The 576716-nt window shown below is 39.5% G+C and overlaps 5 protein-coding genes, 2 long non-coding RNA genes and 2 pseudogenes across 17 annotated transcripts; 3 read left to right on the top strand and 6 right to left on the bottom strand.

Annotated features, from left to right (window-relative positions):
• Positions 1–15492: 15492 nt before the first annotated feature.
• LOC145789923 (uncharacterized) lies at positions 15493–19601 on the bottom strand. Its single transcript, XR_014328414.1, has 2 exons — positions 19345–19601; positions 15493–15772 (listed from the first exon to the last, which is right to left on the bottom strand). It is a non-coding gene; the product is annotated as an uncharacterized LOC145789923 (long non-coding RNA).
• Positions 19602–20230: 629 nt separating this feature from the next.
• On the bottom strand, positions 20231–22058 carry LOC114272870 (UDP-glycosyltransferase 88B1). The gene has a single exon (XM_028214574.2). The coding sequence runs from the start codon at positions 21919–21921 to the stop codon at positions 20488–20490; it is 1434 nt and encodes a 477-aa protein (XP_028070375.2). The 5' UTR covers positions 21922–22058; the 3' UTR covers positions 20231–20487.
• Positions 22059–162099: 140041 nt separating this feature from the next.
• LOC114272910 (anthocyanidin 5,3-O-glucosyltransferase pseudogene) lies at positions 162100–471543 on the bottom strand (annotated as a pseudogene).
• Positions 471544–487265: 15722 nt separating this feature from the next.
• Positions 487266–488901, bottom strand: LOC114307775 (UDP-glycosyltransferase 88B1-like). The gene has a single exon (XM_082882672.1). It carries the CDS (start codon positions 488797–488799, stop codon positions 487291–487293), a length of 1509 nt encoding a protein of 502 aa, XP_082738798.1. The 5' UTR covers positions 488800–488901; the 3' UTR covers positions 487266–487290.
• A 15912-nt stretch (positions 488902–504813) lies between these two features.
• On the top strand, positions 504814–505887 carry LOC145819352 (uncharacterized). The gene has a single exon (XM_082913335.1). It carries the CDS (start codon positions 504814–504816, stop codon positions 505885–505887), a length of 1074 nt encoding a protein of 357 aa, XP_082769461.1.
• A 20710-nt stretch (positions 505888–526597) lies between these two features.
• Positions 526598–553036, top strand: LOC114307811 (plasma membrane ATPase 3). 11 transcript variants are annotated; one of them, XR_014337693.1, is made up of 7 exons: positions 526598–526815; positions 528257–528394; positions 528545–528679; positions 528779–528878; positions 530101–530208; positions 530545–530596; positions 530691–530968. XR_014337693.1 is itself a non-coding variant. In XM_082882638.1 (6 exons), the coding sequence occupies exons 2-6, from the start codon at positions 528368–528370 to the stop codon at positions 552767–552769; spliced, it is 318 nt and encodes a 105-aa protein (XP_082738764.1). In that variant the 5' UTR covers positions 526598–526815; positions 528257–528367; the 3' UTR covers positions 552770–553036. The 11 variants fall into 11 exon arrangements, 4 of the variants coding, with proteins under 4 accessions (XP_082738764.1, XP_082738763.1, XP_082738760.1 ...); XR_014337694.1 differs by adding an exon at positions 530328–530425 and having other exon boundaries at positions 530545–530968; XR_014337683.1 differs by having other exon boundaries at positions 530328–530596.
• On the bottom strand, positions 527485–527967 carry LOC145819350 (cytochrome P450 71A1 pseudogene; annotated as a pseudogene).
• LOC114307810 (UDP-glycosyltransferase 88B1) lies at positions 533403–535419 on the bottom strand. The gene has a single exon (XM_028253221.2). The coding sequence runs from the start codon at positions 535169–535171 to the stop codon at positions 533606–533608; it is 1566 nt and encodes a 521-aa protein (XP_028109022.2). The 5' UTR covers positions 535172–535419; the 3' UTR covers positions 533403–533605.
• On the top strand, positions 542899–546241 carry LOC114307748 (uncharacterized). The gene is made up of 4 exons (XR_003645231.2): positions 542899–543123; positions 543631–543918; positions 544857–544907; positions 546150–546241. It is a non-coding gene; the product is annotated as an uncharacterized LOC114307748 (long non-coding RNA).
• Positions 553037–576716: the final 23680 nt, after the last annotated feature.

Here is a 576716-nt window from a genome sequence, read left to right as displayed (position 1 = left end):
AAAATAGGGTTCATTCTAAATTTTCATCAGTAGTAGGTATATCAACTCTATGAAGATGGTGATGACCACTTTGAAGGCTTCCTTTCATGGCTTGGGCTGTTTGGCGATTGCATTCAACTCCTTCTTTTTAGGATCAGAAGCTTTCTTCCCTTCTTTCCTTGGGCTTTTTGGTAGAGGTTGTGCTAACTGCCGCTCTTCGGTCTTTTTTAGGTCGTCTTCGATCTTGCAATGTTACTCTATACAGCTCATCAAGCTTCCCACATTAGTAGGAGGCTTTTTAGTCATGGATTAGTGGAGCTTGTTGGTTGGCTGCAAGCCTCATTTGAAAGAGGCAACTACTAATTATTCATTATAGTTGTCGATCTTATTATAGGTCGCTCAAAGCCTACTAGCGTAATCTTGTAGGCTTTCTATTTCTTCCCTCTTCATTGTGAGGAGCATGTCCACCTCCTTCGATAGTCAGCTATTGGTGACAAACCGTGAGATGAATGCCTGCTGTAATTGTTTCTAGTCGTTGATCGAACTGATTTCTAGCTTGTAATACCACCGAAAGGCCATTTCTCCTAAGCTCTAGGAGAACATCCTACATATGATCAGTTCATTGTTGCTCCATAAAGTCATGTCCTGTGTATAGTGTTGGATATAATTGGTCGAATCTCCTTTGGCGTCATACAAGTTAAACCTTGGGAGAGCAAATTTCTTCAGTAAATTGGCACTATCGATTGCTCTGGAGAATAGGGAGGCTGTTTTTTCTGTGAAAAGCTTTCTCCTAACGGTTTGAGATTCCCTTCGGTACGTTGATCGAACCAGCTCCTTAGGTCACTCTTCAGGGGCTGTGGTGAGTCACGATGTTTGGCGAGTTGGCACTTTTTTTGTATGTGATTGGGATGGTTGCTAGTAGTTTGACTTGTGGCCTTCTGAGAGATAGTCTTCTTTGATCGGATGCTATGCACTTCGGTTGTCTTTCTTTGGACTTTCAGTCCCCTCCGAGCTAGTCGTAGTTCTTCTTTGAGGGCATCAACTTGAGCTGCAAGCTGATCTACAAGTTGAGTTTGCTGATTGTCATTTCTTGGTAAGGGAGTTATTCTCCTTGAATCCACTGGTGCTATTTCTGAATCCTGGCCAAAATTTTGGCCAAGTGTGTTGCCGACCAAGGTGTTCTAATAATCACTTGGTATCTCTTCTAAAAAGGGATGGGTACTCATCTTCTCACTGTTTCCACAGACAGCACCAATTGTGGAAGGTGGATTCTTCTCCATAGAGAAAACGAGATGACGTGTCCTTTTTTTTACTTTGCCAACAAAAACCAAAACGTCAGTGATCACCCCCAACCAGGATAGGTTAGGAGGATCCTTCAATGGTCAAGTCAGTACACTATTTGGCCGTTAAAATATAATTTTTATTTAAAAGAGGCTTCTTGGTTTACCTCAAGTATGTCCTCTGTATTTCACATGCTTTGTTGTTTATAGTTTCCTAACTTGAATCCCATCCGTTGGAGCAATGTTCAATTCGAGCGTTATGTATTTTTCTGGCTCTGGTGGAGCAAGTTACGAAGTTGCTTTTGCTCTTAATGGTTGGATCATCATCTTACAAACGACTTAGATTATGTTAGATACTAGTGGCCAACTTGCCTAGCGCTATATTCGTCAAACAAGTTGATTGAACGACCTTACCGTCTATTAGGCCTAACTTATGCTCCTGCATTTACTATCTGATGTTTCTGCCATTTGATGAAACTTAATCCAACGTTCCTCTTTCGTTCTATGGATCTTTCTTCTAGAAGGATATCTGTATGCTTGATTGCCCTTCATACTCGTAGACACGCGCTAGCTTGCTACCGGTTATTTCCAATGGGCTTTTTAAAAAGCTTATTTGGGCCTTCCATTCCTTTTGGGCTGATGCTTAATTGATTTGGGCTTGGGCTAATAATTTATCCCTCAACAATATTGTATATATAATTGTTTAATCAAAATTTTAATTGTAACTTTAGTCTCATACGCAAGTATGAATTTTTAAATTTTTTAACTTGCTAAGACTCATATATAGGCTCGAACTTATGTCAAACCTAAACCAACTCGGCTCAAGTTCGGTTTGTTAAATTTTTATTGAGTTTAAACTCAAGTTCAAACTTATTAAAATCTTAATAAACAGGCTTAAACATACTAAATTTTGGTTTGGATCTGCTCATTTACAACCCTATTTACCACCAATGTTGTGCTTCTACTATGCCTTCAATGACACAGTTTCACTCTTTTTCTTTTTGTCAGATCCTGTTCTCACTGTGTTGTTTGCAAGTGAGGGTTGCGTTTGAAAATGATGTATATTGCAAATAATAATAATTACAATAATAATATTTTATGTCTATGTATTATTACCATATCTACATATAGGACCATACATATAAATAAATTAATCAAAATTATTGCTCGTATTAATTTAACTTACACCTTTTTATATAGTCAAGTCACAACATACTTGTATATATACGTAGAAATACATATATATATATATATATATATATATAATTTAATTAATAAACTAAATACCAAAAAACTTTAAAAAATAAACTAAATACCAAAAAAATACCCAAAAATATGAAAATTCAGTACATTTTTCATATTTTTGTGTATTTATAAATTTTTTAAAATAGTTTTTTCACAAATATTTTATTATTTAGATACATCTTAGTAAGGTGCATCTAAAAAAATTTTAAAAAAAAATTGCTTAAAATTTAAAAAATATTCACTAAAAAAAAAAAAAAAAAAAAAAAAAACTCAGTTTTCAGAAAATTGAAACCAAACACACTGATTAGTTTTTTTTTAATATTTAAAGTGTTAAAAATCAAAATAAATATCAAATCATTATGTTCCTTTATGGATAATCATAAATAATGAACCATCATTATTTGAACGGTAATTCCGACTATTAAAAATTTAATGGGACTTGAAGGTCCAAAAAAATTTAGTTAGAATTTAATGGAGTATAAATTTATAAATCAAAACTTGTGTGTAAATGTGTCATATTTAAATTATGAAATTGTCTAACTTTTTTTGCAAAATACTAAGAAGTATTGTTATGTTTTTGCTAAATGACAAGGGTATCTATGATTTAATTAACACTTTGTTTATTTGGACAGAAAATTCTGATATTTAGTATAATGAAAAATGAAAGTCAACGAAAAATATTTTCAATAATCAATGGAAACAGGGATATTACTTACCACCAAAAAAAAAAAAAAAAAACCTTATTTGTACATAAAATATTTTTTACTTTTAAAATACATAAAACATTTTTTGGACTAAAATTTTACCAATTTCACTACACCACCACCACTCTCACCTTCACCACCACACCACCACCGCCACAGCCACTGCTACTATTACCGTCGCCATCACCTCCATTGTCTCCCCCACCACCATACCATACCACCACCTCCACTTCCACCTTCATTCCACCATCACCATCATCACTACCAAACATAAAAAAATTATATATATATTTTCCCCAAAAAAAAAATTTTGAAAAAATTTCTGTAAAAAATATTTTCTATTAAAATGTATTCTCTGTGTAAATAAACGAAGCATAAATGTCAAGGGTATTTGTAATATAACTTCCAAATGTCAAATCGTATTTTTGATATATTGAAAATGTTAGGGGCATAATCAAATGTCAAGGGTGCTTGTGTAACCTTTTCATTTTGGTTTAGGAGATTCCTAATCAAATGTAAAGGGCGTCTGTGTCACCTTTGTTATTTTTGTTTGGTTTAGTAGAGTGACTCCAAAATAATAAATAAATAAAAAATATCAAATTTCGACTGAAAATCAAAAATATCATATTGGGCCTAAAATTTTATTGTACATATATTATTTTTTATTCAATCCAATAAGATAACATAAAATAAAAGAAAAGAATTATCACAATTTTTACCCTTAAACCATCGTTGAATTGTCTATTCAGATCTTTAATTATCGATTGAGTCTACTAAATTCTTAAAATATATAAATTGAAATTTATTTAATTCCTAAACTATCAATTGAATCTAGAATTTATTACATTTTATACCCTTAAAATATCGCCAAATTATCGACGTAGTCCTTGAACTATTGATCCAGTTTAATAAAATTAGGGTTGTTAATAGGTTGGATCGGCTCGATTTAGCTGTTCACCATTACCCAAACCGACAACCTCGGTTTGGAAAAAAACATCATCCGATGCCGACCAAAGCATTGTTTAAAACTGTTCAATTCTGGTTGGAAAAACTACGGTCGGACTTCGATCGGTGCTATAATCAAGCTTGAACAATAGATTTTAAATTAGAGGGTATGAGAAAGAGGAGAGATTTTTCAAAGGATGAAGGTCTGAAGGTTTCATTGCCATGCTTTTGCACCGTTTCCTTCCTCCATCACAATCTCAGGCCGTTTGCTGTCATGATCTCAGAGTGAGAAGTTCCAATCGCAAGGAAAGTAAGCAGTGACATATTCAGAGAGTGTAAATCGTGAGAGATGTAGATCTGATATGAGGGAGAAAAATAAGCTAAATAAACTGTTGAGACAAGAAGGATGGAGGGTAGAGAGATCGGAGTAAGGGTGAGGGTAATGAAATGTTTGACTGAGAAAAATAGAGACGAAAGAGAGAGTGCAGTTGAGAGGAATAAGAGAGGTCTGAAGGAGAGATGGAGAAATGAGAGAATTAAGGGGACCCAGTGACTAGTCAAATCTCTTCTTGGGAAGGAATTTTTTTTTTTTAATTTATTGATGGGAAGGGTGAGAGAGAGAAATGGAGATAAAAATGCGTTAGACCATCTCAACGTTGTACTAGATGCGGCATCAGATTTGAATTTGATGAAAAAATTTACATTTTCTATCTCCAATGATTTCACCAAACTGATATCAAATTGAGAACGAATCAAAAATTTCATCAAACTGAGGATGCGCCTGAGATTTCACCAGTTCACTGTTTGTTAACGTTGGAGTGAGGCCCACAGGTCAACCGGCCGGACGTCCGACAGGTTGACCCACCGGTCGACTTGTGTATGCAACTTCTTTCAATTTTTGGTTGGCCTGAACTGGTTTGCCTAAACTGGTTCAAATAGGTTACTTTTGTGGCATCAGGAATAAATTGAAGGTTGATATGAATTGAATCTACAGATTTTTCTTTCTCATCTCATCTGTGTTGTAATTCATTTTTTTTTCTCTAGGAGAAAAGGGGATGTAAGAGCAGGAAATGGAAGCTATGGATGTCACGACTCGAACCCGCCCCCATGGGTTAAGGACGTAACCGGCCAGTAATCCTAAGATTACCTACGGCCTCAGACCAAAACAGACTTAACACATCAGAGTAAAGGGGCCAAAAGGGAAGCAAAATTTAAAACTTTGCCCATAGAGCCGTGCTTATATGCACATCATAACATTCCATACCAACTCATGTTAATAACTCACGTCAGAAATGTAGTAGCATAAAATTCTATACAGACAGGATCGTCCAACTAAGTCAACCCATGAAACTATATACAGACATAATCAAAAACTTCGCCACCATGAGAAGATATAAATACATAACGGAAGGGCGAAGACGGGTCTCGTGCGTGAGACGCAAGGGCTGACTCTCCAAAAACCTCTGTTGTTCCTCACAGACTTCACTGGGGCTGGGTTTGGACTTCTCCGGGCTCACCTACAAACACATGAATGAGCGTGAGCGATAGCCCAGTGAATAATATCAAATACAGAAATTACGTAAACAATGTAGAACAACAGGTTCCAAACGGCCTTAGGCCCAATTCCTGTTTCTACTTAACAGATATATAAGTATACGAAATTCAAATCAAGTGACTGTAGTTCCAACCATTCTGGCCTTTGGCCCACTCAGATTTCCATTCATGTCAAAACGGCCTTCGGCCCATTCATTTATGTCAAAACGGCCTTCGGCCCATTTATTTCTGTCAAAACGGCCTTCGGCCCATTCATTTCTGTCAAAACGGCCTTCGGCCCATTCATTCATGTCAAAACGGCTTTCGCCCTACTCATTCATGTCAAAACGGCCTTTGGCCCACTCACATGTGTCAAAACGACCTTTGGTCCATTCATTTACATCAGGACGACCTTTGGTCCATTCATTTATATCAGGACGACCTTTGGTCCATTCATTTACATCAAAACGACCTTTGGTCCATTCATTCATTTCAAAACGACCTTTGGTCCATTCATTCACATCAAAACGACCTTTGGTCCATTCGTTCACATCAAAACGACATTTGGTCCAATCATTCATTTCAAAACGACCTTTGGTCCATTCATTCATCCATATCAGACTTACGTCCACAAACCCAATTAGCAATTCATAAAGCTTAAAAGGGATTAAACAATTGGACATTCGCAAGCATTCAAATATTGATATTACTCACAGTGATTGGCTTGTGGATTCGCCCTGGAGCTTGACCCTACACATTCCATGAACACAAAAGGGGTCATTAACAATTCAATCCGTTCCTTAATTCACATATTCCTCTTTTAGGCTTTATTCTTATCTCATTAGCTCATTTACAATGCTTAACATAAGCCTAAGAATGCTTGCAAGTGAAAGAGAACGGAAAACAGAACACAAAATGCAAAAACAGGATTTCAGAAAATAGGGTCCCCGCTCGAGCGTGGACTTCTCCCGCTCGAGCGGACCCTTAGGTCTGCAAAAGTACTGGTTGCCTTCAATTCCAGCTCGAGCGTGAACTCGGCCGCTCGAGCGGACTGCCTGTCTACATAGCTCCCCGCTCGAGCGTCAACTTCCCCGCTCGAGCGGGAACCATGTCTGCAGAAAGTGCTGGGAGCTCGATTTCTCCGCTCGAGCGTCAGGTTCCCCGCTCGAGCGGACATCAAAATTCTGGGTTTTCCAGATTGTGTTCTTGAGCTCCCTTCAACATTCAAACCGTCATTCCATGCTTTTGGTGGCTCCAATTTCACATATACTTGTACTAACATGGTATAAACACCAAAATACATCTTCATGGAGCCCAATTTCATAAATCAAATACATGCATAGCTTAATTTAATTCAAGCTCAATTCTATCATACACATTCATGCCTTCCAAAGCTCCTATCTTTAATTATTCAACATGCATGCTAATCTTGACTTCATTTTCATTCCAAATAATGCAAATGGTGCTCATTCTCATGGAGCTCAACAAAAACATGCTTGCATGTAAGATTTAACACCTTTATTTCCATGTTTAACTCAATACATGCTAGATTATACATTTTCATGGCAATTCTATGCATGCATGTGCATATAAACTTCAATTTCATCATACTCAACACCATTCATGTTCTTGATCAGATATCCTCTGCGAATTCACATTATTACATACACAAATTCATGAATTAGGTGTTGATCACTCACCTAGGAGCTTCAATCTTCACAACTATGGTTAATTCTTGAGCTAGCCTTCAAGACTCCAAAGCTTCAAGAGCAAACTTAGATGATTTCCCCCTTTCTCTCTCAATTTCGGGTCTCTCACTCTCTCTCTAGAGAGTTTAATCAGCCAAAGCCACATAAGGGAAGGAATTGAGGGTGTAGTGCCCTTTTGCATCAAACCCCACTATTCCAAAATAATAATAATAAACAATTGGGCACTAAATTATCAATTTAATCAACTTAATCTGACCCGAATCAATTTCTAATTAAATTTCACCGTAGGCTCTAAAAATTATGCCGACCACAATGGCGTAATCAATTTCGGGTTCTGTGGCCGATAAGGCCTCCAATTTAATTTCCGAAGTGGTAAAATCAAACAGATATTCCTACGGTGAACAGATAGAAATTCAAAACCACATATTTTCACATAATGGCATACAAAACCATAACAAACACATAATCACATCTTATTAAGGACCAATTAACATATTACGGGACAGGGGTATTACAGTCTTCCCCCCTTTAGGAAGTTTGGTCCTCCAAACTTAATTCACCTTTAGTCAGGCACAATTCGGAACACTTTTTGTTAAATGGTTCCAACCCTTTTGGTAGTTAGCTGCTTAGTCTCAAAATCGAGCAACACTCCGCTCTCAATCAGTCAAAGACTCAACTTTTCCTCCATACAAGACTTGTATGGTGTCACACCAAACTAGAGCGTAGGCTGTAGTTGTAGGCAAAGTCTGCCAACAATGGATAGATCTTTCAAATTCCCTGAAAAATCTACTGCATAAATTTGGAGTATATCTCCCAGAAATCTAACAAGTTCTTTCTGATCATACATCAATTTGCGGATTGGAAACAGCGCCGAATCATAATTCAGTTTCATATCAAATTCATAATTTGTCCAGATCATATACAGGAGTCATAAGTCATGATTAAGTTTACGTGATACATTCATTAGCATTAACAGAACAAAACAGAACGGAACAGAACAGAACATATACACGTGAGGTTACGAATAACCAGCCCCATAAGGGAACCTCCGGGTCTGGGAAACATAACAGAGCAGAAGCTGAGCCCCCATTGCCTCTTGAAGGCTTTTCAGAATTCAAACACATTTTAGAATTCCTGTCTAAACAATAGATACTGGGACCCCATGTAAATGAGTGATCTTGTCGATGTAAACAGTGGCTAGTCTACAAGCATCATACAAAATTTTATAGGGAGAAATGGACACTTCAATAATTTTACCTACAACAGCCCAAATGGGACTTATACCTTGGGTGCTCAAGGTAGCCCTACAACGAAATTCGTAGTCACATATTCCCATTTCCATTCCAAAATGGAGAGAGGTTGAAGTAGTCCCGCCACTATCTAAAATTCAACTTCGACCTGTTGGCACCAAAAAAAAAAAAAAAAAAATTTAGACATATTCACCAACTGACCTCTTCAAGGTAGGTCACCAACATATTTATTTCAATGTCAGCTAACTTTATCACAGAAGTTCGGTCTATTCCGTGTTACGAAAGTTCAATTCATTCTTCAATAATTCCACAATTCACAATCCGATTCGGTATTCAGTCCAGTGACTCATCACAGTTATCCAAGGTCAATCAAAAGTCTTCAGAAATTCAGAGTGGATCCAGACACTGATTCCCTAACCAACAAAGGTAGTATCGGGGCAATTACCCATACAACGCATATAGTCCGTATATCCCCATAGTACCAATTGTAAAATACAACAACACTGAGGCAATCGACCTCTAATAGAATACACGTATTCTCAGTTCATTCAACAGTTTACAGTTTGCAATTCACAATTCAGTTCAGTATTCAATTCTCTGTTCCATCGAGTCTTTCTACTTTATCTGGTAGTCGTTAAAAGCATAAGGCAATTCATATACGTAAATCCCCATGATGTCAAAGGCGTTATCAAAGGAGTCGATCGCATGCCAAACACAATTCACACATTCTCAAGGTTCCACTCACAGAATATAATGACACTGGGTGGTTATTCCCAAGACGTATTGAATTCGCGCATTTCCGGACAATCAGGGTTTTTCAAAGCTCCTTGGATGTTAAAAACATCTACATAATACCAAGGGATGACATTCCGAACAAAACAAAGGAATAATCGTCTCGGAATCGAAGCACACCCGTTCGCGACCGTCGGTGGCCGATTCCAAATTGATTATTCAAACCCACCCGTACGAAACCGTCGGTGGCAAAAGGTATCTCAATCAAAGGTGCTACATAGGCTTAACGTCCCTTAGCACGAAAGGACACTCCAAGAATGTCATCAAAGCAACACAACGCCATTCACTATAACCTGATTTTCCCAAAATCTGGTGACATTGAAGCAACCACTCTCCCTTACAAAACATGTTCTGATCAGTCTAAGACAAATGTTCAGTACTGCTCGAAATCAAATCAATCTACCGTCATCGGTTCCCATAACGTCAATCAAACAAAATGGAACAACACTCCTTACAACACCTAATCATGGGGTTTGTACAATTCGGTTCATTTTTAACACATATGTCCTCAATAGCTGGGGATTGGTTCTCAACGGTGTTCATAGTTAGATCAATCTGTTGACAGCCCACAAAAGGTCTTTCAAATAAGTCAAGTATCCCAAATGAATTCAAGTTTTGGGCCTATCAGTTTTTCTGCCAAGAATAATCTAGCTATTTATTTATAGACAATTCTCAACCCCCTTTTTCAGAATCAACTTAGATAGAGGTTCTTATCAATCAACCCAAGCAAAGGTCTTGTCAGATTAGATCAAACAAGGGCTCCATCAAATTATATCAAATGAGGGTTCCATCGGAACAATATCAGGCAAAGGTTCTATCGGATCGAATCAGATAAAAATTTTCTCAAACAGGGCACATTCGGTTCTGTAAGGCATACTTCGTTTGCTTAGGTACATGGTTGATGGTTTCTCAACTGCCCTAAGTTCATCAGTTCTCAAAGTCAAATCGGAGTCATTCTTCACAACTGTTCATATCAAAGTGTTTCAAATTACGTACAATACGGTATTGTCCACATAAGTTCAGGTATAGTTACATAAGCATGCAAGTGTTCATATCAGGAGGTACGTATCATAATCAGTATAGCAGTTCCCAAATAAGCCTTATATGCAAGAACATGGTGCACAGTAATACATTATACAAAGTTCCTCGGGTACACATAGTATGGGATTGTTACGCAAAAGTTCCAAATTAGTCACATCACTCAGTCAACTTTCTACCAATCAAAATATATGGTCTCACGATTTCAGAATCATAATCCCAGTGGTTTAGTCATTGAAGACGGTAACATAATAAATCACCCTGAGCATAGGTGTAGATAGATATATGTGCATGTGCATAGTCAATCAATATCCCAAAACGTATTTCACAAATCTCCCAAACGGGACATATACCTCCAATGAATACAATCTCGATCATGTGGGTCTAACCAATCTAGATACACACGCAGCAGACATGAAATATATGTCGATCCGAATCAAATAATATCCCAAGCGAAGATGTACAAACGTACTAATTCAGAATCAATCAACACATAAGCATTCATTTGAAAATAGTATAGATACCTGGGATAATGGTTACAACATTCTGAGTGCTTTCTGGGATGAGTGTGATTACTCCATCCTGAGTAGCAATTCCTACCACTGGTACGGATTTAGCCAAGGCAGAGGATTTATTCACATTTCGTTCATTCCGGGGACAGTTCCTTGCTGTATGGTCCATTTTACCATATCTATAACGAGCCCCAGAAGTCTGATAACAAACTCCTCGATGTTTCTCACACTGGTGGTGGCAAAGGTTCTTGCCGTAGCGGCAACTGACGCTATTGTCTCAAGATCTCTGCCAATTCTTGTACTACTCTTTCCGGACTATCAAGTCGGGCTGTGGAGGAACCCTCCAACCCGTATGCCCTTAATTTGCCCATACTCTACACAATTCTTATCAAACTTTACCAAATATTGGGATGCCCAATACGAAATTAAACACAGAATCACATGAGTACATTCGCACATAGGCACATTGTTATATTCTCCTTTCACATATCGTACGCAATTAATCACTTACGTGACAGATAATTGCATATTTATCAAATATCGCATGCTGAACATTTGCTAAGTAATTCTATACTCAAATCATGTTCATATTTCAAATAGACACCCGTAGGCAGAATTGAATGCACATAAACAACTTTTCATGTATGTGCATTATAACAAAACAAACTTGTTGTACACGTTAGTGTAGCAATTTATATCTTATATTCGAATCATGTGTGGTACTTCTTTTAGCGTGACATATCATGTTGGTCAAGCATATCAACATATCTCATACATAGGCCACGGTATTATTTCCCCCGGGCGAGGGCCTGTGCCACGGTATTATTTCCCCCGGGCTAGGGCTTCATGACCATAAGCCACAGTATTATATCCCCTGGGCGAGGGCCTCCGCTAAGGATACCACAATTATGTTCAAGGAGAATTTAGGAAATCATTCATTTATATCAAACATAGCTTTATACTTAATACAGAGATTCACAAGTATGCATACACCAGAGAGCATACGTATTCCAAAGCTTTACCAGGCAAGCAATTTACAAATTATAGCACATGACTGTTCATACCGAAACACTTAAACATATTCTTGATGCTTTCAGATTTATATTTATCACGTGAATGCATCCTAGATCTTTTCTAGACGCTTATTGCTCTTTTGGACAAGTGTGTGAGTTATTAACTCGTGCTCTGATACCACTCTGTCACGACCCGAACCCGCCCCCATGGGTTAAGGACGTAACCGGCCAGTAATCCTAAGATTACCTACGGCCTCAGACCAAAACAGACTTAACACATCAGAGTAAAGGGGCCAAAAGGGAAGCAAAATTTAAAACTTTGCCCATAGAGCCGTGCTTATATGCACATCATAACATTCCATACCAACTCATGTTAATAACTCACGTCAGAAATGTAGTAGCATAAAATTCTATACAGACAGGATCGTCCAACTAAGTCAACCCATGAAACTATATACAGACATAATCAAAAACTTCGCCACCATGACAAGATATAAATACATAACGGAAGGGCGAAGACGGGTCTCGTGCGTGAGACGCAAGGGCTGACTCTCCAAAAACCTCTGTTGTTCCTCACAGACTTCACTGGGGCTGGGTTTGGACTTCTCCGGGCTCACCTACAAACACATGAATGAGCGTGAGCGATAGCCCAGTGAATAATATCAAATACAGAAATTACGTAAACAATGTAGAACAACAGGTTCCAAACGGCCTTAGGCCCAATTCCTGTTTCTACTTAACAGATATATAAGTATACGAAATTCAAATCAAGTGACTGTAGTTCCAACCATTCTGGCCTTTGGCCCACTCAGATTTCCATTCATGTCAAAACGGCCTTCGGCCCATTCATTTATGTCAAAACGGCCTTCGGCCCATTTATTTCTGCCAAAACGGCCTTCGGCCCATTCATTTCTGTCAAAACGGCCTTCGGCCCATTCATTCATGTCAAAACGGCTTTCGCCCTACTCATTCATGTCAAAACGGCCTTTGGCCCACTCACATGTGTCAAAACGACCTTTGGTCCATTCATTTACATCAGGACGACCTTTGGTCCATTCATTTATATCAGGACGACCTTTGGTCCATTCATTTACATCAAAACGACCTTTGGTCCATTCATTCATTTCAAAACGACCTTTGGTCCATTCATTCACATCAAAACGACCTTTGGTCCATTCGTTCACATCAAAACGACATTTGGTCCAATCATTCATTTCAAAACGACCTTTGGTCCATTCATTCATCCATATCAGACTTACGTCCACAAACCCAATTAGCAATTCATAAAGCTTAAAAGGGATTAAACAATTGGACATTCGCAAGCATTCAAATATTGATATTACTCACAGTGATTGGCTTGTGGATTCGCCCTGGAGCTTGACCCTACACATTCCATGAACACAAAAGGGGTCATTAACAATTCAATCCGTTCCTTAATTCACATATTCCTCTTTTAGGCTTTATTCTTATCTCATTAGCTCATTTACAATGCTTAACATAAGCCTAAGAATGCTTGCAAGTGAAAGAGAACGGAAAACAGAACACAAAATGCAAAAACAGGATTTCAGAAAATAGGGTCCCCGCTCGAGCGTGGACTTCTCCCGCTCGAGCGGACCCTTAGGTCTGCAAAAGTACTGGTTGCCTTCAATTCCAGCTCGAGCGTGAACTCGGCCGCTCGAGCGGACTGCCTGTCTACATAGCTCCCCGCTCGAGCGTCAACTTCCCCGCTCGAGCGGGAACCATGTCTGCAGAAAGTGCTGGGAGCTCGATTTCTCCGCTCGAGCGTCAGGTTCCCCGCTCGAGCGGACATCAAAATTCTGGGTTTTCCAGATTGTGTTCTTGAGCTCCCTTCAACATTCAAACCGTCATTCCATGCTTTTGGTGGCTCCAATTTCACATATACTTGTACTAACATGGTATAAACACCAAAATACATCTTCATGGAGCCCAATTTCATAAATCAAATACATGCATAGCTTAATTTAATTCAAGCTCAATTCTATCATACACATTCATGCCTTCCAAAGCTCCTATCTTTAATTATTCAACATGCATGCTAATCTTGACTTCATTTTCATTCCAAATAATGCAAATGGTGCTCATTCTCATGGAGCTCAACAAAAACATGCTTGCATGTAAGATTTAACACCTTTATTTCCATGTTTAACTCAATACATGCTAGATTATACATTTTCATGGCAATTCTATGCATGCATGTGCATATAAACTTCAATTTCATCATACTCAACACCATTCATGTTCTTGATCAGATATCCTCTGCGAATTCACATTATTACATACACAAATTCATGAATTAGGTGTTGATCACTCACCTAGGAGCTTCAATCTTCACAACTATGGTTAATTCTTGAGCTAGCCTTCAAGACTCCAAAGCTTCAAGAGCAAACTTAGATGATTTCCCCCTTTCTCTCTCAATTTCGGGTCTCTCACTCTCTCTCTAGAGAGTTTAATCAGCCAAAGCCACATAAGGGAAGGAATTGAGGGTGTAGTGCCCTTTTGCATCAAACCCCACTATTCCAAAATAATAATAATAAACAATTGGGCACTAAATTATCAATTTAATCAACTTAATCTGACCCGAATCAATTTCTAATTAAATTTCACCGTAGGCTCTAAAAATTATGCCGACCACAATGGCGTAATCAATTTCGGGTTCTGCGGCCGATAAGGCCTCCAATTTAATTTCCGAAGTGGTAAAATCAAACAGATATTCCTACGGTGAACAGATAGAAATTCAAAACCACATATTTTCACATAATGGCATACAAAACCATAACAAACACATAATCACATCTTATTAAGGACCAATTAACATATTACGGGACAGGGGTATTACAATGGAGGAGTTCATCAGGGGATCTGGGTTCCAAATTGAAGGGTTTGAAAGGGAATTATTGGAGTGTTGCATCAAAGGGCTCTGATTCTTCATTGGTCACTACTGACACTTTTACATCTATTGTAGCAACTATGGTCCGAGCTCTGCCTAAAGATTTCAGGGCTGTGAGGCAAGAATGGACTGCAATCAGGATCCAAACTGCATTTCATGGATTCTTGATTTTGTGGGTAGTCTTCTTCAAGCCCTCTCTCTCTCGCTCGCTCTCTCTCTCACTCACTCTCTCTCTCTCTCTCTCTCTCTCAGTAGAGGCATGAGTTCAGTGAAGCTTTGGTAGTCACCGAAATAGCTCTAAAAAGCGAAATAGTCCAGTGTTTTGATGATTTGATGAAACACCGTTGGAGTGGCTGATATCAAACTGAGAAATTCTTCTTTTTTTTACTCAAATTTAATGAATTTTTTGATGAACCATTGGAGATACTTTTAGTGGGAGAGATAGAGAAACGAGAGGATTGAAGAGTGGGAAGACAAAAAAATTGTTGTGTAGTCAAATCATTTTTCCTATTTATTTACTTATTAATAAGTAGTGTCAGTTTATACATTGGGAACATATATTTGCTTTGGGGAAACAAGAAATAAAATTAACGTAGAGTCTCACACCTTTAAAATCTCTAGGTGAACAAACCTAACACCATTATTGAAGAATATAAATATATCCATATACATAATATGGTTGGTTCGGGTTAGACAAATTTTGAATCATTCAGCTTCACATTCAATTGAAAATTGAAAATTGAAAATTTTTTATGAAATTTAACCGGAATTGACCGCTTGATTGGCGAAACAGCCCAAATGATGGTCGGGTCAGTCGGGTTCAGGTCGAATCATCAGGTGATTTGGATTTTTGAACACCTTTGCCTAAAATATATAAATCAAAGTTTATTTAGTTCCTCAACTATCGATTGAATTTATTAAGTTTCTAAAATATTTAAATCAAACCTAGTCTTTGAAAGAATTACAAAAATTAAATATAAGTCTACAAGTATTATAAATTAGTAGAAGATTCTATCAAGGAAAAAATTTTAAATTTTTATTCTGCCTTTAAAAGTGGGTGTCAGTCTTTATGGTGAATTTCCTTTATACAGATAAGAGTAATTATCTATAGTATTTTTGTATCTTCTACAATGACTGAGTGCTTTATCTAATATTATATATGCCAGATTTTATTTACAATTTTTAATTGATTGTTTTTAATTTTTTCGCTAAGTTTTTTTTATGACTTAATTAATATATTATTATTTTATTATTATTATTTGTAACAAAATATTAATATTTAAATTATCTAATTATATTTCTTCAGTATATTTAATACGTTAAATTATAGTTTGCCCCTTTTATGTTTGGTCACTTTCTCACGTTGGTCCTTAATGTTCGTTTTTCTCACTTTGGCCCTTCAAGTTTTACAATTTTCTCACTTTACTCCTAAAGCAATCTTTTGTTCAAAATTAGACAAAAAATGCCACAATAATTGGCACATAATATAAGAAAATATATTATTGTATTAGAGTTTAAGTTTATGTCAAAAAATGAGTTATATAATAAAATATTTTTACTCCACGTGACTGTCAATGTGACATTTTATGTTTAATTTTAAACAAAAATTAACTTTAGGAGTAATGTAAGAAAAACTTAAAACATAAATGGCCAAAGTGAGAAAAAACAAACTTTAAAAGCCAAAGTGAGAAAGTGGCCAAACATAAATAGAGCAAAGTGTAATTTATCCAAATTTAATATTCATATAATTTTATTTGCAGGACTACAAATCATACTCTAATATTAATTTAAACACAATGAAAACACTTTTTAATAATAAATTAAAATTTTAAGAATTTTGAATAAATTTTCAATTGAGTAGGATCTTTTACTAATTGATAATCCTTATGGACATATATTTTATTTTTGTAATCACTCCATGACCTAAATATGTTTAAATTAAATATTTTAGAGACTTCATAGTTTCAATTAATAGTTTAATGACTAAATAAATTTTGATTTATATACTTTGGGACTGAGTAGATTCAATTGATAGTTCAAGCAATAAATAAACAATTTGGCAACAGTTTACAGATAGAAAGTGTAATCAATCTTTGACTCTATTAAGTTCTTAAAGTATTTAATTTAACCTTATTTAGTCCATGAAATAATTATAAAAATAAAATATAAGTCTAGAAGTATTAGAAACTAGTAAAATATCCTATATAGTTAAGTTTGTATTCCAAAAAAATCTTATATTTCTATGTGCCTGTAAAAAAATATGTTTTTTTGTTGTGTATTTCAATTAGTATGAAAGTTTGGTTTCTAAATCTTGTTAATAAAATTATACAAGTGTTAGATATTTTTAAAAAGTAGAATTAGTAATTTAAATAATAATATTTCATTAGAAATAATAATATAATAATATAATACATTAATTAAATTATAAAAAGAACCCAACAAAGAATTTAAAAACAATCAATTAAGTGCCGTTTGGTAACACTTACGTTTTCAGTTTTCTGTTTATATTTATAAAAATTTAAAAAATTCAAATAAAAACTTGTTTGGTAAAATTTTTGATTTATAAATCAGTGGTCTCAGTTTATAAATTTGGCCAAAAAATGAAAACACAAAAAATGTGTTTCCATTTTGAGTTTTCAGTTTTTTTTTTTTAACCACCCAACACTAGCCACCACCCGCCACCATTTTCTACCACCGTCTTCCGCCACCACCCCCCACCCCCCACCACCACCTACCACCACCACTCACCCACCACCCGCCACCCGCCACCACCACCCACCACCCACCTGCCACCGCCACCCACCTGTCATCCACTCGCCACCACCACCCACCCACCCCTTGCCCCCACCACCACCACCACCACCACTACCACCCACCACCTACCACCCACCTGTCATCCACCACCCATCACCCGCCACTACCATCTACCGCCCGCCACCACCACCCGCCACCTACTTACCATCACCACTCACTACCCACCTACCACCACCATCCACCACCTACCACCACCAGCTACCCACCACCACCAGCCACCTGTCACCCACCTACCCGCTCCCACCACCACCACCACCACCACCACCACCATCACCCACCACCCACCCGCCACCTACCTGCCACCACCACCCACCACCACCACTCACTCACTACCACCTACCACCCGCCACCGCCACCCACTCACCCACCCACCACCACCACCACCCGTCACTACCCGCCACCACCCACCACCACCCACCACCACCCGCCACCCACTTGCCACCACCACCAACCACCTGCCGCCACCACCATCCACCACCACCCGCCGTCCGCCACCCACTTGCCACTACCACCAACCACCCGTCGCCACCACCACCACCACTACCCATTACCCGCTACCGTCACCCACCCAACCACTGTCACCCACCCACCACCACCCACCACCACCCGCCATCCGCCACTCACCTGCTACCACCATCCACCACCCGCCACCGCCACCACCACCACCACCAACTCGCCACCACCCATCACCCGCCACTGTCATCCACCCACCCACTACCAACACCCGCCACCACCCGTCACCGCCACCGCCACCACCACCACCACCCACTCGCTACCACCCACCACCCGCCACCGTCACCCACCCACCCGCCACCACCCACCACCACCAGGTGCCCACCACCCACCGTCACCACTTTCCACCACCCGCCACCGCTGCCGCCGCCGCCACCACCACCACCCACTCGCTACCACTCGCCACCGTCACCCACCTACCCGCCACCACCCACCACCACCAGCTACCCACCACCTACCGTCTTTTACCGCCACTTGCCACTACTTGCCATTTTTCACTCTTTTTTATATTTTTTAAATTTTGTAAACATTTTGTCAATTACCAAACGCGTTTGTAGTTTATGTTTTTCTAAAAATAAACAAAAACCAGTTTATAAAATTTTTGTAAATATAAACTGAAAGCGTAAACGTTACCAAACACACCCTTAGCAATTGTAAACAAAATCCCACATATAATAGTAAATAAAAGGAAGCAAGTAGCCATTGTAAAAGACAAAATAAAATTTTACGCTTTTTTTAAATAAAACTTTAGTTAGATAAGGTCTGTTACAAATTTACAATACTTATGGATTTAAAATTTATATTTGTAATTGTTCCAAAGACTAAATAAATTTAAATTATAGGTTTAAATTAAATATTTTTAGTACTTAATAAGATTGAATTAAATACTTTAGAAACTTAATAGATTTAATTAATAATTTAGATACTAAATAGATTTTAATTTTTATATATACTTTAACAACTTAATAATTTAATTCTAAAATTAAAAAATATATATATTAATCATGATTTTCATACACAACTATAACATGCAACCAGCATAGTGAGAACAAGATCTAAAAAACACACAAAAAGAAAAGTGAAGCTATGCCGTTTTAGGAGCAGCGGACCTTAGTAGCGGGAATCGTCGAAATGGGAGACGATTCTCATCTAGAATCGCGATTCAGCGATTCGTGCAAGATTTGTGATAGAATCGCGTCTCTGTCGAAATAGAATCGCCGATCTAACTAGATGGGAGCGATGGCGACACAGAAGGAGAGAGAGAGAGAGAGAGAGAGAGAGAGAGAAACTAGCTTGCGAAGAAGCAGCTGTTACTGCAAGGGTTATGCTGTGAAGAAGAAGCAGACCAGGCTGCGAAGAAGCATGTGAAGAAAAAGCAACAGCTGTTAGGGTTGGGAATTATAAACATAAGAGTTGGGCTTGGGATTTTTATTGGGCTTGGGATTTTTTTTTGGACTCATACAAACATTTGTATGGGCTTGTAAACTATAAACGTAAGAGTTGGGCTTGGAAATTTTTATGGGGCTTGGGATTTTTTTTTGGACCCATACAAACATTTGTTTGGACTTGTGACCTGTTTTATTTATTGTTTGGGTTACTACATGATTTGTTTGCATCATAAATAGGAGAGTTGGGCTTGGGTTTGTTTTTCTTCTCCTCTCCCTCTCTCTCCTTTTATTTTATTTTTGTAAGAAAATAAATAAAACAAATAATTTTTAACAAAAAACATTTTAAAATAAATAGATAAAAAAAATAATATAAATATTTTAGAATAAATATTTTATAATAAATGAAAAAAATCTAATAAAAGTATATAATTATAATATTTTAACGTATGATTTTTTATAGTACTTTTTTAAAAAAAAATTATAACATAAATTTTTATTATCATTAGAGGAAAAAAAATATATAATCTTACAATATATTTTTATATATTATATTATTTAATATATATATATATATATATATATATACAAATGCTCCCTATCAATGCTTCTTAGAATATCTACAATTCTCCGATTCCCCTCCTGCTTCATTCAATTAAGCAGCGTACCACAGCAACGGGTTCACAAAAGTGTCGCGCCATCGTCTACCAAAGAGTTTTTTAATTCCACCAATTTGGGGGTACCAAAACTTATTTAGTTATTCAATGCCGAATCCAAATTGCATACATAACACAATTTCACATAAAATAATGAAACCGACCAGTTAAACATTATTACAAACTCTAGCGAGACCAAGTCTCAGTCAACTCAATCCCGCTTCCATGACCCAACTAATTTAGCCAATGCAGCCCGAGACGACCCACCCTCACTCATAGCAGCACGAGCACCCTCACTTGCCACCTTGACTCGATCTCTCACCGCCTTTCCTTTCTCTGATTCCATCAACTCACTAACTCGCTTCTCCATCTCATCTGCCGTCACAAACCCACCTTCCGACTCATTCATCGACAAGGCCAATTTCATTTCCTCCACCAACAGCACCCTATTGATCCTTTGTTCCGCATAAAGCGGCCACGCCACCATGGGCACGCCCGCGCACACAGCTTCCAGCACCGAGTTCCACCCGCAATGAGTTACGAACCCACCCACCGAGTCATGCTTCAACACCGCGACCTGTGGGGCCCATGACTTGACCACAAAACCCCTCTCCTTTGTCCGATCCAAGAACCCATCGGGCAGCAACAAATCCAAATTCGGGTCGGGAGTTGCAAAAAAGATCTTGCTCTCGTCCTCTGGCGGTGGACTCCGCACCACCCACAAGAACCTCAGCCCACTCCTCTCCAGCCCAATTGCGATCTCCTTCAATTGATCCGCCGAGAACAAACCCAAGCTTCCAAAGCATAGAAACACCACGCTTCCACTCGGTTGCGAGTCCAGCCAACTTAAACACTCATCATGTACTTCTCCGCCTTCGCCGCCACCTCCATGGCGGTCATCAGATGCGATCAGCGGTCCGATGCAATAGAGCGGAGGCGTAGGACTATCGGGAACACAAACACCATCCATTATTGCTTTAACAGCTTTGGGTTCAAGCGACTCGAACGTGTTTACAATAATTCCATCGGCTTTGGGCATCTGGGTAAGGAAATCGATGAGGCATACGTATTCCCTGAAGGTTCTTTCGAGCATCGGCTTCGGCATATCGGAAGAGGGTATTGGTGGTAAGCTAGGAAAATGGAGAAGTGTGTTCATATCTTTAAAATTTCCAGTAGTGTTTCGATGAATCGTGGGTAGGTAAAGGTAGCAAGCAAGGCAACCAGCGCCGGAAGTGAAGAAGCAGTATGTGGGGATTTGGAGTTGGGCGCCGATAGGGAGAGCAGGAGTGCAGAACAAGTCGATGATGAAGGTGGAGACAGTGGATGTGAGTGAGATGGATTGGAGGGCACTGTGGACGTTAGGAGTATTGAGGAGGAGGGTTTGGAAGGTGATGGCTTCAATGGAGGGATAAGAGTTGGGATCGAGAGGGATGGAGATAGGAGGGAGGTGGTGGAAGGTGATGGAGGGAGTGGTGGAGGAGACGTGGTGGATGTAAGGGGAGGTGGAGCCGGTGTTGAAGGGAGTAGTGGTGGTGAGGATGATGATGGAGAAGGATGGGTGGTGGTTGAGGATGAGCTTACCTAGCTCCACCATTGAGATTAGGTGCCCGATTCCCGGAGATGGATACATGACAATTGCTTCCATTGTCTCCAGTGGGCGAGTTGTGTGGCGGTGTCAAAATTAGTGAGTTGCATGAGAGCATAATTATACCTAGAGGGGAGGAGGGAGAGAGAAAAATAAAAAATAATCTAAAGAGCAATATTAGAGAAATCATATGAATTATCAATTGCAAGTGGGAAATTTTGATAGAAAATTTAATAGTTATTCAGTGTGTGTTCGGTAACGTTTACGTTTTTAGTTTATATTTACAAAAATTTTATAAATTGGTTTTTGTTTATTTTTTATTTATTTTTAGAAAAACATAAACTACAAACGCATTTGGTAATTGACAAAATGTTTAAAAAAATTTAAAAATATAAAAAAGAGTGAGAAATGGCAAGTGATGGCAAGTGGCGGCAGAAGACGGTGGTGGAAAGTGGTGACGGTGGGTGGTGGGTAGCTGGTGGCGGTAGCTGGTGGCAGGTGGGTGGGTGGGTGGGTGACGGTGGCGAGTGGTGGGTGGTAGGGAGTGGGTGGGTAACGGTGGCGAGTGGTGGGTGGTAGGGAGTGGGTGGTGGTGGCTGGTGGTGGTGGTAGGTGGATGATGGATGGCGGGTGGTGGTGGTGGTGCTGGGTGGGTGATGGTTGCGGGTGGGTGGGTGGTAGCGAGTGGGTGGTGGTAGCGGGTGGTGGTGGCAGGTGGGTGGCGAATGGCAGGTGGTGATGGGTGGTGGCGGATGGGTGGTGATGGTGGGTGGGTGGTGATGGCGGATGGGTGGGTGATGGTGGCGGGTGGTGGGTAGTAGCGAGTGGGTGGTCGTGGTGGGTGGTCGTGGCAGGTGGCGAGTGGTGGTGGCAGGTGGGTGGTAGATGGCGGGTGGTGGCAGGTGGGTAGCAGATGGCGGGTGGTGGTGGTGGTGGGTGGGTGGGTGACGGTGGCGGGTGGTAAGTGGTAGCAAGTGGGTGGTGGTGGGTGGTGGCAAGTAAGTAGCGGGTGGTGGTGGTGGTGGGTGGGTGGGTGGGTGGGTGGGTGACGGGTGGTAGGTGGTAGCAAATGAGTGGTGGTGATGGTGGTGGTAGTGGTGGTGGATGGTGGTGACAGGTGGGTGGCGGGTAGGTGGTAGGTGGCTGGTGGTGACAGGTGGTGGATGGTGGGTGGTGAGTGGTGATGGCAAGTAGGTGGCAGGTGGTGGCGGTGGCGTGCGGTGGATGGTAGTGGCGGGTGGTGGGTGGTAGCGGGTGGATGGCAGGTAGGTGGTGGTAGTGGTGGCGAGTGGGTGGCAGGTGGGTGGTGGTGGTAGGTGGGTGGTGAGCGGTGGTGGCAGGTGGTGGTGGGGGGTGGGTGGTAGGTGGTGGTGGTGGAAAACGGTGGTGGAAAATGGTGGCGGGTAGTGGCTAGTGTTGGGTGGTAAAAAAAAAAAAATTGAAAACTCAAAATGAAAACACATTTTTTGTGTTTTCATTTTTTGGCCAAATTTATAAACTGAGACCACTGATTTATAAATCAAAAATTTTACCAAACAAGTTTTTATTTGAGTTTTTTAAATTTTTGTAAATATAAACAGAAAATTGAAAACGTAAGTGTTACCAAACGACACCTTAATGTCCAGCATTTTTATATCTAAAATGTTAGTCAATCAACTCCATTTATCATGCGTAGTTTTAAAGCTATTACACTTACTTTTTTGAATAAATTTTAGAGTATATTTTTATGTGGCGTAAATTACACTTACTTCGCTTAAGGTTTTTTGATAAATATAAAAATATTTTCTATGATTTCAATAATTACAGAACTTTTTCTTACTTTAACTGACAATATTAAAACTTTTTCATTTTTTAACTGTCGTTCACACAACTAGCAGAAGTTACTGATGTCATCAAAGATAAATACTAAAATATCCATAATATCCTCAAATATCTTGAAACACTCCATGAGCTGGTGGGTTATATGAGATTGAATTTACCCTCTTTTTCTATTCCTCTTATGCTTCCTTCTTTTTTACTTTTGATCAACACAACATAATCATGCTTCCTTCCGTTTTACTTTTAACCAACACAACAAAGTAACTGATCAACTCTCTTCTGCATCTCTTCCTATCATTCTCAAAGGCAACTGTGGGGACATAATTTTTTGAATGACAACACGTGGCCGAGGTGTCACCGAAGTGTCGGCCGGGGTGTCACCGAAGCGCCAGCCGAGGTGCCACGTGTCCTGGTCATGACGCCGAGATCATCTCGGCTAGGCCAAGGTTATCTGCAAAGATACCGAAATCCGAGATAAGCGGATAGGGGACAAGAGTCCTAGAATGAGAGAGGACTTTGGTTTGGATAAAGATAAGACTTTTAGAGAGTTTATCCCAATCTTACTGGGAGTCCAAGATTAGCAGTAATCCTAAGTCCATTGAAGCTAGGCTTCTATTGGGACTAGGTATGTGTTGGCTATAAAAAGGGAGGCACCATCATGGGTCTAAGGGATGCTTTTTATGCTCTGAATAGTGAGTTAAGCACTTTTACTATCTTTGAGAGATAACTGACTTGATCGTCGGAGTGCCCCCGGTGGACGAACCACCGCCGAAATCTCTTCTTTTTGTGACAGGTCGTTCGGGCTTAATCTATTCTGCCAGTGTTCTCCAGCTAAATGCTTGATTGGCAGTGTGGTCGGAAATTGACACACAATTTGGCGCCGTCTGTGGGAAAGAAAGAAGAATAGATGGCCAACGACAGACAGAAAGAGAAGGTTAGGGACGACACCCCTACTGAGAGTGGAAAACATATTGACCTTGACGTCGAAGAAGACAACTGCACCGAAGATACTCGTGATAAGAATCACAGAGAAAAAGACGTCGGTCAGGAGGGTGGCGTACTGAAGAAATCGGATCAGAGCGGGTATCATAATGAGGACGACCTCCAAGTATGGAAAGATAAATGCCTACGGCGGGACGACGAGATGAAGGGAATGGTGAACAAATTGGTAGACCTGCAAACGGTCGTCAATTTCATGATGCAGAACAACGTCATGCAGTCACCGTTCCCTTTCCAAGATACGCCGATTCCAGCAGCCAAGAAAGATGCCCAGAAAGGGGGGCAAAACACAGTTCCTGCAGTCCCTCAGCACGACAGGGCAAAGGGGCATTCTCACCGGCCTTCACGGGATGTCGGGCATGGAGAATCAAAAAGGGTTGGAGAATGATGCTTGGGAGTTGGAATTTACAAGCTAAGATTAGTTTAACACTTGTTGAAATTTAAATTTACAAGTTGAAGTTAAACCAAGGATGTGTTTAACATTTGTTGAAATTTAAATTTACAAGTTGAAGTTGAAGTTGAACCGAGGTCATATTTAACACTTGTTGAAATTAAATTTACAAGTTGAAGTTAAACCGAGGATGTGTTTAACACCTGTTGAAATTTAAATTTACAAGTTGAAGTTAAACCGAGGTCATGTTTAACACTTGTTGAAATTTAAATTTACAAGTTGAAGTTAAACCGAGATCATGTTTAACACTTGTTGAAATTTTAAAAATTTACAAGTTGATGTTAAACCGAGGTCATGTTTAATACTTGTTGAAATTTTAAAAATTTACAAGTTGAAGTTAAACCGAGGACATGTTTAACACTTGTTGAAATTTTAAAAATTTACAAGTTGAAGTTAAACCAAGGCCATGTTTACTACTTGTTAAAATTTTAAGAAAAATTTACAAGCTGAAGTTAAACCGGGATCATGATTAAAGGAATGAATGATATAGGTTTCATCACCTCAGGATGCCGAGATAATAGAACCTAGGGGGCAGTTATGGGGACATAATTTTTTGAATGACAACACGTGGCCGAGGTGTCACCGAAGTGCCGGCCGAGGTGTCACCGAAGTGCCGGCCGAGGTGTCACCGAAGTGCCAGCCGAGGTGCCACGTGTCCTGGTCATGACGTCGAGATCATCTCGGCTAGGCCGAGGTTATCTGCAAAGATACCGGAATCCGAGATAAGCGGATAAGAGACAAGAATCCTAGAATGAGAGAGGACTTTAGTTTGGGTAAAGATAAACTCTTAGAGAGTTTATCCCAATCCTACTGGGAGTCCAAGATTAGCAGTAATCCTAAGTCCATTGAAGCTAGGCTTCTTTTGGGACTTGGTATGTGTTGGCTACAAATGGGAGGCACCATCATGGGTCAAAGGTATGTTTTTTATGCTCTGAATAGTGAGTTAAGCACTTTTGCTATCTTTGAGAGATAACTGACTTGATCGTCGGAGTGCCCCCGGGTGGACGAACCACCGCCGAAATCTCTTCTTTTTGTGACAGGTCGTTCGGTCTTAATCTATTCTGCTAGTATTCTCCAGCTGAGTGCTTGATTGGCAGTGTGGTCGGAAATTGACACACACAGCAAATCAAAACCTACAGTAATCCATTTGGCTTCATAAGTAATAAGATTAAACACACAAATAATGTTAGAATGTTAATTACAAAAACATAATATTCAGATAAAATTATTTCGTTTGGGTTTTTATTTGATTGGAGATTTATTTCTTTGCTCTAGATTTGAGCTTTATTGAGCTTTTTTGTATTGAATCATTGTTTGAGGTTTCAGTCAAGTCTTTAGAAGATTTGGATAGTGATATTGATTTGTGATTATTTTTTAATCGGAATTTAGTTTTTTTTTTTTTGGTGTGATTTGGGTTTAAATTAGAAAGAATGAGAAAGAGCAACAGATGAGAGAAGGCAAAACTAAAACAAGGAGAGTAAATGAGTTTTGATTGGAGAGCATGAAAGAGAGAGGAAAAGAAATGGTCATCTATGGGGAAAGATAGGAAACAAAAAACAGAGTAAGATGGTAGGAGAACGAGGTGATTTTTTTCTTTTCTTTTCTTTTTTTCCATCTCCATCGTTTGGCTCAACTTCCATTGCCCACTACCCCAATGTCTCACTCTTCCTTTCATTTATTTTTTTTCCCTCAAACCCTCCACACACACCACTGCCACCCTCCTTCTCCCCCTCTGCCCACAAACCTTTTGTTCCAACCTCCATCTTCACTTTCTCTGTTTTTAACCTCTAATAAGCAGCATTGAAATCAAGACCAACACCACTATATCTACAGCCATATTGATCAATATGAACAATAATGTCGACTATAACATCAAGAACTCCATGGACACTGGCGCCACCTTCCTCAAAGACCAATCACCATAAACTCCTACAGCAACGAACATTAAGATGACGAGATCTAGTTATAGCGATTCCGACTTTAACCCGACCCTTTTGTATTTTAAACTTGGGTTTCGTGGTTTCATAGTGTTGTTCATGTTTTTTTCCCCTCATACTTGCTTAAGTTTGGCTATTGGATTGTAATAGTTGTGTTTGGAACAGATTAGTTGCATGGTTTTCAAACTTTTGTCCCCCAAAATTGTACTCCTCCTCTCGAGCAGCACTTCTTGCGCTCAAGCGGGCTTATGAACTCTCAGTACTTTTGCAGGTCTGCAAAACTACCAGGAGAGTGTATTCTACGCTCGAGCGGTGCTTTCTGTGCTCGAGTGGTCTCAGCTCGAGCGGTCTTTTTTTGCGCTCAAGCGGCCTTTCTTTGCGCTCAAGCGTTGGCCTGTTGTCTGCAAAACTACTGAGAGTGTGCATTCTATGCTCAAGCATCCCTTCTTGAGCTCAAGCAGAACAACTTGTTGTGTCTGACGCTTAAGCGTCACTTCTTGCGCTCGAGCGGACCGTGTGTATATCAGTTCGTAAAAGTCACTTTTTACATCACTTTTTCACCTCTTTCTCTCTCTAAACATTTCAAAATCCTAAATTTAGAATTTCTCTCTCTAAAACTCATTTTCTCTCTTCCAAAACACTTAGATCCATTGGATTCTCAACCTTAGTGTCTTTGGGAAAATGGTAGAGCATCTCAAGAGCTCCGTTTTGGTCTGAACAAAACTTGGTTTCGGCATCTTTGAAGTTCCTCCATTACTTCCTTGACCTCTAGCTTCGAGGTAGGGACTTTCTACGTTCTTCTATGAGCTTTAACTTAGTTATTTGTTGATGTGTAAAGAATATTGGAACTTTGGGATGATTTTGAACAAACCTAGGGTTTTGGTTTAAAATCAAGAGATGGGTTTTCAAATGTGTGTATTAAAAATGGTTATGGGAGTAGATGTGAGGTTGTGTTGTGATAAATTTGTTGATTTTGATACCCGATGATGGATTTTGGAAAAAAATGGAGTTTTTTCCTAAAATGTCTCAAAATGTTATTTTGTATAAATAAATAAAATTGGTATTGGGAATATGGAATTAGATGAATATTTGTATAAATAATGGAGTTGGATATGTGTTACCTCTCACCTATGCAAATTTGGATAATATATCTATCATGGAGATTGTATATCTGTTTAGAAATATCTGTTTTGGTCTATCGGTGGAGGATAGCTGTGATTGTTGTAGAAATTGCATGAGGATTAGGTGAGTTGAAACTAATCTCTTATCTGTTGTCATTTAATATGACTATGTCTTTAATACATTGTAAATTTGTGATATTTGGGAGAAGAAATGAGATGTACTCCATGTTTAGGAGAAGAAAGAGGATGGACTTCATTGAATTAAGTTGGCCTATGTGTCTAGGGTGAAAGTCCCGAAAATCGCGTGTATACATGGGTGTCAATTCCCGCGGATGAAATATCCGTAAAATGGAAAAATATAAGTATTTGTACAATGGTTGTGTTGGTTAGAGATACACTTGTAGCTCAACTTTTTCGTGCCCCCTTTCGGAAGACGAAAAGGCCCTACAGTATCGGACTCTCGCGGTTTTGAATCTGATCTCATAAGTGCAATGTGAAATAGATAAACACCAAAAAGTTTCAATCCGATAAATCTTTTGGAAAATCGATTTTGAATAAAAAATGGACTGTTTTGCTAGATACAGAGTTGCCACCTAAATATTTTTGAGAAATTTAGAAAACCCATGACTCATGCCAAAGGCCACGTGTCTATCATCACCAAGATTGTCTCGATTCGGGAACTTAGGTATAAGAGGGGAAGGTCGTGAATTGAGCACCCCCACTTGCCTGATCAAAGATCGGCCTGTATTAATTATGATGTGAATCTTATTTTCATTATATGCTCTTGTTGTAATTTATAAGCTACCATTACTATGTGATGTGCATACACAAGTATAGACTAAATTACAAGAATTGAAACATTTTGATTCATGTTTGTTTTGAAAAATTGTTTTGAATATGTACCACTTGAAAAAGTGATCGCATATAAACATTACTCAAATTATTCCAATTCAAGCAACAATCCTCCATCCACAGACATTCAATCAGTTTATCAATTAATAATTTAGCCTTATGGTAAGCATGCTAGACATGGCAACAATCACATTTATACAATATGTTAAAACGAGTAAAGGCTCACCTAGTACTTCCAGCCAAAAGAGAAATGAGTTAGAAAAAATACATGATTCCTAACTATGCGATATGACTAATCCAACGCATGCAAAAATGCAACTAATAGGCTCAGCTACTAATATGGCATATGGATCGATTTGATAGCATGCGATCTAAGCACGTATTCAAAGGAGAGTTCTTCCACGTGGGGTTGGAAGACATACACATTATTACAACATTGTGCTCTCACGAAGGAGAGTTCGAATAAACTAACTAACTAACTAACTAATTAAAGCTAAGCTAAGCTAATTATTACAACACAAGTGAATAAATAGCTAAACTACTTAACTAATTATTACAACAAATGAATTAACTATTCTTACAACAAATGAATTAACTATTCTATGTTTGCATTTGTTAAGTATGAAATGCCTTAAGCTTCCATGTGTTCAATTAACATCTGATTGAGCACAAGAACAAATTCTTATCTTGCACCGTTTCAATCACATTTTAATTATTTCATTTTAATTACCAACCATCCTTCAATTCATTGAGTCCAAAGGTGAGTTTAAGATCCTCTAATAGAAAGAGGGCTCAAACCAAGTATTTCTTTAGGCATGAAAGAGACATCATACCGTTGGTAATGAACCCCCAAAGGGATTAAACCATTAAGCATGACATCTCAATCTCATGCTTAAACAAACAAGTAGTTTGAAACCACTTTCAAAGCAAAACAAAAGCCAAGAAAGGAGGGAGGTTGCAGAGGTGATTAAGAGTGATCACAAGTATGGAAAACCATAAATAAATGTAATCAACTCAAATAAGGTGGTGTCTAAGGCCTAAAACACCAAACTCATGAGGACAATTACACTACAAGCATGCAAAACAAAGCTGAAATGCAACTATCAACCAAAAACATTACTAAAATAGTCTAAAAATAGTCCTAAAACATGCTAGAATTGAGCTAACAATAGCTACATTAATAAGCTAAAACATAGCACAAGTTAGGCTAGTAAGCAAAACACAAGGAGGGGAGGCTAACCCCTCCAATTTTAGACTTCAAAACATGATTTAAGCCATTAAAATAACTCTAAAAAATAGTGTTTAAAAGCTCAAAAATAAATAGTAAAAGGATGGAAAACACAAGGGAAAATGCCTTCAAAACAAGGTGCAAAGAAGGGTGAACCACCCCTCAACCTTTAATGGCCTTAAAACCCAAGTTTTAGCCCAAAAATACAGAGTTTTTACAGTCCAAAAACAGCTGGAAAATAGCAAGAAAAAAAGTGACTAAAGCAAGTAAACAGGTAAAGCCTTATATCTCTTGAAGAAAAGATTCACTTTCAAGCAATAAAACAAGGCACACACACCCTTAAGAGCTCAAACAAGGCTCAAAGACACCTCAACTTGAAGATGGATAGGTTTGGTTAAGAGTGTATAGGCAAAGATGAAAAGTGTATAGGCAAAAGTATAGAAATTTGGAAGAGAGAGAGAGAATTGTAGAAAGAGAGGAAAAAATTTCAAAATTTTTCTAACTTTAAAACATGAGAGGGAGGCCCTCTATATATAGAAAACATGGATCTCCCTCAAGAACATCCATCCATACACGTGGTAGCAGATGGAAGCATCTGTGCAAACAACTAGCACAACTGTCACAAAATATATGCAAAAGACACTGGTGGCCGGCCGGCCATCACTGGTGGCCGGCAGCCCAAAAAGGTGGCCGGCAAGCCACCAAGGGTTGCAGGCTTGAAAAGCTAGGGTTTGGTCTAAAACAGGGCAACAGGGTTTGAAAGACTCAAAGCTGTGGCATTCCGCTGAGGACTTCGAGCACTTGACAAGCATATAAACTCATCATTGGGTGTGCAAGCGATGACGTCCAAATCGTAAGGGTCGTCAAAAATGGGGTGTCTACACCACTGAGTTGTACCTTCAATTTGGTTGTTTGAATGAAATGGTGAATGGCTTATGAATTGAGATAAGATGAATTGCAAAGCTCGACATGGATGGTTTTGTGAAAAAAGTTATAAATGATTGTATCATGGGCATTAGATATGATTATCATACTTATCTTTGTTTAGATTCATACATTGTGTTAGATTGTTTCTACTAGGCTTTGGCTCACCCTATTTGGGAAAAATCTTTTCAAGTGTTGGTGATATGCCTCCGCTAGGGCAATAGCTTGGGAGAAATTGGGGCTGAAGGCTTCTCTTTTGTGTATTATGTTATTGTTTTGATTCAAGCCAAGGGCTTTACATGTATTGGATTTATATCCGCTTTTATTGTAACCAAGTATGGTCTTGGAAAGATGTAAGCCTATATAGGGCATTTATTTAGTTAAACTCTTTTGTAGTATTAATCCTCATGAAGTCAAAGAATATTATACTCTGATTCATATTTTTATTTACATATTGTCTTGGATGGATTTATGGCATTTATTTCGGGGCGTTACAACTTGGTATCAGAGCGTACTGGGTTTGAATACTTTGGATACGTGGGAAGTGATTTTTGCCACAATGGGTTTATTTCGCTTGATAGAGACTTTAGTATGTACAATGTGTTTACATGATAACATGTTTATGTGGTTATATGGGCATGGGATTTAGTTTCTAGGATGTTGATTGAGTCTACGAGTTTCTAGAAGTCCTATTAGAAGAGCACTTGATCACTGTAGTTTCTAATTGGAACTTTGGCAACGTCATGGGACGGTCATTATCCAGAAATGAAATTCGTATTTGTTTATGTGACAATGTACTTATGTGGATTGAATTACTGTTGTCCACTGCATTAGGACGCGAGTGAGTTAGCTTCGACACATTTGTAAATGTGCTAAACTCTTGTGTTACCTTCATTAAGATGTCAAGACGTGAGCGTGGTGGTGGTAGCCGTGGTAGGCCTAGGAGGCATGAGGTGCCTTTACCAGATGATATTTCGGCATAAGAAAAAGGGATTGGTCAGGCCAATGTGGCCAAATCAGTGGGTCAGCAGGCCATGGGCACCTTAGCCCACAAAATTGCTGGAGCATTGCGACAGTCTGTAGACATTCTCAGAGCTGAGAATCAAGTCCAACCCAAAGTAGCTGAGGCAAGGCCGTCTTTCTTGAAGTGGGAATTTTTCCAGTCGAATTTAGATGAGTTTTTGGGTGAACCCAATAAGCCACTAAAGGCTGATGAGTGGCTAAAACAAATAGTGAAGACGTTCGAGATGCTTGGCATCGAGGACGACCAGTTGAGAGTGACTTTGGCATCCTTCCAGCTGAAGGGAGATGCGGGTCAGTGATGGAAGTATGCGCGTGGGCGTATTGGGGTGACTTGGGAGGCGTTTGTTAGTGCCTTCTAGGATAAGTTCTTGCCATCTACAATTCGGGAGAAGTTAAGAGATCAGTTTCCCAAGCTTGTACAGTTGAATACTCTAGTGGCCGAGTTTGAGGCCACATTTACTAGCTTGTCGAGGTTTGCACCAGAACTCATGGCGATTAAGAAGCACAGTTGTTTAGAGTTCAAGAAGATATTGAGGACCAGGCTCATGTTTAAAGTGGTTGGGTCAATGATTAGAGACTGTGGATGCCTGGTGGAAGCGGTGGCTCATCTAGAGATTGTAATGCAGATGGAGGAGGAGAGGATGAGGGGCTCCAAGAGGAGTCAAGATATTCAGGGGGACAGTAAGAGGTAAAGGGGTTCTAACCCACAGCAGTCCTAGGGGGCTCAGTCGAGGTCCACTTTTCCAATACTAAGTTCGGGTTCTAAAAGAGGTGGTCAGGGAGATATCACTTATTTCAAGTGTGGTCAGTTAGGCCACAAGTCTCCAACTTGACCACAGAGAGGAGGAGGGCAATGGTCTGCATCGTCTTCGGTTCGTTCTTAGAGCCACGGTTAGGGGAAAGGCCAGCCACTCACTTGTTATCAGTGTGGGCAGATGGGGCACATGAAGAGGTTTTGCCCTTAGTTGGGCGGCACACCTGGTGCATCTAGTTCGAGACAGATACAGAGCTACCAACCGGCCCAGTCAGCATAGGCCCCTTAGGGCCAATCAGGGAGCCTCTTTGGCTCAGTCAGTGCATCGGGCTTATGCTTCGAGGGGTGACTAGGTTGAACAGAGACCTGCAGGGAATGCGTATGTTATTGCCTTCTTGTTTTGCAATTCTATTGCTAATGTGTTTATCGATACGGGTGCATCCCATTCATTTATCTCGTCTGCATTTGCATCGATTTTGGGGTTAGAGTTGGCTTGATTAGCACCTCCTATCTATTTAGAGACACCTATTGGTGGTGAGATTCTTTTGAAGTAAGGGTGTCGGGGTTGTGACATAAAGGTTGCTGGTCACCGGTGTATGATCTGCATAGGCGAAGCGAACTTAGTTGCCTTCTTGCCAACTTCTTGAGTAGGGAGTGTAATGAAGTCCAAGTTGAATTTCCAAGGATGGTTTGTGAATACCCGGATGTTTTTTCTGAGGATCTTACTAGTTTACCACCTCATCGAGAGATCAAGTTCTCTATTGATTTAGTGCCTGGCACAACACCGATTTCTATAGCACCGTATAGATTTGCACCTGCCGAGTTGAGTGAGTTGAAGATTCAACTCCAAGAATTGTTAGATAAGGGTTTTACCCGCCCTAGTACTTCACCTTGGGAAGCACCAACTCTCTTTGCCAAAAAGAAAGATGGTGCGTTGCGACTTTTTACAGATTACCGGAAGTTAAACTAGGTAACTGTTAAGAACAAGTACTCAATGCCTCGTAAAGATGATTTGTTTGATCAGTTAAAGGGGTCTTGTTGTTTCTCTAAGATAGATTTGAGACCGGGTTATCACCAATTGAGAGTAAAGGAGGAGGATATCTAGAAAATAGCATTCTGTACGTGGTATGGCCATTATGAGTTCCTAGTGATGCCATTTGGGCTAATCAATGCACCAGCTGTGTTTATGGATTTGATGAACCGGATATTCCGTGAGTTCTTAGACCGTTTTGTGGTCGTCTTTGTGGACGACATCTTGATTTACTCACCCGCTGAGGAGGAGCACGAGGAACACTGTCACGACCCAAACCCGGCCCTATGGGTTTAGCACCGTAACCGGCTAGTAATCCGAGATTACCACAGGCCTGCAGAACAGTAGTACAGTAAAACAGAGTACAGGGCCTGGCGGAAGCCAATACAGTAAATGAATAATGTCCTTTGAGCTGTGTCAGTCTGTATGCCAAAAAGATTTTTCATGCAATCACATATACAAACAGTACAGTCTATACAAAATTTACAGTCACACAGTACAGGGACCTAATCCCTTGATAACAGTACAGTAAACATTCAGTCTATACAGAACAGTAGACGGTACAGAAGGGGAAATTGTAAAACACCCCTAAGCCTTAACACGATAGGCTCGGAACCTCGCAGTGAGGCACATAGGCTGGCTTGACAAAACTGGAGTCTAACCCACGCTCTTAGCTCTGATCTGGTGGCTGAGCACCTACATATGTATATAAACAGTGAGCTAAAGCCCAGTGAATAACATAATGCGTAAAGGGGTTATGAATGAAATGTCTTTACAGTAATGAAAACAGTCCATTAAATCAGTATTTCAGTCAGAACAGTTATTCAATCATATGTGGTACACCCATTAGCATAGCAGTAAACAGTAGGTCTTAAAGACCGAACAGTATTGATGGCCATCAATCAGTAAACAGTAGTGGTTCCACGAGGGAACCGACAGAGATCTCTGTAACAGTAACAGTCAGTAACAGTAGTTGCTAAGGATGCCACAATACAGTTCAGAATAGAGGACATACATTCATTCAATTAACAGTAACAGTTCAGAGAGCAGTACAGTTCAATTGTTCAGAAAATAATCATTTTGAACATATCTTTACACAGTTGTTACTCACAGAGTTTGGGTTACAGTATGCTAGAGCGTGCCTCCCCAGTCGCCAACCCTACACAGTTCACAGGTTGAACACACACTAAGCTACACAGTTGGGAAAGATAACAACTTAAACCCTAATTTGCCTCGGTGTGTTCTACATCTATCTCCTCAATAAGATGCCATAAACTAGGTCTAAGAATGCCTAGAATGGGATGAGGGTGCAAAGATGTGATCAGAAAACAGTCTCGGAGTTTTTAGAAAAACAGAGTCCCGCTCGAGCGCATGTTTCCCCGCTCGAGCGGACATGCAACAAAGGTACACGCTCGAGCGTAAACTTTTCCGCTCGAGCGTACTGTAAAAGTACTGGATGGGTGAAATCTTCGCTCGACGCCCGCTCGAGCTTGAGACATGACTCCGCTCGAGCGCCCAATCCTCCGCTCGAGCGGACTGTAAAACAGTGCAGAGATACTGGATGCTCGGATTCCACGCTCGAGCGGCAATTCCCCCGCTCGAGCGGAAATGCAAAATCTGGAAATTCCAGATTGCACCTCCAAGCCAAAAACCAAGTTCAAAAGCATCAAAACCGATCCTCTTGGGCCCATTTTCTGGAAAACATTTATAAACACATAGAATAACATGTTTCAAAGCTCAATTTTAAGAAATCAAAGCCCAAGGGTGTTTAATTCAAACTCAATTTAAACCAATTTCATGAACAATATGAACACGCAAACATGCATGAATTCAAATCATTTGGAAGTTCCAATCTGATGCTCTAAGGAGCCAATTGATCCAAAAACAAGTTGAAAACATGGACCATTACACAATTATGGACATGCATGCACTATTTTGCCATGAACTCAACTCCAAATTCAACCAAGAACACATGCAAGCATGAATTATGCTCTATACCAACATGTATGAACTAAAACATGACTTAGCTCTACAACTAAACATGGACCATGCAAGAATCAACTTAAAGACAAACCAAAAGGATGAAATTCATACCTAGGTTCCTTAATTACTAGTCTTGAGGTTCAATCTAGCAATCCACACTTCAATTAGCAAGCAATTCTCAAGTTGAGCTCAATTCTCTCCTATCTCCTCTCTTGGTCGGCTAGTGTAAGGAAAAAGGGCTGAGGAAATGGTTTTTGATTCAAGTGTATGAGTGTATACAAGGCTCAAAGGTGTGTGAGATAGTGGCCCACTTAGTGGCAAGTTGGTAATTACGGCAAACTTTGCAATTAACTCGTTTTAATCTAATTTAATCATACCTAATCCCTTTTTCAGATAACTTTACTATAAAATCACATTAATTATGATGATCATAAAACTTCAATCAATTCTGGATTCGGCCGTCGATAAGGCCTTCAATTAGCAGTTTAAACACAAAGACATGAACAGATAATTAATCAATCAAACAGATAGAATGTGCAACACAATAGTTATACTTGGCTAATTCAGTTTCAATTTAAGTCATAATCAATTCAGTTTAACGGTAATCGATGGTTATCGGTAATCGATCAGTCATTAATCGGTAGACAGTATGAGGGTTGTTACAGTCTCCCCTCCTTATAAAGGGTTTAGTCCTCTAAATTCGAGTTACCTTCATTCTGGACGAAAGCAGGATTCAGTGGAAACAGTTCAGGATATCTTTTAGCCATGTCATCTTCCCTTTCCCAAGTGGCATACATGCCACCATGGTTCTGCCAGTCGACTTTCACTAGCGGGATCTCTTTGTTCCTCAGTTTCTTGATCCGTCTGTTTACAATCTGTATAGGCCGTTCCTCGTAAGTGTAGTCATCACTCAACACTACGTGGGTAGGCTCTATTACATGGAAGGGATCCCGGAGATAATCTCTTAACATCGAAATGTGGAAAACATTATGCATATGCTCCATTTCAGGAGGGAGCGCAACTTGATACGCCACCGGATTGATTTTCTCAATAATCTCATATGGTCCGACGTATCTCGGTGCTAACTTGCCTTTGACTCCAAAACGAGTCTGGCCTTTCATCGGTGTCACTTTTACAAATACGTGATCACCCACTTCATACTCTCTGTCTCGTCTTCTGACGTCAGCATAACTCTTCTGTCTGCTCTGTGCAGTTTTCAATCTTTGTTGTATCAGTTTTACTTTCTCAGTTGTTTCATAAACCATCTCGGGGCCAAGCAAAGGCCCATCTCCAATTTCTGCCCAGCAAATCGGAGATCTACATTTTCTGCCATATAATGCCTCGAAAGGCGCCATACCAATACTCGAATGGTAGCTGTTATTGTAGGTGAACTCAACTAATGGAAGATGACTTCCCCAGTCCCCCTGAAAATCAAGGACACACATTCTCAGTAAATCCTCCAGAGTTTGGATGGTCCTTTCTGACTAGCCATCTGTCTGAGGATGATAGGCACTACTCAGCCTCAAATCAGTACCCAATGCAGTCTGTAGACTTTGCCATAACCTCGATGTAAACTTCGAATCCCTGTCAGAAACAATAAACACAGGCACTCCATGCAGTCTCACAATTTCATCAATATAGATAACAGCCAATTTGTCCGCATTATAAATTGTTTTGACAGGTAAGAAGTGAGCAGATTTGGTTAGTCTATCAACAATAACCCAAATTGAATCCATACCTTTTCTGGAGCGAGGTAACCCAACGATGAAATCCATCGTGATATGCTCCCATTTCCACTCTGGTATGGGTAAGGGTTGCAATAGTCCGGCAGGTCGTTGATGTTCAGCTTTGACCTGTTGGCAATGAAGACATTTGGATACAAAATTGGCGATTTCTTTCTTCATTCCTGGCCACCAGAAATTCTGTTTCAGGTCTTGATACATTTTCGTATTCCCCGGGTGGATCGACAATTTCGAATTGTGGCCCTCTTGCAGAACTCTCCTTTTCAGTTCAGTATCATTTGGTACACACAGTCTTTCATGAAATTTCAGTACATTGTTCTCAAATTTGAATCCCGGTCTCGGTTTAGATTCTCTTTCTTCGATGATCTTCTTCAAGAAGTCATCCTGTTGCTGTTTCTCTTTAATTTCTTCAATCAGTGCTAGTTGAGCAGAAATAGCAGCTAAGGTTCCACCTTGTTCTCGCAAAACAATTTCGATTTCAGATTTTTCAAGGTCACAAAGCAACTCTTTCTGTCCGGTAAGCAAACATGTTACATTTCCAATTTCTTTCCGACTCAATGCATCGACAACGGTATTGGCTTTTCCCGGATGGTACAAAATTTGCAGGTCATAGTCTTTAATCAGTTCTAGCCATCTCCGTTGTCTCATGTTCAGTTCTTTCTGTGTGAAGAAATATTTCAAACTCTTGTGGTCGGTGTAAATTTCACATGTCACCCCGTACAGATAGTGACGCCAGATTTTCAGTGCAAATACTACTGCAGCAAGTTCCAGATCATGGGTTGAGTAGTTCTTTTCATGCGGTCTCAGTTGTCGGGAAACATAAGCAATAACTTTCCCATTCTGCATTAAAACACATCCCAAACCCTTATGAGAAGCATCACTAAATACAGTATAACCATCCGTACCTGAAGGTAAAGTCAGAACAGGTGCAGTCACTAATCGAGTTTTCAACTCCTGAAAAGCAGATTCTCCTTGATCAGTCCAGTCAAATGATATCCCCTTCTGAGTCAGTTGAGTCAACGGTAAAGCAATCTTGGAGAAATCTTTGACAAATCTTCGGTAATATCCAGCCAATCCCAAAAAGCTTCGGACTTCAGTCACGTTCGTTGGTCTAGGCCAGTTCACTACAGCTTCAATTTTCTGCGGATCAACAGAAATCCCATCTTTGCTAACAACATGCCCCCAAAACATAACATGGTCAAGCCAAAATTCACATTTAGACAGTTTAGCATACAGTTTCTGTTCTCTTAAGGTTTGTAGGGCAAGTCTCAGCTGATGTTCATGTTCTTCTATATTCTTGGAGTAAATCAATATGTCATCAATAAATACAACAATAAAATTGTCAAGGTATGGTTTAAAAATTCTGTTCATAAGGTCCATAAATGCAGCAGGGGCATTCGTGACTCCGAATGGCATAACTAAAATTCATAATGGCCATACCTTGTTCTAAAAGCAGTTTTATCAATGTCTTCCGGTTTAACCTTCAGTTGATGATATCCCGATCTGAGATCGATCTTAGAGAACACTTGAGCACCCTGTAACTGATCAAATAAGTCATCAATGCGCGGTAATGGGTATTTATTTTTCACAGTTACCTTGTTCAGTTCACGGTAATCTATACACAATCTCAATGAGCCATCTTTCTTCTTTACAAACAAAACAGGCGCACCCCATGGTGAGGTACTGGGTCTGATGAACTTTTTGTCTAACAGTTCTTGCAGTTGCACTTTCAGTTCTTTCAATTCAGTTGGAGCCATTCGGTACGGAGCTTTAGAAACCGGCTGTGTTCCGGGAACCACGTCAACAGTAAACTCAATCTCCCTGTCAATCAAATCTCCTGGCAAATTGTCTGGAAAGACATCTGGGAATTCTCTGACTATAGGGATACAGTTCACATTAGCATTATCATCAGTAGATACAGTCAGTACAGAACACAGATATCCCTTACACCCCTTTCTAACTAATTTAACGGTTTTCACTGACGAAATCAAATACGGAGGAGGTACTACTCCACTCCCATTAAACACGAATTCAGGCAAACCAGGTGGACGGAAAACAACTTGCTTGGTCACACAATCAATAGTGGCATGATATTTTTGTAACCAATCCATCCCCAATATTACATCAAAATGATCAATGTTCAATGGTAGTAAATCAATAAACAGATGCATATTCCCAACAATGATTTCACATGCGGGGTACATATAAGCACATGTCATGGATCCTCCTACGGGGGATGATACGGCTAGCAGATAGTTCATGGGTTCTAAGGGTCTATTCAATTTCCGTGAGAAAGCATGCGATACATAAGAATGCGTAGACCCCGAATCAATTAATACATATGCATTTTGTGCACAAATAGAGAGGATACCTGACACAACGGTTTCAGTATTTTGTACGTCTCCCGGTATTAGGGAGAACACTCGGCCCTGCCTCATGGGCTCTTTCCCGGTAGCTCTAGGGTTAGGCTTTGGTGCTACAGTTGATGCTGTTGCGCTTGGTGCAGCTTTACTACTGGCTTGTGGAGCAGAGGGACAGTCTTTAACCATGTGGCCCACCTTGCCACACCTGTAACAGGCTCCAGATATTCTGTAGCAGACCCCTTTGTGCTTCTTGCCACACTCAGAATAGGGTGGTATAAACCCACTCCCTTGGCTGGGGCTAGTTGTCGACCCCGTATTCTGTCTCTTGTTGGCCGGGTTGTGCTTGCCTTTCTTGAATTTGAAACCCTGCCTCTTACTACGCCATTCCGACGTTGGTGTTTCAGTTTTCAGTGCTTCAATGTTTGATTCAGCCATCAAGGCTCGGTCAAGAACATTTACATAATTCGGTAGCTTCAAAACATTTATTCTGTCGAGTATTGCAACATTAAGGCCGCCTTCAAATTTCCTGGCCTTCTTATATTCAGTATCCACCATATGCGGTGCATATCTAGCAAGCTCGGTGAATTTCGTCTCATACTCCGCAACGGACATTGTGCCCTGCTTCAGCTGTTCGAATTCAGTCACTTTTCTATCCCTGACACACTGAGGAAAATACTTTTCAAAGAAGGACTCCTTGAACTGAGCCCAAGTCATAACAGTATTTGTATCGCGGATCAACATCCACCACCTTCTAGCTTCTTCTTGTAGGGTGAAGGTCGCTAACAATACTTTATTCGCTTCTGAGCACAGAAACACTTCAAATAGTTTTTCCGTTTCAAGCACCCAAGCTTCAGCCTTTAGCGGTTCCAGTCCTCCCTGAAAGGATGGCGGTTTCATCTTGCTGAATTTATGGGTGAGAGCAATAATATCCCCATCATTCACATTCGCATTAGGTTCCGGCTGTACTAGAGGAGGAGGAGGTGGGGGTTGTTGGTTCTGTTGTTGTTCAAGTCTAGCAGTTATCAGTTCCATTATTCTTTCCATTCTTTCCATTCTTGCCTCAATAGATGAGGATTCAGGTTCATTCGCATTGTCCATTTCACTATAAGCAGTTATAACAGTTGTAAACATAAGCAGTCATTTGTTTAACAGTTTTAACACGTTAACAAATATTCAGTCGTAACATAGCCACACATTTTCAAGTTCATGAGATGCCCTAATTACTTTCTAGGACACCCTATAGCTCATTTGGACACGTGTGTGCGGTATAACTCGTGGTTAGGTATCGCTCTGATACCACTCTGTCACGACCCAAACCCGGCCCTATGGGTTTAGCACCGTAACCGGCCAGTAATCCGAGATTACCACAGGCCTGCAGAACAGTAGTACAGTAAAACAGAGTACAGGGCCTGGCGGAAGCCAATACAGTAAATGAATAATGTCCATTGAGCTATGTCAGTCTGTATGCCAAAAAGATTTTTCATGCAATCACATATACAAACAGTACAGTCTATACAAAATTTACAGTCACACAGTACAGGGACCTAATCCCTTGATAACAGTACAGTAAACATTCAGTCTATACAGAACAGTAGACGGTACAGAAGGGGAAATTGTAAAACACCCCTAAGCCTTAACACGATAGGCTCCTCGCAGTGAGGCACATAGGCTGGCTTGACAAAACTGGAGTCTAACCCACGCTCTTAGCTCTGATCTGGTGGCTGAGCACCTACATATGTATATAAATAGTGAGCTAAAGCCCAGTGAATAACATAATGCGTAAAGGGGTTATGAATGAAATGTCTTTACAGTAATGAAAACAATCCATTAAATCAGTATTTCAGTCAGAACAGTTATTCAATCATATGTGGTACACCCATTAGCATAGCAGTAAACAGTAGGTCTTAAAGACCGAACAGTATTGATGGCCATCAATCAGTAAACAGTAGTGGTTCCACGAGGGAACCGACAGAGATCTCTGTAACAGTAACAGTCAGTAACAGTAGTTGCTAAGGATGCCACAATACAGTTCAGAATAGAGGACATACATTCATTCAATTAACAGTAACAGTTCAGAGAGCAGTACAGTTCAATTGTTCAGAAAATAATCATTTTGAACATATCTTTACACAGTTGTTACTCACAGAGTTTGGGTTACAGTATGCTAGAGCGTGCCTCCCCAGTCGCCAACCCTACACAGTTCACAGGTTGAACACACACTAAGCTACACAGTTGGGAAAGATAACAACTTAAACCCTAATTTGCCTCGGTGTGTTCTACATCTATCTCCTCAATAAGATGCCATAAACTAGGTCTAAGAATGCCTAGAATGGGATGAGGGTGCAAAGATGTGATCAGAAAACAGTCTCGGAGTTTTCAGAAAAACAGAGTCCCGCTCGAGCGCATGTTTCCCCGCTCGAGCGGACATGCAACAAAGGTACACGCTCGAGCGTAAACTTTTCCGCTCGAGCGTACTGTAAAAGTACTGGATGGGTGAAATCTTCGCTCGACGCCCGCTCGAGCTTGAGACATGACTCCGCTCGAGCGCCCAATCCTCCGCTCGAGCGGACTGTAAAACAGTGCAGAGATACTGGATGCTCGGATTCCACGCTCGAGCGGCAATTCCCCCGCTCGAGCGGAAATGCAAAATCTGGAAATTCCAGATTGCACCTCCAAGCCAAAAACCAAGTTCAAAAGCATCAAAACCGATCCTCTTGGGCCCATTTTCTGGAAAACATTTATAAACACATAGAATAACATGTTTCAAAGCTCAATTTTAAGAAATCAAAGCCCAAGGGTGTTTAATTCAAACTCAATTTAAACCAATTTCATGAACAATATGAACACGCAAACATGCATGAATTCAAATCATTTGGAAGTTCCAATCTGATGCTCTAAGGAGCCAATTGATCCAAAAACAAGTTGAAAACATGGACCATTACACAATTATGGACATGCATGCACTATTTTGCCATGAACTCAACTCCAAATTCAACCAAGAACACATGCAAGCATGAATTATGCTCTATACCAACATGTATGAACTAAAACATGACTTAGCTCTACAACTAAACATGGACCATGTAAGAATCAACTTAAAGACAAACCAAAAGGATGAAATTCATACCTAGGTTCCTTAATTACTAGTCTTGAGGTTCAATCTAGCAATCCACACTTCAATTAGCAAGCAATTCTCAAGTTGAGCTCAATTCTCTCCTATCTCCTCTCTTGGTCGGCTAGTGTAAGGAAAAAGGGCTGAGGAAATGGTTTTTGATTCAAGTGTATGAGTGTATACAAGGCTCAAAGGTGTGTGAGATAGTGGCCCACTTAGTGGCAAGTTGGTAATTACGGCAAACTTTGCAATTAACTCGTTTTAATCTAATTTAATCATACCTAATCCCTTTTTCAGATAACTTTACTATAAAATCACATTAATTATGATGATCATAAAACTTCAATCAATTCTGGATTCGGCCGCCGATAAGGCCTTCAATTAGCAGTTTAAACACAAAGACATGAACAGATAATTAATCAATCAAACAGATAGAATGTGCAACACAATAGTTATACTTGGCTAATTCAGTTTCAATTTAAGTCATAATCAATTCAGTTTAACGGTAATCGATGGTTATCGGTAATCGATCAGTCATTAATCGGTAAACAGTATGAGGGTTGTTACAAACACTTGCTAGTAGTGCTTAAGTTGCTTAGAGCCCACAAACTGTACACTAAGTTTGAAAAATATGAATTTTGGTTGAGGAAAGTAAAGTTCTTAGGCCATGTGGTATCTAAGAAAGGGGTGACTGCAGATTTATCCAAGATAGAAGGAGTGCAAAATTGGGGACAACCTAATAATACTTTTGAGATTCGTAGTTTCTTGGGGTTGGTCGGGTATTATCATAGATTTGTGAAGGATTTCTCTAAGCTAGCCTTACCATAGACTAGACTGACAAGGAAAGGAATAAAATTTGTGTGGAGTGAGACCTGCGAGAAGTTTTTTCAAGAGTTTAAGGTTAGACTTACCATTGCTCCAGTTTTGATTATTTCAGAGAGGGGTTTGGGCTATTCGGTGTATTGTGATGCGTCATGGGAAGGTTTGGGTTGTGTTTTGATGCAAGAGGGGAAGGTAGTAGCCTATGGTTTGCGGCAGTTGAAAACACATGAAAGGAACTACCCTACTCATGACCTAGAGTTAGAGGCGGTGATCTTTGCCTTAAAGATTTAGAGGCATTATCTATATGGTGAGAAGTTTGAAGTGTTTTCTGATCACAAGAGTCTAAAATATCTATATTTATACAGAAAGACTTGAATTTGAGGCAGAGGATGTGGATGGAGTTCATAGAGGATTACCGCTTTCAGTTACATTATCATCTGGGGAAGGCCAATGTTGTGGCCATTGCATTGAGTAGGAAATCTATTAGTAGTGTAGCTTGTATTGTCATTTGGGAATGAGAAATATTGGGTGCTATCAGTGAATTTGACTTGCATCTCAATGAGTTTGTTGTGTAGGCAGCCTTGTTTTTAGTAGTTACACAACCTACACTTGTAAACTGAGTGATAAATGCACAGAAGGGTGACCTTGAGGTAGAATCCCTCAAGGAGAAGATCTCCAGTGAGAAGGTAGAGAGAGGCTTGAACATGTACTTCAAATCGAGTGTTACTACCTTGACCGTCTCTTCTTGCCGGAGTCTTGCCAAGAGGAAGTACTCTGAGAGTTTTATCATTCACGCCTTGCGGTGCATCTGGAGGGCACAAAGATGTATCACGACCTTAGCTGCCAGTTTTAGTGGAGGGGAATGAAAAATGATGTGTCTGTGTTTATGTCAAGGTGCCTTACTTGTTAACAAGTGAAGACCGAACATCAGAGGCCAACTGGTTTGTTACAACCCTTGTCTATAGCCGAGTGGAAGTGGAAGTATGTCATGATGGATTTTGTTGTGGGCCTTCCGAGGACTCAACGGGGTAGTGATGCAATTTGGATAGTAGTTGACCGGTTGACCAAGTCGGCACACTTTATACCTATGCATGTGAGTGACTCGGTAGATCATCTTGCCGACCTCTGTATTAGGGACATAGTGAGGTTGCATGGGGTCCATGTGAAGATTGTCTCAGATAGAGATCCACGTTTCACAGCTCAGTTATGGCAGAGCGTACAGAGTGCCTTGGGCACGAGATTAACTTTTAGTACTGCGTATCATCCTTAGACTAACGAGCACTCCGAGCGTACTATTCAAATCCTTGAGGATATGCTTCAGGGTTGTGTTCTTGATTTTAAGGGGTCATGGGAGAGACATTTTCCCTTAGTGGAGTTTGCCTATAACAATAGTTTTCAATCCAGTATTGGCATGGCACCGTTTGAGGCCTTGTATGGTCGACTGTGTAGATCCCCTGTGTGTTGGGCCGAGGTAGGTAATGCACTTATGTTGGGTCTAGAGTTAGTCTGGGAAACGATAGAGAAGGTTGCAGTTATTCGTAAGAGGTTGGCTACTGCACAAAGTCGCCAGAAAAGTTACGTCGACCATAGGAGGAGACCCTTGTCTTTTAAGGTGGGAGACCATGTCTTCTTAAAGATATCACATAGGAGGGTTTTGATGAGGTTTGGAAAGAGTGGGAAGTTTTTCCCTCAATTCATTGGGCCTTTTGAGATCCTTGAGCGGATTGGAGAAGTAGCTTATCGTTTGGCCTTGCCACCACAACTTTCTAGGGTTCATGATGTGTTTCATATTAGCATGCTTCGGAAGTATGAGCCAGATCCATCATACGTGTTGGATTAGACCGACTTAGAGGTAGATGAGGATGTCTCGTATAAGGGGAGATCGGTGAGAGTCTTAAATACTCGGGACTAAGTCTTGCGAGGCAAGACAATTCCCTTAATAAAGTATTGTGGAAACATCACAGGGTTGAGGAATCAACTTGGGAACGTGAGTTGAAAGGCCATGAGAAGTATCCGGACTTATTTGTTGACGTTTGAGCATGTATTGAAATTTTGATTATGTTAATGAAATATGAAAATATTGTATATGTTTTGAGAATATGGAAACATTGTATATGTTGTATGCGTTTTGGAAACACGGATCTAATGTAAACATTCTATATACTTTGGAAAAATGTGAATTTTTCTTTCAATGTTGGAACTTTTGTATCGAGTTGATGAGAATGGGTGACCCAGAGGATGGGTCATGGTGGCAGAATTGATTAATGTTGGAACTTGTGTATCGAGTTGTAAAAAGCGGTCTTAGCTCGAGCGACTTTTCTTGTGCTCGAGCGTTGGTCTGTTGTCTGCAAAACTACTGGGAGTGTGCATTCTGTGCTCGAGCGTCACTTCTTGCGCTCGAGTAGAACAACTTATTGTGTTTGATGCTTGAGCGTCACTTCTTGCGTTCGAGCGGATCATGCGTATATCAGTTCGTAAAGGGTACTTTTTACATCACTTTTTCACCTCTTTCTCTCTCTAAACATTTCAAAATCCTAGATCTAGAGTTTCTCTGTCTAAAACTTATCCTCTCTCTTCCAAAACACCTAGATCCATTGGATTCTCAACCCTAGTGTCTTTCGAAAAAAGGTAGAGCATCTCAAGAGTGCCGTTTTGGTCTGAACAAAACTTAGTTTCGGCATCTTTGAACGAATATTGGAACTTTGAGATGATTTTGAACAAAACTAGGGCTTTGGTTTAAATTCAAGAGATGGGTTTTCAAATGTGTTTTAAAAATGGTTATGGGAGTAGATGTGAGGTTGTGTTGTGATAAATTTGTTGATTTTGATACCCGATGGTGGATTTTGGAAAAAAAATGGAGTTTTGCCCTAAAATGTCTCAAAATGTTATTTTGTATAAATAAATAAAATTGGTATTGGGAATATGGAATTGGATGAATGTTTATATAAATGATGGAGTTGGATATGTGTTACCTCTCACCTATGAAAATTTGGATAATTTATCTGTCTTGGAGATTGTATATCTGTTTAGAAATATCTATTTTAGGCTATCAGTGGAAGATAGTTATGATTGTTGTAGAAATTGCGTGAGGATTATGTGCATTGAAACTAATCTCTTATCCGTTGTCATTGAATATAACTATGTCTTTGATACATTATAAATGTATGATGTTTGGGAGAAAAAATGTGATGTACTTCCTGTTTGCGAGAAGAAAGAGGATAGACTCCATTGAGTTAAGTTGGCCTATGTGTCCAGGGTGAAAGTCCCGAAAATCGTGCGTATATATGGGTGCCGATTCCCGCTGACGAAATATCCATAAAATGGCAAAATAGAAGTATTTATATAATGGTTGTGCTGGTTAGAGACCCGCTGAGTTGTACCCTCAGTTTGGTTGTCCGAGTGAAATGGTGAATGGCTTATGAATTGAGATATAAAGCACGACATGTCATGATTTTGTGAAAAAGTTATAAATGATTTTATCATGGGTATTGGATATGTTTATCAAACTTTTATTTTTGTTAAGATCCACACATTGTGTTAGATTGTTTCTACTGGGTTTTGGCTCACCCTATTTGGAAAAAACCTTTTCAAGTGTTTGTAATATGCCTCTGTCAGGGCAATAGTTTGGGAGGAATAGAGGTTGAAGGCTTCTCTTTTGTGTATTATGTTATTGTTTTAATTCAAGCCAAGGGCTTTACATGTATTGGATTTATATCTGCTTTTGTTATAACCAAACATGGTCTTAGAAAGATGTAAGCCTATATGGCATTTATTTTGTTAAACTCTTTTGTACTGTTAACCCTCATGAAATGAAGGAACATTATACTCTGATTCATATTGTTATTTACATATGGTCTTGGATGGATTTATGGCATTTATTTCGGGGCATTACACTAGTGGTGTTCAATGATCGGCAAGATCGAGATCGACACTTTTGAGAATCTGCCTTCTGCATCATCGTCTCTCTCTCTCTCTCTCTCTCTCTCTCTCTATGGCATTGTTGTCGCTCTATTTCTCCTCATAGGTTTGGTGTCTCAATTTTGTATTTTTTGGGATACGATAGTGTATACGGTTGGGGCAATGGAGATTCGTAGTGGTTTTGGGTTGTGAAGCTGGAAGTTGGTGGCAATGGAGAGTCGAAGGAGGTAGTAGAGAGAGAAGGTAGAGATTGGTGTAGTGGAGGGGAAATGCAGAGGTAAAGGAGATAAAGATAGGTAATTATCAAATACAATGAGGTGTATGATAAGGTTGTATGAGGAAGTGAACAAAGGGTCATTTCGTCTTTCTACGCTCAAATAAAAGGGTAATATGGTCATTTGCATAGGTAAGTAATGTCGTTCCTGCAAAATTGACGGAATGGAGAAATCTTAATATTGTCAGTTAAAGTAGGAGAGATTTTTGTAATTATTAAAATCACAAGGGAGGTCTTTATATTTGTCAGGAACTTCAAGGGATGTAAATCTAATTTACCCTTTTATGTTTTATAGTACTTTTGAATGTTTCTCACAATAATGGCCTTGTTTGGGAAGGAGATTTTAGACTGAAATAGCTAATAAAGATAAATGGTTGTTTTGGAAAGATAGTTAAAAGCTAACATTTTGACTTCTTTTATTTATTTATTTTTTAAAAAAATGTGTAAAAAATGTGAGAGATGATGTAACTCGAAATGGGTTAAAAGTAAGAAGATGGCTTTTAACTATCTTTCTAAAATAACCCAAAATAAGTTAAAATAGTTAATGGGACAAAATATCATATCTAAATCATAATCATTTATCTTTTTCTCTAATTACCATAAAATCAACTATAAAAAAATCAACTATCTTCTCAAACATAATTTTTTTAATTAAGTTAAAATAGTAAAAAAAATTAAAAAATTAACCAAAATAGTGAACTTTTCAAACAAATTGAATATATCATATTGTCATTCATATGCAATATTACAATAATTAGAAATAAAATTATATTAAATGTTTAATTGATGTCTCTTTTAAGATATAATTTTTTTTATAATTTAATAAATATCTCACTCACACATATATAATAAGTTAAATAATATATTATTATATGGTAATACCATATATTAATTAGTAATGATGTCACCTTCAATAATTTTTCCTCCGTAAGAAACCACTGAAAACATTCGTCAACAGCACTCCAACAGAATCAATGTTTGATACGCTCCTGTTATTAATTAAACTTTTCTTAGCAATTGATTGATACTTGGCTCACACGCTTCTATTATTAATTAGGGTTCAACTTTTCTTCAGAAAATAAATTGGACAGTATTATTAGGCTATTGTAGGTCTGATTCTGAGTCCATTTCAATAATCTAAATTGTTCAGTGTGTGGAGTTCGTCGAATACATTATTTATGTAAGAAAAATCATGCTAATTGGACATGAATAATCACTTGATTAGTTTGCATTTGTGTTTGTGATTTATTTTTAAAAACATATTTGTCATTGAGACAAATGAAAGTTGATTAAATAGCTATCGATATTCAATCAACGTAATTTTACAGATATGATGTATTCAATAAACTCTACACATTAAACAATTTAGATTATCAAGATGGGCCAGAATTAAGGTCACCACAATCCAATAACGCCATCTAATTTGATTAAGAACCGGAGAGAAGTTGTGGCCATTAATTAAACCTTTCTTAGCAATAGAGTCAATTGATTGAGAAATGATATTTATCATTGCATTAGTTTATTATTTCTACTTTTATTTATAGAATAAAAATTATATATATATATATATAGATATTAGGATTGCATCTGTACAGGAATTCCTTTTAAAAAAATAAAAAAAAAACAGGCATAATTTATAGCTTAAAATATGTTTGTCTTAATTTGTTTTTAAAGCAATGATATTTACTTCATTTTATTTAAAAAATGATCTAAAAGAGCAATCATATGAATTATCAATTGCAAGTGTGAAATCTTCAGAAGAGAATTTGATAGCTTATTGGAGAAATTGCGAATCAGTGAGATAGTGGAAATTAATTAAATCATTGATGAAATTTTTTCTGGTGCAACCTGACACGCAAGAAAGAGTAGAACCAAACACAAGAAGAATTAGCACAATGCACACAGGACATTTGCACCACCATAAAAATACAAATATTTATTCACTGTGCCACTATTTTGTAATATTTTCTAATTTATTTGAGATCCACCATTTTTGTATCTAAAAGTTAATCAATGAAATTCATTTATTATGAGCAGTTTCAAATGTATCTGTAGAGTATATTTTCAGCTTTTATAGTACTTTTGAATTTTTATCACAATAATATATAATATTGTCATTAACACGTAATATAAATAAGGGACAATTATAAATAAATAAATAAAAAGTTCCAAAGTTTTAGTTTGGTAACAAAATAAATTCTGCATTTTTAATTTTATCAATTTAAATTTTAATATTTTAATTTATTTTCAATCTAAACCATTTGTCTATTTTTGTTAAATAAAACAGAACAAAAATGAGTGTTTTAGTTATTAAACTCAATATATGTATACATAAAATGTCTAAAATACCTATTTATAGTTAAGTTTAATGAGTAAAATATTTATTTTTCTATCGATTTTACTTAACGGAAATAGGTAAAAGGTTTATATTGAAAACAAATTAAAAGTTTAAGGTTTAAATTAATAAAATAAAAAACTTTAAAAGGTATATATATTTTTAATAATTTAATTTTTTTTTCACACACACACACATATATATATATATATATATATAAAATTTGTTAAATAATAATGAGAAAGACTATGATGTGTATCATATACACCTTATAACTAAAGAATAAAATGACATAACTACATACTTTATTAGTCAGAACTTTATGGAAAAAAAAAAAAATATATATATATATATATATATATAACCAAACACTACATGAAACATAACCAAAAATCTCATGAGTCATAAGTAAAATATTGTGTTAATTAAAAAAGAAAATTGGTTACACCTAACGAAGAAAATGGCATAACTAGGAATGCATATGGCATATCCTTTCAAGGTGTATGTATAGTAGAATTTCTCAATAATATATCATTAAATGGTAATACCATATATTGGAAAATACTATGGTACATATTTTGTCATAACTAAACATAACATGAGGCATAACTAAAGAACTTTTGAGTCATAACAAAAATAATGTCATAACTAAAGAACAAAATTAGTCATAACTAAATAACAAAATGACATAATTAGATAAGAAAATGACATTACTAGAAGTGCATATGGCACACCCTTTTCAATGAAGTATATTGGAACTGCTCCCACATATTTTAGGGTTGTTTTGGAAAGTTCTAAAAAAGTTGATTTTTATACTTATTACGAAAAGACGTGTAAAATGTAAAGGATTATGACTTAAATAAGCAAATAAGTTAGCTTTTTTTTACACTTCTCAAAAGGCGTCTTCGTAATCATGTCACTCTATACACAAATTTATTGTCTACAGAAATAAAGATAGAAAAGTACAGTGACAAATATAAATTTATTAATTTAAAATAAAGCAAGTACAATCTCTGATAAATTTCTAATCAAAGAAAATAATCATTTGATTATTCTCTTCAAAAAGTTGACTCAAAAGGTTGACAACTTGTTTCCGAATTGAGCGGCAAAATCTCCTCCAAGTAAACTGAAGAAGACGGAGAATTCATAGAATTTTGATTTGAGGGTTTGAAAGTTTTTCCCTAAAACAGATTGTAAAATCCTCTCCAATTTAGTAGAAGGAGATAAATTTGAATCTCCGAGCTTTATACTTTAGTGAAGAGACCTTCGGAATTTTGGAGCTTTAATCCAATGGAGCTTTCTTCCTTGGTTTGATGTAGATTTTTATCTTTACAACTTTATTTGTATATGTAAAATTCTAGTGGAGATCACCCTTATTTATAGGAATATATGGATAAGAGTCTTAATAGACTTCAAATTCTTTGATAATTATCTCTAATTTATTTAGAGATAAATACCAAAATATCACTTTAGTTGTGTGTCAAATTTTTATTGGCTTGACCACCTCAATGTAACACATGGCTTAATTTAATTTGTCAAAAACTTATTTACTGCATTACTATGGTTTAATTTGATTAACCAAGGACTTACTACATCATTTTAACACATGAAAATATTTGATTTGACCACAATTTAATCTTGATTTGATCACGTGGAAATATTTGATTTGCCAATAATTATGCCATATTTTGCAGGCCTTTACAGTATGTGGCAATCTGTAATTGGTTGAATTTTTTCATGCTTACAAATGCCCCCTCGAGACTTGCTTGCGTACACGTTCCATAAGTATAAAAAGTGAGTGGGTCTCGAAACTTAACTTCTTGAGATTTGTTAGACGATTTAGCAATAATTTGTTGGGTCTTAATTTGAGACTACTGACCTCACCATGTACTGGAATTTTTTTTTTTTTTTTGGTTGCTTATTTGGTTGACTAAACTTGGAACATGAGTCCAAGTTACCTATGTACCCCAAAAGGATCAAGCTAAACATAGTTCAATTTTGTGTCATTCACAATTTCAACTCATGTAGACATGGAGTAACATGCAGTTTAGGCTTGTGCGTTAAGGAGCGTTGCAGAAAATTCAATTTTTGGAAGATAACAGAAAGTTTAGGTTCATATCTAGAAGCTCTTAATGTAATGTATTTTGAAGATCATCTTGTTAATTTAGTTAAGTTATGAAGTTCGAAGGAATAAATATCGTCATAGGTACATATGACATTGCTCCAACTTCAACTTCATTTCACGGTTCTTCAATTAGGATTTCGTCTTTTCCTTATACTAAGATGCTAAGCTCCATATCGTGAGCTCGTGTGGCCAATTCTTCAAACGTCTTTTGTTTTATACCTTGTAAGCTATAGCAGAGGCTTTAATTCATTCCTTGGATGCACATCTCAATAGTGGAAGTTTTAGATAGACGATCCTTGCAATTGAGACTAAGGCTTCTCCATCTATTAATGTAGTCGATGACCGATTCTTCTCGTTGCTAGTGAGTATTGCTAAGCTCGATCATGTTGACGATACGTTGAGTACTATAAAAGCAACTAGGGAACTCTGTCTTCAATTGCTCCCAATTGTCTATGGAATGTAATGTTGCATCCACAATATTATTAAACGACGACACTAATAAAGTAATTATCTTCCATTAAATCTAATTGAGATTACAAAAAGGGGAACATATGCAGTGTACATTCATAATGCCTAGCCCTGAATCTATAGCATATGTTACAAAGAAAAGAAAAGAATGGAAGTTAAACAGATAAGAAATGCCCTAAAGACTTACAACTTTCCAAGATAGTTCTTGGTTACAAAAAAGTGGACTTTAGATCCAATACATTTAAAGCCCTTGGCTATACAAAAATGAATACGACAAAAAGAAGCTCTTTCTCCAAATCCTCCAAAACTATTGCCTTGGCAGATGCATATCATCAGTACCTGAAATGTTTTTCCCACAAAGGGTCAGCCAAAGGCTAGTAGAAACAATCCAACACAATATATGAATCTTAATGAAACTATAATATGAATGCATATGCAATGCTCGTGTCAAAACGTTTTTATATCTTTTTCCAAAACTGTGCATTGTCAAATTAATATCATGGTTCATGAATCATTTCCTTTACAATTGAAAATAGAGCAGTGAATCACACTCTAGGAATTTCAAAACAATACAACCTTTCCCATAAATTTCGTTCAAAGGAAACCGTAAATGGGACCCATGTAAACGTAGGCTATGAAAGCACTACTATTGCCATTTCACGAAAATTTCGTCCAGGGGATTAGCACCCGTGTATACGCGTAGTTTTCAGGACTTTCACCTTGGACACTCAGGCCAACTTAGTTCAACATTACAACTCATGTTTCCCAGATTCACCCATTTCTCAACACGGTAAACATTTTCAATGTATAAGTATGAAATAATGCTCAATGCAAATGAATGAGAACATAGTTTCAATTCTCCTAATTCACATGCAATTTCTACAACAATCATGGCTATCCTCCACCAATAGCCCAAAATAGATATTTCTAAATTGGTAATTTATATTCCATAAAGATAAACTTTCCAAATCTCACGAGGTGTGTGACAATACATATCCAACTTCACCATTCTCATCAATAGCAATCCAATTTCATAGTTCCAACATCAATTTCATTTATTTATACAAAATAAATATTTGAAACATTTAGGCAAAACCCCATTTCCTTCCAAAACATAATCCGAGTATCTAAATTAATAATTCTATCACAACTCAACCTCATTTTCATTGCCACAACCATTTTTAATACATCCACTTAAAAACCCTCTTTTGATTTTAAATCAAAACCCTAGGTTTGTCCAAAATCCTCCAAAATCATGAGATTGTTTTATAAAGACAAATAGCTAAGTTAAAAATCATAAAAGAGTGTAGAGAATCCATACCTCGAGCTTAGAAGATGACGAAAACAGTGAGGAGACTCCAACCACGCCGAAACCCAACTTTGTTTGGATCAAAACGAGGCTCTAGGTGAGCTCTACCTTTTTAACAAAGGGAGTAGAGTGAAGAAATCACTAGATCTAGGTCTATTTGTAGAGAGAATATGAGTTTTAGAGAGAGAGGGTCTCAATTTAGGGTTTTGAAATGTTTTAGAGAAAGAGAGAGAAATAAAAAAGTGATGTAAAATGGCCTGTTTACGAACTGATATACACACAGTTCACTTGAGCGCAAGACCTGTCGCTCGAGCGATAGAAGCTTTGTTTGAGCATAGAATACACACTCCCAGTAGTTTTGCAGACAGAGGTCGTCGCTCGAGTACAAGAAGCTTTACTCGAGTGAAGAATACAAACTCCTAGTATTTTTGCAGACCTGCAAAAGTACTGGAGTTCCACAAAGACTGCTCGAGAGTAAGAAAAGCTTCGCTCCAGCGAAGAGACAAAAATTTGGGCAACAAAAGTTTGAAAAACAAGCTACCAATATGTTCTAAACACAACCAACACAACCCAAAAGCCAAACTCAAAGAGGTATAAGTAGAAACAAGACATGAATAACTATAAAAGACAACCAAACTCGGATTCAACACATACAATGTGTCGAGCCTGAACCAGAAACGCTATATGGAATTTGGCTTAAGCTCTATGTACCAATCGAAAGCATAATTATTCAAGGAATGCACAAACTGCTTGACCATCAAATCTCCTTCAGTTCCATCGCTGTTACACGTCTGCATAAAGTGTGTAACATGTTTCTTTGGGTCTTCTTTACCATTTCCAGGCACCTTCAACAGTTCTGTCCTCCATGTATATGACTTAGTGTAGGATCAAAAATCTAGAGATCCACTCGCCTACTTTTCAGCAATTGTGTTATAGGGGCCCAGGTCATGACCAAACCGTTTATACTCTTTTAATCTAAAATCCAGTGTCTTATATAGTTGTTTATACTCTTATTTGTCATGTTGCCACTTGGGTTTGATTATAGATTGTGTTTGAATAGATTGAGAGCTAGTTTTTCAAAGGATCTTCTGTCTGTTCCTTTCCAGGTTCGTTCAAGCGGCCTTTGGTTTCTCCCAGTATTTTTGCAGATTCGCAAAACTCGAGTGATACTTTCTTCGCTCAAGCGGTCTCTTGCAAATCTACAAAACTTCTAAGAGGGGGTCATTGTGCGCTTGAGTCATGCTTTGGTCACTCGAGCGGTGTCATTTTCTTGTGTTTGACGCTCAAGCGGTGTTTTGGTCGCTCAATTGGTCTATACATATATCAGATCGGGAAAAAGTCATTTTCTGTCACTTTTTACTTTCTCTCTCTGTCTAAAACATCTCTAGCCCTAATATCTTCTCACTCTCTCTCTAGTTCTTAACTAAATACTCAAATACACCCAAATTCATTGATTTTGCCGCCCTAGTGCTTTGGAGAAAAGTGTAGAGCACATAAAGGTGAACGTTTTAATTGGTGAAGTTTCCATATTTGACTTTGTCTAAAGTTGGGTCTTGTTCTTTTCTTCTTCTACTCTTGAGGTAGGGATTTCTTCAACGTTCTTATATGATTCTTAGCCTCGTTATGTGTTCTTCGAAAAGTGTAGAGATTTGGAAGTCATGGGATTGATTTAGGGTTTGGTTTTGGAAATCTAAAAGAGGGGTTTTTAAATGGGTTCGTGGGAAGTGTTATGGAGATGAGTACTATTTTAAATGTTGTTGAAATATTGAGAATCTCTCCTTTAAATGTGCTTTGGAAAAGGAATAGATGTTTTATTGGAAATCATTGGTTTGATCTAAGGAAAAGAGAAAGGATGTTGAATTTTTGAAATAATAAAATGAGTATATCCTTGATGAAGAGAATGAGTTGGGTATGTATTATCACTCCTAAATTGAAATTATGAGATTATGCTTGCTATTGAAAATTTATCTTTCGTATAAAGATATCTATTTTGGGTTATCGGTAGAGAATAGCTTTGATTGTTGTAGAAATTGCATGAGAAATGGGTTGATTGAATATCATTCAGTCATACATCTTGTATTGAACATTGTTTCTTGTATATTTGCATATTGAAAATTGTATCGTTTTTAAGAAGAAAGAGTGAATACCTTGGTGAATCTAGTTAGGGGGTGTAGTTGTGGTGCTATCTATGTTGGCCTGTGTGTGAAAGTCCAGAAACCTACGTAGTTAGGTGCCGATCCTTCCGGTGGTACCGATAAAATGGTTTTGGTATTGCTTATATAGCCTACTGGCAAATACGTACTTAGAGATTCCTAGTGTTTTGTATCCACTGCCCTATTTTCTAATTAAAAAAGTATTGTTTTATGAATTGATTATTAACTATGGCATAATATTATTTTGAAATGGAAAGTGTCACGTTTTGGTAAATGGCATGCATATGTATTCACCATATGAATTTGTTAAGCATCGTACATTGTGTTCAAGCTTTCTCTATTAGAATTTAGCTCACCCTAAGTGGAAAACAACTTTCAGGTGATGATGATATGCCTTCACCAAGGAAATAGCTTGGAAGGACGATGGAGCCGAGAGCTTCTTTTTGTTCTTTCGTGTAAATGTTATTGTATAAGCCTTGGGCTTTATATATATTGAGTTTAACTCATTTTTGTTGTACCCAAGCATCGACTTGGAAAAATGTAGCCACTAAGGCATTAACTTATTTGTACTTTCTTTTGTCTCACATGATTACTACATGTCATATGCTATAGATTCAGGATTTAGGATTTATGAATGTATACATGCATATGTCATCTTTTGTATGGTAAAAGAGAATCAATGAAAGGGTAATATTGTATAATTTTCTACTTTTCCATCAAATTCCATGAGGTGGTTTGTCGTTTTTATTTTGGGGCATTACTTGTGCCCACGATGAGATCCTTCAACTGTTTGGCATGAATCAATCTATCGACAGAGACTTGGATATCTTTACTTGAAACCTTTGATTTCGATGAGGTCTCGAGAATTTCTTGTGGAGTAGTTTGTTTTACTAATTCCGGCATGGATCCAAAAAGGTTCATCATGCCACAAATTGGTTTTTTCTCAAACTTGTTCAAAAGCTTTGTAAGTTGAGTCTCTTGTTCTTGGTCGCTCTTTGCAAGCGTCTCAATAGCTTTGACCATTGTTGTAATTTAGGGTTGGTTTGGGATGTCCTAAAAAAGTGCACTTTTTGACTTATTGGTGGGTTTGGGTTGGGTTTGGGTTGTGTTTGATGTGATGTGGTAGAGAGGTGATGTGATTTAAATAAGATGATGTGACTTAAATAAGATAGTGACTTTTTGACTTTTTGACTTATTTAGTACATGCCAAACTAGCCCTTATTCTTCAAGGGAAGATAATTGCAACATCATGACCGACATGATGTCATCGTTTCCATCAAAGTCGATATACTTCATGGGCTTTCCAAGCATAGATTGCAAACTCTTAGAAAAAGTAAAAGATATAGAGCATTTGTGTCATGACCTGATCCCGCCCCTCAGAATTAAGGTAATAACCGGCCAATAATCATGAGATTATCTACGACCTGAAACACATACAGACATATTTAATAACGATAATGGGGCCAAAACGGAAGCAAATTTAAAAACTCAGTCCAATGAGCTGTGGTTACATGGCAAAACAAACATTCCATTAACATTCCATAATAACTCACGCATGTAGTCAGAATTAACATCTTATATGTCCAGGAACTTTCAAACATGCAGTTAGCCAAACAAAAAGCTTATATACATGGTGATCCAACGTATTCACCAAGGTAACAAAGAGAAAACAAAGGAAACAAAACAAGTCTCATGCGTGAGACGTTTGGGCTGACTTTACAAAAACTTGACTTCTCTCATGACTTTCACTGAGGCTAGGTTTGGACATCTCTTTGCTCACCTACACCCACATAAATGAGAGTGAGCGATAGCCCGGTGAATAATATCAAAATAAAGGAGTTATATGAATGGAATTTGTAGCAAACATATCAAACGGCCATAGGCCCATTTAATTTTCCATCTAATACGTCACACGGCCTCAAGTCCAAATATATCAAATAGCCTTGAGCCCAATTCATTCTTATCAAATGGCCTCAGGCCCAATTCATTCGTGTCAAACGGCCTTCGGCCTAATCATTCATGTAAAACGGCTTTTGGCCCAACCATTCATATCAAATAACCTTTGGCCCAACCATTCATATCAAATGGCCTTTGGCCCATCATTCATTTCCATATTCGCATTCATGTGCGTGTGTCATACTCATGTTCATAATCACATTTGTATTCAATTAGCCTTATGCAAAAGACTGACATTTAGACCATTCATCCATAATTCAAAGTACATATCCTTAAGGCTCATACAGAAGTAACGTTGTGGAAAATAACGTACTTGAACATATCTTTATTATTATATTACTTACAGTGATCTGTCAGATGATTTGCCCTTGCGCTTGACCCTACATATATCATAAGCATAATGGGTCACAAGCGATTCAATCTGTTTTTAATATATATATTCCTCTTAGGCCTCTTTCTTATCTTCTTAGTCCATTTACAATGCTCAATGTATGCCTAAGAGTGCTCAAAAATGAAAGAGAACGGAAAACAAAACACAAAGCCACTTTTCAAAATTTCTAAAATAGGGCTCTTCGCTTAAGCGCAGCTTTGCCCTTTAGTCAGCAAAAGTGCTTGTTGCCTCATTTTTGCACTCAAGCGTGACTTTGGACGCTTTAGCTGAGAGTCAAAACATGTGACTAGGTGCTCGAGCGTAACTCCTCTCGCTCGAGCGCACATCAATGTCTGCAAAACTTCTGGGAGCTAACATTTTACGCTCAAGCGGTGATTTTCCCGCTCAAGTGGACTCGACGAATTCTAGGTTTTCCATAATTCTATTTGAAGCTCAAAAACATATTTCAAAGGTTCCAAAGTTTGCAAATTAATGCCAAATCATAGAAAAACATTGTATATCATAAGAACTTGGATAAATTAAGACCAATTGTTCAAAATCATGGTCCATTTCCAAATCCATTCCGAATTCTCTCATAAATTCCAAAACTTATGCATTCAAACTTCTTACAATTTCATATCTTCATGAATCATGCATGCATGTTAATTATTGACTCCAATTCTACTTCAAATGGCACAAATGATGCCCAAAATCATGAATTTCAACAAAATTATGCATGCATGTAAGCTTTGATGCTCAATTCTTCATATTCAACATGTCTTATGCTAAATCATGCAATTCTATGGAAACTCTCTACATGCATGACCATATTGACTTCAAATTCATTATAATCAACTCAATTCTTGTTCTTAATTGTACATCTTGCTTGAATTCACTTAATTATGAACTTAAACTCATGACGTTGAGTTCAATTACTCACCTAGGAGCTCCAATCTCCCAAATTCTAGCTAGTTTTAGAGCCTAGCTTTCCAAATCTTCAAGGTTTGAGACAATTCTACAATTTTCCTCTTCCTCTCTCTCTCTAGAATCAGCCCTTTCTCTCTCTCTAGAGTGTGATTTCAACCAAATAGATGTAAATAAGCTCCAAAAGTGAGTATAAGTGTAAATAGGCCATATATATATATATATTGCTTAATCAACTTATATTAAGGCTAATTAATTGAGCTTAAATTAATCAATTTAATCTAATTATTTTGATGCGAATCAATTTCAAATCAAATTTCATCGTAGGCTCTAAAAATCATGCTAAGCACAAAAATACAGTCAATTTCACTTTATGACGCCTCTACAGTCTTTAATTAAATTTTATAGCAGAGAATCAAACGGATTTCCCTATGATGAACAGATTGAAATTCAAAAATGCGTATTATCACATAAATGGCACTCAAAATCAGATCAAGCACATAATCATAATCATAATTAAGATTAATTAACATAACATGGGACAAGGTTATCACAATATTCCCCCCTTTAGGATGTTTGGTTCTCTGAACTTATTTTACCTTCGTTCGGAAACGAGTGTGGGTAGTGTAGTAGCATCTCATCCTCTTTTTCCCATGTAGCGTCCTTTCCATAGTGTTCTTTTCACTCTACCTTTACCATTGGGATGGACTTATTTCTCAACTGTGTCACTTGCCGGTCAGTGATTTGTTCTGGCCATTCTTCATATTCCATATTTTCATCGAGAGCTATCTGGTGGTAATCAACCACATGAAATGGATCTTGAAAATATCCCCTCAGCATTGATACATGAAACACATTATGGATTTGTTTGAATCCCGGTGGTAAAGCAACCTTATAAGCAACTGGACCAAGCCTTTCCAGAATTTGAAACGACCCAATATAATGAGGCGAAAATTTTCCTTTCTTACCGAACCTCAACTAGCCCTTCATCGAAATTACACGAATAAACACATGGTCGCCAACCTCATACTCAAGAGGTCTTCTTCAAACATCTGCATAATTCTTCTGCCGGCTCTGTGCCGTCTTAAGCCTTTGTTGGATGATTTTAATCTTCTCGAAAGTGTCTTGCACAATTTTAGGCCCAAGTAAAGCCGTATCTCCGACCTCTGTCTAGCAAATTGGCAATCTACACTTCCTACCGTACAAAGCTTCGTATGGTGCCATACCGATGCTGGAGTGGAAGCTGTTATTGTATTCAAACTCTGCTAGTGGAAAATTATCCTCCCAACTCCCTTGAAAATCTAAAGCACACATTTTGAGCATGTCCTTCATGGTCTGTATGGTCCGTTTTGATTGCCCGTCTGTTTGTGGATGGAATGAGGTACTGAATCTCAATTATGTTCCCATAGCTCTTTGTAAACTTTTCCATAATCTAGATACAAATTTTAGATCTCTATCTGAAACAATAGACACTGGAACCCCATGTAGGTGAACAATTTCATCAATATATATAGTAGCCAGTCTATAAGCATCAAATGTAGTTCTAACAGGTAGAAAATGTGCAGATTTAGTCAGTCTATCAACTATAACCCAAATAGAGTCTATACCTCTAGGAGTTCGAGGTAGGCCAACAACAAAGTCCATGGTCACATGTTCCCACTTCCATTCCGGAATGGGGAGGGGTTGGAGTAGGCCGCTTGGTTTCTGGTGTTTAGCTTTAACTTGCTGACATTGAAGGCACTTGGACACAAATTCTGCAATTTCTTTCTTCATTTTGGGCCACCAATAGCTTTGTTTTAGATCACGATACATTTTGTTGTTGCTCGGATGCATGGCAAACATTGACTAGTGAGTTTCATCTAGGATTCTTTTCTTTAGTTTAGGAATGTTTGGGACATACATTTGATTTTGAAATCTCAACACTTCACCATCAATGCTAAATTCTAGTTTCGGATTTGTCTCAAATTCATCAATTATTTTCTTGAGAAATTCATCATCTTTTTGCCTTTGCTTAACTTTATTAGTTATTGCTGGCTCAGCTGAAGTGGCGGCCATTAATCCGAGTTGTTCATGTAACACGACTTTAATCTCGGTTCCTCAAAATCTAGCAAAATTTCCTTCTGTTCAATAAGTAAGCAAGCTAAATTCCCATTGATTTTATGCTGAAGGCATCAGCAACTGTATTGGCTTTCCCGAGGTGATATTGAATCTGAAGATCATAATCTTTTATCAATTCAAACCATCTTCTCTGTCACATATTTAACCCTTTCTGTTTAAACAAGTACTTCAGACTTTTGTGATTCGTGTAGACTTTGCATTTTTCCCCATACAAGTAATGCCGCCAGATTTTCGAAGCAAACACCACTGCAGCTAGTTCCAAGTCATGTGTCTGGTAGTTCTTTTAATGTGGTCTCAATTGACGAGAGGCATAGGTGATCACCCTTCCATTCTACATTAGTACACAGCCCAAACCTGTATAAGAAGCATCACTATATATCACAAAGTTTTCCACACCTGAGGGCAATGTCAAAACTGGTGTAGTGGTCATTCTCGCCTTCAATTCCTGAAAGGTAGACTCTCTTTCATCAGTCCACTAAAATGGTTGTCCTTTGCGTGTGAGTTGGGTAAGTGGTACAGCTATTTTTGAAAAATCCTTTACAAACCGTTTGTAATACCCGGCCGGGCCCATGAAACTACGGACTTCTGTTACATTCGTTGGAGTAGGCCAATTCACAATTAACTTTATCTTCTGTGGGTCTACTGAAATCCCCTCCTTGTTGATAACGTGCCCTAAGAAAATGACTTCATCCAACCAAAATTCACATTTCTTTAGCTTGGCAAATAATTTCTTTTCTGTAAGTGTTTGCAAGACAGTTCCCAAGTGATACTCATGTTCAAGTCTACTCCTTGAATATATCAAGATATCATCAATAAAAATCACAACAAAATCGTCAAGGTAAGTCTTAAAAATTCGGTTCATTAGGTCCATAAATGCCGCAGGAGCATTAGTCACCCCAAATGGCATAATAAGAAATTCATAATGGCCATACCTTCTCTGAAACGCAGTTTTCTCAACATCCTCTGCTTTTATCTTTAACTGGTGGTACCCGGATCTCAAAGCAATTTTGGAAAACACTTGTGATCCCTGCAACTGGTCAAATAAGTCATCAATACGAGGTAAGGGATATTTATTCTTTATTGTCACCTTGTTCAGTTCACGGTAGTCAATGCATAGGCGTAAGTTTTTGTCTTTCTTTTTAACAAATAATACCGGTGCACCCCACCGCGAAGTACTTGGTCTAATAAACCCTTGGTTGAGTAGGTCTTGCAATTGTTCCTTCAATTCTTTCATTTCAGCAGTAGCCATTCTATAAGGGGTTTTTGAAATAGGCTGAGTGTTTGGCACAATATCAATAGTAAACTCCACCTCCCTGTCAACCAATTCTCCTGGCAATTCATCTGGGAACACATCTAGAAATTCTCTAACAATAGAAATACTGTTTAATTCAACATTCATAATTGTTCAGATAATAAATAACACAAATAGCCCTGACATCCTTTCCTGATCAATTTACATGCTTTCATTGCAGATATCATGGTGGCATAGTATTTAGATAACCAGTCCGTGCCCAAAATTACATCAAAATGTCTAAAGTCCAGGGGTAATAGATCCACATACAATGTAGCATTCCCGATACACATATCACAAAATTGACACATAGATGTACACAACACAAATTCTCAGGGCGGAGCAGATACACATAACAAATATGGCGATGACTCTTGAGGTCTACTTAATCTAGATGCAAATGCATATGTTACAAAGAACTACATTGATCCGAAGTCAATTAACACAAATGCATCCTGATTACATATAGAGATCGTACCTGAAACGACAGCTTCTACGTTTCGTGCATCACTCAGAACAAGTGCAAAGACTCTCTCTTGCCTCACGGTGTCTCTGGTGGTAGTAGGCCTTGTTGTGTTTCCCGATTTTAGAATCGATGTAGTTGAGCTAGCAGCTATCATCGCACTGTTTTGATTACAATCCCTGGCCATGTGCCCTGTCTTACCACACTTAAAACAGGCCGCTGATATACGGTAACAAACCCCATGATGCCTTTTACCACACTAGTTACACATTGGGGATGTGTCTCGGGAAGAATTTGAGGTACTTGAGGAGCCCGTATTCTATTTCTTTGAAAATCTCTTTTTTGAAAAAAAAAGCCCTGTCTTTTGCCACTTTTCCAGTCAATTGATGATTTGGCCCGTCTGGCTATGTTAGCTTATGATATTATGGCTCGGTCTAACACTTCGATATAGGTTTCTAGCTTGAGTACATTCACCTTCTCTAAGATATCATCTCGTAGCCCTCCTTCAAAATGTCTCGCTTTCTTGTAGTTGGTATCGACCATATATGGTGCAAATCTAGCCAATTCAGTAGACTTGGCCTCATACTCAGCTACGATCATGCTATCTTACTTAGGTCCCATGAACTCTGACACTTTCCTGTCACGGACACATTGTGGAAAGTATTTGTCGTAGAAAATCTCCAAAAATCGTGCCCAACCAATATCTTTATTGCTTTTATGCATTAACATCCACCATCTTCTTGCCTCATCTTCAAGAGTAAAGGTGGCTAGAAACACCTTTTGGGTTTCTAGACAAGGAAATACCTCAAATAGTTTCTCCATACTGAGGACCCATACTTCAGCCTTTAATGGATCCAATCCCCCATGTGTGGACGCGCTCCCGGGAACCCTCTGACATCCGCGCTCGCGATAAGGGCGCGAATCTCATCTTGTTCTGAGCTACCACAGTTCGAACTCAATGTCACGATTCTGAATCTAATCTTGCAAAGTGCAATGCAAGACCGATAATTCACCAAAGAGTCCAAATCCAACAAATCATTTTGGAAAACTGATTTTTATAAAGAAGTGTCAAACATGGACTGCTTTGCCAGATACAGAGCCGCCACCTAAATATTTAATTTTGGGAGAATTTAGGAAAACTTGACTCGTGCCTAAGGCCACGTGTCCATCATCACCAAAGTTGTCTCAGCTCGGGAACTTGGGTATGAGAGGGGAAGGTCATGCAATGAGCACTTCCGCTCGCCCGATCAAAGATCGGCATGTACTAAGCATGATATTTTGTTTTTGAAAACACATGTGCTCTTATTCCGATTAATTAGCTAATCTTACTACGTGATGCGCACAACATACAAGTATAGACTAGATCACCTAAGTTGGAACAAAACATTGCATATTCGTTTGTGAAAATGATTTGAAGTTTGCTACTTGCAAGTAGGCTAAATTCGGGATTCGATGAATTGTTCCAATTCAAGTAATCCAACCTTCACCCACAGGCATTTAGGCAGTTATCTCAAATAAGCAATTAGCCTCATGGCAAGTATGCTTTCATGGCAATCAATAACACACATGCAGTATGCTAAAGCGTAAACACTCACAGTGTACTCCGCGCCAAAACAAAGAACTAGTTAGAAATCATGCATGACCCTAGTTCATGTTAAAATGGCTAATGCAACACATGTGAAAATGCAGCTAAAATAGGCTCGGCTATTCTAGAATGTCATGTGAAATGCGACTTGTTAACATGCTGTTGAACACGTATTTAAGTAAATGTATTGAAATACAATGTTGGTTTGCATGATGAGCCGAGCCCAGTGCATGCAAAACCGATGAATAGATGCACGCATGCAAGCATAAGGTTTGCTAAATGAAATATGCCTAAAAACTAACCATCGTAAGCGGTTAAGTAAAATGGAGAAAGAAATGGGAGTTGGAAGACATGCATCACACACACGCACGCTTATTACAACAATTGGCCCTCTCGACGGAGGGATCGAATAGCTAACTAGCTAATCTAAGCTAATTAAACTAATTATTATAGAACGACGAAGCTAATTAACTAATCCTAGTTAACTAATTATTACAAAATAGATTAAGCAGCTAAACGCATTAACTACTTAGATACAAGCCAAAGCATAAATTAACTAATCACATTAGCTAAGTAGAGCAGCTAAGGAAAGCAATAAAGCAATGTCCTTTGAGGGAGAAGAGTTCATGCATGCCCAGTCGCTTCGTTCGGAAATCCAACGCGATGCCTCGACTTGCCTCTGTTTGCAACTGTTCTCAGAAACTTGCACCAAGCTCCAGATAGCTTCTAACACATCTTGGGGACCTGTGGGAGGGTAGCCGACCAGTTGTTGCTCTCTCCAGCCACTGGCCGACCACTTTTTGCTACTGCAAACCAGAAAAAGTGGTCGGCCAGCTAGTTTTTCTGGTTGGCCGACCAGTTGTTGCTGCCAGACTGCAATTTGCTGCAACAGAGAGAAAGAAAGGGCATGGCAATGTATTTGCAAGATATGTGTGCACAACCGCCCTCCCTATCATTTCATAAGCTCAAGGGAGTGTGGTTTTTGACCCTCGGGCCACCAATCGCGCATTTCAATACATGATGGCCGAGAGGCGAAGTTGCACAATTCAATATGAAATGAATGCACAAGTAAAAACATAAAGCCTAGAACTCTATCATGTACGATCAAGAGCATCGGCGATCGAGAATTGAGGCACGTTTCATTACTTCAAGTATGAAACGTCCCTCGTTTCTCGTGTTTGGACTAACACCTATTCCAAACACAATGCAACACATAACAAGGCATGTGCAATGCTATGTAATATGGAATATGCAAAAATGCAATGCAACACAAGCATGCAAATATGCAATATGACTTGAGCATGCAAACATGCAACGCAACATGAACGACCTAACAAGGCTAATGGCATGCACAATGCACAATGCTAATGCATGCATACTCAATGCAAGACAACATAAGTATGCAACAATATAATACAATGCAACTAGCATACACAATGCGAATGCCAACTAGCATACTCAATGCGAATGAGCTACATGGCATACACAATGCAATGATTGATATGGCATACTTGATGCAAATGGCAACTAGCATACACAATGCAATGAACATGGCATATACAATGCTCAATGTGACCTAAGCATGCAAACAACATGGCATACACAATGCAATGACTAACATGGCATACTCAATGCAATATGATTATGGCATACACAATGCGAATCAAGAACATGGCATGCGCAATGCAAACAATAACATAACATGCACGATGCGATGTAACATGGCATACACAATGCTCAATGGACTTAAACCAAAATGGATAGACCTCAGCCATGTCCAAAATAGAGGCCATAACACCAAAAATAAGGCACCAAAAGCATATACAAGCATGCATGCTAATTGGCTCACCAATTAGGCCTAAGAGCACAACTCTCAAGAGTGCTTAAGGAGTGACAAACATGGAAGTGTGACAACACTAAATGCACTAAAATAAGGTATGAAATGATGTCAAATCATTCAAACAAAGCAAGTAAAGCATGCAAAGGTCCTAAAGCATGAAAGCTAATAAAGAGTACTACAAGTGAGTCATGCAATACATGGCAAATATGCATGAAACAACCATGGACAGAGCTTAATTAGGTCTAAACAAAGACCAAAACATACTAAGATGGAGGCTCAAGTACCCAGGCAAGATGGCATACATGCTAGGCCACAAACTAGGCAACATGCACAACCCTTAAAGGCATTCAAAGCACGAAAGAAGTGGGAACATGGAAATGCTATAGGCTCTGAAATGAACTATTAAATGATGCCAAATCATCTAAATAGCTCAAAGATAACATGCATGAGTCAACAAAACACAAAGCTAGCAAGGCCAATTGCACTACAGCTACACAAAGCATGAAGCATATAACCAAGGCAACCTAAAACAGTCCTAGAACATGTCAAAATGATACTAAAACATGCATGGAAGGAAGCCAAAACAAGCTAGCATGAAGGGCATAAGGCATGATGTATATAAGGAAAATAAGGTGGATTCCACTACACCTATTAAGACCAAGCATGAGATGACTTAACCAATAAAAATTAGAGTTATATCATGGAAAGATAACCCCAAAAACACATTGATGGCTCGCAAGCTAAGGCATGAAGGCATACGCAATGATTCATGTTAGGCATAAAAGGGGGAACCCTCCAACGCATTGAATAAGTGAAAGACGCAAGTGTATGGCCATGAAACATGCACTGAAATCACATTACAAATGATGCCAAATCATTCAAATAGGCCAAGCAATGCATGCTAGTGGACTCAATACACAAAGCTAACAAGCTAGAATGCACTATAGCTATACAAAGCACGGCATGCATGACCAAAACAACACAAATCAGAGATAGAGCATGCTAAAACATGAACAAAAGCTTCTTGAAGTTAAACAAAAAACATGCTAGAATGGCATGTCAAAGCATGAGACACATTAGGCTAATTCATGGAATTGCACTACAAGTGCATGGAGCATGCATGGGGCTATCAAACCAAACCCTAATAGAGGTATGATATGGAAAAATACCACCAAAAACATGCTGAGATGGACTCGAAGCAAGCTAGAAAGGCATGCTGAAACATGAGGCACATAAAGCTAGTTTGTAAGATTTACACTACAAGTGTATTATGCATGCAAGGGATGATCATGACAACCAAAAACAGTGTCATGCCATGCTAGAATAAGCCCAAATACAAGCTAAGAACAAGCTAACACAAGCTTAACAAACATGCTCACACATGAGGCATTCAAGACAAGTATTGAAGACACAAGGAGAGGGGATGACCCTCTCCTTTTTGGGACCTTAAAACACCATCCCCACCACTGAAATCTTTGGATTTCAGTGGTGAGAGGGCCAAAACAAGGTGATCCCAAAGCTTAAAAAGAAGGCACAAGAACAAGGCCAAACAAGGCCTAAGAGGAGGTAAACAACCCCAAACACAAAAGTGATCTTAAACAAAGATCTTAAGTACCAAAATTCAGAACTTTTTGTAGTTAAGAGTTAAGCTTAAAAAAATATGCAAAAGGGTCCAAAAGCTTAAGCAAGAATAGGGGTTTAAGAAGTTAAAGGCTCACCCTTGAAGACCACCTTCAAAGTTGCAACTCCAGCAACTTTTCCAAGCTCAAACCAAACCAAGAACCTCAGAACCAGCTCCTAAGCACCTCAGCAACAAAAGGATGGTGTTTGAGTATGTGTTTGTGTGCAATAGTGAGACAAAATGACACTTTTAGGCACAAAACAAGAGCAAACAAGGAAGAATAGATACAAATGTATATCTATCTCTCAAGCCTCAATTTTTTGAACCTAGAGGAGGGAGGAGCAGCCTCCCCCTTATAGAGAACCAAAAGCAAAGCTTCTTGAAGAAGCTAAGGTTCAAGGCCATCCCTCCATACACGTGTGTGGAGGATGGTTTCAGTGCTCTCCAGTTGTGCCAGCTGGCCCAAAATATCTCCAAAAAGGTATCAAAAAGAAACCGACCACTTGGCCGACCACTTTAAGTGGTCTCCCAGAACAACAACTGGTCAGCCATGGTGGGAGAAGGTCTACAAACTGAAAGCAAGCAAATGGTGTGGTGGCCTGCCAGAAAAGGTGGCCCAAAGACCAAACAAACTAGTTTCCCGACCAGAAAACTGGCTGGCGGGAAGAAAAGTGGTTTACAAGGGGAAGAACTGGTCTCCCACCCTTGTACCACCTTTCAAAAAAGGAAAACAAGGTTTGTACCAAAAACAAACCAAAACGGATGCAAGACGAAAATTCGGGAGGCAAAGCGCACAGTCGGGAGCCTCGAAAACTAGTTGACAAGCACCAAAAGTGGTTTATAACCACAAAAGTGGTCTCCCAACCCACAGTGTCCCTCTAGGCCAAGGAAACAAGGTGTGGTTTAAAAACCACGCCAAATGGAGAACGTTAAGCTGTCCCAAGACAAGGCGCGCGGCCGAAGGCTCCAAAAACTACAAACTAGTCTACAAACGGGAAAAGTGGCCTACGACCACAAAAAAAAAAGTAGTCTATGACCACAAAAGAGTGGTCTACAGGACCTCTCCTGTAGACGCGCCCGCGGTGGGACCTCGTGCTACAGTTCGGACTCGATTAGTGTCACGGTTCTAAATCTGAACCAAAGAGTCCAAATCTGGCAAATCGTTTTGAGAAAACAGATTTTTTTTTGAAAAAGTAGTGCCAAACATGGACTGCTTTGCCAGATACAGAGTCGCCACCTAAATATTTTTTTTATGGAAGAATTTAGGAAACCCTGACTCGGTGCCGAAGGCCACATGTCCGTCATCACCGGAGTTGTCTCGGCTCGGGAGCTTGGGTACGATCGGGGAAGGTCAGCTATGAGCACCCCCTTTCGCCCGGTCCGAAGACCGGCCTCTACTAACCGTGATATCCAATTTTGAAAACGCTATGTGTTCTTAAACCAATTATTAGCCTAGAATTACTATGTTATGCACGCAGCAAACAAGTATAGACCAAATCACCCAAATTGGAACAAAACATTTCATGTTTGTTTAAAAATGGTTTGCTACTCGCAAGTAGGCTAAAATGCAGATTTTGCCACCCTCAAGTGGGCTTTTGGAAAAGATGGTTTTGCCACTATCTAGTGGGCTTAAAACTCACAGTTTTAATGCATTATTCCAATTTAGGTAATTCAACCTCCATCCACAGGCATTCAAGCAGTTTATCTCATGTAAGCACTTAGCCGCATGGCAGGCATACTATTATGGCAACATTCACACGTATGCTGGATGCTAAAGCAAAAATACTTACATTGTACTCCTTGCCAAAACAGTAAACTAGTTAGCAAACATGCATGTCCTAGTTCATGTTATTTTGCCTAATGCAACACATACAAGGTGCAATTTTAGTTAGGCTCGGTTAACCTAGATATGGCATACGATACGCAACCAACTAATTCATGTATTCAATTTTGGAATTTGAAAATACGAATGCGTTTAGCATGATGTACCGAGCCCGGTGCATGTTAACAGATGCATGAATGCACGCATGCATATCATAAGGTATGCTAATTTCAAGATGCCCTAATCTACCATCATAAGCTGGTAAATAAAAGGGAAGAAAGAAATGGGGATTGGAAGACATACACACACTCACCCACACTTATTACATGTTTACCCTCGCTCAGAGGGCTCGAATTAATATTACAGTCCCAAAATAATGAACAAATAAAATTATTACAAAATTTCCTAATTAATTAAAAAAAGAGGAAGCAAAAGAATAAAGAGGGTGGCCACAGCCTCTGCCTCGGGGCGCGCAGATGATGCATGCTCGAATCCGTCCTGCCCGGAAAACCCGTGCTACACTCTTGTCGCCTCTGTTTATACTGTTTTGTCTTTCTGAAAATTACCAAAGTGCTGGAGCAAGTTCCTTGCATTCTGCAGAGCACCACCGGCCAGACAGAGTTGCCACCGGCACTACAAAATTCCCGTCGGCACTTTACCAGATTCATCGGCACTCCAGATAGTGCCGGTCGGCACTAAATTCTGCCGGTCGGCAGAAACTTCCTGCAGCAGACAATTTGACAGCAAAACAGAGAACAGACAGTGCATGGCATGGGGTTCTTGGACACATGTAAGCATGGTCCTACTTCTTATCATATTTCGAACTCAAAGAAGCATGACCTTCGACCTTTGAGCCATCCAAGGTGCATGATGACTCAATGGATCAAATTTGCTATTTGATATGAAAATGCATGCAACAAATAACGTGAAAACCGGGACCTTATCAAATTGGAGTCAAAGGTCCCGATGACCGGGGATCAAGGCACATTACGTCACTTGAAGTATGAATGGTCCTTGACTCCCGCACTTGGTTTGACACCCCAAACCAAGTAAATGCAATGCATGCAATGCTCACAAGCCTCAAATGTGTCATACCACCAAGATGTAAAACACAACAAGCAATATGCAACTATGATGACAAAATGTATGATACCAAGCACACAAGATACAAACATGATGCAAACATGAAGCAAATTGACCATGGAATTGATGTGCTACAAAGCTTAATGGAACAAACATGCAACAAACATGGATCAAGCATGCAAGAGGGCTTGGAGTGGCGAAGGGGCAGGCCCTTACCCTTCTCAAAACAGTGACCAAAAGTGCTTAAAATGATAGGCAATCAACTCACGTTAACAAGCAAATTCAAGGTCCCAAAGTTAAGACACAAAAGGAGACAACTCACCCCCATTATCATGACCACTCATGGTATGATCAAAACAAGCAAAAAAAAAACAGAATTTATGCATGAAAGATAGGGCCCCAAGAAGCTCCTAATATGGCAACTAAGATATCCCCCATGAAGCAAATATACTAAGGCTCATTCTTAGGCATAAGAGGACACATCTTCAAGGCATGAAAGAGGCCATGCATGCACACATACAAGCATGATTCTTGGACTAAAATATGACCCTAGATGATGCCAAATCAAGAGGGTAATCACAACCATGCATGCTAGAGGCCAAAATGCTCAAAGCTTCCAAGCCAAAATACAAAGCAACTCTAACAAGCATGCCAAACATGACCAAGTTGATAACCAACAGATGTTAAGCATGGAAAAACAATGCTAAATGCTCCATGGAACCAAGCCAACACACACAAAAATCATGGCCTAATCATGAAATACAATTCCAAGCAAAATAGAGCAATACAAAGCAAGTATTACAAGCATGCAAGGAGGCACAAGTTTGACCAAAAACAGAGATTAAATATGACCTAAGATACCTAAAAAAGGGCTGGAATGAAGCCAAGAAACATCAAGCACACATGCTACCCTCTTGGGCCCAAAAAGCAAAGAAACAAAACCATAAGGGGAGAGGGGTGTCCCTCCCCTATGCAAGACTTCAAACCAACTTTTTTGACACTAAAATACACTGATTTTTGGTGATCAAAAGATCAAAATGCTGAAGTGAACAAAACCTTATCAAAATGGCACCAAAATAGGCTAAACAAGGCCTAAGAGGGTGAGTTTGCAATCTAACCACAAAGTGACCTTAAGGAAAGTGTTAGAGCAGGAAAATATGAGTCTTTTTTATGTTATACACAAGAGCCAAAACAATAAACAAAATAGGTAGAAAAACAAAGCAAGTTTGGGGAATAAAAGGGAAGATGCTCACCCTTGAAGAACCCTTGAAGAACAAATGGCCTAACCTCCTTCTTTGGACCAAAACCAGTCCAAAACTCAAGAAACAACTCCCCCAAGTCCCTCAATCTCGGACTAAGGTGTAATAGTGTGTGTAATGGTGCAAAAGTAAGGTAAAACACACCTTTTGGGCCAAGAAACACACACAAGAAGGGAGAGGGAGAGAGGTATAGATATAATATGTATCTATATCTTCAAAGGCTGGTTTTTGCTTCTGTTTTTCTAACCTAGAACCAAGAGGAAAGCCTCCCTCTTATAAGGATCCCTCTTGCAAAGCTTATTCAACAAGCTTGGCTAGAGGGAAATCCCTCCATACACGTGTATGGAGGGGAAAGGAGTTGGTGCCAGCTATCACAGCTGGCACAAAATATCTCCAAAAAGTGGAGGAACAGTGGTCGGCTGCCCAAAAAAGCTATTCCGGCAAAAAACAGTGCCGACCGGCAACATATGATGCCGACCGGCAATACAGTGTGCCGACCGGCAAACAAAATTGCCGATGGAAGAAAAAGACCAGCCGGTGGCCTCCAGCCACTGCCGGTGGTGTATGGGGATGTCTCACAAGGCATTCCCTGCCCCTCTAAGGCAAAACAAAAGTGTTTGGTGCAAAACCAGACACTAAACAGCCGAGTTCGGGGATCCTGAGGCAAGGCGCGCGAGCCGAGACCTCCGGGAACTCCAAACGAACACAATCATGGATGATCACCGAGTGTTCAAACGGTGACGTCCAAGTCTTGAGGACGGTCAAAAATGGGGTGTCTACAGTTGCCCCTCTTTGACAGAACTCGAAAGTCATAACAATGACGGGAGTGAATGTCAAAGCCCAGAGACGACCCATTTTTGACAAGGCCGAAGACTCAGACAAACACACAAGACAAATAAGATATGCGCCCGAAGGCAGGGGCGAAATGCAAGACAATGCAGAGAGCCGAGCATAACTTATGATCATGCTAAGAAAGCTGTAACGAAGCATACATGCGACAGTTTTAAGCTAGCATACCAAATTACACTACAATGCAGAAAGGATGTAAGAGAATTATGGAATTCTCAATACGTCTCACTCGGAGATAAAATACCTGTGCGGCTCGTCTAGTTGCACCAGCTTTAAATGAACCGTACATACAATATCGTGCCTGCAAAGAAAACAAACTTTAACAGGTACAATATGGTTAGCGACATGCATGACAATGCAAGAATAGTGGTGTACTCGAAATGCGTGACAGCGCGAAGTAAATAGAGAGCATGACAATGCATATTGAAATACAACTAGGCAAGCGGAGCAAGCGGTCTACGCAGGCGACGAAGTTGATCACAAGCACGCGGTCTACGTAGGCGATGAAACTAAACAAGCGGTCTACGTAATTAACACATGCGGTCGATGCTGGTGACGGAGTTAAACATGCGGTCTACGCAAGTAATGGAATTAAACATGCGATCTACGCAATCAAAACATGCGGTCTACGCAGGTAATGGGATTAAACATGCGATCTACGCAATCAAAACATGCGGTCTACGCAGGTAATGGAATTAAACATGCGATCTACGCAATCAAAACATGCGGTCTACGCAGGTAATGGAATTAAACATGCGATCTACGCAATCAATCAAAACATGCGGTCTACGCAGGTAATGGGATTAAACATGCGATCTACGCAATCAAAACATGCGGTCTACGCAGGTAATGGAATTAAACATGCGATCTACGCAATCAAAACATGCGGTCTACGCAGGTAATGGAATTAAACATGCGATCTACGCAATCAAAACATGCGGTCTACGCAGGTAATGGAATTAAACATGCGATCTACGCAATCAAAACATGCGGTCTACGCAGGTAATGGAATTAAACATGCGATCTACGCAATCAAAACATGCGGTCTACGCAGGTAATGGAATTAAACATGCGATCTACGCAATCAAAACATGCGGTCTACGCAGGTAATGGAATTAAACATGCGATCTACGCAATCAAAACATGCGGTCTACGCAGGTAATGGGATTAAACATGCGATCTACGCAATCAAAACATGCGGTCTACGCAGGTAATGGGATTAAACATGCGATCTACGCAATCAAAACATGCGGTCTACGCAGGTAATGGAATTAAACATGCGATCTACGCAATCAAAACATGCGGTCTACGCAGGTAATGGAATTAAACATGCGATCTACGCAATCAAAACATGCGGTCTACGCAGGTAATGGAACGTACTATTACACAGCATAATCGAAACAATTTGCGGGGCTCACAAAGCATGAAAAGGATACGGGGCGGGACATTCTTTGCACGCATCGAGCGTTGCTTGCAGAAGTTGTGGCCTGAGGTCAACTCAAAGGTTCACGTTTCAAAGGTGCGATTTCCCGTAATGTGAGAGCGTCCGACAACGCGGCTGACCCGAACAAAGACACGGAAGGTGCGTTAACCACAAGGGGAGTTTCATCGGTATCAATTCTGATACTTGGCTACCCTGCCATTCTACGTTTTATTTACCTTTTTACTAGTAGTTTAAGCACATTGCAACTGCCTCAGGCAGGTTTATTTTCTTTCTCAAAATTCACGCACTTTACAAAACATGTGATGAAAATGAAACGAATCATTTTGTTCAAAAGATGTTGCAATTGTGGATCTTCTGTGCATCGCATCGCAGGGTTTCACACCACAATGTGAACGAAATTGAACCCATTTTGGAAATTTGCCATCGTAATAATCAGGTAGTGAACCGACTTACAACTAGATAAGCAAAACAAGGATATGACACAGCCAAACAAGTGTGAATACAACTCGATAAACAAATCAAGAGCTCAAAGAGAGCGAAATACAACTCGATAAGCAAATGTTCAAAACTCGACAAGCAGACAGGCGTGGCTCCGCAAGAGTCGATCGCCGGGGAGGGGTTGGAGGTGGTTAAGTTCCCCAATTCTTAGCATAAACGGCTCAGAAAACCAGAAGGAAGTCCACCGGCATAGTGTAGGGACCACCGGCTGCAAGGAGTGGGTACCGGCCGCATATTTGTTTTGTCGGCAAACTGGAATGGCCGGTCGGCATATTTTGATGCCGGTCGGCACTAAACGAGGGGAACCACCAGAATGTTGACACCTGTCTCCCCACTCAACCTTATCTCTTACAAAAGATCTCAGCTTCGTAGTTTTCCTCATTTTCACATTGATTTGCTCCAATGGAAGAGTTTCTTGCTCAAAATCTCACAGCTTGGATTGCTAGCTTGGATGGCTCGGAAAAGGTGAATTTCCGAAGTTTCGGCATAAATGCACTATTCACTCTGGGTCGTACCCCGTTGCATCTCCCGTTTCTTCACGCCGCGGCAAGATTTTGGAATCCGGTGACACATGTCTTTAGCTTTGCCGAGCAAGAGATGTGTCCTACCTTTGAAGATTTCCGAGCTCTAATGGAGTCCGAGCGTGACGAGGAGCTCCTGCCCCAACTAAATTTTGGTCATGCCCAATCCTTAGGGCGCATGTGCGGACTCAGCATGCGCGATGCTCGGTCTCTGATGGGCGACGGGATGTTAGATATTCCGAGTTTGGCCAATCGATTTTCTGATGCTGGTGATCGCAGCAACCATTACTGGCAAGGCTTCCGGCGACATGCGCTCTGCTTGTGCATGCTGTCTCATTTCCTGTTCATTTCGGGCTCTGGAGGGGCTAGTGTCCGGCTGATTGAGGTTGCCCAAGGCTTGAGAGAGGGCAAGAGCTGTATTGCCATGGTTCTGGCCGAGACACTAATGGGCTTAGACGCCTTTTACCGTCATGAGACGTCTAGATTGGCGGGGAGTCCACTACTACTACAGGTAATATTTTCCACCCAATCTCGCATTTCTGTCTTACTCACATCACTCGGCCCTCGAGCTCAGTCTTTTCTCACAAAACCCCATTCTCACTCTTCTCTCCTCGTACATCTCTCTATTCTTTAATCTCTCATTTTTCGATCCCTCCCCAGGTATGGCTGATGGATAAACTGCAGGTTGTGGACTCCTGCCCCGCATATTCAGCTCGCGGCTACTTCTTCCGGCATCATCTAGTCAATGCCTTGGATGAGGAATGGTGGTTCGCTTGGATGTGCCACTTGTCCGCAGACCGTATTGCTTGGCGGTGTCCTTGGTTGAACCTTCCAGCAATGAGTTACAACATGCCTCGACAGACTGGGATTCAACTGGTTGGTCTCACTCATTGTGTATTCTATTTCCCATTTCGGATTCGACGCCAATTTGGCCATGATCAGACCTGCCCGCTAGAGGGGATAGAGTATCCTGCTGCATTTCCAACCCGAGGCGCGCAGCTTGCTTGGCAGGCCACTGCGTGGAGGATGAGAGAACTCCTGGCCCCCGCTCCTACTTTCGGTTGCACTTTATCTGACGAGTGCATAGATTGGCTTAATGAAGAAGCACAGATCGGGCCCAGCTTGGCATCAGAGGCTTCGACCAGCTCTGGGAGGGGGCGCAGGAACACCTGACTTGACCATGCCCTAGATTTATTGCTTTATTAGTATTTTCAAGTTTTCTTTCATGAATGTAATAAAAGGCAATTTCAATTGTTTGTAAGAGCAGGAAGACTCTGTTTTGAAATCAATGAAATTGAAAGTTCTGGTACTAAGAATTTTCCACTTTGGTCCGAAAATAGTCGAAGTTGTAAAAAGATTATTTGAACGAAGTCAGCTTATATTAAAACTTTTCAAAGATATTTTCGACATGGATCAGAACTGGACACGCCTGAGATCTGTCACTGAAATGTACAAACCCCAGATTCCTGCAACTGGAAAGTTGCCCCTAGTCTGAAGAACGCCGCGACACTGCATAGCAACGGAAAGTTGCCCCTAGTCTGAGTGGTACTGCACCGGAGATTCCAACGAATGCTGATGGACTAAGATGGCTGAGATGATCAAATGGACAAAGTTGATCGGGGAAGTGTCATGGCTGAACTTCAGGATGAAGCTGCCTACGTATCCCAAACATGGGAATCAAGCCTTACGTAGTTCCGGCTTGGGTTCGCTCGAGTATTTTCACTCTCCTTTTGCGCTCTAACTTTTGCCAAGGCCGCCCTTTGCGGGTTTTCAGCCTAGCGAGCTCAGTTTTTATATTTTCTAATTTTTTGTGCTCTAACTTTTGCCTAGGTCGCCCTTTCGGGTTTTCGGCCTAGCGAGCCTCTCAAGGATAGTATTTCTTCAACTTGTCCATGTTGATCGGTTGAGAGAATTCTAAGCCATCTAAGTCCATTAGAACCACAGCTCCGCCTGACCAGATGGTTTTGATGATGTAGGGACCAGTCCAATTGGGTCTGAACTTGCCCCTCGGGTCGTGGATGGGTGCTCGATTGTCTTTGAGTACCAAATCTCCTTCCTTTAGATTTCTGGACTTAACCTTCTTGTTAAAAGCCCGAGCAATCCTGCGCTGATAACTTTGAACGTGGTACAGTGCTTTCAGCCTTCTTTCGCCAAAGAGCATTAGTTCCTCGAACCTGCTTTGCTGCCAATCTGCCTCAGCTATCTGACACTCGGCCAATACCCGTAAAGACGGAACTTCAATTTCAATAGGTAGAACAGCCTCCATTCCATAAACTAACGAATACGGAGTTGCTCCGGTAGAAGTTCTAATCGAAGTTCTGTAGCCCCACAGAGCAAACGGCAACTTATCTGGCCAATCTCGATAGGTCTCTACCATTTTCCGCAGTATATGCTTGATGTTCTTGTTGGCGGCCTCAACTGCTCCATTGGTTTGCGGCCGATACGTAGATGACTTATGAAAAGCCACGTTATACTTTTCCAACAAGTCGACCACTTCTTTCTTAAAGTGGGATCCATTGTCCGAGATGATCTCATTTGGTACCCCGTAGCGACAAATGATGTTGTTTCTGATGAACTCTGCGACGTGCGACGCCTTCAACACCGCGTATGATTGGGCCTCGACCCACTTTGTGAAATAATCTATCGCTACGAGGATATACTCATGTCCGTTCGATCCCTTCGGGGTAACAGCTCCGATTACATCGATCCCCCACACGGAAAACGGCCACGGGGAAGTCATATTGTACAATTTGGATGGTGGGATGTTCATACGGTTTGCATGGATCTGGCATTTGTGGCATCGCCGAACAAAGCCGATATAATCCTCTTCCATGGTCGACCAATAATAGCCCTGTCTAAGGATTTTTCTGGCCAACATTACTCCATTCATGTGTGCACCGCATTCTCCTCCATGGATGGCCTCCATTAGGCGCTTCGACTCTTCAGCTTCTACACAGAGCTTATGCATTCCCAGATGACCTCTTTTGTACAGTTTACCTCCGCAGATGATGAACTGAATAGCCATTCTTCTAATGGCCCTTTTATCCTTGGTGCTTGCCCCTATCGGATACGTCTCCTTTTCCAAGAAGTTCCAAATATCGTAATACCAGGGGTTGCCGTCTTGGGCTTCATCTATGGCGGAAATTGACTCGTATGCTGGCGCAAACTTCTGATCAATGATGACTGGACGCATCCGGACTCCCGACGGGATGTCTATCATGGAAGATAGAGTTGCTAACGAATCTGCAAACCTGTTGTTCTCTCTTACGAGGTGGGTGAAGTTTAGTTTCTCGAACCGAGGAATTAACAAATCCAAGGTTTGGTGGTAAATTATCATCCTTTCCTCTTTGACCTTCCAGTCTCCTTTCGCTTGAGATACAACAAGATTCGAATCCCCAATGACGTCCAACCGTCTTACCCCTAGCTCTAGGGCTGCTTCCAGACCAGCAATACATGCCTCATACTCTGCCTCATTGTTCGAGACTCTGAACTGGAGCTTGAATGCCAAAGGGATACGGGAATCGTCAGGCGCTATCAGCAACACTCCTATCCCATACCCATACTGGTTTGACGCTCCGTCAAAGTACATCATCCAAGTTTCATCCTCGATATGCAGAATCGCTTCATCTGGGAATAGGTACTCAACCGCTTCATCCCCCTCAACCGGATGGTCGGCAAGGAACTCCGCTACCGCTCTTCCTTTCACTGACTTGCGTGTTACATACTTCAAGTCAAATTCGGAAAGCAATAGCAACCAACGAGCTAGCCTACCTGTAAGTGCTGGTTTCTCGAAAAGATATTTGATGGGATCCAAACGTGAAACCAACATTACAGAGTGAGCTAACAGGTAGTGCCGCAGCTTCCGGGTAGCCCATACCAAGGCCAAGCAAGCCTTCTCGAGCGGAGTGTAGCGGGTCTCGTAATCCAGCATCTTTTTGCTCAGATAGTAGATGGCCCTTTCCACTTTGTCTTCTGACTCCTGTGCGAGCATGCAGCCCATGGTGGTCTCAGTTACCGAAAGATACAATATCAACGGTCTCCCCGGTTCTGGCGGTGACAACACAGGCGGGTTCTGTAGATACTCTTTGATCTGCTCAAAAGCTGCTTGACATCGGCCGTCCCATTGGAATTTCTTTCCTTTCTTCAGGAGACCAAAAAGTGGTTCACAAGTCAAGGTTAATTTAGAGATAAACCGTCTTATGAATTGCACTTTACCTAGAAAGCCTCGCACCTCCTTTTCAGTCCTTGGTGGTGGCATTTCTAAGATGGCCTTGATTTTGGAAGGGTCGACCTCGATGCCCCTTTGCGTTATCAGAAACCCTAGCATCTTTCCTGCTGTAACACCAAAAGTACACTTCTGGGGATTTAGCCGCAGCCGAAATTCTCTGATCCTTTGAAAAAACTTTTGTAAGGCGGTGTAGTGGCCCTCTCTTTCTTTGGACTTGACAATCATGTCGTCCACATACACCTCGACCTCTTTATGGATCATATCATGCAATATAGTAGTTGCTGCCCGCTGATAGGTAGCTCCTGCGTTTTTCAGCCCAAACGGCATCACTCGATAACAATATGTACCCCACGGGGTAGTGAATGCAGTCTTCTCCCGGTCCTCGGGCGCCATTACTATCTGATTATAGCCTGAGAAACCATCCATAAACGAAAGCAAGGCATGTCCTGCCGTGAAATCTACCAGTTCATCGATGTGTGGCAAGGGAAAGTCGTCCTTCGGACTGGCCCTGTTCAAATCTCTGAAGTCTACACAGACCCGAATTCTGCCGTCTTTCTTCGGTACCGGAACAATGTTGGCCAACCAAGTCGGATACTCAGACACCAACAAGAAGCCTGCGTCAATCTGCTTGGTGACCTCTTCCTTGATCTTAATGGCCCAATCGGGGCGGATCCTCCTGAGCTTCTGTTTGACAGGTCGGGCCTCGGGATCAAGAGGGATCCGGTGCTGTACAATCTCAGGATCGATTCCAGGCATGTCTTCGTAGGACCACACGAAAACATCTTTGAAATCTTTTAACAAAGCGACTAAGCGCTCGCGTTCCTCAGAAGACAACGTGGACCCGATCTGGACCAGCCGCGGGTCCTTCTCAGTACCAACATTCACAGTAGTGATTTCATCCATTAAAGGTTTAACAAATCTTTCCTGCTCTTGATCAATTAACCGTTGCAAAACCGGAGGAATTTCTTCCTCGTCGTTTTCATCAAAATTTTGAAAATCCTGATTTAAGCAATAAATCAAAGGCACAGAAAAATACTCCGAAACCACACCCACGTCGTTCTTATTAAATACTTCCGAGCCGTCGGATTCTTCCGTTACAACAGACTCAAAAGAAAATGAAAAAGACGATCTAGACAGGACTGTGGTATCCGGGTTATCACCCCCGGGAATACCGGACTCAGACTCAGTTGAGCTGGAATCAGATTCCGGCTCACTACCTGACCCGGTGCTGCTTGATAGAAAGCCTTCTTCATATTGCCAGATGAGAGAAGGTGCGATGGATGCATCCAAAATAGCTGATGGTAGGCCCGCAGCCGCTTCATTCCCAATCACACATACCGAGGAGCTATCCCCCAAGCACCTCTGTTCGATCGGAGGATCTGACAGCAGACACGCCAGCGCTGCCCCCATTTCATTTTCAGCGTCCTCGGACCGTACCTCCTTACTTTGCTCGGCCTCAGCCGATAGATCTGCCTGCCCTTCGGCGATGTCATCCTCAGGTAACTGTAAATCAAAGAAAATTTCAAATCCCGGTACGCGCTTCATCTCGGCATTGAGCCACGGCTCCGGGAAGCCACAGAACGGAAAGTCCTCCCCCTCCCGGACGAAACGTCCGTTCAGGGTCCCCCGAATGGGCTGGTGCATCAAGTCAAAGGGCTTCCCCATCTGTTTCGCCCTGGCCCTTCCGGCCATTTCCTTTCCTTTCCTTACCCAATCCTCTTTGGTGGGTAGGTAGCCCAAACCAAAGGTATGGGGGTTATGTGGCACCTCTGTCGATGCTGCGGCACCTTTCCTACCGCTCTTGCCTAATCCCATCCCGGGGATGTGCTGGAGTTTGTTCATGAGATAAACTGCTTGGGCGCTGACATACACCCCTTCGTTAGCTGCCATGATGTTCTGTACAACCCGAGCCTCGGCCAAGGTAAAACCTGATATGAACACATCTTCTATACCATGCTCAATTTCTATAACAGGTGTAGACACCTCTGGTGGTGGATGAATTGATGAATTTCCAAAGACAATGGCTACTCCCTTCCCATAGGGGTATTTCACCACTTGATGTAAGGTAGAGGAGACCGCCTTTACCTGATGCAGCCACGGCCGTCCCAAAAGCAAGTTGAACGTTGCAGGAACCTCCAAGACATGGAAATCTATCTCATGCTGTCCGGGCCCAACCTTCGTTTGAATCTTAACTGTCCCCATTACCTCCCGGCTTGTGTTATCATATGCCCGAATTACCTGGGCCGTTGGTATAAAATCCGCGACTTTCAAACCAATCGCATAAGCTGTCCTTGCCGGGCAGACATTGATGGCGGATCCCGTGTCGACAAGTACCACAGGTATCCATTTATCTCTGCACTCGATAGAGATGTAGAGCGGCTTGTTATGGTTCGCACCCTCGGGTGGCAGCTCTTTGTCAGAAAAATTCAATGCTAGGGAATTCCCTCCTGAAAAGACTAATCCCACCAGCTGCTCGGGCGTGGTGTCTATGGACAGCTTGGCCTTGTCCATGGCTGTAAGGACAGCTTGTCTATGTACTCGAGAAGCCATAAGCAGTCCCCAGATGGAGATGTCTGCTTGTATCTTTTTCAACTGTCTCAATACGGCCTCATCTTCGAGTTGCTTCTCATTTTGTTTCTCTGCTTCATTATCTTTCCCAGACGCCTCTGGTTGATCTAGGTGTGGAGGCTTGAAATACCGTCCACTCCTAGTCATGTGATCGACTTCGCCGATATACCAGGTATCATCTGGTTGGTTACCTTTCCAATCCTCGTCCGTGTGGGCAAGACATAGATCGTCGTCTTCCCACCACATACCATCTACGACTGACAAGCATCTGTCTGGTTCTGGCACAACTGTTTCGATACTCACAGTACCTTTTATCCCTATGTTCACAGCATCCTCCATTTCCGTACTTGCGGCGGTTTCGACCCCTACGTGGCCTTTTGCTTTTCTAATCCTCTCGGAATCCTCGAATCTTTCTTGTTCTGACTTTGTCAATGCAGTAGATTGCTCACTGATCCCTGTACTTAAAATGCTCCATTCCCGAGCGAAACTCTCGACGCCGGCGCTCTCCGGCGATGCATTCTGCTCTTCGACACTCCCGGCCGTTGTTGACATTCCTGCCCCTGCCGGGCCTTGTTCTGATTGGAACTCCCCTATTACATCCGGCTGATCGTCTAACCACCCCGTGGCCTCTGCTGATTCTTCATTATCATACCAGTTGATGGCTAAGTCTTGGTCATCATGAAATTGGGACTCGACAACATCCTTTTCCACGGCTATCAAATCATCCATTTCCTGTCCTGAATTGTCCCCTCGGATTACACACAGCTCTCCCCCGACTGGAAATTCGACATTTGGTCTATTCTGGCCCACGGGTGAAATGTAGTCATTCGGATTGTAAGCATTCCCAACATCATTCTCAGGCTCCACGAACCCTGGTTTGACAACCCCTTCCCTGTTCTCGATGGTCACCACCACTGGCTTGGGTTGGGTTATGGAGATGTCCGTCATGCACAAATCGGTGCAATCGGGGAGGAAAACTTTAGGTTTAGGTAGGTAGGAGGGTGTGATGTAGATACTGGGATCGTAGGATGCGACCCCAGTGTGGATGAAGTTGACTCTTTTGGGTGGTGGAACTTGGTTATGTGCGGGGAGAGGATTTGTGGTAACATTAGGTTTCTCAGGGGGAAGAATCACCCCATTATCAATGAGATCTTGAATCTCATGACGTAAACGAAAGCATAGGTCAGTGTCATGACCATGCTGCTGGTGGAACGCACAATATTTGGCTGGGTTGTGGGTGGCGGGTAGTCTTTCTGGCAAGGGCCGCGGCTCTAGGGGCTTCAGATGCCCTTTCTTGATCAAAACCCCCAGAGCTTTGGATAGGGGCATATAAAGTGGAGCAAAGGTTCTGGTGTTTCTGGGAGGGTATTTGGCTGTTTGCAAATTGCTTCCGGACGCGCCGGAGAATGGTGTGGCTGCTGTATTTCTCGGGGAAGGGTTAGTGGTGACCATACTTACTTCGGAGGTCCTGGCAGTCGCAGCGCCACTCGGGCCTGTATTAGTACTACGATTGAAATTTCTGCGGGGTTGGTCCCGATCATTATCAATCCAACCTTGTCTCAAGGCGTCCTCTATCTGCACCCCCATTTCATGTAAATCAGCAAAGGTGGGAAAGGGGACTACAATCATCTTCTGCATTAGCTTCGGCTGAAGATTGCGCACAATCATCCGAATCTGGTCTTTGTCTGTGGGTCTCAAGGTCATCATTGAAGCTTTAGCCCGCCATCTAGCTACAAACTCTGAGAAGCTTTCCTTGGGTTCTTGCCTTGTTGTCTCGAGATCCCGGGTCGTGACCTCGATTTGTGTGTTATACGAGTACTGCAGGATAAAGGCCTCAGCCATCTCGTCCCAGTTTCTCTTGACGTCGTCCCCCAACTTGGCATACCATGCGGACGCCACACCCGACAAGGTCTGGCCGAATAAAGATAGTTTCTGCAATCTGGTGAGGCCCATTGGCCTTAAGACATCTGAGAATAGTCGCAGGTGTACCATGGGATCCTCAGACCCGTCAAAACGATCGATTTGGGGCATCTTAAATCGATCTGGCAGCGTCACGGCTGTGTCGATGTACCCATCTCCAATGTCCGGAATGGACTTCGCACCTTGAGATTTATTGAACAGCTTTTCAAGCTTGTGCATTTTTAAAGTCATGGGGTCTATCTCAGACTCAAAGGGAGAATCCGATACGTTAATGGGAGTGGTTGCCTTGGATTGTTGTGGCGGAATCGGGGGTGGAGCCGGCCCCGTTGGGATGTCTGTATCTTCTTGGACATTCCGGACGTTTGGTGTTTCTTCGGGTATTGGAACCCTTAATGGAGGAAGGATTTGCTGCGAAGGTGATGCCCCGGTTTGCTGTTGCAACCTCCCAATTAAATCCGCTTGCTCACTCATCACTGTAGCCTGTTGCCTGGCAAATTCTGCCTGTCAGGCAGCATCTTGCTGCATCATTTTCATGCTTTCCTGAAGTTGGCGCACCATCTCCTCTAAGTTAGCCATATTGTTCTGCTCTGGTTGAATTGCTGGTATGCGTTCCCTCTCTGTAGGTGAAACGGGATCCTGATCCCTACTGTACACAGGTGGGGTAGACGAAGCCCTTTGTACCGATTGCTGAACCGATATCCTCTGCCTAGTTGCTTTCCGTTTAGTAACCGGGGGTAGAGAATGGTACACTGGTTGTCCTTCTATCAGATCCTCAGATCGATGGAGCCGGCGACCTCTGATCCAGAGTGCTTGGGGAATGTCTACTGGGTTAGACGCAATGATGCTAAACTACCTAGCAAAAAGATAAATAAAGCAATAAATAAACCAATAACCGGACAGCACAACAGCATAAAATAAACAAATAATATACAGTTGGATTTTCAAAACGCATAGTCGATAGGCCGAGCACACGGTTCCCCGATACCGACCACTGTTCTTCAAAATCTCTATTCCCAATACTGAACCCTGATACCCTCAGATAACTGATTCTCTTAAAGCTGATACTGATGCCCTCAGGCCTGATGCCCAGACTTACAAACTGGTGTGTTCATTTCCCTGCAGAAATACATTCTAACAGCACATAGCAAGTAAAGGGAGCCAAAACACCCCTATGTTGGGGTAGGGTTTCCCTGTCCTATTTTGTCAGGAGCTAGGGTTTTACTACGCACACAGCGGTTTCAAACAACTTAGCATCGGGTAAGCAACCTGTCCTAGCTTGGAATGGTCACTATGGTTCCGAATATGCACTAGGTCGAATGGTCAGAAAGGGTGCCCCGGTAAAACCGGGGTTTGTGTTCCCATACTGTCAGAGCCCATAGCCGGTCAGCCTTATGGACATGCCTTGACAAGACAAGCCTCTGGCAAACCGTTCAGGAATGGCAGATGGCAAACACTGTGTTCCTAGGCGCACCAATGCACATGCAATGCAAAGAAACACATAAATGAGATCAAAACAGGATATCACGAGTTCAAGTCAAGCTCTCTAAACTCCCCAGCAGAGTCGCCAGAAACTGTAGACGCGCCCGCGGTGGGACCTCGTGCTACAGTTCGGACTCGATTAGTGTCACGGTTCTAAATCTGAACCAAAGAGTCCAAATCTGGCAAATCGTTTTGAGAAAACAGATTTTTTTTTGAAAAAGTAGTGCCAAACATGGACTGCTTTGCCAGATACAGAGTCGCCACCTAAATATTTTTTTTATGGAAGAATTTAGGAAACCCTGACTCGGTGCCGAAGGCCACATGTCCGTCATCACCGGAGTTGTCTCGGCTCGGGAGCTTGGGTACGATCGGGGAAGGTCAGCTATGAGCACCCCCTTTCGCCCGGTCCGAAGACCGGCCTCTACTAACCGTGATATCCAATTTTGAAAACGCTATGTGTTCTTAAACCAATTATTAGCCTAGAATTACTATGTTATGCACGCAGCAAACAAGTATAGACCAAATCACCCAAATTGGAACAAAACATTTCATGTTTGTTTAAAAATGGTTTGCTACTCGCAAGTAGGCTAAAATGCAGATTTTGCCACCCTCAAGTGGGCTTTTGGAAAAGATGGTTTTGCCACTATCTAGTGGGCTTAAAACTCACAGTTTTAATGCATTATTCCAATTTAGGTAATTCAACCTCCATCCACAGGCATTCAAGCAGTTTATCTCATGTAAGCACTTAGCCGCATGGCAGGCATACTATTATGGCAACATTCACACGTATGCTGGATGCTAAAGCAAAAATACTTACATTGTACTCCTTGCCAAAACAGTAAACTAGTTAGCAAACATGCATGTCCTAGTTCATGTTATTTTGCCTAATGCAACACATACAAGGTGCAATTTTAGTTAGGCTCGGTTAACCTAGATATGGCATACGATACGCAACCAACTAATTCATGTATTCAATTTTGGAATTTGAAAATACGAATGCGTTTAGCATGATGTACCGAGCCCGGTGCATGTTAACAGATGCATGAATGCACGCATGCATATCATAAGGTATGCTAATTTCAAGATGCCCTAATCTACCATCATAAGCTGGTAAATAAAAGGGAAGAAAGAAATGGGGATTGGAAGACATACACACACTCACCCACACTTATTACATGTTTACCCTCGCTCAGAGGGCTCGAATTAATATTACAGTCCCAAAATAATGAACAAATAAAATTATTACAAAATTTCCTAATTAATTAAAAAAAGAGGAAGCAAAAGAATAAAGAGGGTGGCCACAGCCTCTGCCTCGGGGCGCGCAGATGATGCATGCTCGAATCCGTCCTGCCCGGAAAACCCGTGCTACACTCTTGTCGCCTCTGTTTATACTGTTTTGTCTTTCTGAAAATTACCAAAGTGCTGGAGCAAGTTCCTTGCATTCTGCAGAGCACCACCGGCCAGACAGAGTTGCCACCGGCACTACAAAATTCCCGTCGGCACTTTACCAGATTCATCGGCACTCCAGATAGTGCCGGTCGGCACTAAATTCTGCCGGTCGGCAGAAACTTCCTGCAGCAGACAATTTGACAGCAAAACAGAGAACAGACAGTGCATGGCATGGGGTTCTTGGACACATGTAAGCATGGTCCTACTTCTTATCATATTTCGAACTCAAAGAAGCATGACCTTCGACCTTTGAGCCATCCAAGGTGCATGATGACTCAATGGATCAAATTTGCTATTTGATATGAAAATGCATGCAACAAATAACGTGAAAACCGGGACCTTATCAAATTGGAGTCAAAGGTCCCGATGACCGGGGATCAAGGCACATTACGTCACTTGAAGTATGAATGGTCCTTGACTCCCGCACTTGGTTTGACACCCCAAACCAAGTAAATGCAATGCATGCAATGCTCACAAGCCTCAAATGTGTCATACCACCAAGATGTAAAACACAACAAGCAATATGCAACTATGATGACAAAATGTATGATACCAAGCACACAAGATACAAACATGATGCAAACATGAAGCAAATTGACCATGGAATTGATGTGCTACAAAGCTTAATGGAACAAACATGCAACAAACATGGATCAAGCATGCAAGAGGGCTTGGAGTGGCGAAGGGGCAGGCCCTTACCCTTCTCAAAACAGTGACCAAAAGTGCTTAAAATGATAGGCAATCAACTCACGTTAACAAGCAAATTCAAGGTCCCAAAGTTAAGACACAAAAGGAGACAACTCACCCCCATTATCATGACCACTCATGGTATGATCAAAACAAGCAAAAAAAAAACAGAATTTATGCATGAAAGATAGGGCCCCAAGAAGCTCCTAATATGGCAACTAAGATATCCCCCATGAAGCAAATATACTAAGGCTCATTCTTAGGCATAAGAGGACACATCTTCAAGGCATGAAAGAGGCCATGCATGCACACATACAAGCATGATTCTTGGACTAAAATATGACCCTAGATGATGCCAAATCAAGAGGGTAATCACAACCATGCATGCTAGAGGCCAAAATGCTCAAAGCTTCCAAGCCAAAATACAAAGCAACTCTAACAAGCATGCCAAACATGACCAAGTTGATAACCAACAGATGTTAAGCATGGAAAAACAATGCTAAATGCTCCATGGAACCAAGCCAACACACACAAAAATCATGGCCTAATCATGAAATACAATTCCAAGCAAAATAGAGCAATACAAAGCAAGTATTACAAGCATGCAAGGAGGCACAAGTTTGACCAAAAACAGAGATTAAATATGACCTAAGATACCTAAAAAAGGGCTGGAATGAAGCCAAGAAACATCAAGCACACATGCTACCCTCTTGGGCCCAAAAAGCAAAGAAACAAAACCATAAGGGGAGAGGGGTGTCCCTCCCCTATGCAAGACTTCAAACCAACTTTTTTGACACTAAAATACACTGATTTTTGGTGATCAAAAGATCAAAATGCTGAAGTGAACAAAACCTTATCAAAATGGCACCAAAATAGGCTAAACAAGGCCTAAGAGGGTGAGTTTGCAATCTAACCACAAAGTGACCTTAAGGAAAGTGTTAGAGCAGGAAAATATGAGTCTTTTTTATGTTATACACAAGAGCCAAAACAATAAACAAAATAGGTAGAAAAACAAAGCAAGTTTGGGGAATAAAAGGGAAGATGCTCACCCTTGAAGAACCCTTGAAGAACAAATGGCCTAACCTCCTTCTTTGGACCAAAACCAGTCCAAAACTCAAGAAACAACTCCCCCAAGTCCCTCAATCTCGGACTAAGGTGTAATAGTGTGTGTAATGGTGCAAAAGTAAGGTAAAACACACCTTTTGGGCCAAGAAACACACACAAGAAGGGAGAGGGAGAGAGGTATAGATATAATATGTATCTATATCTTCAAAGGCTGGTTTTTGCTTCTGTTTTTCTAACCTAGAACCAAGAGGAAAGCCTCCCTCTTATAAGGATCCCTCTTGCAAAGCTTATTCAACAAGCTTGGCTAGAGGGAAATCCCTCCATACACGTGTATGGAGGGGAAAGGAGTTGGTGCCAGCTATCACAGCTGGCACAAAATATCTCCAAAAAGTGGAGGAACAGTGGTCGGCTGCCCAAAAAAGCTATTCCGGCAAAAAACAGTGCCGACCGGCAACATATGATGCCGACCGGCAATACAGTGTGCCGACCGGCAAACAAAATTGCCGATGGAAGAAAAAGACCAGCCGGTGGCCTCCAGCCACTGCCGGTGGTGTATGGGGATGTCTCACAAGGCATTCCCTGCCCCTCTAAGGCAAAACAAAAGTGTTTGGTGCAAAACCAGACACTAAACAGCCGAGTTCGGGGATCCTGAGGCAAGGCGCGCGAGCCGAGACCTCCGGGAACTCCAAACGAACACAATCATGGATGATCACCGAGTGTTCAAACGGTGACGTCCAAGTCTTGAGGACGGTCAAAAATGGGGTGTGTACATCTCCCTCCTTAGGCAAGGAAAACAAGACTTGGTCCACAAACCGAGCCAAAGCATAAAGAGTTCAGAGGCCTAGAGGCAAGGCTCTCAACCAAAACTCTGAAACCTCGAAACGAGCACAACATGCACAATCACCGAGTGCTCAATCGATGACGTCTGAGTCTTTTGGTCGGTCAAAAATGAGGTGTCTACACCATGAAACTATTGTGGTTTCATTTTCATAAACTCTTTGGTGAGAGCTATTGTTCGGTCATCATTCCGTAGGTCTGGTATAGGTGGTGCTAGAGGTGAAGGTGGGGGGTGTGGCTGTTGCCATTGTTGTTGCCACTATTGTTGTTGTCTCAATGTTTCTTCCATTTCCTGAATCAATCTTTCCATCCTATCCATTCTAGTAGTAGAGGACTCCTCTATTTTATCACCTCTTGTTCTCACCATTATCTTATTAGACTTGCATTATTCCTTATACAAAAATGTTCACAAGTATACATATACAAAAGAGTATACATATTCAAATAATTCACAATGCAAATACATCACAAAACAAATAGCACATAGTTATTCATTTCGAAACATTTAAACATATGTTCGATGTCTTCTAGTTCATACTTATCACATGAATGTGTCCTAGATTTTTTTTAGATGCTTACTGCTTATTTGGACAAGTGTGTGAGTTATTAACTCGTGCTCCAATACCACTCTGTCATGACCCGATCCCGCCCCTAAGGATTAAGGTCATAACCGACCAATAATCATGAGATTATCTACTGACTCAAACATATATAGACATATTTAATAACGGTAATGGGGCCAAAATAGAAGTAGATTTAAAAACTCTATCCAATGAGCTACGCTTACATGGTAAAACAAACATTCCATTAACATTCCATAATAACTCACACAGGTAGTCAGAATTAACATCTTATATGTCCATAAACTTTCAAACATGCAGTCAGCCAAACAAAAAGCTTATATACATGGTGATCCAACGTATTCACCAAGGTAACAAAGTGAAAACAAAAGAAACAAAACAAGTCTCATGCGTGAGACATTTGGGCTAAATTTACAAAAACTTGACTTCTCTCATGACTTTCACTGAGGCTGGGTTTGGACATCTCTTTGCTCACCTACACACACATAAATGAGAGTGAGCGATAGCCCAATGAATAATATCAAAATAAAGGAGTTAGATGAATGAAATTTGTAGCAAACATATCTAACGGCCATAGGCCCATTTAAGTTTCCATCTAATACATCAAATGGCCTCAGGGCCAAATATATCAAACGGTCTCGAGCCCAATTCATTCTTATCAAACGGCCTTAGGCCCAATTTGTTCGTATCAAACGACCTTTGGCCCAATCATTCATGTCAAACGGCCTTTAGCCCCCAACCATTCATGTCAAATGGCCTTTGGCCCAACCATTCATATCAAACGGCCTTTGGCCCATCATTCATTTCCATATTCGCATTCATGTACGTGTGTCATACTCATGTTCATAATCACATTTGTATTCAATTAGCCTTATGCAAAAGACTGACATTTAGACCATTCATCCATAATTCAAAATACAAATCCATAAGGCTCATATAGAAGTAACATTGTGGAAAATAACGTACTTGAAGATATCTTTATTAAGATATTTCTTACAGTGATCTGTCGAATGATTTGCCCTTGCGGTTGACCCTACATATATCATAAACATAATGGGTCACAAGCGATTCAATCTGTTCTTAATATATATATATTCCACTTAGGCCTCTTTCTTACCTTCTTAGTCCATTTGCAATGCTCAATGTATGCCTAAGAGTGCTCAAAAATGAAAGAGAACGGAAAACAAAACACAAAGCCACTTTTCAAAATTTCTAAAACAGGGTACTCCGCTCGAGCGCAGCTTTGGTCGCTCGAGCGGACCCTTTTAGTCTGCAAAAGTGCTAGTTGCCTCATTTTTGCACTCAAGCGTGACTTTGGACGCTCGAGTTGAGAGTCGAAACATGTGACTGGGCGCTCGAGCGTAACTCGTCTCGCTCGAGCGCGCATCAATGTCTGTAAAACTTCTAGGAGCTCTCATTTTACGCTCGAGCGGTGATTTTCCCGCTCAAGCAGACTTGACGAATTCTAGGTTTTCCATAATTCTGTTTGAAGCTCAAAAACATATTTCAAAGGTTCCAAAGTTTGCAAATTAATGCCAAATCATAGAAAAACATTGTATATCATAAGAACTTGGATAAATTAAGACCAATTGTCCAAAATCATGGTCCATTTCCAAATCCATTCCGAATTCTCTCATAAATTCCAAAACTCATGCATTCAAACTTTATACAACTTCATATCTTCATGAATCATGCATGCATGTTAATTATTGACTCCAATTCTACTTCAAATGGCACAAATGATGCCCAAAATCATGAATTTCAACAAAATTATGCATGCATGTAAGCTTTGATGCTCAATTCTTCATATTCAACACGCCTTATGCTAAATCATGCAATTCTATGGCAACTCTCTACGTCCATGACCATATTGACTTCAAATTCATTATAATCAACTCAATTCTTGTTCTTAATTGCACATCTTGCTTGAATTCACTTAATTATGAACTGAAACTCATGAAGTTGAGTTCAATTACTCACCTAGGAGCTCCAATCTCCCAAATTCTAGCTAGTTTTAGAGCCTAGGTTTCCAAATCTTCAAGGTTTGAGACAATTCTACAATTTTTCCTCTTCCTCTCTCTCTCTGGAATCAGCCCTCTCTCTCTCTATAGTGTGATTTCAGCCAAATAGATGTAAATAAGCTCCAAAAGTGAGTATACATGTAAATAGGCCATATATATTTATTTTTGCTTAATCAACTTATATTAAGGCTAATTAATTGAACTTAAATTAATCAATTTAATCTAATTATTTTGATCCGAATCAATTTTAAATCAAATTTCACCGTAGGCTCTAAAAATCATGCTAAGCACTAAAATACAATCAATTTCGCTTTATGACGCCTCTACGGTCTTTAATTAAATTTTATAGCAGAGAATCAAACAGATTTCCCTACGATGAACAGATTGAAATTCAAAACGTGTATAATCACATAAATGGCACTCAAAATCATATCAAGCACATAATCACAATCATAATTAAGATTAATTAACATAACACGGGATAGGGTTATCACAATTTGTTTGTCACATACTCTCAAAAGATGGTTGGATGTGTCGACACATGTTCAACCACAGAAAAAAAAACAAAAAATAAATAAAAAAAAAAAATGTCCTCTTTCACCCTCATTGAAGATGAGAAAGTTGTTAGGTTGTTCGACGTCATGAAAGAAGCACTCTTCTTTGCTTGCAACATGTTGAATAATATGTGTAGACTTCAAAGTTGATTTGCAAAGAGAAGAAATGAGAGACAAAGATTGTCTGACAGGGCATGCCAAAATTTGTATACACAAATTTCTTGTTTGCAAAAATAAAGACAGAAAAATAAAGTAGCAAATATAAATTTATTAATTTAAAATAAAATGACTACAATCTCTGATAAATTTTCTAATCAAAGAAAATAATCCTTTGATTATTTTCTTCAAAAAGTTGACTCGAGGGGTTGAAAACTTGTTCCCTAATTGAGAGCTGAAATCTCCTCCAAGTAAAGTGAAGAAAATGGCGAATTTGTAGAACTTTGATTTGAGGGTTGAAAGTTTTTTCCCAAATCAGATTGTAGAATCCTCTCCAATTTAGTAGAAATAGGTAAATTTGTCGAACTTTGATTTGTATCTTTGAGCTTTATACTTTATAGAGTTTGATAAACTTTGGTGAAGAGACCTCTAGAATTTTAGAGTTTTAATTCAATGTAGACTTCAACTTCTTAGATAATTATCTATGATTCATTTAGAGATAAATACCAAAATATCACTTTAATGGTGTGCCATAATTTTATTGGCTTGACCACCTCAATGTGACAAGTGACTTAATTTAAGTTGTCAAAAACTTATTTGCTGCATCACTATAGTTTAATTTGATTAACCAATAACTTACTACATCATTTTAACACGTAGTAATATTTAATTTCGCCACTATGTAATCTTGATTTGAGACCAATTGGACACGTGACAATATTTGATTTACCAATAAATATGCCATATTTTATAGGCATTTACAGTACGTGACAATTTGTAATTGGCTGAAATTTTTCACGCTTACAATCACCTTCAATTTATTTTTCATGTGTAAGAAACACGCTTCTAGAAGTTCCCATTAACACGCTTCTATTATTAATTAGAAAAACGTTTGAAAACTCTAATTGAATACCTCTAATTCACCCACAATGATATGGAATAGACCCCACCCATCACTCTTTATGCTTTCTCTCTCTATCTCTCTATTCCTTCCCTTTTCCACCTATTTGGAAATCAAAATACGAGTAATATATTAGGGAAATGTAACACCACTTTTTATTTAAACCTTTCTTAGCAATTGATTGATACTAGGCCTACACGATGTTGGGTCAACAAATGCCATAATTTAATATTTATCTTACGAATTTATAAAATAATAAAAGTTATATATATGAAAAAAAAACATTATACAAATAAATTTGAGATATTTATGGGAAAAAAATTTAGAATTTTTTTTTGGGTGGGGTAAATTTCATAATTTAATCCTTATAACCAAATATATATATATATATATATATCAGAATTTATTCCTTATAACAAAATAATTTTATTTTTAAAAAAATGGTGAGAGAATAAGGAAGATGGAAGCCGATGCTGAGGAAGAGATGGGGAGTTAAGCCGCGCAGGTCATTAATGGCGATTAGATTAGTAACGATATTTGTTAATGATATTCCGGAGAAGATGAATCCAAATATTCTATTCAATATATTCAATAATTTTGGAGTGATGAAGGATGTTTTCATTCCAATGAAAAGAAGGAAAATAACGGGCTCAAGATTCGGGTTTGTTCGTTATGATTGTCCAGTAGAGACAGAAATTGCCGTTCAAAAGGCAGATGGAATCTGGTGTGAGGATAAGAGATTGGAAGTGAAGATGGCAGAGTTTAACAAGAAGGCGGATTTCAATATGTTTGTGCAGAGGGATCATATGATAATGATGTCTGAAGTGTGTCTATTAAACTGAAATGAGAAGATCCCTATACAACCTAGGATGGAAAGAGAGGGTCAACGACCATATGCTGAGTTAGTGTCAAAAGAAGTGGATTAGGAGAAAGACGTTATTACAATTATGGTGAAAGAATAAGGAAATGGATGGCTGTATGAGAGTGCGATTGTTAAGCTTAAAACTTTTTTCTCATTTCATGATTTTAAGGAGGAGGTTAGTAGAAGAGGAATGAAGGATGTCCTCATTCGTGACGGGGGAGGAAGATTGGTTGTACTAACTTTCAACTCAATACATGTACTCAAAGAGGGAGCTATTAGTTTAAAAGGATGGATGTATGGGTGGTGTGACTTAGTATCAGAATGGAGAAGAGGAGATTATGAAGACTAGGAGAGATGTGTTTGGATTTTCTGCTTTAGTGTTCCATCAAACTTATGAAGTGTGAATATGTTTAAAAATATTGGCAAAAGTGTGGGGTGATGTAGTGTAGTTAGATGATGATACCACAACAATGAACTCTTTCCAGTTTGAGAGAGTTAGAGTTGTTACATAGTCCATGGAAAACATCAATACGGTAGTTTATCTGAACTGTAATGGAAGCATTAGGGGTTCTCGCGGTTCGGTTTTGGATGGTTTGCTTTGCGGTTTGAATCCGTCAGCATATGTGAGGTTTGAGGAAAAATGAACCTGCAACCGCTTGCAGTGCGGGTTGCGGTGTGTGCGGATAGGGTTTGCGGATGTGCAGGCAGTTGCAGGTGGGTTGTGGATTGGACTTTTTTCTTTAAAAAATTAATTTTAGGCCTTTTTTTCCCATTTTGTACATATTTATTTTGGGCCCTTTTTCCCCTATTTTCTAATGCTCAACATTAATAATTAATCAATTAAAACTTATAAAATTAAAAACACAACAAAATCAATTCTTAACACAAGCAAATTATTCAAAATTCTAAACTTTTAAATAAAATCATAAACTAACACAAGCACATCTTTCAAAATCCTAAACTAAATCATTAAAATCATTCACTACCCAAAAATACAATTAAAGTAAAATCATTTAAAATCCTAAATTTACCTAAAAGTAATTTTTCATTAACTTTTACATTCATCCAAAATGTAATAATAGAATAATAATAAATTGTTGTCAAACTTCATCCAATTCAAACCCATTAAATAAAGTAAAAACATTTGCAAACTCGCAAACTCCATCATAAAAATAAAATAAAATAAAATAAAAAGTCTAAGTGTGTACGGGTTCTTGCGGGTGTCGATAAAACTCGTAACTAGCAATAATGTCATATTCCAAACCACATCCACCTGCATTGTGTTTATGAAACTGCGCATTTGTATGCGGATCGGTTCAGGTTGTGCAATTTGGATAGCCCTATTGCCAACCCTAGGAAGCATGGTTCCAGTTAGGGTATGTGAAGCAATGGAGATTCCACCGAATGATTTCAGTAGTAGTAGCATAAGTAAAGGTGACAATGAGGGCACCATTGAAGAGGTGGACTAGATTTTTGTCAATGGAGGACTAATGAAAGGTGGTGACTCGGAGGATGAGGAAAGGGAGGTGGCAAAAACAGGTGGTGAGGTAGATATGGTAGAACAGATGGCAAGCAGGGACTTGGACAAGGGGGCAGATCAACTTAGTGAGGTGGATAGAAGTTTTGGGGATTTGCATGGTGTGGGAAAATGTAATAACGGGATGTTTGAATCAATGGTTAAGGATACTGACATGGAACTGGGGATATCAACCGGTGGTGGCTGGATTAATGAGATCGAAGTGAAGGGAAATAAAAATCATGGGTGGAGGAGACGAGTAGCTTGGAAAGGATGGATGGTACTATAGTAACTCAAGGGTTTTTAAGAAGTGTTAGTGGGTCAAAAAGGAAAGGCCCAGTATCAATTTGGAGGTTGTGCTAAGTGAGGCGCAATGGGAGGCATCGATAGGTCAAGAAGGTGACCGGCATAGGAGTTGTAATTCATTTCATAGTTGTATTGGGCCAGGATTTAAACATGTGGATCATTTTGATAATAAAAGACAAAGTGTTTCATCAAGGAAGAAAAAATTGATTAATAAGGGGCATCGAGGAGATGGAGCTAAGAAATATCTGCAGAGCAAAAAAAATCAAATGGGTATGGTGCATTCAGGATGTTTCTCCAGAGGGGCCATTTATAGAGTTACAGCTATAGTTGTATCTCTTTCATTACCTCAGAAGAGTGGTTCTAGTCAAGAGGAAGTGTTACTTAATGAAGCTCGAGAAACGGTTCAAATGGAAAAAATGTTGGGGATGAACTATAAGGGGAAGGAGGTGAAGGTCATTAATTGTATTGTGGAGATGGAAATTAATGACAAAGAAAATATTGGAGGAAGTATATGTAGGATGCTTTTGGGGTTAAGAAGCACGCCCAACAGTTCAAACTCCCAATCTCCTGATCTAGTCTCAATAGTGCAACGTAAAACAGAAAATGAAAGTCCAAATTCGGCAACATTTGTAGAAAATCCATTTATTGTAAAATATGCCAAAGATGGACTACATCATCAAATCTCAGATTCGTCACCTAATCTTTTGAGAAAATTAGAAAATCCATGACTCGTGCCGAAGGCCTATAGACACCCCATTTTTTATCGCTCTTAAGACTTGGGCACTACAGATGGTTTACTTGGTGGAGAAAGTTGAGCAGGGCAAAGCTTCGATTTCTTCAGCAAGAGGAGAGTCAAATCCTAACCTCACACCCCATTTCTTGATCAAAAGATTTTAGATCTTAAAACCCTCTCTTTCGAAATATTTTTCAAATAAAGTTCCTACAATGTCTCGAGGCTCACATTTTGTTAAATGTCGCGCTTTTCGGTAAATCGAGCCAGGACAAAGTGGAAATGAATGAAAGAGAGATGGAATCTTTGAAAAATCTTTCAAAGCACCTTGCTTAGGGTTTGAAGTTGAGGAAAATAGGAGAAAATGGGACAAATCCAGTTGGGGGAGAAAATGGGCATGAACCGTTAAGAGAGAGTCGAGCAGCCCTCGCTGAATCGGGCCTATTCATTTGTACACTTGCATTTAAGATATGAGGCCATTACCGCTGGAAAGAAGAATTCCAGGGCTTCATCTTACACTCAAGAATCTTCTAAATCCAAGTCCGGACGGGGGAGATATGGTTGGTTGAAGTAGGGCATCAATCCGGTTGGGCCGAATTTGCGTGGCTTCACCAAAACAAGCATAACTTTTTGCACAGTTGGAATTTTAATGCAAGGCTGGCGCCATTGGAAAGCTAACTTATGGGGCTTCATTTTGGAAACTAGCTAACCACTTTAATCTTTTGACCCTGGTCGGCCGACCACTTGAACTGGTCGGCCAGCTCCCCCCTTTTCTGTCTCAGAAAGTTGGCTCCAGTTGTGCCAGCTGGGAGGCATTTACTGATCCTCCATACACGTGTATGGAGGATCTTCAAGCTTGGTTTTTGGCTTCTTTGAGAAGCTAAGGGCTTGTATCTCTATAAAGGAGGGCCTCTCCCTCATTAGCAAAGATTCATAAGTTGGTTTTGGGCATACACTATATCTCTCCCTTTGTCTCTATATTTTAGCTTGAAAGCTCCATAGTTCTTGCCCCTTTTGCATACCACCTCCTAGCACAACACCTCCACTATCAAACTAAGCATCTTGGAGCCCATTTTTTGGTCCAGAAGCTGCTGGTCCTTTTGGCTACAAGGGTAACACTCTATTTCCCTCTTTTTGGCATTGTTTTGTTCCATCTCTTAGCTCTATTTGCAAGCATATTTGGGCTTTGTCATAAACTAAAAAAAGTCTTATTTTGAGGTCCTTAACATGTTTTTTTGAGACCATTTTTCTGTTGGGGGTCATCTACCCCCTTGCATGCTTCATTTCATCTTGCTTTAAGCCATGCATTAGGGCCTTTGTGTTGAGCTTTGTTGGCCCTTTTGACCACTGAAATCCAGCTGATTTGTAGTGGTTATTATGTGTTTTTGAGCACCAAAATTAGAGAGGGGTGACCCTCTCACCCCTTGTCATGTTTACTAGCATATTTGGCCTAACAAAGGAGCCCTTATTTGTATGCTTCCAAGCCATATTTCAGGCTTTTTTTGGTTGGTTTTAGGACCTGCATAGGCTCTGTCCAGAGCCCATTTTTCCATTTTTGGTGTCCATCTTGCATGTGTAAAAGAACCCTCTTTATAGCCTATCAAAGGAGCCTATCATTCTTGCATGCATAGACTATATTTCAGTGAGTTTTTGGGCTTTATTTGGCATGTCATACCCCTGAATTTTGCTGGTTTAGTGACCTTTTGGATGCTCCATATACTTGTAGTGTAAACCCTCTTCACTAGCTTGTATTGCATGCTATTTTGGTCCTTGATTCTTGCACTTTTTGGCCATGCCTTAAACTTATTTTGTACATGTTTTGGACTGCCTTAGCTCCGTTTTTATGCCTCATGGTTGAATGATGCTTTCTATGCATGGTTGTAGTTCAATACCCTTGCCTAGCTTTGAGTTTTGGAGCCTATTGCATGCTTGTGTTGAGGTGTTTCCAGGATTTGGGGCCATTGTGCATCATATTTCAGAGCTTATATGTATGCCATATTCCTATGTTTTCCACTCTTTAAATGCGTTTGAGAGTCGTGCATAAATGCCTCATTTTTGGATCGTTACATGAGCTTCATTTCCATGCCTTTTGAGCTATCATTTTAGACCATATTCCCACTATCTTGGACCTGCCTAGGGTTTGTTTGGGGCTGGTTTTTCCATTTGTGCATTGCTTTGTGTACCTCTAGTATAATGCGCTTCACTAGTTTCGGTATTCGGGCCATCTAGCATGCATTGTGTGAAGTGTTTGCATGATTCGGGACCATCTTGCATCATATTTCAGAGCTGGAAAATGTATGATTGCATGCCATATTTCATCCCCTTCCATGCTTTGGTAGAGTGGCATTTGATGCCTTAGGTTCAGTCCCTTGCATTTGTGCATATTCGCATGTGTTTTTGTTGCCTAATTTCATCATGTATGGCCACTAATTTGAGTGTGGCTGAGGTCCACTCATCTTGGTTTAAGTCCATCTTGCATCGTGTATGCCATGTCCATGTTGTCGCATGAGTTGATCATTGCATTGAGCATGCCTTGTTCATCTCATTGTGTTTGTTAGTTTTCACATGTGCATTGTGTATGCCATTGTTTAGTCCATGTGCATTGAGTATGTCATGTGTAGTTCATAGCATTGTGTATGCCATTTGCATGCTAGAAGTTGCATTGAGCATGCCATTCTAGTTTCATCATGTTTGGAATAGGAGTTAGCCCAAACACGGGAAACGAAGAGCGTTTCATACTCCCAGTGATGAAACGTGCCTCGATTCCCGATTGCCGACACTCTTGACTATCCATGATAGAGTTGTTGGCTTTAGATGCTTATTTATGCATTCATGTCACATTAAGTCGTGCAATCCGACTCCTCGGCCATCATACATCGAGATACGTGATTGGTGATCCGAGGATCGAGGGTTACACTCCTTAAAGCCTATGCCATGACAGGGAGAATGGTCGAGCACACATTTGTTGAAAATACCTTGCCATGCTTCTCTATTGCTTTGTGTTGCAGAAAACTAGAATCCAGGGGCAGAAAGTGGTTGGTGAGCGCATGTTGGCCGACCTTAAGACTCAGACGTCATCGATTGAGCGCTCGGTGATTGCGCATGTTATGCACGTTCTGAGGTTACGGAGTCTTGGCTAAGAGTCTTGCCTCCGGACTCTGGGACTCTTTTGTGCTTTGCCTCGGTTTGCAAACCAAGTTTTGTTTTCTCTTCCCGAAGGGAGGGAGAAGTCTCGTAGACCATCTCTCAGTGGCTGTAGGCTACTCTTTGTGGTCGTAGACCACTGTTCCCATTTGGAGACCAGTTTCCAGTTTTCGGAGCCGTCGGTCGTATGCCTCAGTTCGGGACTACTTAACTTTCTCCGTTTGCTTTGGTTTTTGGCACACACCTTGTTTCCTATCTCTAGAGGGACACTGTTTCCCGGGAGACCACCTTCGTGGTCGCACGGCACTTTCGATGCTTAACAGTCAGTTTTCGGGGCACCCAGCTGCGCGTTTTGGCCCCCGAACCCTCGTTTTACATCCGTCCTGGTTCATTTTCGACATAGACCCTATTTTCATTGTTTGGAAGGTGGTAGAAGGGTGGGAGACCACCTTTTCTCCTTGGAGATCACCTTTCCCCGGTCGGCCGATTTTTTTGTCAGGTAAGTGGTCTCCCTCACTTTTGGGCCAGAATTACTGGTCTCCCACCACACCACTTGCTTGCTTTGAGTGTGGAGACCACCCTAGGAGGCCATCGACCAGCTGAACCTTTTGACCCTGGTCAGCCGACCAAGGGGAGTGGTCGGCCGACCACCTGAACTGGTCGGCCAGCTTTCTCCTTTTCTGTCTCACTGAGTTGGTGCCAGCTATGCCAGCTGGAAGCCACAGATTGTATCCTCCATACACGTGTATGGAGGATGTTGAACCTTAGTTTTAAGCTTCTTGAAGAAGCTTTAGACCCTTGGCTCTATAAAGGGAAGGCTCCTCTTCCCTTGCAAGGGTTCAGAAAATTATTTAAGGCTTCTGCATACACTTCCCTCTATATCTCTACGCTTTGGCTCTAAAGTTGTATAGCTCTTGACCCCTTTGCATACCATCTCCTAGCACAACACCTTCATTATCAACCTAAGCACCTTGGAGCTAGTTTTCAGAGGTTGAAGGTGTGCTATTTTTGGTCCAAAAGCTGCTGGTCCCTTTGGCTACAAGGGTAACACTCTATTTCCCTCTTTTTGGCATTGTTTTGTTCCATCTCTTAGCTCTATTTGCAAGCATATTTGGGCTTTGTCATAAACTAAAAAAAGTCTTATTTTGAGGTCCTTAACATGTTTTTTTGAGACCATTTTTCTGTTGGGGGTCATCTACCCCCTTGCATGCTTCATTTCATCTTGCTTTAAGCCATGCATTAGGGCCTTTGTGTTGAGCTTTGTTGGCCCTTTTGACCACTGAAATCCAGCTGATTTTTAGTGGTTATTATGTGTTTTTGAGCACCAAAATTAGAGAGGGGTGACCCTCTCACCCCTTGTCTTGTTTACTAGCATATTTGGCCTAACAAAGGAGCCCTTATTTACATGCCTCCAAGCCATGTTTCAGGCCATTTTTGGTCGGTTTTAGGACCTGCATAGGCTCTTTCCAGAGCCCTTTTTTTCTATTTTAGGTGTCCATCTTACATGTGTAGAACAACCCTCTTTATAGCCTATCGTAGGAGCCTATCATTCTTGCATGCATGGAACATATTTTAGTGGGTTTTTGGGCTTTATTTGGCATGCCATACCTTTGACTTTTGCTGGTTTGGTGGCCACTTGATTGCCTCATATACTTGTAGTGCAAATCCTCGTTACTAGCATGTGTTGCATGCTATTTTGGTCCTTGATTCTAGCACTTTTTGGCTATGCTTTAAACTGATTTTGTGCATGTTTTGGACTGCCTTAGCTCTGTTTTTATGCCTCATGGTCAAATGATGCTTTCTATGCATGGTTGAAGTTCAATACCCTTGCCTAGCTTTGAGTTTTGGAGCCTATCGCATGCTTATGTTGAGGTGTTTCCATGTTTTGGGGCCATTGTGAATCATATTTTAGAGCTTACATGTATGCCATATTCTCATGTTTTCCACTCTTTAAACGTGTTTGAGAGTCGTGCTAGTTTGCCTCGTTTTTGGACCATTGCATGAGCTTCATTTCTATGCATGTTGAGCCATCATTTTAGGCCATTTTCCCACTATCTTGGACCTACCTAGGGTCTGTTTGGGGCTGGTTTTTCTATTTGTGCATTGCTTTGTGTACCTCTAGTGTAACGCACTTCACTAGTTTCGGTATTCGGGCCATCTAGCATGCATTGTGTGACATTTTGCATGATTCGGGACCATCTTGCATATCATTTCAAAGCTGGAAAATGTATGATTGTATGCCATATTTCATCCCCTGCCATGCTTTGGTAGAGTGGCATTTGATGCCTTAGGTTCAGTCCCTTGCATCGGGCATGTTTGCATGAGTGTTCCTACCTTTCATTCCATCATGTTTGGCCACTAAGTTGGGTGTGGCTGAGGCTCACCTATCTTGGTTTAAGTCCATCTTGCATTGAATATGCCATTTAGTCCATGTTGTTGCATGATTGAACATTGCATTGTGTATGCCTTGATCATTTCATTGTTAGTCTCCATGTGTGCATTGCGTATGCCATATAGTTTTCATGTGCATTGAGTATGCCATCGATTATTTCATAGCATTGTGTATGCTAGTAGCATGTTTGCATATCATCATTTGCATGTTTGCATCATTTAGTGGCATTATGTTTAAGTTGCATGTTAGAGTTGCATTCATGCATGTCATGTATGTTGCATTGTGTTTGGAGTAGGGTTTAGTCCAAACACGGGAAGCGAGGGACGAGGACTACACTCCCTAGAGCTTGTGCAATGACGGCGGGAGTGGTCGGGCACACATATGTTGAAAATACCTTGCCTTCTCTCTCTCTTGCCTTTGTTGTAGAAAAAGCAGAAACCAGGAGGATGAACCGGTCGGCTAACCAGGTTTTTTGGCAGGCTGACCACCTTTTCTGGTCTTCACCACCAAGGGTGGTCGGCAGGTGGTCTCCCTTGTCCATAGCTTGGTCGGCAGCCTTCCCACAGCTTCCCTGGGTGGAGTTTCATTTCTCTGGAGCCTCGTGCAACTTTTTGAAATCAATTGCAAACAAAGGCAAGTCGGAGCATCGCAATGGATTTTCTAACAAGGCGACTCGAGCATGCATGCATTCCTTGTCATTCAAGACCGAGCTGAGGCAGTCCATTTCATATGTTTTGCATGCTAGCCTATTCATTTTAGTTAATTTGTTAATTAATTAGAGTTGTGTAATAATTAACTGTAATTCGTTATTCATTCGGTTGTGTATTATTTATTCAAACCCTCCGAGGAGGGCAATGTTGTAATAAGTGTGCGTGTGTGTGATGAATGTCTTCCAACCCCACATCTTTCTCCCTTTTATTTACCAGCTTATGATGGTTAGTTTTAGGGCACGTTTAAATTAGCATCCTTATGCTCGTATGTTTGCATCCATTCATTTGTTTTGCACGCACCGGGCTTGGCGCATCATGCTAACTGCATTGTATTTCAATTCCAAGTTGAATACATATATCGGTTGTTGCATTTCATATGCCATTTTAGAATAGCCGAGCCTATCTTAGTTTCATTTTTGCATGTGTTGCATTAGGCATTTCAGCATAGTTAGGATTCATGCATGATTTCTAATTAGCTTCTTTCTTTGGCTGGGAGTACTCGGTAAGTATTTATGCTTTAGCATCCTTGCATGTGTGTGAGTGACTGCCATGATAGCATGCTTACGATGAGGCTATTTGCTTATGTGATATAACTGCTTGAATTTCTGTGGGTGAAGGTTGGGTTGTTTGAGTTGGAATAATTCGTCGAAACCCGTGTTTTAGCCTACTTGCGAGTAGCAAACTTCAATCCATTTTCAAGAATAAATGGATATGCGATGCTTTGTTCCAACTTAGGCGATCCAGTCAATACTTATATGCTGTGTGCATCACATAGTAATTCTAGGCTAATAACCGAAATAAGAGCGCATAATGTTTTCAAAACTCGTTATCATGGTTAGTAGAGGCCGATCTTTGATCGGGCGAGCGGGGGTGCTCACGAAGTGACCTTCCCCAATCGTACCCAAGTTCCCGAGCCGAGGCAACTTTGGTGATGACGGACACGTGGCCTTAGGCACGAGTCAGGGTTTCCTAAATTCTCCCAAAACAAAATATTTAGGTGGCGACTCTGTATCTGGCAAAGCAGTCCATGTTTGGCACTTCTTTCTAAAAATCTATTTTTCAAAACGATTTGCCGGATTTGGACTCTTTGGTGATTTATCAAATCTCGCATTGCACTTTGCGAGATCAGATTAAGAACTGTGACATTTGAGTCCGAAATATAGTAAGCCCAAATGAACAAAACGGGATTTTTCCAGGACGTTCGGGGACGTCTACAGTTTCTAACGACTCTATTGGGGATTTAGAGAACTTGACTCGAACTCATGATATCTTGTTTTGATTACACTTATGTGTTTCTTTGCATTGCATTTGCATTGGTGTGCCTAGGACACCGTGTTTGCCATCTGCTATTCCTGAACGGTTTGTCGGAGGCTCGCTTTGAGAAGTGTGCCATAAGGCGGACCGGTTACAAGCTCTACCACGATGGAAACCCGAACCCCAATTTTTACCGGGGCACCCCTTTTGACCATTCGACCTAGTGCATATTCGGAATCCATAGTGACCATCCCAAACTAGGACAGGTTGCTTACCCCATTATCGGTTGTTTGAAACCGCTCCGTGCGTAGTGAAACCCTAGCTCCTGACAAAATAGGACAGGGAAACCCTACCCCAACATAGGGGTGTTTCAGCTCTCATTTGCTTGCTATGTGCTTTTAGAGTGCGTCTCTACAGGAATGCATGTATCAGTTTGCAAATCTGGGCATCAGGCCTACGGGCATCAGTATCAGTATTTTGAAAATCAGTTATATCCGCGGGTATCAGATTCAATTTTGGAGTAGTAATTTGGAGAATAGTGATCAGTGGTCGAATACAATTCTTCAGCTATGTCCATATCTGTATTGATTAGGCTGAGATGCTGCCTGTTTTCTCTTTCAATTCAGAGACTCAGTTTAGAGCAACCAATGTTCTCCTCTGCTGAGGCAAAGCAGGAAAAGACTCACTGATTCATTAGATCCGTCAATCACCAGTTACACCACCTCTGTCCAGTTTAGTGGACTTATGACGACCCAGAATTCAGAGGAAATTATGGTTATGGTAGCAGCACTAAACCAAGGAATCATCTTGCAGGATGAGATTGATGTTGAGGTACCACACTCACCCAGGTCGCCTGCCGCACATCCGATCTGGGAACCCCAGTTATTTCAAACCTATGAGCCCACCACCTTTGAGCTGATGTGAATGATTGGCGAGCTTCAAAGATCTGTGGCTGATCTAGCCTATGGAATGTCGGCCCCGCCACTAACTGCATCATATGCCGGGAATTTCATGCTGCAGGAGCCCCCGCTACTGGGGCGAATTGTAATTGAGCTCAGCCAACCGGAAGCTGTCTTAAGCTCCAGCAATGACATGTCGACGACAACGGGGCTTCGCACTGAAGTAGTAACCCAAACCATCCACCAAGCTGAGGCTAGTGGAAAGAACAAGGAGAAGGTGGACACTGATCCCTATGAACAACTCCAGCAGGCTGTTGAGGCTCTGAAAGCCGGAGGGTTGAATAAGCAGCAAGTACTTGCAGTTGTGGCTAAGACTGTGGATGATACTTTCCCCACTCAGACCGAGGGCAGTTCAAGCCAAGGGAAAAATCGAGAGAAGGGTCATCATACCAGAACCATTCCCTCCAACCCTAATTCTACACCCGGGAAAAATCAGCAAGCCAAGCCTATACCTGCCGATCCCTTTGCTAGTGCGCCCAGCAAAAATCCACAAACCTCGAAGTATCAACCCCGAGGTCGCAGGGTCTTCCATGCCTTCTATATGCCTTTGTCCAAGGCTCTTCAAATCCTTGCTGAAAAGAGGCATCTTAAACCCCTCGAGCCTCGGCCTTTCCCTGCTCGTCTTCTACCCGGCCATGATACTACCCAGTACTGTGCGTACCATCAACAAACCGGTCATAACACCGACAACTGCTTCCGTCTTCGCCATGAAGTACAAGATTTGTTTGACAACGGGATCGTCCTCCCACCTAGCTCAGCAAAGTCTATCGTCACCGGATCAGTGAATCTGGAGGATAATTTGATGTGATTAGGGGATGAACCACCTGCGGGCGGCATTCAGTTCACTTCAGATGTGGTGTATGGCACGCACTATTTTGAGCATTTGCGAATGCTAGTTTTTGTACTTTCTGACTTGGGTATTGGGTCAGTTTTGTTGTTTTGTATATAGTCAGTCTTTTTGTACTGAGTCAGTCGGGTCTGTCTTGTTGTATCAAGTCAATCCTGTTGCGTTGGAGTCGGGTGATTCCGAGGGTGTTACCTCGGACATCACTATCTTGTTTTGTGTTTGTCTTTTGCTTTCTTTTGAGTCTGTTTCTGCCTTGGAGCCAGTTATGCCAACAGATCTGAATGAAACAGTAGTGATTTTCACACTCTTGTGTTTGCTTCTGCCTTGTGCCAGTTGTGCCAGAAAACTTGAATGGAACGGCAGTGCTCTTCACCTGCTCTTTTGTGCCTTGCAATTGTTGCATTGACCTAAGTTTTTCAAAACTTTTTGAACAATGTGTTGAAAACAAAGAGGAAGGAATTCCTCAGGATTTGCAAAAATTTGATCAATTGAGAGAAAGAGAGGCGTGCTAAGCCCTTAATGAATGAGATCATGTTTGTTAATGTGAGTACTGAAAAGGATCCTGGCTTGATCCAGATTGGTTCTACAATGTCTTCAGCGCAAGCGATTTGTAGCTTTCTTAAAAAAAAAAAATCAAAAAATGTTTTGCGCGATCCTGCGAAAACCTGTGTGGAATCGCTCTTGAGATTGTGCAGCTTAGGATCGCTCTCAACCTCGAGACTCGACCCCTTTCTTTCAAACCTCGAACTCAGATTCAGAGTATTCAATGGTCAACCATCGAAAGACGCCTGTGTGGCCAGATTTGAAGCAACCCATGAATTAGCAGCAAGAAAGTCAGATCGAGAAGATCATATGTCATCAAAAGAAGCTTGCAAAGCTAGATCTGAAGTATCCGTGGAACTAGGGGCAAAAATGTCTGTTGCGCTCGCAGAGCCGAAGATGGATCATTCCACAAATCAATGAAGATCGGCAAGAATGCCAAACCCTAGAAGGGAGGAAAGAAGAAGACATTGCTGAAGGACAACCAAGTTCCTATCCACAACACTAGGGGCAAATTCACCCTCCATTGGATGGACTTCTACATCATTAGCGAATAACAGCCATTCTCCTGGATTCAGATGACTCCAAGATCACAAAACCATTTGACATGGACAAAGCTACACTTTTACCCTTGAGAGGCTCGCTGGGCCAAAAACCCGGAAGGGCGACCCAGGCAAAAGTTAGAGCAAGCAAAAGAAAAAAGAGAAAAATGCAAAAAAAAGAAAAGAAGAAAAAATGAAGAAAATGAAAAGAAAAGATGAAAAAGAAAAAGATAGAAAAGAATTGAAAAGAAGAGAAGAACAAAGCTCGCAAGGTTGAAAACCCAGAAAGGGCGACCTTGGCTAAAGTTAGAGCGCAAAAGGAGAGGTTTAATACCCGAGTGTGCCTTACCCGAACTATGTAAGGCTTGATTCCCATGTTTGGGATACGTAGGCAACTTCGTTCTGAAGTCCAGCCATAAACGCTTCCAAATTCGACTGTGTCCATGTGATGGTTCTGGTCATCTTTGTCTTCTCTGTATCCAAGAGTTCGGTTGTGATTGTCACTCTGAGGACTGATTACAATGCGCTGCGGTGCTATCCAAACAAGGGGTAACTTTCCGTTGCCATATAGTGTGCTGCGGTGCTATTCAGACTAGAGGCAACGTTCAGTTGCCATGCAGTGCCATTCAGACAAGGGGCAATTTTCCATTTGTTTTGGATCTGAGGTTGTGCATCTCAAGAGTAAATTATGCGTCGGTCGAGCAGTGGCCATTTGCAAAAATAGTTTTTGAAAATTTTTAATGAGGTTGACTAATTCTCTCGAAAATTATTCCATTTTTCTAAAACTGGACCATTTCTTGGACCCAAAAATGGAAACTTTTCAGTGCTCACAGCCTGACTTGCATGATTTTAAATCAGAAAATTGAACAAACATGTTAATCTAACTCTCATATTGGTCAAAATTGTTTTAGTAGAAAAACAAAAAAAAAATGGTCAAAATAATGAAACTAGGGGCACAGTTGAGTCAGGTGTTCTGTATTTTCCCCGTTGTAAACATACTTGCCAGAAAAAGGGCACTCTACTTGTCAGAAAGGGCACCGTATTCGCCAGAAAGGAGGGCACCACTGAAGCTAACCGCAAAAGGGCTGAAAGCTCTATCACCCTCCAAGCAGCAAGGTATCAAGCTAAGTGCGAAGCACGAACTGGAATGGGGCAAGATATTCTACTCCCTCATCTGGACAGATCTGATCATGTCCAAACTCCCCAACAGAGCATCGTTAACCGATGTCAGCTGCAGATTTGCTACACACCCAGTTGTAGCGCAACCCCTCTGTGGGAGAGACTCACTGTTGTGAACAAGAATGTGAATCTGGTAGAATACCAGGGGCAAGAGCCCACAATTTCTTGTTTAGCCATCAACCACCCAGGGGAGGGATAAAAAATGCGAGATTGAAGAATAGAGAGATGTACGCTAAGAGGAAAAGTGAGGAAAGGGCTTTTTCAGAAAAACAGAGCCTGAGGGCCGAGTGATGTGAGAATCACAAATTAGAAAGGGTGGGAAACAAATACCCGGAGAAACTGGCTCCTCGCGATCTGAGAGTTCTCTCGTCTTTCCAATACGTCTGAGTGTCGTGCCTTTTGCTTTCTCTCGATTCTTGTTTTGAGTCGTTTCGAGTGTCACTTGGTGTGTTTAGGTTGTTTTACCTTGTTTTTCCTTTGTTGAGTTGTGTTTAGGTTGTTCTACCTTTGTTTTCCGTTGTTGAGTCGTTTTGACTGTGGTCAGTTGTAGGCTCAATACCCGGTTGAGAACTCATTCTCAATTTCAATTTCAAAAAAAAAATCGCTTTGTGCTCAGAATGCTATGCCATTCTCCATGTTTGTGCAAAATGAGATTTTGTTCTTTCAAAAACCGCAGGGTTCAACCCGGGTCATGTGAAAACAGTAAAACCATGACCTATCAGAAGCTATATAGGTTCCAGACTTCGAAGCAAAAAAAAAAAAAAAAAGGAGAAAATGTCGGGCATCTAAGTTTGTTTCAACTTCTGCAAGTTCCGTCGTCGCATCCTGTATGTCCAGAATGAGCTGTGTGTTCAAAATTAAAAGACTACTGTGTTATAAGCCGTGTGTTCAGATCGAGCAGTGTTGTGTTATGAGTTGCGTGTTCAAAATTGAAAATGTATGAGCTGCGTGTTCAAAGTGGAATGTGTGAGCTGCGTGTTCAAAATGAACTGAATCAGCTATGTGTCCATAAATGAAAATTTATGGGCTGCGTGTTCAGAAGTTCAAAAGTTTGGGCTGCGTGTTCAACTTTCAAACAAATGTGTGTTGCGTGTTCATATTCAAAAATGGGCTGCGTGTTCAGAAGTTCAAAAGTTTGGGCTGCGTGTTCAACTTTCAACAAGTGTGTGCTGCGTGTTCACATTCAAAAATGGGCTGCTTGTTCAGAAGTTCAAAAGTTTGGGCTGCGTGTTCAACTTTCAAAAGTGTGTGCTGCGTGTTCACATTCGAAAATGGGCTGCGTGTTCAGAAATTCAAAAGTTTGGGCTACGTGTTCAACTTTCAAAAGTGTGTGCTGCGTGTTCACATTCGAAAATGGGCTGCGTGTTTAGAAATTCAAAAGTTTGGGCTGCGTGTTCAACTTTCAACAATTGTGTGCTGCGTGTTCACAATCAAAAATGGGCTACGTGTTCAAAAGGTCAAAAGTTTGGGCTGCGTGTTCAACTTTCAAACAAATGTGGGCTGCGTGTTCACATTCAAAAATGGGTTGCGTGTTCAGAAGTTCAAATGTTTGGGCTGTGCGTTTAACTTTCAACAAGTGTGTGCTGCGTGTTCACATTCGAAAATGGGCTGTGTGTTCAGAAATTCAAAAGTTTGGGCTGCGTGTTCAACTTTCAACAAGTGTGTGCTGCGTGTTCACATTCGAAAATGGGCTGCGTGTTCAGAAATTCAAAAGTTTGGGCTGCGTGTTCAACTTTCAACAAGTGTGTGCTGCGTGTTCACAATCAAAAAATAGACTGCGTGTTCAGAAATTCAAAAGTTTGAGCTGCGTGTTCAACTTTCAAAAACTGTGGGCTGTGTGTTCACGACAACAAGTTCGAGCTGTGTGTTCAGATTTCAAGAAAATGTGGGCCACGTGTTCACCGCAAGAGTTTGAGCTATGTGTTCAGATTTCAAGAAAATGTGGGCTGCGTGTTCACGACAAAAGTTTGAGCTGTGTGTTCAGATTTCAAAAATGTGGGCTGCGTGTTCAAAAATTCAAGTGCTTGAGCTGTGTGCTCAAAATGCAAACCAAATGCTGTGTTATAGACTAAGTGTTCAGATTGAGCAGTGTTATAAGCTGTGTGCCCGAAGAATGAGCTGTGTGCCCGAAGAATGAGCTGTGTGCCAGAAAGGAGCTGTGTGCCTGAAGAATGAGCTGTGTGCCCGAAACGAGCTGTGTGCCCGAAAATGAGCTATGTGCCCGAAAATGAGCCGTGTGCCCGAAATGAGTTGTGTGCCCGAATGAGCTGTGCACCCAGATAAATAGAGTGCCGTGTTTCGAGCTGCATGCCAAATAAACAGAATATTGTGTTGTGAGCCGCGTGCCAAACAAACAAAGTGTTGTGTTGTGAGCTGTGTGCCAAACGAATGGAATACTATGTCGTAAGCCGTGTGCCAAGTTTTGCATTGTGCATGCATTTTATCGCGCTATTTTGCGCACCTTATTCGCACTGTTTTGTGCATCTCATGCATTTTGCATACATTTCATTTCACGCTATTTTGCGCATCGCGCTATCTCGCGCACCTCAATCGCACTGTTTTGTGCAGTTTATCACTCGCGCTTTCTTGCGCATCGCATTGTTTTGTGCAGTTTACACTCGCACTCTCTTGCGCATCGCACTATTTTGTGCATTTTACACTCACGCTCCCTTGCGTATCGCACTGTTTTGTGCAGTTTACACTCATGCTTTCTTGCGCATCGCACTGTTTTGTGCAGTTCATCACTCGCGCTCTCTTGCGCATCGCACTATTTTGTGCAATTTGCGCATCGCACTATTTTGTGCAGTTTACACTCGCGCTTTCTTGCGCATCGCACTATTTTGTGCAGTTTACACTCGCGCTCTCTTGCGCATCGCACTGTTTTGTGCAGTTTATACTCGCGCTTTCTCGCGCATCGCACTAACCTATGCATTTCATTACTTGCTCCCTCTCATCTTGCGTACAAAATACTAGTAGCACTTGTTAGTGCTTTGTTCGCGCTATCTTGCGCACCTTTCTCGCACCTGTTAGTGCATTGCTCGCGCTGTTCTGCGCACCTTACCTACACTTGTTTGTGCATTGCATCGCACTATCTTGTGCACATTTGCGTCGCACTATCTTGTGCATTCACTTTCACTCGCACTGTCTTGTGCACTTTGTTTTTGTATCATTCGCATTGTCTTGTGCACTCTCTGGTCTAGGAGACCTTAAATCCTGCATCTTCATTCGCACTGTCATGTGCACTCTCTGGTCTAGAAGACCTTAAATCCTCTAAAGGTGCAATTCCTTTGGTGTTTGTCATGCCCAAACGACTTCCGGTGGTCTGGTATAGCCACCTGCCTGTGTTTGCGGTGAGTTCCTAAGAGACCAACTGAGACGGTGGAAACTAGAGTTCGAATGGCTCATGCCTAGAACGCAAAGGTTCGGAATTTCCGAGACTAAAGTCTGGTTTAAATACCCAGGGGTATATCCTCGACTTGAAATCTATATGGCAGCCCCATAGGTTGAGATAGCATATGTATGGGCCTCAATTTTGGATATTGAACCAACATAGTCTGTTACCCTGTTGGAGAATAGGGAAAGCTGCGACCATAGTCAGGGAGAAAAGTAGTACCTCTGGTTCAACCAAGAAGAAGCGAAAGATCCCCAACAGCATGAGGTAAGTCATTACCAATTGCCTCTATAAGGTACCTTCACCTCTTAGCTATTACATTGCATTTTAGCCACTACATTACAGTGCATTGCATAAATCCCCAATTATCAAATCGGCTTCGCGAAAGCCTGTAAGTCCAATTATCAAACCGGCTTCGCGTAACGTATAAGTCCAATTATCAAACCGACTTCGCGTAACATATGAATCCAATTATCAAACCGGCTTCACGTAGCGTATAAGTCCAATTTTCAAACCAGCTTCGCGTAGCGTATAAGTCCAATTATCAAAATCTTTCTGCATATCATTTTGCATCCTGCCCCTGAACTACGCTGGTTTGATTCCTTGCAAATGGATACGTAGGCAGCCTGCGGGCACAACCATTTATTTATCCATATTTTGTTTGTTTGTCCAAGTCTTCGGCCTTGTCAAAAATGGGTCATCTCTGGGCTTTGACATTCACTCATGTCATTTCATGACTTCGAGCTCTGCCAAAGAAGGGCAACTATAGACACCCCATTTTTGACTGCCCTTAAGACTTGGGCACTACTGATGGTTTACTTGGTGGAGAAAGTTGAGCAAGGCAAAGGTTTGATTTCTTTGGCAAGAGGAGAGTCAAACCCTAACCTCACACCCCATTTCTTGATCAAAAGATTTTAGATCTTAAAACCCTCTCTTTCGAAATATTTTTGAAATAAAGTTCCTACAATGTCTTGAGGCTCACATTTTGTTAAATGTCGCATTTTTTGGTAAACCGAGCCAGGACAAAGTGAAAATGAATGAAAGAGAGATGGAATCTTTAAAAAATATTTCAAAACACCTTGCTTACGGGTTTTAAGTTGAGAAAAATAGGAGAAAAGGGGAGAAATCCAGTTGGGGGAGAAAATGGGCATGAACCATTAAGAGAGAGTCGAGCAGCCCTCGCTGAATCGGGCCTATTCATTTATACACTTGGATTTAAGATATGAGGCCATTACCGTTGGAAAGGAGACTTCTGGGGATTCATTTTACACTCAATAATCTCCTAAAGCCAAGTCCGGACGGGGGAGATATGGTTGGTTGAAGTAGGGCATCAATCCGGTTGGACAGAATCTGCGCGGCTTCACCAAAACAGGCATAACTTTTTGCACAATTGGAATTTTAATGCAAGGCTGGTGCCATTGGAAAGCTAACTTCTGGGGCTTCATTTTGGACACTAGCCGACCACTTGAACCTTTTGACCCTGGTCAGCCGACCAGGGCAAGTGGTCGGCCGACCACTTGAACTGGTCGGCCAGCTCCCCCCTTTTCTGTCTCAAAAAGTTGGTTCCAGCTGTGCCAACTGGGAGGCATTTACTGCAGCCTCCATACACGTGTATGGAGGATCTTCAAGCTTGGTTTTTGGCTTCTTTGAGAAGCTAAGGGCTTGTATCTCTATAAAGGAGGGCCTCTCCCTCATTAGCAATGGTTCAGAAGTTAGTTTTGGGCATACACTATATCTTTCCCTTCGTCTCTATATTTTAGCTTCAAAGCTCCATAGTTCTTGCCCCTTTTGCATACCACATGCTAGCACAACACCTCCACTATCAACCTTAGCATCTTGGAGCCCATTTTCAGAGATTGAAGGCTAGCTGTTTTGGTCCAGAAGCTGCTGGTCCTTTTGGCTACAAGGGTAACACTCTATTTCCCTCTTTTTGGCATTGTTTTGTTCCATCTCTTAGCTCTATTTTCGAGCATATTTGGGCTTTTTCATAAACTAAAAAAAGTCTTATTTTGAGGTCCTTAACATGTTTGTTTGAGACCATTTTTCTGTTGGAGGCCATCTACCCCCTTGCATGCTTCATTTCATCTTGCTTTAAGCCATGCATTAGGGCCTTTGTGTTGAGCTTTGTTGGCCCTTTTGACCACTGAAATCCAGCTGATTTTCAGTGGTTATTATGTGTTTTTGAGCACCAAAATCAGAGGGGGGTGACCCTCTCACCCCTTGTCTTGTTTACTAGCACTTTTGGCCTAACAAAGGAGCCCTTATTTGTATGCTTCCAAGCCATATTTCCGACCTTTTTTGGTGGGTTTTAGGACCAGCATAGGCTCTGCCCAGAGCCCATTTTTCTATTTTTGGTGTCCATCTTGCATGTGTAGAAGAACCCTCTTTATAGCCTATCAAAGGAGCCTATCATTCTTGGATGCATAGACTATATTTCAGTGGTTTTTTGGGCTTTATTTGGCATGTCATACCCCTGACTTTTTCTGGTTTAGTGACCTTTTGAATGCTCCATATACTTGTAGTGTAAACCCTCTTCACTAGCTTGTATTGCATGCTATTTTGGTCCTTGATTCTAGCACTTTTTGCCCATTCCTTAGACTTATTTTATACATGTTTTGGACTGCCTTAGCTCTATTTTTATGCCTCATGGTCGAATGATGCTTGCTATGCATGGTTGTAGTTCAATACCATTGTCTAGCTTTGAGTTTTTGAGCCTATTGCATGCTTGTGTTGAGGTGTTTCCAGGATTTGGGGCCATTGTGCATCATATTTCAGAGCTTATATGTATGCCATATTCCCATGTTTTCCACTCTTTAAATGCGTTCGAGAGTCGTGCATAAATGCCTCATTTTTGGACCGTTGCATGAGTTTCATTTCCATGCCTTTTGAGCCATCATTTTAGACCATATTCCCACTGTCTTGGACCTGCCTAGGGTCTGTTTGGGGCTGGTTTTTCCATTTGTGCATTGCTTTGTGTACCTCTAGTGTAATGCGCTTCACTAGTTTCGGTATTCGGGCCATCTAGTATGCATTGTGTGAAGTGTTTGCATGATTCAGGACCATCTTGCATCATATTTCAGAGTTGGAAAATGTATGATTGCATGCCATATTTCATCCCCTGCCACGCTTTGGTAGAGTGGCATTTGATGCCTTAGGTTCGGTCCCTTGCATTTGTGCATATTCGCATGTGTTCTTGTTGCCTAATTTCATCATGTATGGCCACTGATTTGAGTGTGGCTAAGGTCCACTCATCTTGGTTTAAGTCCATCTTGCATCGTGTATGCCATGTCCATGTTGTCGCATGAGTTGATCATTGCATTGAGCATGCCTTGTTCATCTCATTGTGTTTGTTAGTCTTCACATGTGCATTGTGTATGCCATTGTTTAGTCCATGTGCATTGAGTATGTCATGTGTAGTTCATAGCATTGTGTATGCCATTTGCATGCTAGAAGTTGCATTGAGCTTGCCATTCTTTTTTTATCATGTTTGGAATAGGAGTTAGCCCAAACACGGGAAACGAAGGGTGTTTCATACTCCAAGTGATGAAACGTGTCTCGATTCCCGGTCGCCGACACTCTTGACTATCCATGATAGAGTTGTTGGCTTTAGATGCTTATTTGTGCATTCATGCCACATTAAGTCGTGCAATCCGACTCCTCGGCCATCATGCATCGAGATGCATGATTGGTGGTCCGAGGATCGAGGGTTACACTCCCTAGAGCCTATGCTATGATGTGGAGAGTGGTCGAGCACACATTTGTTGAAAATACCTTGCCATGCTTCCCTATTGCTTTGTGTTGTAGAAAACCAAAATCCAAGGGCAGAAAGTGGTCAGCCGACCAGGTTTTCTGGCAGGCCGACCACCCTTTTTGGTCTCCACCACAAAGGGGTGGTTGGCAGGTGGTCTCCGATGCCATTGGCTGGTCGGCAGCCCTGCCACAACTTCCCAAAGTGGATATTCAGCCTCTTGGAGCTTCGTGTAAGTTTCTGAAATAAATTGCACACAAAGGCGGGATGAAGCATCGCGATGGATTTCCCGACGAGGCGACTCGAGCATGCATGCATCCATTGTCATCCAAAACAGAGCCGAGGCAGTCACATTCATTTAGTTTACATGCTTACTTAGCTAGTTTGTTAATTAGTTAATGTCGTGTAATAATTAGCTGTAGTTCATTATTCATCTGGTTTTGTATTATTCGGATCCTCCGAGGAGGGAAATGTTGTAATAAGTGTGCGTGTGTGTGATGTATGTCTTCCAACCCCACGTTTTTCTGCCTTTTATTTACTAGCTTTTGATGGTTAGTTTAGGGCATGTTTCAATTAGCATACTTATGCTCGCATGTTTGCATCATTCATTTGTATTGCATGCACCGGGCTCGGCGCATCATGCTAACTGCATTGTATTTCAATTTCAAGTTGAATACATGTTATCTGTTGCATTTCATATGTCATGTTTAGAATAGCCGAGCATATCGTAGTTGCATTTTTGCATGTGTTGCATTAGCCATCTTAACATGAACTAGGATCATGCATTGATTACTAACTAGTTTCTGTTTTGGCTTGGAGTACTTGGTAAGTATTTATGTTTTAGCATCCTTGCATGTGTGTGAGTGACTGCCATGATAGCATGCTTACCATGAGGCTATGTGCTTATGTGATATACCTGCCTGAATGCCTGTGGGTGAAGGTTGGGTTGCTTGAGTTGGAATAATTCGTCGAAACCCATGTTTTAGCCTACTTGCGAGTAGCAAACTTCAATCCATTTTCGAAACAAACGGATATGTGATGCTTTGTTCCAACTTAGGCAATCCAGTCTATACTTGTTTTGCTTGCGCATCACATAGTAATTCTAGGCTAATAAACCGGAATAAGAGCATATTTGTTTTCAAAAACTTGATATCATGGTTAGTAGAGGTCGATCTTTGATCGGGCGAACGGGGGTACTCACGAAGTGACCTTCCCCAATCGTACCCAAGTTCCCGAGCCGAGGCAACTTTGGTGATGATGGACATGTGGCCTTTGGCACGAGTCAGGGTTTCCTAAATTCCCCCAAAATAAAATATTTAGGTGGCGACTCTGTATCTGACAAAGCAGTCCATGTTTGGCCCTTCTTTCTAAAAATCAGTTTTTCAAAACGATTTGCCGGATTTGGACTCTTTGATGATTCATCGGTCTTGCATTGCACTCCGTGAGATTAGATACAGGACCGTGACAATTAAGTCCGAACTGTAGTAAGCCCAATGAACAAAACGGGATTCCCTCCCGGGACATTCGGGGACGTCTACAAGGCCACTGTTCGTCACAACGAAAGATGCCTCGGTTCGGAACGTTAGGTATGAGGGGGAAGGTCATGAATTGAGCACCCCCGCTCACCGGATCCAAGGATCGGCCTCTACAATGCCATGATATCAGTTTTATGAAGACTATATGCTCATGTTTCGGTTATTTTAATAATGGTAAAATTACTATGTCAGTCAAGCAATTTATAAATTATGTCACTTATTTTGGTATGCTTTGATTTTATGCATTTTGAAAAGTTTTTAAGTGTATACCTCAAAGAAAACTAAGCTCACATTCATATCAATCAACATCATTTCAACCTAAGCAATACAACCTCCATCCATAGGAATTCATAGAGATATATCAACTACGGAAATAGCCGCATGGTAGGATGCTATGCATAGTAAAATAACATACACAGCAGAGATGCTAAAGCTGTAAATGCTTACCTAGTACTCCTCCGCGGTATGCCAAAAAATAATATGCTATATACATATGCAAGATCATATATACAAATAGTTAATGCAATACATGCACATAATGCAACTAAAGATGCGGCTACTAAGTACATGATTTGTGAATCATTTCAAGGCATGAATTAGCGCATGAAGGCACATAAGAATTGATGAAACCCACATATGCAAATTAGTGAAATCCTAATGCATGAAAAATGGATGCAAAGCATGGACATGATTAATAAAACATGATTCTATGTATATGCAGAAAGCATGTAAATAAAAAGGATAGAAAGACTTGGATTGGAACATTATTATAGCAATTCGAATGAGAAATGGGGGAGAGAGAAAGAGATTATTACAACACTTTGAATAAATATTAATAAAGAAGGGGGATTAAAGACAATAATGAATGGATTCAGCTAAATTAATACTAAATCTAACAAATCATATAAAATCTGTATCAGCCGCTCCAGAACCACATGGGAGAACACTCCCAGAAACTGCTTACTCTGTTCATGAGGTAATCATCTGGCCGAACACAAAAATTGGTTAAACAGAGAGATGACTTGCTGAATTCATCTTCTGGTTGAGATTTAGGTCTATGCAGAATTTCCAGAACAGAAGCCACAAGACACTTTTTGAGGGGTGTTTACCCCTCTTTCCTTCTTTTCTAACTGGGATCATTTAGGGAAGAGACCAATGGGCCCCCAACCCTCTACAATGATATAAACATATATATATATATATATATAATAGATATTTTGCAATAAATCAACAATTGAATGAATAAAAATCAAGAACGACTTCAAGTCCAACAAATAGATAGAAACCTACATCTTCTCTTTGTGAATAAGGGCTAGTTAATACCCAAATCCATGCTATTGAGTGGAGAGACTAATGCAAATCATTTCTTAGTGGAAGCTTTGCTTGAAAGTATGAGATTCATCAAAGGATATTGATAACTCCTCTCCTATTCAATGAAACACCTTTGACTGAGAAGAGAGTATTCAACACCTTTGACATAAAACCCTTTTACCTTACTTCCACCCCCCCCCCCAAAAAAAAAAAAAAAAAACAACAACAACAACAATAAAAATGATAATCAACCACTTTCTCAAAACCAAATCCCAAAAATCATTCAACTAACCCCATGAAACAACCTCCATTACTCATTAAGATTGAGCATTGGTTGAACCATATGGGCCAACATGCTGAGATGATGAGATATGTGATAAAAAAGTGTATAAAATGAAACAAAAAACTCAACATAATTAAACTTGTGGATGGGTGGCTACTTTCTACTCCCTCCACATCCACACAGTTCCAAATATCACATCTATATACAACAAGAAGGAATTAAAGCACTAGAAACCAGGAAAAGAGTACAAAAGTATATGAAAGTAAAGAGAACAATCAACTCAATGGATGGGTGGCTATGTCTTAGTTCCCTCCACATCCATGATGACCCATCACATGATTACAACAAGCTAATAGTGAGATACAAAGCCTATAAATGAAGAACAAGAGAGAAAAATATGAAAATAGTTCAAAAGTTTCACCTCTTGAAGGAGGATGAACTTTCTTGTTCACAAACTCTCTCCTAGTACCCTCAAGGTCTTTGATTAGGTCTAAGAATCCTTTGCTAGGAGTTCCAAGTCAAGGTTTAATGGTTTTTTGATGGTTGGAGTATAAGAAATGCACGTGGAGAAGTTGTAAGCTTTTGAGTTCAAGGCCTAAACCTTGGAAAAATGATCTTTCAACCTCTTGGAAAATATTTCCAACCTTAATTTTAGCTTTTTATGGAGTTTTGGGTGATGTATTAATGAATAAGTAGTGGAGAAAGAAAGAAGAAGATTGAAGATGCGGTGTGGATGTAAACAAATTTTGTAACCTTTTTGAATGAAGAAGGAGAGGTGATATTTATAGAGTTTTGAGGGAAAGAAAATATCTAAGGAACTTGTAGAGGAAGCCTATGGAAAAATATCTAAGATATTTGTGTAAAATTTGAAGAAAATGCAAAATTTCCCAAAATTGCTCTATTTCCAAGACAAATCACCCGGCCAGACAAAAAAAATGTCTGGCCAAACAAAAAAATTGTTTGGCCAGACATTTTTTAGGGAAAAACATTTTTTTTTTCTTTTTTTCAGAAAATCCTCATTTCGACTTTGTTCTTGCTCAGTTTAATAAGAAGATGTAACACTTGAATTTCAAAAATACGAACCTTGGAACTTTGTAGAAATGTTTGAAAAAGGGTTTAAGAGGGTCTAAAATATTTTGGCCAAAACAGGTATAAGATTGAGATTAAAGCTTAAACCTAGCTCTCCTGCTGAGGAATTTGTAAGATAGGGCATTCCCACTTTCATCATTGGGTGTTTGGAAAAGAGCGCTCAAGTCTTAGGGCTGGTCAAAATGGGATATCTGCAGTTGCCCCTCTTTGACAGAGCTCGATGTGTCATCCCATAACGTGAGTGAATGTCAAAGTCAAAAGATGACACTTTTGATGAGGTTATAAGACTTGGACAAACAAACAAAATATAGATGCAGTTGGTTGAACCTGAGGGTTGTCTATATATCCTTTTCCAAGGAATCAAACCAGTGTAGTTCAGAGGCAGAATGCAAATGATATGCAGCATGCTGACAGTTTATAGATGCAACAAAGAATACTATTCAAGTGTGTTTTCTACACAAGTGAAAAAAAGGGGTGGTCGAGGCCAAGCACATTCCAAACACACCGCGACGCGAGATGAGGAACACACTCTAATCGTGCTGAAATTCCAAGAAGAGGAACACACTCTAATTGCGTTGAAATTGAGACAAGATGAACAAACTCTAACCATGCTGAAATTCCAAGAAAAGGAACACACTCTAATCGCGTTGAAATCGAGAGAAAATGAACAAACTCTAACCGCACTGAAATCGCGAGAAGAGGAACACAACACTCTAACCACGCTGATATCGCGAGAAGAGGAACGTACTCTAATCGTGCTAAAATCACAATAAGAGGGACACCACACTTTAACCGTGCTAAAATCGTGAGAAGAGGAACACAACACTTTAACCTCGTTGAATTCACGAGAAAAGGAACACACTCTAATTGCGTTGAAATCATGAGAAGAAAAACACAACACTCTAACCGCGCTAAAATTGTGAGAAAAGGAACACAATACACTCTAACCGTGCTAAAATCGCAAAAAGAAGAACAACACACTCTAATTGCGCTAAATTCACGAGAAGAGGAACACAGTCTAATTACGGTGAACTCGCGAGAAGAGGAACACAACACTCTAATCGCACTGACTTCACGAGAAGAGGAACACACTCTATTCACGTTGAAATCGCGAGAAGATGAAGGGTGTTAACCAAGAGAAAATAAAGGTGGTGTTAACCGACAACCCTAACCATACTTTCATATGGGAAAAGGAAGGTATTAACCAATAGAAAACAAACCAAACACCCTTTACGTGTAAAGGGTGAAGGCAATGCAATGAAGAATGCAATGCATGCAATACAACATGTGGTAGACGCAAAAAGCGGTATGCCTCACAGCTACGGAAATAGGCGTACATGCCGATTGAGAGCTGGACTTACATGCTTTTGCATTGCCTTGAGAGATGATGATCTATGAAATGTAGTGTGATAAAATGATGGAAAAAAACAAAGATGGCAATATGCAAGGCAAGCCTCATGTAAATGATGATGAGGCATAACGAAATATGCAGACATGTGGAACGCCACCTTTTTGAATGCAAAAGGGATCATGTGAGGGGATGCACTTTAAGTGAAAATGGTGCATAATACATATCTCAAAACATGGATAGCATGGAAAGCAATACATGATGAATGATATGTGGATATGCATGGTTGGTGGGACGATACATGATGCAACTTATGAGATGAATAATATGGAGAGTGGTACACCACATATCTTATGGAATGAATGCAAGGTAGTTTGTAGGTCACACCACATTATGCAACAGAGCATGACAACCTATGAAACTTATTGAAGCAAAACCAACTCCCTGCGTTAAACCTAAACACAAATCGAGGCAACTCAACGCAACTCAGTTATTAATATTTTCAAGTGCATAACAAAGTCAATAGTTAGGGCAACCAATCATGTAGATCAAATCCATTAAAGTGTGTGAGAATGCATGTATGCATAAGTCAAAGCACATATATCAATCTAAGAAAATAAGGCAACCAAAGTGAGTTTTGAATTAGTCAGAGATAACTATCAAAAATTGAATCATATCAGAACCATCATGGGGGTGAACCCACATTTACTCAGGGAAAAGTGCCTGACAGATAGCTGGGAGAAAAGTATGGTTCATGCCCTTTGTTTAGCTGAAAACTCAGTCAGATGTACTCTTGCCCCTAGTATCCATTCACTATTCGAATTTTTTCAACATCGGTAGGCGCCTATGATGAGGATCATCATATCATAGAACAACTACCACCCAATTAGCTTATGCTTCTCCTATGCCCCAGAGTGTTGAGAACTTATTCCAGTTCCCGAAGTAGTGATGGATTTCTCGCATACACTTTGCAATGATCATAGACTTGATGCCCCTTGTGCGGGCACTCTCAGTTTGTTTATGACTTCCATACATGGACTTGTTTTGAATTTGGAGTGAAGGTTTGTGTATGGAATTTTGACTATACCACTCCTATTGAATTTCGAATCATGCACACACTAACAGACACAAGAAAGACTCAACGAGTGTAGACCAAGACACACCCGACACGAAAACCACAAGACTCACAACTAACCCCAAAAGCCAAAGAAGAAGATAAAAGGCTCAAAATGTTGATCATTCATTGTGCCCCTAGTATTCCTTATGCTCACTCATTCATTCAAGAATCGCCTTTAGGAATAGAATTTGCAAAAGGTCAAGTTTCAATTCCATTTGGGTTCAAGTTGAAGATATCACTGATAAGTTCAAGCGTTGAAAATTTCTCCACCTACTGATTCAAACTAGTTCTTCCTCATCCGACGCGAATATGCTACGTGCAGTAGTCATTGTAGCTCTTGATGAATACGAAGCTAAAGAGTTGGGCAAGGATATTGGGTCAAACCTCAAGAAGAAGTTGTCTACATATCTCAACATGAGAATCAGACCTCACGTAATTCACAGTTAAGGTTCACTCAAGTATTGACAGTCTCCTTTTGCACTCTAACTTTTGCCAAAGTTGCCATTTTGGGTTTTCAGCCCTACAAGCTCTCTGTTTTTTTTTTTTTTTTTAATTTTTCATGCTCTAAGTTTTACCTAGGTTCCCTTTTAGGTTTTTGGCCCAGCGAGCCTCTCAAGGGTAATGTTACAATATTTATAGTGGATTTGATCAGTAATCATCCTTGCTCTAACAATGAAACTTGATTCACCTAGATTCAATCTTGGTTCTCCCTTGACTTCACGTTGTCTCTCTCACTTTCCCTCCACGTTCATGGTTAATTCTCTTCACCATGTGGCACCTTCTTGTATTGGTTTTTTTGAGTTTAGAGAGAACTTCTTTTCCTTATAGTTGGTTTCATTCCATAGATGCCTCTGCCTTGATGGTTGACTTTTTCTTCTTCTTCTTTTTCTTTTTTTTTCTTTTCTGATTTTTTTCCTCTCTTCTTCTTCCTTGTTTTGAGTGATGAAAATGCCCTGGAGAGAAATTCTAGGATTTGTGAGGTCTGAAAGCCATCTTGTGCTTGCCAGATTGCCAGAGTGTGAAGAGAATTCCCAAAATAGTGTATGATACCACGCACGATTCTGAATCCATCCTCTTAAATTTGCAACAAGAAACTACTTGAAATTTTGGAATGGTCATGAAGGGCATTGTGACGACAACTCAGAATTTGTTCGAACTATTTGGGGGATCCTCCTTAATACTCGAGCTTATTAGTGAAATCCCATTCTTATTAGCACAGTAGACAATTAGCACCTTTCCCTTGTTTATTTGAAATTTTCAAAGCTTTTCTTGTTTTCATTAGGTCACACATGGATTACTGTGGGCACAATCAAATGATCAAAAGCTTGACTCTCTTTCTCTTATTGAAAAGACGGAGACCCAAGGGTACACAAGAGAAACTACATAGAAAAGACCCAACTGACACAGTGACACAAGAAGAAAAAACAAACAAAACAAGACTCTAACTCGACACATGACTCAACCACCCACAAGACACAACTCGGAGTTTAACCAAAAATCACATCATTAGCATCCTGGACACAAAAGGGTTTTCATTTCTCAAGTCCATCAGCAGAATTCATGACAAACTTCAAATAGCCCATTGGTATGTCCCATCCTGCCTTTACTTCAGCATCATTATCAACCTCCGAACTTCTCTTCGACCGAAAAAACTTCCCTCTACAATTTCTCACACCATGCCCCTTGTTCAGAAGGTCCTTTCCAAGCACTTCCAACCATCATTGCTAGCCAAAGTTAAGGGAGCCTCTTACTTTTCTTTAACCCCCATTAAGGTTGAGCTCACCAAGATTGAGAAGCCTTCAATCTCTTCAAAGAACTATTCATTCTGCTCTTCTTTCTCAAATTTTTTGATGAGGCAGACATCTGAAGATTCAGGAATGAACACTATAAGATTGGGCTCGTTAGCGGGTTCGATATACTGGCTAGGGTCGAATTTGATTGTTGGTCAGACTTGGATGTAATTTATGTTGTAGGGTGGCAATGGGTTGGTAATGACATTGGGTTTTTGAGGTGAAGCTATTGTTTTGTTGTCAACAAGATCTTGAATCTCGTGACGAAAGGTGATAGCAGTTATTGGTGTCACGATCCTGCTGTTGGTGAAAGATGTAGTATTTGGTAGGGTCATGCTAGGGGGGAGAATATCATGGAGAGATTGAGGGTCAAGGGGTTTAAGGTGGCTTTCCTTTATAAGGATTTGAAGAGCTTTTGACAAGGCCATGTAGAGGGGATTGAAGATGTGGACTCGCCTTTTTCCGCGCCCCACTTTTCGGAAAGGGTTTGAAAAGAAGGCTTCATAATTCGGACTCCCGTGGTTCTAAATCTAATTTCACAAAGTGCAATGTGAAATTGATAATCACCAATGAGTCCAAATCTGGCAAATCTTTTTGGAAAATAGATTTTAAATCAAATAATGCCAAATTTGGACTATTTTGCCAGATACGGAGTCGCAACCTAAATATTTTGTTTTTTGAAAAATTTAGGAAACCCTGACTCGTGCCAAAGGCCACGTGTCCGTCATCACCAAAGTTGCCTCGGCTCGGGAACTTAGGTACGAGAGAGAAAGGTCCTAAAATGAGCACCCCCACTCGCCTGATCAAAGATCGGCCTATACTAATCATGATAGGGTGTTTTATAAACATTATGCGTTCTTGTTTTGATTATTAAACTAGTTTTACTATGTGATGCACACAAGCAAGTATAGACTACATCGTAAGAATTGGAACATTTCAAGTCATGTTTATTTACGAAAATGGTTTGAATTCACCACCCTCAAGTGGGCTTAAAGATTCGGATTTTGCCACCAAACATAGTGAGCTTAAAACTTGATTTGCCACTCAACAAAGTGGGCTTAAAACTTACATTCATTGAATCGTTCCAATTCAAACAATCAAGCCTTCATCCACAGGCATTCATGCAGTTTAGCATTTAAGCACATAGCCTCATGTCAAGCATGCTAATCATGGCCTCATTGCAATCACACTCATGCAAGTATGCTAAAGCATAAAACTCACCGGGTACTCTAAGCCAAAACAAAAAACTAGTTAGAAAAATGCATAGTCCTAACTATGCAAGATACCTAATGCAACACATGCAATATGTAATTAATAGACTCGGCTACTAATACGGCATATGGATTGATTTGATAACATGCGGTTAAACACATATTCAAATAAGATGTTGAAATAGCAATGCAATTTGAATGATGCGCCAAGCCTTGGTGCATGCAAGACGAGATGAATGTATGCAAGCATGCGATATGCTAATCGAAATATGATCCCTAATCTAACCATCAAAAGCGATTAAATAAAAGGGAGAAAGACGTGGGGTTGGAAAACATACACACACGCACGCATACTTATTACAACATTACACCCCCGCGAAGGATGGTCTGAATGAATAAGGGCTAACTAGCTACGCTAATTAAGCTAACTAATTATTACAAAACTTGAATAAATAGCTAAGCTAATTAACTAATTTATTACAACACTTGAAATGAATACTAACTATCTAAGCTAATTAAACTAAATTAGGCTAAGATAATTAAATATTACAACATCAACTAATTAGCTACGACTAATTAGACTAATCAAATATTACAACACAATTTTGCTATGCTAATGAAATAATTAAAACAATCAAACGCATTCGATATAAGCACCAAGGAAGATGGATGGAGGTTGTATGCACATTGCCTGAAAGCCGCTCTGTCTGCCCCAAACTGCCTCTATTTCACCTTCAGCCACTACCTCTGTTTCTACAAAACTTCATTACTGACCACACACTAAGGGCCGGCCGTGCATTACAGATGGCCGGCCAGGTCTATAGAAGGCCGACCGTGCATTGATTTGGCGCAAACTCTGTTTTTGTGCTCTGAAGTGAAATCAGTGCAGATAGAACAACTTCAAGTTCTGTTTGTCCTTCCTTTCTTCTCTGTCATAGGAAAGCCTCAAGAGAAGGTTGGGATTGACTCCAAGACCATCAATGAGCGTTGCGATCGCTTGATGACCTCGGATATCATCTTGGACCAAAAATCAATTAATGCAATGCAAATAGACCACCCCTCCCCTTTTTGTCATGGAATGAACTCAAAAAAGAGGAAGTTGAGACACTTCAAGGACATCAAAAATTCTATGAATTAATGCTTGATGACCCTTGACACAAAGGAACTTGGCATAACGTCCAGCGAAGCTCAAGCCATTCAAGGCATTTTCTTTAAGTGGATTGATCCAAATTTTAAACCAATTGTTTTAGGCCTAGCCATTCATTAGTCCATTTGTTCGAATATGATGTTCAAAGTCCTCTAATCCAAGAAGTGATGTCAAACAAGAGGTCTCTCTAAAACATGAGAAGGAGACAACACCGTTGACGATGAATCTTCGAAGAGATTAAGCCATTAAGTGTAGGTCTCTTTTACATGCCTTGAGTAACCTCATTTGGTTGAAACCATTCTCATAAATGAAATATGTGGATTCATTAATTGATTAGTGAAAAATCAGCCTCAAAGCATGTGAAATGATCCAAGAAAGCATGTTAAGCAAAATGTGTGTTAACTATGTAACCTCAAGGGGGCCTAACAAAGTGTGAACCAAATGGAAAGGCTTAGGCAACCTCAAAATAGTCCCAAATACATGCAAATCAGAGATAAAACATGCATGAAAAGAGGACAAAAGCTAGGCAACAAATATAAGAATTGAAGGCTAAATGATAAGAATAAGGAGGGGTGGCTAATCCCTCCATTTTTGGAGCTTCAAAGCATGATTTTTAGCCCTCTTAAAACCTCTGAAAATTAGTTTGAATACTAAAGAAAGAGAGTGAAAAGGAGAAGAGTTTAGGTTATGAAATAAAGGTGTAGAAAGAGCAAGCTCTTTCTACCCTTTTGGTAACCCTTCCAACTCAACTCCAACACTTCAAATAAGCTCAAAAACAACCAAAATAGCAAGACTGGTGGAGTAAAGAACAAAAATGAAAGCAAGGAAAGAGAAAGCAAGCTTATACCTTTCAAGAAGCAAGCTTGCTCTTAGAGTTTCCAACTCAATTTCAATGCACTCTCAAGCTTAAATTACACTTCCTCAAGATCAACCAAGGCTTTGGGATGATCAAACAAGGTTGTATAGGGTGTGTAGTGGTGGTGTAAGCAAACTAGGTTAGCTCAAAGGATGCCTTGCAATGGAAGAATGAGGAGTCAAGGCTCTCAAGGTGTATATCTCTCTTCTAGATATTTTGTTCAACCCTCAAAATATTCCCAGAGCTTTGATTTTATAGAATTCGAGCTGAAAATGTGACAAATATCTTCAAAAATGGACAGTTGGCGGCCTCCCGCCCAGAACAGTGTTTATCGCCATCGAAGGCCGGCCGGCCATTCATAGCCACAGCTAACTATCACCAATGCACAGTCGGGCCTTGATGGCCTCCCTTATTTTTTGGTTCAAACTCAGCTCAGGGTGAGCAATGGTCCAGAAATGAGACCCAAGGGTTCAAACAAGGTAAATGTTGAAGATGTGAAGCTATTTCGAAAGCCTAATTGATTCCGAATCACTGCGAATTCGCAATTCAACTTTTATCATCGAGTGCACTGAATCAAGTGTCTAAGTCTTGTGGGCAGTCAAAAATAGGATGTCTATAGAAGATGCAATTTTGAGAGCAGTGGGCACCAGTTCTACAAGTATTGGCAAAGGAACTGGCGGGTATAGGCTGGGTACTCATGGGAAGGACTCCTATAGGTTTGGGATTGGAGCTACAATGGACATTTTTGGTAAGGCATCGCTTTCCACGGCTTGGCCTTCCTTTGCTTGTTATCCCTTGATTCAAAGTTCCCTCAACTTGGCTTCTCACACTGAACTCGCTTGCAATAACCCTCATCCGGGCATTACAGTATTGAGCGGCAAAAGTTTTATCCATAATCTTCTCAATAACTACAAAGACTTGCTGTTTGTTTAGGCCTTTGCCCCAGACTCATTCTTATTACTAGCTTTAGCCTTGTCAAGGGATCAGACGGCTATATCTGGGCAAGGCCCATTTTCTTTTGATATGGTATCACATAGGCTTGAGATATCTTTGAACAATGTGTCCAATCGGGTCACTCTTTTGTCATCAACATCACCCTTCATCACAATTTCGACTTTGGGTTGGCCAATTCTATTTTTAGCTTGCCTCAAGATCGGAGAGCTCTTTGATACAAAGTTCCCAGCATGGGATGTGGTCAGAGTTAAAACCCCAAAGGTTAATTCTGCCATATTTCTCTGAAAATCTTCAATCATTCCCAACATCTCAAAAGTAGTGGGTTTATCCATTGGGCACTTGGTGCATCTAAATTGGATTAGTTTGGATGGATTGACTAAGCTAGGCCTTTCTAGAGTCCACTTTTTAGGGTTTGAGAGGATTGGGGTTCAAGTGCATCCATGATGCACAAGTCAGTACCCTTTGGAATGAACACCTCAAGCTTAGGTAGATGGAACAGAGTGACGTATATACTGAGGTTGTAGATGGATGGCAGTATATAAATGAGGCTAAGGCGGGGAAATGGTGGTACTCAGTTATGGGTAGGCAGTGGGTTAGTGGTGGCATTTGGCCTTTATGGTGGAGCTATGATTTCATAATCAATGAGATCCTAGATCTTATAACAGAGGCGGATACATCGGTCAATACTATGGCCATGTTGCTGGTGGAAGGAACAGTATTTGAATGTGTCATGCCTGGGTGAAAGGGGGTCAGGAAGGGGTTTAGGATCTAGGAGTTTGAGGTGTCCCTTATCCAACAACACATTCATGGCTTAGGATAGGGACATGTAAAAAGGGTGAAAGCTTCGGGTTTGGGGTCGGGTTGAATTGTAAGGTTGTAGGTTGGTATCTACAAGCAAGTTGGTAGCTTAGGCTAAGGTGGTAACAGTGCTGACTTCTGAAGGTTTCACGACTATGCTAGTACTGCTAGTAGCATTGAAATTGCGAACAAAGGTCTTTATCATAGGTTCTTGCTCATCTAATATGATCCCTTACTTCATGGCATCTTCAATCTAGACCCCTATTTCATGCAAAATCTTTGAAAGTCAAGGGAAGAAGGACTATCATCTTTTGTAGCATCTTGCCATGTAGATTTCTCACAACCATTCGAATTTGATCTTTGTTTGAAGGCCTGTTAGTCATCATGGCCGCCTTGGCACTCTATCTTGTTATAAATTCCACAAAGCTCTCTTTGGGCTCCTAACAGGTTGTTTCTAAGTCCTGAGTGGTTACTTCAATTTGTGTGTTGTAGGAGTACTGAGTGAAGAATGCCTCAACCAACTCCTTCCAACTTTGTTTCACTAAATCCTCCAATTTAGCATACCAGGCGGCAGCTATACCCGACAAAGTTCACCCGAACAAAGATAACTTTTGGGTTCGAGCTAAGCCCATCGGCTTTAAGGCTTTTGAGAACAACCAGATATGCACTATGGGTTCCCTAATCCATCAAACCGGTCTACATGTGGCATCTTGAATCTTTCTGGTAATCTAACAACAGTTTTAGTATTCCCATCATCAACCTCGGGAGATAGAATTGATTCCTTGTGACTTTTTGAATAACTTTTCTAACTTGTCCATCTTCAGCATAGCCGGGTCAAACTAAATAAGATCAAGGGAAAAGAGCCCCTCGTCAAGATATGCTAGAGCTTTAAAACCTGGAGATTGGGCTAGCTCTTTTCGTTGGCCAAGACCTGGGAAATCCTCGACTGGCAGAGATGGGTCTAGAACCGGATGATTGATTGGTAGTAGATGTGCAATGGTTGCCCTAGTTGGTTGTTGCATCCCAACAATGGCATCGCCCTAAGTGGCTACTATGTGGTTAAAAGTATCCATAGCCTATTGGAGAGCTGTGAGCATGTCTACTAGATCCACTGGATTTTAGGCCATTATGGGATTTAATGAATTAGCAATTGCGGAACTAGGTGAATGTGACCTTGTTAGAGATGGCTTTTTTGGGTTTCGATGTACTAGAGTGTTTTTTATATGGATAGTTTAGATTATATGGAGTGGGATTGGTTAGGCTTTTTTTCCAATGTGGGTTGGATTGGGCTTTTCCTAGATTGGGTATGACTGGGTTATTTCTGAATTAGGTACGATTTCTCCCGTGTGATCCACCAAAGCATATAGAATCAAGCTCTCTTGACCTTAATGAACCCTAGCATAAAAACAAATACCCCTATCAAATTATGGTACTGGACATGTTGGCCAAAACAAAGCAAGACACAATTTTGACATCTTAGTTCCGATCTTGCTATAAATTCAACCATTAAGATACAATCTCCAAATTTTGATCATCCACCAAACAAACACAACCCCCTAGATTCTGACCCAAAATTTTGATTCTGATATGATCCCAAATTTGAAATAGATCCCATTAAAATCAAGACTCCCTTAAGGATTGGGTGCCCTTTTCTCAAGATTTCACATTTACACATAAGCAATCATTCCAAACACGCCTAAAGGTTAGGATTTCCCTATCTTAGCTTTGAATAGGTCTAGAGCTTCACTATTCAAACAAGTAGTATCATCACATCTTAGATATGGGAAAGCATCATGTCCTAATTTTGGAAGTTGCTATAGCTCAATATATTACTAGGTCAGTCTGGTCAAAAAGTTACCTCAGCAAGACGCCGATATACCTACCCTACGCAACACCTACAAGTGACACCGATATACCTACCCTACGCAACACCTATAAGTGAAGGGAGGATCAAATAGTATGTTGGTGGTCCAAATCTGAGGCTTGTATTCCCATCGTAATAGAACCCACGTCCAGCAAGCCATCGAGGATGTCAAATGGAAAATACAGTGACTTATGCGTACCATGCATGAAATGCAATGAATATATATATATGTGTGTGTGTGTGTGTGTGTAAATAAATCTCTTATCATGAAGTTCGAGTCAAGGTCTCTTAGTTTTTCCAACGGAGTCGCTAGAAACTGTGGGATGCTTGTGGGGTTACCAAGTGCACCCAACAATTCAACTCTCAATCTCCTAATCTAGTCTCACTAGTGCAATGTGAAATAGAAAATAAGAATCCAAATCTGGCAACTTTTATATAAAATCTATTTATTGCAAAATGTGCCAGAAATGGACTACATCGCCAGATCTTAGAGTCGCCACCTAATCTTTTGAGAAAATTAGAAAACCTGTGACTTGTGCCAAAGGCCACTGTTCGTCATAACTGAAGATGCCTCGGTTCCAAACCTTAGGTATGAGGGGGGAAGGTCATGAATTAAGCACCCCCGCTCACCCAATCAAAAGATCGGCCTCTACTAAGCCATTATATGAATTTTATAAACACTATATGCCATTGTTCTAGTTATTTTAATAATGCTAAAATTACTATGTTAGCCAACCAATTTATAGATTGTGTCATTTATTTGGTATGCTTTGATTTTATGCATTTTGAAAGGTTTTTGAATCAATGTACAACTTAAAGAAAACTGAGTTCACAAGCATATCATTCAACATCATTACAACCTAAGCAACACAATCTCCTTCCACAGGCATTCATAGAGATATATCAACTAAGCAAATAGCTGCATGGTTGGATGCTATATATAGTAAAATAATATATATAGTCGAGATGCTAAAGCTGTAAATGCTCACCTAGTACTCCTCCGTAGCATACCAAAAAATAATATGCTACATATATATGCATGATCCTATATACAAATAGCTAATGCAACACATACACAGAATACAATTAAAGATTTGGCTGCTAAGTACATGATTTGTGAATCATTTCAAGGCATGAATTAGCGCACGAAGGCACATAAGAATTGATGAAACCCACAGATGCAAATTAGCTGAATCCTAATGCATGAAAAATGGATGCAAGGCATGGACATGATTAATAAAACAAGATTCTATATATATGTAGAAAGCACGTAAATAAAAGAGATAGAAAGACGTGGGGTTAGAATATTATTATAGCAATTTGAATGAGAGTGAGAGAGAGAGAGATTATTACAACACTGTGAATAAATAATAATAAAGAATGGAGATTAAAGGAATTATTACAACAATGACTGGATTCAGCCAAATTACTGTTGAATCTAACAAATCATATAAATTATGTATCAGTGGCTCTAGAACCACCCAGGGGAACACTTCCTAGAAACTGCCTGCTCTATTCGCGAGGCAATCATCTGGCCAAACACAAAAATGGGCCGGTCAAACAGGGAGATGGCTGGCCAAATTCATCTTCCGCCTGAGATTTAAGTCAGTATAGAATTTCTAGAACAGAAGCCACAAGACACTCTCTGAGGGGTGTTCACCCCTCTTTCCTTCTCTACTCACAAGGATCACTTAAGGAAGAGACCAATGGGCCCTGACCCTTAACAATGATATAAACAGATATATACAATAGATATTTTGCAATAAATCAACAATTAAATGAATCAAAATCAAGAACGACTTCAAGCCCAATAAATGGATAGGAACCTACATCTTCTCTTTGTGAATAAGGACAAATTAATACCCAAATCCGTGCTATTAAGTGGAGAGCGTAGATTAATGCAAATCATTTGTTTGTGGAAGCTTTGCTTCAAAGTGTAGACATCCCATTTCGACCGGCCATAAGACTTGGGTGCTTTATTTTGATTACCCGATGATGAAAATCAGAATGTGTTTCTCAGATAATTCTCAGTAAGAAATATGAAATTTGTGCTTCATTTCCAACCCTAAGCTTATTTTGGCCAAGTGTTAAAATCTCATTCAAAACTCTCTTTTGAAATATTCTTTCCACACTTTGTTTTGAATATTTTTGTAATGTTCCGAGGCTCACTTTTAAACTTCAAATGAAACATTTTCTGAGGAAATCAAGCAAAGAATAGTGTGGAAATAGGAAATGATGATAATTCTATCAAAAAATCCTATTTCGTGCAAAATTGTCAGCCAAGGCCAACTTTTTTGGTCGGCCAGTCAATAAGTTGGCTGGCTAACCAAGAAATTGGTCGTCCAGCCAAGTTTTTGGCTGGCTAGCCAAGGTTTTTTGGCCGACTAGCTAATTTTCCCAAGAGGGGGGTAGTGTCAACAAAATTCTTGTTGGATGCGTATGGGTCATGCCCATTCCAGCTATTTCTTGACAAATTCATGCACGAGATACACAACCACCCCCTCCATTAGCCTCTATTGTCAAAGGGAGATTGTCATCTTCCCAAATGGTGGCATCCATTTTCAACTCACCTTGTCTCCCACCTTCTTGATTGAGCTTGCATTCATTATCTATATGGAGGATCAAGAGGAATTGATTGAGAGAGAAAATGAATTAAGATAAACGAGAGAGATAGAGAGGAAAAGAGAAAATATTGAGAGTTAGCCAAAAACACCTCCATATACATTGACATTCCATATTTTCACATATGAAACCAAGTCCAGAAATTCCATTATAGCCAAATCAGTGAGCTTTGATCCAAAAGAGAGTAAGTGTTCTTGGAAAGAGAGAAAAACAGAGAGTTGGATCAATTTTCCCCACAAACACTGTTAAATAGCCCAAAAACACCATTCCAACTAGAATTTTGAATTTTCAAACTAAAAATTGAGAATACACTTTCTAAGCTTGAGGGTGATCAAAATGAAGTTTAGAAATCAAATCCTTACTTGGAAGCTAAATTTTGCACACTTTTCATTTTCTTTTACTTTCTTGCGTTACTTTTATTGATTCAATTTCATTCTATATATCTGTTATAAGCTAACTGGAAGTGGTTAGTTGAGCCACTAACATATTTTCCATTTTTTTTTCTAGTGTTTGAGCAAAACAGAGTTTTCGGCCTACCAACTTTTTGGCCGGCTAGCCACTTTTTCCTAGAAAGAACCCAGCAGCTTCCCGGACAGTCTCCGACGCTCTCCGAGGCCACCCCTATAGCTTCTGTTTTTAATGTTTTTCTTTTAATTAGAGAGTGTTTGCAATGATTTAATTTTGTTGTAATATTTTTTCTTTTTCCCCCTATTTGGATTTGTAATATTCAAAGTGATGTAATAATTCTCTACCTCGCTTCTTTCTATATCGTTCTTTTATTTGCTTTCCATATTCTGTACATATGTAGTATATCATGCTTGTCGTCATATCCCTGTTTCACATCCATGTTTTATGCCTTAAGATCCGATTAAATTTGCATCTGTGAGTTTAATTGATTATTATGTAATTTTGTGCGCTACCTCATGTTTTGAGATGATTCACATGTCATTTAGTAGAAGCCAGATTTGTAGTTGTATTTCATGAGTGAATTGCATTAGGATCTTATATATAGGATCATGCATATTTTTCTAATTTGTTTTTTAAATATTTATAGGATGTTGGTAAATTTGTAAGTTTTTGTGCTTTAGCATCCTGCACTTGCGTGATTTTCTTACTATGTTTAGCATCCTATCATGTGACTATGTGCTTATTTGATATAACTCTATGCATGCCAGTGGGTGAAGGTTGTGTTATTTAATTTGGAATAAAATTGATTTTCATGATTGCACAATTCAAAACACTTTAAAAAATACATGAAATCGAATTGCTCCAAATTGAACGATACAGTCTATATGTGTTTGCTTTACATAGTAACTTTTAGGATTATTAATAATTGGAATATGAACATATGAAGTTAATAAAAACTCATATCATGGTTAGTAAAGGCCAATCTTTTAATCACATGAGCGGAGATGCTCAATTAATGACCTTCCCCCTTCATACCTAAGGTTCTGAGCCAAGCATCCTTGGTTACGATGAATAGTGGCCTTGGCATGAGTCACGTGTTTCCTAATTTTCTCAAAATATTAGGTGGCGACTCTAAGATCTGATGACGTAATCCATTTATGGAAAATATTTTTGCAATAAAATGGATTTTCTAAAAGTTACCAAATCTGGACTCTTATCTACGTTTCAAATTGCACTCACGAGACTAGATCAAAGAAATCGAGGGTCCAAACTGTTTAACACACGTGGGTACCCCTCGGGCGGTGTTACAGCTTCTAGCGACTCCGCTAGGGATTTATTAAGAAACCTTGACTTGAACTCTATGATATGATTTTTATTTTCAATTATATGTTCATTGCATTTCATACATTGGTGCCCCTAAGTCCCGTGCTCATTACCTGCTATCCTGGACGAGTTCGGCTTCAGGCAGATAGATGGTCATGGGCTCTAATATGGTGGGTGCACAAGCCTTGGAATCAGGATCATCACCTACTACTTGATCTGCTAGATTGGGTAAGTATATCGGCATCTTGCTGAGGTACCCTTTTGATCAAGACTGGCCTGGTACATATAGTACACTCTAGCAACTTCCAACTTAGGCCAGGATGCTCTCCCATTCTAGGATGTATGATGCCATTTGTTTGAATAGTGAAACCCTAGATTATTTCAAAGCTAGGACAAGATAACTCTACCCTCCATAGGGGTGTTTGTTTTCTTTCCTACAATGTGCAATGTATGGGATCTATACAGGGGGTTCTTAAATTTAGATGAATGGTTCATGGATGTTAGTTTGTGGGGTTCAATTTTTTTATTTTTATTTATTTTTTTATTATTTTTTTTTATATTTTTTTTTGTAGTGGGGCATTTAATGATCAGTTGTGCGAATTAAGTTGAAGTGCTATCGAAATTCTGATTGGGGGTATTTTTTTGTTTTTGCTAAGTCGTTGTAGCACCATAGCTTCAGAAAAGTCTAATATCCCACAAAGTCTACCATTGTAAATAAATAGAACTTGTGGAATATCTAACCATTTATGTGATTGGGGAATGACCACCTATTGATTGCACGAGCTTTATTTTGAATGCGGTGGATAGCCCACACTTTAACTAGCAATTTGAAAAAGGTTTTATTTTGAGTTCTGAATTGAGTGTTGAGTCTAAGTTTGATTCCACCAAGTTTGTAGAGTTGGGATCAGGCTCAAGTCATTCTAGCACGTCTAAGTTTGGTGATTTCGGGGCGATAACCCAAACATCATTGTCTTTTTTGTGTTTGTCTTTTCTTTGTTTTCAGGTATGTTTCAGCCACTGAGCCAAAAAGTTTAGATGCAGTAATTTTCACCTTCTCTGTGCCTGTAAATCATTGCATTGACCAAAATTTTCAAAAAAATTTCCTAAACCTTGATACAAAATGAAAATGAAGGAATTCTTCAGAATTTGTAAAATTTGATCGACTGAGAGGAAGAGAGGTGTTCTAAGCACTTGTTGGATGAGATCATTGTGGTTAATATGGGTATTGAGAAGGATCATGGCTCAATCCAAATTGGTTCTACATTGTCTTCAAAGGAGCACAAGCGACTAGTCGCTTTATTAAAAGATTTCAAAAAATATTTTTGCATGGTCCTGCGAAGGCATGCCTGGAATTGATCTTGAGATTGTACAACATAGGATCACTCTCGACCTTGAGACCAGACCCCTTAGCTATCAAACCTTGATTCAGAATTTTCAATGATCAACCAAAGCACAAAGCTTGCACAGCCAGATTGGAAACAACCTTTGAACTATGAGAAATAAGGTCAAATGTGATTGAACACTCAAATTAGGTCATTTCTCAAGCCAATGGAGACCAGAAAGAAAGTCAAATCCCAGAATCTTAGAGAAGGAGATTTATTGCAAAAGGACAATCAAGTTCTTACCCACACCCTAGGGGCAAATTTGGACCTAATTGGACCGGTCCCCATATCATCAAGTCCATCTAATCAAGAGGAACAATCATTCCCATGGATTTAGATAGCCTAGAGTTCTCACAACTAATCAATATGGACAAGCTACAAAAGTACTACCCTTGAGAGGATCACTGGGCTGAAAACCCAGAAGGGTGACCCAGGCAAAAGTTAAAGTAAAAAACAATAAATAAATAAAATTAAAAAAAGAAAGAGCTCACAAGGTCAAAAACCTAGAAGGATAGCTTTAGCAAAAGTTAGAGCACAAAATGAGATTGTTAATACCCAAGGGAGCTTTACCCCAGCGAACTACGTAAGGCCTGATTCTTAGCTTTCGGATACATAGGTAGCTTCATCTTAAAGTTCGGCCCTAACCATTTTCAACTTATTCATCCCGTTCATGTTTGATTGGTACATCTTTATTAAACTCGGCTATCATATCTATAATCAATTGGGTTATCTTCAATTGTCCTATCTCTTCTTCGTGGAAGATTTAGTTGTAAGACAAATCTAGTTCGGATTTGAGTTTGTGCACCTTAGAAGTTGATTTCATGTTGGTCGGGTATTGGCCATTTGCAAAAATAGGTTTTGATGACTTTTAATGAAGTTGACTACTTTTCTCAAAAATTATTCCATTTTTGCAAAACCAAACCACTTCTTGGACCCAAAAAAAGAAAATTTTCAGTACTCACAACTTGACTTACACGATTTCAAAACAGAGTGTGGAACAAGCATGTTAATCAACTCTTATGTTAGTCAAAATTTTTAGTAGAAAACCAAAAAGTCAAAGCAATGAACTAGGGGCATAATCAAGTCATGAATTATGTCTTCTCTCCACACTCTCGAGTCTCGTGTTCATATTTCAGCTAGCCAGTTAACCATTCAATTGGTCGTCCAAGTTTTAGGTTGACTCTAGGTGTGCTTATTGATTGTTTTGGCTGGCCAGCCACTTGTTTATTCAGCCAGCCAATTTTCCAGCCATTTCATCAGTTCATTCAGTTGGTCGGTTAATCAATTAGCCGGCCCGTCAACTTTTTTCAGCTGGTTGGACAACAAATTAGCTGTCTAGCCAATCAATTAGCCGATCGACAAATTTTTTAATCCAAAATGGAAAACTGTAGAAGTTGCGTAGGCTTAATGATGTGTCCTTTCAAGTCGTGTTTTGAATATCTTTCATTCTAGTAAGTGCAAATAGGTGTGTTTGGATTTCTTTTGCTTTGTTTTCCTTTTATCGAGTCATTTTTTTGATTCATGGGCAGTTAAGGTCTTAATATCCAATTTAGAGTTCATTAAAATTCAAGTGTTGTGTCATTTACGCCATGATGTGCAAACAACGAAACTCGTTTTTATTGAACTTCAGGGTGAAGCCCCGATCAGCATTACAAAAAAAAAAAAAAAAAAAAAAAAAAAAAAAAAAACAATAAACAAAAAACAAAAAGAAGAAAATTTCAAAACAACGAAAGAAAAATCTAAAGCATTGATGCTCCTTCCTAAGAAAAAATAGAAAATGAAAAACAAAAGGAATAAAAAGGGAAAAATAATTAAAATACAAAAAACAAAGGGACTTTTTCTCAGTTTCCAACAGCAACTTGGCGGCAAAGATAACTGACTTCATTCGCATACAACTTCATCGCTCGACTCTACCGTCAGCTACCTCGCCAAATTTTCACTCTCGGGAAATCTTTAAAGACTCTGCCTCGGCATTGGTGGAGCTTCTGAAAGAAATTACTCCTCGCTAGATGTCAAATAAGTAGTACAAGGAAACTCTAAATCGAGCCACAAAGGTGGCCTGTCATTTCAGCTCTTTGTTTTGCTTTTTCAAATTGCAAATCTCTTCTCGAGCATTCTTATACATATGCTAGAGCAGAGAGAGCTAGGCGTTTAACCGATGCACTTCACTTGTCATGTTCTACAGCTGGTGGGACAAATTGGAGACCGCGATCACCGTCTCCACATAGGACTTCAATGTGAAGTGATTGGCATCAATATTAGACTGCGTTGCCATTGTTTGCTCGACTAATAGTGTAGGAAAGCTGAGAACAGGGGTAAGGCATTCTGTCGAGGCTCAGAGGTGCTAGTCTCAGCATTCTTGATTGGGGAATCGTTAAGGTCAGGGAAGAAAGTGAGAGAATGACGAGAAGAGGCCATATTAGATGAGAGTAATGCCTATTTGTGGCATAATGATAGGGGAAGTTTGTATCTTTCTACTCTGCTCTCTTGCAGGCCTCAGTTTAAGAAAAGAATAGAGAAGAAGAAGAAGAAGAAGAAGAAGCCAAGGGAAGAGGGATTACCAAGGCAATCTTTGACAAATGATGTTGGTCCAGCTGTTGTTGGTCAGGCGCGTTGTGATTGTTGAAATCGTACGCCAGACACAGTGCTTGACGAAGACGAATGGGGCTGAGAGAAAGACAAAACAGGGGAGGGAGAGAGATATTTATATAATCTATATATAATATGTATGTATCTTTTTATATATGTATATAATATGTATGTATCCGTATGTGTGTATTAGTATGTCTATGTATACCGTGTATGTATATGTCCATATGTACCCGTATGTATATATCCGTACATGTATATAGTTTATATGTATATATATATGTTCGTGATACGTATTTTGTATATGGTTTGTATCTGTATATGTATATATGGTATGTATATAATTTTTCAAAAAATAAAATTTTCAAAAACAAAAATATTCAAAAAGAAATTTTCAAGAGAAAAGAAAAAAAGGGGGGGGAATTTTGGAAAAGAAACAAAATCTTTTTGTGTATTCATTTGTTATGCATCTATCATATCATATCCATCATATCGTATGTCTCACATTGCCCCTTCTTATTTTTGTATTCACCATCACACTTGCACAGTCTATTACATTTGTTATGCATGGTTACAATCCATTCATATCGTTTCAAACTTTTTGGTTACACCTTTTTCTCTTTACTCGATTGCAACCATCACCCTATTTCGTATTGAGGTAAGGTCTAGGTCTAGTATATTGGTTAAGATCCCTTTTTCTTTTACCCAGTTGAAAACCATCACCCTATTTCATATTGAGGTATGGTCTAGGTTTTGTATATTGGTTAAGACCCTTTTTCTCTTTACCTGGTTGAAATCGATCCCCTATTTCGTATCGAGGTATGGTCTAAGTCTGGCTGTTTGATTAAAACCTTCTTTTCTCCTTTCATGTAAGTGTGTTTAGATTGTACCCCATTGTATTGTATCATTTGCATGAGGCTTGCCTCACCATATATTACATCTTGCATTGCATAAATCATGTATTTTCAAAGAGAAAAGAAAGAAGAATTCAACTTTCAGTTGTATTAGCATATCATTTGCATGGTTACAACTACCACTGTTGCATCACTTGGCTATTATCTCTTCACATCAACATTTGATTACAACCTTTTCATCGGTTAATGCTAGCCCCTCTTCAAGATGATGATACTATCCCTTTCTCGGGTTGTCACTTTAAACCATCTTCTGTTAATACCTTCCCTATTTTGGATTGTAGGTTAAAACTATTCATCGGTTACATTTCCTTCTCTTATGTGAGTGTGTTTGGATTGTATCCCTTGTTATGCTTCGTATCATTTACACAAGGCTTGCCTCACTCGTATATTACTTGTTGCATTGCATTATAGATCATGAATTTTCAAAACAAATGGCTTCGTGAAGCATGTAAGTCCATTTTTCATTTGTATTTCGAGCATGTCATTTGGATTTCATCTCTGAACTACGTTGGTTTGATTCCTTGCAAAGAGATACGTAGGTAACCTTTGGGTTCAACTAATTGCATTTGCATCTTGTTTGTTTGCCTAAGTCTTACGGCCTTGTCAAAAAGGGTCATCTTCAAGCTTTGACATTCACTCACACCAAGAAATGACTTCGAGTTTTGTCAAAGAGGTGCAACTATAGACACCTCATTTTGACCAGCCCTACGACTTGGGCGCTTTCTTTTGATTACCAAATGATGAAAACCAGAATGTGTTTCTCGCATAATTCCCAATAAGAAATATAGAATTCGTGCTTTATTTCTAACCCCAAGCTTGTTTTGGCCAAGTGTTTAAATCCCATTCAAAACTCTCCTTCGAACTCTTTTTTCCACACTTTGTTCGGAATATTTTCATAGTGTTTCGAGGCACACTTTTAAACTTCAAAATGAAACATTTTTTGAGGAAATTGAGCAAAGAGCAGTGTGGAAATAGGAGAAAATTATGATAATTCTATCGAAAAATCTTGTTTCGTGCAAAATAGTCAGCCACGGGCAACTTTTTTGGCCGGCCTGCCAGCCAAGTTTTTGGCTTGGCTAGCTAAGGTTTTTTGGCCGGCCGACTAATTTGCCCAGGAACAGGTCATTTTTGGCAAAATTCTTGTTGAATGCGTGTGGGTCATGCCCATTCTAACTATTTCTTGACAGATGCATGCACGAGATACACACGCACCCCTTCCATTATTCTCCATTAGCCTCAATTGTCAAAAAGGAGATTGTCATCTTCCCAAAGTATGGCATCCATTTTCAACCCCCCTTGCCATCTCATCAACCTTGTCTCCACCTCCTTGATTGAGCTTGCATTCATTATCTATATGGAGAATTAGATGGAATTGATTGAGAGAGAAAATGAATAAAGAGAAAATAGAGAGATAAACAAGAAAAGAGAAAATATTGAGAGTTAGCCAAAAACAGCTCCATATAAATTGATATTCCATATTTCCACATGTCAAACCAAGCCCAGAAATTCCATTATAGGCAAATTCGTGAGCTTTGATCCAAAAGAGAGTGAGTGATCTTGAAAAGAGATAAAAATAGCAAGTTGGAACAACTCCCCCCACAAACACTATTAAATAGCCTAAAAACACCATTCCAACTAGAATTTCTAATTTTCAAATTGAGAATTGAGAATACACTTCCTAAGCTTGAGGGTAATTAAAAGGAAGTTTAGAAATCAAATCCTTCATTGAAAGGTAAATTTTGCACACTTTTCATTTTCTTTTACTTTCTTACATTGCTTTTATTATTTCAATTTAATTTTATAAATCTGTTATAAACTAACTGGAAGTGGTTGGTTGAGCCACTTGCATATTTTTCGTTTGTTTTTTTTGGTGTTTGAGCAAAACAAAGATTTCAGCAGGCCAACTTTTTGGTCAACCAACCACTTTTTCTTAGATAGAACCCAACAGCCTCCCGTTATCGAGCAAAACAGTCTCCGACAGTCTCTAGGGCCACCCCTACAACTTATGTTTTTAATTTTTTTTCTTTTAATTAGAAAGTGTTCGTGAGGATTTAATTTTGTTGTAATAGTTTTCCTCTTTCCCCTATTCGGATTTATAATATTCAAAGCGATGTAATAATTTCCCGCCTCGCTTCTTTCTATCTCATTCTTTTATTTGCCTTCCATATTCTGTACATATGTAGTATATCATGCTTATATCCATGCTTTGCATCCATGTTTTATGCCTTAAGATCCGATTAAATTTGCATCTGTGAGTTTAATTGATTATTTTGTGATTTTGTGCGCTATCTCATGTTTTGAGATGATTCACATGTCATTTATTAGAAGCCAGATTTGTAGTTGCATTTCATGAGTGAATTGCATCAGGATCTTATGCATAGGATCATGCATATTTTTATAACTTTGTTTCATAAATATTTGCAGGACATTAGCAAACATGTAAGTTTTTGTGCTTTAGCATCCCACCTGTGCATGATTTTCTTACTATGTTTAGCATTCTATGATATGGCTATGTGCTTATTTGATATAACTCTATGCATGCCAATGGGTGAATGTTGTTTTATTTAATTTGGAATAAAATTGATTTTTATGATTGCACTATTCAAAACACTTTCAAAAATATATGAAATCGAATTGCTCCAAATTGAACAACACAATCTATATATGTTTGCTTCACATAGTAACTTTAGGGTTATTAATAATTGGAATATGAACATATGAAGTTAATAAAACTCATATCATGGTTAGTAAGGCCGATCTTTTGATCGGGTGAGCTGGGGTGCTCAATTAATGGCCTTCCCCTTTCATACCTAAGGTTTCGAGGCAAGCATCATTAGTTACGACGAATAGGGGCTTTGGCATGAGTCACAGGTTTTCCAATTTTTTCAAAATATTTGGTGGTGACTCTAAGATTTGATGATGCAGTCCATTTCTAGCAAATATTTTTGCAATAAAATGGATTTTCTAAAGTTGCCAAATCTGGACTCTAATCTACATTTCACATTGCACTCATGGAAATAGATCGAAGAAATCAAGGCTCCAAACTGTTTAACGCACGCGGGTATCCCCTGGCCGGTGTTACACAAAGTACGAGATTAATCATAGGATCTTGATAACTCCTCTCCTATTCAATGAAGCAATGGTGTTTCCATCGCTTTTCATGTTCACAAATGATTGAGAAGGGAGTATTTAACACCTTTTACATAAAACCTCTTATTGTACTTCTAAAAAAATAATGAAAATGAAAATCAACCACTTTCTCAAAACCAAATCCCAAAAATCATTCAACTAACCCCATGAAACAACCTCCACTACTCATTAAGATTGAGCATTGGTTGAAGCATATGAGCCAACATGCTAAGATGATGAGACATGTGATGAACAAGTGTACAAAATGAAAGAAGCAACTCTACATAATTAAATTTGTGGATGGATGGCTACTTTCTACTTCCTCCATATCAACAACAAGGAACTAAAGCACTAGAAATCAAGAAAAGAGAACAAAATTATAAAAAAAATTAAATAGAACAAGCAGCTCAATGGATGGGTGACTATGTCCTAGTTTCCTCCACATCCATGAGGACCTATCACATGAGTACAACAAGCTAATAATGAGACACAAAGCTTATAAATGAAGAACAAGAGAGAAAATATGAAAATAGTTCAAAAGTTTCACCTCTTGAAGGAGAATGAACTTTCTTTTTCACAAACTCTCTCCTAGTACCCTCAAGGTTCTTGATTAAGTCCAAGAATCCTTAGCAAGGAGTTCCAAGTCAAGGTTTAATGGTGTTTTGACGGTTGGGGTATGAGAAATGGAGGTGGAGAAATTGTAAGCTTTTGAGTTCAAGGTCTAAGCCTTGCAAAAATGATCTTTCAACCTCTTGGAAAATATTTTCAACCTTAATTTTAGCTTTTTAATGAGTTTTGGATGGTGTATCAGTGAATAAGTAGTGGAGAAAAGAAGAAGAAGGTTGAAAATGAGGTGTGGATGTAAACAAATTTTGTAACCTTTTTGGATGAAGAATGGGAGGTGATATTTATATTAGAGAAAATGTCAAATTTTTCGAAACTGCTCTATTTCCCAAACAAATCATCCAGCCAAACAAAAAAGTGTTCGACCAAACAGAGAAGTGTTTGGCCAGACAAAAAATCATTTAGCCAGAGAGTTTTTTTCAGAGAAAATAGGTTCTTCTCCAAAAAATTCTCATTCCTTCCACTCATTTCCACTTTGTTCTTTCTCAATTTAATAAGAAAATATAACACTTGAATTTTGAAAATACGTGCCTTGGAACTTTGTAGAAATGTTTTTAAAAGGGTTTAAGAGGGTCTAAAATATTTTGGCCAAAACGAGTGCAAGGCTGGGATTAAAGCATGAACATAACTCTCCTGCTGAGGAATTCATAAGATAGCACATTCCAACTTTCATCATCGGGTGTTTGGAAAAGAGCACCCAAGTCTTAGAGCTAGTCAAAATGGAATGTCTATAGTATGATGATAGCTCCAATCTGTTGGTAGAAAAATGGGTTTTTAAGTGTAGCGAAATGATTTTTAATGAAGATTGTGTCATGAAATATAAGGGTTAGGGAGGAAAGATAAAAGGGGGAAGATTAGAAAGCTAGTTAGAGAAAGAAAGATGGATGTGCTATTGATACAAGAAACTAAGAGAAGTAGTGTTGATGAATATTTTGTGAAATTAGTGTGGCCTTTTTACTCTATGTAATATATGTCAATGGATTCAGTGGGTAGTGATGAGGGTTTGTTATGTGTGTGGAATCCTGAAGTCTTCAAGATTACAGAGTGCTGCAATACTATGAATTTCATACTTTTATCAGGTATGTATAAGCAGTCATTTGATTGTGTAAATGTTAACATTTATGCTCCTAATGATGGGAGGAGTACAGGCCAGTTATGGGAATCATTGGGTAGGCTGAAGCCATCTTTTCACAAACCTTGGTGTATTGGTGGGGACTTTAATGAAATTTGATTTTTGAATGAAAGAAGGGGTTGCTTGGGAAGGAAAAAGGGGAATGATTGAATTTAATAAGGAGATAGACGAAGTAGGATTGATAGGTTCTTATTGAATTCTTTGTGGTTGGTGAAGTTCAGGCTTAAGCAGTAAGGTCTCCTAAGGAGTGTATCTGACCGTTGCCCATTGTTGCTGATGAAGGATGAAAGCAATTGAAGACCTAGATCTTTTAAATTCCTAAATGCCTGGATTCTGCATCCCAATTTTATGCCAATGCTCAAGAAATCTTGGTTAAAGGTAGAGGCTCATGGATGGGCTAGATTTAAACTAAGGGAAAATTTATCAAAAGTTGAAAAATTGGAATGTAGAGGTTTTTGGAAATGTTAAGCATCAGCAGCAGAGAAGGAGCTACATAAGATTGATTTGAGAGTTGAAGATGGGACATTTCTGGATGATGAGGCTGGCAAAAGAAGAGAGCTAAGACACTTAGTATAAAAGCTGAAGAAGAGATTGGAATGGATGTGACAGTAGAAGTCTAGGCTTAAATGAGCTCAAGATGGTGATAAGAATACAAGATTCGTTCATGTGATGGCTAATAGAAGATATAGATGCAGTTTCTAAGAATGAGAAAAGTATTGGGGAACCAAGTAGAGTGAAACAAGTTGTGTTTGGACACTTTAGAAAACTTTATTTTGAGGTGTAGTGAAGTAGACCAAAGCTTGAAGGGCCTTTTATTACCATTGGGAATGAAGAGGCAGTTATGGAGTTAGTAGTTGAGTATATGATAAAGGAACTGTGCGCTGCTGTGAAAGACTGTGATGAGAACAAAACTCCAGGACACGATGGATTTAATCTATAATGCATTCAAAAGAATTGGAAAATGATGAAAGGTGAGATTTTACAGTTCATGCATGAATTTCATATGAATGGGAAATTGGTTGAACGGCTTAATAGTTCATTTGTAACATTAGTTCCTATGAAGGACAATCCAGTGGATTTGGTGGATTATAGGCCAATTAATTTGGGGAGTTCAATCTACAAAAGTCTAGATTTCGTGGTTCTTTAGTATTCTATCCAAAATTTTCAGAATATAATTTTCGTAGTTAAAATTATAAATAAATTATTTAGAACATTCTAAAATTCATATAGTTCTTTGGAATGTTCAATAAACATATTATGATCATTTTTTAGAAAGAATTTTCCATAAATAATTTATAAATAATTCTATAAAATTACAAAAAATTATATGACACAGGTTCGTCACATTTTCTTAAAATAATTTCATATTGAAATATATAAATCAAAACCATAATCTAAAAATTTAAGATGAAACTAAACTTCTTAAATTTCATTTTTAACTAAGAAAATACCAGGCTTGGTCTAATATAAGAGTTTTAGTAATTTTTCAAACATGTGGCAAAATCTGTCTAAACTTTCAGAGTTAATTAAAATTTCATATAAATTCATACAAGGTAGAATAATTAGTACAAAAATTTCTAGAAGAACTAAATATCATTCTTAACAACTTTGTAAAGAAGTCATCTTGAAATTTTGAGTATAAAATTATGTAAAAATTCATATAAAATTTTGATAAATTTAAGAACCATATGATGAAACTAAATAAAATCTTCAATCATCTATTTAATCCACAAACTACATATGCAAGCCCAATTCCAAGATTATATCATAATTTTAAGGCTATTAATATAAAAATAACTTTCAAATATTTAATATACATATCACAAATTCACACACTACTAGAAACAAAACTGTACCTAATTTTTTTTTTTATAGCCATTTTAGCATATGAATATAATCTAAAAATTTAAATAAATAAAAAGAATGACAGGACTGAAAGAGTTTTCTTACTAAGTAGTAGAATTGAAATGAGGTGGTGAAAAGATAGAAAGAATTCTAGCATCCTTCTTCCTTTTCATTCTTCCTTCCTAGCTCTAGCTTTGCTATCAAAAGATTTTATTTTATTTTATTTTGCTCTTCTCTAACCATTTGAAGACAAGGAGGGTGTACTGCATGTCATATATTCCCTTCATTTTAAAAATATTAATCTCTTATTTTATTTTTTATTATTTTAAAATATTAATTAATTTTAAAAAATTAAGTATAAAAATAATATAAATATCATATTTTATCCTTCTTTTAAATTCTTTAATAACATAAAAAGTACAATTAAGACATTGATATTCTTTAAAAAATATACTATCAAAGGTTAATTTTGAAAAATCAATATTTTTTAAAGTGTAACAATTATACTATCAAAAAAATTAAAGCCTTGTTTGGTTTGTATTTGAGAAACATGTTTTAAGATAAAAAGTACGAAAATTTGTTTGGTTTGACTTTTTTTCAAAAGATGTTTTGAAAAATTATTTTGAGAAAGAGTTTTGGAAAAAGTAATTGATTTGATGTGTATGAGAGAGAGATTTGTTTGGAAAATTTGTAAACCAAACAAGTTTTGGAAAAAAAATTTAGAAAAATTTGTTTGATTTAATTACTTTTAAAAACTTATTTGTAAAAAAATTTTCTCAAAATTTTTTGAGAAACACAAACTAAACAATGCCTAAATTTTTCAAAAAAAACTACTCCCTCCGTCCCAAAATAATAGTCCCTTTTGGGGAATCTAACTTTTTTTGGTAGTACAATTATTGTATTTGAAAAAAGTTGATTTTTCAAAATTATCCTTTTGATAGTACATTTTTTGAGAATATCAATGCATAATTATATTTTTTATGTTGTTTATTAATTTAAAAAAAGAGTAAAATAGAAAATTTATATTATTTTTGTACTTAATTTTTGAAGAAGAATTAATATTTTAAAATAATAAAAAATAAAATAATAGACTAATATTTTGAGACAAATGAAGTACTCCTTTAAAACGAGGAGAATATATAAACTCAACATGTCCACACTCGCCGCCTGAGGACTCTCTCTCTCTCTCTCTCTCTCTGTCTCTCTCTCTCATGATCTATTCACATCACATCAAATCTCCTATGTCCAAAACAAATAATCACCCTACCGCCATACCATTACATGCAAGTAAACATGTAGGGGTGACTAATCACCAATTTTTATTTTTTTTTATTTTTTATTTTTTTTAGATAAATTTATTTAATTATGTATTTGTATGGATTTTTTTAAATTAATTAATTAAATTTTTTAACTAAGATATTTAGTAAAGATAATTATTAAATAAATCATTGTCAAAAATAATTATAACAATAAATATTAAATATTTTGTTTGTGTTTTAAATTGGAATAATTTTTACCTAATTTACTCAAAATTAATTTTATTAAATAGTTTAAATAAGATTACATTTATTATTCATATTATATAATGTATTTATAAGAATAATTAAATACGAATTGTCACATAAGAGGATAAAAGTAAGGCTAGGAATAGGAATAAAATTGATATATTGAGAAACGTAAATAGACAAAATTAAAATTTTTAATTTTTTAAATGTGTAATGAGAATTGATGTAATGAGCCCAAAGTGTCGTGCAGATAGAATTACTCTTTTAACAGGGGAATTGTTAATAGCCCTACTTAATTTCTTAGCATCCTTCATTATTATTATTATTATTTTTTTATTTTTTTTAGGATCTCCATATCCAAAATTAATCCTTTTTTTTTCTTTTTATTTTTTTCCTGCCACCATAGTCTCACAGGGAAGTTGGGATTCACAATCCAATCCCATAAGAGTGGAGGTAAAAACACTATTATAATCTTAATTTATAAATATAGCAAAGTCATTTAAAAATTGAGAATTTTAACATAAATTCATATATTTAATTTCAAATCATACTAGTATACAAACAAATATAATTTATCTTTTACATTTCCAATTTAATATCATAACATCACTCAATACTATACTGATAATCTCATCCTACTTATTCCAACAAACAAATATGACCTAAATGTTAATTATCTTTTCTAATTTAAATTCTTAAACATATTGGAATCTCTTTATTATCAGCAATGGTAGAGGGCTCAAATTTTGTGGCTCAAATGTGGCTCAAATGGCCAAAACGACGTCGTTTTGAGTACAAAACAACATCAAAATGGCCAAAACGACGTCGTTTTGGCCATTTAAGCCATATTTGAGCCACAGAATTAGAGCCCCCAAACATTTTTCCTTTATTATACATCCATTTTAGGGCAGTAATATTGCACTTATAATCTTTCATTACAAATCAAAACCTCTAAAATTAAATTGTGCAATATTTTGTAAAGTTAGTTGCTTATAGATTCGTTAATCATAAATTTATCCAAACGTAAAATATGATAGATATCTATGGCAAAAGGAGTCTAGTCTGAGCCCGGCCAACATCTAACCAGGTATCACATAAATAATAAGCTTAGACGGCCTCTCAGCCCATAAATTCAATTTTAAATTTTTTTATCTAAAGATCTACTCTTTAAAATATTTTATACGTAATGATATAATCTCATAAAATGATCAAAACTATTCAGATATATATATATATGGAAAATGTGTGAGAGCATTAATTAGTACTATTACTAATGATGTGCAGTGGGTCTCACCATAAATGATTTGATGTTTTGATCTTGGTGTTATATTTTTTTTCTTTTTTTATTGAGTGTCATGTCATTAGTGGTCTTTTTAGAATTTCAAAATTAATGGTCTATACCATTATTAATATATATATATATATATATATATATATATATATATTGTTTCCCAAACCAAATCCTCACCAAACACCTTTCTTTTGTCTCTCTCCCTCTCTCTTTCTCTCTCCGGATCGACTTTTCCAGAACCTTTAAAGTTGTCAGGATCGGCGATGGCTCCTTGTTGAACCTCACATCCACAACAACTCTGATCACCTAACACACTTTACCGATCAATCTCGCACTGGTGAACTCATCCATGATCTTCCTGCTCATGCCAGTTGTCTTTGTCGGCAATGGAGGCAGCGGAGTCAGGGTTGACGTGGCGGTGAAGTAGTTGATGGAGCGAGAGAAAAGGTAGCCCACGAAAGCACGGGGAGGTGCACAGAACTCTAGAGTTTTGGGGATTGAACATATAATAACTTCAATTTTTTTTTTTTTTTTTTTTGACAAAATAAATCTTTCTTGATGAATCAAACAAATAAGATAGAGAACATCAATAAAGAGGAGTTCACAGCTAAATGAAGCTCAAAGCTTCGATTGGTGAGAAACCAACAAAAGGAGGAAAACAGAAAAACAGTAGCAAAAACAACCAAAACAGAACACTCAGCTGAAGAAGCACTTAGCTGTAAACTCCAAAAACAAAACTACAATTCTGGAACAGACCAAGAGCCTAGAATTCACCAAGAAAAATAGAAATCACACAGCAACCATCTCCACAGCCAGAGCATAACAGTAATCAACATAGAATTGCAGAGCTTCACCCAGGAAATTAGTAGATCAAAGAACAAGGCAGCATGAAAGTAACTGACAGAGCAGACAAACAGATAGAAAGCAACTGAATGCATACAACAGATCAGTCAGGCAAATAGGAAGCAACAGATCAGACACCCTACTGAGAGTATCAGTATATCATGAACTGTACTGCAGCCCTGCATCCACACAGATCATACCCAGCCCTTCAAGAACGGTAGTGTTCTGTAACAAGATTGAAACAAAAACCTGCATCCATACAGCCAGCATCCTAACAGATTGGACAAACCAGCCACCACCACCTCAATCAGGCTTTGATCCTATCAAGATTATAGACAATGTCCTCCACAGAATACTGCGAACCTCCATAACTATGCTTACACCAAAGAGCTATCCTCACTTTCACCAACTCAGCCAAATCAAGCCCATCAACACTCTTTTCATGAAAAAGGCATTCATTCCTAGCTTTTCAAATTGACCACAAAACTGCTAAGGGAACAACTTTCCACATTGGCTGGATCGCCTTTTTGAATTTAAAACCAGCCCATCAATGCAACAATGCCTCAATTGATCCCGGAACCACCCAAACCAAATCTCACTATTTCACTATATCTGACCACAATTTCCAAACCACCAGACATGACAGAAGCAAATGGTTAATTGACTCCTCCTCTGTTCTACACAACAAACACACTGTAGACGCGCCCGCGTGAGGCCCTCGTGCTACAGTTCGAACTCAATTTGTGTCACGGTCCTTAATCTGAACCAAAGAGTCCAAATCCGACAAATCGTTTTGAGAAAACAGATTTTTGAAAGAAGTGCCAAACATGGACTGCTTTGCCAGATACAGAGTCGCCACCTAAATATTTTATTTTGGGGGAATTTAGGAAACCCTGACTCGGTGCCAAAGGCCACGTGTCCGTCATCACCAAAGTTGCCTCGGCTCGGGAACTTGGGTACAATTGGGGAAGGTCAGCTATGAGCACCCCCTCTCGCCCGATCCGAAGATCGGCCTTTACTAACCATGATATCCAATTTTGAAAACGTTATGCGTTCTTATTCCGGTTATTAGCCTAAATTTACTATGTTATGCGCACAGCAAACAAGTATAGACCAAATCGCCTAGGTTGGAACGAAACATTGCATATCCGTTTGTTCGGAAAACAATTTGAAATTTGCTACTCGTAAGTAGGCTAAAAAACACAGATTTCAATGAGTTGTTCCAACTCAAACAATCCAACCTTCACCCACAGGCATTCAAGCAGTAATATCATGTAAACATATAGCCGCATGGCAAGCATACTGTTATGTTAACATTCACACTCATGCGAGATGCTAAAGCATAAATACTTACATCGTACTTCGTGCCAAAACAAAGAACTCGTTAGCAATCAATGCATGATCTAAGTCCATGTTTAAATGCCTAATGCAACGCATACGGAATGTCACTAGAGCAGGCTCGGCTAGTCTATGAATGACATGTGAAAATGCACAGGTAGCATGTATTTAAGTTAGATTTGAAATACTAATGTTGTTAGCATGATACGCCGAGCCCAGTGCATGCAATACTGATGAATGATGCACGCATGCATAGCATAAGGTATGCTAAATTAAACATGACCTATTACTAACCATCAAAGCTGGTAAGTAAAAGGAAGAAAGAAGTGGAGGTTGGAAGACATGCACACACTCACCCACACTTATTACAAATTCGCCCTCGCTCGGAGGGACCGAAAGAATAATACAAATTAACTAACTCGCAAGCTAATTAATTATTACAAATTACCTAATTAATTAACAAATTAACTAAGCTATGAAAAGCAATAAAAAAAAGGGGCCTCGGGAAGAGGGTCCAATGCACGCATGCTCGGGTCTTGCTCGGAAGTCCAGTGCCATGCACAAGCCGCCTCTGTTTTCCCTGCTCTGCTTCTCTGAAGACTGCCAAAGTCTCAGGATGTGCTCACTGGATGTTGGGGAATGCCACCGGCTGGAGGGAATCATCATCGGCTGTGATTTGGTGTCGATCGGCCAAAAATGAATCCATCGGCCACAGATGGATTGCCGGTCGGCACTCTGTGCAGTCGATCGGCAAAAAGTTCCTGCAGAATCTGTTTGACAGCAGCAGAGGACAGAGCTTTGCATGGCAATGTAATTCAAGCAATGTATGCACCAACCATATCCCTTATCATGTTTTATGACTCAAAGGGACATGGTCCTTGGTTCTCGGACCATCAATCGCGCATTTCAATGCGTGATGGCCCAAAGAATCGAGTGTGCAACTTCAATTTCATATGTAATGCAATGCAAATAAACAAGCAAAGGGGCTCAACCTCTATCATACTCAACTCAAGAGGTATAGCATGCATGTTAATGCAATGCAATCCTAAACATGTGAGCTAGCATGCAACATAGGCAATGCAATGTGTACATGCAAGTATGCAAGCAAACATACAAGAGGAGGATGCAAACAAGCAAGGAGACGGACCTAAACTAAATTAGGCCACTCTCAAACAAGCCTAAATCAACGGCCAAAGTGCTCAAACATGAGGGCCAACACACATACACGCATGCACATGTTAAGACCTAAACACTTAAGCATCGAAGGATATCCTTTAAGCACACTTCAAGGGGAATAATCACGGACATATGGTATGCATTGGAAGCTTTAAAATCATGCTAAATATGATACCAAATAAATTAAACATGAAAAGCCAAGGCATGCAACCAAGCCCAACGCCTAAGGCTAGCCAAAGAGGCATTGGACTACACTTATCAAGACCAAACATGGCATGATTTAAGCAACTAAAATCAGGGTTTTAGCATGTCAAAATGAACCCCAAAAACCACTTAGATGACATCTAAATGACTTATACATGGAAGCATGCACAAATGCACTTTCAAGGAGCATGAAACACAAACTCTTGAAACATCAAAGAGCCATGAAATGCAAGTATACAAGCATGCTAAGTGGACTGAAATGACATGGAAAATAGTCCCAACTCACTAAATCAAAGCAAGTAATGCATGCTTTACACTCACATACTTAAGGCCAACAAGCCCAAAACGCAAAGGGGGCATGCAATGCAAGCTATGGTCGACCAAAACAGCCAAGGACAGACCTTAAACATGGCAAAATAAACATGAAAGCTTCACAAAGCTAAGCCTAAAGCATGCTTGAACAAGGGTTAAAACCTAGATGCATGTCAAGGCAACAAAATTGCATTACAAGGCATGTATGCTAAGCAAGCATGGTGTACTAAAACCAACATACAACAATGCTATATTATGACATAATAAGCATAAAAAACAGCCAAGGCATGGCCAACATGAGCCTAAGCTAGGTGCTCCCTCAAGAGGCAAAAAGTGCCCTTTTCAAGGACAACAAGGAGAGGGGGTGGCCCTCTCCTTCTTGGGACCTCAAGGCATCATCCTCACCTCTGAAATCCCTCAAGATTTCAGTGGTGAAGAGGCCCAAACACCAAGGTCTCGGAGCTCACCCAAAATGGCACAAAATGGAGCCTTACAAGGCTTAAGAGGGGTCAAACAACCCCAAAGCTTGAAGCAACCTTAAACAACTATTTAGAGGCCTTAAAAACAGAACTTTTACATATTATATGCAAAGCCAAAAAAACAGTTGCAAGATAGGTAAAAGTAGTGTGCAAAAATGGGGGGATAAAAGGGAAAAGTGATTACCCTTGTAGACCTTCTTCAACAATGGAGCTCCAGCAGCTTCTTGAGGTTGAAATCAACTTCAAAACTCTAAAAAAAACCCTCAAGGGCCTCAGCTCCAAGGAAAGGTGTGGTAGTGTGTGTTTGTGTACAAAACTAAGGCTTAAACACACACAATACAAGAGAAAGAGAGATATAGATATAGGATAGATATAAAACCCTAAACCTAGAACCAGAGCTCCTCTAACAATTTTTTCTAACCCTAATGCCAAGAGAGGAGACCTCTTCTTATAGGCAACTCCCTCTTGTAAGGCTTCCAAAACAAGCCATCCAAGAGGGAAATCCCTCCATACACGTGTATGGAGGGGAACAGAGTGGGTGCCAGCTATCACAGCTAGCACAAAATATCTACTAAAAGTAGATGAACAGTGATCAGCCATCCAAAATTGCCACTTTGACAAAATAAATGGCCGATCGGCAACAAAGAATGTCGACCGGCAATATATATTTTCGATGGCATAAAATCACTGGCCGGTGGCCTCGAGCCATGGCCGGTGATGTGTGGGGATGCCTCACAAGGCATTCCCTGCCCCTTCAAGGCAAAACACAAGTGTTTGGTGCAAAACCAGACACAAAACAGTCGAGTCGAGAGGTCCTGAGGCAAGGCGCGTAGCCGAGACCTCCGGGAACTCAAGACGAACACGAACATGGATGATCACCGAGTGTTCGAACGGTGACGTCCAAGTCTTGAGGACGGTCAAAAATAGGGTGTCTACACACACTGAATTAGCTTTCAAATTCAACACACCAATCCTTTTCAAAAAATATGAAGTTTTAAGTCTTCCTTTCCGAGCTAACCAGCTACAAAATTTCACCTTGGGTGGGGCAATATTCTTCCACAGCATATCAGGAACACCTATAATAGGATCTTTCGACAACATCCACCACTTCCATGTCGAACCCACAGAGTAAGAACCTGAAGGGTTGGCCAGCCATAAACAAGAGTTCTCTACTTGAACTGTAAAAACATGTGCGCCCTTAAGTACCCCTTGCAGCCTTACAACATCCTCTTCCTCCCAAGCTAATAGAGATCTTCTAAACAGAAACTTCCACTCAAGTGCTGACCCTCTTTTATGATTCATCTGCATAATTGTAAACCCTTCTCCTCAGACAGCCTGTATAGCCTGGGAAATTCCTCCTGCAGACACAAATTATTTAACCACTTACCCTCCCAAAATAGGAGTCTTTGCCCATTTCCTACAAGAAGCTTGAGATTAGATAAATAGTAATCAGCCAACTCTGGACTAGATGTACCAAGGTGGACAACATCTGACCATAGTCTTGACACTAAACAAGATTCTGGAATAGTAGGTACCCAGCCACCAACAACCACACCATATTTGCATCTCAACATTTGTGTCCATATAGCTCTGTCCTCCACTCCAAACCTCCACCACCATTTAATCAAAAGGCAAGCATTGATATCTCTCAGATTTCTAAGCCCCAAACCCCCTTGTGATTTGTCAACTGTTAAATCCGCCCATTTCACCAAATGGGCTCTCCTCTTGAGTTCAGATTTACCCCACAAAAATGCTGCCTGAATCTTCTCAATCTGTTTAGCCACTCCCATAGGTATTTTGAAAATTGATAGAAAATAGATAGGTAGACAAGAAATGACTGACCTAATCAAAGTGAAATGACCAGCGTAAGACAAGACTTTCCTCTTCCATACGACTAAGTTCTTTTTCACTTTCTCAATAACAGGTTGCCAAGTGCTTTTTCTATTAGGGTTAGACCCAAGAGGTAAACCCAAATAACTTATAGGGTGCTTTTGGCTATGGCAATTAAAAATGGAGGTAAACTAATTAACCCCAACGTCATTTAAACCCACCCCCACACAACGTACTTTTGTGGAAATTGATCTTTAAGCCGGAAAGCACCTCAAAAGCAACGTAAAATTCTCTTGAAATGCACCAATTCCCCTCTTTCCGCCTCATAGAATATGATAGAATCATCTGCAAATTGTAGATGAGAAAATTTCAATTCATTAGGCCCTACAGAAGCTCCTTTAACCAGCCCCATCTGCTTTGCTCTTCTAATCAATAGGTTCAAACCTTCAGCAACAATATTGAACAAAAGAGGGGATAACAGATCTCCCTTCCTAAGCCCTCTCTGAGGAGTAAATTCTGCTGTTGGAGAACCATTGACCAGGATAGATGCTCTGGTTGATGATAGGCATGTTTTAATCCAACCCATCCATTTGTCCCCAAAACCAAAATTCTTCATCATAGAAAAAAGGAACTCCCAATTAATTGAATCGTATGCCTTTTCGAAATCCAACTTTAGAATGATGCCTCTCATTTTTGTAGCTTTCCACCAATGTACTACTTCATTTGTGATCAAGACACCATCGAGAATAAATCTGCCACCCAGAAATGCTGTTTGAACTTCACTAATGATTGCTGGCAAGACTCTTTTCAACCTTTTTTTACAACACTTTAGCTAATATTTTATCTACTGAATTAATAAGACTAATGGGCCTATAATCACTTAACTCACAAGGATTCTCCCTTTTAGGTATGAGGGTGATAAAAGAGCTGTTGAGGCCGGAGACAATCTTCCAATTAGAATGAAACTCATCCACAAAGTGTAAATTTCACCCTTCATTACCTGCCAACATTTTTGAATACAAGCCAAATTGAAACCATCTGGACCAGGGGCCTTGTTACCATCACAATCTTTTACCACGGCCCAAATCTCTAGCTCTGAAAATTCTGCTTCTAAGCTTTCTACTAGGCCAGCAGAAGAGATGGATACGAAAGGTCCAAGAAGCTTAGGCCTAGAGCACCAGGTTTCTAAGAATAATTTCTCAAAATGCCTATGAATAGCTTGCTTCACTGAATTTGGTTCCACCAACCTAACCCCATCTTCCACAACTGAATCAAGAAGGTTTCTTCTTTGCCTAGAGCTTGCCATCATATGAAAAAACCTTGTATTCTTGTCCCCACACTTAGCCCACAGCATTCTAGATTTTTGATGCCATAAACTCTCCTTCCTTCTATGCAAATTCCAAACTAGCCCTCTAGCTTTTCTCCTTGAGTTTGCTTCTGTTTCTGACAATGATCTTGCTTCAGCCACCAGATCCAAAAGCATGTAAGTCCTCCTCTGCTTGCTTAAGTTGTGTTTCCACATGACCAAACACCTCTAAATTCCATCTTCTGAGGTTGACTTTGAGTGATGCAAGCTTCCTCATCAATCTAAACCAAGCCCAACCTGGTTGAACTTCTTCATCCCATGAGCTCTTCACCACTGATTTAAAATTAGGATGAAGTAACCAAGCATTAATAAATTTGAAAGGTTTTGAGCCCCAATTCCTCTCATCCTCCATTACTATGACAGGACAGTGATCAGAAATTGTTCTAGGCAGTCCCCACTACTTGAAGGAGAACTACTCAAGCCACCAACTCTCCAAAAGGAATCTATCTATCCGACTCCATCTCTCCATATCTTGTGCATTACACCACGTAAATCTTCTACCCTTCATTGGCAAATCGACAAGATTAAGTTGATCAATCAGTTCATTAAAATCATTCATAACTCTATTCCTTCTAGAGCAACCCTTCCTTTCACTGAGAAATCTAATTTCATTAAAATCTCCACCCATACACCAAGGGTTAGGGTAAGAAATTTTCAAATTCTTTAAAGATTTCCACAGTTGCCTTCTTTTGCCAACATCGTTGGGAGCATAAACATTTACCACAGAGCAATCAAAAGATTGACCACTAGACCACATATTAAAAAGTTGTAATCTTTAATCTTCTTCTTCTTTTTTACAATGCAGATCTGTAACATGGTGAGTCTCTAAACCACATATTGAAAAGTTGAAGAGTCTTTTTCTTCTTCTTCTTTTTCTTCTTCTTCATCACCATCTCCTTCTCTTTGATTTCAACAGATAGGACCTCTCTCTCTATATCTCTGTGTATGTATAAATATTGAATAGATATTGGCTTCTCTAGATCTATGTGGTTGACGATTTTAGATCTGTGCGGCTGCCGACAATCTTAGAATTGAGATCTGTGTGTCTCTTCTTCTTTTTTTTTTTTTAATTATTGATAATGATGATGATGAAGCAGATTGCAATATATTAAAAAAAAAAAAGTTGACAAATAAAATGGATCGTGGTTTGGTGTATTACAATAACAAAGATTTGAATAGATAAAAATAATAATAAAATTTAGAAAAAAAAATTAAACAGATAAATTTGTACAGATATGCTAAAAAATTGAACATATGATAAAATTTGAGCAGATAAAGGAAAAAATTGAACAGATAACTAAAAATTTAAATAGATAAAAAAATTATTTGAACATATGGTCAAAAAAATTTAACAGATAGACTGATGGGTAAAATTAAAAATAATTAAAACAATAAAAGGACTTCTCTCCAAACTATTTCACAAGGGATGTATCTCTTACCAATAAAAAATATCTATTAGACCTAATGTCTTACACCTTTCTTAGATTGGACTTTTAAACAATTTTCTCAAAATTAAATATAATTAATGTGTATATATATATATATATATATAAAAGATTAAGATTTTCTCATATTTACATCTCAATGTGAGAGAATTTAAGGGGCTCGTTAAGCACACTACTGGCCCCGTTTTGATGAACCAAACTGTTCATTTCTTAGGACTCGTTATATCTAGTGCCACACCCTGTATTTTATTACTCGGATAACATTACTGAAATTCATTAATTAAGTTCATTTATAATTGACAATTCATTATTGGATGAAATGATGAATAATTAAATATATGTGTTCCCTCTCGTGATACAATAATGACATTTACATACGAATAAAAAAAATGCCCTAAATCTTACAATAAAAGAGATGACACTAGTCTTTATAAAAATATTACACTCAACCAAATAAATAAATGAAATAGTACAATCCATCACTATATTACACTTATGAAATGGTAAAACTAGGCTTGGACGCGGATCGGTTGCGGCCACGGAACCTCCAATCCGTCATCCGTCCGCCAGATTGGCGGATTGGAGAAAATCAATCCGCATCCGTCTACCAATCCGGCGGATGTAGATTTAGTGGATTGGCAGATTGGTGGATAGATGCAAATTGGTTTGGCGGTTTAAAATTTTATAAATTTTCAACATAATTCAACTTGTGCACTTCCTTAAAAAAAAAAAGAAAGAAGTATTACAGTCAATGACTTTAAAAAGTATTACAATCATTGAATGCCTCATCCAAAGAAAGAAAGTTTGAAACTTTAAAATATTATAATCATTGCATGCCTCATCCACATATTACAATCACAGTATGTCTCATCTACATAAAATATTATAATTTGTGGTTCTTAAAATATAAAAACAATTTAAACTACCAAAACCATAAACAAAACAGTAGTAGAGATTGTATACCTCTATATTGTTACATCTATATCTATTTTTCAAAACAAAAACCATTATTTTTAGAGTTAGATTTTAAAAATATATATATATATATATATATAGATAAATAATATATATATATTTTTTTTCAATTCAAAAAATATATTCAAGTTGAAAGCTCTTTTTCAACAGAATATATTCAACATAATATTTAAATTCTTTTTCAATTGAAAACACAAATAGAATATCTAAACAAATTGAAAACATAAAGTCTTATAAATTATTAAGGATGCTCGGGGTTTGGCGGTTCGGTTGCGGCCAAAGGAATCTCAAATCCGCCATTCGTCCATAACTAGGCGGATTGGAAAAAATCAATCCGCAACTGTCCGCTCGTCATCACGCATCCGTCAAAAATACGGCGGATCGGTTCGGTTTGGTTGGTTTGGGCGGATCGGTATATCTGCTGTTCACCCCTAGGTAAAACCCATTGTTTGATATTCCAATCCGAAAAACATTCCCTGTACACATTTACAAGCAAGGAGTGAACAACCACTAGCTCACCAAACAATCTCATATTATAACATTAGAAGATATGCGGATACAAAGATACTCATACATATACGTAAAATCTTATCATGTCAAAACCATATGATTCTATTACATAATTTCTTAAATCCAATTTATTTAATTAACAACAACTAGTTAACTTAAATAAATAAGCACATCTCAAATGCAACATGACATCCTTTTAAATTCATTCAATTACTCATTTGTCAATTGAATCAAATAATTAAACAATTCATAATGACATTCAACAAAGTATCAAATACATTTTTTACAGTCTTGTGAGATGAATGCATATGCCATGTCATGCTCAAAATATTTTTTTTCATCTTTTGAAAATTTTATGCACAATGCCAATTTGAAAACACATTTATCTAACAGTTTCAATATAATTCCAAGGCGGTAAATACGACTCAGGTAATCCCTAGGCTGGTGTCTGCAAGTAGCATATCGAGCACTACCAAATCCCCACTTTATCAGTCTCTCACCGGAAGGGCAGTGGTACCTCATCCGCGCGTGTTTTCGGTCTTTCACCATGGACACTCTGGCCAACTTAAACCAATATCAAACTACACCCCATATCTAGACTTACCAATGCATTTACCCAAAACAAATCCAAATGATCTTATTTCACAAAAACAATTCATTTCTCAAAATAATAGTTTTCAATTGCAATTTGAAATCCATGATAACAATGAAATGGAATGACAATGCAACATATAACAATGCATTAGAATAGTTCCAATTTCAACTCCACCACACAATACTTCATTGTAATTAATTTCCATATCTCTATCAATGTAATACCATGATACTATCCCAAAAGATAATATAATAATGTCAATGTTCATGTATTTATCACATGTAAATCAACAACTTCCAACTTAGTCTTTTCAAGACAATTCAACAACATTCTTTATACACAACAAAACTTCCAAAATCAAACATTTTCTTATCTTTTCAAGAATCCCATTTAAATACCAACATGAAAATCCTCTACCGGTTACCAAAATCAAAACTTTTAAACAATAGGTTCATCATTAGCAATAACATATAACACCAATGCGGGTTCAAGGTTTCATCAATTTCTAATTCACATATTTTATCAATGAAATATAATTACAATCTTTCCAAAACTCATCCTCACCCCAAACATTAAATAGAATTAAATTTTCATTATTCTTATGCAAGTGAAATCTCGGAATGTTCAAGTTCAATCATAATTTTCAATAAGTATAAGTGAATATCCTAACACTTAACCAATTATACCAAAATCTTCTCTTGACTATAATTATAAAATATAACACGAGCGTTCACTTTCCAATTATCAACATCTACCCCATCGAATTAAACCAAATAAAAATAATAAATAAATAAAAGTTTTGATAACTCATTTTTTTTAATAGTTTTAATCCAATTAATCCATTTGCTCCAAACGAGCTAAAAATCACATTCTATTCTTTTCTTGTTAAAAACCGCCAAACAATTTAAATATCTAATAAAAATTTTGAAGTATAAAATTATTATTATAACATTATTCAACTAGTAAAATTAGGAATCCAATACCATACCACATCAACTTAATCTCGCTTGTTGCTCCAAATCTCATAATTGGTCAATTTCGTCACTTTTAATTTCATAATATTGAAGTTATGAATTAAACCCAATAACACCTCTTTAATTACGAAGGATTTAAAATATTAACCAAACTAATTTAATTCATCAATTTAGTAAGTTCATTATATTCACCATCTCCCAAATTAATAACACCAAACTTAACCTCACATGTCTCATCTCTCAAATACACCAACATTCCATGCCTAGCCAATTTTCCTAAATCTCTACAAATAACAATTTCACAAATTTTTCTAAAATTACCTAATCAACATTATATTTACAAACAAAAATTATGAAATATACCCGAGGATAACATTTTTAAGGTTGTGAGTTCAAAAGTCCACATTTCACATTTTCATTTTTCACAAAAATGGACACAACATAATCATCAACATATCATTTTTCATAAAATATCATGAGTATAACGTTTTTAGAGTTTTTAATCCAAAAACAACTCTATAATCTCAACTTAACAACTTACACAATATTCCTCCACACCAATTTATTTTTCTCAAAAATAAATTCTAAAACTCAAGGATGAGATAAATATTTCAACATTATTTTTTCAAAATAAATTATCTAACCATAATATGAGGTAGATACAACCCATACAACTATAAATTTTATTTTCAATTTTTTTTTTTACAAAATTATCAACACAAGATAATTTTCGCAAATCAGGTTTCAAATATCTATGTCCTTAACACTTTAACATAATTTTTCTTCCAAAAAAGTTTTCAAACAAAAATCTGAAAATATATATATATATATATATATATATGTAATACTTCTTATAATGACATATTTTCTCAAAATAATCCTAACATAGCATTAATGTAATATTATGAAGAAAGTCCCTACCTCAAATATGAAGAAAAATAAATTCAAAAATACGAATTACCCGATCATAGATCCGAGACCACCATTACAAAAATCACGCTGAGCTCTCCAACGTTCATTTATAATATTTTTATAAACGATCGTGCTACGTAGCTCGAAAACGGGGAGCCCGAATGCTCGATTTTTTTTTTTTTTTTTTTTTGCAGAAGAAGAACGAAGACCAGGAAGAAGAAGGAAGAAAGGAGAAGGATGAGGAGGAGGAGGAAGAGGAGGAAGGATGGAGGAGGAAGAGGGGGCATAATATTCGGGGGAGGAGGAGGCTGCGGCGGGGCGACGGCGGTCGGAGGCTGCGACGGGGCTGGGCTGGGCGACGATCGGCGGATCGGCGGCTGGGAGGGGCGATGATCGGCTGCTAGCCGGGGCGACGATCGTCTTCTCTCTCTCTCTTCCCCTCTGCTTCTCTCTTTCTCTCTCTCTGCTTCTCTCTGCGTCTTCTCCCTCGAACCATTCAGGACAAAATGTTTCGAGCTACGAAACATTTACCTTTTATAAAATGAATAAAGCTTGAGACCTCCAGTGGAGGTACTAGGGGTCCTCACTGATTGGTCCAAAAAAAATAAATTTTTTTTTTTTTTTTTTTTAAGTCTTTGGCCATTGACAGCCCCCCACGTGAAAGTGGGGGGTGCTGGGGGTCGCCCCCACTGGGGTCCCCAGCATTGCCGTTGTAAAATCTCATTCTAAATACTCTCCCTCTAAATCTAAAACTTGAACAACTACGGGAAAAGAGAAGGGGAGAGAGACGGACAGAGGGGTTTCACCACCCTCTCTGTCAAAACCAATAAAAGAAAAGACAGGAAAATGAAAAGTAGGAGAGACAAGGAAGATGGACGGGCAACCCCACGTGGGTTGTCTTTTCAAGAATTGATTTCTCCAAAAAAAATAAAATAATATAATTATAATATTTTTATACATCGTAAAATTTAATTATTTGTTCATTATAAAATATACATCTATTTTATTTATTACAAAAATATATAATTTTTCATCATATAATACACCATAAAATTAATTATTAAATACTTATTTTAATCCTATATAATAAATAATAATAACTCCAAGGTGGTTACTACCAATCACATAATTAAAAAAGACCAAACAATTAAACATGAGTCATAAACAAGTTCAAATTAAATTAAATTTAAATCATGGATCTTGAATTTAATTCTCACTCATAAACCAAATATCACCCAATTATATATCAAAATAGACCCAATAATTTATCTCAAATCATGGCCCAAACACCTAAAACTCAATTTCAAATTTTGCTATATATTAAATTGAACTAGCCTGCAAATTTTCATAAAATAAATACTCATCATTAAATTTCAAAATTTTTATCCAACATGTTTGACTCATATAGGAACAACATAATAAAAATTTTATAATTTCTAAGATCGAAAATTATATTTTAAAAAAATTATTACAAAATTAAACTATTTTTACACATAATTGTATATAACACTCCAATCTAATTATTACTCAATTAATTATTTAAAAAAAAAATATTTTGAGACATTAAGGGTTGGTTTGGGATGTCCTAAAAAAGTGCACTTTTTGACTTATTGGTGGGTTTGGGTTGGGTTTGGATTGGGTTTGATGTGATGTGTTAGAGAGGTGATGTGATTTAAATAAGATGATGTGACTTAAATAAGATAGTGACTTTTTGACTTTTTGACTTATTTAGTACATACCAAACTAGCCCTAAATCCAGTGTTACATAGGGAAGATAATAGAAGGAGAGACAGTAACCATGTAATGTAGATGAGTGAAAATTTCATGTGACGTTGATGTGGCAATTCATAATTGGCTACCCATAAACTTGGGTTTGGCTCTTCGTAAGTTGTTATCTCAACTTGGGAGTAAATTCATTTTGGAATCAATTTTGGTGATTGACTCACTAAGTAAAATATTAATGTAAAGAATTAAGATGATTAAATATTCGTAATTATATATGTGAATCAAATTTATATTATAAAAAATAAATAATTATTCTTAAAATTATATTTATCGTCTATTTTTTTTAAAATAAATATGATTCAAATATGTAGTTACTGATATTCAATCATTTTATTTTTTATATAGATATTCTACTTAATAAATTTTTAGAAATAAATAATTTAAATTATCAAAATCGATTTCAAAATAAATTTAGAAAAATGTCTCATACACCTATTGGGGGTCGACCCCCAATAAGGTGACACTCCATAATTGGACAAAAAAAAATTATTTTCTTCTTCTTTTTTATTTTTATTTTTAAGTTTCAGTCAGTGAGAACGCGACACCTCACTGGGGGTGCGACCCCACTGGGGTACGCAGCAGTGTTGATAAATTTATCAAGCAACAATGATTCATCCCACTAAAAACATCACAATTAATAGCACTAATGCATTAAAAAAGTAAAAAAAAAAAATAATACAACTCTAAGACCAAAACATCACATTATTAATGACGAGACCTACTGCCACCTAATTAGTGGGCGCACTAATTAGTGCTCCCAAACATTTTTCATTTATCAAGTCTAAATGTACTCCCACGTTGTCATAACTTGAAAAAAAAGCCAAACCCAAGTTTATGGGCAGCTAATGATAATCGTCACATCAATGTCTCACATCAAATTTTCACTGATCTACCTAACATGATCACAGCTTCCCTCTTCTCCTCTCTTCCTTCCGTAAACCCTAGATACATGCCATCTTCATGACTGTTGTTGCGCGCTCTCTCTCTCTCTCTATTTATCTATCTATGCAGAGCAGTTCCATTGCAAAGTCTATTGACAAATCTTCCTTAGATATTTAGGTGGTGTTTAGTTTTTATTTTTGACTAAATAATTACAAAAAAATCAAAAAAAAATCAAAAAATTACAAAAAAACAAAAAAATTATTCCAAAGTTGAAAAATCAAAAAAATCAATCAAGAATACCAAATTAACAAAAAAAATCTCAAACTAAAAAAGTCAAAAAAACTAACTAAAAAAGTCATTATCAAACGAAGACTTAGGGATTGTTTAAGGTGTCCTAAATAAGTACATTTTTTGTCTTTTTAGACTAAAAAATTGAAAAAAAAAAATGGATGTTTGGATTAACTTTTTGAATTTTTATGGAAAAATATGTATTAAAAAATTGTATAAATTAGTGTGTAGAGGAAAATTAAGATTGGAGTTGTGCAGCCGTAATTGTTGACTTTTGGTGAATAATTTTAATTTTTCAACTTTTTAAGTACTTTTTAAGTATTTGACTTTTTATGGACTTGCCAAACTTAGCCTTAGATTATTGACTCTCAGTTTTTTAATAATTTGAACCCAACCTCCAAATATTCAAACAACAATGTTAGAGGGTCACAATTTTTGTAACCACAATGACTCAAAACTGCTAAAACGATATCGTTTTGGCATGTTTTGCACTCAAAACGACATCGTTTTGACAGTTTTGAACCATTGTTGCCACAAAAATTGTGACCCTCAAAAATTTTCCATATTCAAACCTTCATTGGAGCAAATTTAAAGGAAACTCATGTATGGCTATCTGTATTTATATATATTTTAAGTTGCAGTTTCTGGAAATGGGTTTGTAAGATTCTAGTCTCTTCTTGATGATGGCGATTGCAAAGACAAAGCCTCGGTGTCATGCTCGATTTGCCTAGACACTGTGACTGATAATGGGGATTGATTATAGGCAACCCTTGCTTCTCTAACTCTGACTCTAATCACTCATTGTAGCATTCATTTTTCAATTGAGATTATAATTTACATCAGAAAATAAGAAGAGGTTCTATAACGGTAGATTGTACGGAAAGATTAAGGAAGAGAGATAAACATGATACTGAGAAAATCAGATGGGATGGAGGGAGGTATAGAGAAATTTTTATATGAGTCCCAAAAACAGCTCATGTGTTGCTCCATCATTGGCTGCCCATAAGTCACTTCTTTACGGGACAATCATAAACAATTTAATCCCCTATACATAATGGAGTGTTTGGTAAAAATTTTTTCACCGAACTTATAGCTTGTAACTTTTAAAAAATTGATTTGGTATAAATTAAATAATATAAAAAGTTAAAAATTTACTATCTTATTTAAGTCACATTATTTTATTTAAATTATATCATCTCTCTAATACATCACATCAAACCCAATCTAAACCAACCCATATGAGTCAATAAGTCAAAAAGTACACTTTTTTAGAACATCCCAAACCAATCCTAAATTTGACTGTTTGTTATAAAATTTTCAAAATAACTTAGGTTTTGTTCGGAAGGTGGGTTGGTTTTTTAATTTTTTGACTTTTTTTTATTATTTTAGCCTAGGATTAAAAAGTTTTGTTTGGAAAGTGGGTTGACTTTTTTATTTTTTTGTAAAAGAAAGAATGTAATGATTATGGGTTGAATGTAATATTTTGTCTTATTAGATTAAAAAATTTATTTTGTTTTTTTGTGACTTTTAACCAAAAAAATCTCAAATCTTTCTTCCCAAACGAGCCCTTAACTTATAACAGCTTTTTTTTAGTTAAAAAAATTTGAGTTCCTATTCTGGTAATTAATAACAAAGAATAAAGGTAAATTTAATTTACAGTTAACCAGAGTAAAAGGGACATTTACACATCAAAAAGTTATTTTATAATTTATTTATCAAACACTACTAAATAACTTAAATTTATAATTTAGTAGTTAAACTAAGTAGATTAATAACGTCTAATTAATACTGTATTTTATAATCTGTTAAGTTACAATTTATAATGATTTCGTTTGAAAAGAGGGGTTGGGTTGGTTTGGGTTGGGTTTGGAGCTATTTTAGCTATAAAAAAAAAAATAGATTTTTTAATCAAATAAGACAAAATATCACACCAAATTCATAATTATTATATTCTTTCTCTCACAAAAAGTTTAAAAAATCAAAAAGTCATTCCTAAACGAAATTTTTTAGCCCCAGACTAAAATAATTAAAAAGCTAAAAAACCAATCCACTTTCCAAACGAATCCAATATATTTTAATAGCTGTATCAAAAAGCTCCAATGTAGCATTATTTAGCTTGTTTGGTTCCAATTTTCAGAAAATAATTTTTAGAAAATTCTTATTTTTTATTTTTTATATTTTAACTTTTTTAATATTTTAAGCAATTTTTTTTTTTTAATTTTTAAACACATCTAATATAAACACATTTAAAGACACATCTAATATAAACACATTTAAAAAGTATAATACTTGTGAAAAATATTTTTAAAAAATACACTAAATACCAAAAAATATAAAAAAAATATGAAAATTTAGTATATTTTCGTATTTTTGTATATTCATTAACTTTTTAAAATATTTTTTCACAAATATTTTGCTATTTAGATAAATCAAAGTAAAGTCCATCTAAAAAAATAAAAAAATTACTTAAAATTTAAAAAGTACTCACTAAAAATAAAAAAATATAAAAGATAAAAAATTATTTTTAAAAAATTAAATTAAAAAAATTAAAACTAAACGCACTGATTAATTAATTTCCACGGCATCAACCTTATGACTCAACGAAGGTGATCACCTCCAATGTGACTTTAGAGTGACTAACCATGCCTACTGGCGAAAGGCCTCCAAGCTAAGAGCATTCACATCAGTTTTAATAAATTTTGAGTTAAATTATAATTTAAAATTTTACTTTTGTTATTTTAGTTAGTTATCCTTTTAGTACTCACTACATTATCAAATTCTCTATTTTAACTTAATCTTATTAAAATATTAAGTCTTGTTTGGTTTAACTCTCAAAACACAATTTTTGAAACATATTTCCAAAATTTTGTTTAGTTGGAAATTTTTTGATTTTTTTTTTTCAAAATCACTTTCTCTCTCGTACACATCAATCAATCACTTTTTCTTTCTTTTCTCTCATTTTCAATCACTTTTTCTCTCACAAATATCTACTTAACTACAACAAAATATCAAATCATCCTAAACTCCCAAACTCCAAAACTATTTTCAAAATATGTAACCAAACAAACTAAAAAAATTTATAAACTTTCTTCCCAATTTTTTTTTTTTTGAAAATTTATCTCAAAATACAAACCAAGCACACCCTTAATTTTTTATTGAATTTGTTATTCTTTATTATTATTTTTTATTAAATTGATGAAATGACACCCAAACAATTCTTAAAAAATAAAAAAAATTAAAAAAAATTTGCCGTTGACCGATTAGATTAATTTTGGACATTTTTTTTTTCTGCTACAGGTACTCACGGGACATCTAGGAGGATATTCGGGAGGACATCCGGGTGGACAACTGGTTTAAAGATTTTGGCTCAGCTTTACTCCAGAAAATATAATAAAAAATCATGTAGGTAATGAACAGTGACTCAATAAAGTTGTTGAAGTACTGTACCAAATTTAACAAAAAGTTAATTTAGAAAAATTTTGTTGGGATTAATGGAAAACAAATTTGATATTAATACTCTCACCAATAGCTTCAAAGTAATTGTAGAGAGGCTGATGCGGATGTCCTAATGCAACTTTATTGTTCTGTCTTTTTATTTATTTACTCTGGGGGGTTGGTTTAATTAAATATTTAAAAAGCACATTGGTTCCAAAACAAAATACAAATCAACTAAGATGAACATTAGATCAGAACGCTGCTACATATATTAGAAAATTTTATCTAGCCTCCGTTTGGGAAGTGGGTTGGCTTTTTTAACTATTTTAGTTTGGGCTAAAAAGCTTGGTTTGGGAAGGACTTTTTGACTTTTTGATTTTTTTGATTTTTTTTGTGAGAGAAATGTGTAATGATTGTGGTTTGTATGTAATGTTTTGTTTTCTGTGACTAAAATAGCTTATTTTATCTTTTGTAGCTAAAATAACCAAAAAAATCTGAAAAAGTTCTTCTCAAACGGACTCCTAGACTCTCTAAATTCTGTGCTTTTTTCATGTAGAGTAAGTCCCATAATTTTTTAAATGTAAAAGATTTTACACAAAAGAGGCAAGCTGGCCTAACAGCGAGCAAATAGCATACAAACAAACAACAATGAATTACATAAGATTGCAAAATATATCTATTGCTAGTCAACCATTGTCAAATAGAAATGTTAGAGGTCATGAAAATTTTTTCATGAAAATAATTATGAAAGATTTGTGACTTTTAAATTGCCTTGATTAGTGTGTGATGCTTTATTCTAAGTGTAATCCAAAGGTCACAAATCTTTCATGATCATTTTTATAAAAGACTTTTCATGACACCTAACATTGTTGATTGTCAAAAAGGAAAGTGCCACAATGAAAGGAATACAACAAAAACCTCTAAAATTTTACAAACCAAGTCATTAACTCGGTTAGGGTGTGGCCCAGTAGTCTAATAACTATATTTTAGGGTGTAGTGAGTGAGAAGTCAAAAATTCGAGTAGATGGAACAATAGTGATCCTTTAATTGTAATCTAATTATACTAATATAGTAACGCTATTTCAACCAAAAGACAAAAAAAAGTCATTAACTTGATTGGGTTTGTCTCAGCACCGAGTCCATGACTCAGGCCAATTTCGACAAAGCAACATGAGATGAACCTCCCTCACTCATGGCTACCTTTGTAGCGGCCTTCATCGTCAGCATTTGCATTCTCATCGAGTTTCCTTCCTCCTATTCTGAGTCCATTAATTCTGTAACTCGCTGCTCCACCTTCGCTGTACTCACAAACCCATTTTCATTTTCCTTCATTGGCAAAGCCAACTACATTTCCTCTACCAAAACCACTATTAAGCCTCTGCTCTGCATAGAGCGGCTACCCCACCATTGGTACACCTGCACATTCCAATACCAAGTTCCACCCACAGAGTGTCACAAACCCCTTACTGAGTCATGATTGAACACAGCCAGTTGGGGAGCCCATGACTTCACCACAAGCCTCTTCTCTTTCGTCTGATCTAAGAAACCATAATGAAGAAACACTAACACATTCTCTGATGGTGGACTTCGCACCACCCATGAGAACCTCTGCCCACTTCTCTCTAACCCTAAACCGATCTCCTTCAACTAATCTGATGAAAACAACCCTCGACTGCCAAAACAGAGAAACACAATGCTTCGACTCGGTTGTGTGTCCAACCACTTTAAAAATTCATGAGAGCCATCATCTCCATTTGTTTGATTCTTGATTGAAATTAGTGGTCCTGAGCAATAAATTGGTGGAGTAGATTCATTCGAAACACAAAGACCGTCTGATATTGCTTTGATAGCTCTCGGCTCGAGCAATTCAAATGTGTTAACAATAATCCTAGCAGATTTAGGCAACTGGGTCGATACATTCAAGAAGCATTCATAACATGTATCATTTATATCTAGCTTGTTAGCGGATGGTAGTAGTGGCAAGCCTCGGATGTGAATATGGGTGTTGACACCTTCCAAACTTTTCGTTGTGTTTTGATTTGTGGTGGAGATAGAAAAGAAGGACGCAAGGCAACAACCACTAGAAGTAATGAAGTAGTATGCAGGGATTTTCAACTCTGCAGCAACAGAGAGAACAGGAGTGCAAAAGAAGTCTATAATAAGGGCACAAATCGTGCAATTCTCGGAAATGGATGTAAGCATATCTCCATAAAGTGGCATGCCACATGATTTTTTATTTATATTATATATATATATATATATATATATATTTTTTTTAATTAGCAAATAAATTAGATATCTGACTTAAAACATGTTCACTATCCAATAAAGTAGTTTTATGGAAGTAACAACTTCCCTAATGACGGAAAGTTATGAGAATTTACACTTGAATCATGGGCCCAACCGTATTTATATATGTGCTTGCACCCATTTTTGTAAATTTCATATCGACAAGTGGATCAATTGAAAAATGGCACGTGGCAAAGTCGGAGGGAGAGTTCTACATCAATTAAAGGGACAAGTGGCATTAGAGAGGTCCAAAGTACTGAGGGACATGTGGCAACATGAAAAAGAAGCAGCTTGACAGACAGAAGTGAAGGATTGGAGAAGTCTGACAGCCTAGAAGTCAGGAAGTAGTTGCAGTAGTTACACAGCAACAGTTGCAGATTGAAGATATCATGGAGGCATGGGAAAGAAGAAGTATAAAGGCAGAAATTTATAGAAAAAGGGAGATCATCAATAACACAAACAACTTAGTTTTAGACTTAGCATAATCTAGGAGTAGCTTTCTTAGTTTATGAGTAATTTCTTCTATAATTCGGATCCTTATAAACTTTTGTGAACTTTAATACTTTCATCTTGGAATTACTTTTTGTATATTGTGTTTGCTTTGTAATTGTTACCATTAGTTGATACAAAGAAATCCTCATCTTTTTGAGGAATTCGAACCAATACCATAATTGCTTGATTTTTCCTGTTTGATTGTTTAGTTTAAGATAATTGCTTGGTTGTTGTTGATTTAGCCTCAGCATAATTTTTAGTAAAAATTTTTAGCACGCCCAGTGGGACATCTTCTTAATTTGGAATGATGGTGATGAAGAAGCAAACTAACGCTTGTGGAATCATGCCGTCAAGCGGCATGTCTATGTCTTATGCACCCATGGATGCAAATCGCCAATGGAGTTGTAGTATTCCCCTGAGTATAAATTATCAAAAGAATGTCTTAACTTCCATGTCCAAAGACTGCCAATATTATGGAAATGATTCTAACACCTATTGCCAACATAAAAGCATGATAAATGATCTGATTTGGCGTTGTAAGGATAAAATTTATTGGCGCGATAGTGAAAGTTTGGCCATAAGAAGGGAAATTAATTCTCTTTATTGGCAAAGATTTCAAATAATTTCATCATCTCCATATTATTTGATGCAAAGAGATTTAAATTATTTTGATGAAAATATTCATCAACTTGAAGGCCAAATTTACTTAATTGATGAAGAAATTCGATATTGGGAGCATAATTTAGAAGGATTAATGGCCAAGAAAAAATTAAGGTATACAAATAATGTGGCTTGGGAGGCTAATACCCATATTCCTAAGGAGCCAATTATTTATGAAAAGCTAAGGTATGTGGCTCAAAGGGTTAGTATGCCAAGTCATGAAGCTAACATGATTATGGAGAGTTTTCATAGGCCAATAGTGGCTAAAATAGAAAAACAGTACATTCTCTCAAAAGATGTTAAAAATCTATTAAAATGATGGTGAAAATACACTAAGAGGGCATGATTTTTTGCCAAACATGGAAAAGAGTGCCAAGCCATTAATGGCTTAAAAAGAAAACCAATCCATTTTGGCAAAAAAATGATAAAAATTCATCACAAAATGATGGCGAAGATTTACTTGAGGGGCATGATTTTAGGTCAAACATGGCTGAAAATCATGAACAACTCACATTTGTTGAATTTGAAATTTTTGACATTGTTAATTTTGTCAAAAGTTTTGATTTTCTAAAACTATTTGATATTTTATGGTTTTTGTTACCCAACGACTACCATGGGTTTGGTTCACATCAAAAATTGATTTTGATAAATTGGTTAACAAAAATAATATCTTATTCTTGTAAGTGATGGAATAAAAAATGACCATATAAAACAATCCAGGCCAACCAATAATGGCCAATGACCAATTAGTTATATTTTGCACGAAGGCCAATTTAATGGCCAGTTGTTTAATGTTGATGCATCGACAGAAGGCTAGTTTAAGGGCTTATGGCCAATTGATTATACTTTGCATGAATCGACAGAAGAAAGAAAAAAAGGTATATATTTTTTCTGTTGATTATGGCCAAAACTAGTCTATGGATTTTAGTAAATATGGATTGGTCTAGATTTTGGCCTAGCCATGCACAACTATGAATTAAGGCATTCAACACCCATTTTGGGTTTGTGAATCCCACCAAAACTTAATTTTGGTAAATTTGTTAAAGATCCAACGTTGTTTGAATAATATAAGACCAAAGAGTAAAGTTCTGTTGATGGAAGGTGGTTCTCATTAACCACTTGAAGATCACATACTTAAAATGTTGCCAATTTGCTCTGTCAAAATAATATACCTCACTTGAATTTTTGAGTGTTATTGTAATTTTGCCAATTAAACAACATATAATCATTAATAACAGTGACATAAATCTATCAACAATACTATTTTGGCATATATGGTGTTTGATCACCAGGTTTCTTGACCCTAAGCAGGTTTCTTGACCCTAAGCATATATTCTATAGATGTTTGTTTGTTGAAAGGGCCAATTTAATTTTTTCAAGAATTCGATATTTCTCATTCTTAAAGAGTTGGGGGGCATAGATTGCACAAATTTTTGTAAATTTCCTATCGACAAGTGGATCAATTGAATAATGATGTGTGGCAAAGTCGGAGTGAGAGTTCTACATAAAAGGGACAAGTGGCATTAGAGAGGTTGATCACATGCATTGAATGGTTTAGATGATAGGGCACTTATCAGGCCAGGTCATGAACTTAGTGGGGACTTGCAAAAAAGGTCATGTGTGAGATGTAAGTTTTTCTCTGTCGATGGAAGGTCTAAAGTACTGAGGGACATGCGGCAACATGAAAGAGAAGCAGGTCGACAGAAATAAATGATGGATTGGAGAAGTCTAACAGCCTAGAAGTTAGGAAGCAATTGCAGTAGTTATATAACAGCAGTTGCAGATTGAGGAGGTCATGGGGGCGTGGGAAAGAAAAAGTATAAAGGCCAAAAATTTGCAGAAAAAGGGAGATCATCAACAACACAAACAACTTAGTTTTAGACTTAGCATAATTTATGAGTACCTTTCTTAGTTTATGAGTAGTTTCTTCTATAATTCAGATCCTTGTAAACTTTTGTGAACTTTAGTAATTTCATCTTGGAATTACTTTTTGTTTACTTTGTTTGCTTTGTAACTGTTACCATCAGTTGATCGAAAGAAGTCATCATCCTTTTGAGGCATTCGAACCAGTACCACAATTGCTTGATTTTTCCTGTTTGATATTTAGCTTAAGATTATTGCTTGGTTGCTGTCGACCTAGCCCCAGTATAATTTTTACTAACAATATGCCTATGAATACCATCAAATTATAGAATTCGTTTTGGAATAGAATAGATTTGAAATTCTGTTTCTTTCACTTCTCCATATGGTTATGTGGTGGTGTGTTTACATGTTTGTTTTAAGACTTGATCAACCATCACTACATTCAAAGGCTTAAACAATATGGCAGGAGGTATTCCTCTTTCTTATTAAATTATTTAAGTTCTCACAATTTGTATCAGAACCATCCTTCTATTATGTTGTTTAGCATGATATTTACCTACACAAAATCAAACTTTAGTTTCCGTGCGTTAGCATGCGATTTATCTAAAAAAATCAAACTTTAGTTTCCTCACATTACTGTGTAGATTTAGATTTGTTGTATTTTTGTGTAACGTATTTACTGATTATTTTGACTCAATACATGAGTTCCATAACTACTCCCATATATGAGCCGTTTTTTATTTCTCTGCAATAAAGAATCAATTAAAAGTTGTGGTCATCAATTTAGCTTTTCTCCATACTTATGTGGATTTGTACTTTATTCCTGGGATATGTTTGTATAGTAATTCACAGCATAATGTTTGACAAACTAGTGTCATTGAAGAATCAGAATTGGTAATTTAATTGCATATAACTTTTGATTTAATGTTCATCACTATTAAAGAAAAAGGAGGAACGGTTGCATGTATATTACTTAGAGGCAACAATAGGATTCATCTTATTTTGTACTAATGGTGTTTACATTAATTTAGAATTATTTCTATTCTAAACCTATTTTGTTTGGAGTCTTATTGTATGTCATGAAGTATGAATTTTCATTAATTGACAAACATTAATGACCAAAGTGTTTAACTTGATTTTGTGTAAAATCTAGAAATTCTCATACTTTTATTTGCAGTTATTCAATTAATTTTTAAAGGCATAAAACACTTCAATATATATATGTATATATATATATATATATATATTTTTAACAACATGTGAAGGATATTTTATTTATTGTAGTTACATGTTTAAATAGTAAGCGAATTCATTTAAATTTCATACAGTAAACTATTTTAACATATTTTTTAAAGCTTTATAAATTTTTCAAATTCATTGGCATGCTATCTAGGATAGTGTAATATTATTTTACATGCATTAGGATGTTTATTTATCTCATGAAAATTTTTGTAAACATATGGACTTGTTTCATGTTCTATGTCATATTAAAAACTTTATTTTGTTTTAAGAGTAACCACATCATCTTAAAACATAAAGATATAAAAAAATATATATTATTAATTTGGCATTTTTATATTGCAATTATATTTTATGAATAATTTCTTGGTCCCAAAGGAAAGTAGTTATTTATGAAATATTAATTGGAATAAGATAATTGATTGGACACTCTAAACCCATAGGTATGATTTTTCTTTTCCTTCAATATTTTGAAATCCGTTAGTCTTATTATAAAGTAAATAGAAAATCTAATACAGTTTAAAATATGATTGGACACTCTAAACCCACAGGTATTACTTTTGTTGGGTTATGTTGGAAATTCATTTATAAAATATGATTTTGAAAATAAAGGGAATTTGTTGAGAATGCATTGATGATTGATTTATGAAAGAAAATGAAACGATGTTGGATTTTGATAGATATGGGGATGTATCTGTTGATGAAAAGAATGGAGTTAGATATTTATTATTACTTCCATTTGGAAATTATGAGATCTTACATGTTATTGGAAAATTATCTGTTTAGTAGAAATATCTGTTTTGGGTTATTGGTGGAGGATAGCTTTGATTGTTGTAAGAAATGCATGAGGATTAGGATAAATTGAAACTAATTTCTCATACATCTTGCATTGAGCATTGCTTCATACTTGAACATTGAAAATGTTTTCTTTTTGAGAAAAAATGATGTATACCTTGATGAATTTGGTTTAAGGGGTGTGGTTGTGGTTTATATTGTTGGCCTGTGTGTCTTTGGTGAAAGTTCAGAAACCCATATGGTTAGGTATCGATCCTTGCAGTAATAGTAAAATGGCTTTGGTAGTTCTTGTATAGCCTACCAGTAGACATGTACCTAGAGATTCCAGTATTTTGTATCCACTATCCTATTTTTTGATATAATATCGTATTTTCATGAATTGGAATATATTGATAAAGGCATTACATTGTTTTGAGATGGAAAAGTATAATGTTTGACAGATGGCATGCATGTGTATTCACCTGATAATTTCATTAAGTTTCATAAATTGTGTTAAAGTATCTTTACTGGGCTTTAGCTCACCCTACGTGGAAAACAACTTTCAGGTGCTGATGATATGCCTCTACTAAGGACATAGCTTGGGAGGACTTGAAGCCAAGAGCTTCATTGTTTTCTTCTGATGTAATTATTTTTGTATAAGCCTTGGGCTTTAATTATATTGAGTTGAGCTCATTTATGTTATACTCAAGTATTGTCTTAGAAAAGTGTAGTCATTAAGGCATTAACTTACCTGTATAACCTTTTATTTTAGTTCACTCATATGTAGCATATGTTATAGATTCAGGATCTAGAATTTATGAATGTATATTTGCATATGTCATCTTTTGTATAATAACAGAATACAAATGAAAGGTTATTATTTCGTATGTTGTGTTTCTATTAAATATAGTGAGATGGGTTGTCGTTATTATTTTGGGGCGTTACAACTTGATATCAAAGCTACCGGGTTTGAATACCTTGGGATCATAGGACGTGGTTTTTACCACAATGGGTTTGTCTCACTAGATAGTATTAGAAGTAGACCTGGTATGCTATATGATGACATGTTTTTGTGGCTAGATGAGTATGTGATTTGGTTTATAAGATATTGATTAGATTTACGAGTTTCTAGAAGTCCTATTAGAAGAACACACTTGATCACTGCTTGTCCTAATTGGAACTTTGGTAATGTCGCGGATCAATTAATTATCTGGAAAGGAATTCGTTTGTGATTTTGTGATTCAGTGCTTATGTGGAATGAATTAATTATTGTCTACTGTATTAAGACGTGAGTTAGCTAGCTTTAGTACATTTGTAAATATACTAAACTATTGTATTATCTCTATTAGAATGTCAAGACGAGGACACGATAGTAGTAGGCGTGGCAGGCTTAGGCGGTAGGAGGTACCGATACCAAATGAAATTTCGGCACAAAAGTAGAGAGTTGGTCCGGCCAACGTGGCTGAGCCGCGGGTCAGTAAGCCTTGGGCGCCTTAGCCCATGAAATGGCAGGAGCGTTGCGGGAATCCATGGACATTCTCAGGGCTGAGAATCAAGTCCAGGCCCATGTTGCAGAAACAAGGTCGTCCTTTTTGAAGAGGGAGTTCTTCTGGTTGAATCTGAACGAATTTTTAGGGGATCTGAAGGAGCCACTGAAGGCCAATAAGTGGCTAGAACAAATGGTGAAGACGTTCGAGATGCTTAGTATCGAGGATGACGGTTTGAGAGTGACCTTGGAATTTTCTAGCTAAAGATGCAGGTCAGTGGTGGAAGTATGCACGAGGGCTTATTAGGGTGACTTAGGAGGCTTTTGTCAATGCCTTCTAGGATAAGTTTTTGCTACCCACATCAAGAGAGAAGTTAATGGAGTAGATTCTGAAGCTCAGGAAGCTAAATGCACTAGTAACCGAGTTTGAGGCTATTTTTACTAGCTTGTCGAGGTTTGTACCGGAACTTGTGGCGACGGAAGAACACCGTTGCATTGAGTTCGAGAAGAAATTGAGGACTGGGCTCATTTTTAAGGTGATCGGGTTAATGATTCAAGATTATGACCATCTTGTGGAGTTGACGACCCATGTAGAGACCGTGATCCAAATAGATGATGAAAGGATGAAGGGCTCTAGATAGAGATCCCAAGATGTTCAGGAAGATGCAAGGGACAACAAACGGCAAACGGGATCCACCCCACAACAGTCCCAAGCTACACAGTTTAGATCCACATTTCCCGTACCGAGTTCAGGTTCGAAGAGAGGTAACCATGGTGGTATGAGATGCTTTTTGGGGTTAACAAGCTCGCCTAATAGTTCGGACTCCCGATCTCCTGATCCATTCTCACTAGTGCAATGTGAAACTAAAAATGACAGTCCAAATCCAACAATTTTTTTATAGAAAATCCATTTTATTGCAAAATATTACCAGAAATGGACTACGTCACCAGATTTCAAAGTCGCCACCTAATCTTTTGGGTAAATTAGGAAACTCGTGACTCGTGCCAAAGGCCACCATCCATCATAACCAAAGTGTCTCGACTCGGAAACGTAGGTATAAGAGAAAAATGTCATTAATTGAGCACTCCACTCAACCAATCAAAGATCGGCATATGCTAAGTCATAATGTGCTTTTTATAATCAATGTATATCCATATCCTGATTATTAATAATGTTATCATTACTATATGAGGCATTCAAATGTAGATTATGTCGTAAATTTTGCTTATTCTTTGACTTCATACACTTTTGAAAAGAGTTTTCTTAGGTAAAATTCACTTCATAAGAATTATTTGCACTCCAAAATAAATAACACAACTTCCATCTGCTGGCATTCAAACATGTATCTCACTTAAGCACTTAGCCTCTTATTATAGCAATAGATATGGTAAGGAACACACACATGCAATATGCTAAAGCTCAAAATGCTCATCTATTACTCCAAGGCGAGTTATAATATGTACAGATATGCTTGATCCTATATGCAAGTTTCTAATGCAACACACAAAATATGTATCTAGGAGTCTGGATTGCTAAGATGTAGTGTGAGTATCACCGCAACACATGGATTTATGTATGTATTCATCTTTGAAAATAGTAAATTATATTAATGCAAATAATTCAGATCCAAATGCATGAAAAAATGGATGCAATATACAGGTGCGATAAAGAAAAGATGATGCAATACCAAAAGTTGATAAATAAAAGGGTTATAAAGATGTGGGGTTGGAAGATTATTACAACAATTCTAATGAGAAAAGAAAATGAGAGAGAAATTATTACATTAATGAATTGACTCAGCCTAGTTACTGCGGAATCTAACAAATCATACTAAATAATGAAAAGAAACAATCAAGAGCTCCAGTACTGCTCAGGGAAACATTTTCTAGAAATTGCCTTTTCTGTTCTTAGGGGAAATGACGAGGTAAACATTAGATGAGCTGACTGAGGTAGAAATGGGCCGGCCAAATTCCCTTTATGGCTGGGGCTTAGGTTAGTGCAGAATCTCAGGATAGTGGCCAACGGGAGGCTTTATTAGTGGTTCTCACACCTTCCCCCTCTTCTGTTGACATGGATCACTTGGAGAAGAAATGGATGGGCAAAAACCATCAATAATAACAAAGATAGATATATACAACAAATATTTCTCCCAAAGGAACAAATTAAATGGATCAAAATCAAATAAATTCAAGCCCAAGAAATAGATAGGAACCTATATCTTCTCTTAGTGAAAGAAGGCAAGTTAATACCAAATTCATGCTATTAAGTAAAGAGCGTCAATTAATGAAAATCATTTATTGGCAGAAGCCTTGCTTACTAAAACAAGGGATTTATCAAACTCATTGAAAAACTCCTCATCTAGTCATAGAACAAGGATAACAACACCCCTTTCCATGTTCAAAGGATTGAGAAAGGAGATTTCAATTTTTTGACCGAAAATCTCTTGCTTTACTTCCAAAATACTCAATGAAAAGAAGGAGACCAACACTTATCATCACCAAATCCCATGGATTACTTAAGCAACCTCATGGAATAACCCCTAACTCTCATTTTCATTGAGTCAAGGGTTGAAACACATAGATTGGCATACTTGAGGAATAAGATAGATGAAGATGAGTGGTGCAATAGGGATAAGAGTCACTCTACTTATTGAACTTATGGATGGATGGCTAAAACTACTTCCAAGCACATCTACACAGATCCAAAATATACAAGAGTTACATAGTTGAAGCTATGAAAAGCAAAGAAACAAAGGAAATAGCTATCAACTCAATGGATGAGTGGCTAAAGTTATTCATTCCTCATCCATGTGGACTTACAAAAATCACATAATGAAAATAAAGCTTAAAACTGAAGAAAGAGAGTTTGAAAAGTGACATAGATTATGAGAAAATCACCTCCTAAGAGGATATGCCACTTTGATTCACAAACTCCATTGTTAATTTCCTCAATTCACTTTGGATAGATTGTTTAAGGTCCAAGAGTCTGAGCAAGGTGCTTAGGATCAAGCTTCCATGGAGTGTTGGTGTCCAAAGTCAATGAGGTGGTAGGTAGAAGGTGTGGTTCAGAGGAGAGCGAGTCAAGAGGCTTCTTAAAGCCTTGGCCAAAGTTTCTAACCTCTTTAAACGAGTTGTCGAGCTCTTATATATAAGGCCCATGCCACAAATATCTGAGATATTTGTGGCAGATAGGCCAAACAAGTTGAAATCCCCAAAAATGCTTTGTTCCTGGAACATTCAACCGGCCAAACTTCTTGGTGATTAGCCAAATGCATTTGTAGTCGGCTATCATATGGTGTCCGTCCAATCTGTGGGCATATCGTCAGATTAACAAGAGCAGGTTAGCTTGAATTTAAGGGAGAAACATATATTTTAGAGGATTTCATCATTTCCATTCACTTCTACAATATTCTTTGCTCGGTTTGTTTAAAAGAATACTCTGTTTAGGATTTTGAAAATATGAGCCTCAGAACATTACAGTAACGTTTGGAGTTACACCTGCTAAAACTCGTTTTGAAAGAGATTCCATTTTGGTCAAAAAACATTTTGACCAAAATAGGTCATTGGAGGGTTTAGAGCTTGATCCTTAGAAGTCCTGTCATGGAACTTGCACAGATTAACACCTCTTGTTTTCATCATCGAGAACTGAAAGGGGAGTACCCAAGTCTCAAGGCTAGTAAAAAATAAGGTGTCTACAGGTGGGTTCACTTGCTTCATATATGGTTAGTTGGGCCACAAGTCTTCAGTTTGCCTGCAGAGGGGAAGAGGGCAACAGTTTGCATCGTTTTCGGCACGTCCTCAGAGCTAGAGTAAAAAAGAGGCCAGCTGTGTACCTGTTATTAGTATGGATAGTTGGGGCACTTGAAAAGGTTTTTCCCTTAGTCTGGTGGCACATTCGGTGCGTTTGGTTTAAGGAAGAGATAGAGTTATCAACCAGTACAGTCAACATAGGCCTAGAGGGCGAACCGGGGAGTTTGAGGGGTGGGCAGATAGAGTAGAGGTCTTCAAGGTGTGTGTATGCTGTTACCATGTCAGATCAGTTGTTAGCACCTTCCGTAGTGAGAATTAACTTTTTGTTATTAAACTCTATTGCTAATGTGTTGATTGATACTGGTGCATCTTATTCATTCATATCGTCTTCTTTTGCATCCGCTTTGGGTTTGGAGTTTGAATTGTTGGAGTCTTCTCTTTTGATTGAGACATCTGTTAGGGATAGAGTGGCATTGGGTCGAGTATGCCGCTCCTGTGAGATAGAGGTCGCGGATTATTGGTTCTCTTTCGATTTTATTCTTCTTGACATAAATGTTTTTGACGTAATCCCGGGTATAGATTGGTTGACTCATTACTGGATTTTGATAGATTGCCATCATAGGAGGGCATCGTCGTGTACACCATTAGTAGAGTGATTTTACATCATGTGTGACCGGGGTGATAGTCCTACTTCTCCGTTGTATGACCTTAAGGGTTGAGAAGAGTTGAGTTTTCTTTTTTCCATCACGACATCTGATGAGGGTAGTATGATTTGAGGTGAATTAACAAGAGTAGTTTGAGAATATCAGGATGTTTTTTTGGAGGATCTCACAGAGTTGCCAATATATAGAGAGATTGAGTTCTCAATTGACTTAGCGTCAGGCACGGCTTCGATTTCCATGGCACCATATAGGTTTGCACTAGCCGAGTTGTGTGAGTTAAAGGTGCAACTTTAGGATTTGTTAGATAAGGGCATCATTCATTCTAGTACATCACCTTGGGGAGCATCGACTCTCTTTGCTAAAAAGAAAGACGGCACATTGCGACCGTGCATTGATTACTGGAAATTGAACGAGGTAACTGTTAAGAACAAGTACCCACTACCATGAATAGATGATCTGTTTGACTAGTTGAAGGGGTCTCATTACTTTTCTAAGATTGATTTGAGATCGGGGTATCACCATTTGAGGGTGAAAGAGGAGGATATCCTGAAAATGGCCACTATGAGTTCTTAGTAATGCCTTTTGGGTTGACCAACGCACTAGCTTCATTCATGGATTGATAAATTGAGTGTTTCGTGAGTTCTTAGATCGATTCATGGTTGTCTTCCTTGATGACGTCCTAGTCTACTCACCATTCGAGGAAGAATATGAGGAATACTTACGGGGTGTACTTGAATTGCTTAGAGCACACCGTTTATATGCTAAGTTTGGGAATTGTGAGTTCTGTCTAAAGAAAGTTAAGTTCTTAGGTCATGTAGTATTAGGGAAATGGGTGACCATGGATTCATCTAAGATAGATGCAGTGCAAGATTGGGAACAACTTAAGAATGCCTTTGAGATTTGGAGTTTCTTGGGTTTGGCCGGGTATTACCAACGTTTTATGGAAGATTTCTCTAGAATGGCCTCACCATTGACTAAATTGACAAGGAAGTGAATTAAATTTGTGTGGAGTGAGACTTGTGAAAAGTCATTTCAAGAACTTAAGGTTAGACTTACCACTATTCCAGTTTTGATTATTCTGGAAAGGGGTTTAGGTTATTCGATTTATTGTGATGCGTCTCGGGAAGGTTTGGGCCGTGTATTGATGCAAAAGGAGCAGGTGGTAGCGTACAGTTCACAATAGTTGAAAACACATGAGAGAAATTATCCCATTCATGACCTAGAGTTAGCGATGATGATTTGTATCTTAAAAATCTAGAGGCATTACCTATACGAGGAGAGATTTGAGGTGTTTTTCGATCAGAAGAGTTTAAAATACTTGTTTTCGCAGAAGGACTTGAATTTGAGGCAAAGGAGGTGGATGACGTTCATGGAGGATTACAACTTTGAGTTGCATTATCATCCGAGAAAAGGCCAACATAGTGGCCGATGCTTTGAGTAGGAAATCTGTAAGCAAGATAGCTAGTATCACCATTTGGGAATGGGAGATATTGGGTGTAGTAGGTGAGTTTGACTTGCATATTGGCGAGTTTGTCTAGTAGGCTATTTTATTCACTGTAGTTGCATAACCTACTATAGTAAGCCGAGTTTTAGAAGCACAACAGGATGATCATGAAGTGGAATCTATCTAGGCAAAGATATTTAGTAGGAAAGTAGAGAAGGGTTTGAACGTTTATTTTGATTCGAGTGTGAGGTGTCTAGACCACCTTTTTGTGCCAGAATCTCGTAGGGAAGAGGTACTCCAAGAGTTCCATCATTCAAGCCTTGCAGTACATCCTGGAGACACAAAGATGTATCATGACCTTAGTTGCCAGTTTTTGTGGAGGGAGATGAAAAGAGATATAGCCTTGTTTGTTTCGAGGTGCCTTACTTGTCAATAAGTAAATGCAGAGCATCAACGATCAGTGGGTTTGTTACAACCCTTACATATAGCTGAGTGGAAGTGGGAGCTTGTCACAATGGATTTTGTTATGGGTCTTTCGAGGACTCAACGGGGTAATGACATGGTATGAGTAGTAGTCGATCAATTAACCAAATTTGCACACTTTGTAACCATGCGCACAAGTGACTCAATAGACTACCTTGTCGATCTGTATGTTAGAGATATAGTGTGACTTCATGGGGTTCTAGTGACTATTGTTTTGGATAGGGATCCATGTTTTACGGCTCGGTTATGGCAGAGCTTACAATGAGCCTTAGGCACTAAGTTGACCTTTAGTACTGCTTATCATCCTCAAACTGACTGACAGTCCGAGTGTACCATTCAGATTTTAGAGGACATGCTTCGGGCTTGCGTTCTCGATTTTAAGGGGCCGTGAGAGAGGCATTTTCCCTTAATGGAATTTGCCTATAATAATAGTTTTTAGGCAAGTATTAGTATGACACCTTTTGAGGCCTTGTATGGCCGACCGTATAGATCTCTAGTGTATTGGGCTGAGGTTGGTGATGCACCTATGTTAGGTCCAAAGTTAGTTTGGGAAACGACGGTGAAGATTGCGCTTATTCGTAAGAGATTGGTTTCGGCTTAAAATTGCTAGAAGAGCCATGTCGACCGTAGGAGGAGGCCTCGATCTTTTGAGATGGGGGATCACGTGTTTCTGAAAATATCAACAAGATGGGGTTTCATGAGATTCGAGAAGAGTGGAAAGTTGTCTCCTAGATTTATTAGGCCTTTTAAGATTTTAGACCGTATTGTGGAGATAGCTTATCGTTTGGCCTTGCCACCCCAGCTTTCCAGGGTTCACAACGTGTTTCATATTTGTGTGCTCTGGAAGTACGAGCCCAATCCTTCACATGTGTTGGATTAGACTGAGTTAGAGGCAGATGAGGATGCCTCGTACGAAGAGAGATCAGTTCAGGTGTTAGATACTTAGGATCAAGTCGTGAGAGGCAAGTCCATCCCATTGGTTAAGGTGTTGTGGTGACATCATGAAGTTGAGGAAGTGACCTAAGAATGTGAGACGAAAGTCCGTGAGAAGTGTCTAGACCTATTTGTTGATATTTAAGACTTGCATTGTAAATTTTGTTCACGTTGTAATATCTAAACCAAACCAAACCAAGCCTTAAATCCCATCAATTGGGGTCAGCTGCATGAATCCTTCTTTTCCACTCGACTCTATCCAAGGCAATTTCATTAGTCAAATTAAGGAGATTCATATTTCTATTTACTACACTAGTCCACGTCAATCTAGGTCTACCTCTTCCCCTAATACTACCATCTACCGTCACTGTATTGCATCTCTTCACTACTGCATCTGTTGGTCTTCGTTGTATATGACCAAACCATCTCAATCTATTCTCTCTCAACTTATCTTCTATTGGTACAGCTCCTACCCATTCTCGAATATACTCATTCCTAACTCTGTCTTTTCTAGTCTTGCCACATATTCACCTTAACATCCTCATTTTAGCAACACTCATATTATCTACATGTTGTTTCTTAGTTGCCCAACATTCCGTCCTGTACAACATTGCTGGTCTAGTAGTCGTTCTATAGAACTTCCACTTTAGTCTAATGGGACTCATTTTTCACACATTCTCCTGACGCACTCCTCTATTTAAGCCACCCTGCCTTAATTATATGGACCATATCCACTCCAACCTCCCCAGGCGTTGTGACAATCAATACTAAATAACGAAAATGTTCACTCTTGAGTAGTTTTTAGTTTTCAATCTTCATTTTTCCTTTACTTCCATTCTGATTGTCACTAAAATTATACTCTATATACTCTGTCTTAGTTTTGCTTATCCTAAATCCTTTAGATTCCAGTGTTTTTCTCCAAATCTCCAACTCAGTGTTAACTCCTTCTCTAGTCTCATCCACTAACACGATATCATCTATAAAAAACATACACCATGGCACATCATCCTGAATATTGCATGTGAACTCATCAATAACTAAAGCGAAAAGATAAGAACTTAAAGTTGGTCCTTGGTGTAACCCTACAGTAATTGAAAATTCACTCGTCTCTCCAGCAGGCAAACTAATAGTGGTCAAAATTTCTCCGCCGATTCTTGCTAGTTAAGCCTCTCGGTCTGTCATTATACCTCGAGAAGTAGAAAGAATTACAACTCCCATTCCACCTAAAATTCGAGAAATTCGTTGATAGTTAGAATAGATTCATAGACCCGGTCGACTGATTCGCTTTAAATTTAAAATATTTCTACTATAAGGCCTTTTCCTATTCTCCTTCTATGTCGCAGGGTTGAAACCAAAAAATATTTTTTGCTTTCTTGTTGTTTCCTCACGTTCTCGATAAAACCTTCTCGTAAAAAGATTTTAACAATGTTTTTGGTGATATTAGTAGATGCTATTTGAACTACTCTTTTTCTATCCGTGTCTGAATTTCGTATAGAGGTTATTATGTCAGTAATAGTGTCCCTACCCATGATAGACTAAAATTATGGGTGCTCCCAAATTTTGACATAATCAACATATTTTTCTTTTTTACTTATTTATTATTTATTTTTTATTTTTATGAATATGAATCATTCACACCTTCATACATATACCTAATCACATCAATGTAACATATAATAAGAAATAATAATTAGCAAAAATAAACGGATTCAGGCATACCTTTTACGCTCAAACTGAATTCAGGGATCATGTGGGTGAATCACGTGCCTCCATTGATGTCTTCGAATAATTCCCAGCAGTGGAGTAGAACTACTAAAGAACTACCCACACTATTCACAATACAAAGGCTATTATGTGTTTCTATGGAGAGAGAAACAAGAAAAGAGAGTCTAGGAGAACCTAAAAAGAGATACTAATTGCCCATATGGTTAAATTCTTATTCTTCCAAAAATAATACGTATATTATGAGGGAGAGTTATAACCACCCATAACTCTATCCCGTTAAGAGATAAGATAGTGGGTTCTATGCACTTATCCCCAAGACAAGTTGATTCAAAATGAATCTCTCCTGACAGGGTCTCTCAATGGGTCATGGGTCATGCCACCATGGGCAACCCAATAAGGTATGGGTTCTAACCCGATCCAATTTCTGACATCTCCTACTCGAATATGCGCTGGCATGACACTGCACTTTCCTTTATCTCAATCTATCCATCAACCATGATCATACTAGCCAATGGACCATAGATCTGTTGAGAACACTTGCATGTGGGAGCTTTACACTAGAAACTCAAAAAAAAGGTAGCATAGTGTCTTATATACCCATGACCCATCTAATTACACCGGTCCAAAAAACATCTTTAATCCCTTAAAAGAGCATGTTTGATCCTATCAATTCATGCAATATATTTACACTCAATCTGCCTCTCATACAGAGCAATGTGAGTTATCGGTAGTGAATATACAACAGTGGTGTAATATTAGATGATCTTTCCTTCACACTCATGCCATATAGTTTAGGATTGACCGCTTTCCCAGTGATGTCCCTCAAGGCCAAATCATACATGACCGCAAGCAACATACCAAAGTAGTACATAGTCAAAGGTCACAAAAGGGTACATAAATGAAAATCATATCAATAATGACACGTAAAACTCACACGGTGAGGAAACAGGGATATGTTTTCTCACATCATTACTCGATCACCAAGCACATGTAGTATGAATACATGTTACGATGGAGTTACTCTTAAAAAGAGTGACGTCATACTCAATACGCCATATAGATCTTAGTCTAGTCGCTTTCTAGCGTCTAACCTGAATTCTCTATTTGCTCGTCGTCCAAGCGCCAAATAAGATTTCGCATCTGGTTAATCATAACAGGCACAACATGGAATATGGGTACTAATATCCATGTTTGGTCTTTAACACGACTGCATCTTAGTTGCAACCAAGGTGACATACATGGTGGATAATTTAAGCCTCTCTTGGCTCCAAATAAAATAAACCACTAGTCTCATCTTTGCTCTCTCCCAAGCACTAAGGGCGATTACTCGTGTGAGTGAGCCAATCTTTCCGGCTGACATCATCATCTACCAATCATTATGACACAAACCATAATAGCACCAATATCCCATAATCTCACAATATTAAGTGATCGATTTAAAAAACACAACCACAGTTTGGGCAATTCTAGATGCCAAACATAAACCCTATCAACAGCTCTTCCAATAAGCACATACAATGGAATCCACCATGTGCACCTCACCTGAAGTGGTTCAAGATCACTACCTCTTGCGCAATTACCTCTCTAAGTATATTTTGGTGACCAATTTGCATTCAGTCAAATGCACCTAACTAGCGCATTGAATCTTACAAGGGGAAAATTTATACACTACTAGTAAAGCATCCTATCCACAGTCTAGGAGCAAGGTCAATGTCTAAACTACTCAGTTGACCATTTACAAAAGATAACCTCATCATGCCGAATACGCCCACATAGCGTGCTCCAGGCTCCCACAACAAAAGCTTAAGGAATATAGGTCATCTATTTCTCCTAGAGACAATCCGAGGATTCACTCAATAGCTGAGGCTCTAACTTTTACTAATAGATAAGTCAATGGGTTTGTAATTTTGTATCTAAAATCATTCTAGAATATGCCCTATGTAAGTCATCAAAGAAAAACTAAGAATTCTCCCAGAACAATCCCTAATGAGCATACATCTGAGCATATAAATTACATTACCCATGTCCATCATGTCTAAAACAGAGGACTGCTAACCCTAGGTGGCGACAACTTTATAAATTTCTCGCTTATAATGACTAAGGAAAAACTTCTTTTGGGCCATTGATCATGCCTCAGTTGTCTTCATTGATCATCGTTGGCCCATTATGGCTTGGTGAAATCTAAGAACCACTAGTTGGATATTTGTTTTAAGCCATAAAAAGATTTATTAGAACTAGCAATCTTTTGTGCTCCCAACTTTTTGCCATAAAAGTAGAAGGTAAATCCCTGCGGATCTACTTATCCAATTCTCCAACAAGAAGTTGGGTCACAATGTCCACAAAGTAAAGTTCCGAACTCATGTCAATCATAGCTTAAGTCGAAGTAACCTCACTACCCAGGAGAAAGTCTTCTCATGGTCTATAGCTTCCTCAATAGTGCAACTTTTCGGTATCTAGCAAGTCTTATGCCTAAAAAATGACTATCCCAATTGTGCATAACTTTAGAATAGTTTCGCGTCATAGTGGAAAGTCAACAAAATCCTAGAAATGGTTAATTCTTAAAGACTGTTTTGAAATGCGCAACATTGATCAACTTTCTAAAAACAGGGGACTAGAGAGCCTTTGGCATTATACTAGGCTTTTTATCATCTTCCAGAGCAATCATGAATGTTTCCCTCTTAATCACCCAGTGATGACATGGAAAATTTTCACATTCGCTACCACACAACTAAGAATGCAGAGTATTCTTCTTTAATGGAGTAATCCATTAGTAGGCACGTCGCTCCCACTGTCCCTAGGATATTGAAATTTCTTTCCATTCTTAACTAGGCTACATAAAGCGCCATAGTTAAAATTCTCTATCTTATAGAGTTCCAAAACTCTATTCACGTCATATTTACTAAGAAAACTTTATGTGACTTAATTACACTCCTACAAAGCTGCTCACCTATAAACACATGACCCAGAGGGTTTACATGACAATATACAATAATGCGCCACATGACCCTAAGCGTTTATAAGACAACATACTATAATGAACCATAGAACACTAGGCTTTAATTTCGCAACCTTATGAGAAGTAAAATAAAGATAGCTTGATGGTTACAGATCACCCACAAATGGCTTTCCGCTAACCCATTACTCAAATGGAGTGTAAAATTTAATATGAAGGGCCCTTAGTTAGGGACATAGGCAACAAACTAAAGTGCAATTCCCAATTAGGAAACAAATTGCGACATCATCTACCTAACATAAACAATACTTAATTTCTTATCTCTACTACACCATTGTGTTGCTGAGTACTAGAAATAATAAATTTTCTAGGCATACCTTTCTGTTCACAAAGCTTTCAAAAAAAAACTCAAATAGATACTCGCTACCTCGTTCAAAACTAAAAGTATGAAAGCTCTTATCTAGTTGATCTCGACCTCATATGTGCAATGTCAAAAATCATATCAAAACTTTTGATTGTGGCAGATCAAGTGGTCTTGACTAAAATGCATATCGTAATCTATAAATGTGTCAAGATTGGGGCTAACTACCATACCCTTACATATATCCAGTCACAAATATCATAGTGGACTAAATGTGCCAATATATATGCCCTTTTGTGGCTTTCCTACATACTTGTCTGCAACCATTGTGAACAAAGTTACAAATTCACATGAGAGCAAGATGCCACAAAGGAGTGGGCCTGAAGGGTCCTACTCAAACCATCCTGGTTATCTTCTCATTAATGTCATGAACTAATCTCAATCATCTAATATGTGAGTTCTCAAAGACAAGTGTAAAGGTTTAGACGTAACTAGGTAATAACTCATGACTAACTAATGTTCACTAGATCATAAAAGGATGTCATGGAGATATCAACTACCCATAAGTCGCAAATTTAACTACTAAGTGCTAATCCCCTGCACTTTCAAGTCAATTTTATTCTCTGCACACTTTACTGCATCTAGTTGAAACATGACGATACTTCTCTTGCCATCTTTGTTTCTCACTTCATAGTTAGTTGCAATTAATTCTACTATCCACAAGAAGGAAGGAACAAGCTATTAATCTATGACAACTCCTAAAACAACTCAAGCGCAAATTAGGCTAAAAAGTCTAATTCAACACAATGCTCTCGCGAGCGATGCGTCAAATTCTTAGAGTCATAACAACCTTATCGGCCTTGGCCTTTTCATTACTATGTTGTAACTTTTGCGCTTAGTGGTAAACACCATTCAAAAGCGTTAGCTTAGCTAAGGAATCATTCAAAGAAGCACCTCCTCATATCTCACACTTATGTGTGGAAACATTAAGTGTCTAGATTTAGACAAGCTGGCAGTGCTAATATATTTTGCAGCCACTAAGCACTAATATTCTCATTTAGTGTTAATATATTTTGCAGCTTCTAAGCTCTCATCTCTTAACTTTAAATGACATTTCAATGCACTCTATCATAATGCGTGAAATTTTGCTCCATCCACTCCCATCAGTTGGGTAGAGAACAAAACACTGCTCATACTGGCTACTCGTCTCACACTTAATGACTAGCTCATTTAGGCTTGCATTTCCTGGATGACATGACTCTTGGATCTTGCTTCATCCAATGATGCAATATTATAAAGTCAATTCATGCAGCTCAATAGTCAAGATCATATCTAGATCTATTGAGGGCTTACAAATTTCACAACTCTAAACTTACCAATCAAAGCTACTTAGCATGCTGCAAATCATAGCTCACACATCAGTTTTTATTGCGCCAAATAGGGCAACAAAACCACAGTGATGTTGAGTCATGTTTCCTTACTTTGGCTCAATTAAGGTCTGACCTCAAGTCTCCAAAACTTTCTGCTCGTTTAAAGAATATGATTACATTGTTCACATTTGAACATCTCTACTAAGTCTATGTCAACCAAATCAACTTCCATAAGTTAAGTCAATTAGAGGAAAAATGCACGTTGGGATTAATTTGATTAGCACGTAACAATATAATTTTGAAAATCTAAATTAAATAGTGACAATATTGTACAAGTCACAAGATCGAAAATCCACTATGCTCGTAATCATCTCTTGCATCACAAGTGACAATTATCTAAAATTTAATTTAATTCATGCGCAAAATATTAGTTTTCGGGAGTATATATACATATATTTCTCTCATCCAAACAGCCTCCCACTAACTATGACATGTATAAAGCATGATAAAATATTAATTCCATACAATAGCATCTCAATGTGAATTTATAAAAGAAAGCATGCTTCATTAATTTAATCATGGAATTAAAATTCACCAATATAAATAAATCATGCTATTTAAAATAACAACATACTACAAGTTCTAAGAATTTAAAAGAATTTAACATGCTATATACAGTATTTAAATAATACCATAAAATATTTTTATAACCTCTGCAATTTTCTGAAATTTTCTAAAATTACGAGTAATTAATAATTATATAGAAAATCAAAAATAAATATTATAAAATCTAGAAAAATGAAAAAAATCATACCAGTAAATACGATTACAAATCAGTAGTGTATTGTAAAAATTTCAAGTCCAGAATCCAAGTCATGCTCCCCCAAGAGTAATTTAACGTAAAAATATTAAATTATTTATTGATGAAAAATGTTTTATTTTTCAAACAATTCTGAAACTATAACATAATGTATAAAAATGAATTATGAGTACAACGATATAAGCCATGCTTCAATCAGAATTATAACAAATAATATAGAAGCAATTAAAGTAGTTTTTAAATTAAAAACAAACAAACAGAGCCTTAACACTGCCTGCATCAGTGCTTAACTAAGCAGATGACGTCAACGCTAACATTAGCGCACATGCATCGGTGCATTAGATAGTCATGTTAGCACGTCAGCTCACATTAGCACGCGTCCGTTCGTTTGCCACCTCTCATACTCTGTTTCGGCTCGATTTTGGTACTATTTGACTTGATTTTTTGAGAGGAATCTAATGGTAGTCTCGATTTTTTGTTTTGATAATTCTAAAATGAGGACTGTAATCCACTCTCTTTCTCTAGTGAGAGTGGGGCAGCAGATTTTCTGCACTTCATCTTGTAGAATAAACCATCAAAAATACAAACACAAATCAAAATTAGGATTTAAGAATTTTCTCAATACGCAAATCGGAATTAGATCCATAATATACCATTTCGAAGGTCTCAAAATAAAGATTTCAAATATATAATTTTCATAACATGAAAATAAAGGATGTATAAATAGCATGCAATCAAAGTTACGAAAATCAAATATAAATCTTCATTTTTTTCAAAATCCGACCGTTCGATTTTTGCAAAAGTTTGTAGGTATAATTTAAATAATATGGACCACAACATATGTAAAATTCAGTTTGACTAGAGATGGTTTGAAAAACATCAGTTTTTATGCATGAATCATATCTATACATATATTTATGTACAAATAACATGAAAACACCCAACAATGGCTTTGTAGTTATGCACGATTTGGATAGTTGTTTTGAGAGGCATTTTATGACAGTCTTTGAGGATTAACCACTTCTAGGATTTGGTAGACTTTCTGCTATGACGCAAAACTGTTCTAAAGTCATGCACAATTTGGATAGTCGTTTTGAGAGGCATAAGGTTCGGTAGATACTGTAGCTTGCTTTTCGTGCTCCTTTTGGATACAACTAGTTTTACAATTCGGACTGTTGTGGTTCTGAATTTGATCTCACAAGTGCAATTTGAAATACCTAAACACAAATGAGTCAAAATCCGGCAATTCTTTTGGAAAATCGATTGTGAATCAAAATGCAAAAAATGGACTGTTTTGCCAGATAAAGAGTCGCCACCTAAATATTTTTGAAAAATTTAAGAAACCTGAGACTTGCGCTAAAGGCCATTTATCCATCATGACCAAAGTGTCTCGGCTCGGAAACTTAGGTACGAAAGGGAAAGGTCATGAGTTGAGCACCTCACTTGCCCGATCAAAGATCAATCTCTACCAATTATGATGTAATTTTTATTTACATTATATGCTCTTGTTCTGATTATTAGGCTATCGTTACTATGTGATGCACACAAGTATAGACTAATTTGTAAAAATTGGAACACTTTGATTTGATATTTGGTTTGAAAAGTGTTTTGAGCATGTACCACTTGAAAAAGTGATATTATATTTACATTAATCAAAATTATCCCAATTCAAGCAATTTAGCTTTCATCCATAGACATTCAAGAGATAGATCAAGTAAGCACTTAGCCTCATGGTAATTACGCTTGACATGGTAACACTAACACTCATGCAATATGCTAAAGCAAAAAATGCTCACTTAGTACTCTAAGGCAAGCCAAACAAAGCAAAATAATTACAAAACATGCATGCTCCTAACTAATGCAACATGACTAATGAGACACATACAATCATGTAATTTAATAGACTCGGCTACTAGCATGGTACATAATCTAACCCAAGACATGAGAAATCATGTATTCAAGTAAGAATTTGAATTTGACATCAGTTAGTATGATGAGCCAAACCCTAAATGCATGCAAGACGAGTGTATGCAAACATGAAAAATGTTAAGGAAACATGATGCCCTATACAATCCACCATAAACGGGTAAATCAAAGGGAGAAAGACATGGTGTTGGAAGACATACACATTATTATATATTTGCCCTCGCACAGGAGGGTCCGAATGAATGAATTAGCTAAGCTAATTAACTAATTATTACAACGCCATAGTTAACTAACTATTCTAGCTAATTAAATAATTACAACACAAGATTAAATCAACTAGCCACTCTAACTAATTAATACAAATTAACCAACTAAACTAACTAATTAGTTACATTAAGGAACTAATTAACTAAGTAATTAATTACAAGTTGTACAACATACTACTATTAACAAATATAATGGGTCCCGAGGAGCAAGGAAATGGCTTATGCATGCATATGAATTTCTCCCTCGAGAATGCCTCTGCACTGTTTTTACACCTCAGCCTCTGCTTTGCTCTGTGAAGAAAGTGGTATTGCTTGCTGAAAAAGGTGGCCGACAGGCCAGAAGTGGTGGCCGACCGCCCACTAATAGTGGCCTGTTGCCCAGTAAAGGTGGCCTACCGGCCACTAATGTTGAGTTTCTCCTGCTGCAACAGAAAAAAAAAAAAACAGAGTATAAACAAAGCATTCTCAGGGGATGTCTGTCCACCCTACCCCTCCTTATAATCAAATAGCTCAAAGGAGTGGTAGGCTCGATTCGCAAGCCATCAATCAGCGTAAATTCATTGCGTGATGACTTATGAACCAAGGGATACAATTTCAATAAATGCACAATTAAAGACTCACAAACCCCCTCCCTATCATGATATTGATGAAGGGAAGTGGTTGACGTTGAAACTTGAACCATTTTCATCACTAGTTAGTATGAAATGCTTCAAGCCTCAACGGGTTCAATTAATGTCCGATTGAACCCCAAACCATTTTGTTATCTTACTCCATTTTAAGCCATTGATTACCCCTTTTAGTTACCTCTCTATTCGTTAGTCATTTTAATCCAAAATGAGCATTAAGTCCACTAAAGGAGGAAAGTGTCAAACAAAGGGTTGTTTTGGGCATGAGAGAGATGTCATGCCATTGGTAATGAACCTCTGAAGAGATTAAACCATTAAGCACATCAATCTCTATCTCTAGCTTAAACAAACAATTAGTTTGAAACGACTCTCAAAGCAAGGAAGAAGCCAAGAAATTAGAGAAGTACAAAGATGATCAGAGATGAATACAAGTATGGAATGCTTGAAATAAATGTTATTAACTCAAATAGGTTGGTGTCTAGTGCCTAACACACCAAACCTATGAGGACCGTTACACTACAAGCATGCAATACAAAGCATAAATGACATTAACAACTTAAAACGGTCCTGAAATAGGCTAAAACAACACTAAAATTAAGATACAAAAATCTAAAAGAGTAAGCTAAAATAATGGAGGGATTAAGCTAGTAAACAAGCCAAAGGAGGGGTGGCTAGCCCCTTCATTTTTGGGCCTTCAAAACCACTTTTTTAGCCTCTGAAAATCTCAGAAAATCAATGGTAAAAGGCTCAAAAAAAAGTTAATGAAAATATGGGAAACACAAGGGCAAGAGCCTAGAAGACAAGGTTCAAAGAAGGATGGTCCATCCCTCTACCTTTAATGGCTTTATACCACAAGTTTCAGTCCAAAAATACAGGTGAAAAACAACCCAAAAACAGCAATAAATGATAGAAATAAATACGAGAAAGAAGCTTGAAGTTATATCTCTTGGAGTGGAATGATCTTTTTGAATTATAAACCACTAATTCCACACCCTCAAGAGCTAAAATACAAGCTCAAACACCTCACCAAAGAACTCTCAAGGTTTGGTTTAGGGTGTCTAGGTAAAGGGTATAGAAGTTGCAAGGGAGAGAGAGAAATGTAGAGAGAAATATTTTCCAAAACTTTTGCTCCCCAAATTTTTCTAACCCTAATTTTTGAGAGAGAGTCATCTATATATAGAAATATATCAGACCATCTCGAAAATATCTATACAGATACAACTAAGGCAGTGTATACATCTGTGGAGACAATTGGCACAACTGGCAAAAAGATCTGAATTTTTACACAAGTGGGCGGTAGGCCACTAGTGGGTCTGCTGGTCCCTTGGATGGTCAGGCTTGAAAAACTATTGTTTTGATCCAAAAAAAAACATAAGGTTTGTAGGTTCAAAACTGAGGTTTCTTGTTGAGGAAATTGAGCATTTGGACAAGCGTACAAATCATCATTGGGTGATCAAATTGGTGGTCCCCAAGTCGTAAGGGCAGTCAAAAATAGGGTGTCTACAGTTGCCTCTCTTTGACAGAGCTCGAAGTCATGAAATGACGCAAGTAAATGTCAAAGTCTGAAAATGACCCATTTTGACAAGGCCATAAAACTTAGGCAAACAATCAAGGCATAAAATTAAATTGGTTGAGCTCGAAAGCTGCCTACATATCCCTTTGGAAGGAATCAAACCGGCGTAGTTCAGGGCAGCATGCAAATAATATACATAAAGAATTTACTTTGAAAGTTGAACTTACACACTTCGCGAAGCCGGCAATTTTGAAATCCATGATCATGGAAGATGATGCAATAAGCAATAACATGATAATCGCAAATAAGTCCAACCACATTTCACGTGGAAAGAAATAAAATGCACTCTAACCACACTAAAGTTGTGAGAAGATAAGAAAAACTGCTCCGGGTTATGCCTCCGCACACCCCAAGATGCTGCGATAGATGCACACAATGAACAAGTGCGATAGATGCACAAAGTGAATGAGTGCGATAGATGCATACAAAGTGAACGAGTGCGATAGATGCACAAAGTGAACGAGTGCGATAGATGCACAAAGTGAGTGAACGAGTGCGATAGATGCAGAGAGTGAACGAGTGCAATAGATGCACAAAGTGAGTGAACGAGTGCGATAGATGCACAAAGTGAACGAGTGCGATAGATGCACACAAAGTGGAAGATCAATACCATGACAATGCACATTCTATGCAAGATAATTGAAAGCACGTTCTATGCAAGATAATTGAAAGCACGTTCTATGCAAGATAATTGAAAGCATGTTTTATGCACAATAATTGAAAGCATGTTCTATGCAAGATAATTGAAAGCATGTTCTATGCACAAGAAGGTAACAGATATGTAAATCGACAAAATGAACAAAAACGATGTTTGACAACAACCTCCTACTTACCCCTCAGAGGCTTTGCAAAATGCTCAAAAAGGATACATCTTGTTCATATTTGAAATTGGGGCACATACGCGTGCTGGAGTACAACGGGCATTGGAATGGCACAACCAGAACACAATTTCGAGCTCCTCGGAAATCAAATCCAATGAAAATATCTCAATCCTTCTTTCCAAACCCAAAATAGGACCTCCCATACACTGTTAGGGCAAAAGCGGAACAAAACAGGCACTAGGCCACAAAAGGGGCCTGCCGGCCACTAATGGTGTACGGCAACCCACTATTAGAGCATCCCTAATAGAACCTCTAAATTTCATCCTTACCTATTTTAAGCGATTAGTGGCTCCCTATACCTTTCCATTAGAGCCCTTAAACACTTCCCTAAAATAGGAATTGCTACAGTGACTCCATATTTGTAGGGAGTCACTGTAGCTCCCTTATATATATATATATATATTGTTTTTTTTTTTTTTTTTTTTTTGTGTGTGTTAGAGACTGCAATACACATTTACGATTTTTATTTTTTTAAATTTATAATTAAATATTATATTTTAATAAAATAGAGAAAAATTAGGGAGTTTGTTAATAGAATAGGGAAATAATAGGGAGTTTGTTGGGGAAATAAATGAAAAAGTGATTCTTAAAATAGGGAATGAATTTTTCAATAATATTTTAGGGTAAAATTTAGGTAATTTGATAGGGATGCTCTTAGTGGCCTGCCGGCTACTAATGCAATGGGGGGGGGGGGGGAAAAGGGGACTTCAGCACAGGTCTCTTTAAATACACCACCAAACATCATTTCCACACACTCCCAAGTCCAAAATCACTCTCCCTCTCTCTCTAGGTGCTTCCTCTCTCTAGATTTGTGCTTCGTATGCGTTTTCCAATGCTCCACGCAAACTTTATTCACAAAACCTCTTTGGTCCTCTATACTTTGAACTGATCAGATTTTCTTTGCATTGATTTTTTCGAGTTTTCAACATTTTGGGCTTGTTTCTCTTGAGTTTTTCTTGTGTTTCGCAAATTTTTCGAGTTTTGACTTTTTCTTCCATTTTCTCTCTCCTAGGGTTGGCTTTTTCCAACTTCTCCCTATTTTCTCCATTTTTCTTCATTTTTTCACCCACTTTTCAGATGGCAAATAACATTCCACATGATGGTGCCCCTCCTGAGATACCTATTTTTCCACCTACTGCGGAGGTTGAGAAGCCTATATGTAGACGTTCCCGAACGCCCCGGGAGGACGAGTCCCGTTCTGTTCGTTTTGGGCTCGCTACAGTTCGGAACTCTCAAATTGTCACGGTCCTAAATCTGAACCAAAGAGTCCAAATTTGGCAAATTGTTTTGGAAAACAGATTTTTAGAAAAGAAGTGCCAAACATGGACTGCTTTGCCAGATACAGAGTCGCCACCTAAATATTTTTTTATGGGGGAATTTAGGAAACCCTGACTCGGTGCCAAAGGCCACGTGTCCGTCATCACCAAAGTTGCCTCGGCTCGGGAGCTTGGGTACGATTGGGGAAGGTCAGCTATGAGCACCCCATCTCGCCCGATCCGAAGATCGGCCTCTACTAACCGTGATATCCGTTTTTGAAAACGTTATGTGTTCTTATTCCGGTTATTAGCCTAGAATTACTATGTTATGCGCACAGCAAACAAGAATAGACCAAATCGCCTAAATTGGAACAAAACATTTCATGCTTGTTTTGAAAATGGTTTGCTACTCGCAAGTAGGCTAAAAAATGTTGATTTCGCCACCCTCAAGTGGGCTTTAGAAAAGATGATTTTGCCACTATCCAGTGGGCTTAAAACTCACAGTTTTAATGCGTTATCCCAATTTAGTTAATTCAACCTCCATCCACGGGCATTCAAGCAGTTATATCACATAAGCAGCTAGCCTCATGGTAATCATGCTGTCATGGCAACGCTCACATGCATGCAAGGATGCTAAAACATAAATGCTCACCGAGTACTCCAAGCCAAAACATAAACTAGTTAGTAATCATATGCATGATCCTAGTTCATGTTAAGATGGCTAATGCAACACATGCAAGATGCAGCTACAATAGGCTCGGCTATCCTAAAGATGGCATGTGAAATGCTGCAACTAACAGGTATTCAACTTGGAATTGAAATACAAGTGCAGTTAGTATGATGTACCGAGCCCGGTGCATGTAGGACAAATGTATGGATGCACGCATGCATAGCATAAGGTATGCTAATTTAAATATGTCCTAATACTAACCATCAAAAGCAGGTAAGTAAAAGGGAGAAAGAAGTGGAGGTTGGAAGACATGCACACACGCACCCACACTTATTACAAGTTAGCCCTCACTCGGAGGGACCGAAAGAATAATACAATTTAATTAACCTACAAGCTAATTAAATATTACAAATCAATTAAATTAGCTAAGCAAATTAACTAATCTAATTAAGCAGTAAACAACAGCCTCGGGAAGAGGGTCCAATGCATGTGCGCTCGGTTCCGCTCGGAAAGTCACCACCATGCACAAAATGCCTCTGCTTTGGCTGTTATCCTCCTCTAAAGACTGCACAAGTCCCAAGGTTGCTTCTCTGAGTGCTGTAGAACACCACCGGCTGAAGGGATTGGTCACTGGCCATGTATGATGGTCACTGGCCACAAAATAATCCATCGGCCAACAATGGATGGCCGGTCGGCACTACAGATGGCCGGCCGGCCAAATCTTCCTGCAAAAACTGGTTTGACAGCAGCAGAGGACAGAACTTGGCATGGCAATGCATTTCAAGCAATGTATGCACCAACCACACTCCTTATCATATTTATGACTCAAAGGAGGATGGGCCTTGATTCTCGGGCCACCAATCACGCATTTCCATGCATGATGGCCCAAAGAATCAAGTGTGCATGTTGATATGGAATGCAATGCACATAATCAAGGAAATTGAACTCAACCTCTATCACAAGCAATTCAAGAGGCGAAGCATGCATGACAATGCAATGTAATCCTAAACATGTCGACTAGTATGCAACATGGACAATGCTAAGAAGCGTACAAGGCATACAATGGTCATGCAAGACATAGGGCATGAGACAATGCAACTAACAAGTATGCGAGGCACAATGTGGGTGTTTGAGCGTGCAAGCAAGCATGTGACTTCATTCAATCATGCAACTCCAATCATGCAACAACACACAAATATGCAACAACATGCAAAGGGGTGGGTTTAAACTAACATGGATAGCTTGCAAGCTTGCCAAAATCAATGGCCAATACTATGGAAGTGAGGTCCAACACACACACACGCATGTATGCAAATATGGTCCAACACTTAAGCATATGAAGACAACTTGTAAGCACAAAAACATGGACTAATGACATGCAACATAAGCTCTGAAAATCATGTTAAAATGGTGCCAAACCAAGCCAACAAGACAAGCATAAGCGTGCAATTAGAGGTCCAAAACTCAAGGCAAGCTAAGGAGGTATTGAACTACCCTTAGCAAAACCAAACATGGCATGAATTAAATGACCAAAAACAGAGTTCTAGCATATTAAAACAAAGCCTAAAGACCACTTAGATGGCATCTAAATGACTTAAATTCAAGGGCACGCACAATGACCAAACATGGAGCATAAGGCACAACCTCATAAGGCATCAAAGAGGCATCAAAGGCAAGCATGCAAGCATGTCATGAGGACTGAAATGATGCTATAAGTGGTGTCAAACCACTGAAATGAATCAAACAACGCATGCTCAACACTTCACACATTTAAAGCCTACAAGCTAAACAATGTAAAGGGGCTATGCAATGCATGCCATGGTCGACCAAAACAACTAAAGGTAGACCTTAAGCATGGAAAAACAAGTACAAAAGCTTCACAAAGCAGGGCTTAAAACATGCTTGAACAAGGGTCAAAGCCTAGATGCATGTTAAGGCTAAATGATGGCATTACAAGATATGTATGCAAAGCATGCAAGGTGTGTCCAAACCAACTCAACACAATGCTATTTCATGGAAAAATAAGCATAACTATCAGTCAAGGCATGGTCAACACACACTTAAACTAGATGCTCCCTCAAGAGGCAAAAATCTAGTGCAAGATTGGGGAATCTAAAGTAAGAATGTTACCCTTGAAGAACCCTTGAGGAACAGCAAGATCAGCAACCTTCCTATGATCAAAACCAGTCCAAAAACTCAAGAACAAACCCTCTAAGCCTCTCAAGGTCAAAGTGTGGTGTAATGGTGTGTGTCTTAGTGCAAAACTAAGGTCAAAACACACTTTTAGGCCACAAAACACACACAAAAGAGGAGAGAGGGAGAAATATATAGAGAGAGAGAGTGATGTATATCAGAATATATGTATAAGCTCTGGTTTTTTTCGTCCAACCCTCAACAATGGAGGAGGGGGGCTCTATATATAGACAAAACAAAGGTTTGAAGCTTCTCAAAGAAGCTAAAAAAACAAAGGGGTCAAAGGGGGCAAAGGGGGCAAGGCTTCCTGAGGAAGCTAGGACAGCTGGCAAGCTTCTTGAGGAAGCTTTGACAAAGGGTCAAGCTTCCTCAAGAAGCTTTGACCAAACGGGTGAAAAAAGGGCAAAACAGCCACATGAATGCCCCGGGGCAGGTTTGGTGCATTCCAGCTGGCACAGCTGGCATGCACCATGCCCGAAAAGGTAAAAAGGTGCTACCGGCCAGAAAAGGAGGTCATCGGCCAAACAGATGGCCGGCCGGCCATACTGAGTGCCGACCGGCCAATGGTATAATTCACCAATGGCCAGTAGCCTCAAAACATGGCCGGTGGCCTCAAACCAAGGCCGGTGGGTGTCAGGGGTAGCTAACAAGCTACTTTCTACCATCAGAAGCAAAAACACAAGTGTTTGGTGCAAAACCAAACACAGAACAGTCGAGTTGAGAGATCCTGAGGTAAGGCGCGTAGCCGAGACCTCCGGGAGCTCAAAACGAAACACAAACATGAGTAATCACCGAGTGTTCGAGCGGTGACATCCAAGTCTTGAGGACGGTAAAAAATGGGGTGTCTACACTATAGTCGCTGAGGCCAGCAAGGCAGCAGAGTACATTGTTGTTGACTTTAAGGCAGAGGTAGAGGTCTTTGTCACGCCCTGTATTTTATTACTCGGATAACCTTGCCAATATTCATTAATTAAGTCCATTTACAAATAACATTTCATTCTTGGATGAAATGATGAATAATTAAATATACATATTTCCTCTCGTTATACAACAATGACATTTACATACAAATAAAAGAAATGCCTTGAGGCTTACAATAAAAGAGAGGACACTACTCTTTACAAAAAAAATAGCACTCAGCCAAACAACAAATGAAGTAGTACGATCCATCACTACATTACACTTATGAAATTGTAAAAACCACTGTTTGATCTTCAAATCTGAAAAGCATTCCCTGTACACATATACAGGCAGGGGGTGAGCAACCACTAGCTCACCAAGCAATCTCATATTAAAACATTAGAAGATATGCGGTTGCCAAAATACTCGTACATATATGTGAAAGTATATCATGTCAAAACCATATGGTTTTATTACATAATCTCTTAAATCCAATTTATTTAATTAACCACAATAAGGTAACTTAAATAAATAAACATGTTTTAATAGCAGCATGACATCATTTTCAATTTATTCAATTATCTCATTATCAATTGAATCAAATAATTAAACAATTCATCAAATCCATTTTATACAGTCTTATGAGATGAATGCATATGCCATGTCATGCTCAAAATATTTTTATCATCTTTTGAAATCTTCCACACGATGCCATTTTGAAAACACATTAATCCAACAATTTCAATAAAATTCAAAGATGGTAAATACAACTCAGGTAATCCCTAGGCTGGTGTCTGCAAGTAGACTGTACAAGTACTACCAATTTGTCATTTTTACCAGTATTAACTAGAAATCTTGACACGTGCAATTTGTCATTTTTACCAGTATTAATTGGAAGGCTCGACACCTGTAATCTGTCATTTTTACCAGTATTAACTGGAAAGCTTGACACCTATCATCCACACCACCTTTCAAGACTTACCACTGTATTTACCCCTAAATCATTTTTATGAAAACTTGTTTCCTAACATTCCTTTCTCAATATAAAGTTTTCAAATCAAATTTCAAAGCTCATCATTATCAAATGAATTGATATGCCAATGCAATGATTAATAATACAATACAATATTTCTTCCACTTTCAATATTTCCACACAATATTCCCATTGTGATCAAAATTCTCATTTCTCATTTCAATATAATTTCTCCAGATGAATATAAATACTTTTATTCCAATCCATCCACAGGACAACAAAATTCCCACACTTAGAGTAATCTCAACCATTTAGTCACTTCAAGACTATATCAACATTTTTAACAACAATTTCCAAAACTTTAACAATTCTCATATTCCATGAAAACCATCATTTATATGTAAACAAATAAACAATTTTTTTTCAAACATCATTTATTTTGGCACACAAAATAAATATAACAACATCTTTCTTAAAAACTCCCAAGTTCTAGGTTTTCTCACTAAAACCACTCATTTTCATTTATTGAAAGAAAGTCACTAAAAACATCTCTCTTCAATCCTCATAGTTCAAAATCCTTAATTTCTATTTTAAAAAGAACAAGAAAGTAAACTCACTTTCAAAAAAAATCTCCCATCTTCTTGAATCAACAATCAATTTCAAAACAAATCAAAGGATGATTTCGCAAATCATCTAGATCTTGCAAAAAAAACATATATATAACTATATTTCAATATAGCCATTTTTCATGCCAAGCTATTTAAAAAGGTAATATTTTACCAAATTCTCTACCAATAACAATTTCGTAACTTTTTCTAAAATTACTTAATCAACATGATATTTACATAAAAAATTATGAAATATGCCCAATAGTAACATTTTCAAGGTTATGAATTTGAAAGTCCACATTTCACATTTTTATTTTCATAAAAATGAACACAACTCAATCATCAACATATCATCTTTTATAAAATATTATGAATATAACATTTTTAGAGTTTTTAATCCCAAAACAACTCTGTAATCCCAACTTAAGCATTTACTCAATATTCATCAACATAAATTTATTTTTCTCAAAAATAAATTCCAAATGAAAGATATAAAATATTTCAAGTTAATATTTCTCAAAATAAATTACCTAATCATAATATGATGTAAATACAATCCATACAACTATTAAAACTAAATTTTCAGATTTTTAGCAACAAAATTTCAACACAAGGTGGTCTTCCCAAATCAACCTTAAAATACCACTTTTCTTAACATTCCAACATAATTATTCTTCGAAAAATTACCTAACAAAAATATGAAAAAAATATATATATGCAATACCTCTCATATTGATATATTTTCTCAAAATAACCCCAACATAGCTTTAATGTAAAAATATAAAGAAAGTCCCTTCCTCAAATATGAAGAAAAGCTAATTCGAAAATGCAAACATCACCCGATCATGGATTCGAGATTGCATTGCGAAGATTACGACGAGCTCTCTGACTTTCATGTACAACACTTTGGCAAAATCTCACACTAAAGACTCTCATTTCAAGCTCAAAGATTGAACATCAATAGAGAGAGAGAGAGAGAGAGAGAGAGAGAGAGAGAGAGAGAGAGAGACATTGAGAGAAAGAGAGAGAGAGATGAGATCTCTGCCAATTCAAACAAAACAAATGAAAAGAAAAGGTAGGGAAAAGAACCATGGGACAATGGAGAGAGAGAGGTAGGGGACAACCCCAAGTGGGTTTGTTTCTCCAAAATTGATTTTCCCAAAAGAAAAATATAATTTTTGTAATAATACCGCAAAATTTTATAATATAAACTATAAAATGATATAATTTTTCTCACCACAAAATATAACATTTTTGTACACCACAAAAGATAATATTTTGCTCACTACGAAATATACACATTTTCATTCTTTATAAAATATATAATTTTTCACCATATGGTACACACCATAAAGTCAACTATCAAATATTTATTATAATCATATATAATAAATAATAACAACTCCCAAGGTGGTTATTACCAATCATATAATTAAAAAGGACCAAACAGTTCAATATGAGTCAATAAATAAACTCAAATTAAATTAAATCTAAATCATGGGTCTCACCCATAAGTCAAACATGGTCTAATTATGTACCAAAATAGACCCAAAAAATTTATCTCAAATCATGGTCCAAACACCCCAAACTCAAATTTCAAATTATGTTGTATACTAGACCGAACACCAACCAGTCTGTGAATTTTCATAAAATAAATACTTATCAATAAATTCTGAAATATTTACCCAATGTGCTAGAATCGTATGTGAACAACATATAAACATTTCATAATTTTCCGAGATCGGAAACTATTTAAAAAAATACAAAACCGAACTATTTTCGCACAGAATTTACACAACAGTCAAATCAAAAAATTTGCTCAATCAAATTATGCACTGACTTTTTTTTAAAAAAATATTTTTGGGTCATTGCAGTCTTCGCCCCAGGGCCTGAGCCTGAGTTACCAACATTGAGGGTGAGGCCTTTTGATCCGGCCCCTAACATCCTTGCACATATACGACGACACTCGGAGGCATCAAGCACTTTGATGATTTCATTGCTGGCGTGCCAGAGGATATTTTGCTGAGGGAGCTAGACTCCTACCTTTCCTACGGTGCTATTGAGGTACAAACTTTATTTTCATGCTTTATTGCCTTTCATTTGACTATCTTGCACTCCCTTTCATCTGACTTTCTTTTATCAGATTCATTTTTTCTTTGCCATAGGAGGACTCTCGCTCCTGTTGAGGTTACGGAGTAGTAACGGCTAGGGATTTGTATCATGCACTCCCTCCGTGGGGTTCGTGACCTTGTCAACGAGGCAGACTTTGGCTTATTCTACATCGGGCTCAGACGCCACATCGCTAACAGGGCCCTACTCGCAGTATTAGTGGAGAGGTGGTAGGATACCACCAACTCCTTTCACTTCTCTTCTACTGGGGAGATGACGATGACCCCCTATGACTTTTTGATGATCATAGGCTTAGGAGTAAGGGGTGATCCGATCCCTTTCGACATATACATAGGTGAGTGGGAAGCGGTCTGGACCTACCTGCTCGGAGTGAGCCCGCCCCTATACAGACCAGCTATGGTGCGATATAGTTGGTTCATCAAGTGCTTTCGCCAGAGTCAACCTGAGACACAGAATGAGGCAGAGCAGTACACACAGGGCTTCTTGATGTACCTTCTCAATGCCACCTTGTTCGCAAACAGGTGGAACACCGTGGGCTTGTACTTGCTGAGTGCCTTTGTGACCCTGTCCCGGGTCTGGTTTTACGACTAGAGTGGAGCAGGCCTTGCCACGCTGTACAGCTACATGAGCTTCAGCTCCCGTATGAGGGGAAAAAGGATTGGAGGCTATTGAAGAGCCTGAGAGGTATGCATTGCACTTTTGAGATTCTGTTTACTTCTTCTAATGCTCTTTGCCTTGCACTTTCTGCCTTATATCTGTTCATGCAATGTGCTTTCTGCTTTGCACTTTTTGTTTGATATCTGTTCACATACTGTGCCTTCACACTGTTGATCTTTTCTTACAACTGTGGGTTTTTGCTTATTTCTCGACCCTTAGCCGATGGATGAGATTGCCCCGGCAATCCCTTACACGCGGCGGTATGATGGCAGGTGCTACCGCCGAAGCTATGAGGATATGACCTTTTCTTTCTATCATCGCTACTTCGATACAGTGGTTGCCTATGAGGTAGTCTAAAACTCAAAATTCATTTTTGCTATATTCCCATTGTTACTATTTCGAGCTATATTCTGACAACTGATAGCAACTAATAACTCGTAAATTTTCTATTGCAGATCACTTGGCAGCCATGGGCGATGATGCCAGCCCGGGTTAGAGATTAGTATGCCAGAGCCTGGGCTACTTCCCGATACCAGATCCTGCTGGAGGGCCCATTCTATCGGGCCTGGTTCTTGGGCGAGAGGTTTGTACGCCATACTCTGTGCTTGCTTGCTGCAGTTGTTCCTATGTCGCCCCCAGCATCCATGAGAACAGCTGATAGCCTCTCAACTGACGCTATTATCCAGTATATGGTTGGGCTGGATGCTGACTACTTCAGAGGGGAGGGCGACTATACAGCCTTCATCAGGACTTATTTCATGCCACTTCTGACTGGAGTTCACGCCGGCGACACGGTAGGTGTTCTCTTGTCTGGAGAGGCTACTTAGGAGGCTGAGGCCAGTATCAGAGAGGCCTCTCCTGCGATATGGGCTGCTGGTTGGCCGGCGATTCCTATCGTGATTCCTTGCAGGTGGCCAAGCAGGACGATCTATCAGCTCTCGATCGAGCCCCCAAAGGTGGGGCATAGGTATGTTAGAGCCCCAGGTGCACCTTAGGTATGGACCCTTCTTGACAACTTGCATTTTGTGCTCTCCCTTCAAATACTGATTACTGAATTTCCCTTGCAGGCTCCCACAGAGTATACGAAGGGCCTTCTTCAACTGGTTGCCTCCCTAGTTCACATGGTGCAGAGGAGGGAGATGTTGCTCGCTTTACATGGTATCTAGGTATACCACCCTTCTCCTCTTGCATTGCATTGCTTCCCACACTATGCTCCCACTGATACATGATACTCATACGGTAAACCACCATGCCTTCTGACATATTGTACAGACATACTGTACTAACACACTGCATTGACACACCGTACTCATACTGTATACTACATTCTGCAACATACATACTGTGGCTAATACCTTGATATTTGCCTTTCAGGTTTCACCTACACCGAGAGCACCACCACCAACAGTTGTAACGACAACACCTCCTCTAGCGGCTGGGAGGAGAGATAGACAGGCCCCAACACGTGGCTGAGACGAGCATCGAGACCGAGGTGCTCGGAGTCGAAGCAGCTCAGAGCCAGTTTTGAGTGAGGACGATACCGAGACCAACGATTCTGAGAAGGCAGTGAGTCGATGCTCTAAGTCTGAGAGCGAGGTTAATGATGCTGGCTCGAGATCAGAGAGCGAGGAGGACGCTAAGGCTGGTTCTGAGTCAGGGAGCGGAGATGATGATATTGGCTCTGGCTCGGAGTCCGATTCTAATAGCGGTGCTGATGGAGATAGTGCCCCTGAGTCTCCACCAAGGAAGAGGATGAAGAGGGCCTCTCGAGCTTGATGCGACTGGTGCTGATTTTTGTACTATTTTGCTTAGTTTCTTTTTGTTTTGGTAGTTTAGCACATGTATAGCTCCATTTAGTTTTTACTTTTGCTTTTTTAAAAACTTATACTCTCTTTTGTAAAAAATCATGGTCGGGGAAAACCTTGCAGTTTCATGAAAAGTGTTATTTGTTTTTGCATCATGAGCGCCACAGTTGCAAAGTATGGAAATGGAATTGAATTTGAAATAGAGAATGCTTGTATTGGGACGATATTCTCAATCGGATAAGGAGTCGACCAACCACCAAAATACAAAATACAACTTGATAAATGGAAAGACTCAGCTATTTACACTTGCTTAAACTAAAAGACTCAAAACAAGACCTTAAAACACAAGGATCAGGACAAAACCACAATGCCAAACTGTCAGTCCACAAAAGTTAGGCAGCTGACCACTAAAAGTGGGCAGCTAGCCACTTGTGGTGAACTACCAGATGGTCGATAGCTGGCCTCCACTCATAGCCCTATCTTCTACAAAAGGTCCTCCTTCGCCATTTCTTCACCAGAACCTCATTTTAGCTGTTGTTTTCCTTAAAAGTGGAGATCTTCCTTGCCAAGCAACTCAAAAATTGGATAGCCACTTTAGACGGTACAAAAAAGGTGAATTTTTGAGGTTTTGGCATAAATACGCTTTTTCCATTGAGCCGTACTCCGCTTTGTTTTATGTTCCTCCATGCTACAGCCCGATGTTGGGACCCAATTACACATGATTTCGGTTCGGAACACAAGAACTATGTCCAACTTTTGAAGAGCTTCAAGCATTGCTAGAATCTTGACGGGACGAGGAAATCATGCCTTAGCTCTGTTTTGGCCATGCCCAAGCTTTGGGATAGATGTGCGGGCTTACATTGGACAAAGCTCGATCTTTGGCTCATGATGGAGAGCTAGATATACCAGGCTTGATTCATCGATTTTCTGATATCGGAGACAGAGGTGACCTTCTCTGGTGAGGCTTTCGGCAACATGTCCTCTGTTTATGTATGCTCGCGTATTTTCTTCTTGCCCCTAGTTACAGCAGAGCCAACATTAAGCTAGTCGAAGTAGCCTAATGCTTGAAAGAGGGTAAGAGTTACATTGGTTTAACACTGACCAAGACCCTGATGGGTTTGGATGTCTTTCATCGACGAGAGACCACCAGGTTTGCAGGGAGTCCGTTACTGCTCCAGGTATTGTTTCCCACCCTTTCTTATATATGTGATTCTCACTTCACTCGGCACTCATGCTCTATTTTCCTCTCAAAGCCCTTTCCTTACTTTTCTCTTAATGTACATCTCTCTATTCTTTAATCTCTCTTCTTTTTCATCCCTTCCCAGGTATGGCTCATGGATAAACTGAAAGTGGTGGACCCTTGCCTTGAATATTCAGCCCGAGCTTACTTTTTTCGCCAACGGCTAGTGGATTTTCCCAATGAGGGATGGTGTTGCAACTAGATGTGTAATAGAAGGGTAGCTGACATAGCTTGGCGTTGCCCTTGGATTGACTTGGTTGAAATGAGCTATAACATGACCTGACAACCGAGCATACAGTTGATTGGCCTCACGCACTGCACGTTCTACTTTCCTTTTTTGATTCAAACACTAGTTTGGACATGATTAGACCCGGCCAGATGAGGGAGCAGAATACCCAGCTTTATTCCCACTTCGTGATTCACACTTGCCTCGATACCTTATTTCTTGGAGGAGGAGAGAGCTTCTGGCCCCTGCCCCTAGCTTCAGTTATGCCCTTTTTGGTAAGTGCTTGTTTTGGCTCGAGGACAAGGCACAAGTTGGGCCAACTTTGCCTGCAGAGGCTTCCGCCAGCACAAGCAGAGGACGCAGGAACACCTGACTCACCTATGCCCTTAGTTTATTGCTTTGACCTTTCCTTTCCAGTTTTTGTGTGTAGACGCGCCCGAACATCCCAGGAAAATCCCGTTTTGTTCATTGGGCTTACTACAGTTCGGACTCAATGTCACGGTTCTTAATCTGATCTTGCAAAGTGCAATGCGAGATTGATAAATCACCAAAGAGTCTAAATTCGGCAAATCGTTTTGAAAAATTGATTTTTAGAAAGAAGTGCCAAACATGGACTGCTTTGCCAGATACAGAGTCGCCACCTAAATATTTTATTTTTGGAAAATTTAGGAAACCCTGACTCTTGCCTAAGGGTTTGTGTCCGTCATCACCAAAGTTGCCTCGGCTCGGGAACTTGGGTACGAGAGGGGAAGTTCATGCAATGAGCACCCCCGCTCGCCCGATCAAAGATCGGGCTTTACTAACATGATATCTTGTTTTTGAAAGCACATGTGCTTTTATTCCGGTTATTAACCTAGAATTACTATGTGATGCGCACAGCATACAAGTACAGACTGGATCGCCTAAGTTGGAACAAAACATCTTATGTTTGTTTTTGAAAGTGGTTTGCAACTCGCAAGTAGGCTAAAATGCGGATTTTGCCACCCTTAAGTGGGCTTAGAAAACATGGTGATTTGCCACTCTCAAGTGGGCTTAAAACTCGCAATCAATGAATTGTTCCAATTCAAGTAATTCAACCTTCACCCACAGGCAATCAGGCAGTTATATCACATAAGTAGTTAGCCTCACGGCAAGCATGCTATCATGGAAGTCACTCATACACTGTAGACACCCCATTTTTGACCAACCTTAAGACTCAGACGTCACCGATTAAGCGCTCGGTGATGTTGCATATTGTGCTCGTTCAGAAGTTTCAGAGTCTCGGCTGCGAGCCTTGCCTCCGGACTTCCGGATTCTTTTGTACCTTGCCTCGGTTCGCGAACCAGACTCGATTTTCTCTGTTTCTTTTCCTGAGGGGAGGGAGAGGTCCCGTAGGCCATCTCTCAGTGGCCGTGGGCTACATTTCGTGGTCGTAGGCCATTTTGCCCGTTTCGGAGCCCGGTTCCCGATTTTCGGAGCCGTCAGGCCGTGTGCCTCGGTTCGGGACTACCTAACCACTTCCATTTGCTCCGGTTTTTGGCATGCGTATTATTTGCTCCCTTTTGAGGGACATTGTGGTCTGAGAGACCAACTTCGTGGTCGGACACCACTTCCGGTGCCTAACAGCCCACTTTCGGGGCCCCGAACTGCGTGTTTTGGCTCCCGAACCTTCATTTTGCATTTTTGGGCTCCGACCCGAACTTGAGATAGTCATATGTTGAGGTCCTTTTCATGTTTGATTAAGGACCTTTTGTTGTTTGAGATCTCTTCCTATCACTTGCTTCTTTAACGCTCTTTTAGGCCTATTTTTTCGCGGTATTTTAGGCTTACTTGTGAGCTGTTTTGGACTTAGTCGTAAACTACAAAGTGTTTTTTTTTGAGCCCCTCTTCAACTTTGTTGAAGGGCTCTCGGTCATTTGGGTCCAGAAGCTACCACTTGCCTTTATATCCCACTTTTTGGCTTTTTTGGAGGGAAACTTGGATTGTTTTCCCTCCATTTTTTTCCCTCCATTTCCCCCCCCCCCCCATTTTTCCACCCCTTTTGCCTATATATACAGCACCCCAGGTCTGTATTAAGGGTTAGAAAAAAAAACTATTTGGAGCTCCTATATTGTATCTCTATCTCTCTATAATTCTAAGCTTCAAAATCCTTAAGTTCCTACACCCATTTCTTCACCACCACCAAGCACCACCACCACTACTCCATTCCAGCAGATAGGAGTGGCTTTCCAGCAGCTAAGAGGCAACATTTTTCAGTCCTAGAGGCAGCAAAGGTTGGGTCTTCAAGGGTGAGCACTCTTCTCCCTCTTTCTAGCTCATTTTTGCCTCATTTTTTTAAGCCTCTTTGCTTGCTGTTTTGAGCTCCGACCAAAACATAAAATGCCATTTTTTTGAGCTATATTCCATGTTTCATTAAGGGCTCAACCCATTTTGAGCCCCCCATCTTGCACTTGCTTCAATATCTTCCTTGAATGCTGTTTTCTTGCATGCTTTGGCAGCCCATTATGCTTCCATTTTTGGTCATTTTACAGAGCTAGAAATAGTCTTATTTTGGCCCATTATTCATTTTTCATTAAGGGCCTTTGGCTGTTTGATGAATATTTAGTATACTTTGTGCTTTGGCCATCTTTTGGCCCGTTTCTTGCATAAGAGCTTAGCCATATCTATATTTGTTTTTGGGGTTTTTACAGTTCTGTAAATATGTATATTTTTGGTCCCTCTTCAATGTTGTAGAAGGGAATTTTTCAGTTTGGACTTTGCATATACCACTTGCTTCTTTGGCCACCTTTTGGCCCATTTTCTTGCATAAGAGCTTAGCCATATCTATGTTTGTTTTTGAGGTTTTTACAGTTCTGTAAAGTGGCTTATTTTTGGCCCCTCTTCAATGTTGTTGAAGGGCCCTAACCTATTTGGAGTTAGCAGCTGTGAGTTGCTTCATAATCTCATGTTTAGGGCTATTTTTGCATGCCATTGCTGCCCTATCTTTGCTTGCTTTTTGGCCATGATTTGTACTGTAAAAATGCTTATTTTGAGGCTGCCTTGCTTCTGTATTTTCATCTCGTGTACCAATTATGCATGCTTTGTATAGCTGTAGTTCATTCTATGCGCCTAATTTGCATTTCGGGAGAGACTCCATGCATCGGGTGTGTTTTCGCCTCATTTCGGGGCTGTTTTCCCCCACATTTCATTGCTGAAAATCCATTAGCATGCTTGCATATCACCTAAATATTTTATTTTGGGAAATTTAGGAAACCCTGACTCGGTACCAAAAGGCCACGTGTCCGTCATCACCAAAGTTGCCTCGGCTCGGGAACTTGGGTACGATTGGGGAATGTCACTTTGTGAGCACCCCCGCTCGCCCGGTCATAGACCGGCCTCTACTAACCATGATATCTATTTTTGAAAATATTGTATGTTCTTATTCCGGTTATTAGCCTAGGTTACTATGTGATGCGCACAACATACAAGTATAGACCAGGTCGCCTGGATTGGAACAAAACATCTCATGTTTGCTTGTTTGAAAGGTGGTTTGCTACTCGCAAGTAGGCTAAAAATGCAGATTTTGCCACCCTCGGGTGGGCTTAGAAAAGATGGTTTTGCCACTATCTAGTGGGCTTAAAACAAATAGTTGATGATTTATTCCAATTCAAGTAACCCAACCTTCACCCACAGGCATTCAGGCAGTTATATCACATAAGCAATTAGCCTCATGGCAAGCATGCTATTCATGGCAGTCATTCACATGCATGCAAGGATGCTAAAGCATAAAGCTTACCGAGTACTCCAAGCCAAAACAGAAACTTATTAGAAATCATGCATGAATCCTAAGTATACAGAAATGCCTAATGCAACACACGCAAAAATGCGAACTATAGCAGGCTCGGCTATTCTAAACATGGCATATGGAATGCTACAGCTAACAAGTATTCAACTTTAGAATTGAAATACAATGCAGTTAGTATGATGCGCCGAGCCCGGTGCATGCAATACAGATGAATGATGCAAACATGCTGTCATACTGTATGCTAATTGAAATATGCCCTAATCTAACCATCATAAGCAGATAAATAAAAGGGAAGAAAGACGTGGGGTTGGAAGACATACATCACACTCACGCACACTTATTACAGTATTGCCCTCGCGCAGAGGGTCCAAATAAATATACAGTCCCGAATAAAAGAATATTACAGTCCAAATATTACAGTCCGAATAATATACAAATTCCTAATTAATTTACAAATTAACTAAAAAAGCTGTAAAACTGGCATGCAAGCCAGGGACTGCCTTGACTCCGCTCCGGATGATGAATGACGCATGCCCGGGTGTCTTTGCGCGGAAATCCACGGCGATGCCCCGATTAGCCTCTGCTTGCACTTTTTCTTGAAATGCGCGCCAAACTCCAGAAAGTTGCTGATTCTTGATTTTTGCTGCAACAGAGAGCAGGAAAGGGGCATAGCAATGTATTTCACAAATATATGCATGCCTCGATCCTCGTGCCACCAATCACGCATATCGATTCATGATGGCCGAGGAGCCGAATTGCGCAATTAAATGTAGAATGAATGCACATGAAAACACAACAAAACCTAACTCCATTATGGATGATCCGGAGTGTCGGTGACTGGGGAATTGAGACGCGTTCCGTCACTCGGAGTACGAAACGCACCTCGTTTCCCGTGCCCGGGCTAACTCCTATTCCGAACACAATGCAATATGCATGACATGCATGAATGCAACTAAGATACAGCCTAGCATGCACTAACCCTCCCGGGGCGTTCGGGGACGTCTACAGTTTCTGGCGACTCCACTGGGGATTTAGAGAACTTGACTCGAACTCATGATATCTGGTTTTGACTACACTTGTGTGTTTCTTTGCATTGCATTTGCATTGGTGCGCCTAGGACACCGTGTTTGCCATCTGCTATTCCTGAGCGGTTTTGCCAGAGGCTTGTCTTGTCAAGGCATGTCCATAAGGCTTGCCGGTTACGGGCTCTGCCAGTATGGGAACACAAACCCCGATTTTACCGGGGCACCCTTTTTGACCATTCGACCTAGTGCATATTCGGATCCATAGTGACCATTCCAAACTAGGACAGGTTACTTACCCAATATAGGTTGTTTGAAACCGCTGCGTGCGTAGTGAAACCCTAGCTCCTGACAAAATAGGACAGGAAAACCCTACCCCAACATAGGGGTGTTTTGGCTCTCACTTGCTTGCTATGTGCTTTTAGGGTGTGTCCCTACAGGAATGCATGTATCAGTCTACAAGTTTGGGCATCAGGCCTGCGGGCATCAGTATCTGGGAATCAGTTTTACCCGAGGGTATCAGATTTGAGGCAGAATTTTGGGGGCAGAATTCAGTAGGGGGCACACTCATTCAACTATGCTCGTATCTGTTCAGATGGAATCAGGCTAAGATGCTGTCTGTTTTCTCTTTTGCTAGGGTAGTCTGGGAACCATAGCTTCAGAAGGCTCCGATGTCCCCTGAGGTTCATCGAACTTGTGCTGATAGACTTTGTCAGGTCAGAGATTCAGTTCAAGGGTAATCAGTGTTCCTTTACCAGAGGTAGGGTAAAAAGGGCTGGTCGGGCACAAATCACCGGTTCAGCAGTTACCAGGTCAGCGGCCCTTATCCACCCCACCAGTGAACAGTCAGGCTGAGGTCTCAGTTGCTACTGCAGGGATAGATACCAACCAGTCAGATGGATCAGCAGAACACATCAGAGATGGAGGCAATGATGCGCCAGATGCAAGAGAGTATAAAACTCATGCAGCAGGATGCTGCCCGTCAGGAGGAATTTGCCAAACAGCAGGCTGCAATCATGGCCTAGCAAGCCGAGCTCATCACCAAGCTGCAACAGCAAAGCAGCGCATCCGCTTCACAACAAGTTCCTCCCCCAGCAGGAGTTCCAGCACCTGGGGAGACGCCAAATGTCCAGGAAGGTACGGACATTCCGGTAGGGCCGGCTCCGCCCCCAATTTTACCCCAGCTATCCAAAATACCTACCAATCTACCGAACTCTCTCTTCGAGTTTGAGGTCGACCCCACAGCGTTGAAGTTAAGCAAGCTTGAAAAGTTGTTCAAGAAATCCCAGGGGGTGAAGTCCATCCCGGGCATCGAGGACGGGTACACCGACGCAGCTGTAACTCTGCCGGACAGGTTTAAGATGCCTCACATCGACCGTTTTGATGGGTCAGGAGATCCCATAGTCCACCTGAGTTTGTTTTCAGATGTTCTGCGCCCGATGGGCTTGACAAGATTACAGAAGCTCTCCCTTTTTGGCAGGACCCTGTCGGGTATTGCGGTCATCTGGTATGCCAAATTGGAGGATTCAGTGAAACGAAGCTGGGAGGAGATGGCCGAGGCCTTCGTCGCACAATATTCATACAATACCCAAATCGAGATTACGACTCGTGATCTTGAGACGACGAGGCAGGAGCCGAAGGAGAGCTTCTCAGAATTCGTGACCCGCTGGAGGGCCAAGGCTTCAATGATGACCCTGAGACCTACTGACAAGGACCAGATCAGGATGATTGTGCGCAATCTCCAGCCAAAACTAATGCAAAAAATGATCGTGCTCCCCTTCCCTACCTTTTCGGACTTGCATGAGATGGGAGTACAGATCGAGGATGCTATGAAGCAGGGCCTCATTGATCAGGAGAGGGAGCAGCCCAGGAGGGCGTTTACCCGCAGTTCGAATGCGACCACCAGCGGTGACGCAGCTGCAAGATCTTCTGAAGTGGGCATGGTCGCCACCACCGCACCAAAAACAACCATCCCATTCACCGGTGCATTCGGGAGTAGCTCGCAAGCAGCCAAATATCCACCCCAAGCCAAGGTTTTCACCCCACTTTATATGCCTTTGTCAAAGGCTCTAGGGGTTTTGATCAAGAAAGGGCATCTGAAGCCCCTGGAACCGCAGCCATTACCAAAGAACCTCCCTCTCTCACACAACCCAGCCGACTACTGTGCCTTCCATCAGCGAGCTGGCCATGACACTGACATGTGCTTTCGTCTCCGCCACGAAATACAAGATCTGATCGACAACAGGGTTATCCCCGCACCAGGCCCTGCAAAGTCTATCGGCACTTGATCAGTGAACTTGGGGGATAATGTGATGTGATTAGGGGGATGAACCACCTGTGGGCAGCGCTCAGTTTACTCCAGATATGGTGGATGGCATGCACTGTTTTGAGCATTTGTGAATGCTAGCTTTTGTGCTTTCTGACTTGGGTATTGGGTCAGTCTTGTTGTTTTGTTTTGAGTCTGTCTTTTTGTTTTGAGTCAGTCTCTTTTTTTTTGTTTTGGGTCTGTCTTGTTATATCGAGTCAGTCCTATTGAATAGGAGTCAGGTGATTCCAGGGGGTGTTGCCTCGGGCATCACCATTTTGTTTTGTGTTTGTCTTTTCGTTTTGTTTTGAGTCTGTTTCTGTCAGGGAGCCAGTTGTGCCAACAGATTTTGAATGAAATAGTAGTGATTTTCACGCTCTCGCATTTGCTTCTGCTTTGTGCTAGTTGTACCAGAAATTCCAAATGAGATGGCAGTATTTGATTAGAAACTGTGTCTTTTCTGTGCCTTGAATTCATTACATTGACCTAAGTTTTTCAAAACTTTTCGAATACTGCGGTGAAAACGAAGAGGAAGGAATTCCTCGGGTTTTGCAAAACTTTGATCATTCGAGAGAAAGAAAGGCGTGCTAAACCCTTAATGAATGGAATCATGCTTGTTAGCGTGAGTACTGAGAAGGACCCTGGCTTGATCTAGACTGGTTTCACACTATCTTCAGCGCAAGCGATTTGTCGCTTTCTTAAAAATTTTCAAAAAACAAAATGTTTTGCGCGGTCCTACGAAGACCTATGTGGGATCGCTCTTGAGATTGTGCAGCTTAGGATCGCTCTCAGCCTCGAGATTCGACCCCTCACTTTCAAACCATGAACCTGAGTTCAGAACGTTCAACGATCAACCACAACGTGAGGCCTGTGTGGCCATTTTGAAGCAGCCCTCGAACAAGAGGCACCAAAGTCAGATCAAGAAGATCAGATCAAAGGAAGCTTGTAAAGATAGATCAGAAGCCCCCCTCAAACTAGGGGCAAAGATATCAGACATGCTCGAAGAGTTGAAGATGAGTCCTCTTGCAAATCAACAGCCACTCTCCTGGATACGGATGGCTTCGAAACCCTATAACCATTTAGCATGGACCAAGCTACACTTTTACCCTTGAGAGGCTCGCTGGGCCGAAAACCCGGAAGGGCGACCCAGACAAAAGTTAGAGCAAGAAAAAGAAGAAAAAGAACAAAAAAAGAAAAAAGAAGAAAAAGAAAAGAAAAGAAAAAAAAAGACAGAAAAAAATGCAAAAAAAAAAAGAAAAGAAAAGAAAAGAAAAGAATATCAAAAAAAAAAGAGAAGAAAAGAATTGAAAAGAGAAAGAAAGAGGAACAAAGCTCGCAAGGTCGAAAACCCACGACGGGCGCCTTGGCAAAAGTTAGAGCCTAAAAAGGAGAGGTTAATACTCGAGTGTACCTTAACCCCGAACTACGTGAGGCTTGATTCCCATCTTTGGGATACGTAGGCAACTTCATTCTGAAGTCCAGCCGTAAAACAATTCGATTGTGTCCATGCGATGGTTCTGATCATTTTCGCTTTCTCTGTATCCGAGAGTTTGGTTGTGTTCGTCGCTCTGAGGACTGCCTACAATGCGCTGCGGTGCCATTCAAACAAGGGGCAACTTTCCGTTGCCATTCAATGCACCGCGGTGTCATTCAAACAAGGGGCAACTTTCCGTTGCCATTCAATGCGCTGCGGTGCTATCCAGACAAGGGACAACTTTCCGTTGCCATTCAGAACGCCGTAGTGTCATTTCAAACAAGGGGCAACTTTCCGTTGCCATGCAGTGTCCTTCAGACAAGGGGCAATTTTCCATTGCTATGGATCTGAGATTGTGCATCTCAAGAGTAGGTTCCGTGATCGTTGAGCAGTGGTCGTTCGCAAAAATAGTTTTTGAAAATTTTTACTAGGGTTGACTAAATCTTCTCGAAAAGTATCCCATTTTCAAAACTGGACCATTTCTTGGACCCAAAAGAGGAAAATTTTCAGTGCTCACAGCCTAACTTGCATGATTTTAAATCAGAAAATTGAACAAGCATGTTTATCTAACTCTCATTTTGGTCAAAATTTTTAGGAGAAAACTAAAACAAAAAATGGTCAAAATGATGAACTAGGGGCACAGTTGAGTCAGGCTTCCTGTCTTTCCCATTGTCAACATACTTTCCAAGAAGGGCACTCTACCTGCCAGAATAGGGCACAACTGAAGTTAACAACAAAGGGCTGAAAGCTCTCTCATCCTGCAAGCAACGAGGTATCAAGCCAAGTGCGAAGCACGAACCGGAACGGGACAAGATATTCCACTCCCTTATCTGGACAGATCTGATCACGTCCGAACTCCCCAACAGAGCATCATCAACCGACGTTAGCTGCCGATTTGCTACACATCCTGTTGCAGCGCAACCCCTCTGAGAGAGGAACTCACTGCTATGAGCAGAAGAAAGAGAATCTAGCAGAACGCTAGGGGCACGAGCCCACAATTTGCTGTTCGTCCATCAACCACCCAGGGGAGGGATGAAAAACGAGAGATTGAAGAATAGAGAGATGTACGATGAGAGAAAAAGTGAGAAAAGGGCTTTTTCAGAAAACAAGAGATTGAGTGCCAGAGTGATGTGAGAATCACAAATGAGAAAGGGTGGGAAACACTACCCGGTGAAACAGGCTCCCTGTGCATGTCTGAGTGTCGTGTCTTTTTGTTTTATCTCGATTCTTGTTTTGAGTCGTTTCGAGTGTTGCTCGATGTGTCTAGGTTGCGTGCCTTTTATTTCCTTGTTGAGTTGTCTTGCTGTGTTCAGTCGTAGGCTCAATACCTGGTCGAGAACTCATTTATCAATTTCAAAATAAAATCGTTTTGCGCTCCGAGTGCCGTGCCGTTCTCCACATCTGTGCAAAACAAGATTCGTTCTTTCATAAAATCTCAGGATTCAACCCAGGTCACGTCAGAACAATAGAACTAGGACCTATTTGAAGCTATATAGGTTCAAGACTACAAAGCAAAAGCAAAAGAGGAAAATGTCGGGTATCTGAGTTTGTTTCAACTTCAGTAAGTTCCGAGACTACATTTTGTGTGTACCTCTTCAAGTCTTGCCAAAGCTCCGAAGTATGAGTGTGCCTCTACCTCAAGCTCAAGATCAAGTCTACTTCAAGCCAAAATGGCAATCGAAGTGCTCCCTCAGAAAACCAGCCCCTGCCAGATGCATCTTGGCTGTGTTTGCAATGAGTTCCTAGGAGACCAACTGCGACGGTGGAAACTAGAGTTCGGACGGCTATTGCCTAGAACGCAAAGGTTCGGAATTTCCGAGACTAAAGTCTGGTTTAAATACCCAGGGGTCTATCCTCGGCTTGAAATCTGTATGGCAGCCCCATAGATTGAGATAGCATGTGAATGTGCCTCGATTCTGGATACTGAATCAACCTAGTCTGTCACCCCGTTGGAGAATAGGGAAAGTTGTGAACATAGCCAGGAAGGAAAGGTAGTAATTGCGGTTTGGAAGTACCAATCAAGAAAGTGCAAGGAGAACCCACTCTTTTCAGCTCAAAATGTTTCTGCGGAATTTTCAACTCATGTCTTCGATGTGTAGCTCATCATCAATCGGCATGCACGAGGTGTATCCTTTTTGGAATGTATCGTGACCCCTCCGAGAGGTAAATCAGAGGTTGCGTTTGGAACTTGGTCTACTTAAGGCTTGTATTCCCTTATTCAGTATTTTTTTTGTTTCAAACGGGTGTTGTCACGCGCGTTCCACTGGTATTGTTATGCTCATTCGTTGCATTGTTGTGCACATCTATCTAGCATTGTTATGCTCATTCGTTGCATTGTTATGCACATCTATCTGGCATTGTTACGCTCATTCGTTGCATTGTCATGCACATCTATCTGGCATTGTTATGCTCATTCGTTGCATTGTCATGCACATCTATCTAGCATTGTTATGCTCATTCGTTGCATTGTTGTGCACATCTATCTAGCATTGTTATGCTCATTCCTTGCATTGTTGTGCACATCTATCTAGCATTGTTATGCTCATTATTTGCATTGTTACGTACACTTCACCTACATCGTTATGCACCTTTTCACTTGCAATTGTCGTCTTTTCTCCTCTCGCATGCGATGCGTTAGGGCATATTTGGTTTCGAACATTCGGATGAGTTCCGGTGTTCATTCATTCCCTTTCTCTCTTGCATGTGATATGCTGAGAGGTTTTCTCTTGCGTGTGATACGCTGAGAAATTTTCCTTTTCTCTCTTGCATGTGATATGCTGAAAGGTTTTCTCTTGCGTGTGATACGCTGAGAAATTTTCCTTTTCTCTCTTGCATGTGATATGCTGAGAGGTTTTCTCTTGCGTGTGATACGCTGAGAAATTTATCTTTTCTCTCTTGCATGTGATATGCTGAGAGGTTTTCTCTTGCGTGCGATACGCTGAGAAATTTACCTTTCCTCTCTTGCATGTGATATGCTGAGAGGTTTTCTCTTGCGTGTGATACGCTGAGAAATTTATCTTTCCTCCCTTACATGTGATATGCTGAGAGGTTTTCTCTTGCATGTGATACGTTGAGAAATTTCCCTTTTCTCTCTTGCATGTGATATGTTGAGAGGTTTTCTCTTACGTGTGATACGCTGAGAAATTTACCTTTTCTCTCTTGCATGTGATATGCTGAGAGGTTCTTCTCTTGCGTGTGATACGCTGAGAAGTTTCCCTTTTCTCTCTTGCATGTGATATGCTGAGAGGTTCTTCTCTTGCGTGTGATACACTGAGAAATTTCCCTTTTCTCTCTTGCATGTGATATGCTGAGAGGTTTTCTCTTGCGTGTGATAGGCTGAAAAATTTATCTTTCCTCCCTTGCATGTGATATGCTGAGAGGTTTTTCTCTTGCGTGTGATACGTTGAGGAATTTATCTTTCCTCCCTTGCATGTGATATGCTGAGAGGTTTTCTCTTGTGTGTTATACGCTGAGAAATTTGCCTTTCCTCTCTTGCATGTGATATGCTGAGAGGTTTTCTCTTGCGTGTGATACGCTGAGAAATTTACCTTTTCTCTCTTGCATGTGATATGCTGAGAGGTTTTCTCTTGCGTGTGATACGCTGAGAAATTTATCTTTCATCCCTTGCATGTGATATGCTGAGAGGTTTTCTCTTGCGTGTGATACGTTGAGAAATTTCCCTTTTCTCTCTTGCATGTGATATGCTGAGAGGTTTTCTCTTGCGTGTGATACGCTGAGAAATTTACCTTTTCTCTCTTGCATGTGATATGCTGAGAGGTTCTTCTCTTGCGTGTGATACGCTGAGAAGTTTCCCTTTTCTCTCTTGCATGTGATATGCTGAGAGGTTCTTCTCTTGCGTGTGATACACTGAGAAATTTCCCTTTTCTCTCTTGCATGTGATATGCTGAGAGGTTTTCTCTTGCGTGTGATACGCTGAAAAATTTATCTTTCCTCCCTTGCATGTGATATGCTGAGAGGTTTTTCTCTTGCGTGTGATACGTTGAGGAATTTATCTTTCCTCCCTTGCATGTGATATGCTGAGAGGTTTTCTCTTGTGTGTGATACGCTGAGAAATTTGCCTTTCCTCTCTTGCATGTGATATGATGAGAGGTTTTCTCTTGCGTGTGATACGCTGAGAAATTTGCCTTTCCTCTCTTGCGTGTGATATGCTGAGAGGTTTTCTCTTGCGTGTGATACACTGAGGAATTTGCCTTTCTTCTCTTGCGTGTGATACGCTGAGAAGTTTACCTTTCCTCTCTTGCGTGTGATACGCTGAGAGGTTTACCTTCTTCCTCTCCTATGTGTGATACGCAGAGAGATGTTGTGTGTAAGACTCCGGGTATTCTCAGTAGTCGCTTTTAGCCTTCTCCGCGTGAGACGCAGTGAGAATTGCATAATTTTCTTACATTCTTAACTGCATGAAATGTAGTTGTTGCTTTGCATTTTTGCTTAAAACTGTTGCATCTATTGTGAATATGTGCTTCATTACAGCTTGCTGCATTTGCATGATCATTGAGTCACCTTCGGCGTCTTGCATTACCAGTTGTATTTTGCCCCCCCTGCCTGTGGGCATGCCTGCGGGCGCATCTCTGTTTATCTTACCTGTTTGTCTAAGTCTTCGGCCTTGTCAAAAATGGGTCGTCTCTGGGCTTTGACATTCACTCCCGTCACGTGTGACTTTCGAGTTCTGTCAAAGAGGGGCAACTGTAGACACCCCATTTTTGACCGACCTTAAGACTCAGACGTCACCGATTAAGCGCTCGGTGATGTTGCATATTGTGCTCGTTCAGAAGTTTCAGAGTCTCGGCTGCGAGCCTTGCCTCCGGACTTCCGGATTCTTTTGTACCTTGCCTCGGTTTGCAAACCAGACTCGGTTTTCTCTGTTTCTTTTCCTGAGGGGAGGGAGAGGTCCCGTAGACCATCTCTAAGTGGCCGTGGGCTACATTTCGTGGTCGTAGGCCATTTTGCCCGTTTCGGAGCCCGGTTCCCGGTTTTCGGAGCCGTCAGGCCGTGTGCCTCGGTTCGGGACTGCCTAACCACTTCCATTTGCTCCGGTTTTTGGCATGTGTATTATTTGCTCCCTTTTGAGGGACATTGTGGTCCGAGAGACCAACTTCGTGGTCGGACACCACTTCCGGTGCCTAACAGCCCACTTTCGGGGCCCCGAACTGCGTGTTTTGGCTCCCGAACCTTCATTTTGCATTTTTGGGCTCCGACCCGAATTGAGATAGTCATATTTTGAGGTCCTTTTCATGTTTGATTAAGGGCCTTTTGTTGTTTGAGATCTCTTCCTATCACTTGCTTCTTTAACGCTCTTTTAGGCTTATTTTTTCGCGGTATTTTAGGCTTACTTGTGAGCTGTTTTGGACTTAGTCGTAAACTACAAAGTGTTTTGTTTTGAGCCCCTCTTCAACTTTGTTGAAGGGCTCTCGGTCATTTGGGTCCAGAAGCTACCACTTGCCTTTATATCCCACTTTTTGGCTTTTTTGGAGGGAAACTTGGATTGTTTTCCCTCCATTTCCCCCCCCCCATTTTCCCACCCCTTTTGCCTATATATACAGCACCCCAGGTCTGTATTAAGGGTTAGAAAAAAAAACTATTTGGAGCTCCTATATTGTATCTCTATCTCTCTATAATTCTAAGCTTCAAAATCCTTAAGTTCCTACACCCATTTCTTCACCACCACCAAGCACCACCACCACTACTCCATTCCAGCAGATAGGAGTGGCTTTCCAGCAGCTAAGAGGCAACATTTTTCAGTCCTAGAGGCAGCAAAGGTTGGGTCTTCAAGGGTGAGCACTCTTCTCCCTCTTTCTAGCTCATTTTTGCCTCATTTTTTTAGCCTCTTTGGTTGCTGTTTTGAGCTCCGACCAAAACATAAAATGCCATTTTTTTGAGCTATATTACATGTTTCATTAAGGGCTCAACCCTGTTTGAGCCCCCCATCTTGCACTTGCTTAAATATCTTCCTTGAATGCTGTTTTCTTGCATGCTTTGGAAGCCCATTATGCTTCCATTTTTGGTCATTTTACAGAGCTAGAAATAGTCTTATTTTGGCCCATTCTTCATGTTTCATTAAGGGCCTTTGGCTGTTTGATGGACATTTAGTATACTTTGTGCTTTGGCCATCTTTTGGCCCATTTCTTGCATAAGAGCTTAGCCATATCTATATTTGTTTTTGGGGTTTTTACAGTTCTGTAAATATGCATATTTTTGGTCCCTCTTCAATGTTGTAGAAGGGAATTTTTCAGTTTGGGCTTTGCATATACCACTTGCTTCTTTGGCCCCCTTTTGGTCCATTTTCTTGCATAAGAGCTTAGCCATATCTATGTTTGTTTTTGAGGTTTTTACAGTTCTGTAAAGTGGCTTATTTTTGGCCCCTCTTCAATGTTGTTGAAGGGCCCTAACCTATTTGGAGTTAGCATCTGTGAGTTGCTTCATAATCTCATGTTTAGGGCCATTTTTGCATGCCATTGTTGCCCTTTCTTTCCTTGCTGTTTGGCCATGATTTGTACTGTAAAAATGCTTATTTTGAGGCTGCCTTGCTTCTGTATTTTCATCTCGTGTACCAATTATGCATGCTTTGTATAGCTGTAGTTCATTCTATGCGCCTAATTTGCATTTCGGGAGAGATTCCATGCATCGGGTGTGTTTTCGCCTCATTTCGGGGCTGTTTTCCCCCACATTTCATTGCTGAAAATCCATTAGCATGCTTGCATATCATTTTCCATGCCATTGCATTGCGTATGCCATTGCCTCGGTTTGCGTGCTCGCGTGCACGCATTTTGAGGCACTTCATTTTCATCCATCGGCCTCTTATGTGAGTGTGGCTGAGACTCATGTTAGTATAAGTCCATGTTGCATTCTATATGTCATTTCCATGCTATTGCATTGCGTATGCCATTGCCTCGGTTTGCGTGCCCGTGTGCACGCATTTCGAGGCACTTCATTTTCATCCACCGGCCTCTTATGTGAGTGTGGCTGAGGCTCTCTCATGTTAGTGTAAGTCCATGTTGCATTCTATATGCCATTTTAGCCATATTGCATTGCGTCTGCCATTGCCTCGGTTTACGTACCCGTGTGCACGCATTTCGAGACACTTCATTTTCATCTATCGGCCTCTTATGTGAGTGTGGCTGAGGCTCTCTCATGTTAGTGTAAGTCCATGTTGCATTCTATATGCCATTTTAGCCCTATTGCATTGCATATACCATTACCTCGGTTTGCGTGCCCGTGTGCACGCATTTCGAGGCACTTCATTTTCATCTATCGGCCTCTTATGTGAGTGTGCCTGAGGCTCTCTCATGTTAGTGTAAGTCCATATCATATTTCCATGTCATTTGCATTGCGTATGTCATTTTCTCGGTTTGCGTGCCCGTGTGCACGCATTTCGAGGCATCTCATTTTTACAGCATAGCGCACACTAGGTTGTATCTTAGATCGCTTTCTATCATTTTTTCAGTTTGCGTGCCCGTGTGCACGCATTTCGAGACATCTCATTTTTACAGCATAGCGCACAGTAGGTTGTATCTTAGATCGCTTTCTGTTATTTTCTCGGTTTGCGTGCCCGTGTGCACGCATTTCGAGGCATCTCATTTTTACAGCATAGCGCACACTAGGTTGTATCTTAGATCGCTTTCTGTCATTTTCTCGGTTTGCGTGCCCGTGTGCACGCATTTCGAGGCATCTCATTTTTATAGCATTGTGCATACTAGGTTGTATCTTAGATTGCATTCTGTCATTGCCTCGGTTTGCGTGCCCGTGTGCACGCATTTCGAGGCATGTCATTCCATAGCATTGTGTATGTTAGGATTGTATCTTAGTTGCATTTCATGCATGTCATGCATATTGCATCGTGTTCGGAATAGGAGTTAGCCCGGGCACGGGAAACGAGGTGCATTTCGTACTCCGAGTGACGGAATGTGTCTCAATTCCCCAGTCACCGACACTCCGGATCATCCATGATGGAGTTAGGTCTAGTTGTGTTTTCATGTGCATTCATTCCATATTGAGTTGTGCAGTTCGACTCCTCAGCCATCATGCCTCGATATGCGTGATTGGTGGCACGAGGATCGAGGCATGCATATATCTGTGAAAATACATTGCTATGTCCCTTTCCTGCTCTCTGTTGCAGCAAAATGAAGAATCAGCAAACTTTCAGAGTTTGGCACGCTTTTCAAGAATAACTGCTAAACAGAGGCTAATTGGGGCATCCCGGTGGATTTCCGCGCAAGACAACCCGGACATGCATCATCCATCAGAAGCAAGGCGGTCCCTGGCTTGCATGCCAGTTTTATTTATTTTCTTAGTTAATTTGTTAATTAATTAGGAATTTGTATATTATTCGGACTGTAATATTTGGACTGTAATATTCTTTTATTCGGGACTGTATATTTATTTGGACCCTCTGCGCGAGGGCAATACTGTAATAAGTGTGCGTGAGTGTGATGTATGTCTTCCAACCCCACGTCTTTCTTCCCTTTTATTTATCTGCTTATGATGATTAGATTAGGGCATATTTCAATTAGCATACAGTATGACAGCATGTTTGCATCATTCATCTGTATTGCATGCACCGGGCTCGGCGCATCATACTAACTGCATTATATTTCAATTCTAAAGTTGAATACTTGTTAGATGTAGCATTCCATATGCCATGTTTAGAATAGCCGAGCCTGCTATAGTTTGCATTTTTGCGTGTGTTGCATTAGGCATTTCTGTATACTTAGGATTCATGCATGATTTCTAATAAGTTTTTGTTTTGGCTTGGAGTACTCGGTAAGCTTTATGCTTTAGCATCCTTGCATGCGTGTGAGTGACTGCCATGAATAGCATGTTTGCCATGAGGCTAATTGCTTATGTGATATAACTGTCTGAATGCCTGTGGGTGAAGGTTGGGTTACTTGAATTGGAATAAATCATCAACTATTTGTTTTAAACCCACTAGATAGTGGCAAAACCATCTTTTCTAAGCCCACCCGAGGGTGGCAAAATCTGAATTTTTAGCCTACTTGCGAGTAGCAAACCACCTTTTAAACAAGCAAACATGAGATATTTTGTTCCAATCCAGGCGACCTGGTCTATACTTGTATGCTGTGCGCATCACATAGTAACCTAGGCTAATAACGGAATAAGAACATACAATATTTTCAAAAATAGATATCATGGTTAGTAGAGGCCGGTCTATGACCGGGCGAGCGGGGTTGCTCACGAAGTGACCTTCCCCAATCGTACCCAAGTTCCCGAGCCGAGGCAACTTTGGTGATGACGGACACGTGGCCTTTTAGCACCGAGTCAGGGTTTCCTAAATTTCCCAAAATAAAATATTTAGGTGGCGACTCTGTATCTGGCAAAGCAGTCCATGTTTGGCACTTCTTTCAAAAATCTGTTTTCTCAAAACGATTTGCCGGATTTGGACTCTTTGGTTCAGACTTAGAACCGTGACACAAATCGAGTCCGAGTTGTAGCGAGGCCCCCCCCCCCCCCCCCCCGCGGGCTTGTTACATACACACATACACATGCAAGGATGCTAAAGCATAAACACTTACCGAGTACTCCGAGCCAAAACAAAAGCTATGTTAGAAATCAATGCATGATCCTAGCTATGTCAAGAATGCCTAATGCAATACATACAAAATGCAACTAAGATAGGCTCAGCTATTCTAAAATGTCATGTGAAATGCAATTCGATATATGTATTCAAACAGGAATTGAAATACAATGCAGTTAGCATGATGCGCCGAGCCCAGTGCATGCAACACTGATGAATAGATGCACGCATGCGAAGCATAAGGACACTAATTGAAACATGCCCTAAAACTAACCATCGTAAGCTAATAAATAAAAGGGAGAAAGAAATGGGGGTTGGAAGACATGCATCACACACACGCACACTTATTTACAACAGTTGTGCCCTCTCGACGGAGGGTTCGAATAACAAACTAACTTGCTAATCTAAGCTAATCTAATTAAACTAGTTATTACACAACAAAATGAATAACAAGCTACAACTAATTATTACACAACTCTAATTAATCAACAAATTAACTAAGTAAGCAATTTAAATAAGCATGTAAACTAAATGAAGTAGGCTGCCCTAGCTCTGCCCTGGATGACGAAGGATGCATGCATGCTCGAATCGCCTTGCGCAGAAATCCATCGCGATGCCCCAACTTGCCTCTGTTTGCAAATGTTTTCAGAACACTTCACCAAACTCCACAAAGCTTCCATTCCACCTAGGAGACCTCTAGGGATGCTGCCGACCAGTTATTGTTACTGGAGACCACCTGCCGACCACTTTTTGTGGTGAAGACCAGAAAAAGTGGTCGGCCAGCCATTTTATTTGGTCGGCCGACTAGTTTTTGCTGTTGGTTTCTTGTTTTCTGCAATAGAGGGCAAGAGAGGGGCATGGCAAAGTATTTGCAACACATATGTGCACAACCATCCTCCCTATCATTACATGAGGTCAAGGGAGTATAGTTTTCGATCCTCAGGCTATCAATCACGCATCTCGATGCATGATGGCTGAGGAGCAGAATTGCGCAACTCAATATGAAATGAATGCACATATGAATGTGTAAAGCCTAAAACTCCATCATGTATAGTCAAGAGTGTCGGCGACCGGGAATTGAGGCACATTTCGTCACTTCGAGTATGAAACGCCCCTTGTTTCCCGTGTTTGGGCTAACTCCTATCCCAAACATAATGCAACAAACATGGCATGCACAACGCGACTTCAAGTATGCAACCTAATGCGATACAACTTAGACATGCAAACATGCAAGGGATGGACATGCAAACATGCGACTAGCATACACAATGCTCATGACGCTAACATACATAATGCACGTGGTAACCAACATACATAATGCAATGAAAATGGCATGCACAAGTGCAATGATCAATCATGTAACAACATGGCATGCTCAATGCTACGAACTACATGACATACTCAATGCGCAATGGACTTAAACCGAAATGAATAGGCCTCAGCCATGTCCAAATCAGCGGCCATTGATGATGAAATCAAGGCACCAAAACACACACAAACATGTATAATGCATTGGCCCAAGCCTAAGGCACAAAATACAACTCTCCAAGAGCATTGAAAAGATGAAACATGGAGTACAATGGCATGTGTTTCAGTACTGAAATGACATACAAAATGACTTCAAATCATGCAAACAACTCACACAATGCATGTTGAAAGGCTCAAGTATCGAAAGCTAGTGAAGCATATTACACTAGAGGCATGTTAGAGCAAAGCCAAAATGTGCTAGAATAAAGAGCCAAAACATCATGCGAACCAAGCTAGTAAACAAGATTTACACTACAAGCATATGGAGCATGCGAGAGGTTACCAAACCAGCCAAAAATAAAGCCATGATACGTCAAATGATGACCAAAAACCCACTGAAATGGAGCTAATACATGCTAGGATGACATGTTACTTTGATAAGCTATGAATGGGAATACACTACACATGCAAGAAGCAAACACAAGGTGACCAAAAAAGCCATAGAAAGAGCTAAGGCAGGCCCTAAAAGTCACTAAAAAGTGCCTGAATCAAGCCTTGAAAGTATGAAGATGCATGCTCCTTTGATAGGCCAAAAATGCAAGCAAACAAAACCAAAAGAGAGGGGGTCACCCCCCTCTGGTTTTAGGCCTCAAAACCACGTGTCTACCACTGAAAATCCACTGGATTTTAGTGGCTAGAAGGCCAAGCACGGACTAGCTCAAAGGCCCTAAGGCATGGCACAACACAAGGCCAACTAGGGCATGCAAGAGGGTAGAAGACCCTCAATACCCAAGAGGCCTTAAACAAACATCAAAAACACTTAAATACAAGACTTTTTTCAGTTGAAAGAAAAGCCCAAATAAGCATGCAAATATGGCTAAGAGGATGATCAAGACAAAGCTTAAAAGGGGAGAGAAGAGGTTACCCTTGAAGCACTGCAATACCAGCAAGTTTCTCAACCAAAAACCAGCTTTTCAACCTCCAAAAAGGTCCTCCAAGAACGTCAGTTCAATGGTGGGGTGTATGGTTAAGAGTTGTGGTGTAAAGGTGAAGAACAAAACAAATTTTAGGCACCAAATATAGAGATATAGAAGAAGATATACACTTATGCCTTAGGCAAAATTCAAAGCCTCTGGAATGGAGAGGGAGAGCCTCTCTTATAGAAAAACCAAGGGTTTGAGCTTCTTGGAGAAGCTAAAACTTGGATGCAATGTATGGAGGATATAGTCTGTGCCCTCCGACTGGCACAACTGGCATCCATTCAGTTTGACAAAACAGGGGCAAAGCTGGTTGACCACTTCAAGTGGTCTCCCCATGAAAAATGTGGTCAGCAGGGGGAATTGGTGGTCTCCACACTGAAAGCAAGCCAATGGTGTGGTGGGAGACCAGCAAATGTGGCCCAAAGACCAAGAAAACCATTTTCCCGACCAGAAAACCGGCTGGCGGGAAGAAAAGTGGTCTCCAAGGGGAAAAACTGGTCTCCCACCCTCGTTCCACCTTCCAAGCAAGGAAAACAAGGTTTGTACCAAAAACAAACCAACACGGATGTAAAACGAGAGTTCGGGAGGCAAAGTGTGCAGCCGGGAGCCTCGAAACCCAGCTGTTGAGCACCAAAAGTGGTATACGAGCACAAAAGTGGTCTCCCGAACCACAGTGTCCTTCTAGGGAGAGGAAGCAAAGTGTGATTCGAAAACCAAGCCAAATGGAGAACGTTAAGCGGTCCCGAGACAAGGCGCACGGCCGAAGGCTCCAAAAATCGGAAACTAGTCTCCAAGTAGGAAAAGTGGCCTACGACCATGAAAGATTAGTCTACGTCCACAGAGAGATGGTCTACAAGACCTCTCCTTCCCTTCAGGAAGGGAAACAAGGCTTTGGTCCGGAAACCAAACCGAAGCACAAACAGTTCGGAGACCTGGAGGCAGGGCTCTCAGCCAAAACTCCGAAGCTCGAAATGAGTAGAACATGCACTATCACCAGGTGCTCAATCGATGACGTTTGAGTCTTAAGGTCGGTCAAAAATGGGGTGTCTACAGTTGCCCCTCTTTGATAGAACTCGAAAGTCATAAGTGATGGGAGTGAATGTCAAAGCCCAGAGACAACCCACTTTTGACAAGGCCGAAGACTTAGACAAATAGGCAAGATAACAAAGAGATGTGCCCGCAGGCAGGGGCAATAATGCAAAGGACATGCAAGATGCCGAACATAACTTATGATCATACAAAGAAAGCTGTAATGAAGCAAATGTACACAATAAATGCAACAGTTTAAGCAGGCGAATTCAAACCAAACTACATTACATGCAGAAAGGATGTAAGAAAATTATGCAATTCTCACGAACATGTGCGATAGATACATAAAGGTGAACGAAGTGTGATAGATACACTAAGTGGACAAGCATGTGTGACAGATACACAAAGTGAGCATAGTGTGATAGATACACAAAGCGAGCGTGTGATAGATACACATAGTGAGCGTGTGATAGACACACATAGTGAGCATAGTGTGATAGATACACAAAAGGTGTGCATAAAGTGTGATAGATACACATAGTGAGCGTAGTGTGATAGATACACAAAAGGTGTGCATAAAGTGTGATAGATGCACTGAATGAACAAAGTATGATAGATATACTAAAGGTGAACACAAAGTGTGATAGATGCAGTAAGTGAACAAAGTACGATAGATACACTAAAGGTGAACACAAAGTGTGATAGATGCACTAAGTGAACAAAGTATGATAGATACACTAAAGGTGAACACAAAGTGTGATAGATGCACTAAGTGAACGAAGTATGATAGATACACTAGATATGAACAAAAAGTGTGATAGATGCACTAAGTGAACAAAGTATGATAGATACACTAGATGTGAACACAAAGTGTGATATACGCACTAAGTGAACAAAGTATGATAGATACACTAAAGGTGAACACAAAGTGTGATAGATGCACTAAGTGAACAAAGTATGATAGATACACTAGAGGTGAACACAAACTGTGATAGATGCACTAAGTGAACAAAGTATGATAGATACACTAAATGAATGACGTGTGATTGATACACTGAGTGAATGAAGTGTGATTGAATGACCTTAAACAAAACTTCTTTGAATGAACCGTACATACAATATTGTATATGAATGAGAAAGATACTTGATAGGTACAATGCAATAGAATGCATGATGTTTAAAGAACGCAATAAACAAACATAGCGGCGCTTTAGAAAGCACCTCACGGGGTGAGTGGCGATAAACCGCTCTACTCTGACGGGGACACCCCCCTTTTGTTCTTCGAACACTTACCTTCAACTCGTAGTATAAAGGTTTTGATATGCTGAGAAGGGGTAACCTCTATATGTAGAAGCCATGGATGCCGCTTTTCTTTCTGACCATATTCGCAACTTTCTCTATTCTCCAACGGGGTGATTGACTAGGTTGGTTCAGTATTCAGAATTGAGGTGCGCACACGCTATCTCAACCTATGGGGCTTCCATACAGATTTCAAGATGGGGATACACCCTTGGGTATTTAAACCAGACTTTAGTCTCGGAAATACCAAACCTTTGCGTTCTAGGCAACAGCCATTCGAACTCTAGTTTCCACCGTCGCAGTTAGTCTCCTAGGAACTCATTGCAAACACGGCCAAGATGCCCCTGGGCAGGGACTGGTACTCGGAAGAGCACTTTTGATTGCCATTCTGGCTTGAAGTAGACTTGATCTTGAGCTTGAGGTAGAGGCACACTCATACTTCGGAGCATTGGCAAGACCTGAAGAGGTACACACAGAATGCAATCTCGAAACTTATTGAAGTTGAAACAAACTCAGATGCTCGACATTTCCTCTTTTCTTTTGCTTTGCAATCTAGAACCTATATAGCTTCAGATAGGTCCTTGTTTTACTATTCTCATATGACCTGGGTTGAACCTTGCAGCTTTATGAAAGAACAAATCCCGTTTTGCACAAGCACGGAGAATGACACAGCACTCTGAGCACAAAACAATTCATTTTGAAATTGAGAGATGAGTTTTTAATCGGGTATTGAGCCTACAAATGACCACAGCCAAAACAACTCAACGATGGAAAACAAAGGTAAAACAACCTAAATACATACAAAGACACTTGAAACGACTCAAAACAAGAATCGAGACAAACAAAACACGCACACAACACTCAGATGTGCACAGGGAGCCTGCTTCTCCGGGTATGTTTCCCACCCTTCCTTATTTGTGATTCTCACATCACTAGGCCCTCAGGCTCTGTTTTTTTGAAAAGCCCTTTTCTTACTTTTTCTTTCAGCGCACATCTCTCTATTCTTTAATCTCTCATTTTTTTGTCCCTCCCCTGGGTGGTTGATGGATAAACAAGAAATTGCGGGCTCTTGCCCCTAACATTCTGCTAGATTCTCTTCTTCCTTTGCTCACAACAGTGAACTTTCCCACAGAGGGGTTGCAGTGTGACCAGATGCGCAACAGATCTACAATTGACATCAGTTGACGATGCCCTTGGCCAGTTTGGATGTGATCAAATCTGTCCAGATGAAGGAGTGGAATATCCTGATCCATTCCAGTTTGTGTTTCGCACTTGGCTTTATACCTCGCTGCTTGGAGGATGTGAGAGCTTTCGGCCCTTTGCTGTTAGCTTCAATTGTGCCCTTTTTGGCGAATATGGTGCCCTTTTTGGCAAGCATGGTGACAACGGGGAAAAAGACAGAAAACCTAACTCAACTGTGCCCCTAATTCATCATTTTGACCATTTTTTGTTTTGGCTTTCCACTAAAACAATTTTAACCAAGATGAGAGTTAGATTAACACACTTGTTCGATTTTCTGATTTGAAATCATGCAAGTCAGGTTATGAGCACTGAAATTTTTCCTTTTTTTGGGTCTAAGAAATGGTCCAGTTTTGGAAAAAATAGAATAATTTTCGAGAGAATTAGTCAACCTCAGTAAAAATTCTCAAAAACTATTTTTGCAAATGGCCATTGCTCAACAAGCACGAAACCTACTCTTGAGATGCACGACCTCAGATCCATAACAATGGAAAACTGCGCCTTATCTGAAGGACACTGCATGGCAACGAAAAGTTGCCCCTTGTTTGAATTGCACCGCAGCACATTGTAGGGCAATGAAGAGTTGCCCCATGTCTGAATGGCACCGCAGCGCATCGTAGTCAATCCTCGGAGTGACGAACACAACCAAACTCTCTCGGATATAGAGAAGGCAAAGATGATGAAAACCATTACATGGGCATAAACAATTTGGAAGTGTTTGTGGCTGGACTTCAGAATGAAGTTGCCTACGTATCCCAAACATGGGAATCAAGCCTTACGTAGTTCCGGTGTTAAGGTACACTCGGGTATTAACCTCTCCTTTTGCGCTCTAACTTTTGCCAAGGCCGCCCTTCCGGGCTTTCAACCTTGCCAGCTATGTTATTCTTTTCTTTTCAATTCTTTTCATTTCTTTTCTACTTTGCATTTTTTCTCTCTCTTTTTTTTTTTTGTTTTTTGTTTTTTTGTTCTTTTTCTTCTTTTTCTTGCTCTAACTTTTGCCTGGGTCGCCCTTCCGGGTTTTCGGCCCAGCGAGCCTCTCAAGGGTAAAAGTCGTAACATGCCCATGTTGAATGGTTTGAGATCTTGAAGCCATCTGAATCCAGGAAAATGGCTGCTGTTCACTAATGATGTAAGAGTCCATCCAATGGGGGCTGAATTTGCCCCTAATGTTGTGGATAGGAACTCAATTATCCTTCAACAATACTTTCTCCTTTCCTCTCTTCTGGGATTTGGCATTCTTTCCGATCTTCGTTAGCTTGAGAAATGTCCCAATTTTTGACTATTCGAGCACATTGGACATTTTTGCCCCTAGTTCGAGGAGGGGCTTCTGATCTAGCTTCGCAAGCTTCCTTTGATAACATCTGATCTACTCGATCTGACTTCCGATCCCTAGTTCGAGGATTGCTTCAAATCTAGAAACACAGGCCTCACATTATGGTTGACCGTTGAGCATTCTGAATCCAAGTTCAAGGTTTGAAAGCAAAGGGGTTGAGTCTCGAGGTTGAGAGTGATCCTAAGCTGCATAATCTCAAGAGCGACAGGTCTTCGCAGGACCGCGCAAAATATTTTTCGAAATCTTTTAAGAAAACGACAAATCGCTCGCGCTGAAGACAGTGTGGAACCAATCTGGATCAAGCCAGGATCCTTCTCAGTACTCACGTTAACAAACATGATCTCATTCATTAATGGGCTTAGCATGCCTCTCTTTCTCTTAATTGATCAAATTTTTGCAAATCCCGAGGAATTCCTTCCTCTTAGTTTTCATCACAGTGTTCAAAAAGTTTTGAAAAGATTAGGTCAATGCAATGATTTCAAGACACAGAAGAGCAGGTGGAATGCACTGCCGTTTCATTCAAGACTTCTGGCACAACTAGCTCTAAGCACAAAAGCGTGCAAATCACTGCAGTTTCATTCAGATCTTCTGGTGTAACTGGCTCCACGGCAAAAACAGACTAAAAAAAAAGCGAAAAGACAAACACAAAACAAAATAGTGATGTCCGAGGTAACACCCTCGGAATCACCCGACTCCTATGCAACAGGACTGACTCGATATAACAAGATAGACCCGACTGACTTAGCACAAAAAAAGGCTTACTCAAAGCAAAACAACAGAACTGACTCAATACCCAAGTCAGAAAGTACAATAAAAAACAGTTTCACGTTGCTCAAAACTGTGCGTGCCATACGCCACATCCGGAGTAAACTGAGCACCATCCGCAGGTGGTTCATCCCCTGATCACATCACATTATCCCCCAGGTTCACTGATCTAGTGACGATAGACTTTGCTGGACTGGTGCGGCGATGACCTTGTTGTCAAACAAATCTTGGACATCATGGTGAAGACGAAAGCAACTGTCAGTGTCATGATCGGTTTGTTGATGGTAGGCATAGTATTTAGTCTGGTCATGCTTTGGAGGGATAGGATCGGGTAGAGGCCATTGTTCCAACGGTTTCAAATGTCCTTTTCGGAGTAAGACCTCTAGAGCCTTTGACAAAGGCATATAAAGTGGGGGTAAAAACCCTCTTGACTTGAGGTGGATATTTGGTTTTTTGTGAGCTACTTCTGGACACATCGGTGAATGGGGTAGCTATTTTTGATGTGGTGGTGGTGACCATGCCCACTTCAGAAGATCTTGCAGCTGCATCACCACTGGTGGTCGCATTCGAACTGCGAAAAAACGCTCTGCGGGCTGCTCCTTCTCCTGGTCAATGAGTCTCTGCTTCATAGCATCCTCGATTTGCACCCCAATCTCATGTAAATCTACAACCGTGGGTAGGGGGAGAACGATCATCTTTTGCATGAGCTTGGGCTGGAGGTTGCGCACAACCATCCGAATCTGATCTTTGTCAACAGGCCTGATGGTCATCATCGAGGCTTTAGCTCTCCAGCGGGTTACAAAATCGGAGAAGCTCTCCTTCGGTTCTTGCCTGGTGGTCTCGAGATCACGAGTTGTGACCTCGATCTGTGTATTGTAGGAGTATTGAGCTATGAAGGCCTCAGCCATCTCCTTCCAACTTTTTTTAACAGAGTCCTCTAGTTTTGCATACCAAATGGCTGCTACACCCGACAGGGTCCGGCCAAACAGGGAAAGCTTCTGTAGTTTGGTGAGGCCCATTGGCCTTAAGATGTCTGAAAACAGTTGCAGGTGCACCATAGGATCTCCAGACCCATCAAAGCGGTCAATGTGCGGCATTTTAAACCGGTCTGGCAGCGTCACGGTCGAGTCGGTGTACCCATCCTCAATATCCGGTATGGACTTCACGTCTTGGGATTTCTTGAACAGCTTTTCTATCTTGCTCACTTTTAGCGTTGTGGGGTCCATCTCGAACTCAAAGGGAGAATCCGGTAGATTGGTAGGTGTGGGTGCCTTGGACAGCTGAGGTAAGATTGGGGGCGGAGCCAGCCCCATTGGGATGTCCACATCTTCCAGGACATTTGCTGTCTCCCCGAGTATTGGGACTCTTGGTGGGGGAGGAACTGGGTGTGAAGTAGATGCTTCGGTTTGCTGCTGTAGCCTGGTGATTAACTCTACCTGTTGGGCCACTACTTCTGCTTGTCGTGCAGCCACTTCTGCCTGGTGGGCAGTATCCTGCTGCATGACTCGCATACTTTTCTGGAGCTGACGCATCATCTCTTCTATACTAACTGAAAACTGCTGATCTAACTGAACAAGTGTGTATCCCCTTTCAGAGGTGGAAACAGATATCTCAGCCCAACTGAGCACAGGTGAGGTGGATAATGACCGCTGAACTGGGGACTGTTGAGCGGGTGATCTGTGCCTGATTGGCCTTTTCTTGCCTTACCACTGGCGAAGGAAACACTGGTTGCTTTGAACTGAATCTCTGACCTGACAAAGTCTATCAGCACAAATCCAATGTACCCGAGGGATATTGGAGCCCTCTGAAGCTATAGTTCCATGACTACCCCCCTGCAGAAGAGAAAACAGACAGCATCTCAGCTTGATTTCACTAGAACAGGTATAAGCATAGCTGAACGATTGTGCTTTCTACTGAATTCTGCCCAAAACTCTGCTTGTAAACTGATATCTTCGGGTAAAACTGATCCTCTCAGGAAAAACTGATTCCCCCCAAAATACTGATGCCCTCAGGCCTGATACCCAGATTTGCAAACTGATACATGCATTCCTGTAGAGGCACACTCTAAAAGCACATAACAAACAAGTGATAGCCAAAACACCCCTATGGAGGGGTAGGGTTTCCCTGTCCTATCTTGTCAGGAGCTAGGGTTTCACTACGCACACAGCGATTTCAAACAACCTACAATCGGGTAAGCAACCTGTCCTAGTTTGGAATAGTCACTATGGATTATGATATGCACTAGGTCGAAAAAGGTGCCCCGGTAAAAACCGAGGTTTGTGTTCCCGTCGTGGCAGAGCCCGCAACTGGTCAGCCTTATGGCACGCTTCTTAAAGCAAGCCTTCGGTAAACCATTTAGGAATAACATACGGTAAACACGGCGTCCTAGGCGCACCAATGCACATGCAATGCAAAGAAACACATAAGTGTAGTCAAAGCAAGATATCATGAGTTCAAGTCAAGTTCTCTAAATCCCCAGCAGAGTCGCCAGAAACTGTAGACGTGCCCGAACGTCCCGGGAAAATCCCGTTTTTTTCATTGGGCTTACTATAGGTCGGACTCAATGTAACGGTTCTTAATTTGATCTTGCAAAGTGCAATGAGAGATCGATAAATCAGCAAAGAGTCCAAATCCGGCAAACCCTTTTGAAAAACTGATTTTTAGAAAGAAGTGCCAAACATGGATTGCTTTTCCAGATACAGAGTCGCCATATAAATATTTTATTTTTGGGAAATTTAGGAAACCCTGACTGGTGCCTAAGGCCACATGTCCGTCATCACCAAAGTTGCCTCGGCTCGAGAACTTGGGTACGAGAGGGGAAGGTCATGCAATGAGCACCCCCACTCGCCCGATCAAAGATCGAGCTTTACTAACATGATAGCTTGTTTTTGAAAACACATGTGCTCTTATTCCGGTTATTAACCTAGAATTACTATGTGATGCGCACAACGTACAAGTATAGACTGGATCACCTAAGTTGGAACAAAACATCTTATGTTCATTTTTGAAAGCGGTTTGCTACTTGCAAGTAGGCTAAAATGCGGATTTTGCCACCCTCAAGTGGGCTTAGAAAACATGGTAATTTGCCACTCTCAAGTGGGCTTAAAACTCGCAATCAATGAATTGTTCCAATTCAAGTAATTCAACCTTCACCCAGAGGCAATCAGACAGTTATATCACATAAGCAGTTAGCCTCATGGCAAACATGCTATCATGGTAGTCACTCACACACATGCAAGGATGCTAAAGCATAAACACTTACCGAGTACTCTGAGCCAAAACAAAAGCTATGTTAGAAATCAATGCATGATCCTAGCTATGTCAAGAATGCCTAATGCAACACATACAAAATGCAACTAAGATAGGCTCGGCTATTCTAAAATGTCATGTGAAATGCAATTTGATATATGTATTCAAACAGGAATTGAAATACAATGCAGTTAGCATGATGCGCCGAGCCTGGTGCATGCAACAAAGATGAATGGATGCATGCATGCGAAGTATAAGGATGCTAATTGAAACAAGCCCTAAAACTAACCATCGTAAGCTGGTAAATAAAAGAGAGAAAGAAATGGGGGTTGGAAGACATGCATCACACACATGCACACTTATTTACAACAGTTGTGCCCTCTCGACGGAGGGTCCGAATAACAAGCTAACTAGCTAATCTAAGCTAATCTAATTAAACTAGTTATTACACAACAAAATGAATAACAAGCTACAACTAATTATTACACAACTCTAATTAATCAACAAATTAACTAAGTAAGCAATTTAAATAAGCATGTAAACTAAATGAAGTAGGCTGCCCTAGCTCTGCCTTGGATGACGAAGGATGCATGCATGCTCGAATCACCTTGCGCGGAAATCCATCGCGATGCCCCAACTTGCCTCTATTTGCAAATATTTTCAGAACACTTCACCAAGCTCCACAAAGCTTCCACTCCACCTAAGAGACCTCTAGGGATGCTGCCGACCAGTTATTGCTACTGGAGACCACCTGCCGACCACTTTTTGTGGTGAAGACCAGAAAAAGTGGTCGGCCAGCCATTTTACCTGGTCAGCCGACTAGTTTTTGCTGTCGGTTTCTGGTTTTCTGCAACGGAGGGCAAGAGAGGGGCATGACAAAGTATTTGCAACACATAAGTGCACAACCATCCTCCTTATGATTACATGAGTTCAAGGGAGTATAGTTCTCGATCCTCAGGCCATCAATCATGCATCTCGATGCACGATGGCCGAGGAGCAGAATTGCGCAACTCAATATGAAATGAATGCACATATGAACGTGTAAAGCCTAAAACTCCCTTATGTATAGTCAAGAGTGTCGGTGACCGGGAATTGAGGCACGTTTCATCACTTCGAGTATGAAACGCCCCTCGTTTCTCGTGTTTAGGCTAACTCCTATCCCAAACATAATGCAACAAACATGGCATGCACAACGCGACTTCAAGTATGCAACCTAATGCGATACAACTTAGACATGCAAACATGCAAGGGATGGACATGCAAACATGTGACTAGCATACACAATGCTATGAATTACATGGCATACACAATGCTCATGACACTAACATACATAATGCACGTGGTAACCAACATACATAATGTAATGAAAATGGCATGCACAAGTGCTATGATCAATCATGTAACAACATGGCATGCTCAATGCTACGAACTACATGACAAACTTAATGCGCAATGGACTTAAACCGAAATGAATAGGCCTCAGCCATGTCCAAATCAGCGGCCATTGATTATGAAATCAAGACACCAAAACACACACAAACATGTATAATGCAATGGTCCAAGCCTAAGGCACAAAATACAACTCTCCAAGAGCATTGAAAAGATGAAACATGGAGCACAATGGCATATGTTCCAGCTCTGAAATGGCATTCAAAATGACTTTGAATTATGCAAAAAACTCACGCAATACATGTTGAAAGGCTCAAGTATCGAAAGCTAGTGAAGCATATTACACTAGAGGCATGCAAGGCGATGCTCAAATGACCAAACCAACCCCAAACACACCCTATGTAGGCCAAAACAGTAGCAAAATGAGTTGGACTGATGGCTTTGAAAGGCACAAAAATAGGGCTCATGCAATGGCTCACAAATAGGGCATAAAAGCATAACTCTAAAGAGCACTTAAAGAGTGGAAAATATGGAAGTATAGCAGCCCTACATGCTCTGAAATAACATTCCCAATCTCAAGCTAAGCATGGAAGAGACCTCAAAACTCAAAACTAGTCAAGGCTATTACACAACAAGCATGCATGGCAAGCATCATTCGACCAAGAGGCCTCAAAACAGAGCTAAGGCAGCCCAAAATATGAACAAAACCATGTTGGAGCAAAGCCAAAATGTGCTAGAATAAAGAGCCAAAACATCATGCGAACCAAGCTAGTAAACAAGATTTACACTACAAGCATATGGAGCATGTGAGATGTTACCAATCCAGCCAAAAACAGAGCCATGACAAGTCTAATGATGACCAAAAACCCACTGAAATGAAGCTAATACATGCTAGGATGACATGTTACTTTGATGAGCCATGAATGGGAATACACTACACATGCAAGAAGCAAACACAAGGTGACCAAAACAGCCATAGAAAAAGCTAAGGCAGGCCCTAAAAGTCACTAAAAAGTGCCTGAACCAAGCCTTGAAAGTATGAAGATGCATGCTCCTTTGATAGGCCAAAAATACAAGCAAACAAAACCAAAAGAGAGGGGGTCACCCCCCTCTAGTTTTAGGCCTCAAAACCACGTGTCTACCACTGGAAATCCACTGGATTTTAGTGGCTAGAAGGCCAAGCACAGACTGGCTCAAAGGCCCTAAGGCATGGCACAACACACGGCCAACTAGGGCATGCAAGAGGGTAGAAGACCCTCAATACCCAAGAGGCCTTAAACAAACATCAAAAACATTTAAATACAAGACTTTTTTTAGTTGAAAATGAAGCCCAAATAAGCATGCAAATATGACTAAGAGGATGATCAAGACAAAGCTTAAAAGGGGAGAGAAGAGGTTACCCTTGAAGCACTGCAATACCAGCAAGTTTCTCAGCCAAAAACTAGCTTTTCAACATCCAAAAAGGTCCTCCAAGAACTTCACTTCAATGGTGGGGTGTATGGTTAAGAGTTGTGGTGTAAAGGTGAAGAACAACACACACTTTAGACACCAAATATAGAGATATAGTGGGAGATATACACTTGTGCCTTAGGCAAAATTCAGAACCTCTGGAATGGAGAGGGAGAGCCTCTCTTATAGAAAAACCAAGGGTTCAAGCTTCTTGGAGAAGCTAAAACTTGGATGCAATCCCTCCATACACGTGTACGAAGGATACAGTCTGTGCCCTCCAGCTGGCACAGCTGGCATCCATTCAATCTGACAAAACAGGGGGAAAGCTGCCGACCATTTCCAGTGGTCTCCCAAGGAAAAAAGTGGTCGGCAGGGGGAATTGGTGGTCTCCACACTGAAAGCAAGCCAATGGTATGGTGGGAAACCAGCAAATGTGGCCCAAAGACCAAGAAAACCAGTTTCCCGACTAGAAAACTGGCTGGCGGGAAGAAAAGTGGTCTCCAAGGGGAAAAACTAGTTTCCCACCCTCGTACCACCTTCCAAGCAAGGAAAACAAGGTTTGTACCAAAAATAAACCAACACGGACGCAAAATGAGAGTTCGGGAGGCAAAGCGTGCAGCCAGGAGCCTCAAAACCCAGCTGTTGAGCACCAAAAGTGGTATACGACCACAAAAGTGGTCTCCCGGACCACAGTGTGCTTCTAGGGAGAGGAAGCAAAGTGTGGTTCAAAAACCAAGCCAAACGGAGAACGTTAAGCGGTCCCGAGACAAGGCGCACGGCCGAAGGCTCCAAAAACCGGAAACTAGTCTCCAAACGGGAAAAGTGGCCTACGACCACGAAAGAGTAGTCTACGACCATAGAGAGATGGTCTACAAGGCCTCTCCCTCCCTCCGGGAAGGGAAACAAGGCTTTGGTCCGCAAACTGAGCCGAAGCACCAAGAGTTCAGAGACCCGGAGGCAGGGCTCTCAGCCAAAACTCCGAAACTCGAAATGACCAGAACATGCACTATCACCGGGTGCTCAATCGATGACATCTGAGTCTTAAGGTCGGTCAAAAATGGGGTGTCTACATTGTGATGTAAAACCAACTTTGATTTGCAATTAGAGAGCTGGAAAATGTACTCGTGTTGAAATCAATGGAATTAAAAAATTTTACTTTTGGTTCCAAAATGGTCTTAGTTGTAAAAGGTAAAATTTGAGACAAATCCACTTTTATAAAAAATTTTCAAAACAACTTTCGAAAGTGATCACTACCTGACATGCACAAAATCAGCCCTCAAGATGTATAACCTCGAATCAAAAGTTTGCAACTGCCCATAACTGTCTTCATACCGGCCCTTCTGCCGTCATACTGAAGATCACATAACTGAGCTAACTGATAATAGAGAAAGATGGCCTGATCAAAATGAACGAATTGGACAGTTGAGTTGGAGATGGTTACGGCCGAACATCATGATAAAGTTGCCTACGTATCCCAAAGATGGGAATCAGGCCTTATGTAGTTTGGTTCAGGTTCACTTAAGTATTAACTCTTTCATTTTGTGCTCTAACTTTTGCGAAAGTCGCCCTTCCGGGTTTTCGACTTTGCGAGCTCAGTTTTTCTTTATTTTTAATTTTTCATGCTCTAACTTTTGCCTAGGTTGGCCTTCCAGGTTTTTGGCCCAGCGAGCCTCTCAAGGGTAATATTTCTTCAACTTGTCCATATTGATCGGCCGTGAAAACTCCAAGCGATCTAGGTCCATGAGAATAATCGCCCCTCCTGACCAGATAGATTTGATGATGTAAAGACCAGTCTAATTGGGTCGAAACTTGCCCCTAGGGTCATGGACAGGAGCCTGATTGTCTTTGAGCACCATATCCCGTTCTTTAAGATCCCTAGACTTAACCTTTTTGTTAAAAGCCCTTGTAATTCTGCATTGGTAGCCCTGGATATGATATAATGCTTTCAGCATTCTCTCATCAAATAACATCAACTCCTCGAACCTGCTCTGTTGCCTATCCGCCTCCGCTATCTGACATTTGGCCATAACCCACAGTGACGGCACTTCAATTTCAATTGGCAGAACAACCTCCATTCCACAGATGAGAGAATAGGGGGTTGCCCCTATAGATGTTCGGATTGAGGTTTTGTAGGCCTAAAGCGCGAATGACAGTTTATCTAGCCAGTCCTTGTATGTTTCCACCATCTTCCGCAAGACATTCTTGATATTCTTGTTTGCGGCCTCAACAGCTTCGTTAGTCTGTGGTCTATACGTTGACAACTTGTGAAAAGCCACATTTTACTTCTCAAGCAAATCCACCACCTCTTTCTTGAAGTGTGAGTCGTTATCTGATATGATCTCATTTGGAACCCCATATCGACAGATGATGTTATTTATGTTGAATTTGGTTACGTGTGACACTTTCAACACGACAAAGGACTGCGCTTCCACCCACTTCGTGAAGTAGTCAATCGCCACTAGAATGAACTCATGCCCATTTGACCCCTTTGGCGTGAATGCGCCGATAACATCAATTCCCCAGACTGAGAAAGGCCATGGTGAAGTCATATTGTAGAGCTTAGATAGCGGGATGTTCATGCGATTGGCATGAATTTGACATTTACGGCATCGCCGCATAAAACCAATGCAATCCTCCTCCATAGTTGATCAGTAATAGCCTTGCCTGAGGATATTTCGAGCGAGCATCACACCGTCCATGTGTGCCCCGCACTCCCCTCCAAGGATAGCCTCCATAAGATGCCTCGATTCCTTCTCTTCAACACATAGCTTGTGCAATCCCAGATGGCCTCTTCTATATAGCTTACCCTTACAGATGATAAATTGGACAGCCAGACGTTGTATTCCCCGCTTATCTTTGGCACTTGTCCCTAGTGGATAAGTCTCTTTTTCCAGAAAGTTCCAAATATTGTAATATTAGGGTTTTTTTTTTGTCTTGCCGCTCCTCTATTGCGGCAATGGTTTCATAGGCCGGTGTGCATTTCTGTTCGATAATGATTGGACGCATCTTAACTCCCAGCGGGATGTCTACCATAGAAGAAAGAGTTGCTAATGCATCAGCGAACCGGTTGTTCTCTCTCAATAGATGTGTAAATGTCAGTTTTTCAAACCTCGGAATCAGAATATCCGGGGCCTGATGGTAGACTTTCATTTTTTTCTTCTTTGACTTTCCAATCTCCGTTTGCTTGAGAAACAACCAAGTTCGAGTCTCCGATGACATCTAACCTTATTGCCCCTAGTCCTAGGGCAGCTTCCAAACCAGCAATACACACTTCATATTCTGCTTCGCTGTTGGAGACTTTGAACCAGAGTTTGAAGGCTAGGGGTATATGAGAATCATCGGGTGCTATCAACAACACGCCTATCCCATAACCATGCTGATTGGACTCTCCGTTAAAGTACATCATCCATGTTTCCTTTTCGACTTGCAAAATGTCTTCATCTGGGAACAAATATTCCACCGCCTCATCGCTTTCACTGGATGGTCGGCCAAGAATTCCACTACAGCTCTTTCTTTAACAGACTTACGCGTAACATATTTGAGATCAAATTCGGAGAGAAGAAGCAGCCAATGAGCTAGCCTACCAGTAAGTGCCAGTTTCTCAAAGAGATATTTAATGGATCTAATCTCGAAACTAGGATTACAGAGTGAGCTAATAAGTAGGGCCTCAACTTCCTGGTAGCCCATACCAAGGCTAAGCAAGCTTTCTCCAAGAGAGTGTAGCGGATCTCGTAGTCTTGCTCAAGTAGTAGATGGCCTTCTCCACTTTATCCTCAGATTACTGAGTGAGCATGCACCCCATGGTTGAGTTCGTCACCGAAAAATACAGAATTAGAGGCTTCCCCGGCTCTGGGGTCGACATCACAAACTGATTCTAGAGGTATTGCTTAACCTGCTCAAAAGCGAACTGACATCAATCATCCCATCGAAACTTCTTCCCTTTCACAAGTCAACGTTAATTTGGAGATAAACCGTCTTATGAATTGCACATTACCCAGAAAGCCACGCACCTCCTTTTTAGTCCTTGGTGTGGAATTTCTAAGATGGCCTTGATTCTGGAAGGATCTATTTCAATTCCCCTCTCTGTGATCAGAAAGCCCAGCATTTTCCCTGCCATTATGTCGAAAGTGCATTCTGCGGATTTAACCACAATCTTTATTCCATAATCTATTGAAAGAATTTTTCCAGGGCGGTGTAGTGGCCTTCCCGCTCTTTGGATTTGAAAATCATGTCGTCCACGCACACCTCAACCTCTTTGTGAAGCAAATCATGCACAATGGTGGTTGCAGCCCTCTAATAGGTAGCCCCATCATTTTTTAACCCAAACGGCATAACTCGGTAGCAGTACATACCCCATGGCATAGTGAAAGTCGTCTTTTCTCTGTCCTCCAGTGCCATCGGAATCTGGTTATATCCAAAAAAACCCATCCATAAAAGAGGTAAGGCCGATGGTGAAGTCGACCAACTTATCAATATGTGATAGTGAAAAGTCATTCTTCGGGCTGGCTCCGTTCAAGTCCTGAAAGTCGACACAAACCCGAATTTTGCCGTCCTTCTTCAACACTGGAACGATAGTGGCCAACTAGGTTAGATACTCAGACACTAACAAGAATCCTGCATCAATTTTCTTGGTGACCTCTTTCTTGATTTTCAATGCCCAATCCGAACGAATTTTGCGCAGCTTCTGCTTGACTGGTCGGGCCTCGAGGTCAAGAAGGATCCGATGTTGTACAATCTCAGGATCGATTCCAGGCATGTCTTAGTAGGACCACATGAAAATATCTTTCAAATCTTTTAATAAAGAGATTAAACACTCATATTCCCCCGAAGACAATTGTAGACACTCCATTTTTGACCGACCTCAAGACTCAGACGTCACCGTTTGTGCACTCAATGATTGTGCATGTTTGTGCTCGTTTTGAGTGCCCGAAGGTCTCAGCCGAGTGCCTTGTCTTTGAGCCTCTAAACTCTCTGTGTTTTGGCCTTGTTTTTGGGCTAAACCTTGGTGCCCCTTGCTTGGAGGGAGGAGAAGCCATGTCAGCCACTTTTGGCCCCTATTGGCCACTTTTTCCTCTTGTCAGACAACTAGGGTGCCCGGTCAGCTAGAGGAGGTGACCGGTTGGCCACCTAGTGTGGCCGACGACCATTTTTCTTCTTTTTCAGATATTTTGTGTGCCAGCTGTTGGTCACTAAAGCCATCCTCCATACACGTGTATAGAGGGATGAAAACAAGCTTTAGGCTTGTTTTCCTATATAAGGGGAGGTCCCTTCCCCTTTTAGGGGGTTCAGAATTTTGAGAAGCAAAATTTTACTCTTTCTCTCTAGAATCCTCTCTCTCTTCTTGTTTCAAGCTTGAAAATGAGTTTTCTTCACATATTTGCACACAACCCCTTGACCAAATACCGTCATCTTGTTGCTGAGGTGCTTGGAGGTCCTATTTGAAGTCAAAATATTGGTTTTAGCTCAAAAAATGTTTTTCTACTATGCTTCAAGGGTGAGTATTTACCTCTTTTAAGTTTATTTTTGCACATTGGTTTGGCCACCTTTGCATGCTGTTTTTGGCCAAGTTGTTAACTACAAAAACCTCTATTTTTAAGTGTTAAAGATGGTAGTTTGATGCCTTTTTAGAGTTAGGGGTGGTCCACCCTCTTTTGAAGCTTATGTGCTAAGCTTTGTGCCATCTCTTTTTGGCCTTTTAACCACTGAAATCCAGGGGATTTTTAGTGACAAAAACTTGGTTTTGAGGTCCAAAATGGGAGGGGGTGGCCTCCCATCCTTGTGTCTTCTTTGCATGTGTAGATGGCCAAATATTTGAGCATGCTTTTCTACCTTTGTGTAGCCTAGTTCAAGCATGTTTTTGGCCTTATTTTAACATGTTATTACTATGTTTTTAGCTAGTTGGAACACCTCTTGTTTTCTTCTTACACTTGTAGTGCAATCTTGCTCACTAGCCTAACATGTTTGATGAGTTAGCCTATCATTCTAGCTTGTGTTAACTCCATCTTAGCATGTTTTTGCTAATGTTTTAGCATGCTTAACTTTGTTTCGGGTGGTCTTGGTCACATATGCTTCGCTTTGTATAGCTATAGTGTAAATGGCCTTTACTAGCTTTGTGTTTTAAGACTCTTAGCATGCTTTACTTGAGTTGTTTGCATGATATGGAATCATTTGGCATGTGATTTTAGAGCATATACCTCTGTCACACTCTCACATATATCACTCTTTAATTGCTTTTAACAATTGAGCTTTATGCCTTGCTTGTGAGCCAATTTGTGAGCATGATTTTCTTCCCTTTTAAGCTTCAATCTCACCATGATTTAGCCTTTGTTTTGGCATGCTTTAACTCTATTTTGAGTTGGTTCAGCCTTTTGAGGCTTGTATTGTAAGGTTGTGGTACAATCCCTTTCCTTTGCTTAATGAGTTGAGCCTTTAAACATGCATTACTTGGGTTGTTTGCATGATTTTAAGTCGTTTGCATGATTTTATCATGTTATTTCAGTGCTGAAACATGTGTCATTGCACTCCATGGTTTTCATCTTTCATTCGCTTTGGAAGTGGTCTTGAGCCCCTTGTTGGCTTGAGTATGAATTTGAGGTCCTCATGCTTAATGGTTTTAATCCTCTCTTGAGGGTTCTACTAACCAACAGCGTGGGACCTCTTTCATGCTCAAGGCACTTGTGGCTTAGACCATCTCTCCAATTAGAGGACCTTTCACATTGGACTTAACTGATTAAGTGACTAATTGGTAAGCTAAAATGTGTGAACAAGAATTGAACCAAGTAAAACATGTGCAAGATAAGCATTTGTGCTGCATTGCATGTGTTTGGATCGGACATTAATCCAAACACAAGAAATGTGGGACGTTTCATACTCAAAGTGATGAAACGTGTCTTGGTCGCCAACTCCCTTTATCATGCATGATAGGGTGGACGCTCTTCGTGTATTGTTTGTGCATTCACTAAGCTTGTACAAGCATGGTTTTTGGGCCATCATACATTGAGATGCTTGGTTGGTGGCTTGAGAGCCGAGTGCCATTCTCCTTTGAGCTCAAGACATGATGAGGAGAGTGGCAATACACACTTTTCCTTGCAAATACATTGTCTTGGCTCTGTTGTTCTCTATTGCAGCAAAATCAGAAGTTTGGAAAAAGGACTAGCCGACAGACCGCATGAGGTAGCCGACCGACCAGTGGTGGTGGCCGACCGACCAGTGCTAGTGGCTGACAGCCACTTTTGGTGGCCGACCGGCCACCAATCCATTTTTCGTGCAAAAATGTCCCTGTTTTGAGGCAAAGGCAGTCTGAAGTTGGCACAATGTTTAGAAAACAAGGGCGAATGCAAACAGAGACAGCCGCTAGCAAGGCGATGGATTTCCGGGATGATGCCAATCGAGCATGCATGTCTCCCTCGCCCGCGAGGCCATTTCAATGTTTATGATTAGTTTGTGTAACTAGTTAATCAATCCATTTTGTAATATTTAGTTAGCTTAGAATAGTTAGTTAATTTAATTTCAATTGTGTTGTAATAATTAATTAGCTAGCATAGTTAATTAGTTGGTTTGTAATAATTAGCTTAGCTTAGTGTAGCTTAGCTTATTTATTCGGACCCTCCGTCGAGAGGGCGCAATGTTGTAATAAGTGTGCGTGTGTGTGTGCAAGTCTTCCAACCCCACGTCTTTCTCTTTTTTATTTAACCGCTTTTGATGGTTAGATTAGGGCACGTTTTGATTAGCATACCTTATGCTTTGCATGTTTGCATCATTCTTTTGTCTTGCATGCACCGGGCTCGGCGCATCATTCAAACTACATTGTATTTCAATACCTATTTGAATACATGCATCAAATTATTGCATTCATATGCCAACTTAGACAACCGAGCCTATTAGTTGCATTTTGCATATGTTGCATTAGGCATTTGTATAGTTAGGATCCTGTATATTTCTAACTAGCTTTTGTTTTGGCTTGGAGTACACTGTAAGCATTACGCTTTAGCATACTTGCATGAGTGTGAGTGATGCCATGTTTAACGTGCTTGCCATGCGGATATTTGCTTAATTGCTATAACTGCATGAATGCCTGTGGATGAAGGCTTCATTACTTGAATTGGAACAATTCATCAAATGTGAGTTTTAAACCCACTTTGCGAAGTGGCAAATCATCATGTTTTAAAGACCATCTTGTGAGATGGCAAATCCGTGTTTTAGCCCACTTGCGAGTGGCATTTTCAAACCATTTTCAAAAAATGAACATGAGTTGTTTTGTTCCAATTCTCGCGATTTTAGTCAATACTTGTATGCTGTGTGCATCACATAGTAAGTTAGCTAAATAACCGGATAAGAACACATGTGTTTTTAAAACAACATATCATGCTTAGTAGAGGCCAATCCTTTGATCAGGCAAGCGAGGGTGCTCATTTCAGGACCTTCCCCTCTTGTACCCAAGTTACCGAGCCTAGGCAACTTTGGTGATGACGGACATGTGGCCTTTGGTACGAGTCAAGGTTTCCAAAATTTTCCACAAACAAAATATTTAGGTGGCGACTCTGTAATCTGGCAAAGTAGTACAGTTTTGGCATAATTTGATTTAAAATCGATTTTCCAAAATGATTTGCTGGATTGGACTCTTTGGTGTTTATCAGTCTCACATTGCACTTTGTGAGATTAGATTCAGAACCGTGACAGGAGTCCGAATTGTAGGAGACCAATTCGCGCATCTCCGAAAGAGGGGCGCGCGAAGAAAGTCGAGTCCATAGTTTCTGGCGACTCTGCAGGGGAATTAGAGAACTTGACTCAAACTCAAGATATGTTGTTTTATCTACATTTATGTGTTTCTTTGCATTACACTTGCACAGGTGCGCCTAAGTCACAGTGTTTGCCATCTACTATTCCTGAACGGTTTGCTGGAGGCTTACTTTGAAAAATGTTCCATAAGGTTGACCAGTTGTGGGCTCTGCCACGATGGGAACACAAACCTTGGATCTGGATCACCGCCGTACCGTTTGATCCACCTTTAACTTCTCGGTGTTTGGTGCGAGAGCGTAGACCACCCAAACTTCCTCCACGCGCCCCCCCTTCGGAGAGGGCGCGGATTTGGGTTCATAGCTACAAAAGTTTGGACTCCTGTCACAGTTCTGTATCTAGTCTCACAAAGTGCAATGTAAGACAGATAAATCACCAAAGAGTCCAAATCCGACAAATCGTTTTGGAAAATCGATTTTAATCAAGAAGTGCCAAACATGGACTGCTTTGCCAGATTACAGAGTCGCCACCTAAATGTTTTGTTTTTGGAAAATCTAGGAAACCCTAACTCGTGGCTAAGGCCACGTGTCCGTCATCACCAAAGTTGCCTCAGTTCGGAACTTGGGTACGAGGGAGGAAGGTCATGAAATGAGCACCTCTTCTCGCCTGATCAAAGGATCGGCCTCTACTAATCATGATATGTTGTTTTCTGGGTTTTCAACCTTGCGAGCTCAATTTTTCCTATTTCAAATTTTTCATGCTCTAACTTTTGCCTAGGTCGTCCTTTCAGGTTTTCGGCCTAGCGAGCCACTCAGGGATATTATTTCTTCAACTTGTCCATATTGATCGGTTGGTAGAACTCAAGGCCATCCAGGTCCATTAGAACGACAGCTCCACCCGACCAAATAGATTTGATGATGTAAGGACCAGTCCAATTGGGTCTGAACTTGCCCCTAGGGTCATGGATGGGAGCTCGGTTGTCTTTGAGCACCAAATCTTCTTCTTTCAGATTCCTGGACTTAACTTTCTTGTTGAAAGCCCTGGCAATTCTGCGTTGATAACCTTGGATATGATACAGTGCTTTCAGCCTTCTCTCGTCGAATAGCATGAGTTCTTCAAACCTGCTCTGTTACCAATCTGCCTCAGCTATCTGGCACTCAGCCATTACTCGCAACGACGGAACCTCAATTTTGATAGGCAGAACAGCCTCCATCCCATAAACCAAGGAATACAGAGTTGCCCCAGTAGAAGTTCGAATTGATGTCCGGTAGCCCCAAAGAGCAAATGACAGCTTATCTGGCCAGTCCCTGTAGGTTTCCACCATATTCTGCAGAATGTGCTTGATGTTCTTGTTGGCAGCCTCAATTGTTCCGTTGGTTTGCGGCCAATATGTGGATGACTTATGAAAAGCCACATTGTACTTCTCCAACAAGTCTATCACCTCCTTCTTGAAGTGGGAACCATTATTTGAAATAATCTCATTCGGGACCCCATACCGGCAGATAATGTTGTTCCTGATGAACTTAGCTACATGCGACGCCTTCAACACTGCGTAGGATTGGGCTTCAACCCACATTGTAAAGTAGTCTATAGCCACCAAGATGTACTCATGCCCGTTCGATCCCTTCGGAGTAACTGCCCTAATCACATCAATCCCCCAGACTGAGAATGGCCATGGCGAAGTCATGTTGTATAGCTTTGACAGTGGAATGTTTATGCGATTTGCATGGATCTGGCATTTGTGGCATGGCCAGACAAAGCCAGTACAATCCTCCTCCATGGTTGACCAATAGTAACCCTATTTGAAAATTTTCTGAGCTAGCATTACCCCGCTCATGTGCGCTCCACACTCTCCTCCATGGATGGCCTCCATCAGGCGCTTCAACTCTTCAGCATTAGCACACGATTTATGCATCCCAAGATGACCTCGTTTGTACAGTTTACCCCCGCAAATGATGAACTTAGCAGCCATTCTTCGAATTGTCCTCTTGTCTTTGGCATTTGCCCCTGGTGGATAAGCTTCCTTTTCCAACAAGTTCCAAATGTTGAAATACCAGGGGTTTTGATCTTGTACGTCATCTTTGGCAACAATCAGCTTGTAGGCTGGCATGAATTTCTGTTCAATAATTATCAGACGCATCCGGACTCCAAAAGGAATGTCTATCATGGAAGATAGAGTTGCTAAAGAATCGGCGAACCTGTTGTTCTCTCTTAATAGATGGGCGAAGTTCAACTTTTCAAACCGACGAATCAGAATGTCCAAGGTTTGGTGATAGATTTTCATTCTTTCTTCTTTAACTTTCCAGTCTCCTTTCGCTTGAGACACAACTAGGTTCGATTCTCTGATGACGTAAAACCGCTTTGCCGCTAGTTCCAAGGCAGCTTGTAGTCCAGCAATACATGCCTCATATTTTGCTTCATTGTTCGATACCTTGAACCGGAGTTTGAAAGCTAAGGGTATGCGGGAATTGTCGGGTGCTATCAGTAACACCCCTATCCCGTACCCGTACTAGTTTGATGCTCTATCAAAGTACATAGTCCATGTTTCTTCTTCAACATACAGAATGGCATCATCTGGGAATAGATATTCTATTGCTTCATCTCCCTCCACTGGGTGATCGGCTAGGAACTCCGTTACCGCTCTCCATTTCACAGACTTGCGCGTCATGTATTTCAAATCGAATTCGGAGAAAAGAAGCAACCAACGGGCTGGCCTACCCCTAAGTGCTGGTTTCTCGAAGAGATATTTGATGAGATCTAATCTCGAAACCAGTATTACAGAGTGAGGTAACAGGTAGTGCCTCAACTTCCTGGAGGCCCATACCAAGGCCAGACAAGCCTTCTCCAGTGGAGTGTAACGGGTCTCATATTCCAGCATCTTTTTGCTCAGGTAATAGATAGCCTTCTCCACTTTGTCCTCAGACTCATGTGCAAGCATGCAACCCATTGTCGTTTCGGTTACTGACAGATACAATATCAACGGTTTCCCCGGCTCCGACGGTGACAACACAAGTGGGTTCTGTAGATACTGCTTGATCTGCTCAAAAGCAACTTGGCATTGGTCATCCCACTGGAACTTCTTTCCTTTCCGCAGGAGACCAAACAGTGGTTCACGAGTTAAGGTTAATTTTGCAATAAACCATCTTATGAATTACACTTTACCCAGAAAGACTTGCACCTCCTTTTTAGTCCTTGGTGGTGGCATTTCTAAGACGGCCTTGATTTTGGAAGGGTCGACTTCGATGCCCCTTTCTGTGATCAAGAACCCCATCATTTTCCCTACTGTAACACCAAAAGTACATTTCTGAGGATTCAGCCGCAACCAATACTCTTTGATCCGTTGGAAAAATTTCTTCAAGGTGGTGTAATGGCCCTCTCTTTCTTTAGATTTGACAATCATGTCGTCCACGTACACCTCAACCTCTTTATGGATCATATCGTGCAAGATCATGGTCACAGCCCGTTGGTACGTAGCCCCAACATTCTTCAAACCGAATGGCGTCACCCTATAGCAGTAGGTTCCCCACGGGGTAGTGAAAGCAGCCTTCTCCCTGCCTTCGGGGGCCATCAAAATCTGGTTGTAGCCTGAAAATCCATCCATAAATGAGAGCAGTGCATGCCCAGCAGTGAAGTCCACCAATTCGTCGAGATGCGGCAGAGGAAAGTCGTCCTTTGGACTGGCTTTGTTCAGATCGCTGAAGTCCACACATAACCGAATTCTGCCATCCTTCTTCGGCACCGGAACTATATTGGCCAACAAGTATGGTGTAGACGTCCCCGAACGCCCCAGAAGGATGAGTCCCGTTCTGTTCGTTTGGGCTCACTACAGTTCGGACTCTCGAATTGTCACGGTTCTTAATCTGAACCAAAGAGTCCAAATCTGACAAATCGTTTTGAGAAAACCAGATTTTTAGAAAAGAAGTGCCAAACATGGACTGTTTTGCCAGATACAGAGTCGCTACCTAAATATTTTATTTTGGGGGAATTTAGGAAACCCTGACTCGTTTGCCTAAGGCTACGGGTCCGTCATCACCAAAGTTGCCTCGGCTCGGGAACTTGGGTACGATTGGGGAAGGTCATCTATGAGCACCCTCGCTCGCCCGATCAAAGATCGGCCTCTACTAACCATGATATCTTGTTTTGAAAGCATTATGTGTTCCTATTCCGGTTATTAGCCTAGAATTACTATGTTATGCGCACAGCAAACAAGTATAGACCAAATCACCTAAATTAGAACAAAACATTGCATGTTTGTTTTGAAAATGGTTTGCTACTCGCAAGTAGGCTAAAATGTAGGTTTTGCCACCCTCAAGTGGGCCTTAGAAAAGATGGTTTTGCCACTATCTAGTGGGCTTAAAACTCACAGTTTTAATGCATTATTCTAATTTAGGTAATTCAACCTCCATCCACAGGGCATTCAAGCAGTTATATCACATAAGCAAGTAGCCTCATGGTAAGCATGCTGTCATGGCAACACTCACACGCATGCAAGGATGCTAAAACATAAGTGCTTACCGAGTACTCCAAGCCAAAACAGAAACTAGTTAGTAATCATATGCATGATCTTAGTTCATGTTAAGATGGCTAATGCAAGACATGCAAGATGCAGCTATAATAGGCTCGACTAATCTACGGATGGCATATGAAATGCAACAACTAACACGTATTCAACTTGGAATTGAAATACAATGCAGTTAGTATGATGTGCCGAGCCCGGTGCATGCAAGACAAATGTATGGATGCACGCATGCATAGCATAAGGTATGCTAATTTAAATATGACTTAATATTAACCATCAAAAGCAGGTAAGTAAAAGGGAGAAAGAAGTGGGGGTTGGAAGACATGCACACACGCACCCACACTTATTACAAATTCGCCCTCACTTGGAGGGACCAAAAGAATAATACAAATTAATTAACCTATAAGCTAATTAATTATTACAGACCACCTAATTAATTAAGCAAATTAACTAAGCTAAGAAAGCAGTAAAAGCCTCGGGAAGAGGATCCAATGCGCGCGTGCTCGGGTTTGCTCGGAAATCCAACTCCATGCACAAGTTTGCCTCTGTTTTCCCTGCTCTGCTCCTCTGAAAATTACACAAGTCCCAGGGAGCACTCTATGGACACTGTGGAACACCACCGGCTAAGGCAGAAACACCACCGGCCATGTCCGGATGGTCATCGACCATCTGTAAAGCCATCGGCCAACAATGGATGGCCGGTCGGCAGTATAGATGGCCGGTCGGCCAAAGCTTCCTACAGAACCTGTTTTGACAGCAACAGAGGAAAAAACATGGCATGGCAATGCATTTCAAGCAAATGTGTGCACCACCACATCCCTTATCATGTTTGTGACTCAAATGGGCATGGTGCTCAATTCTCGGACCACCAATCGCGCATTTTAATGCGTGATGGCCCAAAAGCCAGGTGTGCAATTTCAATATGGAATGCAATGCACAAAACAAACAATAGGCCCCAACCTCCATCATAATATATTCAAGAGGCAAGAAATGCATGCTTAATGTTATGTAACCTAGGCATGGAAGCTAAGCATGCAATATGAGCATGTGAACAAGCAATGTAAACATACAAGCATGCAAGTTATGCAAACTAACGAGCATGCAAGATGGATGAGCATGCAACGACATGTGGGAATGGTCTTAAACCAAAATGGGCAGCTCTCAAATAGGCCCAAATCAGTGGCCAAATGCCATAGAAATAAGGGCCAAAACACATACAAGCATGCATGCACACAACGTCCAACACTTAGGCACCAAAGAGCAACTTTTAAGCACACTTAAGAGAGGATAAACATGGATGCATGGCATGCATAGAAAGCTCTGAAATCATATTACAGAAGATGCAAAACCAAGTAAACAAGACAAGCTAAGCATGCAAAAATGGTCTAAAACTCAAGGTAAGCCAAGGGGGGTTACATGGTAGCTATACAAAGCAAGCCATGGATGGCCTAAGAAACAAAAAACAGACCTTAAGCATGCTAAAACAAGCATAAAAGCTTCACAAAGCTAGGCCAAAACAAGTAAGCATAGTGGTCTAAATGCTGGGCACATGTTAAGGCAATTCATGGCATTACAAGACAAGTATGCAAGGCAAGCATGGTGTGTCTAAACAAAGTAAAAACGGTGCTATATCATGGAAAAATAAGCACAAATAACACTAAAGACATAGCCAACATGAACTTAAAAATGGTGCTCACACATGAGGCTAAAATGACACTTTTTGAAGACAACAAGGAGAGGGGATGGCCCTCTCCTTCTTAGGACCTTAAACCACCATCCTCACCACTGAAATCCCTCAATACTTCAGTGGTGAGGAGGCCCAAACAAGGTGGTCCCAAAGCTCACCAAAAATAGCACAAAATGGGGCCAAACAAGGCCTAAGTGGGGGTAAACGACCCCAAACACAAAAGTGACCTTAATGAAGTATCTTAAACAAAAAAAAAACAGAACTTTTTTATGTTATACACAAAGCTCAAAACAGAAAACAAGATAGGATAAAAGTGTGTGCAAAAACGGGGAATAAAGAGGGAAAATGAGTTACCTTTGTAGCCAAAAGCGGAAAGGAGCCTCTTGGTCCAAAAAAACAATCCCTTAGCCTCTGAAAATGGCCTCCAAGCTCCTTAGGTTGATGATGGAGGTGTTGTGCTAGGAGGTGTAGTTCAAATGGCCAAGAACTAGACCCTTTTGCACCTTCTAACCCACACAAATGTAGAGAGAGAGGGAGATATAGAGAGGGAGTGATATATATATGATATATATCATATTTTTTCTAACCCTCTAAAGGGGAGGAGAGGCCCTCTTTTTATAGAGAAACCAAGGGGGCAAAGCTTCTCTTAGAAGCTTTGAGTAAAAAGGCCAAGCTTCTTAGAAGCTTGGAGCAAAAGGGCCAAGTTTCTTGGAGAAGCTAGGTAAAAGGGGTCAAGAGGTTCAAGCTTCTTCAAGAAGCTAAAAAAGGGTCAAGCTTCTTAGAGAAGCTAAAAAGGGTCAAAAGGTTCAAGCTTCTTGGAGAAGCTAAAAAAGCATCAAGCTTCTTGGAGAAGCTTAAAAAAAGGTTCAAGCTTCTTGGAGAAACTAAAAAGGGTCAAAAGGTTCAAGCTTCCCTAAGAAGCTAAAACCAAGAGTTCAAAAGGTTCAAGCTTCCTCAAGAAGCTAATACAGGGGGTTCAAAAGGTTCAAACCCCCCCTCAAGAAAAGGTCTCGACCAGAAAAGTGGCTAATCGGCCAACAAAGTTGGCTGACCGACCACAAAATGTGCCGATCGACCATCAGCAGTGCTGACCGGCCATCACCAGTGGCTGGTGGCAAGGAAACAAGGCCGGTGGCCTCAAGCCATGGCCGGTGAGGTGTGGGATGGCCTACAACCTATTTCCCACCCTCAGAAGCAAAACAACAAGTGTTTGATGTAAAACCAAACACAAAACAAACAAGTTGAGAGGTCATGAGGCAAGGCGCGTAGCCGAAACCTCTGAGAACTCAAGACGAACACGAACAAGGATGACCATCGAGTGTTCAAACGATGACGTCCAAGTCTTGAGGACGGTCAAAAATGGGGTGTCTACAGTTGCCCCTCTTTGACAGAACTCGAAAGTCATAAGAATGACGGGAGTGAATGTCAAAGCCCAAGGACGACCCATTTTTGACAAGGCCGAAGACTTAGACAAGCACGCAAGACAATAAAGATATGCGCCCGAAGGCAGGGGCAAAATGCAACTGACAATGCAAGGAGCCGAACATAACTTATGATCATGCAAGAAACATAGGGACGTATCCCGGTGTTTTGGAAAGGTATAAGCATTGGAACGTATTCCAAATGCTCTTAACCAAAGAGGGAGAAACATAGGGACACATCCCGGTGTTTCGAAACGAAGGAGAAACATAGGGACATATCCCAGAGTTTCAGAAGGAATGAGAAACATAGGGACGTATCCTGAAGTTTCGCAAGGAACGAGACACATAGGAACGTATCCCGGAGTTTCGGAAGGAATGAGAAACATAGGGACGTATCCTGAAGTTTCGCAAGGAACGAGAAACATAGGGACGTATCCCGGCGTTTCAAAAAGAGAGAGAAACGTGGGGACGTATCCTGGTGTTCCGCAAGGAATGAGAAACATAGGGACGTATCCCGGTGTTTTGCAAGGAGAGAGAAACATAGGGACGTATCCTGGTGTTTCGGAAAGGAGAAAGAAACATAGGGACGTATCCCGGAGTTTCGGAAAGGAATGAGAAACATATGGACGTATCCCGGTGTTTCGAAAAAAGAGAAAGAAACATAGGGACGTATCCCGGAGTTTCGGAAAGGAATGAGAAACATAGGGACGTATCCCGGTGTTTTGAAAAAAGAGAAAGAAACATAGGGACGTATCCCGGAGTTTTGGAAAGGAATGAGAAACATAGGGACGTATCCCGGTGTTTCGTAAAAAAGAGAGAAACGTAGGGACGTATCCCGGTGTTTCGGAAAGAAGAGAGAAACGTAGGGACGTATCTCGGTGTTTCGAAAAGAAGAGAGTAACGTAGGGACGTATCCTGGAGTTTCAGAAGGAAGTAGAGTGTGCATAACAATGCGATTGAACTGTGCATAACAATGCAAGTAGAACGTGCGTGATAACGCAAGTTAAAGAGGTGCATGATAATGCATGTAACGGTGCATAAGACGGTGCGATGTAGATTAAATGCACAAAACAGTGCGATGCAATGCACTAACAAGTACAGGCAAGGTGCGCAAGATAGCGCGATGCAATGCACTAACAAGTGCAGGTAAGATGCACAAGAAAGCGCGAACAATGCAATGCACTAACAAGTGCAGGTAAGGTGTGCAAGATAGTGTGAGTAAGGTGCACAAAAGAAGTGCGATAAGGTGCATTTTCTATGCAAGTATGGGAGCGTTTTCTATGCAACATGGAAAGGATATTCTATGCAATATTGAAGACATATTCTGTGCATGAGACAAGCATATTCTATGCAACATTGAAAGCAAAGCATATTCTATGCGAAATCGGAAGCAAGCATATTCTATGCATGAATCATAATGATGCGCGGCACGCATGCAACAGAAGTGTATATGAAAGGTCACATTCTATGCAGTAGAGGAGCATCAAATATGTACTTTGGTGCCTCTGATTTACCTCTCGGAAGACTTGGCAACCCGCTCAGCTCAAAAGGGGACACCCTGTCTATATTGGCGAGAGATAACATCTGCATGTGAAAGCCTCGGGTGCTGTTTGGATTGCCATTCTGACTTGAAGCAGGCTTACACTTGAGGTAGAGGCGCACTCATACTTCGGTAGCATTAACAAGGCCTGAGGGGGTGCATCCGGAATACAATCATGGAATTTGAAACAAACTCAGATGCTCCAATTTTTCATCTTTTCTTTTGCTTTGCAGTCTGGAACCCACATAGCTTCAGGTAGGTCCTTGTTTTATTGTTCACACTTATCGGGGGTGGACCCTGCAGTTTTATGAAAGAACAAATACTTGTGTTGCACAAATGTGGAGAATGGCACAGCACTTCGAGCACAAAACGATTTGATTGAAATTGAGAAATGAGTTCTCGATCGGGCATTGAGCCTACGACTGGCCACAGCCAAAACGACTCGACAAAGGAAAAACAAAAGTAAACAACCTAAACACATCGAGTAACACCCGAAATGACTCAAAACAAGATTTGAGACAAACAAAACAAAAGACACGACATACAGACTTGCACAGGGAACCTGTTTCTCCGGGTATTGTTTCCCACCCATTCTCCGTTTGTGATTCTCACATCACTCGGCCCTCAAGCTCGATTTTTCTCTCAAAACCCTTTTCTTGCTTTTTCTCTCGGCGCATATCTCTCTATTCTTTAATCTCTCATTTTTCATCCCTCCCTAGGGTGGTTGATGAATAAACAGGAAGTTGCGGGTTCTTGCCCCTAGCATTCTGCTAGATTCTCTTCTTCTGCTCATAACAGTGAACTTTCTCCCACAGAGGGGTTGCGCTACAACTGGACGTGTAGCAAATCTGCAGCTGGCGTTGGTTGACGATGCTCTGTTGCGGAGTTTGGACGTGATCAGATCTATCCAGATTAGGGAATGGAATATCTTGATCCATTCCAGATCGTGCTTCTACCTCGTTGCTTGGAGGATGAGAGAGCTTTCGGCATTTTGCTGTTACCTTTAGTTGTGCTCTTTTCTAGCGGATATAGTGCCCTTCTGGCAAGTAGCTGATGACGGGGACCATTTTTTTTGTTTTGGTTTTCTACTAAAACAATTTTGATTAGCATAAGAGTTTGATTAACATGCTTGTTCGACTTTTTGATTTAAAATCATGCAAGTTAGGTTATGAGCACTGAAAATTTTCCCTTTTTTGGGTCCAACAAATGGTCCAGTTTTTTTTGAAAAAATGGAATAATTTTCGAGACAATTAGCCAACCTTAGTAAAAATTCTCAAAAATTATTTTTGCAAACAGCCACTGCTTAATGAGCACGGAACTTACTCTTGAGATGCACAACCTCAGATCCCAAGGAAAATTGCCCCTTGTTTGAGGAGAGCTGCATGGCAACGGAAAGTTGCCCCTTGTTTGAATAGCACCGCAGCGCATTGGCAACGGAAAGTTGCCCCTTGTTTGGATAGTACCACAACGCGTTGTAATCAATCTTCACAGTGAAGGTCACAACCAAACTCTCGGATACAGAGAAGGCAAAAATGATCAAAACCATTACATAGACATAATCAATTTGGAAGTGTTTGTGGCTGGACTTCAGGATGAAGTTGCCTACGTATCCCAAACATGAGAATCAAGCCTTACGTAGTTCCGGGGTAAGGTACACTCGGGTATTAACCTCTCCTTTTGCGCTCTAACTTTTGCCAAGGCCGCCCTTTTGGGTCTTCGATCTTGCGAGCTCTGTTTTTCTTTTCTTTTCAATTCTTTTCATTTCTTTTTATTTTTAATTTTTTTTCATCTTTTCTTTTTCATTCTTTGTATTTTTTTTCTCTTTTCTTTTTTTTCATTCTTTGCATTTTTGTTTTCTTTCTTTTTCTTCTTTTTCTTGCTCTAACTTTTGCCTGGGTCGCCCTTCCGAGTTTTCAGCCTAGCGAGCCTCTCAAGGATAAAAGTGTAGCTTTGTCCATGTCAAATGGTTTTGAGATCCTGAAGTCATCTGAATCCAGGAGAATAGTTGTTGTTGTTTGCTAATGATGTAAGAGTCCATCCAATGGGGGTTAAGTTTGCCCCTAGTGTTGTGGATAGGAACTCGGTTGTCCTTCAGCAATGCTTTTTTCTTTCCTCCCTTATGGGATTTGGCATTCTTGCCGATCTTCATCTTTGACTCTTCGAGCACATTTGAAATTCTTTTGCCCCTAGTTCAAAGGGGTGCTTCTGATCTAGCTTTGCAAGCTTCTTTTGACCTTCTGATCTTCTTGATCTGACTTTCCTGGCCTCTTGTTCGAGGGCTGCTTCAAATCTGGCCACACAGGCCTCACATTGTGGTTGACCGTTGAACATTCTGAATGCAAGTTCAAGGTTTGAAAGCAAGGGGCCGAGTCTTGAGGCTGAGAGCGATCCTAGGCTGTACAATCTCAAGAGCGATTCCACACAGGTCTTCACAGGATCGCGCAAAACATTTTTTTTGAAATCTTTTAAGAAAGCGACAAATCGCTCGTGCGGAAGACAATGTGAAACCAATATAGATCAAGCTAGGATCCTTCTCAATACTCATATTAACAAGCATGATTTCATTCACTAAGGGCTTAGCACGCCTCTCTTTCTCTCAATTGATCAAATTTTGCAAAACCCGAGGAATTCCTTCCTCTTCATTTTTATCACAATGTTCAAAAACAGTTTTGAAAAACTTAGGTCAACGCAATGACTTAAAAGCACAGAAAAGCAGGTGAAATGCACTGTCGTTCCATTCAACTTTCTGGCACAACTGGCACAAGGCAGAAGCAAGCACAAAAGCATGAAAAACCACTGCTGTTTCATTCATAACTGTTGGTGTAACTAGCTCCATGGCAGAAACAGACTCAAAAGAAACCGAAAAGACAAACACAAAACAAAATAGTGATGCCCGAGGTAACACCCCCGGAATCACCTGACTCTAACAAAACAAGACTGACTCGATACAACAAGACAGACCCGACTGACTCAGTATGAAAAGACTGACTCAATACAAAACGACAAGATTGACCCAATACCCAAGTCAGAAAGCACAAAACTAGCATTCGTAAATGCTCAAAACAGAGCGTACCAAATGCCACATCTGGAGTAAACTGAGTGCCGCCCGCAGGTGGTTCATCCCTCGATCACATCACATTATCTCCCACAAGTTCACTGATCAAGTGTCGATAGACTTTGCAGGACCTGGTGCGGGGATGACCCTATTGTCAATCAAATTTTGTATCTCGTGGCGGAGACGGACGCAACTGTTGGTGTCATGACCGGTCTGTTGATGAAAAGCACAGTACTTAGTCAGGTCATGCTTTGGAGGGAGAGGATAGGGTAGAGGCCGTTGTTCTAACGGTTTCAGATGTCCTTTCCTGAGTAGGACCCCCAGAGCTTTAGACAAAGACATATAAAGTGGGGTGAAAATCCTCTTGCCCCGGGGTAGATAGTCTGAGGTTCGGGGGTTTGGATTGGACGTACCAACAAAGGGGGTGGCTGTTTTGGTGGTGATCATTCCAACTTCAAAAGATCTCGCAGCTGCATCACCACTGGTGGTCGCATTCGAATTGCGGGAAAACGCCCTCCTGGCCTGCTCTCTATCATTGTCAATCTGGCCCTGTTTTAAAGCATCCTCAATCTGTACTCCCATCTCATGCAAATCTGAAAAGGTAGGGAAGGGGAGCACGATCATTTTCTGCATTAGTTTGGGCTGGAGGTTGCGCACAACCATCCGTATTTGATCCTTATCCGTTGGCCTAATGGTCACCATTCAGGCCTTGGCCCTCCAACGGGCCACGAATTCTGAGAAGCTCTCCTTTGGCTCTTGGCGGGTGACTTCAAGATCACGAGTTGTATTGTGTACGCACCTGGGCAGTTGTTTTCGGACCTACTCTCACGATTTCAGCGTGGTTTGAGTGTCCCTTTCCTCACACGATTTCAGCGTGTTTGGAATTTATCGCAGGTTGCGTCGTGTACGCGCTTGGCATTTTGTTTTCTGGCCTCTTCTCACGATTTCAGCGTTGTTTGAGTGTCCCTTTCCTCACACGATTTCAGCGTGTTTGGAATTTATCCAGGTTGCGCTGTGTATTCACCTAGGCGTTTGTTTTCGGACCTCCTCTCACGATTCCAGCATGGTTTGAGTGTCTTTTTCCTCACACGATTTCAGCGTGTTTGGAATTTATCTCATGTTGTATTGTGTACGCACCTAGGCAGTTGTTTTCGGACCTAGTCTCACGATTTCAGCAAGGTTTGAGTGTCCCTTTCCTCACACGATTTCAGCGTGTTTGGAATTTATTCCAGGTTGCGTCATGTATGCGCTTGGGCGTTTTGTTTTCAGGCCTCTTCTCACGATTTCAGCGTGGTTTGAGTGTCCCTTTCCTCACACGATTTTAGTGTGTTTGGAATTTATCTCAGGTTGTATTCTGTATGCAGCTGAGAAGTTGTTTTCGGACCTACTCTCACGATTTCAGCGTGTTTGGAATTTATTGCAGGTTGCGCCGTGTACACGCTTGGGCGTTTCGTTTTCAGGCCTCTTCTCACGATTTCAGCGTGGTTTGAGTGCCCCTTTCCTCATACGATTTAAGCGTGTTTGGAATTTATCCAGGTTGCGCTGTGTATGCACCTAGGCGTTTGTTTTCGGACCTCCTCTCATGATTTCAGCGTGGTTTAAGTGGCCCTTTCCTCACACGATTTCAGCGTGTATGGAATTTATCTCATGTTGTATTGTCTACACACCTGGGCAGTTGCTTTCGGACCTACTCTCACGATTTCAGCGTGGTTTCAGTGTCCCTTTCCTCACACGATTTTAGCATGTTTGGAATTTATACCAGGTTGTGTCGTGTACGCGCTTGGGCTTTTGTTTTCCGGACTCTTCTCACAATTTCAGCGTGGTTTGAGTGTCCCTTTCCTCGTACGATTTCAGTGTGTGTGGAATTTATCTCAGGTTGTATTGTGTATGCAGCTGGGCAGTTGTTTTTGGACCTACTCTCACGATTTCAGCGTGGTTTGAGTGTCCCTTTCCTCACACGATTTCACCATGTTTGGAATTCATCACAGGTTGTGTTGTGTACGCACCTGGGCGGTTGTTTTCGGACCTCTTCTCACGATTTCAGCGTGGTTTGAGTGTCCCTTTCCTCACACGATTTCAGCGTGTTTGGAATTTATCTTAGGTTTTATTGTGTACGGACCTGGGCAGTTGTTTTCGGATCTACTCTCACGATTTTAGCGTGGTTTGAGTGTCCCTTTCCTCACACGATTTCAGTATGTTTGGAATTTATCCCATGTTGCGTTGTGTATGCACCTAGGCGTTTGTTTTCGGACCTCCTCTAACAATTTCAGCGTGGTTTAAGTGTACCTTTCCTCACACGATTTCATCGTGTTTGGAATTTATCCCAGGTTACGTCGTGTGCGTTTTGTTTTCGACCTCCTCTCATGATTTCATCGTGGTTTGAGTGTCCATTTCCTCCCATGATTTAAGCGTGTTAGGAATTCATCTCAGGTTGTGTTGTGTACGCACTTAGGCAGTTGTTTTCGGACCTCCTCTCACGATTCCAGCGTGGTTTGGGTGCCCATTTCTTCATACGATTTCAACGTGTTTGGAATTCATCTCAGGTTGTGTTGTGTACGCACCTGGGCAGTCATTTTCCGACCTCCTCTCACAATTTCAACGTGGTTTGAGTGTCCCTTTCCTCACACAATTTCAGCGTGTTTTGAATTTATCTCAGGTTGTATTATGTACGCACCTGGGCAGTTGTTTTCGGAGCTACTCTCACGATTTCAACGTGGTTTGAGTGTCCCTTTCCTCACACGATTTCAGCGTGTTTGGAATTTATCGCAGGTTGCGTTGTGTACGCGCTTGGCGTTTTGTTTTCTGGCCTCCTCTCACGATTTCAGCGTTGTTTGAGTGTCCCTTTCCTCACACGATTTCAGCGTGTTTGGAATTTATCCCGGTTGCGCTGTGTATTCACCTAGGCGTTTGTTTTCGGACCTCCTCTCACGATTTCAGCGTGGTTTGAGTGTCCCTTTCCTCACACGATTTCAGCTTGTTTGGAATTTATCTCATGTTGGATTGTGTACGCACCTAGGCAGTTGTTTTCGGACCTACTCTCACGATTTCAGTGTGGTTTAAGTGTTCCTTTCCTCATACGATTTCAGCGTGTTCGGAATTTATCCCAGGTTGCGTCGTGTATGCGCTTGGGCGTTTTGTTTTCGACTTCTTCTCACGATTTCAACTTGGTTTGAGTGTCCCTTTTCTCACACGATTTCAGTGTGTTTGGAATTCATCTCAGGTTGTGTTGTGTGCGCACCTGGGCGGTTGTTTTCGGACCTCCTCTCACGATTCCTGCGTGGTTTGAGTGTCCCTTTCCTCACACGATTTCAGCATGTTTGGAATTCATTTCAGGCTGTGTTGTGTACGCACCTGGGCGGTTGTTTTCGGACCTCTTCTCACGATTTCAGCGTGGTTTGAGTGTCCCTTTCCTCACACGATTTCAGCGTGTTTGGAATGTATCTTAGGTTTTATTATGTACGGACCTGGGCAGTTGTTTTCGGATCTACTCTCACGATTTTAGCGTGGTTTGAGTGTCCCTTTCCTCACACGATTTCAGTATGTTTGGAATTTATCCCATGTTGCGTTGTGTATGCACCTAGGCATTTGTTTTCGGACCTCCTCTAACAATTTCAGCGTGGTTTAAGTGTACCTTTCCTCACACGATTTCATCGTGTTTGGAATTTATCCCAGGTTACGTCGTGTGCGTTTTGTTTTCGACCTCCTCTCATGATTTCATCGTGATTTGAGTGTCCATTTCCTCCCATGATTTAAGCGTGTTAGGAATTCATCTCAGGTTGTGTTGTGTACGCACTTAGGCAGTTGTTTTCGGACCTCCTCTCACGATTCCAGCGTGGTTTGGGTGCCCATTTCTTCATACGATTTCAACGTGTTTGGAATTCATCTCAGGTTGTGTTGTGTACGCACCTGGGCAGTCATTTTCCGACCTCCTCTCACAATTTCAGCGTGGTTTGAGTGTCCCTTTCCTCACACAATTTCAGCGTGTTTTGAATTTATCTCAGGTTGTATTATGTACGCACCTGGGCAGTTGTTTTCGGAGCTACTCTCACGATTTCAACGTGGTTTGAGTGTCCCTTTCCTCACACGATTTCAGCGTGTTTGGAATTTATCGCAGGTTGCGTTGTGTACGCGCTTGGCGTTTTGTTTTCTGGCCTCTTCTCACGATTTCAGCGTTGTTTGAGTGTCCCTTTCCTCACACGATTTCAGCGTGTTTGGAATTTATCCCGGTTGCGCTGTGTATTCACCTAGGCGTTTGTTTTCGGACCTCCTCTCACGATTTCAGCGTGGTTTGAGTGTCCCTTTCCTCACACGATTTCAGCTTGTTTGGAATTTATCTCATGTTGGATTGTGTACGCACCTAGGCAGTTGTTTTCGGACCTACTCTCACGATTTCAGTGTGGTTTAAGTGTTCCTTTCCTCATACGATTTCAGCGTGTTCGGAATTTATCCCAGGTTGCGTCGTGTATGCGCTTGGGCGTTTTGTTTTCGACTTCTTCTCACGATTTCAGCTTGGTTTGAGTGTCCCTTTTCTCACACGATTTCAGTGTGTTTGGAATTCATCTCAGGTTGTGTTGTGTGCGCACCTGGGCGGTTGTTTTCGGACCTCCTCTCACGATTCCTGCGTGGTTTGAGTGTCCCTTTCCTCACACGATTTCAGCATGTTTGGAATTCATTTCAGGCTGTGTTGTGTACGCACCGGGGCGGTTGTTTTCGGACCTCCTCTCACGATTTCAACGTGATTTGAGTGTCCCTTTCCTCACATGATTTCAACGTGTTTGGAATTTATCTCATGTTGTATTATGTACGCACCTGGGCAGTTGTTTTTGAACCTAGTCTCACGATTTCAGCGTGGTTTGAGTGTCCCTTTCCTCACACGATTTCAGCGTGTTGGGAATTTATCCCAAGTTACGTCGTGTACGCACTTGGACGTTTTGTTTTCAGGCCTCTTCTCACGATTTCAGCGTGGTTTGAGTGTCCATTTCCTCACACGATTTCAGTGTGTTTGGAATTTATCTCAGGTTGTATTGTGTATGCCGCTGGGCGGTTGTTTTCGGACCTACTCTCACGATTTCAGCGTGGCTTGAGTGGCCCTTTCCTTACACGATTTCAGCGTGTTTGGGTTTTGTCCCAGGTTGCGTTGTGTACGCGCTTGGGGGTTTTGTTTTCCGGCTTCTTCTCACGATTTCAGTGTGGTTTAAGCGTCCATTTGCTCATACGATTTCAGCGTGTTTGGAATTTATCCCAGGTTGCGTCGTGTACGCGTTTGGGCATTTTGTTTTTGAGCCCCTCTCACGATTTCAACGTGGTTTAGGTGTCCCTTTCATCACACGATTTCAGTGTGTTCGGAATTCATCTCAGGTTGTGTTGTGTATGCCCCTGGGTGGTTGTTGTTAGACCTCCTCTCACGATTTCAACGTGGTTTCTGTGTCTCTTTCCTCACATGATTTCAGCGTGTTCGGAATTTATCCCAGGTTGCGTTGTGTATGCACCTAAGCGTTTGTTTTCGGACCTCCTCTCTCGATTTCAACGTGATTTGAGTGTCCCTATCCTCACACGATTTCAACGTGTTTGGAATTTATCTCATGTTGTATTATGTACGCACTTGGGCAGTTGTTTTTGAACCTAGTCTCACGATTTCAGCGTGGTTTGAGTGTCCCTTTCCTCACACGATTTCAGCGTGTTGGGAATTTATCCCAAGTTACGTCGTGTACGCACTTGGACGTTTTGTTTTCAGGCCTCTTCTCACGATTTCAGCGTGGTTTGAGTGTCCCTTTCCTCACACGATTTCAGTGTGTTTGGAATTTATCTCAGGTTGTATTGTGTATGCCGCTGGGCGGTTGTTTTCGGACCTACTCTCACGATTTCAGCGTGGCTTGAGTGGCCCTTTCCTTACACGATTTCAGCGTGTTTGGGTTTTGTCCCAGGTTGCGTTGTGTACGCGCTTGGGGGTTTTGTTTTCCGGCTTCTTCTCACGATTTCAGTGTGGTTTAAGCGTCCATTTGCTCATACGATTTCAGCGTGTTTGGAATTTATCCCAGGTTGCGTCGTGTACGCGTTTGGGCATTTTGTTTTTGAGCCCCTCTCACGATTTCAACGTGGTTTAGGTGTCCCTTTCATCACACGATTTCAGTGTGTTCGGAATTCATCTCAGGTTGTGTTGTGTATGCCCCTGGGCGGTTGTTGTTAGACCTCCTCTCACGATTTCAACGTGGTTTCTGTGTCTCTTTCCTCACATGATTTCAGCGTGTTCGGAGTTTATCCCAGGTTGCGTTGTGTATGCACCTAAGCGTTTGTTTTCGGACCTCCTCTCTCGATTTCAGCGTGGTTTGAGTGTACCTTTCCTCACACGATTTCATCGTGTTTTGAATTTATCCCAGGTTGCGTCGTGTACGCAATTTGGCGTTTTGTTTTCGACCTCCTCTCACGATTTTAGCGTAGTTTGAGAGTCCCTTTCATCACATGATTTCGGCGTCTTAGGAATTCATCTCAGGTTGTGTTGTGTACACACTGGGCGGTTGTTTTCGGACCTCCTCTCACGATTCCAGCGTGGTTTGAGTGTCCTTTTCCTTACACGATTTCAGCGTGTTTGGAATTAATCTCAGGTTGTGTTGTGTACGCACCTGGGCGGTTGTTTTCGGACCTACTCTCACGATTTGAGCATGGTTTGCGTGTCCCTTTCCTCACTCGATTTCAGCGTGTTTGGAATTTATCCCAGGTTGCGTCGTGTACGTGCTTGGGCATTTTGTTTTCAGGCCTCTTCTCACGATTTCAGCGTGGTTTGAGTGTCCCTTTCCTCACACGATTTCAGCGTGTTTGAAATTTATCCCAGCTTGCGTCGTGTACGCGCTTGGGCGTTTTGTTTTCAGGCCTCTTCTCAGGATTTTAGCGTGGTTTGAGTGTCCCTTTCCTCACATGATTTCAGCGTGTTTGGAATTTCTCCAGGTTGCGTTGTGTAGGCACCTAGGCGTTTGTTTTCGGACCTCCTCTCACGATCTTAGCGTGGTTTGAGTGTCACGCCCCCAACTTGCCCCTAAAAGTTCGGGCATGACCTATTCACAAACAGACATGCAACCTGGTGTTCATATAGTATATGGGGCGTTGACGGAAGCACAAACACTCTAGAATATAAAAACCAAACAAATTCCATTGAGCTGTTTCTAACATGCCAGGATCTCATACATTATATGCGTCATGAAGAGTAATAGAGTCCAAAATATTCTTTAGCAGGAGGCATATATACAAACATATATACAGATCCAGCCCTAGCATCGGGCATGTAACAAAAACTATTAAAGTTATATGCAAGCTAATTATCTTAACACACTTCACAAAAAGTGGCCTCATAGGTGCTTGGGTACATGCAGGTTGACAACAGAAACTGTGCGTCTTGGGTTAGGATTGACCCCCTGGTTGGTTGCCTACAGAAACAGACATAGCAAAGAGTGAGCCGGGCTCAGTGAATAGTAATGCATAATGAAGCAATGCTCAACTTAAAACATGACATATATCAATATGTGTGTAAATACAGAAATTACAAGTCAGCCTGATTCTGTATGCATCTTATAACGGCCTTAGGCCCAATTTTTAACATAAGAGCTTGATATATCACATTCTTAATTCATAACGGCTTGAAGCCTTAAAACATGGTGGCATAATGGCCTTGAACATAGTGGCACAAGGCCCTTAAACATGATGGCACGAAGCCCTTGTAACATATGGCACTAAGGCCCTTGAAACGTGTGGCACAAGGCCCTTGGAACTTGTTGGCATTGAAGCCCTTGAAAGTGGCATAAAGCCCTTGAAAGTGGCATAAAGCCCTTGAAACATATTTATACGAACTCAAGAGGTGTCTCACACGGATTCTAGAGGTGGCTCACACCGTAGCACTTAGTTCCGTGTAGCACTTTGTTTCATATCATAATATCTTATATTGAGTGGCCGTAGGCCCAGAGTCTTATAGAATAAAGGTCTTTTATCTTTCCCATTCCTTTCCTTACATACTTAAAACTTGCTTGGACATTAACATATATTCATATATACTTGAACATTAGTATACACACTTGAATTATAAACATAGTTGCATACTTGAAACACTAACATAATTGCGTGAACGAAATGCTAATGAAAATCATTAGCTATATGCATAGCGGATAATGATATTACTACTCACAGTGTTGCGACGATGTACTTGTTCTTCCCGGAGTGTGCCCTGCACACATTCAACCTTACACAAGTTAGTTTTCTTTCCATATTAGATCACTTCCTGTTTCGTTTTACTTCGAAGGAATTTATACATATTAAAAGGCATCAAATACATATTCCGACAACATTAGAGGGTTCTACACGCAAAACGGAGCAAACCGTATTTTTCAGCATGAGCCGCACGTGCGGCAGTTGGCCCCGCACGTGCGGCCCTGAGGTCCCGCACGTGCCTTTTTAGCAGAACAAAAGCCCCAAAATTTTTCCCTTCTCCCGCACGTGCGGCCACAACCCCCGCACGTGCGGCAGCACTTCCCGCACGTGCGGCCATGACTCCCGCACGTGCGGCGATTCTGCATTTCCAATCCGAAATTTGCTAAAAAATTCCATTCTTTTAGGAGTGTGTTCAAAACTCTAAATTAGATCTTTTCATTACTAAATCATGGTTCAAGAAGTATGAAATTCAAGGTACAATATACAACATTCTCTAGCTTGAATTAAATCCATGCACACAACTCAATTTACTGAATCAAAAGTTGAAATTCATAAACACTCTTCCATATCTTGAGGTTCTTAACTTCTCATGCACATGACATAACATGGATATACAAAATCATCTTCTACACTTAAGTTCAAAGTAAGAAGATAGAATATAACTTCTCCATATTCAATTTTAATTGAATCACACAACCAAGGAATATGGAATCATAATTCCAACCCCTATGTGACATGATCAAGAGGGTATTTCATACATCCTAAGAAGAAGAGTTATGGGAGTCAATTGAGATAGTCTTATACATACCTTGTGCTTAATCTTCCACAAATTCCCAACCTTTGATGATCTCCTTCCTCTACCCTTCAACTTCTCTCACTCCTCACCTTCCCTTAGGAGAAATGTGACTCCTAAGTCTTATGAGTCATAAGACTCTTATAAACATATATACATATATATAGAAAACATGCATAGGGACAAAAATGAATCGTTTAAACATTCCCAAATTGAAATTTCACAGAAGTGCTTAATATTACTTAAAAAATATGCTGATCACATATGTGAAATCAATTCCAGATAATTAAGCCTCTAAGGCTTCCAATTTCTGATCTAAGCGTTCCCATGTAACAGATACATTCCTTATTGGACAGATAGACATCTTTAATCATATGGACTTAATTTATACCTCCCATAAGATTCCACAGTAAGCATTCAAAATCACAAAATAAGATCCGAAAATATAACAAAGAACATATACGAGGGTCGGGTTATTACATTGAGTGTCCCTTTCCTTACACGATTTCAGCGTGTTTGGAATTTATCCAGGTTGTGTTGTGTACGCACCTGGACGGTTGTTTTCGGATCTCCTCTCACGATTTCAGCGTGGTTTGAGTGTCCCTTTCCTCACATGATTTCAGCGTGTTTGGAACTTATCTCTGGTTGTATTGTGTACGCACCTGGGCAGTTGTTTTCGGACCTACTCTCACGATTTCAACGTGGTTTGAGTGTCCCTTTCCTCACACGATTTCAGCGTGTTTGGAATTTATCCCAGGTTGTGTCATGTACGCGCTTGGGCGTTTTGTTTTCAGGCCTCTTCTAACGATTTCAGCGTGGTTTGAGTTTTCCTTTTCTCACACGATTTCTGCGTGTTTGTAATTTTTCCAGGTTGCTTTGTGTTTGCACGTAGACGTTAGTTTTCGGACATCCTTTCACAATTTCCGCGTGGTTTGAGTGTCAATTTCCTTACACAATTTCAACGTGTTTGGAATTTATCACAGGTTGCGTCGTACACGCGCTTGGGCGTTTTATTTTCAGGCATCTTCTCACGGTTTCAGTGTGGTTTAAGTGTCCCTTTCCTCATACGATTTCAGCGTGTTCAGAATTAATCCCAGGTTGCGTCGTGTACGCGCTTAGGCGTTTTGTTTTCGACCTCCTCTCAGGTTTTCAGCGTGGTTTGAGTGTCCTTTCCTCACACGATTTCTGTGTGTTTGGAATGTATCTCAGGTTGTGTTGAGTACACACTTGGGCGGTTGTTTTCGGACCTCCTCTCAGGATTCCAGCATGGTTTGAGTGCCCCTTTCCTCACACGATTTCAGCGTGTTTGGAATTCATCTCAGGTTGTGTTGTGTACGCACCTGGGCGGTTGTTTTCGGACCTCCTCTGACGATTTCAGCGTGGTTTGAGTGTCCCTTTCCTCACACGATTTCAGCGTGTTTGGAATTTATCTCAGGTTGTATTGTGTACGCACCTCGGCAGTTGTTTTCGGACCTACTCTCACGATTTCTGGGTGGTTTGAGTGTCCCTCTCCTTACACAATTTCAGTGTGTTTGGATTTTATCCCAGGTTGCGTTGTGTATGCACTTGGGGGTTTTGTTTTCGGGCTTCTTCTCACGATTTCAGTGTGGTTTAAGCGTCCATTTGCTCATACGATTTCACCGTGTTTGGAATTTATCCCAGGTTGCGTCGTGTACGCGTTTGGGCGTTTTGTTTTCGACCCCCTCTCACGATTTCAGCGTGGTTTAGGTGTCCCTTTCTTCACACGATTTCAGTGTGTTTGGAATTCATCTCAGATTATGCTGTGTGCGCACCTGGGCGGTTGTTATTAGACCTCCGCTCACGATTTCAGCGTGGTTTGAGTGTCCCTTTCCTCACACAATTTCAACTTGTTTAGAATTTATCCCAGGTTGCGTTATGTATGCACCTAAGCGTTTGTTTTCGGACCTCCTCTCTCGATTTCAGCGTGGTTTGAGTGTACCTTTCCTCACACGATTTCATCGTGTTTGGAATTTATCCCAGGTTGCGTCGTGTACGCGATTTGGCGTTTTGTTTTCGACCTCCTCTCACGATTTCAGCGCGGTTTTGAGTGTCCCTTTCATCACATGATTTCGGCGTGTTAGGAATTCATCTCAGGTTGTGTTGTGTACACACTGGGGCGGTTGTTTTCGGACCTCCTCTCACGATTCCAGCGTGGTTTGAGTGTCCTTTTCCTCACACGATTTCAGCGTGTTTGAAATTAATCTCAGGTTGTGTTGTGTACGTACCTGGGCGGTCGTTTTCAGACCTACTCTCACGATTTGAGCGTGGTTTGCGTGTCCCTTTCCTCACTCAATTTCAGCGTGTTTGGAATTTATCCCAGGTTGCGTCGAGTACGTGCTTGGGCGTTTTGTTTTCAGGCCTCTTCTCATGGTTTCCGCATGGTTAGAGTGTCCCTTTCCTCACACGATTTAAGCATGTTTGAAATTTATCCCAGCTTGCGTCGTGTACGCGCTTGGGCGTTTTGTTTTCAGGCCTCTTCTCACAGTTTCAGCGTGGTTTCAGTGTCCCTTTCCTCACACGATTTCAGCGTGTTTGAAATTTATCTCAGCTTGCGTCGTGTACACGCTTGGGCGTTTTGTTTTCAGGCCTCTTCTCACGATTTCAGCGTGGTTTGAGTGTCCCTTTCCTCACATGATTTCAGCGTGTTTGGAATTTATCCAGGTTGTGTTGTGTAGGCACCTAGGTGTTTGTTTTCGGGCCTCCTCTCACGATCTCAGCGTGGTTTGAGTGTCCCTTTCCATAAACGATTTCAGCGTGTTTGGAATTTATTCAGGTTGTGTTGTGTACGCACCTGGGCAGCTGTTTTCGGACCTCCTCTCATGATTTCAGCGTGCTTTGAGTGTCCCTTTCCTCACATGATTTCAGCGTGTTTGGAATTTATCTCGGGTTGTATTGTGTACGCACCTGGGCAGTTGTTTTCGGACCTACTCTCACGATTTCAGCGTAGTTTGAGTGTCGCTTTCCTGACACGATTTCAGCGTGTTTGGAATTTATCCCAGGTTGCGTCATGTACACGCTTGGGCGTTTTGTTTTCAGGCCTCTTCTCACGATTTCAGCGTGGTTTGAGTTTTTCTTTCCTCACACGATTTCTGCGTGTTTGTAATTTTTCCCGGTTGCTTTGTGTATGCACATCGGCATTAGTTTTCGGACCTCCTTTCACGATTTCAACATGGTTTGAATGTCCATTTCCTCACACGATTTCAGCGTGTTTGGAATTTATCACAGGTTGCGTCGTACACGCGCTTACGCGTTTTGTTTTCAGGCCTCTTTTCACGGTTTCAGTGTGGTTTAAGTGTCCCTTTCCTCATTCGATTTCAGCGTGTTCAGAATTTATCCCAGGTTGCGTCGTGTACGCCCTTAGGCGTTTTGTTTTCGACCTCCTCTCAGGTTTTCAGCATGGTTTGAGTGTCCTTTCCTCACACGATTTCAGTGTGTTTGGAATGTTTCTCAGGTTGTGTTGTGCACACACTTGGGCAGTTGTTTTCGGACCTCCTCTCAGGATTCCAGCATGGTTTGAGTGTCCCTTTCCTCACACGATTTCAGCGTGTTTTGAATTCATCTCAGGTTGTGTTGTGTACGCACCTGGGCGGTTGTTTTCGGACCTCCTCTGACGATTTCAGCGTGCTTTGAGTGTCCCTTTCCTCACACGATTTCAGCATGTTTGGAATTTATCTTAGGTTGTATTGTGTACGCACCTGGGCAGTTGTTTTCGGACCTACTCTCACGGTTTCAGCGTGGTTTGCGTGTCCCTTTCCTCACACGATTTCAGCGTGTTTGGAATTTATCCCAGGTTGCGTCGTGTACGTGCTTGGGCGTTTTGTTTTCAGCCTCTTCTCACGATTTCAGCGTGGTGTGAGTGTCCCTTTCCTCACGCGATTTTAGCGTGTTTGAAATTTATCCCAGGTTGCGTTGTGTACGCGCTTGGGCGTTTTGTTTTCATGCCTCTTCTCACGATTTCAGTGTGTTTTGAGTGTCGCTTTCCTCACACGATTTCAGCGTGTTTCGAATTTATCCCAGGTTGCGTCGTGTACGCGCATGGACGTTTTGTTTTCAGGTCTCTTCTCACGATTTCTGCGTGGTTTGAGTGTCCCTTTCCTCGCACGATTTCAGCGTGTTTGGAATTTATCCCAGGTTGCGTCGTGTACGCGCTTGGGCATTTTGTTTTCAGGCCTCTTCTCACGATTTCAGCGTGGTTTGAGTGTCCCTTTCCTCACATGATTTCAGCGTGTTTGGAATTTATCCAGGTTGCGTTGTGTATGCACTTAGGCGTTTGTTTTCGGACCTCCTCTCACGATTGTAGCGTGGTTTAAGTGTCCCTTTCCTCACACGATTTCAGCGTGTTTGGAATTTATCCAGGTTGTGTTGTGTACGCACCTGGGCGGTTGTTTTCGGACCTCCTCTCACGATTTCAGCGTGGTTTGAGTGTCCCTTTGCTCACATGATTTCACCGTGTTTGGAATTTATCTCGGGTTGTATTGTGTACGCAATTGGGCAGTTGTTTTCGGACCTACTCTCACGATTTCAGCGTGGTTTGAGTGTCCCTTTCCTCACATGATTTCAGCGTGTTTGGAATTTATCCCAGGTTACGTCGTGTACGCGCTTTGGCGTTTTATTTTCAGGCCTCTTCTCACGATTTCAGCGTGGTTTGAGTTTCCTTTCCTCACACGATTTCTGCGTGTTTGGAATTTATCACAGGTTACGTCGTACACGCGCTTGGGTATTTTGTTTTCAGGCCTCCTCTCACGGTTTCAGTGTGGTTTAAGTGTCCCTTTCCTCATACGACTTCATCGTGTTCGGAATTTATCCCAGGTTTCATCGTGTACGCGCTTGGGCGTTTTGTTTTCGACCTCCTCTCACAATTTCAGCGTGGTTTAAGTGTCCCTTTCCTCACACGATTTCAGTGTGTTTGGAATTTATCTCAGGTTGTGTTGTGTACGCACCTGGGCGGTTGTTTTCGGACCTCCTCCCACGATTCCACCGTGGTTTGAGTGTCCCTTTCCTCACACGATTTCAGCGTGCTTGGAATTCATATCAGGCTGTGTTGTGTACGCTCCGGGGCGGTTGTTTTCGGACCTCCTCTCACGATTTCAGCGTGGTTTAAGTGTCACATTCCTCACACGATTTCAGTGTGTTTGGAATTTATCCCAGGTTGTGTTGTGTACGTGCTTGGGCGTTTTGTTTTCAGGCCTCTTCTCACGATTTCAGCGTGGTTTGAGTTTCCCTTTCCTCACACGATTTCAGTGTGTTTGGAATTTATCTCAGGTTGTATTGTGTACGCACCTGGGCAGTTGTTTTCGGACCTACTCTCACGAATTCAGTGTAGTTTGAGTGTCCCTTTCCTTACACGATTTCAGCATGTTTGGAATTTATCACAGGCTGCGTTGTGTATGCGCTTGGGCGTTTTGTTTTCAGGCCTCTTCTCACGATTTTCGCGTGGTTTAAGTGTCCCATTCCTCATACGATTTCAGCGTTTTTGAAATTTGTCCCAGGTTGCGTTGTGTACGCGCTTGGGCGTTTTGTTTTCGACCTCCTCTCACGATGTCATCGTGGTTTAAGTGTCCCTTTCGTCACACTATTTCAGTGTGTTAGGAATTCATCTCAGGTTGTGTTGTGTACGCACCTGGGCGGTTGTTTTCGGACCTTCTCTCACGATTTCATCGTGGTTTGAGCGTCCCTTTCCTCACACGATTTTAGCGTGTTTGGAATTTATCCCAGGTTACGTCGTGTACGCGATTTGGCGTTTTGTTTTCGACCTCCTCTCACGATTTCAGCGTGGTTTGAGTGTCCATTTCCTCACATGATTTCAGCGTGTCAGGAATTCATCTCAAGTCGTGTTGTGTACGCACTTGGGCGGTTGTTTTCGGACCTCCTCTCACGATTCCAGCGTGGTTTGAGTGTCTCTTTCCTCACACGATTTCAGCGTGTTTGGAATTCATCTCAGGTTGTGTTGTGTACGTACCTGGGCAGTTGTTTTCAGACCTCCTCTAACGATTTCAGCGTGGTTTGAGTGTCCATTTCCTCACACGATTTCAGCGTGTTTTGAATTTATCTCATGTTGTGTTGTGTACGCACCTGGGCAGTTGTTTTCGGAGCTACTCTCACGATTTCAGCGTGGTTTGAATGTCCCTTTCCTCACACGATTTCAGCGTGTTTGGAATTTATCGCAGGTTGCGTCGTGTACGCGTTTGGGCGTTTTGTTTTCAGGCCTCTTCTCACGATTTCAGCTTGGTTTGAGTGTCCCTTTCCTCACACGATTTCAGCGTGTTTGGAATTTATCCAGGTTGCACTGTCTATGCACCTAGGCGTTTGTTTTCGGACCTCCTCTCACGATTTTCAGCGTGGTTTGAGTGTTCCTTTCCTCACACGATTTCAGCCTGTTCGGAATTTATCTCATGTTGTATTGTGTACGCACCTGGGCAGTTGTGTTCCGACCTACTCTCACGATTTCAGCGTGGTTTAAGTGTCCCTTTCCTCATACGATTTTAGCGTGTTTGGAATCTATCCTAGGTTGTGTCGTGTACGCGCTTGGGTGTTTTGTTTTGAAGTCTCTTCTCACGATTTCAGCATGGTTTGAGTGTCCCTTTCCTCACACGATTTCAGCGTGTTTGGGATTTATCTCAGGTTGTATTGTGTACGCACCTGGGCAGTTGTTTTCGAACCTACTCTCACGATTTCAGCGTGGTTTGAGTGTCCCTTTCCTTACACGATTTCAGCGTGTTTGGAATTTATCACAGGCTGCGTTGTGTACGAGCTTAGGCATTTTGTTTTCAGGCCTCTTCTCACGATTTCTGCGTGGTTTAAGTGTCCCTTTCCTCATACGATTTCAGCGTGTTTGGAATTTATCCCAGGTTGCGTCGTGTACGCGTTTGGGCATTTTTTTTTCGACCTCCTCTCACGATGTTAGCGTGGTTTAAGTGTCCCTTTCGTCACACGATTTCAGTGTCTTACGAATTCATCTCAGGTTATGTTGTGTACGCACTTGGGCGGTTGTTTTCGGACCTCCTCTCACGATTTTAGCGTGGTTTGAGTGTCCCTTTCCTCACACGATTTCAGCGTGTTTGGAATTTATCCCAGGTTATGTCGTGTACGCGATTTGGCATTTTGTTTTTGATCTACTCTCACGATTTCAGCGTGGTTTGAGTGTCCATTTCCTCACATGATTTCAGCGTGTTAGGAATTCATCTCAAGTCGTGTTGTCTACGCACTTGGGCGGTTATTTTCAGACCTCCTCTCATGATTCCAGCGTGGTTTGAGTGCCTTTTTCCTCACACGATTTCAGCGTGTTTGGAAATCATCTCAGGTTGTGTTGTTTACGGACCTGGGCAGTTGTTTTCGGACCTCCTCTCACGATTTCAACGTGGTTTGAGTGTCCCTTTCCTCACAAGATTTCAACGTGTTTGGAATTTATCTCAGGTTGTGTTGTGTACGCACCTGGGCAGTTGTTTTCGGACCTACTCTCACGAATTCAGCGTGGTTTGAGGTCCCTTTCCTCACACGATTTTAGCGTGTTTGGAATTTATCTCAGGTTGCGTCGTGTACGCACTTGGGCGTTTTGTTTTCAGGCCTCTTCTCATGATTTCAGCGTGGTTTGAGTGTCCCTTTCCTCACACGATTTCAGCGTCTTTGGAATTTATCCAGGTTGCACTGTCTATGCACCTAGGCGTTTGTTTTCGGACCTCCTCTCACGATTTCAGCGTGGTTTGAGTGTCCCTTTCCTCACACGATTTCAGCCTGTTCGGAATTTATCTCATGTTGTATTGTGTACGCACCTGGGCAGTTGTTTTCGGACCTACTCTCACGATTTCAGCGTGGTTTGAGTGTCCCTTTCCTCACACGATTTCAGCATGTTTGGAATTTATCCTAGGTTGCGTCGTATACGCGCTTGGGCGTTTTGTTTTCAGGCCTCTTCTCAGGATTTCAGCGTGGTTTGAGTGTCCCTTTCCTCACACGATTTCAGTGTGTTTGGAATTTATCTCAGGTTGTATTGCGTACGCACCTGGGCAGTTGTTTTCGGACCAACTCTCACGATTTTAGCGTGGTTTGAGTGTCCCTTTTCTTACACGATTTCACCGTGTTTGGAATTTATCACAGGCTGCGTTGTGTACGCGCTTGGGCGTTTTGTTTTCAGGCTTCTTCCCACGATTTCAGTGTGGTTTAAGTGTCCCTTCCTCATACGATTTCCGCGTGTTTGGAATTTATCCCAGGTTGCGTCGTGTACGCGCTTGGGTGTTTTGTTTTCGACCTCCTCTCACGATTTCAGCGTGGTTTAAGTGTCCCTTTCCTCACACGATTTCCGTGTGTTTGGAATTCATCTCAGGTTGTGTTGTGTACACACCAGGGCGGTTGTTGTCAGACCTCCTCTCACGATTTCAGCGTGGTTTGAGTGTCCCTTTCCTAACACGATTTCAGCGTGTTTGGAATTTATCCCAGGTAGCGTAGTGTATGCACCTAGGCGCTTGTTTTCGGACCTCCTCTCTCGATTTCAGCGTGGTTTGAGTGTACCGTTCCTCACACGATTTCATCGTGTTTGGAATTTATCCCAGGTTGCGTCGTGTTCGCGATTTGGCGTATTGTTTTCGACTTCTCCTCACGATTTCAGCGTGGTTTGCGTGTCCCTTTCCTCGCATGATTTCGGCGTGTTAGGAATTCATCTTAGGTTGTGTTGTGTACGCACTTGGGCCGTTGTTTTTGGACCTCCTCTCACAATTCCAGCGTGGTTTGAGTGTCCCTTTCCTCACACGATTTCAGCGTGTTCGGAATTCATCTTAGGTTGTGTTGTGTACGCACCTGGGCGGTTGTTTTCGGATCTCCTCTGACGATTTCAGCGTGGTTTGAGTGTCCCTTTCCGCACACGATTTCACCATATCTGGAATTTGTCTCAGGTTGTATTGTGTACGCACCTGGGCAGTTGTTTTCGGACCTACTCTCACGATTTCAGCGTGGTTTGTGTGTCTTTTTCCTCACACCATTTCAGCGTGTTTGGAATTTATCCCAGGTTGCGTCGTGTACGCGCTTGGGCGTTTTGTTTTCAGGCCTCTTCACACGATTTCAACGTGGTTTGAGTGTCCCTTTCCTCACACGATTTCAGCGTGTTCGGAATTTATCCCAGGTTGCGTCATGTACGCACTTGGGCGTTTTGTTTTCAAGCCTCTTCTCACGATTTCAGCGTTGTTTGAGTGTCCCCTTCCTCACACGATTTCAGCGTGTTTGGAATTTATCCAGGTTGCGTAGTGTATGCACCTAGGCGTTTGTTTTCGGACCTCCTGTCACGATTTTAGCGTGGTTTGAGTGTCCCTTTCCTCACACGATTTCAGCGTGTTTGGAATTTATCCAGGTTGTGTGGTGTACGCACCTGGGTCGTTGTTTTCGGACCTCGTCTCATGATTTCAGCGTGGTTTGAGTGTCCCTTTCCTCACATGATTTCAGCGTGTTTGGAATTTATCTCAGGTTGTAATGTGCCCGCACCTGGGCAGTTGTTTACGGTCCTACTCTCACGATTTCAGCGTGGTTTGAGTGTCCCTTTCCTCACACGATTTCAGCGTGTTTGGAATTTATCCTAGGTTGCGTCGTGTACGCGCTTGGGCATTTTGCTTTCAGGCCTCTTCTCAAGATTTCAGCGTGGTTTGAGTTTTCCTTTCCTCACACGATTTCTACGTGTTTGGAATTTTTCCAAGTTGCGTTGTGTATGCACGTAGGCGTTAGTTTTCGGACCTCCTCTCATGATTTCAGCGTGGTTTGAGTGTCCCATTTCTCACACGATTTTAGCGTGTTTGGAATTTATCCCAGGTTGCGTCGTACACGCGCTTGGGCGTTTTGTTTTCAGGCCTCTTCTCACGATTTCAGTGTGGTTTAAGTGTCCCTTTCCTCATATGATTTCAGCCTGTTCAGAATTTATCCCAGGTTGCGTCGTGTACGCGCTTGGGCGTTTTGTTTTCGACCTCTTTTCACGATTTTAGCTTGGCTTGAGTGTCCCTTTTCTCACACGATTTCAGTGTTTGGAATTCATCTCAGGTTGTGTTGTGTTCGCACCTGGGCGGTGGTTTTCGGACCCCCTCTCACGATTCCTGCGTGGTTTGAGTGTCCCTTTCCTCACACGATTTCAGCATGTTTGGAATTCATCTCAGGCTGTGTTGTGTACGCACCGGGGCGGTTGTTTTCGGACCTCCTCTCATGATTTCAACGTGGTTTGAGTGTCCCTTTCCGCACAACATTTCAGCATGTTTGGAATTTATCTCAGGTTGTATTGTGTACGCACCTAGGCAGTTGTTTTCGGACCTACTCTCACGATTTCTGCGCGGTTTGAGTGTCCCTTTCCTCACGCGATTTCAGCGTGTTTGGAATTTATCTCAGGTTGCGTCATGTACGCGCTTGGGTGTTTTGTTTTCAGGTCTCTTCTCACGATTTCAGCGTGGTTTGAGTGTCCCTTTCCTCGCACGATTTCAGCATGTTCGGAATTTATCTCATGTTGTACTGTGTACGCACCTGGGCAGTTGTTTTCGGACCTCCTCTCATGATTCCAGCGTGGTTTGAGTGTCTTTTTCCTCACACGATTTCAGCGGGTTTGGAATTCATCACAAGTTGTGTTGTGTACGCACCTGGGCAGTTGTTTTCGGACCTCCTCTCAAGATTTTAGCGTGGTTTGAGTGTCCCTTTCCTCACACGATTTCAACGTGTTTGGAATTTATCTCAGGTTGTGTTGTGTACGCACCTGGGCAGTTGTTTTCGGAACTACTCTCACGATTTCAGCGTGGTTTGAGTGTCCCTTTCCTCACACGATTTCAACGTGTTTGGAATTTACCTCAGGTTGCGTCGTGTACGCACTTGGGCGTTTTTTTTTCAGGCCTCTTCTCACGATTTCAGCGTGGTTTGAGTGTCCCTTTCCTCACACGATTTCAGCGTGCTTGGAATTTTTCTCAGGTTGCGTCGTGTACGCACTTGGGCGTTTTGTTTTCAGGCCTCTTCTCATGATTTCAGCGTGGTTTGAGTGTTCCTTTCCTCACACGATTTCAGTGTGTTTGGAATTTATCCAGGTTGCACTGTGTATGCACCTAGGCGTTTGTTTTCGGACCTCCTCTCACGATTTCAGCGTGGTTTGAGTGTCCCTTTCCTCACACGATTTCAGCCTGTTCGGAATTTATCTCATGTTGTATTGTGTACGCACCTGGGCAGTTGTTTTCGGACCTACTCTCACGATTTCAGCGTGGTTTGAGTGTCCCTTTCCTCACACGATTTCAGCATGTTTGGAATTTATCCTAGGTTGCGTCGTATACGCGCTTGGGTGTTTTGTTTTCAGGCCTCTTCTCACGATTTTAACGTGGTTTGAGTGTCCCTTTCCTCACACGATTTCAGTGTGTTTGGAATTTATCTCTGGTTGTATTGTGTATGCAGCTGGGCAGTTGTTTTTGGACCTACTCTCACGATTTCAGCGTGGTTTGAGTGTCCCTTTCCTTACACGATTTCAGCGTATTTGGAATTTATCCCAGGTTGCGTTGTGTACGCGCTTGGGCGTTTTGTTTTCAGGCTTCTTCTCACGATTTCAGTGTGGTTTAAGTGTCCCTTTCCTCATACGATTTCAGCGTGTTTGGAATTTATCCCAGGTTGCGTCGTGTACGCGCTTGGGCGTTTTGTTTTCGACCTCCTCTCGCGATTTCAGCGTGGTTTAAGTGTCCCTTTCCTCACACGATTTCCGTGTGTTTGGAATTCATCTCAGGTTGTGTTGTGTACGCACCAGGGCGGTTGTTGTCAGACCTCCTCTCACGATTTCAGCGTGGTTTGAGTGTCCCTTTCCTCACACGATTTCAGCGTGTTTGGAATTTATCCCAGGTACCGTAGTGTATGCACCTTGGCGCTTGTTTTCGGACCTCCTCTCTCGATTTCAGCGTGGTTTGAGTGTACCTTTCCTCACACGATTTCATCGTGTTTGGAATTTATCCCAGGTTGCGTCGTTTTCGCGATTTGGCGTATTATTTTCGACCTCCCCTCACGATTTAAGCGTGGTTTGCGTGTCCCTTTCCTCACATGATTTCGGCGTGTTAGGAATTCATCTTAGGTTGTGTTGTGTACACACTTGGGTCGTTGTTTTTGGACCTCCTCTCACAATTCCAGCGTGGTTTGAGTGTCCTTTTCCTCACACGATTTCAGCGTGTTTGGAATTAATCTCAGGTTGTGTTGTGTACGCACCTGGGCGGTTGTTTTCGGACCTCCTCTGACGATTTCAGCGTGGTTTGAGTGTCCCTTTCCGCACACGATTTCACCATGTTTGGAATTTGTCTCAGGTTGTATTGTGTACGCACCTGGGCAGTTGTTTTCGGACCTACTCTCACAATTTCAGCGTGGTTTGAGTGTCCTTTTCCTCACACGATTTCAGCGTGTTTGGAATTTATCCCAGGTTGCGTCGTGTACGCGCTTGGGCGTTTTGTTTTCAGGCCTCCTCTCACGATTTCAACGTGGTTTGAGTGTCCCTTTCCTCACACGATTTCAGCGTGTTTGGAATTTATCCCAGGTTGCGTCATGTACGCCCTTGGGCGTTTTAATTTTAAGCCTCTTCTCACGATTTTAGCGTTGTTTGAGTGTCCCCTTCCTCACACGATTTCAGCGTGTTTGGAATTTATCCAGGTTGCGTAGTGTATGCACCTAGGCGTTTGTTTTCGGACCTCCTGTCACGATTTCAGCGTGGTTTTAGTGTCCCTTTCCTCACACGATTTCAGCGTGTTTGGAATTTATCCGGGTTGTGTGGTGTACGCACCTGGGTGGTTGTTTTCAGACCTCGTCTCACGATTTCAGCGTGGTTTGAGTGTCCTTTTCCTCACATGATTTCAGCATGTTTGGAATTTATCTCAGGTTGTATTGTGTACGCACCTGGGCAGTTGTTTTCGGACCTACTCTCACGATTTCAGAGTGGTTTGAGTGTCCCTCTCCTCACACGATTTCAGCGTGTTTGGAATTTATCCCAGGTTGCGTCGTGTACGCGCCTGGGCGTTTTGCTTTCCGGCCTCTTCTCACGATTTCAGCGTGGTTTGAGTTTTCCTTTCCTCACACGATTTCTACGTGTTTGGAATTTTTCCAGGTTGCGTTGTGTATGGACGTAGGCGTTAGTTTTCGGACCTCCTCTCATGATTTCAGCGTGGTTTGAGTGTCCCTTTCCTCACACGATTTTAGCGTGTTTGGAATTTATCCCAAGTTGCGTCATACACGCGCTTGGGCATTTTGTTTTCAGGCCACTTCTCACGATTTCAGTGTGGTTTAAGTGTCCCTTTCCGCATACGATTTCAGCGTGTTCGGAATTTATCCCAGGTTGCGTCGTGTACGCGCTTGGGCGTTTTGTTTTCTACCTCTTCTCACGATTTCAGCTTGGTTTGAGTGTCTCTTTTCTCACACGATTTCAGTGTTTGGAATTCATCTCAGGTTGTGATGTGTGCGCACCTGGGCGGTTGTTTTTGGACCTCCTCTCACGATTCCTGCGTGGTTTGTGTGTCCCTTTCCTCACACGATTTCAGCATGTTTGGAATTCATCTCAGGCTGTGTTGTGTACGCACCGGGGCGGTTGTTTTCGGACCTCCTCTCATGATTTCAACGCGGTTTGAGTGTCCCTTTCCTCACAAGATTTCAGCGTGTTTGGAATTTATCTCAGGTTGTATTGTGTACGCACCTGTGCAGTTGTTTTCGGACCTACTCTCACGATTTCTGCGCGGTTTGAGTGTCCCTTTCCTCACACGATTTCAGTGTTTTTGGAATTTATCCCAGGTTGCGTCGTGTACGCGCTTGGGCGTTTTGTTTTCAGGTCTCTTCTCACGATTTCAGCGTGGTTTGAGTGTCCCTTTCCTCACACGATTTCAGCGTGTTTGGAATTTATCCAGGTTGCGTCGTGTACGTGCTTGGGCGTTTTGTTTTCGGACCTCCTCTCACGATTTCAGTGTGGTTTGAGTGTCCCTTTCCTCACACGATTTCAGCGTGTTTGGAATTTATCCCAGGTTGTGTTGTGTATGCACCTAGGTATTTTTTTTCGGTCCTCCTCTCACGATTTCAGCGTGGTTTTCATGCCCCTTTCCTCACACGATTTCAGCGTGTTTGGAATTTATCCCAGGTTGCGTCGTGTACGTGCTTGGGCGTTTTGTTTTCGACCTCCTCTCACGATTTATCGTAGTTTGAGTGTCCCTTTTCTTACACGATTTCAGCGTGTTTAGAATTCATCTCAGGTTGTGTTGTGTACCCACCTAGGCGGTTGTTTTCGAGCCTCTTCTCACGATTTCGGCGTGGTAGAGTGTTGTTTTCCTCACACGATTTCACCGTGTTTGGAATTCATCTCAGGTTGCGTTGTGTTTGCACCTAGGCGGTTGGTTTCAGGCCTCTTCTCACGATTTCAGCGTGGTTAGAGTGTCCCCTTCCTTACCCGATTTCAGCGTGTTTGGAATTTATCTCCGGTTGAGTGGAACACCCTCCTGATCGGTTTTTTTGTTCTTCCTCCTCTCACGATTCCAGCATGGTTGGAGTGTTTTACCCCTTTTGCATCTATTGCTCTATCTGTTACATCCATTGCATCATATCTGTTTTATGCTGGTCTAGGAGACCTTAAATCCTCTGGTCTAGGAGACCTTAAATCCTGCATCTTTATTCGTACTGTCTTGTGCACTTTCTGGTCTAGGAGACCTTAAATCCTCTAAAGGTGCAATTCTTTTGGTGTTTGTTTTGCCTGAACGACTTCTGGTGGTCTGGTATAGCCACCTGCCTGTGTTTGCGGTGAGTTCCTTGGAGACCAACTAAGACGGTGGAAACTAGAGTTCGAATGGCTCATGCCTAGAATGCAAAGGTTTGGGATTTTCGAGACTAAAGTCTGGTTCAAATACCCAGGGGTGTATCCTCGGCTTAAAATCTGTATGGCAGCCCCATAGATTGAGATAGCATATGTATGCGCCTCAATTCTGGATACTGAACCAACCTAGTCTGTCACCCTATTGGAGAATAGAGAAAGCTGCGACCATAGTCAGGGAGAAAAGTAGTACCTGCAGTTCAACCGAAAAGAAAGGGAAGGTCCCCAGCAGCATGAGGTAGGTCATTGCCAATTGCCCCTGTAAGGTACCTTCGCTTCCTAACTAATACATCATCTAGTATGTCTATTGCATTGCATATAGAATATGTTGCATGCCTGTACTGCATATCCATTGTATTGTCTGCATCCTTTCCATGTTAAACTTAGTCTGGCATGTGCCCATATTTTTCGCATTAAAGCATGGTTCAGTGATTATGTGTACGCGCCTATTCCACTAAGAGAATTGTGGTCTGAGGGTGTCGGCACCTTTTCTGTGTCAGACATGGTCTGTCTTGTGTCCATGCCTTTTATAGGCAGAAATGTGGTTTGGTCGTGCGCCTTATTCACTTCATCCATTGCATCCATTGCATCGTATCTTGTTTTGTTGCATTCAGTATGTAGGATCACTATCTTTCCTCAGTGGATCATTCCTCACTTATATCATGCCACCCAATTACTTGTATTCTTTCTGCGAAACACATAGTTGTTCCTATGCATGCACCTATTCCACTAAGAGAATTGTGGTTAGAGCGCTTCAGCACCTTTTCTATGTTATACGTAGTTCGATTTTGCATCTCCAACCCTTTATAATATTTGTGTGGTTTTGCACTGCTTGTGGTTTGATTACTTCGATACATTGCATATCATTTGCATTGTTTCATTACATTGCATTGCATAAATCCTGAATTTTCAAACCGGCTTCGCATAGCGTATAAGTCCAATTATCAAACTGGCTTTGCAAAGCGTATAAGTCCAATTTTCAAATCGGCTTCACGTATTGTATAAGTCCAATTATCAAAATCTTCCTGCATAACATTTTGCATCCTGCCCCTGAACTACAGTGGTTTGATTCCTTGCAAAGGGATACGTAGGCAGCCTGCGGGCGCAACCATTTATTTATCTATATTTTGATTGTTTGTCCAAGTCTTCGAGCTTGCCAAAAATGGGTCGTCTCTGGGCTTTGACATTCACTCCCGTCACTTATGACTTTCGAGTTCTGTCAAAGAGAGGCAACTATAGACACCCCATTTTTTATCGACCTTAAGACTCATACGTCATCGATTGAGTGCTCGGTGATTGCGCATGTTGTGCTCGTTCTGAGGATTCGGAGTTTCGGTTGAGGTCCTTACCCCCGGACCTCGGGACCCTTTTATGTTTTGCCTCGATTTGTGGACCAGGTCTTGCTTTCTCTTCCCGGAGGGAGGGAGAGGTCTTGTAGACCATCTCTCAGTGGCCATAGGATACTTTTCGTGGTCGCAGGCCACTGTTCCCGTTTGGAGACCAGTTTTCAATTTTTAGAGCCGTCGGTCGTGCGCCTCTGTTCGGGACCGCTTAGCATTCTCCGTTTGGCACGATTTTTGGCACACACTTTGTTCCCTCTGTCTAGAGGGACACTGCGGCCCGGGAGACCACCTTTGTGGTCATACACCACTTTTTGTGCTCAACAGCCTATTTTCGGGGCACCCGGCCGCGCGTTTCCCCCCCCCCCCCCCAAACCCTTGTTTTGCATCAGTGTTGGTTCATTTTTAGCATGAACCTTGTTTTCATTGTTTGAAAGGTGGTACAAGGGTGGGAGACCACCTTTCTCTCTTGGAGACCACTTCTCTCTCCGCCAGCCGATTTTCTTGTCGGGAAACTGGTCTCCTTGATTTTTGAGCCACATTTGCTGGTCTCCCACCATACCACTAGCTTGCATTCAGTTAGGAGACCATCAAATGGGATGGCCGACCACTTTTCCTTGAGGGAGGCCACTCACCCTGGTCGGCCGACCACCTTAACTGGTCGGCCTGCTCCCTCCTGTTTTGTCTCCGTGAGTTGTTGTCAACTGTGCCAGCTGGAAGGCACATATTGCATCCTCCATACACGTGTATGGAGGATCTTTAGCCTTGGTTTTTAGCTTCTTTGAGAAGCTTTGGCCTCTTTTGTCTATAAAGGAAGGCCTCCCCCTCCTTTGTGAGGGTTTAGATTTTGGTTAAGGCACATACACATATCTCTCTCTTTGTCTCTATATTTAGGCTTAGGAAGTGTATTGTTCTTGACCCTTTTGCACCACACGTCATAGCCTAACACTTCCACCATCAACCTAAGGTTCTTGGAGGTCATTTTCAGAGGTTAAGGTGCTGGGCTTTTGGTCTAGAAGCTGCTGTCTTTGTTGAGCTTCAAGGGTAACTCATTTTCTCCCTTTTTAAGCATTATTTTGATCATTCTCTTAGCCTCATTTGCATGCTTATTTGAGGTTTGTTGTCAACTGAAAAAAGCTTTATTTTTAAGTATTATTCATGTTTGTTTAAGGCCATTTTCCTATTGGAGGTCATCTACCCTCTTGCATGCTTCATTTAGTCTTGTTTTGAGCCATGCCTTAAGGTCTTTGTGTTGATCTTTGCTTGGCCTTTTAGCCACTGAAATCCAGTGGATTTTTAGTGGTTGGCATGCTGTTTTGAGGGCCAAAATCAGAGAGGGGTGACCCTCTCTCTTTTGGCCTTGTTTGTTTGCATATTTGGCCTTTCCAAGGAGCCTATATTTTCATACTTCCTAGCCTTGGTTCAGGCCATTTTGAGTGACTTTTAGGACCTTCCTAGACTCTGTCTAGGGCTGGTTTGGTCACCTCATGTTTGCCTCTTGCATGTGTAGAATAATCCTCTTCATAGCTTATCAAAGGAGCATGTCATTCTTGCATATATTGGTCATATTTCAGTGGGTTTTTGGTCATTCTTTGGCATATCATAGCTCTTTCTTTGGCTGGTTTAGTGGCCTCTTTAATGCTTCACATGCTTGTAGTGTAAACCATGCTCACTAGCTTACATTGCATGTTGTTTTGGCCATTGATTCTAGCATATTTTGGCCATACTTCAAACTGATTTTATTCATATTTTGGGCTGCCTTAGCTCTGTTTTGAGGCCTCTTGGTCGAATGATGCTTGCCATGCATACTTGTAGTGTAATATCCTTGCCTAGCCTTGAGTTTTGGAGCCCCTTGTATGCTTAACTTGAGGTGTTTCCATGTCTTAGCATCATTGAGCATGTTATTTCAGAGCCTATACTCGTGCCATGTTCCCATGTTTTCCACTCTTTAAATGCGTTTGAGAGTTATGCTTGTATACCTCATTTATGGGCCATTGCATGAGCTTCATTTTTGTGCATTTCAAGCCATCATCTTAGTCCATTTTGCCACTGTTTTGGGCCTTCGCAGGGACTATTTGGGGTTGGTTTGTTCATTTGGGCATTGCTTTGCATACCTCTAGTGTAATGCACTTCATTAGTTTCGGTATTTGAGCCATTCAACATGCATAACATGAGTTGTTTGCATGATTCAGGACCATTTTGTATGTCATTTCAGAGCTGCAACATGTGTTGTTGTATGCCATATTTCATCCTTTCCATGCTTTCATACAATTGTATCTTGTGCCCTAGGCTTTGGGCCCTTGCATCTTGCATGTTTGCATGTCTTTTGTTGCCTCATTTTCATCATGTATGGCCACTGATTTGGGTGTGGCTGAGGCCCATTCATTTTGGTTTAAGTCTATTTTGCATCGAGTATGCCATTGTAGTTCATAGCATTGAGTATGCCGCGTTGTCGCATGTTTGATCATTGCATTGCGCATGCGTTGTTCACTTCACTGTATATGATAATCTTCACATGTGCATTGTGTATGACATATAGTATCAAGTGCATTGAGTATGCCATTGCTAGTTCGTAGCATTGCGTATGCTAGTTTGCATGTTTGCACGTCATCCTTTGCATGTTTGCATGACTTGGTTGCATCGCCTTAGGATTGCATGCTTGAGGTCGCACTGTGCATGCCATTCTACTTGTTGCATTGAGTTTGGAATAGGAGTTAGTCCAAACACGGGAAACGAGGGATGTTTCATACTCCAAGTGATAAAACGTGCCTCGATTCTCGGTCGCCGACACTCTTGACTAAGACATGATGGAGTTTAGGCATTTATGTGTTTATATGTGCATTCATTTCACATTAAGTCGTGCAATCCGACTCCTTGGCCATCATGCATTGAGATGCGTGATTGGTGGCCCGAGGATCAAGGACTACACTCCCTAGAGCTTATGCAATGATGGGGAGAGTGGTCGTGCACACATGTGTTGTAAATACCTTGTTTTCTCTCTCTCTTGCCTTTGTTGCAGAAAATGCAGAAACCAGGAGAAGAAACTGATCGGCCGACCAGGTTTTCTGGCAGGCCGACCACCTTTTCTGGTTTTCACCACCAAGGGTGGTCAATAGGTGGTCTCCAATGCCTATAGCTGGTCGGCAGCCTCCCCCTAGATTCCCAGGGTAGAGTTTCATCTCGTTGGAGCTTTGTGCAAGTTTCTGAAATCAATTGCAAACAAAGGCGAGCCAGGGCATCGCGATGGATTTCCCGACAAGGCGACTCGAGCATGCATGCATCCTTTATCATTCAAAGCAGAGCTGAGGCAGCCCATTTTACATAGTTTGCATGCTAGTTTAGTTAATTTGTTAATTAGCTTGTGTTGTGTAATAATTAGTTAATTCGATTCTGTATTATTTATTCGGACCCTCCGAGAGAGGGCAATATTGTAATAAGTGTGCATGTGTGTGATGCATGTCTTCCAACCCCCATTTCTTTCTCCCTTTTATTTACCAGCTTATGATGGTTAGTTTTAGGGCATGTTTCAATTAGCATCCTTATGCTCGCATGTTTGCATCCATTCATCTGTCTTGCATGCACCGGGCTTGGAACATCATACTAATTGCATTATATTTCAATTCCAAAGTTGATTACATGTTATCTGTAACATCTCATATGTCATTTTAGAATAGCCGAGCCTATCTTAGTTGCATCCTACATGTGTTGCACCAGGCATCTCATCATAGTTAGGATTCATGCATGATTTCTAATTAGCTTCTTTCTTTGGCTCGGAGTACTCGACGAGTGTTTATGCTTTAGCATCCTTGCATGTGTGTGGGTGACTGCCATGATAGCATGCTTGCCATGAGGCTAACTGATTATGTGATATACCTGCCTGAATGCCTGTGGGTGAAGGTTGGATTACTTAAATTGGATCGATTCATTGAAATCAGTGTTTCAGCCTACTTGCGAGTAGCAAACCTCAAACCATTTTCCAAACAAACGGATATGCGATGCTTTGTTCCAAATTAGGCGATCCAGTCTATACTTGTATGCTGTGCGGATGTAGCAATTCTAGGCTAATAAACCAGCATAAGAGTACATATGTTTTAAAAAATAAGATATTATGTTTAGTAGTGGCCGATCTTTGATCGGACGAACAGGGGTACTCATTGCATGACCTTCCCCAATTGTACCCAAGTTCCCGAGCCGAGGTAACTTTGGTGATGACGGACACGGGGCCCTAGGCATGACTCAGGGTTTCCTAAATTCCCCCAAAATAAAATATTTAGATGACGACTCTATATCTGGCAAAGCAGTCCATGTTTGGCACTTCTTTCTAAAAATCAGTTTTTCAAAACGATTTGCTGGATTTGGCCTCTTTGGTGATTTATCAATCTTGCATCGCACTTTGTGAGATTAGATTCAGAACCGTGACATTGAGTCCGAACTGTAGTGAGCCCAATGAACAAAATGGATTTTCCCGAGACGTTCGGCCACGTCAACACATAGCCTTTGTACTCTGAAGAGTGTAGGTAGTTCTCTAGTAGTTCTACTCCACTGCTAGAAATTGTTTGAAAACATCAATGGAGGCACATGATTCACCCACATGATACGTGGATTCGGTTTGAGTGTAAAAGGTATGCTTAAACCCATTTATTTCCGCTGTGTATTATTTCTTATTTTCCTACATTGGAATCAGAGCCATTGTTGGGTGTTTTCGTGTTATTTATGCATAAATATATGTATAGATATGATTTGTAGATAAAAATTGATATTTTCTGAACCTTCTCTTATCGTCCTAAATTTTTTATATGTTGTAATCCATATAATATAGAGCATATCTGCAAAAGTTTTGAAAAAATCGAATGGTCGGATTTTGGAAAAAATGGAGATTCATATTTAATTTTCGTAACTTTGACTGCATGCTAGTTTTAAATGCTTTGTTTTCATGTTATGAGAATTATATATTTGAAATCCTTGTTTCGAGACCTTCGAAAAGGTATATTATGGGCCTGATTTTGACTTACGATTGAAAAGAAAACTAAAACCCTAATTTTGGGTTATAAGCGCTCTGATATCATTAGCCATGCTGACCGATGCGCTGTTACAGTGTTGACACGTGCTGATGTCATCTGCTTAGGTAAGCATTGATGCAGACATTATTAAGGCTTTGTTTATTCGTTTTTAATTCAAAATTACGTTAATTGCTTCTATATTATTTATAATTCTGATTGAAGCGTTGCTTATACCAATGGACTCATAATTAATTTTTCTACAAGATATTAAAGTTTCAAAACTTTATGGAAAATAAAATATTTTTCATTAATGAATAAGTCAATATTTTTATGTTAAATTACTCTTGGGAGAGCATGACTTGTATTCTGGACTTGAAATTTTTACAGTAGGCTACTATTATGTAATCTTATTTACTGGTATGATTTTTGTATATTTCAGATTCTGTAATATTTATTTCTGATTTTCTATGTAATTATTAATTACTTATAATTCTAGAAAATTTCAAAAAACTACAGATATCATAGAAATATATTATGGCATTATTTAAATATTGTATACATCATGTTAAATTCTTTTAAATGTTTAGAACTTGTAGTATGTTGTTATTTTAAATAGCATGATTTATTTATATTTATGACTTTTAATTCCATGATTAAATTAATCTAGCATGTTTTCTTTTATGAATTGAGATATTATCATGTAGAGTTAAATATTTTATCATATTTTAGGCATGCCAAATTAGTAAGAGACTGTTCGATTGAGAAAAATCTTTGTAGATTTACTCTCGAAAACTAATATTTTGTGCATGAATTAAATTAAATTTTGGAAAAAAATCACTTGTGGTGCAAGAGATGATTACGAGCATAGTAGATTTTTGATCTTGTGACTTGTGCAATATTGTCACTATTTAGAGGTTATTTGGGATGCTCTAAATAAGTGCACATTTGGACTTTTTATAAAATATAGGTTGGGTTTGAAGTGATGTGGTAGAGAGGTGATGTGACTTAAATATGATGATGTGACTTAAATAGGATAGTGACTTTTTGGCTTTTTTAGGAGATGCGAAACAAGGCCCTAATTTAGATTTTTGCGGCAAAATTATATTGTGATATGCTAATCAAAATAATCCCATTGCGTAATTTTGTTCCCCTCTAATTGACTTAGCTTATGGAAGTTAATTTGGTTGACCTAGACTTAGTAGAGATGTTCAAATGTGAACAATGTAATCCTATTTTTTAGATGAGCTGCAAGTCTAGGAGACTTTAGGTCAGACCTTAATTAAGCCAAAACAAGAAAAAAAAGATTCAATGTCGCCATGGTTTTGTTACCTTATTTGACGTAATAAAAACTGATGTGGGCGTTATGATTAAAGGATGCTAAGTAACTTTGATTGGCGAGTTTGGAGTTGTGAAATTAGTAAGCCCTCAATAGATCAAGATATGATCCTGACTATTGAACTGAGCGGAATGACTTTATAATTTGACTTGTAATAATGTTGCATCATTGGATGAAACAACATCCAAGAGTCATGTTATCCAAGAAATACAAGCTTAAATGAGTTAGTCATTAAGTGTAAGACGAGTAGCCAGTATGAGCAGTGTTTTGCTCTCTACCCAACAGATATGAGTGAATGGAACCAAATTTCACGCATTACAATAGTGTACGTTAAAATATCACTTGAACTTAAAAGATTAGTGCTTAGAAGCTACAAAATCTATTAACACTATGTGAGAAGATTAGTGCTGCTACAAAATCTATTAGCACTGCCAACTTGTTTAAGTTTGGACACTTACTGTTTCCACACTTGAGTGTGAGACATGAGGAGGTGCTTCTTTATATGATTTCTTAGCTAGGCTAACGCTTTTGAATGGCATTTACCACTAAGCACAAAAGTTATAGCATATTAATGAAAAGGTCAAGGCTTACAAGGTTGTTATGACTTTAAGAATTTGACGTGTTGCTCGTGAGAGCATTGTGTTGAATTAGACTCTTTAGCCTAATTCATGCTTAAGTTGCTTTAGGAGCTATCATAGTTTGATAGCTTATTCTCTCTTTCTTGTGGATAGTAGAATTAATTGCAAGTAACCATGAAGCAAGAAATGGAGATGGCAAGAGAAGTATAGTCATAGATCCAGTAAAGTGTATGAAGAATAAAATTGACTTGAATGTGCAGGGGATTAGCACATACTAGTTAAATTTGCGACTTAGGCACACTGAATATCTCCATGACATCCTTTTATGATCTAGTGAACATTATTTAGTTATGAGTCATTACCTAGTTGGGCTTAAACTTTTACACTAGTCTTTGAGAACTAACACATTACGATGATTAGATCTAGTTTATGACATTGTTCATGAACTGGTGGCTTATTGTACTTAATCACATTGATGAAACGATGGCATGGATGGTTTAAGTAGGCCCTCTTGGGCCCACTTGCTTACGACATCTTGCTCTCATGTGAATATGCAACTTTGTTCGTAATGGTTGCACACAAGTAAGTTAGAAAGCCACAAAAGGACATTTGTATTGGCGCATTTGGTCACATAAAGTTTTCCTGGCAGAGGTGACGTGGATAGAGTTTTGGAACTCTATAAGATAGAGAATTCTAAGTATGGGGCATACCTTTTACACTCAAACTGAATCTATGGATCATGTGGGTGAATCACGTGCCTCCATTGATGTCTTCAAATAATTCTTAGAAGTGGCATAGATCTATTTGAGAACTACCCACACTCTTCACAATACAAAGGCATGGTTGTCCTCCCATGGTAGAGAGCTAGAGAGAGAAAGTCATTTTCCATAAATATTATTCGGTTAAAACCCATATCACATTATACGTGAAGTGTACAGATGGAAGAGATGTAACCACCCATAACTCTATCTCCCCAGGAGATGAGATTATGGGTTATTCACCCTTATCCCCAAGATAAGGTGGTTTGAAATTCAAACTAACAGGGTCACTTAATGGGTCATGGATCATGCCACCATTGGTGCCCAAACTCAGGTCCGAAACTCGACCCGATTTCCAACATTTCCAACTCACACATAAGTTAGCATGATAGTGCCAGATCTTTATCTCAATCTCAATCTAAATCTACCCAAACCTCAAACAAACTCATACTCGTCGATGGACAATGCGACCACTAAGAACACCTTCATGTGGGAGCTCTACACTAGAAATTCAAAAGAGCCATCATAGAGACCTCAACTCGAAGATAAAAATGGTGTCTCATATACCCCAGACCCATCCAATTACACCGGTCCAAAAACATCTCTAATATGTAAACATTGTAAATGTTTTGGGAACGCAATTTGTAATATTGGGTGTTAAGGAAGATTATAACGGTTCCAGCTTAGACCCAACCCATTTAATACTCTTGGATTCGGGATTCAGTACTTTTAATTGCTATTCATATCCTTTGTCATCTTGTTAGTGTCCTAGTTGAGTTGTTGGTGTGTTTGAAACAAGTTGGGAGTTGGTTTTTCAAAATAGTTACTTTTTTTTTTCTGCATGTTCGCTTGAATGGTGTTTTGGTCGCTTAAACAGTCTTTGAGTTCTCCTAGTATTTTGCAAGTCTACAAAAGTTCTGGAAGTAAGATATCTTCACTCGAGCGGTCTTCTACTGTTTGTAAAACTTCTGGAAGGGGGTCATTATGTGCTCAAGCGGTGTTTTGTTAGCTCGAGTGGTGTCACTTAGTGTCTTTGATGCTCGAGCAGTATGTTAGTCTCTCGAGCGGTCTGCACGTATATCAATTCGGGAAAAGGGATTTTTCAATCACTTTTTCATTTTATCTCTCTCTTAAAAATGTTCTAAACCGTAATTTCTTCACACTCTTTCTAGTTGTTGCTTAAAATCTCAAATACTCCATTATCTATTGATTTCTTCACCATAGGGCTCGTCGAAAGCTTCATTTTAATCGAAGAGGATCTCATTTTCGACTCCATCGAAGTTTCACTCTTGCTCTCTTCCTTTTCTACTCTTAAGGTAGGGATTTCTTCAACCTCTTGTATGATTCTTAGCTTAGTTATTTGCTCTTTGAAAAATGTTTAGTGATTTGGGGGGTTTTAGGTTAAATCTAGATTGTGAAAAATAAAAGAGGGATTTTTAAAATAAATGCTTGAGAAGGGTTGTGGAAGTGTGGATAGTGTTGGGCTGTGTTGGAAATTCATTTATAAAATGTGACTTTGAAAATATAGGGGTTTTGTTGACAATGCATTGATGATTGATTTGTGAAAGAAAAGGAAAGGATGTTGGATTTTGAAAGATATGGGGAATGTATCTATTGATGAAAAGAGTAGAGTAAGATATTTATTATCACTCCCATTTTGAAATTATGAGATCTTATATGTTATTGGAAAATTATCTATTGAGTAGAAATATCTATTTTGGGCTATCGGTGGAGAATAGCTTTGATTGTTTTAGAAAATGTATGAGGATTAGGTTAATTGAAACTAATTTCTCATACATCTTGCATCGAGCATTGCTTCATACTCAAACATTGAAAATATATTGTTTTTGAGAAAAAGAGGTGTATACCTTGGTGAAATTGGTTAGGGGATGTGGTTGTGGTTTATATTGTTGGCATGTGTGTCCTTAGTAAAAGTCCAGAAATCCGCGCGGTTAAGTGTCGATCCTTCCGATTAGTACCCGTAAAATGGCTTTGGTAGTTCTTGTATAGCCTACTGGTAGACATGTACTTAGATATTCCCAGTGTTTTGTATCTACTGCCCTGTTTTCTGATATAAAAATGTATTTTCATGAATTGAAATACATTGATAAAAGCATTGTTTTGAGGTGGAAAAGTATAATGTTTGACAAATGGCATGCATTTGCATTCACCTCATAATTTTGTTAACTTTCATAAATTGTATTAAAGTATCTCTACTGGGCTTTAGCTCACCCTACATGGAAAACAACTTTCAGGTGCCGATGATATGTCTCTACTAAGGACATAACTTAGGAGGACTCGGAGCCAAGAGCTTCTTTGTTTTCTTTTGATGTAATTGTTTTGGTACAAGCCTTGGGCTTTAGCTGTATTAAGTTGAACTTACGTTTGTTATACCCAATCATTGTCTTGGAAAGATGTAGCTATTAAGGCATTAACTTACCTGTATAACCTTTTATTTTAGTTCACTCACATGTGGCATATGCTATAAATTTAGGATCTAGGATCTATGATTGTATATTCGCATGTAATCTTTTGTATAGTAATAGAATATAAATGAAAGATTATTATTTTGCATGTTGTGTTTCTATTGAATATCATTAGATGGGTCGTCGTTATTAGTTTAGGGTGTTACATGAACCTCTTGAGCCCATAGACAAGTGTTTTGATGTAGAAAAGAATGCTTATGAGAAATGGCAGCGATCTGATCGCTTAAGCCTAATGCTCATAAAGTCACATATCAACCAGAGCATTAGGAGCCCAATTCCACTGTATGACAGTGTCAAGAATTCCATGAGTGCTATTAAAGAGTAATTTGTTAGTTCTGACAAGGCATTGGCAAGCACCCTAATGAACAAACTATCAAGCATAAAGCATAATAATTCTAGCAATGTGAGTGAGCACATCATGGAAATGAGGGATATTGCAGCTCATCTTCGGTCCTTAGAGATTGAGATTTCTAGTCATTTCTTGTCAATTTCATACTTAATTATCTTCTCGTGAAATATGGAGCATTCCAAATTTCTTACAACACAAAAGGAAAATAGGCTATCAATGAACTTTGACCATGTATGTTAAAGAGAAAGAGAGATTGAAACAAGGAAAAGTGGAAAGTGCTCGTTTAGTAACACATAAAGGAGGGCAATGGAAAAAGGGAAAAAGTGATCAAAAATGGAAGAAGTTGGTAAAGTGCCATTCAAGAATCATGACAATAAGAATGCATGCTTCTTTTGTAAGAAAAATGGTCACATAAAGAAAGATTGCCCAAGTATAAGAAATTGCTAGAGAAGAAAGGTATTTTCATATCTCTAATGTGTTATGAATTTAATTTTGTTAATACTCATCAATATGATTGGTGGATTGATTCGGGTTCTACAATTCACATTTCTAATACCATGTAGGGCTTCGTTACCCTAAGGAAACCGATGGGAAATGAACAAGGCATCTATTCGGGCAATGGGATGTGTTCGCATGTCAAAGTAGTGAGAAAATTCAAACGTGTTTCAAAGAATGGCTTTCTTATGGATCTTGAAAACACTTGTTATATTCCATCATTTTCTAAAAATTTAATTTCTATTTCTAGACGAGTACAATTTGGTTTTGAATTTTAGGTTGTTGGTTCAAATTTTAATTTGTTGAAAGACTGTTTCTATAGGAGTTGTGTAGACACCTCATTTTTTACTGACCATACGACTCGAACGTCATCGTTTGTGCACTCGATGATTGTGCCTGTTTGTGCTCGTTTTGAGCGCCCGAAGTCTTCGGCGGAACGCCTTGTCTTTGAGCCTCTAAACTTATTTGTTTTGTGCTTATTTTTGGGCCAAACCTTGTTGCCTCTTGCCTGGGAGGGGGAGGGATCTTGTCGGTCAGTTTTTGGCCTTGTCGGCCACTTTTTGTTCTTGTTGGCTACTTTTGGTGGCCGATGGCCACTTGAAGTGGCCGGTCGGCTACTTAGGGTGGCCGACGGCCACTTAAAGTGGCCAACAGCCATTTGTCTCCTCTTTTAGATATTTGTTTTGCAGCTGTTGTTCACTGAAGTGCATGACCATACATGCATATGGTGGGATGAATACAAGCTTGAATCTTGATTTTCTATATATAGGGGGTGCTCTCCCCCATTTTGGAGAGGTTAGACATTTTGGATCAAAATTTTCTCTCTCTCTCTAGAATTCTCTCTCTCTCTTCTTGTTTTGTTCTTGGTAGTTAATTTCCTCCACACCTTTGCACACTAACCCTTAACCAAACTTAACCACCTTGGAGTTGAGGTCCCTTGGAGCCTAGTTTGAGCTTTTGGAAGGAGGTTTGAGCCTGAAATTGTGTCTGTTTAGTGCTATGCTTCAAGAGGTATACGACTCACCTTGAAAGCTTTGTTTTGACTGCTTGTTTTACCATCTTTTTGTACTATTTTTGGCTTAGTTTTCAACTACAAAAAACTCTGTTTTTATGGTTTAAAAATGATGGTTTGAGGCTATTTTGTGCTAGGGGGTTGTCTCTCTCTTTTGTTCCTTAGCTTGTATAGCTTTTTGTGCTATCTTTCAAGGCTTTCAAATCAAACTTTTTGGGCTTTTAAAGCACTGAAATTCAAAGTTATTTCAGTGGTGGAAAACATGTTTTGAAGTCCAAAATTGGAGGGGTTAGCCTTCTCTCCTTGTGTCTGACTTACATGCCTAGTTAGCATCACATGCTATCATGTTTTTGTGGCTTAACTTAGCTTATTTCCAGCATATGTTCGCCTTTGATTTGGAATGTTTTAGCTCTGTTTCGGGCTGCTTTGGTCATATGAGTCTTGTTTTGCATAGTTTTAGTGCAAATGGCTTCACTAGTTTGGTATTTTAGGCCTTCAAACATGATTTGCTTGAGTTGTTTCAATACTTCTTTGAATACGTGTTTCAAAGCATGCTATCAAAGTGTTGCAAATACCATGATTAGGTAGCCGAGCCTATTTTATTGCATGTGTTGCATTAGCCATCTTGTATAGTTAGGATCATGCATTGTTTCTAACTAGTTTTTGTCTTGGCTTGGAGTACTCGGTGATTTTTGTGCTTTAGCATACTTGCATGAGTGTGATTGCCATATTGCCATGTTTTGCATGCTTCCTATGTGCTTAATTTCTTAACTACATGAATACCTATAAATGAAGGCTTGATTGTTTGAATTGGAACGATTCAACGAGTGTGAGTTTTAAGCCCACTTTGTTGTGGCAAATCATGTTTTAAGCCCACTTGAGAGTGGCAAATTCAAACCATTTTTGAAAACAAACATGAGTTGATTTGTTCCGAGTCTTGCGACTTGTCTATACTTGCTTGTGCGTGCCACATAGTAAAGTTAGCTAAGTAACCAGAATAAGAACGCATAAGGTTTATAAAAGAACGTATCATAATTAGTAGAGGCTGATCTTTGATCGGGCTAGCAGGGGTGCTCATTTCAGGACCTTTCCCTCTCGTACCCAAGTTTCCGAGCTGAGGCAACTTTGGTGATGACGAACAATGGCCTTTGGCACGAGTCAGGGTTTCCTAAATTTCCCAAAAACAAAATATTTAGGTGGCGACTCTGTAATCTGGCAAAGCAGTCCAATTTTGGCATTATTTGATTCAAAATCGATTTTTCAAAATGATTTGCCGGATTGGACTCTTTGGTGATTATCAGTTTCACATTGCACCTGTGTGACTAGACTCAGAACCACAAGTAGAGTCCGAACTGTGAGGGCCTTTCTTTTTAAACCCTTTTCCGAAAGGTGCGGGGGCGTGAAAAAAGGCGAGCCCACAATTTGTGGCGACTCCACTGGGGATTTAGAGAACTTGACTCAAACTCATGCTATGTTGTTTAATCTACATTTATGTGTTTCTTTGCATTACATTTGCATCAGTGTGCTTAAGTCATAGTGTTTGCCATCTTCTATTCCTGAGCGGTTTGCCGAAGGCTTTCTTGGAAAAGCGTGCCATAGGCTGATCAGTTGTGGGCTCTGCCATAATGGAAGACAAGTCTTGGATCTGAACTACCGATGTACTGTTTGATCCTCCTTTCACTTCTCGGTGTTAGGTGTGAGAGGTATATTAGGTAGCCTTGTTGAGGTACCCTTTTTGACCAATTGACCTAGTTGCATATTGGAAGCCATAGAGACTGTTCCAAACTAGTACAGGTTGCTCACCCGAATGCAGGATTGTATGAAATCGCTTGTTTGCGTAGTGAACCCCTAGCTCCTGACGAGATTAGGACAGGGTAACCCTAGCCCATCATAGGGGTGTTTTGGCTCTCACTTGCTTGATATGTGTTTTTAGAATGAAACTCTACAGGAATGTATGTATCAGTTGCAAGTTTGGGTATCAGTTTGAGGGCATCAGTTTTGAGGCAGAAAATTTAGGGCAGAAATCAGTGTTTGAGCACAGTCGTCCAGCTTAAGATTTCAACTGTGTGTTGTTTTTGTCTGAGCTGAAGTGCTATGCATTTTTTGATTTTTATTTCTTTTGTTTTATATTTCTTTTGCTTTATTTTTCTTTTTGCAAGGTAGTGTTTCACAATTGCGTCGGACGAGGCAGTTACCCCCCAAGCACTCTGGACTCGAGTCAGGCGACTTTACCGATCTGGGAATCTTGTAAGAGGACAACGAGTGTTTGCTTCGCTACCCCTAGTTACAAGACGGAGGAGAACCAGGCATAATTCACTGGTTTGACAGTTACCTTCCTTCAGCGATGTCTAGTTTTCTGCTTCCACTTCGGAAAGAGAGTACACACCAGTTCTGATCGACCAGCACCCCTCAGTTAAGATGGAGGATATGATGCGCCAACTTCAACAGACTATCGAGAATATGCAGTTGGATGCTACCCGCCAAGCGAAAATTATAGCCCAGCAGGCTGAGTTGATTGCTAGGCTACAGCAATAACAGCCGCAACAAGCAACAGCTTCTGCATCCCATCCACCTCCTACAAACATTCCAGTACCCAGAGCTCCTACTTCCACAGCCAATGTCCAGGAAAATGCGGACATCCCGATGGATCCGATTCCACCCCAAACTTCCAAAGCATCGATTTACCCAACGCAGGCACCGTTTGAGTTTTAGGTCGACCCTACCGCACTGAAAGTGAGCAAGCTTGAGAAGCTTTTCAAACGAGCTCAGGGTGTCAATCCGATCCCAGATATAGAGGATGGGTATACCGATGCTGCGATGACCTTGCCAAATAGGTTTAAAATGCCGCATATAGGTCGCTTTGACAGTTCGGGTGATCCCATGGTCCACTTGCGGCTATTTTTAGACATTTTGTGGCCAATCGGCCTAACTAGACTGCAGAAGTTATCCTTCTTCGGTCGGACCTTGTCGGGTATCGCGGCCATTTGGTATGCTAAACTTGAGGATTCTATAAAGAGGAACTAGGAAGAGATAACTGAGGCCTTTATTGCTCAATACTCCTATAACACTCAAATCAAGGTCATAACTCGTGATCTCGAAGCAACTCGTCAAGAGCCGAAGGAGGGCTTCTCCGATTTCATTACTCGGTGGAGGACCAAGGCCTCCATGATGACCACCCGGCCAGCTGAAAAGGATCAAATCAAAATGGTCGTCCATAATCTACAACCAAGGCTGCTGCAGAAGATTATAGTCTTACCTCTGCCTGTATTTGCTGACCTGCATGAAACAGGGTCTGATAGACCACGAGAAAGAATAGCCCAAGTGGGCTTTTACACGCAGTTCCAATGCTGCTACAAGTAGTAATGCAGCTGCAAGGACTTCTGATGTTGGTGTGGTCACCACCACACCGAAAATAACCACCCCTTTTACCGGTACATCCAACATGACCCCACAACCTGCAAAGCACCAACCTCACGGCCAAAGAGTTTTCACCCCACTCTACATGTCTCTATCTGCGGCCTTGAGGGTCCTAATCAAAAAAGGGCATCTGAAGCCCCTAGAGCCGCGCCCATTGCCTAATCCCCTCCCTCCTACACACAACCAGCCAAATACTGTGCCTTCCACCAACAGTATGATGTAGACTTGACTTTCTTCGCGCCCTCTTTCGGAGAGCTCAAATTGGTCCTACAGTTCGGACCCCTATCACGGTTCTGAATCTAATCTCAAAAAGTGCAATGAAAGACTGATAAACACCGAAGAGTCTAATCCGGCAAATCATTTTGGAAAATCAGATTTTTAAATCAAATAATGCCAAATTGGACTGCTTGGCCAGATTATAGAGTCGCCACCTAAATATTTTATTTTGAAAAATTTAGGAAACCCTGACTCGTGCCAAAGGCCACGTGTCCGTCATCACCAAAGTTGTCTCAGCTCGGGAACTTGGGTACGAGAGGAAAGGTCCTGAAATAAGCCACCCCGCTCGCCCGATCAAAGATCGGCCTCTACAAAGCATGATATGTTGTTTTATAAACACATGTGTTCTTATTCCGGTTATTTAACTAACTTACTATGTGATACGCACATCATACAAGTATAGACTAAAATCGCAAGAATTGGAACAAAACAACCTGTGTTTGTTTTTCGAAAATGGTTTTAAAGTGCCACCCTCAAGTGGGCTAAAATGCAGATTTGCCATCAAACATGATGGGCTTGAAACATGATTTTGCCACTTCACAAAGTGGGCTTAAAACTCACATTTGATGAATTGTTCCAATTCAAGTAATAAAGCCTTCATCCACAAACATTCATGCAGTTAATCAAATAAGCACATAGCCTCATGGTAAGCATGCTATCAAGGCAACGCTCACACTCATGCAAGTAGGCTAAAGTGTAAAACTTATAGTGTACTCTGAGCTAAAACAAAAGCTAGTTAGAAATATGGATGATCCTAACTATGCTAAAATGCCTAATGTAATACATTCAAAAATTCAACTAATAGGCTCGGCTATCTAATATGGCATATGCAATACTTTGATAACATGATTTTAAACACGTATTCAAGAAAATATTGAATTGACAATGCAGTTTGAATGATGCGCCAAGCCTCGGTACATGCAAGACAAATGAATGATGCACGCATGCGAGCATAAGGTATGCTAATCAAAATGTGCCCTCATCTAACCATCGAAAGCGGTTAAATAAAAGGGAAAAAGACGTGGGGTTGGAAGAAACGCACACGCACACGCACACTTATTACAACATTGTGCCCTCTCGAAGGAGGGTCTGAATGAATAAGCCAAGCTACGCTAAGCTAAGCTAATTATTACAAACCAACTAATTAACTATTCTAGCTGATTAATTATTACAGCACAATTGAATAACTAGCTATGCTAAGCTAATTAAAATATTACAAAACATATTAAACTAATTAATTACAACACATGTAATAATCAACTACAACTAGCTAATAAAGCAATAAAGTGGCCTCGCGGGCGAAGGAGATATGCATGCTCGATTGCCTTCTTCCCGAAAATCCATTGCCTTGCCTTCGGTCACCTCTGTTTGCACGCACATTGATTTCTGAAAATTGTGCCAATCTCTAGACTGCCTTTGCTTCAAACATGGAACCCTCTTGCATAAGAATGAACTAGTGGCCTGTCGGCCACAAAAAGGGGCTGTTGGCCACCCTAACTGGTCGGTCGGCTACCTGCTTTTCTGAAATGTTGTTTTTGCTGCAACAAAGAACAACGGAGGCAAAGCAAGGCATTTTGCTGGAAATATATGTACTGCCACTCTCCTCACCATTTCTCAAGCTCAAAGAAGTGTGGCTCTTGGCTCTCAAGCCACCAATCAAGCATCTCAACGCGTGATGGCCAAAGGACTAAGCTTCTATAATGTTAATGAATGCACAAACAAGACTCGAAGAACCTCCACCCTATCATGCATGATCAAGGGTGTCGGTGACCAAGAAACGTGACACGTTTCATCACTTTGAGTATGAAACGTCCCACATTTCTTGTGTTTGGATTAACGTCCGATCCAAACACATGCAATGCAACACAAATGCTTATCTTGTTCATGTTCTACTTGGTTCATTTTGTTTACACATTTTACATTACCGATTAATCCTTTAACCGATTAAGTCCAATGTGAAAGTCCTCTAATTAGAGAGGGGTCAACCAAAGGATGGTTTAAGACTTGAAGAGCTCATGCCTTTGGCTAGGAGGAACCCTCAAAAGAGAGTTAAAGTCATTGAGCACAAGCTCTATCTCAAGCTTAAACACAACCCTAAGGCTAACCAACCCTCAAAACAAATGGAAAAATGAAGAAATGAGGGAGGTTGTAGACTTTTAGTGCTGAAATGGCATGACAAATATGCTAAAACATGCAAGCAACACATGCACAACATTTTAAGGGCCAAAAGCATTGAAACTAGTGAAGAGCACTACACTAGAGGCATGCATTATCAAGCTTAAATGACCAAACCAACTCTGGACAGAGCTTAAACATGCCAAATCAATAGCCAAAACATGTTGAAATTTAGGCACAAAAGGCAAGAAAATCATGCGCACATGTTCGCTCGCAAGCAAGACACAAAGCACAACTCTCAAAAGCAATGAAAGAGTGATATATGTGAGAGTGTGACAGTGATATATGCACTAAAATAATGTGTGAAATGATGCTATAACAAGCAATCATCTCATGCAAAACATGTTAGAGGCCTTGAAACACAAAGTTAGTGAAGCCATTACACTATAGCCATGCAAGGCAAAGCACATATGACCAAGACCACTCAAAACAGAGTTAAAACATGTCAAAACATTAGCAAAAATGTGCTAGAGTTGAGCTAACACAAGCTAGAATGATAGGCTAACTCATCAAATATACTAGGCTAGTAAGCATGATTGCACTAAAAGTACAAAAAGCAAGCAAGAAGTGTTCCAACCAAACAAAAATAGAGTTGAATCATGTCAAAACAAAGCCAAAAACATGCTTCAACTAAGCTATAAAAAGGTAGAAAAGCATGCTCATATCTTAGGCCATCTACACATGCAAACAAGATACAAGGAGGGGAGGCCACCCCCTCCTATTTTGGACCTCAAAACCAAGTTTTTACCACTAAAATTCCCTTGGAATTCAGTGGTTAAAAGGCCAAGAAAAGAGTGTTTTAAAAGCTTTAAAATGGCATAACACTTAGCAAACAAACTACAAAGGATGGTGAACCACCCCTAACTCCAAAAAGGCCTTAAACCACCATTTCTAAGCCTTAAAAATAGAGGTTTTTATAGTTGAAAATTAGGCCAAAAATAGCATGTAAAGGTGGCCAAACTAATGTGCAAAAATAAGCTTAAAAGGGGTAAGCTTTATACCTTTGAAGCACAACAACAAGCAGCCACTTTTTTTAGCTAAAACTAGCTTTGAGAGCTCAAACAAGACCTCCAAGAGCCTCAGCTCCAACATGAAGGTGTTTGGCTAAGGGTCTTTGTGCAAATGTGTAGAGAACACTCACTTTCAAGCACAAAATAGAGAGAGAGAGAGAGAGAGAGAGAGAGAGAGAGAGAGAGAGGGGGCGGGGGAATTTGCTCATGAATTTTCGTAACCTCCAAAATGGGGAAGAGGAATACAAGCTGTGCCGCTACATTGTGCCAACCAGTCAGGCCAGACTAGAAGTGAAGTTGCCGACGAGAATGGAGGATAATGTAGTCCGGGAGGACGGACCAAGCCAAGGACTAGATGACTAAGCCGAGCTCGAGGAGGACATCAGTAATCTGCTGTTCTTCGATGAACAAGATCTGGGGAGTGCATAGATTAATTGGTTTGATATGAACAGATCAATAGATAATACGAGGTGGCTTAGTGATGAACCGGATGTTGATGAGGGGTCTTAGCCAAAGCAAGAACAACCACAAATGGGAATTGCTACAATGGCCAGAACGGTCGACGATAAGGTAAAGTTGCCGGAGAGCACCGGTACTAAGAATTTTGCTTAAGAATTGAGTAGCGTTAGTACAGCCAATACAGAACAGGAGGCCATGCTGAACCAGTTCGAGCATGAAGGAATTGAGAATGATCAGAAGGGTAGAAAAGCCAAAGGCCCTGTGGGGATTGACTGTGATGCAGATGTGGAAATATTTACGACGAAATCGGACAGTTGCTTGTCGGTTACTGGAGGAATGTGGTGGGAAGATAATGATTTGCATCTTGCTCACATGGATGAAGATTGGGGCAGAATCTACCAAATGATACTTTGTATTCTGAAGAAGTGGATCACATGACCAAGAGCGGGCAGTACTTTAAGTCTCCACACCTGGACCAACCAGAAGCATCGGGGAAAGATAAGGAGGCAGAAAAGCAGAAGGAGAAACTGTTAGAAGAAGAAGCTGTACTGAAGCAGCTAAAGAAGATTCAAACAGACATATCCATTTGGGGATTGCTCATGGATTCACCGGTGCACAAACAAGTCATCCTATCAGCAATGGATAAAGCTAAGCTCTCTATCGACATAACCCCTGAGCAGTTAGTGGGACTGGTCTTCCCGAGAGGGGCTTCGCCGACTTTGACCTTTACAGATGAGGAATTGCCACCTGAGGGCTCTGAGCAGAACAAACCACTATAAATCTCTGTTAAATGTAAAGAGAAGTGGATACCAGTCGTTTGGTTGATACCGGGTCTACAATTAATGTGTGTCCGTCATGCACAGCCTATGCTATTGGCTTGAAGCCAGCAAACTTTGTACCAACGGCCTAGGTGATTCGGGCTTATGACAATACAAGTTGGGAAGTGATGGGGATAGTCCGAATTAGAACTTAGGCTGGCTCGACACAACAGGATATTGAGTTTCACGTCCTGGATGTTCCAGCCACTTTTAACTTACTTTTTGGACTGCTGTGGCTGCACCAAGTGAAATGTGGCTCTTCCACTCTGCATCAGATGTTGAAGTACCCCCATAGGAAAGGGGTAGCTATTGTTTTTGGGAATTCTTCTATACGTCCTCCGCCGGAAGTCACTACACCAGTACTGAAAATTGTACATGGCGATGAGGATGTCTTCTTGTCTGGGTTCACCTTGGCTGAGGCACGGGTGGTGCAAGATATCCTAGCTATTGATGAGGGGTTGCACGTTAGTGCTCAATCAATCTACCTCATGAGTAAGCTACAACATATACCCGGAATGGGATTGGGAAGGAGCGGCCGGAAGGACGTTGCTGCATTGGTCGAAGTGCCACATAACCCTCATACCTTTGGTCCAGGTTACATGCCTACCAAAGAGGACTGGGTGAGAAAAGGGAAGGAAATGGTAGGAAGAGCCAAAGCTAAGCAAAGTGGGAAGCACTATGAGCTGGTGCATAGACCCATTCAAGGAACCCTGAACGGCTGCTTTTTCCGAAGGGGGAAGATTTCCCATTTTGCGGCTTTCCTAAGCCATGGTTGAACTTTGAAAGGCAGCGTTTGCCCGGCTTTGAGATCTTCTTCGACCTACAGCTGCAAAGGGATGAAGTTGTAAAAGAACAGACTGTCTTACCAGCTAAGGCTAAACAAAGTAAAGTGGATGAGTCCAATGGCAATGAGCTTGAGATAGGAGCAGTGCTGGCTTATCTCCTTTCGGATCCTCAGATCAAACCAGGGAGCTTGGGGGGATGACTTCACCATTTCCATGATCGAAGATCAATCGGCTGTGGACCCTTCCGGTGGTATTCTGGACGCATCTATTGCACCCTTCCTCGTTTGGTAGTTTGAGGAGGGCTTTTTGTCCAATAGTTCAGAATTAGGTAGTGAATCGGAATTTGATTCCACAGAGTCTGTGGAGTCGGAATCAGATTCCAGTTCTTCTAAGTCGGAGTCCGGTATTCTTGGGGTGGATAACTCAGATGCTGTTGTTTTGTCCAGGTCGTCTTTTTTCTTTTCTTTTGAGTCGGTTGTAACCGAGGAATTGGATGAGCTAGAAGCTTTGAATGAAAATGGTACCACTGCTGTTTCTAAGCACTTTTCTATGCCACTTGTGTATTGCATTCATTATGACTTTCAAAATTTTGATAAAAATGATGAGGAAGGAATTCCTCTGGTTTTGAAACATTTGATTGATCGAGAGGAGAAGAGGTTTGTAAAACCCCTGGTTGATGAAATCATTTCAATTAATGTGGGTACTGAGAAGGATCCGCGTCTGGTCCAAATCGGGTCCACGTTATTTTCGGAGGAATGCGAACGCTTAGTCACTTTATTAAAAGATTTCAAAGATGTTTTCGCATGGTCCTACGAAGACATGCCTGGAATCGATCCTGAGATTGTTCAGCATCGGATCCCTCTTAACCCTGAGGCTCGACCCGTCAAGCAGAAGCTTTGGAGAATACACCCGAATTGGGCATTGAAAATCAAGGAAGAGGTCACTAGGCAGATAGATGTAGGGTTCTTGTTAGTATCTGAGTATCCTACTTGGTTGGCCAACATTGTTTCAATGCCGAAGAAAGATGGCAAAATTCGGGTGTGTGTGGATTTCAGAGATCTGAACGAGCTAGTCCAAAGGACGACTTTCCTCTACTACACATTGACGAATTTGTGGACTTCACCGCAGGCCATGCATTACTCTCCTTTATGGATGTATTTTTTGGGTACATCCAGATCTTGATGGCACCCGAGGATAGAGAGAAGACTGCCTTCACCACGCCGTGGGAAACCTACTACTACAGGGTGATGCCGTTCGGTTTGAAAAATGCTGGGGCTACTTATCAACGAGTTGTAACCACTATCTTGCATGATATGATCCACAAAGAAATTGAGGTGTATGTGGACGACATGATTGTCAAGTCCAAGGAAAGAGAGGGCCACTACACCGCCTTGAAGAAATTTTTCCAACGGATCAGAGAATATCGGTTGAGGCTGAACCCATAGAAATGCACTTTTGGTGTCACAGTAGGGAAGATGCTGGGGTTCCTGATCACACAAAGGGGCATTGAGGTCGATCATTCCAAAATCAAGGCCATCCTAGAAATGCCACCACCAAGGACTGAAAAGGAGGTGCAAGGCTTTCAGGTAAAGTGCAATTCATAAGACAGTTTATTGCAAAATTAACCTTGGCTTATGAACCACTATTTGGTCTCCTGAAGAAAGGAAAGAAATTCCAATGGGATGACCGACGCCAAATTGCTTTTGAGCAGATCAAGCAGTATCTACAGAACCCACTCGTGGTGTCACCGCCGGAGCCAGGAAAGCCGTTGATTTTGTATTTGTCAGTAACCAACATGACTATTGGTTGCATGCTTGCGCAGGAATCTGAGGATAGAGTGAAGAAAGCCATCTATTACCTGAGCAAGAAGATGCTGGAATATGAGACCCGTTACACCTCGCTGGAGAAGGCTTACTTGGCCTTGGTATGGGCTACCAGGAAGTTGAGGCACTACCTGTTAGCTCACTCTGTAATTCTGGTTTCGAGATTAGATCCTATCAAATATCTCTTCGAGAAACCAGCGCTTACGGGTAGGCTAGCCCATTGGCTGCTTCTTCTCTCTGAATTTGATTTGAAATATATGACTCGCAAGTCTGTCAAGGGAAGAGCGGTAGCGGAGTTCCTAGCCGATCACACAGTGGAGGGAGACAAAGCAATAGAGTATTTGTTCCTAGATGAGGCCATTCTGCAGGTCGAGGAAGAGATTTGGACTATGCACTTTAACGGAGCGCCTAACCAGTATAGTTATGGGATAAGGGTGTTGCTGATGGCACCTGACAATTCCCACATACCTTTAGCTTTCAAACTCCAGTTCAAGGTATCAAAAAATGAAGCAGAATACGAGGCATGTATTGCTGGCTTGGAAGTCGCCCTGGAACTAGGGGCAAACCATTTGGACATCATTGGGACTCGAACCTGGTTATGTCTGAAGTGAAAGGAGACAGGAAGGTTAAAGAAGAAAGGATGAAAATCTATCACCAAACCCTGGACATTCTGATTCCTAGATTTGAGAAGCTAACCTTCACGCATCTGTTAAGAGAGAATAACAGGTTCGTTGACGTTTTATCAACTTTATCTTCCATGATAGACATCCCTTTGGGAGTCCGGATGCGTCCGATCATTATTGAACAAAGGTATGTGCCGGCCTATGAGTTGATCACCGCAATAGATGAAGTACAAGATCAAAATCCCTAGTATCATGACATCTAGAACTTCTTGGAAAAGAAAGCTTATCCACTAGGGGCAAATGTCAAAGATAAAAGGGCAATACGGTGAATGGCTGCTCAGTTTATCATCTGCGGGGGTAAATTGTACAAACAAGGCCATTTGGGAAAGCATAAACTGTGTGTCGATACAAAAGAATCGAAGCGCTTAATGGAGGCCATCCACGGAGGAGAGTGCGGATTGCACATGAGCGGAGTAATGCTAGCTCGGAAGATTCTTAGGCAGGGTTATAACTGGTCAACCATGGAGGAGGATTGTATTTGTTTTGCTCGGCGATGCCACAAATGCCAAATTCATGCAAATCGCATGAATATCCCACCGTCGAAGCTGTACAACATGACTTCACTATGGCCGTTTTTAGTATGGGGAATTGATGTTATTGGGGCAGTTACTCCGAAGGGGTCAAATAGGCATGAGTATATCTTGGGGGCAATAGACTATTTTACAAAGTGGGTCGAAGCCCAATCCTATGTAGTGCTGAAAGCATCGTACGTAGCCAAGTTCATCAGGAATAACATCATCTGTCGTTATAGGGTCCTGAATGAGATCATTTCTGACAATGGTTCCCACTTCAAGAAAGAAGTGATCAACTTGTTGGAGAAATACAACGTGGCTTTTCATAAGTCATCCACTTATCGGCCACAAACCAACAGAGCTATTGAGGCCGCCAACAAGAACATCAAGCACATTCGACAAAATATGGTGGAAACCTACAAGGACTGGCCAAATAAGTTGCCATTTGCTCTTTGGGGCTACAGAACTTCAGTTCGAACATCTACTGGGGCAACTCCGTATTCTATGGTTTATGGGATGGAAGCTGTTCTGCCGATTGAAGTTGAGGTTTCGTCGCTGCGGGTTATGGCTGAGTGCCAGATAGCAGAAGCAGATTGGCAGAACAGGTTTGAGAAACTAATGTTGTTCGACGAGAGAAGGTTGAAAGCATTGTACCATGTCCAAGGTTATCAACGTAGGATTTCCCGGGCTTTCAACAAAAAGTTAAGTCTAGGAATCTGAAAGAAGGGGATTTGGTTCTCAAAGACAATCGAGCTCCCATCCATGACCCTAGAGGCAAGTTCGAACCCAATTGGACTGGTATCATCAAACCTATCTGGTCGAGTGGAGCAGTCATTCTTATGGACCTAGATGGCCTTGATTTCTACCAACCAATCATGATGGACAAGTTCAAAAAATACTATCCCTGAGTGGCTCGGTAGGTCGAAAACCCGAAAGGGCGACCTAGGCAAAAGTTAGAGCAAAAAAAATTAGAAAATAGAAAAACTGAGCTTACAAGGTTAAAAACTCGAAAAGGGCGGCCTTGACAAAAGTTAGAGCGCAAAAGAAGAGTGTTAATACTTGAGTGAACCCGAACTGAACTACGCAAGGCTTGATTCCCATCTTTGGGATACGTAGGAAACTTCATTATGAAGTCCAGCCATAAACACTTCCAAATCAACTGTGTCCATGAGATTGTTCTGGTCATCTTTGTCTTTTCTGCATCTAAGAGTTTGGTTATGGTCTTCACTATGAGAGCTGGTTACAGTATAGTGCAGTTCAGACAAGGGGCAACTTTTTTTTTTTTCTGGATTTTGGATTGTACATCTTAAGGATAGATTCCAAGTGTGTCCAGTTGTGATCCTTATCGAAAATGGTTTTGAAAAGTTTTAATAAAAGTTGATTTTGTTCAAATTAATCTTTTTACAGCTTAGACCATTTTTTGGACCAAAAGAAAAAATTTTAGTACCCACAACTCCAATTTCATTGATTTCAATACAAAGTTCTCTACCTCTTGATTGAAATCAAAGTTGTTTTTTATTACATTCAAAAGGAAAACTTGAAAGTACAGATCAAAGCAATATACTTGGGGCACAGATGAGTCAGGTGTTCCTACATCCCCTCCCAGAGCTTGTGGAAGCTTCAGATGCTAAAATAGGCCCGGTTTGCACCTCATCTTCAAGCCAAGCTATGCATTCGCCAAAAAGAGCGCAACTGAAATTGGGAGCGGGAACCAAAAGTTCTCTTGTCCTCCAATCAGTGGGATATCGAGCAAGTTGTGAACCTCGGATCGGAAATGAAGCCAAGTACTCTACCCCCTTTTCTAGGCAAGTCTAATCATGTTCGAACTAACGCCTGAACCAGAATGGAAAGTAGAAGACACAATGTGTCAAGCCAATCAACTGAATGCCAAGTTGTCGAGACATGTTGTAGCTCATCTCGGGCAGGTCAAACCAAGGGCAACGCCAAGCAATGTCAGCAGCAGATCTGTTGCACATCCAATGACACCACCACCCTTCGTTCGGGAAATCAACTAGTCATTGGCGGAAGAGATAGCCACGTGTTGAATATGCAGGGCAAGAGTCCACTACTTTCAACCTGTCCATGAGCCATATCTGGGAAGGGATGAAAAATAAGAGAGATTAAAGAATAGAGAGGTGTATGTGGAGGGAAAAGTGAGAAAAGGTTTTGAGAGAAAAACAGAGCTTGAGGGCCGAGTGACGTGAGAAACACATGTGAGAAGGTTGGGAAACATTACCCACAAGAGTAGTGGACTTCCTGCGAACATGGTTGTCTCTCGGCGATGGAAAGCATCCATGCCCATCAAAGTCTCGGCTAGTGTCAAGCCAATGCAGAATGCAACTCTTGCCCTTTTTCAAGCCTTGAGCTACTTTGATCAAGCGAACTGAAGCCAAGGGCAAGCAGGAAATGAGCCAACATACACAAGCAAAGGGCATGTTGCGAAAACCTTGCCGAAGACAGTCTCCACAGTCGCCGGCATCAAAAAATTGGTGAATGAGACTGGGAAGGTCCAGCTCTCCGTTGTGAACCAAAGATCAGATATCGTGTAAAGTGAGCCCACACATCCGCCCTAAAGCCTAGATGTGACTAAACCGAGACTGGCGCAGGATTTCCTTGTCACGCCAGGATTCCATCAAAACTCGAAGCTCTTCAATTGTTGGACACATTTCTTGCCCCTCCAAAGTTAAACACATGTGTAACCGAGTTCCAACACCTAGCCGCGACATGAAGGAACGGAAAACATAGTGGGGTACGACTTAGCGGGAATAGTGTGTTTATCCCGAAACCCCATAAATTCACATTTTCCTAGTCATCTAAAGTTGTAATCCAAGTCAAGAGTTTTTCGGTGAAGAATGGCTCCATTTGTTGCAAAAACAAAGCTAGAATGAAGAAACTACGAAGTCCTAACTTTTGTAGAAGATAAGGTGCTGAGTGGAAGACAAGTGGCAGCAATTTGGAGGTTCGCTACCCTAGTGGTCGACCGGCCAGTGTGGGTGGCCGACCAACCACCTTTTGTAGCTGACCAGCCACTTTTGGTGGCCGACAACCATCACTAAGTGGCCGACAGCCCCTGTTTGTGCCCAACAGAATTCCTTTGGTCTTCCTGTGTGTTGAGAGCTTATGTTTTGTTCTGCTTTTGATGCGTTTTGCTGTTTTGTTTCAGGAGTTTTGTTCAATTGCTCGTAAATTGCTTCAATTTGTTTATCGAGTTGTATTTGTTTTGTTTATCGAGTTGTTGTATTACTTATCGAGCTGTAGTTGTTCATTGGGTTGTTGCGTTGTTCATCAAGTTGTTTTACTTTCTTTGTTATGTGTTGGTTGGTTCATTACCTGATTAAGCGAATGCCAATACATTTCACAAAGTTCAAATCATGTTGCTCTTGTTTATGTTGTGTGGTGCTATGTGATGCTCAAAATGTAAAATACAATACTTTTTTTTCCAAAAGCTATCTTTCATTCTGATCATGGTTTCTTTTTACAAAGAGTACAAGTTTTTAAGAAAATAAAACTGCCTAAGGTTGTACAATATGCTAACACCACTAAAAAGAAAGAAACTAAGCAAAAATACAGAGAATCTGTGCCAGCTAGCTCAAGCTCTAGAGGCCCTCTTCGTCCTCTTCCTCAGCGGAGTGGACTCTGCAGAGCTATCTCCATCTACACAACTATTTGAACCCGATGCAGAACCGAAACCGAAGTCATCGTCATCCTCTCTATCTGAACCTAGCTCAACCTCATCTCCACTAGCGGAATCTGAGTCAACATCATCCTCTCCGCTCTTGGATGACTCGTCATGTTGATCTGCAGCCTCCTCGGTCTCGCTGGCCTCATCATCATCGCGCATGATAGGCTCACGACATCTCTCGCGGCCGTGTGTTGGAGCCTATCTCTCTCTCCTTGCTGCTAGAGGGGACGCTGATGGTCCTACTTCTGTTGCCGCCTGTCCTGTCGGTAGAGGTGTGACTTGAAAAGGCAGTTTGAATATGTCAGTCGCAGTATGTGTATTAGATACAAGTATCGTGTGTGGAATAAGTACATGCAGAAGTCAGATACGGTGTGTGAATGTAGTGTATCAGATGTGATCTATACATGCGGTGTATTAGTGCAATATGGGGAAATGTTCAGTCGAAATGTCAGTTTCAGTATGCCAGTAGAAATATAATGACAGAAATGTAAGAGAACTGACAATTACCTGAATACTGTGGGAGTCGAGTATCGCCTCCCTCCTCAAGATCATACCCTCGAATAAGGCCAACATCTCAAGCAAGATCTCGACATAGCCTGGAGGTGCCTACAAATGCAATTTGGAAGGATCAGTGTCTGGAAGGAATGTATATCTGAGTATCTGAGCGGGAATGGAAAACAGTAGTACATACCGGAGGTGAATCAGGTGTCCTGACATATCGGTGACCAGGCAATGGAGTCTCAATCAGAATCTAATAAGCCTCTCCAGAGTACAGCTAACCTGTCAACTCAGTCAGAAGCTTTGGCCAGCCGAAACTCTGTCTAGTGGGAGGCATCCCTCTGGCCCTGCCCCTCGATGCTCGGGCCCTGTTCGTCGAAGGAATATCTGCTGCCCGGGCCCTGCTCGTCGAAGGGACATCTGCTACTCTCCCTGTATGAGCACGAACACCCGTCAAGAGAGGCATGAGGTGCGTCTGGATATATGTCATGTAGTCCCTCTCTTCGAGAAAATAGTCCGCCTCCACACCTCGTGTAAAGTCAATGATCTCCTAGGCATAGAGACTCTATGTGCCCCGCATGGATGGCAGAGGTGGCATGGGGACCGCTTGTAGTGGCAAACCTAGCATCTGGCATAGGAAGCGCTCACCTAGGAACCAAGTTCGCCCATTGGTCCCTCGAGCACGAGCTGATAGCGAGAAGCGCCCCAAGCGCCAGCGAACTCATATCTGACACCCTCTGGCATCGTCGCCTAGGGCTGCCACGTGATCTGCAGATAGCAAGTGTATAGATTGATTAGTTGCCATTAGATATGCAATATGAACCGAAGTTCAAAGCAGAAAGAACTGTGGGTTTTGAATTACCTCTGCTGCCCTCACTATATCGAAATACCAGCGAAAAAATGAAAGGGTCTCTCGGGGCCTTGGCTAGCATCTGCCATCATACCGGTGAGAGTATGGCACGATGGGTGGCATCTCTACCTCTGGCTCTCGGGCAAGTGTCAGAAAATAGGCATATACCCTTAGCTGTAAAAGCAAGAGGGCGACAGTGAGTATACAATAGATAAACACAGATAATGCAAAAAGCAGAGTATGTGTGCTATGTCCAGAAAATACAGAATGTAGAGAATATAGAATACAGAGAAAATGCAGAAAGTAAGGTGTGTAGTACGACATATAGAAAGTGCAAATGCAGAGCAGAAATTAGATTATGTGTGTGCAGTGTATAGAAAGTGCAAAGCAGAAAGCACAGCAGAGAATGTAAAGCAGAAAAGTAAAGCATACCTCCCAAGCTCTCCAATAGCCGCCAACTCTGTTCTCGCTCCTGCGGGATGTTGAACTCATATAATAGTACAGGGTAGCAAGGCCAGCGCCACCCCAGTCGTAGTGCCAGACCTGAGACAAGTCCACCAAAGCACTTAAAAGATATAGCCCGACTGTGTTCGCCCTGTCGGCGAATAAGGTAGTGCCAAAGAGGAACATGAGGAATCCTCAAGCATACTGCTCGATCTCCTCTACAACCTCCGGTGCTGTCCCTCTGATATGGTTTACAAGCCAGCTGTACCGAACTGTCCGTAATCGGGAGATAGGTGGGCGTGCCCCTAACAAATAGATCCAAGCTACTTCCCACTCGCTCATGTCAGTATCATATGGGATCGACCGACCTCCTACCTCAATGTCCATCAACATAGCAAAATCATACAAGTGTCATCGTCCTGTCACCAGCGGTAGAGAAATGGAAAAAGTTGGTGGTGTGCCACTATCTCTCTACCAGCGCACTCAGTAGGGATCTGCTCCTCATGAGGTCCGACGGCCCCATGCAGAATAAACCAAACCCCGCCCCGTCAATAATCTGGCGGACACTGACGGGGAGGTCCATGTACCACTTTCTCGCCGATGTGGTCCCGTATCCTCGGGTAAAACGAGAGTCCACCTGTGTTCAAGATAAGAAGATGAAATACAGTGCGTTAATGTGTTTAAAGTAAGCAGATGGAAGGCAGTGTAAAAAATACAGTGCGCGAATGTGTTCAAAGTATGCAGGTGAAAAAACAGTACATAAGTGCAAACTATACAAGAAATGTAAAGTACATCGCGAAAAATGTAAGAATATAGTGCATACCTCGGAGGCACCATGAGATAGGTGAGACTCTGGCTCTTGCAACAAGAAATCTACTGGTGCGCCTCGTGTAAACCTATTGAAATGGCGGACTGTATCGGGCGGTAGTACATGCGCCTCGAGGTGGTATCTCTCCGGGTCGAAGGGTCGGACTCTGGGTGGTAATGGTATGTCCTCGAGATCTCTCTCCATCCCTGGAGAACCTTCGTCGTGAGGAATGTCGTCTGCCATCTGGAAAAAAGGTGAAAAAGTAGGCAAAAATGAGCAAAATAGGTGGAAAATGCCAAAAGTCAACAAAAGTCAATTCCCAGAGAAAGAAAGTGGGAGAAAAAGTCAAAGCCCGGGAAAAGGAGCCAAACTCAAGACAAACTTGAGGGAAACAAATCTCAAGTGGCGAAAATTGAGAAAAAAGCGCCGAAAACAAATTTCAATCGGTTCAAAATGGAAGAAAACAAGGGGCTTTAGGGAATCAACTTCACGTGGGGCATTGGAAAACGCGTGTAAAGCACGGATCTAGGAGGAAAAAGTGCTTAGGGAGGAAGAGGAGGTATTTTCGGCAATGTAGGTGTGAGCAAATGTGGTTTGGAGATGTGTACTTAAAGATCTCCATGCAAAAAGACCAAAATGGCCCGAATTGCCACAGGTGGTCGACCGGCCACTTTTTGTGGCCGACAGCATTCAGAAGTGGCCAATAGGTGGCCGACACTTCTTCAAGGTGGCCGACATCTTTCCAGTGTTCTCCTTGTGTGTTTTTATGTTGTTCTGTGTCCTCGATTTTTGAGAAAGTGCAAGAAAAGTTCGCTTTTCAGCTCAAAATGTCTATGCGGAAGTTTCGAAACATGTCTTCGATGTATGACTCATCATCAGCCGACATAAATGAGGTGTATCCTTTTTGACATATATTGTAACTCCTCCGAGAGGTAAATCGGAGGTTTCAACTAAATCAATTTTATTAGACATGCGTTTTACTATTGCATAGAACGTGCATTTTATTCGGTACTTTACGTCAAGCATGTTGTTATCCTCGCATTGAACATGCATTTTCGCGATTGATTATTGCATGCATCCTATTGTATAGAATATGCATTTTTTTCCATCTCTTACATAGAACATGCTTTTGTTATTACTGCATAGAACATGCTTTGCTAATCTTGCATAGAATGTGCACGCTTGCTATATTATACTTGTGAGGATTCTTTCTTATGCAGGCACGATATTGTATGTACGGTTCATTTAGAGGGGCTCCAGGTGAGACCACTCCTGTCCTTTGATCCCACTCCTTTCGGTTAGAAACATTCAGGTACACTCGGTGTTTACACCACTCCTTTCGGTTAGAAACATTCGGGTACGCTCGGTGTTTACACCACTCCTTTCGGTTAGAAACATTTGGGCGTGCCCGGTGTTTACACCGCTTCTCCTTTCGATTAGAAACATTCGGGTACGCCCGGTGTTTACACCACTCCTTTTGGTTAGAAACATTCGAGTACGCCCGGTGTTTACACCACTCCTTTTGGTTAGAAATATTCGAGTACGCCCGGTGTTTACACCGCTTCTCCTTTCGGTTAGAAACATTGGGACATGCTCTGATGTTTATACCGCTCCCCCCGGTTAGAAGCATTTGGGACGTGTTCCGATGCTTATACCACCCTGTTTTGGTTAGAAACATTGGGACGAGCTCCGATGTTTATAGCGTGCTCCCCCCTCCCAGTGCTTACATCACCGCCTTCTTGTTTTGGTTAGAAACATTCAAGTATGCTCAGTGTTTACACCACTGCTTTGGTTAGAGACATTTGGGTGTGCCCCGATGTTCTCGTTACCCCTTTTCCCTTTTGCGTGTGGCGCATTAGGGCATTTTCGGTTAGAAACATTCAGGTACGCCCGGTGTTTACACCATCCTCTTCTTCTCTTGCGTGCGACGCGTTAGGACACTTTGGTTAAATGCATTCAGACGAGTTCCGATGCTTATACCACTCTTTGATTTGGTTACATACATTTTGGACGCATTGCAATATTTATCGTTGTTCTCTTTGGTTCGGAACATTAGGGTGTGTCCCCGTGTTCGCACCATTTCTCTCCTCGCGTGTGCAATGCGTGGAATCTTGTTTGACACCTTGGGTGCGCCCGATGGATTGTGTTAGTCTTTGCCTTTCCTGCATGATGCGTAGTTAAGCCTACATAATTTTCTTACATCCTTTTTACAAGAAATGTAGTTTGGCTTGTGCTTTTCACATGTGGCGTGCTTACTTACTCCTGTTCATGTTCGAGTTTGCTATAGCGTTTCATTGCATAACGCTCGCATTCAGTTGTTTCGTTACATTCTCATTGTATGATCATAAGTTATGTTGTTGCATCATACATGTCATTTGCATCTTGCCCCAGAACTACGCTAGTTTGATTCCTTGCAAAGGGATACGTAGGCAACCTGCGAGTGCAATCGTTCTTTGTTTTGTTTGGTTGTTTGTCTGAGTCTTCGGCCTTGTCAAAAATGGGTTGTCTTTGGGCTTTGACATTCACTCTTGTCATTTCATGACTTTCGAGTTCTGTCAAAGAGGGGCAACTGTAGACACCCCATTTTTTACCGATCTTTAGACTCGGACGTCATCGTTTGTGCACTCGATGATTGTGCTTGTTCGTTCTCATTTTGAGCACCTGAAGTCTTCAGCGGAACGCCTTGTCTTTGAGCCTCTAAACCTATTTTTTTTATGCTTGTTTTTGGGCCAAACCTTGTTGCCTCTTACCTGGAAGGGGGAGGGATCTTGTCGGCCACTTTTTGTTCTTGTCGGCTACTTTTGATGGCCGACGGCCACTTGAAGTGGCCAGTCGGCTACTTAGAGTGATCGATGGTCATTTGTCTCCTTTTTTAGATGTTTGCTTGCCAGCTGTGCCAGCTGTTGTTCACTGAAGTGCATCACCATACACGTGTATGGAGGGATTAATACAAGCTTGAATCTTGATTTTCTATATATAGGGGGTGCTCTCCCCCATTTACAGTGGTTAGACATTTTGGATCAAAATTTTCTCTCTCTCTTCTTGTTTTGTGCTTGGTAGTTAGTTTTCTCTACACCTTTGCACACTAACCCTTAACCACACTTGACCACCTTGGAGCTGAGGTCCCTTGGAGCCTAGTTTGGGCTTTTGTAAGGAGGATTGAGCCTGAAAGTGTGGCTATTTATTGCTGTGCTTCAAGAGGTATAAAACTCACCTTGAAAGCTTTGTTTTGACTACTTGTTTTACCATTTTTTTTTTTACTGTTTTTGGCCTAGTTTTCAACTACAAAAAACTCTATTTTTATGGTTTAAAAATGGTGGTTTGAGGCTATTTTGTGTTAGGGGGTTGTCTCTCCCTTTTGTTCCTTAGCTTGTATAGCTTTTTGTGCCATCTTTCAAGGCTTTCAAATCAAACTTTTTGGGCCTTTAAACTACTGAAATTGAAAATTATTTCAGTGGTGGAAAACATGCTTTGAAGTCCAAAATTGGAGGGGTTAGCCTCCCCTCCTTGTGTCTTATTTGAATGCCTAGTTAGCATCACTTGGTAGCATGTTTTTGTGGCTTAACTTAGCTTATTTCCAGCATATGTTTTCCTTTGATTTGGAATGTTTAGCTCTGTTTTGGGCTTCTTTGGTCATATGAGTCTTGTTTTGCATAGTTGTAGTGCAAATGGCTTCACTAGTTTGGTATTTTAGGCCTTCAAACATGATTTGCTTGAGTTGGTTGCATGTTGTAGTGTCTTTTTACATGTAATTTCAGCATATATAGCTCTGTCATATGCTCATTTGTTTCACTCTTTCAGTGCTTTTGAGAGTTGCTCTTGAGTTTTGTTTGCAAACCCAGATAGCTTAACATGTGAGCATGTTTTTCTAGCATTTGGTACCTTAATCTTAGCATGTTTTCAGTATTGTTTTGACTAGTCTTAGCTCTGTTTTGAGCTGGTTTGGTCCTTTAAGGTTTGTATTATGTGATTGTAGTGCAATCTCCTTCACTAGCTCGATGTTTTAACTTTTAAACATGAATTGCATGAGTTGCTTGCATGATTTAGTGTCATTTTGCACTCCATTTCAGCAGTGGAATCTCTGCAATCTCCCTCTATTCTTCACTCTTGCATTTACTTTGAAAGTGGCTTTGAACCCTTTGTTGGCTTAAGTGTGAAATTGAGACACTTATGCTTAATGATTTTAATCCTCTTTTGAGGGTTTCTACTAACCAACGGCATGAGGTCTCTTTCATGCTAAAGACACTTGTGGTTTAAGCCCTCTTTCCATTAAAGGATACTCACCTTTTGGACTAATCAATTAAAGAATGGATTGGTAATCTAAAATGTGTAAACAAAATGAACAAAGTAAAAGAGGCAAGATTTAGCATCTTCGTGTTGCATTGCATGTGTTCGGATCGGACGTTAATTTGTTCACGAAAAAAATAGGATGTTTCATACTCAAAGTGATGAAACGTGCCACTTTTCTTGGTCACCATCACCCTTGATCATGCATGATAGGGTCGTGGTTTTGTCAACTCTTGTTTTGCATTCATTAACTTGTGCAAGCTTGGCTCCTTAGCCATCATGCATTGAAAATGCGTGGTTGATGGTTTGAGGGCCGAGAATTACATTCCTTTGAACTTGTGTAATGATAAGGATAGTAAAATGCACACAAACCTTGAGAATACACTACTTTGCCTCTATTTGCTCTCTGTTGTAACAAAAAAGGATGTTCGGGGCAAAGGTGGCCGACTGGCCAGAAGTAGTGGTTGACGGCCACTAACAGTAGTCGACCAGCCAGTTATAGTAGCCGACAGCCACTTTTTGTAGCCAACCAGCCACCAATGAATTTTTGCACAAGTGTGTTCCTCAGTTGGAGCAGCGGCATTCTGGGAGTCAGCACAATTTTCAGTGATCAAATGAGTGCAAACAGAGGCATTCGATGGCAAGGCAGTGGCATTTTCGGGTTAAGCAACCAAGCATTCATACGTCTCTTGCCCTCGAGGCCATTTAATTGCTTTAGTTAGCTTAGTGTAGCTAGTTAATTCAAGCGTTATACTTAATTAGTTAGTGTAACTAATTCTTCAATTTCGGTTTGTAATATTTAGCTAGCTTAGAGTAGTTAGTTAATTTATTTCAATTGTTGTAATAATTAGCTTAGAATAGTTAATTAGTTTTGGTTTGTAATAGTTAACTTAATTAGCACAGCTAGCTAGCTTATTCATTCAGACCCTCCTTCGCAAGGGCACAATATTATAATAAGTGTGCGTGCGTGTGTGCATGTCTTCCAACCCCACGTCTTTCTCCCTTTTATTTATCCTCTTTTAATGGTTAGATTAGGGACATTTTCAATTAGCATACCTTATGCTTTCATGCTTGCATCATTCATTCGTATTGCATGCACCGAGGCTCGGTGCATCATTCAAACTGCATTGTTATTTCAATACTTCTTTGAATACGTGTTTCAAAGCATGCTATCAAAGTGTTGCAAATACCGTGATTAGGTAACTGAGCCTATTTTACTGCATTATTGCGTGTGCTGTATTTGGTATCTTGTATAGTTAGGATCATGCATTGTTTCTGACTAGCTTTTGTTTTGGCTTGGAGTACTCGTTGAGTTTTATGCTTTAGCATACTTTCATGAGTGTGATTGGCATATTGCCATGTTTCGCATGCTTGCCATGAGGCTATGTGCTTACTTGCTTAACTGCATGAATGCCTGTGGATGAAGGCCTAATTGTTTGAATTGGAACGATTCAATGAGTGTGAGATTTAAGACCACTTTGTTGTGGCAAATCATGTTTCAAGCCCACTGTGTTTGGTGGCAAATCCACATTTCTAAGCCCACTTGAGGGTGGCAAATTCAAACCATTTTCGAAAATAAACATGAGTTGATTTGTTCCAAATCTTGCGACTAGTCTATACTTGCTTGTGCGTGTCACATAGTAAAGTTAGCTAAGTAATCGGAATAAGAACGCATAAGGTTTATAAAAGAATATATCATGATTAGTAGAGGTCGATCTTTGATAGGGCGAGCGGGGGTGCTCATTTTAGGACCTTCCCCTCTCGTACCCAAGTTCCCGAGCCGAGGTAACTTTGGTGATGACGGACACGTGGCCTTTAGCACTAGTCGGGGTTTCCTAAATTTTCCAAAAACAAAATATTTAGGTGGCGACTCTGTAATCTTGCAAAGTAGTCCAGTTTTGGCTTTATTTGATTCAAAATCGATTTTCCAAAATGATTCACCGGATTGGACTCTTTGGTGATTATCAGTTTCGCATTGCACTTGTGAGACTAGATTCAGAACCACAGGTAGAGTCCGAATTGTAAGGGCCTTTCTTTTCAAACCCTTTTCCGAAAGGTGTGGGGGTGCGGAAAAAGGCGAGCCCACAAGTTGGTACCTTAATTAATGGTTTGTACAAATTAAATTTGGATCCTATTTTTTAACAAAGTCTTTTAACCTTGTATGGTGCGCCAAAAAATAAACTATTGACGACGAGTTGAGATTTTTAGTCACCAAAAGGTTTGGCGCCAACTTAAATTTCTATACGGGAGCGCTAAAAATGTTTTCGTGACCAAATTAATATATGGTGACAAAAATTTTGATCACTGATTGTAAATTTTTAGCAACAGAAGTAAAATAGTCGCAGAAAAGATGAACGATATTATAGCGACCGAAGGATTTTAGTCGCCAATAAATTAGCTTTCAAAACTACGTCGTTTTGTATTTGTCCTTTTTTTTTTAAGAGTTGACTGACCCTTTTGGTGAAGAAACAAATAATTGACCTAAGCATTGTTCATCTCATTCTCTCAATCCATAACCTCAAGCGGTGCACAGCAGACACAAAGGTATGTATTCTCTTCTTCTTCTCTCTTTCTAGTAGTCTCTTCATCTTCTCTCTTCCTCCCAATCGTCATCAACAGTGGCAGCCCCAAACCCCCTTCAATATTGAACATTAGATTGAATGGAGCCATTGCAAAAGAGATCAGAGAGATGGGAGATTCAAAGATGGGAGTCGAAAATGCACGTCTATATATTCATTTCAATGTATTATATATATAATTTTATATATGATTATGTATGTATATATATAATGTTGAGATTCAGATATTGGACTATGTATGTATCCCTTTTCTTTTCTTTTTTCCTTTTTTTTTTTTAAGTTGTCATCGAAGAAGAGTTGTGTTGTATGTATCCCTGTATGTATATATTCAGTACTTATTTAGGGGTTGGATTGATGTAATGAAACATACAAACTGAACTTTGAGACACCCACAACAAGGGTGCAAAAGTTTTATCTGGTTGCTTTAATTTTGATTATGTATGTATGTATATATATGATTATGATTATGTATATAATTGATTCCAATATGTAAATCAAAACCACATTTCATTTTTCTATTTTTATGAATAGGCCCTTATCAAATTCATGAGGTAATTTTTTAAATTAATTGATTTTTAAATTCATATTGTGGTATCATACTGTTTGATTCTTAAATTCATACTTTGGTTTGAATTTGTGGTGTTATATACTGTTCAGGCTTTAATTAATCTCATACTTTAATTAAATCTTATTAGAAACCCCTGTTACTAAATTTTATTTCTTTTTCAAAAGGAAAAAGAAAAGGTTAAGGTGTCTTAACAAAAAAGAAAATGAAAGCTATGCAGGAATGGGAACACAAAATGTACCGCAAATGATATGGTTCTTCAATCATTTCTTTTTGAGTTCATTTTTGGAATATTTAGTAAGTAAAGTAATCACTAAAGAATGTGTATATTTTGGAGCATGCATAACCTATTTTAGTGTAAAGTTTCTAAAGATGAGCATGGTTCTTTTCTACTAAATGATTGTATAAATTTAATCTATAAATTTTTCTTATAAACTGAAAGTGTAATTTTATATTTGCTATGGTCCATTTCTTATTCTCTCTCTCTCTCTCTCTCTCTCTCTCTCTCTCTCTCTCTCTCTCTCTCTCTCTCTCTCTTTTCAAGACCTCTGAATCTCATTTGTGATTGGCAGCAGTAGGCATTGAAAGGTGTGCTTTCTTATCAACTAAGCTGCTCATATATCTTTGCTTATACTCTACAAAATTGGAGACTCTTATGAAATAGTTTTAATCGAGTTTGACATAGTTTTTAAAAAAATGATTGTTGACATAAATTGAAAATCTTCATTTTTTCTATAAAATTTTGTAGTGCTTCCAATATCAGGTAATCCATTATATTGTCATTGCTAGCTTAGGTTTAGTTGCCAAATCCTTGGACACATTATTTGGAGTTTGGATTTACAGAAAAACAAGAAGCATGGAACGTGGTGGATACATCTATTTTGGATTGGAAGATTTAACCTAACAGGAAAATGTGCATAATGAAAAAAATAAAATAGAAAGCATTGCAGGTCTTAAGAAACAAACTGAAATTTTGGAAAACTAATTATTAAAGGGAGAAAGGCACTCCCATATTTATCAAAACTTTAAATGGAAAATCTTAACAAAAAAAATCAAAATTGTTTCCTAAAAAATAACTAATGTTTGGTATTTCCAAATCACGTCACATAGTACGCAATGAACTTTCTAACTGCTAAAAATATGCTTATTCTTGTAGTACCTACTCCCATGTTCTTCAGTTGTTTTCCTCATCTACTTTTACTATCTCATCTAAAGCACTTGATAAAAAATGAGCACACATATTTTCTCTTAACGAAAAAATGAGCTCACATGTAGGAAGAACAATGGGACAACAAAAGTTTGCTAGCTTTTATTCGAATGGGGATTAAAACAAATGCGATAGAGATGGGGAAGGGAAAAAAAATTGGAATTTATAGTTTCTCTGTAAATAAAATGTATATAAATCAAAAACCGAAATAAAATCACAATTAGACATAAATTTCAATATTAACAATAACTTAGCACAAAGTTATTCCTAAAGTAACTCAAAATTTACAAAGATATATATTATCTTAAGACCTGTAATGTTTTCTATTTTATTTTTTTTCATTATGCACATTTCATGTTAGGTTAAATCTTCCAATCCAAAATAGATGTATCCACCACGTTCCATGCTTCTCCCTTCACGCTTCTTGTTTTTCTGTAAATCCATACTCCAAATAATGTGCCCAAGGATTTGGAAACTAAAACTAAGTTAGCAATGACAATATAATGGATTACCTGATATTGGAAGCACTACAAAATTTTATAGAAAAAATGAAAATTTTCAATTTATGTCAACAATCATTTTTGACAAAACTATATCAAACTCGATTAAAACTATTTCATAAGAGTCTTCAATTTTGTAGAGTATAAGCAAAGATATATGCACAACTTAGTTGATAAGAAAGCACACCTTTCAATGCCTACCACTGCCAATCACAAATGAGATTCAGAGGTCTTGAAAAGAGAGAGAATAAGAAATGGACCATAGAAACTATAAAAATACACTTTCAGTTTATAAGAAAAATTTATAGATTAAATTTATACAATCATTTAGTAGAAAATAGCCATGCTCATCTTTAGAAACTTTACACGAAAATAGATTCTGTATGCTCCAAAATATACACATTCTTTAGTGATTCCCCCACCCCTCTCCTCCTCTTCTCTCCTTAATCTTTCTTTCTTTTGAATGGTGGTATTGTGGAAGTCTTTGTAGCTTTCTTGTGAGTGGTTTCGGTAGATGTTAGAGTTGTATACTGAAATAGAATGACTTTTGCATGATATGAAAAGCCTATTATAACAACTCATTAGAATGACTTTTGCATGATATTTTGGTTTCTGTATTTTTCTATTTGTTGGCTCTGGGCTGTGCATAACTAGCATAGTTTCCCACCCATAAAAAATTGTTAGCTTGACTATTTCATATTTTGTTGATTGTTGGGATGACTTCAATTCCATATCATGTAATAAATGTGTTGAAGATTTAAATTAACAGGAAAATGTGCATAATGAAAAAAATAAAATTAAAAACATTGCAGGTCTTAAGATAATATATATCTTTGTAAATTTTTAGTTACTTTAGGAATAACTTTGTGTTAAGTTATTGTCAATATTGAAATTTATGTCTAATTGAGATTTTATTTAGGTTTTTGGTTTATATGCATTTTATTTATAGAGAAACTATAAATTGCAAACGTTCTTTTCCCTTCCTCGTCTCTATCGCATTTGTTTTAATCCCCATTGGAATAAAAGCTAACAAAATCATAGTGTAGTGCTTTTGTTGTCCCATTGTTCTTCCTATATGTGAGTTCATTTTTTTGTTAAGAGAAAATATGTGTGCTCAAGTTTTTGTTCTTACAAGACCTAAAAGGTCCGTTTGGGGGGGAGGCAAAATTGCAAAATGACTACCGAAACTACAGAAATTTGGCACGGGCAGCTTGCTCAAGCCAAAATAGACTTGTAGAAACAAACGAGATCTCGATTGGATTTTTGGTTAGAAAATTATAAGGAAAATTGTAAAACACAAGACTAAGAAGGCCTATTCGGGGGCCGAAATTGCGAAATGACCACCAAAACTGTTGAAACTTAGCATGGATAGCTTGCTCAAGCCTAAATAGACTTGTAGGAACAAACGGGATCTTGATTAGATTTTTGGTTAGAAAATTAGAAGGAAAATAATAAAAGACAAGACTTAAAAAGGCCTGTTCGGGGGACGACATTGTGAAATGACCACCGAAACTGCCAAAACTTGGCATAGGCAGCTTGCTCAAGCCTAAATAGAGTTGTAGGAACAAACGGGACCTCGATTGGATTTTTGATTAGAAAATTAGAAGGAAAATTGTAAAACACAAGACTTAAAAGGCCCGTTCGGGGATTGAAATTGCCAAATGACCATCAAAACTGCCGAAAGTTAGCACAGACAGCTTGCTCAAACCTAAATAGACTTTTGGGAATAAACGGGACCTCGATTGGATTTTCGATTAGAAAATTAGAAGGAAAACTGTAAAACAAAAGATTTAAAAGGTCCGTTCGAAGGGCAAAATTGCAAAATGACCACTGAAATCACTGAAACTTAACATAGGCAGCTTGCTCAAAGACTAAATAAATTTGTATGAGCTAACGGCACCCCAATTGGACTTTCCGTTACAAAATTAAAATCAAAATTGTGAAATTCATACTGAGGTTTTTTTTTTTTTTTGTCAGTCTAATATTGTTTTTTCTTTTTCATGTGACAGATTGGCAATGGTCAAAAATAGTTTGAGCTACATCAGAAGATTTGATTTTGTGTTTTTGGAAATATTTTGACATAGGATTTTGGTAAATGACTTATGGGTCAGATGCTTAGTATCAAAATATTTGGTTTTGTGTTTTTACAAATATTTTGACATAGGATTTTGGTAAATGACTAGTGGGTTAGATGTTTAGCATCAAAATATTTTGTTTTGTGTTTTTGAAAATATTTTGACATAGGATTTGGTAATGGATTTGTGGGTTTGATGTTAATAGTTTGTAAGTACTTTCGTGTGAATATTTCAGATTGTTAGAGAATTGTAATTATGTTTATTCGGATATTGAATAGCTATTAATTTTGAATTATTATGAATGTCTTCCACATGTGTATTATTATTTACATTGCATTTGTGTATATATTGTGTAGAGAGAAACAGGTGTTTTGGATTATTTTGAACAAGAAAATTATCAAAATCAGAATTTGTGCAGTGAATTTTTAGTGACAAGTGATATTTTGGTCGTTGTTAATATATTCGACGACAACATATTGTTTTTGTCGGTAGAAGTTGGTGGCTATTCCAAGAATTTTTAGCAACCAAAACTTAGGCGTTGCTAAAAAGTTGATTTTTAGCGACCAAATTAATTTGTCGCTAAATAGTACTTTTATTTGTTGCTAGAACTACATAGCCTACCCAAATCTTAACCTTTTAGTGACAAATTAGAATTTAACAACGACAAAACATATGATTTTTGGCGACCAATTTTGCCTATCGCTAAATGTCTACATACGGTGACAATTTATAATTTAGTCGCCAATACTTTTAGTGATAGGCTTTTGGCGACCAATTGTGTACTTGCTGCCGATTCTTTTAACAACGAAATTTGTACTTTTGGTGACCAATTTTTTGGTCACCAAATGTGCTTTTTGTTGTAGTTTACTAGCAAGAGGTGCTATTTCATGGAAGAGCATCAAAGAGACGATAATTGCATCGCCAACAATGGAAGCAGAGTTTATAGTCTATTTTAAAGTAACATCACAGGCTATTTGGTTAAGGAATTTTATCACAAGGCTTCGAATTGTGGATTCAAATGTTAGGCCATTAAGGTTTTATTATGATAATTCGGCTGCGGTTTTCTTTTCTAGCAACAACAACAAAAGTGGTAGTCGAAGCAACCATATTGACATAAAGTATCTTGCTGTTCGAGACCATGTTAAGAAGCAAGAAGTCAGCATTGAGCATATTAGTACTAATATGATGGTTGCAGATCCCATGACCAAAGGTCTTTCTGTAAAGTTGTTTTCAGAACACATAGAGGACAAGGGACTGATTGGTTAGCTTAATAATTTTTCTAGTTGTTGGTTTCTTTTATCGTTAGATTTTGATTATTATTAATGAAAAGTATCATTTTGTGCACCAAAAGTATTTGTGATACTGTGCAGTCCATTGGGACTATTGACCTGTAGGGATCATTGGACCCTGAATAACTTATTAGGAGTTATTCATAAAGAATGACACCACATAAAATTGAGACAATGATACAATGTAATACATGGAATGAAATACTCATTTGATAGAGTATAATCGCTACTGTTTGTGTACTATGTTTCTTTATAAAGTTTGGGTATTTTTATTTGTTAGGATTTTTAATCCCACTTTTCAATTTGTATTTATTTTGGCAAATTTTGTTCGAAAACATTGTTTCTCTCTTTCTTGGCCTTTTTATTTATTGACATTTATCTTAGTTTGTTTGTTTTTATTTCATCTCTTAAGCATGCAGATTATCTTCTTGGGGTTATAACCTTGATTGTTGCAGAAGATGGATTGAGATGTGGCATAGATTTGTTTGACCTTGTGTTGTTGATATGAGCATGAGGAAAAGATTCCTAAAGTTTGTTGTCTTTTTTGTTTATCAAAATTAGACTTAAACTTTTTGTAATTGATTTGTTGTCTTTCTTTGGAAGTCAAGCAAGTGTGATTTGGAGCCAAAAAGGGTGGTTGTTTGTCTGCTAAAACATTGAGCAGACCGTGAAAGAACAATGAAGATTTTCATGATCAAAAGTCTAAAATAGCTGCTGAGGCAGGATGCTTGGGTTCAAGAATTTTATTGCAACATTCATTTAGTTGCCCTAGATTTATCATCTTTTCAAAATTATGTTCGGGATAAAAACTTTGTGTTTCATCCTAATTTTGTTGCTACTATTCTTGGCCCAGAAAGACCCATTGTATGTGATTATCCCCAAGATAGGCATGATGAGTAGGTACCAATAGATTTTAATGCCATTGTGTCAACTTTGTTAGGTGCTCCTTATAATTGGTTTCCCGGTGTTTCTATCCCTCACCGTTGTCTCATCACTCCTTATAGGATTTTGAATATTATTATCTCACACAATGTCACTCTGTAGACGCGCCCCTTGGGCTTTGCTACTACAGTTCGGACTCAAATGTCACGGTTTTGAATCTAATCTCGCAAAGTGCAATGCAAGACTGATAAATCACCAAAGAGTCCAAATCCGGCAAATCGTTTTGGAAAACTGATTTTTAAGAAAGAAGTGCCGAACATGGACTGCTTTTCCAGATACAGAGTTGCCACCTAAATATTTTGTTTTGGGAGAACTTAGGAAACCCTGACTCGCGCCGAAGGCCACGTGTCCGTCATCACCAAAGTTGCTTTGGCTGGGGAACTTGGGTACGAGAGGGGAAGGTCATCTATGAGTACCCCCGCTCGCCCGATCAAAGATCGGCCTCTACTAAGCATGATATCTTGTTTTTGAAAACATATGTGTTCCTATTCCGATTAATTAGCTAATCTGACGGCGTGATGTGCACAACAAACAAGTATAGACTAGATCGCCTAATTTGGAACAAAGCATCGCATATCCGTTTGTTTGAAAATGGATTGAAGTTTGCTACTCGCAAGTAGGCTAAAACACGGATTTTAATGAATCGTTCCAATTCAAGTAATCCAACCTTCACCCACAGGCATTCAGGCAGTTATATCACATAAGCAATTAGCCTCATGGCAAGCATACTATCATGTTAACATTCACACACATGCAAGATGCTAAAGCATAAACACTTACAGTGTACTCCGAGCCAAAACAAGAAACTAGTTAGGAATCATGCATGATCCTAGTTCATGTTAAAATGGCTAATGCATCGCATGCAAAGTCCAACTAGAATAGGCTCGGCTATTCTAAGATGGCATGGCATATGAGATACGATACTTGATACATGTATTCAAATTTGGAATTGAAATGCAATACAGTTAGTATGATGCGCCGAGCCCGGTGCATGTAATACAAATGGATGGATGCAAACATGCATAGCATAAGGATGCTAATTGAAAATGCCCTAGAACTAACCATCGTAAACGGTTAAGTAAAAGGGAGAAAGAAATGGAGGTTAGAAGACATGCATCACACACACGCACGCTTATTACATAATTGCGCCCTCTCGACGGAGGGACCGAAAGAATAATACAAATTAACTAACTAATAAGCTAATTAATTACTTACACAACCAAATCGAAATAAATAACTATTCTAAGTTATTTAAAACACTGAAGTGGCCTCGAGACGAGGGATGAATGCATGCTCGGACAGCTTCGCTCGAAAATCCATCATCATGCTTCATATTGCCTCTGTTTGCACTGCTCTGTACCTCTGAAAACTGTGTCAACTTCTATGACACTTCTAAACCACCTTGTGGGCATGCTGAGAGATCATCGACCAAATGGTATAGCCATCAGCCAAGGTAAAGGTGCCATCGACCAATAATAAGGCTCTCGGCCAACAATACTTAGCCGATCGGCACTACAGATAGCCGATCGGCCATCTTTTCCTGTAGAATGTTCTTTTTCTACAGCAGAGGACAAACAGAGCATCGCAATACAGTTACAAGACAATGTTTGCACGACCACCCTCCCTATCATGTCATGAACTCAAGGGAGTATAGTCCTCGACCCTCGGGCCACGAATCACGCATTTCAATGCATGATGGCCAAAGGAGCCAAGTGTGCAATTCAATATCAAATGAAATGCACAAAACACATAAGGGGCCCCAACCTCTATCATGCTTGATCAAAAGGCAATGAATGCACACATAATGCAATGCAAACATACAAGCATGATGCAATGGGACTAGCATGTAACAACATGCAACAATATCATGCAATATAACTAGAATGCAATAGGCATACAACCTAAACATGTAAACATGTATGGCATGTAAGAACATGAAAAATGAAGCATGCATGCAACAACATGCAAAGATGGACTTAAACTAAAGTGGACAGCTCTTAAACATGCCCAAATCAGTGGCCAAAGTGAGGAAACAAAAGCATGAAGTACATATACAAACATGCACATTTGATGGCCTAACACTTAAGCATAGGAGAGCAACTTTCAAGAACACTTAAAAGGAGACAAATATGCACATGTGACAAACATTTTAAACCCTGAAATCATGCTAGGAATGATGCCAAATTAATCAACTAAGGCAAGCAAAGCATGCAAGAAAGCTTAAAGCTTGAAGGCTAGCCAAGGGGTTCAAACCATGGCTATGCAAAGCATGAAGCAAATGGCAAGTATAACCCAAAACAGTCCTAGATCATGTCAAAATGAGCCTAAAACATGCAAGGACTAAAGCCAAAATAAGCTAGAACCAAGGGCCAAAAGAATGAGGCATGTAAGGCCACAAAAGGGGTGTTACACTACACCTATCAAAACCAAACATGGCATGACTTAAGCAACCAAAAACAGAGTTATGGCATTGTAAAACAAGACCAAAAACACATTGAAATGGCATCCTAGAGACCTAAACATGATGGCATGCACAATGGTCCAATCATGAGGCATAAAACATCAACTCTTTAAAGCATCAAAGGAGTGACAAGTGCAAGTGTTTGAGCATGAAACATGGACTGAAATAACATAACAAATGATGCCAAATCATTGAAATGGTCAAAGTAAAGCATGCTAGTGACTTGAACACCCAAAGCTAACAAGCTAGAATGCCTTATGGCTATACAAAGCATGGCATATATGGTCAAAACAACTCAAATCAGAGCTTAAGCATGTTACAACAAGTCTAAAAGCTTCATGGAGTCGAGCCAAAATCATGCTAGAAACATGGTTTAAAGCATGATGCATGTTAAGACAAATGGAAGGATTGCAAGGCAAGCACATGAAGCATAACCAACCATAGACAAAGGTAAAACATGGAAAAATAACACCGAATACTTGCTGAAATGGAGCTAAAACAAGCTAATCAAACATGCTACCAATATAAGCCATTTATACTAGCATTCAAGACAACAAGGAGAGGGGATGACCCTCTACTATTTAGGACACCAAAACCACCTTCCCACTACTGAAAATCCTCTGGATTTCAGTGGTAGAAAGGTCATGCAAAGCTAAGAACAAGGGCCAAAAGGTATGGCCTAAAACAAGGCCTAACAAGGCCTTGGAGGGGGTAAACAATCACAAACCAAGAAGAGACCTTAAACAAAGATCTAAAGAATCAAAAATCAAAACTTTTATCAGTTAAGAGCTAAGCTTAAAACAATAAGCAAGAAGGGCTAAAAGCTTAAGCAAGAATGGGGTATAAAAGCAAGTTTTGCTCACCCTTGAAGAACCTCTTCAAGAACACCACTCCAGCAACTTTCTCTGATCAAAACCAGCCCAAGAACTCTAAAACCAACTCCCTAGTATCTCAGCAACCAAGGATGGTGTATTGCTAGGTGTTTGTGTGCAGTAGTGAGAACAAAACACCCTTTAGAGCACAAAAACACACACAAATATGTAAAGAGAATGAAATATAGAGATAGATAGATACAACTTCTCTAACCCTCTTTTTCAAAACCTCTGAGAAGGGAGGAGAAGCTCCCTTCTTATAGAAATCCAAATTCAAAGCTTCTAGGAGAAGCTAAGCCAAGGGGCAAATCCTTCCATACACGTGTATGGAGGGGGTGAATTGTGCATGCTAGCTGTGACAGCTGGCATAAAATATCTACATAAAGTAGATGAATAGGGTTCAGCCAGAAAACATGGCCGATCGACCCACATAAGTGCCAGCCAACCAAATAATGTGCCGATCGGCCAACACGTTTGGCCGATAGCAAGAAAACAAGGCCGGTGGCCTCAAGCCTTGGCCGTTGGGTTGAGGGGATGGAAAACAAGCCACCCTCTTCCCTCATAAGCAAAAACACAAGTGTTTGGTCCACAACCAAGTACAAAAAAGAGAAGTTGAGGGATCCTAAGGCAAGGCATGCAGCCGAGACCTCCGAGAACTCAAAACAAACACGAGCATGGATGATCATCGAGTGTTCAAACGATGACGTCAAAGTCTTGAGGACAGTCAAAAATAGGGTGTCCACACACTCCTGCATGACGTTTTTCTGATATGTCTCAAGACCAAGGGTACCTCCTTTTTTCCATTAGCCAAAATCTATCTATTGATGTTCCCTTAGTTGTTTACCACCACGTGGTAACTGTGTTTAATGGAAAGAAATCTCTTGGGTTGCCTTATGCATCACTTCTCACAAAATTTTTGTCCTCTCAATAAGTTTTCTTTGACAATGTGGATGATATGATTGAGATTGATAATCCCATCTCCAAACTTACTGTTAATTTGAGTAATGCTCAAGTGAGGGGGAGAGTTAGACAACCTCCGGTTGCGCATGGTTGTGGCCGTAGAGGGCGTCATGGTGTTGAAGCTGAAGAATTTGTTGAGGAGGAGCATGCAAATTTTCAAACCATTCAAGAACAAAATTTTCAAATACAAGCTTCTCAACTAACTTTTCAGGAGGAAATGCCAAGACAGATGGATTAGCAGGGTGCTCAGCTAGATCAGTTTAATTTCCATTTTGACCACATTGATCAGTCCACCGCACACCTTGCCGAGTAGTTTCAAGAGTTTGTTACTTTGTTTCGCCCTTCGTCACCATCTTGATTTCCTTCTTTTGGACTTTGTTTTGTGTACTTTTCCTTTGTCATTTCCGAACAAAAAGGGAGAGTATTAGTTTAGAGGGAGTCTTTGCATTTTGTTGAACTTAGTTAGCTTTTCTATTTTTAGTGAACTTGGTCATTGTGTTATGAAATGCTTTGTTTTTAGTCTATTTCGATTTTATGTTATAATATCTCATATGAGTTTTTATGCAGGAAATTGGGTTTTGTCATAGAATTGCCAAAGGGGGAGATTATTAGGATTTTTAATCCTACTTTTCAAGTTGTATGTATTTTGGCAAATTCCATTGCAAAACATTGTTTCTCTCTTTCTTGGCCTTTTTATTTATTGGCTTTTATCTTAGTTGGTTTTGTTTTTATTTCATCTCTTAAGCATATGAATTATCTTCTTGGGGTTCTAACCTTGATTGTTGTAGAAGATGGATTGGCATGTGGCATAGATTTTGTTTGACCTTGTGTTGTTGATATGAGCATGAGGAAAAGATTTCTAAAGTTTGTTAACTTTTTTGTTTGTCAAAATTAGACTTAGACGTTTTGTAATTGATTTGTTGTCCTTCTTTGGAAGTCAAGCAAGTTTGATTTTGAGCCAAAAAGGGTGGATGTTTGTCTGCTAAAACATTGAGCAGACCATGAAAGAACAATGAACATTTTCATTATCAAAAGTATATAATATCAGTTGAGCCAACATGCTTGTTTGCGGCCATGAACTTCACAACCGTGCCCGTGATTTGGAAAGTCCAAAAATCCAACTCCCAGAAGTTTTGTCTACATCCCGCGAAGAGTGGTTACGCTTGCGACACCCATGACCATGACTACGACCACGGTGTGTGCGCCTGCGAAGGTCTTTGGCCTAGGTCTATTTAAGGCATGCTCTGCTGGTTTATTTTGTAGCTCTTCCACCCATTTTTTGAGCACTTTGTCCTAAACCTCTCTGAGTACTTTTATATTTTGAGAGATCATTTTTTTGAGTGAAATACATTTTTGTGAAAGAGATCATTTTGATGTAGAGAGATTTTGCTAAGTGTTTGAGAGTGAACTTTGTAGTAAGGATTATTTGTAATACTCTCATGTGCTTGATGATTCATTAGCATCTAAGAACCTCAACGCTAATCATCAAGCTGCACAAGTCCTTCACACGTTTCAACTATGAACCTTCTTGGTGGATTCCAAGATTGTAAGTTGCGGTGAATTCCAAAGCCATTTGGCATCATGTCTATTTGACAACCATTGTGGAGACCTAGTAGAGGAAGAAACTCGTAAGTTGAACAAACGCGTGAGCCCAAAGTGGCCTTTGTAAAATATCTCTTGTACTATTTTCTTTCATAGTAGATTGTTCGCTTGGTCGAGGTCCCATGGCTTTTTTATTGCAAGTTGGTGGATTCCAATTCTGAGTTTGTCACGTAAAAATATCTTGTGTTGCAGGTGGATTAATTTTCTCTTGCTCTATCTCTTTTCTACATTGATTATGGTTGTATAATTTTAATTTGGGTTACCTAAATCAAAAATTACTTATCACGAACAAATCTAGCTTTTCAAAAAGTATTTTCCGCATAAATCTAGATTTTTCAATATTTAATAGTCATAATCAGTTTGTTGGTTACCCAAAAAATCAGCAAAATGTGTCATATATGTCAAGTGGGAGAATGTAAACATATCTCCATAAAGTGGCCCACATACCACATAGTCTTTTATTTATATTGTTATATAATTAATATATATATTTTAATCAACAAATAATTTGGATAACTAACTTGAAGCATGTCCACTACCCAATAAAGTGGTTTCATAGAAATTACAACTTTCCTAATGGTGAGAAGTTATGAGGAGTTACACTTGGATCATGGGTCCAACCCCATCTATATATGCTTGTGAATACCATCAAAATACAAATGTTTTGGAGTAGAATAGGCTTGAAACTCTATTCATTCCACTTCTCCATATGGTTCTGTGAGAGTGTGTTTATATATTTATTTTAAAACTTTAATCAACAAGAAAGAGGAATACCCCCTGATCATTACTCTCGTTTTATTGTTATTATTTTTGGGATGTTACATCTAATGTAATTTTTTTTTTCTTTTTTTGTAAATTTTGTTGACTTATCAAAGGGGTTTCAAGTTAAATCAGGCTATTTGGTGCTTTGGAAAGATACCAAGGGCAATATCGTCCATCAATATATATTTTGGTGATGTCAGCATGCTTATGTAACCATTCTTAATGTTTAGTTCACGACAGGAGTTAAATTATTATGCGAATATAAATCTTAGGGGGCGGGGATATAGTTTCTGAAACCTCAAGGAAAAATCTATAATTTAGTTAAAACTCAAGGGGGTTAGGTAATTTGCCCTTTTTTTTAGTAGTGAACCTTGGTATGGTTCTTTTTTTTTTTAAGAGCTCTCCACAAAATAGTTTAATTTCTTAATAAAGAGAATGATCTAACAACTTGTATGATTTTTTTTGCTTTTTGACTTATGGCTCCCAAATGACCTTTTATTCTAACTAAACGAGGGTAAAAAAGTTTAGGCTGCGTTTGGTTTAGTTTTTAAAATGAGATTTTAGTTTTGAGTTGTGTCTTAAAAGATAAGTTTTTGAAATGAGTTTTGAAAAAAAAAATTATTTAATTATGATTTTTAAAAAGAGTTTTGAGTTTTGAGTTTTGAATTTTGAATTTTGAATTTTGAAATTATTTTGGGTTTATTTTTTTAAAATTTAAAAAATTTCTTTGTTTTTTTTTAGTCAAAATATTTTTTATTATAAATAGTTATTTATTCTTTTAATGTGCGCTATATTTAGTACATTTGCTTTTCATTTCTTCCCAAATTTTGTACTAGTTAAGTATATTTTTGATTAGCTAGCACATATTTAAAACATAACAAATTATTTTGCGAATACTTAAAACCAACTTAAAATTTTACGTCGGTGTATCAAATTCAAATCGCAATGGTTATGACCATTTGGACATCAGTAAAGGTACTGATTGTAATTCATTTTTGCATGGGCCCAACCCTACAAGCACAAAATATTTTAAATACTTTTTTCTAAAATATTTAAATTTTTTATTTTTTATTTTAATATTTTTTATTTTTTTATTTTAAATATTTGATTTAATTTTTTAAATATTTTAAATATGTAATTTTTTAGATCTTCAAAAATGTTGGATAGCCATATATATCTAAATCATAACAAATTATTTATTCAATACTTAAAAAAAATAACAAAATATTTTTTCAAAACAATAAAAATATTTTTTGAAAAAAGTATTTTTTTCAAAAAAATTTAAAAAATTAACCAACAAAATAAAAAAAAATTGTTGAATTTTTTTTTTTAAAAAAAAAATAGAGTTTTGAAAATTTGTTTGGTTATGAATTTTTTTTTTTGAGAGAGTTTCAAAAAATTTGTATGATTATGAATTTTAAAAAGAGTTTTGATCTTTTTTTTTTCTTTCTTTCTTTTTTATCCAAATCATGATTCTAAAAACAAACTAAACGTTACTTTAGTTTTTCTTTTTCATTATCATTTTTGGCATGAGAAGTATTTTTTTTTAAAATTATCAATAGTGCCAAACACACGCAAATAAAAAATAAAAAAATTTAGATATATAATTTTTTATGCTAATTTTTTTATTTTATTTTATTTTTAAGTATTTTTGAAAGGCCTCATTATATTGGGAGTTTATTTTGGGCCTCCGAAAAATTTGGAACTGCACTTGCACGTGGCAAGTATTGCCAATTTCATTGACACCAAACTAAGGGAAGGAATTGCACACGGCTCGTGGGATCGATGATTTAGGCAAGGCATTCAATTTTTGGTATCAGAGCTGCTACAGGGCCCGAAATACACAACGGCTCGAATGGCTCGAAAAAATAATTTTGTTTTGCAGAGCTGCTACAGGGCCCGAAACACACAACGACTCGAATGGCTCAAAATTAGTTTCCCTCCAAAAATTTGATGCACGTGGAGCTCACGTGCTCTGCATAGCAAACTAATGAAATGAAACAAAAAAAAAAACAGAAACAAGAGAGGGCAGAGGGGAGAAGGGAGAGAGAGGGAGGTTGCGACCACGACGATGGCGAGAGAGGCGACGACGACGACGACGACGACGACCGACCTTCTGTTCACTGACGAGTGTCGCTGACCACTGTCCACCGCTGTTCAGAATCTCCATGCCAAATGTCCTAGACATTTTGTATCTGTGCATGTAGGTAAGAAATTGGTTTATAAACTGATATTTGATACAGATATTTGGTTTATAAACATTTTGCCTCATTTGTCAACTGATATTTGATACAGATTATAATATGTTTATCTGGTAGAGTTTTCTTGGCAAGTGATATTTGATACAGTTTTCACAAAACTATAGAAAATGAATTTTTTATAATACTCATAAATCCGATAAACAGATAAACAGATTATCTATGCACTCTAGGAACCATTAACTTATTTTTCTAAACAGATTGAACATCTCGTTATTGGTCTACAATTTTTTTTTCTGAGATGCATTTGTAAGAGGCAATTTATTTGATTTGATTTGTGTCTGTTAAAAAAAAAATTTGGTTGTTCTGGAACCAAGCCCTCTGTTAAGCATTTCCATTGTAGTGATGCATGCCAATTGTTTGATGAAAGTCCCCATAGAGTAATTGTCCTGATTTTTTATGTGTTGGTTGATGAAAGTCCTGATGCTAATCTGTGTCATCTTTCTTGATGCTAATCTGTGTCATACTAAATTATGTTTGAAACTAATTTTGTCATTTAGGGTAATTTACCTAATCTCAGTGTTTTTAATTTACCTAATCAACTCTTTACTGAGATCATCTCAGTGTAAGAATTAACTCATTATTGAGATGAATGTGTTGAATTTATCTTAGTCCATTGCTGGTTAACCTTGAAAATGCTCTTATATTGTTTTCATCTCAATGTTGTCATCCATTGTTGTCATTTACCATCTAAGAACTTGAAAATCATTGTAATGAAATATCCCAATCCAATATGAAAAACTATGTGGTTACTGGTTAAGTTGGAGAACCTTAGAAAAATTGAAATGCACATACATGCACTTACACTTTATTTTCTATTTGGTTTGAAGCTACACGAACTACACGCTTCAATGGACATTGATTCAAACAATATGTCATGACTCGAACCCGCCCCTACGGGTTAAGGACATAATCGGGCAGTAATCAAGAGATTACCTACAGCCTCAAACCGTATAAGGCATAACACATCAGAGTAAAGGGGCCAAACGGAAGCAAAATTTAAAACTTTGTCCATAAAGCTGTGCTTATATGCACATCATGACATTTCACATAAGTATTCATTAATAACTCACATCACAGGGAAGTTAACATACAAACTGTACATACAGGATGATTCGAGTCTAAGTCAGTCAAACCCAAGGTTTATACACAGAAGTAGTTCAATGTTTTCACCAACGTAACAAAACTATAACAAAAGGATAAAAGAGGCGAAGACAAGTCTCGTGCGTGAGACGTTGGGCTGACTCTTCAAAACTTTGGCTGTTCCTCACACATTTCACCGAGGTTAGGTTTGGGCATCCCTTGGCTCACCTACATACACATGAATGAGCGTGAGCAAAAGCCCAGTGAATAATACCAAATAAAGAAAGTACACGAATGAGATTCATATATATCGAACGGCCTTGGGCCCATTTAGTATTCTACTTCGTGTATTATTCAATACATTAAGCGATTCAAGACCGAACATATCAAACGACCTCTAGCCCATTTTGTCCTTTGACGAACGGCCTCGAGCCCAATTCATTCACGTATACCAAACGGCCTTTGGCCCATTCATTGGCCCATTCATTCATATTCAACGGCCTCTAGCCCATTCATTCATATCCAACAGCCTCTGGCCCATTCATTCATGTCAGACTATCATTCGAGTCAGAATATCATTCGAGTCATACTATTATTCGAGTCAGACTACCATTCATGTCAAACAGCCTTCGGCCCCCATTCATTCATAGAAAACGGCCATAGGCCCAACCATATGGCATAGCGAACATTTGTCCACAATTCAAATCAACAAACTTATAAAACTTATAGAGGAATAAGTAATTGGACAAACAACATATTTCAAAATATCTTTATTAAGATATTACTCACAGTGATCGGCTGGATGATTTGCCCTGCAGCTTGACCCCACATATTACATAACACATGTGGGTCACAAACGATTCAATCCGTTCTTAATTCATACATTCCTCATAGGCTTCTTTCTTATCCTTTTAATACATTCGTAATGCTCAATGTATGCCTAAGAGTGCTTAGAAATGAAAGAGAACGGAAAACAAAACATAGAACATCTTTACAAAATTTCTGAAACAGGGGTCCCCGCTCGAGCGGACCCATTAGGTTTGCAAAAGTACTGGTTGCCTTACTTTTATGCTCGAGCGTGAATTTGGACGCTTGAGCTGAAAGTCTCACTACATGGCTCCCTGCTCAAGCGTGAATCTCCCTGCTCAAGCGGACATCCATGCCTGCAAAACTTCTGGGAGCTCGTATTTCCCGCTCGAGCAGACATGCCAAATTCTGAAAAATCCAGAATTGTTCTTAAGGCTCAAACTTGATATTCAAAGGCTCCAAAGCTCGAATTGAGGTACCAAAATGGGGAAACACATTATATATCATGAGTACACAAACAATATGAGGCCAATTGCTCAAAATCATGGTCCAATCTTCAAAATTAATCAACATTTCTTTAGTATAATCAAGGCTCATGCATTCAACCCTCATATAGGCTCTATATCTTCCATAATCAAACATCTATGCAAATTTGACACTTATTATTATGGAACCCATGAAAATTATGCATGCATGTGAAGATTGGTGCCCAATTCTCTATGTTCAACATTATTCATGCTGGCTCATGCAAATTTCAAGCTCAAACATACATTCCATGGCAATCTCCTACATGCATGTGTACATTGACTCCCAATTCATCAAAACTAACTCAATTCATGTTCTTGATCACCATTCAACTTTGAATGCACAAAGTTACAAACAAAAATCTATGAATTTACTCACCTTGGAGCTTTAATCTTCACAATTGAAGTTAATCCTTGAGCCTAGCCTTTTTGTGAGCCAAATTATACAATTCTTCCTCTTTTCCTCTCTAGTCGACCCTCTCTCTCTTTCCTTAGAGCAATCTCAGCCAAGTTGAATAAAAAGAGAGGAATTGACTGTATAATGGCCCTTTTATGGCCCACTTAATCAAATTTGATTATAACCAATTAATGGCACTTAATTAATTATTTTGATCCGAATCAATTTTTAATTAAATTTCACCGTAGGCTCTAAAAATTACATCAATCACAATGGCGTAGTCAATTTCAATTTCTGTGGCCGATAGGGCCTTCAATTTTGAATTTATAACAGTAAGTTGAACAGATATTCCTACGGTGAACAGATAGAAATTCAAAACCACATATATTCATATAAGTGGCACACAAAATCATATCAAACACATAATCACAATCGTAATTCAGATTAATTAGCATAATACGGAACAGGGTTATTACACAATCCTTCATTGAATGAGAGTGAGGAAGTTGAAGAGGCGGAGAACAATCCGCCATGAAATGAGATTGGTGAAGTTGAAGAACTTAAGAAGGGCATGTGTTTTAGCTCAAATCAAGAAGTACATTCGTTTTATGCAAAATATGTGAAGCAGCTCGAATTTGTTGTAGCTTATAGAACACAGAATATTGGACAAGATGGGAAAGTAAAATACTTTGGAATTGAATGTACTTGGGCACGCAAGAGAACAAAACGATCAGAAGTACACCCTCTCGAACCATCTTTGTCATCATTCATTGAATGTAAAGCAAAGGTTAGAGCAACTTTACAAAAGGATGGAAGATTTAAGTTGACCACAGCTGTGCTTAAACATACGCACAACTTGATTCCTAGTGACTCGCGACATTTTGCAATGAATAAGAGAATTCTTACCCCTATGAAGAGAAGACTAGAAATAAACGATGATGCAGGGATTGGGGTGGCTAGGAATTTTCATTCTATAGTTGTTGAAGCAGGGGGGTATGAAGCATTAACATTTGATGAACGAGATGGAAGGAATTATATTCAGAGTATGAGAAGATTGAGGCTTGGGGCAGGAGATGCTGAATCAGTTGCACTTTATTTTCATAGGATGCAACAACAAAATTCAAACTTTTATTCTGCAATTGACCTCGTTGAAGCTGGTCGCATGTGAAACTTGTTTTGGGCGGATGCAAGGAGTAGGGCAACTCATAAAGCATTTGGGGATGTGGTTTCATTTGACACAACTTATCTCACAAACAAATATGATATGCCATTTGCTCCGTTTGTAGGAGTTAATCACCATAAGCAGTCAATTTTGCTTGGTTGTGGGCTGTTATTTAATGAGAACACAGAAACATTTGTGTGGCTATTCAAAGAATGGTTAAGTTGCATGTCTGACGTTCCTCCAAAAGCTATAATAACAGACTAGTGCAGAGCTATGCAAAATGCCATTGAAGTTGTCTTTCCACAAGCTCGACATCGTTGGTGCTTATGGCATATAATGAAGAAAATTCCTGAGAAATTAAAAGGATATGCCCAATATGAATCCATCAAGTTTGCTTTGCAAAATGCAGTTTATGATTGTTTTACAAAAAATGAATTTGATGAAGAATGGCAAGTGATGATTGCGAAGTTCAAGCTAGATGATAATGAGTGGTTGGGGGTATTATACAGTGAGCAACATAGATGGATTCCTGCCTATGTGAAGGATGTTTCTTGAGCTGGCATGTCGACTACACAATGAGGTGAGAGCATGAACGCATTTTTTGATGGATATGTGAACTCAAAGATAACTTTAAAGCAATTTGTTGAACAGTATGATAATGCCTTGAGAAGTAAGGTTGAGAAAGAGATGAAAGAAGACTTTAAATCTTGAAACAAATTGTATGATTTCTTAACAGTATATGAGTTTGATAAGCAATTTCGTACAGCCTACACGAATGCAAAATTTAAAGAAGTGCAAGTAGAATTGAAATGACTATTGTATTGTCATGCGAATCTTGTCAAAGAGGAGGGAGCAATTTGTACTTATCATGTGAAGGAGGATGTTCTTGTTGGTGAGAAAATGAACACTGTAGAATTTGTTGTGTACTTTAATGCAAGTGAATGTGAATTGCATTGTATGTGTCGGTGGTTTGAGTTTAGGGGCATTATGTGTGCCCATGCAATTACTGTGCTACTTGAGAGGTGTATATATCAAGTGCCAGATAAATACATTGCATTCCAACCACATACACTAAAGTCAGGGCTATTCTTAATGCAAAGTTGCATGATAAATACCACAAGATGTTGGATGAAATCATAAAAATTGCTACGAACGATGATGGTAAACACGAAGTGCTTGATGTTGGGTTGATAGAAATCAAGGATAGAGTGAGAAAGGATCAATTGGGTAGTGCGAGTCATGCACCACCTTCTACTAGTAACGTGTCACCTTCTACTAGTAACGTGCCACATTCTACTAGTAATGTACCACCTTCTCATAGTTCGCTGAGAATTCCGTCTACTCATAGTACTACAAAAGCAAGCATGTCTCGCAAGATGCTTAGTCCTATGGTTGCTCACCGAAGAGGACGTCCATGTACCAAACAGAAGGTTAGCAAAGGGGATGAAATAGTGAATCGGCTGAAGGGAAGAGTAAAAAGCCTCCAAAAGCAAAGGTAAGTTTTTTTGTTGTGTGTGACATGGAAATTGTTGAATGTATTTAAGATAAATGTGTCTGTGTCTTACTATAGGGACGCACGGTTCTTCAATGTCATCCTCGGAAGTTAAATTTTCCTGGTACAGTTGATATACAATACAATACTTATCATGACCCAGTATGTATTTGAATTTTTATGTTGTTGGTTGTTTTTTATTTTAATGTGTTTTATGTGTAATGAAATTGTGTTACTATGATCATAAGGTGACGCAAACTGCACCTTACTATTTTCCTTGCATGGATGCCACGCAACAGAGTATGTATGTACCGGTATGTGGTCAATTTTTAAACTAAAATATTTGTTCTTGTTTTAATTGATATATATGTTGAATGGACAATATTTGTAAAGTGTACTTGTTTATTGACTAGGCACAATTTCGTCAAATGCAAACGGTGGACAATATTGGAGACACATCTCATACTCAATCAAGAATGGTGAACAATATCAGCAGTCAAAGTTCGACAATCACTCCAAATTTTGTTCACTTCAATGTAGATGCGGATCCAAATGTCCCATTTTTTTTTTTTTTAGTTTCGCATTGTACTTTTACTCTTTTTTTTTTCTTTTTTTTTTCTTTGTATGGAATGCTCCTCAGATGAGTTTGTTTGTCGAATACTATGAATGATGTTGAATGATGTTTAACTATAAATGATGGCAAATTGTATGTTCATGGTTAACTATGAATGATGGCAAATTGTCTATGAATCTGATGTTGTTAATGGTGGCAAATTGTACTTCTGTGGCAAATTGTACTTCTATGTTAATGGTTAACTATGAATCTGATGTTGTACTTCTATGAATATGATGTTTAACTATAAATGATGGCAAATTGTATGTTAATGGTAATATTTTATGTTGAATGATGGCAAATTGTATGTTGAATGGGCCAAATTTTCAATGCTCAATCTGTATGTCTATGAATCTGCCTGATTTTGGTTATTTAAATCTATTAAATCTGTTCAATCTGCCAGATTTTGAATCTCAATCTGTTTGTTTATAAAGCTGTTAGATGTTGAATCTCAATCTGTTTGTTTATAAAGCTGCCAGATGTTGAATCTGTTTCTCTATGAATCTGCCAGATTTTGAAGCTATTTCTGTATCAATCTGCTTGATTTTCAATCTGTTTGTCCTATGAATCTGCCAGATTTTGAATACTCAATCTGTTTGTCTATGAATCTATCTGATTTTGGTTCTTTAATTTTGTTAAATCTGTTGAATCTGCCAGATTTTGAATCTCAATCTGTTTGTCTATGAATCTGCCAGATTTTGGTTCTTTAAATCTATTGAATCTGCCAGTTCAGTAGGTTATGGTTCTTTAAATCTGTTAAAGATATATCAATCGATTAAACAGTTAAGCAGGTTATGGTTGTTTAAATCTGTTAAAGATGTATCAATATGTTAAACATTTTCAATCTGTTAAACAGTTCAGCAGGTTATGGTTGTTTAAATCTGTTAAAGATGTATCAATCTATTAAACATTTTAAATCTGTTAACGATTTATCAAATAGATCCATTCTAACACTACATTCAAATTACATAATAAAATTACATAATAAAATACACAAAATATGTCCATTACATCCATTCAAATACTACATTCAACATGTCCATTACATTCATTTAGATGATAAAGTACAAAAATATAGAAAATACAATGACATAAGTCATTGCCTTGAAAATCTTCTCCATCCTTTCAAGCCTTCTATCATGCTCATGAATTGCATTGTCCATCTCACCAAGCCTTCTCCTTAGATCATTAATTTCTTCTGTTCTTATATCTGTGGAGGTAACATCGTCGTCGTCATCATCTGCGAACCTGAAGTAATTGCAATGTTTGTTCGCACTCTACAATTCACAAGAATCAGTTAATCAAATCAGACAAATGAAATTTGTAAAAAGTAAACATTAATTTGTATAACAGATACTTATATATTTTGTTGGGCAAACAAAAAACACACGTTCTTCATTTCCATTCTCATTGGTTCGTACAATATGCATGGAAGCTGTTCTTCCACAATAACAGAATCTTGGCTTTAATCTTATGTTCCTATTATTAGTAGAAGATGAAGAGATTTTTTTATCTGCATAAAAAATACCAACAGATTCAACTACCTCATACTGATGGATAAGCGTCCTACTAATGCATAATTATGCATTCATAGTGATGTGATCCATAAACAGAGTTCAATCTTGATAACAAAGTGGCTTCCTTTAAATTCTTATGAATGTTGAATACTTATGAATGTTGAATGCATAAATTCAATGTTGATAACAAAGTGAATGCATTCATCTGTTAAAAGAGTTCAATTTGTTTTGTCAAATACTTATGAATTTAAAGTGGCTTCCTTTAAATTCAATCTTTATAACAAGGTGAATGCATTCATCTGTTTAAAGAGTTCAATCTGTTTTGTCAAATACTTATGAATGTTCAACTCTTTAAATTCTTCATAGATTCTTAAATGCTTAAACCAAAGTGGCTTCCTATTATCATACCAAAAAAAAAAATATATATATGTTTAATGACAAAAGAGTTTAATCTGTTTTTTGCTTAAACCAATGTTCAATTGCCTAACAATCTATTTAAAGAGTTCAACGAACAGAAAAAATGATAGAGTTCAAACAAAAACCCCAAACAGATTCAAAGGTAATGTTACTTATGAATCTGTTACTTAGAATGATCTTTCAAAGGTATCCATCTCAAACAGATGATAAAGTTGGGAAACTATGAATACTTAGAACGATCTATCATACAGATGATAAAGAGATGGATATAAGAATAGAAGAAATTAATCTTTTGTTCAAACATTGTCGTCATCATCTTTTGTTCTATATCTTCAGTTTAAACAGATGATAAAGAGATGGATACTTAGAATGATATCCTCAAACAGATGATAATGTTGGATAAAGAGATGGATACTTAGAATGATCTATCAAACAGATGATAAAGTTGGATAACTATTCAAGCACAACCAAATTAAAGCCAAAACCAATTAAAGCAAATCTGAAAGCAGAGGATAACAGATTCATGAGAGGATAACCAATCAATATATTTTGAACATAAGTCATCACAGATGTGTATTTCAAGCAAAACCAATCAAATGTATACAGAGGATAACCAATCAATATATTTTGAGCATAAGTCATCACAGATGTGTATTTCAAGCAAAACCAATCAAATGTATACAGAGAATAACAGTTTCAAATGCAAATCCCAAACCCTAACACATCACAAATTAAAGCCAAATCCCAGACCCTAACACAAATTTCAAGCAAAATCCAAACCCAAACACTCTCAATCGACTAATTTCTACAAAAAATTGAAGCCAAACGTAAACCTTAACTTTGCGATTTCAGGTTTACCTTAGCCGTCCTTCGAGCTGCTTCAACAGAAAGGTGAGAGAGGCGAGACTGAAGAGATAGCAAGAGGCAAGACTGAAGAGATAGAGAGGAGAGAGAGGCGAGAGTGAATGAGAGTAATGAGGCGAGAGAGGCGAGAGGGATGAGGCGAGAAGCGCGGGTCAAGAAAATCAAGGGAAAAAAAAAATGAAACCCAAAATGACGTCATTTTGGGTTTCGGGCCAACGGGATTTTGAGCCCTCAACCAATTTTGTTTTGGTATTGGTGGTGTTTTAAGGATTGTGTTGTTGCTACTAATGATGATTCTTTGGGTGGTTTTCATTTGTTTTTCTTATCTTGGAATTTTAATTGTGGGAATTTTTTATGGTATATAAAAGTGATTTTTATGTACCATACATAAATTAATTTTTGTCATTAGATTTAAGTTAACAGTAATTTAGACCATTCGTTAGATAAATAATGGTTTATGAAGTTTAAAATTCCTATGTAATAGGGGATATGATACATAAGGATCAATATTTAACATACGAGATAAACAGTTCTACACCGTAATAGCTAGTATGCCCTTCTTTTTAACTGACTTACTTGAAGTTATTTTGATTAATTAGTCCTAGAGGGTTTGATGCAATTGAAAATGGGTGAAAATCCTTACTATAAGTGGGAGTCTTGTGTATTAAGTAGCGGTGTTCAAAAATTTGCCCAACCCGGTCAATCCGACTAACCCGACTCGGACCGACAGCTCACGAACGGTTTCATCAGTCATTTCGGTCGGCCACGGATGAAGAATGCAATTTTTTTTATTTTTTGTCAGTTGGATATCGGATGAACATATCAGAAAATAAACGAACCAGACACAACCGAAATATTATGAAATGAATTTTTTAGCCAAGTGTCTTCATTTTATTAGTTGGAGGTATTACAACCTTATCATCTTCACAAAAAAAATATTAAATCATTTTTCACTTTCTTTTTTGAGAATCTCAAATGTCATCATTATCTTCCTCATTTCTTTACACGTCATCCAACTTTTCACCTGCACAAATAATTATTTTAAGCAACTTTTCACATTATTTTATTCAACCTTCCATCTTTCTGACTTTGTTCACCTGTTCATCTCCCTATCATCATTACATTTCCTTTCCATTTTCAAAACTTGATCTCATATTTTCATTTTATTTGTTGAAGACTATTTACCACACTTTGCCACTGCTGTTACCACACTTGCCTCACGAGATTTTTGATGCGATAGTTTGATTGTCCGAGAGGTTGGAGACAAAAATCAATCAACATGGTCGTGAGGGAAATCATAGAGAGTTAAAGCAACAGAAGAAGTGTAGCAAATTTCAAAGGGTTACTTTGCTTCCACATGCCCTTGAAGTAGCACTTTTATAGTCCTGGCAAACAATAAGCTTCGTTCCTTTCATTATAACATGGTACGATTCAGATGATCCTGATGCCGTTTTACTTGTGCTGGTATTATAGATCCTATTACAAGAATGATTAAAACCAAATTCAAGAAATAAGGTAGTTTGGTAAAAAATGAGGTGGTTTTAGAGAAACAAAACGAGTTTAACTTACTAGCAAGTATATTGTATCATTCTTACCATTCAATATAGCGATACTTACCACTTAATAAAGCTTAGCTTACCATTGAAAAAGATTAAGTCATCTTCAAATAACAAATTAGCTAAACAAGTAACGGTAATAGTTTTGAAAAATATATTAGGTCTATTATATTTTAATAAATTTAGGAATACTATATGGAGTGTGAACATCAATTAATTTACAAATTCAACAACTTCTATGACTATTGATTGTGAGCAATAAGCATAATAAATAAATAAAAAAACGTATAAACAAATTTAATTTTATTAAAAATTTATAAAAATAAATTAGTTAAATCTAGTTAAATATGTAGTATTTGCTAGTTTTGAAACAAAAATATGATTTTTCAACTTACCACAATAATTAAGCAAACTTAGCCACAAAAATCTGGGTAGACTCATCTGGGAAGCAATTCCATTGACTGTGCTTTGGAGCTTATGGATTGCAAGAAACAACATGGTACTTAACTCTAAAGCTCCTATCTGGGGAAATGTTATGGAAAGCATTAAGATCAAACTGGCGACATGGGTGAAATTTTCCAGTCATTTGCCTCTTTACAAAATCCATGACTTCATGCATTATTTGGATGGATTGAAGGGCCATAAATTGAAGATTTCGGTCGGATGATGATTTTTGTAGTTTTTGTTTTCTTTAATTTCAGTTTTGGTTGAGGCCTTGTCAACCTTTTATATCGGTCTTGGCTTGCATATGATTGGACTCAATTATAGGTGCCAACATATTTGGAATGTATTCTTTAGTTATGATGCAATTTAGTCAAGTTCTTCTTTTCTTTCTAATTATTAATAAAATCTTTTCTTTACTGATCCAAAAAAAAAAAAAAATCACTTGTATGATTATAACTATTCCACAAAATTCACTCATGGATTAGCAAAATTCAGCTGTCTAACTTTTTAGGTAGCTAGTAAACTAATAGTACTAAATTATAAGAAATTTTGAAAATTCTAAAATAAATATGAAATTTATAAAGTAGAATGTAAAATAATGTGAATAATAAATACAAAATTTTGCGTTTTTGTTTAATAATTTGAGATCCATAATTTTATTTTATTACTTACAAATTTTTTATACTTTATATAATTTATATGAATTGCATACCAAATTTTTTTAGAAGTTTTAATTATTTCACAAGTTTTTATGAATTTACTATGCACAATCAAATATCTCTATTTTATTTTAACCTACTGCATGATGTTTTTAAGTCAATTGTAAGGTTTTGCTATAATAGCATTTCATCAAATTAATGAAAAATTATGAGGTTTTACTAAGTTGTAAGAAAAATGAATTATGATGGAATAATATTGAGTGGTAAGTGTAGTTTAAATGAGTAGTAGTACGACATAGTAGTAAGTCATGTTTAATTAAGTAATTGGTAGAATTTATTTATTTATTTATATATTTTTTTTAACTTTAAAACCAATAGTGACATTACTTACCACTTATTATAACAAGGAAAATGATATACAAGTTCACTTTTGAGACCGACTTTCTAGACCCAGTGATAACCAATCATCTTCTTGACACATCACTAAGTCTAAAAGCGGGTCTAATTTTTAAATATGAATAGCAATGCTCTTATAACAATACTTACAACTTATTGAGATAATACTTACCATCCATAGACACAATACTTACCATTCATTCTCATTGTACTTACTACTCATTGCGACTTACCATTTGTTCTACTTATCACTCAATAATAAGTGAAAGCTTATTAAGTAATAATTCAAGTCCAATAGAGTAGTAAATGGACATTTTAATTTACTTTAAAATCTATTGTGACATTACTTATCACTTATTATAACGATATTTACAACTTATTGAGATAATACCATGGGGGCCGAATAAAAGTGTGCTCAGTTAAGCGATTCAAACAAGACATCGAGAAGACTAGTGAGGCTAACTCGGCATAACCAGACCCATCTGACCAAGACCAAGGCCGAGTAGAATCTATCCTGCGGGCTGAGTATGCCGAAAACCTTTTGGCGTATGTGGGAGTCCCAGATGTGATGGTGAAAGGTAATGATGGGAAAGTGGGCCCTTGGAGAACAATATAAAAAGGAGGAGCGTCATCCAAAGTGAGGTTTATAAAAAAAGATAACTTGTGAGATAAGAAAACTTGAGAGAATACTGATTTGTCCATTGGAGTGCTAATTCCGGCACCCCCGATCGAAGTGTTCATTTCCACTTCAGGTAGGAACTTGAGGATCAAGATCGTCTGTCTGAATCAAAGAGTATTTCCAAACCACTTCACCACAAATGGCGCCATCTGTGGGAATACTCAAGTATATTCATGGTAGATGTAATAGATGATCCTTCGCTCGTTGCTGACGATGTTATACCAAAAGATGACGTTACTACAAGAAACATGCTTGGACCGAAGAATATCACCACGCGAAAGGCCCTGAACTTCGACCCAGTAGCTCAAACCTCATCTTCGACCTCTATGCAGGAGACTATGCAGATGATCATGGATCAAGCAAAATGAAATGAACAACGTCTGGAAGATATCGCGGCCGATAATGAGTGCTTGCGTAAGGAATTGGCCCTAGAGGTAGCCAAATCACAACAGGCCGCACATCATGACCGAGGTCGATTGCCAGAGAAGAAGAAAGATGATCAACAACGTCGACATTAGAAACATGATAGTGGTAGTGATTTCGATTCGCTATCTCAACAACCCAGAAAGAAGGGGCGGGTTGATGTATCCAGCTATTTGAGGGCAGTCCATATGTACGACACAGGCTAAGGAAAGAAAGCAATGGTTCGAATAAAGATGATAGGCATGATCCTATCGTACGATGCATTGCAAGGGTTGTGCTGCCTAAAAAGTTCAAAGCACCGACATTCACCTTGTAAGACGAAAAGTCAGACCCCATGGACCACATTTGTCATTACAAACAAACAATGATGTTGCATGCTGATAATGAAGCCCTTATGTGTCGAATGTTTCCAAGTAGCCTGGGACCAATGGCCATCAGATGGTACTACAAGCTAAAGCCAGCATCGATCAAAAGCTTTCATCAGCTCCAAAAATCCTTCAGGGAAAGATTCATCACCAACGAGGTTTAACCAAAGCAAGCCAACTCTCTCTGGGCGATGCAAATTAAGCCAAAAGAAACCCTCTATGAGTATTCGATGCACTATTGGGAGTGTTTCAACTTAGTGGATAATGCTTGTAATGATTCCATAGCCATTACTGCCTTTAAGATGGGGTTACAATCCACCAAACACGGTGGCCCTACGGCCGGATTCACCTCCACTTGGTGTAATTCACATGACACATAGTCTACCGTCACCAGCCCAAGTACATGCCATTTAGTTACACCCTAGTCCGTCCAAGCCGATCACACCAGCCAAACGGCCCTACAAAGCTAGTAAGATTAGCTTCGACGACACTAATCTAGATGGAATAACACTCCCCTATGCTGATCCCCTCGTTGTCGAACTACGCATGAACAGATTCACGATCGAGCGTGTCCTCATCTCTCAAGGAAGCACCCTAGAAATAATGTATTACAAGACATTCATTAAACTCGGTTTCACTAATTCGGATCTGTTACCTGCCGGTTACCCACTGTTCGGTTTCAACACCAACCCTGAGTACCCTTTGGGCAAGATCACACTACCAGTACGGGCGGGTACCAAATCAGTCGACGTGGAATTCCTGGTCATCAAACTGCCGTCACTATACAATCTTATCATGGGAAGAACCTAGCTGCACACTATGCAGGTTGTGCCAAGCACCTACCATCAAATACTCTGCTTTCTAACTGAATATGGCATTGAGCAAATTCGGGGCTCTCAGAAATCGACACAGGCATGCTATCTTATTGTTTCTACAAAGAGGCCAAAGGAATTGGAAGTGAACTTGATTGAAGTACCGAATCAAGAAAGCCTCGAGGACATTGGGAAAAGCCCCAGCGATAAGGCAACTGAAGACCTTGATCGGGTCGAAATCAATAGGAAACTTGACAAGTTCTTCATGATCGGCACTTCCCTGAACGAAATGGAAAGACGCGAGCTGGTTTCTTTCTTACTCGGCAACATCGATGTATTTGCTTGGACACCATATGAAATGTCGAGGGTAGATCCAATTGTGGCCCAACACCGTTTAAGCATCGACCCCAAAGTCAAACCAATCAATCAGAAAAGTTAGTGGTCCGCCACGAAGCATGCGTTGGCCATTGTTGATGAAGTTTATAGGTTGCTTGATGCCGGGGCAATTCGCGAAATAACTTATCCCATGTGGCTATCCAATATCGTGGTTGTAAAGAAGAAAAGTGAATCTTGGCGCATTTGTGTAGATTTCACGGACTTGAACCGTGCTTGTCCCAAGGATTGCTTTCCACTTCCCAGAATCGACCAACTTGTGGACGCAACGACACATTATCAGCACATAAGCTTTTTGGATGCCTACAGGAGTTATCACCAAATTGCCATGCATCTGGAGGATCAGGAAAAAACCACATTCCTCACCCCAAAGGAAACCTACTGTTACAAGGTCATGCCCTTCGGATTGAAGAATGCGGGGGCAATATACCAGAGGTTGGTTAGCACTATGTTCAAGGAACAACTTGGCCGCACCATGGAAGTATACATCGATGACATGGTGGTGAAATCCAAAGAAAAGCATGCCCATTTAGCCAATTGAGCAGAGACCTTCTGCATTCTCCGAAAGTACAAGATGAAGCTGAATGCATCCAAATGTGTATTCGGTATCGAATTTGGCAAGTTTCTCGGATATATTGTGAACCATAGCGGAATAGAGGCCAACCCAAGGCAGATCACAGAAATTCTAGAACTCGACTCTCCTTAGTCGGCCAATGAAGTTCAGAAGTTGATAGGATGAAGTTCAAAAGTTGATGAGAATAGTTGCCACCCTCAATGGGTTTATCAACCACTCATCAGATCGTTGCTAACAATTTTTTCACACACTTCAGCAGGGCAAAGCATTTGAATGGACCCTCGAGTGCCAGGCCGCACTAGACGGCTTGAAAACTTATCTCTGTTCAGTGCCACTCTTGGAAACCCCATCACTAAGCAATCCGCTCATCTTGTATCTGGCGATATCTAACTAGGCGGTCAGCGCCGTGTTACTAAAGGAAGAACTCGGGGAGCAGCGACCAATTTACTATGTAAGCAAGGCAATAATTGATGTCGAAACACAATACCTACCGCTAGAAAAGCTTATCCTAGCTCTCGTGGTGGCTGCTAAAAAGCTAATGCACAGCAGAGTCGACAGAAACTGTGGACGTGCCCCGAGGGCTTTATGCTACCACAGTTCGGACTCAATATGTCACGGTTCTGAATCTAATCTCACAATGTGCGATGTGAGATTGATAAATCACCAAAGAGTCCAAATCTGGCAAATCGTTTTGGAAAAGTGATTTTTAAGAAAGAAGTGTCAAACATGGACTGTTTTGCCAGATATAGAGTCACCACCTAAATATTTTGTTTTGGGGGAATTTAGGAAACCCTGACTCGTGCCTAAGGCCACGTGTCCATCATCACCAAAGTTGTCTCAGCTCGGGAACTTGGGTACGATTGGGGAAGGTCATCTATGAGCACCCCCGCTCGCCCAATCCGAAGATTGGCCCATACTAAGCATGATATCGAGTTTTGAAAACATGTGTTCTTATTCCGGTTAATTAGCTAGAATTTACTATGTGATGCACACAACACACAAGTATAGACTAGATCACCTAATTTGGAACTAAGCATCACATATCCGTTTTGTTTGGAAAATGGTTTGAAGTTTGCTACTCGCAAGTAGGCTAAAATGCGGATTTCAATGAATTGTCCCAATTCAAGTAATCCAACCTTTACCCACAGGCATTCAGGTAGTTTATATCAACTAAGCAGTTAGTCTCATGGCAAGCATGATGTCATGTTAACACTTACACACATGCAAGATGCTAAAGTATAAACACTCACAGTGTACTCCGAGCCAAAACAAGAACATATTAGTAATCAAATGTATGATCAAAGTCCATGTTAAGATGGCTAATGCAACACATACGAAATGCAATTAGAATAGGCTCGGCTAATCTAAGATGGCATATGATATGCGGCAATTTGATGCACGTATTCAAGTTGGAATTGAAATACTATGCAGTTAGTATGATGCGCCGAACCCGGTGCATGCAATACAAATGAATGCAAACATGCATAGCATAAGGTATGCTAAATCAAATATGCCCTAAAACTAACCATCATAAGCGGTTAAATAAAAGGGAGAAAGAAGTGGGGGTTGGAAGACATGCATCACACACACGCACGCTTATTACACAATTGCGCCCTCTCGAGGGAGGGACCGAAAGAATAATACAAATTAATTAACTAACAAGCTAATTAAATATTACACAATACTTAATTAATTAAATGAATTAATTAAGCTAAGAAAACAGTAAAGAGGCCTCGGGAAGAGGGATGAATGCGTGCACGCTTGGCTCCGCTCGGAAATCCATCGCCATACTCATGCTGCCTCTGTTTACAATGATCTGTACTTCTGAAAACTTCACAAGTCCCAAGGAAGCTTCAGAATCACTCCCTGAGCATTGTGGGATGTCACCAACCAAGAGGTGAGGCCACCAGCCATGGGGAACTGGTCATCGGCCATTTGAGGTAATCTCGGCTAACAATTAATGGTCGATCGGCACTGAAGATGGTCGACCGACCATCTCTTCCTGCAGAATCCTATTTTGCTATAGCAAAGGACAGACAGAACATGACAATGCATTTTTAAAGCAATGTTTGCACCACCACCCACCTTATCATGTTTGAGACTCAAAGGAGTATGGTTCTCGACCCTCGGGTCACCAATCACGCATCTCGATGCATGATGGCCAAAGGAGCCAAGTGTGAAAATCAATATCGAATGAAATGCATATAACACGTAAGGGGCCCCAACCTCTGTCATGATTGATCGAGAGGCAAGGGATGCATGCTCGATGCTATGCAACCTAAACATGCGAGCATACTAGTGCAAAATGAGCATACAAGCAACAATGTTACACAAGGCAACTAGCATATAACAATATGCAAAGACAAGCATGCGAACAAGTATGTGACTTCGTTCAATCATGTAACTACATGTTAAGCAACATAAAACCAAAAGAATGCGTGCCAAATGCACTACCGCTTAAGCATGCAACAACATATTAATAGGCCAAGTATGCGACAACATGCGGGAAGGGTCTTACACCAAGATGGACAGCTCTCTAATAGGTCCAAAACAGTGGCCAAAATACTAAGGGCATGAGGGCGAATGCACATACAAATATGCATGCTAAATGGTCCAGTACCTAAGCATAAAAGGATAACTTTTAAGCACACTTAAAAGGAACGAAAAGCATGCAAATGTGACAACATTGCATGCTCTGAAATGAAGCTAGGAGTGATGCCAAATCACATAAACAAGCCAAGCATGGCATGCTTAAGACTGAAGCCTAAGACTAGTCGAGGGACTTGAACCAAGACTACACAAAACAAAGAGCATATGGCAAGTATGATCCAAAACAGTCCTAAATCATGCTAAAGTGAGCCTAAAACATGCAATGACCAAAGCCAAAACAAGCTAAAACAAAGGGGCAAAATCATGTGGCATGCAAGACCATCAAAGAGGTGTTACACTACACCTAATACAACCAAACATGGCATGATTTAAGCAACCCAAAACAGAGTTATGACATGTCAAAATGAGCCTAAAAACCCACTTAGATGGCATCCCAATGACCTAAGCATGATGGCATACACAATGACACATTCATGAGGCATAAAACCCAAACTCTTTAAGTCATTAAAGGAGTGATAAGTGTAAGTTTATAAGCATGAAATATGGACTAAAATAAGATTCTAAGTGATGCCAAACCACTGAAATGGTCCACATAGAGCAGGCTAGCACCTTGGACACTCAAAGCTAACAAGCTAGATTGCATGGTGGCTATACAAAACAATGCAAGCATAACCAAAACAATGAAAAACAGAGCTCAAGCATGCTACATCAAGGCTAAAAGCTTCATGGAGTTGACCCAAAATCATGCTAAAAACACATGTTACGACATGATGCATGTTAAGGCCAAATCACGGGATTACAAGACAAGTGTATGAAGCATACATGGCATGTCTAAACCAACTCAAAACAGAGGTGTATCATGACAAAACAAACCCTAATACATGCTAAAATGGAGCTAAAACAAACTAAACACACATGCTACCACATAAGCCATTTATGCAAGCATTAAAGACAACAAGGAGAGGGGATGACTCTCTCCTTTTTAGGACCTCAAAACCCCCTCTCCACCATTGAAAATCCTCTGGATTTTAGTGGTAGGGATGTCATGCAAAGACCAAAACAATGGCCAAAAGGTATGGCCTAAAACAAGGCCTAACAAGGCCTTGGAGGAGGGAAACAACCCCAAACCTCAAAGTGACCTTAAACAAAGTTCTAAAGTACACAAAATCAGAACTTTTATCAGTTATAATCAAAGCTTAAAACAATAAGCAAGATAGGCTAAAAGCTTGTGCAAAAATGGGGAATAAAGAAGATAGGTTCTCACCTTTGAAGAACTTCTTCAAGAACACCACTCCAGCACCTTCCTTGGATCAAAACTAGCCCAAGAACCCTAACAACAACTCCTTAGAGCCTTAACAACCCAAGGATGGTGTAACACTAGGTGTCTAAGTGCAAAACTAAGAACAAAAACCCCTTTAGGGCACAAAATATAATCAAACAAGGGAGTATAGATACAAAACTATATCAAAGCTCTCTAACCTAATTTTTCTGAACCTCAAAGGAGGGAAGAGGAGCTCCCTTTTTATAGAGGTTCAAATCCTCAAGCTTCCAAGAGAAGCTAAACAAGAGGCAAATCTCGCCATACACGTGTATGGAGGGGGGGAATGTGGCATAAAATAACTGCCAAAAGCAGATGGAAAGGGGTCGGCTGGAAAATATGGCCGATTGACCAACTAAAATGGTTGGCCGGTAGGAAGAAAACTAGGCCGGTGGCCTCAAGCCAAGGCCGGTGCGGTACGATGTTCGCTCGATCGGCGAAGAGAGTCGTCCCGAAGAGGAACATAATGAAGCCCCACGTATACTGTTCCACCTCCTCTGGGGACATCTGCGCCTCCTCTGCTAAGGCCGGCTAGATCCGGAAGTGGCTCTCAAACCACGAGTACCTAACGAACCCCGCTCGAGCGAGGGGAGGCTGAGTGCCAAGCAGGTACAGCTGGGCAGCGTCCCACCCGTCCATATCCGTGTCGAAGGGGATCGGATCACCCCCTACCCCAATGCCAGTAAGCATCGAGAAGTCGTAAGGGGTCATCGTCATGTCCCCTGCAACGGAGAAGTGGAAGGAGTCGGTGGTATCCCACCACCTCTCCGCTAGAGCAGTGAGCAAGGGCCTGCAGGTAGTCAGTCGAGAGAGCCCCTGCAGAAGATGCCAAGGCCGGCCTCGTCGACGATGTCACGAATCGCATCTGGCAGCTCGAGGTAACAGTCCCGAGCAACGGTGTTCCCATACCCGCGGATGGTATGGGAATTCCCCTGTAATCAAAAACAACAATTGCAAGGCAATATTCAAAATGCAATTCTAAGGAGCATATAGGTATACAGCATGTGTGCATGTTTTCGGATTCAAACAGATACCGAGTGCCGGTGTGCTTACAGTGAACTACAACGTATGACGTGTCAGCATGTGTTCGAATGGTTCAGTGCAAATATGGCATGCGTACATGTTTTCAGACTCAAGCCAATACCGGGTACCAGTGTGTATGCAGTGAAATACAGTGTGCGCCGTGTGTTCGGGTGATTCGGGGTCAGTGCAGTGTGTGTGCATGTGTCAGTCTCAAACAGATATTAGCTGCACGTATGTTTACGATCAACTACAGTATACAGTATATCAGAGTTAAGCAGTTAAAGAGCATAACTAGCTACGGCAGTTTTGCATCCTACATCGTAGAAAGTAAAGCAGAGACGGAAAGTTACCTCGGAAGCGCCGAAGAACAGGTGGGAGGTAGGCTCACGCAGTAGTAGCTCCGGCGGCACGTGCCTATCAAAGCTCCTGAACTGGCGTAGTCCGTCAGGAAGCATCTCATGAACTGTAGGCCTGTAGGTCTCCGGATCGAACGGCCGGATACGGAGTGGCAAGGGCTCGGCCTCAGGGTCCATCTTGAGCTCTGGAGGAGCCCCGCCCTGTGGAAGGTCGTCCGCCATCTCGAAGAAAATGTGAAAATGGCCGGAAGACGAAAAACCGGGCAAGAAGGCGAAAAGTCAACAAAAAGTCAAACCCCGAGAAGGTCGGAAAAGGCCGGAAAAGCCGGAGTACGGAAAAGGTACGGGTATCGAGGAAAACTCAAGGGAAACAAGCCCCGAGTGGCAAAAATCAAGAAAGAAACACCGAAACGAAGTTTCGTTCGGTTGAAAATGTCCGAAACGCGAAGGAGATCGCGAATCGAACAACGAAATGGGAGCTAGAACGCAAGAAAATGAGAGAATCAAGGGAGGAAAATGCCCTAGAGGGGAGGGGGAAGGATTTTCGACCAAAGAGAAGTGAAGAAAATAGGGTTGGAAACCCTATTTTAAAAGACCCGTGGCCAATTGACAAAACTGCCCCGATACAGGAATTCTTTGCCGGTCGGCCACATTCTTTGCCGGTCGGCAAAATATTGTGCCGATGGAATTGTATGATGGCCGATGGACGGCCGGTGATGTATTCTGATGGCCGGTGGACATCCGGTGGTCTCCTACAGTGATTTTGGAGCCTCCTACACCCTTTTTTGAGTTATGTGTGGGGTCCAGGGCCTTTAGTGCTCAAAACAGTGCATTTTCGACGCTCAATCGGCCTCCATTTTGACCTCAGGTCGTGTCTTCTGTGCGTGGCACTCGAATTCGTGCAAGGTGTATCCGTTTCGTATCCTTTTGGCTTTTACAAAACTCAAAAGTTGCCCCATGCGTATCGCGTATCAATCGCACTGTCTTGTGCGCTCGCGTTGTCTAAAGCGCATCGCGCGGTTTTGTACATCTCATTGCATTTTGCATGTTTGTTCAATTCATTACCTGCGTAGACCGCATGTTTTGCTTGCGTAGACCGCATGTCTGTTCAATTCATTACTTGCGTAGACCGCATGTTTTACTTGCGTAGACCGCATATTTGTTTAATTTCATTACTTGCGTAGACTGCATGTTTTTCTTGCGTAGACCGCATATTTGTAATCAATTCCATGACCCGCGTAGACCGCATGTTTGTTCAATTCATTACCTGCGTAGACCGCATGTTTTCACCCGCGTAGACCGTATGTTTGTTCAATTCATTACTTGCGTAGACCGCATGTTTTGCTTTCGTAGACCGCATATTTGTTCAATTTCATTACTTGCGTAGACTGCATGTTTTGCTTGCGTAGACCGCATATTTGTAATCAATTCCATGACCCGCGTAGACCGCATGTTTGTTCAATTCATTACCTGCGTAGTCTGCATGTTTTGCTTGCGTAGACCGCATGTTTGTTCAATTCATTACTTGCGTAGACCGCATGTTTTGCTTGCGTAGACCGCATGTTTTGCTTGCGTAGACCGCATATTTGTTCAATTTCATTACTTGCGTAGACCGCATGTTTTGCTTGCGTAGACCGCATATTTGTAATCAATTCCATGACCCGCGTAGACCGCATGTTTGTTCAATTCATTACTTGCGTAGACCGCGTGTTTTGCTTGCGTAGACCGCATGTTTGTTCAATTCATTACTTGCGTAGACCGCATGTTTTGCTTGCGTAGACCGCATATTTGTTCAATTTCACTACTTGCGTAGACCGGATGTTTTGCTTGCGTAGACCGCATATTTGTAATCAATTCCATGGCCCGCGTAGACCGCATGTTTGTTCAATTCATTACTTGCGTAGACCACATGTTTTGCTTGCGTAGACTGCATGTTTGTTCAATTCATTACTTGCGTAGACCGCATGTTTTGCTTGTGTAGACCGCATATTTGTTCAATTTCATTACTTGCGTAGACTGCATGTTTTGCTTGCGTAGACCGCATATTTGTAATCAATTCCATGACCTGCATAGACCGCATGTTTGTTCAATTCATTACCTGCGTAGACCGCATGTTTTGCTTGCGTAGACCACATGATTGTTCAATTTCATTACTTGCGTAGACCGCATGTATTGCTTGCGTAGACCGCATATTTGTAATCAATCCCATGACTTGCGTAGACCGCATGTTCTACTTGCGTAGACCACATTCTTATGTTCAATTTCATTACTTGCGTAGACCGCACGCTTATGATCAATTTCGTTGTCTGCGTAGACCGCGCGCTCCACTTACATGTCTGTACCTTCACAGCATTGTTATGCTTCCCACTCGCTTTGCGTTGTCACGCATTTTCAAATACATTAATATGCATATTGTTAATAACATTGTACCTGTTAAGTTTGTTTTCTTTGTAGGCACGATATTGTATGTACGGTTCATTTAAGGCTGGTGCAACCAGGCGAGCCGCACGGGTATATATACGGTCTAGGAGACCTTAAATCCTTGGGAGGTGCAAGACCTTCGGCACATTGATGTGCACAGTTCGCTTGCATTGTCATGCATATCAAAAGCCGCGCATTGTCGCGCACTTCAAAATCATGCATCATCATGCATTTGCATCTCAAAAACAAAAAATATGTAGCTGCATTGTCATGCATCATGGTAGTATAGTGTATATTGCATTGTAGCTTGCATGCATTCATTGCATCACTTTCCATCTATGGCTTGCGCCTTTCCATGTTGAGCTTGGTCTGGTATGTGCCCATACTTCTCGTGTCAAAGCATAGTTCAGTGGACCGTTCTATGTTAGCCGCGACTTGTTTGTGTACATGCCTTTCCTAGGCAAGATTTGGTTTGGCCCGCGTGCCATATCCATTGCATTGTAGCTTGCATGCATTCATTGCATCACTTTCCATCTATGGCTTGCGCCTTTCCATGTTAAGCTTGGTCTGGTATGTGCCCATACTTCCCGTGACGAAGCATAGCTCAGTGGACCGTTCTATGTTAGACGTGGCTTGTATGCGTACATGCTTTGCCTAGGCAAGATTTGGTTTGGCCCGCGTGCCATATCCATTGCCATTTTCCCCAGCATTATATATTACATTGTAGTGTAATTGTCGCATCCGGCATTAGGATCGTAGTCCTTTCCCCAGTGGGTCATTTCCCCACTTATGTCATCCCCCCCCAATACTTGTTCTTGTGTCCGTCTACATTACTCATAGTTTAGTAGACCGTTCTATGGTAGACGGACTTGTTACCTCCATCAATCTATTTGACATAGGTGTGGTTTCGAACCGCTCATGATTGGATCATGATTCAATTGCTTTGCATATAGTTTGCATTGTTTCAATTGCATTGCATCTTTATTTGCATTGTTTATACATTGTTTTCTATATATTGCATATCATTTTGCATTCATTTTGCATGTTATGCATGTTGCTAATAACATCGTACCTGTTGAGTTGTTTTCTTTACAGGCACGATATTGTATGTACGGTTCATTTGAGGCTGGTGCAACCAGACGAACCGGACAGGTATGGTATACTCCGAGTGAAACGTATCGAGAATTGCACAATTCTCTTACACCCTCTCTGCATTGTAGTGTAGTTTGGTCTATGCTAGCTTAAAACTGTTGCATGTGTGCTCCGTTACAGCTTTCTTTCCATGATCATAAATTATGCTCGGCTCTGTGTATTGTCTTGCATTTTGCCCCTGCCTTCGGGCGCATATCTTGTTTGTCTTGCATGTTTGTCTAAGTCTTCGGCCTTGTCAAAAATGGGTCGTCTCTGGGCTTTGACATTCACTCCCGTCATTGTTATGACTTTCGAGTTCTGTCAAAGAGGGGCAACTGTAGACACCCCATTTTTGACCGTCCTCAAGACTAGGACGTCACCGTTTGAACACCCGGTGATTATCCATGTTTGTGTTCGTTTGGAGTTCCCGGAGGTCTCGGCTACGCGCCTTGCCTCAGGATCTCCGAACTCGACTCTTTAGTGTCTGGTTTTGCACCAAACACTTGTGTTTTGCCTTGGAAGGGCAGGGAATGCCTTGTGAGGCATCCCCACACATCACCGGCCATGGCCAGAGGCCACCGGCTGGTATTTTGTTGCCACCGGCAATGTATATTGCCGGTCGGCATTATTTTCTGCCGGTCGGCAGTCAATTTTGTCAAAATGGCATTTTTGAGCAACCGACTACTGTTCATCTGCTTTTGCAGATATTTTAATACAGCTGTATGGCATTTTGTTCCCCTCCATACACGTGTATGGAGGGATGACCTTCTTGTTAGCTTACCTTGTAAGCTTTACAAGATTGGCTCCTCTATAGGAGGAGCCCTCCCCTCTTGGCTTTGGGGTTGGACAAAAAGGTTAGAAAATATACAGAGGAGAGCTCTGGATTAGGGTTAGGGTTTGTGTCACACCTATCTCTATTTCTCTCCCTCTTTTTACCTTTGTGTGTGTCTAGGTGCATTTGTGTCTTACTATTGCACACAAACACATAGTGTACACCTTCCCTTGGCTACTGAGATTCTAAGAGGTTGTTCTTGAGGTTCTTGGGTGGTTTTAAGCTTGGAGGAGCAGCTGGTCCACCATTGTTGAAGAGGTCTTCAAGGGTAACAATCTTGCCCTTTTATTTCCCATTTTTGTATACTATTTTTGCCTATCAAAGAACTGTTTTTGAGCTTAGTGTATAATATAAAAAGTTCTGTTTTTAGGCCCTCTAAATAGTTTGTTTAGAGTGTTTTGTGGTTTGGAGGTGTTTGACCCCTCTTAGGCCTTGAGAGGCCCCATTTTGTGCTATTTTGAGTGAGCTCTGGGACCTTGGTGTTTGGGCCTCCTCACCACTGAAATCTTGAGGGATTTCAAAGGTGAGGATGGTGCCTTGAGGTCCTAGGGAGGAGAGGGCCACCCCATCTCCTTGTTATCCTTGAAAATGACCATTTTTGGCCTCTTGAGGGAGCACCTAGCTAAGCTTCATGTTGACTATGCCTTGGCTATTATTTGTGCTTATTATGTCATAATATGCCTCTGTTTTTAATTGGTTTTGGTACACCATGCATGCTTAGCATACCTACCTTGTAATGCCATGTTTAGGCCTTAACATGCCTTAGGTTGTAAACCATTGTTCAAGCATGTTTTAGGTCTAGCTTTGTGAAGCTTTTGTGCTTGTTTTGCCATGTTTGAGGTCTGTCCATAGTTGTTTGGGTCGACTTTGCCATGCATTATATGCCCCTTTTGCATTTTCGCTTGTTGGCCTTAAGTGTGTGAGTGTGTAGCATGCATTACTTGCCTTATGTTGATGGTTTAGCACCATTTATGGCATCATTTCAGTCCCCTTTGCATGCTTGTATGCTCGCCTTGGATGCCCCTTTGATGCCTTATGAGCTTGTGTGGTATGCTCCTTGAAAGTGCATTTGTGTATGCTTTTGAATTCAAGCCATTTAGATGCCATCTAAGTGGTCTTTTGGGCCTTGTTTTATGTGCTAAAACTCTATTTTCGACCATTAAATTCATGCCATGTTTGGTCTTGCTAAGTGTAGTTCAATACTTCATTAGCTTACCTTGAATGCTTGGGCCATTTGTTGCATGTTTAGCCTATCTTGTTTGCTTGGTTTGGCACCATGTTCTCGCATGATTTTCAGAGCTTAATGGATGTCATTTGTCCATGTTTGCACCCTCTTGAGTGTGCTCGAGAATTGCTCTTTAATGCTTAAGTGTTGGTCCTTGTGTGCATGCATGTTTGCATGTCATTTAGCCCTCATTTTATAGCACTTTGGCCACTATTTTAGGCCTAGTTAGGACTGCCCAAATCATGTTTAAGTCCATCCCTTTGTTTGTTGCATGTACTCCTTGTATGTTGTAGCACATTGGTAAGTTGTTGCATAATTGAACTTGCATGATTAAATGAAGTCACATGTTTGTTTACATGCTTAAACACCTACATTGTGCCTTGCATACTTGTTGGTTGCATTATCTCATGCCTTGCATGTCTTGTATGCTTGTTTGCATTACCATGTTGCATGCCTAGTCAACATGCTTAGGTTGCATTGCATGCATGCTTTGCCTCTTGATCATTCATGATTGAGGTTGGGTTCCTCATTTGTTTGTTGGTTTGCATTGCATTTTGAAATCAACATGCATAAATTGGTCCCTTGGGCCATCACGCATTGAAATGCGCGATTGTTGGTCCGAGAACCAAGAGGCATGTCCCCTTGAGTCACTAACATGATAAGGGACATGATTGGTGCATACATTGTTTGAATTGTATTGCCATGCTCTGCCTTGCCCTCTGTTGCTGTCAATTGCAGATTCTGCAGGAGCTCTCTGCCGACCGGCAGTGCTAAGTGCCGACCGGTAATCCTCCCTCTGTCGATGGCTTCACCAAAGGCCGGTGACCACATACCACTGCCGGTGGCAATCCTACTCAGCCGGTGATGTCTCCCAATGTCCAGGGAAGCAATCCTGAGACTGTGGAAGTCTCCAGAGGAGTATAGCAAGGAAAACAGAGGCAGCCTATGCATGGCGGTGCATTTCCGAGCAAGACCTGAGCACGCATTGCATTGAGTTCTTTTCCCGAGGCGGTTTACTGTTTTTCCTAGCTTAGTTAAATTGCTTAGCTAATTAGATGGCCTGTAATATTTAATTAGCTTGTAGGTTAATTATCTGTAATATTTATTTGGTCCCTCCGAGCGAGGGCGAATCTGTAATAAGTGTGGGTGCGTGTGTGTGCATGTCTTCCAATCCCCACTTCTTTCTTCCCTTTTACTTATCTGCTATGATGGTTAGTAATAGGTCATGTTTAAATCAGCATACCTTATGCTATGCATGCGTGCATCCATACATTTGTCTTGCATGCACCGGGCTCGGCGCATCATTCTAACTGCATCTGTATTTCAATTCCAAATTGAATACGCGTTAATTGCAGCATTTCACATGCCATGTTTAGGATAGCCGAGCCTGTTTGGATTGCATCCTTGCAAGTGTTGCATTAGCCATTTCAAATATGAACTAGGATCATGCATGTGATTACTAACTAGTTCCTGTCTTGGCTTGGAGTACTCTGTAAGTTCTTTTGCTTTAGCATCCTTGCATGCGTGTGAGTGTTGCCATAACAGCATGTTTACCATGTGGCTAGATGCTTATGTGATAAACTGTTTGAATGCCTGTGGGTGAAGGTTGGATTGTCTGAGTTGGAAAAACTCGTTGAAATCCGTATTTTAGCCTACTTGTGAGTACCAAATTCCAAAATGTTTTTCAAGACAAACGGATATGCAATGCTTATTTCCAAATTAGGCGATCTAGTCTATACTTGTGTGTTGTGCGCATAACATAGTAATTCTAGTCTAATAAATGGAATAAGAACACATAACGTTTTCAAAACTGGATATTACGGTTAGTAGAGGCCGGTCTTCAGACCGGGCGAGAGGGGGTGCTCGTAGCTGACCTTCCCCGATCGTACCCAAGTTCCCGAGCCGAGGCAACTTTGGTGATGACGGACACGTGGCCTTCGGCACCGAGTCAAGGTTTCCTAAATTCCCCCATTTTAAAATATTTAGGTGGCGACTCTGTATCTGGCAAAGCAGTCCATGTTTGGCACTTCTTTTCAAAAAAATCTGTTTCTCAAAACGATTTGCCGGATTTGGACTCTTTGGTTCAGATTAAGAATCGTGACATAAATCGAGTCCGAACTGTAGCGAGGGCCCCCTCGCGGGCGCGTGCTACAAATACCTGTCCGGTTCATCTAGTCGTGCCAGCTTCAAATGAACCGTACATACAATATCCTACCTGAAAAAGAAAGAAAACTTAACAGGTTCAATATCGTTAGAAACATGCATAACAATGCAAGTGAGAAGTGCGTAACAACGCAAGTGAAGTGTGCATAACAATGCGGGTGGAAGGGGTGCATAACAACGCAACCTGAGGGTGTGCATAACAATGCGATTTGAAACAAGCATTACAATGCTATGAAGGCACAAACACATGTAAGTAAAGCATACGCGACAACGTATGCAACGTGTGAAGGTGAGGAAAAGTATACACATGTAAGTAAAGCACGCGCAAAAACGCATGCAATGTGTAAAGCAAAGAATAAAATGTACACATGTAAGTAAAGCACACGCGGAAACGCATGCAATGTGTAAAGTAAAACAAATATACACATGTAAGTAAAGCATACGCGAAAACGTATGCAATGTGTATAGCAGGAATGAACACATGTAAGTAAAGCATGCATGCTAACGCATGCAATGTGTAACCTTCTGAAAAATGCATGAACACATGTAAGTAAAGCACGCGAAAACGAATGCAATGTGTGTAACAATGCGAAAAGGGGAGAAAGGTGCATAAACACATGTAAGTAAGGCATACGCGAAAACGCATGCAATGTGTGTAACAATGCGAGAAGGGTGCATAAAGGGGTTAGTTACGTCTACATGCGGCACGTGAGCGGAGAAAAGTTAGTTACGTCCACACGTGGCACGCGAGTGGAGAAAAGTTAGATACGTCCACACGCGGCACGCGAGTGGAGAAAAGTTAGAGTTACGTCCACATGCGGCACGTGAGTGGAGAAAAGTTAGAGTTACGTCCACACGCGGCACGCGAGTGGAGAAAAGTTAGATACGTCCACACGCGGCACGCGAGTGGAGAAAAGTTAGAGTTACGTCCACACGCGGCACGCGAGTGGAGAAAAGTTAGATACGTCCACACGCGGCACGCGAGTGGAGAAAAGTTAGAGGTCGGAACATGTTCTGAATGCTCTTATCCAAAGAAAGGGAAACATAGGGACATATCCCGGTATTCCCAAAAAAAAGAAGAGGGGGGACATAGGGACGTATCCCGGTGTTTCGGAGAAGGAACGTGCAAAACAATGCAAGTTAGAGGGGTGCAAGAGAATGCACATGAAATATGCAACAATGCGAGATATTGACATGCGTGATAATCCAAATGGAAGATGCATGATAATGCGAGTTGTTCGAAATGCATGACAATGCACGTTGTTGAAATGCATGATAATGCGAATTATTGAAATGCATAACAATACGAATGAGACACGCATGATAATGCATGAGCTGAAATGCATGATAATGCGAACTATTGGAATGCATGACAATGCAAATGAGACATGCATGACAATGCATGAACTGAAATGTAGATGAAAGATGCATGACAATGCGTGTAATTGGAATGCATGACACTTCATGATTTATTAAAACGCCTGAAAATGCGAGATAAGGAAAATGCATGACAATGCATGTAAGGTGCGCATGAAAATGTGTGATAAGGAACACGCATGATAATGCATGTATGGCGTGCGCATGACAATGCGGGATAAGGAAATGCATGGCAATGCAAAGTAAAGAAATGCATGACAATGCGAATTATTGAAAAGCATAACAATGTGAATGAGACATGCATGATAATGCATAAACTGAAATGCATGATAATGCAAACTATTGGAATGCATGACAATGCAAATGAGACACGCATGACAATGCATGAACTAAAATGCATGACAATGCATGAACTAAAATGTAGATGAAAGATGCATGATAATGCGTGTAATTGGAATGTATGACACTGCATGATTTATTGAAATGCATGACAATGTGTACTATTGGGATGCACAACAATGGAAATGAACTCGAATGCGTGACAACGCACGTCTCATTTTTTTTGAAATGAACTCAAATACACGACAACGCACGTCTTTTTTTTTTTTTTTAAATGGACGACAATGCAAATGAACTCAAATGCGTGACAACGCACGTTTTTTTTTAAAATGCATGACAATGCAAATGAACTCAAATGCGCGACAACGAACGTCTTTTTTTGAAATGCATGACAATGCAAATGACCTTAAATGCGTGACAACGCACGTCTTTTTTGAAATGCATGACAATGCAAATGACCTCAAATGCATGACAACGCATGTCTTTTTTGAAATGCATGACAATGCAAGTTGTGCGTGTTACAACGCGTGTAGACGTGCATAACGATACAACCTATGTATGTTTATCATAAACAAGGCAAAACATTGTAATACAACGCATTTTTTTAGAGAAAAAGCGGTTATTGAATCTCGTGAGATACAAAAGGATACGAAAAGGATATTCTTTGTGCGTACTGAGCACCGCATACAAGAAGCATGGTTCGAGGTCAACACGAAGGCCGGTTGAGCTTCAAAAATGTACTTTCTTGCACTGTCTGGAGTAAAGAAGGTCCCAAACCATATAATTGACCCAACCAAGGGTGTAGGAGATGCACCGGCCACGGGGAAAGACCACTGGCCATCCATCGGCCACGAATAAGGTCATCGGCCAAATTTTTGGCCGACCGGCTAACAATTTGGCCGACCGGCCAAAAATTGCTGTGCCAGGGTAGTTTTGTCCTTTGGCCACGGGTCTTTAAATATGGGGTTCCAAACCCCATATTTTCACTTCTCACAAGCTCGAAAACCTCTCCCCTCTCTCTCTAGGTGATTTTCCAACCCTCGGTCGGTGGTTTTTCCTTGTTTTCGTCGCTTTTTCGTCGTTCGATTCGCGAAACCCTCCTTATTTTGCACGTTTTGAACCAAAGAAATCTCAGTTTCGGTGTACTTTTCTTGATTTCCACCACTTGGGGTTTGTTTCCCCCGAGTTTACCTCGATCTTTGTGCCTTTTTCAAACTCCGACCTTTCTGCGCATTTTTCAACCTCTCGGGGTTGACTTTTGGGTTGACTTTTCACATTCTTGCCCGATTTTCACACTTTCGGCCATTTTCACACTATTCTTGAGATGGTAGATAACATTCCAGGCGGTGGGGCTCCCCCGGAGTTGGACATGGACCCTGAGGCCGAGCTCCCGCCTCTTCACATCCGGCCGTTCGATCCGGCAGCCTACAGGCCGGCGATACACGTGCTTCTTCCTAACAGCCTCCGTCACTTCAGGAGCTATGAGCGACGCGTGCCACTGGAGCTTCTGTTGGGCGAGCCAGAGTCACATCTGTCCTATGGTGCTTCTAAGGTACACTCTTCCCTGTTTCATTTTCTGCAATGTGGAACACGTAACTGCCAATAGCAATTCTGTTCTTTAACTGCTTAACTCAGACACACTAATACATCGCATGCTGTAGTTCACTGCGAGCACACCCGCACCCGATACCTGTTTGAATCTGAACACGTGTACACACGATGTATTTTCCACTGAACCACTCAAACACACTGATACATCAAATGTTGTAGTTCACTCCGAGCACACCCGCATCCGATATCTGTTTGAATCTGAACACGCGCACACACGCTGCATTTTCATCAATTATGAGTGCATTCAACACTGTATTTGTAACACTGCTTCGCAACTGTATGTTTTGACCACAGGGAGATTCCCATGCCTTCCGGGGTTATGGAAATGTTACCGCCAGAGGTTGGTACATGGAGATGCTCGACGCGGTTCGTCGTATTGTCGACCGGGCCGGCTTTGGGAGTTTTTGCATGGGACTCTCGCGCCTCACCGCGAGTAGGCCCCTCCTTGCTGCTCTGGTGGAGAGGTGGTAGGACACCGCCAACTCCTTCCACCTTTCTGCCACAGGGGAGATGACGATGACTCCCTTCAACTTGTCCTTGCTCACAGGCATCGGAGTGGGGGGTGATCCGATCCCCTTTGATACAGACATGGACGAGTGGGACGCCGCTCAGCTATACTTGCTCGGCACTTAGCCACCTCTCGTTTGGGCAGGGTTCGTGAGATACTCATGGTTCGAGGATCATTTCCGGATCCAGGCGCCTACTACCCAGGAGGAGGAGGAGCAGTACGCTCGTGGCTTTAATATGTTCTTGCTGGGGACCACGATCTTCGCCGACCGGGCGAACACCGTCGTCCTCTACCTGCTGAGCGCGCTTATGGATGTGACACAGACCCGCCACTACAACTGGGATGGCGCGGGCTTGGCCACTCTTTACGAGTACATGAGCTCATCTTCCTGCCTCAGCGGGCAGTTACTTGGAGGCTACTGGCAAGCCTGGGAGGTACATGTTCCCTTTCTGTCTTTTCAATTCTGCCTTTCATTATCTGTACACCATACACACTGCGCACACGCAATATGTTCTACACTGACTGTACATTGTACACACTGCACAACACATTGCACAATACACTGCACACTGTTCTCTGATTACTACTTTTATCTGTATACTGCTTTATCCGATAGGCCTACTCATGTCTGCTCTTCATTCTGTAGTTGTGGATGTGTGCCTACTTTCCTAGGCTTGCCCCAGTACCAGACGAGGAGATGCCCCCCATGGTCCCATTTTCCCACCGCTTTGACGTGAGATGCGAGCGGAGGCCGTGGGAGCCCTTCATGTTCTTCCGTCGCTACTTTAACACCATCACCACAGCCGAGGTATGTCAAACATTTCAGTTTATTAGCTTTTATTTGCAATGTACCTTAAATAACAGATAACAAACTGTATTTACTACTATTCGCAGATCACCTGGTAGCCATGGGCCTCGTTGCCCATCGTAGTTCGGGAGCGATATGCCGGCGCTCAGGAGACTGCCCGATTCAGAGTCTTGTTAGAGGGCCCGGTTTGCCGTGTCTGGTACTTTGGGGAGCGCTTCTTGCGGCAGACCTTGAGCATGCCAGAGCAGCCGGTTCCAGCACCTCCTCCTATCCATGCGAGGGACACTGAGAGATATACTTTAGCGGAGATGATGAGTTACACTATCAGCTGGAGCCATGAGCGCTTTGTAGACGAGGGCGACTATGCGGAGTTCATCTAGACCTATATCATGCGGTCTCTGACTGGTGTCGGCCGAGTTGAGAGAGAGAGACCAGCGGCGCCAGCTGTGAGAGCAAGAGCATTGCAGGCACCTCAGGCCCGAGGTAGGACTACGCCCCGGAGAGGGTAGAGAGCTGGGTGGCCTGAGCTGCCTACTATGGTGACATGCCGAGGGCAGGGTGCGGAGACTTACCAGATCCCCATCGCTCCCCCTCCACCTGATCACGAGCTAGTCGAATTCTACGGCTTGCCTCCGGTATGCACTACTGCATTTTGCATCTTGTATAGTCATTTCATTTCATTTCTCTTGATGTTCTGCAGAATACTGATGTCTCTAACACTCTTGCAGACATCCGCCGAGTACACTCGCCAGTCTTTGGAGTTGACTGCTTCCATGATGGGGATGCTACAACGGAGCCTCGACCTGCTGGCTATTTACAGTATCCCAGTAAGCCCTTTCAACCACAATCTCAAACTGTGCATAATCTGTTTCACACATAATCTGATGCATCGCACTGTCAACATGGCACTTGATGCGCGACCCTTACGGCTTTGATACACTGTAACCCACGGGTTGTTCACAGCATTGCTCACGGCATTCATACAATGCACTCAGTCACTGTATTCTGTACTGACACACTGCTCACAGTATTCATACCCTGTACTCATAAACTGCATTCTGTTCTGATACACTGCTCACAGCATTCATACACTGTACTAATACACTGCATTCTGTATTGATACTCTGCTTTGCGTAGCATAACTGATGTATTTATCATTTGTCTTTTTCAGCCCCCATTCCAGATACCGACTGCAGGGGGTGCTCCAGCAGGACCATCTGTGTCTGCCCGAGGAGGAGGGAGAGCAAGCCTAGGGACCACAGTACCCCCCTCGTACCAAAGCGGGGCGCACTCACGTTGGGAGCAGCTCACGGGCACTGATTCCAGATGATGATGAGTCCGAGACAGAGGCAGAGGCAGAGGCAAAGGCAGAGTCATCTAAGGATGAGATTGGAGATGACTCGGGCTCGGGCTCAGATGGTAAGGCCGGCGACGATGCTCCTGGACCTTCGTCTAGGAAGAGGACGAGGATAGACTCTTATGCCTGAGACCAATTGATGTTGATCAAGACTTTTGCTGCTTTTCTCTTCTTGTTTGTTTGTTTTTTTTTTCTTTTTCTCTCTTTTGCTAGTAGTTTGAGCACTTTGTACTGCCTCAGGCAGCTTTTATTTTCCTCAAAACTATGTACTTGAAAAGATGATGGAATGAAACAAGTTTTTTGTTTGAAAAAAGAGTTATATTTGCACATTTTATTCATCGCATCGCATCACATTACACAACAATGTAAATGAGATTGAACTTTTGTCTAAAAATTAAACACTTGTATCGTAATAACCAGGTAGTGAACCGACTAACAACAAAGCAACTCATACAACATACTGCTCATTCTGAACACACGACTCATAACACAACGCTGAGTTCATTCGGCACACAGCTCATACACACAGCTCATACAACGCACTGCTCATTCTAAACATACAACCCATAACACAGCGCTTGGTTTAGTTGGCACACAGCTCATACAACGCACTGCTCATTCTGAACTTACAACCCATAACATAACGCTTGGTTCATTTGGCATACAGCTAATTCTGAACAAACAGTCCAATCCGAATAGACGGGATGCAAAGATGGGATTGGTAGAAGTTGAAACATACTCAGATGCTCCAAATGTGGAAGAACAAACGTGGAGAATAGCACAACACTCTGAGCATAAAACGATTCATTTTGAAAATCGAGAAATGAATTCTCAATCGGGTATTAAGCCTACGAATGAATACAGCGAAAAAGACTCAACAATGGAAAACAAAAGGTAAACAACCTAAAGACAAACACAGACACTTGAAACGACTCAAGACAATAATCGAGACAAACAAAAACAACACACACACAACACTCAGATGTGTTCCACCAGTGGGAGACCTCTCAGTTCACGAGGAGCCAGTTTCTTCAGATATTATTTCCCACCCTTTCTCATTTGTGATTCTCACATCACTCTGGCACTCAATCTCTGTTTTTCTGAAAAAGCCCTTTTCTCACTTTTTCTCAACGCACATCTCTCTATTCTTCAATCTCTCATTTTTTTTAACCCTCCCCTGGGTGGTTTGATGGATAAACAAAAAGTTGTGGGTTCATGCCCAACATTATTAGCTCACGGCTATCTCCTCCTGTGACATTTAGTTGAGGCCCTGGATGAGGGAGTGGAGTAACTTGATCCACTCAAATTCGCGCTTCGCACTTGGTTTGATACCTCGTTGCTTGGAGGATGTTGAGAGCTTTCGGCCCTTTGTTGTTAGCTTCCGCTGTCTCCTTCTCTGGTGGGTATGGTGCCCTTTCTGGCAAATGCACGGATAATGGGGAAAAGATAGGAAGCCTGACTCAACTGTGCCCCTAGTTCATCATTTTGACCATTTTTTTGTTTTGGCTTTTCTACTAAAACAATTTTGATCAATATAAATGTTTGATTAACATGCTTGTTCAACTTTCTGATTTGAAATCATGCAAGTCAGGCTGTGAACACTGAAAATTTTCTTTTTTTGGGTCCAAGAAATGGTCCTATTTTTTGGAAAAATTGGAATAATTTTCTAGAAAATTAGTCAACCTCAGTAAAAATTCTCAAAAACTGGTTTTACAAACGGCCACTGCTCAATGAGCACAGAACCTACTCTTGAGACGCACAACCTCGGATCCAAAACAATGGAAAATTGCCCCTTATTTGAATAGCACAGTAGCACACTGTATGGCAACGGAAAGTTGCTCTTTGTTTGGATAACGCTGCAGCACACTGTAATCAGTCCTCAAAGTCACGATCACAACCAAATTCTCAGATACAGAGAAAACAAAGATGATCAAAACCATGACATGGACATAATCGATTTGGAAGTGCTTGTGGCTGGACTTCAGAAAGAAGTTGCCTACGAATCCCAAACATGGGAATCAAGCCTTACGTAGTTCGGGTCAAGGTACACTCGGGTATTAACCTCTCCTTTTACGCTCTAACTTTTGCCAAGGCCGCCCTTCTGGGTTTTCAACCTTGCGAGCTTTGTTCTTCTTTTCTTTTCATTTCTTTTCTTCTTTTTTCCTTTTTTCATTCTTTGCATTTTTTTTTTTTTTTTTTGGTTCTTTTTCTTCTTTTTTCCTTGCTCTAACTTTTGCTTGGGTCGCCCTTTCGGGTTTTCGGCCCAGCGAGCCTCTCAAGGGTAAAAGTGTAGCTTTGTCCGTGCCAAATGGTTTTGAGATTTCGAAGCCATCTGAATCCAGAAGAATGGCTGCTGTTTGCTGATCATGTCGGAGTCCATCCAATGGGGGCCGAATTTGCCCCTAGTGTTGTAGATAGGAACTCGGTTGTTCTCCGGTAGTACTTTCTTCTTTCCTCCCTTCTAGGATTTGGCATTCTTGCCGATCTTCGTCATGGACTCTTCAAGTGCATTATCTGACGTCTTTTGCCCCTTGTTCGAAAGGTGCTTCCGATCTGGCCATACAAGCCTCACATTGCGGTTGACCGTTGAACATTTTAAATGCAAGTTCAACTGTTTGAAAGCAAAAGGGGGTCGAGTCTCGAGAGTAAGAGTGATTCTAAGCTGCACGATCTCAAGAGCGATTCCACATAGGTCTTCCCAGGACCGCACAAAACATTTTTTTGAAATCTTTTAAGAAAGCGACTAACCGCTCGCACTGAAGACAATGCAGAACCAATCTGGATCAAGACAGGATCCTTCTCAGTACTCACGTTAACAAACATGATCTCATTCATCAAGGGCTTAGCATGCCTCTCTCTCTCAAGTTGATCCAATTTTGCAAATCCCGAGGAATTCCTTCATCTTCGTTTTCATCACATTGTTCAAAAATTTTTGAAAAACTTTGGTCAATGCAATAATTTCAAGGCGCAGAAGAGCAGGTGAAGTGTACTGCCCTTTCATTCTAAACTTGCTGGCAGGTGAAGTGTACTACCCTTTCATTCTAAACTTGCTGGCACAACAGGTTCAACTGATTCAAGGCAGAAATAAACACAAAACACGAAAACCACTGTTGTTTCATTCAGATCTTCTGGTGTAACTGGCTCCCTGGAAGAAACAAACTCAAAAGAGTGTAAAAGACAAATACCAAAACAAGCAAGTGATGTCCAAGGTAACACCCCTGAAATCATCCGACTCTAACAAAACAGGACTGACTCGATACAACAAGACAGACCTTAATCAAAAAGACTGACTCAAAACAACGAGACAGACTCTAAATAAAACCACAGAACTGACTCAACACCCGAGTCAGAAACTACAAAACCTAGCACTCGCAAACGCTCAAAACAGTGCGTGCCATACGCTACATCTGAAGTAAACCGAGCGTCGCCCACAGGTGGGCCAACCCCTGATCACATACTTGTATTATCCTCGAAATCCACCAATCCAGTGCTGACAGACTTTGCTGAGCTCGGCGGGAGGATAACTTCGTTGTCAATCAAATCTTGCACTTCGTGGCGAAGGCGGAAGCAATTGTCAGTGCTGTGATCGGTTTGCTGGTGGTACGCGCAGTACTGAGTAGCATCATGTGAGAGAGGGAGGTTACTTGGGAGAGGTCGAGGCTTGAGGGGTTTAAGATGCCCCTTTTCAGCCAGGATTTGAAGTGCCTTAGACAAAGGCATGTAGAGGGCATGGAAGACCCTGCGACCTCAGGGCAAATACTTCGAAGTCTGTGGACTTTTGCTGGACGCACTAGCAAAGGGATCGACAGGTGCTGCCTTTGCTCTTTGATCTTTTCCGAGCGTAGGGTTACGATTAGCAGGAACAGTTCCAGTGCGACGGTCCTTATCCCAATTTTTCCTCTGACTTGAACTACTCTCGGTCTGAGTGGGGAAGATGTCATCCATAGTCTTAGCCAAAACCGCGAGTACCTGTTGCTTATTCAACCCCTCGGCTTTTAGAGCCTCAACAGCTTGCTGAAGTTGTTCGTAGGGATCAGTGTCCACCTTCATCTTGTTCTTTCCACTAGCCTCAGCTTGGTGGAAGGTTTAGGTTGTTGCTTCAGTGCGAAGCCCCGTTGTCGTTGATACCTCATCACCGAAGTTTGAGACAGCTTCAGGTTGGCTGAGCTCAATTACAATTCGCCCCAGTAGCGGGGGCTCTTGTGGCATGAAGTTGCCGGCATACGATGTGGTTGGTAGTGAAGCCGAAATTCTAGAGGTGAGGTCAGCCACAGACCTTTGGAGGTCGCCAATCATTCACATCAACTCAAACGTAGTGGGCTCACGAGTTTGAAACAACTGGGGCGTCCAGATCTGGTGCGCAACAGGCGACCTAGGCGGATGTGGTATTTCAACGTTGGTCTCATTCTGCAAGATGATTCCTTGGTCCAATGCAGCTGCCATAACCATAATTTCCTCTGAATTTTGTGTCATCATAAGTCTGCTGAACTGAACAGAGATGATGTAACTGGTGACTGACGGAGCAGGTGAACCGGTAAGCCTTGACTGGTCTTGCCTCAACAAAGGAGAACGCTGGCTGCTCCAAACTGAATCTCTGAACGGAAAGAGAAAGTAAGCAACATCTCAGCCCAATTTTACTAGAACAGACATAAGTACAGCTGAATAACTGTATTCGACCACTGATCACTGTTCCCCAAAATTACTGCCCCAAATCTGAATCTGATACCCGCAGATATAACTGATTCTCAAAACACTGATGCCCACAGGCTTGATGCCCAGACTTGCAGACTGATATGTATATTCCCCTGTAGAGGTCAACTCTAAAGCACATAACAAACAAGTGAGAGCAAAAACACCCCCATGGAGGGGTAGGGTTTCCTTGTCCTATTTTGTCAGGAGCTAGGGTTTCACTACACACGCAGTGGTTTCAAACAACCTATAATCGGGTAAGCAACCTGTCCGAGTTTGGAATGGTCACTACAGTTTCCGATATGCACTAGGTCGAATGGTCACAAAGAGTGCCCCGATAAAAACCGAGGTTTGTATTCCCATCGTGGCAGAGCCCGTAACCGGTCAGCCTTATGGCACGCTTCTCAAAGCGAGCCTCTGGCAATCCATTCACGAATAGCAGATGGCAAACACGGTGTCCTAGGCGCACCAATGCACATGCAATGCAAAGAAACACATGAGTGTAGTCAAAACAAGATATCATGAGTTCGAGTCAAGTTCTCTAACTCCCCAGCAGAGTCGCCAGAAGCTGTGGACGCGCCCCAAGGGCTTTATGCTACCACAGTTCAGACTCAATATGTCACGGTTCTGAATCTAATCTCGCAATGTGCGATGTGAGATTGATAAATCACCAAAGAGTCCAAATCCGGCAAATCGTTTTGGAAAACTGATTTTTAAGAAAGAAGTGCCAAACATGGACTGCTTTGCCAGATAAAGAGTCGCCACCTAAATATTTTGTTTTGGGGAAATTTAGGAAACCCTGACTCGTGCCTAAGGCCACGTGTCCGTCATCACCAAAATTGTCTCGGCTCGGGAACTTGGGTACGATTGGGGAAGGTCAGCTATAAGCACCCCCGCTCGCCCGATCCGAAGATCGGCCCGTACTAAGCATGATATCGAGTTTTGAAAACATGTGTTCTTATTCCGGTTAATTAGCTAGAATTTACTATGTGATACTCACAACACACAAGTATAGCCTAGATCACCTAATTTGGAACTAAGCATTGCATATCCGTTTTGTTTGGAAAATGGTTTGAAATTTGCTACTCGCAAGTAGGCTAAAATGCAGATTTCAATGAATTGTCCCAACTCAAGTAATCCAACCTTTACCCACAGGCATTCAGACAGTTTATATCAACTAAGCAGCTAGTCTCGTGGCAAGCATGCTGTCATGTTAACACTTACACACATGCAAGATGCTAAAGCATAAACACTCACAGTGTACTCCGAGCCAAAACAAGAACATGTTAGTAATCAAATGTATGATCCAAGTCCATGTTAAGATGGCTAATGCAACACATATAAAATGCAATTAGAATAGGCTCGGCTAATCTAAGATGGCATATGATATGCGGCAATTTGATGCACGTATTCAAGTTGGAATTGAAATACTATGCAGTTAGTATGATGCGCCGAACCCGGTGCATGCAATACAAATGAATGCAAACATGCATAGCATAAGGTATGCTAAATCAAATATGCCCTAAAACTAACCATCATAAGCGGTTAAATAAAAGGGAGAAAGAAGTGGGGGTTGGAAGACATGCATCACACACACGCATGCTTATTACACAATTGCGCCCTCTCGAGGGAGGGACCGAAAGAATAATACAAATTAATTAACTAACAAGCTAATTAAATATTACACAATACTTAATTAATTAAATGAATTAATTAAGCTAAGAAAGCAGTAAAGAGGCCTCGGGAAGAGGGATGAATGTGTGCACGCTCGGCTCTGCTCAAAAATCCATCGCCATACTCATGCTGCCTCTGTTTACATTGATCTATACTTCTGAAAACTTCACAAGTCCCAAGGAAGCTTCAGAATCACTCCCTAAGCACTGTGGCATGTCACCGACCAAGAGGTGATGGGGAACTGGTCATAGGCCATTTGTGGTAATCTCGACTAACAATTAATGGCCGGTCGGCACTGAAGATGGTCGACCGACCATCTCTTCCTGCAGAATCCTGTTTTGCTGCAGCAGAGGACAGACAGAACATGGCAATGCATTTTTAAAGTAATGTTTGCACCACCACCCTCCTTATCATGTTTGAGACTCAAAGGAGTATGGTTCTCGACCCTCGGGACACCAATCACGCATCACGATGCATGATGGCCAAAGGAGCCAAGTGTGCAAATCAATATGGAATGAAATGCATATAACACGTAAAGGGCCCCGACCTCTATCATGATTGATCAAGAGGCAAGGGATGCATGCTCGATGCTATGCAACCTAAACATGTGAGCATACTAGTGCAAAATGAGCATACATGCAACAATGTTACACAAGGCAATTAGCATATAACAATATGCAAAGACAAGCATGCGAACAAGCATGTGACTTCGTTCAATCATGTAACAACATGTTAAGCAACGTAAAACCAAAAGAATGCATGCCAAATGCACTACCGCTTAAGCATGCAACAACATATTAGTAGGCCAAGTATGCGACAACATGCAAGGCAAGCATGCAACAACATGCGGGAAGGGTCTTACATCAAGATGGACAGCTCTCTAATAGGTCCAAAATAGTGGCCAAAATGCTAAGGGCATGAGGGCAAATGCACATACAAACATGCATGCTAAATGGTCCAGTACCTAAGCATAAAAGGACAACTTTTAAGCGCACTTAAAAGGAATGAAAAGCATGCAAATGTGACAACATTACATGCTCTTAAATGAAGCTAGGAGTGATGCCAAATCACATAAACAAGTCAAGCATGGCATGCTTAAGACTGAAGCCTAAGACTAGTCGAGGGACTTGAACCAAGACTACACAAAACAAAGAGCATATGGCAAGTATGATCCAAAACAGTCTTAAATCATGCTAAAGTGAGCCTAAAACATGCAATGACCAAAGCCAAAACAAGCTAAAACAAAGGGGCAAAATCATGAGGCATGCAAGGCCATCAAAGAGGTGTTACACTACACCTAATACAACCAAACATGGCATGATTTAAGCAACCCAAAACAGGGTTATGACATGTCAAAATGAGCCCAAAAACCCACTTAGATGGCATCCCAATGACCTAAGCATGATGGCATACACAATGACACATTCATGAGGCATAAAACACAAGCTCTTTAAGACATTAAAGGAGTGATAAGTGTAAGTTTATAAGCATGAAATATGGACTGAAATAACATTCTAAGTGATGCCAAACCACTGAAATGGTCCACATAGGGCATGCTAGCAACTTGGACACTCAAAGCTAACAAGCTAGATTGCATGGTGGCTATACAAAACAATGCAAACATAACCAAAACAATGAAAAGAAGAGCTTAACCATTCTACAACAAGGCTGAAAGCTTCATGGAGTTGAGCCAAAATCATTCTAAAAACACATGTTACAACATGATGCATGTTAAGGCCAAATCACGGGATTACAAGACAAGTGTATGAAGCATACATGGCATGTCTAAACCAACTCAAAACAGAGGTGTATCATGACAAAACAAAGCCTAATACATGCTGAAATGGAGCTAAAACAAACTAAACATACATGCTACCACATAAGCCATTTATGCAAGCATTAAAGACAACAAGGAGAGGGGATGACCCTCTCCTTTTTAGGACCTCAAAACCACCTCTCCACCACTAAAAATCCTCTAGATTTCAGTGGTAGAGAGGTCATGCAAAGACCAAAACAATGGCCAAAAGGTATGCCTAAAACAAGGCCTAACAAGGCCTTGGAGGGGGGAGACAACCCCAAACCTCAAAGTGACCTTAAACAAAGTTCTAAAGCACACAAAATTAGAACTTTTATCAGTTATAGTTGAAGCTTAAAACAATAAGCAAGATAGGCTAAAAGCTTGTGCAAAAATGGGGAATAAAGAAGGTAGGTTCTCACCATTGAAGAACTTCTTCAAGAACACCACTCCAGCACCTTCCTTGGATCAAAACCAGCCCAAGAACCCTAAAAACAACTCCTTAGAGCCTTAACAACCCAAGGATGGTGTAACACTAGGTGTCTTAGTGCAAAACTAAAACAAAAACCCCTTTAGGGCACAAAATATAATCAAACAAGGGAGTATAGATACAAAACTATATCTAAACTCTCTAACCTAATTTTTCTAAATCTCAGAGGAGGGAGGAGGAGCTCCCTCTTTATAGAGGCTCTAATCCTCAAGCTTCCAAGAGAAGCTAAACAAGAGGCAAATCCTTCCATACACGTGTATGGAGGGGGGAAATGTGGATGCCAGCTGTGACAGCTGGCATAAAATATCTGCAAAAAGCAGATGGAAAGGGGTCAGCTGGAAAATATGGCCGATTAACCAACAAAAATGGCCGGCAGACCAAAAACATTACCGACCGACCAAAAGTTTTGTCCGGTAGCAAGAAAACAAGGCCGGTGACCTCAAGCCAAGGCCGGTGAGGTACGGGGATGGCCAACAAGCCATTCCCTGCCCTCCGAAGCAAAAACACAAGTGTTTGGTGCACAACCAAGCACAAAACAAACAAGTCGAGAGGTCTTGAGGCAAGGCGCGCGACCGAAACCTCTGAAAACTCCAGACGAACACGAACATGGATGATCACCGAGTGTTCAAACGGTGACGTCCAAGTCTTGAGCACGGTCAAAAATGGGGTGTCTATAGTTTCCCTCTTTGACAGAACTCGAAAGTCATAACAATGACAGGAGTGAATGTCAAAGCCCAGAGACGACCCATTTTTGACAAGGTCGAAGACTTAGACAAAGAATACAAGCTAGCAAGATATGTGCCTGTAGGCAGGGGCAAGATGCAAAGAACATGCATGATGCCGAACATAACTTTTGATCATGCAAAGAGAGCTGTAATGAAGCAAATACATATAGTAAATGCAACAGTTTAAGCATGCGGATACAAATCTAACTACATTACATGCAGAAAGGATGTAAGAGAATTATTCAATTCTCACTACATCTCACGCGGAGAATACAATACCTGTCCGGTTCATTTGGTCGTCCCAGCTTCAAATGAACCGTACATACAATATCGTGCCTGAAAAAGAAAGAAAACTTAATAGGTACAATATCATTAGAAACATGCATAACAATACAAGTGAAGTGTGCATAACAATGCGGGTGGAAGGGGTGCATAACAACGCAACCCGAGGGTGTGCATAACAATGCGATTTGAAACAAGCATAACAATGCTGAAGGCACAAACACATGTAAGTAAAGCATACGTGACAACGTATACAATGTGTGAAGGTGAGGAAAAGTATACACATGTACGTAAAGCACGCGTGGAAGCGCATGCAATGTGTAAAGCAAAGAATAAAATGTACACATGTAAGTAAAGCACACGTGGAAATGCATGCAATGTGTAAAGTAAAGCAAATATACACATGTAAGTAAAGCACACGCGAAAACGTATGCAATGTGTACAGCAGGAATGAACACATGTAAGTAAAGCATGTGTCCTAACGCATGCAATGTGTAACCTCCTGAAAAATGTATGAACACATGTAAGTAAAGCACGCGGAAAAACGCATGCAATGTGTGTAACAATGCGAAAAGGGGAGAAAAGTCCATAAACACATGTAAGTAAAGCACACGCGAAAATGCATGCAATGTGTGTAACAATGCAAGAAAGGTGCATAACGGGTTAGTAAGGGTTAGTTACGTCCACATGCGGCACGCGAGTGGAGAGAAGTTAGTTACGTCCACACACGGCACGCGAGTGGAGAAAAGTTAGATACGCCCACACGCGGCACGCAAGTGGAGAAAAGTTAGAGTTACATCCACACGCGGCACGTGAGTGGAGAAAAGTTAGATACGTCCACACGCGGCACGCGAGTGGAGAAAAGTTAGAGTTACGTCCACATGCGGCACGCGAGTGGGGAAAAGTTATAGTTACGTCCACACACGGCACGCGAGTGGAGAAAAGTTAGAGTTACGTCCACATGCAACACGCGAGTGGAGAAAAGTTAGATACGTCCACACGCGGCACGCGAGTGGAGAAAAGTTAGAGTTATGTCCACACGCGGCATGCGAGTGGAGAAAAGTTAGATACGTCCACACGCGGCACACGAGTGGAGAAAAGTTAGAGGTTGGAACATGTTCCGAATGCTCTTATCCATAGAAAGGGAAACATAGGGACATATCCCGATGTTCCCAAAAAAAAGAAGAGGGGGGGCATAGGGACGTATCCCGGTGTTTCGGAGAAGGAACGTGCAAAACAATGCAAGTTAGAGGGGTGCAAGACAATGCACATGAAATATGCAACAATGCGAGAGATTAACATGCGTGATAATGCAAATGGAAGATGCATGACAATGCGAGTTGTTTGAAATGCATGACAATGCAAACAAGAGATGTATGACAATGCACGTTGTTGAAATGCATGATAATGCGAATTATTGAAACGTATAACATTGCGAATGAGACACGCATGGTAATGCATGAACTGAAATGCATGATAATGCGAACTATTGGAATGCATGACAATGCAAATGAGACACGCATGACAATGCATGAACTGAAATGCATGACAATGCATGAACTGAAATGTAGATGAAAGATGAATGACAATGCGTGTAATTGGAATGCATGACACTGCATGATTTATTGAAATGCATGACAATGCGAGATAAGGAAAATACATGACAATGCAAAGAGACACGCATGACAATGCATGAACTGAAATGTAGATGAAAGATGCATGACAATGCGTGTAATTGGAATGCATGACACTGCATGATTTATTGAAATGCATGACAATGTATACTATTGGGATGTACACACTACAAGAAAAATGGTCTACAGCAACGTTTCTTTTATGGCGTTTTGGGAAACGCCATTATAGATGGATGAAAGACAACGTTTTCAAAACGTTGTCTTAGAGCTCAGTTGAACGACGTCATATTGGGTGTATATATTGACACCGTCCATACTCCGTCTCTCACTTTCTCTCTGTCTCTTCCATAGCTCGGTCTCTCTCCCTCTCTCTTTCTCTCTCTCTTCGAAAGCCGTCGACTGATATTCATTGAACCAGATCAAAGACACACACACACTCTCTCTCTCTCTCGCTCGATTGCAGATTTTGCATTGTATATTCGTCAAACTCTGGATCTCTGATGCTCTGGATCTCTGTTGCTCTTCATCGATCTGTCAGACCAGATCGATCTCTGTTGCTCCTATCTCAGGTACCATTTTCATTCTCTTAATCGGTGTTCGAGTTTGAACCAGTGCGATCTCTGTTGGTCTACTTTCTCATTGTCAAATCTGCTGATTTACTCTCTAATTTTTTCATTTTTAGATTAGATCAGATCAGATCGTTGAACCAGATCGATCAAATCTGGTTTGTAAGTATTCATCTCTAAGAGTTGCTTCATTCTTGTCCTGAATCTGGTTTGTAAGTATTCATCTCTAAGAGCTGCTTCATTCTTGTCTTGAATCTTGCATTGTTGACACATAATAAAGCATGCATTAGAATTGAGGTCCTTTTGATTTTTACCAATTATCTCTTAAACTGATCCATAAATGTATAGAAGAGTTAATTTGCATAAGAATTCTAAGAATGAGTGGACAAATCAGTTTTTAGATCAATGCATTGAGTAATGTTATTTTAATATTAATGGACGACAACAGAAAAAAGTAAATGATGACCATTAGAATATGACATACTATCGTCCTCATCATAATATTGCTTCTAGTTTCTTTCTTTGAAGAGCTTTGAGTTGACACTTGTGCTGGAAAAAAGTAATTTGAAGTTTTCAAAATGTTAACAAGTTTAAAAGTATATGGAAGATATGTTGTGAAGTGTTGATGAGTGCCTAGATGACTCAATTAGGTTTTTGACATTTACTATTAAGCGAGTCTAAAATAATCACAGTGTACGTACAATGACAAAATAACAGAGGGTTTTTCATGGTTGACATATGCCTCTTGAAAGTTAAATAGACACAACCCAAGGAAGGCAAAAATTAATACACTTTAATATATCAACCATGAAAAACCCTCTGTTAGTCTTGATATCACTCAGGGTACATCAAATGACCAAAAGCTCCCCTACATTTTTTGAAATGCATGCGTAACCCAAAGAGGATTTAAGATTCATGTTCCCAAAAATTGAATTTAGGTTTGCAGAAGCTTATTTTTGTTGAAAATACAAGTCTTAAGAACCTTCCTTTAAATACATAAAAAATCAATTCCCACCAAATATCAAAACAAGGCTTCTAGACACAGGCATAGGTTAGAGATGACATGCAAAATTCTTTGCAGAGCATGCCAAGCTGCGATATTAACAGTCTTTAAAATCAACATAATCATTTGTCAACATATTTTTTTTTTGCAAGGAAATGAAATAAAGAAGGAAAAAACTGCACGAATACAAATCTTAAAAATTTACCTGCATCATTGACAGTTGAAGAATCTCAATTTCACCTCATAAATTTGAAAAAATGAATCCTTTTCAAGCATATTTTAGACTAGCATCTCGTTATTATTGATTTTTCAGTGCTTGCATCCTTTTCCTTCAAAAGAAACTTCTGCTAAATATTCAAATACAAACTGTCGTAATTTGGTAGAGTCTAATAGGGGTTAGATTGTTTTACTTCCTAACCAAATCAAACATATAATATGGTGCTATAATCTTGTCCATATAAATGAAATAATACTTAGTTCTGAGGCTTTCTATGTATTTTAGCAAACCATATCACAAATAATTTTCTTGGCTAAAATTTGATTTGCTTTAAATTTAAATATATGTTGAAAAAACAATTTTATTCTATATTGCCAACAGTACACCTAAAACTAACTATTAAAGAAACATAGCTAACCTTTAGTGTCCATAACTTTATGAACTCCTGGCGCTGAACTTCAGGGTCTGAAATAGCAGCTAAGAAATCCATTTCATGGTGTGAAAAGTACCGCCTAGCAAAAGACAAGATATCACTCCTTATTGTCCGCTGCTTTTCTTCCACATCAATACCAATCTATGATAAGAAGGGTGAATCACATTCATTTAAAGTTACTTTAAACAACAGCAGTGGAGAAAAACAAGAAAGCAAAAAATTCAAGGAGAACCAAAGTAGACAAGAGGGAATCATAGTACTAACTTGAGAATCCATAGTAACCCCACAGGCTATCAAAGAAGAAGTATGGGAAAGGTTGAAATGCAATGGTGGTGGGTGCCAATCATCACTTTGTTGCCACTCTACCTATCAACATATTCTATAAGAAAACATATTTACCTTTTTTATTTTTTTCCCCAATTTTTTTTTTTTTAATTTTTTTTTTATAAGTGAGGCAAATTGTCAAAACATATAGATCATGTAATCTAGATTATGGAGAATGATATCTTAAAAGAGTTTCATTTTTCATTTTTTTGGTGTTTTATTACATCTGATCCAGTAATATTCTGCTTTTTAGATCATAATTAATTTAATTTGTTGTATTATAAAATATTCTATTTGAGGTACGATAATTGATATACTACTTTCACAGATAGTTGAACCAGATCGATCTCTCTTGCTCTTCATCTCAGGTACATTTTTCAAAGCAATTAATTCTTTGGTAGTTTTGTTTGTTTTTCATTACTTTCTTTGTTTTTCAAATCAATTAACTCTCTAATTTAAGATTTTGTAGATTTGTTTGTTTTCATTACTTTTGAGAGGGGGTGGTAATTGATTTGCAAGACAGTTTGGGATTAGATAGCTTATACTATAGATGGTCTCATGATCTCAGAGTGACAATGTATGAGATTATTTGGATTTTGCAATTAATTATCTATTTGGCAAGTGTGCTTGATCTATATTTTTTGTGCTTATATTTTTTGTGTAACATTATGATTTTGAATTTCTAATGTTTATCATAATTTTTTGTTAAGTAATTTGAAATCTACCCTCGTCTGCACAGTTTTCTTTTTGGGCTTTGATAGGGACACAAAAATGGTGCTATACAAATGAAATAGAACACTACTAAGATATATTGGTATGTGTGGGTGTTCATGTAGTAGTGAGAACTCATTGCTTACTTGTGAGTACAAGAACAAACTAAATGAAGCATACCTAATATCGAGTACTTGCCATTGTTATGTGCTATCAATTACAATCATGGAATTTTTTACTTTGTGATCAATCAGGATAATCTGGTTGTTCTTGTAGAATCTTCGTTAGAGATACCTAGTTATCTTGATGAAATTCTATATCATAATCTATCAAGAGCATTGTAGAAACTTTTAGTTTCTTCATTAATATGCTTCATGCTAGAAATGCTTCTAGTTTGCTTGATAGTGTTGATTCAAGTTGCACCACCGGGATGCAAAAATCATTAAAGTTGTTAATTTAGCAAGTAATTATCCATACATGCATAAATAGCCGTAGACCCGTCCAAGAATCTTCATCAGAGATACCTAGTCATCTTTGATGAGGCTCTTCTTGGATTGTCCAGTTTGGACAGTTCAGGAGCACAAGTCTATGTTGTAATTAGTAGTTCTACTGCTTAAATATAGTCCATCTCGTAGAGATTTTGTGTAGTAGCTCCTCATGTTCTCCGGGTGCATACTAGACAAGGTGTAGCAATACACCTAGTCTGTGTAGTGTACTTGGAGAACCATGGGGAGGTGCTGCCGAAATTTCGTTAAAGATGGATAGAGCGATATGAGCTACTTTTTACAATATAGACTATGCATTCCTGAATGGGAAAGTAGGATGAACCAACCTATTAGAGAAGAGTTAGAGGTGAATGGTGTCATGTCGCATGCATTATAAGGTACTTAATTGAGGTTAAGAATAATTACAATGAAATGATAATTTTAAACTTTGTTCATTTGACAGTGACATTTGTAGTGTAAGACGAAGTCAGATGGATAAAAGTTGGATAAATCAGCATAGGTTGCATCCAGAATATATAGAAGGGGTTAAGGAATTTGTTAAACTTGCATGCCAAAATAATCCTCTATCAATTGAAGTCACATGTCCATGTAAACGGTGTCGGAATGTCAAACTAGTGAAGAAAGACCTTTTGGGGGAACATTCAATGGTCAATGCGTTTCTTTCTAGCTACACTAGATGGATTTTTCACGGGGAAGATTTACCGGCGTCTGTGCCATTGAATGAGAATGTCAGTGATTCGAATGATGGCGATGAAGTCAATGAAATGATATATGAGGGGTTCAGACTTCCTCCACCAAGCTTGGTTCATCGTGCTAGTAATGAGACAAGAAGTTCTAATATCGAACTAGGCTCGGATAAGAAAATGGAAAGATTTTTCAGTTTATTGAAGGAGGCCGAAAGAGAGTTGTATCCAGAGTGTCACAAGTTTTCAACGCTGTCATTTGTTGTTCGATTATTGCATATCAAGTGCCTTAGTGGATGGAGCGACAAGTCATTCACGATGTTGCTTAAACTTTTGAATGATGCATTCCCAAAAGGTGAAACTTTGCCAAAGTCATTCTATGCAACGAGGGCACTCCATAGGGAATTGGGCCTCGATTATCACAAGGTACATGCATGCCCAAGAGATTGCTCACTGTATTGGAAGGAGACAGCTAGTAGGGATGATTGCATAGTGTGTTAGATGCCTAGATACAAACAGTTTGAGGGTGAGAAAAATGATTATAAAAATAAGCAACAAAGAATTCCACAAAAGATTGTGAGATACTTTCCTTTGATTCCAAGACTTCAAAGATTGTTCATGTCATCCAAAACTGCTTCATTAATGAGATGGCATGCAGATGGCCGAATTGATGACGGCAAAATGAGACATCCTGCTGACTCCTCTGTCTGGAAAAATTTTGATACTTTGTATCCCAAGTTTGCGAGTGAGCCTCGCAACGTCAGACTAGGTTTAGCAGCGGATGGATTTAATCCATTCAAGGCAATGAATGTTGCTCACAGCAGTTGGCCAGTTATTGTGATGCCTTATAATTTGCCACTGTGGTTGTGCATGAAACAACCTCATATGATGATGATATTGCTCATTGATGGTCCTTCTTCACCTGGCAATAACATTGATGTCTACTTGCGCTTGTTAGTGGATGAACTGAATGAATTGTGGGAAAATGGTGTTCAGACGTACGATGCAGAAACTAATCAAATGTTCCAATTGCACGCGGTCTTATTGTGGACAATAAATGATTTTCCTGCATATGCAAATTTGTCTGGATGGAGCACGAAAGGTGCTTTAGCTTGTCCTTGTTGTAACATACGTACTCGACATCGGTATTTGAAGAATGGAAGGAAAATTTGTTACATGGGGCATCGCCGCTGGTTGAATGCGAGTCACAAATTTTGAAAAGATGGTGCGTCTTTTGATGGAACTTTTGAATTTGAACCATGTCCAACTCGGTTATCGGGGGCTAATGTGTTACGACAGCTAGGGCCTAAGCATCAACCAACTAACAGACAAAAAAGAACTAGGAAAGGAAAGGAAAAAGAGGACAACGAGGAGGATCATAATTGGAGGAAGAGGAGCATTTTCTTTGAGCTTCCATATTGGGAGCATAATTTGATCCGCCACAATCTTGATGTAATGCACATTGAGAAGAACGTGTGTGATAACGTATTATGGACGATATTAAATGTTGATGGGAAAGGAAAGGATAATTTAAATGCTCATTGAGACTTGCAAGATATGGGAATTCGAAAGGCATTACATCCTAAAAAAGGGGTTGGGAACAGGTATTATTTGCCGCCTGCATGTTTCACTATGAACAATAGAGAGAGAGGTTTGTTTTGTACACTCCTGAAGAATATCAAAGTTCCAGATGGGTATGCATCCAATATTTCTCATTGTGTTAACCTCAAACAACATAGCATATCGGGACTGAAAAGTCATGACAACCATATATTGATGCAACAAATACTTCCAATAGCAATGAGAAATTTGTTACCGAAGAAAGTTGTTGAACCATTGATTGAGTGAAGCGATTTCTTCAGGCAGTTGTGCTCCAAAACTCTAGAGCCAGATGGGTTAGATCGTCTTCAATCCCAAATTGCTCTTACACTTTGTCATCTTGAGAGAATTTTTCCTCCATCCTTTTTCGATATAATGGAGCACTTGCCTATTCACCTAGCAGAGGAGGCCAAGATTGCCGGTCCAGTGCAATATCAATGGATGTACTTTATAGAAAGGTGTGCAATTCTACTCTAATTTACAGTTGTAGTCATTTGTTTGTTTATAATTGAAAGTCATGTGTGCATTTGTTTGTTATAGGTATCTTATAACACTTAAGTCATATATGCGTAATCGAAGTCATCCAGAAGGTTCAATTGCAGAGGGATACTTAGTTGAAGAGTGTATGACCTTTTGCTCAAGGTACTTGGATGATGTTGAGTCAAAATTGAATCGACCAATAAGGAATTACGATGTTAGCGACAATCCTGGGATATTATTGGGTCATGCTTTAGGAAAAGGAAAAGGGTTTGCGCTTGATAACACATCATGGGTTCAAGCTCATCGGTATGTGTTATTTAACACTGCTGCAATTATCCCACATCGAGAGTAAGATACAATCTTTGTTCCAAAATTTTATTGATACCATTAATAAGTATCTTGCATTTTATAGGTACTTTAAATGTATAGGGAGCATCGTGATTTTATTAAGCGGTCACTTCGTTGTCTCAAAGATTTTGATGTGGATTGCCGTCACAATGATGAGTTTCCCAGATGGTTTAATTCTCATGTAAGTACTAATAACTTACATGTTTTTAATTTTCAATTCTCATGTTTTCAATTTTTAATTCTCTGTTAGTTGATGTTTAATTTTGTTAACTTTGTAAAAATAGATTGAAGAGCTTCTAGCTATTGAAAATGCTGTGTTGTCAGATGAGATTAAAACTTTGGCATTGGGACCTAGTAAAAAGGCCACAAGATTCAATGGGTATATAATTAATGGTACTAGGTATCATACGAGGAGTCGTGAGTGGAGAAGAAAAACTCAAAACAGTGGGGTTATGGTGAAAGCAAAGACTTGTAGCTATGCAAGTACCAGAGACATGAATCCTGTGGAAGGTGAAGTAGCATACTATGGATATGTGACAGATATTATTCAATTGTATTACTCATACGACCGTAGATATGTGCTATTCATGTGCGACTGGATTGACAACAACAAAGGACTGAAGCAGGATGGGTTTGGTTTCACACTTGTTAATTTCAATCATTTGTTATATACAAAGAAACAAAATAGTGATGAGCCATTCATCCTAGCATCTCAGGCACAACAAGTTTTCTATGTTAATGATCCCGTTGAAGCTGATTGGGATGTTGTAGTCAAGATGAAACCTAGAGACTTGTATGAGGTGTGTGGAGAACAACCAATTAATGATGGAGAACATCACAATGAAGTGGAAGGATTTGGCGACCAAGAGTTAGATGCAACTTCGTTTGCTTGTGAAAAGGACATAAATTGGGTTAGGCAAGGTGAAGTTGGAACAACTATTGATGAAACTATTGGACCTCTTGGGATATCGACACAGACACAATCTAAAGATGATAAAGAAATGATATGATATTGTAATTTTGTTTCATATTCATTGCTACATTTGTGCGTCATTTGTTTGCTTTTCAACGTGATTGTCCTTGAGACAACCTTTTATGTCCTTGAGAAGGATCATATCTGTTATATTAAGATTGTGTTTAAAATTTAAATTTGTAGAGAAACTTTTTAATATTTTGGACTTTATATTCATTGCTAACCCATAAAATTCTACACGTATGCTTGTGGTCTTCTGTAAAATAGCATGACAAATCGACGATGCTCTAGGCAGAGGTAACATTCAGCCGCTGCAAATTCTGAGAGTTCTTATAGTGGGAGTGTAGATGAGAGTTCTTATAGTGGGAGTTCAGACAAGAGTTCAGAGGAGAGTAAACGCATCATACCTGATCCACCCATGTCATGGTATCCTCTAGGTAGCTTGCCTAGTACATTATCGAGTACTGGTTCGACACATGACACTACTGCTGGTATGAATTATTTTATTCAATTGAATTACTCCATTAGATTTCTCTGTTGATGTTCTTTTTTCTTTTGATGTTTTATATTTCTTTTTTTTAAACTAAGTGACACTACTCCATTTGCTCCATTGACTGCTCAATTCTTGTATTATCATTCTTTCTAGTATCTTCTAACTTGATATTGATATTTGGATGAGTAGGTCATAGTTCGAGAGGTCCAACACTCATGCATGGTAGTGATTGGAACCCAAGTGGTGGCATTTTACATATTGTGCCTAATGAGTTGAACCAAGTGGCTGACGGGTATACACCCTTGGCTTCTCGTTTGGGTGTTTTAGCTCGAGATGGGAACCATATGCCCCTCACTTATAGAACTTGGAGCCATGTACCGAAGGAAAACAAAGAGAAAATTTAGAGAGAAGTAAAGGTAAAAGAATTATTTCATTTTACATATCAATTTTAATCTTAATTTGTTATTATTTATTTTATTTGTTTCATATTTTATAGTTGCCAGTTTGTTTTGTTTCTTCCTTTTGTTGTTTCCTTGAATAATTGGAATCCTTTTCTCTCTCGCTCTCTCTCTCTCTATCTTTAAGATTCTTGATTTAGAAGCCTCTTTAATTTTATGAATAACCACTGCGTATTGGGAGTAGTTAACATGAAATATGTGTATAATGTGTGAAAAATGTATAGAAATATATAAAAGTGTATGAGACTGTTGAAATGTGTATTAAATTTTGAGACTGTTGACATGTGTATTGAATTTTGAGACTGTTGAAATGTGTATTGAATTTTTACCTTCTAATGCTGAAGTGGGCAGTCCTTGGCAGGACTCTTCTTTAACTTCTAATGCTGGTCAATTGTGATGCGAGCTGTAAACTCGAATGTTTAGGGCTTGCTGCTGTGTGTATGCTGCTGCAACACCACAAATGCCTTCAATATGTTGTCGGCTCCTAAGCTAACCAATCAAAAGCCTTTTCATCCTCCTCTTTTAAGTGCAGGAATTATACCCTGTCAAATGGAAACCAAAATCAAATTTTAGAAGTAAGTAAATGCTATATACAAGGTAAAAGTAAAAATTAATAATAACAAGTATTATACCTTTTGTTAATCTGTTATAAAGGTCCAGTGGTGTTGCTGTTGAGGAGTAATACCCAAATCTTGGAGAACCAGCCCAATAAACCACTCCCATGAGTCCATATTTTCAATCTCAACTACAGCATATGCAATTGGAAATCAGCAATTATTGGGATCAATACCAATTGCTGTCAACAATTGCCCACTGTGTGTACCTTTTATATGGCAACCATCAAGACCAAAAAATGGTCTACAACCTTCTAAAAGTCCCCTTTTGCAAGCCTCCAAACAAACATATAATCTTGATTTGTGAAATTAGCTACTGCTGTGGGCTTGCTGCTGTGTGTATACTGCTGCGTGTATGTTGTTGCTGTTGTGTGTATGCAATAGTCACAAAGTTGCCAATTATTTGCAGGTCAATACAGATGCCGAGGAGTCAATGAAGAAATTTGTTTTGGCATCTGTTGGAAAAAAATGGAGAGAGTGGAAGACTAGAGTTAAACAATTAGGGTATACGCCATTCGACAACGATGCTGATGGGTTAACTCATCGGCCCGAAAGAGTACATGGCGAAGCTTAGTCTATTATTGGGGCACTCGGAAGGCACAGGTATCATTTAAATTTTTTATTGAAATCTATCGTAATCTCATAAGATGAGTTTGTTAATTAATAAATTATCTTGTGTTTGTGTTCATATGTAACAGAAAAAAAGTACAAAAAATAAAGAAATTCGGAAGAAGAAGACATTAAATCACATAACTGGCAGAAAACCATTCTCAGTTGTTCGAGTAAAGGTATATAGTTTCTTTATATTTCAAATTGAAATTTTATATTTTGATTTTGTTACTTAATTTTAAGTGTAATTGTAGGAAACTAATAAGAAGAATGGAGTTCCTGCAACGCGCTTAGAGGTGTGGATGGCTGGGTACACGAAGGATAACAAACCAAGTAATGATAAAGTTGTTGAGGTCATGGTATGTAGCACCATAATTATATCCTTTGCATGTATGGAATGTATTAGACACTTGTCTCAATAAGACATAAATCTGTTACTAACATATATATAAGGTACTCAGTAATTATTTTTGGTTAGTGTGCCTGACCTAGAAGGCAGAAACTTCTCAGGAGCCTTTGTACCTAATGAAAGTGTGATCATTCTAGTCTTGTTACCTTTGCTATTCTAAGGCCATTGTGTACTTTAACACAGGATCTTTCATTCAATTTTTTCGCATGATCGAATTTAGTGAAAGCTTCTTGTTTGATTCCATTTACCTTTTTTTGCTGCCAAATCTACAAGTCAAGGACTGTATTTTTATGAATTCTGAATTTGAGCATATGAAGTGGAAGTGTCATTGAAACAATTTTGAATCTGGATTGATGATGTTATTGAATTCATATGGCCCAATAGAAGCAGGTTACATTTAACAGCACTAGTTATGAACAATTTTATTGGTGGCTAATTACTAATTAACAATTGTAGACACAAATGAAGGACCTTGGGGCGCAATCCAATGCTACAGATGAAGAAATTATCACACAGGTTCTAGAGCCTGAGCGACCTGATCGTGTTCGAACATATGGATTGGGTCCTTCCCCGACAGATGTCTTTGGAGGCGGATATAGGCAATCGCAAGAACAAACTCGTATCATCCAAACACAAGTCCAAGAGCAACTTAACCAATATAAAGCACAAATGGAGATGCAAATGAAGGAGATGATGGATGCTATGCTTAATCAACAGAAAGTACAAATGGAGATACAAAGCACAATCCAAGCTCAACAAGCACGAATAGAGCAATTGGAGTCTCAACAGGCCATGGGTGGGCCTGTTGCACCAGCTGCTACACATGTGCATTCACAACAACAATCCCATGCATACACCTCAACGTTTAATTGTCATCGTTCGTCCAAGGAAGTGAGTAATAGTTAATTATGAAATTTTCATACGACATTTTATTTATGTTATTTGTTCTTATCAAATGCAGGTTCACATATCAAAGAAAGAAAAGAAGAAGAAGAAGAAGAAGAAGTAGATATGACAAACTCAGGTTCATTCTAAACCATTATAGTTGGATTTCCTTCCTCCTTCTCACTTATTTGTTGATTGGCTTCAGATTCAGTCTAGTTAGTTGAGTTCTATGATGTGCATGGTCATAAACATTTTGAGTCATTTCCTTTAGCAACAGTGGTTACATCTCTTTTCCTTCCTTGAGTCATTTCATTTTGAGTTATTTTGAATCTTGTGACATACTATCAAGGGAATAGAGTAGGCTTTTCCACTGCCAGTTTATTTAGGTTTATTGGGTTTCAATAATCAGTGGTTTTTGTAACAGTGCTTAGTGCATGTATTAACTGCAGTTGAAAATCTCATTCTAATTATTTAATTCATATTTTGTTCAAGCAGGTGATGCAAGTCTTATGTAGTTGATAATAAATGGCATCTTTTTCCCATGATGCTGGGAGTGAAAAATTGAAAAAGAAAAATCAGTATTCAGGTTTATTGTGTGAATATTGTTGTTTATGCTGGCTGTGGCTGTCAATGTAGTCCAAGTCCTATTGCCGGGCTTGAGACTGTCTGAAAGATAAGATTAGATGTTAAACACATATAGTGGGACCAAAAATGAATAAAAAATAATGATAATGAAATAAAAGCAGACTTTTTAGTTGGGAAGAAAATTTTGTATGTAAAATATTGGCTTTTGCTGCAGTGACCAGGGGTCTTTCTTTTTCTATTAGTTTTTTTGGGTGCCGTGTGAGAGACTGGAATGATATTTTCAAGGCTTTGATGTAATTTACTCATTTTGGCTGGGCCATGCTCATGATTACACAACCCTATATGTGTGGTTTACTCATTAGTTGATGATGACATTCTTTGAATTTGTACTGAGGTTGTATGAGAAATAGTGGTGCCTTTCGCTATTTTGGAGGATGGTTCGGAGAGGGAGTGGTATGGAGATATCTGTCTAATTTGATTGTTTCATCTAATCCGTATCAAATTGTTGACCATGCTTGTACTGTTCGCTGGACCTTTTTCATTCTTCATGTCTTGCAGGCTTAATGTTATAGTTTGACCTTGTTATTAACTATGGTTGTGCTCTATTTATGGGATGTTCTGTAGGAGTTGATCTTTGTTTCTTAAATCAGACTGAATAGTTACTTTTGATTAATATGTTAATTTTTGTGAGTTGAAGAAATCAGCAATATGTTTTTCAGGTATGCGAGTTGTCCCAGATTATTTGACGATTGTGTTCTTGATCCTACTGGTGGAAGCAGACAACTACTATGGATGTGAATTAAACCTCTGTATTCCGTTTTCTTTAAATAAATTTCTTGCATGTAATCTGGGTACTTCTATTCTAGGACTTAAGGAGAGCATTATGTTCATGTATACAGAGTCACTGCCTTGCTATATGTTTGGGCTTAAATTTAACCTCATGTTTTAATATTGTAGCATGTCAAGTTTTAATTTAGGAAATTGGTGAAAAGCTTCTCAGCACAATTTTATAATGAGAGATAACTAGGGCTGAGGAAGGGAACTGACAAATCTGTAAATTGAATTGGTCTAGTCAAATCCTTTAGCAACAATGGAAATGACCATGCACATCATAGAACTCAACTAAAAATTAAGTGAAAATTGGTCTTGGATTGTGTAGTGTGGGTCATTTCCTTTAGCAACAGTGGTTACATCTCTTTTCCTTTGAAGACATTTAATCAGATTACCTTCTCTCACACTGTTGTGCATTGTCTTATCCTTGCAATTTAATTTTCCATTTTATTATATTATTATTTCTATTTTTGTTTCTGAATTTCAATCAATCATTTTACAGGTATCTTTCGGCTCTTTTATATTTTAAAATAAAACTACTAGTGGTGCTCATGAGATCGTTGGCTGAATTGGTGTCAAAAGAAGTACATTCCTAGTTACATCTACAGAAAAATGGTGAGAAATTCAAGTTACTTTCACTGGGCATGTTGATTAATGATGTGTTATTTTTTATTTAAATTTCAAAATAGAATAGGAATGGGAGTCCAATTACTCTATTTCATCAAAAACAGAATGTGATAATCTTGTAGAATATCTGGAGTCCTACAAGTTTAAGCATCTCAAATTGAATATAGTTTTTGAGGACAGGTTGGCTGTTGGTACCACTATGGAAGAGGTGTATTCCCTGAACTACTGCTTGTTTATGTCCACTTATGCTTCCTATAATATTCCCTGACATGGCCCTTTTCTCCTTCTCTATTCTCTCCTTCATTTGGCTTGCATAATGAACTTCTCAATGAAATATATAAAAATCACCTACTAAAAAAGAAATAAATGACTTTTTTTTCTTATTCCATTTATCCCTTTTTTTGGATCATTATACATTAAAGCTGACTTTGTTTCTCTGTGCCTTCGTCTTTAGGGGAGGAGATAATCTCTGGAGCTCAACGTGTCCACGTACCCGAATTTTTAGCTTTCGAATCATGGTTGAGAGGGAAAGCCTTAGACCCGTCAAAGTACAAGCAACATTTGGGTGTTATAGGAAAATACAGGATTGCAAACATGACTTCTCTTGATTCAAGCCTCGGCCCAGAAATCGATCTAAAAGTCAACGTAGACAATTCACCTGGTATGAAACTGGAAGATCTTAAACTTTATGACTTGATTTTTTTTTTGGTTGTCTTGAGTTTCTAAAACTCAACGTGGACATGGAATCCTTTGTTTGAATTGCATCCTATGGAAACAATGTGTTACAGACTCATGGTTGCTTAGATGTCTTAGTTGACAATATGCATGTATATGACACTAGATGTGAAATTTTCACTTGAAATGATGATTCTGGTGAGATTATATTATGCATGTGTATGGCATGCATTGAGGATTGGTTAAATTGTGAATTCAGTTTCCATCATTAGCAGGGAACCCACCCCCCCCCCCCCCAAAAAAAAAAAAAAAGAAAAAAAATTGGCGTTTTTTGAAAAACGCCACAAAATGACTTCACACATTAAATTCATGTAGGGGACAAGAAAAGAAAAAAAAAGTGGCATTTTTTTAAAAAACGACACTAAATGACGTCATTGTGACATCACACGTTAATTTGGGACGGAGGATGAGACGGTCGTCAAAGATTTTACGGTCTAATATTTTTAGCGACGTTTTTTAAACATTGGGTAGCTATTGCAGCGGCCCTATCAGCGGCGAAAGTTTTACACGTCACTATAAGATATTACAGCGTTTTTCAGGCTTTTCGTGGCGTTTTAAAAACGCCGCTAAAAAACGAATTTCCTGTAGTGACAACAATGCAAATGAACTCGAATGCGCGACAACGCACGTGTAATTTTTTTTTTTTTTAAATGCACGACAATGCAAATGAACTCAAATGCGCGACAATGCACGTCTTTTTTTTTTTGAAATGCACGACAATGCAAATAAACTCAAATGCACAACAACGCACGTCTTTTTTTTTTGAAATGCACGACAATGCAAATGAACTCAAATGCGTGACAACGCACATTTTTTTTTTAAATGCATGACAATGCAAATGAACTCAAATGCGCGACAACGCACGTCTTTTTTTGAAATGCATGACAATGCAAATGACCTTAAATGCATGACAACGCACGTGTTTTTTGAAATCCATGACAATGCAAATGACCTCAAATGCGTGACAACGCACGTCTTTTTTGAAATGCATGACAATGCAAATGAACAGTGCATAACAATGCAAGTTGTGCGTGTTACAACGCGTGTAGACGTGCATAATGATGCAACCTATGTATGTTTATCATAAATAAGGCAAAACATTGTAATGTAACGCATTTTTTAGCGAAAAAGCTGTTATTGAATCTCACGAGATACCAAAGGATACGAAAAGGATATTCTTTGCATGTACTGAGCACCGCATACAGGAAGCATGGTTCGAGGTCAACACGAAGGCCGGTTGAGCTTCAAAAATGCACTTTCTTGCACTGTCTGAAGTAAAGAAGGTCCCAAACCACATAATTGACCCAACCAAGGGTGTAGGAGATGCACCGGCCACCGGGGAAGACCACCGACCATCCATCGGCCACGAAATAAGGTCACCGGCCAAATTTTTGGCCGACCAGCTAACAATTTGGCCGACCGGCCAAAAATTACTGTGTCGAGGCAGTTTTGTCCTTTGGCCACGGGTCTTTAAATATGTGGTTCCAAACCCCATATTTTCACTTCTCACAAGCTCCAAAACCTCTCCCCTCTCTCTCTAGGTGATTTTCCAACCCTCGGTCGGTGTTTTTTCCTTGTTTTCGTCGCTTTTTTGTCGTTCGATTCGCGAAACCCTCCTCGTTTTTCACACATTTTGAACAAAACAAATCTCAGTTTCGGTGTACTTTTCTTGATTTTCACCACTTGGGGTTTGTTTCCCCCAAGTTTACCTCGATCTTTGTGCCTTTTTCGGACTCCGACCTTTCTGCCCATTTTTCACCCTCTCGGGGTTGACTTTTGGGTTGATTTTTCACATTCTTGCTCGGTTTTCACACTTTCGACCATTTTCAATCTATTCTTGAGATGGCAAACGACATTCCAGGCGGTGGGGCTCCCCCAGAGTTGGACATGGACCCTGAGGCCGAGCTCCCGCCTCTTCACATCCGGCCGTTCGATTCGGCGACCTATAGGCCGGCGATACACGTGCTTCCTCCTGACAGCCTCCGTCACTTCAGGAGCTATGTGCGACGCATGCCACTGGAGCTTCTGCTGCGCGAGCCAGAGTCACATCTATCCTATGGCGCTTCTAAGGTACACTCTTCCCTGTTTCATTTTCTGCAATGTGGAACACATAACTGTAATAGCGATTATGTTCTGTAACTGCTTAACTCAGACACACTAATACATCACATGTTGTAGTTCACTGCGAGCACACCCACACCCGATACCTGTTTGAATCTGAACACGTGTACACACTATGTATTTTCCACTGAACCACTCAAACACACTGATACATCACATGCTGTAGTTCACTGCGAGCACACCCGCACCCGATATCTGTTTGAATCTGAACACACGCACACACGCTGCATTTTCATCAATTCTGAGTGCATTCAACACTGTATTTGTAACACTGCTTCGCAACTATTTGTTTTGACCACAGGGAGATTCCCATGCCTTCCGGGGGTATGGGAATGTTGCCGCCAAAGGTTGGTACATGGAGCTGCCCGACGCGGTTCGTCGTATTATCGATCGGGAGATGACTCTCACGGCTTTAGGACTTTTTGCATGGAACTCTCACACCTCACCGCGAGTAGGCCCCTCCTTGCTGCTCTGGTGGAGAGGTAGTGGGACACCACCAACTCCTTCCACCTTTCTGCCACCGGGGAGATGACGATGACGATGACTCCCTTCGACTTCTCCATGCTCACAGGCATCAGAGTGGGGGGTGATCCAATCCCCTTTGATACAGACATGGACGAGTGGGACGCCGCTCAGCTATACTTGCTAGGCACTCAGCCACCTCTCGCTCGGGCAGGGTTCGTGCGATACTCATGGTTCGAGGATCATTTCCGGATCCAGGCGCCTACTACCCAGGAGGAGGAGGAGCAGTACACTCGTGGCTTTATTATGTTCTTGCTGGGGACCATGCTCTTTGCCGACCGGGCGAACACCGTCGCCCTCTACCTGCTGAGCGCGCTTGTGGATGTGACACAGATCCGTCGCTACAACTGGAGGGGCGCGGGCTTGGCCACTCTTTACGGGTACATGAGCTCATATTCCCGCCTCAGCGGGCAGTTACTTGGAGGCTACTGGCGAGCCTGGGAGGTACATGTTCCCTTTCTATCTTTTCAATTTTGCCTTTCATTATCTGTACACCATACACACTGCGCACACGCAATCTGTTCTACATCGACTGTACATTCCACACACTGCACAACACACCGCACACATTGCACAATACACTGCACACTGTTCTTTGATTTTTGCTTTTATCTGTATACTGCTTTATCTGATAAGCCAACTCATGTCTGCTCTGTTTCGTTCTGCAGTTATGGGTGTATGCCTACTTTCCTAGGCTTGTCCCAGTACCAGACGAGGAGATGCCCCCCATGGTCCCATTTTCCGACCGTTTTGACGTGAGATGCGAGCGGAGGCCGCGGGAGCCCTTCATGTTCCTCCCCCGCTACTTTGACACCATCACTGCAGCTGAGGTATGTCAAACATTTCAGTTTATTAGCTTTCTTTGCAATGTACCTTAAATAATAGATAACAAACTGTATTTACTACTATTCATAGATCACTTGGCAGTCGAGGGCCTCGTTGCCCATCGCAGTTCGGGAGCGGTATGCCGGCGCTCAGGAGACTGCCCGATTCAGAGTCTTGTTAGAGGGCCTGGTTTGTCATGCCTGGTACTTTGGGGAGCGCTTCTTGCGGCAGACATTAGGAGTGCCAGAGCAGCCGGTTCCAGCACCTCCTCCTACCCATGCGAGGGACACTAAGAGATATACTTTAGCGGAGATGATGAGTTACATTATCGGCTGCAGCCATGAGCACTTTGTAGACGAGGGCGACTATGCAGAGTTCGTCCAGACCTATATCATGCGGCCTCTGACCGGTGCCGGCCGAGTTGAGAAAGAGAGACCAGCAGCGCCAGCTGCGAGAGCAGGAGCATCGTGGGCACCTCAGGCCCGAGGTAGGAGTGGGCCCCGGAGAGGGCAGGGAGTTGGGTGGCCTGTGCTGCCTACTATGATGACATGCCGAGGGCAGGGTGGGAAGACTTACCAGATCCCCATCACTCCCCCTCCGCCTGATCACGAGCTAGTCGGACTCTACGGCTTGCCTCCAGTGTGCACTACTGCATTTTGCATCTTGTACAGTCGTTTCATTTCATATCTCTTGATGTTCCGCAGAATACCGATGTTTCTAACACTCTTGCAGACTTCCGCCGAGTACACTCGCTAGTCTTTGGAGTTGACTGATTCCATGATGGGGATGCTGCAGCGAAGCCTCGACCTGCTGGCTATTTATAGTATTCCAGTAAGCTCTTTCAACCACAATCTCAAACTGTGCATAATCTATTTCACACATAATCTGATGCATCGCACTGTCAACATGGCACTTGATACGCGGCCCTTACGGCTTTGATACACTATAACCCACGGGTTGTTCACAGCATTGCTCACGGCATTCATACACTGCACTCAGTCACTGCATTCTATACTGACACACTGCTCACAACATTCATACCCTGTACTCATACACTGCATTCTGTTATGATACACTGCTCACAGCATTCATACACTGTACTCATACATTGCATTTTGTATTGATACTCTGCTTTGCGTAGCATAACTGATGTATTTATCATTTTTTCTTTTCAGCCCCCATTCCAGATACCGGCTGCAGGGGGTGCTCCAACAGGACCATCTGTGTCTGCCCGAGGAGGAGGGAGAACAGGACAAGGGACCACAGTACCCCCCCCCCGGACCAAAGCGGGGCACACTCATGTTGGGAGCAGCTCGCGGGCACCGATTCCAGATGATGATAAGTCCGAGACAGAGGAAGAGGCAGAGTCATCTGAGGATGAGATTGGAGATGACTCGGGCTCGGGCTCAAATGGTGGGGCCGGCGACGATGCTCCTGGACCTTCGTCCAGGAAGAGGACGAGGACAGACTCTTATGCCTGAGACCAGTTGACGTTGATCGAGACTTTTGCTATTTTTCTCTTCTTGTTTGTTTGTTTTTTTTCTTTTTCTCTCTTTTGCTAGTAGTTTGAGCACTTTGTACTGCCTCAGGCAGCTTTTATTTTCCTCAAAACTATGTACTTGAAAAGATGATGGAATGAAACAAGCTTTTTGTTTGAAAAAAAGAGATTGAACTTTTGTCGCATCGCATCACATTACACAACATTGTAAATGAGATTGAACTTTTGTCTAAAAATTAAACACTTGTATCATAATAACCAGGTAGTGAACCGACTAACAACAAAGCAACTCATACAACATACTGCTCATTCTGAACTCACAGCTCATAACACAACGCTGAGTTCATTCGGCACACAGCTCATATAACGCACTGCTCATTCTGAACATACAGCCCATAACACAGCGCTTGGTTTATTTGGCATACAGCTCATACACACAGCTCATACAACGCACTGCTTATTCTGAACATACAGCCCATAACACAGCGCTTGGTTTATTTGGCACACAGCTAATTCTGAACAAACAGTTCAATCCAAACAGACGGGATGCAAATATGGGATTGGCAGAAGTTGGAACATACTCAGATGCTCCAAATGTGGAAGAACAAACGTGGAGAATGGCACAGCACTCTGAGTATAAAACGATTCATTTTGAAAATCGAGAAATGAATTCTCAATCGGGTATTGAGCCTACGACTGAATACAGCGAAAAAACTCAATAACGGAAAACAAAAGGTAAACAACCTAAAGACAAACACAGACACTTGAAACGACTCAAGACAAGAATCAAGACAAACAAAAACAACACACACACAACACTCAGATGTGTTTCACCAGTGGGAGACCTCTCAGTTCACGAGGAGTCAGTTTCTTCGGATATTATTTCCCACCCTTTCTCATTTGTGATTCTCACATCACTCTGGCACTCAATCTCAGTTTTTCTGAAAAAGCCCTTTTCTCACTCTTTCTCAACGCACATCTCTCTATTCTTCAATCTCTCATTTTTTTTATCCCTCCCCTGGGTGGTTTGATGGATAAACAAAAAGTTGTGGGTTCATGCCCAACGTTATTAGCTCGCGGCTATCTCCCCCGGTGACATTTAGTCGAGGCCCCGGATGAGGGAGTGGAGTAACTTGATCCACTCGAATTTGCGCTTCGCACTTGGCTTGATACATCGTTGCTTGGAGGATGTTGAGAGCTTTCGGCCCTTTGTTGTTAGCTTCCGTTGTCTCCTTCTTTGGCAGGTATGGTGCCCTTTCTGGCAAATGCGTGGATAGCGGGGAAAAGACAGGAAGCCTGACTCAACTGTACCCCTAGTTCATCATTTTGACCATTTCTTTGTTTTGGCTTTTCTACTAAAACAATTTTAATCAATATAAAAGTTTGATTAACATGCTTGTTCAACTTTCTGATTTGAAATCATGCAAGTCAGGCTGTGAGCACTGAAAATTTTCCTTTTTTGGGTCCAAGAAATGGTCCTGTTTTTTGGAAAAATTAGAATAATCTTCAAGAAAATTAGTCAACCTCAGTAAAAATTCTCAAAAACTGTTTTTACAAACGGCCACTGCTAAACGAGCCCAGAACCTACTCTTGAGACGCACAACCTCGGACCCAAAACAATAGAAAATTCCCCCTTGTTTGAATAGCACCGCAGCACACTGTATGGCAACGGAAAGTTGCCCCTTGTTTGGATAACGCCGCAGCACACTGTAATCGGTCCTCAAAGTGACGATCACAACCAAATTCTCGGATACAGAAAAAACAAAGATGATCAAAACCATTACATAGACATAATCGATTTGGAAGTGTTTGTGGCTGGACTTCAGAACGAAGTTGCCTACATATCCCAAACATGGGAATCAAGCCTTACGTAGTTCGGGTCAAGGTACACTCGGGTATCAACCTCTCCTTTTACACTCTAACTTTTGCCAAGGCCGCCCTTCTGGGTTTTCAACCTTGCGAGCTTTGTTCTTCTTTTCTTTTCATTTCTTTTCTTCTTTTTTCCTTTTTTCATTCTTTGCATTTTTCTTTTTTTCTTTTTTGTTCTTTTTCTTCTTTTTTCCTTGCTCTAACTTTTGCCTGGGTCGCGCTTTCGGGTTTTCGGCCCAGCGAGCCTCTCAAGGGTAAAAGTGTAGCTTCGTCCATGCCAAATGGTTTTGAGATCTCAAGTCATCTGAATCTAGAAGAATGGCTACTGTTTACTGATCATGTCGGAGTCCATCCAATGGGCGCTGAATTTGCCCCTAGTGTTGTGGATAGGAACTCGGTTGTTCTCCGGTAGTACTTTCTTCTTTCCTCCCTTTGGGGATTTGGCATTCTTGCCGATCTTCATCTTGGACTCTTTGAGTGCATTATCTGACGTCTTTTGCCCCTTGTTCGAAAAGTGCTTCCGATCTGGCCATACAAGCTTCACATTGCGGTTGACCGTTGAACATTCTGAACGCAAGTTCAACTGTTTGAAAGCAAAAGGGGGTCGAGTCTCGAGGCTGAGAGCGATTCTAAGCTGCACGATCTCAAGAGCAATTCCACATAGGTCTTCGCAGGACCGCGCAAAACATTTTTTTGAAATCTTTTAAGAAAACGACTAATCGCTCGCGTTGAAGACAGTGCCGAACCAATCTGGATCAAGCCAGGATCCTTCTCAGTACTTACGTTAACAAACATGATCTCATTCATCAAGGGCTTAGCATGCCTCTCTTTCTCTCAAGTTGATCAAATTTTGCAAATCCCGATGAATTCCTTCATCTTCGTTTTCATCACATTGTTCAAAAAATTTTGAAAAACTTAGGTCAATGCAATAATTTCAAGGCACAGAAGAGGAGGTGAAGTGTACTGCCCTTTCATTCTAAACATGCTGGCACAACAGGTTCAACTGATTCAAGGCAGAAATAAACACAAAACACAAAAAATCACTGTTGTTTCATTCAGATCTTCTAGTGTAACTGGCTCCTTAGCAAAAAGAGACTCAAAAGAGTGTAAAAGACAAATACCAAAACAAGCAAGTGATGTCCGAGGTAACACCCCCGAAATCACCCGACTCTAACAACACAGGACTGACTCGATACAACAAGACAGACCTTAATCAAAAAGACTGACTCAAAACAACGAGACAGACTCGAAATAAAGCCACAGAACTGACTCAACACCCAAGTCAGAAACTACAAAAGCTAGCACTCGCAAACGCTTAAAACAGTGCATGCCATACGCCACATCTGAAGTAAACCGAGCGCCGCCCACAGGTGGGCCAACCCCTGATCACATACTTGTATTATCCTCGAAATCCACCAATCCAGTGTTGACAAACTTTGCTGAGCTTGGAGGGAGGATGACTTCGTTGTCAATCAAATCTTGCACTTCGTGGCGAAGGCGGAAGCAATTGTCGGTGCTGTAACCGGTTTACTGGTGGTACGCGTAGTACTGAGTAGCATCATGTGAAAGAGGGAGGTTACTTGGGAGAGGTCGAGGCTCGAGGGGTTTAAGATGCCCCTTTTCAGCCCGGATTTGAGGTGCCTTAGACAAAGGCATGTAGAGGGCATGGAAGACCCTGTGACCTCGGGACAAATACTTCGAAGTCTATGGACTTTTGCTGGACGCACTAGCAAAGGGATCGGCAGGTGCTGCCTTGGCTCTCTGATCTTTTCCGAGCATAGGGTTAGGATTGGCAGGAACAATTCTGATGCGACGGTCATTATCCTGATTTTCCCTCTGGCTTGAACTATTCTCGTTTTGAGTGGGGAAGATGTCATCCACAGTCTTAGCCGAAATCGCGAGTACTTGTTGCTTATTCAACCCCTCGACTTTTAGAGCCTCAACAGCTTGCTGAAGTTGTTCGTAGAGATCAGCGTCCACCTTCATCTTGTTTTTTCCACTAGCCTCAGCTTGGTGGGAGGTTTGGGTTGTTGCTTTAGTGCGAAGCCCCGTTGTCATTGATACGTCATTACCGGAGTTTGAGACAGCTTCAGGTTGGCTAAGCTCAATTACAATTCGCCCCAGTAGCGTGGGCTCTTGCGGCATGAAGTTCCTAGCATACGATGTGGTTGGTGGTGAAGCCGACATTCCATAGGCGAGGTCAGCCACAGACCTTTGGAGGTCGCCAATCATTCACATCAACTCAAACGTGGTGGGCTCACGAGTTTAAAACAACTGGGGTGTCCAGATCGGGTGCGCGACAGGCGACCTAGGCAGATGTGGTATTTCAACATTGGTCTCATTCTGCAAGATGATTCCTTGGTCCAATGCAGCTGCCATAACCATAATTTCCTCTGAATTTTGTGTCATCATAAGTCTGCTGAGCTGAACGGAGATGATATAACCGGTGACTGACGGAACAGGTGAACCAGTAAGCCTTGACTGGTCTTGCCTCAACAAAGGAGAACACTAGCTGCTCCAAACTGAATCTCTGAACTGAAAGAGAAAGTAGGCAACATCTCAGCCCAATTTTACTAGAACAGACATAAGTACAGCTGAATAACTGTATTCGACCACTGATCACTGTTCCCCAAAATTACTGCCCCAAATCTAAATCTGATACCCGCAGATATAACTGATTCTCAAAACACTGATGCCCGCAGGCTTGATGCCCAGACTTGCAGACTAATATGTGTATTCCCCTGCAGAGGTCAACTCTAAAGCACATAACAAACAAGTGAGAGCAAAAACACCCCTATGGGGGGGTAGGGTTTCCCTGTCCTATTTTGTCAGGAGCTAGGGTTTCACTACGCACGCAACGGTTTCAAACAACCTATAATCGGGTAAACAACCTGTCCTAGTTTAGAATGGTCACTACAGTTTCCGATATGCACTAGGTCGAATGGTCACAAAGGGTGCCCCGGTAAAAATCGGGGTTTGTATCCCATTGTGGCAGAGCCCGTAACCGGTCAGCCTTATGGCACGCTTCTCAAAGCGAGCCTCCGGCAAACCATTCAGGAATAGTAGATGGCAAACACGGTGTCTTAGGCGCACCAATGCACATGCAATGCAAAGAAACACATGAGTGTAGTCAAAACAAGATATCATGAGTTCGAGTCAAGTTCTCTAACTCCCTAGCAAAGTCGCCAGAAACTGTGGATGCGCCCCGAGGGCTTTATGCTACCACAGTTCGGACTCAATATGTCACGGTTCTGAATCTAATCTCACAATGTGCGATGTGAGATTGATAAATCACCAAAAAGTCCAAATCCGGCAAATCATTTTGGAAAACTGATTTTTACGAAAGAAGTGTCAAACATGGACTGCTTTGCCAGATACAGAGTCGCCACCTAAGTATTTTGTTTTGGGGGAATTTAGGAAACCCTAACTCATGCCTAAGGCCACGTGTCCGTCATCACCAAAGTTGTATCAGCTCGGGAACTTGGGTACGATTGGGGAAGGTCAGCTATAAGCACCCCCGCTCGCCCGATCCGAAGATCGGCCTGTACTAAGCATGACATCGAGTTTTGAAAACATATGCATTCTTATTCCGGTTAATTAGCTAGAATTTACTATGTGATGCGCACAACACACAAGCATAGACAGATCGCCTAATTTGGAACAAAGCATCGCATATCCATTTTGTTTGGAAAATGGTTTGAAGTTTGCTACTCACAAGTAGGCTAAAATATGGATTTCAATGAATTGTCCCAATTCAAGTAATCCAACCTTCACCCACAGGCATTCAGACAGTTTATATCAACTAGGTAGTTAGTCTCATGGCAAGCATGCTGTCATCTTAACACTTACACACATGCAAGATGCTAAAGCATAAACACTCACAGTGTACTCCAAGCCAAAACAAGAACATGTTTGTAATCAAATGTATGATCCAAGTCCATTTTAAGATGGCTAATGCAACACATACAAAATGCAATTAGAATAGGCTCAGCTAATCTAAGATGGCATATGATATGCGGCAATTTGATGCACGTATTCAAGTTGGAATTGAAATACTATGCAGTTAGTATGATGCGCCGAGCCCGGTGCATGTAATACAAATGAATGCAAACATGCATAGCATAAGGTATGCTAAATCAAATATGCCCTAAAACTAACCACCATAAGCGGTTAAATAAAAGGGAGAAAGAAGTGGCGGTTAGAAGACATGCATCACATACACGCACGCTTATTACACAATTGCGCCCTCTCGAGGGAGGGACCAAAAGAATAATACAAATTAATTAAAACAAGCTAATTAAATATTACACAATACTTAATTAATTACATGAATTGATTAAGCTAAGAAAGCAGTAAAGAGGCCTCAGGAAGAGGGATGAATGCATGCACGCTCGGCTCCGCTCGGAAATCCATCACCATACTCATGCTGCCTCTGTTTACATTGATCTGTACTTCTGAAAACTTCACAAGTCGCAAGGAAACTTCAGCATCACTCCCTAAGCACTGTGGGATGTCACCAGCCAAGAGGTGAGGCCACCGGCCATGGGGAACTGGTCATCGGCCATTTGTGGTAATCTCGGCTAACAAGCCGGCACTGAAGATGGTCGACCGACCATCTCTTCCTGCAGAATCCTGTTTTGCTGCAGCAGAGTTCAGACAGAACATGGCAATGCATTTTTAAAGCAATGTTTGCACTACCACCCTCCTTATCATGTTTGAGACTCAAAGGAGTATGGTTCTCAACCCTCGGGCCACCAATCACGCATCTCGATGCATGATGGCCAAAGGAGCCAAGTGTGCAAATCAATATGGAATGAAATGTATATAACACGTAAGGGGCCCCAACCTCTATCATGATTGATCAAGAGGCAAGAGATGCATGCTCAATGCTATGCAACCTAAACATGCGAGCATACTAGTGCAAAATGAGCATACAAGCAACAATGTTACACAAGGCAATTAGCATATAACAATATGTAAAGACAAGCATGCGAACAAGCATGTGACTTCATTCAATCATGTAACAACATGTGAGGCAAACATGTAACAACATGTTAAGCAACGTAAAACCAAAAGAATGCATGCCAAATGCACTACCGCTTAAGCATGCAACAACATATTAATAGGCCAAGTATGCGACAACATGCAAGGCAAGCATGTAACAACATGCAAGAAGGGTCTTACACCAAGATGGACAGCTCTCTAATAGGTCTAAAACAATGGCCAAAATGCTAAGGGCATGAGGGCAAACGCACATACAAACATACATGCTAAATGGGCCAATACCTAAGCATAAAAGGACAATTTTTAAGCACACTTAAAAGGAACGAAAAGCATGCAAATGTGACAACATTTCATGCTCTTAAATGAAGCTAGGAGTGATGCCAAATCACATAAACAAGTCAAGCATGGCATGCTTAAGACTGAAGCCTAAGACTAGTCGAGGGACTTGAACCAAGACTACACAAAACAAAGAGCATATGGCAAGTATGATCCAAAATAGTCCTAAATCATGCTAAAGTGAGCCTAAAACATGCAATGACCAAAGCCAAAACAAGCTAAAACAAAGGGGCAAAATCATGAGGCATGTAAGGCCATCAAAGAGGTGTTACACTACACCTAATACAACCAAACATGGCATGATTTAAGCAACCCAAAACAGAGTTATGACATGTCAAAATGAACCCAAAAATCCACTTAGATGGCATCCCAATGACCTAAGCATGATGGCATACACAATGATACATTCATGAGGCATAAAACACAAACTCTTTAAGACATTAAAGGAATGATAAGTGTAAGTTTATAAGCATGAAATATGGACTAAAATAACATTCTAAGTGATACCAAACCACTGAAATGGTCCACATAGAGCATGCTAACAACTTGGACACTTAAAGCTAACAAGCTAGATTGCAAGGTGGCTATACAAAACAATGCAAGTATAACCAAAACGATGAAAAATAGAGCTTAAGCATGCTACAACAAGGCTAAAAGCTTCATGGAGTTGAGCCAAAATCATGCTAAAAACACATGTTACAACATGATACATGTTAAGGCCAAATCACGGGATTACAAGACAAGTGTATGAAGCATACATGGCATGTCTAAAACAACACAAAACAGAGGTGTATCATGGTAAAACAAAGCCTAATACATGCTGAAATGGAGCTTAAACAAACTAAACACACATGCTACCACATAAGCCATTTATGCAAGCATTAAAGAGAACAAGGTGAGGGGAAGACCCTCTCCTTTTTAGGGCCTCAAAACCCCCTCTCCACCATTGAAAATCCTCTGGATTCAAGTGGTAGAGAGATCATGCAAAGACCAAAACAATGGCCAAAAGGTATGGCCTAAAACAAGGCCTAACAAGGCCTTGGAGGGGGAAGACAACCCCAAACCTCAAAGTGACCTTAAAAAAAGTTCTAAAGCACACAAAATCAGGACTTTTATCAGTTATAGTTGAAGCTTAAAACAATAAGCAAGATAAGCTAAAAGCTTGTGCAAAAATGAGGAATAAAGAAGGCAGGTTCTCACCTTTGAAGAACTTCTTCAAGAACACCACTCCAGGACCTTCCTTGGATCAAAACCAGCCCAAGAACCCTAGCAACAACTCCTTAGAGCCTTAACAACCCAAGGATGGTGTAACACTAGGTGTCTTAGTGCAAAACTAAGAACAAAAACCCCTTTAGGGCACAAAATAAAATCAAACAAGGGAGTATAGATACAAAACTATATCTAAGCTCTCTAATCTAATTTTTCTGAATCTCAGAGGAGGGAGGAGGAGCTCCCTCTTTATAAAGGCTCAAATCCTCAAGCTTCCCAGAAAAGCTAAACAAGAGGCAAATCCCTCCGTACACGTGTATGGAGGGGGAGAATATGGATGCCAGCTGTGACAGCTGGCATAAAATATCTGCCAAAAGCAGATGGAAAGGGGTCGGCTGGAAAATATGGCCGATTGATCGATAAAAATGGCCAGCCGACCAAAAACATTGCCGACCAACCAAAATATTTGGCCGGTAGCAAGAAAACACGGCCGGTGGCCTCAAGCCAAGGCCGGTGAGGTGTGGGGATGGCCAACAAGCCATTCCCTGCCCTCAGAAGCAAAAACACAAGTGTTTGGTGCACAACCAAGCACAAAACAAACAAGTCGAGAGGTCTTGAGGCAAGGCGCGTGACCGAAACTTCCGAGAACTCCAGAGGAACACGAACATGGATGATCACCGAGTGTTCAAACGGTGATGTCCAAGTCTTGAGGACAGTCAAAAATGGGGTGTCTACAACTATTTTCAAGCTCATACAATAGGGGTATTAACGGACTATCCTCTCTGCGCAACGCTCCGTAGCACGAAAGCATCGGGGCGAGTCTCCAAATAGGCTTTGGAACTCAGCCAGTATGACATCCAGTTTTTGCCTAGAACGGCCATTAAGGGACAAGTGCTGACCGATTTTGTAGCCGAGTTCACAGGATACCATACCGACTTCAAGTCCGATCAGGTCCACCTTCAACCTCAACCAGACTGGAGAATGTATATCGGAGACATTTGGAAAATGTATTGTGATGGATCATCCAATCAACGTGGCAGCAAGGCAGGCGTGGTAATCATGACCCCCAAAGGGGCAATAATTGAGCATGCATCCAATAACCAGGCCGAATACGAAGCATTGCTAACCGGCTTTCATAACGCACTTCATCGATGCATGGTGGTTACATGTTTTCTGTGACTCAATGTTAGTCATCAACCAGTTGAAAGGAGAATATGTGGCTAAAAATGACCGAATGGCAGCCTATATGAAAACGGCGAATTCCTTGCTTACGAAATTCGACCACCACGAGTTGAATCAGATAACCCAGGATCAGAACACACATCCGGATACCCTTGCTTGCCTAGCTTCCGCCATTAACTCAGAATTCAAATAAACCATCGAAGTAGGGTTCGTCCCAAAGCTGAGTATCACTTCTTCTGAACCAGTTCAGATTTACACCATTGAGTCAGGATCAATTTGGATGGACCCTATCGCTGCATTTCTCTCCTTAAAGCAGCTCCTAATAGATAAGAAAGAAGCCCACAAATTGCGAAATAAAGCCCTGCAATATTATCTAGATCGGCAGGGAAAGCTTTACCAAAAATTTCTCTCTAGGCAGTTTTTGGAATGTGTTCGTCCAGACAAAGTTGAAGACTTATTGGCCGAAATACATAAAGGTGGTTGCGGTGCCCACTCTGGAGAACGCTCATTGGCCCACTGAGCCGTATCGTAGGGATATTATTGGCCGACCATGTGTATTGATGCCGAGAACTACGTAAAGAAATGCGAACAATGCCAAAAATTTTCCCCATTAACTCATCTGCCTGCCAAAGAATTAAATTTCGTTACTAATCCTTGGTCGTTTGCTCAATGGGGACTCAACATTGTCGGACCATTACCACGAACTTGGGGAAACAAACGATTCCTGATCATCGCAATAGACTATTTCACAAAGTGGGTCGAAGAAGAGGCATTGACACATGTCCAAGACGTCGATGTTAAACGCTTTGTATGGAAACAAATTATAACTCGATTCAGCATACCGAGAGCACTGGTATCCGACAACAGCACCCAATTCGATTATAGCGTCTATCGGGAGTTATGCAATACCTATAGTATTCGACCGTATTTTTCTTCACCAGCATACCCACAAAGCAACGGCCAGGCTGAGACCTCTGATAAAGTGATCATGGATAAAATCAAGAAACAATTGGCAAGGCCAAAGGCAAGTGGGTAGAAGAGTTGCCGAGTGTATTGTGGGCTCATCGTACCACTCCGAGGCGCTCCACTTGAGAAACGCAGTTCGCCTTGTGCTTTGGGACACATGCTATCATCCCTCTTGAAATCAGCCTACCCACCTTGAAATCAAAGGTTTTTTACATGGGGCGTAATGACATGATGTTGGCCTTAGATCTGACTTTAATTGAAGAACGTCGAGATCGTGCTCTTGCGTGCATGGCACGGTATCAACAACAAGTCGCCAAGTCGTATAACCAGTGCGTGCAGTTGCGTCGTTATACACCTGGAGAACTGGTCCTCAAGGAAGTGCTTCCTGCTACTAAAAGCCCGACGGACGGTAAATTAGGCCCTAACTGGGACCGTCCTTACTAGATTGATTCAATTGCCGAAACGGGGGCGTATCGACCTTCAGACATGGCTGGCAGAAGTTTACCACGCCCCTTGAATTTGACCCACTTGCATAAATTTTATCACTAAGCCAACTTGTACAATACGCTAGTTCGTTTTTTGTTTTTGCTACTATACAAATATGTATGCATCTATGTACTACGTAATACAGTATTCCTTTTTTATTATCGTCTCATCAAAAATGGTTGAATGGTGAATAAGCCTCCAAATTCGGAGCGGCCTTCGTGGATATTGCGATTGGCCAAAACAAAGATTCTGAATTCGGAGCACCCTTTGGGCATGGTCACGTTTGGGCTGAATAAGCCTCTGGATTCGAAACGCCCTTCGTAGATATCACGATTAGCCAAAATAAAGACTTCGAATTCGGAGCGCCCTTTGTGCATGGTCATGTTTGGGCCGAATAAGCCTCCAGATTCGGAGCACCCTTCATGGATATCACGATTGGCCAAAACAAAGAATCTGAATTCAGAACGCTCTTCCTGCATGGTCACATTTTGGCCGAATAAGGCTCCAGACTTAGAGTGCCCTTTGTAGATATCACGATTGGCCAAAACAAAGACTTCGAATTCGGAGCGCCCTTCGGGCATGGTCATGTTTGTGCCGAATAAGCCTTCGGATTCGGAGCGCCCTTTATGGATATCACGATTGGCCAAAACAAAGACTCTAAATTCGAAGTGCCCTTCTTACATGGTCACATTTGGGCCGAATAAGCCTCCGAATTCGGAGCGCCCTTTGTGGATATCACGTTTGGGCAAAATAAGCCTCCGGATTCGGAACGCCCTTCGTGGATATCATGTTTGGACCAAATAATCCTTCGGATTAAGCACCCTTCGTGGATATCATGATTGGCCAAAACAAAGACTCTGAATTCGAAACGCTTTTCGTGCATGCTCACAATCGGCACGAAATTCAGGACGCCCATTGAAATGATTATTAGATCACCATTGCCTAAGTCGGTGAAAGTTAGTAATTAAACTGCGACGATCAATAGAAAAGCAATTCTAAAGATGCATGGGACCACAAACATATATTTCTGACAGGGACAACCAAAATATCAAACAAGCAAGCACATAAAATATTTATTCGTTACAATTTATACAAATACATGGGTATTGACAGACTAAGAAATACAATGTCTGATTATCTAGGCATTCTCTTGATCGGCACCTTCTTCTTCGTTATCATTCTTTTCGATTTCATAAGCCTTGAAGGGGACCTTGTAACTTTGGTATAATAATGATGCTGAATCGACATCTACGGCTTGCAATGCCTTAATCCATCCATCCTTAAATCCACGATTTTCGCGTCAGCAAACATCATCCGCCAACTTCTCCTTGGTCTTCTCAATGTCGATCTTTCGGCCTCCAAAAAAGCCTTGTTCATAGGCTCGCATTCTTATTGCCTTTTTTGCGAACACGCTTGTCGTATCTTGATTGGCTATGGCATGATCAAGTAGGCACTGGTTTACTCTGTCCGTCACAACCGAGTTCGTTTGACCCACCGATTGCATCTCAGTAGCCTTGGCCTTTCTCAGCTCATTCTCGGCCTTCTCTACGTGGTGTTCCAAGCTCCGAATGCGACCATCTTTCTATTCTATCTCTCTTCGCATGGCACGAAGGCACATGCCGATTTCATAGGAGGGGTATAGTGCTTTGACCGCTTCATGGACGCCCTCTCGAAAAATTTCATAATCAGGCTGACCGACCATTGATTGTTGGACTTCAGATGAAAAAATTTGTTGAGTAAACTCTGCTGCCACATTCGGATCGCAGATAATTGAGTCTGCGTCGGTCATCGATTTATTCCCAACAAATATTGAAAAACTTAACGGGCATGGTGACCTGCTAGTTTCGTTTCGCGGTGAGGTATGTGCACTCCTAGTTTTGGAACTACCTCGTTGTTACGTTTCCCTCCTTGGTGACTTTTCTACCTCGCTCCCTCTTGGAAACTTGCTTCCATGACGAGGGGAGCAACACCTATCACGCTCCTTCGACGTCCTATTACCCGTTTGTGTGGGTTCGTCACCAGTCTCTCGGTTCATTTCTGAGTCCAGTTCAGCTAGCGCCTTGCCCTCTCCTCTATTGTTAAAGAATATTTTTCTTGACATACGAATCTCCTAAGGTCGACACAATGCTCTTTTCCCTCTCGCACTCTGCTGGATCTGAGCAATATGTATTTAATGACAACACAGTCCCCACGTGCTCCTGCCCCTCCTCCCCGGGCTTATTAATTATAGATGCAGCATTTACGAAGCGACCGTTTACCTATATATTCAACGGTTATGCTCTGTGATCAACTAGGGCAAGGACATATTTATTAATCTATTTGGCTTATCTTCAAGCATTTTACCAAATAAAGACAATGCCCCACCTGATCCCATGAACATGTTTCGTCCATATATTTCGTGGTTACGCTCAGTGATCAGCTGGGGCAAGGGTAGATTTATTAATCTATTCGGCTTATCTTCAAGCATTTTGCCGAATAAAGACAATGCCCCGGCTGATCCCATGAACATGTTTCATCCATGTATTCGGCGGTTATGCTCAGCAATCAGCTGAGGCAAGGGTAGATTTATTAATCGATTTGGCTTATCTTCAGGCATTTTGTCGAATAAATACAATGCCCACCTGATCCCATGAACATGTTTCATCCGTATATTTGGCGATTATACTCAGTGATCAGCTGGGACAAGGGCAGATTTATTAATCTATTCGGCTTATCTTCAAGATTTATTAATTTATTCAGCTTATCTTCAAGCATTTTGCCGAATTAAGATTTAGAAGTCATGATCTTAATTGATATGGCATATTTTTGTTTTTCAATACTTAATGATTAACATTCATTAACAAAACGGACATTTTCATTAATAAACTGTATGAGTACATCCACTTTATACATGAAAATGGCCTACATCCAAAATAAAGTGCTAACACAAACTAATAATAGCTTACAAAACAAAGCTAACAAAAACTAATAAAAGTTAAATATCCATTACAAAAAACGCAAATCAAAAGTCCAAATCCTCTAGATCCGATTCCAGCGGTTCGACTTCCAATTATTCATAAGGAATCGGTTGATCGAGAGTCACCTTAGCGGTCGCCAAAGCTTTGAGCCATCCATGCTTGAAGCCTTAATTCTTGAACTTCGAGGCTTCATCAGCGTACAACTCCTTGGCCTTCAACTGGCCGGTATCAAAGGCTCTGGCCGCATCTCCCTCAACGAGCTCCCTCGTCTTCTTCTCCGCTTCAAGATCGGCCTTCAGTTGGGAGATTTCTTCTTGAGCCGACTTTAGAGAGCCGTCTATGAAGTTAGCTCTCTCTTCGGTAGCCCTGCAGAGCAAATCGGTGTGTTGAGCTTTCTCTTGAGCAACAAATGCCCTTGCCTACTCTTTTTTGGCTTTTACAATCGTTGTAGACAAATCGGCGATTGCCGTAATGGCCTTGCCCTTCTCTTCTTCTAGCTGGTGTTCAAGGACGCCGAAACACGCTATGACGTCGTAGTGACGACGGCCGATCTCTGCAATCCTTCCCATAGTCTGGAAAAGCAATGAAGTTAGTTTGAGTAGGAACAAGTATTTAAGTTATTTGGAAATTTGAGGTGTTTTAATTACCAAAATGGCCAACTATGCCACCAAGGCAATCGAGATGACATCCGATTCGGCACGGAAAGTTGCTCGGATTGTCAGCAAAGAGAGCACCGAAGCCACACTCAGGGCCACGGCAGGATCTCTAATCGCTAACCCATTGGTAAGCACCAGCGCATTCTTTATCCATGATTGGATGGCGAATGCCTTAGCCAAATCTTCTTCGATAGGCGGCGTATCCACCCTTGGCCGTTTCTTGATCGGCGCCTCTAGTAAATCAATCACAGTCTCGGTCGGTCACTTCTGCCCTGTAAGATCGGCTCCCTAAACTTTAGCCTGATTCTGTTCAGGAACCCACTTGGCCACAGTTGTTTCGCGAGCCGTTTCTTCTTGACGCACCTCACGATTCGGTGCTATTTGGCTCCCTCCAGACCCGCTGGCTTGCCTCATGGTAGCCATCTTCTCTACATTTTGTCGCCTAGCAAATTGAGCAAGTGATTCTCCACTCATCTCTTCGGCTTCGGATTCAGCCCCTGGAAGATTTTCTAAGCCGGTAAAGATATTGTCCTCTAGAGCAGATGAGTCTACTCAACCAGAAGTAGAAGGGAGATCGGTGCAATGGTCTGGGTGATATGCTCAAATGCCAAGTCAATTTCTCTATTCAACTCTTGGTCCCCTACACAGCCCTTCGATTGTGCGTCTTCACTGATCTCCTCGCCGATCTCTTCGCCGGCGTCAGAACCCTCGACACCAATATCCCTTAGACTTTTGTAGCTAGGGAAGATAAGTGCAGTAAGTTATTGTTCGTGTGTCAGCGCAAGGATATTATCTGCGGCCGAGAAAGTGGAGCAAGTTAGATCGTATCTCAGTAAAACATGGGCTGCACACCCTTGTCCTTGAAGGTTTGCACGGCCTTTGTAATTGAGGACTGTCTTAACTTGCTCCAAAACAACTTCGTCCGCGAATGTCAGTGCTCTTTTCAAGTCGTTGCCTGCAAGACACACAAGTGATCAGCATAGTATTTAAGCCGAATAAACCATTCATTTTAAGACATGTTAGCAATTCTAACTGGCCACCTAGTTCGACCTTTTGCCTTAACACTGGGTCTTGGCAATCTTCTCTTTCGCTGAAGTCCCAATTACTTCGGACAGTGACCATGACATCATCAACCTTTTCCAAAGCTAGCGAGCATGGTTACCAAATGATGGTCAACATCCTTAGCTCTTAAAAAGTAACGGCCTTGCCGACCGGTTGATTTCGCCATGACATAGCAGTACCGAATAGTTGGGATTCCTAGGTTAAGACCCAGTCGGCGATTCAATTCCACTATACCCATGATTATACAGTAAAAGTTCACATTTGGCTAGGAGGGAATTAATCCCCAATCTCGCAAAATTGTCCTAAGAAGAGGATGGAGGGGGAATCGAACTCCACCCTCTGCAATTGCCAAATGAGGAAAGTTGATGGTGCTTGTGTCAGTCCTCTCTATGTCCACTACATTGTCTGAAACAAGGGATAGGTGAACGTCGCCTAGAATTGAAAAGTGACGACGGAAAGCTACAACTCAATCCTCAGAAAGGAGAGCTTTCAAATGCCTCACCATTCGAGATGAAATGAAAATAGCATGTACAAAAAAACAAAAGCAAAACATGCAGCGAAACTGGAATGGAAAATAGAATGAGAAGAGAAAAGGGACTTATAGGCTAAGGAAGAAGACGAACAATAAAAGTAGGGTTACAGAGGTCTTGAAGGAGGTTGATATGAAGGATGCTCAAAGGAAGTCAATAACCTTTCAATTCAAGAGTATACGGGCTTAAAGAATGTCAATAGCCTTTCGATTCAAGAGTATACAAAGGTACATATTTCAAAACGCATTAAATGAATGTCAAATACGAAGGGGTGCGAAGTCGTAATGATTCAAGTAATGTGTCTGCTCTGACAACTCTGATGAATCAGCACGAAAAGGAGTGCAACCGCCGTATCTTTGTCTTTTGAGGGTTTTTGTTTCGTTGGTCGAGAAACCAAACATGCCGAGTAAATATGTTATTTGAATGTTTAGGGGGCAATTGTGGAGACTAAATAAAAGTGAGCTCGACTAAGCGGTTCAAACAGGACGCGAAGAAGACTAGTGAGGCTAATTCAGCATAACCAGACCCATCTGAACAAGACCAAGGCCGAGTATAATCTATCCCACAGGCCGAGTATGCCAAAAAGCTTCTGGCGTATTTGGGGTCCCAGATGTGATGGTGAAAGGTGATGATGGGAAATTGGGCCCTTGGAGAACAATATAAAAATGAGGAGTGTCAACCAAAGTGAGGTATGTAAAAAAAGATAACTTGTCAGACAAAAAAAACTTGAGAGAATACTGATTTGTCCGTCGGTGTGCTAATTCCGGCACCCCTAACCAGAGTGTTCATTTCCATTTCAAGTAGCAACTTGAGGATCAAGATCGTCTGTCTATATCAAAGAGTATTTCTAAACCACTTCACCACAAATATTTATCATCCATAAACATAGTTCTTACCATTTGTTCTCATTATACTTACCACTCATTGTGACTCTACTTATCATTCGTTCTACTTATCACTCAATAGTAAGTGAAATCTCATTAAATAGGAAGTCAACTCTAATAGAATAGTAAGTGCACATTTTAATTACTTACAACTTATTATGATATTATTTACCACTTGTTATAGCAATACATACAATTCATTGGTATAATACTTATTATTCATAAATACAATATTTATCGTTTACCACTCATTGTGACTCTACTTACCATTCGTTCTTATCATAACCTGTGATGCCCCGAAATAATTATAATAACTCACTTCATAGTAGTATACCAAGGATAGAAGAAACTTATACAAAATTAATCCTTCTTTAATTCTCCTTTTCTCATACAAAAGATATATGTGTGTATGTATTCATAAATCCTAAATCTTGAATGTATAGCATATGACGTGATGATATAATGTGAAACAAAAAGGAACAAGTGTTAGTTTATGCCCTAATGGTTACATATTTCCAAGTCAATACTTGGATACAACAAAAGTGAGTTTAAACTCAATACATAGAAAGCCCAAGGCTTGTACAAAATAATTACACAAAATAAACACACACAAAAAACTCTCGGCTCCCGGTCCTTCCAAGCTACGCACTTGGTGTAGGCATATTATCAGCACCTGAAGATTGTTTTCTACATAGGGTGAATTAAAACCAATAGAGATACTTTAACATAATATATATGATGCTTAAGAAAGTAATAAGGTGAATGCTTATCGATGCCTTTGCCAAAACATTCAATTGTCTTTTTTTAAACAATGTCGTGACATGGTTATGATCAATTCATAAAACAATATCTTTAAAATAGAAAACAGGGTAGTGGATACACAACACTGAGAATCTTTAGTGTGGGAGCCGAATATTGGTAAATGCAGAATAGTCGAATATCCACTTAGAAAATCAGGATATATATTATATTTGGCTCCATCCTGTACGATCCCAAAGCCGAATAGACTAATCAGCCATAGAACCAGTTAAACAAAAAGCCGAGTGTGAATTGGCATACGACAGAAGGGGCCGAATGAACAATCACGCGATGGATTAAGAGTGAGCCCGACCCTAGGGCTCGAAAGCAAATATAAATAGAGGAACATCAACCAAAGAAAGGTATGTGAGAACAAACCGAAGAAACTTAAGACTCAAGCAAACAAGAGACCTATACTAACTTGTCTGTCGAAGTGCTAATTTCGGCACCCCCGACCGGAGTGTTGATCCCTTTTTCAGGTGGCGATCAGAGGATCAGGGACGACTTTCAGGATCCTAGAGTATTTCCAAACCTACCCCTCCACAATTGGCGCCGTCTGTGGGAATACTCAAGCTTATTCATGGCGAGTGTCACAGAAGATCCTCCAATAGTCGCTGACAAAACTGCACCAAGAGACGACCTCACTCCAAGAAACATGTTGGGACCAGAGAATATCACCGTGCGACGTGCCTTGAACTTTGATTTAGTAGCTCAGACCTCACCCTCAACTTCAATGCATGAGACAATGCAGACGATTATGGATCAGGCAAAGCAAAATGAACAGCGGCTGGAGAACATGATGGCTGAGAATGAGCGCCTGCGCCAGGATTTGGCCTTGGAGGTAGCAAAATCCTAACAAGCCGCATGCCAAGATCGAGTTTGACCTTCGGGAAAGAAGGATGGTCGCCGATGTCGACTTTAGAAATGCAATAATGATAGTGATTCAAATTCACCATCCCTGGAGCCCAGAAAGAAAGGGTGCGTTGATGTATCCAGCTCATCTGAAAGAAATCCATATGTACGGCATAGACGAGGAAGAAGCGATGATTCGGATGAGGAATATAAACATGACCCATTCGTGCGATGAATTGCCAGGGCTGTGCTACCCAAAAAGTTCAAGGCACCGCCGTTCACCCTCTACGATGGAAAATCAAACCCCACTAATCACATTCGTCATTACAAGCAAGCGATGACGCTCCATGCTAACGACGAAGCCCTCATGCGTCGAATATTTCCAAGCAGTCTGGGACCACTGGCCATGAGGTGGTACTATAAACTGGAGGCAGCATCGATTAAGAGCTTCTACCAACTCCAAAACTCATTCAAGGTGAGATTCATCACTAATGAGGTCCAGCCGAAGCAAGCCGATTCTATCTGGGCCATGCAAATTAAACTGGAAGAAACTCTTCGTGAATACTCGGCCCGCTATCGGGAGTGCTTGAATCTGGTAGATGACGCTTGCAATGATTCCATGGCCATCACCACCTTTAAGATGGGATTACATCTTGATAGCCCCCTCCGCAGTTCATTAACCAGGAGTCCCCCCAAAACCGTCTGGGCATTAATGAAAAAGGTCAAAGAATACTGCAAAATGGAAGACAATGCCCTTCGAGTCAAAGCCGGACGTAAAGCTGTTGAGACGGCCACGTCGGGAACTGTTCAGCCGATTGGCACCGTGCCATTAAGAAGCACCGAGTGGCGAAATCGGCCTAAACGAGACAAAAGGTGTGACTTGCACCGATCAAATGACCAATGTTCACATCGAGCTAATGAACAGTATCAAGTGGATAGCAGGCATACAAGGCACTCGGGCAAGAAATACACAGAGCTGACAGAGCCGATCAATAAGATTCTGCCGAAAGTACAACACCTTCCACTCTTCAAGTGGCCGCCCAAGATAACGGGACCTCCCAATGCAAGAAGACGGGATAAACGGTGTGAGTATCATAAAGGCCATGGTCACGACACCGATAGTTGTTATGCATTGAAAGATCACCTTGAAGAATTGGTGTAAGACGGCCGTCTCACGCAACATGTCCGAAAGAACAATTCAACAAACACAATAGCTCTACGGCCGGAGTCACCTCCTCTTGGTGTAATTCATATGATACACAGCATGCCGACATCACCCGAAGTGCATACAATCCAGTTTCCATCTAGCCCCCATAGTCCAATGACGCTAGTGAATCGGCCCCACGACACGGGAAGGATCAATTTCGATGACAGTGATTTAATTGGAGTGACGCACCCCCACATTGATCCCCTCGTCATCGAGCTACGCATAAACAAATTCACCATCGAGCGTGTTCTCATTGACCAGGGCAGCACTTCAGAAATAATGTATTACAAAACTTTCGTCAAACTTGGTTTTACCGACTCGGACCTGTCTCCGGTTGATTACCCATTATTTGGCTTCAATGCTAACCCGGAGTAACCTTCAGGCAAAATCACACTACCAATACGAGCCGGCTCCAGATTAGTAGACGTAAAATTTCTGGTTGTCAAGCTTCTTTTACTGTATAATCTCATCATGGACAGAACTTAGTTACATACAATGCAAGTCGTGCCAAGCAATTACCGCCAACTATTTCGTTTTCCGACTGAATACGGTATCGAACAAATTTGTAACTCTCAGAAATCGGCGCAGGCATGCTATCTTCTAGCTGCAAAGAGACCAAAAGAACTAGAAGTGCATTCGATTGAGGTACCGGATAGGGAGAGCCTCGAAGACACTGGGAGGATCCCAAGTGAACAGGCAACCGAAGCCCTGCATCGGGTCGAAATTGAAGGAAGTCCTGACAAGTTCTTCATAATCGACGCTTCCTTGGATAAAGTTGAAAGACAGGAGTTGGTATCCTTCTTACTCAGAAATATTGATGTATTTGCATGGTCCCCATACGAGATGCCAGGAGTGGGTCCATGTAGACACCCCATTTTTGACCGTCCTCAAGACTTGGACGTCACCGTTTGAACACTCGGTGATCATCCATGCTCGTGTTTGTTTTGAGTTCCCGGAGGTCTTGGCTACGCGCCTTGCATCTCTCAACTCGACTGTTCTGTGGTTGGTTTTGCACCAAACACTTGTGTTTTTGTTTTTGATGCCGGGAGTGGCTTCTTAGCCCCCCCCTGAGACCCACCGGCCGTGTCTTCTTGATACCGGCCATTGGTGAAATAGTCCATTGGCCGGTTGGCACTATGAGTGGTCGACCGGCACTTTATTTGGCTGGTGGCCTCATTTTCTGGCCGGTATCACTTTTTTCCCTTTTTCAGGCATAACACATGCCAGCTGTGCCAGCTGGAGTGCACAAACCTGGCCGTCCATGCACGAGTGTGGCTGTTTTGCCCCTTTTGCACCTCTTTGGTGTAGCTTCTTGAGGAAGCTTGGACCTTTGTCTTAGCTTCCTCAAGAAGCTTGGACACCTGTCCCAGTTTCCTAAGGAAGCCATGGCCCCTTTGCTTAGCTTCCCTTAGAAGCCTTGACCCTTTAGGATAGCTTCTCTTGGAAGCTTAGCCTTTCCCTTAGTCTATATAAGAGCCCCTCCTCTCTCCTTTGTTTTGGTTCAGAAAATCCAGACCTAATACATACATATATCTGATATATCATCCTCTCTCTATATATCTCCCTCTCTCTCTTCATTTTGTGTGTGTTCTATAGCCTAAAAGTGTGTTTAGTTCATAGTATTGCACTAAAACACACATTATTACACCATACTTCGACTTTGGGAGGCATTGAGGGTTTGTTCTTGAGGTTTTGGACTGGTTTCGATCAGAAGAAAAGGGCTACATTTGTTGTTCTTCAAGGATTCTCCAAGAGTAACACTTTTACTTTATATTCCCCAATCTTGCACTAGCCTTTTACCTATCTTGCTTACTGTTTTAGACTTTGTGTATGACTGAAAAAAGTCTTATATTTGCATGCTTAAGATACTTCATTGAGGTTGTTTTGGTGTTGGGGGTCGATCTCCCCCTCTAAGGCCTTGTTTGGCCCTTTTGGTGCCCTCTTTGCGAAGCTTTGGTTATTATTATGTGTTGACCTTCTCACACTGGTGAAGAAGAGGTTTTGAGGTCTTGCATAGGAGAGGGACACCCCTCTCCCCTTGTGTCTCTTTTGCTTGTGTTTAAGGCTTATAAAGGTAGCATGCCTGCCTAGTTGTCTTTGGCTCCATTTTAGAGGTTTTTGGGTGTTTTTTGGTCATATTACACCTCTGTCCCATGTTGGTTTGTTGACCCTTTGCATGCATAATACACTTGCTTTGTATTCCCCCATTTTACTTAGAAATGCATCTTGCCATTAGACCATCATGCTTGCATTTTTTTGCCTAGCTTTGTGAAGTTTTTGGTCTTATTTTACCATGCTTAAGGTCTGTTGGGTATCGATTTGGTCATGCCTTTCATGCTTTGTATAGTCTCTTTGCATTCTGGCATGTTGGCATCGGGTGTGTGAGTCAATGGCATGCATTACCTTGGCTATTTCAATGATTTGGACTCACTTATTATGTCATTTCAGACCATGTTTTGTGCTTACATGCTTGCGTTTGTTATCCTTTCAATGCCTTGAAGAGATGCGGTCTTATGCTCCATGTTTGAATCCTTGTGCATGCCTATGTGTTTGAGTCCTTGGGCTGCCATTCATGTAGGTTTTAGGGTGTATTTTGATGCATTAAAACTCTGTTTTTGGTTGGAAAGTCCATGCCATGTTTGGTGGGGGGGAGGTGTAGAGTAATGCCCTTTTGGTGACCTTGAATGCCTTTGTTTTGATGCCCATTTCGTAGCATGTTTTTGGCCCTATCCCATACATGTTCTAGCCCTGTTTTGGAGTCCTCTAGGACTGTTTTAGGTCATTTTGGTCCATTGGGGTTTGATTAACATGGCCATGGTTTGACCCCTCTTGGTCGGCTTCAAGTTTGGATCATTGTTGCATGCCTTGCCTGCATGAATGGTTGATTTGGCATCTTCCTCTATGCATTTTCAGAGCTTAATATGTTAGCCTAGCATCCATGTTTGTCATCTTGTGAGTGCCCCCTGAAAGCTGCCTTTCATGCCTTAGTCTTAGGCTCATTAGTTTGCATGCTTATTTTGCATGATTGGCATCATCATTTTAGTGCACTTTGGCCACTGTCTTGGGGAGGTGGCTGAGGTTCCTCCATCCTAGTGTAAGTCCATGCATTTGTGTCTTGTAGTATTCTCATTACGTTGTATGTTTGTTGCATCCTTGTAGCCAATGCATTGTTGCATGTTTACCACTTTGCCTAGTTGCCTAACTAGGTTGTATTGTAGCATTGCATGAGTGTGCGTGAGTGTGTGTATGCCTCCCTCCCCCACGTCTTTCTTCCCTTTTATTTACTAGCTTTCGATGGTTAGTCTAGGGCATGTTTCAATTAGCATATAGTATGATAGCATGTTTGCATCCATTCATTCGTTTTGCATGCACCGGGCTCGGTGCATCATTCTAACTGCATTTGTATTCCAATTCCAAAGTGAATATGTGTTAGTTGTAGCATTTCACATGTCATTGTAGATTAGCCGAGCCCATCTTAGTTGCATTTTGCATGTGTTGCATTAGTCATCTTAACATGAACTAGGATCATGCATATGATTACTAACTAGTTTCTGTTTTGGCTCGGAGTACTCGGTAAGTTCTCATGCTCTAGCATCCTTGCATGTGTGAGTGTTGCCATGACAGCATACTTACCATGAGGCTAGCTGCTTATGTGATATAACTGCTTGAGTGCCTGTGGATGGAGGTTGAATTACCTGAATTGGAATAATGCACTAAAACTGTGAGTTTTAAGCCCACTGGATAGTGGCAAAACCATCTTTTCTAAAGCCCACTTGAGGGTGGCAAAATCTGCATTTTAGCCTACTTGCGAGTAGCAAACCATTTTCAGAACAAACATGAAATGTTTTGTTCCAATTTAGGCGATTTGGTCTATACTTGTTTGCTGTGCGCATAACATAGTAATTCTAGGCTAATAACTGGAATAAGAGCATATAATGTTTTCAAAACAAGATATCATGGTTAGTAGAGGCCGATCTTTGATCGAGCGAGTGGGGGTGCTCATAGCTGACCTTCCCCAATCGTACCCAAGTTCCTGAGCCGAGGTAACTTTGGTGATGACGGACACGTGGCCTTTGGCACCGCGTCAGGGTTTCCTAAATTCCCTCAAAATAAAATATTTAGGTGGCGACTCTGTATCTGGCAAAGCAGTCCATGTTTGGCACTTCTTTTCTAAAAATCTGTTTTCTCAAAACGATTTGCCAGATTTGGACTCTTTGGTTCAGATTAAGAACCGCGACAATTTGAGTCTGAACTGTAGCATGGGGCCCACAGGTGCGTCTACAGTCCATCAGTGGCCCAACACTGCTTAAACGTTGATCCAAAATGTAAGCCAATTATTCAGAGAAGTCGAGGGTCAGCCGCAGAGCATACTTTGGCCGTTGTTGAAGAAGTAGATCGGTTACTTGACGTTGGGGCGATTCGCGAAGTAACCTATCCTACATGGTTGTCTAATACTGTGGTCATAAGGAAGTAGAATGGCTCTTGGCGTGTCTGTGTGGATTTCACGGACTTGAACAAAGCTTGTCCCAATGACTGTTTTCCCCTGCCCAGAATAGACCAACTCGTAGATGCAACGGCACATCATCAACGCATGAGCTTCTTGGATGCCTACAGGGGCTATCATCAAATTGCCATACATCCGGAGGATCAAGAAAAAACCACATTCCTCACCCCAAGAGGAACCTATTGCTACAAGGTCATGCCTTTTGGGCTGAAGAATGCGGGGCCAACTTATCAAAGATTAGTGACTGCCATGTTCAAGGAATAACTCGGCCGTACCATGGAAGCATACATCGACGATATGGTGGTTAAATCTAAAGAAAAGCACTCCTATCTAGCCGATTTGTCAGAAACATTCGGTATCCTTCGAAAATACAAGATGAAATTGAACGCTTCTAAGTGTGCATTCATCATCGGATTCGGAAAATTCCTTGGCTACATCGTTAACCACCACGGAATCAAAGCCAATCCGAGGAAAATCATGGCAATTCTAGAGTTTAGATTCCCTCGGTCAGTCAAAGAGGTTCAAAAGCTGATGGGAATGGCCGCCGTGGTCAATAGGTTTATCAGTCGTTCCATGGATCGCTGCCGACAATTCTTTCATACACTTCAGCAAGGCAGAGCATTTGATTGGACCCCCGAGTGCCAAGACCCTTTGGACGGCTTAAAGTCTTATCTCCGATCAGTAACACTCTTGGCCACACCTGCGGCAGGCGATCCGCTCATTTTGTATCTGGCAGTATCTGACCGAGCAGTCAGCGTCATACTGTTTAGGAAAGAACTTGGGGAGCAACAACCAGTTTACTATGTGAGCAAAGCTATGGCCGATGCTGAAACATGTTACCTTCGATTAGAAAAGCTTATCCTTGCTCTCGTCATGGCTGCAAGAAAACTGATGCACTACTTTCAAGGGCATACCATCGGTGTCATGACCCGAACCCGCCCATATAGATTAAGGTCATAACCGACCAGTAATCATGAGATTACCTATGGCCTCAAACCTGATATCAATTAATGATTAATAATATGGGGTCAGATGCAGAAGCAAACTTAAAAATTTTATCCAATGAGCTATGCTTACATGGCATATCAAAACATTTCACATATACCTAATAATAACTCATACCACGTATTAGTAGTTAACATCTTGTATACCCAGGATCATTCAAACACATAGTCAGCCATGCCAAAAACTCATACACATAAATGGTTTATCATGGCCAATAGAAGTGACAAAAGAAATACAAAAGATCATAAACAAACCCTCTTGCATGAGGCACCTGGACTGACTTCACAAAACTCGGGTTCCTTTCTTAAATTCACTAAGGCTGGGGTTGAACGTCCCTTTGCTCACCTACATACATATAAATAAGAGTGAGCTAACGCCCAGTGAATAATATCAAAATAAAGAGGTTAATGAATGAGGTTCGTTCATAAATGAATCAGACTTATAATGTACACATTTGAACCACTATTTTCATTCACGCCAGATTTACAAATCTCAACAAAGCAAAATGACCTTGGGTCCAACACATCATATCCACATGCGAAACGACCTCGGTCCAATTCTTATATAAAACAATACGACCTCGGGTCCATCTGTACGAAACGACCTTTGGTCCAGCCAACTCTTTATTCAAAACGACCTTTGGTCCAATTCAAACATATCAAACGGCCTCAGGCCCAATTCGAATATATCAGGCGTATCAAATGGCCTCAGGCCCATTCTTTTTATATTCATATCCATGCGTATTTCATATTCATGATCATGATCCCTTTCATTCAAACGGACTTTGGCCTAATCGTTCATATCCGACGGCCTTTGGCCCAATCATTCATGTCCAACGGCCTTTGGCCTAATCGTTCATGTCAAACGGCCTTTGGCCCAATTCAGATATATCAAACATATCAATGGCAAACAGCCTTAGGCCCAATTCAGATATATCAAACATATCAACAGCAAACGGCCTTAGGCCCAATTCAGATATATCAAGCGTATCAAACGGCTTTATACAAAATTAGGCATACAGAATACTCATTCATATTTCAAATCAACAAATCCATGAAGCTTATACAGAAGTAGCATTCGGAAAGTAACATACTTGAAAACATCTTTACTAAGATATTATTCACAGTGTTCTGCCGATGGATTTGCCCTTGAGCTCGACCCTACACATTACATAACACATATGGGTCACAAACGATTCAATCCGTTCTTAATTTATACATTCCTCTTAGGCTCCTTTCTTATCATTTTAACTCATTCACAATGCTCAATGCATGCCTAAGATTTCTTAGAAGTGAAAGAGAATGGATAACAAATCATAAAACCACTTTTCAAAATATCTGAAACAGGGATCCCCGCTCGAGCGGAGCTTTCGCCGCTCGAGCGGACCCCTTTGGTCTCCAAAAGTACTGGTTACTTCAGTTTTACGCTCAAGCGTGACTTCGGACGCTCGAGCTGAGAGTCAAACTACATGGCTCCCCGCTCAAGCGGACGTCCATGTCTACAAAAGTTCTAGGAACTAGCATTTCACGCTCGAGCGGCGTTCTCCCCGCTCGAGCGGACACGCTGAATTCTGGAATTTCCAGCAACCATTTTGAGCTTCAAAGTTCCATTCAAATTAACATAGCTCGCATTTTATAACCCATAACTCTCATATACAACTACTAACATGCTACAAACACCAATTTACTACATTATGAAGCTCAAATCTTATGAATCAATCACATTCAAACCCAAATTATACCAAACTTACTTCCAATACATTAAATTCATGCATTCAAACTTCATATCTTCATCAATCATGCATGCATGTCAATTCTTGACTCCATTTCTATTTCAAATGGTACAAATGGTGCTTATAACCATGAAACTCAACAAAACTATGCTTGCATGTATGATTCGATGCCCAATCTTCCATAATTAACATGTTACATGCTAGCTTATACAAATTCATGGCAATTCTAAACATGCATGCATTCATTGACTCCAAATTCATCAATTACCACTCAATTCTTACTCTTGGTCACATATTCTCTTTGAATTCATATAGTTACAAACTTAAACTCATGAATTAAGGGTTGATTACTCACCTAGGAGCTTCAATTTTTCCAATTATAGCCAAATCTTGAGCTAATCCTCTTAGTTTCTTGAATTCTCTTGCAATATCTTCAAGAATGGCCCATTTCTCTCTCTAAATTTGGTTCACCCTCTCTCTCTAGAGTGTAGGATCTGATTTGGGCTCAAAAAAATATGAGCTTAAGCATATATGGCTCATTTATATAGGCTTCCCTTAATCACACTTAATTAGAACTAATCAATGGTGCTTAATTAATTCGATTTAAACAAATAATTTCTTTCCGAATTAATTTTCAATTAAATATCACCATAGGCTCTAAAAATTACACCAATCACAATGGCGTAGTCAATTTCGGTTTCTGTGGCCGATAAGGCCTTCAATTTTTAGTCCAAAGCACAGATTCTAACAGATTTTCCTACGGTGAACAGATACAAAGCCAAAATCACATATAATCATGCAATTAACACCCAAATTCAAATTAAGCACATAATTACAAACATAATCATGATTAATTAACATAGTACAGGACATGGTTATTACAATCTTCCCCCCTTTAGGAAGTTTGGTCCTCCAAACTTATTTTACCTTTAGTCAAAAACAATTCAAAATACTTTTTATTCAACGGTTCCAATCCTTTTGATAGTTGTTTTCTTAGTCTCAAAATCAAGCAATACTCTGTTCTCAATCAATCAGAGACTTACATTTTCCTCCATACAAGGCTTGTATGGTGTGACACCGAAACTAGAGTGTAAGTTGTTGTCGTAAGCAAAGTCTGCCAATGATGGATAGATTTTCCAACTTTCCTGATAATCTAATGCATACATTTGGAGCATTTCTGCCAGAATCTAAAAAAAGTTCTTTCTGATTATACATCGATTTGCGGATGGAAAGCAGCGCTGAATCACAATTCAGTTCCCATTGCCTCTTGAAGTCTTGCCAAAATCTAGACACAATTTAGGATTCCTATTTCCATCCCGAAACAGAGAGAGATTGAAGTAGTTCCGTCTATATCTGACATTCGACTTTGACTTGTTGGCACTGAAAATATTTAGGCACAAATTCAACAATTTCCTTCTTCACAATAGGTCACCAACATATTTATTTCAAACTTTACCGTAGAAGTTTGGTCTATTCCCTTGTCACAGAAGTTCAATTCATTCTTCAATAATTCCGCAATTCATAATTCAATTCGGTATTTAGTTTAGTGACTCATCACAGTTACCCAAGGTCAATCAAAAGTCTTCAGGAAAATAAAGTGGATCCAGACACTGATTCCCGAGTCAACAAAGGTAACAACGAAGTAATCAACCACACGACGTACGTAACTCATATATCCCCATAGTACCGATTGTAAAGTACAATAACATCGAAGCAGTCAATTTCTAACATAATACACGTGTTCTCAATTCATTCAACAGTTTATAGTTTACAATTCAGTTCAACATTCAATTCCCTGTTGCATCGAGTCTTTCCACATTATCTGATAGTCGTCAAAAGCATAAGGCAATTCATATATAAATCCCCATGATGTCAAAGATAATATCAAAGGAGTCAATCACATGTTAAGCACAATTTACACATCCTCAAAGCCCCAATTGCAGAATACAATGGCGCTGAGCAATTATTTACAAGGCGTACTGAATTCACACACTTTCGAATAATCAAGGTTTTCTAATTCCAATAGTGTTCACAATCAAAGCGGTTCACGGTTAGCAGTCACCATAACCTGATTTCCCAAAATCCGATAACACTGAAGCAACTATTCTCCCATACAAAACATATTCTGATCAGTCAAAGATAAATGTTTAGTACTGTTTATAGTCAAATCAATTTGCCGCCATCAGTTCCCATAGCGTCAAATAAATAAGAATATGATAATACACAAGCATTGTTCCTTAAAACACCCAATCACTAGATTTGCTCAATTTCGTTCATCTATAACACATATGTCTCCAACAATTAAAGGTTGGTTCTTAATGGTGTTCATGGTTAGATCGGTCTGTTGATAGCCCACATAAGGTCTTATAAATAAGTCAAGTATTCCAAACGGATTCAAGTTTTGGGTCTATCAGTTTTCTTGCCGTGAATAATCTGGTTATTTATTCATAAGCAATTTGTAATCCCCCCTTAACAAAACCAAATCAGATAGAGGTCAACAAAGATCCCATCAAATTATATCAAATGAGGGTTCTATCAGGCTAAATCAAACAAAAGTTCTATTAGATCGAATAAAATAAAAGTTTTCTCAAATAGGGTACATTTGGTTCTGTGTGGCACACTTCGTTGCTTAGGTACATAGTCGATAGTTTCACAACTGTCCTAAGTTCATCAGTTCTCAAAGTCATATCAAAGTCATTCATCACAACTGTTCATATCAAAGTATTTCAAGTCATGTACAATATGGCATTGTCCGCATAAGTTCAGGTGTAGTTGCATATTCATTCAGTTGTTCATATCAGGAGGTATGCATCATAATCAATGTAGCAGTTCCCAAATAAGTCTTATATGCAAGTACATGGTGCACAGTAACATGCTAAATGAAGTTCCTCAGTTGCACATAATATAGGATTTGTTATGCAAGAGTCCCAAATCAGTCACAAAAGCATAGGCCTACGAGTCAAACCTTGTATAGTCATTTAGTCCAGTCAATTTTCTATCAATCAAAATACATGATCTCACAATTTATAGAGTTCATTATTTAGGGTGCTCAACTCAGTCACACAATCACAGAGTCATAATTCCAGTGGTTTAGTCTTTGAAGGCAATGATATAACAAATCACCCTGAGCATAGGTTTAGATGTATATGTGCATGTGCAAAGTTAATCGATATCCCAATACGTATTTCACAAATTTCCCGAATGGGGCAAATACATACAATAAATAAGGTATTGATCCTGCAGGTCCGACCAATCTAGATACACATATAGCAGATATGAAAGAATGTGCCGAATCGAATCAAGTAATATCCCAAGCAAAGATGTACACATGCACCAGTCCAGAATCAGTCAACATATAGGCATTCGTTTATAAACAATATAAATACCTGGGATAACGATCGCAGTATTCTGAGTGCTTTCTGGGACGAATGCAATTACTCTATCTTGATTAGCAATTCTTACCATTGGTACGAATCCAACTGAGGCAGAGGATCTATTCACATTTTGTTCAGTTCGGGGACAGTTCCTTATCAAATGGTCCATTTCACCACACCTATAACAAGCCCCAGAAATTCGATAACAAACTCCTCGATGTTTCTTACCACATTCATTACACGTTGGTGCTGTATTCCTTGTAGAGTTTGATGTGCGCAATGATCCCGTATTTTGCTTTTTGACCTTTTCTTTGAGAAAAAGCCTTCTCTCTTGCTTTTCCATTCAGAAGATCGGTTCATGTTAGCTTCAGTTATCAGTGTTCGGTCTAGCACCTCAACATATTTTGTGACTTCCAACTCATTCACTTGGTGCTCTTGCACTGGTGGTGGCAAAGGTTCTTGCCGTAGCGGCAACTGATGTTGTTATCTTAAGATCTTTGCCATTTCTGGTACTATTATTTCCAGTCTATCAAGTCGGGCTGTGGAAGGGTCTGCCAACTCGTATGCCCTTACTTTATCCATGTTCTACACAAACTCTTATTAAGCCATGTCAAATACAAGAATGCCCAATACAGAAATAAACACAAATACACATAGGTACATTCGCACATAGGCACATCGTTATATTCTCATTTTACGTACTGTCAAGACACAATTAATCACATGCAAAACAGACGATTTCATACTTATTAGATATCGCGTGTAGAACACTTACTAGATAATTACACATTTGACCATATTCATATTCCACATAGACACCCACTTGCAGAATCGAATGCACGTAAGCAACTTTTCATGATTCGCATGTTCATGTACGTGCATTATAACAAAACAAAACTTGTTGTACACATTAGTGCAACAATTCATATCTCATATAATCACATGTTCTCAATGCTTACATCATGTACTTATGAAATGGATGCCTCTTAAGTCTTTTCTAGACAACTTATGGCCCATTTGGACAAGTGTGTGAGTTATTAACTCGTGCTCTGATACCACTCTGTCATGACCCGAACTCGTCCCTATAGATTAAGGTCATAACCGGCCAGTAATCATGAGATTATCTACGGCCTCAAACCTGATATCAATTAATGATTAATAATATGGGGCCAGATGCGGAAGCAAACTTAAAAATTTTGTCTAATGAGCTATGCTTACATAGCATATCAAAACATTTTACATATACCTAATAAAAACTCATACCACATATCAGTAGTTAACATCTTGTATACCCAGGATCATTCAAACACATAGTCAGCCATGCCAAAAGCTCGTATACATAAATGGTCTATCATGCACAATAGAAGTGACAAAAGAAATACAAAAGATCATAAACAAAGCCTCTTGCGTGAGGCACCTGGGCTGACTTCACAAAACTCAGATTCCTTTCTTAAATTCCACTAAGGCTGGGGTTGAACGTCCCTTTGCTCACCTACATACATATAAATAAGAGTGAGCTAATGCCCAGTGAATAATATCAAAATAAAGAGGTTAATGAATGAGGTTTGTTCATAAATGAATCAGACTTATAATGTACACATTTGAACCACTATTCTCATTCACACCAGATTTACAAATCTCAACAAAGCAAAACGACCTTGGGTCCAACACATCATATCCACATACGAAACAACCTCGGTCCAATTCTTATATAAAACAATACGACCTCAGGTCCATCTATACAAAACGACCTTTGGTCCAGCCAACTCTTTATTCAAAACGACCTTTGGTCCAATTCAAACATATCAAACAGCCTCAGGCCCAATTCGAATATATCAGGCGTATCAAACGGCCTCGGGCCTATTCTCTTTAAATTTATATCCATGCGTATTTCATATTCATAATCATGATCCCTTTCATTCAAACGGCCTTTGGCCCATCACGGTATTCAAACATATCAAATGACATTTCACGCTCGAGCGGACATGCCGAATTCTGGAATTTCCAGCAACCAGTTTGAGCTTCAAACTTGCATTCAAATTAACGTAGCTTGCATTTTATAACCTATAACTCTCATATACAACTACTAACATGCTACAAACACCAATTTACTACATTATGCAGCTCAAATCTTATGAATCAATCACATGCAAACCCAAATTATACCAAACTTACTTCCAATACATTAAATTCATGCATTCAAACTTCATATCTTCATCAATCATGCATGCATGTCAATTCTTGACTCCATTTCTATTTCAAATGGTACAAATGGTGCTTATAACCATGAAACTCAACAAAACTATGCTTGCATGTATGATTCAATGCCCAATCTTTCATAATTAACATGTTACATGCTAGCTTATGCAAATTCATGGCAATTCTAAACATGCATACATTCATTGACTCCAAATTCATCAATTACCACTCAACTCTTACTCTTGGTCACATATTCTCTTTGAATTCATATAGTTACAAACTTAAACTCATGAATTAATGGTTGATTACTCACCTAGGAGCTTCAATTCTTCCAATTATGGCCAAATCTTGAGCTAATCCTCTTAGTTTCTTGAATTCTCTTGCAATATCTTCTAGAATGGCCCCTTTCTCTCTCTAAATTCAGTTCACCCTCTCTCTCTAGAGTGTAGGATCTAATTTGGGCTCCAAAAAATATGAGCTTAAGCATGTATGGCTCATTTATATAGGCTTCCCTTAATCACACTTAATTAGAACTAATCAATGGTACTTAATTAATTCGATTTAAACAAATTAATTCATTCTGAATTAGTTTTCAATTAAATTTCATCATAGGCTCTAAAAATTACGCGAATCACAATGGCGTAGTCAATTTCGATTTCTGTGGCCGATAAGGCCTTCAATTTTTTGTCCAAAGCACAGATTCTAATAGATTTTCCTATGGTGAACAGATACAAAGCCAAAATCACATATTATCATGCAATTAACACCCAAATTCAAATTAAGCACATAATTACAAACATAATCATGATTAATTAACATAGTATAGGACACGGTTATTACAATCGGGGTACCAACGGAGTATCTCCTCTGGTCAGCGCTCCACAGAGCGGAAGCATCGGGGCACGTTTCGAAATGGGCTCTTGAACTCGGCCAGTATGATATCCAGTTTCTATCCAGAACTTCCATCAAAGGGCATGTCACGCCCCGAACGTGCCCCTAAAAGTTCGGGCATGACCTATTCAGAAACGGACACTTAACCTGATATACATATCATATGGGGCCTGAACGGAAGCATTTAATATCATACAAAAATATAAAATAACATCCATTGAGCTACCACTACTATGCCAGGATCACAAACAGAACATAAGGCAAATAAACATATAGTGTCATGCATCTAAGAATCTAGCTATGTACATATACATATACAATCCCAGCCCTCGAGATTGGGCGTGTAAAAAAAAAAACATTGAAAGGAAAAAGGGTCATGTACACTTCAACCTTAGACCGACAATTAGGGTACAAAACCAAAAGCTTAGCATACTCATTTAGGTGCCTGGACACTCTGAGGTTGACACAAGAGGAATGGATGCCATGGGTTAAGAATGACCTCCAGGTTGAGTGCCTACAAAAACAGACATAACATAAAGTGAGCCAAGCTCAGTGAATAATAGCACATAAACAATTCAATACTCAACTTGAATTATAATACATATCCATGCATTTATAAATAAAGAGATCATATGGTTAATTTGTTTCTGTACCAATTCCAGAACGGCCTTGGGCCCAATCTTAAACAGAGTGGCTTTAAGCCCTTAACAAAGTGGCATGAAGCCCTTAATAGAATGGCATGAAGCCCTTAAGCCCTTTCATGCATGTATGAATTCAAGAGGTGTCTCGTACGGATTCTAGATGTGACTTGCATTGCAGCACTTAGTTCCGTACAGTACTTTGTTTCATACCAAAAATATAGAATGGCCTCTGGCCTAATAGATTATATAGAATGGCCATAGGCCAGATTGGCTTTAAGCCTAGTTCATATATGTATGGACTCAAGAGGTGTCTCACACGGATTCTAGAGGTGGCTCACAATGTAGCACTTAGTTCCGAGTAGCACTTTGTTCCATACCAGTATCAGTAGGTCTTACAAACCGAACCATTCACATCATGTCATACCATAACCGGAAACAAATTCACATATATTCTTAATTATGCTTGAATCATAAACAGAAATCAGAGTTCATGCTTGATTATACATGGTACATCCAATAGGGCTAACAAATCAATATAAAGTATACTTGTTAGGTCCATAAAGGAACCTCCGGTACCGGAAACTTGTAACATACTTGAACCACAGTATTATTACCCCCGGGCAAGGGCCTTGTGCTAAGGATGCCATGAATACTTTTATATAGATGGACAATCATTCATTGATTCAAAACGTAACATATCAGAAAATAGAGCATATCTTGTCATATCATCTTATTACCGTACACTTAACAAAGATAGAATAATCCACATTCTAATGTGGGTCACATAATGACGCTAAACTTTTGCGTTTATGTCGTAGATTTTGAATAACTTCAGGTCCATATGTAACACAACAAAATAACTTCAGACTTATATGGATACACATAGCTTTTCCAATTATTCCGATTCTTCGAAGGTGTCCACACTTGATAACTTATAACTGAATGGCCTGTGGCCTATTAATAACAAAACGGTATGCTCTCATATCTACACAGAATCCGTTATTCAAGAGTGAACATAAATTCTCTTTATTCATTAAGAAATGACGTAGTTCACTTGAGCTATTAATCAGAAGCATACAAAAGTATACACATTTGTTTTATCGTTCATATACGTTAACATAGTTGACCTGCAATTAACAGAGTACTAATGGTAACCGTTGCATCATTCACATGAGTTAACATAATTAGTTTAAGTTTAACAGAACATTGCTGATAATTATTAGCAAAAGGTAAGCACATTTTACAGATTGAACGATTCTAGAGATACGTGGATACCGGAGTTCCATAATGCTCATACGTTTTATTTGTTCGTCATGAATCACTATAGCTATCTTGCAGATAACAGAATGTTAGTATTCATTATCAACAGTAAACAGAACATACTGCTCAATAATACCTTTAGATTTTCCAATCAACATATTGTTAACATAATTACTTGAAAGGAACGGGATGTTAACAGTGAGATTCATTAACGATAATTAAATGTACAACCACAGTACTACTACTCACAGTGCTAACTTATACATGACCTACACATGTGCATGACCCTCCCAAGGTATGACCTACACATGTGCATAACTTATACATTAGTTCTTGTTCTTTCTTTCATTATTCCCTGCATCATTTTACTTTGAACGAATTTACAGGCATCTTAGGAACATCAAACATAAATTTCAAAAATACTAGAGGGTTAAGCACGCAAAACAGAGTGAACGAATTTTTGCAACATGGGCCGCACGTGCGGCTGTGAGCCCCGCACATACGGCAATGATCCCCGCACATGCGGCGATTCTGGCAATGCAGTCCGAAATTTTCCAAACAAAACCCCATTTTTTGGTAAGCTTGTATAAGGCTCAAAATAGGTTCTTTAATTGATAAAACATGGTTCAAAAATCATGTGCAAAGATATTTCAAACATACAACAATCTCAATATGAATTGATTCCACAATTCCTTGCAATTCACAAATATAATTGAAACATTTTGAATCCCTACCATAAGTTCCCAAATATTTATACAATCATCCAAATCCATAATTGAGTTCAAATATGCAAAGATAAGAACTAGAATGGAATTCTTTTCCATATACCTTAACTTAACCCCAAATCAATTCAAGGATAACACATCTTTTAATTCAACCATCATCACAACACAACTTCAATACATACTCTAATTTGCATAATTCACAAAGAAATCTTACTCATTTTCGATAGAGGAATGATTCTAAGTAGGCCACACATACCTTGAGCTTTAAATCCTACAATCCCTCTTAACTTCTCCATCTTCTTCTTGATGAGCTTCTCTCAAACCCTTTCTTTCCTTATTTCTCTCTCCCAGGAGGTTTTTTTTTCTTGCAATGGCTCTCTAGTCCAGCATATAAGGAATATAGGCATATATAAAAGGTGAATAGGACAAAACTCAATCGTTTAATCATTCCAAATTGAAATTTTACAAAAACGCTTATTATTACCTAAAAATTATACTTATCTCAAATATGAAATTAATTTCGGATTATCAAGCCTCTACGGCTCTCAATTTCTGATCCAAACATTCTAATTGTGACAGATGCTTTCCTTACTAAACAGATATAGGTTTCAAATCATAAGATCCATGTGCTTAAACTTAATTTCTCATGAAACTTTACATTAAGCATTTAAATGCACAGAATAAGGGATTGAAGGTATATTAGAAAACATGTACGAGGGTCGGGTTATTACAGGGCAAGTGCTTGCTGACTTTGTAGCCGAATTCACAGGATCCCTGGCCGACTTTAAGTCTAATCAAGCGCAAACTAAACCCAACTGGAGAATGTATGTTGGCGACCTTTGGCAGATGTATTGCGATGGATCATCTAACCAGCGTGGCAGTGGGGCTGGCATAGTAATCATGACCCCCAAAGGGGCAATAATCGAACAAGCCGTCAAACTGGGCTTCGACACATCGAACAATGAGGCCGAATACGAAGCACTGTTAACTAGCTTACGAAATGCACTTCACCTCGGTGCACGGCGTCTGCTTGTTTTTTGTGACTCAAAGCTAGTAATCAACCAATTGAAAGGGGAATATGCAGCCAAAAATGACCGCATGGTAGCCTATATGAAAACGGCAAATTCTTTGCTCGCAAATTTGATCACCACGAACTGAATCAAATAACCCGGATCAGAACACGCATGCAGACGCCCTGGCCTGCTTATCCTCTGCCATCAACTCAGAAATTAAGCGGACAATCGAAGTAGGGTTTATCTCAGAGCCAAGCATTGCCTCTTCAGAATCAGTTCAAGTCAACGTTATCGAACCGGGTCCAAGTTGGATGGACCCTATCGCCACATTCCTATCTTCAGAGCAGCTCCCGACGGATAAGAAAGAAGCACACAAACTGCGAGACAAAGCCCTCCGATACTATTTGGATCCGCAGGCAAAGCTCCACAAAAAATCTCTCTAGGTCGTACTTAGAATGTGTTCACCCGGATAAAGTCAAGGAACTTTTGTCTCAAATACATGAAAGTAGTTGTGGTGCCCATTCGGGCGGATGATCTATGGCCCATCGAGCCGTAACGCAAGGGTATTATTGGCCGACCATGCAAACCGATGTCGAGTGTTATGTCAAGCAATGTGAGCAATGCCAGAAGTTTTCCCCCCTAACTTATTTGCCTGCCAAGGAGTTAAACTCAATCACTAGTCCTTGGCCGTTCGCTCAATGAGGGCTTGATATTGTTGGACCATTACCACGGGCACTAGGCAACAGGCGATTCCTAATTGTTACAACAATTATTTCACAAAATGGGTCGAAATAGAGGCACTAACACATATTCGAGATTCCAACGTTAAGCGTTTTGTATGGAAAAACATCATAACGAGATTCGGCATACCCCGAGCACTTGTTTCAGACAACGGTACCCTGTTTGATTGTGGCGTGTATCGAGAGTTGTGCAACACTTATGGCATCCAGCCCCACTTTTTCCTTGCAGGCTTACCCCCAAAGCAATGGTCAAACGGAGTCTACTAACAAGATTATTATGGATGGCATCAAGAAAAGGCTGGAGAAAGCTAAAGGTAGATGGGTCGAAGAGTTGCCCAGCGTGCTGTGGGCTCATCGCACTACTCCAAGGCGATCCACAAGGAAACGCCGTTTGCTTTGTGCTTTGGAACCCAGGCAATCATTCCCCTGGAGATCGGCCTTCTAACCTTGAAATCGAAGGTTTTTGACATGGGCCAAAATGACATGATGTTGGCCTTGGACTTGACTCTGATTGAAGAACGCCGAGACCGTGCCCTTGTTTCCATGGCATAGTACCAGCAACAGCTCGCTAAATCGTATAATCAATGTGTTCAGCTATGCCATTATACACCAAGAGAGTTGGTCCTCAAGAAAATGCTTCCCGCTGCTAGGAATCCCGCTGACGGAAAATTGGGTCCTAACGGGGACGACCCCTACCAGATTGACTCAATTGCAGGGATAGGGGCATATCGGCTCAAAGACATGGATGGAAGAAGCTTGTCATGTCCATGGAACTCCACACACTTGCGCAAATTTTATCATTAAGTAAACTTGTACAGCACGACAGCTTGTTTTGATTTTATGCCGTGCACATCTTTCTTTTTTCTAATATAATGTTCTCTCTCTTGCCCAGTGAGTTTTGGTTATGTCAAAAGACTCTGAATTCGAAACGCCCTTCATGAAAATCACAATTGGCCAACACAAAAAAGCCTCCAAATTCAGAGCGCCCTTTGTGAATGACACGTTTGGACTGGATAAGCCTCCAAATTCGGAGTGTCCTTCATGGCAATCACGATTGGCCAACACAAAAAAGCCTCCGAATTCGGAGCGCCCTTCGTGGCAATCGCGATTGGCCAACACAAAAAAGCCTCCGAATTCGGAGCGCCCTTCGTGAATGACACATTTGGGCGAATAAGCCTCCGAATTTTGAGCGCCCTTCGTGGCAATCGCGATTGGCCAACACAAAAAAGCCTCCGAATTCGGAGTGCCCTTCATGAATGACACGTTTGTGCCGAATAAGCCTTCGAATTCGGAGAGCCCTTCGTGGCAATCGCGATTGGCCAAACACAAAAAAACCTCCGAATTCGGAGCGCCCATCGTGAATGACACATTTGGGCTGAATAAGCCTCCAAATTCGAAGCGACCTTCGTGGCAATCGCGATTGGCCAACACAAAAAAGCCTTCGAATTTGAAGCGCCCTTTGTGAATGACATGTTTGGACTGAATAAGCCTCCAAATTCTTAGCATCCTTCGTGGCAATCGCGATTGACCAACACAAAAAAGCCTCTAAATTCGGAGCGCCCTTCGTGAATGACACGTTTGGGCCGAATAATCCTCTAAATTCAGAGTTCCTTTCATGGATATTGTGATTGACGAAAAGTAGTAGACATAACTTAATCTACAAGCATTGATCGAAATAACATATAGACATTCAGAATAATATGTTTTATTCAATAGATCATGAATACATGCTTTACATAAAAAAAGGAACAATGTACAACAAAAATTATTCGGCTCCGCCCTCATTATCAATCTTTTCGGCATCAAAAGCCTCCAACAGAAAAGTATAACTTTTATATAAGGGTGACGCCGAATCAACGCCCATAGCCTAAAGAGCCTTGATCCATCCATGCTTCAATCTGCAATTTTCGCATCGACAGACTTCCTCGGCTAGTTTTTCCTTCGTCTTCTCTATTCCAATTTTTCGGCCGTCATAGAAGCCTTTTTCATAGGACCTAGCCTTCGCAGATTCTATTGCGAACATACTGGCCGTCTCTCGGTCGGCAATCGCGTGATCCAGAATTCAGCAATTTACTCACTCTACGACGGTTGGATTCACTTGACTCGCCGAATGAGTCTCAGAGGTGTTAGCTTTCTTCAGCTCATTTTTGACCTTCTCCGCGCGGGCTTGCAAGCTCTGAATGGGAGCATCCCTTTGCTCTATCTCTCTTTGCACGGCACGAAGACGCATGCCGATTTTATAGGAGGTATACAAACCCTTTACTGCTCCATAAACGCCCTCCAGAAAAACTTCATAATCAACTCGGCCGACAATGGACTACTGAACGTTTGGCAAAAAAATCTGTCGAGCGAACTCGACTGCTACATTTGGGTCACGGATGATGGAATCCACTTCTGTCATCGGTTTGTTTCCAACAAAAACTGAAAAACTCAACAGGCGCGGTGTCGCACTGGTTTCACCTCTCGAGCGAGGGGAGTTACCTCGTTGCTGTTTTTTCTTTCTGGGTGACCTACTTCGGTGACGTGGGGAATTACGCTTTTCACGCTCCCTCGACATCCTACTCCCCGTGCGCGTAGGCTCGCCACCTCGATTCATCTCTGCGTCCAGTTCCGCCAGTGTCCTACCTTCCCCTCTGCTGTTGAAGAATAGTCTTCTTGCCATCCACAATTGTCCACACTGCTTTTTTCCTCTCCCAATTTGTTGGATTTGAACGCAACAATGGCACCTCCACGCATGCAGCCCCCGCCCTATTTATTGATCGTGGGGGCAACACTCCTGAGGCGATCTCATCAATGCTCGCATTCAAGGCCTTGTACCGATAAGTTCATGTGCCCCAGCCATTCCATGAACCACCGATATTCGGCGTTCCAGTTCATTCCTTAACTGGGGCAAGGGCAAATTCGTTAATCTTAGCGGCTAAAGATTTGTTAATCTAATCGGCCAAATTTCAAGGCCTTACGCTGATAAGTTCATGTACCCCAGTCATTCCATGAACCACCGATATTCGACATTCTAGTTCATTAACTGGGGCAAAGGAAGATTCGTTAATCTTAGCGTCTAAAGATTCGTTAATATAATCGGCCAAATTTCAAGGCCTTGCACCGATAAGTTCATGTGCCTCAGCCAATTCATGAACCACCGATATTCGGCGTTCCAGTTCATTCCTTAACTGGGGCAAGGGCAGATTCGTTAATCTTAGCGGCTAAAGATTCGTTAATCTAATCGGCCAAATTTCAAGGCCTTGCGCCGATAAGTTCATGTGCCCCAACCATTCCATGAACCAATGATATTCGGTGTTCCAATTCATTAACTGGGGCAAGGGTAGAATCGTTAATCTTAGCGGATAAAGATTTGTTAATCTAATCGGCCAAATTTCAAGGCCTTACACCGATAATTTCATATGCCTCAGCCAATTCATGAACCACCCGTATTCGGCGTTCCAGTTCATTCATTAGCTAGGGCAAGGGTATATTCATTAATTTATTCAGCTAAATTGAAAAGATATGTAGCTATCTAATCGGTAGATATTTAATCGGATGTTTAATTTACTCATTTCATGATCTTACATCCTACTAAATTGTTAACTAGCACATGCGACAGACAGAAAAGCAAAGGAAATTTTTATTAATAAATTGAGTACAGATAGTAGTCAGTTTACATATGAAAATTACCTTACATTTAACTTCTAACCGAAGTAAATAAACAAAAATCTACTAACAAAAATCTACAAAAAACTATGCATGGAAGATGCTTAACAAAAATCAAAATGTCACCCTAGTCAATCTTCAGGGTCAAACTCCAACGGCTCAATGTCCACCTGCTCGTATGGAATCAGCTGCACCAATGTCACATTAGTGGTAGTGAGGGCTTTGAGCCAGCCGCATTTGAAGCCCCGATTCTCGAATTTGGGTACTTCCTCCACATAGTTCTCCAAGGTGGCGTCCTTCCCAGCTTGGAAAGCTTTGGAAATCTCAGAATCGGCTATTTCCTTTGCCTTTTTCGACTCTTCCTAATCGGCTTCCAGTTTGGCAATCACCTCCTTGGCTAACTTGGGCACGTCTTCGCTCGCGTTTGCCCTCTCTTCGGTGGCCAACCTGAGTTGGTCAGAACTCTTCGCCTTTTCTGCCTCGACGTCGGCTCTTGCACACTCCTCTGCCACTTTCGTCGCTTTCGCTGCCTCGGACTCGACCCTTTAAGAGGCCTCTATGGCCTTGCTCTTCTCATTTTTAACTTCAATTTTCAGAAAGCCGATCTGTTCAATAGCATCATGTTGACGACGGCCGATCTCGGCTATCCTGCCCGCCGTCTACAAAACAAGGAATCAGAGTTAAAAAAATAATAATAATAAAAAATAATAATAATAATAATAATGATAAAAATAAAAAATATATAGGCGGAAGACTGCAGATAAGGCTCAAGTCACATACCAATATGGCCGATTGAGCAGCTAATGCTATTGACATCAAATCTGGCTTTGCCCGAAAAGTCGCTCTGTCAACCGACACGAAAATTGAGGAAGCCATGCTCAAGGCCACAGCCAAATCTCTCAGAGCCAACATATCGGACACAATCGGCATGTTCTTTATCCTTTGTTGGATGATAAATGGCACAACTGAGTCTGACTTCTCCAAGCGCGGCTGTTTATCGGTAAGTATTTCCTCAGGGTCGGCTTCGCACTCAACGGGACGCTTTTCCCTCCTCTGCTCGGTCTCCTGATCCAACTGTTCAAATATTTTCTCTGTCTCAGCCGTTTTGACCTGAGCCATTTCAACGTGCTCCATCTCAGTATCCGGCAGAGAAGACTTAGCTACGGCAACATAGGGAGGTTCAGATCGGTTGGTCTCAGCCCTCCTCCGGGCGGCCATCCGTTCTGCATTTTTTCTCCTGGCCAGCTACGTGAGCGACTCCCCAGCCATGTTCTCAGGGTACGCACTGGGAAGATCCCCTAAGTCGATAAAAATATCTTCAAATGAGACGTCCCCTCGGCCTGAGGTGGATGGAGGGTTGGATTGATTAAGGTTGACTTCTTCAAAAGCCAAGTTCAGAGCCTCGTTAACTTCTTCGGCTTCCAAAATGGACTGATTCGGCTGTTCAGCGACTTCTTTGGCTACTTGTTCTTCCGCTTGCTCCGAATCAGAAGCTTCCAAACTAATCTGCCTGAGGTTTTTGAAGTTGGGGAATATAAGAGCCATGAGCTGCTGTTCGCCCTTTGGAATCGGAATGTTGTCTGCGACTGAAAAGGTTGCGTAAGTCGGCTCGTATCTGAGAAGTATATGGGCCGCCCTCCCTTGCTTCTGGAGGTTTGGACGGCCAACCGAAACCATAACTTTCTTCAAATCGTTGCCTACATAAATAGAATGATAAGTGCATGGAAGGAAAGCCGAGTAAATATATAGCAAATACATGTAAGAAACTATATGGCCACCTGGTTCACCTTTTCGTCTGGGCACAGGATCTAGGCGATCTTCACCCTCGCCGAATACGTAGTTGCCTTGGACAACGACCACGACATCGTCAACTCGCTTGCTAGAGCTGGTAAGCATAGTTACCAAATGATGGTCGGTGTTGTTAGCCCTGAGAAAGTAACGCCCCTGTCAGCCAGAAAATTTGGCCAAGGCATAGCAATGCCGAATGGCGGGGATACCAAGATTGCTCCTAAGGCGTCGGTTCAACTCTATAATTCCCATTATGATTCAATAAAAATTTACATTAGGTTGGGAAGGAATTAGACCCTAGTGGCGAAGGACGGCCCTTAAAAATGGGTGAAGGGGGAAACGGACTCCGCCCTTAGCAATTGATAGGAGAGAAAAGATGATTGTACTCTCATCAGTCCTCTCCATATCAAGTGTGCTCTCTACCACGAGTGACAGGTTGACGTCGTCAGGAATGGCAAATTAGCGTTGAAAACCAGAAACTCGATCCGCAAAAAGAAGGGCTTTCAAATGTTTGGTCATCCTAACCAGTTTAGGGAGTATGCTAAACTAAAAACAAACAAGGAAATGGGATTCGAAATAGGAGAGAAGAGAACTTACAAGAAGCGGAGAAGACAATGAGAAACCGGAGGAAGTTGCAGAGGTCGCGAAATGTAGGTGTTATACTGAAAGGTGAATCAGAAACTTTGAGTATTCAAAAAACATACATTCGAAGGGACAAAGTTTTAAGTTGTATTAAATAAAAGAAGCGTATGAAGGGGCGGGAAATTGTAATGATGACCAAAAAACATATGCGTTCTGACACTTACGTCAAAATGAGGTTAACCGCCGAATTCTTGTTTTAACTTTTCAACTTCGAAACCAAACACGCCGACTAACTGGTGTTAGTAGGATGTTTGGGGGGCAATTGTAGGAGCCGAAAATCGGTAGATGCAAAATAGCCGAATATTCACTTAGAAAATCAAGATACATATTATATTCGGCTCCGTCCTAGACGATCCCGAAGCCGAATAGACTAATCGGCCATAGAACCAGTTGAACAAAAAGCCGAGTGTGAATTGGCATACGATAGAAGGGGTCGAATGAACAATTATGCGACGGATTAAGAGCGTGAGGCCCAAAAGCGAATACAAATAGAGGAACATTGTAGCGACCCTAATTTTCTTAAGTTATTATTTATTATTATGATTATTATTATCTTATTTTATTTTTGACTTCATTAATTGTGTGGTCACATGAGAATTTAATGTGATATTTAATTAATTTAATGTGTTATTTAATTAATCCAAATATTTATATATTTATATTTGTTATATAAAAAAAAAGAAGAAAAGAGAGGTGTATTTATATTTGTTATTTATATATATATATATATATATATATTATCTTATATTTATATTTATATATATTATAATTTGTTATATAATATTATATAATAGTTTATTAAGTTATTATGTATGAGATTTAAGTTTATATATATATAATATAATATGTAGTCAACTAGGTTTTTATCACTTTTTCGTGAAAGTTTTCCCATCAGCAGCTTCGGAGAGGAGATTGAAGAGAGAGAGAGAGAGAGTAATCAAAGAAGAAGAAATTAAAAAAAAAAAAAGAGTGTGGCTGGGTGTGTGTCTAAGGGAGAGACGGCAGAAGAGGTATATAAAAAGAAAAAAAAAAGAAAATGAAAGGAAGATTAGGGTTACGGTTTTGTTTTGGTGGCTCCATTAATCCTCTAAATATTTTTTTGATCTTCAAAATAATATGGTGAGTACAAAAATATACTTCCCTTGATTTATGTTTAATTCTTGTTTTTATTTATTTATTTTTATTTATTTGATATTAGTTTGATTTTGTATTTACATAAAGATGATAGATTAATTTTAATTATTTTGACTAGTGGTGTATGTAAAGTTTAGGGTTCTTAGATAATTGATTGACTTTAATTATTTTGTTTAGCTATGTATGTAAGGTTTAGGATTTTTAGTTGATTGATTGATTTTAATTATTTTGATTAGTTGTGTATGTCAAATTTAGGTTTTTATATGGATTTATTTTATGGTTGTAATCACCCTCATGATTATATGAAACTAAAATTAATTTGGTCATATGAAATTAAAATTAATTAAGAACCTATAGATAAATTCATTATACTCCACCATGACTCCATAAATTGTTGTTTTATTTGAGTGGTGGTGAGAAAGAGTGTATAAAAAAAAAGTGAGGATTATGAGATTTATTTGAATGCCTTAAGCTTGGCATTGTTATGTTTATTCTCATGAGTGAGATATTGTGTATATATATATATTGTTGCCTCACTCTCATGAGTAGATGAGTGCTTTGATTTACGCGCGTACGTATATGCTAACCATCCGGGGAGTGTGAGTCAAACTCAGGACAATATCCCCGTGTAAGTTTGGCTTCGGAGCGGTGTTAGGTATACGGGAGGCACATGGGATATATGTGTAGGCCGGAAGTGGAGGGCCGAAGTGGTGGAGTTAAGGTACAAAGAATTTAATTATGAGTTTATTAGTATAGTGTGAATTGTATTGATTCGTACATTTTGAAAAATAGTAAACGACCTCGATAGATTATGAAATTTGAGAAGAGGCATGTATACGTGATTCTAGACAACTTTTGTGTTTTAACGTTTTATTAAAAAGATCGATTAGAACTTATAATCGGATAATCTTGGTTATTGTAGTTTTGATTCATTTTAACAATGCAAAGTTTAGAGGCTGTTTTAACCCACGAAACGGGCTCATTTTTTTTTTGGTTTCGCGTGAACTCATGAAGTAAAACATTATTCTGCACACTTTTTATGTTTTAAACTTTTCCGAAAAAAATCATCTTAGGGCAGTTTTTGTTCGTTTTTAGTTTCAGATTTTTCGATTGAATTCCGTCTAGGTTTTTCTATCAAGTTTTTCTCTCAACCTGTTCAGTTTCTGCTAAATTCGTCCATGATGTATTTTAGGAAATTTGATTTTGTACAACTTTCATTCTTTGAGTTTTGGGTAATTCGAATTATTTAAGCATAAAACGGTATATTTTTATACTTCTTCAGTAAGTTACATATGATTAAATTATACTAATTTTATTTTTTTTGCAGGATGGTGGATCTTACTAATTTTTTTATGCAGGGCAGGGCTGACCCACCATATTTTTATTTCTATTTTGATTATTTTATAATCAATTTATATTTCATTGTGTACGGATAAGAAACTAAATGCCACCGTATCTCGAGAAACTATTCATTCGTCTCGGTGCGGTTGGAACTACTTGTCTTGTCCCGTGACAAGAATTAAATGTATTTTTGTTTGTGTCTGGTGGACACGTGGGTGTTAAATCTTGTACTCATACCAATATACCTTTATACTGACCCGTTTTGTCTCTTGGAAACTCGGGTGCGTTCTGTTTAAGCGCAGTCGAGCTTCCTTTGCAGGATTAGTTGGGGTTACGGTGGTGACGTGGAGTAACTATAGTTTTTGGACATATCTCTTGGATTTCTTTTGTTTTCTTGAGCTTAGGATTGATATTAGTCTATGTATTTATTATTCTCTTTATGACTTTAGTATTGGAATAATTTGACATGGTTTGTAACCGTTCATTGTTTAAGTTGTTTTGACTAGTTGTTGCTACTTTAATTTTGGAGGTATTTGATAGTTATAAAATTATGATAGATGGTTTGGTTAGCGTTTAGTTTTTTTTGTTTCACCCCTAGGATTTGGATGATGGAATTTTGATTGGGATTTAGTCCTAATTTAATATTTAATTGTCCAAATTTTGGGGCGTGACAGTTTGGTATCAGAGCTCTAGGTTACCCTAGGCTTGTGAGCGTTTAGGTGATCCTTGGATTGTGGAAACATGGGTTAGCTGGTTTAGGTTGGTGGTTGAATTTATTCTAAGTATTCATGAACGAATTATTTTTGTGTATTTAACTTGAAGGTAATGTCTGGAAGGTATCTTTAATCTTTTTGAAGAACCCATTAGAGTACTTTTTGATACTGGTACCTCTTATTCTTTCATATCTTGGCAGTTTGTAGAAAGAGAACACCTTATATCTACCTCCTTGTCTAGACCTATTCGTGTTGAGACCCCTTTAGAAGGGCAGTTACTCTTTATGAGATGTGTAAAGATTTTGAGATTGACTTTGCGGGTAGAGTCTTGTGTGCAGACCTAATTGTGTTAGGGTTTGAGGGGTTTACAATTATTTTGCGTATGGATTGTCTACGAAAATATTTTGTGACTCTAGATTGTGCTGGAAGGACTGTAAATATAGATATTCCCGGTATGCCACGGCTTACCCACACTTCTAGCGATGGAGAAGAGTCGGTGATGACGAGTTTTCTGTGCTCGGTAGAAATCCCTAAGCAGGATATTAGTGAGGTAGATGTGGTACGTGAGTTTGAGGATGTATTTCAAGAGATACCTGGACCTCTACCCCGATGGGTAGTAGAATTTCGCATTGACTTAATGCCAGGAACTGCACCAATTTCTAAGGCGGCATACAGAATGGCACCTAAAGAGCTTGTGGAGATGAAGAGGCAGTTGGAAGAGATGCTACAGAAAGGATTCATTCATTCAAGTAGCTCCCCGTAGGGAGCACCTGTGATCTTTGTCTCCAAGAAAGATGGCACTCTCCGCATGTGCATAGATTACATAGAGCTGAACAAGGTGACTATCAAGAACAAGTATCCGCTACCTAGAATTGATGACTTGTTTGATCAGTTGAAGGGGGCAGCTATGTTCTCTTAGTTTGATCTCAGAACGGGTTACCATCAGATGGGTGTGTTAGAGGAAAGTATACCGCTTACTGCTTTTCGGACCCGGTATGGGTTGTACGAATTTCCTGTAATGCCTTTTGGTTTGACCAATGCTCCTGCCTACTTCATGGACTTGATGAACAGAATTTTTCAACCTTATCTAGATAAGTTTGTGATTATCTTCATAGATGATATTCTGGTGTATTCTAAGAATGAGGAGGAACACAGAGAACACTTGAAAGTCGTGTTGCAGACTTTGAGAGAGCAGCAGGTATACGCTAAGTTCAGTAAGTGTCACTTTTGGGAGAAAGAAGTTTGATTTTTGGGTCATGTTGTATCCAATCAAGAGATAGTAGTAAATCCTGAGAAAGTTGTTGCGGTCAAAGAATGGAAGTAGCCCACGAACCCTACAGAGGTGAGAAGTTTTTTAGGACTAACCTGTTATTACAGGAGATTTATAGAGAAGTTTTTCACTATTGCAGTACCCATGACCAAGTTGACCCGCAAGAATGTGAAGTTTGTATGGACAGATGATTGTGAGAAAGCTTTTCAGGAGTTAAAGCAGCGGTTGACTACAGCACCTGTGTTAACTATACCAGTACAAAGGAAAAAAGTTAGTAGTGTTTACTGATACGAGTGGAACTGGGTTGGGAGGTGTGTTGATGCAGCATCAGAAGGTTGTATCTTATGCTTCTCGACAATTAAAACCTCATGAGAGACGATGCCCTACTCATGACTTAGAGTTGGCAGTAGTTGTTTTTGCGTTGAAAGTGTGGCGACACTACTTGTTTTGGGAGAACTTTGAGTTGTACACAGATCACAAGAGCCTCAAATATCTCTTTTCTCAAAAATAGTTGAACATGAGGCAACAGAGGTGGGTTGAATTCGTCAGTAGTTATGATTTCAAGATCCTTTATCACCCGGGGCAAGGAAATGTGGTCACTGATGCACTTAGTCAACAACATGGGATTGTAGCTTCTTTGATAATTCAAGAATGGAAGTCCTTGGAGTTAATTTCGATGCGTGATGTTCAACCAATAGAGAGTGCTGAAAGGGCATACATTGGTAGTTTGACCGTACAGCCGACGTTACTAGGTAAAGTTCGTCAAATACAGAATTTAGATAGGTTTCTCGTCAGCTAGCTCGATGACCTTGTAGTGGATTTGATCGATGATTGTCCGATTGATTGGTCTGTGGACTCAGATGGAGGATTGCAATTCAAGGGCAGGTTGTGTGTACCTATCATTGTTGAATTGAGGAAAAAGATTATGGATGATGCCCATAGGTCTCGATATACGATTCACCCTGGTGGAACTAAGATGTATCATGACCTAAAGAGGACGTTTTGGTGGGAAGGTATGAAGAAAGACGTAGGAGAATATGTTTCTCGATGTTATGTGTGCCAACAGGTTAAGACAGAACACCAACGACCGTTTGGACTTTTGCAGCGTCTTGAGATTCCTACTTGGAAATGGGAGTACATCTCTATGGACTTCGTGGATGGATAGCCGCGGTCTAAGCGAGGCAACGAATCTATTTGGATGATAGTGGAGCGACTCACCAAGTCTGCTCATTTTAATCCTATCAGTGTTCACCGAATTGCGGATAAACTAGCTAGGCTGTATATTCGGAAGGTAGTGCGACATCATGGCGCACCAATTTCTATAGTTTCGAATCGTGATCCGTTGTTTGTGGCAGAGTCTTGGGAGAGTTTTCAGCATGCTTTGGGTGCTAGACTAGACTTGAGTACAGCTTATCATCCTCAGACGGATGCGAAAACTGAGCGGGTAAATCAGATCTTTGAGGATATGTTGAGAGCTTGAGTAGTCGATCTTGGTGGTAGTTGGGAAGAACACTTGCCATTAGTGGAGTTTGTTTATAATAATAGCTATCACTCCAGTATCGGGATGGCACCTTTTGAGGCTTTGTATGGAAGGCCATGTCGATCACCTACTTGTTGGATGGAGGTAGGAGATACGCCGTTGTTAGGGCCAGAGTTGGTGAGAGAGACTACGGAGAAGGTAAATATTATTCGGGAACGTATTAAGACTACACAGAGTCGTCAGAAGAGTTACACTGATAGAAAACGTAAGGGGGTTGAGTTGAATGTTGGAGATTTCGTGTTTTTGAAGGTCTCGCAGATGAAGGGTATCATGCGGTTCGAAAAAGAAGGGAAAGTTGGCACCTAGATTTGTGGGACCATATGAGATTACTGAGAGGATTAGTAATGTGGCTTACAAATTAGCTCTGCCACTTGCTTTAGCTTTGATTCACAATGTGTTCCATGTGTTTTTATTGTGGAAGTGTGTGCAAGACCCAGCCCAAGTAGTATTACCAGAAGTGTTGGAGATTAGTGATAATCTAACGTATGTGGTGCGACCGGTTACTATTCTAGATCGGGATGTAAAGCAGTTGCGGCACAAGAAAGTGAACTTGGTGAAAGTGCAATGGAGTGAAGATGAGAACTTGTATCAAATTCTCTAATCTCCTTTTGAGCCTACCCTTGCGGGATGTGCAAGGGATGTTATTTCATTTAGGTGTCTTTGCTAATAGTTATGTTCATGGCCCACATATTTTGTCTATGGGGCCCATGAACATTCTCCTTCCATCAGCTAATTCTTTTTTGCTTAGGGTGTTGTTTGTTGCTTCTGTACATATTTCTATTAGGTTTTGGTTGAAGTTTTTGATGTTCTAGCAGGTTGTTTGTTTTGGTCCTTGTGGGCCCTCATCCTTTATAGGACGGGTCTGCATTGTTGTTGTCCAATTTTTATTGGTTATTGTATAGTTCTATTAGGGTCTGGGGCATGCCCCTTGTATTTTGTGTAAGTTTTTGTTTTTATTTTATGACTTATTCACCCAAAAAAAAAAAAAAAAGAGAACGATATTACCTGGGAGTTAGAAGAGAAAGTTTGGCGTATGCACCCGAAATTTTTTGCGTAGTACTCTCTCCAATCGAATCTTGGGACGAGATTCTTTTGAGGTGTGTATATTGTAGCAACCCTAATTTTCTTAAGTCATTATTTATTATTATTATGATTATTATTATTATCTTATTTTATTTTTGACTTTATTAATTGTGTGGTCACATGAGAATTTAATGTGATATTTAATTAATTTAATGTGTTATTTAATTAATCCAAATATTTATATATTTATATTTGCTATATAAAAAAAGAAAAGAAAAGAGAGGTGTATTTATATTTTCTATATATATATAATATTATCTTATATTTATATTTATATATATTATAATTTGTTGTATAATATTATATAATAGTTTATTAGGTTATTATGTATGAGATTTAGGTTTATATATATATAACATAATATGTAATCAACTAGGTTTTTATCACTTTTTGGTGGAAGTTTTCCCATCAGCAGCTTCGGAGAGGAGATTGAAGAGAGGGAGAGAGAGAGAGAGAGAGAGAGAGAGAGAGAGAGTAATCAAAAAAGAAGAAAAAAAAAAAAAAAAGAGTGCGGCTGGGTGTGTGTCTAAGGGAGAGACGGCAGAAGAGGTATATAAAAAGAAGAAAAAAAAGGAAAAGGAAAGGAAGATTAGGGTTAGGATTTGTTTTGGTGGCTCTATTAATTTTTCAAATATTTTTTTGATCTTCAAAATAATATGGTGAGTACAAAAATCTACTTCCTTGATTTATGTTTAATTCTTGTTTTTATTTATTTATTTTTATTTATTTAATATTAGTTTTGATTTTGTATTTATATAAATATGATAGTTTAATATTTAATTATTTTGACTAGTGGTGTATGTAAAGTTTAGAGTTCTTAGATAATTGATTGGTTTTAATTATTTTGTTTAGCTGTGTATGTAAGGTTTAGGGTTTTTAGTTGATTGATTGATTTTAATTATTTTGATTAGTTGTGTATGTCAGATTTAAGTTTTTATATGGATTTATTTTATGGTTGTAATCACTCTCATGATTATATGAAACTAAAATTAATATGGTCATATGAAATTATAATTAATTAAGAACCTATAGATAAATTCCTTATACTCCACCATGACTCAATGGATTGTTGTTTTATTTGAGTGATGGTAAGAAAGAGTGTATAAAAAAAGGTGAGGATTATGAGATTTATTTGAATGCCTTAAGCTTGGTATTGTTATGTTTATTCTCATGAGTGAGATGTTGTGTATATATATATTGTTGCCTCGTTCTCATGAGTAGACGAGTGCTTTGATTTACCCGCGTACGTATATGCTAACCATCGGAGAGTGTGAGGCAAACTCGGGACGATATCTCCATGCAAGTTTGGCTTCGGAGCGGTGTTAGGTATACGGGAGAACATGGAATATATGTGTAGACCGGAAGTGGAGGGCCGAAGTGGTGGAGTTAAGGTACAAAGAATTTAATTATGAGTTTATTAGTATAGTGTGAATTTGTATTGATTCATACATTTTGAAAAATAGTAAATTACCTCGATAGATTATGAAATTTGAGAAGAGGCATGTATACGTGATTCTAGACAACTTTTGTGTTTAACTTTTTATTAAAAAGATCGATTAGAACTTATAATCGGATAATCTTGGTTATTGTAGTTTTGATTTATTTTAGCAATGCAAAGTTTAGAGGCTGTTTTAACCCATGAAAACAAGCTCATTTTTTTTGGTTTCATGCAAACTGAAGTAAAACATTATTCTGCACACTTTTTGTGTTTTAAACTTTTCCGAAAAAATCATCTTAGGGCAGTTTTTGTTCGTTTTCAGCTTCAGATTTTTCGATTGAATTCCGTCTAGGTTTTTCTATCAAGTTTTTCTCTCAACTGTTCAGTTTCTGTTAAATTCGTCCTCGCAGACTTTTAGGAATTTGATTCTGTACAACTTTTGTTCTTTGAGTTTTGGGTAATTCGAATTATTTAAAGCATAAAATGGTGTATTTTTATATCTTCTTCAGTAAGTTACATATGATTAAATTATATTAACTTTATTTTTTTTGCAGGATGGTGGATCTTACTAATTTTTTTATACAGGTGTGACAACCCTCACCTCTGATTAATGTTAAACTGTGATTGAGCATGATAAGTAACTGATTAGAATGATATCCTGAATCGATTGTATGAGTGTATTGTTTTGAATGCATTTCTATCTGTTTGTCATTAAATGATCTGTTCATGTTTTAATTTCGAACTGCGAATTGAAGGTCTTATCAGCAACCAAATCAGATATTGATTAGTATTTTATGCTAATTAGGATTTATGTGATTTTATGGTAGGTTTAATTAGAATTCAATTTGGAATGATTAAATTAGTATTAATGTTAAATTAATTGAACCAAGGTTTATTACCTTTTTGCCATTGAGTGGATTGACTCAAAAACCCATCCTCATTAAGTCTTATTCATATTTGATGCATCATTTTGCTCATCCTTTAGACCAAACCGAGTGAGAAAGGAAGAGTGAGACAAATTGAGTTCATCAAGAAAGATTTTGCTTGAATTTAGAGGAATTGAAGAGGTTTTGCAAAATTTGAACTTCCTTACCTAGAATTCAAGACCTAAGGTAGGGAATTCACCTTCTTGATTATGAATTTGAGTTGTTTCATGCTTTGCTCATAGAAATTTGGAGTTTATAGTCAAGAATTAATTTAAAGAGTTGAATTGAGAATTAATCCATGCATGCATGTACATATTCTTGAATTTTGAGGTTGTTCTTTATGAATTTCCACATGCATGTCCACATTTTGGTTGTAGTCTATGAATTCACCTTGATTTTGAGCTCAATCTTGCATTTGGTCATGTTTTAGAGCATTGGAATCCATAAGAACTCATGCATGTTATGTTTTTGTTTAGTTCATGAAAGTTTCTTCAAAATTATGTTCAATTGTCTCACCTTTGGGCTTGATTTTAGAAAATTGATCTTCAAAACATGTTGTAGTATGAGTTTTAAGTGTTTTCCAGAAAATGGACCCAAAAGGTTGAGTTTTGATGTGTTGAATGCTTGGTTTGAGCTTTGGAGGCAAATCTGGAGATTCCAGATTTTGGCTTCCACGCTCGAGCGAAGGATTCCATGCTCGAGCAACTATCTTTTGTTCAGAACTCCGCTCAAGTGAAGGAATGCTAGCTCGCGCGTAGATTGCAAGCTCTCAGGTTTTTGGTGCACTACGCTCGAGCGACGAGACCTACGCTCGAGCGAAAAGCTGTGTCTCACGCTCGAGCGAGCATCAAGCGGGGATTTTCAACATCCAGTACTTTTTGCATTTTTACAGACCGCTCGAGCGAGGAAGTCCACGCTCAAGCGACCCCTCTGTTTTGGTAAGCTCGCTCGAGCATAGAAAGCCACCCTCAAGCCCGACCCTTGTTTTCAACAAATTTTGAAAAGTGTTTTAAGGTGTAATTTTTGCATCATCATCCCATCCTAAGCATTCCTAGGCCATGTTTAAGGCATCTTAATGAGGATAATGTTATAGAACCACACCAAGTCAAGTTAAGGGGCTAAGTCATTAATGCCAGGTGTGTAATTTAGTGTGTGTTCGTTCTGTTACTGTGTAGGGTTGGCATCCGAGAACGCTCATTAGCTTGCCTATAGCCCAGTACTCTGTGAGTAAGAATGTTGTAAAGATATGTTCAATTACAACTATTTCTGAACGACTGATGATACTGCTTTCTGAAATGACATTACTTACCGAATGATTGTTTGTCCTATTTGTAAACTGTACTCGTGGCATCCATAGCAATTTACTGTTACTGTACTGTTACTGCTACTATCACAGAGATCTCAGTCAGTTTCCATGTTTGGAACTACTACTGTTTACTGTTATGATGGCCATCAACTGACTGTTTGGTCTATTAAGACCAACTGTACTATTTTGCTATTGGACGTACCACGTATGACTATTATGAATTCTAAATGACTGATATGGCATGAAATATGAGCCACTGATTGAATAACTGATTTACTGATACAAATGACTGTTTTAATTAAAGAAATAACGTTCATTCTTAACCCCTTTACGCATATGTTATTCACTGGGTTTTAGCTCACTGTTTATATTTATATGTAGGTGTCCAGGCACCAGACCAATGCTAAGAGCGCCAAGTTAAGCTCTTGTTTTGTCAAGCCAACCATCGCGCCTCACTTCGAGGTTCCAAGTTCGTTCAAGCTAAGGATGTTTTGGGGTGTTTTAGATTCACCCTTTGTCTCTTTTTTGTATCGACTGAATAAGACTTGACTGTACAGTTATAGTTAGGGGTTTGGTCCCTAACCTGGATGTTTGTGTATATGACATCTGTATATATGTTTTGTTTATCAATGTGGCTTGTGCATAAAGTCTTTTTGCATTCAGGTTTTCACAGCTCATTGAACATCTTTTATTTACTGTTTGGCTTCCGCCAGCCCTTTTACTCTGTATTACTGTCTTTACTGTTAAGCAGGCCTTCTGTAATCACGGATTACTGGCCGGTTGCGATGCTAAACCCATAGGGGCGGGTTTGGGTCGTGACAGAGTGGTATCAGAGCAATATCAAAGCACGAGTTATACCGCACACACTTGTCCAAATGGGCTATAGGATGTCCTAGAAAAGTAATTAGGGCATTGCATGAGGATGAGAAAGTGTGTGTGGCCATGATATGAATTTATATGCTAATGTGCTAATATGCTTAAGTCAGCAACTTCCTATGTTTATTATTACTGTATTGCCTATAGTGAAATGGGCAACGCAAAAAATGCCGATGAATCTGAATCATCTGAGGCAAGAATGGCAAGGTTAGAAAGAACAGTTGAACCGTTGACTGAGGCCCTAAGGCAACAACAGAACCAACAGCCCCCACCTCCGCCAGTACAACTCGAACCGAATGTTAATGATGATATAATCGCTTTGACACAGAAGTTCAACAAAATGAAACCCCCATCATTCCAAGGAGGCCTTGAACCATTAAAGGCCGAAGCATGGGTCCTAGAAACTGAAAAACGGTTTGAAGTGTTTCCGTGTTCTGAAGCACACAAAGTGTTATTGGCTATCTTCACTTTATAAGAGGAGGCCAAACGGTGGTGGATGCTCATCTGTGACACCAACAATGCTATGACTTGGGCTCAGTTTAAGGAAGCCTTCTTTGAAAAGTACTTCCCTCAGTGTGTCAGATATCGTAAAGTGACTGAATTTGAGCAGTTGAAACAGGGCACCATGTCAGTAGCTGAATATGAATCGAAATTCATTGAACTCGCCAGATATGCACCACACATGGTCGATACCGACTATAAAAAGGCCAGGAAATTTGAAGGTGGGCTTAATGTAGAAATACTTGATTGAATTAATGTTCTGAAGTTACTTAAATATGTGGATGTTCTTAACCGAGCGATAATAGCTGAGTCGAATATCGAAGCATTAAAACAGACTGAAACACCGACGACTAAATGGCACGGTAAGAGACGAGGCCTTAAGTTTAAGAAAGGCCGGAACAGTTCATTGAATAAAAAGCAAAACACAGGGTCAACAAACAGTACTAGTCAGGGAAGTGGTTTCATACCACCCTGCTCCAAATGTGAAAAAAAGCATAAGGGGGTTTGCTAAAAGATTTTAGGTGCGTGTTACAGGTGTGGCAAGGTGGGCCACATGGTCAAAGATTGCCCTTTTATGTCCCAAGGCAATAGTAAAGCTGCAGTTGGTGCCGTAGCATCAACTGTTACACCAAAACCCAATCCCAAAGCAACTGGAAAGGAACCTTTGAGGCAAGGCCGGGTGTTTGCACTTGTACCGGGAGACGTGCAGAACACTGAGACAGTTGTGTCAAGTATACTCTCAATTTGTGCCCAAAATGCTTATATTCTAATTGATTCGGGGTCTACACATTCATTTGTCTCGCATGCTTTTTCGCAAAAATTAAATAGACCACTGGAACCCATGAACTATTTGTTAGCTGTATCTTCACCTGCTGGGGGATCCATGACTTGTGCTTATGTGTATCCTGCATGTGAAATTGTTATTGGGGATGTACATTTGTATATTGATTTACTGCCTTTGAACATTGATCATTTTGATGTAATTTTGGGAATGAACTGGCTAACAAAATATCATGCTACTATAGACTGTGTAAAGAAACAAGTTGTTTTCCGCCCACCTGGATTGCCTGAATTCGTATTTAACGGAGTTGGTGTAGAACTCCCCCATATCTAATTTCGTCCATGAAAGCTTTTAAATTGATTAAAAAGGAGTGTAAAGGGTATCTATCTTGCATATTGACTGTACCTACTGATGCTAAAGCTGATGTGGACAATATTCCTATAGTAAGAGAATTCCCAGATGTTTTTCCAGATGATCTGCCAGGGGATTTGATTGATAGGGAGATAGAGTTCACTGTTGAAGTGTTACCGGGTACATAGCCAGTTTCTAAAGCTCCGTACAGAATGGCACCTACCGAATTGAAAGAACTGAAAATTCAGCTGCAAGAATTGTTAGATAAAAAGTTCATCAGGCCCAGTACTTCACCGTGGGGCGCACCAGCTTTATTTGTGAAAAAGAAAGACGGCTCACTAAGACTCTGCATTGACTACTGTGAATTGAACAAGGTAATAGTGAAAAACAAATATCCATTGCCTCGTATTGATGATCTATTTGACCAGTTACAAGGTGCTCAGGTTTTCTCCAAAATTGACTTTAGATCCGGATATCACCAATTGAAAGTCAAACCAGAGCACATTGAAAAGACTGCCTTCCGAACGAGGTACGGACATTATGAATTTCTTGTTATGCCTTTCGGAGTTACTAATGTGCCTGCTGCATTTATGGACCTTATGAACAGAGTTTTCAAACCATTCCTTGATGAATTTGTGATTGTTTTTATAGATGGCATTTTGATTTATTCCAAGAGTAAGGAAGAACATGAACGTCATTTGAGAATTGCCTTGCAGACTTTAAGAGAACAGAAACTGTATGCTAAACTGACAAAGTGCGAATTTTGGCTTGATAATGTTATGTTTTTGGGACATGTAATTAGTAAGGATGACATCTCAGTTGACCCACAGAAGATTAAAGCAATGGTGAATTGGCCTAGATTGACTAATGTTATTAAAATTCGAAGTTTCTTAGGCTTAGCCGGGTATTACAGAAGATTTGTGAAAGACTTCTCCAAAATTGCTCTACCATTGACTCAATTGACTCAAAAGGGAATATCATTGGACTAAACCGATCAAAGAGAATCAGTTTTCCAAGAGTTAACGACCCGACTTGTGACTGCACCGATTCTTACCCCACCCTGAGGTACGGATGGATTTACTATTTTCAGTGATGCTTCTTATAAGGGTTTGGGATGTGTTTTAATGCAGAATGGTAAAGTTATTACATATGCTTCCCGACAACTGAGACCACATGAAAAGAACTACCCTACTCATGATTTAGAACTTGCCGCAGTGGTATTTGCATTGAAAATTTGGCGCCACTACCTATATAGGGCTACATGTGAAGTGTACACAGATCATAAGAGCTTGAAATATTTCTTTACACAGAAAGAGTTGAACATGATGCAGCGGAGATGGTTAGAACTAATAAAAGACTATGACTTGCAAATTTTGTACCATCCAAGAAAAGCTAACACCGTTGCCGATGCACTGAGTCGGAAATCAATTGGGAATTTGGCCTATTTACTCACCGGACAGAAAGAACTGTTATGTGATCTTGAAAAGTTTGAAGTTGAGATTGTTTTACGAGAACAAGGTGGGACATTGGCTGCTATTTTTGCTCAACCGGCACTTATTGAGGAGATTAAAGAGAAACAACACCTAGATGACTTTTTGAAAAAGGTCATCGATGAACGGGAATCCAAACCAAGGCCGGACTTTAAATTCGAAAACAATGTATTGAAGTTTCAGGGAAGGTTGTGTGTACCGAATGATTCTGAACTTAAAAGACGAATTTTCCAGGAAGGCCACAATTCAAAACTTTCCATCCATCCAGGAAATACAAAAATGTACCAAGACTTGAAACTTAATTTCTGGTGGCCGAGAATGAAGAAAGAGATTGCCGAGTTTGTGTCAAAATGTTTACATTGCCAACAAGTCAAAGCTGAACATCAACGATCCGCAGGCTTACTTCAGCCCTTACCAATACCGGAGTGGAAATGGGAACATATCACTATGGATTTCATTGTTGGACTACCTCGCTCCAGTAAAGGTATGGACTTAATTTGGGTTATTGTTGATAGATTGATTAAATCTGCTCACTTCTTACCTGTCAAAACAATTTACAATGCAGACAAGTTGGCTACACTTTATATTGATGAGATTGTTAGATTGCATGGAGTGCCTATGTCCATTGTTTCTTATAGGGACTCGAAGTTTACATCGAGATTCTGGCAAAGTCTGCAGACAACATTGGGTACCGAATTGAGACTGAGTAGTGCATACCATCCTCAGACAGATGGCCAGTCAGAGAGAAAAATCCAAACTCTGGAAGATTTACTGCATATGTGTGTTCTTGATTTCCAAGGAAATTGGAAAAATCATTTACCTTTGGCTGAATTCGCCTACAACAACAGTTTTCACTCGAGCATTGGTATGGCGCCTTTTGAGGCTTTATATGGCAGAAAATGTCGATCTCCTATTTGCTGGGCAGAAGTTGGAGATGGGCTTTTGCTTGGGCCCGAGATTGTACATGAAACCACGGAAAATGTGAAACTGATTCAACAAAGATTGAAAACCACACAAAGCCGATAGAAAAAGTTATGCGGATGTATGAAGACGAGACAGGGAATATGAAGTGGGTGATCATGTTTTTGTTAAAGTCACACCAATGAAAGGACGGACTCGTTTTGGGGCTAAGGGTAAACTAGCACCAAGGTATGTTGGGCCGTATGAGATCATTGAAAAGATTAATCCGATGGCGTATCAAGTAGCGCTTCCTCCTGAAATGGAGAATATGCATAACGTCTTCCATATTTCGATGTTGAGGGATTATCTTCGGGATCCCTTCCATATTATTGAGCCTACCCGTGTAGTGCTAAGTGATGACTACACTTATGAAGAGCGGCCTATTCAGATTGTGAACCGACGAATCAAGAAGTTGAGGAATAAAGAAATTCCGGTAGTGAAAGTGGACTGGCAAAACCATGGTGGCATTTATGCCACTTGGGAAAGGGAAGACGATATGATGAAAAGATATCCTGAATTATTCCCTTTGAACCCAGTGTTCTTCCAAAACGAAGGTAATTTGAGTTTGGAGAACTAAACTCTTTTTAAGGAGGGGAGACTGTGACAACCCTCACCTCTGATTAGTGTTAAACTGTGATTGAGCATGATAAGTAACTGATTAGAATGATATCGTGAATCGATTGTATGAGTGTATTGTTTTGAATGCATTTATATCTGTTTGTCATTAAATGATCTGTTCATGTTTTAATTTCGAATTGCGAATTGAATGTCTTATCGGCGACCGAATCAGAAATTGACTAGTATTTTATGTTAATTAGGATTTATGTGATTTTATGGTAGGTTTAATTAGAATTCAATTTGGAATGATTAAATTAGTATTAATGTTAAATTAATTGAACCAAGGTTTATTACTTTTTTTCCATTGAGTGGATTGACTCAAAAACCCACCCTCATTATGTCTTATTCATATTTGATGCATCATTTTGCTCATCCTCTAGACCAAACAGAGTGAGAAAGGGAGAGTGAGAGAAATTGAGTTCATCAAGAAGGATTTTGCTTGAACTTAGAGGAATTGAAGAGGTTTTGCAAAATTTGAGCTTCCATACCTAGAATTCAAGACCTAAGGTAGGGAATTCACCTTCTTGATTATGAATTTGAGTTGTTTCATGCTTTGTTCATAGAAATTTGGAGTTTATAGTCAAGAATTAATTTAAAGAGTTGAATTGAGAATTAATCCATGCATGCATGTACATATTCTTGAATTTTGAGGTTGTTCTTCATGAATTTCCACATGCATGTCCACATTTTGGTTGTAGTACATTAATTCACCTTGATTTTGGGCTCAATCTTGCATTTGGTCATGTTTTAGAGCATTGGAATTCATAAGAACTCATGCATGTTATGTTCTTGTTTAGTTCATGAAAGTTTATTCAAAAATTGTGTTCAATTGTCTCATCTTTGGGCTTGATTTTAAAAAATTGTTCTTCAAAACATCTTGTAGTATAATTTTTCAAGTGTTTTCCAGAAAATGGACCCAAAAGGTTGAGTTTTGATGTATTGAATGCTTGGTTTGAGCTTTGGAGGCAAATCTGGAAATTTCAAATTTTGGCTTCCACGCTCGAGCGACCATCTTTTGTTCAGAACTCTGCTCGAGCGAAGGAATGCTGGCTCGAGCGTAGATTGCAAGCTCTCAGGTTTTTGGTGCACGCAGACGCATGCTCGAGCGACGAGACCTACGTTCGAGCGAAGAGCTGTGTCTCACGCTCGAGCGAGCATCGAGCGGGGATTTTAAACATCCAGTACTTTTGGCATTTTTACAGACCACTCGAGCGAGGAAGTCCACGCTCGAGCGACCCCTCTGTTTTGGTAAGCTCGCTCGAGCGTAGAAAGCCACGCTCGAGCCAGACCCATGTTTTCAACAAATTTTGAAAGGTGTTTTAAGGTGTAATTTTTGCATCCTCATCCCATCCTAGGCATTTCTAGGCCATGTTTAAGGCATCTTAATGAGGATAATGTTATAGAACCACACCAAGTCAAGTTAAGGGGCTAAGTCATTAATCCCAAGTGTGTAATTTAGTGTGTGTTCATTCTGTTACTGTGTAGGATTGGCATCCGATGACGCTCATTAGCTTGCCTATAGCCCAGTACTCTGTGAGTAAGAATGTTGTAAAGATATGTTCAATTACAACTATTTCTGAACGACTGATGATACTGCTTTCTGAAATGACATTACTTACCGAATGATTGTTTGTCCTATTTGTAAACTGTACTCGTGGCATCCATAGCAATTTACTGTTACTGTACTGTTACTGCTACTGTCACAGAGATCTCAGTCAGTTTCCATGTTTGGAACTACTACTGTTTACTGTTATGATGGCCATCAACTGACTGTTTGGTCTATTAAGACCAACTGTACTATTTTGCTATTGGACGTACCACGTATGACTATTATGAATTCTAAATGACTGATATGGCATGAAATATGAGCCACTGATTGAATAACTGATTTACTGATACAAATGACTGTTTTAATTAAAGAAAGAACGTTCATTCTTAACCCCTTTACGCATATGTTATTCACTGGGTTTTAGCTCACTGTTTATATTTATATGTAGGTGTCCAGGCACCGGACCGATGCTAAGAGCGTCAAGTTAAGCTCTTGTTTTATCAAGCCAACCATCGCGCCTCACTTCGAGGTTCCAAGTTCGTTCAAGCTAAGGCTATTTTGGGGTGTTTCTGATTCACTCTTTGTCTCTGTTTTGTATCGACTGAATAAGACTTGACTGTACAGTTATAGTTAGGGGTTTGGTCCCTAACCTAGATGTTTGTGTATATGACATCTGTATATATGTTTTGTTTATCAATGTGGCTTGTGCATAAAGTCTTTTTGCATTCAGGTTTTCACAGCTCATTGGACATCTTTTATTTACTGTTTGGCTTCCGCCAGCCCCTTTACTCTGCATTACTGTCTTTACTGTTAAACAGGCCTTCGGTAATCACGGATTACTGGCCGGTTGCGATGCTAAACCCATAGGGGCGGGTTTGGGTCGTGACAGCAGGGCAGGGTTGACCCACTATATTTTTTTTTCTATTTTGATTATTTTATAATTAATTTATATTTCGTTGTGTACGAACAAGAAACTAAATGTCACCGTATCTCGAGAAACTACTCATTCGTCTCAGTGCGGTTAGAACTACTTATCTTGTCCCGTAACAAGAATTAAATGTATTTTTGTTTGTGTCTGGTGGACACGTGAGTGTTAACTCTTGTACTCATACCAGTATACCTGTATACTGACCCATTTTGTCTCTTGGCAACTCGGGTGCGTTCTGTTTGAGCACAACCGAACTTCCTTTGCAGGATTAGTTGAGGCTACGGTGGTGACGTGGGGTAACTATAGTTTTTGGACATATCTCTTAGATTTCTTTTGTTTTCTTGAGCTTAGGATTGATATTAGTTTATTTATTAATTATTCTCTTTATGACTTTAGTATTGGAATAATTTAGCATGGTTTGTAACCGTACATTGTTTAAGTTGTTTTGACTAATTGTTGCTACTTTAATTTTGGAGGTATTTGATAGTTATAAAATTATGATAGATGGTTTGGTTAGCGTTTAGTTTTTTTTTTTGTTTCACCCCTAGGATTTAGATGATGGAATGTTGATTGGGATTTAGTCCTAATTTAATATGTAATTGTCCAAATTTTGGGGCGTGACAATCATTAATCAAAGAAAGGTATGTGAGAACAACCCGAAGAAACTTAAGACTCAAGCAAACAAAAGACCTATACTAACTTGTTCGTCAGAGTGCTAATTCCGGCACCCCCGACCGGAGTGTTAATCCCTTTTTTAGGTAGCGATCAAAGGATAAAGGACGACTTTCAGGATCCTAGAGTATTTCCAAACCTACCCCTCCACATTTAGGTATATGTTTGCTAGTGTACTATACAAGCACTACCAAAACAATTTTACCGGTACTAACTGGAATGAATGACACTTGACTGCACGAGTTTTTAGACTTTTATCAATGACACACAGGCCAACCCAATAAAATCATAACCACACTCCATAACCAGATTCACCAAGGACACATAAGCCAACCTTACAAAACTATAATCACACCCCTTAACCAGGTTCAATAAGGTATTCACTCATTTTTCTCATTAGAATAAGAAAAGCTTAAACAACATCCCAAAAATTCTATGGAGCAGATATTTCTTAAACAATATGACATGAGGTATTTCTCTTTCTTGTTAAATTATTTAAGTCCTCACAATGGATGCAAGGGTTTTGTGGACATTAGGGTTGTTGAGGCGTAGGAGTTCAAAGGGCAAGGCTTAACAGTGTAGAGGGGGGGAGGAGATGGTGGGAAAGTGGTGGAAAGTGATGAAATTGGTGGTTGCGGATATGCAATCGGTGCAAGGAGCAGTGGAGCCAAAATTGTTTGGTGAGGTGGTCATGATTATCTTGATAGAGAAAGATGGATAATGGCTAAGTATAAGCTTTCCAAGCTCTACCATGTGGATAAGGTGGCCGATGGCTGGAGAAGGGTATAGAATTATGGTATCCTCCATGAACATAGGCTCTGTAAAATCAGTTATTTGCCATTCTTGAGATGTTTAGGAGAGACCATTTATTAGGATAAGTAATACGAGAAATCTACACATTTGACTTACAAATGTACTTATAGTGATATAGTATGAGAATTCGGCCCTCAATTATTAAATCTCTAATAAATCAAAAGTTAACCTCTATTCTCATATATCATTGTGAATAAAATTATTTAAAAAAAAAAAAAATTACGAGTTTCAGGCATTTTCCTATTAAGATATTGACAGTAGCTAACTTAGTGAATCTAACACTGTACAAAAAATAATTGCGAAAATGCGTGGGTCATGTTTGATTTACAAGACTAATAGTGAAATATTAATTATTCTATTAAATTAGTATAGTATTCACCATCCAATTAGATTAATATCCGTTGGATTAATAATCTCACCCTACCCCATTATTAATAATCGTACAAATTTGTTAGATTAATTATCCGTTATCCTAAACCAAAATATTAAAACAAACATAGGATAATTGGGCCCACAGATTAATAATCTCAATCCCATGTTCTAATCCATCCAATCAAACATGCCTATGGGGTACAAATTTTTTTGTGCACTACCTTTTATAAATAATTTATTCGCTTTACATCGTCTGATAACTTTTTCAAAATAAATTGTCCAAGTGGCCTTGAATCGATACAGGCCTATTATGGGAAGTGAGTTATAATCCACTACTCAAATTATAACTCACTTCCTCTTTTACAAAAAAGTTGCTTATAAGCTGTTTATAAACAGCTTTTTACCAAAAAAATTAATTATAATCATCTTCCCAAAATAGCTCACAATAAAGATACGACAGCACCACAATATCAAACCAAGGCATACCTATCTGTTTGCTCATGACTTGACCTTAGATTTGTCCATAATATCTGCAAAAAATAATATTAAGAATTATGAAAAAAATATTATGAAATGTATTATAAAAAAATTTTATTTTTTAATTAATATGTGATGTTTTATTATATGTATAATTTAAAGGTGAAAAATCTTTCACAATATTTTTTTTCATGATCTCTAACATTACGTAAAATCAATGTAATAATGAAATCTAATCCACTTTAATTAAAGAAAAAAGACTAAGATTCCAATGGGGTGACCCCTACCACCTTCACTATTTTTTGATTGGTCTAAAAAAAAAATTCTTTTTAACCTTGCTCTTACAGCCCCCATGTGGAAGTACGGGTGTTGGGGTCCCAGCACTGCCGTTAATTAAGGCCAAGTTTGGGAAGTCTTAAAAAAATCAAAAAGTTACTCAATAAGTTAAAAAGTTATCACTATTCACCAAAAGTCAACAATTACGGCTGCACAACTCTCAATACTAATTTTCTCTTACACATTAATTTATACAAATTTTTAATACACATTTTTACATAAAAAGTCAAAAAGTTAACCCAAACATTCATATTTTCAACCTCAACTTTTTAGTCTAAAAAGACAAAAAGTGCACATATTTAGGACACCACAAACAACCTCTAAATATAGCACTAAAAGTTAAAGGGGGAAAGCTGCAATTCAGTGTAACTTTTCAAAAAAAATAAAAATAAATTAAATTAATGATATATTTTATAAAATTGTGAAATATAGGCCAAGTTTGATAAGTTGAAAAAAAATCAAAAAGTCAAAAAGTTACTCAAAAAGTTAAAAAGTTATCACTATTCACCAAAAGTCAAAAATTACGGCTGCATAACTCTCAATCTTAATTTTTCCCTACACACTAATTTATACAATTTTTTAATACACATTTTTTTCATAAAAAGTCAAAAGTTAACCCAAACATGCATATTTTTTTCCTCAATTTCTTAATCCAAAAAGATAAAGGGCTCGTTTGGTTTGATTTTCTGAAAAAAATTTGGGAAATTTTCTCTACAAATAAGTTTTCAAAAATAACCAAACCAAACAAATTTTCCCAAAAAAATTTCCCAAAACTTGTAAACCAAACAAGTTTTCCAAACAAATCTCTCTCTCACACACATCAAATCAATCACTTTTTCCAAAACTCTATCTCAAAATAATTTTCCAAAACATCTTTTAAAAAAAACCAAACCAAACATGTTTTCGTACTTTTTATCTCTAAAACACATCTCTCAAACACAAACCAAACATACCCAAAAAGTGTACTTATTTATGACACCCAAACAACCCTATAGCATCAAGTCATGTAAATCTATCTAATTATATTTTACTTTTTCGCATGTATATGATGTGTTTTGGTATCGTTTGGAATGTGGGTTGGTTTTTTAACTTTTTTTATTATTTTATCTCGGGTTAAAAATTTTGATTTTGGAAGAATTTTTTGACTTTTTTTAATTTTTTTATAAGAGAAGAGTGTAATGATTATGGATTGGATGTGATATTTTATTTGTTATGACTAAAATAATCTATTTGTCTTTTGTGACTAAAACAGCCAAAAAAAAAAACTCCCAAACAATCTTCTCAAACGGTGCCTATACGTTGGTGAGATATGAAATAAGTACCAACAAAATAATCAATCTTTTTATCTTTTTTTCATCACATCACCTTTCTACTTTTCTGTACATCTTTTCGTAAAAAGATAAAAAGTACACTTATTTAGGTCATCCCCAACAACCCCTAAAGTCTATTATGACACCACTCCCAACCAAATAAGTAGCAACAAATAAGGTCTTGTTTGGTATATTTTAAAAAAGTCAAAAAGTCAAAAAGTCAAAAAGTCGCTATCCTATTTAAATCACATCATCTTATTTAAGTCATATCACCTCTCTACAATATCATTTCAAACTCCATCTATACCCAATTTATATTTTATAAAAAATAAAAAAATAAACTTATTTAAACTACCCCTAAATCTATTATGACACCACCCCCAACCAAATACTCTGGTGCATTATATATTTTAAGACTCTTGATCCAAAAGGAGGTGAGCACTCTCTCCACGTGCGATGGCATTGACTATTGCACGATTATCTAGGATGTATCCAAAAACTTAACAATGCTTTTTTTTATTAATTTTTTATTTTTATCGAAATTTATGCCAAGTTTTACAAGTTAAAAAAATTTTAAAAATTAAAAAATTATTTAAAAAGTTAAAAAGTTATTGTTATTTATCTAAAGTCAAAAAGTAAGACTACATAACTTTCAATCCTAATTTTTCCTTACACACTAATTTATATAATTTTTTAATACACATTTTTTCTTAAAAAGTCAAAAAGTTAACCCAAACAATCATATTTTTTCCCTCAACGTTTTAGTCTAAAAAGTCAAAAAGTACACTTATTTAGGACATCTCAAACAACCCCTTAAGAGTTGTTTGGAATGTTTTAAATATATATTTTGACTTTTTATAAAATGTGAGTTGAGTTTAAAGTGATGTGGTAGAGAAATGATGTGACTTAAATAAGATGATATGATTTAAAAAAAGAGTAATGATACATCCCACTAAAAGTGGTGCTCTAAAGCACCACTAATGAGTTGGCAAGCACTTTCACTAAAAAAAAATAAAAATACAAGATAAAAGCAGTGGGTCCCGTTCACTGCCACATCACTAGTGGTGCTTTTAGAGCACCACTTTTAGTGGTCTCAAGCATTATTGTTAAAAAAAATACTTGAGACCTCTAAATTGTGAGCTCTAGAAGAGCTCTAACCTGTGGGTCCCACTATATGATTTGATGTTTTTGCCTTTGTTTTGTTTTGGAAAATAAGTGGGAGGACTAATTAATGCTATCACTAATGATGTGGCAGTGGGCCCCACCATGAATGATTTGATGTTTTGGCCTTAGTGTTATATTTTTTTTTTTTATTGAGTGTCATGTCATTAATGGTCTTTTTAGAGTTCTAAAATTAATAGTTTCTATCATTGTTATTTTGTTTTTTTTGTTTTTTTTTAGGTTGCCATGTCACTAGTGCTCTTATTAGAGCTCTATTATTATAACTCTTAATCACCACACATGATTTAAATAAGATAATAATTTTTTAATTTTTTAATTTTTTTTTTTTTGAAAGATGCTAAACCTAGCCTTATTTGTAAGGATAGCATTGATTTGAATTGATTACTACAATAAAAGATAGGTTCCCTAGGTATAGACATGTGCATAAGCAACAATGATATGAAAAATGCTTGGTAGTACTAATTAGTGCTCCCACTGATTAGGTGGCAGTGGGTCCTGTCATTAATGATGTGATGTTTTGATCTTGGAGTTGTATTTTTATTTTTATTTTTTTATTTTTTTAATGCATTAGTGCTATTAGTGGTGATATTTTTAGTGAGATTGAATCATTGTTGCAATGATATATTTCATTAATTTGGGAGTATTAATGGACCACTAATAAGGTGAAAATTCAAAAAAAAAATGTTAAGGTCAAAATATCATATCAATCAGTGAAACCCACTCTCTAAAACTCCTTTAGTGATCCCAATTCAGATTTCTCAAACATTTTTCTGTGCATAAGCACTAGACATCATTGCACCACTCCCTTCCCAAAAAAAAATAAATAAATAAATAAACTTTTCAAACTTACCCAATGCAAACCACTGCTGGAAAACAACAACAACAAAATAATAATAATATTAATAATAATAATTTTGTCAGTGTGCAGACCTAGTGCAGAAAACGATCACATTAATGTCAGTATGTACAGGGGTAAAAAAATAATTTTATTTTTTATATAATATTTTAATACATATCTTTTCATAAAAAATTAAAAATTATTTCAAATAATCATATTTTTTTTCTTTATTTTTTTATCTAAAAAATCAAAAAATATATTTATATAATTTATCCTAAACGACCGTTTAATAATATTTCAGAATTTGAAATTTTTTCTAATACTCCCTCCGTCCCAAAATAATGGTCCCTTTTGGGGAATCCAACTTTTTTTGGTAGTATAATTATTGCATTTGAAAAAAGTTGATTTTCCAAAATTATCCTTTTGATAGTACATTTTTTGAGAATATCAATGCATAATTGTACTTTTTATGTTGTTTATTAATTTAAAAGAAGGGTAAAATAGGAAATTTATATTATTTTTGTACTTGATTTTTGAAGATGGACTAATATTTTGGGACAATGAAAAATGGAATAAGGGACTAATATTTTGGGACGGAGGGAGTAGGTAGTTTTGAATTGATATTTCAAAACCTGTGGAAGCAGTGGATGACAAAGCCTTTCGGAAAAATTATGGTATACACCTCTCAAAGAGTACATATGATATGTATTTTATAACTAAAAAAAATAGAATAATTCAATATTTTTTGAGTTATAACTAAAATATATTATAAAAAATATTTAAAAAAAAAGGCATAACCAAATACTACATGAGGCATAACTAAATATATTAAAATAATATCATAATTAAAAAATAATAATCATAATTAAAAAAGAAAATAGTGAAATTAAGGATGCATATAGTAAAGTGTGTGTATTGTAGAATTCTCCGTTTCTTCTATTACAACCTCTATTTGTTATGAAATTGTTATTTGTAGTTTGGTTATAAATTGTGAGGATTTTGATGATTTGGTTTGTGTAGATATTGCTATAAAGAACCATACCCTGAAGCGAGCGTGAGATTTCTCAACGCAAATGGAATTTCAGTATCGATAGTTGTAAGTTTCATTTGCTTCGGTTTCATTTGTTAATATTAGTTAATTCATGCATAAATGTGCATATGTTATCTGTTATTTATCTGGTTTAACTAAGTTGAACTCATTTTCGGTGAAATTGGATTGTAATTTTAATGCTTTAGGATTTGATGTTCTTATTTGATTTGTTATATAAACTTGAGAATTGTTAATGGAATGAGAATCTAATTGAATTTGATTTCTCTTTCTTATATTTTTCTGGAGCCATATTCTTGTCTGTCTTAATGTTATAGGTTTGGCATAACCTATATAATCCATCTTTTTATCTTTTTTTCATCACATCACCTCTCTATTTTTCTGCACATCTTTTCGTAAAAAGACAAAAAAGTGCACTTTTTTAGGACACCCTAAACCATACATTCACCATTATGTCAATTTCTATGTATCAAAACTTATTGAGAATGCTACATTGATGATTTTTGTAGGGTTTTGTTTGGGAAGTGAATTTGTTTGACATTACATTCTTTTGTGTAGATGATTTTAGAAAGAAAAACAACTTTCTATAGTTGTTTTGGGAAGTGAATTTGTTTGACATTACATTCTTTTGTGTAGATGATTTTACAAAGAAAAACAACTTTCTATAGTTGATTATGGAATCTGTATCTAAATTAACAATTGACAATTTTTCAAATAGGAGATACTAATATGAAAAATATTAGGAACCATCTTTATGGATTCCAAATCAAAAAAAAAAAAAGATCCCTATGGATCCTGAATTTATTTCTAATATATTTGTATAATAGATATTGAATTGATAAAATGTGAGATGTACATGTAAAAAAAATCTGAACTATTGAGTAAATTTTGAATTAATAAGAATAAATTTATAATATTACTGTATTAATATATAAGAATCATTTTTTTTTTTTATCAACAATTTTTTTTGTCAAATTTGACGCAAGCAATTGTCGGTGGCAACCCTTCCCCTACCTGTCAAATTTGACATGAAAATGCCACCTGGGCAATAGGCAGTTTGCTTGGAGCCTGTAGGAATGCCAATCATTGCTATTTCAGTTGCCACCTAAGATTAGGCGTCATAAGCGATATGCATAAGAAAAATGATCCAGATCTCTAAGGTGCCGTTTGGTAGCACTTACGTTTTCAATTTTTTATTTATATTTATAAAAATTTTAAAAACTCAAGTAAAGATTTGTTTGGTAAATTTTTAATTTATAAATCAGTTGTCTCAGTTTATAAATTTGGACAAAAAATATAAACTCAAAAAATGTGTTTCCGTTTTTAGTTTTTAGTTTTTAGTTTTTTTTTTTTTACCACCCAACACTGGCTACCACCCGCCATCATTTTCCACCACCGTCTTCCGCCACCACCACCCACCCCCCACCACCACCTGCCACCACCACTCACCACCACCTGCCACCACCTGTCACCGCCAGCCACCTGCTACCCACTCGCCACCACCACCCACTCCTCGCCATCACCACCGCCACCGCCACCGCCACCACCCACCTGCCATCCATCCGCCACCTACCCACCACCACCACTCACCACCCATCTGCCACCATCATCCACCACTCGCCACCACCAGCCACCCACCACCACCAACCACCTACAACCCACCCACCACAACCACCACCACCACCCACCCGCCGCCCACCCACTTGCCACCACCACTCGCCACCCACCCGCCACCACTCACCACCACCCGCCATCCACCACCCGCCACCACCACCACCACCCACTCGCACCCACCCGCCACCACCACCACCCACCCGCTACCCACCACCCACCGTCACCACATTCCACTAGCGTCTTCCGCCGCCACTTGCCACAACTTGCCATTTCTCACTCTTTTTATATTTTTAATTTTTTTTAAACATTTTGTCAATTACCAAATGCGTTTGTAGTTTATGTTTTTCTAAAAGTAAACAAAAAATAAACAAAAATCAGTTTATAAAAATTTTATAAATATAAACTGAAAACGTAAACGTTACCAAACAGACCCTAAAAAAAGAGTTTTAAAAGAGTTTTAATTTGTCTTTTTTTTTTGTCTTTTTTTTTTTTTTTTTTATTCATGGACAGCTCATTAGAGCTGTACTGCAGCTGCTCTAATTAGAGCTCTGCAACTGCTCCGTATGCATAATTGCACCAAATATTCTAGTATAGGGTTATTTTTTTATTTATTATTTTTTTAATCCGGTGTTCGACTTAATTTTCTTGCATCTCGATTAATTTTAAGAGATTAATCTCATTGTCTATTTACAGAAGTCCTATCTAAAGTCAGGACAAACGCCCTGTATAAACATGACCTCAAGAAAGCTACTGTTACTAATGGATATTGAACATAAGATCTAAAAAAACCCCATTTCGAAAATCCAAATTTTGCACACGACGATTATTTATGCCTTATTTAAGCATTACAATATTTTCTTAGTTTATTGACATTTGAAAGTGTTACAAAACTATTGGTTTAATGACATTTTTTAGTCTTATGACATTTTGAACAAGTGCCATTTGTATCCGTGCCACGGTAGATACTTGCAAGTGCCACTGCACCATCATAGCTAAAAAATTTCAATGACATTTTGATGTCATGGTAGATATTATTTGTGGCACTATCAAGCGTCATTAAAAAAAGAATTAGTGACACTAATAAGTGTCACTACACCATCAAGACTAAAAATTTTCAGTGACACTTTAATGTCATGGTAGGCACTATTCGTGACGCTATCAAGTGCTATTCATGACGATAATTCGTTGTAAAACAATTTGATCCGCTCTTGTGGGGACTCGAATCGCCAACCTCCCACACCATAAACCTTATACACTACACCTTTTCCACTACACCTCTATAGCACCACATGATTATATTTGCAATATATATTATTTATATAGTACATACATCCATATTAATTTAAAAGTATATGTATAAACATAATTATTTTATTGAACATAATTTATGTAAAATAAATTATTTACTAGCAAAATAAAAAAAGATCACTTTTGGCGTCTAAAAAATATTTTTAGTTGCCAATTTTATACTTTTGGCTACTAATTATTTTTTAGTTGCTAAAAAACTTAACTTTTGCCGACCAAAATCGGATTTGGTCGCCCAAGATGCACTTTCAACTACCAAAATTTTAGTCGCCAAAAAATTTAATTCCCGCCTTAAGATTTTAGTTCTCTCACGCTAAAAATGACCACTTTTGGTAGCTAAACTTATTTTTTAGTCGCGAATTATAGACCTTTGGCTACTAAAATTTTTTTAGTCACCAAAAAGTTTTAGTTTTGGCTACTGAAATTTTTTTAGTCGGTAAAACTCATATAATCAGCGACCAAACTTAGTTTTAGTCGCCAATTGTAAACTTTTGGCTACTTAAATTGTTTAGTCGCCAAAAAGCTTTACTTTCGGCTACTAATGCTGTTTTGGTTGCTAAAAGCTATACTTTCAGCGATCAAATTTTTTTTGGTCAGGAAATTTAGTCGCCGAATGTACTTTTTCCTATAGTGTATATAGAGTTTAATTTATTTATTTTTAATCATTTATTGCATTTTAAAAATTTAGAAAATATATTGACATTTTTTATTTTTTCAAAAATGTCATAATAAACTTGGAAAGTTTTTGGCTTAGTAGCATTTCTCAAAATGCTATAAAATATTTGTTTATGACACTTTTCATCTAAGTGCGATAAAAAATAATTTGCACTTACCTAGTGTCTTGACATTTTTTAAAAAATGCCATTGCTACTAAAGTTTAGTGGCATTTGTTGGTAAATGTCACGAATATAATTTTTTATGTCATTATTTTATAAAATGCCATAAAATTGATGTGTCATTTCTTTATTGAAATGTCACTAGAGCCTTATATGTTTGTGGTTCTGTGGAATTTTTCTAAAACATTTAATTAATGCCAATTTTTATTTTTGTGGCATTTTCTAAAAACATGCCACCACTAGTGTAGTGTCACTAAAGTTTAAATTTATTGTAGTGACATTTTTGTTGTAGTGAAGTGACACTTTTTTTAATTGAAATGCCACTAGAGCCTTGTATGTTTGTGACACTATGATATTTTTTTAAAAAATGTCATCAAATATTCTTTTTGTGTCATTTTTTAAGAACATGTCCCTAATATAATGTCACTAAAATATATTTTTATTGTAGTGAAGGTTTGTTTGTTTGTTTTTGCTTTTGCTCAAGAGCCTCAAAAATAGAGGTCATTGTAGCTTGGTTGCTTTAGCAGTGACAACCTTATTCATGGTCTCATTCTTTGCCTGTTATATATGATTGTCTGCTATGCATTGATATTACATATATATATATATATATATATCTTATTGTGCTGCTTGTTTTTGTCTTTATTTTTTGAATAAATTATATAAATGATCTATATAATTTATATGATGTGTTAATTTAGTTCTTATTTTAATTTGTTTAATTTTATTTCTTAATTTAACGAATTGTGTCATATTGGTTCAATAAACAACGACCGTTAGGTTTGATGAACGAAAACTCAAACGATGTGTCAATTTGATTCTTGTCAAAATCGAGCACATTAAAATAGCAGTAACCAAATTGATATATTGTGTAAACTACAATGACCAAATTGACATATCGTTTGAGTACATGACGACTTTCCGTTAACCAAACCTAATGATCATTATTTATTGGACCAATATAATACAATATGTTAAATTAGGGAATAAAATCAAGCAAATTAAAATAATAAAAACCAAATTAACACATCTTATAAATTATAGAGACCGTTTACATAATTCACTCGTCCTTTTTTTTTCTCTTTTTTTTTTTTTTTTTTTTTTTTTTTTTTTTTTTGGTGTGTGTTTGATCCTTATTTATATGAAAGTTCTATATTTCTATACGCGAGAAAGCCAAGAACTTAGATTAATTGCCTCGTGATCTTCAATTGTGCCACAAGTTCATCTTAATCTAATCCTTATTATGGATTGCATTGCTCCGGAACCTTGGTAAATAGAACTTATTTATTGATCTATATTTTTGTAGGTTTTCTTGACAGAGTAGTTGATATGATCGAATGAGTGAGGTTGAGAGACAAACAGATATATAATTTTTTTTTTCTCAAGTACTTTGTATAAACATTTTAAGAATGGTTGATAGATATTTATTTTGTATGTATAGAAATTTATATTTTGTTGCCACTTGTATATATGCATGAATGTTAGAATTTTTACAAATATAATTCTTTACATTTATTATTTTATTAGCGTAAAATCCGTTCTATGCATAGTATCATTTTCCATGGGTTGAAGACTACTATAGTGTCTCGTTCTTCTTTTACAGTCATAATTTGTAGTACCATTTTTCAGTTGTTGTCACATAAAATTTCTAAAATCTGAATAATTTGGATTAAGTGGGGCAGATAAGCTACTTCATTATTGTTTTATTACTATCATATCAATATCATTAATGTTATTAGTCTATTCTTCTAAAGCAGAATCTTTTTCTTTGTCTATATCTTTGAAGTTTTTTAGGATACTATTTTCTTTTTCTTTTTTTAGCGTCATCTTTTATCATTATTTGTTCTAAGTCTTCAAAGGGAATGCCTTTCTGTCACAACCTAAACCCGCCCCTATAGGTTTAGTATCGTAACCGGCTAGTAATCTTAAGATTACCAAAGACTTCTGAAACAAATTACCCAAAATAAGGGGCTAATGGAAGCAAATATACAAAATGCAATGTCCATAGAACTATGCAGACATATATGGAACAAAAAATTTCAACTTATATACATATATGATGCCATCACCACATCAGCCTTACGTCATCTTAAATTCAAATAACCAAAAATGGGACTTAGCCCAATATATAGAGTGCACAAAAACTTGTTCAGACATAAACAAAAGAAAATGAAAATCTTATAACTTAATTCACAGATTCGACCACTCAAAGCATTTCGGGAACCTCCGCGGAAGGCGCATAGGTTGGCCGACACAAAACGGATCTAGGCAGCAGCTTAGGCTAGATCACTCGCTTAATCACCTACATACATAAATAATACAACGAGCTGGAGCCTAGTGAATAACAATAGAAAGGTTTTATGAATGATGTCCATAACAGATTCATAAATCAGAGTTGAGTTCAGAAACAAATTCATATTCATATCAGATTCTCACAGATAATCATACGTGGTACATATGTGGTATATTCGATAGCACTAACAGATGACTCATGATTACATGAAACAATACAGATGACCCATAAAGGGACCGGATGATCCATAAAGAGACGTATATAAAGCAGATAAACGGTTATGCATAACCAACCCTGGTACCAGGTCATATAATAGATATCATATGATGCTAAGAATACCACAAATACATTTTAAAAAGTTGGATAATCATTCATTTAATCATAAAATAACATTTCAGAAAACAGATCATATCATATCATTCAGAAAACACTTAAAGTTTAACATAGATTTACAGAGTTATTACTCACAGATGGCTCCAGTAACAAAACAAATAGAGTAGATAGATCAAACGAACTATGGCTCATGACCTACACAATCACATAACATATATACAATGAAACACACACTTTGCTGGTGGTTAAACTTATTACTTTTCTTTCTTTGTATGTTTCTAATCCTTATCCTCATTACTATAACTTAATCATGGTTTAGGAATGCTTTAGATGCAATGAAGATGCAAAAATGCACTTTGGACCACTTAGCCAAATTTATGAAACAAAAGGCAGTTCGCTTGAGTGGTCTGTAAAGTCTGTAAAAGTATCGGAAGCTCTCATTTCACACTCGAGCCAACTTTTGGTCGCTCGAGCTAAGACTGAAAATAAATGGCGGTCGCTCAAGCAGTCTTTTTGTCGCTCTAACCAACCATCAATCTATGTAAAACTTCTAAAAGCTCGAATTTTACGTTCGAGCGAAGCTTTGGTCACTCGAGTCAAGTGCTCATATCTGCAAAACTACTAGAATCTTATAACGTGCGCTCGAGCGAAGACTTCACCGCTTGAGCGAACACTGCAAATTCTGAAATTTTCAATTTTGCTCTCCAGGTCCAAAACTCAATTCCATTGCACAAAATCATGTTCTTTTGGGCCAAATCTTAAGAAAACAGTTGTAAACTCATAAAATTTCATGAATTGAAATCCATTTCGTAAAATCAAGACCTAAAAATAATTTAATTGTTCAAAAACAAAGCTTGAAACTTTGAATACATGACATGCATATAATGATATGAATTCCTGGCTTTCAAAACATGAACCATTGAGGTAATTTGGTATGAAATTTCATGAATTCCTAAGACAAAGTTAAGATGAACACATGTATGTGATAATTCTTTGAAATCAAACCCCAAATTGTAATGAAATGGACATGCATGCATGAAATGCTCTTTTTTCCTACTTCCTTAGCTTATTTCTAACACTTACTTCCCAAAATCATGCAATTGAGCTTATGAACTTCATGAACTTAACTCTACCTTGGCATAATTACAAGAATTATAGTTGAAGAACTCATCTCAGGTTTGAATTCAAAAGTTAACTAGCTCAATTCTGCAATTCTTCTTCAATTTCCTCCTCCTACAATGTTGAACACAATTCTCTTTCTCTGTCTCTCTCTCCACATTTTTGTGTCAAGGAAGATGATGAATATTGGGTTCTAGAAACTATATTGGCCTTATATTGGTCCGATTAGCTTAGACTAATTAAACATGTTTAAATCTAATCAAGCTAATTAACTTTCATTTATTTTAATCTAATTATTTAATTCCAAATCAGTTTTCAATTAAACTTATCATAAAATTTTAAAAATCCCAAATAACACATAAACTCAAGCAATTTCATGTTCGATGGTCGATAAGGTCTTCAATTCACGCATTGAAACAAAAAGTCAAACAGATATTCCTACTATGGATAGATATAAACACAAATAACACAATACTCATGCAATTAACTCATAATTTTCTTTTAATTATTCGTTAAACATTCTTAATTAAGGATGATAGACTAATCATAGGTCGGGGTTATTACAGTTTCATTTCTCTCAAGCTGATTAATTCTAATTGTTTATAGATATCTTCTTTTAATTCTATTATCTTATTATTTATTTCTTCAATTATTTCTTCATCTACCATATCTAATTGTTCAGCTATTTATAATTTTATTTTCTATTTTATTTTATTATCATTTTCTTTTTCAACCATTTTTTTCTATTGTTTTAAGTTATAGTTACTTAACTCTATTATCTTTTAATTTTGCAAGTGAAACTAATTTAGCCTCCGTTTGGGAAGTGGGTTGGCTTTTTGACTTTTTTGATTTTTTGACTATATGAGCATGGGCTCAAAAGCTTAGTTTGGGAAGGGCTTTTGGCTTTTTGGCTTTTTTGATTTTTTTGTGAGAGAAGAGTGTAATGATTATGGGGTTGGATGTGATGTTTTGTCTGTTATGGCTCATGAGCCTATTCTGTCTTTTATGGCTCATTAAGCCAAAAAAGCCCAATGAGCCTATTCTGTCCTCTGGATGATTTTCTTTATATGGATAGGAATATAGATCTAATTCTTTTTGTTTTTATTCTAAAATGGCTTCTTGTATTTCGGAATCTTGTACATAATGTCTAATTTCATTTATTATTTCAAAATGATTAGTTTTAAGTTTTTCATTAATTTCTTTTAATAACCTAATGAAGGTATTATCTTGTTCTATTATTATTTGTAAATTTTTTTTTATTATTTAAGTTATCAAATTCTATTTCTTTATTATATTTAATACTCATCCAAAATGTTTTTGGCAAGGTCAAGAAGCCGGGCTCTGATGCTAATTTTTGTTACGGATTTGCGGATCTAATTTAATATTAACTCTTGTAAAATCTTTCGTTAATATTCTACACTGCTTTTTTCTAAGGATATTTTTTCCTTAATGTTAGCAATTTTCTGGCTATAATTTATTACAGATTGTCCTGAGGCGATAGCCAAAAGAAAGTTTAATCTGTTTGCACTACATCATATAAGAGTTTTAGCGACAAAATTTTTTGGTCTCTAAAAGTGAAAATTTTATTATAAAAGACATTTAAGGACTAATTTCTAACGTCAATAGAATAATCTTGGAACACATAATTTTGAAAATGTCAAAACATGTTTTTAGCCACAAAATTTTGAAAATGTCATTAATAAATAGACTTTTAGGAACAAAATAATTTGGTCTCAAAATGGTTTATTTTTTTATACAAAAAAAAACTCTTAAAAAGATAATAATTCATCACTAATGTTCAATTTCCGTTGCTAAAAATATAATGACGATACTTTTCGCAACAAAAATGTTTAGTCCCTAAAAAATAATTTTGTTCTTAAATTTTGATCTCTAAAATCATAATCTTTTGTAGTGTTAACTCACCTTCTAATTCAAAAAATATAATCTAAACTATTTTTTATTTCATCTCTTAGTACTGTAATTGAACACATATAAACACTAATTCTAAGCTTATATGAAAATATAATATTTTTTTATATATAGTTTTTTAATAACTTTTTACGTCATTTATAAAATTTTCAAGTTTTTTGGGGTTGATTTGTAATATGCAAAAGGTAAAGATGATTGGTCTTGATGAGGTGTGTGATGCGTACGTTTCAGATGGATTTCGGTGTATTCCAGCCTGTGAATTTCGAGCTAGCAAGAGTTCTTCAGTACATAAAAACCACTTTAATGTACAGTAGCCGGACTCTTGGTGTATATCTTCAATAATAAAACGTTTGTTTAGTTTGTATTTAGGAGAGTTATTTTTTAAAAAAAAATTATGAGAGAATTTAGAATTTTTTTTAATTTGTTTAGTTGTATATTTTGAGAGAGTTGATTTTTTAGAGTTTGAGATGATTTGATATTTTGAAAGAACTTGAATAGATGTGTGTGAGAGAAAAAGTGATTGAGAAAAAAAGAAGAGAGAGAAAAAGTGATTGATTGATGTGTAAGAGAGAGAAAGTGATTTTAAATTTTTTTTAAAAAACACTCAAACCAAACAATTTTTGAAATTTTTTTTCTAAAACTTATCTTCCAAAACTAGACATACCCAAAATTTCATTTTTTAGTTGATCAATTAAAAAATAAAGTACTAAAGTGAAAATTAATGTAAAATATAAGAGTGCAAAATCTAATTAACTCCAACTTTGTTGTTCTCCACGTGTAAAACTACAATCCGAGTCATGAACTCGGTTGGGTTTGTCGCAGCCTAGAGTCCACAACTCGACCAATTTGGTCAAAGCGAGACGAGATGAGCCACCCTCACTCATTGCTTCCTCGGCGGCTGCCTTCATTCTCAGCACTTGCATTCTCACCGATCTTCCATCCTCCGAACCCGATTCCGATTCCGACTCCATTAATTCTCTGACTCGCTTCTCCACTTCGTCTGCGCTCACAAACCCATCTTCCGATTCCTCCAATGACAAAGCCAGCTTCAATTCTTCCACCATAATAACCCTATTGAACCTCTGCTCTGCATAGAGCGGCCACCCCACCATTGGCACACCTGCACATATTGCTTCCAACACCGAGTTCCACCCACAGTGTGTCACAAACCCCCCTACTGAGTCATGGTTCAACACAGCTACTTGGGGAGCCCATGACTTCACCACAAGTCCCCTCTCTTTCGTCCGATCTAAGAAACCATTTGGAAGCAACAAATCCAAATCAGGCTCAGGTGGTGCCAAGAATCGCTTGCTTTTGTCCTCTGATGGCGGACTACGCACCACCCACATGAACCTCTGCCCACTTCTCTCCAACCCTACTGCTATCTCCTTCAACTGTTCTGATGAAAACAACCCCAGGCTTCCAAAACAGAGAAACACAACGCTTCGACTTGGTTGTGTGTCCAACCACTTTAAACACTCATGCGAACCACCATCTCCGTTGGTTCGGTCATCAACTGCAGTTAGTGGTCCAATGCAATAAAGCGGTGGTGTTGGTTCATCTGGTACACAAAGACCATCTGATATTGTTTTGATGGCTTTTGGCTCGAGCGATTCGAATGTGTTGACAATAATTCCAGCAGATTTTGGGAGATTGATTGATGCATTCAAGAAGCATTCATAGGCTTTATCATTTCGGTCAAGAATTGGCTTTGGCATGTCAGTGGATGGTATTGGTGGCAGGTCTGGGTAGTCAAGATCGGTGTTGAGATCTTTGAAGCTTTTGGTGGTGTTTCGATGTATGGTGGGGTGATAAAGGAAGGAAACAAGGCAACAAGCACCAGAAGTAAAGAAGTAGTATGCAGGGATTTTCAACTCTGCAGCAACGGAGAGAGCTGGAGTGCAGAAGAAGTCTATGATAAGGGCACGAACATTGGAATCCTTGGAGAAAGAAACAAGGGCTTGGTGGACATTAGGGTTGTTGAGGCGTTGGACTTCAAAGGCTAAGGTTTCATGGTGGGTAGAGGAGATGGAATGGGGGAGAGAGATGGTGGGGAGGTGGTGGAAAGTGATGGAATTGGTGGTTGCAGATACACGATTGATGTAAGGAGAAATGGAGCCAGAATTGTAAGGTAGGGTAGTGATGAGGATCTTTATTGAGAAAGATGGATAGTGGTTAAGTATAAGCTTTCCAAGCTCTACCATGGAGATAAGGTGACCAATTGCTGGAGAAGGATATAGAACTATGGCATTCTCCATAATTGTCCCCGAAAGAGAGAGAGAGAGAGAGAGAGAGAGAGAGAGATATGAGGCCGTGTATACCACTTCCTTGTTGAGACGACAAGGAAGTCCTGTTATCAAAGACAGCCAATGGAATGAGCAAGGATCCTCTAGAGTAATTTTTCTTTAAAGTTTTCTAAAGTGTTGCAGTGTATGGTTGAGATTTACTGGCAAGTCACATCAATTTTTCTGATGTGACTTGTCAGTAAATCTCAACCACACAATATAGCACTCTAGAAAACTTTAGGGAAATTTCACTCTAGAGGATCCTTGGTGCAATGGAATGGTGGACCATGAAAGTGTGGGAAGAATTAAAGGCTCGGTGAGCCTCCCAAATTATAAATTCACACATTGATTTAAGTGTTGTGTTTATTTTAAATTTTTAAATTATAATTTTATATTAATTTTTAAAATTTAATTCAAAACATAATTATTATTTTTTAAAATTCATAATCAAATACTCCTTCCGTCTCAAAATATTGGTCTCTTTTAGGGAATTCAATTTTTTTTGATAGTACACTTATTGCATTTGAAAAAAGTTGATTTTTCAAAATTACCCTTTTGATAGTACATTTTTTGAGAATATCAAGGTCATAATTGTACTTTTTAAATTGTTTATTAATTTAAAAGAAGGGCAAAATAAGAAATTTACATTATTTTTGTACTTGATTTATAAAGAGGGACTAATATTTTGGGACAATGAAAAATGAAATAAGGGACTAATATTTTGGGACGGAGAGAGTATATAACTCAAAATTCTTTTCAAAACTCAATTCAAATTAATATTTAAAATTTTTAAATATTTTAAATATTTTAAATATTTTAAATATTTAAATATTTTAAAAATATTTTAATTTTTTAAGATTTTAAATATTTTAATATTTAAATATGTTACGGTTTTTTTAATTTTTTGAATATTTTTAAATATTTTAATTTTTAAATATTACGATTTTAATTTTTTAAATTTTAAAATATTTTATAAAAATAAATTCAAACTCTATTTTATAAAAATATTTTTAAATATTTTAATTTTTTTGTTATGTATTTGGTTACGATTTGAGTGTATAGTTGTGAAAGTAATATGAAGTTTCGAGTTATGTGTTTGGTTATGAGTTTTAAAAATAATTTCTTAATGAGTTTTGTTTTATGTGTTTGGTTAGGATTTGAGTGTAGAGTTGTTTTTAAATTTAAAATATTAAAATTTTAAATTACTTAAATTTTTTGAATATTTATTTTAATTTTTTACTTATTTTATTTTTTAGATTATTTAAATTATTTAAATATTTATGATTCAAATTTTTTGAATATTTATTTTGAAAAAAAAATTATTTCCTTTGTAGTATTTTCAATTAAAAAATTGATTAATGTTATTTTCTGTTAATAATAATTTTTTTAATTGAATTTTAAAAAGAGTTTGGTTGTGAGTGTTGATCAGAATTTTTAATAATGTGAAAGTAGTGTGTTTTGTTATGAGTTATAACAATTTGAATTAAGTTTTAAATTTTTTTTTTAAAACTCATAACCAAACAAATTTTCTTACTTCATATGTCAAATCAAACTTTCAAAACTCAATTCAATACTCTATTAAAAAATCATAACCAAACAAATTTTCTACACTCAAATTATAATTTCAAAATACACAAACTCAAAATATAACTCATATTCTCAAATCATAATTAAAAAGTCTTATCAAACGGAGCCAAAGTCTTTCTTGTCCTATCTTTCCATAAAAAATAAGTAATTATTTTTACAATATTGATGTACATAGTTTATTATTTAAGAGTTGTTTGGAATGTTCTAAATAAATGTACTTTTTGATTTTTTATAAAAAGATATGTAGAAAAATCGAGATGAGATATTGATTGATGTGACTTAAAAAAATAAAAAAATAAAAGGTGTGGACTTATTTAATCTTTTTAAACTTGGCCTTAATATTAAAAAATATTAAATTTTATTATTTTAATTAAACAATGACATACGGCATCTGGAAAGTATCTAGTCTTTCTTGTTCTATTCATTTTTTCAGGAAGATGATTTCCACTAGTTCATAATTTCAATGGATTAGAAGACGTTAGTTAGATATGTAGATTTTATTATGATTTTTATTTTGATGATTTGAATAATTTATTTTATTAAATATGTTGTATATTTTAATTATAAAAAAATAAATTAATTTGATAATTGTAATTTATTTGATTAATTGTGTTTGTCATTAAAAAAAAATTATTTGCTTGTTTTTGGTTTTTCAAAAATATTTTTAAGAAAATTTTATTTTCTTGTTTTCTGTATTTTTTATTTTTACTGAATTTGTTAAATATTTTAAATAATTTTTTTAATTTTTTAACACACCTAACATAAATACGCATAAAAAGTATAATTTTTGTGATTTTTTTTAAAAATACACCAAAATCCAAAAATACAAAAAAAAGGGAGAATTCAATATATTTTTTGTAATTTTATATATTTATTAATTTTTAAAAATATTTTTTCACAAATTTTTAACTTTTTAGATTCATCTAAGTAAGATGCATCTAAAACGTAAAAAAAATGCTTAAAACTTAAAAAATATTCAAAAAAAAAAACACAAAAAAATAAAAAACTTAGTTTTCAAAAAACTCAAACCAAACGCACACATTAATGTTTTTAAAATGGAACATTTATTTATAAATCATTCTTTATCTACTTATTTAAATTATATTTTTTATATTCCAATAAATCGTATGAGTGACATAATTACTAAAATATCTCTAATAAAAATAGGATGAAGGGTGCATTAATGTTTACATTGACAGTGTGAATGTTTCATAATGTAAACATTCACACTATCAACATGAACATTCATTCTGTCAAATTTATTCAATGTGAATGTTTACATCACCAAAGTTGTTAAGAATTCAAAAAATATTTACAAAAGTAATATTATTCATAAATACCTTAAAAATATGAACTTGAATTTAAATGTCAAAAATAATAAAACTTATTAAAATATAAGAATATCTTATAGACTAATTAGAATACGAGTACTTTAAGAAAAAAAAATTCTAATAAAATTTTCTTTTGACAATAAGTTATTGATTTTTTAATAACAAACATAATAAATTAAATAAATTATCAAATTAACCCAATAAATAAAATATACAAAATATTTAATAATAATAATTTAAATTATCAAAATCCGACGGTAATAAATTTTATGGGCCCAAAGAATGTGGGAATCTGCCTCCTTTATTTAATAGTCTTTTTATTTATTTTTAAATAATATTATATGTACTTATTGATATATTAATTAATATATTAACGAATCATATAATATAATTTAAAAAAAAATTAAAATTTTATAATTTATATGGGTTGGTTTGTTCCAGGACTCATTGGGTTTTTTTGGCTCAATGAGCCATAAAAGACAGAATAGGCTCATGAGCCACAACAGACAAAACATCCCATCCAATCCAATCCCATAATCATTACACTCTTCTCTCACAAAAAAATCAAAAAAGTCAAAATATCAAAAGCCTTTTCCAAACTAAGCTTTTGAGCCCAGGCTCATATAATCAAAAAAGCCAAAAAATTAAAAAGCTAACTCACTTTTCAAACGGAGACATAATACGTAAAATTATAATTTTAAAATGGTAATATCTTATAATTATATTAATATATTAATTAATACGTTTATCCCCGCGATTTATTTTTGGCTGATTGGCTAGGGACCAAACGACTTGGATCTTCATTCCACAAAGTCTCTGTCCACGTGAAACAAACACAGTTGGACTAATTATTACTAATTGGAAAAAACTGTCTAATCTTTACATAAAGTCTGTCTGACCACGTAAGACACTGACAATAGGACTAAATAAAGTTTAACTTCTTTCGAATCCAGTCATAGATTGAAAGGTGTTATTGAATTTACAAAAATTCATTATAGATTTCGTTTCGATAATTTGAATCGTTCAATATGTAAAATTTGTTGAGCATTAAATATTTATAAAAAATCACATTGATCGAATATTGATAACTATTTCATCGAATAGATTTCTATCAACCATTTAATTTTTTTTATATAAAACTGATTTGATCACTGAAGGAACTAGATGTGAAACAGGTCGGATCCAAGCCTTGGGCTGGTGCAATCCTCTAAACTCAAATCCAAGTGGGTCAGATGAACATGTAGGCAAGCTAATTAAGCCCAACTCCATGATTAACAGTCCACTCAAGTGCTCAAGCACATAGGCCCAACTCGCAATGGAAAAGCCAGTCCAGCCGCGATGTTGGACTGGGTCAAGCTGCAAGACTTAATCTATGAACCGAGTTGATGGACCGAATTCATTATCAGAACCAAAGTGGGTCGAGCCTATACAAAGATATCCGAATGGGCCTGCCCATCTCTACAAACAGTCTCACAAAAGGCCATGCCGAGGCACAACAGTACCGAGCTGAGAGAACCTCTCAGAGAAGCGTAGAGCTATGAATGCATGCATATGCAGGCTACGACCTCAGCTGATCCCTTCCTCCCAGAATCACGGAAACAATTGATTAAGGGAATGTGATCTATTATGAGCATAGTTACAATGAGTATATGCATCCATTGTCAACTACCTGATGGTTTTTTACCTTGAGCAATGTTACAGGGAGCCTAGCAGCACCAAAGCTTCATGAAACCATCTTGGGTAACAAGTAAGGTGTTTTATATAAACTGCACTCATTTTACATTGAAGGTAACTATGTTGAGCTGAACTATACTCACTTAAACACAACTAAATTCACTCTACACTTACCTCTCTCTGCACCTAGGGAGAGTCTCTCATTTTCTCTGTTCTCTTACTCCCACACCGGAGGGGTTATCCGGCCAACCACGATCAGGCAAGTCTAACGGTTCTCTCTGCTGCAGGGTCTCAATTCTTGGATAATCCAATCGGGTGCGAGGCTCTTATCTACAATCATCTAGTGTGGTATTTGGTATACACAATTGGTGCGGTGAATGTGGAGCCATCATTTTCTGAGTTCTGCATATGATTTCGGCGATGGAACGTGAGGATATTCCACCCTCTACATTGAGTCCATTGACGGAAAAGACAAAGGATAAGGGCCTGGCACTGCTAACAGTTTTGGAAGAGCAAACCGAAAACAACAACTGGACCTTAGAATCTGTTAAACATCGACAACCATTCGCTGGTGGTTCTTCCCATCATTTTCTGTTAGAGAAGGATTATAGAGATCGTATCATCGATTCCATGGGTACGGAGATACAAGAACTAAAAGCACAGCTTAAGAGGATGATGGGTGACTCGACGGAGAAGAGGATCGACGCAAAACCCTCTTGTCTACGCCGGAGAAGCCCATCCCTAGAACTACCAATTAAAAAGGTCCCTAGAAATGAATCTAAATAGCGAAGTCAGCCAATCTCGATGCAAAGTAAGGCATCAAACAGCCACACCCATGGTTTATGCTGAAAAATGGTTAAAAGGCAGAAAACAGCCAACCAACAGACGGAATATCCTCCTCAAGATCTCCATACCTAGTTGGTCGAAAACAGAGAAAATGAGTAATGACAAAAGCGACAAGCTCAGCACCTTGATCGTACTGTCCATCAGAGGGAGCACCGAGCACTGGATCAGCTTGTCTCCTCTTCTTTCTCCCCAGACATCGAAGCTATGAGACCTCCTAAGAAGTTCACTCCACCAAAATTCACGCCATATGACGAGAAATCAAATCCACTCACGCACATCAGTCATTATCAATGACTCTGTGGAACCGAGATGAGGCACTGATGTGCAAGGTCTTCCCATCTAGCTTGGTAGAGTCCGGACTTCGATGGTTTGATCGTCTCTCTACTGGATCGATCTACGACTAGAAGCAGCTCTACGAAGAATTCTTGGCCAGATTTGTCTCTAACACCAAAATCCCTAAGGAACCGGAAACCTTGTTCGGTTTCTAAAAAGAACATAAGGAAACACTATGTAATTATGCAAGGTGGTATTGGGAAGAATATAACGATTTGGATAAAAATGTAGCAGCGAACAGATGGCAGTGATGTCTTTTAAGCATGTGCTTCTGCCATAAAGAAAATTGAGGCAATCACTTATCAAGCACCCTGCCATAGCACTAATGGATTTACGTGCCAGGATTGAGCAGTACGCTTGCCTCGAAAATGATCAGATTCCCATCGAGGTGTCTTCGAATGAACAACTAGGCTGGGGAAATCGACAAAGAGCAGACCAAGGAGAACCTCAAGGAGTCGCAGTAAACGAGGTGGATAAGTCCAAATCTCATGGAGTAGTTATCACAGTCTTCAAGGAACCTATCTATCATATTATGGAAAAAAATCAAGAGGGAACCGTTCATTACTTGGCCACCAAAGATGTTAGGAGATCCAGCTCGGCACAACCAAAAGCTTAGATGTACCTATCACCAAGATTGGGGGCATATGACTTAGAACTACAGAGCTTTGAAATAACACCTTAAGGATTTGGTAGTTGCTCGGTATCTCCAAGAATACATCGATCCAGACAAAGTGGTAACTGAGCAGGGGAATCCCACACCAGAACCAAATGCAGAACATCCACCTCGGCTAATTATCAATGTCATCCATGGCACAACCAGTCACGAGCGAGAAGAGACACTCCAAGAGGAAATTGCCAAAGCTGTACAAATCTAGCAAGTAATGTCAATTGGTCCAGCACCAAAAAAGGTGAGAACAGTACCTAAGTCTCCCTTGTGTACTGTTTCATTTATTGAGAAATATTTAGAAGGTATTCAATATCCACATACTGATGCTTTAATTATAACTATGGAAATTGGAAAACGATTTGATGTGAAATGAGTCCTGGTGGACCAGGGTAGTGCCACACATATACTATACTACGATTTGTTTAGGAAGCTAGGCCTCTCTAAGCAGCACCTCACCCCAACAGAAACACCTTTGGTCGGCTTCAATTCTCAACCCGAATGGCCACTTGGCAGTATATGTTACCTGTAGTAGTTGAGACCAAGATTCTTCAGATAGAATTTTTGGTTATCAACACTCCGTCTACTTACAACACCATCATCCTAGGTCGGCCATGGATTCACCAAATGAAAGCAATTCCTTCAACCTATCACCAGCTCATTTGTTTCCTAACCGAGCACGCAGTAGAGCAGATCATAGGGGACCAAGTTGCGTCAAAGCATTGTTTCATTGCAGCCATGAAGGCTAAACAGCTTTGCAATCAGGTTCAGACAGTTGAAGTGGCAAAACAACCTATCCTGGAAGATGTCAGTGGAACCCCAGCTGAGAAAATAATGGAAGATCGGGAGAAAATTTTGGTGAAAGAAGGCGAGCCAGAGAAGTACTATCTTATTGGTACCTCACTGGGTGTTGATGAGAAACTTCAGTTGTTGGATTTGCTGAGGGAAAATATGGAGGTATTCGCGTGGTCGGCATATGATATTGCTGGTCTGGATTCAAAATTTGCTTGCCATAAGCTCAATGTCAACCTATTAAGACAAAGTAGATCATAGGAGACCAAGTTGCATCAAATCATTGTTTCATGGCAGCCATGAAGGCTAAACAGCTTTGCAATCAGGTTCAGACTGTAATACTCCTGTTCCGTAATATGCTAATTGGTCCTTAAATTGAGTGTGATTATGTGTTTACCATGATTTTATGTGCCATTATGTGAATATAGGTGATTTTGAAAGTTTTATCTGTTCACCGTAGGAATATCTGTGTGAATAATCAACTTTGGAAATTAAATTGGAGGCCTTATCGGCCACAGAACCCGAAATTGATTTCGCCATTGTGATTGGCATAATTTTTGGAGCCTACGGTGAAATTTAATTGAAAATTGATTCTGGTCAATTTAAACTGATTAAAATAATAAATTAAGTACCCCATTATATTATATTATTATATTGACTTAGTGGGGCTTGTTGTATATAAGCACTACTCAATTAAACTCCCTCTCTAATTCTCACTTGGCTGATATACACTCTAAGGAGAGGAGAGGGCCGGCCATTAGAGAGAGAGAAGAGAGAGAAATCTGTGTTTGATCTTGAGGGCTTGGAATCTTGAAGTCCAACTCAAATTGGACCATAGATTGAAGAATTGGACTTCTAGGTAAGCCATTGACTCTTGAATTATGAATTGAACTTGTAATCTGGTGAGTTCAAGAGTTGTTTGTGATCAAGAGCTTGTAATAAGTTGATTTTTGTTGAGTTTGAAGTCTTAGAACTCATGCATGTAGGAAATTACTTTGAATTTGCATGTTTGAGCTTGAAACACATGATTCATGTAGAGTTTTAGTTGAAACTCATGTTTTGATCACCATTTGTGTCATCTAAGTTGAGAATGTGGCTGATTCACCACATGCATGTACAAATTGAGAAGATATGAGCTTGAATGCATGAATTTGTTATATTGATGTTGAGTTTGACATATTTTGGGACATGCATACGGATAAATCAAGAAATTGAGCTTCATAATGTTGTAATCTTGTATTAGTAGCATGTTAGCATGTGTAAATGTGTAATTTGGGCCATTGCATGCAAGTAATGTAGCTGGAAAACCGATTTGGAGCTCAAGAACACAATCTGGGAAACCCAGAATTTTGATGTCCGCTCGAGCGGGGTAATGGCCGCTCGAGCGGGAAAATCGTGCTCCCAGCACTTTTGCAGAGTTGGATGTCCGCTCGAGCGGGATACCTCACGCTCGAGCGTGGAGTTTTGTAGACGGGCCTTCAGCTCGAGCGCTCTATTCCACGCTCGAGCGCATTTTTCATGCAACCAGTACTTTTGCAGGCCTTAAGGGTCCGCTCGAGCGGCTAAGATGACGCTCGAGCGGGGACCCTAATTTCTGGAATTTTGCTCATGCGTTCTGTGTTTCGTTTTCCGTTCTCTTCCACTTGTAATCACTCTTAGGCGTGTGTTAAACATTATAAATGAGTTAATGAGATAAGAATAAAGCCTAAAGAGGAATATGTGAATTAAGGAACGGATTGAATTGTAATGACCATTTTGTGTGCATGGAATGTGTAGGGTCAAGCTCCAGGGCGAATCCACAAGCCGATCACTGTGAGTAATATAATTATTCGAAAGCTTGTCAATGTCCAATTGTTTATTCCCTTAAACTTTATGAGTTGTTAATTGGGATTGTGGACAAAAGTCTGACAGGAATGAATGAATGGACCGAAGGTCATTTTGATATAAATGAATGGACCAAAGGTCGTCCTGATGTAAATGAATGGACCAAAGGTCGTTTTGACACATGTGAGTGGGCCGAAGGCCGTTTTGACATGAATGAGTAGGCCGAAGGTCGTTTTAACATGAACGAGTGGGCCGAAGGCCGTTTTGACATGAATGAGTAGGCCGAAGGTCGTTTTGACATGAACGAGTGGGCCGAAGGTCGTTTTGACATGAACGAGTAGGCCGAAGGTCGTTGTGACATGAACGAGTAGGCCGAAGGTCGTTTTGACATGAACAAGTAGGCCGAAGGTCGTTTTGACATAAATGAATGGGCCGAAGGCCATTTTGACAGAAATGGATGGGCCGAAGGCCGTTTCGACATAAGTGAATGGGCCGAAGGCCGTTTTGCTATGAATAGGAGTATGAATTGGGCCCAAGGCCGTTTGGAACATGTTGTTCTACATTGTTATGTAATTTCTGCATTTGATATTATTCACTGGGCTATCACTCACGCTCATTCATGTGTTTGTAGGTGAGCCAAGGGAAGTCCAAACCCAGCCCCAGTGAAGTCCGCTAGGAAAAATTCGAGTTTTGAGGAAGTCAGCCTTGCGTCTCACTCTTGAGACCTACCCTTGCCTTTTTGCTAAGTAATTATGTTTTGTCTTGCCGGCAAGGGCTTTATGTACATCTGTAAATAGTCTGTCATAGGTTGACTCATTTTGGTTGATCCTGTCTGTAATGAATTTTGTGAAACTGTACTTTTGATGTGGGTTATTAACGTATCTGAGTATGGTTTGTTTGATGTGCATATAAGCACGGCTCAATGGACAAAGTTTTTATTTATTGCTTCTGTTTGGCCCCTTTACTCTGACAGGTTATGTCTCTTTTGGTTTGAGGCCGTAGATAATCTCAGGATTACTGGCCGGTTGTGTCCTTAACCCATAGGGGCGGGTTCGGGTCATGACACAGACAGTTGAAGTGGCGGAACAACCTGTCTTGGAAGATGTTGGCGGAACCTCAACTGAGAAAATAGTGGAGGATCTAGAGAAAATTTTGGTGAAAGAAGGCGACCCAGAGAAGTACTTTCTTATTGGTACCTTACTAGGCATTGATGAGAAACTTCAGTTGCTGGATTTGCTGAGGGAAAATATGGAGGTATTCGCGTGGTTGAGATATGATACTTCTGGTCTGGATTCGAAATTTGCTTGTCATAAGCTCAATGTCAACCCATTAGCTCTGCCCGTCGTGCAAAAGAGCAGAAGATCTTCAGTTGAGCATACCGAAGCAGTAATTACAGAGGTTGATAAGCTTCTAGCAGTAGGGGCAATCCAGGAAATTCAATACCTACAGTGGTTGTCAACATAGTCATAGTCAAAAAGAAGAATGAAAAGTGGAGGGTCTGTGTCAACTTCACTTGTCTCAACAAAGCTTGTCCAAAAACAGCTTTCCCTTGCCTCGCACAGATCAGCTTATGGATTCAACAGCCAGGCATGAGAGAATAAGTTTTTTGGATGCCTATAGCGGCTATCATCAGATACCACTATTCAGCCCATATCAAGAGAAGACAATATTTATCACTCTGAGAGGGACCTACTGCTATAAAGTAATTCCATTTGGCCTTAAAAATGCTGGAGCAACCTACCAGCGGATGGTAACTTGGATGTTCAGAGAGCAGCTCGGTCGGACTATGAAAGCATATATAGATGACATGGTGGTAAAAAGAAAGCTTGCTACAAACCACCTCACAGATCTAAGGGAAGTTTTTAACATCCTGAAAATCCATCAACTTCGCCTCAATGCCTCGAAATGCGCTTTCGGGGTAGAAACAGGGAAGTTCTTGCGGTACATGGTAACTCACAGAGGAATTGCAGCAAATCCGGATCATATCCAAGCAATACAGGAAATAGAGATATCGACAAAGGCCAAAGAACTACAGAAACTAGCCGAAATGGTGGCAACCCTAAACCGATTTATTAGCAAGTCCTCAAATCGAATGAAGCCTTTCTTCGAAAATGCAAAAAAAGAAGCAAATAAAGTTCGACACAGATCAGCTCGATTTTGGATCTCACCATCTGGGAAACTGTACAGACGTTCCTACCTTGGTCCCTATTTGCTATGTGTGCACCCAAATCTAGTAAAAAATGTTCTCTATGAAGTTCACGATGGGATTTGTGGAAGCCACGTTAGTAGAAGGTCACTGGCGTACCATGCCTTCACTCACGGGTACTGGTGGCCACAAATGCAGTGGGACGCACAACAGTACGTTCAGAAGTGTGACAAGTGCCAGAGGTTTGCTCCTCTGATTCATCAGCCAGTAAAAAATCTCACTCCGTTCACTAGCCTATGGCCTTTCGCTTAGTGGGGCTTGGACATCGTAGGACCTTTGGCATGAGGGACTGGGAACAGACGATTTTTCATTGCTACAACCGACTATTTCACTAAATGGGTGGAAATTGAAACACTGGCAAGCATTAAAGAAGCAGACACAAAGCGGTTTGTTATGAGGAATGTCGTGGTTCATTTCGGCATCCCCATGGGTACTAATCGCAGACAATGGAACACAGTTCAACAGAAATATTTTCAGGAAATTTTGTGCCGATCTCAAGATCAAATATTGGAATTCCTCTCCAAGCTACCCACGGAGTAATGGGCAGGCAGAGTTGTCAAACAAAACCATCATTAGCGGAGTAAAGAAGCAGCTTAAAAATGCAAAAGGGAAGTGGGTTGAAGAGTTACCCCATATGTTATGGGCCTACTGAACCACGGCACGACGCTTGACAAGAGAAACACCCTACTCCTTGACCTATGAAAATAGAGGGTGTTATTCCACTGGGAGTCGGTCTCCCAACCCTCCGATCGGAATTGTTTGAAGATGTAAGTAATGAGGAAGCTATTGCACAAACACTGGACATGGCAGAAGGCCGAAGAGAAGCAACACTGATCAGACTTGTAGCTTATCAGCAATAACTTATCAAGAGTATTGATAAGAAAGTTTGATCAATGAGGAAGAGGCCAAGGCATTTGATTGAGACATCAGGCCGAAGGCAATTAGGCCCTGACTAGGGGCTCATGAAGCCAAATATATGAATCGGCCATATAAGGAGCCGAATGGAAGCCAACACTCAACTAGAAGGCCGACTAAGTAACTATGTGTGAGATCAAGAGTGGGCTCGACCCTTGGGCCCAAATGTAATATAAAAAAGGAGGAATTCCAATCAAAGTGAGGTATGTGAGAATATACAAGATAACTTGAGATAGAAGTAAATTGGAGAGAATATTGACTTGTCCGTCGGAGTGCTAATTCCGGCACGTTCGACCGGATTGTTCATCCCTTTTTCAGGTAACAATCAAAGGATCAAGGATGTCTAACTAGATTTTGGAGTATTTCCAAACCACTTCACCACAATTGGCGCCGTCTATGGGAATATTCAAGTGCGTCTATGGCAGGCATGATAGATGATCCTTCGACAATTGCTAACGATGTTACCCCAAGAGATGACATTACTCCAAGAAACATCCTTGGACCGGAGAATATCACTGCACAAAGGGCCCTGAATTTTGACACAATAGCTCAAACCTCACCCTCAACTTCTGCGCAGGAGACTGTGCAGACGATCATAGATCAAGCAAAATGAAACGAACAACGTCTGGAAGATATGATAGTTGAGAACGAGCGCTTACATAAGGAATTGGCCCTAGAGCTAGCCAAATCCCAACAGGTCGCACATCATGACTGGGGTCGATCCCTAGAAAAGAAGAATGACGATCGACGACGTTGACTTCGGAAACAAGATAGTGACAAAAATTCCGACTCGCCATCTCAGGAACCCAGAAAGAAGGGGGCGAGCTGATGTATCAAGCTCATCTGAAGGAAGTTCGTATATACGGCACATGCGAGGCAAAGGAAGTGATGGTTCAGATAAAGAGGATAGCCACGACCCTTTCGTACGATGCATTGCAAGAGTTGTGCTGCCTAAAAAGTTCAAAGCACTGACATTCACCCTGTATGATGGAAAATCAGACCCCACAGATCACATTCGTTACTACAAGCAAGCAATGATGTTGCATGCTGATGATGAAACCCTCATGTGTCAAATGTTTCCAGCAGTTTAGGACCGTTAACAGTCAGATGGTACTATAAATTGGAGCCGACATCAATAAAAAAACTTTCATCAGCTCCAAAAATCCTTTAGGGCAAGGTTCATCACCAAAGAAGTTCAGCCCAAACAAGCCGACTCTCCCTGGATGATACAGATTAAACCAGAAGAGACCTTACATGAGCATTCGGCGCACTATTGGGAGTGTTTCAACTTGGTGGATGACGCTTGTAATGATTCCATGGCCATTACCGCCTTTAACATGGGATTACACCCTGCTAAAATCCTCTTCGCAGTTTGTTGACTAGACAGCCTCCCAAAATAGTCTGGGCGCTAATGAAGAAAGTTGATGAATGTTGTAAAGTGAAGACGATGCCCTACGCGTCAAGGCTGGACAGAAAGTCGATAAATCAGCTACACTGGCCTAGTTCAGCTGATAAGCATCGTGCCATCAAGGAGCCCCGAACCTCGAACTTGGGCTAAACGAGACAACCGACGTGATTTGTGTCGTTCAAGCGGCCAGTGCTTACACCGTTCAAACAAATAATATCAAGTGGATAGTAGGTGCACAAGACGTTCGGACAAGAAGTATACGGAATTGGCGGAGTTGATCAGTAAGATCCTGTCCAAAGTCCAACATCTTCTGCTCTTTAAGTGGCTGCCCAAGGTGATGGGACCTCCTGATACAAGGAGAAGGGATAAGCGGTGCGAATATCACATGGACCATGGCTACGATACTGATAGCTGTTATGCACTAAAGAACCACCTGGAGGAGTTGGTACAAGACGGCCGGCTGGCGCAAGACGGCCGGCTGGCGCAACATGTCCAAAAGAACAATCCATCGAACACAGTAGCCCTACGGCCGGATTCACCTCCACTTGGTATAATTCATATGATATGCAATCTACTGTCGTCAGTCGAAGTACATACATTTTAGTTGCAACCTATCCTGTCCAAGCCAATCACACCAGCCAAACGGCCCCACGAAACTGGCAAGATTAGCTTCGATGACACCGACTTAGATAGAGTAACTCTCCTCCACACTGATCCCCTCGTCGTCGAGTTACGCGCGAACAGATTCACAATTGAGCGTGTTCTCATCGATTAGGGAAGCACCTCAGAAATAATGTATTACAAGACATTTGTTAAACTCGGCTTCACTGATTCGGATTTGTTACCGGCCGATTACCCATTGTTCGGCTTCAACGCCAACCTTGAGTATCCCTTGGGTAAGATCACACTACCAGTACGGGCAGGTACCAGATCAGTAGACATGGAATTTCTGGTCGTCAAACTCCTATAACTATACAATCTTATCATGGGAAGGACATGGTTGCATACTATACAGGCTATGCCAAGCACCTACCATCAACTACTTCGCTTCCCAACTGAGTATGGCATTGAGCAAATTTGTGGTTCTCATAAATCGGCACAAGCATGCTATCTTATTGCTGCTGCGAAGAGGCCAAAGGAACTAGAAGTGAACTCGATTGAAATACCGGATCGAGAGAGCCTCGAGGACATTGGAAAAATCCCTAGCGAAAAGGCAATTGAAGACCTTGATCGGATCAAAATCAATGGGAGTCCTGACAGATTCTTCATGATTGGCAATTCCCTGAATGAAGTTGATAGAGGTGAGCTGGTGTCATTCTTACTCGGCAACCTTGACGTGTTTGCGTGGACACCATACGAGATGCCGGGGGTGGATCCAGTTGTGGCCCAACATTGTTTAAACGTCGATCCAAAAGCCAAACCAATCATTCAGAAAATTTAGCGGTCAGCCGCGGAGCATGCATCGGCCGTTGTTGATGAAGTTGACAGATTGCTTGATGCCAGGGCAATTCATAAAGTCACTTATCCCACATTTCTATCCAATACCGTGGTTGTAAAGAAGAAAAATGAATCTTGGCATATTTGTGTCGATTTCACAAACTAGAACAGGGCCTGTCTAAAGGATTGTTTTCCTCTTCCCAGAATCGACCAACTTGTGGACGAAACGGCACATCATCAGCTCATGAGCTTCTTGGATGCCTACAGGGGTTATCACCAAATTGCCATGCATCCGGAAGATCAAGAAAAGACCGCATTCCTTACCCCAAGGGGAACCTATTGCTACAAGGTCATGCTTTTCGGACTGAAGAATGTGGGGGCAACTTACCAGAGACTAGTTATCACTATGTTCAAGGAATAGCTCGGCCGCACCATAGAAGTATACATCAATGACATGGTGGTGAAATCCAAGGAAAAGCATGTCCATCTAGCTATTTAGCAGAGACATTCGCATTCTCTGAAAGTATAAGATAAAACTAAACGCCTCAAAATGTGCATTCGACATCGGATCCGGAAAATTTCTCGGCTATATTGTCAACCATCACGGAATAGAGGCCAACCGAGGCAGATCACAACAATTCTAGAACTCGACTCCCCTCGGTCGGTCAAAGAAGTTCAGAAGTTGATCGAGATGGCTGCCATCCTCAATAGGTTTATTAGCCATTCCTCAGATCGCTATCGACAATTATTTTACACACTTCGGCAGGGCAAAACATTTGAATGGACCCTCGAGTTCCAAGTCGCGCTGGATGGCTTGAAAACTTATCTCTAATCAGTACCACTCTGGGCAACCCTATCGGCAGGCGATCAGCTCATCTTGTATCTGGCGGTATCCGACCGGGCGGTCAGTGCCGTGCTACTAAAGGAAGAACTTGGGGAGCAACGACCAATTTACTTTGTAAGCAAGGCAATGGTCGATGTCGAAACACGATATCTACCACTGAAAAAGCTCACCCATGCTCTCGTGGTGGTTGCAAGAAAGTTGATGCACTATTTTCAGGCTCACACCATAGAGGCATTAACGGACTATCCCCTCCGGTCAGCGCTCTGTAGCGCGGAAGCATCAGGGCGAGTCTTGAAATGGGCCTTGGAACTCGGCCAGTATGATATCCAGTTTTTGCCTAGAACTGCCATTAAGGGACAAGTGCTCGCCGACTTTGTAGCCGAGTTCACAGGATGCCATGCCGACTTCAAGTTCAATCAAGTGCAACCTAAACCCAACTGGCGAATATATGTTGGAGACATTTGGCAGATGTACTGTGACGGATCATGCAACCAACGTGGCAGCGGGGTAGGCGTAGTAATCATGACCCTCGAAGGGGCAATAATCGAGCAGGCGGTCAAACTAGGCTTTGATACATCAAATAATGAGGCCGGATACGAAGCATTGCTAACCGGCCTTCATAACGCACTTCACCTTGGTGCACGGCGATTACTTGTTTTCTGTGACTCAAAATTAGTTATCAACCAATTGAAAGGGAAGTATGCAGCTAAAAATGACCACATGGTAGCCTACATGAAAACGGCGAATTCCTTGCTCACAAAATTCGACCTCCACGAGTTGAATCAGATAACTCAGGATCAGAACACGCATGCGGATGCCCTTGCTTGGCTAGCCTCCACCATTTATTCAAAAGTCAAACAAACAATCAAAGTAGGGTTCATCCCAGAGTCGAGCATCACCTCTTCTGAACTAGTTCAGATTAACATCATTGAACCAGGACCAAGTTGGATAGACCCTATCGCTGCATTCATTTCCTCAGAACAACTACCAATGGATAAGAAAGATGCCCACAAACTGCGAAATAAAGCCCTACGATACTATTTGGATCCGCAAGGAAAGCTTTACAAAAAATCTCTCTTTGGGCTGTACCTGAAATGTGTTCACCCAGACAAAGTTGAGGAACTCTTGGCCGAAATACATGAAGGTAGCTGTGGTGCCCATTCTAGAGAACGCTCATTGGCCCACCGACCCGTAACGTAGAGTATTATTGGCCGACTATGCAAACAGATGCCGAGAACTACGTAAAGAAGTGCGAACAATGCCAATTGTTTTCCCCATTAACTCATCTGTCTGCCGAAGAATTAAATTCCATTACTAGTCCTTGGCCGATCGCTCAATGGGACATGATATTGTCGGACCATTACCGCAAGCTCTAGGGAACAAGCGATTCCTGATCGTTAGAACAGATTATTTTACAAAGTGGGTCGAAGTAGAGGCATTAACACATGTTCAAGATGTCGATGTTAAACGTTTTGAATGGAAAAATATTATAACAAGATTCGGCATACTGAGGGCACTTTTCTCCGACAATAGCACCCAATTCGATTGTGGCATCTATCGGAAGTTATGCAACACATATGGTATCTGACCCTACTTTTCCTCGCCGGCATACCCACAAAGCAATGGTTAGGCTGAGGCCTCTAATAAAGTGATCTTGGACGACATCAAGAAATGATTGGAAAAGGACAAAGGCAGGTGGGTTGAAGAATTGCCCAGTGTGTTGTGGGCTCATCGCACCACTCCAAGGCGGTTTACTAGAGAAACATCTTTTGCTTGTTACTTTGGGACACAGGCTATTATCCCTCTTGAAATCGGCCTGCCCACACTAAAATCCAAGGTTTTTCATATGGGCCATAATGACATGATATTGGCCCTAGATCTGACTTTGATTGAAGAACGCTAAGATCATGCTCTTGTGTGTATGGCGCGGTATCAGCAGCAGCTCGCCAAGTCATATAACCAGCGCGTGTAGTTGTGTCGTTATACACCTGGAGAACTGGTCCTCAAGAAAGTTCTTCCTGCTACTAAGAATACGGCAGACAGTAAATTAGGCCCCAATTGGGACGGTCCTTATCAAATTGATTTGATTGCTAGAACAGGGGCGTATTGACTTTCAGACATGGCTAGCAGAAGTTTGCCATGCCCCTGGAATTCGACCCATTTGCATAAATTTTATCATTAAGCCAACTTGTACGGTATGCTAGTTTGTTTCTAATTTTTGCTGTTATGCTAACATGTACACATCTACGAATTCCGCAATGCAATGCCTTTTTTTTTATCACCGTCTCGATTAATAATGGTTGAATAACGAATAAGCCTTCGAATTTGGAGCGCCCTTCATAGATATCACGATTGGCCATATAAGACTTCGGATTCGGAGCACCCTTCGTGTATGTTCACATTTGGGTCAAATAAGCCTCCGAATTCGGAGCACCCTTCGTGGATATCACGATTGGCCATATAAGACTTTGGATTCGGAGCGCCCTTCGTACATGTTCATGTTTGGACCGAATAAGCCTCCGAATTCGGAGCGCCCTTCGTGGATATCATGATTGGCCATATAAGACTCCGAATTCGGAGCGCCCTTCGTGCATGTTCACGTTTGGGCCGAATGAACCTCCGAATTCGGAGCCCCCTTCGTGGATATCACGATTGGCCGTGTAAAACTCTAGATTTGGAGCACCCTTTGTGCGTGATCACATTTGGGTCGAATAAACCTCCAAATTCAAAGTGCCCTTCGTGCATGTTCACGTTAAGACTGAATAAGCTTCCGGATTCAGAGCATCAGTTGAAACGTTTTTTCAAATAAGTACATTGCCTAAACAGAGCCGTCAATTTACGAGAGCTAATAAACACATGGTTTAAAAGATTCAAGCTAAGGGCAATAGAATAAAATTGGAACACAAAAATGCACTGATTGATAAGACGCAAGAACAATGAACATTTATTTCAACTAAAATGACTTTTTCTTACCAGTACATGAGTCCTAGATTGTAAATTACAATATTTAGGCTTTCTCTGGTTCGGCGCCTTCTTCTTCGTCGTTTGTCTTCTCAGCATCAAAAGTCTCGAAGGGAAACTTGTACTCTTTATATAATGAAGACGCTGAGTTGACGCCCGTGGCTCATAAAGCCCTAATCCAACCGTGCTTGAAGTCGCGGTTCTCACATCGACAAACGTTTTTGCCAAATTTTCCTTAGTCTTTTCAATGCCAATTTTTCGGCCATCAAAAAAGCCTTCTTCATAGGCTCGAGTTCTTATAGCCTCTTTGGAAAACATGTTTGTCGTTTCCCTATCGGCCATAGCATGATCTAGCAGGCGTTGGTTGACTGTCCATGACAACCGGGTTTGCGGCACAAGCCGACTGCGTCTCAGCTGCCTTGGTCTTTTTTAGCTCACTCTCGACTTTCTCCGCCCGGCGCTCCAAATTCCAAATGCGCCCCTCCCTTTGTTTGAGCTTTTTTTTCACCGCACACAGGCGCATGCCGACTTCATACACGCTGTAAAGTCCTCAGATCGAACCATGTATACCTTCCCTGAAAATTTCGTAATCACCCCAGCCGACAAGCGACTGCTGCACCTCTAGCGGAAATATTTTCCGCGTGAATTCCACTGCCACATTAGGATCCCGGACTATTGAGTCCGTTTCGGTCATTGGTTTGTTCCCAATAAAGACCGAAAAGCTCAGCAGGCGCGGCGGTTTGCTCGGCTCACTTTTCGCAGCGATATGCCCACTCGCGGTCTTTGAGCCCCACCGTTGCTATGCCCCATCTCTGGGGGACTACACTTCTTCACCTCTTTTGGGGGACCTACTTCGATGTCTGGGCGACCGACGTCTTTCTCTCCTCTCTGTTGTCACGTTACTTGTTCTTTGAGCGCCGCCCCCAGCAGCGGGATGCATTTCAGCGTCCAGCTCTGCCAATCTCCTTCCTTCTCCTTTACTGTTGAAGAATAATGTCTGAGACATCTATGGCCCCGCTTACGACCACCGTCGACGCTCAAGTTTATGCTCATTCTTAAATTATCAACTGCCCCTTTCGTCATTTGTGCCAGATCTGTTCCACGACGCCTAGGACCACTACAAGAAAAAACACTTTCCGTGACCAACATTTTGGTCACGAAAAGTACCATATTTGGTCGCTAAAACCTTTTCGCGACCAAAATATGTTGGTCGCGAGTTGGTCGCTAAAGCCTCGTCACAGATAGTTTTCTGCGACCAAAAAAGCCTTTGGTCGCTAAAAGTGACCATTCGCGACCAACTTTTTTGGTCGCGGAAAGTCCAATTCATATTAGCCAAAAGTAAACTTTTAGCGACCAAAGATAAGTTGGTCGCCAAAAGTCAGCGCCTTGACCCAAAAAAAAATAATTCTTTTGTGCTGCCTGGGACTTGAACTCCTGACCAAGGAGTCACCATGCACCCAATCCACTCTGCCAATAACATGCTTCTTGTTCATATTTGGCAAAAAATATATATAACCCATAAAAATTGGGTTATATATTATTTTATAAAACTTTTAATGCCTAAACAGAAAAATAGCATGTAATTACAGTAGTATCATTTTTTTAAAATTTATCCCGCCATAACTTTCTGCGACCAACTTTTTTTTTTGCTCGCCAAAAGGTGATCTTCTGCGACCAAAAAAGCCTTTAGTCACCAATAGTATACTTTTCGCGACCAACTTTTTTTTTGGTCGCCAAAGGGTAATCTTCCGCGACCAAAAAAGCCTTTGGTCGCCAATAGTATACTTTCCGCGACCAACTTTTTTTTTTTTGTCGCCAAAGGGTATACTTTCTGTGACCAACTTTTTTTTTGGTCGCCAAAAGGTGATCTTCCGCGACCAAAAAAGGCTTTGGTCGCCAATAGATATACTTTTCGCTACCAACTTTTTTTTTGGTCGCCAAAAGGTGATTTTCCGCGACTAAAAAATTGTGGTCACCAAAAGTTAAATTTTGGTCGCAGAAAGTAGACTATTTGCGACCAAAAAAAATAGGTGGTCGCCAAAAGTGTTTTTTCTTGTAGTGGACCTCTTAAATACTAGATACCCCGTTCATTAATTATGCATGCAGCATTTCCGATGTGCCCCACAGCTAACCCCGCATCCGTAGTCGGGTTTGGAATGACATGTCCAAATGGGGCAAGGGCAGGTACATGACTCTACTCGACATCTTATGTTATAGCCGAATAATGATACACCGCCCCACTTAGCCAGACGAGCTTAGCATTGAGCCATATATTTTATTTGGCAAATTATGTTTTAGCCAAATGTTGCAAGCCGTATGTTTTATTTAGCTCTAGAACGACATCCAAATGGGGCGTCATCGAGCCATATGTTTTATTCGGCTCTGGAACGACATGTCCAAATAGGGCAAGGGCAAATATATGAATCTACTCGGCATCTGATGTTATAGCCGAATCACGATACACTACCCCACTTGGCTAGACGAGCTTAACGTTGAGCTGTATATTTTATTTGGCAGATTATGTTATAGACATGTTGCAAGCCGTATGTTTTATTCGGCTCTAGAATGACATCCAAATGGGTCAAGGGCAGATATATGAATATATTCGGCATATTATGTTATAGCCGAATCGCGATACACTGCTCTACAAGCTTAACAATTGGGCCGCATGTTTTATTCGGTAGATGATGTTATAGCCAAATGTTGTAAGGGTAGATTTAATGCCGAATTATGCTACATTGTCCTACGTAGCCTTTAATTTAAATTAGCAAATTCAGAAGAGAGACAAAAAGGCGATTTTCATTAATAAACTAAATACAAACAAATGTCACTTTACACATGAAAACTACCCTACGAATGACTTATAAACAAAATGAGCAAAAACCTACAAACAAAATGAGCAAAAACCTACAAAAACTACATATAGAAGATACCTAACATAAAGTAAAATTACGCTAGCACTATTTATTTTTTGGGGTCAGACTCCAACAGCTCAACGTCCAGCTACTTGTATCGAATCGGCTGCTCCAATGTCACATTAACGGCCGCCAGGGCTTTAAGCTAGCCATGTTTGAAGCCCCAGTTCTCAAACTTTAATACCTCCTCCACATACTTCTCTATGGTCGCGTTCTCTCCGACATCGAACGCCTTGGAAATCTCTGAGTCAGTGATTTCTTTCGCCTTATTTGATTCTTCCAAATCGGCCTCTAGCATCGCGATCGTCTCTTTGTCTAACTTGAGTGCATCATCACCCATATTCGCGCTCTCTTCAGCAGCCACCTTGAGTAGATTGGAGCGTATGGCCTTTTCTTCCTCAGCGTTGGCCCTCACTTGCTCCTCTTCCGCTTTCTTAGCCTCAGACTCGGCTTTAAGAGACGTCACTTCAATTCGGCCAACGCTTCTTTAGCTTTCTGTAGACGCGCCTCGAGGGCCTCATGCTATAGTTCGGACTCAAATTGTTATTGTTCTGAATTTGATCTCATAAAGTGCAATGCAAGACCGATAAATCACCAAAGAGTCCAAATTTGGCAAATCGTTTTGGAAAACTGATTTTTAAGAAAGAAGTGCCAAACATGGACTGTTTTGCCAGATATAGAGTCGCCGCCTAAATATTTTATTTTGGAAGAATTTAGGAAACCCTGACTCGTGCCTAAGGCCACGTGTCCGTCATCACAAAAGTTGTCTCGACTCGGGAACTTGGGTACGATTGGGGAAGGTCATCTATGAGCACCCCCGCTCGCCTGATCAAAGATCAGCCACTACTAAACATGATATCTAGTTTTTGAAAATATATGTGTTCTTATTCCGGTTAATTAGCTAATCTTTACTATGTGATGCGTACAGCATACAAGTATAGACTAGATCGCCTAATTTGGAACAAAGCATCGCATATCCATTTGTTTGAAAATGGTTTGAAGTTTACTACTCGTAAGTAGGCTAAAATGCAGATTTTAATGAATTGTTCCAATTCAAGCAATCCAACCTTCACCCAAAGGCATTTAGGCAGTTATACACTTAAGCAAATAGCCTCATGGCAAGCATGCTGTCATGTTAACATTCACACACATGCAAGATGCTAAAGCATAAATACTTACAGTGTACTCCTAGCCAAAATAAAGAACTAGTTAGTAATCAATGCATGATCCTAGTTCATGTTAAGATGGCTAATGCAACACATGTAAAATGCAACTAGAAATAGGCTCGGCTATCCTAAGATGGCATATGAGATGCAATTTAGATAACATGTATTCAATTTAGAATTTTGAAATACGATGCAATTAGTATGATGCGCCGAGCCCAGTGCATGCAATGTAGATGAATGATGCAAACATGCAAACATAAGTATGCTAGACAGATGGATGGATGTAAACATGCAAAGCATAAGGATGCTAATCGAAGGATGAATGCAACCATGCGAAGCATAAGGATGCTAATCGAAGAATGATGCAGACACCCCATTTTTGACCGTCCTTAAGACTTGGACGTCACTATTTGAACACTCAGTGATCATCCATGTTTGTTTTCGTCTTGAGTTCTCGGAGGTCTCGGCCACGCGCCTTGCATCAGGATCTCTCGACTCGACTGTTTTGTGTTTGGTTTTGCACCAACACTTGTGTTTTGCTTTTAAGGGGTAGAGAGTGGATTGTGGGCCACCCCCACACCTCACCGGCCATGGCTTGAGGCCACCAGCCATTGTTTTGTCGCCATTGGCCATATGTTTGGTCGGTCGGTACTCTTTGTGGTCGGTACCATATATTTTGCCATTTTGTTATTTTTGGTTGGCTGACCACTGTGCATCTGCTTTTGCAGATATTTTTATGCCAGCTGTGCCAGCTGGCATACACCTTGCACCCCCTCCATACACGTGTATGGAGGGATTTCACTCTTGCTTGGCTTGTTTTGTATGCTTTGCAAGAGTGATCCTCTATAAGAGGAGGGCTTCTCCTCCCTCCTCAAGGGTTAGGTGGTTGAGTTCCAGAGGTCTGGATTAGGGTTAGCCATAGTGTATCTATTCTATCTCTATATCTCCCTCTCTTTGTGTATAAGTGTGTGTTTGTCCTTACTTTTGTGCACAAACACCTAGTTTTACACCTTACCTTGGTTGCTGAGGAGCCATTAGGTTGTTCTTGAAGTTTTGAGCTAGTTTTGAGCTAAGGAAAGCAGCTGGAGTGCTGTTCTTGAAGGGGTCTACAAGGGTAAGAACTTTACCTTTAAATATCCCATTTTTGCATACCATTTTTGTCTACCTTGCATCTATTTTTGAGCTTAGTGTATAACATATAAAAGTCTTATTTTTACTTGCTTAAAATAGTTGTCTAAGGTTTCTTTGAGCTTTGGGGTTGTTTGACCTCTCTTAGGCCTTGTTTGGCCCCCATTTTGTGCTATTTTGGTGAGCTCCAGGACTACCTTGTTTGGGCCTCCTCACCACTGAAATCTTGAGGGATTGCAGTGGTGGGGATGGTGCTTTAAGGTCCTAATAAGGAGAGGGCCATCCCCTCTCCTTGTTGCCTTCAAAAAGTGCCATTTTAGGCTCATGTGTGAGCACCATTTTTAAGTTCATGTTGGCCATGTCTTAAGTGTTATTTGTGCTTATTTTGTCATGATATAGCACTGTTTTTAGTTGGTTTAGACACACCATGCATGCTTAGCATACTTGTCTTGTAATGCCATGAATTTGTCTTAACATGCTTTGTGCTTTGAGCCTTGTTATAGCATGATTTTGGCCAAGCTTTGTGAAGCTTTTATGCATGATTTAGTATGCTTTAGCTCTATTTTTAATTGCTTTGGCCATGCTTGACCTGCTTTGTATAGCCACCTTGCATTTTGTCTTGCTAGCCTCGGGTGTGTGAGTGTTTAGCGTGCATTGCTTAGCTCATTTCAGTGGTTTGGCACCACTTATAGCATCATTTCAGTCCCCATGGTATGCTTGTATGCTTGCATTTGATGCTTCCTTAATGCTTTAAAAGGTTGTAGTCTTGTGCTCCAAGTTTGGCCTCTTTTGTATGCTTCCATGCGTAGGCCACTTAGATGCTATCTAGGCGTGTCCTTAGCTTTGTTTAGGTCTGCCTTGGGACTACTTTAAGTCCTCTTAGCCTTGTGAGGCTTGGTTGGTATGACCATGGTTTAAGCCCCTTGGCTTACCTTGAGTTTCGGACATCGTTACATGCTTAGTTTGTCTTGTTTACTTGGTTTGGCACCTTTTATAACATGATTTCAGAGCTTAGTATGCATGCCATTAGTCCATGATTGTCCTCCCTTTTAGTCTGCTTAAAAGTTGCCTTTTGATGCTTAGGAATTGGATCATGTATGCATACATGCTTGTATGTGCATTTGGCTCCATTTCCATAGCCTTTGGCCACTGTTTGGGCTTAGTAGAGAGCTATCCACCTTGGTATGAGTCCATTGTTCGCGTGTTGTTGCATGCTCGCCTTGTGTGTTGTTGAATACTTGGCATACCGCATGTGTTGCATGCTTGAATCATAGTGCATTTGGCATGCATTCTCATCTTTGTTTTGATTGCTTAACATGCCACATGTTTTGCATATTTGCATGTTGGCATTGCATTTTGCATGCTCAATCAGCTTGCATACTTGTTACATGCTTTCCATGCTTGCCACATGTTCATGTTGCCTACTTAGTTTCCACGCCTAGGGTGCATTGCATTGAACATGCATGCCTTGCCTCTTGAAATCTAGTGATAGAGGTTGGGCCTTTATGTGCTTATTTGGTTTGCATTTCATTTGACATGAAAGTGCACAACTTGGTTTCTTGGGCCATCACGCATTGAAATGCGTGATTGGTGGTCCGAGAATCGAGTACTATCCCCCTTTGAGTCATAAACATGATAAGGGGTGTATTGGTGCACATATTTGCTTGAAATGCATTGCCATGCCTTGTTTTGCCCCCTACTGCTGTCAAAACAGGTTCTGCAGGTAGCTTTGCCCGGTCGACTACATCAAGTGCCGATCGACCAATTATTGATGGCCGATAACTCCATGGATGGTCGATGATCACTTCTATTTGGCCGGTGACCATTCCTCGTGGCCAGTGGCATTCTCCAGTGTTCATAAGGTATACCTTGGGAATTGTGCCATTTTTAGAGGAGCAGAGCAGGGAAAACAGAGGCAGCTTGTGCATGGCATTGGATTTTCGAGCGAAGCCAATCCGAGCACGCGTGCATCCCTCTTCCCGAGGCCTTTTAATGCTTTCCTTAGCTTAATTGATTTGTTAATTAATTAGGTGGTGTGTAAATTATTTAATTAGCCTGTAGGTTAATTAAAGTGTATTATTCTTTTGGCCCCTCCGAGCGAGGGCGAATTTGTAATAAGTGTGGGTGCATGTGTGCATGTCTTCCAACCCCCACTTCTTTCTCCCTTTTACTTACCTGCTTTGATGGTTAGTATTAGGGCATATTTAATTTAGTATACTCTATGCTATGCATGCGTGCATCATTCATCAGTCTTGCATGCACCGGGCTCGGCGCATCATGCTAATCGCATAGTATTTCAATTCCAAACTTGAATACGTGCATTGAGTTGTCGCATTTCACATGTCATCCTTAGATTAACCGAGCCTGTTCTAATGACATTCAGTATGCGTTGCATTAGCCATTTGTTAACTTGAATTAGGATCATGCATGATTACTAACTAGTTCATTGCTTTGGCACGGAGTACGATGTAAGTATTTATGCTTTAGCATCTCGCATGAGTGTGAATGTTAACATGACAGCATGCTTACCATGTGGCTATGTGCTTATGTGATATTACTGCCTGAATGCCTGTGGGTGAAGGTTGGATTGTTTGAGTTGAAACAACTCATTGAAATCCGTGTTTTAGCCTACTCGTGAGTAGCAGATTTCAAATCATTTCCAAACAAACGGATATGCGATGCTTTGTTCCAAATTAGGCGATCTAGTCTATACTTTTGTGCTGTGCGCATCACATAGTAAATCTAGGCTAATAACCAGAATAAGAACGCATAATGTTTTCAAAACAAGATATCATGGTTAGTAGAGGCCGATCTTCGGATCGGGCGAGAGGGGGTGCTCATAGCTGACCTTTTCCAATCGTGCCCAAGTTCCCGAGCTGAGGCAACTTTGGTGATGACGGGCACGTGGCCTTAGGCAAATGAGTCAGGATTTCCTAAATTCTCCCAAAATAAAATATTTAGGTGGCGACTCTGTATCTGGCAAAATAGTCCATGTTTGGCACTTCTTTACAAAAATCTGTTTTCCAAAACAATTTGCCGGATTTGGACTCTTTGGTTCAGATTAAGAACCGTGACAATTTGAGTCCGAATTGTAGTAAGCCCAAATGAACGAATCGGGATTTCCCTCCCGGGATGTTCGGGGACGTCTACAAATGACCTAAAACTAACCAACAAAAACATGTAAGTAAAATGGAGAAAGAAATGGAGGTTGGAAGACATGCACGCACGCACACACCCTTATTATAAAATTGGCCCTCTCGACGGAGGGTCCGAATAAATAATACATGTCAACTAATTAACTAACTAACAAGCTAATTAATTATTACATAACCAAAAAATGAATAACTAGCTACAACTAATTATTACAAAACTTAATTAATTAACAAATTAACTAATTACAAATGAAAAGCGACAACTAATGCTGCTCCAGCTCTGTTCATAGAAGTAGAGGGTATGCATGCTCGCGCTCGGTTTCTTGCCTCGAAACGCCTTCCGGTTGCTCTCTAGAGGCTCTGTTTGCAGGGTGTCCTCAAAGAATTCCTGCTGAACCTTACCAAAACTAGTCTGGGGGAGTGCATCAATGGCCTACCAGCCATTGGAAGCCACTGCCGACCACCTGCCGGCCAAGGGTGGGCACTGCCGGCCAAGGATGAGGAGGTGCCGACCATCTGTAGGGCACTGCCAGCCACTGATGTGCTGGGACACCAAGCTACAGTAGAGCACAAAATAGAGAAAATGGAGGGTATCCTAAGGGTATGTATGGACTATGCCACTCCATATCACCTCAAAACATCAAGGGGAGAGGCATAATCGGATTCACGACCATCAATCACGCATCCCGATGCATGATGGCCAAAAATTCAACTTGTGCAAATCAATATGAAATGAATGCACAAATAAACACATAAGTGCCTAGAACTCTATCATGGATAATCAAGAGTGTCGGCGACCGAGAATTGAGGCACGTTTCATCACTTGAAGTATGAAATGTTCATCGTTTCTTGTGCTCAGATTAACACTTAATCCGAATAACAATGCAATGCAAGGATGGCATACATAATGCTAACTTGGACATGCAATCATGCAATATGACTTAAGCATGCAAAATGCAGTGTAATAAACATGCAACAACATGTAATGGAACCAGCATGCGACAACATGCAAAGATGGAGCAAGCATAGAACAATATGCAAAACAAGCATGCAACAACATGCAAGAATGGAGCAAGCATACAACAATATGCAAGACAAGCATGCAACAACATGCAAGGATGAAGCAAGCATACAACAATATGCAAGACAAGCATGCAACAACATACAAGGATGAAGCAAGCATACAACAATATGCAAGACAAGCATGCAACAACATGCAAAGGATGGATTTAAACCAAAATGGACAGACCTTAGCTATGCCCAAATCAATGGCCAAAAATGTTGGAATGATGGTATGAAAAACATGAAATGACGAGACAAACATGCATGCCAATTGGCTCAAGGATTAAGACGCAATGATGCAACTCTTAAGGACACTTAAAGAGTAATAAGCATGGATATGTGACAACACCCTAAGCTCTAAAATCTCATGTAAATTGATGCCAAATCAACTCAACAATGCAAGTATGGCATGTTAGGATGCTCAAAGCTCAAAATAAGTAAAGGGACTTAAGTCAAGGCCATACAAAGCAAGCCCCAAAGGGCCAAGGGACCTAAAACAGTCCTAAGGCAGGTCCAAACAAGACCAAAAACAAGCTCGAAGTTAGCCAGCATGAGCTAGAACACAAGTCCGAAAACATGGAACATGCAAAGCTACAAAGAGGCATTACACCATACCTATTAGAACCAAACATGGCATGATTTGGACTACATAAAACAGAGTTACGTCATGGTATAACAAGACCAAAAATGCACTGAAATGATGAGCCAAGGGCTTAGGCATAATGGCATGCACAAAAATTCATTCTTGAGGCATAAAGAGCCAAACCTCCAAGGCATTAAAAACATGTCAAATGCAAGTGTATGACCACATTTCATGGACTGAAATAACACTTAGACTGATGGCAAAGCATGCAAACATCATATGTATGTCATGGTAGGGACCTCAAAAACCCAAGACTAGCTTAAGCATTTACACTATAGCTATACAAAGTATGAGTGATATGGCCATGGCAGCCCAAAACAGTGTTAAAACACCTCAAAATAAGAACAAAATCATGCTGGAGCAAAGCCAAAATATGTTAGGATGATGAGTCAAAGCATCATGCACATAAAGCTAGTAAGCAAGATTTGTTCTACAAGTATATGGAGCATGCAAAATACGACCAAACCAGCAAAAGATAGAGTCATGACATGCCAGATGATGACCAAATACATGCTGAAATGGACTGAACATAAGCTAGGATGACATGCTAAAGCAAGAAGCATATAAAGCTAGTTTATGAGATTTACACTACAAGTGTATTGCACATGCATGGAGTGACAAAACCAACCCAAAACAGATCTAAGACATGGTAAAACATCACCAAAAACCTACTGAAATGGACTCAACACAAGCTAGGCAAACATGCTACTTTGATGAGCTACAAATGGGATTATACTACACATACAATATGCATGCAAAAGGTGACCAAACTAGCCATGGACAGAGCCAAGGCAGGTTCTAAATGTCACAAAAAAGGGCCTAAACCAAGCCTCAAAAATACATAGAGGCATGCTCCTTTGGAAGGCCAATAATGCAAGCAAACAAGAACCAAAAGAGAGGGGGACCACCCCCTCTGATTTGAGGCCTCAAAACCTCATGTCTATCACTGAAAATCCACTGGATTTCAGTGGTTAGAAGGCCAAACGAAGGCTAGTTCGGAGGCCTTAAGGCATGGCTCAAAACAAGACCAACAAGAGGGTTGAAGACCCTCAACAGCCAAAAGACCTTAAACAACCACCAAAAGTACTTAAAAACAAGACTTTTTTCAGTTGAAAGCAAGGCCTAAATCAATATGCAAGAATGGCCAAAATGAGATACAAAAAGGTGCTAAAATGGGAAAAATACTCACCCTTGAAGTCCAACTTCGAAACCAGCAACTTCAGGGGATAAAACCTCACTTTCAGAGCTCAAGAAGTCCTCCCAAGAACCTCAATCCAATGGTGGTGGTGTATCTCTATGTGTTGTAGTGTAGAAGTGCAAGGAAAATTGACTTCAAGGCACAAATATACAAAAAAATATAGAGAGAGAAGGATATTTCTTCTCCAAAGAGCTGAACCCCTGATAAAGAGAGAGGCTCTCTCCTTATATAGAAGAAAAGCAATGCAAAGCTTCTTCAAGAAGCTTGGCAAGAGCTCTATCCCTCCATACACGTGTATGGAGGGCAAATAAAAGGATTCCAGCTGGCTCAAAAGATCTGGAGTAAAACCAGCTGAGACAGGGGTTCTGCTGGCAGTGGCTCATTGATGGCCGGCAGGTTCACTTAATGGCCGGCAGAAACAAATCCATGGCCGGCAGTGCCAGACCATGGCTGACAGTGCACCAGGAGAAAGATGCTGAAAGGACCAAGTCACAGTCCAAGAATGGGGCAGAAAGGATACAAGGTCTGGAAAGCTCGAACCTGTGACGTTCTGCCGCGAAAGTCGAATGCTCGACGAGCAATCGAACTTGTGTTCGGATGTACCTACAAACACAACCGAGTCTTGAGGACGGTCAAAAATAGGGTGCCTATACTTTCCCATTTTCAGTTTCAATTTTAGCTTTAAGTAAGCCGATTTGCTCGACGGCGTCATAGTGACGACGGCCGATTTCTGCGATTTTGCCTGCCACCTGAAACAAAACATGGGTAACAAAAGAAACGAAGTATGAAGTTTGCCAATTACGTACCAATATCGCTGACTGAGCAGCTAATGCTATCGAAACCACGTCCGGTTTTGCACGGAACGCAGCCTTGTCCATCGGCAAAGAAATCAACGAAGCCACGCTTAGGGCCACGACGGGGTCCTCCATAGTTAACGCATCGGCAGAAACTAGCGCATTCTTCATTCTAGGTTGGACAATAAATGGTGCCGCCAAGTCTTGGGACTTTTCTATTTGAGGTCGTTTATCGGTTAATTCTTCAAAAAAGTCGACCTCAATCTCGGTGGGGCGCTTCTCTTCCCTTTGTTCAGCAACTAAATCGCCTGATTGTTGTCCAATGACCGAGTTGGCCACAACAGTTTCTTGCTCCATTTCCTCAACAGGAGTAGGCAGTGGGGGTTCAGATCTAGCGGTTTCGACCCTCTTTTAGGCTGCCATCTTTTTGGCATTTTTCCTTCTCACCATCTGTGCGAGTGATTCCCCAGCCATGTTTTCAGGGTTTGTACCGGGTAGGTCTCCTAGATCGGTGAAAATATCATCTTCTAAAGATATGTCGATTTGGCCTGAGGTGGATGAGAGGTCGAAGCCGACTTCTTTAAAAGCAAAATTAAGATCGTGCCAACTTTCTCCCCTAAACGACCCTCAGACTTGTTCGAGTTGGATTGGCTCGGCTGCTTAGCGACCTGATCATCGACTTCACCACCTGGGTCTGAATCTGAACCTTCAAGGCCGATGTCCCTAAGGCTCTTGAAGTTTGGAAAGATAAGTGTCGTAAGATGCTGTTCACCCCTTGGAATTAGGATATGATCTGCAGCCGAAAAAGCCGAATACGTTGGGTTGTATCCCTTGCTTTTGAAGGTTTGGACGGCCAAAGAATTTGAGTGCGATTTTGACTTGCTCAAGCACAGCGTCGTCGGCCGAAGTGAGTGCTTTCTTCATATCATTTCCTACACAAACGAAATGATAAGTATATGGAATCGAAGCTAAGTAAACATATAAGAAATGCGCAAAGAAATGGGTCTGTACGGCCACCTGGTTCACCTTTTTTTCTAGGCACAAGCTCTATGTGATCTTCGCCTTCATCGAATTCCCAGTTGCCTCGGACAACGACCATGACGTCGTCAACACGCTTACCAGAGCTGGCAAGCATAGTCACCAAATGGTGATCAGTGTCCTTGACCCTGAGAAAATAGCATCCCTACTGACCCGAAGATTTCGCCAAGGCATAATAATGCCGAATAGTAGGGAATCGTAGATTAATCCTAGGTCGGCAATTTAATTCTCAATTTAATTCTACTATGCCCATTATGATTTGGTAAAAATTTGCGTTTGGCTGTGAAGGGAGTAGACCCCAATAGTCAAGAATGACCCTAAAAAATGGATGAAGGAGGAAACGAACTCCACCTTCAGTGATGATAGGAATGGAAAGATGATCATACTTGCATCAGTCCTCTCCATGTCAACTACGTTGTCCACCACGAGTGACAGATGGACGTCATCTAGAATTGAGAAATGGCGTCGAAAGGCGGAAACACGGCCCGCAGAAAGGAGAGCTTTCAAATGTTTCGCTATTCAAATCTGAATAGAAAATGCGCTAACTAAAAATGAACAAGAAAATGGGAGCTGGAATGAAGGAGAACTACAAAGAAGAGAAGAACTTACATGTTAGAAAGAGAAGGACAATGGGGAGCAGGCAGAAATCGCAAAGGTCGTGAAGAAGGAGTGATATTGTGAGACAACCAAAAAGCCTTGCATATTCAAAAAATATTCGAAGGGATAACCCGGTTTCATATCGCATTAAATGAGCAATGTGTACGAAGGGGCAGAAAGTTATAATGATTTCTAAACCGTGTTCATTCTGACGCTTCGGTATTGGAAGAAGTGTGAGCGCCGTATTTTTGACTTTCCACACGCAAAACCAAACATGCCGACTAATTGGTATTAGTCGGATGTACGGGGGGCAATTATGGAGACCGAATAAAATCAATGAGGAAGAGGCCAAGGCATTTGACCGAGACATCAGGCCGAAGGCAATTCAGCCCTAACCAGGGGCTCATGAAGTCGAATATATGAATCGACCATATAAGGAGCCGAATGGGAGCCAACACTCAACTAGAAGGCTGACTAAGTAATTATGTGCGAGATCAAGAGTAGGCCCGACCCTTGGGCCCAAATGTAATATAAAAAGGGAGGAATGTCAGCCAAAGTGAGGTATGTGAGAATATACAAGATAACTTGAGATGGAAATAAATTGGAGAGAATATTGACTTGTCTGTCGGAGTGCTAATTCTGGCACCCCCGATCGGAGTGTTCATCAATTTTTTAGGTAGCAATCAAAGGATCAAGGACGTCTAACTGGATTTTGGAGTATTTCCAAATCACTTCACCACACATATCAATATCATTAACATTATTAGTCTATTCTTCTAAGGCAGCATCTTTTTCTTTTTCTATATCTTCGAAGTTTTTTAGGATATTATTTTCTTTTTCTTTTTTGGCGTCATCTTTTATCATTATTTGTTCTAAGTCTTTAAGGGGAATGTGTTTCTGCCACAACCTAAACCCGTCCCTATAGGTTTAGCATCATAACTAGCCAGTAATCTTAGGATTACCACAGACTTTTGAAACAGATTACCCAAAATATAGGGCTAGCATAAGCAAATATACAAAATACAATGTCCATAGAGTTGTGTAGACATATATGGAACAGAAAATTTCAACTTATATACATATATGATGCCATCACCATATCAGCCTTATGTCATCTTAAAAACAAATAACCCAAAATGGGACTTAGCCCAATATATAGAGTGCACAAAAACTTTTTTAGACATAAACAAAAGAAAATGAAAATCTTAAAACTTAATTCACAGATTCGACCACTCGAAGCATTTCGGGAATCTCCTCGGGAGGCGCATAGGTTGGCCGATACAAAATTGATCTAGGCAGCAGCTTAGGCATGATCACGTGCCTGATTACCTACATACATAAATAATACAGTGAGTTGAAACCTAGTGAATAACAATAGAAAGGTTTTATGAATGATGTCCATAACAGATTTAGAAATCAGAGTTAAGTTCAGAAACAAATTCATATTCATATCAGATTCTCACAAATAATCATACGTGGTACATACGTGGTATATCCAATAGCACTAACAGCTGACTCATGATTACATGAGAGAGTACATATGACCCATAAAGGGACATATACAAAGCAGATAAACAGTTATGCATAGCCAACCTTGGTATCAGATCATATAACAGATATCATATGATGCTAAGGATATCACAAATACATTTTAGAAAGTTAGACAATCATTCATTTAATCATAAAATAGCATTTCAGAAAATAAATCACATCATATCATTCAGAAAACACTTAAAGTTGAACATAGCTTTACAGAGTTATTACTCACAGAAGCTCCAGTAACAAAATAGATAGAGCAGACAGATCAAACAAACTATGGCGCGTGACCTACACAAATGCGTAACAAATATACGATGAAACACACGCTTTACTTTTGCTCAAATTATTACTTTTCTTTCTTTGTGTGTTTCTAATCCTTATCCTCATTACTATAACTTAATCATGGTTTAGGAATGCCTTAGATGCAATGAGGATGCAAAAATACACTTTGGACCACTTAGACAAATTTATGAAGATAGGGAAGTTCGCTCGAGCGAATCTATAAAGTCTGTAAAAGTATTGGAAGCTCTCATTTCACACTCAAGCCAACTTTTGGTCGCTCGAGCTAAGGCTGAAAATAAATGGTGGTCGCTCGAGCGGTCTTTTGGTCGCTTAAGCTAACCATCAACCTTTGCAAAACTTCTGAAAGCTCAAATTTTACGCTCGAGCGAAGCTTTGGTCACTCGAGCCAAGTGCTCATATCTGCAAAACTATTGGAAGCTTGCAACATGTGCTCGAGTGAAGACTTTACTGCTTGAGCGAACACTGCAAATTTTGGAATTTCCAAATTTGCTCTCCAAGTCCAAAACTCAATTCCATTGCACAAAATCATGTTCTTTTGGGCCAAATATTAAAAAAACAGTTGTAAACTCATAAGAATTGATGAATTGAAAGCCCTTTTGTAAAATCAAGACCCAAAAGTAATTCAATTGTTCAAAAGCAAAGCTTGAAACTTTGAATATATGACATGCATATAATGATATGAATTCCTTGCTTTCAAAACATGAACCATTGAGGTAATTTGGTATGAAACTTTATGAATTCTCAAGACAAAAGTTAAGATGAACACATGTATGTGATAATTCTTTGAAATCAAACCCCAAATTGTGATGAAATGGACATGCATGCATGGAATGCACTTCTTTCCTACTTCCTTAACTTATTTCTAACACTTACTTCCCAAAATCATGCAATTGAGCTTATGAACTTCATGAACTTAACTCTACCTTGGCATAATTACAAGAATTATAGTTGAATAACTCACCTAAGGTTTGAATTCAAAAGTTAATTAGCTCAATTCTCCAATTTTTCTTCAATTTCCTCCTCCTACAATGTTGAACACAACTCTCCCCCTCCCCCCCCTCTCTCTCTCTCTCTCTCTCTCCCCACATTTTTGTGTCAATGAAGATGATGAATATTGAGTTCTAGAAGCTATATTGGCCTTATATAGGTCCAATTAGCTTAGACTAATTAAACATGTTTAAATCTAATCAAGCTAATTAACTGTCATTTATTTTGATTCTAATTATTTAATTCCAAATCAATTTTCAATTAAATCTATCATAAAATTTTAAAAATCGCAAAAACACAAAAACCCAAGCAATTTCGTGTTCAATAGTCGATAAGGCTTTCAATTCACGCATTGAAATAGAAAGTCAAACAGATATTCATACTATGGATATATATAAACACAAATAACACAATACTCATGCAATTAACTCAGAATTTCCTCTTAATTACTCATTAAGCATTCTTAATTAAGGATGATAGACTGATCACAAGTCGGGGTTGTTGCAGTTTTATTTCTCCAAAGTTGATTAATTCTAATTGTTTATAGCGCTACAACAAAACTAACTATTTATGGCATCATGTTTACGACATGCATTAAATGCATGTCGTAGTTAGTACATTTTACAACAAATTTTTTTTTTTTTTTGCAAGCCGTTAATGTTTTGTCAATAATAGTATACATACCATGTAAGTCATTAATTCATATATTTATAGCATGCAAAAGTGTGCCGTAAAAAATGTATGTTTTTACGACTTATAAAAATATGTCGTAAATTATTTGCACTTTAGACGACATACATTTTATGTTGTAAAATAATATAACTTTACACGGCATGCATTAATATGTCGTGAAAACTTTTGCAAAAAAAAAAAAAAATTCAATCCAAATTTTTTTTATGGCATGCAAAAGCATGCCGTAAAAAATGTATATTTTCACAACATACAAAAATATGTCATAAAATATTTGTACTTAAGACGACATTCATTTCATGTCCTAAAATATTATAACTTTACACGGCATACATTAGCATGTCGTGAAAGCTTTTATTATAAAAAATTTCAATTTGATTTTTTTTTTTGATTTAAAAAAACTAACAATTTCCAACCAAATTTCTCACCTTAAATTTTCCTAATTAAGGAAAACGTAAAAAATAATTTATACATTATTTTATAATTTAGTGTCTATTTTAAGGGATAGTTTGCACCCAGTGGGGTTTTGGGAAAAAAAATTACATATTCATGAAAAAGTTTATAATTTTAATGATTAATATTTATATGGCTTCTCACTAATTTGTAATTTTTTTTTAAATTACCTTGATTTGATATTTACCCTTCTTTTAATAATTTATTTATTTATTACTTTTTAGATGTGCCTAATATGAATACAACTAAAAAATAAAATATTTGTAAAAAAATATAATATATATGAAATGTATTAAATTTTATATTTTTTTTGAAATTTAGTGATTTTTAAAAAAAAATTAAAAAAATATTTTTCTTTTAAGTATATGTAAATTATTTGAATTTAAATGTAAAAAAAAAATTATTTAAAATATTTAAAAACTTGCAATATCTAAAACAAAAAACTGAAAAACATTATTTTAGGCCTCGTTACTCTCTCACTCACTCGCTGGGTCTCGACCATGGTTTTAAAAACCGGACCGGACCGGCCGGTTCAACCGGTTGAACCGCCGACCGGTCGAGGTTCCGGTCCGGGTACACCCATAGAACCGGTCACAGTGAAAAACCGGCCTATTTTGGGAGAACCGGGAAAATCGGCGGTCGGACCGGCGAACCAGTCGACCCGGTTCCGGTTCACCGGGTTGATAAAAACGAACTTTTTGTATTTTTTTTCTTTTTTTTTATTCTTTCTTTCTTTTCTTTCTTATATTATATATATATAATAAAAAATTAATTGGAAACTCTCTTTTAAGGGTCTCCTCTTGTGAGGAATCCCATTGAGAGCTTGAAATTATTGTGAAAGCCTCTATCTATTTATAAGAAAAAAATTCTTCCAAAAAAACTCAAGAAATCTATGTGGGATTCGATCAAATCTATTGGAGGGAAACTTAAAGTTTTGATATCCCTCCAAAATTTTTGCTCTTCTTTCAATCAAATTATTTGAATTAAAATCATATGGAGGGAATATTGAATATTGAATATTGAATATTTGATTTCTTCTTCCAAAATTAAAATTAATTTTTAAATATATTTTTATATTTTTTAATAAAAAAAATATTAAGAGAAATATTTAAGATTATTAAAATTTTTAATTTATAATTTTATTACTTATATTTTTTTTTAAATATAATTTTAATATATTTATGACGTCACGGTTCGATTCCGGTTCAACCCGACGGTTGAACCGGTGACCCGTCCACCTGATCATTTTTCCGGTTCACTCACCGGTCCGGTTTTTAAAACATTGGTCTCGACCTCTATCTCTCAACCCTCTCTAAACGCTAATCTCTCTCAACCGATTGAATCAACCTTCTTCAGCCCCGTTTGATCTAATCTCAGAGCGATTGGTGATTCATCTCAGATCCAATCTCAGAGCGATTGGCAATTTCGATTTTGAGATTTCGAAGCTCCACCGCTTCCACCATCTGCAATGGCGAGGGGAGTGAGCACCATTGTCTACTAAGGTGAGCACCACTGTTTCTCTCTCTCTCTCTCTCTCTCTCTCAAGCTCTTCCTTCCCGTCGAGTTTGGTCAGATAACGAAACTAGTGCATTTAATTTAAGAATTTCGTTGTTTGAGCAATTTGTTGCATAATAATTTGTTGATGGAATCTCAATTAAATTCCACTCCAGTTTTCCTGTTTCATGTTCATGCTTCTTGTGCACACTGCACATGCCTTTTCCTTAACAAAATTTCTTCTAGTTGTAGTGATAGACAAATTTTCTGTTTCTCTGAAAAACTTTATGGACCTTTATTTCCTTTTCTTGTTTTATGAATGGATTTGAAGACTTTGAAGACTTAAAGTTTTATTATCTTTGTTGTCTGTTGGATTTTAGTTGTATTTTGTGTGTAGAGGATTACTGTTTGTGACTAGATACTAGGAAAATGCTATTCATCAATAATCTTCATTTATTGTAATAGTTTGCTGAAAATTTGGTTCATTTATGGATGGAGTGGAGGCAGAGCCATGTGCGTCAATTCTGTTTGGCGTTCACTTCATTGTAATTGTAATTTAAAGGTTCAATTGTAATTTAAAACTTTGAAATATACGATTTTCGAGTCACAACTGTATAGCTGGAAGTATATTAAGACATGTATATATTTTAGAACAAAAGATCAAATTCTCATATCCATTAATTATAGTTTCTAGCCACAAGGTAAAGGGCATTTTTCTTGTGCATTGTTATACCAGGCATCACCTCAGTGTCTAAATCTTCCTTCTTCATCCCATTAGGCAGTTCCCAATCAAATGAATAGAGAAGATTAACATGTGTAAATTCCACTGTCACAGCACCCATGTAGATCCCAGGGCAACCTCTTTGACCGGCACCAAATGGAACAAGCTCAAAGTGTTGACCTTTGAAGTCAATAGCACTTCCCAAGAATCTCTTAGGGAAGAACTCTTCTAGGTTGTCCCAAGCTTTGGGGTCTCTTCCAATGGCCCACGCGTTCACATAGACTAAGGTTTTGGGTGGAATTTCATATCTTTCTAGTTTAATTGTTTGAGTTGTTTCCCTTGGCACGAGCAATGGAGCTGCATGGTACAATCTCATTGTTTCTTTTACTATAGCCTTGAGGTATGGAAGCTTTTGAAGATCATGAGTAATGCTAGGCATCATGAAAGAAATATCATAAAAAGCTTCATGAAGATTCTCTATCCTTGGATTACACACACAATGAAACACCACACACTAATCGAATTAGCGAAGAAGCACTAACACTCCAAGATAGGTGCCGATGCCGTGTCCGACAAGTGTGTCCACATGGTATTTATAGTTTACTTTCTTATGTTGTGCAAATGCTCATGAACCCGCATCATAGCTGTGTTTTTTTTATTCCCAGTAGTTTCAATTTTCTGTGGATGATACTGCTTATAGGAACTTCATATTACCCTGTTTTCTGCAGAGAAAACCACTTGATTGGCAGGATTTAGTTGGGATCATTACTCTGCTTTTTATCAATTCTATTTTAAGTTTTATTGAGGAGAACAATGCTGGTAATGCTGCTGTGGCTCTCATGGCCTGCCTTGCACCAAAAGCAAAGGTAATGGAATTTGGTCTTTAGAAGAATTCAAAAAAATTCTACCTTCACACATATATGTAACTTGCTTTTCCAGTTTTTTTAAGGCTAGATTATGACTTACAATTTGTATCTTCTATCCTAAATTGATTAATCTAAAACAAAAAATCATAGGTTCTTCGTGATGGAAAATGGAGTGGGGAATATGTAGTTGTTCTTGTTCCAGGTGATGTAGTTAGTATTAAACTTGGTGACATAATCCCTGCAGATGCTCGTCTCCTTGAGGGTGACCCATTGAAAATAGACCAGGTGCTTGTGCCTACTATTATTCTGTTGATTGAAGTTGGTTGATTTCATCGTCTAATAGTCAAGCTATCTAACTGGAATACTTCTATGTGGGTTTTGCAGTCTGCACTGACAGGTGAGTCCTTTCCTATGACAAAAAGCCCTAGGGTTGGGGTTTATTCACCTTGTGGACAACACAAATCAAGTGGGCCATATTCAGAAGGTATGGACATTCAAATATAACTTTGTTTTGTTCAAGATCATAGTCATGAAAAATATGAAATAAAAGAATTAAGGTATTCAGGAGATGATAGACAAAAATGTCTAATTTGTTCCTCAAGTACACTTAATTCATTCCTTTTCACATCGACATATGGCTCCCAGATATTCATAATATGTATATTCAAAATCCACTGACTGGCTGTTGACAAAAGTATTATTGAGGTTGTTTGGGGGACTGTTTGCTTTAGATTGAATTTCTAAATTCTGTAATGTAGTTCATGTTCCAACCTTTTGTCTGGATGTATTCTCATAGGCCTTTGCTAGAGGAGTAGACGGAGAGGCTGTAGTTTTGATGGCTGCTAGAGCCTCCCGAGTGGAAAACCAAGATGCAATAGACGATGCTATTGTCGGGACGCTGGCTAATCCAAAAGAGAGTGTTAATTAGTATACAAACTTTCTACTACATAGGATCGGGGTGCAAAAAAAATTTATGCTTCTGATTCTGAATTGCTGAAACAAATGCACCATAATATTGAGTGAGATTTTCCTTCTGAATGACTTTTGTTATCAATTCTCCATTTAATGTGTGTTCCTATTTTTCTTCTTTGACTTCTATTAAAAACTAAGGCATGAGCTGGCATTCAACTAATAAGTGAATAGCTTTGACGTATATTGACAGTGAAGGTAAAATGCATCGAGTCAGCAAAGGTGCACTAGAACATGTATATTAATTAGTAACTGTTTCCATTATATCTTGCATCTGATATTGCTTCTTTTTTTTCCTTTTTATCTTTTTTTGTGCCTAAATCATAAATCACTTTATTGCAGAGCTTGAGAACACCCCAAATAATTAAAGATTTCCAATATGCTGCCACATTTCATGATCTCAACAAAATAGGAGTCTCTGTTTGGCTTGGGCTTAAAAGTTGTTTTTTTTTTTTTTTTTTTTTTTTTTTTTTTTTTTTTTGACTAAATAAGCCAAAAAGCAAAAACACTAAACTCCACCCAAGTGTGGAAATGTTCAAATGTGTTTGGGTTAATTTAGGTATTTGCTGATAGTGCATTAGTGGAGCTGACATTGTTGTCTAACTGGCCTTAATGTTTTTCTCATGAGTAATGATGATTGTCTCATTGTTTGTTTCCTTTCATATATTATTTTTTTCTACATTTCTTGGTGATTTATGCCCATATTTATATTATTTATCTGGTTTTACTTGTTGAAGTTGGCTCCTTATCAACCTTGGGGTCAATGTCAGCATAGAATTGGGTCATACAATATCAGTCCCAATCTTCTTGAAATCTGCAATGAATCACTGATTGTTTTTTTATGGGTAGGTCTTTGCTTTCAATTTTTTTTTTTTCTTTTCTTTCCTTGTTTTAATAAATGGTGGATAGTTTTTATTTTGTTTATAAGTACCTAACGGCTATTAGTATTATTTTGGATCTTCAGTTTCTATTATGTAATATTGATATAAATCATGGAGTACAATACACCATACACTATCATATTATAGCAACATCTGGTGTAATATTCATTTGAAATATCAGGTATTTTTTTTTCCTGATTAATGTTCTGTTTGCTTTCGAATTGCCATAGTTCTCTCTCTCTCTCTCTCTTTCTCTCTATTGCTTGTATGACGTATAACAGTGTGTTGTGCAATTTGCAGGATCTACTACTATTCTTTGCCTTGATCCTGACTCAATCCATTGCCTTTTGAGGTATGTATATATATGTTGTTGAAGCTATTATTGATTTTCTGTTTGTTTATGGAGTTTTTTTTGTTTTTTGGTGATATCTTTTATTCTGGAATAGGATTGTTGGATTGGGAGTGGGAGTCTTCCTTCTTCTAACTCTTAAAATCAGTGTGCCAAAGGTTGATTCTTGGGATGTAGTTTTGGTTGTAAAACAAAACCCAATTATTATTATTATTTTATATTTTATATTTTATTATTATTATTAATTTTTTGTAACAATCTGATGCATCTATCTGCTTTTCTTTTCTTTTCTTTTGTTCTGTACTCTTTTTGTTTCCCATTCAAATTTTCTGGAACAATGCATGTTTTCTTTGAAGGATGCAACTTTTTATTTTACGGTCTTGTGATCTATAAATTTTTGAACCATGTAAAATATCAATGATATATTCTTTGATTTGTTTCTGTTCGTTTATTTATGCATGTTGTGTCCCCCCCCCCCCTTCCCAGAAATTAGTAGGTGGAGTTGTATATTTAAAGTCATATTTTGGAAATTAGTGAACCATATGATTTGAATACTTTTCTTAATTTATACGTTTGTGAGGTTGTTATTAGCTTGATATGATAGAAATTGAGGATGGAAGCCAGTATGCACGTTGTTTGGTGTGTGGATGTTAGTTTTTGTCCTTAATTCATAGTGGCTACTTCTGCCTGATTTGTTCACAAGTTGCTACACTTTATAAGCTACTGCCTTTGTTTGGAGGTGCATACGGCTAGGCAAGGTTATGTTCTTGTGTGTGTGTGTATATATATTAAAAATAACTTTTCTACGGCATGCAAAATTATGCCGTGAAAAGTGTAATGATTTATGACATGCAAGAAAATGTCATAAAATATTATATACGGCATACAGAGTATGTCGTAAAAAGTCTAATGATTTATGACATGCAAAAAAATGTCGTAAAAGATTATATACGGCATACAAAGTATGTTATAAATATATTAAAAATAAATTTTACAGCATGCAAAATTATGCCATGCAAAATATAATAATTTATGGCATGAAAAAAATTTCGTAAAAACTTACATACGATAAACAAAGTATATCATTAATATTTAATTTATTACTTTTTACAACTTTATCTGCATGCCATAAATGATGCTCAACTTTTCACGGCATGTCATATAACGACATTTGTGTGCATGCCATGAAAGAGTTTTTATGGCATGCATTGCAAGTCGTGAAAATTCAATTTTGTTGTAGAGTAGATATCTTCTTTTAATTCTATTCTCTCATTATTTATTTCTTCAATTATTTCTTCATCTATCATATCTAATTGTTAAGCTATTTATAATATTATTGTCTATTTTATTTTATTATAATTTTCTTTTTCAACCATTTCTTCTAACTGTTTTAAGTTATAGTTACTTAACTCCATTATCTTTTTGTTTTGCAAGTGAAACTAATTCAAAGAGTTCCTCCGGATGATTTTCTTTATGTGGATAGAGATATAGATCTAATTCTTTTTGTTTTTCTTCAAAAATGGCTTCTTGTTTTTCTAAATCTTGTACAAAATGTCTAATTTCATTTATTATTTCTAATTGATTAGTTTTAAGTTTTTCATTAATTTCTTTTAATAGCTTAATTAAGGTATTATTTTGTTCTATTATTTTTTGTAAAAAAAGTATTATTATTTAAGTTATCAGATTCTATTTCTTCACTATATTTAATACTTATCCAAAATATTTTTGGCAAGGTCAAGAAATCGGGTTCTGATACCAATTTTTATCATGGATTTGCGGATCTAATTTAATATTAACTCTTGTAAAATCTTTCGTTGATATTCTATACTGATTTTTTCGGAGGATATTTTTTCCTTAATGCTAGCCATTTGCTAGCTATAATTTATTACAGATTGTCTCGAGGCAATAGCCAAAACAAGTTTAATCTATTTACACTATAGCATATAAGAGATTTAAAGACCAAATGTTTTGGTTTCTAAAAGTGAAAATTTTATTGCAAAAGACATTTAACGACTAATTTCTAACGTCATGAGGATAGCCGCTAAAAAGTTGTCTCGAAAGTAAAAAACAAAGCTTTTAGAGACAAAATTTTGAAAATGTCATTAATAAATAAACTTTTAAGAACAAAATAATTTGATCTCAAAATGGTTTAGTTTTGTATACAAAAAAAATTGTTCTTAAAAGGATTATGATTCATCGCTAATGTCCAATTTCCGTTGCTAAAAATATAATGACGATATTTTTCGCAACAAAAATATTTAATCCCTAAAAAATAATTTTGTCTATAAATTTTGGTCTCTAAAACCATAATCTTTTGTTGCGTTTACTCACATTCTAATTCAAAAATATAATCTAAACTATTTTTTGTTTCAGCTCTTAGTACTGTAATTGAACACATAAAAATACTAATTCTAAGCTTATATGAAAATATAATAATTTTTTATATATAGTTTTTTAATAACTTTTTATGTCATTTATAAAATTTTCAAGTTTTTTGGGGTTGATTTGTAATATGAAAAAGGTAGAGATGATTGGTCTTGACGAGTTGTGTGATGTGGTATGTTTCAGATGGATTTCGGTGGATTCCAGCTTCTGAATTTCGAGCTACCAAGAGTTCTTCAGTACATAAAAACCACTTTTATGTACACTAGTCGGACCCATAATAGGGGTCTAATCGTTTTGGTTTAGTGCTCGTAAATAATTATATTTATTTTTTAGTATAAGTCTAATTAGGATCATTAAATATTACTATGATATTTTGTGCACTATTTTACTTTATTGATGTATAGCTTAATTTTGTATCTTGATCTTCAATAATAAAATTTCTTCTCTTGTTGATCAAAATAAAGTGAAAGAAACATAACCAAAATTACAAGAAGTAAGCTATTATAATTAAAAAAGCAAAATTAATGTAAAGTATAAGAGTACAAAGTCTAATTAACTCCAACTTTGTTGTTCTCCAGCTCAACGTATAAAACTACAATCCGAGTCATGAACTCGGTTGGGTTTGTCTCAGCCTAGAGTCCACAACTCGACCAATTTGGTCAAAGCGAGACGAGATGAGCCGCCCTCACTCATTGCTTCCTTGGCAGCTGCCTTCATTCTCAGCACTTGCATTCTCACCAATCTTCCATCCTCCGATACCGATTCCGATTCCGATTCCATTAATTCTCTAACTCGCTTCTCCACTTCGTCTGCGCTCACAAACCCATCTTCCGATTCCTCCAATGACAAAGCCAGCTTTAATTCTTCCACCATAACAACCCTATTGAACCTCTGCTCTGCATAGAGCGGCCACCCCACCATTGGCACACCTGCACATATTGCTTCCAACACCGAGTTCCACCCACAGTGTGTCACAAACCCGCCTACTGAGTCATGGTTCAACACAGCTACTTGGGGAGCCCATGACTTCACCACAAGTCCCCTCTCTTTCGTCCGATCTAAGAAACCATTTGGAAGCAACAAATCCAAATCAGGCTCAGGTGGTGCCAAGAATCGCTTGCTTTTGTCCTCTGATGGCGGACTACGCACCACCCACATGAACCTCTGCCCACTTCTCTCCAACGCTACTGCTATCTCCTTCAACTGTTCTGATGAAAACAACCCCAGGCTTCCAAAACAGAGAAACACAACGCTTCGACTTGGTTGTGTGTCCAACCACTTTAAACACTCGTGCGAACCACCATCTCCATCGGTTCGGCCATCAACTGCAATTAGTGGTCCAACGCAATAAAGCGGCGGTGTTGGTTCATCCGGCACACAAAGACCATCTGATATTGTTTTGATGGCTTTTGGCTCAAGCGATTCGAATGTGTTGACAATAATTCCGGCAGATTTTGGGAGACTGATTGATGCATTCAAGAAGCCTTCATAGGCTTTATCGTTTCGGTCGAGAATTGGCTTTGGCATGTCAGTGGATGGTATTGGTGGCAGGCCTGGGAAGTCAAGATCACTGTTGAGGTCTTTGAAGCTTTTGGTGGTGTTTCGATGTATGTAGGGGTAATAAAGGAAGGAAATAAGGCAACAAGCACCAGAAGTAAAGAAGTAGTATGCAGGGATTTTCAACTCTGCAGCAACCGAGAGAGCTGGAGTGCAGAAGAAGTCTATGATAAGGGCACGAACATTGCAATCCTTGGAGAAAGAAACAAGGGCTTGGTGGACATTAGGTTTGTTGAGGCGTAGGACTTCAAAGGCTAAGGTTTCATGGTGGGTAGAGGAGATGGAAGGGGGGAGAGAGATGGTGGGGAGGTGGTGGAAAGTGATGGAATTGGTGGTTGCAGATACACGATTGATGTAAGGAGAAATGGAGCCAGAATTGTAAGGTAGGGTAGTGATGAGGATCTTGATAGAGAAAGATGGATAGTGGTTAAGTATAAGCTTTCCAAGCTCTACCATGGAAATAAGGTGACCAATTGCTGGAGAAGGATATAGAACTATGGCATCCTCCATAATTGTCCCGAGAGAGAGAGAGAGAGAGAGAGAGAGAGGGATGATGCCGTGTATATTACTTCCTATTGTTGAGACGATAAGGGAAGGCCTTTTGTCAAAGTCACAGCCAATGGAATGGTGGACCATGAAAGTGTAGAAAGAATCAAAGTCTCTCTTGTCCTATCTTTTCATAAAAAAATAAGTATTATCTTTACAATATTGACGTCCATAATTTATTACTTTTTTTTGGGTGAATCATAATTTATTACTTAATATTAAAAGATATTAAATTTAATTATTTTAATTGAACAATGACTTACGGCATCTGGAAAGTGTCTAGTCTTTCTTGTTCTATTCATTTATTCAGGAAGATGATTTCCTCCCTGGCTCATAATTTCATAATGGATTAGAGGACGTTATTTGGATATGTAGATTTTATTACAATTTTTATTTTGATAATTTGAATAATTTATTTTATTAAAAATGTTATGTATTTTAATTACAAAAAAAAATTTAAATTGATGTGATAATTGTAATCTATTTGGGAGATTTATTAATTTTTTTTTTTAAGTATTTGTTTCTTAATTAGTTTATAAGATATTTTTGTATTTTAATAAATCTTATAATTTGGATATTTGATCTATCAAATCTTAATTCTTATATTTAAAATATTTTATCAATATTTTTACTCTTATAAATATTTTTTGTATAATTAATAATTTAATAATATAAATATTCATATTTATATTTTTTACAATATAAATATTCAGATTGATAAGGCACGAACATTGAGACGATCAGGGAAGTCCTTTTATCAAGTATGATGCTTGAAACTATTAATTGGAGTTACCATTAATGATGTGATAGTGAATCTCACCTATGATAATAGTGTGTTTTGTGTCTTATTTTTTTATTTTTTATTTTTTTCATTTTCAACCTCACTCGTGATAGATTTAGGCCAAGTTTGGCAACTTAAAAATAATCTATCTTTTTATCTTTTTATCTTTTTTCTATCACATCACCTCTCTATTTTTCTGCACATCTTTTCATAAAAAGATAAAAAATATACTTATTTAGGTCATCCCCAACAACCCCTTAATGGGCATTATTTAAGGCCAAGTTTGGCATAACCTAAATAATACAAAAAGTCAAAAAGTCACTATCCTATTTAAATCACATCATCTTATTTAAATCACATCACCTCTCTAACACATCACATCAAACCCAACCCAAACCCAACCCATATAAGCTAATAAGTCAAAAAGTACACTTTTTTAGAACATCCCAAACCAATCCTAAATCTCTAAATCATTATAAAAAGACACAGGCAATGGCTAATAATGGTGGACCATGCAAGTGTGGGAAGAATCAAAAGTCTTTCTTGTCCCATCTTTTCATAAAAATTAAGTATTATTTTCACAATATTGATGTACGTAATTTAGTATTTAATTTATTATTTGAATTGAACAATGACTTACGGCATCTGGAAAGTATAAAGTCTTTCTAGTTCTATTCATTTATTCAGGACGATGATTTCATCTAGCTGATATGTAGATTTTATTAGGAACTTTGTTGTGTTGATTTGAATAATTTATTTTATTAACTATGTTATGTATTTTAATTATAAAAAAATTAATTTGATTTCATAATTATAATCTATTTGATTTATTGTGTTTGACATAAAAAAATAATAATAATTATGTTTTTAAAATGAGACATTTATTTATAAATCATTTTTCACCTATTTATATTTTACTTAATTTAAATTATTTCTTTATTTTAATAAGTCGTATAGATGGCATAATTACCAAAATTCTCCTAGTAAAAATAGGGTGAAGGGGGCATTAATGTTTATATTGACAGTATGAATGTTTTATGATATAAACATTTACATTATCAATATGAACATTCATACTGTCAAATTTATTTAATGTGAATGTTCACATCACCAAAGTTGTTAAGAGTTTAAAAAATATTTATAAAAGTAAAATTATTCATAAATACCTTTAAAATGAGAATTAGAATTTAAATATAAAAAATAATAAGACTTATTAAAATACAAGAATATGACTAATTAGAATACAAGTGTTCTTTTTGAAATAAGATATTGATTGTTTTAATAACACACACAATAAACTAAATAAGTTATCAGATTAACCCAACGAATAAAATATACAAAGTATTTAATAAAAATAGTTTGAATTATTGAAACGAGACCATAATGAGTTTTATGAGCCTAAAGAAAGCGGGAATCTGCCTCCTTTAGCCTCTGTTTGGCAAGATGGTTTTCAGGCTTTTTTTGACTATTTTAGCCACAAAAAATAAAATAGGCTATTTTAGCCATAACAAACAAAACATCACATCCAACCTATAATCATTACATTATTCTCTCACAAAAAAAGTCAAAAAAGCCAAAAAGCCAAAAAGCCCTTCCCAAACCAAGCTTTTTAGCCCAGGCTAAAATAGCCAAAAAAGCCAAAAAGCCAAAAAGCCAACCTACTTCCCAAACCAAGCCTTAATTGTCTTTTTATTCTTTTTTCAATAATATTATATGTACCAATTAATATATTAATTAATGTATTAACGAATGATATAAAATAATTTTAAAAATTTTTTATTTTCGTAATTCATATAATGAATAGAATCATAATTTTAAAATACAAATACCTTATAATTATATTAATATATTAATTAATAGGTATAACACCACAATTTATTTTTTAAGATGATTGGCTAGGGATAAAACGATTTGGATCTTCATTCCATAAAGTCTCTGTGTACGTACGACCCACACAATTGGACTAATTATTAGGGGTGCAATTTGGACTGGTTCAACCCGAGCAATTTGAGTTCAACCTGAATTTTTTTAAGGGTTGGATAAAATATTTTCAAATTCGGTACGAATTTGGGCAAAAATTCAGAAGCCCGAATTAAATTTGGACAGGCTTGGGCAAAGATGTCAAACAACCCGGGCAACCCGAAACCCGAATTATACGTATATAGATATATAACAATATTAAATATAAATATAAATTATTAGTCATTCCATGATGTTAAAGTAATTTATGTTATTAAATCATATTGAATATATATTATATATACAAATAACATAAAATATTACTTTTTTTCCTTTTTCACTCATAAATTATTAGAATTACTATAGTGGCATCTCTCTTATATTATATAAATTATTTGTTTTGATGGTATTAATGATTTTTTATAATAAAAAAATAATAAAAATTAAAAAATTAAAAAAAAAAAAAAACTGAAATTCATTTACAATTCGGGCAATTCGGGCAACTCGGGCAATTCGGGTTTAGCTCGGGTCGGGCTTGGGCAGACAACCTTGGGTTACAATTCGGGCTTGGGCGGGCTTGGGCAAGTCTTAGCACAACTTGAGCTGGGCTTGAATAACCTCCCAACCCGCCCGAGTTGCACCCCTACTAATTATTCATCAGACTAATTGGAAAGAACTGTCTAAGCTTTCCAAAAAGTCTCTGACCACGTGAGACACAAACAATGAGACTAGGGATGTAAATCTGCCAGGCCTGGCCCGGCCCGGTTTGATCCATGTTGAATCTTGCAGATTTCTGTTAAAATTTAGATCGGACCGAGTCTATCTACGGATCAAAAAATTAAGTCTAGATACTAGTCCAAATTAATGGATATTTGGGCCTTGGGCCTGGATCTACCATCGGGCTTAGGTTAGACTTGGGTGAGCCTGATTATTTTTTTTTATTTTTAAAATTTTTTCTACCAAATTTTTTTTATTTTTCACTAAAAAAGATAGTGGGACTTGAGCGGGTCAGGTCTTGAGTGGGTCTTAAGCAGGCCGATGGGTTGGACTGTGAGCCGAGTTTCAAAATGATGGCCTAGGCCCAGGCCCAGGGATTCAATTTGACTTGGGCCTAAATGGATCAGGCTCATCCCAAACGAATTTCGAGCCACCCATGGACAGTAGACTATTTTTACACTTCTAAATGGAACTAATTATTAATAATTGGAAAAATCAGTCTAATCTTTCCACAAAGTCGGGCATTAAAAAAATTTAAATAAAAAAAAAAAATCTCTGTCCACGTGAGACGCACACAATGGGATTAATTACTCATCAGACTAATTGGAAAAATCTAAATCTAATGTTATTTTATTCGCAAAGTTAGATTTATTTTTTATATTCAATAATACGGTAGTTTAATAGAATATTTAAATCAAAATTTTTTCGTATATTTTTTCTAATCATCTCAATTACATATCTTAAGGCTGCTTTGGTTTTGATAAAAAATATTTTTTAATAAAAAATATTTTTTAATAAAAAATATTTTTCTATGTTTGATGAACAAAGGTGGTGGTGGCATAGTGGGTGAGGTAGTGACAGTGACAGTGACAGTAGCAGTGGCAGTGGTGATAGTGATGGTGATTATGACAGTAGTCGGGGTGATGGTGGTAACGGAGGTGAGAGTGGTGGTAATGTGGTTGTATTTGTAAAACTTTTGTTCAGAAAACATTTCACCTTTTAAAAGTAAAAAATATTTTTTACCAATATAGGCTTTTTTTTCTATTAATTATGAAAAATATTTTCCGTTAATTTTTATTTTTAATTATACCAAATATAAATTTGGCCCGTCCATCCAGCCCATTATCGGGTTGTGTGTCTGATAACCCTGTCACGTATAATATTTTGTATTTAATTAATTGAAGAGATTTGAATTTTAATTAATTATTATTTTGATTTAATTGTGGAATTGATGAACAATATTGAATCTGATTTATGTATGATTTTATAAAAGATTTATTTTTGAATTAGAAATTGAAGATCTAAATGGCTTAAGAATGTATAATTGTTGAGTTAAATTAGTTTAATTTCAAGTATGAAACTATATGGGAGTTTAATTAAATATTCGATTCAGTTTCGATTCAATCTAATAAAATTAAGATTTGATTAATGGGACCGGGATTAGGATTAATTAAGCCAATTTGGTCATTGAATTAGTAATTGTGATTATTTTGAATTAACTTCACTTATGAGGTGCCCAATTTGAATATGTAATTTATTGAGAAGAATTTTGGATATGATTAGAAATTGAAGGCTTTAATGATTTGAGAAATTAAAATTGATGATGGCAATAAGTTTAATTTCATATTTGAAACCTTTTGAGTGTTTGATTAAAAATCTTATTCGGATTAATAAAAATTAAATGTAATTAATTGGGTCTTAATTGAAATCAATTAGATTAATTAAATTATGTGAAATTTGTAATTAGTTATAATTAATTAAATGTGATGCATATATTTGAGTGAATTCTAGAACCTACGAGAGTGTTTTTATTGTTTTGCTGGAAGAGTTGAGAGAACTCAAGAGGAGTCCATTCATTTATTTGCTTGAGACCTCTGAAACAGAGAGAGAGAGAGAGAGAGTGAGAGATTTGTGCTGGAAACCTAATACTCCCTCCGTCTTAAAATATTAGTTCCTTATTCTATTTTTCATTGTCTCAAAATATTAGTCCCTCTTCAAAAATCAAATACAAAAATAATATAAATTTTCTATTTTATCCTTCTTTTAAATTAATAAACAACATAAAAAGTACAATTATGCATTGATATTTCCAAAAAATGTACTATCAAAAGGATAATTTTGGAAAATTAATTTTTTTCAAATACAATAATTATACTACCAAAAAAAGTTGGATTCCTCAAAAGGGACCATTATTTTATGACGGAGGGAGTACAAGAGTCAAAGGAGAAGAGAAATTAAGGAAGTAAAAGTTATATGCATCATAAACTTACAAGAATTTGTACTTTTAGTGGTCACTTTTCGCGATTAATATAAAAGTTAGTAGCTAAAAGTTATCTTTTGACGATCAAATATTAATTAGTCACGAATGATCATTATTTTTAGTGACCAAATATGAGTTGGTCGCAGAAGGTCATATTTTGGTGACCAAAAAATGTGTTGGTCGCAGAAAGTGGTATGGTTTTGGCGACCAACTACAAATTTGGTCGTGGAAGTTCATATTTTGGCGACCAAAAAATAAGTTGGTCGCGGAAGATAAAAAATAAGTTGGTTGTGGAATTGACGACCAAAATTTTAGTCGCCAAAAAACTTATTTTTAGCGACAAAAAATATTTTAGTTGACGTATATTGAGTTTTGACTACTAAAACAATGTAGTCGCCGAATAGAAAATAAAAAATTATTTTTTATCTTTTGACGACCAAAATTTTGGTCTTCAAAAAACTTATTTTTAGCGACAAAAAATATTTTAGTCGCCGTATATTGAGTTTTGGCTACTAAAACAATGTAGTCGCCGAATGGAAAATAAAAATTTATTTTTTATCTTTTGGCGACCAAAATTTTGGTCGCCAAAAAATTTATTTTTAGCGACTAAAAATATTTTAGTCGCTGTATATTGAGTTTTGGATACTAAAACAATGTAGTCGCCAAATGGAAAATAAAAAATTATTTTTTATCTTTTGGCGACTAAAATTTTGGTCGCCAAAAAACTTATTTTTAGCGACTAAAAATATTCTAGTCGCCGTATATTGAGTTTCTGCTACTAAAACTATTTAGTCGCCGAGTGGAAAATAAATTTTTTTTTTTTTTTATCTTTGGCGACCAAAATTTTGGTCGCCAAAAACTTTTTTTCAGCGATTAAAAATATTTTAGTCGCCGTATACTGAGTTTCGGCTACTAAAACTATTTAGTCGCCGAATGAAAAATAAAAAATTATTTTTTTTATCTTTGGCGACCAAATTTTTGGTCACCAAAAACTTATTTTCAGCGGTCAAAAAAAATTTAGTTGTTGTATATTTATTTTTTCTGACCAAAAAAAAGTTAGTCGAGGGGTGTGGTAGAGAGAAGGTTGAGAGAGATCAGGAATCGAGACGAGGACTCAAATCTGATTCAGATCTTGACGATGTTTTAGATCCGACAGAGGCACCAGTAGAGGAAAAGGAGGATGAGCCCAGCTGTATGGTTAGTTTTGGCAACTAAAATTATTTAGTCGCCGAATGAAAAATAAAAATTTACTTTTTATCTTTAGTGACCAAAAGTTTGGTCGTCAAAAATTTATTTTCAACAACTAAATAAATTTTAGTCATCATATACTAACTTTTGCCGACTAAAAGAAATTTAGTCGCCAAATATCTAGTATAATTTGATTTTAATATTTGGTGACTACCTCATTTGGTCAGAAAATATACATTTGTGGTGACCAAAACACATTTAGTCAGTATTTATTTTATTTTTGACGACTAATTGAGTTTTAGTCGTCAAAAATAATGTTTTGGACTACAAAAAATAAAATTGGTCTCTAAATGTGTAATCTTTAACTACTAAAAATAATTTAATCGGTATTTATTTAATTTTTAGCTATTAAATTTCGGTCGCTAATTATAATTAAAAATTTTGGAGGCTGGACTTCAAATTTTGGAGGGATTTTTAAATTAATTTGGTGAGGAACTCTGGAAGGATTTCAAACACACAAATGAGTTAGGGCTTAGAAACAAAAGTTTCTCACTCTGTAACTCTCTGTCTCTCTCGCATCTGCCATCCTCCGATTATCTCTCTCTCTCTCTCTCTCTCTCTCTCTCTCTCTCCCCTCAATTCCCTGTCGCATACCCAACCCTGAACCCCTTATTACTGTCTTCATTTTCTCTCTTCCTCACTCATTCTCTCTGCCATCCCAATCTTCATCAACAGTGGTGGCCCCAAACTTCATATTTCAGCCATAGGGGAGATTTCGAAAGGAGCCACTACAAAAAGGGAGATTTTACTAGATCACCACTGTCTCCAGGGAGATCGGTACTCGATCGTCGTCAATATTCAAGGAGATCTTTAATAAGTTAAGTTCTTCGTTCCCCCCCTGAATCAGATCAATCTCTCTCTCGGCAGATCTTGGTTGCTCACAGCCGATTCTTCGCGGTTAAGCTTTCCGATCGGTGGTCGAAGCAGCAGTGGCGAACTTCTAACCCCTACATTGTCGAGATTGCTGACTGTGATGATGTTGAAGTTTACATTGAGGCTCTAAGTTTGATGTATTGTAAGGATTTGAGGAAGAAGCTCATGAAGGAAGATGTCACTAGAGTACTTGGAATCTTGAAGGTACTAATAATCATTTGCACATTGTGGAGGAAATTATGAACTTTTGTTGAATTTATAGATTTATATGTTTGTACCTATTTGTATGTGTATATGAAATGATATGTATACGTTTGTACCAATTTGCCTATATATATGTCTGTTTTTCTTGCCTTCAAACTATTTGATAAAATGTCTCTTAGGAACTACTTAGTGTAACCTTTTGGACCCATCCCCTATTTGGGATGGAGGACAAGGTCAAAGTTAAATAATTCTAATAATACATTTGATCACTAAGCAAAGCATGGCAAAGTGTAGAATTTTATCTAACGGTTCTATCAGCGAAAATTGCTCTGAAACTTTTTTCCTTGCATCATTGTCTTGGCTAGTGGACTAGATGTCTATTATCTTTGTACTGTCATCAAATCAAATTTTTAAGTCTTTATCTTGATGCAGTTGTGAAATTCTAACTATAATTTTGATATTTTTTCCTGCTGGTGCATCTTTCCTTTTGAATCCATCTCATTGAAGGGAAGACATTGACGTGAAATTCCCTACAAGTTGGGGGACGTCAAATCTACCTTTGAACTATTCTGAAACGGAAAAGCGAATAAAGGAGATGAAATAGAAAAAAGAAAGAATACCAGAAGTTATGCAGAGAGAACAAGCATTATTGGACCATGAAAAGTTAATTTTTGATTTAAAAAAACAGGAGTGCAGAGAGAACAAGCATTATTAGACCATGAAAAGTTAATTTTTGATTTAAAAAAACAGGAGTATGTCAAGTTCCTGGCGGAAAGCTCATCATATGCGACTCAGGTAATGCCTTGAGCATATTTTGACTGGCAATGTACAAATTTTCTGAGGAGTAAATTTATTAGCTGTAAGTTGACATAGACTAATTTTACATGCTATGTACAAATTTGTTCATAGTGTTCTTATTTAGTTGAGTTACTTGGGGGAACACATTTGCTCATTGTGTCATGTCCCTACTTTGACTCTTGATCTGTTTTGTTTGGTCTACATGATGCTAAAAATTGAATTTGACGTTTTCTCAGCATGGATTCTGGGCTACATACATGCTGCATTGCTTCATGTGTATCATGTCCCTGCCTTGTCTTCTGAACCTTGTTATTTGGTGTACAGGATGTGGATGCCAAATGTTTGAATTAAAGTCCTGTTACTATGCCTTATGGATCATGTGCGTGCTGCACTGCCTCACCACTGTATTATTGTAAATGTATATGAAATTACTTTAGAAAGCTGTCATGTTTTCTTCATCAAGGGGACGTTGGGGAAAAGAAAAAGAAAAATCAATGAGATTATTGCCCTTACATCTTCATGAAACATACTGGATGGAGTAGAAATTTTTAGAAGATGTAGATGATCACTCAAAATTGGAAACATATGCAGCTTTGAACTTGAATTGTTAGTATTGCAAGTTTGCAACAAAGAAAACCATGTGAATGGACCCATTTTATAATATTTATTTGTAGTTGTTTTGAGTGATAGATATTATAGTTATGAGATGCAGTGCCACAAGTTGCAGCAAGTGTTTCATACTTCCATGATTAGTTGTCAGAACTAAAAAGTATGGCGGTTTTTGGTAAACTCAAAATGTTTAAACATTGCTTGTGATGGTTTCATGCTATAAAGTTCGTTACCTTGGTGATTCAAACTTTATGGATTTTATTCTGCCAATAGGTTTGAGCAGTGATAATAAATGCAATAATCATATTTTTTGTAGATGATTCCAGGTCTCATTATTGCATTTGCCTGACATTACTGAAAAAGGTGTCACATTTCAGGTACTTTTTCTTTGCATTTACTGGTGTAGCCATTGTTTGTTATGATATTAATGTTGATGTACTTGTATTATGTTAACCAAGCTTGTGGATAATTTTTTTCTTATAGATAAATATCTGTTTATACATACATACATCCAAATCTGCATATACAATTATACGATTCATGCTGCTTTAAACTTCTAATGTTGACTAATGTATATCAGTAAATTTAGTTATACTATACATACATGTAAGTCTATTTTTTTTTTTTTTGAACAGCTACTTACATGTAAATCTGTATATACATATATATGACTTCATGCTGCTACAAACTTGTTATGCTGGCAAATCTATTAGTAAATTTAGTTATACTAGAGCATCACAACCATTTAGGTCTTGTTTGGGAACATGCTATTTTAGTAACTTTTTGGCTAAGATATGAGGTAAAAAAAAATTAATATGTTTGGGATGACTTTTTGGCCTTTTATGAAAAATGTGCAAATAGAGAGAAAGGGGAATATTTGACTTTTTTGTATAGTTTGTTGGCTTTTTTCACATCCTGGGATGGGTGGGTTGCTTAGGATAAATCTTTTATGTTTGTGCAAGCAACTAACCGATGTAGTTAGAGTATTGTTCCAAGGGTAAAAGCTCAAGTTCTCTAGTTTGAGAATGTGATTTGAGTCATGGTGGGACCAATACCATATATATAAAGAGATGAGACTATCTTGGGTTCTAGCCATTTTTTGTTTACATGATTTTGTGTAATGTTCTTTTCCAATTGTTAGTCTTGTAGTCAACTACATGATTGCCTGCAAACAAATGCATCATGAGCTTGCATGTGTGTATTCTTTGTCTTCCTTTGCATGAGCTTTTGAGCGAACTAGGAACCAGGTCAATGAGTTAAGGGATGGATATACCCTAACTATGTTTTGATTAATGAAACACATTGAAAGGTTATTTTCCTTGAGATACTTCTAGTTATTTTAGGATTCAGGAAAGTTGTCTTGTGGTTATGATTTTTTTCATCATTATGTGTTGTATCTGGTGCTAGCAAATAATGCATTTGTTATAGTAGAAAGCATTCTCATCAGTGCTCAATTACTTAGCTATTGTCGTATTAGTTACAACTTTTATGATTTTTTATTTTTTATTTTATTTTCTTCTTCTTGTTTTATTAGTTCTCACTCTTAAACTTACCAAGTATGGGAATTCACCTCTGTTTTTGATGTAGCTAGTAATGGAGGCTTAATTATCTTATTGCAGTCACCAGTTGATGGAAAGCCAATGCTCTTAACACCTGAAGAATCAATTCAGATCCAAGTGGGTACATTTTGCTTGTTTTTGCCAAACTGGAGAATCTATTTTTATTTACAGACTCATAATTTTTATAGTAAACATTTTCATAATTTTGGTCATGGAATGTCACAATTAGTGACCAAACTTTTTGGTCGTTGAATGTGATAATTGGCGATCAAACTTTTTGGTCGTGGAATGTGACAATTGGCGACTAAGACATTTGGTCGGGAAAATATCACTTTTCGCAACCAAAGTGTTTTAGCGACAAAATGGATTAGTCGTAGTAATGACATATTTAGCGACCAAAAATTTAGTCGGCAAATCCAACTTTTCCCGACCAACTAAAATTTTGGTCGCGAATTACTTTTGCCGACCCTCAATTGGCGACCAAAGCAGTGACCAAAAAAATTGGTCGCGGATAACTTTTGCCGACTAAAAATTGGCTTTTAGCGACCAATTTTTTGGTCGACAAAAGTGTTATTTCTTGTAGTGAAATTTCTAAGAATTGATTTTATGTTTTGATAAAACAAGAATTAAGTTTCAAAAAATTATGAATTTATGAACAAATAAGCTTAATTTCTATATTAAAGAAGTTTTGATATACTCCCTCCGTACCAAAATAATGGTCCTTTTTGAAAAATCCAACTTTTTTTGGTAGTATAATTATTGCACTTTAAAAAAATTAATTTTTTAAAATTATCCTTTGATAGTACATTTTTTGAGGAATATCAATGTCATAATTGTACTTTTTATGTTGTTAATGAATTTAAAAGAAGGGCAAAATAGGAGATTTATATTATTTTTATACTTGATTTTTAAAAATGGACTAATATTTTGGGACAGTGAAAAATGGAATAAGAGACTAATATTTTGGGACAGATGGAGTAAATGGTTTAAAATTGATCATGTTTTCTTGATTATTTAAGAGTTTGTATATTTTTAGACAAGCCATGTATGAACTCAAGTATTGAAATCATATTTTGAAAGTTTAATTCATATTTTAAAATTTATGAGTTTGAAATTGGGTTTGATATGAAGAAAAAGAATTAAATCTAAATTTGGACAAATTAAGAAATAAATTATAATTTGAATTTGACAATCAAGAATTGATTTGATTTTGATTTGAATTTCATACATGCATGTATTTTTCTAAAAGTTTTATACCTTTCATTTCATGTTTTGTAACAAAGGAAGAAAAGTTTTAATATCATAATATTTACAAAGTTTTGGTCTTAATCTTGACAAATCAAAGAGATTTTTGTATTAAGATTTAAAAATCAATCATAGGTCTATGTTTATTAATGAAATTACATGTTTAAATTGAGTCAAGCATGAGCCTAAGTTTTGGTAATGTGTTTGGAAACTATTTTGCTGATTTTCAGAACTCAGAAAACTGTAGACCGCTCGAGAAGTCAAGCTACCACTCAAGCGAACATTGAGGCCATCCAAAATTTGTTTTTGCAGACTAAATTACTAAGGACCCATGGCTACCGCTCGAGCAACCAATGGTTCGCTCGAGTGAACTGCTCTGTTTTATCATATTTTGGAAAATTATTTTGAATTCATATTTCCGTCTTCATCCCTTTCTAAGCATCTTTAACTATGAGTTAAGCCTTATTTATGATTAATAAGTTAAGAACCAACACAAGTTAATTTGTTAAAGAAGTAACGTAAGAATTTGATTTATTTGAGAAGAAAGAATAAGAGAAGTAATACTCGATTAGATCAAGAGAATAATATAATGTTTTGATGTGTATATTTGTGTGCTATGTGTAGATTGAACAACCGAGAAGTAATATTCATTCAAGCCCACTATGAGTAATATTCTTATAAAGATATGTTCGAAATATGTTTTGAAAATTGTTACATGATAATGATCTTGAAATGTTATTTTATATGAATAAATGAATGTCCCTTTTTGAAATATATTCATGGTAGGCCCTCGCCTAGGGGAAACAATACCATGGCCCTTTAATTAATAGGCCCTCGCTTGGGGGAAACAACACCATGGCCTATTGAATTAATTGAAACACAGAGATATCTGATGTTAAAACTTAATGGTCCACATTAAATTATGGATTATTGGTTGACTCATTGTGGTCCAATTGGATTGGCCCTAGTGGTTCTATTGGCTTTGGCGCATTGTTACATTATTACTCTATTGGATGTACCATGTAAATTGATTGAATGATTATTGTTGTCGTAAAGTATTGATATGATTGGATTTATGATTGTCAATCAAAATGTTTTGATTATTGAAATAGCTTGTCTTGGGAATTGAAAGATATATTTTGAATCATGTTGGACTTCATTCATTTAAACCCTTTATATTGATATTACTCACTGCACTCTAATTCACTCATTTACCTTATATATATATATGTGTGTGTGTGTGTGTGTGTGTGTGTGTGTGTGTGTGTAGGTGAGCAATTGGAAGATCAGTAATAGAGTTTGCCTCAGAGTCTGCCCCTTGTCAAGCCACCCAAAAAGTGCCTTCGTGTCGGGGCTTTAGTTTTGTTTTCTAGAGTTTTGTATTTTCTTAAAAGTCTTATATGTAGTGTGTGAGATATGTATGATAAATGTCTTTGTATATGTATATTTTAAAAGTGAGTTAAGAATGTTTTAATTATTTTAGTTTATCATTTATACACAACTCAATGGATATTCTTGTTTTGTGTTGCTTCTGCTTGAAGCCCCGATATTAATTAACTATTTTTGAAATTTTGTCTTTGAGGCCTAATTACCGCCATGGCCTAAACATCTAGGGGTGGGTTTGGGTCGTGATAGAGTGTTATTAGAGCACGAGTTAATATCTCACTCACGTGTCCATTGAGCATTAGAATGTCTAGAGCAAATTTAAGTTGCATGCATCTAGTAAGTAAGTGATAAGTTGTGCATTAAAAAAAAACTATATGTGTTTGTTTAATAGGCTAAGTATTGAGATTAAGAATTAAGGGTTATTATGAAATTTCGACGATTATAAGGAAACCGAAATGTGTTTGTTTAGTAAGTTCAGTATTGAAGTTAAGAGCTATTGTGAAATTTTCAATCTGAATTTTTTACTAGAACATTGGTGAGTACAAGTATATTGATTCGTGGGAACATGGTATTATGAGGAATTAGAATCTTTGATGGAAGTCATGAAAGCTATGTGGGTTATATGTCAAATTAAACTATGGGAATATTTGGGAAGTTGAGGCATTTAATGATCAATGAAGTGTGTGGAACTATGGTGATTGGAAGTTAGAAGATTGTTTGATAAGAAGAAGGTGTGTTGATTTGGTGAGGGACCTAATGTATGAACAATAGAGTCTCATACCTTTATTGAATGACCTTGAAGGTCCGATTAGAATCATGTTCGGCTGGCGTAGTTTCAAATCGAAAATTCTCGATCAACTCCATGGGACTGAATAGGTTTCCCTCCTCATGTCTTTGTATAATTTTTTGACTTATGGTTGAATATGTGATGTTATGTTCCAAGCTAGCCAATATTACCCCAAGTGTTATCCACCTTTGTCTTGTGACTTTGGGTAAAGATGATGAGAAGTAAGAACGAAACGAAAGTTGAGTCTTTATTGGAGTGATTGGGTAAAGTAGAAGAAGTGTTAGAAAATATGACTGTTAGGTTTTTGTGATTGGAAATCCCGTTTGACAAAACTTCTTTTAGTTTTCATTTTACTCGATCTTTTATTGCATTGAGGCTATGAGTTTTTAGATGCGAATCCAACCCGAATTGTGCTTTGCAGAGGAGTTTATGATCTTAATCCTATCATGTTTGCCACTTCGCTGACTATGTTAGGGATTGAACTGCCCGGTCAGCTCATGGGGTTTAGTTCAATTTGGGCGTTGTTTAACAAAATTATAGTCGAAGTTGTTTGACCACTTGAGCGATCGATTGTGCGCTCAAGCAAAGATGCAATCCTTTCAAAAGTTTGGCTCGCCTGCAAAAATACTAGGAGTTGTATGTTTACGCTCCAGCGACCTTTTCTGCGCTCGAGTGTAGATCCTTATTTTGAAACACGCATTTTAGTCAAACCGCTTGAGCGTCCATTCCTACGCTCGAGCGGAGATTGCGATTCTGTTTGCTATAAATCTACGATTAATTTAGTTTCCATGGTACGGCTTCCAGATCTTCTTCTTGGGTATTAGGGTTTTCATTTGGAGCTTATTTGCTTGTTTCCTTTGATATCTGTGAGATTTTATATCGTGAATTGAGTGGATTATATCAAAGGGTTTGTTTATTTTGTTTTATTCAAAAAAGATAGAGTTTTTATTCGGTGGATTCCAAGGAATTTGGGCCTGAAGCTTTGGTGAATACTAGAGTGGCTCATCGTCGTGGATTCGACATCGGTGTTGTAGATTCAACGTTGGACAAGACAATTTCAAGGTGAAGACAGTGGTGGAAGTGGCAGATTGGGATTGGTTCAATTTAGGTGTGCATTTGCTAGGTAATTGAGAGTACACTTATAACAACCCCGACTTGTGATTTGCTTTAATATGTGATTAAGAATGCCTAATAAGTAATTAAGATGAAATTCTACGTTAATTGCATGTGTTACGAGTTATTTGCATTTGTATTTGTTTGTCGTAGAAATATCTGTCTGTGTTTTTGTTCTGTTTTGCAAATTGAAGGTCTTATTGGCTACAGAGTACGAAATTGACTGAGATTACGTGTTATTTAAGATTTTTAGAAAATTATGGTAGGTTCAATTGAAATTCAATTTGGAACGAAATAATTAGAATAAAATAATGCCCATTCGATTCGTGGTAAGCCGAGCTTGCTTTTTAATCAAGCCTATATAAGGCTCACAAACACATTCTAGACTCATCATTTTCCATCTTCCTTGAGACAAAACATGAGGGAGAAGAGAGAGTGAAGTGAAGTGTGAACTCAAGAGAGGAAAGAAAGCATTTGGAAGGAACTTTGGAAATTTGGCCTCCTAGCTTAAAGAATTAGGCATCTAAAACACAATTGAACACTTAAAGATAAGAATTCAAGCCTTTAGGTTTGTAATTAAGGTGGTTAATGCATGGAATCAAGTGAAATAAGTGAATTAACATAAGAATTGAGCTAAGGAAGAAGAATTAAGAAGATAACCATACATGCATGCAAATTCTCTTGCATTTAGAGTTTAATTTTGAAGAATTCTCACATGCATGCATTGATCATAGCTTGGTTTTGGAAATTCATCAAGTTTCATACAATTTTACCTTGTTTGATCATGTATTGGAAGGTTTGAGTTTATAACATATATGCATGATATGTTTTCTAAATTCCAAGTTTGATTTTGGGCAATTCACTTACTTTTGGGCCTTGATTTTGTGAAATGATCTTTAATTTATGATGTTTTATAAGTTTACAAGTATTTCCTCAAGTTTTGGCCCAAAAGAACATGTTTTGGTGCAATATAATTTGATTTTGAGCATTCAGCTGGAATTTGAAAATTTCATAATTCTGCATGCAATCTGGAAATTTCAGAATTTTGCATCACTGCTCGAGCGACCGAAGTTGTGCTCGAGTGACCACCTTTTGTTTTGTATCTCTGCTCGAGCGAAGAAGTCTAAGCTCGAGCGTAAACTTCATGCTTCCATAAGTTTTACAGAGTTTTGCAAACTGCTCGAGTGTAAGAAGTTGCGTTTGAGCAGAGACCTTATTTACTCATTCTTTGTCTCGAACGATCGTTGAGTGGAAAATTCTTGCAACTAGTACTTTTCCAGACTTTTTAGACCGCTCGAGTGACCGGTGTAGCGCTCGAGCAGACTGCCCTATTTTTGAAAATTTGACTAAGTGTCTCAAGTTACATTTTGGCATCCTCATTGCATCCTAGGCACTCTTAAGTCATAATTAAGACATAGTAATGAGAATAAAGATTATAAACTCATCAAACAAGAAAGAAAGAAATTTAAAGAATCCCGAGCGTATGTTTCAATATGTATCCATTTTGTGTTTGTGTAGGTCACGCGTTGTAAGCTATCTGGTTATCTACTCTGTCTGTCTGCTATTGGAATCAACTGTGAGTAATAACTCTGTATAGTTATGTTTAACTTAATTATTTTTTGATGATATGAAATGATCATTTTTCTGAAATGCTATGCTTTGTATGTATGAATGAATGATTGTCCAAGTTTCTAAAATGTATTCGTGGCATCCTTAGTTTCAGATGACATCTGTTATCTGTTTTGGTATGTCCCAATTATGGGCCAACTATACGTCTCATGAGCCAACTGTTATGGATCCTTCTGTATATGTCCCATTTATGGGCCAACTGTATGTCTCATGAGCCAACTATACCATCTCCATGCACGTGAGTCAATTGTATGCCTTTATGGTAGTCTCTTTATGGGTTAACTGTTTCTGTTAGTACTCATGGATGTACCATGTACGATTAACTGCAAATTCTGATTATGAATATGATTCTGATTCCATTTTTGTTATGAATACTGATTTCTGAATAAGAATGTGAATCCATTTCTGATATGAACTGAATTCTGTTTTTTGTAACTGTCATGGACAACATTCATTAAACCCTTCACTCTATTATTTTTCATTGGCTCTAGCTCATCCTATTATTTATGTATGTAGGTGACCAGGTGTGCGACCAGGCTCAGTGATGATTGCCTAGAATTTTGTTTTGTTGGCCAACCTTTGTGCCTCCCGAGGAGGTTCCGAAAAGACTCAAGTGGTCGAGTTTTGTGAACTAAGTTTAAGACTTGTTTTCTTTTATTGAAATCTAAACAAATTTATGTTTATCTATATTCTAGGCTTAGTCCCATTTTTGTTTTATCTGTACATGTGGGTGATGTAAGACTAATGTAATTATGACGTCACATATGTGTATATAAAGTTTAAAATTTTGTACCATGTATGTTTGCACAGCTCTATGGACATTGTATTATTGCTTCCGCTAGCCCCTTAATTATATGTTATTATGTACAAAGGCCTTTGGTAATCCAAGGATTACTGGCCGGTTACGACGCTGAACCTACAGGGACGGACGGGTTTGGGTCGTGAGAACACTTGTGTAACTTCTTTTTGTCTTCTTAGTGGATTGCTTTGTGGCTTTGGTCCATGGTTTTTTTTTCTTTTTTATGACAATTGGAGGTGCTCCAATTGTGGGTTTTCCTTGTTAAATCATTGTGTTGATTTGTTTTTGATTGTTTGATTGAGATTGTTATATACTGTGTAAAATTGATACATAATCACAAATCAATATATTGGGGATTTCAGATTTTTCAATTGGTATCAAAGTAGGTCGCTCTATTTTTTATTTTTTAAAACTATTGGAGCAAGATCGTGTTTGATTTGTGATAATGGATTCAATTCGTGAGGAAAATTCTATGGTTTGACCACCTCTACTTGACGGATCTAATTATTCTTTTTGGAAAGCTCGGATGAGATCGTTTTTAAAATCTATTGATGAAAAAGTTTGACAATCTGTCATGTATGGGTAGATCAAACCGACGATTACTATTGATGGAGTAACTTTTCCCAAACCAATTGATAAGTGGGACATAATTGATTACCAAAATAATAGCTGGAATAGTAAAGTTATCAATTCTCTCTTTTGCACCATCACACTAGAAGAGTTCAGTTGTATTTGCAATTGTGAAGTCACAAAAGAGGCTTGGGATATCTTACAAACTATTTATGAGGGCACTCCTTCTGTTAAACGCTCAAAACTTTATAGGCTCATGTCTAGTTTCGAAAACCTTTTAATGAAAAATAGTGAGACCTTTGATGAATTTAAGCGAAGTTGAGTGACATTGTAAATTCTAGCTTCAATTTAGGTGAAAAAAATACTAGAATCCAAGATTATGGGAAAAATATTGAGGTCCTTGGCCAATCGGTTCCAATCAAAAGTTACAGCTATTGAGGAGGCTCAAGATATTAACAACCTCAAACTGGATCATTTGGTTATCTCCAAACTTATGAGGCACATATGACTTTCAAAAAGAAACAAAAAAAAAAAATGATATTGCCTTTAGTAGTGTTCATTGAGTTGGAAAGGATTCTGATGAGGATTGTGAGATAGATTCCAAGATTATGGATGTTGTTGTAAAACAATTTAAAAAGTCTTTTCTGAAAAAGAATCCTAATCTTTTAGAATCAACTCATAAATCCGAAGGCAAAGATAAACCCAAAATTAATTCTATAACCAAGAAAGAGAAAGGAAAGATACAAGGGAACTCTGAAAAAGTCCAATGCTATGAATGCTAAGGATTTGGCCACTTTGCTCAAGAATGCCTTAATCGTTTGAGGAAGGAGAAAGCCTTCGCTATCACTGGGGATGGGGAATCATAATCTGATAAAGATGAAAGTGACAACGAAGCACAAGGAGAAGAGGGGCATGAACAATTCCTTGCTTTCATGGCGGCTTTCAAAATTGAAAGACAAATAGAGTATCAAAAGAGGCCGGTTCAGAATGTCACTGATGATGAATCCTCGGGGAGTGATGATGAAGAGCTTCAGCAAGCGTATGAAAAGTTGTATAAGGAGTCTCTTAACTTATCTAAATTGAATTACAAACTCACTATCAAACTCAAAGCTTATGAAAGTGAGAATGTCAAATTAAAGAATGAGATTTTTGAGGCTAGGAATGATGCCATCAAGATTTCTAGTGATCGACAAGCTCTTTGTGCAAAACTCTTGACTTGTGAGACAGAAAGGAATGAGCTACAGCAAATCTATGCAACATATGAAAAAAATATTAAAACTCTCGAGATATCTCAAGTTGCCTTGGAAGAGTTAGTCATCAAGAAAGAGGAAGAGCTCAAGTGTGCTATGGGTACCATTAGACTTGGAACGAAGGATCAAAGACTTTGGACAATATAATTGGGTCTCAAAAAATATGTTGTGACAAGAGTGGCATTGGCTTTTGTGGTGACAAAGAGCAATAATAGGTTGTATCTACATCTCATGATACAACAACTCAAGGAAAGAGAGAACAAGAAATTCAACATGAGAACGAACTTCTCAATTTTCCCAGAGTTGGTAAGGCCAAAGAAAAGAAGGTACACCCTGTTTTTATTTGTCATCATTGTGGTATGTATGGTCACATTTGCCCTTATTGTTATGAGTTGCATGGGAGAGTGTCTCATAGAGATAGAAGAAATTCCAACATCTCGTGGGGTAGAAGACACTTCATTGGTGGTAATGAGGTTAAGGGTCATATTAGACCTCGTTATTTTGATTTGCTTGAGACGAAACATGAACAGAGGTTGTGTTTGCCTAGACCTAGGAATAGGAAGTTGGAAACCAAGTCGAGACGGGTTCCTATTGAAGGGAAAGGGAACCACACGTCAACACACCACCCAAGAACCACAATTCTCACAACTTTGTTCATACTAAAGCGGTTTGGGTGAGAAAACTTGACTTGTGTTAATTTGTTTATTTGTTTTTTTTTCTTTTTCGTTTTTGGGTTTCTGTGTGTTTTTTATTTTTGGGTCATTTAATGTGTGCATGTTCGTTTTCTGTCTTGCTTTGTTTTAAAAAAATAATAATAAAAATCCAAATTGATTTTCTTAGTAAGGTTTTACAAGCTTAAAATTTTTGAGAAGTTCTTGTTGCATATTGGAATTGATGAGAATATTCATTACATGTTAATATGTGTGTGCTTTCTGTGGTCATTACTCATTTCAGGGTGTGTGTACTTTGATTAGTATGTCTCATTCTGTACACACTCTTGGATTAGCAAATATCGGAATCTTCCGCCTTAGTGATCAATTTTCTCTAGGGACTTCTAGCATTGGACCTTTTGCTTTTCTAGAGGAATTGACCTATACTAGCACATCATGGGTGATGTTGAGTCTCTTATCCACCTTCCATTTTTTTTTTTTTTTTGCATCTCCATGGCTTTTTCCTCAGTTCTTTGCAGTCAAGGCATGAAGAAAAGGCTGCCTCAGAGCCACCAACCAGGCTATCCTTATTATATCCATGCTTCTCTGGTTCGGTTTCCATACTCTTGAGTGTGAAAGCTGCTAATGAGTGTGTAAAAGAAAGAAAGAAAATTAAAAAATAAAATAAAATAAAAAATAAGATTCATTAATTGAGGAGGTGCCTCCGCTTTTACTCAACAAATACCCCTTTATTCCTAGTGGTTTGACTTTCCTTAGTTATGTTTAGATTCTCTTACCAGAAGTCCAGCTATTAGATCACTATTAGGATTTGAATCTAGTGTTTGTCGAACTCCAAGAGTTAGACATACACTTTTATAATGGGATCTATGCTTTTCACATAATGCATCACTTTCTTTTATGAGGAATCTTCTAAAGGCTGTGCACATTGTGTTTTCATGTAATTGTGTTTCTTGGATAATCTTGTGTGTTTTAAGGTACAAATCTGTAATTCCTTGCTTGCTTCACCATATTTTTTTTTTTGTCGTTTTCTTCTTGTTCTTTGTTTTCAATGTTTGTGGTTGCTTTTAATGAGAGGGAGTTTGGTTTATCATTGCAAGGTGTTTTTTTTAGCATGAACTTATATTGATTGGTTTGGTAAGGGAGATTGGCATTAGTTGGTATGCATGTTGCTATGCACTGCTTATTTATTAATTCTTCTCGCTTGTTATTACTTTTTACATTATATTGGTCATGCTTGTGTGGTTTATGATCTTACTTTAGTTGATTGAGCTTTCTTTGTCAATTCATGATAAAAAGCGGGAGAATCTTGAGAGGGAATATTATTTTTGAGAGTGTTGTTTTTTGTTTCTTGTGTGGATTTTTATCTATTCATGTTGCATGTTCTTAAAATCTCCAAGTTTTATCTATTCATATTTCTATCTTATGCTTCAAGATAATCTTGTCATATATCTATTGCTTTTTCATACTCTTGTGGCACTAATAGTTGTTTTGCAGATCGTGACCTTGAGAAACAAGTTTGTTTTTGTTGGTTGTAATGGGTTGGGGTGATTAGGATTTTATTTGTTAGGTGTGTTTTGTCACAAAATTGCCAAAGGGGGAGATTGTTAGGTATTGTAATTGGCAATCTCTTTTGACAAAACTCCTGTTAGTTGTAATTTTACTTGATCTTTTATTTCAGTGAGGCTATGAGTTTTTATATGCGAATCCAACTCGAATTGTGCTTTGCAGAGTAGTTTGTGATCTTAATCCTATCATGTTTGTTACTTCGCTGATTATGTCGGGGATTAAGCTGCTCAGTCAGCTTGCGGGGGTCGGTTCAATTTGGGTATTTCAATCTGTAAGAGTTTATTTCATCAATTGAGTGGACTATATTAAAGGGTTTGTTTATTTGTTTTATTCAAAAAAAGATTTTGTTCAGATTATGGGGAATTTGGGCCCAAAGCTTTGGTGAATACCCGAGTGGCTCATCATCGTGGATTCAACATCAGTATTGTGGATTCAATGTTGGACAAGTCAGTTATGAGGTGAACACGGTGGAGGAAGAGGCACAATGGAGTCGGTTCAATTTGTGCGTGGATTCACTAGGTAATTGAGAGTACACTTGTGTAATTCCTTTTTATCTTTTTAGTGGATTGTTTAGTGGCTTGGGCCCATGGTTTTCTTTTATCACAATTGGAGGCAGTCCAATTGTGGTCTTTCCACGTTAAATCATTGTGTTGATTCATCTTTGATTGTTTGATTGAGATTGTTATATACTATTTAAAATTGATACATAATCACAAATCAATATCTTGGGGATTTCAGATTTTTCAATGATGAAAGCTATGCAGTAATGCTATGGGAAACCACAAGATCAGAAGAAAAAGTTAAATGTTAAGTCAAAGAAAAAATTATAAAATATGTCTAAGAAGTGGAGTGTTAATTGTTAAGCAAAATTAGGAGGGACAATTAATTTTAAGCAAGGTACAAATGCATCCCAAAATGTTCAAATTGTCACAAGTGTTATACGGGGTGGTGTTATCGAATTTCGGAAGCATGTTTCAAATGTGGAAATATGGAACATCTAATGAAGAATTATTCCCAAAATAATAATAATAATAATAAAATTTAAGAAGATTTCAAGTTAGATAATCAGTTTAAAGATTAGTACCTAATCCAATATCATTCGAGATTAATCCTTGACTATTTGGAGACATGTAGATTATTGGAAATATGTGAATAGGTGAACATAAGTATATGAGCTATGAGATTGATGAGAACAATATGTTAGTAATTAGTGTATGCTATGTTTTAATGTTATGGGGTCAACTTCGAAATCCACTTCATATTATTAAGTATTACAGAATAGCTTTTAGAGACTGTGATGAATTACCAATTTGGGTTATTAACCAACAAATAAATGAAAATGAGTTGAACTCCTGTGGTGAGAAAATCGATTGGTAAGGAACTTACTTGGAAAAGAGGAATGAAATGAAGCTTAGCTATATGATCGGTCTTTAGGTACAAGTGCCTTATGTTTGGAGAACCAAACTTTCTAAGGGAGAGAGATTGTGATGACCCCACCACGTATAATATTTTACATTTAATTAATCAAGGAGATTTGAATTATAATTAGTTGTTATTCTGATTTAATTGTAGAATTGATGAACATTATTGAGTCTGATTTATATATGATTTTATGAAAGATTTATTTCAGAATTAAAAATTGAAGGCCAAAATGGCTTAAGAAGGTATAATTGGTGAGTTCAACCAGTTTATTTCAAGTACGAAACCATATGGGAGTTTAATTAAATATTTGATTCAGTTTTGATTCAGTCTAGTAGAATTAAGATTTGATTAATGGGATCCGATTTATAATTAATTAAGCCAATTTGGTCATAAGAATTAGTAATTGTGATTATTCTGAATCAAATTCACTTATGAGGTGTCCAATTTGAATATATAATTTATTGAGAAGAATTTTGGATCTGATCAGAAATTGAAGGCTTTAATGACTTGAAAAATCAAAAATTGATGATGACAATAATTTTAATTTGATATTTGGAGCCTTTTGGGAGTTTGGTTAAAAATCTAATTCAGATTTGTAAAAAATTAAATGTAATTAATTAGGCCTTAATTGAAGTCAATTAAACTAATTAAATTATGTGAAATTTATGATTAGTTATAATTAATTAAATGTGATGTATATTTGAGTGAATTCTAGAACATTTAAAAAAATTTATATTGTTTTGCTAGAAGAGTTGAGAGAACTCAAGAGGAATCCATTCAGTTATTTGCTTGAGACCTTTTGAAACGTAGAGAGAGACAGAGAGATAGAGAGAGTGAGAGAGGAGATTTGTGCTGGAAACCCAATTCAAGAGTCTTAGAAGAAGAAAAATTAAGGAAGGAAAAACAAGGAAAAGTGAAGAATTGAAGAGAAGTTCAAGAATTTATCAAGGATTCATCAAATTTAAGATTTTAGGTAAGAAATTAAAACTTAAATTTTGTTGATAAGTCAACTAAAAGCTGAAATTAAAAAGTAATTGGATTCAATTTCATGTAATTAAAAAAAAGAAAGAAACTGAATTGGCATAATGATGAAGAAATTGATGTAAGTTCATGGTTTTGGGAATAGATTTAGAAATTAACTATTTTGAGTTTGATTTTGAATGTCTTGCATGAATCTGAGTCTCATTTCTACATGCATGAACAAATTTTACAAATTTTAATACTCTAATGGTACATGTATCATAGATTTTTAAGAATTAATTTTATGTTTTGGTGAAACAAGAACTAAGTTTTAGAAAATTATGAGTTTTTGAACAAATGAGCTTAATTTTTATATTAAAGGAGTTTTATATAAATAGTTTAAAATTGATCATGTTTTCCTAATTATTTAAGAGTTTGTATATTTTTAGACAAACCATGTATGAACCCAAGTATTGGAATCATATTTTGAAAGTTTAATTCATGTTTTAGAATTTATGAGTTTGAAACTGGGTTTGATATGAAGAAAAAGAATTGAATCTAAATTTGGACAAATTAAGAAATAAATTATAATTTGAATTTGACAATCAAGAATTGATTTGATTTTGATTTGAATTTCATACAGGCAAATATTTTCCTAAGAGCTTTATAACTTTGATTTCATGTTTTGTAAAACAAAGGAAGAAAAGTTTTAATATCATAATATTCATGAAGTTTTGGTTAAAATCTTGACAAATCAAAGATGTTTTTGTATTAAGATTTGAAAATCAGTCATAGGTCTATGTTTATTAATGAAATTACATGTTTAAATTGAGTCAAATATGAGCCTAAGTTTTGATAATGTGTTTGGAAACTATTTTGCTGATTTTCAGAACCCAGAAAACTATAGACTGCTCGAGCGGTCAAGCTATCACTTGAGCGAACATTGAGGCCATTTAGAATCTATTTTTGCAAACTAAATTATTGAGGACCCGCAGTTACCGCTCGAGCGATCAACGGTTCGCTTGAGCGAACTAATCTGTTTTATCATATTTTGGAAAATTGTTGTGAGTTCATATTTTTGTCCTCATCCCTTTTCGAGCATTTTTAAGCACGAGTTAAGCCTCATTTAGGATTAATAAGCTAAGAATCAACACAAGTTAATTGGTTAAAGAAACAAAGTAAGAATTCAATTTATTTGAGAAGAAAGAATAAGAGAAGTAAGATTCGATCAGATTAAGAGAATAATAGAATGTTTCAATGTGTATGTTTGTGTGCTATGTATAGTTTGGACAACCGAGGAGTAATATTCGTTCAAGCCCACTATGAGTAATATCCTTATAAAGATATGTTCGAAATATGTTATGAAAATTGTTACATGTTGATGATTTTGAAATTTTATTTTGTATGAATGAATGAATGTCCTTTTTGAAATGTATCCGTGGTATCTTTTAGTGAGGCCGTAACTTAGGGGATACAATACCATGGTGTAGACACCCCATTTTGACCAACCCTAAGATTTGGGCTCTTTCTTTTGATTTCCTGGTGATGAAAATCAGAATGTGTTTCTTGCACAATTCTTAGTAAGAAATATGGAATTTGAGCTTTATACCTAACCCTGAGACTATTTTGGTCAAGTATTTGAGCCCCGTTGGACACCCGGAGCAAAACTAGACCAAACCGAAGCGAAACAGGGCAGAACGGAGCAAAACAATTTTTTTCCTCTTTGGCCGCGGTCGACCTCCCCGATGACAGATTGCACCGGTTTTTGTGTTGCTTCAAGTGGGGCACTTCACAAACCCGTTTTCTAACCCATTTATGCATTGAATGTATGTATACTCATCCTCCATTACCTAGTGTTTAATTCATTGATGGTAATGCTCCACTTTTGTCTTCCATTAGCTCCATTAGTGCTTCATTAATGCTCCATTCTTGCCCTCCACCATTTCTCTACTTGCATCACCCATATGTATATATCAGATTGTTGAGAGGAGGATGAGGATAGATTGAGTACAGAAGGCTAGAGATAGAGAAAATGAGAGTCTAAGCTTTGAATTCAAGAGTTAGCCAAAATTGAGTGTTAATTGTGAACTTTCATTTTCTCAAGCTATACAACATATCATTTTCTATTACAAAAATCATCCAAGTCAAGTTATTGTAGTCAAATTCTAGAGCTTTGTTCAAAGAGTAAGTGATTGTTATTGAAAGAAAGAAAATCAAAGAGTTCACCAATTTTCCCCCACATATAATTTTATACAATTCAAGTCACCATTCTAGCTCAAATTCCAAGTTTTTCAATTGAAGATTGAGAACATAATTCATAACCTTGAGGGTGGTCAAAAGGAAGTTTGGAAATCAAGAAGTTCATTCTTTCTTTGGAAGGTGAATTTTCAATTTCTTGCATTTGCTAACTTATATTTGTTTTCTTACTTTAATTGCATATTAGTTTTGTTGTAATCTAACCAGAAGCGGTTAGTTGAGCCACATACATATTCTTTGTTTGTTCTTTTCTCAGTGTTGTAACAAGATAGGTTTTGCTAGGCCTAGTTGGTCGGCCGGTTACCCTTTTTTGGACGAAACAGAGTAGTCTTCCAATGTTGAGTATACCAATTTTTGGTGATCTCCAAGGCACATGAAGCTTCTATTTTATTTTCATTTGAGTGCTTTGTGAGTTTTTTTTTTTTTTGTAATATTCTCTCTCTCTCCTCTCTCTTATTTGGTTTGTAATTATCCTTTCAAGTGTCGAAATAATTCCCCGCCCCACTTCTCTCTATCCCATTCTTTTACTTGCTTTTCTTTGTGAATATGCATCATATTGGTTTTAATTATGTCCATGCTTTGCATCCATGTTTTATGCATCTTGACTCGGCTAAGTTTGCATTTATGGATTTAAACAATTCTTACGTAATTATGTGCACTACCTCATGTTCTTGAGATGATTCACATGTCATTTATTAGAAGCCGAATCTTTAGCTCCATCTCATGAGTGAATTGCATTAGGATTTTGTATATAAGATCATGCATATTTTGCTAACTTTGTTTTGTAGCTGTTTACAGGATGTCGGTAAACATGTAAGTTTTTATGCTTTAGCATCCCGCTTGTGTGTGTTTTTCTTACCATGTTTTGCATTCTACCATGAGGTTATTTGCTTACTTGATATAACTCTATGAATGTCGGTGGATGGAGGTTGTGTCACTTATTTGGAATGATGTTGATTTTCATGTTTGTAAACTCAATTTCTTTGAGTTGTACATCTTCAAAACTCTTTCAAACTACATGAAATCAAGTTGTTGCAAAGTGGGTGGCACGGTCTATACTTGTATGCTTCACATAGTAAATTTTAGGATTCATTAAATAATCAGAATATGAACATATAAAGTATATAAAACTCATATCATGGTTTAGTAGAGGCCGATATTTTGGTCGGGTGAGCAGGGATGCTCAATTAATGACCTTCCCCTCTCATACCTAAGGTTTTGAGCCAAACATCTTTAGTTACGACAAACAGTGGCCTTGGCATAAGTCACGAGTTTTCTAATTTTCTCAAAAATATTAGGTGACGACTTTAAGATCTGGTGATGTAGTCCATTTTGGCAAAGATTTTGTATTAAAACGGATTTTCCATAAAAGTTGGCAAATCTGGACTCTCATCTATGTTTCACATTGCACTCATGAGACTTGATCAAAGAAGTTAAGAGTCCGAAATGTTTAACATGCACAGGTAAACCCCAGGCATGTTATAGTTTTTCGCGGCTCTGCTGTGGAGTTTTATGAAACTTTGATTCAAACTCCATGATATGACTTTTATTTTCAATTATATGTTCATTGCATTGCACGCATTAGTGCACTTAAAGTCCCTGTGTTACCTAGGTACTGGTGGGAGCACATGCAAGTTTTTTATGACACTATAACTATCTCCGCGTTATTTTTGAGACCTTGTGTTAATACATTTTTAAGATCTATCCAAAAGGTAGCTCCACTATCTAAGGTTATTGCACTTCGAAAAGAAGCTATATTGACTCTTCTGATTTCCTGAGATCTTAACTGATTATTAACCAAAGGGCTCTTTCGTGACATCACCTTGACTTTAACCCCTAGAGTAGAGCTGACATTGTACATATAGTGAGCTATGGTACCTTCCAAAATTAGGACAGGATGCTACACCATTCTAGGATGTATGATACCACTTGTTTGAATAGTGAAGCTCTAGATCATTTCAAAGCTATGACAAGACAACCCTACCCCGCCATAGGGGTGTTTGTTCTATTTCCCACTATGTGCTATGCACAATGTATGAGATCTATATAGGGATTCTCAAATTCAAATGAGTGGTTCAGGAAATTTAGTTTGTAGGGTTAAGTTTAGTTTTAGCAGTGATTAGTTGAGTCGGAATGCTGCTGAAATTTTGATTGGAAGTTCCGTTTTTTGTTTTGCTTGGAAGTCTAGCACCATAGCTTCAGAATGGTCTAATATCTCCCAAGTTTTTTGGACTTGAGTTGGTAAACATATTTGGTTCAGGGATAGCCAGTATTAGTTTCTTTGTCGCTAGTTATAAGGAAAAGGGTTAAAACCTCACAGTCAGTACCTCTCCAGTCGGAATTTCTAGAATTTGTGATGGATCCCCCTCCAGTGGTGATAGATATAGTAACGGATCAATCTCCAGTAGATATACCAAGCATGATTTTGTCACTTCAACATGGATGCTCTTACCAACAAGGTTGCCGCCAACAGTGAGGCTCTTGCCGAATTGCAACACCCATCTGGGGCGTCTATATCTCAAACCACCTCCAGTGATTCATTCAGATCTAGAACCACCTCCACCAGTTAAGGAACTTCATGAACCTAAACTGCAAGAAGATCTTAGAGTTCTTACACAGCTAATAGGAGGACTTGTCCCCACTAATATTGATGAAGTTGACCCGGCTATGCTGAAGATAACCAAACTGGAGAAAACGTTTAAAAAGTCACAAGGGATTAATGTTGTTCTAGACATCGAAGATGGATATGGAGAAATAGCCATAAGGTTACCCGAATGATTCAAAATGCCACATATAGATAGATTCGAAGGATCTGGTGATCTTATGGTGCATATTTGCCTATTTTCTAATGTCTTGAAGCCTATTGGTTTCACCTGTCCTCAAAAGTTATCTCTATTCGGGCGTACTCTGTCAAGAGTGGCTACTATCTGGCATGCCAAGCTAGAGGACTCAATAAAACAAGTTTAGGAGGAATTAGCTAAGGCTTTCGTCACCTAGTATTCTTACAACACCCAGATTAAAGTAACCACTCGAGAACTAGAGGCGACCTGATAAGAGCCCAACGAGAGCTTCATAGCATTTTTCACCGGGTGGAGGGCTAAGGCACAAGATGGCAAATAGGCCTCTGGAGAAAGATCAAGTTCATATGGTTGTTAAAAATCCGCATGGAAGATTACTGCAGAAGATGATAGTTCTCCCACTTTTCAACTTCAAGGACCTCCATAAGAGGGGTTCAAATTGAGGACGCTATCAAACGGGAAATCATTATAGAAGGAAATGAGCCCATGAGAAACACATTTACTCGCAGTTCCAACGCTACTCCCAGTAGTAGCACAACTGCCAATGCTATGCTTGCAGAAGTCAATACAGTCATTGCCACCTATACCAAAACAGCCAATCCCTTCACTAATGCTAACCCACAAGCAGCCAAATCAACCTGACCCCCAAATAAACCTTTCCATCCACTCCACATGTCTCCAACTTGTGCCATAGAAATCCTAGTAAAAAAGGGGCACCTTAAGCTTCTTGATCCCCGACCTCTCCTTGATATTCTACCAGCCAGACATGAGCCCAATAAATACTGCACCTTTCACCGCCAACATGGTCACGAGACTGATCATTGTTTTCACTTACGCCATGCGATTCAAGATTTCATTGATAGTAAAACCATAGCACCACCTCAACCCCAAAGAGCCAAGGCCACATCCAACCAATTGCCACCCCATGACCAAGCTCCACCGCCTTTCCAGCTCAACCTCCTCTATACACTACCACCAACTTTTAACCCCAGCATATACATCATACCTTCCCATCTACCCAAGCCCGAGGTGCTTATTTTAGAGAGCACTAATTCATTCATGATATATGCACCTCAATCCCAACCGAAATCCCAAAACACCATGGTGGCAGATGATTTGGAGCTAGAATTGGATATTATGGTAGATATTCTCATAGGCATGCACTTCCCTCCTTATGGTTTTCTTGAGCCATGGATTAATCATATAGCAAATAAGCACGGGAGAAATTCTGGGTCTAACATTAGCTAAATCTATGATAGATCTTGAGACTAGTGCGGGACCAGTAGACTCGGGGATATTGTGCTCATTTTTCTAATCGGAGATAGACCACCTGTGAATTGCACAAGCTTTATTTTGAACGCGGTTGATGGCCTGTACTTTAACTATTGAGAATGGTTTTATTCTAAGTTCTGAATTGAGTGTTGAGTCTGAGTTTGATTCCAGAAAGTCTGTACAGTTAGGATTAGGCTTGAGTCATTCTAGCAAGTCTAAGTTTGGTGATTTTGGAAGTGGTAACCCAAACATCACTGTCTTTTCCATGTCTGTCTTTTCACTTTCTTTTGAGTCTGTTTCAACCATTGAGCCATAAGTTTTGAACAAAAATGCAATAATTTTTGCCTACTTCTTTGTGCCTTTAAATCATTGCATTGACAAAAAATTTTCAAAACTCTGATGAAAAACGAAGAGGAAGAAATTCCTCGGGATTTGCATAATTTGATCGACTAAGAGGAAGAGAGACGTGTTAAGCCCTTTATGGATGAGATTATTTTTGTTAATATGGGTACTGAGAAGGATCCTGGTTTTGTCTAGATTGGTTCTATATTGTCTTCAGAAGAACGAGAGTGATTAGTCACTTTATTAAACATTTCAAAAAATATTTTTGCATAGTCGTACGAAAAGATGCCTGGAATTAATCCTGAGATAGTACAACATAGGATCCCTCTCGACCTGTGGCCCGACTATCCTAGCTTTCAAACCTTGATTCAAAGTGATCAAATAATCAACCAGATTATGAGACTTACATAGACAAATTGAAAGCAGGCGTTGAACTAGGGGCAATAAGGGTGGATGTGATTAGAAATTCAAACTTGATTAGTTCACAAGCCAATGAAGACCAGAAAGAAAGTCAAATCTCGAAATCTAAGAGAAGAAGATTTAGTGCTGAAGGGCAATTGAACTCCTATCCACGACCCTAGGAGAAAATTCAAACCCAATTAGATGGGTTTGTACATTATCAAGTCTATTTTGTCAAGAGTAGCAGTCATTCTCATGGATTTAGATGGCCTAGAGATCTCACGGTCAATCAATATGGACAAGCTGCAAAGGTACTACCCTTGAGAGGCTCGCTAGGCTGAAAACCCAAAAGGGCGACCCATGCAAAAGTTAGAGTATAAAATAATTTTAAAAAAAACAAAAAATAATGTAAAATAATATAGAAAATGAAAAATAAAAAAATGAGAAAAATGTAATGAAAAAAAATTAAAAATGAAAAGCTCGCGAGGTCAAAAACCTAGAAGAGCGGCTTTGGCAAAAGTTAGAACGCAGGTGTTAATACCCGAGTGAACCTTAGTCGTGAACTACGTAAAACCTGATCCTATCTTTGGGATACATAGGCAAATTCATCTTGAAGTTCGGTCCCAATCATTTTCAACTAGCTCATTCCATCCATGTTTGATTGGTACATTTTTACTTGACTCGGCTATCTTGTCCTTGTTTAATTGGCTTACCTCCGTTCAATTTGGTTGTCCTATCTCTTCTTTATGGCAGATTCAACTGCATGATAAATCAAGTTCAAATTTGAGATTGTGCATCTCAAGGGTTGATTCCATGTTGGTTAGGTAGTGGCCAATTGTGAAAACAAATTTTGAGGACTTGTAATGAAGTTGACTGATTTTTCTCAAAAATTATTCTATTTTTGCAAAAACCCAGACCATTCTTTGGACCAAAAAGGGAAAATTTTTAGTGCTCGCAGTCTAACTTATATGATTTCAAAATGGAGAAGTGGAACAAGCATGCTAATCAAACTCTCATGTTGATCAAAATCTTTCTAGAGAAAAGCAAAAGAAAAAAAGTCAAAGCGATGAACTAAGGGCACATTCAAGTCAGGTTTTTTGTCTTTTCCCCGCACTCTTGAGTCCTTGTCACCAAGGTCACATTAACTTGTGCTTTTTCTTTAAGTCGAACACTTGTCGAAAAATACATAGTAGTTGTCTGCGGCGATGTCTTTCAGTCAGGTGGTCAACCAGTGATGTTTTGTCTTGTGTCTATTTTATTTCGGGAAGCGTAAAGGGGTGCATTTGGGATGGTTTTTGTTTTGTTTTCCTTTCATTGAATTATATTTTGTGTTTTGGTCAGTGTAGACGTCCCCGAACGCCCCGGGAGGGTGAGTCCCCCGTTCTGTTCATTTGGGGTCACTACAGCTCAGGACTCTCAAATTGTCACGGTTCGTAATCTGAACCAAAGAGTCCAAATCCGGCAAATCGTTTTGAGAAAACAGATTTTTTTGAAAGAAGTGCCAAACATGGACTGCTTTGCCAGATACAGAGTCGCCACCTAAATATTTTATTTTTGGGAAAATTTAGGAAACCCTGACTCGGTGCCAAAGGCCACATGTCCGTCATCACCAAAGTTGCCTTGGCTCGGGAACTTGGGTACGATTGGGGAAGGTCACTTTGTGAGCACCCCCGCTCGCCCGGTCAGAGACCGACCTCTACTAACCATGATATCTATTTTTGAAAACATTGCATGTTCTTATTCCGGTTATTAGCCTAGGTTACTATGTGATGCGCACAACATACAAGTATAGACTGAGTCGCTTGAATTGGAACAAAACATTTCATGCTTGTTTGTTTGAAAATGGTTTGATGGTGCTACCCGCAGGTAGGCTAAGACGTGGATTTGCCACCCTCGGGTGGGCTTAGAAAATATGATTTTGCCACTATCTAGTGGGCTTAAAACAAACATTTGATGAATTGTTCCAATCCAAATAACCCAACCTTCACCCACAGGCATTCAGGCAGTTATGTCACATAAGCATATAGCCTCATGGTAAGCATGCTATTCATGGCATTCACTCACACGCATGCAAGGATGCTAAAGCATAAAAACTTACCGAGTACTCCAAGCCAAAACAGAAGTTTATTAGAAATCATGCATGATCCTAAGTATACAGAAATGCCTAATGCAACACATGCAAAAATGCAACTATAGCAGGCTCGGCTATTCTAAACATGGCATATGAAATGCTACAGCTAACATGTATTCAATTTGGAATTGAAAATACAATGCAGTTAGTATGATGCGCCGAGCCTGGTGCATGCAAAACAGATGAATGATGCAAACATGCTGTCATACTGTATGCTAATTGAAACATGCCCTAATCTAACCATAATAAGCGGATAAATAAAAGGGAGAAAGACATGGGGTTGGAAGACATACAACACACACACGCACACTTATTACAACATTGCCCTCGCGCAGAGGGTCCGAATATACAGTCCCAAATAAAAGAATAGTACAATCCAAATAATACAGTCCAAATATATACAAATTCCTAATTAATTTACAAATGAACTAAGAAAGCTGTAAAATTGGCGTGCAAGCCAGCGACTGCCTTGATTCTGATGAATGATGTATGTTTAGGCTACTTTGCGTGGAAATCTATGGCGATGCCCCAATTAGCCTCTGTTTGCACCTGTTCTTGAAATGCGTGCCAAGCCTCGGAAGACCGCTGATTCTTGATTTGCTGCAATAGAGAGCAGGAAAGGGACATAGCAATGTATTTTCACAAATATATGCATGCCTCGATCCTCGTGCCACCAATCGCGCATATCGAAGCATGATGACCGAGGAGTCGAATTGCACAATTTAATATGAAATGAATGCACATGAAAACACAACAAGACCTAACTCCATCATGGATGATCCGGAGTGTCGGTGACTGGGGAATTGAGGCACGTTCCGTCACTCGGAGTATGAAACGCACCTCGTTTCCCGTGCCAGGGCTAACTCCTATCCCGAACACGATGCAATATGCATGATATGCATGAAATGCAACTAAGATACAATCCTAACATACACAATGTCATGGAATGGCATACACGCTGCACGAGGTAATATACAACCGAGCATACACAATGCTATGGATGAAATGGCATACGCAATGCAATAATGGGCTTACACCAACATGAGAGAGCCACAACCACACTCACATAGGAGGCCATCAGATGAAAACAAGACGACTCGAAATGCGTACACGCGTACACGCAAACCGAGGACCGACCCTCAGGCACCGAAATGCCACTCTAATGAGACATGGCAAAGACATGGAATATGATATGCAAACATGAAAAAATCAGTAGCAAAATGAGGGGCAAAACAGCCCCGAAACAAGGCAAAATGACACCCGATGCATGGAATTTCTCCCGAAATGCAAAACTAGGTACATAAAATGGCTTACAGCTATACAAAGCATGCATAATTTGAACATGGAATGAAAGGACAGAAGCAAGGCAGCCCCAAAATAAGCATTTTTACAGTTCAAAGCATGGCCAAACAGCAAACAGAAATAGGGCAAAACTAGCATGCAAAAATGGCCCTAAATGCGAGATAAAGAAGCAACTCACAGCTGCTGTCCCCAAACAGATTAGGGCCCTTCAACAAAGTTGAAGAGGGGCCCAAAACATGATCTTTTACAGTTTATGGAAAACCACAAAAACCGGCACAGGTATAGCTAAACTCTCATGCAAGAAATGGGCCAAAAGGTGGACAAAGAAGCAAGTGAAGGTTTCTAGCCTTAAACACAAAGGGGCCCTTCAACAACATTGAAGAGGGGCCAAAAATAATGCACTTTACAGTTGATGGCCGGACCCAAAACAGTATGCATACAAGCCAAAAATATCATGCAAAATATGGCCAAAAAAGAGAGATATAACACAAAGTATATAAAGGATGTCTCAAACAGTGAAATACCCTCAATGAAACATGAATAGGAGGCCAAAATAAGACTTTTTTCAGTTCTGAAAATCGCCCAAAAATAGAAGCACAATAGGCTAATAAATCATGCAAAAATGGGGACCAAAGAGGAGTATAATGACAAGTGGCACATGGAGGTCCCAAACAGTGATGAGCCCTTCTTCAATGTTGAAGAAGGGCTCAAAATAAGCCTATCTTCAGTTTACATAATGCTCCAAAACAGATCATACATAGGCTAAAAATACTATGCAAGATTATGGCATACAAGAGGGATAATGAAGCAAGTGCAAGATGGGGACCTCAAACAGTGAGAGGCCCTTAAAAAAAAGTGAAAAAGAGCTCAAAATAATGCCACTTTCAGTTAGGGCCGGAGCTCAAAACAGCAAGCATGTATGGCTTATAAATGTTTCAAAATTAAGCTCAAAAAGAGGGGATTGATGCTTACCCTTGAAGACCAACCCTTGGATGCTTCTTGGCTTGAGAAGTGATGCCTCCTAGCTATTGGAAAGCTCCCCAAGCTGCTGGAAATGGAGTAGTGGTGGTGATGCTAGGTGGTGATGAAGAAAAAGGGGTAGAACTTGGTTGTTTGAGCTTGAAAGAGAGAGATGGAGGGAGATGTGTATACAAGGCTTGAAGTAAAATTTTCCCCAACCCTTGGACCAATGCTGGAGGCCAGTTATATGGACCAAGGAGAGGGAGAAATGGAGGGAAAAAGTGGGGGAAAAAGGACCAAGTTTCCCTCCAAAAGCTGTCCCCCGGATACAGGTTTTTTGTGGGGAAAACAGATATACAGCTGTAATGTACTCACCCTGAGGAGAGAGGCCGGCCAGTTTTTGGAGCTGCAGGTGGCCGGCCGGCCACCCCCCATGGCTGGCCGGCCAGGGGTCAAAAGGGCCAAGGTGATTTAATGGCCGGCCACCACAGATAGGTGTCCTCCCAGGTGCCCTCAACACAACCCTGTGGTTCAAAATTGTCAACTGTAAAACAAGAGAGAGAACAAGCCATTTTTAAGAAGGGTTCAAAAGGGTCAGGTGGAATTACTGGCCGGCCACCAACTTTTGGTGTCCTCCCATGTGTGTACAACACAAATATGGAGGATTGAAGAAAGTGACCCTAGGGTGGTCAACATTGGCTTGGAAGTGAGAAAAACGGGCGTCGGAGGGCGCCGGAGGAATATAATTGGTTGCTGGAACAATTGCTGGCCTCCCACCCTTCTGCGGCCTTCCTGGTGATGAAACAGAGGTACCTGCCAAAAATGAACGAAAATTGAGGCATAACGAATGCTCGGGGGCCAGAACGCGCAGTTTGGGGCCCCAAAAACTGCCTGTTAAGCACCGAAAGTGGCATTCGACCACGAAGTGGGTCTCTCAGACCTCAGTGTCCCTCAAAAGGGAGTAAATAAGATGCATGCCAAAAACCAGAGCAAACGGAGATGGTTAAGCGGTCCCGAACCGAGGCACACGACCAACGGTCTTGAAAAATCGGAAACCGGGCTCCGAAATCGGCAAAATGGCCTACAGCCACAAAATGTAGCCCACGGCCACTGAGGGATGGTCTACGGGACCTCTCCCTCCCCTCAGGAAAAGAAACAGAGAAAACCGAGTCTGGTTCGCAAACCGAGACAAGGCACAGAAGAAGGTTCGAAAATCCGGAGGCAGGGCTCACGGCCGAGACTCTGAAACCTCTGAACGAGCACGATATGCAACATCACCAAGTGCTCAATCGGTGACGTCTGAGTCTTAAGGTCGGTCAAAAATGGGGTGTCTACAGTTGCCCCTCTTTGACAGAACTCGGAAGTCACAAGTGACGGGAGTGAATGTCAAAGCCCAGAGACGACCCATTTTTGACGAGGCCGAAGACTTAGACAAACGTACAAGATAAACAGAGATGTGCCCGTAGGCATGCCCGCAGGCAAAGGGGGCAAAATGCAAAGCGATATGCACAGAGCCGGAAGTAACTCAATGATCATGCAAATGCAGCAAGCTGTAATGAAGCAAGTATTCGCAAATAGATGCAACAGTTTTAAGCAAGAATGCAAAGCAACAACTACATTTCATGCAGTTAAGAATGCGGAGAATTATTCAATCCTCGCCACGTCTTACACGGAGAAGATACGATACCTGCGCGATTCGTCTGGTCGCACCAGCCTCAAATGAACCGTACATACAATATCGTGCCTGCAAAAGAGAGAAATTCAACAAGCACAATATGCTAACAACATATATTCAATGTGATTCTGAAAGTTTGACACACGCAGTGCCGGCGAGTGAATGCATCGCGATGCTAGAAAGGAACGTGCGTGACAACGCATGCTCAAGCACAGAGGTATGGAAATAACAAGAAATGTGCATAATAACGCAAGTGTGCTCATGAGAATGCAAGTTATGTGCCCGATAGTACAAAACGAGCATAAATCAAGGTGCCCGTTTGTTAGGAAATGACGAGCAAGGAAACGCGTGTTTCGGCGAAGGTGACTCGATCACGGCCTTCGATCCACTTCCTGGAAAGGCTACAACACATTCAAAAAGGATACACTTTGATTTCGATGAATAATGATGAGACACATGTCAGAATTTGAAGCTGAAGTTCCGGCGGAGCAATTTCGCGACAGAAAGTGCACTTTCCTTGAACTTTTTCAGGTCCCGGGAACTCCGATCTTCCTCAAAATTTGCAGAGAGCTAGGTGAGCATGTGGGGAACATGGCCGGCCAATTTTATGGAGAGGGGGAGGTGGCCGGCTAGTTTTCAAAAAGAGAATGGCCGGCCAGCTGCCCAAATCCGCGGGTAATTTTGTCTTTTCACCTTCTTTTCTATATATTCTCTCACCCAAACACTTTGAGCTCATAACCTCAGCCACGAAATCTTCTCCTCTTGCTTCCCACACCATTTTCTCCCTCAGATCTGAGCTTCGTACGCGTTTTCCAACGCCCCACGCAAGTTATTTTGGCGAAAACATTCAGTTTCAAGCACTTTGAACCGATTAAATTTTGGTTTCGGGGCTTCTTTTCTCATTTTCGCCACTTGAGGTGAGTTTGTCTCAATATTTGGAAGATTTTCTCGGGAGTTTACTTTTGTTGACTTTTTCATTTCCCGAGAGTTGACTTTTGTTGACTTTTTTCAATTTTGGCTCATTTTTGCTCCTTTTGCAGGTTTTCCGAAATGGCGGGTAATTTTCCTCATGGTGGAGGTTCTCTGGGTGCCGGGGATGATTTTGATGTCATGACTTTGCCTCCGAGGGTTCGACCCTTTATTCCCGGGAGGTATGCTCCGTCGGCACATGTTCTTCCCCAGGCCATTTTTCATCACTTTACTGATTTCGATGATCGAGCACCTGGAGATCTACTTCTACGAGAGCCAGAGCATCACCTCTCCTATGAGGCACGAGAGGTATTTACTTCATTTTCTGCATTTTTCGTGCATTTCGTGCCTTTGCCATGCTTGAACACACAGTTTAGCCTATGACAAAGTACTTTGTTTGCATCCTGAACATGTAGCTTAAACACTTGAATTTCTGAACACTCGGCTCATTAATTGATTGCGAACGCACGGCACACATTAGTTAAGAAGTGGACACACGGCTCAAACACTGATTTGTCGAACACACAGCCCAAATTTGAAGGTGAACACTCAGTCCACACTGATTGAGAGTAGAACACGCAGCCCAAACTCTGATTTTCTTGAACATACAGCCCAAATTGATGGTGAACACTCAGCCCACACTGATTGAGAGTAGAACACACAGCCCAAACTCTGATTTTCTGAACACGCAGCCCAAGTTGAAGGTGAACACACAGCCCAAACTGATTGAGAGTAGAACACGCAGCCCAACCTCTGATTTTCTGAACACGCAGCCCAAGTTGAAGGTGAACACACAGCCCACACTGATTGAGAGTAGAACACGCAGCCCAACCTCTGATTTTCTGAACACGCAGCCCAAATTGATGGTGAACACACAGCCCACACTGATTGAGAGTAGAACACGCAGCCCAAACTCTGATTTTCTTGAACACTCAGCCCAAATTGATGGTGAACACACAGCCCACACTGATTGAGAGTAGAACACGCAGCCCAAACTCTGATTTTCTTGAACACACAGCCCAAATTGATGGTGAACACACAGCCCACACTGATTGAGAGTAGAACACACAGCCTAAACTCTGATTTTCTGAACACGCAGCCCATTTACTTGCACACAGCTTATTCATTTCATTGGCACACAACTCCTTCATTTCATTGGCACATAGCTCATTCATTTTTTTGGCACACAACTCATTCATTTTTATATTGACACATGTATTCATTCTGAATGCAGGTTGGTTCTCGCACTGCGCGGGGATATGGCTCCACCGCTGCGAGGGATTGGTATGTTGAGCTCCTGGAGGCTGTCCAGGATTTAGTAGATCTGGCAGGGTTCGGGGCCTTCTGCGTTGGGTTATCGCGTTGTCCTGCCAGGAGGACACTGATGGCAGCTTTGGTGGAGAGATGGTGGGACACCACCAACTCCTTTCATTTCTCCGCCACTGGAGATTTGACTATGACCCCGCTGGATTTTGCTGTATTGACCGGCCTGGACATAGGAGGTTGGCCCATTCCTTACGACGAGGACATGGGCGAATAGGAGGCCGCTTGGATACATTTGCTAGGGGCCCGCCCACCTGTCGACAGAGCTTTCGGGAGAGTTAGATACACTTGGTTCTCTTCCCATTTTCGGAGAGAGGAGATGGAGCCCGGGACTCCTGAGGAGACAGAGCAGTATGCCCGTGGTTTTCTTATGTTCCTCTTCGGGACTACTCTGTTTGCCGATAGAGGGAACACGGTTAGGCTGTATCTGTTGAGCGCTCTGGTTGACCTATCACAGGTCAGTCGGTATGACTGGGGTAGTGCCGGCCTGACTACCCTTTACTGCTACATGAGCGCGACCTCCCACGGGCAGGGAGATTTACTTGGCGGTTATTGGAGAGCCTGGGAGGTACTTTCTGTCCTCTTGATTTACATTTCTGCTCCTCATTACTTGTACATTGCACACACAGCGCACTTTACAGTCTGTATTTTTCCCTCAGCACTTTGTACTTACATTCTACACTGCTTTTCTCAGTTATGGGTCTACGTATATTTCCCGACGTTAGCCCCAGAGTTGGAGGTGGCAGGGCCCCTCATGACCCTGTACTCACTGGTGTTCGAGGGCCAGCACCAGCCGAGACCCCGAGAGACTCTCTTTTATCTACGGCAGTATTTTGACACTGTGCGAACGTCGGAGGTATTTCAAAACTCTCGGTCCCTTCCATTTTCATCTTTGATTTGCCCCGCATATTCCCGATTTCTGATTGGTTTATGCACTTGTTATCCGCAGATTACATGGCAGCCCTGGGCACCCTTGGGTGATGGTCTTCGATTTCAGTATGCCGGAGGATCAAGCACCTTCCAGTACAGGGTCCTGCTCGAAGGACCGGTTGGTAGAGCATGGTTTCTGGGGGAATGCTTTCTGCGTCAGGTATGGGGGTACACTTCTCAGGACCCTCCCGCAGCACCCCCAGTCAGTATGCGGATTGCTGATAGGCTCTCTTCCCAGGATGTAGTCAGTGCTATGATGGGTAGTGATGCTTTGCTACATCTCGAGGAGGGGGATTACGCCACTTACCGTCATACATACCTGATGCCTCCATTGACGGAAGTTCGCACCCCGATGACGAGGTTTGCTGGTACGCCATCCTCGAGCCAGGCCCGGGCTCGGGCTGCAGACGCCCCTTCCACTAGCAGGGCTGGTACATCTGGAGGTGGGGGTAGATCGGTTCCCCCAATTCCTTCGACTTATCCTCATACTGGATGGCCAGACATGCCGACTGAGCTGATGGGGTGGCAGTATGGGACTACCTCTCCGACTCCGATCCCGATAGAGCCTCCGATGCCCGGTAATCGATACGTCATTGATCCTGACTCACCACTGGTATGCCCCCACTGTTTTTCATCTATCATTCAAACATTTAGACATTCCTTTATCCACTGATGATTATGAGCTCGTATTTGCAGCCACCCAGAGAGTACGTGGAGGAGGTGATCGGATTTGTGGCCTCACTCGAGGGCATGGTCCTGTGGAGGGAGGCACAGTTGTCTATCATGGGCATCCAGGTACCCTTTAGTTTTCTGGCATTTATCATACTTCTGATGACATGCTGATTTCTACTGCATTGATAGGCTACTTGTGT

Source organism: Camellia sinensis, chromosome 1, assembly GCF_055761805.1.
Source record: "Camellia sinensis isolate YWXY chromosome 1, ASM5576180v1, whole genome shotgun sequence".
Classification (NCBI taxonomy): Eukaryota; Viridiplantae; Streptophyta; class Magnoliopsida; order Ericales; family Theaceae; genus Camellia; species Camellia sinensis.
The sequence above is the reverse complement of the archived record's forward strand: the minus strand, read 5'-3'. Positions and strand labels throughout refer to the sequence as shown.

Excerpts from the sequence above, each read along its gene's own strand:
- LOC114272870 (XM_028214574.2), bottom strand. The coding sequence starts at position 21,921 with ATGGAAGCAATTGTCATGTATCCATCTCCGGGAATCGGGCACCTAATC.
- LOC114307775 (XM_082882672.1), bottom strand. The coding sequence starts at position 488,799 with ATGGAGAATGCCATAGTTCTATATCCTTCTCCAGCAATTGGTCACCTT.
- LOC145819352 (XM_082913335.1), top strand. The coding sequence starts at position 504,814 with ATGGTCGATGTCGAAACACGATATCTACCACTGAAAAAGCTCACCCAT.
- LOC114307811 (XM_082882634.1), top strand. The coding sequence starts at position 528,368 with ATGGCCTGCCTTGCACCAAAAGCAAAG. Across the intron at positions 528,680-528,778 it reads ACCCATTGAAAATAGACCAG|TCTGCACTGACAGGTGAGTC; the intron begins GTGCTTGTGCCT and ends TGGGTTTTGCAG. Across the intron at positions 530,597-530,690 it reads TCAATCCATTGCCTTTTGAG|GATTGTTGGATTGGGAGTGG; the intron begins GTATGTATATAT and ends ATTCTGGAATAG.
- LOC114307810 (XM_028253221.2), bottom strand. The coding sequence starts at position 535,171 with ATGGTCCACCATTCCATTGGCTGTGACTTTGACAAAAGGCCTTCCCTT.